We start from the raw sequence: 576,716 nt of genomic DNA, 5'->3' as shown, positions 1-576,716 counted from the left end.
CCTGGTGCTCTATAATTTTATCTCTGTTGCCATAGTTTTCCAACAGAAGATAAAAATGTAAAATAACTTCCCTTTAGAAAAATAGCCAAGTAAGAGTATTTTTCTCTAAATAAAGCACTAGTTTTTACGTCAATAGGAACGGAAATGCTAAAGGGACACTTCAGGCACCAACACAAATGTTCTGCATTTTATATATATTTTTTGCCTAAATAATTACCTGTATTTTCCTCATGCTGACCTTTTCAAAAGTTTTAGGGAAAAGTGAATATTTTTAAACATTCTGCATCTTAACACTGTCGCTCTGTTCCACTTCCCGTTCTAAAATGCATCCTTATTGATGGTTATAGTACTCCAGTAGTAGACACCATATTTCAAGCACATTCAACACTCACAGTAACCTGAGCTAAAATGCACGTAGACACAGTTATAGAAACCTCTATGTCCTCAATGTTTGTTATCTACATCTTTCTCTGTCTGTATGTATGTCTCTCATATTCTCCCCTCTGTCTACAGAGAGAATTATTCCTGAAATCTGAGGAAGCACGTAGTGACATATCTGGTAGCTAAAAGTTGAGGCAGGTGTGTCATTTTGGAAGATCCTAGCATGAGAGCAGTCACCACTCTAAAGTACAGTTTGCTCTGTCTGTGTATTTCAAGTACAATTTAAAGTTAGAATTACATTTAAAGAAATACTACGGGCATGACACACCATACACTTATTTGTCTTCAAAGATGTGCTTTTTTTTTGTAATGGCTCAATTCTTTTTAATATTCACACAGTATGTGGACATGCATTCTTCCCGTCAGTATGTACTGCTGACTAATAGTGACCATGCTGGAAGACAGGGAACCTGCAGAATAAAGTAAGAGTACAGCTAGGGACACAAATGCTTAGCATTACTACTACATGTATGTCTATTTACAGCTCTGTATGTCTGCCTGGCTTTCTGTCTTTTTATTTTAACATACTTTGTTTCAATTTAATAATAGAACCTTCTTCCACTGTTATGTGTTTTTTGTTAAAACCTGGGTGCAATCCAACCCCTCTGCAATGTATGTTCTCTCTATCACACACTAGACATGTTCTGGGTGCTACTCCTTTCTTCGTACAAACCACACACCTGTGACAAGGTAAGAGAGACTCTGTACTAGATACCTAGGTATTTCTGTTTTTACACCCTTACAAAGCACCACTTTCAGAAAAGCCTAGACACAGGTTTCAGGACAGGTTCCAAGGAAAAGCATGGAGGCACAGGGACTATTTGGAAAAGGCAGAGAAGAATCCATCAGGGCTATCTTTAATATTGATTGGATTCCACGTGGACCAGAGGTCTGTTTGTATGTAGTGTAAACATTTCAGTGCTGGAGTGTTTATGTTTGTATGCAGGGGTGTATTTGTGTGTAGTGTTGGCATTTGAATGTTGATATATATCCACATATACACATACACTGCCACGCATGTACTGTGATACACACACACACACCGTTGCACATGCAGATATATATCCACACACTGACACACATACAGTTACAGGCACACAGATATACACACTGACACAAATACAAACACACAGATACACAACTTGACACACATGCAGAAATGTAAGCAGAAACAAGGAGCACTAATAGTGCAATTCAATTGGAATAAAACAATGGTGTAGTCAAAGGTCAGAAAGCTAGAAGAACAAATTCATGTGATAGACTGCATGTGATGATTGCAATGAGCTGTATTGCCTTATACTGTATATTATATTGACATGTGATTTATACATTATGAAATTTTCTGGGTTATGTAAATGACATGTCAGTAGACTTGTTTAGGTTCTTGTTATTTTAACTTTATTCCTTGTCTGTTGAACTATGACCCTCTGCCAGCCTTAATCCTAGCAAAGAATCAAAGTTATTGGCATTCTTCAGCAGCTAATGATACATTTTTGGCCACCAATGCATCTGTAGGATCTGGAGATCAAAGGGGATCGCTCTAACAGTCTTTTATCTGCTATAATAAAATAAATAATATAATAAATTATCTTAAATGTATTTATGGCACGTTGGATGTAATGCGTATGCCACTTACGCACAGTAATGTAAATTATGTTTTTCGCTTTTGCGTCTGTCTTGAAATATTATTGTGCATTTGTGCATATGTATGAGTAGGAGGTAGTCCTTATGGGGTTAACACATTTTGGGGGTTACAGTTAGTGTTGTCTTCATCCACAAAAAATCTAGTAAGAGGCAATTCATTGTATCCCAACTAAAATCACCAGCATTAATTTAAAATCGCTTATTTAGGGGTTTGTTTGTTTGTTTTCTTTGCTTCATTGCTCTTGTCTTATTTTAATTTTAATTTTTATTTCCTTTTTAGATATATCCCTGTAGCATTTCTATAAAATGCCAGACTTGTTATAAAAAGTATAATGGAGGAAATCACTAAATTGTACATACATAAAACAAATTATTATTTCATATAAAATCTAAATATCTAGCAATGTTACCATTTTTTTTTAACAATACCGTATTTGCTATTTAATATAGGTTAGTTTTATCATTTGTCCCATTAGAAATGATCTTTAACATTCCCAATTCCTCACATCACTAAAGACATCCATCCTGACCTGATTAGCATGATTTCCTCCTGATTAATTTATTCCTCCCATATAATTGAAACTGATGTGCCCTGACAGATTCAGAAGAAGGACTAAGAAAGAGGGAGTTGAGCTCAGGGCAGGTTAGTGAATAATTAGTGAACATTTGCAAAAAAAGTTTTAAGAAAGCATTAGATGGATTTTGAAGAGTTCAGACAGATCCTAATGCATATCTCTATTATTGCATATATATTTCACTAAACTGTGGAAAATTATATATCTAAAAATAGGTGATCATTATTGAATACGCTAACGGTGTCCATTGATAATACCTAATAGTATCACAGATTAATCACTATGCATTTACAATGGATTAACTGAATGCGCTTCAGTTTAACTTATATTCACTGAGCACTTGAACTATTTAAGCAGTAAGTATTTCAATAAGCATGTTAATATCCCATGTTAGTGTAGGAGCCACCGATATTGGGGTACTGTGATGTAGTGGTGAGCTACACACGATGTGGTGTAACGGATTCCCCTTATTAGTTTCCTAAGATAGGTGATTTTAAGTAGACTTGTAAAATGTAAAACTATTTTTGATGTATAGGGCCACAGGGCACACAGTGTAGGGTGAAGAATAAAGTATATTTAATTATGGTCTATGAGACAAAACAAAGATACAACTTTTCAGCCATTAGGCCTTAATCATGTGTCATTTTTGGGTTACATGATTAAGGACTCCAGGCCGAAAGGTCGTATCTTTGTTTTTTCTTCTGGACCATAATTAAATACACTTTATTCTTAACCCTGCGCTGTGTAGCCTGTAGCTCTATACTTCTGGATTTATAATGGGGGCTAGCGGACCTCCCTCACAGAGCAACAGTGTATTAAGATACCAGTGTGCATCACTCAACTACCTGGCTGTATTTAGTATTAACCACTCAATGACACACCATTACATACCCACCCCATACCACACCACACATAAAGCACATTAAGCACTGTAACGGATCGACGTGCACCCCGACTTGGTACCTCCGTTAAAGGATGCTCCTATCGCTTCCTGAGGACTCCAAGCACTGCAGCAGACACCATAACCACCGAACCGTAGAAGCATACGAATGCTCTCAAGCATATGAATGCTGTAAACAGCTGAACAGGAAAAGCATTCAATCAGCTTACACTCCTGGCAATCAGCATCAATCCAATTCCACCAATAACGAGACGACACTTCGTTTTGAGGTCAAGCAGAACTGACTGTACTGGCACATACAGCCTCTTTTATTCACAATCAACAAACATAGTACTGCCCACAGGGTTTTTAAATTCACCCAGATCCATTCAGTAGTTTGGAAGATACAGTTTAATGCAGATTCCGAAGAACATTTACAGGCTATATGAAAAATAATTACTGTATAATGTGTCCCCTGTTGTATAGTTTAAAACTACTGCACAATGTCTTTGTTCACCAAATACCGGCGAGATGGCACCGTGTAGAAAAGTCACAACAGTGTCTGTGAGTTAAAATGGCCGCCTTCTCACTATGTGCTTCATCCATTGTTCTCACCATGTGCCTCTGATACATGAAATGGTGGCCACCCAGTAACTCCACAGTATGTCCCCAGGTGGTTCTTAAAGGGCCAGTAGCAGCATAATACAATACAACATGCCCAAATCAGTTCCTAGTAGGGAACTACATCCCAGGGCCATAGTCGTAGGGCAAGAGGCTGGCAAGCGGTCCTCTCCAGGCACAAGTGGCGGGGCTGGTTCCGCCACAAGCACCTAATACCCCTCAATTTTTTAGTATAGTGAAATCTATAAAAGAAAAGTAATTTAAAAATAAATAAATATATATATATATATATATATATTTATTTATTCCTCAGTGTATATAATGTTCCTCAGTATATGGCATGCTGTATATGTTGTACAAATAATAATACACCTACTGTTTACAAACTCATTCTCAGTTTACTTTGCACATCACCCAGTTTATAAATTACCACAAAGACAATCATTAATCTTTGCAGATTATGCATGCTTCTAACCCTCCTAGAATTGTACAGTTCACAGATACTATGCATGACCATTATTGTGACCTAATTCCTGGGACTTGTTGTACATTTCTTCAGGGTGCCCTTAGGCATTACTGGCAAGCCTACGTACATGTCTATGATTGCACTTTAAACGGCATGTTTTAAATGCAGATATTTGTCAGGATTAATGGGCAACAATAGCAGTGACGCAGGTGGTGGAGTCTTGCCTACCTGCCTATTGTTAGTTGGACTTCTGGTACAGTTAGCCCTTTAGATACTGCTGCTGCCAAATGGGGAACCAAGTACTAGATGTATGCACGCTCCCCTCTACTTATGAGTTTTCTTATATTTCTCATATATGTGAAGTACTGGACTGCATCCAGGTTCTAAATTACATCCAGTGTCCAATTAGTTAAGTCTTGGTGGTAAATATTTAATGTTTTGGTATTTCTGTTACATATGGGTCTTTTTGTTATGCTTGCCTCAGCAGTCAGGTTTAATGTTCGTGCCGCATGTGTGAAAACAAATGATGCTGTAAGCTGCCCTTGGGCCTTTCTCCGAACAACTTTTTAGAGAGTGACTGCTGTAATATAAGATTCACAACTTTAACTGATCACTTAAAAAAGTAGACAACTGTCTGTGTCCTATTTACATGAATGTAATGTAATACAGGTCGGTGTATTAGTTCCATGTTATAAGGCATGCATATTTGTTTGTAAATTAATTATACATGGATTTTAGTGTTAAAATAAGTCAGTATTTTAATAATTATCAGTGAATCTAAGGAAGGGATACTTTGCATGAGTTCAAACTGATGGCATTTATTTATATAATAAATTACACAGATACATCCCTAAAATTACAATTTTCTATTACTCTTCTTTCACCCTAACTCACTAACCTCTTATTCAATAACATTCAATGTCATTAAAATCTCTAGTTATAACAGATAAGATTCTGTTGAGATTTCTTATAATTGTGTCTTTATTTGATACAGTGTTAAAGGATTCAGTGTTCAAGGGTTAGCTATCTTGTGGGAATGGACAGACTAGTCCTCTCCCTTTTTGGGAACACCTTTTGTGAACCTAATGTTATACATCACACTGCATCTAAGCTGAAATTCCTAAGCCTGGACACTAGCAAGTTACTACTCACTCCTAACCAAAAAAACCCTCTTTACAGAGGTGATGGGTGAAACTATTCAGTGCCTAAAATACAAAGCAGCTCAAACACATAAAGTGGAATACCCTTCCACAATAAATTAACAATATATAGAAATGTAGTGTAAAATACACCACCCAGTGGAGCGCTAATACAAATATAAGTGATAGAGGGGTTCACTTACCCCAACAATTTTGTGTTGTCTTAAATTAAATTCAAGGAATATGCTTTTAAACATACAATGAAGGGAAAAAAGAGATTAAAACATGTAGTGTAGATGGCTTTGGTGAAAATGAGTGATGAAAGTAAAAAACTGAAACCACTCACATGGTCTGGAGCCTATATAATATTGGCTCCGTACGTAAACCTATGTGCTCTTTGGGCAGCAACACACCCCTTCCTCTGAGATGTACCTCCACAACAACAAGGAAACAAAAGGAGAAAGAGACGCGATGGGTGGTATATGTGCAAACAGGCAGATAATATATAGGTGGTAAAAGTTATGCTCAACTAGTTGAGAGCCTTAAAATCCTGGCTCTGAGGGTGGTCAGCGATGTGCCAGTATGAAGGGATGGCACTTCCCCGTAAAGATTCCCAGAGGCTCCAAGGACTTCAATGGATAAAGAAAATGTATTGATTCCAAATAAAAAGTAAATATAAAACCAGAAATTTGAAGTATAAATAATAGTAAATAAAAGTCCAAATAAAAGTCCAAATTAGCCAAAACTCGTTTCTACTATTCACTCCTGCATATAATCCTATCACCAATGTGAGAATTCAAGCTGAATTTAAATTTAAGGTCAATGTCGACAAAGTGGAAAAATTCTCTAAGTCCGTTATGCTTTTCATTCAGATTCTTTGGCCTTTAATTTTAAATTCACTTTGAATTCACTTTGAATTTTTACTTTTGTTGTACTGTTGTAATTTGGTGGCACCATCTCTCCCTGGTGAGCTACAAATCTAAATGTGAAAGGTGTTTGCGTCTTCCAGCAACACAATATTACTGTATTACATTTGCATTTACAGATCAGCACATTTTTTTTTAATAAAAGCTACAATTGTCTTCAATTCTTGAATTGTTTTCCTTTTGTAATTTACTAGTGATTGACCCTGAACATCTTTTTTTGTTATTTTTATTAGAGAAAATAAAAGCTTATTTTTGCCACAAATATGCCTCCTAGTACTTTTTCACCACGGCAGTAAATTGTATAGTTTGCTGGAACTAAAAATAATTGAAGATATTACGCTGTGTGGCTTGAAATGTCTTTTGACAGCACTGTGTTCAAAAGGAGAGGAAGGCTTGAGGTCTTAAGCTTTCTTTTTACCTCTTTCAACTTCTCACTTGTGACTTCCTTTGATTTCAGATTAAAGACTTAGTACTAACTACAAGTATAAAAGCTCAATTATTTAATGCTCTATTTTTGTTTGTTTATGGAACATTACAGCAACACTTTCAAGATCAATGGGAATCAAGTCATGAAAAAAACTAAAATGTGCATGTTTTTTCCAGATTAATTTGCTAAGAATATACAACACTCAAAACACAATCACACCTACATACAGACAAAGACACAAAAGGAAAAAGGGGAAAAAACACACACACACACACACACACACCACAGTTCATCAATATGTTTCACAGATATGAAGCTCTCAAATATCTGTTTTGAATGACAAAAACAAACATCTTTTTTTTCCAGTAGTTCCTATCATGAAATACATATGATATATTTCATTCACCTTATTCATCAACATTACCGATGACATAAATGAAAAATAAATAAATAAACCCTTGTATTTCAGCTAGGTATTATGAGGATTAATTTACAATTCTATGAGAGGAAAAGTTAATGACGTTAGTAGTCAATGACAAATATTTGATGGGTTCACCCCTAGCTTTAAAGAGTATTGAATTCTTAAAGGCAATAATGAGTCTATCATACCTTTTTGTTTAGTGTGATCAGTGATGCAAAATAAAACACACTGCGTTATCCCTTAGCATAGATATATGCACTTTGATTCACCTAATAATTTCCAGTTGTGTTCTATGTTCTTTTTATCGTTAGGATGGGTGTGTGCATGTTGTAAGTGCTGTATATTCCTTGCAAAATCATAAAAAATTATGAACATTTGATTTTTCATTGAATTGTTTAGTTTTCTTTTTCTTTAACACTAATGTATAATCTCATATTCATATCTTACTGGTAAGAAAATGGTTATATATTATTCACAGCTTATTACCTAGTAGGGGATTTGGGGGAATTGGTCTACATGTTATCATCCACTGCATGCTGAAACTTTACAGTTGCCCTGTTGACAGACCTTGTAGTTGGAATATGTAGTAAGAGACCATAAGCAAATTGTATAATCTAGAATAGAGATCTGATCTTGTTTCAATAAAAGGTAGACAGGAGATTATATGGAATGGGCACAGGACAAGGTACATCAGGTAACATCCAGCAAACCCACTTACACTTCCTATAAACATGTTTAAAGCCAAAACAAATCAAAACATACATATATTAATTATACATGTAGAAAATTTCAATTTAAACTAGATTTGTAAAAGAAATAACAAATAAATATCCCATATATCCTTAAAGAAGGAATCACAGGAAGGTACATTCACTCTAACTATAGCCCTAGCACTCTCATTAAATCACTGTCCTCTTAGTTGCAAAAGTAATACAGAAGTAGATATTCCATGTTAGCTTTGGTGCTAAGGAGGGGTTAGCATTAGTGCTAAGAAGTATTTTTACTTACCTTTAACTGGAAGTTTCCCTATTGACCAAAAAGGGAGGAAGTGGATGATGAGTTGGATTTTTTACCTAAGGAGCTGTACCATCTAAATGCCAACACAGCCAGAGCCTTCAAAACGTGGTTGTGGAAAGTGTGAGTAACCCAATACCTCTGTGATTGATTATTATGTGTTAAAACGGTATTATGCTATGTTAGCGTTTATGTTTTACTGATTTGTTATAAGTGGGGGGAAATGATTAAGTGTTATTGTGTTCTAATACAGGGATTCAAGCCCCATTCTACCCTTAGGCAATAATGGAGTCCTCTGTGAAGCACATGGCCTTTCACCAGGCAAAACCAGTTGGGTTGTTGATAAACTTCTCCTCCATTCCCTTCCAGTGCAATCCCCCTTCCCCCAGGAGGCACTCTGGTTCTGTTACATCCTAAGGGATTGACTGAGGGAGGTGTGTCCAGTAGAAGGAAGGGCCTGGTTAAAAGCCCTGTGAATAGCACATTCTCTCTCTCTCTTTGAATTCACCCTCCTCTCCTCACCTTCTCTCTCTATTCCCTCTCCTCACTATACACACCCTCTCTCTCTCTCTCTATTCCCTCTCCGCACTATACACACCCTCTCTCTCTCTTACTCTCAGTTGGTGATCAATGGAGTGGTAACTGTATCACGTGTCTATGCCTGTTTTACTATGTTAATTTAGTCTACTATCCATTTAATCAATGACTAGTTCTGGTAGCAACATTTACTAGCCTGCTTCAAATGTATATGTATTGTTTATTTGTTTGATTAGCCTCTTAATAAATATTATTGAATTGCCGAAAGCAAGGAGTGTAGACTCTGACTTTACACTCAGTTTTTAAGTTATTATTTTAAGTTATTATTAATTCCAATTTTATTCCATGATTACATGATTAATCAAGTTGAGGTCTATCATATATTATGATTAACTCACTGTGTGCTGTTGTTTACTATTGCACCCCACTTTATTTCTGTTATTTGTGTTGGTTTATATATACATATAATATTTTATTATGCCTGCAATGTCCAGTTTTTAAATCCATTAAACTCACTTCATCTGTCATTTTTTTTTACTGGGGTGTTAGCTGGGGGCGCTTGAATGATGTGCCTACAGGCATCTGACTGGCAAATTCGGCCTTGGAAACCACTACAAACGTCTATAGGCACATCTCTTTGCTGAAACCTTCCGGTCACTTCCTAAGCCTATCCCTCACCCATCTCTCACAGCTCAACATATCTGACTGAATCAGTCTCCCATTATTCCCTAATCCTCAACAGTGCAGTCACCACCCAGGCTTCTTCCTGTCCCCCAGAGTAAACTCTTCAATTCAAATGCAAATTGATTCTGGGCATATGACCTAACTAAGTCAATCTCATCAACATTAAACACACTTTTCTTCAAAGCCACCTTGCCTTCTCTGTAGGACCCTGATTAAGGGACACTCCTGACTTCTTGTGTTTTATCTTTTTTTTTTATAAATCTCTTTATTTGTTCATTGTACAGCAACTAATGTCTTAGGCTCGCAGGCCAGTGAGAAAGATCGTTTAGGAGTATACAATTCAGGTCTGGTAACGAACAGTTTATCATAACATAATAATCTATATAGTGTTGCATAAGTACTTTATATTTTTTTTTTATTTTTTTTATTTTTTTTGCTTTTGAAAAAGAATAGGAGATCATATACATTAAGAAGGTATCAGGGAATGTAGGGCTCGTAGGCCTCAATATAAACATTCGTAGCTACATAATATGTCTGCATCTTATTTTTTTTTTTGCTTATAGTTCAGTAGCTTTTCAACATGTTGTGCTTGTTAATACCATCGGTATGCATAAGCTGCAGTGTCCTTTTTTGTGAGTGTATAGTGGGTGTATGTCAAGACTGTAGTGTGTGTAGGTAAACAAAAATAACGTGCTCCCATAGGTGGGGTATTACATCTCATATTTGAGTACCTTTTTTCCCCTCCGGGTAGAGTGTGCGTGATGATATCTATGTGAGATGTCTTTTTTAGTTAGTGAGGAGGATCAAAGTGTTGGTAGGCGATAAAGTAGGTAGAGTGTGGTGGTGTTCGTGTCGGCGTCCCCCTCCGGGTCCCTGCGGTGCAGCCCCCACGGCAAGCGAACCCCAAGACCCAGTGAGAGATGGCCTGGTTCGCTCGAACCACTCGTCCCCAGCGTCAGATTGTATGTGTGGGGGACCACACCAGAAGTCTAACATTGAGGTTACTATTCTCGGGGGTATTCCCTCGGTATAAAGGTGTTTGTGTTTCCGGCAGTGTTATCGTGCTGTGGTGTGTTCTAATGCCCGACCTCTTGTCCCCCTCCCTTATGCTAGGCCGTGATTTATTTAATGTCCTCTGGCTTTGTAAATGAACCATGGTTGCCATAGCTCCGCGTGCCTGGCCTCTCGACCCGTTAGGGATGCCTGCAGTGCCTCCGCCGATTGTATGTCTCCGACCCTATGGCGCCACTCCTCTACCGTGGGGGTCTCCACACGTTTCCAGTACATAGGTATAAGGGCCTTGGCTGCATTCAATAGGTGGCGGAGTATGGACTTCTTATATCCAGATATGGACTGAGAGGTGATATGGAGGAGTGCCAGTTCTTTGGACCACTCTGTGTCATCCCCCAGGACCACTTTGATTTCTGTCCTGATTCGTTCCCAGTATGGTATAATGGTACTGCAGTCCCACCACAGGTGTACCACCGTCCCTCTTTCCTCCTGGCATCTCCAGCATGTTGGGGACACCTCCGGGAATATCCTGTGTAAGGCGACTGGCGTTCTGTACCACATGGAGATCAATTTATAATTGACCTCCTGGTAGTGAGAGCTGGATGAGCTCTTGTGTTGCCACAAGAGCGCTTTGTCCCACTTCGATGTTGATATGGGTTCTCCCAGTTGGTCTTCCCATCGTCTCTTGAAGGTGTGGGTATTCGCAGTGGTACTGACTATTAAGTGCTGGTAGAGCTGTGAGACTGCCTTGTCGAGCTGCGCTCCTCGGTGGCACAGATCCTCGAACCAGGTGAGTTCTCTATGCAGCTGTTCTTTGAGTGGAAGCGATTCATAATAATGTGTCAGCTGCATATATCGGAAGGACGCCATTGGCGTAAGAGGTCTATCTGCCAACAGTGTGCGTAGGGGCCGTATCGTTCCTTCCTTAAGCACAGTGTATATCGGGATGTAGTCCCTTTCCTCCAGGAATATCCAAGCCCGGGCCTGGACGCCTCCCCCTATACCCGCGTTAGGGGTAATGGGGATCAGGGGGCTAGGGATCGGGGAGACCTGCGTGGTTTTCCTTATATTCCCCCATGTCACCAGTGTTTGAGTCACTGGGTTCCCTGTCCCCCCATCATTGTGACGTCCCGATCCTCCTTGCCACACTGCTGCTTTAAGTTTAGCTTTCGAGTCTCCTCTGTCCAGAGTCACCCATAGCTTTGGGGGGTCATTTGCGTGCCATTCTAGAATTCGCTGCATCGTGGTTGCTTGATGGTATCGTTTGAAGTCTGGGAGTGCCAGCCCTCCCTCTCTTCTAGGTAGGCATAGAATTTCGTGTCGTAGTCTGGACCTTTCTCCCCTCCAGACGTATCGTATGATAGCCGATTTTAGGGTGGAAAAGAAGATTGGCGGCGGTGCCAGTGGTATTGTTTGAAATAAATAGAGGATCCTCGGGAGCACATTCATCTTAAGTACGGCAATTCGACCATGCCATGTAATGTGCGGATATCTCCAGTTGTCGAGATCTCTGGTTACCTGTTGGAGGATGTGTGCGAAATTATGCCGGTAAAGCTCTTGGGGGTTCGTAGTTATCCAGACACCGAGGTATTTCATCTTCCCTACGCACCATCGGAACGGGAAGGCGGCTCCCATTTCTGTGTATTCTCCTGTTTGGAAGGTCAAGTTGAGTACCTCACATTTTGACAGGTTCAGCTTGAATCCCGATATTCTCCCAAATTTTTCAAATTCCAGGAGCAGGCATGGGATCGTGATCTGTGGGTTAGATATAAAGAAGAGGAGGTCATCCGCTTAAGCTGCCACCTTGTGTTCCGTGTCCTTCCATGTATATCCCGTGATATCTGGGTTCTGTCGGATCGCCTGCAGCAACGGTTCCAGTGTTATTGCGAACAGAAGCGGTGACAGGGGACACCCCTGTCTCGTTCCGTTGTTGATCGCAAAGCTAGGTGTCAGGGCCCCATTCACTCGGACCGTTGCGCGGGGCGAGTCGTACAGCGCCGTTATCCATGTCAGCATGTTTTGTCCGAGTCCCATGGCCCGTAGCGTGTCCAGCATGTATGACCAGTTGACGCGGTCAAAAGCTTTTTCAGCATCCGTGGAAAGTAGCAAGATCTTATCCCGTGACTCTCGGGCTCTGTGCTGTATAGAGAAGAGGCGTAGGGTGCTGTCTCGGGCTTCTCTCCCTGGTATGAACCCTGTCTGATCCGCGTGGATCAGACTCGGTAGCACGCGTTGTATCCTGGTTGCAAGCACTTTTGTAAGCAGCTTCGTATCCACGTTTAGTAGGGATATTGGGCGGTAACTGCTGCACTGTTCGGGGTCCTTCCCGGGTTTAAGTAACACTGTAATGGTAGCTGCCAGAGATTCTGGTCCAAGTCGTTGTCCCCCGGTGATGGCGTTGACCGCTGTCGTCAGTCTAGGCAAGAGGATGGAAGAAAAGCGTTTGTAATATCCTGTGGAGAAGCCATCAGGTCCCGGAGCTTTGCCCAGTTTGGTGCGCTTCAGGGCCGCGGCCATCTCTTCAATACTAATCGGGTCATCCAGTATGTTAGCTGCTTCCATTGTCACTTTTCTGACTTCTTGTGTTTTATCAACCTGTTTGCCTCTATTATTTACTATACTGTACTTGCTTAGTAGTCATTGTCTTCTATTTACTCGACATTCAATGATTAATGACTGCAAAACATTGATTCTAGATTACATCTTCATCATACTCACTGTTTATGGTATTCCGATTGTTAAAAAAAAAAAACTTATATTTTGGCACAATTGTGCATACAATGCTTTCACAATTGTATTTCAATCCCATAACCTTTTGTATCAATGTACAATTTCTCTCTAGATTGTAAGCTCACAAGCAGAGTTTTCTTCTTTTGTTTTAGAATGTCTAAATATTGACCCCATATTTGTATATTCACCAATGTTATTTTTGCACAAATTGTGAAATGCTCTGGAGAAGACTTCTGTACGAGAAGTGTTAAATAAAAAATAAAAAAATCTGAGGCAAACTACTTACTTCAGGGATTTTACAAGTATACCTCCAAGTTTGTGACTGATTAGCCTAATAGCCACAGCCTATTATTGCCACACAAATGTAGATGAGTGGGTTAAGATAATATATAAGTGAAACCTACATATAATAGAGTCAGTAACTGAGAGAGTGGGCATTGAGTCCCATGAAAGCCACTGTTTTTGTTATATTGCTCAACAAATGGTTTGTGATGGTGACTGCCCCCAAAGACTCTTTGTGCTAAAATGACTACAAATATCTGTAGTTGTTATGGTGTTTTAAATGTACTTTTATATTTCCTTTAAGTGGAAATGTAAAATAAATGTGTTCAAATAGACGATTAGAATATAAGTCTTTGATGAGTAATTGTTTTATTTGCTGACAGCTTGGGGACTTGCATGTTATCTGTCATGATTCATGTTTTTAAAAAATAAAATTCCGGTCGCTGTCACTGATCATATTGCTTTGTTTTAAATAGTTAGCTTAGCCAGAGGGGCAAGGTGTCAAATTTGATTATTTAATAATTACCAATCTGTAACTACAAATGAAATAAATATAGAAATCATTAAACAAAAAAGATATGCACACCGAAGAAACTTCACGAAGATCTCAAAAATAATATAATAACGTACTCAGAAGAGATCAATTATCCAATTAAAATTTAATTTTGTTGTGAGGCTTTTTAATCAAGAGAAATTCATTATAAGGTAAAAAAAAAAAAAAAAACAGTTGAAAAAATATATGGAATATCAAAGAGGTGTATTATGTTACAGATAAATTATTTCCTAGCTGGCAAAACTTATTTAGCATTTTTGTACTAAAGATATTAGAGCACTACAGTCTGTAATGGTTTAAATTATATAAAAACACTTAAATTGCTTGCACTCTCTTCTGATGGGTGCAAGTGCCAGGGTTAGCCCTCTATTGAATACCTTGGTTAAGCAAGTTTAACCCGTTAACGCCGTTACGGCGTTCCATGCCGTCCCCATTATAATGGGCTTTAAAGCCGTTGCGGCGGCATGGAACGCCGTAACGGCTTTGAGCCCCAGGAGGCAAGTTATACTTACCTCCGCCGCGATCCTCTTCTGGGGGGCTGCCTGACAGCCCAGGCAGCCCTCCCACGGCAAATGAGGCCCCCGGGGGCCATGTGATCGCTCTCAAAGAGCGATCACATGGCCCCCTATAGCTGGCTATGGATCTGCCTGCAGGGGGACTGTCTAAAATATCAGACAGTCCCCCTGCTGGTAAGAAAGTATAAAAAAAGAAATTAAACATGTTTAAAAATAAATTGAAAATATTTTTATATATATATATATAATATGTATATATATTATATATATAATATATATACATATTATATATATATGTAACGTCATACAAAGTGTATTTTAATACTAATATAAGTATATATATTAGCATTAAAATACACTTAGAATGATGTTACATATATATAATATGTATATATATTATATATATAATAGATGTACATATATATATTATATATATATACGTATAATTAAAATAATAAATAAATAAAATAATAAAATAAATAAATAAAATATTGAAACAAAATTTAATATAAATTATATATTCATATGTAATTTCATTCTAACTGTATTTTGTTATTAATATATATATATTGGTAACAAAATACACTTAGAATGGCATTCTATATATATCTATCTATATATAAAATACAAATAACCGCAAATATATATATATAGATAAATACATATAATTACATACAAAATTACATTAGTATACACGTAGAATTTAAATACATATATATGTATATATATTAAAATTCTACATGTATATTTAAATAATCTTTTAACATAATTATGTGATTTGATTAATTAAAATTTGATTGACATGCCTGACAACACAGGGAGAAAGTGCAGAGAATTTAATTTGCAAGCACTATATTTGACCCTGTAATACTCCACGACACCATAAAACCTGTACATAGGGGGTACTGTTTTACTCGGGAGACTTCGCTGAACTCAAATATTAGTGTTTCAAACTGGTAAATTGTATTACAACGATGATATTTTAAGTAAAAGTGACGTTTTTTGCATTTTTTACAAACAAACTGCACTTTTATGACTATATTATTGTTGTAATATGTTTTACCGTTTTAAAACACTAATATTTGTGTTTAGTGAAGTCTCCCGAGAATAACAGTACCCCCCATGTACAGGTTTTATGGTGTTTTGGAAAGTTAGAGAGTCACATATAAGGCTTGCGTTTCATTTTTTTCACATTGAAATTTGCTAGATTGGTTATGTTGCCTTTGAGAGCGTATGGTAGCCCAGGAATGAGAATTACCCCCATGATGGCATACCATTTGCAAAAGTAGACAACCCGAGGTATTGCAAGTGGGGTATGTCCAGTCTTTCTTAGTAGCCACTTAGTCACAAACACTGGCCAAATATTAGTTTTTTGCTTTTTTCACACAAAAACAAATATGAACGCTAACTTTGGCCAGTGTTTGTGACTAAGTGGCTACTAACAAAGACTAAACATACCCCACTTTCAATACCTTGGCTTGTCTACTTTTTCAAATGGTATGCCATTATGGGGGTAATTCTCATTCCTGGGCTACCACACCGTCTCAAAGGTAACATTACTAATCTGGCAAATTTCAATTTGAAAATGGAACGTTCTATATTTGACCCTGTAACTTTCCAAAACAACATAAAACCTGTTAACCCCTTAAGGACACATGACGTGTCTGACACGTCATGATTCCCTTTTATTCCAGAAGTTTGGTCCTTAAGGGGTTAATGGGGGGTACTGTTGTACTCGTGAGACATCGCTGATTACAAATATGTGCATTTTGTTGCAGTAAAACCTAACAGTATTATGACATTTACAGCTAAAATGTGAGGTGGAACTACACATTTTTAAAAAATAAATACATTTCTCACAGTTTTTTTTATTTTATTCATAATAAATTATATTCCATATATGAATAGTTAATGGTAAATTAAAGCCCTGCTTCTCCTGAACAAAATGATATATAATAAGTGTGGGTGCATATAATATGAAAGAGGGGAACTACGGGTGAACAGACATATAGCGCAAATTCCAGTTTTTGTTTACGTTTTGTTTTGATCAGAACGTGCACTATTGACTCCGTCCTGAAGGGGTTAACCATTTAGAACATTGCTCTCTCTGAAAGCATACATAAAAATTGATGTTGCTTTAACCCTAATTCGATATATACCTACACCATGTAATCCATACATGACCCTGTGCTCACTCAGATTAGGGGGTTATCAGCTACACCTCACTCATGAGGCCAAAATGATAATTTGGGGTAGATGTATTTCTTGTGCAAAGGGAGCTTGCCATAATATCAGACCTGGACTACCCTTATAAGTGGGATCAGTCTTATATACAAGTGGTATAGGTTTTCTCTGTAATGGCACAAGTGAAACCTAAGCAGGCACTAATCAGAGGGCAAGCTATTGAGCTTTCTGAGGTTTTACCCATTCTCAGGGTTCTTCTTTTCCTTGTTTTTGCTGATATACACAAAGTGTAAAATAAGGTAACACACAAAAAATATTGCTGATATACACGAAGTGTAAAATAAGGTAACACACAAAAAATATCCCTCATACCAACCTTTAAAGCATATGGGTCCTATGTATAAAAAGATACATTTTTACCAATTTTTTTTTGTTGCAACCTTTATGTTCCTGCATGCAGAATATCCAATACCGATATAACTCAATTGAAAGAATTGCTTTAACTAGTTTTCTTCAGAAAAAGCTCCATTTGTGTACATGCACAAACTTCATTTGAATAAGATGAATAATAAAAATATTAGTTTCTTCAAAGCAAAATTTATTTTCACTTTTTCTTTTGAAGATTTAAAATTGATAAATTATATAACATCAAACTGTTCAAAGTCAGACTTTATGTGTGGCCTTATAGCAGCTCCAGGAACATACCACATACTGGAAAGTTCCCATGTCAACTTACCAAGAGTGTAAGTTGAACACTTACCAAGAGTCTGCCAGGATCAGGGCTGTAGTAGGAGATAGGGACAGTTGTGCATGTGTGTGTGTGTGTATGTTAGGAGTGCAATGTGTGTGGCTTGAAGTGTGTGTGTGAGGGGTGCAGTGTGTGTGCATGTGAGGGGTGCAGTGTGTGTACAGGCTTGCACTGTGTTTGTGAAGGATGTAGTGTGTGTGTGTGTGTGTGTGAGTGGTGCAGTGTGTGTGAGAAAGATGTAGTGTGTGTGTGTATAAGGGGTTAAATGTGTGTATTGGGGCAGTGTATGTGAAGGGTACAGTGTGTGTATATGGAGGGGCAATGTATGTGTATGGGGGGCAGCATGTGTGTATGGGGGCAGTGTGTGAGAGGTACAGTGTGTATGTATGGATGGACAATGTATGTATATGGGGAGCAGTATGTGTGTATGGGGGCAGTGTGTGTGAGAGGTACAGTGTGTGTGTATGGAGGGGCAATGTATGTGTGTATGGAGGGTCAATGTACGTATATGGGGGCAGTATGTGTGTATGGTGGGCAGTGTATGTGGTGCAGTATGTGTGTATGGGGAAGTTATGTGTGTTTGTGAGGGCAGATTAATAAATATATACTTTTTTTAACAAAAAATAAATATATATATATATATATATATATATATATATTTCATATCCCCTCTCCCTTCTTACCTTTGCCTGGGAGGGTAGACAGTACAAGGCAACCGCTAGTGATCCAGTGGAGAACCCTGGTGGTGCATGTGGTGAGAGTGAATGCTAGCAGCTCCTGAGGTTAGAGTTCACTCTAACGAGATTCAGCATGTTGCCATGGCAATGCTCTAAACTCGTAAGAGGAGAATCCGGCAAAGCTGCAGGTTAGAGCTCCCCCGGGTTCTCTCTTCCTTACCTTGCCAGCTGCCAGCATTACATTGCTAGCGGACCAGTGAAGGAGATTTCTGATCTCCCCTCCAGTTCTGCAGAGCCAGCGGAGGAGAGCGAGACACGGACGGAAATATTTAGCAGCACCCCTGTGTACCCATTGAGGTGCCCCAAGGCAGCACACAGTTTGGGAACGACTTACTTAGCTGATGTAGCACAATGTAGAAAGCCATGTTTCATGAGTTATAAACTATTTTATCAGCAGATTATGACCACATAGTTCATAGTAACTAGTAGCAATATTGCCATCATGTATAGGCATTATCTTACCTGGGCTCCAACAATATACAGTATAATTGCAATAAATGTAAAATTATACATAAAAGGAGTATTTCATGTACTTACACCATTAAAATATACTACATAGAGACAGATCATGTGAGAAAATATTCAAGAATTATTACTTTCTTGTATTCAATTATTTGGTTAACTGAATTTTATATGTATTCTTATTTTAGTTCTTATTCTTTCATTACTAAACTAGGGATAATATTTAGTAATTTAATTTCCATAATAAGGTGATAAGTTGAACTTGTAGTTTGACCAGTTAAATTTAAATGTTTCAACAATTTGAGGTTATTTAAATGAAAATGGCTACTACTGAAATGAAAATGAAAACTACTTCAAAAAAAACTTTTCCGGAGACTGAAAGTAGTACTGCTCCACTGGAGTTGTACATGAAAAGTGATACATTTTTAAGAAGTTTTTTTTTTTATGCTTAAACTAAGCTTAAACATTTTCAAATGTTTCAGGTCAAAAAGGTTCCTGCTTAAATTGAATGAAGACAGATATGTGTAATGCAGGAAAATGATTCATATAGTAAAAAAAAATGTAAAAAAAATTTTGCAAGTTTAATAAAATAAAAAGTACCGTTGCAAAAGTAAACTTTTTAAGTTTATACCTTAGTCTAAATGAATACATACAATAGATGGTAAGTCACACTTCTGGATACAAGCTATGAGTGCCCTTAGTGGATCAAAATATCATTAAAATTTAACTTTTAATAGTACGAAAAATATAAAACAATTGGAGGAAAAAATAAAAAATTTTGAAAATAACTTTTAGTGAATTTACAGTAAGTGTAAATGTATGTACAGCAAAACAAAAGAACCAAAAAATAAGTGCTAATCAAAATCTGTAAGCTAGATGGTGAATACATGTATACCTATATTATAATGGCATATTTGTGCACATAGTATCGCGGCACATCTGCCCCAAATTGCAATGTGGGTGACATTCGATACTTCAAGTAGTGTGCAATTCGGAGAACACTGAATTGGGGTCTAATGGGCAGCTGCTGCCGAGTTTCTGAGCATGAATCAGCCCTGTGACCTATGTAAAGAGAGATCTTCAATCGCTGATAAAATGTCCAGCGTATTTGACAGGCCTGTTAAACGATCACAGTCAAGATGAGGATTAATCTTTCTAGTGATAAATCATAATTAAATGAAGTGCTGTACAAATATACACAGAAGATATGGTAGCTGTATGCAACTGATAGTCCAATAGCAATCAGTGTAACGTGTGAGCGACCAAATAGACAAAAACAATCAAACACTGGAAGTGCTGGTAAGCAACCCTGTGACCTATGTAGAAAAAGACCTATACTCGCTGTTAAGATATCCAGCATACTTATTGACAGGTCTACAATGGTCTCAGTGCAGATATGGTTCCTTCTTTAAAGTGATAAATTATACATAAATGAGGTGCTATACAAATGTTCACTAAAGATATAGTTGCTACATTCTTTGTAGTGATAAATTATACATAAATGAGGTGCTGTACAAATATACACTAAAGATATAGCTACATTAGATACATAAAAACACAGAGGACCTGTTCATACGTTTTCAGGATACCTCTGGTATAAGTAACTTGCAACAAAACAAAGTTGCAGTTAGCTTGCAACAAGACAAAATTGCAGTAAGAACTGAAATAGTAACAGTAATAATTAACTTGGTAAACGGAGTGGAATGTTGCCACCAACTGCATATGAGAAATGGAGCTAAAATAGCCCAAACTAAACCACAATAACTGTTATAGCCAGCAGACACAGAGGGAGGGGGTAGTATCACGATCGAATGTGTACTGAAGGTGAAAGAATAATGCACAGTGGCATAGATCTACCCCACAATATAGTCTGCTCCGGTCATACCAGGAGTGGTGAACATGATCCTTCAGAGAGTGCAGTCATGTTGATCTGAGGACCACACACTGAACTGTTGCACTGAATCCAATGGCCCCTGACGCGCGCGTTTCGTCACAACTCATCAGAGGGGAACCGATGTGAGGTGAGTATCAGCTATTTAAAGGCAATAGGTAGAGCTGATAGGTGGATTCAAACAAGACCCGCTGATTCTGATTGGTCGGTCACTAATTGTCAGTGATGATGATCACTAATTGAATAAGTATCATCATTAACCCTGTAGGGTCTGTAGAGGAAACAAATGAATATGATAATACATATGAATAGATAAATGTTGCAGTTGAAGACTGATAAACTGCCACAAACTTATGAGCGAAAATGACTCAAAAAGTAGAGACAATTACATATCAATGGAGGACTTAAGACATAGTAAAAACACTAAGAAATAGTGTATATAATGTCTATATCCCTGTGATCGTGGAATGCTGTAAAGATCGGTTTTAACCCCTTCAATGCCGATCAAGGGGTGAAAAAACATAATACAGAGGAAAAACCAGACTAAGATAAAAGATAAGACCATATGTGTAATCTAGTAAGGGATTCTTAGTCACAAGGGGCAAATCTTGTCATGAGCATTAGTATACAAAAATAAATACATACGCTCTATTGACTAAATGAATCCTAATGTGAATGAATAAATGGGATGAAGTTGAATTCTTCATTTAGACCGCCTGGAGTGAGAGTTTTAAATTCATAAATCCACCTGGACTCTTTACGAAGAAGTATGTGATTGAAGTTGCCTTTCCTGGAGTTTAAATTAACTCTTTCCAAGACCTGAAAAGATAGATGATTAGGGTTTCCATCATGGAAATTTCTGACATGCATGGCCACTGGAGTACTCAGATGCAGATTTTTAACAGAATTCACATGTTGCAAAGTGCGCCTCCTGAGTTCTTGGTAGGTCTTTCCAATATATTGCATGCCGCAAGAGCATGTGATGACATATATGACGCGTGTAGTACTGCAGTTTATGAACTGGTTGATTTTAAATTCTTTTTGTGTATTAGTGCACTTAATCAATTTGGACTGGTTTATGAAAGGACATGCCTTGCACCGTCCACATTTATACATTCCCATGGGTGCAGTGAGCCAGTTCTTGGAAGGTGTTTTTCTCTCAAAATGACTGTGTACCAGAAAGTCTCTGAGGTTTTTTGACCTACGAGCCGTGATGTTGGGATATGCCACTGCTTCTGGTTTCAAGTCAGTGTCATGTTGTAGGATTGGCCAATGCTGAGTAAATATCTCTTTGATAGGCCATTGCTTGTCATAGGTTCCTATACACCTAATCAATTGGTTAGGTGAGGTGACTTTAGTAGAATGAAGGCTGGAACTTCTGTCTTGAGAGAGCCCTCTGAAAGGCCTTTTTGAGGATCTTATTGGGATACCCTCTACTCTTGAAGCGTGTCCTCAAAATATCTGCTTCGGCTTTAAATGACACTTCATTAGAACAGGTTATTGGATGCAGTGCTTTTCCTATACAGCTCAGTATCTATTGTGCCATCCATGTTCAGTAAGATTCTGAGATCTAGAAATACCAGTTGTGTTTCATGAATGACGTGTGTCAGTTGTAAACCAATATCGTTGTTGTTTAGCACCTTCACCATGTCAGAGAAGCTAGAACAAGAACCGGTCCAAAAGATTAAAATATCAATATATCTCAACCATTTGTGTATATATTGAGAAAATTGGTTAGTAGTTGTGTCTTTGAAAAGGTTTTCCTCCCACCATCCCAAATATAAGTTCGCGTAGCTAGGGGCACAAGCCGTGCCCATAGCCGTACCGCGAAGTTGTAGGTAGTACAGACCGTCGAACACAAAGTAATTATGTGTTAAAATGAACTCCAAAAGAGTTAAGATGAATTCAATTTGCTCGGGGTTATACTTAGTAGATCTGTGTAAGAAGTAGGAAGTGGCATATAATCCCTTGTCATGGGGGATGTTATTGTACAATGAAACCACATCCAGACTGGCAAGGGGTGAGTAGGGTGGAACCTCTAAGTTTTCCAATATCAACAAGGTATGTTTTGTATCTTGTACATGCGACTCAAGTTTTGTAACAAATGGATGGAGGAGTTGTTCAAGAAATTTGCTAATTTTTTCAGTTAGAGAGTCGTTCCCAGAGACAATGGGTCTCCCTGGTGGGTTAGTTAGGGATTTATGAACTTTGGGGAGACAGTAAAAGGTTGAGATAGTGGGATTGTTGGTCGGAATCATAAATTGATATTCCTCCTTTTTGATTAGTTCATCCTCCAAAGCTTGGGTGAGCAAGATTTTTAATTCGGTGAGGAAAGTAGCTGTAGGATCCTGAGGCAGTACTTGATATTGAGTATTATCTTTAAGATGTTCAAGACACATATCGATGTACTTATCTTGGTCCATAAGTACTATATTTCCTCCTTTATCCGAAGGTTTTATAACCACATCATTGTTCTTACTGAGTTCTCTAAGTGCTTCACGTTCGGCTTTGGTTAGGTTATCAGGAGCTTCTGTAGGAGGGGGGAGGGAGTCCAAGGCTTTGGTAGTAATTTTTACAAAGAGGTCTATATTTGATACATCTTTAAAATTAAGGGTGTACCAAGAAAGGGGTTTACATGTAGTGAGGGGTGGGTTGTCATTTTGTTCCTCCAGGAGAGATATCATCGTTTGAGCGTGTTGATAGTCTTCCTGAGTGATCTAAAAAAAGTGACACACCTCGAAGTCTGAATTTAACCCGTGGGGTGCAAGAGTGTTAAAATTGTATATAAATTGCATCTCTTCTTTCCCTGTTTTTTGATTGAAATCACCCCCCCTCCAATCTCTTTTAACTATTTTAGCGGACAAAAGAACAAATTTTCAGGATTTTGATGATGATATCTCTTAAAATGATTAGATACGCTGTGTGTTTCTACTCAGTTTTTAATATATATGTGTTCTGAAATTCTTGTATGCAGGCATCTTATAGTTCTCCCTATGTATAGTAAATTACAGGGACATTTCAATACGTAGATCACTCCTTTTGAGAAACAAGTTAATTGGTCTCTAATATTGAAGTCCTTATTTATGTACTCTTTCAGGTTAATTAGGTGTCTTTTTGTGCTTTTGGTGCTCCTGCATGCCAAACATGCTCCACATCCATAAAAAAACTTTATTTTGATTTAAAAAGTGTGTGCTCGTGATTGGACCACCACTACTGTGAACTAAGGTTCTTTTTAAATTGGCCGTGCCCCTATAAATTATATTAGGTCGAGTGGGTAAAATATTTTTTAAAATGGGATCTTCTTGTAGGACGTACCAATACTTATTTATAACTTTATTTATACCTCTATGATTGCCATTAAAATTACAAATAAAAGGAATTTCTTTAGAATACATTTGTTGGTTAGATTTTGGTTTATAGGTTAAAAGTTATTTTCTCGTTATTTTTTTAACATCTTCTATATCTTTCTCCAATGTTTTTTTCTCATAACCTTTTTCTTCAAACTGTTCTTTTATTTTTCCTGCCTGTATCATATAGTCATCCTCGTTGGTGCAATTCAGTGTTTTTATTTTGTATTTTTATAAGTATTTTTCCAATAAATTTGTTGGCTATCTATGCCATTCCTAATATTCCATATTGAAAGGTTTTATTTACCTGAAAAGCTGGGAACATTCATTCCATTCATCTTGGAACCGTTTGAAAATCAAGTGGGACCAGTGATCCAGCCAGGAGAGAGACATCCTTCCAAAAACGTCCCAAGGCGATAACAGTGAGAGCCACATATAATTGGCTCCACGTTTGTGAGTACCTCATTTGAAAATTCTGCACTGTCCAGTTATATAAACTGTATTACACTATTGTGTGTGTTATATATATTTTTCACAGATATATCCAGAAGTGTGACTTACCATCTATTGTATGTATTCTATTGTATGTATTCATTTATGTTAGTGTGGTTTCCCACTCAGGTGGTTTAGCACTTTAGCTACCACACTTGTTTGCATTGTTTATATTGTATACACTTTTAATTTTCACTATACCTTAGTCTGTCCATCTCAAGCTAATTCAGAAGACATTGACAGGCTCTAGAAAACTTTGCTGTGCATGTTTATCGTGGTTGAGAAGGTCCTGATGTGAGCAACAGGAATAATAGTATATCATGCTTTTGAATTAAACAGAAAAAATGAGATTTAGCCAGGTGCTTTGTTCTAAAAAGTAGTGCAAAAGGGTAAAAGGGGAGGAGTCAACAATGGGATGTGCCCACTGATTGTATTGGTTCCCATGGTGATTGCTTCACTTTAAGTACTTCAGACCAGTAGTCAGGACAGAATAAATCTCCCCTAAGATTTAGTGTAACCATAAAACATTTTCATCACCAAAGGTAGGACCGATTATTAATTAACTTTATTTATAAGTAAACGTTGTAAATATAGGATAATTTACTATCACAGTTATTTACTACAGTGGGAATTCAAAGTGAATTTTACATTCAAGGCCAAAATACCTGAAATGGAAGCATAGCTAATTTACATAATGTTTTAGTTACGCTATTTTGGCCTAAAACATTAAATTCACTTTGAATTTTCACCTTAGTGACTAACCCTGTATACTTCAAAAAAGATTATTTATAGATCTTCATTAACCAATTAAGGACAGCGGAAATGCAATGCCGTCCTTGGAGACCCCGCACTAAACGCCGGCGGGAGGAATAGCACGTCCACGCCGTCCTTCCCACTTACCTGCTATCCGGCGATCGCGATGGGAGGACTTACCTGACATCCCAGGGAGTCCCCCTTCTGCCGATCCGGCCCTACTGGGTCATGTGATTGTGAGGTCCTTGCGGAATAACCGTCCATAGCAGTGCCAGCTCGGGGAGTGCCTGGAATGACAGGAAGTCTCCCTGCTGCCTGAAATAAAGTTCAATAAAGTTTTAAAACAGTGTAAAATAAAATAATATATACTTAGAACAATATATATTTATATATATATATATATATATATATATATTAATATCAAAATACACATAGAATGATATTATTAAATATATATATATATATATATATATATATATATATATATACACACAATTATAATTATAATTATATATATATGTATATATAAAATAAATATGTAAATACATTAAAAATAATAAGAAATAAATAATAAAAAAAATATATATGTGTGTAATTTCGTTCTGTGTTTTGATATTATATATATATATATATATATATATATATATACATACATACATATATATACATATATATATATATATATATATATATTGATATCAAAATACACTTAGAACAAAATAATATATATCTATATATCCAGATGTTCTGATAAGTTTTTTTCATCATATTACTAAGTCCTTGGAGTGCTACCTTTTCATAGACTGTTATATACATAAATATATATGGATATATCACTATATATACCTATATATAAATAAAAATAATTTAAAAACATTATACATATATATACAGTTGCAAGAAAAAGTATGTGAACCCTTTGGAATGATATGGATTTCTGCACAAATTGGTCATAAAATGTGATCTGATCAAGTCACAACAATAGACAATCACAGTCTGCTTAAACTAATAACACACAAAGAATGAAATGTTGCCATGTTTTTATTGAACACACCATGTAAACATTCACAGTGCAGGTGGAAAAAGTATGTGAATCCCTAGACTAATGACATCTCCAAGCGCTAATTGGAGTGAGATGTCAGCCAACTGGAGTCCAATCAATGAGATTGGAGGTGTTGGTTACAGCGGCCCTGCCCTATAAAAAACACACACCAGTTCTGGGTTTGCTTTTCACAAGAAGCATTGCCTGATGTAAATGATGCCTCGCACAAAAGAGCTCTCAGAAGACCTACGATTAAGAATTGTTGACTTGCACAAAGCTGGAAAGGGTTATAAAAGTATCTCCAAAAGCCTTGCTGTTCATCAGTCCACGGTAAGACAAATTGTCTATAAATGGAGAAAGTTCAGCACTGCTGCTACTCTCCCTAGGAGTGGCCGTCGTGTAAAGATGACTGCAAGAGCACAGCGCAGACTGCTCAATGAGGTGAAGAAGAATCCTAGAGTGTCAGCTAAAGACTTACAAAAGTCACTGGCAAATGCTTAGAACCCTGTTAGCGGAACTACAATACGTAAAACACTGAACAAGAATGGATTTCATGGGAGAATACCACAGAGGAAGCCACTGCTGTCCAAACAAAACGTTGCTGCACGTTTACAGTTTGCACAAGAGCACCTGGATGTTCCACAGCAGTACTGGCAAAATATTCTGTGGACAGATGAAACCAAAGTTGAGTTGTTTGGAAGAAACACACAACACTATGTGTGGCGAAAAAGAGGCACAGCACACCAACATCAAAACCTTATCCCAACTGTGAAGTATGGTGGTGGGGGCATCATGGTTTGGGACTGCTTTGCTGCGTCAGGGCCTGGACGGATTGCTATCATCGAAGGAAAAATGAATTCCCTAGTTTATCAAGACATTTTGCAGGAGAACTTAAGGTCATCTGTCTACCAGCTGAAGCTCAACAGAAGATGGGTGTTGCAACAGGACAATGACCCAAAGCATCAGTGGCGTCACTAGGGGGGGGGGGCAGAGGGGGCCATGGCCCCCCCCTACATTATGCAGTGCCCCCTCTTGTGCCCCCCCAATTCAAATTAAAGTCGTGAGCTCTGCGTCTCCCTTCTCACGCTGCAGCAGCACTGTAACTGGTGGACTTTTCCTGCCTGCGGCCAGAGGGGGCGCTGTGTGCTGAGAGGACTTCCTCCAGGATCATAGAGAGCAGCGAGGAAGATCAGCTCTGCACAGAGGCATCCAGGCAGCTGCTGGTAAGTTTTACTCAGTCTGTGTGTAGGGGGGGTGGGGGGGGGATAGGCTCAGTCTGTGTGTATGGATCAGTCTATGTATGTATGGATCAGTCTGTGTGTAGGGGGGAGGAGGCAGTCTGTGTGTGTATGGATCAGTCTGTGTGTGTATGGATCAGTCTGTGTGTAGGTGGGGGCAGTCTGTGTATGTATGGATCAGTCTGTGTATGTATGGATCAGTCTGTGTGTGTATTGATGATCAGTCTCTGTGTGTATGGATGGATCAGTCTCTGTGTGTATGGATGGATCAGTCTGTGTGTGTATGGATGGATCAGTCTGTGTGTGTATGTATGGATCAGTCTGTGTGTGTATGGATCAGTCTGTGTGTGTATGGATGATCAGTCTGTGTGTGTATGGATGATCAGTCTGTGTGTGTATGGATGATCAGTCTGTGTGTGTATGGATGATCAGTCTGTGTGTGTATGGATGATCAGTCTGTGTGTGTATGGATGATCAGTCTGTGTGTGTATGGATGATCAGTCTGTGTGTGTATGAATGATCAGTCTGTGTGTGTATGGATCAGTCTGTGTGTGTATGGATCAGTCTGTGTGTGTGTGTGTATCAGTCTGTGTGTGTGTGTGTATCAGTCTGTGTGTGTGTGTATCAGTCTGTGTGTGTGTGGATCAGTCTGTGTGTGTGTGGATCAGTCTGTGTGTGTGTGGATCAGTCTGTGTGTGTGTGGATCAGTCTGTGTGTGTGTGGATCAGTCTGTGTGTGTGTGGATCAGTCTGTGTGCGTATGGATCAGTCTGTGTGCGTATGGATCAGTCTTTGTGCGTATGGATCAGTCTGTGTGCGTATGGATCAGTCTGTGTGAGTATGGATCAGTCTGTGTGTAGGGGGGGTCAGTCTGTGTGTGTATGGATCAGTCTGTGTATGTATGGATCAGTCTGTGTATGTATGGGTCCGTCTGTGTGTGTATGGATCAGTCTGTGTGTATGGATCAGTCTGTGTGTATGGATCAGTCTGTGTGTATGGATCAGTCTGTGTGTGTATGGATCAGTCTATGGATCAGTCTGTGTGTAGGGGGTAAGTCTGTGCATGTATGGATCAGTCTGTGTATATATGGATCAGTCTGTGTGTATGTATGGATCAGTCTGTGTGTGTATGGATGATCAGTCTGTGTGTATGGATGATCGATCTATGTGTGTATGGATCAGTCTGTGTGTGTATGGATCAGTCTGTGTGTGTATGGATCAGTCTGTGTGTGTATGGATGATCAGTCTGTGTGTGTATGGATGATCAGTCTGTGTGTGTATGGATGATCAGTCTGTGTGTGTATGGATGATCAGTCTGTGTGTGTATGGATGATCAGTCTGTGTGTGTATGGATGATCAGTCTGTGTGTGTATGGATCAGTCTGTCAGGGTACCTGAGGTCTCTACCTCTAAGGGAGGTAGAGACTTGGTGGTTTATCCGTCCAGGCGAGCTGTTTCCTCCGTTCCTCGCGGTTCATCCAGTCACTTAAACACCGGCCGCGAGGAATCCACGTCCTTTTCTAGCAGGACGCTCAATACGTAACGTCATGACGCTATCACAAGCGACCTGTCACTCAAGTGTCCGATATCCAATCGGTACTTGTCAGAGGCGTGCTTACCATCCGGAGCCAGGGTATTTAAGCTTACTTCTCTCTTCTGCTCATTGCCCTGTCGTGGTTCTAGCTTGTCTAGTCACTCAGTGCTCTGGTATTCTAGTTTGCTCTATTTGGTTTTGACTCGGCTTGTTGTACTTTCCTGCTTCTCTGTTATCCCTTGACTCGGCTTGTCCCTCGCTCATCTGTCTTCTCGTTCCCTCGACCTCGGCTTGTCTCTGACTATTCTCTATTACTCTCGGTACGTTAGTCCGGCCATTCTAAGGCCCGGTATACGTACCTTTCCACTCTTTGTACTCTGCGTGTTGGATCCCTGTCCCGATCCTGACATTACGACAGGGCCAATGGATCCTGCAGGTACAAACAGTCAGCTTGGTTCTTCGGATCCCAGGTTTGACGCCATGGAGCATAGGATGGATCAGATGGCTTTGGCACTACAGGCACTTTTGTCTCGTGCTAGTAGTCCACCTGAGGAGACACATACTCCTTCTATTTCTCCTGCAGTCTCAGGTCTAGAGGTAGCCACTGTAGGTGCTTCTTCCCGTATTACCCCACCAGTACGTTATGGCGGGTCACCGGAGAGGTGTCGTGGCTTTCTGAACCAGATTAGCATCCATTTCGAATTGCAACCCCGCTCTTATCCTACAGATAGAGCGAAGGTTGGATTTGTTATTACTTTACTCATTGAAAAAGCTTTGAGATGGGCCAATCCTTTATGGGAGAATGATAATCCACTAGTCTATAATTATAATGCCTTTGTAGCTGCGTTTAGAAGAACTTTTGACCCTCCTGGTAGAAAGGTCAATGCAGCTAGATTACTGTTGCGCCTTAGACAGGACAATCAAACACTTGTGGATTATGCACTAGAGTTCAGGTCCTTGGCGGCAGAAGTTAAGTGGAACGAACAGGCTTATATAGATGTGTTTCTGAATGGGTTATCAGATGTAATTCTTGACGAGGTCGCTACTAGAGAACTCCCTGAAAATTTGGAGGATTTAATTTCTTTTATATCTCGTATTGATGAACGCTTAAGAGAGAGGCTGAACACTCGAGATAGGACCCGTAGACCCTCCTTTAAACTAGCGCCTACCTTTCAAAATTTTGAGTTCAAGGACTTACGTATTCCTGAACCTATGCAGATAGGCAGTACTCATCTCACAGAGAGGGAGAGACAGTACAGGAGAAGGGAGGGTTTATGTATGTATTGTGGAGTCAGAGGCCATTTACGCCTAAATTGTCCCAATCGTTCGGGAAACGCTCGCACCTAAGTTCCTCTAGAGGACAGGCCTTGGGTGTTTCTACTTTGTCCTCTATTCACAACTACAAAGAGCTCAGGTTTCTGTTACCCGTTTCTTTAAAGTGGGAAAAGGGAGTAGTTAAGACTATGGCACTAATCGATTCTGGAGCTGCTGAGAGCTTTATAGATCAGGGTTTTGCTGCCAAGCATGCTATTCCATCCCAGTTAAAAGAGACACCACTGGCTGTTGAGGCCATCGATGGTAGACCGTTACTTGAGCCTGTTATTTTCCATGAGACCATACCGATTAACTTAACTGTTGGCATCCTACATAGAGAGGACATATCCTTACTGCTCATTTCTTCTCCGTCTATTCCCATAGTTCTGGGGTACTCCTGGTTGAGGAGACATAACCCTATTATTAATTGGGAGTCAGGGGAGATAGTTTCGTGGGGACAGAATTGTCAAGAGAAATGCTTGCGGAGGGTCTTACCTCTCGGCTTAACCAACACATCGGCTAACTCTGACAATCCTACAGAGACACAAATTCCGTCTCAGTATCTAGATTTAAAGGCTGTATTTGACAAAAAGAAAGCCGATACCTTACCCCCACACAGGTCCTTTGATTGCAAAATTAACCTACTCCCTGGTACCATGCCGCCCAGAGGTCATGTATACCCGTTATCTACGAAAGAGAACTCAGTTCTAGAGGAGTATATTCACGAAAATTTAGACAAGGGATTCATTAGGAGGTCCTCCTCTCCTGCCGGGGCTGGATTTTTTTTTGTTAAAAAGAAGGATGGTTCTTTGAGACCTTGTATTGACTATCGAGGCCTAAATAAGATAACCATTAAAAATGCCTACCCGATTCCCTTGATCACCGAACTCTTCGATCGTTTGAAGGGTTCTACAATTTTCACCAAGTTAGACCTCAGAGGGGCATATAACTTGGTGAGAATCCAGCAGGGACATGAGTGGATGACGGCATTCAATACTCGATATGGTCACTATGAATATACTGTTATGCCTTTTGGGTTATGCAATGCGCCAGCTGTATTCCAGGATCTGATAAATGAGGTTCTTAGGGAATTTCAGCAAGATTGCGTCATTGTATACCTAGATGATATACTCATTCATTCTAGTGAGATCGAGACTCATCACAAACAAGTCAGGAGGGTTTTGCACAAGCTTCTCCAGCATGGCTTGTACTGCAAGTTGGAGAAATGTAGCTTTGATCAAACCCAGGTAACCTTTCTCGGCTATGTGATCTCTGGGGAGGGATTTAAGATGGATCCGGATAAGCTCCAATCCATTCTAGAGTGGCCTTTACCCAAAGGTCTTAAAGCCGTACAGAGATTTATTGGTTTTTCTAATTATTATAGGCGCTTTATTAAGGGCTATTCTTCCATTATCGCACCTATCACTAATATGACCAAACAGGGGGCTGATACTAAGAATTGGACTACTGAAGCTCTCCTTGCGTTCAAAACTCTCAAGGAGCTTTTCGCTTCCGCTCCAATTTTAGTTCACCCCGACACTTCTCTGCCTTTTCTACTTGAGGTAGACGCATCAGAGACTGGTTTAGGTGCTGTCCTATCTCAAAGGTTGGGTGTTGATAAACCATTACATCCATGTGGATTTTTCTCTAAAAAATTGACCGGTACTGAAAGCAGATATGACATTGGTGACAGAGAATTACTAGCGGTTATCAAGGCTTTGAAAGAGTGGAGACATTTATTGGAAGGTACTTTACATCCTGTTACCATTCTAACTGACCACAAAAATTTGTCTTATATCGGAGAGGCCAAGCGTTTGTCCTCCAGGCAGGCTCGTTGGTCGTTGTTTCTTACCCATTTCAATTACGTTCTGACTTACAGACCTGGGTCAAAGAATTCTAAAGCCGATGCGCTATCTCGCCAATATGAGCCCTCTGCTTCAGTTGAACCACTTATGTCCTCCATTGTACCCAAATGCAACATTATTGCTAATACCAGTCTCAAAATTCATTCTCCGCTACTTGACCAGATCTTGAAGTCGCAACATCTAGCTCCCGGAGACACTCCTGAGGGAAGAAACTTTGTTCCTCCTGAACTTCAACTGGAGCTCTTACAATGTTTTCACGAAAGTAAAATAGCTGGTCATCCTGGTATTCGCAAGACATACTCTCTGATATCCAAGGATTTCTGGTGGCCTTCACTTCGAAAAGATATTGAGGAGTTCGTCGCAGCTTGTGAAACTTGTGCCAAGACTAAACTACCTCATGCATCCCCATGTGGTCTGTTACACCCCTTGGACATTCCTGAGAAACCTTGGTCCTGTTTGTCCATAGACTTTATCGTTGATTTGCCTGCTTCCAAGAGACAGACTGTTATTCTCACGGTGGTGGATAGATTTACTAAGATGGCTCATTTCGTGCCATTACCTAAACTTCCGACTTCTCCTGAATTGGCGGAGATTTTTGCGAGAGAAGTTTTTCGCCTACATGGGATTCCTTCGGAGATTGTTTCTGATAGAGGCTCTCAATTTGTCTCACGTTTCTGGAGATCCTTTTGTTCTCAAATGGGCATCAAATTGAACTTCTCCTCTGCCTATCACCCTCAGTCTAACGGAGCTGCTGAACGTACCAATCAAAAGATCGAACAGTATCTGCGTTGCTTTGTTTCCGAACACCAGGACGATTGGGTCGGTCTGATTCCTTGGGCGGAGTTCGCACACAATAACCTTGTTTGCGATTCAACTCGCTCTAGCCCTTTCTTCATGAACTATGGCTTTCATCCTTCGATTTTTCCTTCGGTTTCCTCTTCTCAGGGGATACCGTCGGTTGATGATCATGTCGCCAACCTGAAGAAATTATGGGATCAGACTCGGCAAATTCTGTTACATAGTTCCTCGATGTTCAAGAAACACGCTGACAAGCATAGAAGAGCGGCTCCTGTTTTTGTTCCTGGGGATAGGGTATGGTTGAGTACTAAGAATATTCGCCTAAAAGTTCCATCTATGAAATTTGCTCCTCGCTACATAGGTCCTTACAGGGTTCTCACTCGTATCAATCCGGTTGCGTATCGCCTTGCTCTGCCACCTGCCTTACGCATTCCTAACTCTTTTCATGTCTCCTTGTTGAAACCTCTTATTTGCAACAAATTCTCCTCTAAGGTCTCCTCGCCTCGTCCTGTTCAGGTGGAGGGTCGGGAGGAGTACGAGGTCAGCTCCATCATTGATTCCAGAATTTCAAGGGGAAAATTGCAATATCTGGTCAACTGGAGGGGATATGGTCCTGAGGAGAGGAGTTGGGTACCTCAAGAGGACGTTCATGCTTCTCGCCTTCGCAGAGCATTTCACCTCCGCTTCCCATCTCGCCCCGGTTCCTTCCGCCCGGTGGGCGTATCTGAGAGGGGGGGTACTGTCAGGGTACCTGAGGTCTCTACCTCTAAGGGAGGTAGAGACTTGGTGGTTTATCCGTCCAGGCGAGCTGTTTCCTCCGTTCCTCGCGGTTCATCCAGTCACTTAAACACCGGCCGCGAGGAATCCACGTCCTTTTCTAGCAGGACGCTCAATACGTAACGTCATGACGCTATCACAAGCGACCTGTCACTCAAGTGTCCGATATCCAATCGGTACTTGTCAGAGGCGTGCTTACCATCCGGAGCCAGGGTATTTAAGCTTACTTCTCTCTTCTGCTCATTGCCCTGTCGTGGTTCTAGCTTGTCTAGTCACTCAGTGCTCTGGTATTCTAGTTTGCTCTATTTGGTTTTGACTCGGCTTGTTGTACTTTCCTGCTTCTCTGTTATCCCTTGACTCGGCTTGTCCCTCGCTCATCTGTCTTCTCGTTCCCTCGACCTCGGCTTGTCTCTGACTATTCTCTATTACTCTCGGTACGTTAGTCCGGCCATTCTAAGGCCCGGTATACGTACCTTTCCACTCTTTGTACTCTGCGTGTTGGATCCCTGTCCCGATCCTGACACAGTCTGTGTGTGTATGGATGATCAGTCTGTGTGTGTATGGATGATCAGTCTGTGTGTGTATGGATGATCAGTCTATGTGTGTATGGATGATCAGTCTGTGTGTGTATGGATGATCAGTCTGTGTGTGTATGGATGATCAGTCTGTGTGTGTATGGATGATCAGTCTGTGTGTGTATAGATGATCAGTCTGTGTGTGTATGGATCAGTCTGTGTGTGTATGGATCAGTCTGTGTATGTATGGATCAGTCTGTGTGTGTATGGATGATCAGTCTGTGTGTGTATGGATGATCAGTCTGTGTGTGTATGGATGATCAGTCTGTGTGTGCATGGATGATCAGTCTGTGTGTGTATGGATCAGTCTGTGTGTGTATGGATCAGTCTGTGTGTATGGATCAGTCTGTGTGTAGGGGGGGTCAGTCTGTGTGTATGGATCAGTCTGTGTATGTATGGATCAGTCTGTGTATGTATGGATCAGTCTGTGTATGTATGGATCAGTCTGTGTGTGTATGGATCCATACATATATACATATACATATATATATTAATTATAGGCACCCAGACAACTTCACCACTTCATCTCAATGAAGTGGTCTGGGTGCCAGGTCACTCTAGTGTTAACCCTGCAGCTGTAAACATAGCAGTTGGGGGGAGCCCGGCGCTAGAGAAAGGTAAGTGTTTCTAACCCCTTCAGCCCAGCGTGAGTGGGACCCTGAGGGTGGAGGGGACCTAAAGACCCTATAGTGCCAGGAAAACTAGTTTGTTTTCCTGGCACTATAGTGGTGCTTTAAATATATATATATATATATATATATATATATAAAACTACAACTCCTTAATAAGCACACAGTGCAACCCCAATACACCTATACTCACAATGCAGCCCCTAAATTCACATGCACACACTTTACAGGCCCTTCCAGCACACACACACACACACACACATTTTCTCACACAATCACAATTTAATATTTTTGTTTAAATTTAAATCCACCCAGCCTTTGGGAGAGCTGAGTGGATCTTTCCCTGGCGTCCAGTGTGTCTACTCCCAGTCTTCCTGCAGTTTCTCTCTGCTCCTCTGCGCGCTCTGAAGTGATGCTGGGGGCGGAGTGACGTCATGTTACTAAAGTGCGCACAAGGGAGCAGAGAGGAACTTCAGGAAGGTTACTGCTCCCTCACGCACCATCTCCATGCTCACTGCGGCGGCCGGCTCTAATGTTTCCTGCGCGGCTTAGCAAAGGGCTGACAAATGCCAGGTGCCAGGGTGAAATGTCTAGTCGTCATGGCGACCTGGCGCCTGGAATTTGTCGAGCCCTCTGTGTGTGTATGTATGTGTCCCCCTTATTTTGTCCCTGGCCCCTTATGTGCCCCCCCTAAGTTTGAATCCTGGAGACGCCACTGCAAAGCATAGAAGTAAATCAACAACAGAATGGCTTAAACAGAAGAAAATATGCCTTTTGAAGTGGCCCAGTCAGAGTCCTGACCTCAACCCAATTGAGATGCTGTGGCATGACCTCAAGAAAGCGATTCACACCAGACATCCAAAGAATATTGCTGAACTGAAACAGTTCTGTAAAGAGGAATGGTCAAGAATTACTCCTGACCGTTGTGCACGTCTGATCTGCAACTACAGGAAATGTTTGCTTGAAGTTATTGCTGCCAAAGGAGGTTCAACCAGTTATTAAATCCAAGGGTTCACATACTTTTTCCACCTGCACTGTGAATGTTTACATGGTGTGTTCAATAAAAACATGGCAACATTTCATTCTTTCTGTGTTATTAGTTTAAGCAAACTGTGATTGTCTATTGTTGTGACTTAGATGATGATCAGATCACATTTTATGACCAATTTGTGCAGAAATCCATATCATTCCGAAGGGTTCACATACTTTTTCTTGCAACTGTATATATATATATATATATATATATACAAATATATATATATATATATACACACACACACACACAAATATATATATACACACACACACACAAATATATATATATATATATATATTTATTTATTTTAATTCTACATATATATTTATGTAATAATTTACATAATTGTCATTTTATTAATTACAATAATTAATTCAATTTGCTAGCACAATATTTAACACTGTGACTTTCCAAGACACCATAAAACCTGTACACGGGGGGCACTGTTTTACTCTAGAGACTTCGCTGAACACAAATATTAGTGTTTCAAAACAGTAAAATGTATTACAACAATGATATAATCAGTGAAAGTCAATTTTTTTGCATTTTTCACTCACAAACGGCACTTACACTGACAATATAGTTCCTGTGATACTTTTTACGATTTTAAAACACTAATATTTGTGTTTAGCAAATTCTCCTGAGTATAACAGTACCCCTCATATACATGTTTTATGGTGTTTTCAAAAGTTACAGAGTCAAATATAAGGCTTGTGTTACAGTTTTTTAACATTGAAATTCACCAGATTGGTTACGTTGCCTTTGAGACCGTATGGTAGCCCAGGAAAAATAATTACCCCCATGATGGCATACCATTTGCAAAAGTAGACAACCCAAGGTATTGCAAATGGGGTATGTCCAGTTTTTTTTATTAGCCACTTAGTCACAAACACTGGTAAAATTGGCGTTCAAATTCGTTTTTTGCATTTTTCACGCACAAACAAATATTAATGCTAACTTTGGCCAGCAACTGAGTGACGAAAAAAGCACAGTGAGAACATGTCTTAAGTTAAAAATACACAAGACTTTAAATCTAGATTGGTAGACAAGATAGACAGACAGACAACTGGCATTTTTTATACAAATATAGCCATATATATCTTTAATATAGAAAGACAAATAACTTTAAATCACTTTACTTGATAAATTGTCCTGTACATGGACCGAATGCTGCTTAGAAAATTACATTTGTTTTAACATTTGTAGGGCTCTGTTTCCAATTTAAAGTGTCAATAATTTCAGAATATAAATGTTTCTAATGAGACAAGTTAAGACACCAAAAATCCATAATTTTATGGAAGTACAGGATGAGAAAGAAGGAAAACCTGGTCCATTTGATATAAGAGCTGTATTGTGATTAGATAAAAGGATCAAACAGTCAATTAGAAAAATCTAGAATTCAATTAGGTGACTGGAAAATATGCACACGTGAGTATAATAAATGGCAATCCTCATTCTACTGTAAGCAAAGACTCCCTGCAAAGATAATAGAAAATATAGGTAGGATCTGTGACATAATATCTTTAAACTTCCTCAGAAGTTCTTGTTAATACAAACAAAACTTAAAAAGATTTACTATGCCTATAAATTAATTTGTAAATTATTAACTGTATGCAGGAATCCTTACTATGCATACCTTGTTTATTATCTTACATAATGTATTGCATTTGGGTATTTAGATATGTATACCCATATCTTTTGCACTTCACAAATAGCATTAAATACAAAGGTACGATAGTAAGATATTTTTGTGAAAGTTCCTCTCTCGGTAGTTATATGCAGTATTGGATGGTAAGATTTCATGTCTCCAAGGATAACTTTGTAAATAAATACTGTATGTCTGATAGTCATGTTGCCTTTAGCAATGCTTCAAGCAGTTCTGGGTCACAGAGATATATTGTTTTAACTTTTGACTTGATGTAGAAAACAAACATATTTGTTTAGAGAATCGTGCTCCATGTGTTGATGTTTTACATTCTCTTCATCATAGATAACATTAAAATTAATGAGAAATAAAAGTCTTTGGCAGAACTTTTCTGTAACAAACACTTTTGAAAAAATAAAAACAGAGTCATTTTTAAGGTTTAGTAGTGAAATATTGCAGAGAAAATCATAACAAGACCTTGCTAATAACATTAATGACACATAACACACATAGCTGAAAAAAAAAAATATGGTGAATGGATGAACAATTACTTCTAAACATAAATAAGATTTCTTTCTTACTATTTACAGTGTTATTTCCTCGTTCTTTTTTTTTAATCATATTGCTATCCATTATAACTCTCTTAATGGCCACCATGTCCATATTAAAACTTGCATTTTCCTTGTTGAACGCGCATTCTTACAATGCATATCTCCCTTGCTAGAAAGCTTCTATTCATTATTTGCTAGCCCATGTTCTTTAGAAACTGACATATTTCCAACATTGACTCTCTGCAATACTAAGGTACACTAGCCCAGCTTCACTCATTATTCTCAGTTCTGATCTTTGCTTAGGGTAAACAAATATATTAAACAAATACAAGGTACATTATAAAACTACAACTGTTATGCCCTACATTTCAATTTCAGAGGGATACAATGAAAATGACCCATTTGTGACGTTAACAGTAGTCTAATGAAGATCAGAAGTTGAACAACTGTAGATGCAGGAAAGTGAAATAAAAATAACATGTTCCAGTAGAAATAAATGTGAGATTTTCACCATTCTTACTATATACATACACTTCTGTGGTTGTTCTATAGTATAAGTCTCCAGCAGCCTCTGTGGAAAACTTATACGGTCGCTTTTACCATCGTGGCCTTCATCTTACTGACATTGATATGTTGAGAAGACTTTGTACTTGTAGTCTTTCCTTTTAAAAATGCTGCCTTCTGGGCCACCTGCATGGGTTGTCAATCAGCCAGCTGAAATTATCTCTTCTAGGTTGGCAATATTCGATCTGTACACCCACAGCACTAACCACCTTATTGGACAAGCTGCCCATGATTTACAAACACAGCATCAAAACTCCTGCCTAGGTGCAAAAGTCAGAAGAAAACAAATACAAACCACATTGTTGTGAATTTATGTCCCATCAAACTGAATACACAAACTTTACAGACCCTAACAGGAAGTGCACACTGAGTGTGCACTTCCATATAGTCCGGCCGGGTACAGGAAACAAAAGCTCCCTGTACCCGCGGACCATACAGAGCTCGGCCACGCTACAATAGAGGTGTGGGGGGGGGGGGGGGGGGGGTGAAGAAAGAAACAGGGAGGGAGGGGGAATTGAAAGGGGAGGGGGGAATTGAAAGGGGGGGATAAATTGAAAGGGAGGGGGGAATTGAAAGGGGGGGATAAATTGACAGGAAGGGTGGGGAATTGAAAGGGGAGGGGGGAATTGAAAGGGGGGATTAAATGAAAGGGAGGGGGGCTTGAAAGGGGGGGATAAATTGACAGGGGGAATTGAAAGGGGGGATTAAATGAAAGGGAGGGGGGCTTGAAAGGGGGGGATAAATTGACAGGGAGGATGGGGGGAAATTGAAAGGGAGGGGGATAAATTAAAAGGGAGGGGGAGATTGAAAGGGGGGAATAAATTGACAGGGAGGGTGGGGGGATAAATTGAAAGGGAGGGGGATCAATTGAAAGGGGGGGAATAAAATGAAAGGGAGGGGGAAAGAAATTGACAGGGAGGGGAATTGATGGGGGAGGGAGGGGGAATGAGAGTGGGGAGGGGAGAAGAGAGTGACAAGGGAGGGGGGAGAAGAGAGGGATAAGCAGGGGAGAAGAGAGTGACAAAGGAGGGGGAGAAGAGAGGGACAAGGGGGGAGAAGATAGTCACAAAGGAGGGGGAGAAGAGAGGGACAAGGGAGGGAGAGGGGGGAGAAGAGATTGACAAGGGAGGGGGGAGAGATTGACACCCATCACACACACACACACACACACACACACACATAATGCACCCCTTACACACAGAAAAACACACAATGCATTACACACACAGACACACACACAAGCAATGCAACCCTTACACACAATGCATCCCTTGCACACACAGAAACACACAATGCATTCCTTACACACAATCAATGCACCCCTTACAGACGCACACACTGCATCCCATACATACACAGAAACATACCTTGCAGCCCTTACACATACAAACACAGATTCACACAATGCATTCCTTACACACATCAGGACATCCCCTACACACCCCACCCCCTGTGAACAAACTCATTGGTGGAACATGAAGGTGGACCCTGGGACCCAGACCTTGAGCTGTGTAAAGGGCCCTCCAAAAATGGAGCTGCTTCCCGTTCTCCCAGAACATTGATTTTTGTGACCACAGTTACAAACAGCCTCCAGAGAGCCTGTTCTACACCAGACCAGTGGAGCCAGACTGCAATTAGAGCCCATCATCATCCTCATCTGGTTGTAAGTAGGTAATCTAGTATATTATTCGTGACACTAATCTCTAATTTACCTCACATTAAAGAAACACTATAGTCCCCAGAACCACTTCAGCTTAATGTAGTGGTTCTGGTGTCTATAGCCTGTCCCTGCAGGCCTTTTAATGTAAACACGGCGGCACTGCAGCACTGACGTTAGTTAACATGGCAGATCATATGGGTGGGGCATTGTGATGTCACATGGGGGGGCGACAAACTTTTCTTTTGCCTAGGGCAGCAAAAATCCTTGCACCGTCCCTGGCCTGGAGCTGCAGCTCCATCAGCCCCTATGTTTATCCGGCCCTGCCTGTTGGACTACAGATCCTATCATACTGAGTGAGAGTCTCACTGAATCTGGTAGGCATTAACACACACATTAAATGTAAGGGGATAAGGAGATCTATCTAACATTGAGAATTTAGTAAGTGCTGAGCAAAAAGGAGGACTATCTTCCATAGCTGCAGAGGCTGATTCTGCAATGAAACATAAATCTTTAGGACTGTAGAAACATTTGATCAAATACATACCTTTTTTTGCAATTATTAATTATAATTGTGCACAGCAGAACAATGTAATTCATCTGAATCAATTTGTCTGAAAAAAATCAGACTGAATTCCATGTGACTTATTCTTTTCTTATGCTCATTACAATCCAGTGATTAGCTCTACTTCTCCATTATAGGCCAAGGTGAATCACGTAAACCTAGTGATTATGTTGAGATGGTACCATTCTATAAGGAAAATTATATAAATCACTATTCACACTAATATACATATATATATAAAGGGAATGAGAGAGACAGAGAAAGAGAGCACGAGAGAGAGAGAGCACGAGAGAGAGATACATTACAGTATTTGTCAGTATATTAGTGTCTCCTTCAATCTGAATGCTAGACATTGTTCAAATCAAATGCTTCACACTATGAACATGAAAATAAACACTCATATACTGACAAATATTTAAAAATATATTATACCTTGTCAAGGTATTGCAAACTATAATAGCTTTAAATATTGAAAGCTTTAATGTCTTCTATTGAAGGTACTAAACACTATAATACCTTCTCTACAAGTAACCTACTTGAGGGAAAATATAGGTCAAATTAGATTTTTTTTTTTGTGAAATTTGATACGACTGAGAATAGTGAGTGAGTTTTGAGTTATATCATGGGTGGGAGTGGCACTTCTATGAACATAAACCACTATTTTGGGAGCAAATGTGAAGTAGGTGCCCAGGACAAATGTGTTAGCACAGGAACCAATTTAAGATAAGGTGGCAATGGACAGGTTGTTGTTTGCAAAGTTGATGCATTGGTCATAGCAGCCAGTGGAGGATTTAGACCAGGACATAAGACAAGGTTTGAATTTTTCAAAACCACATGGCTGGAAGGTTGGATATAAAGAAGTGAGCAATTCACTAGATTTAACAGAAGAGACGCTCTAGTTAGTAGCCAAGTATTATTTGAAGTTCATCTAGGACTATTAGAGGACTGCTGCATATACCAAAGAAATTCATCTTTACTAGTATAATAAAACAATGTATGTAATGCAATCATGATAAAATTTTGCAATGCTACTATGGTTCATTTTATAATATGTAGACATACATGTGACAAGGTCAAAAAAAATTCTGATCTGTAACTTTTCATTACAGGAAATAATTGAACTTGCAGATAAGGTTGCGTAATAGCCTTTGAACATATTAGACACAATTATGCATGTTTTAAAATCTTGAAATGAACCCTTTACTAATTCTTCTTATAAAGAGCATTGCATCATAGCATTAGAGTATAAGTTAAAAATGATATCTCATTTATATGCTGCAGCACAATCATTTTACATTGAAATTCATTTAGAGCAAAGCATCCCATTATAATCACACTCCATTAAAGTCTTCACCCTGATCATCTTAGAATTCGCAATGAAAATTAACTCTCACCCAACATTCTGCAAATGCACAATTATTAGATTTTAGAGTAGACAGTATAATAAAATGTAATACATGTTACATAAATCTCTAGAATTCTCCAACATAGCACTCTGACCAATAATATAAAAACATGCACACTATTAGAATATGCCATTCATTTTGAAGGAAGTAAAATGTACAAATGTAATGTTTATTGCTGGAAACGACTAACATATAGGGAACTATTTGCTATATAGCAAGCTGTAATAATGTCCAAAAAAAAAAATTGAATAAAATATCCAAAAGAGAAAATGATTAACACAATTATACAAATTGTCAACCTCCATACAAGTCGCTACTGCAATTGCAATGCCCATTTTATGCATGATAATACTATGCTGACCCTTGAAGTTACTAACTGATGTTTTATCAAGATCTAAATAGATCACAAACTTTGAAAAATTTCACTCACTTCTTCAATGAACACAATCCAGTTAGTAGAATGTGATGTACCTTTTAGAGAACCATGTCCCCAGTGTTAATTTAATTGTGGATAAAAATGAATTCTTGAATTGTTTCTCTTAACAGTGCTCTAAATAACAGATGTCAATCTTTCAGATCTCAAGATTATGAGCTATGATTTGTTTCCTTCTTAAATATGGGGACAACATCTGCTTAATTACAGTAATTTGGCACTTTGGTATTCACTTCTTAATACTTATATAAAAGGAAGACAATATTTAATCTTCTCTCCCAAGTCTCTGCCGTCTCCCAATCCATGCAGGCAGCTAACCCATTCTATGTCTTAATGGTAATGATATCACAGTATTTTACCAGGAATGTACATTTATGTTTTTGTTAGTTTCAAAGCATTTTATGGAGTTATAATATTATTATTACCCAATTCAACAGAGCTAGCATCATCAACCTTGGAAAAAAATTATTAACTAATTATTACTACATTATTTTTTATTTCTGAGCTAAACTCTCTGATTAAACAATCTGGATTTTATTTAATCATTTTAGTTTATATCCGTGTATTTTGTAGCAGTGATTTAAACATATCCCCATCTTCCTCTGTGTTCTTTCCTGAGCCCCAGTCATTGGACTGTATAGATAGCCTTAAAATTAACTTGATCTTCATTCTACTCCTACAATACCTTTAGCATTAAGCAATGTTTAAATCCATAATAGATCTAATGTTGTCAATTGTTATACTCTTGTTATACTCTTTTTTGTAAAAAAAAATACAAATAATAATGTAACTTTGTTCTTTCTAGCATTTGCTTACAAATTGCAATATAATACCTTAAAAGATAAACCATAAGGAACAATTGTATTTTCAATTTCTATTATAATAACCCACAGTAAAATAAGGTAAACAATACAATTAGGATTATAATATGACAGTGTGATTCCTTTAAATGATCAAGCAAAAGTAAATTATTAAGTAAAGCATAAAAAAATGCATTTATGGAGTAATTAGACAAAAGAGCATACAGGCTGGTAATTCAAACACAATATCATATAAAATAAATAAATAAAAGATTTCACATCGATAATATTATTATTATTATTGCAGATACTTTGATGGAATTATAATAAGTTGTTTAATCCAAAAAAGCTTCATTTTCACAACTTTAACAATTTTCATTAAAGGGCAAATGAAGTGGAATAAATATTTCTTATTTGCAATAATATTAAAGTTTCTACTTAATCATTAGTAGTTTAATTATTAAAAAGAAGATTTCAAAGGCCAACACTAAACATGATAAACAACAATGAAACTTTTCCTAACATAAGCTGAACTGGTGAGCAATTAAATTGTATATTTTTAAAAATGTTCTTTGTTTACTCAGTGATGTACATATTTATACATTTAGTTTGCATTACACATTTCTCTGAAACTCAGTGTTTTAGAATGCTCAAGTCGTAACTATATCAGAGTTTGCAGGAATCTATGATCTGCAAACTTTCTTTGTCTTAGGGATGAGCATAACCACCTAGCAAAGCTAGTGGGTATGCGGCAACCTCCAGGAGTCAAATGCCAGAGCTGAAAAGGCTTGCGCTGTGCATCTGCACAGCAACAGCCTTTCAGCCAATCAGGTAATCAGGAGAGCCGTGCTGACCGCGAGAATCCTGATTACCTCAGATTTTTAAATTGGGAAACTGTGGATCGTTAGCACATCCCACGAAGTACTAAGGATAAATATTTCCCACAGTGTACAGGAATATAATTAAACGTCTAAACACAAAATAAAACAATTCAAGTTGCCAATAGTACAGGGGAACAAGAAAAATATTTAATAAATTGTGAAGACATAGAAGATAGACTTGAAACATTGTATAAAACAGCTGAGCTGAAAAACAAGGCAACAATGTATACCAAAGGATAGTATCAAATGAACACTGGTACCATTCATCATAAATTGCAACAAAATAAGTTCAATAAAGAGAAAAGAAATGTTGAAACAAGTCCCAGCAAACATATTCTTTATGCAGGGAGTCCATGAGAATATCAAACTGACAAGACTACTAGCATCCAATGCTCCTACTTAGGTGGGTCCTTGGTTTGTTGGTCTTGTCTTGGAGTACGGCTATAGTCTGTAGAAAACAAAACAGAGAACAGTTATCAAAAGGTTGAATAAGCACCAGATAAACTTATGTTTTAGAAAAACAAACTACTACCAGCAGGCAAAACCCTTAACTTGGAGGAGGGTGGGACGGGCGCTATTGCTAGGTGGTTATGCTCATCCCTAAGACAAAGAAAGTTTGCAGATCATAGATTCCTGCAAACTCTGATTTATCCTCCGGGAGGCATAACCAACTAGCAAAGCTAGTGGGTAGAATAGCACACACCTGGTGGTGGTCCTAAGAAACTGAAGGCGTTCAACTTCTGATGGCCTCCAGTAAAATCTAACAAAGGTTTTACTGGACAACCATCTTGCAGCTTTTAAGATAGTAGGGAGAGGAAGGTCCTTTACTGCTGCTTTAGTAGCCGAGGCTCCCCTAATTGAATGGCTTTTGAACACTGAAACATCAATTCCAGCCGAAGACATGGCAGAAAGTATCCAGCCTCTAATTGTATTAACCTTGGCTGGACGAAAGGGATTCCTTGATGTAATGAATAATTGACTGATATCATTTCTAAATACAGCAGAAAGTTGAAGGTACGATTGTAACAAACTGACTAAACATAAGCCTGGTTCGGAAGGATCTTGGACCAAGTCCAATTCTACCGGACCAGGAGAAAAAATTGATGTTTTTTGTCTGCCTTTTAGTATAATATGGAAACCTCCCGGGGTCCTGGACAACCAAGGTTCTGAAATATGGATTTGAGTTAACTCTGCTCCTCTAGCTGCCAGGGCCAAGGACAGCAGAGAAGCCAACTTAATAGCAGTCCATCTTAAATCAATTTTAGCATTATCCAAAGACTTTAGGAAATTTAATAAGACATCTACATCCCAAGTAGATGTGTAGCGTGGGGTATATGGGCGGCAGACGGATAACCCTTTTAGTAATCTCAAATACAGGGCATCCTGAGTAAGGTTGGGGATCAGGAAGTTTAAAGCAGATCCGTAGGTCTTGATTGAACTGACAGATAAACCAGAATGGAACTTAAGGGTAAGAAATTCTAACGCCAAAGGAATGGTATCAGATCCTTGTGTGTTAGACAGAAAAGAAACCTCCCATTCTTTGAATTCCTCGATCATCTTTCTATATCTTACCCTAGTTCTACGTCTTAAAGATGAGTTAATAATATCCAAGACCTGATCCGATAAAAGGGGATGTGTTAACAGCCTACCAGGGCTGCGATCTACATCAGATGTGGGAGCTTGAGCAGAAGATCGCTGGTTCCCTGAAAGCAGTCCACTGTCATGCCCAATGGGATATTGGTTCCCTTGACTAACTGATGGATCAAGGGATATCAGGGTCTGGAGGTCCATACTGGATAAACAAGAACTAAGCTCTGCACCCTGTCCCTGCAGATCTTCTCCAGCACTTCCATCAGTAAAGATGGAGGGGGGAAAGCATAAGGGGCTGGAACATCCGTCCATTGGAAATACATTGCATCCATTTTCCAAGCTCCCTTTGTCCAGGTCCGGGAGACGAACCTGGGAGTTTGTGCAGATGTTTGGGATGCAAACAGATCTACCTGTCTCTGGCCAAAATTGCTTTCTATCCATTGGAAAAGAGCAATCTTTAATTAAATCGTTGCCAGGGACAAACTTTGGCGAGATAGAGTCTGCAAGCTCGTTCGCCTCTCCCGGAACATATTCTGCGAATACCTGAACATTGCTTGCTAAGGCCCAAGACCAAAGATCTAGAGCCTCTAAGCAAAGACCCCTTGATCTTGTGCCCCCCCTGTGGTTTATATAAGCCACCGCTGTCCTGTTGTCCGATTGGACTTTTACCGACGTCGGTGACTGGTTTAGAGGAACTTGGCCCTTGAGAGCTAATTTTATAGCTCGTAACTCCAAAATGTTTATATAGAGGTGACTCTCTTGGTCTGACCAGATTCCTCTTATGGAGTTCTGAGTTGTAAACGCACCCCAACCGTGACTTGAGGCATCTGACGTCAGAGTGATTGCCGCAGGCTGCTCTAACAGGGGACGAGGAAGTGGAATTTCTAACTCCAGAATGGACTTCAATTCTTCTCTGACCTTCTTGGGGAGAACAAATTTTGATTCCCAATGGCCGCCCTGTCTTAGTCGGTTCCCTAAAAACAGCAGACTTCTTCTGCAAAGTAAGGGGGAATTGTTGTATGCTGGTGTTAAAGCTATTAATTTCCCGATAATCTTTGCTAGGTCTCTCAAGGACCAACTCTGGTGCTTGAGAGATGAGTTCAGATGTACCAGTAATTTGTCCCATTTGTCTTGAGGGATTCCAAGAGACATAGTCCTGGTGTTCAGTATGAAACCCAGAAAGAGGATGCTTTGAGTGGGAATTAGGGCTGATTTCTGTAAATCTACTACAAATCCTAGGTCTTGTAAAAGGGAAGTAAGGTAATCCCTTTGAGAAGCAAGGGCTTCCCCATCTGGGTGCATGAGCAGGATGTCGTCTAGATAGTATAGACACATGAAACCTTTTAGTCTGACATGAGCTATCACTGATTTCATAATTCTGGAGAATGTGTATGGTGCGTTGGATAGGCCAAACACCATAACGGTCCACTGCCACACTTTCCCTTTCCACTGAAACCTGAGAAAACGCCTGTGTTTCTTGGCTATGGGGACTGAATGGAAGGCATCTTTTAGGTCTAACTTTATGCAGAAAATGGCTTTATGTACGAAGCCTGGAAGATCTGATAAACCCTCCATCCTGAACCTTTTCCTTTTGATGAAAGCGTTCAGAGCAGTGGCGTACATACCAGGGGCGCAGGGGTCGTGGTTGCGACCGGGCCCGGCCCACCAGGGGGCCCGGCCGCCCTGCGACCCGGTATGTACCCACTGTGGCCAGCCTCTTCCCCTGGGGGTCCCAGGAGCCGGCCACCTCAGGCCCCCCAGAGGCTGGCCGTGGTATCACCGGGCTGGCGGGCGCGCGAGGGAGCACTTTCCCCTGAGTGCTCCCTCTTCAGCTCCCTCGCGCACCGCACTGATACCGGAGCCGGAAGATGATGTCATCTTCCGGCTCCGGTATCAGTACGCGGCGCGCAAGGGAGCTGAAGAGGGAGCATTTAGGGGAAAGTGCTCCCTCGCGCGCCCGCCAGGCAGATAACCCGCCCAGCAGCACCACCACCACTGGACCCCAGGGAATCCCCTCAGCACTTCTAAAGGTAGAGAGGCTGGGGGGATTAAATAAAAAAAAAAGTGTGTGTGAGTGTTAGTGAGTTTGTCAGTGAGTGTGTCAGTGTTAGTGAGTGTGTGTGTGTTAGTGAGTGTGAGTGTTAGTGAGTGTGTGTGTTAGTAAGTGTTAGTGAGTGTGTGTGTGTGTTAGTGAGTGTGTGTGAGTGTTAGTGAGTGTGTGTGTTAGTGTGTGAGTGTGTGTGTGTGTGTGTGTTAGTGAGTGTGTGTGTGAGTGTTAGTGAGTGTGTGTGTTAGTGTGTGAGCGAGTGTGTGTTAGTGAGTGTGTGTGTGTGTTAGTGAGTGTGTGTGTTAGTGAGTGTGTGTGTGTTAGTGAGTGTGTGTGTGTTAGTGAGTGAGTGTGTGTTAGTGAGTGAGTGAGTGTGTGTGTGTTAGTAAGTGTTAGTGAGTGTTAGTGAGTGTGTGTGTGTTAGTGAGTGTGTGTGTGTGTTAGTGAGTGTGTGTGTGTGTGTGTGTGTTAGTGAGTGTGTGTGTGTTAGTGAGTTAGTGGGTGTGTGTTAGTGAGTGTGTGTTAGTGTTAGAGTGTGTGTCTGTTAGTGTTATAGTGTGTTAGTGTGTGTTAGAGAGTGTGTGTGTCTGTTAGTTTTAGTGAGTGTGTGTGTGTGTTAGTGTTAGTGTGTCTGTTAGTGTTAGAGTGTGTGTGTGTGTGTGTGTGTGTTAGTGTGTGTGTATGTTAGTGTGTCAGTGAGTGTGTTACTGTGTGTGTCTGTTAGTGAGTGTGTGTTTTGTAAGTGAGTGAGTGTGTATGTCTGTCACTGAGTGTGTGTGTCTGTTAGCTAGTGTGTATGCGTCTGTTCATGAGAGTGTGTATGTCTTAAGCACTTACCTTTCTCCAGCGCCAGACACACTTGGCACTGGGGATCTCTCCGCCACTCAGCTCCGAATGCGCATGCAAACCGCCCATAGGAAAGCATTACTCAATGCTTTCCTATGGACGTTCAGCGTCTTCTCACTGTGATTTTCACAGTGAGAATCGCAGAAGCTCCTCTAGCGGCTGTCAATGAGACAGCCACTAGAGGCTGGATTAACCCTCAGTGAAACATAGCAGTTTTTCTGAAACTGCTATATTTTCAGCTGCAGGGTTAAAACTAGAGGGACCTGGCACCCAGACCACTTCATTGAGCTGATGTGATCTGGGTGTCTGTAGTGGTCCTTTAAGTGTATGTCTATCTGCATGCACTGGCGTACATACCGCGGTCGCAGGGGTCGCAGCCCTGTGACCCCTCTGACCAGGTGCCCACCGCCAGTTCACGCAGAGTAAGCGCGCGCGCGGGGGGGGGGGAGGGGGAGGGGGGCAGGGGGCAGGGGGGGGGCCCACGGATCAGTTTTCGCACCGGGGCCCCATGGGTTTTGTGTACGCCACTGGTTCAGAGGCCTCACGTTTACGACCGGTCTCTAGGAACCGTCTGACTTTGGGATTGGGAACAATGGGCTGACCCATCCTGTAATAGACATGTCTGCCAACTCTATTTTCCCTTGACTTAAAGCTAAGGAAAGGGAGGCATCTAGCACTGGGTTCACCTCTCTGTGGGGTGCAAATTTCTGGACTTGGAACCTTAACAGGGGGAGTTGTAAACCCCTTTGAAAAATCTTTAGAACCCATTTGTCTGAGGAAATATCCTTCAAATTTAGTAGCATATGAGGAGGCACATTACTTGAATGCATGGGTTTTCTTTTGGAAGCTGAACCGCCTCTGGAATGTGCTCCTCTGCCACCGCCTGGGAGCTTGTGTCTTCCACTGTAGTGGCGGTACTGGGCCTGGTGAAAGGCTTCTCGGGATGCTCCTGCAGCCCTATAGGGGCAACCCTCTGTCCAAAAGGGCTTTTTGTAGCCAGGGACAGTCTTCTTGAGTTCTGAAAAGGATCTCCTTGCCTTTTAACGGCCTTTAACCTCCTGAATGAACGAGGGACCGAATAGGTAAGAATCCTCCAAATTTGGGAACTCATGCAATTTGGGGGCTAGGTCAGACAGACCTGCTGCATGGAGCCAGCGGGATCTGCGGATGTTTGATATGTATTAAAGGATGGGCCAATAATTAGCACTGCCCTGCCAGACGCTTTTAAAAGGGCTATCTTAGATGCCAACAGAGATGAAGCGGAAGGTTTCTGAGCATTGCCTTCTTGTTCTGCCTTACCCAGCATCAGTAATAGTGGGCCCACAGCATCAGCAATTTTGAACTGTATATTGCGAAAAGACTGGTCTGTGGGATCAGAGGATACGCTGCTCCCTGTGATGGATAACAGTGCAGGGTGTACCTCTGGGGCCATTAAAGCTTGAATGTCCAGGATACCGATGTGGTTCCTGAGGAGAAGGTCATCCTCCTTAACCAAGGGGGATCTGAAGGTTAGTTTAGCAAAAACTCTAACCTCAGAATCGTGCTCCATAGCCCATCTGGAGTGAAAAAAAATTGATGGGAGAGTCTTTCCTAGGAGACTTACTCTGGCCATCTGAACATTGCTTAGCTTCCCTTGCTCAGTGGAAGCTGCTGAACGAACCACTTCCTTGGATTCCCAGTCTATTTCTGGAGAGCCGTATCTGGAACTGGGACAGCTTTGGGAGGAAGAGTGAGCGAACGCTCTAGAAGAGGAAGGAGAGGGACTATCTAACCTCCAACGAGATTTGTCCTTTTTCTCTGGAAGGTGTTTCTGGTGCTCAAACGAGGGAAACACGCTATTCCTTTTTGGGGGTCATGTCCCCTTAATTTTACGCTTACTCAAACGAGTATGAGGGGAAGGAGGAGCGGAGAAGTTTTCCTCAGACGAGGAACTGGCGGAAGAGACCAGTCGCCTTCCTTTATGCTTTTTATTTGAAACTGGGACCAAATCCTCCTCAGAAGATGAAGAGGATAGATCCCTGGCAAGGAAAGCTCTCTTATGGAGCTTTCTAACATTGATGGGGCTGCCTTTAAGAGAGGCATCCACTAAATCTGTGGCAGACACAGAAATAGAGTCCTCCATCAATGATGCCATTTTAAAAATCTGAGGTAATCAGGATTCCCGCGCTCAGCATGGCTCTCCTGATTACCTGATTGGCTGAAAGGCTGTTGCAGTGCAGATGCACAGCGCAAGCCTTTCCAGCTCTGGCATTTGACTCCGGGAGGCTGCCGCATACCCACTAGCTTTGCTAGGTGGTTATGCCTCCCGGAGGACAAAGATTCAGAGCAGAAGCAATGCTTTCTCAACAGCTAAATCACATCACAGCATGGTTTTCAATATTGTGGTTCTCAATAAACTTTTCATCGCTCTGATTAACAAATTTCAGAGATTCTTGAATATACATTCATGCAATCTAATTGGACTAATGAGCCTTGTTAGTGATCTATATCTCTTGAAAAAAATTTAAGTCTTGTGTACAAAAACATCATATATTATATCAAATCAGCAGCGCAAGTGGATCTTAAGAAATATTTCAAAAACCTGAAGAAGAGATTATCAAAACTATGTTGTGCAGCAGAGCTTGTGGTCTATGTCTTTGACCCATATTGATGTCAGATTCAATAGACTATGTGCTTATACATCCGTTTTAAGATTCTCGTAAAAGTAGTGTAGTAGTAGTGCATTTTATTGGCATATAAAAAAGTGGTGTAAGAATAATAATATGGACAGTCAGAAAAGGCCCATCAACTTCATCTCTTGGACAAAAGTAGCAAATGGATTGAACTTACTAAAGGATTAAGGACATTTAACTATTGCTCAGGTTTTGCAGTGATAGCAACATAAATTCATCCACTAATCAGCCACAACATTAACCCCTTAAGGACACATGACATCTTTTCTTTGGTTTTTACTATATATTGGGGCTGATGTGTGTTGTAGTCCTTGCTGCTTTAGCGCAGGACTTCTCTTTTTGTATTTGTATTTACTTTGTATCACACAGCCTGGTTACAATGCTGCTACCCATCCCATGTGTTCCCTATTAAGGGTTAATAAGTAAAGGGGTGTATATAAAAAATACCCCTTTCTGTCTCATTAGAGATATCTTTGCCAGAAGCTCAAGGAAGCAGGCTGAAGGGTCAGTGTTAGGACCCGCTTAGGGGGGGTCTGCCTTGACGTTGGCAGGCGGGCATCCCTCCAATGGCCATTGGAGCAACTAAATGACCTCCATTTGTCTAAATATACATAGGGATTAAGGAAAAAGCGCAAGTAACATTTTCTTTTCTTTGGTTTTTACTATATATTGGGGCTGATGTGTGTTGTAGTCCTTGCTGCTTTAGCGCAGGACTTCTCTTTTTGTATTTGTATTTACTTTGTATCACACAGCCTGGTTACAATGCTGCTACCCATCCCATGTGTTCCCTATTAAGGGTTAATAAGTAAAGGGGTGTATATAAAAAATACCCCTTTCTGTCTCATTAGAGATATCTTTGCCAGAAGCTCAAGGAAGCAGGCTGAAGGGTCAGTGTTAGGACCCGCTTAGGGGGGGTCTGCCTTGACGTTGGCAGGCGGGCATCCCTCCAATGGCCATTGGAGCAACTAAATGACCTCCATTTGTCTAAATATACATAGGGATTAAGGAAAAAGCGCAAGTAACATTTTCTTTTCTTTGGTTTTTACTATATATTGGGGCTGATGTGTGTTGTAGTCCTTGCTGCTTTAGCGCAGGACTTCTCTTTTTGACATGTCATGATTCCCTTTTCTTCCAGAAATTTGGTCCTTAAGGGGTTAAGCACCTGCCCAATAACGTGTAGATCTCACTTGTGCTGCCAAAACAGCTTTATATATTGAAATATTATATACACTGATCAACCAAAGTATCTCTGATGCATTGAGGCATGGACTCTACAAGACTTCTACATGTGTCTTGTGGTAAATGGAACCAAGACATTAGCAGCAGATCATTTAAGTCTTGCAAGTTGTGAGGTGGTACCCTCATGGGTTGGATTTGTTGTTTAAGCACATCCCACAGATGCTCAATCAGATTTAGATCTGGGGAGTTTGGAGGCCAAGGCAACACATTGAACTCTTTGTCATGTTCCTCAAACCATTCCTGTTTGATAAAGACTCGGTAGTGTGGAATCATTGCTGCTTTTGAACCGTTCTTTATTCTACATATTAAACCATTCATTACATTTTTTTTGCAGTTTTGCAGTGTGCATTATCCTGCTGAAAGAGGGGTGCATTTTTTCTGTTTTAAAAACATGAAATTCAAGAACTGACTGTTCACTTGCTGTCTAATATATCCCACCTCGTGAGAAGTGCCATTGTAATGATATAATCAATGTTATTCACTTTACCTGTAAGTAGTTTTAATGTTGTGGCTGATCAGTGTATAAGAAATGGACTTGTGCATTCGTTGTTGACCGGAATGCAATTTGTTGAATTTAGTCCAATAGGTGGGTTGACTGAGTTCCATTAAAGGGACACTCCAGGCACCCAGACCACTTCTGCTCATTGGAGTGGTCTGGGTGCCAACTCCCACTACCCTTAACCCTGCAAGTGTAATTATTGCAGTTTTTTATAAACTGCAATAATAACCTTGCAGGGTTAAGTCCTCCCCTAGTGGCTGTCTACTAGACAGCCACTAGAGGGAACTTCCTGCATCATAGCACAGATTATCTGTGCTAGAGCGTCGCTGGACGTCCTCACGCTGTGTGAGGACCTCCAGCGTCGCTCTATTCCCCATAGGGAAGCATTGACATTCATTTTCAATGCTTTCCTATGGGGTGCACCAATGCGCATGTGCGGCATTGCTGCGCATGCGCATTGGGACTCCTCGGCCGGTGGGCGGGATCAGTCTCGCCCACCGGCCGAGGGAGGAAGAAGGTGGAGCGGCGGGGGAGGAGCAGGCAGCGACGTGGGACATGTCGCTGCCTGAGGTAAGTGACTGAAGGGGTTTTCACCCCTTCAGTAACCGGGTATTGGGGGGTGGGAGGGAGAGGGACCCTCCAGTGCCAGGAAAACGGCTTGTTTTCTTGGCACTGGTGATTCCCTTTAACTCTGAAGAGCCATATGGACAGATAAGCAAGCAAACAACTCATGCAATGGATGAGCATGTTTTTTTGATTCATGATTCATAGATAATTAATGGGGAAAAAAAGATTATTGATGGTTAGGGCACAGCCACTTAATGTTGATTTTATTCACAGACCAAGTGAATGTTATTATTATTAGATTAAATTTATAAAGAGCCAACACATTCAACAACACTGTACATGGGTACAAGTGGTTCAGATAAAAAGACAAGGGTAAAATACATTTGAGACAATACACAATTTGACAAACAAGTGCAGGACGAGTAGAGGGTCCTATTTCCCTCAACTCAAATTAAGAAGTGACCAATAAATGAAAAAAGTAGGAGCAGTAAAATAAATAAATCTGTATTTATATATTTAATGGAATATCCCAACTAAAAATGTTACCTTGCTGAAGTACTTTATGTATGAAGAGTGTATTATCTTTCTTATTTTAAAAAAATAGGCAGATTTCATTTGAAATTGACACTGTCATAAATTAACCTTGATTCACCGCTCTGGCTGCCAGTCAGGCAACAGGTCCTGTTACATCATAGTTGTTTAACTCAGTGGAGCTAAACTCAAGAGGCAAGCAATTGTCCAGTGCACCTGCCTTGCAATGTTTGCTTATTGGGCTATATTGGCTGTGATTGGACATCCACAGGTAGTATGGGCTGTGGAAGATGGAGAGGGCGTGCAAAGCTGTTTTTTTTTAGCTATACCACCAATCAAAAGATGCATAACTAAATAGTTTATCTACTAAACAGTGATTTAAAAAAATAAGTAGAGCGTCCATTAATTAAATATATATGTATTTATTATATATGTATTAAGTACATAATACATAAAAATAGATTTTCTTACCTCCTATTTTTTCTTCTATTAGGTATGTTTTGATCTGTGAACCAACTGGCACAAAAATTTACCTATTAGTATACTGCCAAAAATAGGCATGACATTTATATCATGACATTTATATTATGTATTTTTGTGCCATTTTGGTTTGTCTGTATTGTATTCCCAAATATTTTTGCAGAAACAATTTACAAATGAGCTGAAACTCCACATGAATGACTATCGGATTACCTGAACTTTTTTGTTGTTGTTGGATGAAGTGTTTTGGCTGAATTGATTTTTTTCCACTGTGCACACGTCTAATGACAATATGAAATCAAAGTGCAAAAGTAAAATATCAAATACTTTGATCAGCAACAAAATATACTCTCCTTTTATCTTTCTAATTTTTTGGGAACACCATGCACCTGAAGAATTGAAGAAATTGTGATTGTTTGCAAAATGCATTTAAATTACATGTTTGCTATATTTTAACTGTGTTTAAATTAATTTTCCCTTTTTACACAAAAAGCATGTGAACATCAAATTAGATAGCTTGTAATCAGTGTAAGCAGTGTGTGCAGTGTGTGTATAGTGTGTATGCAGTGTGTGTATAGGGTGTATGCAGTGTGTGTATAGTGTGTGCAGTGTGTGTATAGTTAGTGCAGTGTGTGTATAGTGTGTGCAGTGTGTGCAGTGTGTGCAGTGTGTGCAGTGTGTGCAGTGTGTGCATAGAGTGTGCAGTGTGTGCATAGTGTATGCAGTGTGTGCATAGTGTGTGTGCATAGTGTGTATAGTGTGTATAGTGTGTGCAGTGTGTGTATAGTGTGTGTATAGTGTGTGTATAGTGTTTGTAGTGTGTGTGCAGTGTATGCAGTGTATAGTGTGTGTAGAGTGTGTAGAGTGTGTGTAGAGTGTGTGCAGTGTGTGTAGAGTGTATGCAGTGTGTGTGCAGTGTATGCAGTGTGTGTAGTGTGTATGCAGTGTGTGTAGAGTGTATGCAGTGTGTGTGCAGTGTATGCAGTGTGTGTAGTGTGTATGCAGTGTGTGTAGAGTGTATGCAGTGTGTATGCAGTGTGTGTAGAGTGTATGCAGTGTGTGTAGAGTGTATGCAGTGTGTGTAGAGTGTATGCAGTGTATGCAGTGTGTGTAGAGTGTGTGTAGAGTGTATGCAGATGCAGTGTGTATGTTGTGTGGAATAAGTGCTGCCACTTACCTGTCTTCCCGTCCTCCTCGACTGGTGGTCCGGTGGCACAGCATCACTGGGCAGTTTAGAGGTGCCCAGTATTCTCCATGCTCGTTAATAAGACTATCTACCCGAGTTTCCCATCCAGCAGCAGCAGGGTCCTCTGTTCTCACGATCTGCGAGAGCGTTGCTATGGCAACCCATGGCAACGCTCTCGCGGATTGCGAGAACAGAGGACCCTGCTGCTGGATGGGAAACTCGGGTAGATAGTCTTATTAGCGGCCGGTCCCTTTACACAAGACACAGGACGGCATTTTGCCACCCCTGCGAAATTTCACCCCTGGCACCCCCCTAGTGAGTGGTACCCGGGGCGGACCGCCCCCGCCGCCCCCCCCTTAGTACGCCACTGCCTCTATATACAGAGTAACATGGCTCCCTCTATATACAGAGTAACATGGCTTCCCTCTATATACCGTGTAAACATGGCTCCCTCTATATACAGAATAACATGGCTCCCTCTATATACAGTGTAACATGGCTCCCCTCTATATACAGTGTAACATGGCTCCCTCTATATACATAGTAACATGGCTCCCTCTATATACAGTGTAAACATGGCTTCTCTCTATATACAGAGTAACATGGCTTCCCTCTATATACCGTGTAAACATGGCTCCCTCTATATACAGAATAGCATGGCTCCCTCTATATACAGAGTAACATGGCTACTCTCTATATACAGTGTAAACATGGCTCCTCTCTATATACAGAGTAACATGGCTCCCTCTATATACAGTGTAAACATGGCTCCTCTCTATATACAGAGTGTGGCGAAACCGACCTCGCCACGTGTCCTTGGAGGGGGCTGATTGCCCGCCTCTTGCCTTTGGACTATGGACCAGACTTTATGGGAATGTGATACCCCAGATAGCCATACCATGGAGCCTATTCATATAATGAAAGACTATGGGAAAGACTTTAGCTCCATGGCAATTGTACTGTGTGAGTAGGATCTGCGCGCTATTCGGTAGTTTTGTGCGTGCAGATCCCAGCTATCTGGGGATAGGTGAAATGTCTGTGTGTTATGTGTAAATGTGACTTTATGTATTTTAACCCCTTAAGGACACATGACATGTATGACATGTCATGATTCCCTTTTATTCCAGAAGTTTGGTCCTTAAGGGGTTAAAGTGTTTTATGTCGTTTTGCAACCATGTGGTTAATGGAGTCTGCCTTTAGTCCTGGGTAATTGGATTACTTCTCCAATTAACTCCAGGGCAGAAGGGAGGAAACCAGGGTGCATTGTGGGGATGTTTTTCTGCCAGCCAGAAAGGAACAAAAGATACTTTTAGTAACTTTTGAACCCCTGGTCGGATTCATGCCATTTTTTAATATGTTGTTCCCCTGAATGGATTGATTGTGGATATGTATTTTTATGTGAATGTGATGTATGGTTTACAGATAGCCGTCCCATGGGGTCATTCGTATACCGAAGGACTTGTGAAAGACTTCGACTCCATGGCGATTGAACTACGTACATCAGATCTGAGCGCTATTCGGTAGGAATATGCACTCAGATCCAGGCTATCTGGGGATACATTACACGAACCATATGCAATCGGTATTTCTGAATTTATGTATTTTATTGTATTTTTCTTATTATGTTTTAAAATGGTGGTTGTCTCTATCCTGGGAGATAATTGGATTTCTTCCCAATTATCTCCAGGATAGAGAAGAAGGATTTATGGGTAAAATGGGAAGGGCTGATATTGAAGCCACTGCGATTGGCTACTGTCCAATATGTTTTACATTCTTCCACAAGGTCCCCTAGGGGAGTGTCCACCTTGTGGAGACCCGCATAAATACCGGGCAGGTAGCCCCCATTAAACACATTCCTGTTTGACCTTCAAGACGGAGCTTGGTCTCGTTTGTGGAGGGATTTACTATTGGGACAGCGTTTTCGTTTATTTCTAGCTGTGAAAGGATTTCGGATGGATTGCTGATCGGCAGTTGCCGTGTTCGTATGCTCCATTCGGGAGTTTGACGATCGGCTGGACTGAAACTGCATTTCTGGAGAAAGGGGATTATCTATTAAGCGGCGGTTTCACTCCCCTGGCGGTGAGTGTCATAACAATTGGTGGCAAGCGACGGGATGAATCCCACCGCCCTGAAGGCCAGCTACACACCCCAGATTGGAAATGCAGTATGAAGAATTAAGGCATGCTACCTTTAAAGATATATTGGAACGCAGAGGACGATCAGCAAGTAATCTCAAGAAAAGGGAGATTATTACTATATTGTTAGAGATGGATGCAGCACAGGGAATGGAGAGAGCTAATGTGCCTGGCCTGCTGGATTTAACACCCGAGGAGATACAGTTTAACCGGGCAGTCCAGATAAGGCTGGCACACTTTGGCCCCAACCCTGCAGCGGATATTGTGGTGCAAGTGAAAGCCGCAGTAGCAGCACAACAGGCGCTCCAGGGAAGAGGAGCTGCAGCAGCAGAGGTACCTTATAATAATAATAATGGAAGGAGAAAGGTACCATTTGCTGCTTTTAGAAATTTTGTTGAGACTGAAGGAGAGATAGATGGGTTCCTGGCTGATTTTGAAAGGCAGTGTGCCCTACACCAGGTGCCCGCAGAGGAATGGGTTACTATCCTCTCTGGGAAGTTATCTGGCCGGGCCAGTTAGGCTTTTCGGGCCATCCCAGAGGAGGAAATTACAAGTTACCGGGCAGTAAAAGATGCCCTTTTGGCCCGATACGCTGTTACCCATGAGGCGTACCGGAGGCGATTCCGGGACACGAACAAGCAGGCTGGCGACTCCTATGTGGAGTGGGCATGCAGGGTACACCGCACAGCAGCCCACTGGATGGCAGGGTGCCAAGCGGTAACTGGGGAAGAGGTGCTACAAGTATTTCTACTAGAACACTGCTTTGACCGGTTACCTGCAGGAGTCAGAGAGTGGGTCAGGGACCGCAAACCCGCTACCTTACCTGAAGCTGCTCGTCTGGCCAATGAATACACGGATGCACGAAAGCTAGACCAGACAGCAGCCAAGGTCCCTACTCGAGTGGAGTACAAACCGGCAGCACCTCCAACCACTACCGTGTACCACCCCCCAGCGCAACGTACCCCCACAATGCCACCAGCAGCCAGCCCGGTTCAACGCCCGGGATTACTCGCAACAGATCCGGTGCTATGGATGCAAGCAGTTAGGGCACAAGAGACCGGAGTGCCCATTGAACAATGCCCACCAAGCACAGTCCTGGAGAAGACCAGCCGGCGGATCCCAGCAGCCACCTCAGCCTTCTGCTCACTGCTTTGAGCAGGAGGAGTTTTGGGGTATCCTACATGAGGCAGACCCAGTACAAGCAGCCCAGCAGGACAATCGCCAACAGCACAGACAGACCGTTAAGCTGAATGGTAAAGTGGTCACTGGTCTGAGAGACACCGGAGCTACTATGACCCTGCTCCAAAAGAACCTTGTCTCGGAACACCAACACACGGGAAATACTGTAGAGGTGAGGGTAGCAGGAGGCGCCGTGTTCCGTCTACCTGTTGCCCGGGTTCATTGGACTGGGGAGTGGGCTCTGGACATGTGAATGTGGGGGTTATGAAGGATTTGCCTGCTGACGTTTTGCTGGGAAATGATTTGGCCCCTTTGGTTTCTGCGTATGCTCCAATGGGACCTGCTGAGGCCAACCCAGTAACTACCCATGCTCAGACCCGTGCTGCTGGAACCAGCCCACCTGCTGCTGAGACCCAGGTAAGACCCGATTCCCCGACTGATACCCCAGGGCAGTCTTTGGTTAGCTGGGATTCCCCAGAGGAGTTTGGGAGGGAAACACAGACAGATCCAACTCTCCAGAAGTATAGGGATAGAGCAGATACTGGAGAGGAAGGAGTAGATGGGGAGCGGTATGAGTGGGTGGGGGACAGTTTATATAGGATCCCTAAGCCGTCCCAGAAGAGTGTTGCCCATCCGCCGAATCGACAGCTCGTGGTGCCCGCAAAATACCGGCAGGAGATTCTGCGGATAGGGCATGATGTTCCGCTAGCTGGACATCTAGGGTCCCGCCACACAGCCTATAGGATCATGCAGAACTTCTTTTGGCCAAGTTTTAATCAGGCTGTGCGGATATATTGTAGTACGTGTGACACTTGTCAACGGGTAGGAAAGCGGGGGGACCACCCAAGAGCTAGGCTTATGTCTATGCCTATCATTGGGGAACCCTTTACCCGCATAGCCGTTGACATTGTGGGTCCACTGGCCAGGGCTAGTCCATCCGGTAAGAAATATATTCTCACCATGGTGGACTATGCCACTCGCTATCCAGAGGCAGTAGCGCTGTCTAACATAGAGGCAGAGACAGTTGCTGATGCCCTGGTTAGGATTTTTACTAGGGTCGGGTTCCCTAAGGAGGGATTTACTATTGGGACAGCGTTTTCGTTTATTTCTAGCTGTGAAAGGATTTCGAATGGATTGCTGATCGGGAGTTGCCGTGTTCGTATGCTCCGTTCGGGAGTTTGACGATCGGCTGGACTGAAACTGCATTTCTGGAGAAAGGGGATTATCTATTAAGCGGCGGTTTCACTCCCCTGGCGGTGAGTGTCGTAACACCCTCTATATACAGAGTAACATGGCTCCCTCTATATACAGTGTAAACATGGCTCCCTCTATATACAGAGTAACATGGCTCCTGAGCTGCGGGTGGGGGCCCTATAAAAGAATAATGGGGGGGACCTACTGTCCCGCCCCCACCCCTGAGCGGTGGGTGGGGGTCCTAAGTTACAATAAGAGGGGGGGACATACTGTCCTCCCCCCGGCCCCCACCCCTGAGCTGCGGGTGGGGGCCCTAAACAACAATAAGGGGGGGGACCTACTCTTCCCCCCGGCCCCCACCCCTGAGCGGCGGGTGGGGGCCCTAAATGAAAATCCCCCCTCCCCCATCAAAGGTGACTAGGGGTCCCCAAGCCCTTAGTCACACACCCAAATAAAAAAGCCCCTACCTACCCCCCTCACCCTAAACAATAGTGAGGGGGGAATAAAATTACTACCCTGTAAAGTAAAATTCAACTTACTATTCAACGTCTTCTTTTTTCTAAAATCTTCATTTTTAAGCCCCAAAAAAGGCCAAATAAAAAGCCATCATACCCGTTCAACTTAAAAATAAAATAAAAAACCCGAGCGCAAAAAAAAATTAATCCATCTTTACCCATGGAGGGCTCCGCGCAGACTAGGGTATTAACATCTACTCTATTGTTACAATTGTTACTTGAAAAGCATGAGGAATGCCGTTGGGGTACCACATGCTCATTTGTTATACCTCCATGCACTACAAAAATAAAGAATAATAAAAAAATAAAAAAAATTATAAAAAAAAATTAAAAAAATGTATGCAGCTTCCAAATTAATCTAAAATGGATGCTGTCCAGGAGGTGGGAGGGTCTGCTAGGGAGGGTGTGCTGCTGATTGGCTGGAATGTGTCTGCTGACTGTGAGGTACAGGGTCAAAGTTTACTCAATGATGACGAATAGGGGGCAATCGAACCGAGCATGTGTTCGCCCGCTGTGGAGAACGCGAACACGCTATGTTCACCGGGAACTATTCGCCAGCGAACCGTTCGGTATATCACTACTGTTGAAGCTATTGGATGAAAAAAGATGTCCCTTAATATTGACTCAATCTGTTTTGATGAAATGAACCAATAAACACGTTTAAGCAGCTCTGTATAACCTCCCGCCCACACCCTGATGATAGAATATTTATTAAATGCTCATAAACCCTGTCAAAAGATACCATAAGACAAAGTAGGGACTTTTTTGTCTTGTGCATTTTTCCTATGCTTGACAAAGCTTGATAAAAAGGTTGAGCTACCACTGTGAAGATTTATTAAACCCTCGGCAATCACTAGTAATGGCTGAGGGGAAGAAGGCTCTGTCTATGAAGGATCCTGCAGTCCTGTGGAATCATCCATAGACTTAATATTATTATTATTATATTTATATTTATATAGCGCCAACAAATTCCATAACGCTTTACAATGGGTGGAATAACAAACGTAATTGTAACCAGACAAGTTTGACACACAGAAACAGAGGGGTTGAGGGCCCTGCACAATTAGCTTACATGCTAGATGGAGTGGGGTAAAGTGAAACAAAAGAAAAGGGAAGTATTAGTATAAGTAGATTGGTAGAATAGTATTTAATGAAGACTAAATTAGGGTTTTTTGGAGCTCTTTCAAAATCCCCTCTTTTGATCCAAGGGTCACCAAATGTCCAAGGTATTTCCAGGCCTGCTTCATCATGGCTCCCTTGGACTGAGAGACCACCAGAATCTCTTGAGGAGAGTTCCTTCATTTGTTAGGCAAGGTAACATTGTAAAAACCTTCCAAAGTCAGAGCTGGAAGGTAAGTTAAGGTACGACCAACAGTAGATTTGTTTTTACATAGAGAGGTTAGTAGACATGAGAAGAACCTAAAGGTTAGAAAAATTACCATAATAACAAATACTGCTAATAGCAAAAAGTACAACATTTTCTTAATTAGCAAAGTCAATCCCAATCCCAAATAAGCCAGTATCCTGTTTAATAACCTGTACTAAGTCATGTAAATCTTTTATATGTTTATGGATCATAGTGCCATGGTCAGATAGGTTAAAACAGCACATCCCGAGGGGGGCGGAGCCAACTGCCGAACAGACTGGTCGCATCTGCAGGGAGCTCCTGGCGATATCGGCCTAAACGACCTAAAAACTTGGGAAAACCACCCCCCAAAGTAACCCAGCTGCCCCCACACGAAGCAATAATGGGTAGGAAAACCAAAAAGCCCAAGCAAGATCTGCCCAGGCAGGGCACTAGCATAGGAGACCTATGGCGGCGAGCGCATAGCGCAGCAGAACCCGACATGGCCGCCTACATCAACGACTATGAGGACTCAGACGATATGCTTTCTGAGCCAGAAGAGCTCTGTACGCCCGCAGTAGGGCCACCTAACAAACCCAATACGAAGCCTACCGTGCAGCCAGACACAGCCCCGGTCACGAAAGTCGAAATGCGGGAGCTGTTGGCGGAGCTCCGCCGGAACATTCAGGAGGATGTAGCAGATATGCGGCGAGACATAAAGGGCCTTACGGGCCGCGTGGAGGCCGTGGAGCAAAACTCCCAATCGCATACCAGACAAATAGCCTCCCTACAGCAGGAGATGCAAAGGCTGCAACAGCAACACTTAAAAGCTGACCAAGCCCTAGCAGCAATGGAAGATACACGAAGAGCCCAGAACTTGAAGATCAGGGGCATCGCGGAATCTGTACCAGACTCCGAACTTCCTCACCTCCTGAGGCGCCTGGTGAGTAAACTACTACCACCAAAGCAAGCCAAGGGAGTAGGCCTAGACGGCATATTTAGAATCCCAAAGCCCCCAACGGCCCCAGCTACAGCGACCAGGGACTTAATAATCAAGTTCCAGAAGCGACAGGACAAGGAAGCGATTATGGCCGCCGTCAGACACACTACCCCGCTCAATTTTGAAGACATGACTCTCTCTTTTTATTCGGACTTGTCCAGGGGGACTATGGCCTGGCGCTCAAACCTGCGGCCCTTCACCACCCTGCTCCGCGAGCGCAACATCATCTACAGATGGCGCTCACCCCACAAGCTCCAAGTGCTGCAGGGAGACTCCACATACCTTATAGCCGACCTGCAAGAAGCGGAGGCTCACCTCTCCACCTTGGGTTTTCCGGAGGATGCCCTGCGACGACGCCACACGACCTTCAAACCGCATAGGTGGAATCCGCTGCCACAGAACCCTTTGTTCCCGGAGGACCAACACACGCTACACTGACTGCAGCCACCACCTGAGTGCCTTCGTAGGGGAAACCCAAGCCTAACCGGACACCAATACCCTTACCATGGTTTCTTTTACTTTTCCTTCATTCTGTTACACTGCTACTAGGTTTACACTGCGAATGGGATCATCCCGCTGATATGATTGTGTTGCTAGTGTGATTATATTGCTAAAGTGTTTATTTTGCTAGTGGGACTATACTACTAATGTGATGATGTTGTCAATACGTTAATACCGCTAAATATGTCAATATTGCTAATGTGGTAAAGCAAGATCTGTATATAGTTAATGACGATGCCTACTGGCAGAACGCAATCGGGGAACATATTAAGCATAGAGGTTCCCGCTCTCTAGGGACGGCATCTCAGTAACCACACGTGACCCTTCCCGCCATCGGGAAAGCCCGGGCCGTTTAGACAGCGAAAATCCGCACATAACCAGACACAGCGACTCCCCGTCTAAACTTCACCATACACGGCTGCCCTACACGCATAGAACGGGGTATACCGCAGCCTTCCCACATTCCCCACCCAACACACTGGCTCTGAGTATGCCACTAGTGCACACTCCTGGAGGGGGCCCCTATATCTCAATCCTCCAACGGGGTCCATAATGTAATATAGAGAAGAAAGAGGATGTAATATCCCGCTACCCATTCAGGCCCCTAAGGGCAAACAAATACAAATATAACGCGGCTCTGCTTAGGAACCACAGAGGACGGGAAACAGGTCCGCACAATGTAGGCCGTAGCTAGGAAGATTTTGTATTGCATGCAGTGCCTTGGGTCACTTACACGCAGTTCCACAGAGTGCATATGCTGAACCTTATGCTTACTGCTCCACTACACCTGAGCAAATACAAAACCAACGGGTTAATGATTCGGAATTAGCATAGAGTACCAAACGGCTGCTTATGTACGAATTTGTTGGCTTCTAGTATTCCATTATCTATGTCTAGTTACGCATGTTTATAAAACTTAAAATTGTGTGACCTCACATGCCACAGGCACAATGTTATGTATCTTGAATCGCGCTGTTGTGGCGCTTGTTGAATTGATGTAACCACCTACACAACAAAAATAAAGAATTAAAAAAACAAAACAAAAAAAAAAAAACAGCACATCCCTTCAATAGCTTCACAGCCTAAGTCATGTTTCATTAGTAAGTTGTCAATGGCTGCTGTGTTCTCAATGATTGCCTTCTTATTTGCCTGGGTGTCCATAAGTAGCTCTTATAGGGCCTGGGAAGTGGCATTTAAACCCTTTGCAGGGGAACAGGCTACAGCATTAATATCTCAGGTATTATACAGTGCTAAGCCTGGGACTCCTACCATAGAGTTTGCAAGGGCAGAGTATTCAGATTTAGATAAGAGAGTGATTTCAGTGTTACAATCTAAAGTAAGGGTGTTTTTAACATCTCTCCTGTCTTTCTGTGGTTTGTGTAGCTGGGTGGTTTCAGGGATCAGTTCAGATTTGGAAAACATGGTCATAGTTAGGCGTGAGATTGCACAGGGACCTCCTGTAATGTTACCTGGGACATAAGCATAAGTAATATTTCCACAGGAGAAAGTCCATCCTTTAGGGGGATAGACATGGTGGTGGTAACTCATAACTTGGTATTTTTTGGTACATTTCATAGTGGTTCTTAGGGCTTTACAATTTGTGGTAATTTTCCACCATGTGGGGCAAAACAGGGATTTAGTATTAGGGTCTCTTGAACAATTACATGAAAAAGACCAACATAGGTCAGCAACTGTCACATTAACTGTCACATTAATTGTCTTCAGTGGGCTGAAAGCATAAGAATGTAGTTGTAGAGATTTATGGGGTCTATGGGTATGTAGGTACTTCCTTAAGAGTGAGATGAGGGTAGGTGCAGTTATAAGACAATATTGTATAGCATTTTCAGTACTGAGGAGAGGGTTGAGGCAAAAGGAGGTTAAATTAAAAAGCCTTTGCTATCTGCATCCATATATTTCCCTGCCATGCATTATTATCTTCTGGTCTCAAGTCAGAGTAGCATATCTGAACAGAGCATACAGTGGTAAAGGATAAGAACAGCTTCATGTCGGTGGATCAGTCAGAGTGACTTGTTTACAGTAACTGGCGTGTATCCACATAGCTTTTCCTTCTAGTTTCACTGAGGTAGCCATAGTCAGGAGCACTTGGAATGGACCGTCAAAGCGTGATTCAAGTCCTTTCCTCACCCCTGTCTGGAATTGGAGGTGAATCTCATAGAAAAGAGTGCTACGGGAAGGCATTCAGTCCAATCCTTCCCGGTGTCTTGCATGGCTTTTGCAATCTTGTTCTTTAAGGTGCCATTTGCTCTTTCTACTTTCCCACTACTCTGGGGGTGATAAGGGTTGTGGAAGGCCTGGCTGATCCCTAAGGCTTTCATAATTTCTTGCATTATTTCCACAGTGAAATGGCTACCTCTGTCACTTTCAATCACTTCAGGTACCCTGTATCTACATACCAGTTCCTTTAGAAGCTTACTTGCTTCAACACTGAGTAGGCCTCAGGCCAACCTGAAAAGAGATCAATGCACCCCAACACATATTCATACACTCCTACCTATCTGCACTACACTACACTACACTCCTATCTATCTGCAGTCTTTGAAACGAGTAAAGTGGCCTTGGTGTATGCTTAATTGGTGTTTTGACAGCCTGTCCTGGATTGTTTCTAGCACAAATCATTCAAGCTTGGGTGTGTTCAGCTGCTACAACAATAAATCAGAGTGCTACCCAATGGGTGTTTACTATGCTGTTCATGTGCATCTTGGATAGATGTGTAGGTCCATGGGCCATCTGAGCCATCATGGGGAACAACACTCATGGTAGACAGTCTTTTACCTTTCCTCCACATTCTGTCATCATCAGGTTCTGCATCTTATTTCCTCTAGTGGTCATGTTCTTCCTTGCTTCCCTGTCTTTGTAAGCGCAGCAGTATATTGTAGTCAGCGGCGTCATCTGTAAGAACAACTCGCAGGAAGGTATTACCTGTAGAAGGATGTACATGGATTGCTGCTTGTTTGGCAGCCTCGTCTGCTTTGTTGTTTCCTCTTGTAATTTCATCTGTGATCTTCACGTGAGCTGCCACCTTGATGATGCCTACTTGAGTGGGTAGCAGGATAGCGTCCATAAGTGCACTCACGGCTTTAGAGTTTTTGATTGGAGTACCTGCTAAGGTGAGAAAATCATAAGGTCACCAAATAGGGCCAAAATCATGGACTATACTGAAGGCATAGCTAGACTCTGTGTAAATACTAGCAGTCTTACCAGAGGCCACTTTGCACGCTTCAGTGAGTGCCTTCAGCTCAGCCTCCTGTGCAGAGCAGTGAGGAGGAAGTCGTTCAGCTTTTATTATCTCATGTGCAGAGACTACAGCATATCCAGTGTAGAAATTTCCCTTCTCATCAGCATATCTGGAACCATCTACAAAAAACTGGTGAAAGTGAATTGACAAAAACATCAGAAGTACAAGTGCCATTCCCACTATCTCCACTCCCCTCTTTTAAATCCAGGGGAAGTAATGTAGATGGATTTAACACCATACACCTTTTCAGTGGAACATTAGGTGGCATAAGCAAGGCACATTGCATTCTGAGATGCCATGCAGTATGTATGTGTTTTGGTTGAACTTGTGACAGTACGTGCAGGGTGTATATGGTCACTGGGTTATCTAAGACAATATCAGTGGCTTTGTTCAGGAGGACAGTAACAGCCACCACTGACCTAACACATGAGGGGTCATCCCTGACAACAGGGTCCAATCTGGTGGAGTAGTATGCTAATGGTGTTTGTTTACCACCATGGTCCTGTGTAAGGACAGATGTAGCATAACCCGATTGTTCAGTACAGAACAGTGTAAAAGGCTTTCTGTAATCTGGAAGATCCAGTACCGGAGCTGAGATGACAGGCAACTTAAGGGTGTAAAAATAATTTTCTCCTGCATGGGTTTACTTAAAGGGTTTGTTTTCGTTGGCAAGACAATCATACAGGGGCTACATGTAGATTGCTGCAGAGCGAAGCCAAGGTCGGCAATATGAAACCAGGCCCAGGAATGTACGTTGCTGGGCTAGGGTGCGGTGGGGTGTAATATTTTGAAGTGCAGTCTTTCTACTTTCCGTGAGAAGTTTTGTGGCATGGGAAATACAATGTCCTAAGAAAATAATTTTTTTAACACATTATCTTCTAACCATCCTCTGTAATTTGCCATAAATTCCCTCCATATGTGTGGGTCTAGAGTGCCCTCTGTGGGCAAGCCAGCTTTTTTAAGTAACCTCTTAATATTCTTAATTGCTCCTCGTCCTTTGAACCTTGGAATTAAAGTAAATTCTTTCACATGTGCAAGAGCACAGCATTGACATTGTCCCCTGGCAGAAAAAGCATCAGGAGCTGAAGAAGACCTTGCAGAGGGACAAGTTCAGGTACGCAAAAGCTACCACCCCCCTAAGCCCCCTGTTGTCACTATCAGCTATCTGTAAAATATGCAAAAATCTCAGTGGTGATAGAGCAACTTGTCACACTGTTGAAACTGCACTAACTAAAGTTTCCAATGATTTAATTGCTACTCTCTCCTAATTCTCCTTGACCTTTCTGCTGCGTTTGACTCTGCTGATCATCAACAACTTCTCAGCCTCCAAAAAGACTTAGTCTACGAGACACTGCTCTTTCAGAGTTCTTCTCCTACCTCTTCCAGCACTCTTTCAGTGTTTCTTTTTCTCGCTTTTCAGGTTCTCCACAATCCCTCTCTTTCAGTGTTCCCTAAGGTTCTGTCCATGGTCTCTTACTGTTCAATCTATATTGCCTCCGGTGGTAAACTCATCAGCTGTATTGGCTTCCAATATAATTTCTATGCAGATGACATGCAAATCGAGCTGTCTTCTCCTGATCTCTCACCATCCCTCTTGACTTGTTTTTTGACTGCCTCTTTGCTTTTTTCAACTGCATGACTGCTCATTTTCTTGTACGTAACCTTCTCAAAACAGAGCTTCTCATCTCCTCTTTTAAGTGTTGCTACTCCCGTGCCTCCAAATAATTGGCACTGCCATCAGCTCTACCTCACAGGCTCACTGCCTAGGTGTTCTCTTTGACTCCAACGTCTCCTTCACTGGTCAAATCCTGCCACTTCAATCTCATAAACATAGCTCGCATCAGTCCCTAACGCCGGATGCGGATAAGGTGTTGGTCCATGCCACTATCATCTCTCCTGCAATCTGCTTCTCAGTGGTCTTACACTTTCCCAGCTTGCCCCTTACAGTCTATAATTAATGCTGTGGCGAGGCTCATCTACTTGTCAGCACGCACCTCCCATGCCTCCCTCTTCTGCCAATCCTTACACTGGCTTCCCATAAGATTTAGGGCTCAATTTAAAATTTGCGTGTTTGCTTATAAATCTTTGCGTAACGCTACTCCTACCTACTTATCCTCAAAGATACACAAGTTTGGCCCATCCAGGCCCCCCCACTTTGCTATTCTCTGTTCGAACTCGCTCCTCTAACACCAGCCTTCAAGACTTTTCTAAGATGGCCAAATTCCTATGGAACTCATTTCCCTGCTCAGTTAGACTCTCACCCAGTCTCAGTTCCATTAAAATAATTCACTTCTTTAGGAAAGCATGTCAATTAAACTGTTATTAACTTTCCCTTCTATGTCATAAACTAACCCTTCACTGTAAAACATTACCAGTAACCTACATTTTTCCATGCATGAAATAAATCCTATACTTACCTTTTGTGCCTCCTTACCCCACACCCTCTAGAATGTAAGCTTGTTTGAGCAGGGTCCTCAACACTCTGTTCATGTGCATCCAACATGTCTTGTTGCAAATATATGTCTGTTAGTCCACCTAATGTACAGCACCACAGAATTTGTTGGCACTTGATAAATAATAATAATCTAATCTCACAGTGGTTGACAGGATACATGCTGCTGATGATTCCATTCAACCACGTTGGCATTTTAAGAAAAACAGAGTGCATGACTTATAAGTTATATCTGAGTTTTATTATACTATTTTATTAATCAATTCTCTCTTTCTTTTGTGAAATATATGATGGAGCACTGACAATCGGAGACATTTTTTTAGCTGCGATTAAAATGAATTTTTGCATTAATGTTTCTCTTCCAAAATGAATACTTAGCACATAACAATTTTCACAAAGTTTTAACAATTTCACTTCTGCTCTTCTAAAGTTTGTTTTATTTTTGATTATTTTCCATATAATAAATATATTTGATTGAAATCGGTGATTCCAACAATAAGCTATGTGACGAGACCAATCTCGCCACATTGCATTGGAGGAGCCTGGTCGCCCGCCTGCTGCCTTTGGATTATGGACCGGCAGCTAAAGGGTTAATTTTACTGTGCAGAAGGATTTATTTCTCCCTTTCTGCACAGCCGTTCAGTAGATTCTATCTACCGAACAAACAGCTTTGTTTCAGCCTCCCCAGAGCCGTGGGAAGCCGGGCGGCGCTGTTAATGGGCCACCCAGAAGCTGGAGTGCGCCCTCCATTTACCTCCCTGAAGCCGCGGTTAACCGCGGCTTAACAAGCGTGTGCCGGCAATTGACCACCCAGTAGTGGCGGTTAACCGCAGCTTAATTGATTGTTACTGGGTGGTTGCGGTTACACTTAGCCGCCACACGATGGCGGTGTTCTGGAGCTCCCCGGGCAGCCAGCGCTTTTCTGCCCGGCTTTCATGCACCAAACCCGGACACTTTTACGTGCAGGCACCGTTGAACCTCCAGCCCCTGGTTCTAATTCGTACCGATTTCATGGAATTCATGGAAATTCTGTATTTTATGTTGGAGGAATGTTTTAACCCAGATAGCCATGCCATGGAGCATATTAGTGTAATTAAAGACTTTGGCTCCATGGCAATTAAACTGTATTCGTGTGGTCTGAGTGCCATTCACCTAATAATGTGCACTCAGACCTGAGCTATCTGGGGATATGTTACATGTCTGTGTTTTATGTGCAAAAAGTAACTTTGTGTATTTTAAAGTGATAGTCTGTCTTTGTGTCCCCACGTGTGTAATGGAGTTTTGCCTTTGTCCTGGGAGATAATTGAATTACTTCTCCAGGGCAGAGGGGAGGAAGCCAGGAAGCATTGTGTGGATGTTTTACTTCTGTATGTCCTGAAATGCTGCATGTCTGTCTTTTGTTACAGTCTTCCATCTGGTCCCCTAGGGGAATGTCCACCAGGTGAGAGACCTGAATAAATACAGGGGCAGGTAACCCTCAACACGGAGCCTTGTCTCGTTCTTGGGGGGATTCACTGTATGCTGATAGGGACTGACTGCCAGGAGTGTAAGCCGCTTGAGAGCTTTTCCTGTTCGTCTGCTAGCAGCTATTCGTGAGGTTCCAATTCGGGAGTTTGGAGTGCTACCTTATTCCCTTGTATGCAGTTCGGGAGTTTGGTGCATTCACTTATTTCCAATTTGTGACTTTTGGTGATTTTACAGTAGCTGTGCCTGTCTCTCAGAAAGGGGATTATCACCTAAACGATTTTAACCCCTTGTCTGCTGAAATGGTCCGTTAGAATTGGTGGCAGCCGTGGGATCATTCCTACAGCCAGAAGGACAGCTACAGGAGACACCATTGCTTTGGATTTTACAATTTGAGGGCAACGCATGTCTGAGTACAGCGACCCTGACAGCACCAGGATGGAACCAGCACTGGAGCATGGGGAGGGTGTCATGGATGACCGAGATGCAGTCTGCAAAGGCATCTGGTACCAGGCACTGGGTATTGTGGAGTACCAGCAGGGCGAGAGACTCCCCAAGGAAGACCAGCGATTGCAGAAGCGACTAGCCCTGCGGATGCCCTTCCTGGGAGAGCAGCCCCTGGAGGAATGGGTAAAGGAATTGGAGCTCTGGGTATGACAGGAGATGTGGCTGGAGGATGCCTACCAGGCGCTCTGGTGGTATGGGGCACAGTACCTGCCCTGGAAAGCCGAGCATGACAAGCCAGAGGGAGAGGAGTTTGATGGTCCTGGCTTGTTATGGGAGTCTTTTTCAGAGCTCGAATTTGGGAGCCCTACACAAGCCCGGTTCAGTGATCTCTTGGAGTGGAGGGAGAGCAGGTATGACTGGGACGACACTCACGAAATTGAGCAAGACCTGGTCCACCTGGTGACCCGGGAGATGGAGCTAGAACAGGGCTACCAGCAGCTGTTCCAATACAGTGAGAAGGCTCAGCAGGAGAGCAGCAGGACAGACCCAGAGCCAGACCCATTCAGAGGGGACGAGATGGTACAATTTTACTGGGAAGAACCCCAGGTGGCCGGTGGAGATGGGACCGAGGTCTCTCCACCGGTCCTGCAGGGAATTGGGAGCCCAGTCTCCATTCCCCAGCGGCAGTGTGAAATGCAGGGAGAGGAGAGCAACGTCCTCCCTCCCCAGCGGCTGGCTGAGTTACAGGGGGCAGAGATAGTTGTTCCTGCCCCCCAGCAGCAGAGTGATATGCCGGTAAGGCAGTGTGAAGTCCAGGGAGAGGAGAGAAGTGTCCTCCCTCCCCAGCGGCAGCGTGATTTTTCGGGAATTGGGAGCCCAGTCTCCATTCTTACCACACAGGGGGTAGGGACGGTCAGCCCTACCCCCCCACGACAGGGCTGTTTAGCCAAAGGGGAGACAGTCGGTCTCCCCCTCTGGCAGCAGAGCAGTGTATCCAAAGGGGAGACAGTCGGTCTCCCCCTCCGGCAGCAGAGCTGTGTATCCAAAGGGGAGACAGTCGGTCTCCCCCTCCGGCAGCAGAGCCGTGCACCTAAAGGGGAGACAGTCAGTCTCCAGCAACCAGGCTCCAACCAGACTACTCCGGTGGTAGTACTGGCACCAGGGCAGAGTACCGCTGGTCTCTGCCCACTCAGCAACCCACCAAAGCAGCCTACCAGTCCCCCACACAGCCGTGGTGAGGCACCTGGACATGGACAAGTTTCTCCTCTACCCAGGTGTAGTAACCATTTATTGTGGGTGGGCTGTACTGCTTTTTCTGTTTTGTGGGTGGGCTGCTGGACTAACAAGGGCACTGACCGGCAGGAGGTCAGGTACCCTGTTAGTCTGTTTGGAAAAGGGGAGAGATGTGACGAGACCAATCTCACCACATTGCATTGGAGGAGACTGGTCGCCCGCCTGCTGCCTTTGGATTATGGACCGGCAGCTAAAGGGTTAATTTTACTGTGCAGAAGGATTTATTTCTCCCTTTCTACACAGCCGTTCGGTAGATTCTATCTACTGAACAAACAGCTTCTTTTCAGCTTCCCCAGAGCCGTGGGAAGCCGGCCGGTGCTGTTAATGGGCCACCCAGAAGCTGGAGTGCGCCCTCCATTTACCTCCCTAAAGCCGCGGTTAACCGCGGCTTAACAAGCGTGTGCCGGCAATTGACCACCCAGTAGCTGCGGTTAACCGCAGCTTAATTGATTGTTACTGGGTGGTCGCGGTTACACTTAGCCGCCACACGATGGCGGTGTTCTGGAGCTCCCCGGGCAGCCAGCGCTTTTCTGCCCGGCTTTCATGCACCAAACCCGGACACTTTTACGTGCAGGCACCGCTGAACCTCCAGCCCCTGGTTCTAATTCGTACCGATTTAACGAATGCATGGAAATTCGGTATTTTATGTTGGAGGAATGTTTTAACCCAGATAGCCATGCCATGGAGCATATTAGTGTAATTAAAGACTTTGGCTCCATGGCAATTAAACTGTATTCGTGTGGTCTGAGTGAAATTTACCTAATAATTCTTGGGGGGATTCACTGTATGCTGATAGGGACTGACTGCCAGGAGTGTAAGCCGCTTGGGAGCTTTTCCTGTTCGTCTGCTAGCAGCTACTCGTGAGGTTCCAGTTCGGGAGTTTGGAGTGCTACCTTATTCCCTTGTATGCAGTTCGGGAGTTTGGTGCATTCACTTATATCCAATTCGTGAGTTTTGGTGATTTTACAGTAGCTGTGCCTGTCTCTCAGAAAGGGGATTATCGCCTAAACGATTTTAACCCCTTGTCTGCTGAAACGGGCCGTTACAAGCTACAATAGAGGTATATTTTTTCATATAATTTATACTTGCTCTATTTATTTACGCATGTAATAATGAAACAGATGTTGAAAAAAAATATTTCTTGATTTTAGAATGCAGCAAAACAACCATTGGACATATTGCTCAATGTTGCACAGGAACAGTGTATTTATATTTTAATTTCTCTACATTCACCCAATGCAGCATCATTACATCTCATGTAAAAGAAAAAATAATAAAGAGTACATATGTATTCACTGTTATTATGGCTCTTTAAATTGTGAATAATAATCATAAATAATGATTCATTTTGTGAGAAACATCTTTAACTCTGACTTAGAAGGAACTCTTACACGTGTAATATAATGAATTATATTGCTCGCAACTCTCTTACTTCCAATTGTGGTTTTGTCTGACAAATAATACTGTATTGAATACAACTTTTATTTTCATATGTTATGGCTCTCAGCTGACTGAAGAAAATAAAATTGAAATAGAAAAATTAAAATGATCTATTAAAAAAAGATTATGCATTCACTGCTTGTACATGTTATTTCAGCTTACGTTCAATAACTTCGACAACAAAACCTTTATGATATAAATGGAATCTAAGCTCCATGGTGTGTGGCTCTGAAACCAATTACATCATTACAGCTAGCATATGTAATATGTTCTGACAGTTTGTCAGCTTAAAGTTAAATGGAGCATGTATGGTATATTTGATCAATATATTCCAGTGTTTTTTTTTTTATTATTGTTATTCATTTTGCGTATTTCTCATTTTTCAGACTTTCATCGGTTGCTATTATTTCAAATGTCATATTGTTGTTGTTTAAAGTATGCATTTGAGTCATATGTAGGATATGAATAGTGAAAATGAATCTACACATATAGTTTTATATATATATATATATATATATATTTACATTTATGTTTCCATAATCTCTAAATTTACTTTCAGACAACCACCTGAGCTAAAATATAAAATGGTTCACAGTAGAAACTGACACAGGAACAGCACAATATACCGAAAAACCATAAACAATGTAAACAGGACTCTAAAGACGAAACATAACGTACATAACAGCAGCGCAGTCAGGCAAAATAATAAAACACAGAACATGATGAGGTCAAATTCATTCACCTCTGAAAATGTTGTATACAGCCCACAGCATGTGACATGGGGTGCAACCATAGAGAAACCTTGCTAAAAGTATTCCCTTGAAAAATGTAGAACCACAAAGAAAACATTTATTGCATCTCAGATAGATACCATTTCATCCGGACTGACCTATCAATCCACATGTCAAAACCAAATACTCACAAGATACTTCAAAAAACACTTAGGAGAGAATTTGATAAGTAAATGATATATTCTAAGAATCCAAATAAGGGTCTAAATATATATATATATATATATATATATATATACACTCTTTTTTAATACACTATCAAAATGTCATATATTATACATCCCTATATCTTGTGTCCATAATAATTTATATGTGTATGCTTCTATCTATAGGAGAAAACATGTCAGAAGTGGTTACTTAAAGCTGCTAGGACAATAACCCAAAGGTGATGCTGGGGTAAAGTTTTGAGTCTGAGTGACTGCCGCTAGAGGTGTAGTGCTTACATTAAAAAGCCTGCAGGTGCATACTATACATGACTGAACAACTACATTAATCTGTAGTTGTTCTGGTGACTATAGTGTCCCTTTAAGTGTCAAGCCGTTCTCTGTTCCTGAGCACTCCGGGCACCATAAGCACTTCACTCACTTTATTAAATTGGATGCATATAAAGTTTATAACACAAAGTTCTTTTTAGTTTGCTTAAACTAAAGAATGGACAATTTTATTGAAAGATTTGTGTCCAAGGGATTGAAAGTAGTTTTGCGTTACATTTGTTTGATTGAAAGTTGCACCGTTTCCTATGGGGAGCTATAACATTTAAGTTATGTAATCAAATTGTAAGCTGAAACTCACTTCCAATGTATATTCAACAGTATTCATACAGACGTACTGTATGTTTTATGATTTCTTTGCATTAAAATATTACTGTGAAAAAAGGTAATAAAATGAATGGAATGTATAAATTAATGAGTTAAAAGCTATGGTCATTATCTAAGCACTAATAATCTTGAAGGAAAAACTAGTTTAAGTCAACTGGCTTGAGTCCAGTGCATATTTCCTACAATTCTAAATGATCAATTTAATAATTGTATCTGTTCTATCAGCTATAGAATGACCCTACTTTTTGCCCAGATTTCTTCAGCTATGTAATCATGTACTGCATATTGGGTTTTTAACTAACAGTTAAATTGAACTAAAAGTTGCAAAATTTATACAAAAATAGCAAATATTTCCACAGAATCTACATAGATTGCGTGCGCACCAATGTAAAGTTGTATATATTACATTCATTGAATGCGTATCTCCCAATAATGGGTATTGTACTAGTGTTCTCTTTTATACCACTTTCAATTATCTCAAATACAGGGAGTGCAGAATTATTAGGCAAGTTGTATTTTTGAGGATTAATTTTATTATTGAACAACAACCATGTTCTCAATGAACCCAAAAAACTCATTAATATCAAAGCTGAATATTTTTGGAAGTAGTTTTTAGTTTGTTTTTAGTTATAGCTATTTTAGGGGGATATCTGTGTGTGCAGGTGACTATTACTGTGCATAATTATTAGGCAACTTAACAAAAAACAAATATATACCCATTTCAATTATTTATTTTTACCAGTGAAACCAATATAACATCTCAACATTCACAAATATACATTTCTGACATTCAAAAACATAACAAAAAACAAATCAGTGACCAATATAGCCACCTTTCTTTGCAAGGACACTCAAAAGCCTGCCATCCATGGATTCTGTCAGTGTTTTGATCTGTTCACCATCAACATTGCGTGCAGCAGCAACCACAGCCTCCCAGACACTGTTCAGAGAGGTGTACTGTTTTCCCTCCTTGTAAATCTCACATTTGATGATGGACCACAGGTTCTCAATGGGGTTCAGATCAGGTGAACAAGGAGGCCATGTCATTAGATTTTCTTCTTTTATACCCTTTCTTGCCAGCCACGCTGTGGAATACTTGGACGCGTGTGATGGAGCTTGTCCTGCATGAAAATCATGTTTTTCTTGAAGGATGCAGACTTCTTCCTGTACCACTGCTTGAAGAAGGTGTCTTCCAGAAACTGGGAGTTGAGCTTGACTCCATCCTCAACCCGAAAAGGCCCCACAAGCTCATCTTTGATGATACCAGCCCAAACCAGTACTCCACCTCCACCTTGCTGGCGCCTGAGTCGGACTGGAGCTCTCTGCCCTTTACCAATCCATCCATCTGGCCCATCAAGACTCACTCTCATTTCATCAGTCCATAAAACCTTAGAAAAATCAGTCTTGAGATATTTCTTGGCCCAGTCTTGACGTTTCAGCTTGTGTGTCTTGTTCAGTGGTGGTCGTCTTTCAGCCTTTCTTACCTTGGCCATGTCTCTGAGTATTGCACACCTTGTGCTTTCGGGCACTCCAGTGATGTTGCAGCTCTGAAATATGGCCAAACTGGTGGCAAGTGGCATCTTGGCAGCTGCACGCTTGACTTTTCTCAGTTCATGGGCAGTTATTTTGCGCCTTGGTTTCTCCACACGCTTCTTGCGACCCTATTGACTATTTTGAATGAAACGCTTGATTGTTCGATGATCACGCTTCAGAAGCTTTGCAATTTTAAGAGTGATGCATCCCTCTGCAAGATATCTCACTATTTTTAACTTTTCTGAGCCTGTCAAGTCCTTCTTTTGACCCATTTTGCCAAAGGAAAGGAGGTTGCCTAATAATTATGCACACCTGATATAGGGTGTTGATGTCATTAGACCACACCCCTTCTCATTACAGAGATGCACATCACCTAATATGCTTAATTGGTAGTAGGCTTTCGAGCCTATACAGCTTCGAGTAAGACAACATGCATAAAGAGGATGATGTGGTCAAAATACTCATTTGCCTAATAATTCTGCACGCAGTGTATAGCCAACCTGTAACTATACATGAGTTGGATATTTTTCCAAATCAGCCACTTTAGATTTCATTTTGCAATCTGATTTTCAATTCATTAAAATTTGGTGTTTAGTGAATACGCCATGTAATCTAGAAATGCAATGAAGGTATCTAGACATGTTTCGTGATGGACTGAAATTTGGATTCCATTTTCCATAACTCTATAACACCATATGGCTGTATAACTGAACAAATTACTTGCACAATAGATGATTCGGAGTTCCATCCTTGGCACTAAAAAAAATAGATGATTCATGAGAAAAAAGATGATTCATGGCAAAGATAAAGTTTGTGAAGCTACTTAGAGTTAGCTTGCTTATGTCTAGCCACTAAATTTTGATCTTTCTCACATATCAAGTAATAAGTAAAAAATAAATAGAAAAAAGTAGTAGAACATTTTTTTTATATTTATATATTAAATATTTAATAAATATATATATAAATATAGATTTTTTTTTTTACTGCTCCTCTTCTTTTTCCCTCTGTAGGTTATATTATAAATATATATATATATATATATATATATTTTGCAGTACACCGACTGGCTCTTTTTTTTATTACCTTCTTTGTAGGTCCCAATTGTTTTCCCAAACCATTTACAATGTTAATATTCAGAAGAGTCAAACCACCATATAGGCGACTAGCAGCACTTCCTGAACAACATTTCTAAATTAAGTGATTCAGCCCAACCACATTTTTCTGCCGTGTACAAGTGTTTTTATTTTTTTATTAACTGATTTTGGAGGAGGGCTACCTAATGTATATTTGCTGAATGGAATCTGTGATTTAATCATGGAGTACAATTATTATTATTTTATTTTTTATATAGCGCCAGCAAAATTCCATAGTGCTGTACAATGGGTGGGCTAAAAGACACGTAATTGTAACCAGACAAATGGACTCACAGGAACAGAAGGGTTGAGGGCCCTGCTCAATGCTAGAGGGAGTGGGATATAGTGACACAAAGAGTATGAGTAGGGGTAATGAAACAGATTGCTTAAAAAGTATTCACTGAGAGCTTAGTAGGTTATTTTTTACAGTTGCAGGAGAGGAGTCATGGGGGAGGAGGAATGAAAACCCGCTTACAGTTTAAATGATATGCTTTCCTGAAGAAGTGTGCTTTCAAAGATTTTTTTGAAGGATTGGAGACTGGGTGAAAGTCTAATGGAGAAGGGAAGATGCAGCCCTGGAGAAGTCTTGGAGGCAGGAGAAGTCTTGGAGGTGGGAGTACTGACAGAGGATAGAAGTAGGTCTTCGGCAGAGCGCATTGGCCTCGACGGGACATACTTGTGTATTAGGGAGGATAGGTAGGTTGGAGCAGCATTATGTAGGGACTTGTAAGCAAGCACCAGAATGTTAATTTGAGCCCTATACCTAACTGGAAGCCAATGTAGGGACTGACAGAGGGGGGAGGCATGGGAGGTGTGGGTGGACAGGAAAATTAGCCTTGCCGCCTCGTTCATTACAGATTGCAGCGGTGCAATTTGGGAACACATAAGACCACTGAGAAGGGGATTGCAGTAGTCAAGACAAGAAAGAACAATGGCATGTACCAGCTCCAGAGCTGCGTCTGGTGTTAAAAAGGGGCGAATGCGAGCTATGTTTTAGAGATGGAATTAGCAGGATTTGGTGATCGACTGGACATGAGGGGTGAAGGAGAGGTCGGAATCAAAGAGAACACCTAGACAGCGAGCCTGCGAGGTAGAGGTGATGGTGGCACCATTGATTTGGAGGAAGACAGACACGGGAGTAGCAACACTTGAGAGAGGAAATCCAGAAATTCTGTTTTGGACAGGTTGAGTTTAAGGAAGTTAGCGGCCATCCAATTGGAAATGACGGAGAGGCAGTCAGCAACACAAGTCAAGATGGGCGGAGAGAGATCAGGAGAGGACAGGTAGATTTGCGTGTCATTTGCATATAAATGATAAAGGAAGCCACAGGAGCTGATGAGTTTCCAAAGTGAGGCAGTATAGATGGAGAACAGAAAGGGACCAAGGACTGAACCTTGGGGGGCACCAACAGAGAAGGGTTGGGGAGATGAGGCAGAGCCAGAGAAAAAAAACACTGAAAAAGCACTGGGAGAGGTATGAGGAGCACCAGGAGAGAGCAGTATCTCGTAGACCGAGATTATTGAGAATGTGAAGAAGCTGTTGATGATCAACAGTGTCAAAGGCATCAGAAAGATCAAGGAGAATTAGGATAGAGTAATGGCAGCGAGATTTAGCAGATTTAGCAGATACTTTGGTCACAGCTGTTTCAAAGAGTGATGAGAGCGGAATTGAGACTAAAGCGGGTCAAACCGAGAGTTGGATTCGAGGAAGTCTATCAATCACGAATACACAACTCTCAAGGATCTTGGAGGCAAATGGCAGAAGCAATATAGGGTGGTAGTTGGATGGGGAGTTGTAGTCGAGGTTGGTCTTTTTCAGAATTGGCGTTATGGTTCATACTTAAAAGGTGAAGGAAATGTGCCGGAGGAAAGGGAGAGATTTAAAACTTTAGTGAGAGGAAGAGCAAGAGAGGAGATATAGTGCAGATAAGATATGAGGGAATAGGATCGAGGGAACAGGTGGTGAGGTGGGAGGATCAGAGCGGAAACTTCTTCTGTTGTAGTAGGTGCGAATGAGCATAGAACAGTGGAGTGAGTGGGGTTTAGTGATGTATTGAAAGGGGAGGGAGAGAGATTAGAGATCTATTCCCTGATTGTAGAAATCTTCTCAGTCAAGTGAGTTGCAAAGTTTGAGGCGGACAGGGTGGTAGAAAGAGGGGGAGCAACAGGGCGAGGGAGATCATTAAAAGTGTTACATAGGCATTTGGGTTGGTGGGACAGTGTGCTTATGAAGGTGTTGAAGTAATTTACTTTTGCAGAGGAAAGAGCCAGAGTGTAGGAGCACAGCATAAAGTTATAGTGGATGAAGTCAGGTGCAGAGTGAGACTTTCTTCAACAGCGTTCAGCAGTTCTGGAATATTATTGGAGATATCGGGTCAGTTTGGTGTGCGAGGGTTGTAATTGGGAATGCTTGCTGCGTTTAAATGTAGGAGGTGCCATGATGTCTAGTTGAGAGGAGAGAGTGCAATTGTAGAGTAAGGTTGCAGAGCTAATGCAAGTGAGATTTGAGATGGGTAAAAGGAGAGTTTGGTGGAGAAATGCAGGAGATCAAGGCTGTGGAGGTTTCTGCGAGATTGGAGAGTTGAGGGTGGTGAGATTTGGGTATTGTATATGCTGATGTCAAAGTTCAGCAGATTGTGGTCAGATAAAGGAAATGGAACTATGGAGAGATTAGAGGTGGTTCAGAGATTGGTGACGATGAGGTCAAGAGTGTTTCCTGCTGTATGAGTTTCTGAAGTAGACCACTGTGTGAGGCAGAAGGAGGAGGTTACAGAGAGCAGACGAGATGCATCATGGCTGTTGAGGTTGTTGATTGGGATGTTAAAGTCTCCAAGTATGAGGTGAGGAGTGCTAGAGGAGAAAAAGCTGGTAGCCAGGAAGAAAAGTGTTCAATGAATAGCCTAGGATGACGGGGGGGGGGGGGGGGGGGGAGTGTAATGACATGAAGGGGTGCTGCCCTGGAACAGCACTGTCACTTTAAATGTGGGAACCCATTCAGCAGAGAAATAAATGCCAAGACACAAATAAATAGGGTAAAGCAAGAATCATATATATTTACAGGGAACCAAAGGAGAAAGCAAAACAAATATATATATATATATATATATATATATATATATACACACACACACACACACACAAGGCCACAAAATATATACAGTAAATCAAAAATAAGCACGAATCGTGCAGGGAACAAATACTGTAAGTCGTTTGGTAAGGGCAGGATTGTGCAGCTACCACGAGTATCAGGTAGGGCACAAATCCAGAGTCACAAGACTAATATAGTGACATCAAGATCAAAAGTAGAATAAATGAACAAGTCTGCAGGGACAGGATCACTGGTAGTAAAGCCGGGACCACAGAACCAGAACACAGGGTCAGAGGACACAGCAACGAAGGACCAGGAGGACACAATAACGCAGGATCAGGAGGACACAGGAGGACACAGGATGAAGGACCAGTAGACGCAGGACACAGGACCAAGTCGCAGTATGCAGGAGCCAGGAGCAAGGAGCAAGAAGCCAAGAACACAGGAAACCAGGGAAACAGGAAACAAAAGGCAATGATCTGGCAAGGAGTGAGGGGAGAACCCAAACTAAATAGGTGCTAAACAAGGACCAGGTGAAGTACTTACTGAAAAGAAATCAGGAACAGTGCCAAACAGAAACAATGGTGAGTATGAGTACTGCACGAGGTCAAATCAGCTAAGGAGTGTCGTGACAGAAAGCCAGTGAGTGCTAGTAGTGTGAGGGAATTAGAGACGAAGAGTTTGTGTATGGCTGTTTATTTAACATTGCTACAGATGGAACGGGCATTCCAGAGTGCACAATAAAGAAAGTCTTACACTTTATTGATGTTTCATTTATTATGTATCCCTTTTAAGATAGCAAAGTTGGATAATTATAAAGGCAGGGTCCCAGAAGTCCAGAACTGAAATGCCAGCAAGTTATCTCTGCACAAGAGATACAGCAACTCCGGACGATTTTTTCAGCTTTCTTTGGGCCTCGTCGCGAGGTATAGCCGAAGTTGTTTTATTGGATCCAGTAGATATGTTTAAAGAATACTGGATACTTTTTTGAAGGGGGCAGGGGGAAAACCATGATATTTCAGGCTATAATAGTTAATATACAGGGTGTTAATAGTTTGTAGGCCCAATTAGAAATCTATCAATTTAATCATTAACCCCTTCAATCACCAAATTGTGCATGTGCATTTTTACTTTAAATGACTTTTCAAAACATAATACAATCTGTAAAACCTCATTCTCTGTCATTTATACTGAAGAATTCATTACGAGCCTGTAGAGAAACAGGTTTCTTTTCTAAGAACCAATTCCACTCATTTAATATATGCAAATGTGCTGAACACAGCAGCACCCCTCCATCTAAAGAGCCAAGGAAGTTTTACAGTCAGGGAGAGAAAGAAGTGAATGAGCACTCCCATTCCACTGTGTTAATATTACATTGACATTCAAAAGATTGATCAAAATTGCTTTAGCACTTTTTAAATACCTTTATTTTGTAATTATATCGTTTAACGGTACTTCCTGAATGCGGGCATTTTGCTCAAACACTGCTAGCAATGCCTTCAGGGTTTTTACAAATACCTATAAGCAGTCTATTTGGTCATTTTTAATTATCTATTTTTGTCACACTTACTGCATGTGAGAAACATTGTAGTTTTGCCTTTATACTAACATTTCAGACCCAATTTGAAATGTTGCAATATAAGAGATATATATTATCTAAATCAATTAATTTCACCCCAAAAAAGCTATAAAGGATGAATGGATACAAAAAAAGTATGAAAATGTGTAAATGTACATCATTTTGAGCTTTACATGAAAAGCAATATGTACACCAATGTGCAATTTTACTGTATGTGCGTATGTGAATCTCGTATTTAAAATAAAAAAAGAAATTTTTATAATACACAAAGTGCTCATAATAAACAAGTACTTGAACAAAAATTAGCAACATTTTACTATTTTTTTTTTAAAAGCTCAATTCCAAATTGCTTCAAATTGTTTGGATTTTTGGGGGGTGCAATTTACTCTGCATAAGAAACAGAGATTTTTAAAAGGTTGAACTTAATGATCTTGAGAAAACTTATCAACCTATACAACCTATGTAGCTACATAACTTGGAAATGTAACTGATTGGATATTATATTTACTTACTACAGCACAGTAGTAATCCAGACTATCCTTTAGTTGATGTAGTTACTTTGATAACTAGGTGTTTAGGCGTGAGAAACCATTATTTAAACCCATTACTGTATGCTAAGTTATTGGAACACAATCTTGTGCATAAAAATAAATGAGTACTAAATAGCCGAAAATGTTTGTCATTATTTCAAAATGAAAATTCAATGTGCAGTAGATTAATGTTTTGACACAAACTGGAGCGAATACATATTAAAATGACAAATATAAATAGCTTACTTTCAAAGAGTGACCTTGCAAGCTGCTTCTATAAAAAATAGCATGCAAATAATAAGTAATCATAGTCTATTCAACCAGTAAAAAAAGAAACAATTCTACTTATATTTCTATGCAAGGCCTGAATGGGTTAGTTATTTGGCCAGGGCATTCAAAATGCAATGCAGCCCAACAGAAGGGTCATGACAAGCACATCCTAATAATTAAGTATGTTAGTTTGATGCCCCTACAAGACAGCTTATATATGCAGAGCTATGCTGAGGTGTTCTCAGATGGGGAAGGTGCCCTGTGTTTGTTTTGCACAGCGTATGCAAATTTAAAGGGCATGCAGAATACACATTACACCACAAACAGCCCAACCTACACACGTCATCCCTGTATTATTTTGTACGTGGTGACGTATCAGTCTGTTGGACGCAATATACACAATGAGTATACATGTACTGGGATTGCATTGTGTTTATATATAGGAGCTGTAGTGTGTATGTATGGGTATAGGTGTTCTAATGTTTGTGTAAAGGGGTATAGCATGAAAGACAATATGGATATTAAATGAAGAGCACCTCAATACACTTGAATGGTAAAAGCAAATGAATCGTTCCCTTATTCATGTATAACATGGCTTGGACACACAGAAGGGATCACTGGACATAGCCTCTGACATGTTTTATACCTTCCCAGCACTTCAACAGAGCACATATAGGAGGTAAAACATGTTTATAGGGTGTATAGTATGTGTATAGGGGTGTACTGTGTGTAGAGGGTGTAGTGTGCATATATAGGGATATACTATGTGTATGGAAGTTTACTGTGGGTAGGGGTGTAGTTTATCTATTGGGGCATACAGTGTGTGTACGGGTGTACTGTGTGTGTATATACGGTGTGCGATGGGGGGTTTATGAAGTTAGTTACTTTTTTATTTTAATAATTATAAAAACAAAAGAAAAAAAAGAAAACCTTTATTGAGTTGCCCTTACAGTTCTTACTTTGAAGAGTGGGCATTCAGGTCCCTGTTGGTCAAGTGGGCAACTCCACAAGGTGCAGACCACAAGTATCTCTCTTGGAGAACTGGCACTTATACTTAATGTCACAGCATTATCATGGCAATGATCTGACACTGTACATGCCGGAGCTCATGAGAGATAGATGTGCAGACAAGATGGTATAGGCTTTCAGCCAGTTCCAAACTAAAGTTTGCTGGGTCAAATCTTCAATCTCCCCACAGGCCTATCAATGGACAGAGAACCCTATCTGTGCTGTTGCTGCTTTTTCAGAGGTCTGGCGATAAGAAAGTGGATTCAGCTCCTGAGTCCTAAGATAGGACCAGCAAAAATTGGGTATTTTGTAGGCAGTAGCATGAGTATGCAATGCATGTTCATATGTTGCAGCTATTAACATACATGTTTCATTTGTTTAAGATAAGTGATATTACAAAACTTTAAGGTTTTAAAGCACAAGCTGAATTTTTACATATTAGGATATAATTTGGTCTCAGTAGCACCATTATGATGTATGCATGTTGAGGTAAGTACTTACCTTCAGTTTTCTAATGGTAACATCTTATGCTTTTCTAATAACTCACATCCAGAGTCCAGTGGTTATGTATGTGCATTTTCTGGAAAAAACCCATAAACAAATAATGCATGGATGTAACATGGGTGGCCTATCTGGTGTGTGATTCATGTGAGTGGTCTATGATCTTCAGTTCTCATTTTAATGATAAGTTAGTATACCCCATTATAGTATTACAAATGCACTATACAGATATGATAGTAAAGACAAAAAGGGAATTGGGGGTACAACCCGGACATGCATTTCACATGAATGGTGCTGCTGTACTAACAAAAATGTATACATAATACAGATTAAGGAACATGTGGTATAGGTGATTTTGGATAATATAAAGATGGGGATACAGCTAGATACTAAAACATAAAAACAAACAATACATAGTGATGTACAGTAAAAACTGTGAGACACTGCAGTATTAAGCTGCACTCACAAGATGGAAATTTGAAAAGCGCCTCAAAGCCCACACCAGGGCTACACTGGTCCCCTCTCCACCTTAGGAAGTAATGGATAGTCAGCAGGCACAGGGACTTCAGAGTACGGAGTCAGGGATTAAATGCAAATAGGTATGCATTAGGCACAAAACACCTGATTAAAAATATGATAAAAATAATTACAAAATATCTGACGCGTTTCGTCCAGCACAGTGGTATAGGTGATTTTAAGTAGCCTTATAAAATTTAAAACTGTATTTTTATGTGTGCGCTGTTACTTAATATGTATTATATACAGATATTATGACAGACAAAGCATGCTCTCCAACAAAGGTCAAATTACTAAGTCAAAATGCTATATTTTTTCCCATTTACTATGAAAACATGTTAATTTTTAATTAATATGTGTACATTTCAGCTTTTCTAGATATGTTTGTTTAGTTTTTAAGAATCATTTTTTTCTGTTTCTTTTTAAATAATTAAATATAAAATCCATTGTTTAACAGCCTAAACTCTGGCTGTGTGATAATACTTTTAGGTGGTCATGTGCTAACTACAACTGATACAACTGATATGGCATTTTTTTTTTTTAATGTTATTTTGTGAATATACAAGAATTGGACAAGGAGAGGTTTTTAAAATATGTCCATAGAAACACATCTGTAGAACCATAGACCTAAACAAAGTTAGTGTCTATATCATTACCTTTGTGTACTACATTACAAAAGTCATAGCAAATAACTGGTCTTTTTTTCTTCACAAAATGCAATGTGCATGTCATATTATATAACATTTTCATATATTTGATTTTAAATAATATTTATCCCTTAGTAGGGTTAGGATAAATAAGTTAGTATGTGCTAGAGAACTGGACATTCCCTGCCATGTTAACAAATGCAGTATGTGGACCTCTTCTTGTGTATATGGTCTGTTAAATATTAAAATGTTTAAACTCTAATCCACTAGCCTTGGTTATGGGATTTTGAGAGACCACATGCCTATCTGTTTATTAATTTATTGCCTACCTGAACCCATTGAGGAATTAAATAACAACCTATTATTCATTAACTAACTCTATTATCATTGCTTAAGGAATGGAGGTTATTAAGAGCATTTCATTCCCATTTTTTTCAATCATATCCCTCATCCTACTATGGTGAAGAGATGGGTTGGAAGGGGCTTAGTTGTTAACCACACGCTACATCCGGAGAAGGTGTTTGTCCTGCTGATATATGGTAGTCCTGATTCTTACTATCTTGCACTAACAATATTTGCACTTTATTTGCACAAAAACTAAATAAGGCACACACATATTAAAGAGAAAATCAGGGAGTAATACTTAGGGAAATATTTCATAAAGCAAGAACATTTAACTTTTTATCACTTCTATAAGAATCTTGCCTCTGACCAAATGCTTTTACAAACAGTGAATTCTTCTTCTGTTCCTCAATATTTCAGCTTGTTATAGGATCTTTTATATCACTGAATAGTAAGCATGGACAAATGTTTGTGCAAATTCAACAATTTTTCTAAAGTTGTTCAAAAATATTTTGGCGAACATTTGTGTGTTTCCACCAGATATGTATACATTTTACAATTCATACTAAAAAAAAAGCACATTTCCACATTTTTTATTTTTTTTTGTGTTGCAGCCTTATACACTAAATCATGTTTTTCTCACATCAATCTATGCTCAATACTGATTACCTAGCAAAATTCTGATTTTTAAAAACTGTATATTTGCTAAGAAGAAAAACTGATATATCACATTAACATAAGTATTCAGACCCTTTGCTATGACACTTGCAAACTAGACACAGACACACACCTGTCCTTATAAGATCCCACAGCTGTAAATGCCTGTTAGCACAAGCACCAAGCCATGAGGTAAAGAAACTGCCTGCAAAGCCCAGGGAGGGGATTGTGCCGAGATACAAATGTGGCTGTGTTGAAGGTTCCTAAGAGCACAGTAACCTCTGTAATTTTTAAATGGAAGATGTTTAGAATAACCAGGATGTTTCCTAGAACTGGTCACAATGCCAAAATGAGCAGTTGGGGTAGTAGGGCCTTGGTAGCCAGGATTCATATTTAGGGGGGGCACATGAGGGGCCATAGACAAAAGTAGGGGGGCAGTTATAAAACATGTATATATGTGGGTGAGTACATATATATGTAAAAACCAGATAAAATTAATATCTTGTAAAACCTTTTTTATTGGACTAATACGGCTACCATCTCTACTATACACATATACAGGGCTCGACAAATCAAAGGCAGGAGGTATCCAGGTGTCCCACTGACGCAGGGGTCATGTCTGCAGCTGGGCCCTCTGGAGTGAGGGGCCCGGGTGCAGCTGCGACCCTTGAGACCATGGTACGTACGCCACTGTGTGTGTCATTCTGCCCACCATCTATCATAAAATGACATAAGCTGCAGCCTTTGTGCCTTTTACTCAGGCACTTTTACTCAGGCACATACACAGACAGACCCATACACACACACACACACCGACTGCCCTCCAAATAGACTGATCCATACACACACAGACCGAGCCCCCCCACAGACAGACTGACCCATACACATACAGACTGACCCCCCCACAAACACAGACTGCCCCCCCACACACACAGACTGCCCCCACACAAACACACACACACAAACTGCCCCCACACAGAATGACCCATACACACACAGACTGCCCCGACACACAGACAGTCCCCCCCCACACACACAGACTAACCCATACACACACACACACACAGACTGCCCCCCACACAGACTGACCCATACACGCACACAGACTGACCCATGCACACAGACTGACCCCATACATACACAGATTTGACCCATACACACACAGATACCCCCACACACAGAGTGACCCATACTCACAGACTGAGTGAGGGGCCCGGGTGCAGCTGCGACCCTTGCGACCATGGTACGTATGCCACTGTGTGTGTCATTCTGCCCACCATCTATCATAAAATGTTGCAGCCTTTGTGCCTTTTACTCACTTATCTTAGCATTCTGTTTGATACACTGCACATGCCCTAGTTTTAAATTTTTTCAATGCAGGGTGTCTGGTCCTAATAAACTGCTATAGATAGATTTTGTACCAGTACACTTTATTGGCTTTACATCCAATAAGCATGTTATCCTGTTTCTAGTCATGTTGTTCCTGTCTTTAGTTTTTCCTGTTCAGTGATCCTGTGTACCAGACCTGACTACGTCCTTGGCATTGGTTTTGTCCTATCTGTGTTCCTGAATCTGTTTTGCCTCAGTGTCGTGTTTCCTTTATTAGAACTAGTTTATCTTTTGTTTTTCTATAACTGGCCTTTATTTTAGTTAGTTTAGCCCTGATATTTTTAATGTTCATCTTAGCTTTAAGCCCATCCACTCTAAGGTATGGTAATATGCCTTGGTATCCTTTCCAACTGTAACTTTTGTTAGGCATATATCTTGCTGAGGATCCTTACATATTCTGACAAAAGCTATATGTCTGGAAGAAACTGGATCTGTTCATTACCTGTGCAACACCATCCCAATGGTGAAGCATGGTGGTGCTAGCATCATGGTTAAATTGTGTTTTCTAGCAGCAGGGACTGGGAGAGTTGTCAGGGTTACGGGAAAGCTGAATACAGCAACAATACACACACAAGCTCACTACATACAAGCTCACTGATACACACACAAGCTCACTACAGACAAGCTCACTGACACACACACAAGCTCACTACAGATGAGCTCACTGACACACACACATGCTCACTACATATGAGCTCACTGACACACACATGCTCACTATAGATGAGCTGACTGACACACATACAAGCTCACTACAGACAAGCTCACTAGCACACATGCTCACTACAGACAAGTTCACTGACACACACAGGCTCACTACAGACAAGCTCACTGACACACACACAAGCTCACTACAGACAAACTCACTGATACACACACAAGCTCACTACAGACAAGCTCACTGATACACACAAACTCACTACAGACAAGCTCACTAACACACACAAGCTCACTACAGACAAGCTCACTAACACACATGCTCACTACAGACAAGCTCACTAATACACACAAGCTCACTACAGACAAGCTCACTAACACACATTCTCACTACAGGCAATCTCACTGACACACATGCTTACTACAGACAAGCTCACTGACACACACACATGCTCACTACAGACAAGGCCATTGATACACACAAGCTCACTACATATAAGTTCACTGACACACACATGCTCACTACAAATAAGCTCACTGACACACATAAGCTCACTACAGACAGGCTCATTGATACACACACAAGCTCACTACATACAGGCTCATTGATACACACACAAGCTCACTACAGACAAGCTCACTGACACACATGCTTACTACAGACAAGCTCACTAACACACATGCTTACTACAGAAAAGTTCACTGAAACACACACAAGCTCACTACAGACAAGCTCACTGACACACATGCTTACTACAGACAAGCTCACTAACACACATGCTTACTACAGAAAAGTTCACTGAAACACACACAAGCTCATTACAGACAAGCTCACTGACACACACACAAGCTCACTCAGTAGCAGGCACATACACATACAAGATCACACTGTCATGCTAAGTATTGGAAGCCTACCTGGCACTGGTAGCTGTGGCTGTGGGAGAACCGGTAGGCCATTTTCAGGCCTCTTTCTGCATCAAAGTCCTCGGCTAGAGAGTGGGGGCAGAGCTCCATGTGTGGGTGGAGCTTGTGGCCAGTGAGGCGATCTTCCATGTAGGGGCAAATTTTGTGTCCCAGGGATGCTGCTGCACAGTGGCTGAACTAACGTAGAGATGGCCTTGGTGCAAAAATAGTTATGGGCCCCTGAAGATACATGCCAGTAGGGTGGCCCTAAGTGCACAGGACACTCGATGGGCCCGGTGTAACTGCAAAATTAGCACTGCCTGTACTTCCACTGCTGTGCCTTCCTTAATTACAGGCAAGACACCTTTTCACGGAAACTGGAAAAAACTTTTCAAGAGATGCAAGATATATTTCCATGGTGTTTAGAAAGGGCGGTGGTGAGGTGTGTGTATATAAAAGTCTGTTTATGGTTTACTATGTGTAACTAGGGGCTGTAATGTGAGCACATGCTCACGAATAGGAGCTTTTGAGATTGTGTGTGTGCTGAGAGGGCCTGTAAAGTGTGTGCATGTGCATCTAGGGACTGCAGTGTGAGTGTATGTGTATTGAGGTTGCATTGTGTGCCTATCAATGACCTGTAGTGTGTATGTGTGTATGTAATGGAGTGTGTATGTGTGTATGATTCAGTGTGTATTGGGGTGAAGTATGTATGTGTGTGTGAGGGGGGAATATTACGTAGGGATGAAGTGTGTATGCGGGTGAAGAGAGGATGTGTGGGATGAAGTGTGTGAGGGGTACACTGTGTGTATGCAAAAGTATACTCTGTGTAAGTGGGAGTGTACTGTGTTCTTTAATAAGAGTTTAAAAAATAAAAAAAGGATATTCCCCTTTCCCTGATATTACCTTGCAGGGAGGGGGTGGCACAGTCAGCTCTGTGGTGGTTGAGAAGGCTGCCCAAACATTGGGTATCTCTCTTGGAGCTCAGGCACTTACACAGACAGACCCATACACACACACACACACACACACACCGACTGCCCTCCAAATAGACTGATCCATACACACACAGACCGAGCCCCCCACAGACAGACTGACCCATACACATACAGACTGACCCCCCCACAAACACAGACTGCCCCCCCACACACACAGACTGCCCCCACACAAACACACACACACACACAAACTGCCCCCACACAGATTGACCCATACACACACAGACTGCCCCGACACACAGACAGTCCCCCCCCCACACACACAGACTAACCCATACACACACACACACACAGACTGCCCCCCACACAGACTGGCCCATGCACACAGACTGACCCCATACATACACAGATTTGACCCATACACACACAGATACCCCCACACACAGAGTGACCCATACTCACAGACTGAGTGAGGGGCCCGGGTGCAGCTGCGACCCTTGCGACCATGGTACGTATGCCACTGTGTGTGTCATTCTGCCCACCATCTATCATAAAATGACATAAGTTGCAGCCTTTGTGCCTTTTACTCACTTATCTTAGCATTCTGTTTGATACACTGCACATGCCCTAGTTTTACATTTTTTCAATGCAGGATGTCTGGTCCTAATAAACTGCTTTAGATAGATTTTGTACCAGTGCACTTTTTTGGCTTTACATCCAATAAGCATGTTATCCTGTTTCCAGTCATGTTGTTCCTGTTCCTGTTTTTTCCTGTTCAGTGATCCTGTGTACCAGACCTGGCATTGGTTTTGTCCTATCTGTGTTCCTGAATCTGTTTTACCTCAGTGTCGTGTTTCATTTATTAGAACTATTTTATCTTTTGGTTTTCTATTACTGGCCTTTATTTTAGTTAGTTTAGCCCTGATATTTTTAATTTTCATCTTAGCTTTAAGCCCATCCACTCTAAGGTATGGTAGTATGCCTTACTATCCTTTCCAACTGTAACTTTTGTTAGGCATATATCTTGCTGAGGATCCTTACATATTCTGACAAAAGCTTTGTGTCTGGAAGAAACTGGGTCTGTTCATTACCTGTGCAACACCATCCCAATGGTGAAGCATGGTGGTGCTAGCATCATGGTTAAATGGTGTTTTCTAGCAGCAGGGACTGGGAGAGTTGACAGGGTTACGGGAAAGCTGAATACAGCAACAACAAAAAAGAGATTTCCTTAATGAATACTGGATCCAGAGCACTCAGATCCTGAGACTGGTGCGAAGGTTAGCCTTCAAACAGATAAATGACCCTAACAAGGCAATGCAAGTGTGGCTCAGAGACAACTCCATGAATTCTTGAGTGGCCCAGCCACAGCCCAGACTTCAGCCAATGAGGAAATCTCTGGAGAAACCAGAAAAAGACTGTTCTCCAACAGTGCCCTTACAACTAGAAAATAAAGTTGTGGCAGACATCTCTGCCTCTGGATTGTTATTTTAGACTTTTTTGTCTGCTTGTTCGCCAGTCCCCGGTTGTTTGCGTGTTTCCTGATTATATTCCCTAAAAGACAAATGAACTACCGAATGGCAGGCACCCCAGCAGGGAAGTGTGCTGCTCGTTAACCTTTCTGACCTTATTAACATTGTGGTTAACCGCAGCCACTTACAACTCCCGCACGGTCGGCTGGGTGGTCGTCGTTCGAATAAACGAACACGTGGTGGTGGCCATCTTGGACAGTCAAACTCCCAGCGGTGTTCATCGACAAATACATGGAACTAATTTCGGACACTGTTTCCCACAAATACGCTGAGATCACCAACCATCCATCTCTTCGTTCTAGTTCATACGAACGCCGTGCCGTTCGGTATAATGATAACAAAGGGGAAAATCTGTACTGCACCAACAAGTGGCTGTACAGATTAAAGGGGTAGCAGAGCAAATATCATAAAAATACGACCAAAAAGCAATGCTAAACACCCAAAAGTGTACCTCACTTCGGTATAATGACAATCCACGAACGGAACTGTCCCAGATAGCTAAACCCATGGAGCTCATGCTTCCTGCCGAATGCACAATGAACACACTTTCAGCTCCATGGCGATTTGACTGTATGTATGAGATCTGAGCGCTATTCGGCTATATTGAGCGCTCAGATCTAAGCTATCTGGGGATATGTCGTGGGAGTTCCGTTTGGTAAAATAAGATTTTTTTGTGTTTTACTGTTATTGTAAAATGGAGGATATTTTCTATACCTGGAGATAATTGAATTACCTCAAGGCTCTTAACCTAATTATGTCCAGGATAGAGAGGAGGAGTTGCACTGTTTATGTGGGAGTGTTTTCATACTGTGACTGTATGTGATTGGATATTGTAAAACATACTCAGTCTTCCACAAGGTCCCTATGGGAGTGTCCCTTGCTGGAAGACCTGCATAAAAGGCTGGCATGTAGCCACCATTAAACAGATCCTGCTTGACCCTCAACACAGAGCCTCGTCTCGTGCTTGGGGTGATAATTTGTATGATTCCTGTATGATTCCTGTTCGGCGCTTAGGAGTGTTTAGTAGCTGAATTCGCTTTCGGGAAAAGAACAGCTTTGGCGGCGTTAACCCCTTCTCATACCTGGGGTGCTTGAAAGAATCTGCAGAGATGAATGACAGAAACTGCTCAAATCCAGGTGTGTAGAGCTGGTCACACCTTGCCAAAGGTGCTTTAACTTATTATTGAGTTAAGAGTCTGAATACTTATGTCAGTGAGATATTTCAGTTTTATTCAGCTCAATGTTTGCAATGGTGTAAAAACTAAATCTTGTTTATGCTTTATAATTAAAAAAAAACAATGTAAAAAAAAAATAAGGTTACAACCTTTAAGAAATTAAATAGTTTCTGAATGCATGGTATATTATTTACTGTGTTGCTGCATTAGAAAGTAATTATACAGAAACATGATCATAATAAAAGCAATCAAAAGTGATTTCCCAAACAAGTCTTGTAACAAACTATTATTTGCAATTTTCTCTACAGCTACAGTGCAAATTGCACAAGGTATATTAACCTTAAAATAATATTATACTAAACTGTCATACATCTTTTTTGTGTGTATTTTTAATACTATGATAAAGGTCAAACCAGTTGTTTTAATATGGTATCAGTTAATATGTTATATATTGAAACTTGAAAAAAGGAAATTTGACCTTTAAGAATGGAAAGTGTTCTCTGCATTCAGGAATAGTGATAGGAAATGCAGTGCATAGTGCAGGCTGGTGTAATTTATATTTCAATAAAGACCAAAAAGTTTATGTACTGAAAGAAATAAAAGCATGATGTTCCAGAGAACATTCCTTTCCAACATAACTCAGTAGCTAAAAATAAAAAACACTTTTTAATTGATTGGCTGAACCCTAAACATATTCAATCATGTTCGCTGTTTAAGACTTTGAAGTTAACACAATTACTTTCCTCCACAACTCACATTAATAGGAAAAATTCTAACCATACCTTGCCAGATTGGATTCTCTCCAGTTGTCCTGATAGAATTCTGGAGGCGTGAGTTCTCCCTAACAGTTTCAGCAACTACTGTCTAGTGTACTGCATATGCAAAATATAGGCCACTAAATCCCCTCCCAAGATTAATCACCAGTTCTTTTAAGGAATTTAATCTTGAATTCTTTCTAAATGATCTCAAGAATCTACCATGGCACATATTATATCTAATCCTAGATCTAGACTGTGCAATTAATTTTTTTCAGTTGGAGCTCTTGTGAGTTTTGAATTTGCATGCCCTGCTGCGTATAGTGCGTAAAAGGGACACATCTTACTTGGGTTACCACTGACCTCATTCAAATGTACTAGTTTAGAGATTAATTGTGGTAAAAGTTCATTCATACTGGCTCCATTAAAGATCATTGTGCCTACAGACAATCGCGAAATGCATGCACAAAACAAACAAAAACGGCAAAGACTCAATTTTCAGTGAAAATTTGAACAACAACATATCAAACCCAAGAAACTTTTGGAAAATCATAAGTAACTTACAAACCCCCACAATTCACTCCCAACACTCCACTGTCAAAATGGACAACCAAACCCTGCTTAGATGTAGCAAATGCCTTTAATAATTATTTTGTTGGATGTGCCATCACCATGTTTGCTAAGATAATGAATGATACTTGTTCTCAGACTGCAAATGCAGATCAGGCATTGCTACATTTTCAAAATCCTCAGGTAGAGAGATTTAATTTTAGACATGTGCGTGCTAGTGTCATTACTGAACATAATAATTTAAAATTAAAAACCAGTGTGGACCAGATCAAATCTCAGCAATGTTACTGAAGCTCTGTGCACCGGCAATTGTTAAACCTGTCACTACCCTTATCAATGAATCCCTGGTGTCTGGATACATACCCAAACTTTGGAAGACTACAAGAGTAGTAGCTATCCATAAAAGTGGTGACAATACTTTGGTATCTAACTATCTTCCAATATCATTGCTCCCAGTATTGTCACGAATCTTGGAAAAATGCCTTGACATGCAACTATGTGAATAGTATCAACAATCAAACTATCTGGCCTCTGATCAATCAGGCTTTCTTCCAAATCACTTGACTTTGACTGCCCTCTTAAAAGTTTGCAATGACATCCAAATTTGCATGGAACAAGGAGACTTAACTGGAGCTAGTTTCCTTGACTTTGCCAAGGCCTTTGACACTGTAGACCAGGGCATTCATTTGCAATAACTTAAAAACTCAGGTATTGGTGGACATCTGCTAACCTGGTTTCCAGCTTATGGATTGATTACAATATGTGACCATTTCTGATAGTGCATCCCTCCCTATCCTGAGCACATGTTGTCTTTCCTAGGGCTCCATACTCAGCCCCCTACTATTCACATTATTTATAAATAATCTGCCTCACATCTACATAGCTTTAACTGTACACAGGTATGCAGACAACACTGTGATCTACTCTAGTAAACCCAATCAAACGCAGCTTGAGACTGTGCTTCAAGATCAGGTCGAAGAGGTAGAAAAGTGAATTGCAGATAAACTCTTCCTAAACACTGACAAAACTGTTACAATGATCTTTGGATATGTACCTAAATTTCATAAACTACAAAATCCCCAACTGTGTATCAGAACAAATTCAAATAGCACACTGACCACAGTCTGTTCTTTCAAATATCTAGGTATGTTGCTAGACACCAATCTATCCTTTGGCCTTCACATTGAAACACTCTCTTCAAAACTTTATCCAAAACTAGGTGCCCTGTACAGAAACAAATCCAGCCAAAGTTCTACATTAAGGAAACTGATGAAACAATGTCAGTCATTGATTATGGAGATGTAGTGTATGCACCTACATAAACTTAAAGGACCACTCTAGGCACCCAGACCACTTCAGCTTAATGAGGTGGTCTGGGTGCCAGGTCCTTCTAGGGTTAACCCATTTTTTCATAAACATAGCAGTTTCAGAGAAACTGCTATGTTTATGAATGGGTTAAGCCTTCCCCCTATGTCCTCTAGTGGCTGTCTCATTGACAGCCGCTAGAGGCGCTTGCGTGCTTCTCACTGTGATTTTCACAGTGAGAGCACGCCAGCGTCCATAGGAAAGCATTATGAATGCTTTCCTATGTGACCGGCTGAATGCGCGCGCAGCTCTTGCCGCGCGTGCGCATTCAGCCGACGGGGAGGAGAAGAGGCGGATCGGAGGAGGAGAGCAGGAGGAGAGCTCTCCGCCCAGCGCTGGAAAAAGGTAAGATTTAACCCTTTTCCCCTTTCCAGAGCCGGGCGGGAGGGGGTCCCTGAGGGTGGGGGCACCCTCAGGGCACTCTAGTGCCAGGAAAACGAGTATGTTTTCCTGGCACTAGAGTGGTCCTTTAATGCATTATATAATTCATTCTGCTGCCTTATATTAGAATGTAATTACTTGATCCACCATTGTGATATGTTAAAATAGCTAAACTGACTATCACTGGAATCCCTACACATTCTTCATCTTTTTAGTCTTGTGCAAAAGAGCTTTTCTGGGAAGCTTCCTCCCTACCTTAGTAAAAATGCTCTCCTCAGCTGTGTCCCCCTTCTATAACCTCTGATCAAGTACAAGCACTTTATTTAGCATAATGTTATACAAAAACAAAGTAGCTTGATCCTTATTTTCCTACAGAGCACCGCAACCATGGAATAACCTCTCAGACACAGTCAAATCTTCATCTAAAATCCTGCCCAATTAGCTTCATAACGCTCCCCCCCTTATTCTTTTAATCCAAAAGCAGTAATTAGACCTGCAGCTCTTTCCTTCTCACCCTCCACACAGCCACCAGATTGAGAGTGTGTGCATATATATAGAGATCACATCCTCCGAGCACTGCAACCCACTTAGGAGCAATCTCGGCTTCCCTGGGTAGTGTGCCCACTCTGGACAATGCAGTCCAGTTAGGGGAAATATTTTAATCTTCCCACCTGCAAATGGGTCCCTTACTGAGCTATTGGCTGTACCCCCGTGATGATGGATCTTGGTGTATTTATAAGCAGCATTCTTGCTTAATGTAAGGTAAAAGCTCAGACTGCCACTTTCTCAATAAACATAACCAGTTTCCTTGTCCATGGTAGCAGGTCCATATGGCACTTGAGGCAGTACCCCACCAAATAATTATTGCAGTATGAAAAATTTCCAAAAATAAAAATGTAGTGGCAAAGCTACTCACTTTTATTACTCTATGGGGGTTAGCTTGTATCCCTTCATTCAAATAATGGGTAACATGCACTGTGTTAAAACATTGATTTCAGTTCATTCTGCCCTTCTTCCTCCACATAAACTAACTCACCGATAATGACCGATGGCTCTCTTTACAAGCATTTGAGGGCAGTTGGGCATGTCAAGAACTTTGATCATCATTAGAAAATGCCCAGTCTGAGTAGAAAATCCATATATATACCGTATATACTCGAGTATAAGCCGAGTTTTTCAGCACATTTTTTGTGTAACAAAAAAGGAATACTTTATAGCAGATTTTTTTACCTGTAGTACAAATAATGTCATATACCTTTTAACCTGTATGTGTGGTCTTTAATACGTGGGGAGAACCACAAGACCACTAAAAACCAGAGTGAGTGAACACTTGCGTAATATACAAAATAAGGTTATCACTCACTCTGTATCAGCTCATTTTATTAAAAGTCCAAGCTGTGATCCAAAAAAGATGAATTTTATAGGCATAAAAAAAAATAAATAAACCCTGGAGAGGAGGAGACTTTTTCTAAAATTTTAAATAAAATAGAGATGAAGTGGATATTTGATATTGAAACACTCTTTCCCCATGGTCTTAATATAGACTTTATATACACACAAAAAAGGTGGAAATAAATCACACCTAATGGGGGCGCTAATCGCAAGGAATAAAAAGTACCCTTGTAAAAAATAGTGAAGCAATAAAACTCTATATACAATAGAGTAATCTCTTAGAAAAAATTAGCTTTATTCTGCATCACAGTGCAGTAAAACCATATAAAAAACATAAAAACAAGATATAATAATCTCTAATGCACAAATAATACACAGTGAACAGTCCTATTATGAGACCTGGGAAAAACAAGCCCTGCATAAACCACTATATAACCAGAGTGAAGTATAAGATAGACTAATCAGCTCCTGGTCGCGACCTCCAGGGCTGAAAATACTTGCAACTCGGTCAGTGGTAATGATGTTAAGGTCTCTGGACGTCGGCTGGATGATAGATGTGGCTCAACGCGTTTCGTCCCGCTGTATTCGGGACTTCCTCAGGAGCTGTGGATGGCCTCTGTTCTTTCCGGGGTCTCTTCTTATCTTCTGAAATTCGCGCGCAAATTAGCCCTATACGCATGCGCAAAACGGACATCAGCTTCCGTCTGAAATGTTGCCGGAACACAACATAGATGTGTCCGCCCCCAGTATCTGTCGGGAATGGCCGATGCGCATGCGTGGCTAAAATTGTGCGTCTGAAAACTTTATTAGCATCCGAAGTAGAGACACATTATAACATTAGGCTCCATTCAAAGCCGTTATATGTGTCAAAACTGTTCGTTACAATTGATGCTCACAATTACTATATGCAGCCTACAGTTTGCCACAAATAAAAGTTATATATGTAGAAAAAATAAATAAATAAAAAAATATTGGAAATGATTGTATTTAATAGATAGAAAAATGATCAATTAAATGTAGTGTGTACCAGTAAATTTGTGGCAAACCTTACAATCTAAAATCAGAGGTTCTAGGGGCAAAATCTTACAATCTAAGGTCAAAGAAAAAAACCTTCTCACTAGCAGGGTGTATATCATATGTTAAACTTCCATAACCATCTAGATATAATGATCAACATAGATACAAAATATATACATGCTTTCCAATAGACATATTGTGATGCAAAATGATACCTAATTTTTAAATTTTAAAAAAATATTATTATTGAAACACAATAAGAAAAACACATGCCTAAGTAATCTATAGCACTAAAGCATAATAAATAGAACACAGAAAAACATACCCATGTGTGATATCTAGCATCGGGGACATTGCACATACATCAAAATAGATATGCTAAAAAAACTACGGAAAAAATACATTTCAACCCATATTACATAAAAGCTAAAATATCTAGGTCTGTGTTCAGACCTCGTGGAGTGGAAGATTTCATCTTATATATCCATTCTGTTTCTTTTTTGGCTAATGCTTTCGTAGTATCGCCCCCACGCCAGTGTGGAACCACTTTGTCGATACCTATACATACAAAATTATTAAAGACAAAAACAGGACATTGATTACAGTGTCGAGGAACATTATGTTTGTCACTTTTTTTATTTATACCATAAAAGTGTTCTCTTAATCTCTCGTGAAGTTTACGTATAGTGCGGCCTATATACTGCATACCGCATACGCATTCCAGCAAATATACTATATTTTTACTACTACACGTTATAAAGTGCTTAATTTCAAAAAGTTCTCCTGTAACAGAACTTTTAAAGCTGGTGGTGGATCTTTTTTGATATTTACAGGTGCTACAATTACCACATTTGAAAAAACCATTAGGTTTATTTGGTAGAAAATCTTTTTTTGAACCTTCGATTTTTAGGTCCATTTTTGGGAGGACACTTGGAGCTAGAATTGTCTTAAGACTATCGGTTTTTTTATACACAATCCTCGGTTTTTTTGGCAATATTTTTTGTAGATATGTATCATGCAATAGAATCGGCCAATGTTTCTTAAAAACTTTCTCGACTTTATTTGCCTTGTTGCTATATTTTGTTATAAAGGCTAAATTATATGAACTAGTATCTAGATTAACCTTCGTCTGTTTTTTCTGAAGGATTTCTTCCCTTTTAGTGCCCTCTACTTCTTGCAAACTTTTAACAAGTAACCTTTCTGGATAATTTCTATCTATGAATCTTTTGTTCAAAACTTTGACCTGACTGTTGAAGTCCACCTTATTTGTACAGTTTTTAAATAGCCTCATCTGCTGACTTTTAGGGATGTTTTTTAGCCATACAGGATTATGGCAACTAGAAAACTCTATATGGCTGTTGCAGTCTGTGGGCTTAAAAAAGGTTTTGCTACATATCAAGTTTTTTTCAATAAAGAGGGTTAGATCCAGAAAATTAATCTGGCTCTCTCCTATTTCCTGTGTGAAAGTTAGACCATAGTTGTTAGAGTTCACATAATTCATAAATACATCAAATCCAGACTTATCACCCTTCCAGATAATTAGAACATCGTCTATATACCGTTTCCATAGCACCAGGTTTGCCCCAAAAGGATTATTAGTCCATATACATTGTTGTTCCCAAGCGGCTACGAAGATATTAGCGTAGCTAGGGGCAAACCTGGTGCCCATGGCGGTACCGCATATTTGAAGGTAATGCGTTCCCTCAAACCAGAACGAGTTCTTATACAAAATAAAATGAATACACTTTAAAATAAATTCCATCTGTTTTTTGGACATGTTGGGATCTCTATCAAGAGTTTCTCTTATAGCTATAAGACCTTTTTTGTGGTCTATTACCGTATAGAGTGAGGCGACGTCTATGGTAACCCATAGATAGTCGTCTTTCCACTCTTTGCCCTCAAGTTCCCTAATTATTTGGGTAGAATCCTTAACATAAGAAGTAGCTGATATGACGTATTTTTGCAGAAAAAGGTCTACATACTCTGAGATATTACTAGTGAGGGAACCTATACCGCTGATTATGGGCCTTCCTGGTGGATTACTACGATCTTTGTGGATTTTTGGTAATTGGTAAAAAACAGCCAACTTAGGAAAATCAACATAAAGATATTCAAACTCTAGTTTTGTGATGATCTTTTGTTCTAAGGCCTCCAGTAGAATGCTATAAAGTTCGGATTTGAAAACGTTATTTGGGTTCTCTTTGAGAACTTTATACGTTTCGGTGTCATTCAAGATTCTATATGATTCTTTTAAATACATATCTCTATCCATAATAACAATTCCGCCTCCCTTGTCCGCTTGTTTAATAACAATATCGAATTTCTTTTTAAGATCTTTTATTGCCTTCCTTTCGTTAAATGACAGGTTAACTTTCCCTCTTTTTTTCTTTATTTCTTCAAGATCATTTAATACCATATCACAAAAGACTGGAATATATTCACCCTTATCCCAAGTTGGGAAAAACTTCGACTTTTTCCGAAGTCGAAGTTTTTCCCAACTTGGGATAAGGGTGAATATATTCCAGTCTTTTGTGATATGGTATTAAATGATCTTGAAGAAATAAAGAAAAAAAGAGGGAAAGTTAACCTGTCATTTAACGAAAGGAAGGCAATAAAAGATCTTAAAAAGAAATTCGATATTGTTATTAAACAAGCGGACAAGGGAGGCGGAATTGTTATTATGGATAGAGATATGTATTTAAAAGAATCATATAGAATCTTGAATGACACCGAAACGTATAAAGTTCTCAAAGAGAACCCAAATAACGTTTTCAAATCCGAACTTTATAGCATTCTACTGGAGGCCTTAGAACAAAAGATCATCACAAAACTAGAGTTTGAATATCTTTATGTTGATTTTCCTAAGTTGGCTGTTTTTTACCAATTACCAAAAATCCACAAAGATCGTAGTAATCCACCAGGAAGGCCCATAATCAGCGGTATAGGTTCCCTCACTAGTAATATCTCAGAGTATGTAGACCTTTTTCTGCAAAAATACGTCATATCAGCTACTTCTTATGTTAAGGATTCTACCCAAATAATTAGGGAACTTGAGGGCAAAGAGTGGAAAGACGACTATCTATGGGTTACCATAGACGTCGCCTCACTCTATACGGTAATAGACCACAAAAAAGGTCTTATAGCTATAAGAGAAACTCTTGATAGAGATCCCAACATGTCCAAAAAACAGATGGAATTTATTTTAAAGTGTATTCATTTTATTTTGTATAAGAACTCGTTCTGGTTTGAGGGAACGCATTACCTTCAAATATGCGGTACCGCCATGGGCACCAGGTTTGCCCCTAGCTACGCTAATATCTTCGTAGCCGCTTGGGAACAACAATGTATATGGACTAATAATCCTTTTGGGGCAAACCTGGTGCTATGGAAACGGTATATAGACGATGTTCTAATTATCTGGAAGGGTGATAAGTCTGGATTTGATGTATTTATGAATTATGTGAACTCTAACAACTATGGTCTAACTTTCACACAGGAAATAGGAGAGAGCCAGATTAATTTTCTGGATCTAACCCTCTTTATTGAAAAAAACTTGATATGTAGCAAAACCTTTTTTAAGCCCACAGACTGCAACAGCCATATAGAGTTTTCTAGTTGCCATAATCCTGTATGGCTAAAAAACATCCCTAAAAGTCAGCAGATGAGGCTATTTAAAAACTGTACAAATAAGGTGGACTTCAACAGTCAGGTCAAAGTTTTGAACAAAAGATTCATAGATAGAAATTATCCAGAAAGGTTACTTGTTAAAAGTTTGCAAGAAGTAGAGGGCACTAAAAGGGAAGAAATCCTTCAGAAAAAACAGACGAAGGTTAATCTAGATACTAGTTCATATAATTTAGCCTTTATAACAAAATATAGCAACAAGGCAAATAAAGTCGAGAAAGTTTTTAAGAAACATTGGCCGATTCTATTGCATGATACATATCTACAAAAAATATTGCCAAAAAAACCGAGGATTGTGTATAAAAAAACCGATAGTCTTAAGACAATTCTAGCTCCAAGTGTCCTCCCAAAAATGGACCTAAAAATCGAAGGTTCAAAAAAAGATTTTCTACCAAATAAACCTAATGGTTTTTTCAAATGTGGTAATTGTAGCACCTGTAAATATCAAAAAAGATCCACCACCAGCTTTAAAAGTTCTGTTACAGGAGAACTTTTTGAAATTAAGCACTTTATAACGTGTAGTAGTAAAAATATAGTATATTTGCTGGAATGCGTATGCGGTATGCAGTATATAGGCCGCACTATACGTAAACTTCACGAGAGATTAAGAGAACACTTTTATGGTATAAATAAAAAAAGTGACAAACATAATGTTCCTCGACACTGTAATCAATGTCCTGTTTTTGTCTTTAATAATTTTGTATGTATAGGTATCGACAAAGTGGTTCCACACTGGCGTGGGGGCGATACTACGAAAGCATTAGCCAAAAAAGAAACAGAATGGATATATAAGATGAAATCTTCCACTCCACGAGGTCTGAACACAGACCTAGATATTTTAGCTTTTATGTAATATGGGTTGAAATGTATTTTTTCCGTAGTTTTTTTAGCATATCTATTTTGATGTATGTGCAATGTCCCCGATGCTAGATATCACACATGGGTATGTTTTTCTGTGTTCTATTTATTATGCTTTAGTGCTATAGATTACTTAGGCATGTGTTTTTCTTATTGTGTTTCAATAATAATATTTTTTTAAAATTTAAAAATTAGGTATCATTTTGCATCACAATATGTCTATTGGAAAGCATGTATATATTTTGTATCTATGTTGATCATTATATCTAGATGGTTATGGAAGTTTAACATATGATATACACCCTGCTAGTGAGAAGGTTTTTTTCTTTGACCTTAGATTGTAAGATTTTGCCCCTAGAACCTCTGATTTTAGATTGTAAGGTTTGCCACAAATTTACTGGTACACACTACATTTAATTGATCATTTTTCTATCTATTAAATACAATCATTTCCAATATTTTTTTATTTATTTATTTTTTCTACATATATAACTTTTATTTGTGGCAAACTGTAGGCTGCATATAGTAATTGTGAGCATCAATTGTAACGAACAGTTTTGACACATATAACGGCTTTGAATGGAGCCTAATGTTATAATGTGTCTCTACTTCGGATGCTAATAAAGTTTTCAGACGCACAATTTTAGCCACGCATGCGCATCGGCCATTCCCGACAGATACTGGGGGCGGACACATCTATGTTGTGTTCCGGCAACATTTCAGACGGAAGCTGATGTCCGTTTTGCGCATGCGTATAGGGCTAATTTGCGCGCGAATTTCAGAAGATAAGAAGAGACCCCGGAAAGAACAGAGGCCATCCACAGCTCCTGAGGAAGTCCCGAATACAGCGGGACGAAACGCGTTGAGCCACATCTATCATCCAGCCGACGTCCAGAGACCTTAACATCATTACCACTGACCGAGTTGCAAGTATTTTCAGCCCTGGAGGTCGCGACCAGGAGCTGATTAGTCTATCTTATACTTCACTCTGGTTATATAGTGGTTTATGCAGGGCTTGTTTTTCCCAGGTCTCATAATAGGACTGTTCACTGTGTATTATTTGTGCATTAGAGATTATTATATCTTGTTTTTATGTTTTTTATATGGTTTTACTGCACTGTGATGCAGAATAAAGCTAATTTTTTCTAAGAGATTACTCTATTGTATATAGAGTTTTATTGCTTCACTATTTTTTACAAGGGTACTTTTTATTCCTTGCGATTAGCGCCCCCATTAGGTGTGATTTATTTCCACCTTTTTTGTGTGTATATTTTGTCTTCACAGGCTTTTGGAGTGTGCCTGTAGGGAGGCAGCTTTTCGTTCAAGGTAGTTCCTTGTGTTTGGTTTTATTCTTTTCTTTTGTTAATATAGACTTTGAAATGTATAATTTTATTTAGAGGGTTAATGCAATATGTGAATATGCTAACATGTAAATATGTATAGGGGAATACAGTGCAATATATGTAAATGGTTAACTTCCTTTTTCTCCTTTTTCCTCTGTCTCTCTCTCTCTCTCTCTCTCTTTGTTGTTTATTGTTGTTTTTTGTTTTAAACACAATTTTAATTGAGGTAAAACCTCTTTTATGAGAGTATATGCTTGTTATTAAATTATTTTGTTGATATATCATTTTGTAAATAAGTACATGCTATTATGTAGGACATTAGGAGAATCTACGATCTGATTTTACAATGTTGATATGAATAGTATACATAATAGAGACAATGGTGTCAGTGGAACACATACATTTAGCTCCTGGAACGCAAAACCGAAGGTGGAACGCAAGGAAATGGCCGCTGCATGCATGCATAGCAAAACCGGACGTGATGTCACGCAACCTAAACGATATGGATTGGAGCTACCGTGGGAACTCAGGAGGACGCTGATAGGATGATTGAAGCAGGGAAACTCCACCTTTTTTTACAGATTATGGCGCCAAAGAGCATTTATAAACTGGCAATATAAGTTAGAGAACTTATGCACCTGCGGAAGACGCAATTTAGAGCGTTAAAACGCGTTGTGCTTTGGGTGGATAATATTCCAGATACTTTTATGTAAGATTTGTATATTTCTTTGCAATAAATATTGTGGTTTTATTACTAACTGGATGTTATCTTCCTTGCAACTCTTCATCTGATAAAAACTCTTCAACCCACCTGGATGTACACACTGTGTTCAAAGTGATATTACCTGAGCCAGTTTGTGATATAAACAGGCTCAAACAAATGTGAGTTTGACCATATAGAGTTTTTAAATTGGTCTCATTCCGGTTACAGTATTATCCTATGAGTTTTCCATTTTATATCACATAGGAATATCTATGTTTCTTACCTCCAAGTTTGGAGAAGAAAACATACTATATTAAGGTATAACCACGTACACCTTTTGCACATATATGGTGAAGTGAAAAGCTCGGGGAGTCAGAGTATTAAAAACACTCCATTCTTTGCGCTGAGCACTTTATCTTTCTGTATTGCACATTTTGGACTACTGGTGAAATTTGTGTGATTAATTCCACTGTGCTCACAGCTGCATGCTTTAAGTGCTCACATTATTACACTTTTTTTTGTACTTTGTTAGAAACTAATATTGTTGTAAAAATACTTATTAAAAATGTATATATTTTTTCTCCTACTTATGTAAATAAAAACATTTGGTATGCCTAATTATAACCTGAGTGATTTATTTATTTATGGACATCCCAGCAATAATGTATACTTAGATTAAGGAGATTAAGGGAACCTGAACATTGACTGACACCATACATAGGATGAATCTAAATTATAATTAACATGAAGGAGAGAATACAACATGTACAACATTGTATTCATAAATTTGGAAATGGAACAATTTCAAGCAATATATATATATATATATATATATATATATATATATATATATATATATATATAGAGAGAGAGAGAGAGATTTATCTCAATGTGATCTTTTAAGAGTTAAAGGATGTATAGAATTGGTCATGATTAATATTGTCACTGCAATAATACTATAATATCATACAATAAGAAAAATGTAAATCCCTTTCTTTTGAGATAAACACTATGATTATATTGAAAAATACCCCGCCATTATAAGTAGATCATAAAAAAGAAATATATTAAAAACATCAATACGTCTTGAAATTCATGTGCAATGGATTATGTCAAATTACAATAGTATGCAATTTCCTGTTATTGAAATAAAAATTTATTTTTACAGTTACATATTGTATAAGGATTAGAGCACGTGTATTTTATTAACTACTTGGCATTCATAACAGTGCTTAACCCCTTAAGGACCAAACTTCTGGAATAAAAAGGAATCATGACGTGTCACACACGTCATGTGTCCATAAGGGGTTAAGTCATGTTTTTCATTTCTGATTTAACATATTCTATCACGGTATGGACTCAATCTGGCAAGCCCGTTTAATAAAAGAACATTTTTGACACTCTCAGATTTAATTTAGGTTATGCTGCCATTTAGATTAATAATTTAAAAATACTTTACATGACAATACCTCTCACAGATATGAAAACCTGTTTGAAATAGTTTTGTAAAGTGTAAAAAAAGTTTTTAGACTTTAAAAATTCAGCATGTTGTACTTTTATATGACCTCTTGTATGAATCACTATTCCTACTCGATCACAGCAGTCTGTTTGTGATCGGATGCAGTGTCTAGAACATCAATGACATTTTAATCAGAAGTGATATAAATCAATATCAGCAAACACAACTGTGTGATTTATACGAACATCTTTTTTTTTATTTTATAAACCCCTCATGATATGTAATAAAAAGCCTATTATTGCACATTCCCCATTGTGTGATCTAAATGGGCTTGAGATTTTTCCAGCCTCAAAGGAATTAGCTGCCATAGATTGCTGAAATACATCAGTAAATGATTGTCATTTGCCGTTACACCTGCTGAGGAAATAGAAGTCAGTTAAGCAAGATAAACGTGAAAAAACGAGAAGTCTGAAAATTGGAATTTAGATAGAATTTATTATCAACATGTATTTATTTGTGCTATTAGGTACCATTATACTAATGTGATGGTGTTAAAATAAAATGAAGGAGATGAAAGATTGGTCTGAATTCTTGCATAAATGTAACAGTTTGAAGAGGCTTTATAAAGGACATGCCATCATAGAACTACATACTGTGTACGTTCCATGAAAAAAAAAAATGACAAGGGACTTCCACCTACAGGTTGTGCTACCCAGAATTCAGAGCATTAAATGGCTAATTCTGTTATTGCTATGTGGTGTAAAGAAAGTTATAACAAATACATTGTTCCTAAATTATGTCTAAATTGACTAAACTAAGTGATACCCGAATAAATCCCCATGCATTATCATATTGTAATTGAGCCTCAGCTATGAGCTTGGAATGTACTTTCGGTCTCTCATTTGGACGTGATAGCGATAAGCTGTCATGTAAGCTATATCCTTAAAATGGCTCTCTGTTCAGAAACAAATCCAGTCTAAACCCTATGGGCAAGGGAATTAATGATACAACAAATGTCAATGTCTGCCATTGACTACAATAAACCTCAAATCCATCTCCATTAAATGAATATTACATATCATTATTTTGTTCATTTGTATGTACTGTGATTACACAACTAATCATAGAGATATGCAAAAAGAACTGCAAAGGCTAACACTCAATTCTTGATGTACAATTCACTTATCTTGCCTAATTAATAATAACTTCTTCAATACTACCTAAGAAATATTTTAATTCTTCTTCTCCACAACCGATATAACCTAAACGTCAATATTAGCATAGGATTAATTGTAGCATTACGGTTTGTGTTTGGGTAAGAGTACATACTGGGTTACGATTAATGTTGTTTTAGGTTTAGGGGTAATGTAGGATTGAGAATTGGGGTACAGTTAGGGCAGGTATATGGTTAGAGTTAGTGTAAGCAAAGGGTTAGGGGTAGAATTTGTATATTGTTTGGGAGGGGTTATAGGGTTAGTTTCAAATACCACAATTTAATTTAGATAGTAAGGCATTTAACAATCAGGACTGATACATGAGCTCATTTTTAACTATTTTCACTTAGTTGCACTAATGTGTAAAACAATGTATAAGCAGAAAATGTGGAAAAAAAATATTTTTCCCAATTTATTTCCAAATTAGCCTCCAAGAATGGGGTCAAATAAGGACCCTGTTTTAAAATATGCCAGTTTCATTTTAAGATATGTCTCAATTCCCTATGATTGTTATTATAATTAAAAATTAAAGGAACCCTGTCCGTTTGTGTAGAATCCTTTCTGAACTTATACTCTAAGAGGTTATCTCTATCCAATTCCCTAACTTCTTGAATGTTTTCATTTAAAAGATCAGATGGATATCCTCGTTCTTAAAATTGTTCTTTTAAAAAAAATGGTCTGTTCATTATATTAGACAACATCCAAGCAATTTCTCCTCAATCTTAGGAATTGTCCTTTTGGGATGTTGTCTAGCCAGGGGCAGAAGGGACAGCTATCTGTGTGGATATAACCTTTTACATCCACGTTTTTAAAGAATGTTTGAGTTTTTATTTTATCCTTTTCAATATAAATCTCTAGATCCAGAAAATTTACTCTTATTTGAAAACAGGATCCTGATTTGATCCCATTCTTGGAGGATAAATCTAGGATAATTTTCAGAGGGGCTTGTAACTTGAAACAGATTTTAACCTCAAGTCTGATTGATAGTGTTGTCGCGAACCCGGAATTTTCGGTTCGCGAATGGCGAACGCGAACTTCCGCAAATGTTTGCGAACCGGCGAACCGCGCGAACCGCCATTGACTTCAATGGGCAGGCGAATTTTAAAAACAACAGGGACTCTTTCTGGCCACAATAGTGATGGAAAAGTTGTTTCAAGGGGACTAACACCTGGACTGTGGCATGCCAGAGGGGGATCCATGGCAAAACTCCCATGGAAAATTGCACAGTTGATGCAGAGTCTGCTTTTAATCCATAAAGGGCAGAAATCACTTAACATTGACACCTGTCCTCAAAGCCCAGCCCTGATACACACTGACACAGAGCAGAATAGAGACTGTTCCCCCTACATAGGGTCACTTGGCAGATATGGATTGACACCTGTCCTCAAAACCCCTGATACACACTGACACAGAGCAGAATAGAGACTGTTCCCCCTACATAGGGTCACTTGGCAGATATGGATTGACACCTGTCCTCAAAACCCCTGATACACACTGACACAGAGCAGAATAGGGACTGTTCCCCCTACATAGGGTCACTTGGCAGATATGGATTGACACCTATCCTAATGATCCCTGATACACAGTGACACAGAGCAGAATAGGGACTGTTCCTCCTACATAGGGTCACTTGGCAGATATGGATTGACACCTATCCTAATGATCCCTGATACACACTGACACAGAGCAGAATAGAGACTGTTCCCCCTACATAGGGTCACTTGGCAGATATGGCTTGACACCTATCCTAATGATCCCTGATACACACTGACACAGAGCAGAATAGAGACTGTTCCCCCTACATAGGGTCACTTGGCAGATATGGATTGACACCTGTCCTCAAAACCCCTGATACACACTGACACAGAGCAGAATAGAGACTGTTCCCCCTACATAGGGTCACTTGGCAGATATGGATTGACACCTATCCTAATGATCCCTGATACACACTGGCACAGAGCAGAATAGAGACTGTTCCCCCTACATAGGGTCACTTGGCAGATATGGATTGACACCTATCCTAATGATCCCTGATACACACTGACACAGAGCAGAATAGAGACTGTTCCCCCTACATAGGGTCACTTGGCAGATATGGATTGACACCTGTCCTCAAAACCCCTGATACACACTGAGACAGAGCAGAATAGAGACTGTTCCCCCTACATAGGGTCACTTGGCAGATATGGATTGACACCTATCCTAATGATCCCTGATACACACTGACACAGAGCAGAATAGAGACTGTTCCACCTACATAGGGTCACTTGGCAGATATGGATTGACACCTGTCCTCAAAACCCCTGATACACACTGACACAGAGCAGAATAGAGACTGTTCCCCCTACATAGGGTCACTTGGCAGATATGGATTGACACCTATCCTAATGATCCCTGATACACACTGACACAGAGCAGAATAGAGACTGTTCCCCCTACATAGGGTCACTTGGCAGATATGGATTGACACCTATCCTAATGATCCCTGATACACACTGACACAGAGCAGAATAGAGACTGTTCCCCCTACATAGGGTCACTTGGCAGATATGGATTGACACCTGTCCTCAAAACCCCTGATACACACTGACACAGAGCAGAATAGAGACTGTTCCCCCTACATAGGGTCACTTGGCAGATATGGATTGACACCTATCCTTATGATCCCTGATACACACTGACACAGAGCAGAATAGAGACTGTTCCACCTACATAGGGTCACTTGGCAGATATGGATTGACAAATCCCTGACAAACAGCTACCACATGCAAGGAAGGCAGCAGGGGCGCAAATGACCCACTCCCGACGCGGGAAGGTACTGACGACAAACAACAATACAGGACTCTTTCGATTTTCCAGACCCTGGGGTTGACATTAGTCCAGATTTACATCTTGTGACCCATGAGGATGTTCCAGGCACTACTTGTGAAATAAAGACAGATAATAAAGTGAATGATCCTTCTCCTTGGGACTTGCACCCTGTCGTTGAAGGTGGAGTAGGCAATGGCAAGAGCATGCTGTGGGTAGTCAGTGCAAACACTCTCTTCCCGGTGAATAATGAGGAGACTAACTATGATGACGTTATTTGCGTTGAAAGTAATGATGCCAGAGATCTTTTGAAACCATATGGAAGGAACGAATTGGTTAAAAGAAAGGCAAGAGACCACCTGCATATAGACAAGAATACGCATAAGAGAAAGAAGAGAACAGGTGAAAAAGAGAAGCTGCAGACTGCCTATCTGCAAATAGTTGAGTTATGTCCTGAAGATGTCCGTGTTACCACAGTGCAGACTCTGTTTGATACACTACTGAGGAGAGTCAGAGAAACCCCAGATCTTCACGTATTGGATGAGTCGGTGCGTGGAGTTGAAGAGAACGTAGAACAAGAAATATTTAAACTTTTCCTGTGTACTGACAGCAGATATACATAGGGTCACTTGGCAGATATGGATTGACACCTGTCCTCAAAACCCCTGATACACACTGACACAGAGCAGAATAGAGACTGTTACCCCTACATAGGGTCACTTGGAAGATATGGATTGACAAATCCCTGACAAACAGCTACCACATGCAAGGAAGGCAGCAGGGGCGCAAATGACCCACTCCCGACGCGGGAAGGTAGTGACGACAAATAACAATACAGGACTCTTTAGAGGCCCTGTAATTGTAATCAGTCCACTTGAAATCCTTTAACTTTGATCAATTGGAGGGAAGTCTGGTGCAGAGCCACTGACCCATGCGCAGGGCCAGCCTTAGGCCTTTGGGCGCCCTGTGCAAGAAATCTTCCCGACGCGGGCAGGTAGTGACGACAAATAACAATACAGGACTCTTTAGAGGCCCTGTAATTGTAATCAGTCCACTTGAAATCCTTTAACTTTGATCAATTGGAGGGAAGTCTGGTGCAGAGCCACTGACCCATGCGCAGGGCCAGCCTTAGGCCTTTAGGCGCCCTGTGCAAGAAATCTTCCCGACGCGGGAAGGTAGTGACGACAAATAACAATACAGGACTCTTTAGAGGCCCTGTAATTGTAATCAGTCCACTTGCACCAGTGGGCCTAAAAATTAGGCATGTACACATGCCTGAAAAATTTGGTATTGTTGCAGCCGCTGCTGTAGCAGCGGCCAGAAAAATTGATGTTTGTTTCACAGGCAGAAAGTGCCCTAAAACATGGCGGCTTGAACCCTAGTTGGTGGCGGATAAGTCACGCAAGTCAAACGTCATTCAGAGCTAAAATACAGCAGTGGACCATTTTTAGCCCAAGGCAGCTCATCTCATCAGGCCTTTTTTAAGCGAATGTATCGCCCAGTGTCAGTCCCTTCGGGATCCATCCCTCATTCATCTTAATAAAGGTGAGGTAATCTAGACTTTTTTGACCTAGGCGACTTCTCTTCTCAGTGACAATACCTCCTGCTGCACTGAAGGTCCTTTCTGACAGGACACTTGAAGCGGGGCAGGCCAGAAGTTCTATCGCAAATTGGGATAGCTCAGGCCACAGGTCAAGCCTGCACACCCAGTAGTCAAGGGGTTCATCGCTCCTCAGAGTGTCGATATCTGCAGTTAAGGCGAGGTAGTCTGCTATCTGTCGGTCGAGTCGCTCTCTGAGGGTGGATCCCGAAGGGCTGTGGCGATGCATAGGACTTAAAAAGGTCCGCATGTCCTCCATCAACAACACATCTTTAAAGCGTCCTGTCCTTGCCGGCGTGGTCGTGGGAGGAGGAGGATGACTTCCACCTCTCCCCCTGTTAGATTCCCGTTGTGCTGTGACATCACCCTTATACGCTGTGTAAAGCATACTTTTTAATTTATTTTGCAAATGCTGCATCCTTTCCGACTTGTTGTAAACATTTCCGCCACTTTCTGCTCATACCGGGGGTCTAGTAGCGTGGACACCCAGTACAGGTCGTTCACCTTCAGTCTTTTTATACGAGGGTCCCTCAACAGGCAGGACAGCATGAAAGACCCCATTTGCACAAGGTTGGATGCCGAGCTACTCATTTCCCGTTCCTCCTCCTCACTGATGTCATTGAAGGTATGTTCTTCCCCCCAGCCACGTACAACACCACGGGTACCAGATAGGTGACAACGAGCACCCTGGGATGCCTGTTGTGTTTGGTCTTGCTCCTCCTCCTCCTCCTCAAAGCTACAATCCTCCTCTGACTCCACTTCCTCACAATCCTCTTCCAGCGTTGCCGCAGGTCCAGCAAGCGATGCTGATAAGGCTGTTTCTGGTGGTGATGGTGACCACAACTCTTCCTCTTCCTCTTCACGCTCATCTACAGCCTGATCCAGCACTCTTCGCAGGGCACGCTCCATGAAGAAAACAAATGGTATGATGTCGCTGATGGTGCCTTCGTTGCGACTGACTAGGTTTGTCACCTCCTCAAAAGGACGCATGAGCCTACAGGCATTGAGCATGAGCGTCCAGTAACGTGGCAAAAAAATTCCCAGCTCCCCAGAGGCTGTCCTAGCACCCCGGTCATACAAATATTCATTAACAGCTTTTTCTTGTTGGAGCAGGCGGTCGAACATTAGGAGTGTTGAATTCCAACGTGTAGGGCTGTCGCAAATCAAGCGCCTCACTGGCATGTTGTTTCGCCGCTGGATATCGGCAAAGTGAGCCATGGCCATGTAGGAACGCCTGACATGGCCACACACCTTCCTGGCCTGCTTCAGGACGTCCTGTAAGCCTGTGTACTTATGCACAAAGCATTGTACGATCAGATTACACACATGTGCCATGCACGGCACATGTGTCAACTTGCCCAACTTCAATGCCGCTATCAAATTTTTTCCGTTGTCACACACCACTTTGCCGATATCCAGTTGCTGCGGAGTCAGCCACTTTTCCACCTGTGCGTTCAGGGCGGACAGGAGTGCTTGTCCGGTGTGACTCTCTGCTTTCAAGCAAGTCAAACCCAAGACGGCGTGACACTGCCGTATCCGGGATGGGGAATAGTACCTGGGGAGCTGGGGGGGTTGCCGTTGATGTGGAGCAAGAAGCAGCGGCACAAGAGGACTCAGCCGAGGAGGTTATGGAAGAGGATGGAGTAGGAGGAGTAGAGGAGGTGGCAGCAGGACTGCCTGCAATTCGTGGCGGTGTCACCAACTCCTCTGCAATGCCACGCATTCCTTGCTTGTCAGCCGTCAGCAGGTTTACCCAATGCGCAGTGTAGGTGATATACCTGCCCTGACCATGCTTTGCAGACCAGGTATCAGTGGTCATATGGACCCTTGCCCCAACACTGTGTGCCAGACATGCCATGATTTCCTTTTGCACAATCGAGTACAAGTTGGGGATTTCCTTTTGTGAAAAGAAATTCCGGCCGGGTACCTTCCACTGCGGTGTCCCAATAGCTACAAATTTTTTGAACGCCTCAGACTCAACCAGATTGTATGGTAAAAGCTGGCGGGCTAATAGTTCGGACAAGCCAGCTGTCAGACGCTGGGCAAGGGGGTGACTTGGTGACATTGGCTTCTTACGCTCAAACATGTCCTTGACAGACACATGACTGTGGGCAGATGAGCGGGAACTGCTCAAGGCGGGAGACGGAGTGGCGGATGGTTGAGAGGGGGCAAGAAGGACAGCAGTGGTGACGTGGCTGAAGATGCTGGACCAGGAGGAGGATGGCGGCTTAGAGTAGGCGTGCTGCTTGTACTCATGTGTTGATCCCATAGGCGTTTGTGATGTGAGATCATGTGCCTACGCAAAGCAGTTGTACCTAGGTGGGTGTTGGACCTCCCACGACTCAGTTTCCTTTGGCACAGGTTGCAAATGGCATCGCTGTTGTCAGAGTCAGACACAAAAAAAAAATGCCACACTGCTGAGCTCTGCAATGACGGCATTCTGGTGGTGGACACAGCATGCGTTCATTGGCGTGCTGTCGGGCTGACCCCGGGTGCCGATGCATGCTGTCTGACTGTGCCACTAGCTCCTTGCGACGACCCCCCCCTGCTTCCAACTGGTCTCCTCCTCCTCCTCTCTGTCTCCCCATCTGAACTTTCGCCCTGTTCTTCTTCTCTTCTAGCGGGCACCCACGTGACATCCATGGACGCATCGTCATCATCAACCACTTCGCTTGTATCTGACAACTCAGAAAAGGAAGCAGCAGCGGGTACAACATCATCATCATCACACCGTACCTCCATGTGTTTAATGCTGCCTGCCTGAGACATATCCCTGTTATCTACATCCTCTAGCAATAATGGTTGCGCATCACTCATTTCTTTAAACGGGTGTGTGAATAACTCCTCTGACATACCAAGTAAAGCGGCTGTGGTGCTAGTTTTGGTGGTGGCGGCAGGCGGGTGAGTGCTATCTTGAGAGGTGCCTGAAGCTAAGCTGGAGGAGGATGGTGCGTCAAGGTTCCGAGCGGAGGCTGTACAAGATTGGGTGTCCTGTGTTAGCCAGTCAACTAAGTCCTCAGAACTTTTCAAGTTCAGGGTACGTGGCTTCTGAAAACTGGGCATTATTCTAGGGCAAAAGGGAATCACGGCACCACGACCACGACGGCCCCTGCAGGGTGGCCTGCCTCTGCCTGTCATTTTTTTGGGGATTTGTGGTACTATGCGTGCAAGCTACTGTGAGACCAGATATGATTGGCAATGTGCACTGGAACAGTTCTGCAGAGCACACACTGTAGGCCTGAGACACCCGCTTGAAGACAAGTAACTGCTATTCAATCTATAACAGTGAAAAACAAATTTTGTTTTTAAAAGCACGCTATAGAGACACAAGATATGAGTGGCAACTGTCAAAGCACGCTGGCACAGGTCTGCAGAGCACACGCTGAAGTAGGCCTGACACCAAGATGCTTTCAGGCAGGCAACTGCTCTTCTATTACAGTGAAAAAAAAATTATTTCTTTTAAATCGAAAGCTTAACCAATTGTTAAAACAGATATGAGTGGTGGCACTGGGCAAATAGGCACAGTATCCAATGTGAACCTCACACAGAAGCTGGCAGGCAGGCAACTGCTCTTCTATTACAGTGGAAACAAAATTTTGGTTGTAAAAGCACGCTAAAGAGACACCAGATATGATTGGCAACTGTCAAAGCACGCTGGCACAGGTCTGCAGAGCACACGCTGAAGTAGGCCTGAAACACAGACGCTTGCAGACAACTAACTGCTCTTCTATTACAGTGAAAAAAAATTATTTCTTTTAAATCGAAAGCTTAACCAATTGTTAAAACAGATATGAGTGGTGGCACTGGGCAAATAGGCACAGTATCCAATGTGAACCTCACACAGAAGCTGGCAGGCAGGCAACTGCTCTTCTATTACAGTGGAAACAAAATTTTGGTTGTAAAAGCACGCTAAAGAGACACCAGATATGATTGGCAACTGTCAAAGCACGCTGGCACAGGTCTGCAGAGCACACGCTGAAGTAGGCCTGAAACACAGACGCTTGAAGACAACTAACTGCTCTTCTATTACAGTGAAAAAAAATTATTTCTTTTAAATCGAAAGCTTAACCAATTGTTAAAACAGATATGAGTGGTGGCACTGGGCAAATAGGCACAGTATGCAATGTGAACCTCACACAGAAGCTGGCAGGCAGGCAACTGCTCTTCTATTACAGTGGAAACAAAATTTTGGTTGTAAAAGCACGCTAAAGAGACACCAGATATGATTGGCAACTGTCAAAGCACGCTGGCACAGGTCTGCAGAGCACACGCTGAAGTAGGCCTGAAACACAGACGCTTGCAGACAACTAACTGCTCTTCTATTACAGTGAAAAAAAATTATTTCTTTTAAATCGAAAGCTTAACCAATTGTTAAAACAGATATAAGTGGTGGCACTGGGCAAATAGGCACAGTATCCAATGTGAACCTCACACAGAAGCTGGCAGGCAGGCAACTGCTCTTCTATTACAGTGGAAACAACATTTTGGTTGTAAAAGCACGCTAAAGAGACACCAGATATGATTGGCAACTGTCAAAGCACGCTGGCACAGGTCTGCAGAGCACACGCTGAAGTAGGCCTGAAACACAGACGCTTGCAGACAACTAACTGCTCTTCTATTACAGTGAAAAAAAATTATTTCTTTTAAATCGAAAGCTTAACCAATTGTTAAAACAGATATGAGTGGTGGCACTGGGCAAATAGGCACAGTATCCAATGTGAACCTCACACAGAAGCTGGCAGGCAGGCAACTGCTCTTCTATTACAGTGGAAACAAAATTTTGGTTGTAAAAGCACGCTAAAGAGACACCAGATATGATTGGCAACTGTCAAAGCACGCTGGCACAGGTCTGCAGAGCACACGCTGAAGTAGGCCTGAAACACAGATGCTTGCAGACAACTAACTGCTCTTCTATTACAGTGAAAAAAAATTATTTCTTTTAAATCAAAAGCTTAACCAATTGTTAAAACACATATGAGTGGTGGCACTGGGCAAATAGGCACAGTATCCAATGTGAACCTCACACAGAAGCTGGTAGGTAGGCAACTGCTCTTCTATTACAGTGGAAACAAAATTTTGGTTGTAAAAGCACGCTATAGAGACACCAGATATGATTGGCAACTGTCAAAGCACGCTGGCACAGGTCTGCAGAGCACACGCTGAAGTAGGCCTGAAACACAGACGCTTGCAGACAACTAACTGCTCTTCTATTACAGTGAAAAAAAATTATTTCTTTTAAATCTAAAGCTTAACCAATTGTTAAAACAGATATGAGTGGTGGCACTGGGCAAATAGGCACAGTATCCAATGTGAACCTCACACAGAAGCTGGCAGGCAGGCAACTGCTCTTCTATTACAGTGGAAACAAAATTTTGGTTGTAAAAGCATGCTAAAGAGACACCAGATATGATTGGCAACTGTCAAAGCACGCTGGCACAGGTCTGCAGAGCACACGCTGAAGTAGGCCTGAAACACAGACGCTTGCAGACAACTAACTGCTCTTCTATTACAGTGAAAAAAAAAATTGTTTTAAATGTAAAGCTTAACCTAGTGTTAAAACAGATATGAGTGGTGGCACTGGGCAAATAGGCACAGTATGCAATGTGAACCTCACACAGAAGCTGGCAGGCAGGCAACTGCTCTTCTATTACAGTGGAAACAAAATTTTGGTTGTAAAAGCACGCTATAGAGACACCAGATATGATTGGCAACTGTCAAAGCACGCTGGCACAGGTCTGCAGAGCACACGCTGAAGTAGGCCTGAAACACAGACGCTTGCAGACAACTAACTGCTCTTCTATTACAGTGAAAAAAAAATATTTATTTTAAACGTAAAGCTTAACCTATTGTTAAAACAGATATGAGTTGTGGCACTGGGCAAATAGGCACAGTATCCAATGTGAACCTCACACAGAAGCTGGCAGGCAGGAAACTGCTCTTCTATTACAGTGAAAAAAAAATATTTATTTTAAATGTAAAGCTTAACCTATTGTTAAAACAGATATGAGTGGTGGCACTGGGCAAATAGGCACAGTATCCAATGTGAACCTCACACAGAAGCTGGCAGGCAGGCAACTGCTCTTCTATTACAGTGAAAAAAAAATATTTATTTTAAATGTAAAGCTTAACCTATTGTTAAAACAGATATGAGTGGTGGCACTGGGCAAATAGGCACAGTATCCAATGTGAACCTCACACAGAAGCTGGCAGGCAGGCACCTGCAATTACATTACACAGGGAAAAAAAAAAAAAAAAGCAGCCTGATGTTATAGCCCTAAAAAGGGCTTTTTGGGGTGCTGTCCTTACAGCAGAGATCAGATGAGTCCTTCAGGATTGTAGTGGACACTGAATACCCTAGCCTAGCTATCAATTTCCCTATGTAATCAGCAGCAGCTAAACTTTCCCTCCTCTCACTAAGCATGCATCTTCCGAATGAATCGAAAATGGATGCTGGGAGGGAGGTTGGAGGGTGTGGAAGGGAGGGAGTGCTGCTGATTGGCTGTAATGTGTCTGCTGACCGAGAGGCACAGGGTCAAAGTTTGCCCAATGATGACGAATAGGGGGCGGATCGAACTGCGCATGTGTCCGCCCGCCGCGGCGAACGCGAACACGCTCATTTCGCCGGGAACTGTTCGCCGGCGGACAGTTCGGTACATCACTACTGATTGATAATGGGAACACAGATTTTATTAGTACACACAGAGGACAGATAAAGGGTTTCCACTATTGTGGTGACTGTGTTGCCTGTAAAAATTCTAAACCTTAAATTAAGAAAATTGAACGCTTTAAATCATTTTCAGGACAAGAAAAATTCCAAATAGGATCCTTCATCACTTGCCATTCTAAAAGTGTTGTGTATGTTCTCACGTGTCCTTGTGGTCTCCAATATGTGGGCAAGACTTCTAGATGCCTGAAAGCAAGGATATGTGAGCATATTTATAACATAAAGAGAGGTTTTCTTAAGCATAATGTGTCTCTACACTTTTTAAGGCACCACAATAGTAATCACACCACCTTGCAGTTCTTCGGCATTTAGAATGTACGGAGACACTGGAGGGGTGGCGATTTGGAGTCCACATTGAGCAAATGCAAGATGAGGTGGATATTTGCCAAGTGGACTCAATGTGGATTTTGAAATGGCAATTTTTTTTTTTAATTTAATTTCATCCTCTTATATGCACTCTATTTGTATGCTGGGCAGGAGCTTATATCTATTCTTATTTATTATTATCCCTAGTATTCAATTCCAAAACATATTATATATATTTTTTATATTTATGTTTTTTATGGTACTTCTCCAAAACGTATATATATTTTTCTCTTTTTACAGCTTTATATCCCATATGTAGTCATGAGTTATAACAATCTTATATTCACATTTTAAAATGTATTGTTTTTAATAGTATTTTAATTAGTAAAATTATGTTTACAATAAAGAATGTATGTTTAGCTTTTATGTATAGATATAAAAGCAGCAACGATCTCTACGTAAGGGCACCATTGCATACAAGTATTGTGTCCCAAAAGAAAAATGGTTGCCAATACTTCAGATCCCTTTAAGAACTATATTGAACCCGGACGTGACCTAAAACTGTAAGTGACCCAAAACCGGAAGTGACCCAAAACCGGAAGTGAACGAAAATGGCGCCAAAATTCAACAACCCCAGACTACTATTTAAACAAACATGGGGAATGAGGAACTATGCACCTGAAGAAATCCTATATGGTTGAAACACGTTGTGCTTTTACTTTGGACATTTTTAATTATCTGTCTGCTGCTATATTCTGTTTTCTGCACTCTATTGAGGTAAATCCATTTGAAAAAAACCTTAGAGTTGCCTGAATATTTGGGAGTAACAGAATTCCAGGATTCATTACACCAACTTTATCTGCTGATAAGCCATCACAGCCAGAGCCTGCTATACGTACCTCTGCTTACTTAAATATCTGTATATAAACAGTATTACACTATGTACATTTTTATTTGTTACAGATAACCAGAGACAAATTGTAAGGTCCTCCATGATATAAGTATATCACATTGTGTGTTAGTGTTTTTAATTGCGCACCCTGTACTTTGTACTTGTTTTTACACTTTATGTAGTGTCTTCAGAGTGCTTATTGACACTACGGTTGCTGCATCTCTCACAATTCAATAGTGCCAATCCATCCATATCCAATTGTTAACTTTTATTGTTCGTAATCTATTAGATGTATTTGGATATATTTTATTTAGAAAATTTGGTGTCAAGTACCATCTATTCGAAAGTTTAACCCCTTAACGCCGTTATGGTGTTCTATGCCGTCCCGCTTTAAGTGGGCTTTAAAGCCGTTGCAGCAGCATAGAACGCCGTAACGGCTTTGAGCCCTTGAGCGCACAGTATACTTACCTTACTGGCGCTCCGCTTCGGGAGGACTGCCGCACAGCCCAGGCAGCCCTCCCCGGCAAAAGAAGCCCCCGGGGTCATGTGATCGCTCTCAAAGAGCGATCACATGGCCCCCTATAGCTGGCTGTGGATCTGCCAGCAGGGAGACTGTCTAAAATGTCAGACAGTCCCCCTGCTGGTGGGTAGTGTAAAAAAAAATAATTAAACATGTTATAAAATAGAATCAATATATTTATATATATATAATATATGTATATGTATTATATATATAATATATATACATATTATATATATATATATGTAACGTGATACGAAGTGTATTTTAACATTAATATAAGTACATATATTAGTATTAAAATACACTTAGAATGACGTTATATAATAGATATATACACATATATTATATATATACGTATAATTACAATAATAAAATAATAAAATAAATAAATAAAATATTGAAACAAAATGTAATATAAATTATATATTCATATGTAATTTTATTCTAACTGTATTTTGTTATATATATATATATATATATATATATATATATATATGTAACAAAATACACTTAGAATTACATTCTATATCTATCTATCTATCTATAAAATGCAAATAACCACAAATATATATATATATATATATATATATATATATATATATATATATATATATAGATAAATACAAATAATTACATAAAACATTACATTAGTATACAAGTAGAATTTAAATACCTATAAATGCATATACATTAAAATTCTACATGTATATTTAAGTAATCTTTTAACATAATTATGTGATTTGATTAATTCAAATTTGATTGACATGCCTGACAAAACAGGGAGAAAGTGCAGAGAATTTAATTCGCTAGCACTGTATTTGATCCTGTAACTGTCCAAGACACCATAAAACCTGTACATAGGGGGTACTGTTCTACTCAGGAGACTTCGCTGAACTCAAATATTAGTGTTTCAAAATGATAAATTGTATTACAACGATGATATTTTAAGTAAAAGTGGTGACGTTTTTTGCATTTTTTACAAACGAACAGCACTTTTATGGACTATATTAATGTTGTATTATGTTTTACTGTTTTAAAACACTAATATTTGTGTTTAGTGAAGTCTCCCAAGAATAACTGTACCCCTCATGTTCAGGTTTTATGGTGTTTTGGAAAGTTAGAGAGTCACATATAAGGCTTGCATTTAATTTTTCGACATTGAAATTTGCCAGATTGGTTATGTTGCCTTTGAGAGCATATGTTAGCCCAGGAATGAGAATTACCCCCATGATGGCATACCATTTGCAAAAGTAGACAACCCAAGGTATTGCAAGTGAGGTATGTCCAGTCTTTCTTAGTAGCCAATTAGTCACAAACACTGGCCAAATATTAGTTTTTTGCTTTTTTAACACAAAAACAAATATGAACGCTAACTTTGGCTAGTGTTTGCGACTAAGTGGCTACTAAAAAAGACTAAACATACCCCACTTTCAATACCTTGGGTTGTCTACTTTTTCAAATGGTATGCCTTTGTGGGGGTAATTCTCATTCCTGGGCTACCACACCGTCTCAAAGGTAACATTACTAATCTGGCAAATTTAAATTTGAAAATGGAACGTTCTATATTTGACCCTGTAACTTTCCAAAACACCATAAAACCTGTTAATGGGGGGTTACTGTTGTACTTGTGAGACATCGTTGATTACAAATATGTGCATTTCTTTGCAGTAAAACCTGTAAAAACTGTTTTATGACATTCACAGCTAAAATGTCAGACGGAAATACAAATTTAAAAAAAAAATCTTATTTTCTCACATTTTGTAAAATTTTATTCACAATAAATGATGTTCCATATATGAATAGTTAATGATAAATTAAAGCCCTGTTTCTCCCGAACAAAATGATATATAATAAGTGTGGGTGCACTTTATGTTACAGCGGTGAATTACGGTTGAACAGACATATAGCGCAAATTCCAGTTTTTGTTTACGTTTTGTTTTGATCAGAACGTGCACTATTGACTCCGTCCTGAAGGGGTTAAACTGTAAATTTGTCAAATTTAAGAGGTGGATGTGTTTATATAATTTATTAAAAATAACTTTTTCAAACTTCCTCATCTATTTGTATATGAAGATCTTTTCCCCACTTTTTAATAGCTCCAAAGTTTATCATGTCTTAACTTATATAAGACTTTAACAGATTTAGACAGCATATTTTTACAGTTTTTTTAGTTTGACAAGTTGACTAATCCCATCTATTTTATACTCTCTATTCTTAATCATATACGCTGAGACAAACCCTTTAATTCTAATTCTAAGGTAGTTAAAGATATAATTTGGTGGGATACATAATTCCTCACTTATTTGTTGTATCTGTGCATCTATTATTCTATTCTTTAGTTTGACTTTTTTCTAAATATATCCCACCACCCTGCTAGATCTCTAATTCTATGTGATTTGGATCTTGCCCTAGCTTTAAAGTTTTTATTGAGATCTAAAATCCAGAATAGAGAGGATAGATTCTCTAACCCTGTGCTGTCTTTCTCTATTGAATACCATTTTTCCTTTTCTGCGGATGTAATGTGATAACATTAAATGAAACAGTCTACTGTCCTGATAACATTGATGGATTTCTGGGCAACTCAAACCTCCATCTTATCTTATCCTGGCTAATTTTTTCATTTTTACTCTTGTTTTTTTTCCATCCCAGACAAATTTTAAAAAAGAGCCATGTAATTTCGGGACAGTTAAGAGGGATCATTTTCCATAAATAGAGCCATTTTGGTAAGATATAAGCCATTGGTATATTGATTCTGCCCAACCACGAGAATCCCAATCCCTCCAATCCCATAAGTTTTTATTGGTTTGTTTTAATAAGGGTAAGAAATTGGCTTCTATTAACTCTTTTACTTCTGATGTAATGGTTATGCCCAAATATTTAAAAAAAAATGGTCCTTTGGAAGTCCAAAAATGTATATAAGGAGATTAACTGATCCCTTATTCATGTTCTTGGTTATAACTACTGATTTGTCTAAATTTATTTTATAACCCGATACTCTAGAGTACCTATTTATATCTTTTAACACTTCCGGAATAGAGGTCTCCGGTTCTTCAAGGATCACTAGTATATCAACCTGCCCCACCGGATATCTATAGCCTGTAATTATTTTATTTTGTCTTATAGCAATGGCTAAAGGTTCTAATACTAATATGTATAACAATGGGGAGAGGGGGCATCCCTTCCTTGTTCCGTCGTTAATGTTAACAATTTGAGAGGTAAATCCGGATCCCGTGACTTTTGCCTGTGGAGAGTCATAGAGAGAAGATAATGCTTTTAGAATTGGGCCTGTAAATCCAAATTGTTTGATTGTGGCTGACATAAAGTCCCACCCAACCCTATCAAATGCCTTCTCTGTGTCTATGCTTATGAGCATAAGTAATCCAGTATGGTTGGGTTATGGTCTGACCATGTTATATCCTGTATTACGATCTTTTTAACAAGGTATCACATGGCCACATCCCCAAAATAAGATTGATTCTGGAGTAGGAATTTAATGTTTTTGAATAACAGAAGTCCAACTCCAGTGGATGAAACGTTCTCCAAATATCCATAAGATTATATTGATCTATAAAATTTTGTAATCTATCTGAAGTTCCTTTATTGATCTTTTTTCCATTATAGTTCTTCCTATCTTTAAAAGGGTTAAATTCACCCATAATTAATAGCACCCCATGTTTAATTTGATACATTTTCTTCATAATCTTTGTTATAAATTTTAAAGTAGACTTATTAGGTGCATATATATTAGCTAATGTGAAAAGTTTATTATTTATTTTGCACACCAGGATAATATATCTTCCTTCCTTATCAAGATCTTGGTATTTAATGTTTATAGATATATTTTTGGAAAACATAAAGGCCACCCCCCGTAGTTTTCTTTCTTCCAGAGACGCGCTTATAATAAGCGGATAATTAATAGATCTTATATTAATTTTGTCTGTTTTTATCCAATGTTTTTCTTGTAATACACAAACTTGTATTTAATTTTTCTTCAGGAAATCCAGAATTAGGGATCTTTTAAAAGGTGAGTTAATCCCATGGGTGTTCAATGATGCTAGCTTAATTTAACAATTTCTGCCAGCTCAAAGGGCTCTCTCTCTCTCCAATTTGTACATTAGGGCTATCATAACTTAGGGTATGTAAAAAAAAAGTTTTAAAATTACACACATAGACAGGCTGGTCCTAAACAAAGGAATCAGCCTAAGACACAACTTGTGTGTGGCAAACACTCAATGCCATTGCTCAGATAATGAACCCACATATCCTGTGGGTAAGCGTGCTGGGTTAGAAATGCTCGAGTCCATAACTAAGCATCTAATGGGTATACCACTGAACCAAAAAAGAAATTAATAAATAATTATATGTCTAAATCAATACACAGGAGAAAGGGAAAAATAAAAGAAAGGGATGACATTGCATCCCTATCACTCTGCCAAAGAACCCTTAGGACATTACATTATAGTGTTCTGAACATCACTTAAATGTGAAGTGTTTATTATAGGCTTCTCTTCCCAAAATCTCTCTAAAAAAACAAACTATTCATTCCTATTTGTAATCTTATAGAGGTCTAATTGACCCCCTATACTATTTTTCCTCCTATTTATTCCTTTACCATATTGTGCCATTTATCTCATTTTCACCTAGTAAGTAAACTATTCAGTATAACTTATAATTTTTTTAATTTTTAACTTTACAGTGCTCTTTTCTTTTCTCCCTCATCATTTTCACTTTTTCCCTTGGTTATCTAAATCTTCATGAATCTCTTAATCCCTTGTGAGTTTGTTGATAAGTATATGTGGCAGTTTCATCATTAAATTAACACCTCAAACATTTGGTCTGTATTATTTAACTTCATGAATGAGAGAATAAATAGTTGCAGCGCACTCAGACTACAAAAAAATACAAGAAACAAAGAAGGCTACTAAAATGCCTAACTAAGTATAAATATGTGGATTTGGTTCCACCATATGGCCATATATTGTTAAACCCACCACTACTTTCAAAGTACCCCATTATTGGTGGGTCCTACACTAAAATGTGGGGGGCAAATAAATAGTAATAGTGTTAAAAATAAAAAAGTGTTAAATACTAGTAAGAGCATAGTGAGTATACAAACATAAGTGATGAAAGCAATTAAAAACAGTGTTAAACCTAAATAATTAATGTGTTAGTGCTAAAAATGAGTATACTCACTAATGCAGATGACTGTGCTAGCTGGAAAAAATTATAATTTTATGCTCATTTTAAGATTTTCTGCCGTATTTATGCTTAAGGTCTTGCCTTCATGCCGTATATCTGCATGAAAAAAAAGCCAAAGCTTCAACAAACAGGAAAGGACAGAAACTATTGTTTAGGAGATTTACCCTTGTCCCTTTTGCCTTAAGTGTTAATTTGCCATTATTTCCGTTACATCAACTATACACTTAGCTTTAGACTGTCTTCAGTATTTCTCCAGTGTATCTTGTCCATTCTATCTTTGTGGGAAACCACCACCAATATTTTATATTCTTGGATCTGAGTTCTATTGTACTCTCTGCAAAGGACTTCCTCTTCTGTCAAGTATTCCATGACAGGTCCTGGTAGACCTTTAATGCTTCATACTCTCCTGAAAGACTGATCTTTTTCAGTGATCTCAGGATCTGTAACGAGTTTAGAAGAGGAACAACAAACCAATATATCTCTTGGTAGGTGGTCTGGTACGCCTTTTGGTTTGTTAACTCGGTGACACCGTTCCATCATAGGGCTTTTGATATCCCATTCCACTTTCATATATTTAAAACATTCTTCTATATATAGTTTAAGCTTTTTCATTTTCTGCAGACAAAATGATTGTTCATGAGTAGAGATGTCGCGAACATAACATTTTCCGTTCGCGAATGGCGAACACGAATTTCCGCAAATGTTCGCAAACGGGCGAACCGGGCGAACCGCCATAGACTTCAATAGGCAGGCGAATTTTAAAACCCACAGGGACTCTTCTGGCCACAATAGTGATGGAAAAGTTGTTTCAAGGGGACTAACACCTGGACTGTGGCATGCCGGAGGGGGATCCATGGCAAAACTCCCATGGAAAATTACATAGTTGATGCCGAGTCTGGTTTTAATCCATAAAGGGCATAAATCACCTAAAATTCCTAAATTGTTTGGAATAACGTGCTTTAAAACATCAGGTATGATGTTGTATCGATCAGGTAGTGTAAGGGTTACGCCCGCTTCACAGTGACAGACCAAACTCCCCGTTTAACGCACCGCAAACAACCGCAAACAGTCCATTTGCACAACCGCAAACTCCCCATTTGCACAAGGTTGGATACCAAGCTAGCCATATTCCGTTCCTTGTCCTCACTGATGTCATTGAAAGTCTCTTCCTCCACCCAGCCACGTACAACACCAAGGGTCCCTGAAAGGTGACAACAAGCCCCCTGGGACGCCTGCTGTGTTTGGTCTTCCACCTCCTCAAAGCCACCTTCTTCCTCTGACTCCTCTTCTTCAGACTCCTCTCTCTGCATTGCCTCTCTCTGCGTTATTATAAGGTGTGTTAAGTAGTACTATTCCTATCAGTTTAATCCCTGTTACGTCCCCTATTAGGGGACGTGTATATGGCATCGATTTTAGGAACCGGGAGATGGAAAAAGATGCCTGGTTGGTCCTCCTACTTCAAATTTGGGGCACTGCGCGTGTAATCTAATGTGCCACCAGATAGGAGTGTTGTGTTAAGTAGTACTATTCTTATCAGTTTAATCCCTGTTACGTCACCCTCATCAGGCCTTTTTTAGTCGAATGTATCGCCCACTGTCAGTCCCTTTGGGATTCATCCCTCATTCATCTTAATAAAGGTGAGGTAATCTAGACTTTTTTGACCTAGGCGACTTCCCTTCTCAGTGACAATACCTCCTGCTGCACTGAAGGTCCTTTCTGACAGGACACTTGAAGCAGGGCAGGCCAGAATTTCTATCGCAAATTGGGATAGCTCAGGCCACAGGTCAAGCCTGCACACCCAGTAGTCAAGGGGTTCATCGCTCCTCAGAGTGTCGATATCTGCAGTTAAGGCGAGGTAGTCTGCTACCTGTCGGTCGAGTCGTTCTCTGAGGGTGGACCCCGAAGGGCTGTGGCGATGCGTAGGACTTAAAAAGTTCTGCATGTCCTCCATCAACAACACGTCTGTAAAGCGTCCTGTCCTTGCCGGCGTGGTCGTGGGAGGAGGAGTATTACTTTCACCTCTTCCCCTGTTAGATTCCCGTTGTGCTGTGACATCACCCTTATACGCTGTGTAAAGCTTACTTTTTAATTGATTTTGGAACAGCTGCATCCTTTCTGACTTGCCGTAATTCGGTAATATTTCAGGCACTTTCTGCTTATACCGGTAGTCTAGCAGCGTCGACACGGCACATGTGTCAACTTGCCCAAATTCAATGCCGCCAACAAATTTCTTCCGTTGTCACAAACCACTTTGCCGATCTCCAGTTGGTGCGGAGTCAGCCACTGATCCACCTGTGCATTCAGGGCGGACAGGAGTGCTGGTCCGGTGTGACTCTCTGCTTTCAGGCAAGTCAACCCCAAGACAGCGTGACAGTGCCGTATCCGGGATGTGGAATAGTACCTGGGGAGCTGGGGGGGTGCCATTGATGTGGAGCAAGATGCAGCAGCAGAAGAGGAATAAGCCGAGGAGGTTAAGGAAGAGGATGGAGTAGGAGGAGTAGAGGATGTGGCAGCAGGCCTGCCTGCAAGTCGTGGCGGTGTCACCAACTCCTCTGCAGAGCCACGCATTCCATGCTTGGCAGCCGTCAGCAGGTTTACCCAATGCGCAGTGTAGGTGATATACCTGCCCTGACCATGCTTTGCAGACCAGGTATCAGTGGTCAGATGGACCCTTGCCCCAACACTGTGTGCCAGACATGCCATTACTTCCTTTTGCACAATCGAGTACAGGTTGGGGATTGCCTTTTGTGCAAAAAAATTTCGTCCGGGTACCTTCCACTGCGGTGTCCCAATAGCTACAAATTTTTGGAACGCCTCAGACTCCACCAGCTTGTATGGTAAAAGCTGGCAGGCTAAGAGTTCAGACAAGCCAGCTGTCAGATGCCGGGCACGGGGGTGACTTTGCGACATTGGCTTCTTACGCTCAAACATGTCCTTGACAGACACCTGACTGTGGGCAGATGAGCAGGAACTGCTCAAGGCGAGAGACGGAGTGGCGGATGCTTGAGAGGGGGCAAGAAGGACAGCAGTGGGTGACGTGGCTGAAGATGCTGGACCAGGTGGAGGATGGAGGCTTTGAGATTGTGTGCTGCTTGTACTCATGTGTTGATCCCATAGGTGTTTGTGATGTGCGATCATGTGCCTTCGCAAAGCAGTTGGACCTAGGTGGATGTTGGACTTCCCACGACTCAGTTTCTTTTGGCACAGGTTGCAAATGGCATTGCTGTTGTCAGAGGAAGACACACAAAAAAAAATGCCACACTGCTAAGCTCTGCAATGACAGCATTCTGGTGGTGGCAACAGCATGCGTTGATTGACGTGCTGTCTGGCTGACCCCGGGTGCCGATGCATGCTGTCTGACTGTGCCACTAGCTCCTTGCAACGACCTCTCCCTGCTTCCAACTCATCTCCTCCTCCTCTCTGTCTCCCCATCTGAACTTTCCCCCTGTTCTTCTTCTCTTCTAGCGAGCACCCACGTGACATCCATGGACGCATCGTCATCATCAACCGCTTCACTTGTATCTGACAACTCAGCAAAGAAAGCAGCAGTGGGTACCACATCATCATCATCACACCGTACGTCCATGTGTGTAATGCTGCCTGACTGAGACATATCCCTGTTATCTACATCCTCTGGCAATAATGGTTGCGCATCACTCATTTCTTCAAACTGATGTGTAAATAACTACTCTGACAGATCAAGTGAAGCAGCTGTGGTGCTAGTGTTGGTGGTGGCGGCAGGCGGGCGAGTGGTAACTTGAGAGGTGCCCGAAGCTAAGCTGGAGGAGGATGGTGCGTCAAGGTTCCGAGCGGAAGCTGTAGAAGATTAGGTGTCCTGTGTTAGCCAGTCAACTATGTCCTCAGATCTTTTCTAGTTCGGGGTACGTGGCCTCTGAACACTGGGCATTATTCTAGGGTCAAAGGGAATCACAGCACCATGACCACGACGGCCCTTGCGGGGTGGCCTGCCTCTGCCTGTCATTTTTTTTTCGATTAGTAGTACTATGCGTGCAAGCTACTGTGACAACAGATATGAGTGGCACTGTGCACTGGCAGAAGTTGGCAGAGTAGACGCTGTAGGCCTGACACACACGCTTGCAGACAACTAACTGCTATTCAATCTATTACAGTCAAATTTTTTTTTTTTTTTTAAATGTACACTACTGTTACACCAGATATGAGTTGCACTGGTGTGACACTGTGCCCTGGCAGGCCCTGAAACGCACACGCATGAAGGAAACTGACTGCTATTATTTCACAGTCAAATTTCTAGTTTTTTTTTTTAATGTACACTACTGTTACACCCGATATGAGTTGCACTGGTGTGACACTGTGCCCTTGCAGGCCCTGAAACGCACACGCATGAAGGAAACTGACTGCTATTATTTCACAGTCAAATTTCTAGTTTTTTTTTTTAATGTACACTACTGTTACACCAGATACGAGTTGCACTGGTGTGACACTGTGCCCTGGCAGGCCCTGAAACGCACACGTGTGAAGGAAACGGACTGCTATTATATTACAGAGAAGAAAAAAAAGACTTGAAAAAAGACCTTTCCGTTTGAAACGTTGCGTTGCATTCTGCTACAATAAAACTGCCTGCGTCTTGAATTTGGAGTGCCTGTGAGTTTTTCTTCTCTGCCTATTGTTCTGGGATTGCTGGTCCTGCTCTGGAGCACCCTTGGCCGATGGGAATGAGTGCGTTTCTCACCATTTACTCTGCTATTATATTACAGCCAAAAAAGTTTTTGTTTTTTTTAAATGCAAGCTATTGTGACACCAGATATGAGTGGTGGCACTGGGCAAGTGGGCACAGTATACACTGTGAGCCTGACACACACGCTGGCAGGCAGGCAACTGCAATTAGATTACACAGGAAAAAAAAAAAGCAGACTGATGTTCTAGCCCTAAAAAGGGCTTTATGGGGTGCTGTCCTTACAGCAGAGATCAGATGAGTCCTTCAGGACTGTAGTGGACACTGAATACTCTAGCCTAGCTATCAATTTCCCTATTAAATCAGCAGCAGCTACACTGTCCCTCCTCTCACTAAGAATGCAGCTTCCAAATGAATCTAAAACGGATGCTGTCCAGGAGGTGGGAGGGTCTGGGAGGGAGGGTCTGCTGCTGATTGGCTGGAATGTGTCTGCTGACTGTGAGGTACAGGGTCAAAGTTTACTCAATGATGACGAATAGGGGGCGGACCAAACATCGCATATGTTCGCCCGCCGTGGCAAACGCGAACAAGGTATGTTCGCCAGAAACTATTCACCAGCGAACTATTCGGGACATCTCTATTCATGAGTATAAAGTTCTGTAATGAAATCCATGTGGTAGTAGTGACTTGATATTCTCTTATCAAAAAAGCATACTATTTGTATTTTTTTTTTATACTTGCAAATGATGTAACAGTGTTAACAGTTTAAGTGGACAAATATACATATATAAAAGTACCAAATATTGTGAAGCAACTGAGCTCAAATATAGAAAAAAACAACAATAAAAAAATTATAGAAAATAACTCTAATATGAGTTTGTAATGTGATTGCAAATAGATTTTCTTTCTGATTAAGTTGAGAAGAACAATGTATTTTAAAAAACTGTGGACAAATAAGATAAACAAGACAGACGTCACCATTAGGCTGTGAAATTACTGTTTTGATCTTGAAGATGAAATGCTTTTAACTTCCATATGGAGATCTAATCATGTTCTCTTGTTATGAAAATGTCCTGGTCTCTCAGCAACAACATACTTACAATGAAGTAAATGTGAAGGGAAAAAATATAAGCAATGCACTATATATTACAATCTATTATGTATTAAAATAATAAAGATGTAAAATTGTCAACATATAGCTCATATCTGAGAACAGATAATAAAACTAAAACAGATAATAATTTGTCATTCAGAAATCCATACAAGCAACCAGCAATATCAAGTCTCAGAAACACCTTGTATACATTATACAAAGTTAGAATGGTGGCATACATACAAGTATAATTTCAATCACTTCATAGGAAGTTCATACAAACTGCAATTTCATTAGCTTTTTTCTAGATGATTTGGGGGAATCATTGATAGAAAAAGCCTGTTTTTAAAATGTGAGACACACGTAGTAAGACCTAGTTCGTAAATCTTTTTTGGTATTGAAAGGAAAAAAAGCAGCATGTGAACAACATCAACAGGATACCACAGTTATCACAAAGTGGAATGGACATATACAGCTGCATTAGCCATCATTAATTCAATTTAATTGAAATCAAAAAGTGGAAAGTAATAATGCGAACAGAATAAAGAAAAATTAGCATTTCAATATATAATATGACAGACAGGAACTCAGTTGTGGTCTAAGGTTTTGTAAAGAGAACTGTTTGAAGCAATTTGGCCTCTGTATGACTTAATTCTTGGTTATTAGGTGGGGTCATAGAATGATAAGTGGTCACCAGACAGGCAGTTGTAAGGGGATTATTATGAATAGCTATTATTAATTTTATGAAAAATGCAAAAAAACAAATATGAACACAAAATTTTGCCAGGATTTATGACTAAATGGCTACTAAAAAAGACCGGATATACAACATTTTGAATACCCTGGGTTGTCTACTTTTGCAAATGGCATGACATGATAGTGATAAGTGTCACGAACGCACCCTACTTCAAGAGTGTGCATGACTTAGTTGTGGTGGTGAAAGGGTTAAAGTTCAGTATTTGTCTGCACAGGACCAGAAATAATGATAAAATCCCACTTAACACCACCACACTTAACATAATAATATAAATATTACTATTTTAATGCTGCCATCACCGAGGCAATTAATAAATGGGGTGCCTTGGTCCCCCAGGTAACTTAATAATAAAAACCCACCATAGCGGACATCACAATCCCTTCCCATATGGTTAAGTTACGCAAATTTGGTTTAGGCTTGATTAGAAGATTGTGCTTGTCGCATACAAAAGATAAAAAAAAATGAGGCCTAATTATTAATCTGTGGGTGAGTATTAATGTTTCTTTTGGATATGATACTGCAACAGTATCCTTCTATTTTCTTGAAAGCTAATGACCATTTATATCAAAGGACTCCCTATCTAAGAGGGAATCAAGACATATGGCAAATGAGTTTATATTGAAACCAGTCTTCCAGGCCACTTACGTGTGACTTCTCATACCTTACAGAGTAGCTCTGTTGGTGTTCTAGCTTTAAAGAGGAATTTAGGTTGTAAACCTTCTGACCCCCCATACAATCAAATAACCCCTTTTGAAATTGCCAATACCACCACTACCAGGCAGCCAGTTCATCTATATATTATACAAATCACATTAAATTGCAATATTCTATAGTGCAGAAATGACTTATGCACCCTTGGAGTGACAGTAAGTTTCATTCATATGCTGCCACATAATCTCATATTAAAAATAACCAGTCTGGCAAATTTCAGTGTGTAAAAACTAAAATGGTCAAACCCTATATTTGACACTGTAACTTTCCACTACCCCATAAATCGTGTACATGAGTGGTACTTTTGTACGCATTAGATATTGTTGAACACAAATATTTACAGCAGTAAAAATATATTGATGATGATATCATTGGTGAAAGAATGGAAAAAATAAATGTGAAAACGAATTTTGGCCGGGGTTTGTGACTAAGTGGCTACTAAAAAAAAACTGGACATACCCCATTTTGAATACACTATGTTGTCTAGTTTTGCAAATGGTATGCCATGATTGCCAAATGCTGACCCTTTAGCTACGCCTTTGGGATATTTAAATCCCTTTATATAGGGATTATTTTGTATCACCTGGAGAAGGGGTTTCATTACTAGCACAAACAGCAAGGGAGAGAAGGGAGACTTGTGCTGTTACTAATCGTAAATGGATGGGAGTACTGGCCTTTAATCCCGATTCTTTCTGAGAGGCCCATAGGGTCTTTAACCAATGCTGGAATCTCACCCCAATCCCCAGTGCCTCTACAACCAGTCCACTCTGCCAAATGCTTTTCCAGCATCTATTGATAGAAGGATCAATGGATCGATGGATCAATGGAGAAGGCTACAGTAGCTTTGTGTATGATGCTAAACAATTTTGGTGGTATTATCTCGAGGCTTTCTGCCCGTTATTTACCCAACCTCATCAGAGTGGACTAGTCCAAGCAGAAGGGGCTTAAAGCGCAGAGCCAGCACCTTGCAAATAGTTTCAAGTTCATGCATATATTAAATATATCAGTCTATAGTTGCTGCAACTTGTAGGGTCTTTTCCTATTTTTTTTTTTATTACTGTGATGGAGGTATGAAGCATTGGAGGGGGAAATGGAGACTCTGGTGAAAGAGAGATGTAGAAAGAGGTTTCAAGTTGAGGTTGGAACAATTTTTAGCATCTGTTTGTCAGACCTGTCCTTAGATTGGTGGGACAACGATCAGGTGAGGAGAGATATATCTGGGTGTCATTGGAATATGGGTGGGTAGTGTAATCCAAATAAATTAATGAGATTGCCAAGACGGGCAGTATTAAGAGACAACAGAAGTGGACCAAGACCAAAGCCTTGGGGAATTCCAACATGAGAGAGGAGAAGGGAAGTAGGTGTTATTGGAAAAGGAGACACTGAATCAATGCTGGGAGAGATAGGAGGAGAACCATGAGAGGACAGTGTTAGAGTTTGGAGAAGGAGGACATGGTCAACGGTATCAAAGGCTGCAGATAGGTCAAGAAGTATTAGTATGGAGTGTGGCCTTTGGATTAAGCCTCAATAAGGTCATTTGTGACTTCAATCAGACCAGTCTCAGTAGAGTGGAGTTGGTGGAAGAGGGTCAGGGAGAGAGTTGTAATTGAGGCAACAAGCCAAATAGGTAAAGACAATTCATTCTAGACACTTTGAGGATAAAGGGAGCAAAAATATGGGATGATATTTGGAAGGGGAAGACGAGTAAAGAGATGGCTTTTTTAGGATGGTTACAACAGTAGCATGTTTTAGGGGATCAGGGACAACAGCAGAAGAAAGAGGGCAGTTGAAGGTGTGCTTTAAGGATGGCACAAGACAAGGGGACTGATATCTGATATGGTGAGATGAGATGGGATCGAGCAGACAAGTGGTGGGACAAGAGAAGAGGAGTGGTGCAGCCACCTCCTGTTAAGTAGCTGGGGTGAAGGCCTGAAGGGTAGGTAAGGTGTAACCTCCAAGTGTGGTTGAGAAAGAGAGCAGTGAAGAGGGGAGAATTCTTTCCTTTAATCTTTTTGTTAAAGTAGCATGCAAAGCTACTGGCTAAAAGGTGTCAGGGTACCTGAAGTCTCTACCTCTGAGAGAGGTAGAGACTTAGAAGTTTATCCGTCCGGACGGCATGTCTCCTCGGCCCCTCGCGGTTCACTCGGTCTTGCTAACGCCGGCCGCGAGGGAGTCACTTCCTTTTATAACAGGAGGACCGGAGGTAGACGTCATGACGCCAACCCGGAACGTCCTGTCACTCAAATCTCGGGAGACGAATCAGGACTCGCCGGAGGCGTGTCTTCTCTCCCTAGCCAGGATACTTAACAGTGGCTCTCTCATTCACTCATTGCCCTGTCGTGGTTCTAGTCCGCCTAGTCACACAGTGCTTTGTTATTCACTTGTCTTTTGGTTCTGACCCGGCTTTGTTGTTTACTCTCCTGCCTTTCTGTTATCCTTGACCCGGCTTGTCTCTCGCTTACCTGTCCTCTCGTTCCCTCGACCTCGGCTTGTCTCTGACCATTCTATTGTAGTTATACGTTAAGTCCGGCCATTCTAAGGACCGGTATACGTATCTGCTACTCTTTGTACTCTGCGTGTTGGATCCCTGACCCGATCCTGACAAAAGGTTAGCTTGGGGTGCCAGGGATTGAAGGAGCATGAACTAATGAGAGAGGACAAGTATGATTGTTTAGCAAAGGGGGTGCCTGTGCAGTACAAATGCCAGATTAAGTTATAATGGGGAGAGTCTGACAAGTTGCAAGATTTCCACCAGCAGTGTTCAGCTGAACAAAAGCATCTCAGCAGGTAGACTTAGTGTGCCTTGGTTAGAGACGTGTGCTCCTTAAGGTTCATGTCTGGAGTGGAGCTGCAGTGTCCAGGGCAGAGGTGATGATAGCATTATATTTTAGGATATAGCTAGAGAGAGGCAGGAGAAGGCAGGGATGGACGAAAGTCCTTCTGAATTGAAGAGGGTTAGGCTGAGGATGTTGGAGGAATGGGCACTCAAGAAAGAATGATTGTTACAGAGTGTTACAGAGATTAGAGACTATGCATGAATCAGAAAAAATAAGATTGAGGGTGTTGCCAGCTACATATGTGGGAGAATTAGGCTACTGAGAAAGCCCAAGGGAGAACGTTTTGAGGCTAATGAGGTCATGGGTGGGTTCATGGAAATGTTGAAATCCCTGAGAATTAGGGATGGATTATTAGTTGAAAAAAAGTAAAGAACTCGTGCAGCAAAATAGTCAAGAAAGAGAAGAGGGAAACCAGGGGATGATAAATAACAGCAATGTTTTTAGAGATGGGTTTGAACAGGTGAGTTAAGTGAACTTCAAATGTGGAGAAAGAGAGGGAAGGGGTGCGGGGGTGGTAGATGTTTGAAGGAGAAGCAGGGTGAAAGCAGAAACGCTATGCCGCCACCCTTACTGTCAGACTGTCTTGGGTTGTAAGTGAAGTGAATAATAATGAGGCAGGGGTAGTAGTGTCAGTGGGAGAGAGCCTTGTTTCAGGCAAGTAAGTTTAGGAAACATGAAATAAATAAGTAATTATTGTTTACATTATTCTTTTTTTTAGCATTATATTAGATTCAAGATATATAACTGTAACTCTAAAATAAAGTCAAACATATAAAAAATGCACAGCAGTGAACCTATCACCCTATAAAGGTGTTGACAGTCAGAACCCACACACAGCATAAATCTGTTTGGGCTTTCCAGGTTCTCTTATTATATACAAGAGAACACATCAGCATGCTGTCATTAATGCACTACTAGAATTAAGTCATGAATAGAACATACTGCTGATTTGATAGTAAGCAGTACTTACTTTATTAGACAAGTGTACTTACTTTATACACCAAAATAGAGACGATTGGATAATATAGTACATTTGAAATCTTACTTCTTTAGGAAAGCATATCAATTAAACTGTGAAAAGCTTTCCCTCCATTGATTCCTCTCCTGAAACTGTCATCAAAACAAAACACTAAGCCCTCAATGAATACTATCCTAGCAACCTACTTTTCTACCCTACCCTTACCTTTTGTATCACTTTACCCCACTCCCTCTAGCATGTAAGCTCATTGAGCAGGTCTGGTCTGGTTACAAATACATGTCTGTGAGTCCACCCATTGTACAGCGTTATGGAACTTGCTGGAACTTTATAAATAATAATAATAATAATAATGAATAGGGACAATGCCTCAAGCTTAACCTTTAAACAAATTGTGAGAAAAAATAGCAAACCCCAAGGTTACATGTTATGGATACCCAAAGCTGAGCTTGAAATTCTTTCTGATTTTGTTTTATTAAGGAGCCAATCTATTTAAAGCAGTTCTTTCACTTTTCAGTATTTCATAAATATATATTCTTTATGAAATATTGACTAAGACTGCATTGAAATGTGATTGAAATTCCATCGCAATCCAAAGAATCCATAAGACAATGTAGGGACTATCTTATGGTCAAATCCTGAATTTGACAAAAATCACTTTTGTCCAATCATAGCAACTGTCACAAATGACGGCTATAGAATTCAGACTTTACCTATGGTGGATCCTGCAGTCTCCCAGGATTCTCCATAAATCTCAGTGTTGCACTCTCATGCATGCACCAGAGTACAATACTGACATTGCTCCTACCAATTGAGGAGCCAGGAGTCAAAGAGGAATTGCAGCGTGACAATTATGGCAGCCACGGGGGACAGCCTGAGGTAAGTAAAACTCCCCTTCCATGTACTCAGCACCCACACCAGACTTGTCGGTGTTAGGGTATTTGCTAAATATGCAAAGACCCCCAAATTGACTGATCTGCTTTAAGCTTTACTATGACTGCAATTATAGTTAGTTCAACATCACAAAAGTTTACAATTTTTAAGCTACCTTAAACCAATGCATCTCCTTAATACCGCACTATTCTTGAATAGTTTAGGTTTTGGCCATCTTGAATCATCACTCTAGAACAGGGGTCCTCAAACTCTGCCCCCCCCCCCCAGATGTTGCTGAACTACAACTCCCATAATTCTTTGAATTACATAGATAGCCAGAGAATCATGGGAGTTGTAGTTCAGCAACATCTGGGGGGCCGGAGTTTGAGGACCCCTGCTCTAGAATCAATAAGAAATTACATATTCCCACTGACTCTCCTTTGAAAGTTAGCTTGAGACTCTTTTTGGCTAGACAGGTATTTAGTGGGACTAATGTTGCTTTAAATTATACTTACAATATTCTGATTACACTGCAGAGATTATACGAATTAAGTTTGTATAAAGATTTTAAATATTTATTGCAAGGGTTCATGGCTAAATAAATGACATTTAATAGACGCACTTATGTTAATAAACAAAATTTGTATATAAAAGGCTTTTATCTGCATGTGGAAATTGTGCTTGATGAGGTAATCATTTCTATGCACAAATATGTGAATAATAAATAACTATCAAGAGCATTACAAGCTAAATATTTCTTCTCAATGCATATTAAGAGATCTCAAAACAAACTATAGCTGAATATAAATGAACCCTTGGCATTTTATTAAACAGCCATTTAATGACTCCATTATCCTTGCAGTGTTAAACAACATTTTACTCCCTTCCAGGAGCTAGACAAATTAATAATATCTGGTACCATTTAGGGTGTTCTGTATAGGTTTAATAAACAAACATAATTCATTTTGAGAAATGAATGCATTCAATTTCATGTACAATACAAATGTGATATGTAGGAAATCTGACAACAAGCTAAATGTAACTTTCCTGATTAAATACTTTGATATTATGACTATTAAATATGTGCATACACAAATAAATCAACCTTTTTATGGATTAAAAATATATGTACAATGAATAGAGCAGATTATTTAACCTGAGGGTGAGGGTCCCCCAAGGATGACATAGTGTCAGGAAAACGGGTTTGTTTTCCTTTAAAATACTAATGTGCTTTTATAATCAGGGACAAAATGCAAAGAATGTAAAGCCCTTTATAGGGCTACAGGGAGATAAAATTGGATCCCACACCTACTACTATACCATGGGTTGGGAACCATTGGCATTCCAGATGCTGTCAACTACATCTCCCACAGACATACATCTACATCTTACAGCCATAATGCTGGCAAAGCATCAGGGTAGATGTAGTCTAAAACATCTGGAGTGCCGAAAGTTGCCTACCCCTGTACTATACAAATCAGTACTTTAAGAGCAATACCTTTGAATTGGCCAATAAAATTATTGTTATTTCAAAATGCAAAACTGAAATTATTAATTTAATTATTTTTTCACTGATCCAAAATCTGTAAAAATGTAAATGCTGTTTGTTGATCATGAAGGGTGAAGTTTAAAAACACTAATATTTTCCATAGAGAGTTATTACATCACAGTAATTTTGTTTCTTGAACAAACAAATATGTATATATGGAATGAGATGAAACAAGACTGCATAGGTTCTTGGAGAGAAATAATATTTTCTTGCTCTCCTGCTTTCGGTGATATTATTAGCAAATCATAATCTTTGCACATTCTTCTTTTTTTTATTTAGTTTATTTTTAACTTTGAATACACATCAGGTCAAAAATACAGCAAACAGTTAAACAAAAATATTTCTATCTATTTACATGTACAGTATGTATAAATATAGCTCACTCAATGTAAATGAACCCTTCCTATTTAAAATGTATTTATTAAATTATATGCACAATTTCAGCCATAACTTGGTAGAACCTTCTGTGATTGACACATGTCTGATTTACACATGCAGTACCCACCATTACATTTCTTTTCTTCACACAAAAGATGACTGCAGGCTATTCTGCTATATTAGCAAAGCTTTCATCAGAAAGGCACAGCACCTCTACCCTTGCTTGGACCTTAGTTGAGTGGTATTATGTATTATTACATGACATTAAGCACAATTAAAACTACATCCTGGAAAAAAGTTGATACACATGGGATGATATAAAAGTTCATGCTTAGCAGAAGAGCTTTGAATACTTCTCTGCATGGAATGGACTAATGAGGATGTAACGGAGTCTTGGCATTTTTTCATATTCTCGGTATAAAATTAAACTAAAGTGCAGTGTTGTCAACTGAAGTTAAAGCTGCTCTATTGCTCTATTACCGAGGCCTCTTGTTTCTGAATTAACTTTCTTTTTTTTTTTTTAAATATACACTTATACCCCATATATAAATGTTTAATTGAATGTCCTCGTAATTAACATTGAGTAATGCACATTTACCTCTGTGGACATGTCAGGTTTTGCTTTGTTAAAGGACATGACAAAACAATTGGGTTTATGCCACCTATGCGATCTTGCTGTGCAATGTAGAGGCAACGAGGTCTGGTCTGCCTGAAATGAGTGGGAGTTACATTCTCAAACAGTAGTGCCATTTTAAAGGCAGTGGTTGAAATAGCTACCTCCTCCAACAATAACTCTGACTAATCATGGGCAGCACTATCCCAGTGCTCCTCTAACAGTAAAGACATTGCTTTAACACCTACTCTACAATACACTAACAGGAAGATGTTAGACTAGAGTATTTTTCAATCTTATATTAGTTGGATGATGTATCCACCTAATGCTAGCAATTGGAGAACTAGACATGAATCAGTATGTACTGACTATGTAACATGTTCCATAATGTTCTAACTATTAAGCAGAATTAAACAGGGGTTAGTGTCTCCGTCTAATTAAACTGAAATGACTCCTGATGTTTAGTTACAAACCATAGTTTAGGCATACATATTTGAGAGGGCTCTACCATTTATAAAATATGTGATTTTCATCAACTGAGTATGTGCTTACTAGTTTCTAAAATGGGCATGGAAAGTTTTAATTGTGATACTCCACTTTCTGCAGCCACATTTTAAGATGACTAATGTTTGCAATGTTAAATGAATAGATCTTGGATGTATAATTTTCTGGCTAACAGGCAAGCAATCCATGACCTATGTATAAAGAAGCAATAAAACAAAGGATAAAGAATTTTCATTAGCAGTTACTTGAAGCATAAATCATCTATGTGACTGCACATCGATCAGCACAGGAGCACTAGTAAATACTTCCTTCAACATCTTAAAAGCAACTGGAGCGTCAATGAATTGACTTTTGGAACGTAATTCAATGCATTGGCGTTTTCAGCATAACCCTCTCAAAGAAAATGACATCCTGAAACTGTTAAATACATTTGTTCAATGATTGCATTTGTTTGCATTTTACAAATGAGGAACAGTGGGGTTTATGATAGAGTTACAATATTTTAAGAAAAAAAATTCCCACATAACAAAAACGCATGGAGAGCAAACAATATACAAGTATAAGTTCCACAATTAGCAAACCTCATAAGCACTCCCTCAAGCACAGCCCCCAAATAAATCCATATATACTATAATGGCTACAAAATATATTGAATATATAATCCTTTATTGAAACAATTAATGCTTACAAAACCATAAAAGAAAAAGGCATGATATTGAATTCAAAAGTAATTACCCAATTTGCACAAGCCTAACAGGACAGAAACACAAGTCACCAATACCTCCAATGTTTTGGCATCTCCCTGGCTGCCTTTCTCAAGGGTATCTGCATCCCTACATACCTGTGTCTGCTTATATCTCCCCTCCACAGCTGATGGCTGTTAGCATCAGGTAAAAATCAAAACCAGTAGTCATGGGCGTCCGCAGGAATTTTTCCAGGGTGGGCATAATTGTAATGACATCCATGCTTGGTACCTTTTTAAAAGTGTCATGAAAGGGAAGGGGCATAGTCATTATGACATAAAGTCAGGGTGAATAGCGTTTTCACGACTATGGTGTCAGGAATACATGTTTGTATTCCTGACACTATAGTGTTCCTTTAAGCAAATTAAAGGAACATTCTGGTCACCATAACAACTTCCCCTAAATGAAAATGCTATGATGCCAGGAAGCCCCTGGGTGCTCTCTTTCCTTTAAGGGGTTAAACCGCTCTCAAATGGTTTAACCCCAAAGGCTTCTTCCAGCTCCTTGTCGCTCAGTGGTATTCGGCTTCTGAAACAGAGTGTCAGGAAGTGCAGATTGACGTCAGGCATGGGTGCCGCTGATTGGCTAGAGTGGACAATTGATGCTCTAAGCCAATCGCTAGTTCCCGGTTCATAAAAATATTTTACTTTTTTATGAATGGGGAGCTACTGATTGGCCTAGAGTGCCAGCTGACCGCTCTAGCCAATCAGCGACACCCCTACCCAGCAGCACTCTGTGCTTGCTGACACTCAGTAAATAATAGTGAACACATTAACACTGATATTCTTTTTACCTGGGGAAATGAGAAGGTCCAGAGATTCCCTGCCAGGCCCATGTACCACAGTCTTATGATGTGGTGTCCAGAATAAAGTGGAGGGTTCACTTCATTTGTCCTTCCTGCTCCAATCTCCTTTTTTTGACAGTCTCCTTTTTCTTCTGTTTTCTATCCTTGGCTCCTTCTGCTCCTTTACCCTTCTGCTACTTTCTGCTTATTTTGCACCCTTCTGCCCCTTTCTCATTCTGATCCCTTTCTGCTCCTTGCAGACCCTTTCTGCTCCTTCTTCCACTTTAACCTTTGTGCTCCTTGCTGTCCCTTTGTGCTCCTTTTCCTACTTTACCTTTGTGCTCCTTCTGATTCTTTCTGCTCCTTTACCTTTGTGCTCCTTCTGTCCCTTTCTGCTCTTTGCAGACCCTTCCTTCCCCTTGCAGACCCTTCCTGCCCCTTGCAGACATTTCCTGCTCCTTGCTGCCCCTTCCTGCTCATTTCAGCTCCTTCTCCTACTTTACGTTTGTGCTCCTTCTGCCCCTTCATTGCTGACCCTTTCTGCTCATTCTACTTCTGCTCATTGTGCTGCTTTACCTTCCAGCTCCTTGCTGACCCTTCCTGTTAATTTCTGTTCCATGGTGCTCCTTCTCCTACCTTACCTTTTGTGCTCCTTGCTGTCCCTTCCAGCTCCTTGCTTTCCCTTCCAGCTCCTTGCTGCCCCTTGATGTCCCTTACTACTCATTTCTGTTCCTTCTCCTTTCTGCTCCTTCTCTTACTTTACCTTCCTGCTCCTTGCTGACTCTTCATGTAGGCTGTCTCCCCCATCCCTCATTTCCATAGACGTGCGCACGGGGTGTGCCGGGTGTGCCTGGGCACTCCCTAATCCCCGGGGCATGCCTATGGATTGAAACCGGCAGGGGAGATCTCTGGATCTCCCCTGTTGGCCCATGCAGAGCCGGCGCTATCCGAGCGCCGGCTCTGCTCTAAGCCTCCATGGGCCGGTGGGGAGATCAAAGATCTACCTCACTGGTCCACAGCAGCATGGAGGGAGGCAGCAGAGGACCCGGGCTAGAGTTCACTCTCCACTGGACCACCAGGGAAGGCAGCAGCACGGTCCCCCCTCCCTACATGAGGTAAGAAGGGAGGAGGGATATTAACTAATCTGCCCCTACCTCCACCCCCACAATCACCCAAACATACAGCACACAAACAGCACCGACACACACAGAGCACCCACACACACACACACACACACAGCACTCACACACACAGCACCCACACAGCACCTTCACACACACATCACACTAACAGCATCCTCACACACACACAACACCCACACACAGCACCCACACATGCACAGCACCCTCACACACACACAGCACACTAACAGCATCCTCACAAACACACAACACCCACATGCAGCACCCACACACAAACAGCACCCTTACACACAGAACACAAACACACAACACCCACACACAGCACACTAACAGCACCCTCACACACAGTGCACTAACAGGACTCTAACAAACATGCACACACAAACAGCCTCACACACACAGCACACTAACAGCACCCTCACATACAGCACACTGCCAGCACCCTCACACACAGCACACAACCAGCACCCTCACACACAGCACACTAACAGCACCCTCACACACAGTGCACTAACAGGACCTTAACAAACACGCACACACAAACACCCTCACACACACACAGCACTCTACAAGCACCCTCACACACACATCACACTAACAGCACCCTCACACAGCAGTGCATGTATGTGTGTGTATATATATATATATATATATACATACATACATATACATGTGGCGTGTGTTTGTGCTTTAATGCAATAGGCTGCCCCCCATGCCTCACTTCCCTAATCTAGAGGCTGCCCTCCTCCCATGGCTCACTTCCTTAATCTATAGGCTTCCCCCCATGCCTCACTTCCCTAATATATAGGCTGCCCCCCACCTCACTTCCCTAATCTATAGGCTTCCCCCCTGCCACACTTCCCTAATCTATAGGCTGCCCCCCCTTGCCTCACTTCCCTAATCTATAAGCTGCCCCATGCCTCACTTCCCTAATCTATAGGCTGCCCCCCTTGCCTTACTTCCCTAATCTATAGGCTGCCCCATGCCTCACTTCCCTAATCTATAGGCTGCCCCATGCCTCACTTCCCTAATCTATAGGCTGCCCCCCCATTCCTCACTTCCCTAATCTATAGGCTGCCTCCTATGCCTCACTTCCCTAATCTATAGGCCATCTCTCCCCCATCCCTCACTTACCTCATCTGTAGGCTGTCTCTGTTGCCTGCATGTGCTGCTCCCCTGCAGTTTCAGTCAGCAGAGAGAAGCAGAGATAGATGTAGCTTCCTATCCCTGTCTCTTTCCATACACCAGTGCCGGTGTTGCAGTTCATTTTCAAACTCACACGAAAAATAGCAGAACAAGCTGAAAAATCCCCTTGCCCCCCCTGCGGACACCCATGCCAGTAGTGGCATGATCACTTACGTACATCATAATCCTGTTCAGACAAGGCAAAGTCAGGGCACACATTGCAAATCAAGGGGAGAAAAATAAACTGTTTCATTTCTCATGTTCTTCGTATGTTTTGTCTATGTTGATTGCTGGTGCAAGCAGGTACCAGTATATACATAGAGAGTATTGGTAGACATGTTACCAATACATTTTATCCATCCTCATTACAAAAAAAAATAAAAAATCGGGAAGAAAATGAACATGCCCAAAGAAATTCTTTTCCTCATGCAAATGGTCATTTTGTTCCCCGCGCACTGGGAGTGCAAGCTTTGTTCAAGTATAATCGCCATGTTTGCGCATTCATGCATGCTGAGGTCGGTTAGGGAATTAGGTGATTATGCAAGTGCACTATTACGGGTTGGAATATGCATGCTAGAGGGACCGATACAGGCATTTGCATGACGAATGGTATTATTATGGGCAGGTTCAGTTTCTCCTTCTTTTTCTTCCCAATTTTTTCTTGTAATGAGGATGGATATTATGTATAGGTAACATATATAACGATACTTACTTTGTAAGTAGTGAATTAGGGATAGCAACACATGAGGAGGATTTGGTCATTATAGACAAGAAAATAAGTAACAATGTGAAATGTCACCTTGCAGTTGCTAAGACCAGTAAGGCATTGTCATGCAAAAAAAGGGACATTAAAGGGACACTCCACTGCAAAATACAAAATAAATGAAACTCACTGTTTAGTAGATATACACAAATAAACACTTGCCTGTACTTAATTCTGCATTTTTTCAATAGAGTGCATGTAAAAACAGCTTTCAAAATCTGCAGTTCTTCTGTCTCCTGCTGTTGCAAGCCCTCCCCTTCTAACCCTGCCCAGACTTTCTGTGACTGTCCAATCACAGACTTCCCAATGCTGCTCAATGAGAAGTCTTAGCACGGCATGTGCTCTGTGCAATTGCCTGCCTTTTGAGTTTATTTACACTGAGCTAATCAAACCAGGACGTAACAGGACCAGTTGTCTGTTTGAAAGCTGAGTGGTGTTACTTGGTTACAACATTAGCATAGGCGTGCGCACGGGGTGTGCCGGGTGTGCCTGGGCACACCCTAATCCCCGCGGCACGTCTATGGATTGTCCTGCAGGAACAGCGTTCCTGCACTGTTATTTGCGCAGGAACGCCGTTCCTGCAGGCACTGAGCGCACCTAAATGTCCCCCTTCCTCCCCCTGTGTCCCCCCTGTCCTTATCAGCCTCTCTCTCTATATCAGCCGCGGCGAGGGAGCTGTGAGCTGTGAGCTGTGTGCTCTCTGCTCCCTCTCGCCGCGCGCTGTTTGCTGATAATGGGAGCCGGAATATGACGTCATATTCCGGCTCCCAGCTACTGTAGACAGCCCGCGCGGCGAGAGGGAGCAGAGAGCACACAGCTCACAGCTCACAGCTCCCTCGCCGCGGCTGATATAGAGAGAGAGGCTGATATGGAGAGAGGCGACTGGACCCCAGGGACAAGTCCATGCCAGCACTCCAGGTAGGGAGGCTGGGTGGACAATTTTTTTTTTTAATTAAAAAAATTATTTGTGAATGTGTGTGTGTGTGTGTGTGTCTGTATGTGTGAATGTGTGTGTGTCTGTGAATGTGTGTGTGTGTGTGTGTGTGTGTCAATGTCTGTGAGTGTATGTGTGTGTGTCTGTGAGTGTATGTGTTTGTAAGTGTGTATGTGTCTGTGAATATATGTGTGTGTCTGTGAATGTATGTGTGTGTGTGCGCCTGTAAGTGTGTGTGTGTCTGTGAATGTATGTGTGAGTGTATGTAATTGTGTGTATGTGTCTGTGAATATATGTGTGTGAGTGTATGTGTGTGTACACGTGTATATATATATATATATATATATATATATATATATACACACACACACACACAAGTGTATATTATTTTTTTTGAGGGGGTGGGAATCTTGGGAGAGATCCCACATATTATTCCCCAGGACTTGACCCCTGCCGGCAGGGGAGATCTCCAGATCTCCCCTGTCGGCTCATGCAGAGCTGGCGCTATCTGAGTGCCGGCTCTGCTCTTAGCCTCCATGGACCGGCGGGGAGATCAACGATGTACCTCACCAGCCACAGCAGCATGGAGGGAGGAAGGAGAGGACCCGGGGAGCTCTAGACAGAAGCTCCGCCAGGTTCCTCTCGCGAGATCTGAGCTTTGCCGCGGCAATGCTCAGATCTCGCGAGAGTGAACTCTAGCCCCGCAGGCTAGAGTTCACTCTCCCTTGGACAGCAAGGATCCCCCCTCCCTACATAAGGTAAGAAGGGAGGGGGGTTATTTACTAATCTGCCCCTACCTTCACAATCCCTCCAAACATACAGCACCCACACACACATACAGCACCCACAGCACCTACACACATACAGCACCCTAACACAAACAGCGCGCGCACACGGAACCCTCACATACACAGCACACAAACAGCACCCTCACACACACAGCACACAAACAGCACCCACACACATACAGCACCCTCACACACAGAGCATCTTCACACACACACACACAGCACACTAAGAGCACCCTCACAAACACACACACACACACACACAGCACCCTTACAAACACACAGCACACTAACAGCACCCTCACAAACACATACAGCACCCTCACACAAACAGCACACTCACACACAGCACACTAACAGCACCCTCACAAATACACGACACAAACAGCACCCTCACACACACATATCACACAAACAGCACCCTCACACACAGCACACTACCAGCACCCTCACCCACATAGCACACTACAAACACCCTCTCACACACACACACACACACACACACACATCAGTATATGTATGTGTGTGTATGTATATATATATATATATATATATATATACATGCGCCGTGTGTTTGTGCTTTAGGGTGCACACCCTAATGCAATTGGCTGCGCACGCCTATGAACATTAGTAAAACGTTACTTGAGTAGAGAGGGGAAAAAAGTAAAGAGGGACAATAAAGATGGTGTCAAGAGGAACAGGTAAGCAGCACGTTAGAGAGATTCGAGCAAATAGAGAAGTGAGAATAAAGTGAATAGTATAAGAAAGAACATTATTAGGAGAATATGGAGTTTGTATTACAGATAAGGAGAGTGTGGAGGGGTGAAGGGTTAAAAGGCACTGCAGTGTGGAATTTGAGCAGGTGAGGAGAGGTTGTTAGATAAAATTGGTGTCTTTGCAAGAACATGTAATTAGTACTATCTATATAGGTAGTGAGTACACTGATTGAATTCACAGAAATACTACCTCTACATAAGGCATTTCTGCAAGCTAATGTGAGAATTTACATTTTGCATACACCGTGACCTATCTAGAGGTTTTTTTTTTCTGTAGCCAATTTAAAATAGGGTTTGAACTGTATTTGAAGCTGTAGTTTCAAATTAATACTAATTAATTCCTATCATAATTTTAGAGTTCATATGTAAAGTGACTATAGCATAAAATCTTATATTTTAACATTTTAATTTAGTTTGTCAGAGATCGTAGAAAGAACACCAAACATTAAACATTTGTTAAAAGCAAAAATGGATTTAACTGAATTTAAAACAGTAAAGTTATCATCATATCGCAAAAAAAATGTTATTATAAACTAAGAAAAAAAAGTTTCCAGCACTGAAAAAATAGCTAACAGAGTTATAATAGAAATAAGAAGGTTAACTAAACGAATTATTACGTAATCAAATAAAGAAAATACATTACAAGAAGAAAAGGTTAAACAGAAGATTGAAAAACAAAGAGTTGGGATGCTGACACATAAACACTAATCACTTAAATTAAAATGTTTTGACATGAGTTATCAAGATTAACAAAATTCAGCTGCAGGGATCAGCAAACTATTTTCTGCAGATGTCACAAGATTAATCTTTTGTGATAACATTTCTTGTAAACTGATGTGAATTACTAGGCCATCAATAGCTATTTGAATACAAAACACATTGTAATCAATGTTGAATACCTGATTTGTTTCCAAATTTAAAAGTCACCTAAGTTCCTATTGCCTAAAAGGTAACAGATAGCTTATTCATTATAGTTAAATGTAGTCATAGTTTCTAGAAACTTCCTAAAATTTGACACACACATACACTCTCTCATTATATCTTTAATTGTAAATTAGAACACTAATGCATTATATACAGAGTAAATCTAAATGAAAGAGGGGAATTAAAATATAAAATGGAAATATGTTAAATGTGCCTTGCATTAGTGAATTAAATCATAACTAAGTAATAACCAAGCCAGAAAAAAACAACCAAATACAAATTAGTCTGTTCCTTCTTGTTCTCATTTACGGTATTTTCATGTAATTGAATGAATTAAACAAAGTATCATATGTATTATAGAGAATTACATGAGCAAAAGATATTTCTCAATTAAAATAATGTTTTCCTCGCCTTTTCAAGACTACAATTAATCATTTAATTGTGCTCTTCTCAAATTTTCACTTTGAGATCTCTGGAACTTTTAGCTAAAGGATACAACTTGTTAGAGTTGGACATTCATATTAATACAAATGCATTTTTGGACGGAAAGCAGTTTTTTCGTCTTTTAGTCCAAATAACGAATATCAAATGGACACCGAACAAATTTCTTTCATGCACCATTTGTTTTTTCATTCATTCACAAGTCACATTTGGCCTTTTGTATTACACTGTCATTCAAAAGGCCGAACGCTTCATCCAAACGCACAAATTGCTCATTCTTTTGGTGTGACTTTGTTCTTTCTGCTCACTCCTATCAGTTATGTGCACTGAATGAATGAGCCATTCGTTCAATCGTATTATTCATTCAGCTTTTTGAATTACAGACAGACAGTGTACTGTCTGTAACTGTATGTACCACAAACTGCCGAATGAGTCATCTGAATGCACAAATAGCTCTAATGTTTGGTGCTCATTCGTTAGTTCTGCTCACTTTTATATATATATTATTACAGGTATGATGGGAGTGAGCCGAACGATCGTTCATGCTCCGAACGAACAAGCCATTTGTGCATTTGGCCTTTTTCAAAACATTGCTTTAGCATAGGGACATGGTATGGGAGGGTGAGCCGAATGAATGAATGGATTCTTCAAAACGAAAATAATGTCCTGACGAAATATTTTGTTTTACGAAACTAAAATTTCTTCAGTGCCCAGGTCCACTTCTTGTATTGCATATAAAGCAAAACAGGGGTTTTACAATTACAATAAATGCAAATTAACTACAAAATAATGGGAAGTTTATATAATGTGTGGGGAAAAAACAAACCAAAAAACTTTTTAGCAGACCAAATTCTGCTGGACCATTTTTGTTACAGCACACATACATTATGCTTGTCAAATAAGAAAAGCACAGATTAAAAACAAACAAATTATTTTTAAAAATTTAATTGGGTGCCCCACCTTCCTCAGCAGGAAACAGAAATAACAGTGATATTAAATATACAGTGCAAGTGCCATGCCATATTGTCCTTAGAAGGATACTCTTGATACAATCCAGGAACCAACACAACTTAAGTACATTTGATAGGTTTTAGGGCGAAATTCATGTTGTATTTTTATCCCCTTTCAAATGTCTTCAGTTTTGTTAAATAAGAAAAAAAACATTTTCAGCTTTCTGAAGTTTATGGAACAAAGCAATACGCAATATAACTGTGCCCCTTAACCATGCCTCGTTTTCACAAAGCATCTTCCTTATTAGACATACTCTCAGTATATACTCAGCTGAGCCAGTGAGAGCTCAGTATCAGCTGAGTTGCTGTTATAACGCCGCCCCATAGCCTATCACAGACTTCTTACTATTTGTACTCTATCCTCTTAGAGTGGCTTTGGAATACTATGGAGATAATAAGAGGACACTGCCTAACTCTGGGGGGGCACAGTAAATCAGCACTTAGTTCCCACTGATCTCTAATTGGCTGTGCAACACCAATTAGCTACCAGTGAGGCTGACATTTTGTTAAAATTGGAGGTGTGGCCAAAGGGGTGGAATTGTGCTGTAGAAAGCTGCAAAACAGTTTTCATTTTGCTACCAGAGCTAAAAGGTTTTGAACAGGGAGAATGCAATATGAGGTCAAAACCTACCAAATGCACTGTAGTTGTATTAGTGCCCAGAGTGTTCAAACTTATATATTTATCTTCCTTGCTAACTCTGCATTTGCCCATCCTAATAACTCCTCCAATAAATTCTGATATTTACCTGTGAGACTCCAGCTAGTAAACCACACTGGCTTTATCTCCTAAATAAAAGACCTTGAGACAATGTCCACTGAAAGGACATGACAATAATAAATAAATAAATATTATATATATATATATATATATATATATATATATATATATATAAACTAGAATGTAGGTATGAAGGCACTCACTTTTATCCCGTTGTTTTGAAGAAATAAATCCTTTGATTATAATGCCTCGATGCTCCACAGTGGAACAAAAATAAAATTTTAATGCAGAGAAGGAATGAACTTTAGTTAAAGGGACACTATAGTCACATGAACAACTTTAGCTTAATGAAGCAGTTTTGGTGTATAGAACATGCCCCTGCAGCCCCACTGCTCAATCCTCTGCCATTTAGGAGTTAAATCCCTTTGTTTATGAACCCTAGTCACACCTCCCTGCATGTGACTTGCACAGCCTTCCATAAACACTTCCTGTAAAGAGAGCCCTATTTAGGATTTCTTTGTTGCAAGTTTTGTTTAATTAAGATTTTCTTATCCCCTGCTATGTTAATAGCTTGCTAGACCCTGCAAGAGCCTCCTGTATGTGAGTAAAGTTCAATTTAGAGATTGAGATACAATTATTTAAGGTAAATTACATCTGTTTGAAAGTGAAACCAGTTTTTTCTTTTTTCATGCAGGCTCTGTCAATCATAGCCAGGGGAGGTGTGGCTAGGGCTGCATAAACAGAAACAAAGTGATTTAACTCCTAAATGACAGTGAATTGAGCAGTGAAATTGCAGGGGAATGATCTATACACTAAAACTGCTTTATTTAGCTAAAGTAATTTAGGTGACTATAGTGTTCCTTTAATAAAAAATAAAAAGGTCTCAAGAAGGGACCATGAGCACACAAATAAACTCCTTTTTATTAACTAAATATTCATATATGTACATTATATATATATATGTAAACGTATAATTTAAAAACATTTGTTGCATTCCTTCTCTGCATTCAAATTATATATATATGGCATAATAGCCCAACATATTTTACAAATTGTATAATAATATATAATGTAATTTCTCCAAAGGAACTTGTGGAATACCTGAGAAGATTGTGTCATCTAAGTCATTAAAGGGGAAGTATATCTTGTCATTTTAGAAGGTGTACTTTGGTGAGACTTTTGTGATTTGCATCACTAACTGCAGATGTTTTTGATATCATGTTAAAACAGCATAAGTAGATTTTTTTTTTAAATTTAACTACACAGATGAAGATATCGACATGGCCAAGGTACCTTTTGATTCTATCTTAAGGCCCTTGTACTTGTTGCAGTGTCCTCACAGGTGACCTTGAGAATCTATGATGCATAGTCTTTTTTTGAAAATAATGAATTCTTTATTTGTTTGATCATTTTCTTATCAACTTTCATCATACATCACTCAATAATTTTATTATTATTGTTATACAAGACATACATTAACATAATTGCACTTCATTTTAAACAAATCTATAATTTAACTGAAAAAAGGGGCATTTTAAACAGTCTTGCCACTTATATTTTCTCACCTTAATGGAAACCGGATCTAATAAAACTGCTTTATGTGTACAAATATTGGCATAAACACTCTGTGCAGCCTCTGGTCTCTCTATGTATAGCTAAAATATACTCATATATACTTTCAGTATTCCTAAAATAAGTATCTAGTGATCTGTCTGACTTTAAAAGGAGCTTTGGGGATAATCCTGTGGGGCAAAATAAAAATAGATATATTATTTATAACTACAACGCCAGTGGAACTAGTAGAACATGACAACATAAGAACTAAGGAAATTATCAATCTCTGCTGTCAATCACTCAGATCCCAAGTCCTACAATTTCTAGGCATTATCAAAAACTTAAAAAATTATCTATATAATGCATTTAATACGTATAATGACAAACATACTCTCTATATACTTTCCCTTTAAATTGAACTCATTTTCATTTTTATTTTTGTATTCCTTTTGTAAAGGAAATGTGAAAACATTTTTGTAAAGTTTTTTTAATTTTACTTCAATTATAGTTTGATTTTACATGGTTTTAACTATAGAATATTGTATATGTTGTATATATGTTATGCTTGTTAAACTTTAATTGTTAAAGGTTATCTTAATATCAAAATATAAATATGATGGTGATATTAACAAAAGGTTTGTGAATGTAAAATGTAACAATATACATAGATCCCTTAAAGCAGGGGTGCCCAAAAGGTAAATCCACAGATGTTTTACTACTACATCTACCACAATGCTTTGTCATTATAGAGGCATTCTAATAACATGCATAGCATCATAGGAGTTTAGTTCTACAATATCTGGGAATCTATCTTTTGGACACCCCTGTCTTAAAGGAACAGTCCTAGCACCATAACCATTATAGCGTTCTGTAGTGGCTTAGGTGCCAGAGAAACTGCTATGTTTACAAGAGGGTTAATCCAGCCTCTAGTGGCTTTCTCATTGACAGCCGCTAGAGGTGCTTCCGCCCATCTCACTGTGATTTTCACAGTGAGAAGACGCCAGCATCCATATGACAGCATTGAGAAATGCTTTCCTATGGACTGACTGAATGCGTGCGCAGCTGACGTCGGAAGAGGGAGGAGAGTCCCCAGCGCCGAGGGAGCCCGGTGCTGGAGAAAGGTAAGAATTTAACCCCTTCCTCCCCCTTCAGCCCGGAGGGAGGGGGAGCCAGGGGGTGGGTGGACAGAAAGACCCTATAGAGCCAGGAAAACATTTTTTTTTCCTGGCACTACAGTGGTCCTTTAAGCAAAATCTTGAATTAGGTCTTCTGAGTTAAGTCCTGCAGTTCTGGGCTGGCTCATTGGCTGAGAGTATTAGTAGGTCGCTCTTAGCCAATGAGATAAGCCGAGCACAACTAGACTTAGCTCAGAAAGAGAACTTCCTTTTCTCTGTCTGAAGTAGTAGAGGTGAGGTGCCCAGAGGATACCAGCTATAAAGTTAAACCATTCTAAAATGGCTTGACAACTTAAAGTGGGGTCAGGGCACTTCTATCAGCATAACTATTGCAGCATTCTGTAGTAGGTATGGTGCTTGGAGTCTCTCTAAATATTGAAAGGGCATTTACATCATGTGTGCATCTACACAAAGTATATTGTACTGTAGAATAAAACATAGTAAAACATAAAGGTCCACTAAACAAAAAATAATTATTGGCAACCATTAATATGTTTTATTTAGTCATCATATTATTCAGATTGGAGAGACTTTAACTTACTGTGGAGTAACAATAAACACTGCATAGTAAGCCACAAATGAAAAAAGTGAACATGATCTGCAGGTGGTATGTGAAATGTAAACAAAAAGTTAAGGAGATAAACAAAATGTATGCTGTCCATAGGCATTCATACATTGTGTTGCAAGTATTTTAAAAGCATAGTTGGTTCAACCTATTACACTATATGGACACCCGTACATTCGTTTGTTACCTGCTATCTTAAATCAACAAGGTTTTCAATATCAAAATATTTTCTTACTGAAAGTTATAGTGAAAAATATTCTTTTTTTCATTTGTACAGGTATGCAAGTAGAAATATACTCTTTACATTTTACAATATGGTACATTATATTTATATTAAAGCTTTCAGCCTGAAAATTGCAATGACCTGACATGGCAAGATTTTGTTTTGCATTTTAAAAAAATAAACTTTCATTATTTATATTATAACATAATCTAAAAGAGATGGCAGTAGGTCCCACAGGCAACACAAGTGTTTAGAAAAATAAAGAGGAAAATGCCTGTGGACTGTTACTTAGTCCCACGATACATAAATAACAGCACTAAAATTATGATATTTTACAAATGGTGCCTATTGTTCTTAACTGAAGACAAACATAAATTGAGCTGGCACAATTGTGCGCAGTTTCTTAAAAATGTTCCTTGGCTAATCCAATGCTGTTATATAAAACGAGTATTATTTAGAGCACATAAGCATTATTGGGTCTATGTCATAAAGTGTTTTCATAATATATATATGTATATTATATTTATACTTTTAATTGAAAAATAATTGTTTCAGAATGTAGGGGAAAATATCTCTGTAGATGGGTAGAATATGTAGGCATCCATTTTGAAAGAAGATCCTTGCAAGCCTAACCTATGAAATGTTCATCCTGACCATCTCTGCAAAATATAGCACATATCATTAATCTGGAACTGATTGTGCAAATACATACAACATGCATTGATGCAATCCACAACCATTGAAATACAGCCGTTAGTTTATTCAGGGAATGAGATACATCACTTGACATCCCATTGTATTTTTCACCACTGATAATCTATGGCTTTAAGTGGTACAGTAGAAATCCTTCTCGACCGTAATAGAAAGAGATTTGTATTCGGACCATATAAAATGTATTAACTATATTGTCTCTAGTTTCCAAAATAAAGAATTTTGTAATACTGATGGAGATTTTTATCTGTCCATTTACCTTCCTGCACTGGGTACAGCTTTGTTGGATGCTAATAAAAAATTGGATTCTAATGAATTCTAAAGGGATCACTTAGTTATACATTGCTTTTTCAAATGTAAGTTTTTTTGTGAATAGTAAATAAGGCTGTGATATTATCAGGGTAAAGTTTATAGAGTGGAACAAAAAATAAATCTATGATGACTCCAAGCATTGTGCTCCGATTCCAGTGATCAGGAAGGATGTGTCTCTTGTAGTGTATATCTCCATCCATAGACGAAAGTCATAATGATATATGTAAACAGAAGGAACTGATGGAGAAAGCTACGGATTGGAGATTTTCTTTTCCAACGTGGGGATCTATGATAAAAGAACATATAAATGTTAGCATTCAGATTCTTTGAATATAAAAAAATTTAAATTTTATATAGCTTGAAAAAATTGTTTTTTTTTACTTTATTCCATTTCATGTATTTCATGTCAACACACTCTTATTCTATATCCATCTGCTCATCCGTCAATCCACATTGAACACTGAAGTCAGTTTGTAGTTCTATTTAGTAGGATTGGCATTTCCGAAACACCAGAATCATGTATTCTTTTGTATATATTTACAGAAGTCTATTGCATATATTTACATAATTATATGTGTAACAAAATCTTAATTTTATGGATTCATTAATACAAAAATTGTAAAACAAATGTATGTAAATATAACCTATGTGCACTACATATCATAGCCTGTCATACTAACAACTTAATAAAAATACTTACAAGATAGAATAAGAATATTAACAAGACACACTATGTCAGGCAAAGTAAATTCCTTCTATAATATACTTAAAACCTAATACTAAGGGATTGGACTTCTATTTCTTGTTTTTAACATACCAAGTAACGATAGGTGCTAGGAGATTGCTACCTGTTCGGAGTATATTTCGTCATTACGAAATGGTATCACACTTGTTAGGGCGAAATTCATTGTTAGACAAATTCAGATGATGATATGTTTCATTTGCTTTATTTCTGGGTGAATGCATATTGTTTATTCCTGCTATGCTTAATTTAAACCTTTACATTTGTCCATCAGTGGGGAGTGATGTATATTCTTCTGACTTTAGAGATGAATATGCATTACATCAACTTGGTGAGAACATCATGAAAGTTATTGACCTACTGTGAGAAGTGTAAAATGGAGTAATTGCACAGGTTGTTATATTAGGATACCCTAAGCTTGGAAACTATTAAGCTAGTTAATGAAATATTTCCATTCACATGGTTATTCAAAGTATACTTGAATTTAAATATTTTCAATATATTTCTATGGGATGAAGACTTTTAGTCTATTGTTCCCTAATGCTAACCTCCCAAGTGGATAGGTTTAGTGAGGTTTGCTAAAATCCTGCTTTAATTTTTTTAAGTCACCAGATTAAACGACTGTATATATTTGGGCACTTGCAGGCACTAAGCCAGCTAAATTAAAGTAAAAGTTGCAAGCACCTTTGATAGCGGACAATGGCATGCGAATTGTTCCTTACAAAAGACAGGTCACATAAGACCTTACATAAGACAGTTATCGAAGGTCCTGTTCCAACAGTGAACATCATTAAAAGAGAAGCATAAAGACAATATAGGAACATTTAAGCAGATTTTTGCTGCTATGGCAACAAAGGTATGTCACCTATCTGTATATTCATTTTGTGTTTGAAGATTACAGACTATAATTAACTGGATGCAGACCTAAATACCAGGGAAATAAAACTGATGCGATTAAATATTTATTTATAAGCCATAGTTTCAACATTCAAAAGGAATGCAAATGACGACCATCATTTTATGTTTGGTTTCAAACATTCCATTTTCCGCTGAGTAAAAGTAACTGTGTCTTTAATATAGTATGGTATATCGCCTCTAAAAAATGGGTGGTGATGTGGAAACCACAAGTCAGCAGCATTATCTTTTGCATCTTAGGCATGTAAAATGTACTATATGTCAGTCCCAGATAATACAAAATGCTTGCAATTGGAAAACACATCATATATCTCTCTTGGCATAAATATAGGTGTGCAATCATAAAAAAATAGAATAACACTGGGTATTATATAAAAAGTCTGGAAACATTACATATAATTAGTGATGTCGCGAACATAACATTTTCCGTTCACGAACGGCGAACGCAAACTTCCGCAAATGTTCGCGAACGGGCGAACCGGGCGAACGGACATAGACTTCAATAGGCAGGCGAATTTTAAAACCCACAGGGACTCTTTCTGGCCACAATAGTGATGGAAAAGTTGTTTCAAGGGGACTAACACCTGGACTGTGGCATGCCGGAGGGGGATCCATGGCAAAACTCCCATGGAAAATTACATAGTTGATGCAGAGTCTGGTTTCAATCCATAAAGGGCATAAATCACCTAACATTCCTAAATTGTTTGGAATAACATGCTTTAAAACATCAGGTATGATGTTGTATCGATCAGGTAGTGTAAGTGTTACGCCCGCTTCACATTGACAGACCAAACTCACCGTTAAACGCACCACAAACAACCGCAAACAGTCCATTTGCACAACCGCAAACTCCCCATTTGCACAAGGTTGGATACCAAGCTAGCCATGTCCCTTTCCTTGTCCTCACTGATGTCATTGAATGTCTCTTCCTCCACCCAGCCACGTACAACACCAAGGGTCCCCGAAAAGTGACAACAAGCCCCCCGTATTTTTTTTTTTTTTAAATGTACACTACTGTTACACAAGATATGAGTTGCACTGGTGTGACACTGTGCCCTGGCAGGCCCTGAAACACACACGTGTGAAGAAAACTGACTGCTATTATTTCACAGTCGAATTTCTAGTTTTTTTTTAAAAGTACACTACTGTTACACCAGATATGAGTTGCACTGGTGTGACACTGTGCCCTGGCAGGCCCTGAAATGCACACGTGTGAAGGAAACTGACTGCTATTATATTACAGTCAAAAAGGTGTTTTTTTTTTTTTTAAATGCAAGCTATTGTGACACAAGATATGAGTGGTGGCACTGGGACCACCTTAAAAATATTGGATATCGCAAAAAATCATGATCACTATATACTTTCTCTACAAACCTCTAAAACAAACCAAACTACTCATCCATCCGCTATACCACTTTATCCCACCTAGAACTAGTGCCCAGTTAAAATACTTGATTCTTACTTACCCACACTTAGTCATGCCACACACATTTCACCACTACTCTCACTGAATCCCTCTGACTACGGCTAAATTCATCTTCTACAACAGAACACTACTCCTTAGATTGGGTTGTATCCATGTCTCGTGTCTTTTATTTAGAATAGGGGCAGCTTCGGTCTCCTTCAACACTGACACTGCAGTGTATATTATTAAAAGATTGGGCAGATGGAAATCCTCAGTCTACAACCGATATATTCCTCATCCCGAGAAAGAAAGGAGGAAAGCTTTTAAAAGTTTGGCTTTGTAAATTTGATGCAATAAGTGTGTTTTTCTTTAATACCTTTAATACCTTTTCTCTTTGTCTGAACCCGATTTACATATATTACTAATATGTTTCTGAACATATATATTATATTATTCACTCACTCACTCACTCTCTAGGTCGGCCTAAGACATCGTGCTGCCTAGGTCCAACGATAAATGACTATGGGGGATAATGTATAATAAACACAGGTTACTGGCTATGGGGGGGATAATGTATAATAAACACAGGTTACTGGCTATGGGAGGGATAATGTATAATAAACACAGGTTACTGGCTATGGGAGGATAATGTATAATAAGCACAGGTTACTGGCTATGGGGGAGATAATGTATAATAAACACAGGTTACTGGCTATGGGGGATAATGTATAATAAACACAGGTTACTGGCTATGGGGGATAATGTATAATAAACACAGGTTACTGGCTATGGGGGGATAATGTATAATAAACACAGGTTACTGGTGATGGGGATAATGTATAATAAACACAGGTTACTGGCTATGGGGGATAATGTATAATAAACACAGGTTACTGGCTATGGGGGGATAATGTATAATAAACACAGGTTACTGGCTATGGGGATAATGTATAATAAACACAGGTTACTGCTTGTGTGGGGATAATGTATAATAAACACAGGTTACTGGTTGTGGGGGTAATGTATAATTAACACAGGTTACTGGCTATGGGGGAGATAATGTATAATAAGCACAGGTTACTGGCTACGGGGTGGATAATGTATAATAAACACAGGTTATGGGCTATGGGAGGATAACGTATAATAAACACAGGTTACTGGCTATGGGAGGATAATGTATAATAAACAGGTTACTGGCTATGGGGATAATGTATAATAAACACAGGTTACTGGCTATGGGGGATAATGTATAATAAACACAGGTTACTGGCTATGGGGGGATAATGTATAATAAACACAGGTTACTGGCTATGGGGGGATAATGTATAATAAACACAGGTTACTGGCTATGGGGGAGATAATGTATAATAAGCACAGGCTACTGGCTATGGGGGATAATGTATAATAAACACAGGTTATGGGCTATGGGAGGATAATGTATAATAAACACAGGTTACTGGCTATGGGAGGATAATGTATAATAAACACAGGTTACTGGCTATGGGAGGATAATGTATAATAAACACTGGTTACTGGCTATGGGGAGGATAATGTATAATAAACACAGGTTACTGGCTATGGGAGGATAATGTATAATAAACACAGGTTACTGGCTATGGGGGATAATGTATAATAAACACAGGTTACTGGCTATGGGGGGTAATGTATAATAAACACAGGTTACTGGCTATGGTGGGATAATGTATAATAAACATAGGTTACTGGCTATGGGGAATAATGTATAATAAACACAGGTTACTGGCTATGGAGGATAATGTATAATAAACAAAAAAAATAAAATAATAATAATACAAAAAAAATGAATGCAGCTTCAGAATTAATCTAAATTGTATGCTGTCTAGGAGGTGAGAGGGTCTGGGAGGGAGGGTCTGCTGCTGATTGGCTGGAATGTGTCTGCTGACTGTGAGGTACAGGGTCAAAGTTTACTCAATGATGATGAATAGGGGGCGGACCGAACATCGCATATGTTCGCCATCCGTGGTGAACGCGAACAAGCTATGTTCGCCAGGAACTATTCGCCAGTGAACCGTTCGGGACATCACTACATATAATGCGTTTTATACATGTATGGCTTATTAACAGCCTACGTACTCCTCACACTGCACTACAGAAGAGATCAAACAAATACTTTCAAAATGTCCCGAGACAGCTTGCTTCAGGGACATAGCTGCAGTTTAAGTAGAAAACAGTTATAATTGCCACAATGGTATTAATAATGTATACGTTGTATTGTGTAGCAAAATTAAAGTAATTGTCAAGATTCCTGTTTAGAATCTTTCTATAAACACCATTCAGATGACAGTACCCTTTAAATTCTGTATAGTTTTAGAGTAACAGTTAACGTATTACAGTGTTCTGCTAGATGTATTCAAGTTATTCAAACAAAGGATATATAATTTTACTATTTTACATTTGAATTCTTAAAGATATACACATACACATTTTTTAAGGAGAGAAAATCAAAAGAAAGCAAAGAAAATAATCATAGGCAACTCCATTCACAAAAGGCATTAACGATACATTAACCTTTAAAAACAAGTATAAAAACAAAATAAAAGTAGAGCAATCAGAGTTAAAGTAGATTCAGTACTGTGTTTCCAAGGCAACAGTGTATATCAGCAGAAAATATAAAAAGCAGCAGTATGCAAAGCTATAAATACCACCAAAATATATTAAAGGCATGGAAAGACAGGCAGATTTTGAACTGCCTTTACAAGTTGACAAAAGCCATTGTCAAGTCTACTTTAAATATGATCCATCATATTTCAATAACTCATTATACTGCAAAGACATTGGATACAGTGAAGGAGACTGCCAAAAAGTCATGACGAACACGCATTATGCAATTCAGTTGGCTAATGGAAAGTTGCATGATTGTTGCTATAGTAACCGTCTAACATTGCACAGAACCTTAAAAACAGTGCTTGATAACTCCAGTGCCATGTATTAAAATTAATACCATTTGAACACAACGATCAAGCCCTCCAAATATGAGACTCACAGAGGACAAGAGTGGCTTGTGTTATGTATGAAATTGTCTACAATGTCCCAATGCCCTCAACACATTGATTACTATATTAAATATTTGTTTTCTAAGATTCTTCTGATCTTTGTATTATCTCAGTGCCGAACAGATTTCAGCACACTTTTTTGAGTATTTTGTAAAATTATTTTCTTCATGTCCCCAAAAAATAATATATTATTTATTTTTTCATCTTTAAACAAGGGTGCTACCAAACAAACATATCAGTGTGCAGTTTTGGTCCAGATCTACGGTTCTGATCATGATATCCCTCAAATAGACAAAAATAGTTTAAACATGGTTTAAGCTAACTTTATTTTATTTGGTCCAGATCTACGGTTCTGATCATGATATCCCTCAAATAGACAAAAATAGTTTAAACGTGGTTAAACTTTGTTTTATTTGAAAACTTTTTTAAATACAATTTTGCCCTTTTTAAACTGGGGACTGTGTTCAGTATTTAGACATTTTTCTTGCACAGTTATGGGCTGTTTCAATTTTTAAAATAATACTGTTGGCAAGAAGTTGTCTATTTAAACACTCCCTTTGATATGAGCATGCCATGACATTCAGACATAGCACTGCTATGGCTGACACAGAGATATTTAATCCCTCTTACATGTAAATTGTTTGATTTTTGAGCATTTGTAGTATAATAATGCTGAGGGCCTGATTGACAATTCATCGGTACTGGAGTAAGTTACAGAGAGGATTTACTAAGTGAGCCTTCTGCATCGAAGAAGTTACACAGTGATCAAGGATTCCTACAAGTTATCGTGGAAAAGTAATCTGCCATAATAAGATCGGTAAATAGTTTGAGCCTGTAATATCCAAAATTAAACTTAGGGAATCAACACAGTAAAGGAGAAGACAATATTTAAAAAGGAAAAACTACCACAATAAGTCTTAAATTAGAGGGGCAAAGGTTTAAAAATTATTTTAGGAAGTATTACTTTACTGAGAGTGTAGTGGACGCATGGAATAGCCTTCAAGCTGAAGTGGTAGAGGTTACGTTTGAGGGAGTTTAAGCATTCGCTGGATAGGCATAAGGCTATCCTAGACTTAAGATAAATGCAGGGGCTAATAAAAGTATTTAGAAAATTGGGCAGACTAGACGGGCCGAATGGTTCTTATCTGCCATCACATTCTATGTTTTTATGTTAGGGGGTTGTTTAACTACATATTTTTGTCCATCTAGTTGAACACTTCAGACCTACATAATTGAAATGTTACATAGATCCACTAAATCAATCTCTCCAACTTTGCTGGCTAAAACTAAAATTTTACTCATGCTGGTGATAGTTCAGTCCTAAAGCACCACCTGCAGTCACATGCTTAATTCACAGTAAGGTGAACTCCTGGGAATGAACATGGCTAGATTCCCCATAAGGTAGAGTAGGCATCTGCCTACAGGTGCATGTCCTTAACCCCTTAAGGACCAAACTTCTGGAATAAAAGGGAATCATGACATGTCACACATGTCATGTGTCCTTAAGGGGTTAAAGAGATGCATGTTTTTAGCCCTTAAATGTACCTTTTTGGAACTTACGTTGGCTAGTAAGGACAGCTAAATACCAGAAGTCTTCTCTGTAATCCAAGCAGCATCCTATGCTTAATAGCAGGGCTGCAAGAACAGGTTTATAATCATTGGTGGAACTACTAGGGTTGCAAAGATCGCAACTGCGACCGGGCCCAGCAGAGAGGAAAAGTGCAAGCAGGGCCGCAGCACGCAGCTTGCTTTACGTAGTTTGCTCACCTGCTTCTGCCCTGCACAGAGTCCAGCAACGGCTCCAGCTTGACTTCTCATCCTCTTCCTGGTGGTGTAGTGGTAATATGTGATGGTCTGCACACGTATATTCTCTCCCTCACGGCTTTGGGGCTCAGTTAATGAATCAGAGTGCAGCTGAGGAGATTGCCAGAATGCACTCTGACTGAACTTTGAGTGCAGAAAACGTGAGGGAGAGGATATGATAGAGGGTTACCTGGAGCATCACATATCACCAGTGGACCATCAGGGAATGTATAGGAGTCAGCAGCTGCACTGGACCACCGGGGAAGGCATAGGATGGAGGCAGGCTCTTTTGAAGTGAAACACTCTGGTGCTTGAGTTCCAGTGGAGGAATTTAAAATGCACACTACAAAACAACAGGAGAGAGAGCTGGACTGAGACAGGAGGTAAGTGTGTCTATGTGTGTCAGTGTATGTATTTGTGCATGTGTGTCAGTGTTTGTGTGTCAGTGTATGTATTTGTGCATGTGTATCAGTGTTTGTCAGTGAATGCATGTGTGTCAGTGTTTGTGTGCCAGTGTATGTATCTGAACATGTGTTAGTTGTTTGTGGATCAGTGTGTGTGTGAATCTGTGCATGTATGTTAGTCAATGTAACTGTGTATGTGTGTCAATCTGTGTGTGTGTATAACAGAGTGAATATGTGTGTGTATATGTGTCTGTGTGGCAATGTATGTTTCTGTGTATGGCAATGTATGTGGGTTTGTGGCCGTGCATATATATTTATGAACACACATTTGCATGCAAGAACCAATATTACACACAAACACACCGCTGTACTCAAACGCCAATACTGCACACAAACACACCTCTGCATTCAAATCCCAACATTACAAACACATCTTGCATTCAGACACCAACACTACACACTGCATTTAAATGCCAGCACTACACACAAACAGACTCCCTGCAATCAAACATCAACATTATACACAATTACACAAACATTCACACAAGTATACGTAATGCAAAAATATGTCTACATTCACAGATACTGCATAAAAAAAGAACTCTGTGAGAATAGGTAAATAGCAGATCCACAACTGGTAAAGCATTACAGAATTTGTGTAACAGCTCAGGATCTACCTATCGACCACCTCTGCTCTATAGCAGAAGGGGGGCTCTTAACACATTCTTGCACCGGGGTCCTAACGTTTCTAGTGTGTGAGGCTGGACTGAAAGTGAAAGTGATCACTTTTCATCCGCCCCCAAACTTTCTCTCATACTGTAAAAGCCTTGCAGGAGTTGCAGAGACAGCACAGAGTGATATAGTGTATATAACAGCTCCTGCAACTCTATCATCAATCACAGAAGGCAATTTTTGTGGTGCAAGGAACAGAGGGTGCCGTAACATACTGTGTCTACAGGTATCTGACTTGGAAATCCAATTCCAATTAGTGAAAATCTTTATTAAATCAATAATGTTAGTCCTTATGATACTAAGGCCTTATTTTCATATGTTTGGAAAAGCTTTTCAAATGATTTAATATATTTGGATAAACATTTAAATATATATTTTTTAAATAATAAAATATAAAAAATATATCACAACATTAAAACTACAGACAGAGGGTGTGGCCACCGCCGACCCAAACCAGACATGTTTTAGTGAGGCTCCCACATGGACCTGCTAAAAAGTGAAATTTAACCTAATTATCGGAACTAAAATACTTACTCACACCCTCCACGCTCAAGAGACAAGCCATGGGATGTAGGCACAACAAATCTTCCAATCTCGGGAGACTCCGGTATGCCCGACATCAGACTCTCCTTTGAGAGGCCAAGATGGCGCCCGAGGCACGAAACAAGGCTGAGGCCTCCGAAGAGTCCCAGGGGGACGTCTGTCAGCTTAGATGGCGTATGCAGGGAATCTGAATCAGAGGAAGACTCCTCCCCATCCACCAAGGGAGATATTAAGAGGTTATTACTAGAGATGAGGCAAATGTGGAAGACAGATCTACAAGAGACACAGACCGAAATGGGAATTGTACACACAAAAATCAAAGCTGTGTCCGCAACATGGGCAAGCCCAAAGCAGAAGGGTGGACTGGAGGCACTGCGGGCCAGAGAGCTCAACACAGCAAAAGCCATTGACACCCAGCAAACGCCAACTTACCCTCCGGTTACAACGGGAAGACGGTCTCTCAAACAAGGTACAGCACTATGCTCCTGGGATCACAGGGGCCGACAAAGCCCCCAACGACATACTCTCAAAGATAGATAGACACTTCTCTAACCTCTGGTGGAAGCTAGAGCGCCTCATACTCCAGCCCGCTCTGCCACACGAAGCTGCCTACCTACCCAAGCGCTCCCCACTCAAGCACACATCCTCTGCGACACGAAAACTAATGGGGCGGCGGAATAGGAGACGCACAGTGCCGAGCCTCAAAATGGCGTTGAAGAAATCACCCAAGCGCACACAACCAAGACCGCAACTGCAACCAGGAGAGCTGAGCAGCAATATACACAAGACACAAGCCCCAACTCACCGGACCAGATCGTCGCAAGCTGACATGCAGTGCAACTCCTCACTCTGGGACTATGTGGTACCCCCTGCTGGCATAGGCTGAGACTGTCCCTGGGACTAATCGGTGAGGGGTAAACCCTAGGATACACACAGCAGCAGTAGTGTTATGTGCAGTCATTTAATATTTATGCCAATGTACCCAACATAGAGGAATCTTACTAAGTAGCCTCTTTGCCCACTGGCCCACACCATTGGGCTCCTACCAGAAGTAATAAGCCTGTCATGCCTCTCAGGATCTTCTTTTCCTAGTATTGCTACATATACTGCTTGCATGTTTATTTTGCTCTTGCCTTACTTCTTACAAATTATTTTGTAAATTATAAACTCGGGGGCAAGCTCAAAGGAAACCCCGCCAGCTCAGAAATACAGCTACTGTATATTTCTTTATGTTAGCCTTAATAAAAGCGAGTATGGGCGCCAAGCTTAGTTTAACTACCCAATAACCGCACTCGTCACTGGCACCTTGAGATAGTACATCACTCCCTCTGCCTCGCACCTAACTAGTAACCATAGTTTACAGCTGCACACCGGCTTGACACTAGCTGACTAACTATGCCTGTTAACTTTAACTTGATGCATATGCACAGGGAGGCTTCACACCTTACTTTGATGTATCATGTACACCTAACTTTGATCTAGCATATACACATTCATGTAGACTACAAGATCGAGGCCTACCTAGCATGTTATTATCTCTTTTGTTCTGACATTTATAACAATTATAATTTTTCTATATGTTAGTTTACTAACTCCTTTGGCTAGCAACTAGTGTTGTCGCGAACCCGAAATTTTCGGTTCGCGAACGGCGAACGCGAACTTCCTCAAATGTTCGCGAACCGGCGAACCGCGCGAACCGCCATTGACTTCAATGGGCAGGCGAATTTTAAAACCAACAGGGACTCTTTCTGGCCACAAAAGTGATGGAAAAGTTGTTTCAAGGGGACTAACACCTGGACTGTGGCATGCCGGAGGGGGATCCATGGCAAAACTCCCATGGAAAATTACACAGTTGATGCAGAGTCTGCTTTTAATCCATAAAGGGCAGAAATCACTTAACATTGACACCTGTCCTCTTTAAAATCTAAAGCTTAAGCTATTGTTAAAACAGATATGAGTGGTGGCACTGACTGTGCAAATGGGCAAGGCATCCAACCTGACACAGAAGCTGGCAGGCAGGCAACTGCTCTTCTATTACAGTGAAAACAAATTATTTATTTAAAATCTAAAGCTTAACCAATTGTTAAAACAGATATGAGTGGTGGCACTGACTGTGCAAATGGGCAAGGCATTCAACCTGACACAGAAGCTGGCAGGTGTCAGGATCGGGACAGGGATCCAACACGCAGAGTACAAACAGTAGCCAGATACGTATACCGGACCTTAGAATGGCCGGACTAACGTAAGTAGTACAGTATAGAATGGTCAAAGACAAGCCGAGGTCGAGGGTAACAGAAGACAGGTAAGCGAGAGACAAGCCGAATCAAGGGTAACAGAGATAAGCAGAGTAAGGTAAACAAGCCGGGTCAAAACCAAAAGGGATAATAGAATACACAAGCACTGAGTGACTAGAACAAGCTAGAACCACGACAGGGCAATGAGCTAATGAAAGAAGCTCTGTTAAATACCCTGTTCAGAGCAGTAACCACGCCTCCAAGGCGTCTTGATTGGTCCTGCAGCAATTGACTGACAGGTCGTTCCGGGGGAGTGTCCTGATGACTACTTCCTGCCTAGATGCTGTAAAAGGCAGTCACTCCCTCGCGGCCGGCCTAGCATGACCGGATAGACCGCGGGGAAGGGAGCCATCAGGCCGTCTGGATGGAGGAACAGCTAAGTCTCTACCTCTTTCGGAGGTAGAGACCACAGGTACCCTGACAGTACCCTCCCTCTCAGATACGCCCACCGGGCGGAATGAACCGGGACGAGATGGGAAGCGAGAGTGATACGCCCTGCGGAGACGGGGAGCATGAACATCCTCCTGAGGTACCCAACTCCTCTCCTCAGGACCATATCCCTTCCAATCAACCAGATATTGTACTCTCCCCCTGGAGATTCGAGAATCAATAATAGAGTTAACCTCATACTCCTCCTGACCCTCCACCTGAACGGGGCGAGGAGGGGCTATTGTGGAGGAAAATCTGTTACATATGAGTGGTTTCAGCAATGAAACGTGAAACGAGTTCGGGATGCGTAAGGTATTAGGAAGAGCTAAACGATACGCAACTGGATTGATACGGGTCAGCACCCTGTAGGGTCCAATATAACGAGGAGCGAACTTCATGGATGGCACTTTTAAACGGATGTTCCTCGTGCTCAGCCATACCCTATCACCTGGAACAAAGACCGGAGCCGCCCTTCTACGTTTATCAGCGTGTTTCTTAACCAACATAGAGTTGTGCACAAGGATTTGTCGAGTTTGATCCCACAACTTCCTCAAATTGGCAACATGAACATCAACCGACGGCACCCCCTGGGAAGGAGAATCCGAAGGAAGAATAGACGGATGAAAACCATAATTCATGAAGAAGGGGCTTGAATGAGTAGAATCGCAAACGAGATTGTTGTGTGCAAACTCCGCCCAAGGAATCAAACCGACCCAATCATCCTGGTGTTCAGAAACAAAGCATCGTAAATATTGTTCAATTTTCTGGTTGGTACGTTCAGCAGCTCCGTTAGACTGAGGATGATAGGCAGAAGAAAAGTTTAATTTAATACCAAGTTGAGAGCAGAAGGACCTCCAAAAGCGGGAAACAAATTGGGAGCCTCTGTCCGATACAATTTGAGAGGGTATCCCCTGTAGGCGAAAAATCTCCTTAGCGAATATCACTGCCAATTCGGGAGAAGACGGGAGTTTAGGCAGGGGAATGAAGTGTGCCATCTTAGTAAACCTGTCAACCACGGTGAGGATAACAGTCTGTCTTTTAGAGATAGGTAGATCGACAATAAAGTCCATGGCCAAACAGGACCATGGTTTTTCTGGAACCTCCAAGGGGTGCAGGAATCCACATGGAAGCGTATGGGGTTGTTTGGTTTTAGTACAAACTTCACATGCAGCGATGAACTCCTCAATATCCCTCCGTAAAGCAGGCCACCAGAAGTCCTTAGAGATCAACGCGTAAGTTTTGCGAATACCAGGATGTCCCGCCATCTTGCTATTATGTAAACACTGTAAAAGTTCCAGTTGAAGAGCAGGAGGAACGAAATGACGGCCCGCAGGAGTCTGTTTAGGTGCTAGATGTTGCCACTTAATGATCTCGGCCAGTAATGGAGAATGAATCCTGAGATTCGTATTAGCAATGATATTGCATTTCGGAACTATAGAAGAAAGAACTGGTTCAGGTACAGTAGAAGGTTCATATTGGCGAGATAATGCATCGGCTTTAGAGTTTTTAGAACCAGGTCTGTAAGTCAGTACATAATTGAAGTGAGTCAGGAATAAGGACCAACGAGCTTGTCTAGAGGATAAGCGCTTAGCCTCCCCAATATAGGACAAGTTTTTGTGGTCCGTCAAAATCGTAATAGGGTGTAGGGTCCCCTCCAACAAATGTCTCCACTCCTTTAAGGCTTTAATGACTGCTAACAGTTCCCTTTCCCCGATGTCATATCTGCTCTCAGGCCCAGAAAATTTCTTAGAGAAGAAACCACAAGGGTGTAACGGTTTATCCACCCCTAACCTTTGAAACAGAACAGCCCCAACTGCTGTCTCAGAGGCATCGACCTCAAGCAAGAAAGGCAGAGTCGTATCAGGATGGACTAGAATGGGAGCCGAGGCAAAAAGTTCCTTGAGAGTCTTGAAAGCACCAAGAGCTTCTTTAGACCAGAACTTAGTATCAGCCCCTTGTTTGGTCATATTGGTAATAGGCGCAATGATAGAGGAGTATCCTTTAATGAAGCGCCTATAGTAGTTGGAAAAACCAATAAACCTTTGGATAGCTTTGAGTCCTTTGGGCAAGGGCCAGTCTAAAATAGATTGGAGTTTACCAGGATCCATTTTAAAACCCTCCCCAGAAATCACGTATCCAAGAAAGTCTACCTGAGACTGATCAAAACTGCACTTCTCCAATTTGCAATATAGGCCATGTTGCAGCAGCTTGTGTAATACCTTTCTGACCTGTCTATGGTGAGTCTCAATCTCCTTAGAGTGTATTAGTATGTCGTCCAGGTAAACAATAACACAATCATGCTGAAACTCCCTAAGTACCTCATTAATCAAATCTTGAAATACTGCAGGCGCATTGCAGAGTCCAAATGGCTTAACAGTGTATTCGTAATGGCCATACCGGGTATTGAATGCCGTCATCCACTCGTGACCTTGCTGGATTCTCACCAAATTGTAAGCCCCTCTGAGATCTAACTTGGTAAAGATTCTGGAGCCCTTAAGACGATCAAATAACTCGGTAATCAGTGGGATAGGATAGGCATTTCTGACAGTTATTTTATTCAAGCCTCGGTAATCGATACATGGTCTCAGCGTGCCATCCTTCTTCTTAATGAAAAAGAACCCAGCCCCGGCCGGAGAAGAAGACCTCCTGATGAATCCCTTTTCTAAATTCTCCCGAATATACTCCTCTAGAACCGAGTTTTCCTGAACAGACAAAGGATATACATGGCCCCTCGAGGGCATAGTGCCGGGTAGAAGCTTAATCTTACAGTCAAATGACCTGTGTGGAGGCAAAGAATCGGCATTCTTCTTGTCAAACACTGCCCTTAAGTCTAGGTAAAGGTCTGGTATTTGTCTTTCTGTGGACTGAGTAGGATTCTCCGATATGTTAATATTAGCTAATGGGGAAACCTTGCACAAACACCGATCCTGGCAGCCCTGGCCCCACGAGAGTATCTCTCCTAACTCCCAATCAATAATAGGGTTATGTTTTTTCAACCATGGGTACCCCAGAACTATGGGAACGGAAGGAGACGAAATGAGCATAAAAGATAACTTCTCCACGTGTAGGATACCAACATTTAACTCAATGGGTATGGTCTCACGAAAGATAACAGGGTCTAGTAGTGGTCTACCATCTATGGCCTCAACGGCCAAAGGTGTCTCCGTTAGCTGGGATGGGAAATTGTTCTTACTAGCAAAGGCTTGGTCGATAAAATTCTCAGCAGCACCGGAATCTATCAATGCCATAGCCCTTACTACTTCCTTCCCCCAAGTTAAGGAAACTGGTAGCAGAAGCCTGTGATCTTTATAATTAGGAGTAGAGGACAAAATAGAAACACCCAAGGCCTGTCCTCTAGAGAGACTTAGGTGCGAGCGTTTCCCGGGCGGTTAGAACAGTTCGAGAGTAAATGACCCTTGGCCCCACAGTACATACACAAACCCTCTCTTCTCCTGTGCTGTCTTTCCTCCTCAGAGAGGCGGGTATACCCTATCTGCATAGGTTCAGTAAACAAAGATATCGTGGAGTCAGGACTTGGAAAAGCGGGAGCTAACCTAAAAGAAGGTCTCTGGTTCCTCTCTCGAGTGTTCTGTCTCTCTCTTAGACGTTCATCTATACGAGAGATGAACGAAATTAAATCCTCTAAATTCTCAGGGAGTTCTCTGGTAGCAACCTCATCAAGGATTACTTCAGATAGGCCATTCAAAAATACATCCATATACGCCTGCTCATTCCACTTGATTTCTGCCGCCAGAGACCTGAACTCTAGTGCATAATCCACCAGTGTTCGGTTCTCCTGTCTCAGGCGCAACAGTAATCTGGCTGCATTAACCTTTCTACCTGGAGGGTCAAATGTTCTTCTAAAAGCAGCTACAAATGCGTTATAGTTATAAACTAATGGGTTATCGTTCTCCCATAGTGGGTTGGCCCATCTCAGAGCTTTCTCAATGAGTAGGGTGATAATAAATCCTACTTTTGCCCTATCTGTAGGATAAGAGCGAGGTTGCAATTCAAAGTGGATACTAATTTGGTTTAAAAAACCACGACACTTCTCAGGAGCCCCACCATAGCGTACTGGGGGGGTAATGTGAGAAGAAGCACCCACTGTGGCTACCTCTAGACCTGAACCGACAGGAGAAACAGGGGTATTACGTATCTCCTCTGGTGGGTTATTGGCACAAGCTAATAGAGCCTGTAGCGCAAGCGCCATCTGATCCATTCTGTGATCCATGGCTTCAAACCTAGGATCAGGAGCAGCCAGCTTACTGTTTGTACTTGCAGGATCCATTGGCCCTGTCGTAATGTCAGGATCGGGACAGGGATCCAACACGCAGAGTACAAACAGTAGCCAGATACGTATACCGGACCTTAGAATGGCCGGACTAACGTAAGTAGTACAGTATAGAATGGTCAAAGACAAGCCGAGGTCGAGGGTAACAGAAGACAGGTAAGCGAGAGACAAGCCGAATCAAGGGTAACAGAGATAAGCAGAGTAAGGTAAACAAGCCGGGTCAAAACCAAAAGGGATAATAGAATACACAAGCACTGAGTGACTAGAACAAGCTAGAACCACGACAGGGCAATGAGCTAATGAAAGAAGCTCTGTTAAATACCCTGTTCAGAGCAGTAACCACGCCTCCAAGGCGTCTTGATTGGTCCTGCAGCAATTGACTGACAGGTCGTTCCGGGGGAGTGTCCTGATGACTACTTCCTGCCTAGATGCTGTAAAAGGCAGTCACTCCCTCGCGGCCGGCCTAGCATGACTGGATAGACCGCGGGGAAGGGAGCCATCAGGCCATCTGGATGGAGGAACAGCTAAGTCTCTACCTCTTTCGGAGGTAGAGACCACAGGTACCCTGACAGCAGGCAGGCAACTGCTCTTCTATTACAGTGAAAACAAATGATTTATTTTAAATCTAAAGCTTAACCAATTGTTAAAACAGATATGAGTGGTGGCACTGGGCAAGTAGGCATAGTATCCAATGTGAACCTCACACAGAAGCTGGCAGGCAGGCACCTGCAATTACATTACACAGGAAAAAAAAAGCAGCCTGATGTTATAGCCCTAAAAAGGGCTTTTTGGGGTGCTGTCCTTACAGCAGAGATCAGATGAGTCCTTCAGGATTGTAGTGGACACTGAATACCCTAACCTAGCTATCAATTTCCCTATCTAATCAGCAGCAGCTAAACTTTCCCTCCTCTCACTAAGCATGCAGCTTCAGAATGAATCGAAAATGGATGCTGGGAGGGAGGTTGGAGGGTGTGGAAGGGAGGGAGTGCTGCTGATTGGCTGGAATGTGTCTGCTGACCGAGAGGCACAGGGTCAAAGTTTGCCCAATGATGACGAATAGGGGGCGGATCGAACCGCCCATGTGTTCGCCCGCGGCGGCGAACGCGAACACGCTAAGTTCGCCGGGAACTGTTCGCCGGCGGACAGTTCGGTACATCACTACTAGCAACTCTCATGAACCTGCTCATGCTCCTTCAACCTAGACATCCCTGACTAATATGTTGGAAACTGCATTTAACATTAAAAAAAATGTGCAAGAAATCTAAATGCCATGACGATGTCAATATATGTATACTGCATGAGTTTGGTCTGCTGTTGTGGCGTGACAAGCCTGTTATATTCATTATTTGCACAATAAAATACAGAATTTAAAAAAAGAAATCAAAGCTGTGGAAACAAGAGAGAAGGCTAGAGACAGCCAGATCCTGGAGACTAAGAACTAGGTGAAGGAGCTTAGCCACCAAGTCCAGATGCTGCACAAGACGGTCACTGTGTTGGAGACCAGACACTGGAGGCGTAATATCCACCTAAGAGATATCCCTCAACGAATTGGGGGAGAGGAGTTGCTGTCCTTCACGCGGAAGCTAGTGGCCACTATGGGTTTCAAGGGGGAGACAGACCCCTCACTGGTGACAGCGGAGTTCAGAGTCAGGAGGGCAGCTACAACTCCATCAGGGGCTCTCAGAGATGTCCTCATAGAAATATAGCGGCAAGATTCGCCATTATGACCCGCTCTAGAGCCCTGGGAACTGTGCAATGTGAAGGCTGTGAGATCGCCCTATGTGGAAATCTTCCATTCCAGGTATTGCTGGAGAAATGACAGCTTGCCTTGATCGCCAGGAGACTGAGAGATCACTCCATCAAGTATCGCTGGGGAGTGAAAGGCTCTCTAATAGTCATGAAAGATGACAGCATTCTCATCTTAACCTCTGCGGAGAACCTAGAGACTTTTCTACACCAACTAATATTACCAGAGGAGCCGCAAACAAAGATCATACAAAGACCAGAAGACAGTCAGCCATCAAGCGCCCCAGGAGAAGGGACTTCGCAACCCAGGACCTACCAGCCTGGGTCCACAGTCCGCAGGCTGCAGTTCAGGAAATGCAGCGGAGACCACAAATCTCAGGGGAAAATAAAATGAACAGATGCTAGAGTCTAGAGTGCAGTAGCAACACACCAAACATAGCTCCTTCTACTTCAAGAGCTCTCCTTGTATACTAGCTTACCTAATCCAGCATAGTTAATCATTCATCTTACATAGGCTACCCACAATCCCTAATGTAATCTAAACCCAAAGAGATGGTTGCTATGCCTGACTAGTCATATCATATCCATACTGTTTTCCCTTCAGCTATAGGAATATTGTTACTCCTTCAAATGTAACTTGTCATGTAATGCCACCATGTATGTTTTGGTTTCTACCTACATTTTATATCTATATAATGACACGGATTTATATTGGATGCATAAATACCAATAAAATCCAAATTGGAAAACCACAGACAGAAGTGGGATATATTAGGCAGCAATTGACTAGTCAGTTCTTGAATTCCATGTGTTTGAAGGAGGAAAAATAGGCAAATGAAACTATCTGGGTTACTTTGGCAAGGGTTAAATAGTGATGCCTAGACAACTGGGTCAGAGCATTTTCAAAATGGCAAGTCTTGTAGACTGTTCCGGTATACAGTTTACATGGTAGTTGCTAAATAGTGTAGATCGGGGTGCCCAAAAGGTAGATCCCCAGATGTTATAAAAGTACATATCAGTACAAGCTGGAGTTTTAAAACATCTAGATCAGGGGTAGGCAACCTTTTAGCAGCATTGTGTCAAAATAGGATTGTGATGTCCTGTAGCGTGCCTGTCCTATTTTTTTAAATTGAGGTGTGTATGTTGCCGTGTATTCTGCTAGTGTTATTTATACTGCAGTTGCTTGGTATCGTTGTATTTGTGCGTGTATGAGCTATTATATTGTATATGTTCATGAGTAGTTTGTGGTGTTGTGTATGATACCTATAAATGTGGGCTGTGTAGGGGGGCTGCTCGTGGAATCTTGTTTGGATGGATATGTCACATTGTGTATTTGGTAGTGTGTGTGTATGTGTGTGGCTGTTTGGGGTATTGCATGTGAGAGACTGCATGTGGGGTAGTGTGCATGTATGTGGATTGTTAGTGGTGTTACGTTTGTGTGGATTGTGTGTGGGATGTTCGTATTATTTGTATTAGGGGAGGGTTCTTGTGCATGTCTGTGTATATCTAGCAGTGTGGGTGGCTTCCCTGTGTTCAAGTTGGGACCAGGCTGGACAGGTACACCTTAAGGACAGGAGCTGCAATAGCAGCTGCAGGTTCTTCTGCTACAGTGCGGGGAGGAAGTGGAGGAGTGTCCTTTTATTGTTATTATTATATTTATATAGCGCCAACAAATTCCATAGTGCTTTACAATGGGTGGACTAACAAACATGTACCGTATTTATCGGCGTATAACACACACCGGCGTATAACACGCACCTCATTTTAAGAAGGAAATTCCAGGAAATTTCCCCCCCTCCCATAGTATTCCCCCCCTCATCCCATAGTGTTCCCCCCCTTTCCATAGTATTCTCCACCCCCTCCCATAGTGTTCCCCACCCCCTCCCATATTGTTCCCCCCCTCATCCCATAGTGTTCTCCACCCCCTCCCATAGTATTCTCCCCCCTCCCATAGTATTCTCCACCCCCTCCCATAGTGCCCCCCTCATCCCATAGTGCCCCCCCTCCCCTTGTCCCATAGTGTCCCCCCCTCCCCTTGTCCCATAGTGTCCCCCTCCCCTTGTCCCATAGTGTCCCCCCCTCATCCCATAGTGTCCCTCCCCTTGTCCCATATTTACTTACCTGTCTTGAAGCGTGGGCCGGCTTCACAGCGCGCACCGTGGTACTGGAACTTCAATTTCAAGTTCCGGTTTCCGGCGGGACTGAAAGGAAGTGTGCACACTACCTTTCAGTCCTGCCGGAAACCGGAACCTGAAATTAAAGTTCCAGTACCGCGGTGCATGCTGAACACTGGCCCACGCTTCAAGACAGGTAAGTAAATATGGGATATCGGCGTATAACACGCACCCATCATTTCCCCCCTATTTTCAGGGAGAAAAAGTGCGTGTTATACGCCGATAAATACGGTAATTGTAACCAGACAAATTTGACGCACAGAAACAGAGGGGTTGAGAGCCCTGCACAATGAGCTTACATGCTAGAGGGAGTGAGGTAAAGTGACACAAAAGGTAAGGGAAGTATTAGGGAAGTAGATAGGTAGAATAGTATTCACTGAAGACTTAGTGTGTTTTTTTTGGAGCCATTAACAGTTTAATTGATATACTTTTGTGAAAAAGTGAGTTTTCAATGATTTTTTGAAGTACTGGAGACTGGGTGAGCATCTAATGGAGAAGCAAAGGGTGTTCCACAGGAACGGTGCAGCCCAAGAGAAATCTTGAATGCAAGCATCAGAGGTGGGACTATAAACATAGGATAGACGCAGGTCTTCGGTAGAGCGTAGGGGCCTAGACGGGACATACTTGTGTATTAGGGAGGATAGATAGGTGGGAGTAGCATTATGTAGAGATTTGAAAGCAAGAACCAGAATTTTATATTGAGCCCTATATCTTATGGGAAGCCAATGCAGGGACTGACCGAGGGGTGAGGCATGGAAGGTGTGGGGGCGGACAAAAAGATGAGCCTCGCCGCCGCATTCATTATAGCCTGCAATGGGTCAAGTTAATAGCATGTAAGACCACTGAGAAGCGGATTGTAGTAGTCAAGGCGAGAGAGGACAGTGGCATGCACCAACACCTTAGCCGCATCTCGCGTTAGGTAGGGGCGGATGCGCGCAATGTTTTTGAGATGGCAGCAGGATTTGGCGAAGGACTGGACCTGAGGGGGTAAAGGAGAGGTTGGAGTCAAAGAGAACACGTGGGCTGCGAGCCTGTATGGTGGAGCTGATGGTAGCACTATTAACGTGGAGGAAGAGAAAGACGGGAGTAGCAACACTTGAGGGAAGAAAGGCCAGAAGTTTTGGACAAGTTGAGTTTAAGGAAGGGGGCAACCATCCAGTTAGAAATAGCAGAGAGGCAGTCAGAGACAGTAGAGACAAGTAGAGACATGCATGGCACTGGTGGCATAGGTTGCCTACCCCTGATCTAGATGATGGATTTCCACTATATGTCTTTCCTTTAAATTCTATTTCTTAATTATTATTTTTTTAAAAAAACTATAAAAATCGGTGTAAGGAATGACAACTGGTTAACTGGCATCAGGATCGTGGACACCCAAATCTCATGGAGAGCAAAGGCTAGTTTGTTTGGTTTGATCAAATAGAAGAGCTACTGTAGCACAAACTGCTGAAAATCTTACTGCTGGCCATGATAGAAAGGTGCCCGAACATACAGTGCATCACAGTTTGCTGCATATGAGGCTGTGTGGCCACACACCAGTCAGAGTGTCCATGATGACCTCTGTACACTGCCAAAAGCACCTTCAATGGGGACATGAGCATCAGAACTGTACAATGCAACAATGAAAGAAAGTTGCCAGGTCTTATGAATCATGTTATCTTTTAGAAATTTTAGATTTACATGGGGAAGTGATAAAAGCAGGATGCATTATGGGAAGAAGGCATACTGGTGGAGGTAGTGTTATTATCTTTATTATTTTTGGCATCTATATAGTGCCAACTTATTCTGCAGAACTTTACAATATTATTAAAGGGAGAAACTTAATAATAAATTAGACAATTACAAAATGTTACAGGAACAATAGGTTGATGAGGACCCTGCTCAAACAAGTTTACGGTCTAGAGGGTTATGCTCTGGGCAATGTTTTTCTGGGATACCTTGGGCCCTGGCATTCATGTGGATGTTACTTTGATATGTACCACCTACCTAGAGATTGTTGCAGACCACATACACCCCTTCATGGCAATAGTGATCCATGATGAAAGTGGTCTCTTTTGATGTCCTGGAACAACAAATCTAATCCATGGAGGTCCCACCTCGCAACTTGTAGAACTTAAATGACCTGCTGCTAATATCCTGGTGCCAGATAACATGGGACAAGTTCAGATGTCATGTGAAGTCCATGCCTCAACACATCAGAACGGTTTTGGTTTTAATGGTGTGGTTGATTGATATTAAAACATCTGAAAAGTTTATCCAAAAATATTAAGTTGAGGTCCAAGTGTAAGTTCTGCAAAATGTCTCAGTTTTATTTGTTTTTCTTTACAATACATAGTAGTTGCTAAATAGTGTAATTGTGGATTTCCACTGTACATCTTTCCGTTATTTTCTATTTCTTAAAAACAAAACAGAAACACCATAAAGGTATTTTACCAATCTTCTTTAAGATCTTATATCAAAAATGGCTGTCCTGTTTTCTTCTTTAATTGTCATGCCCAGTGTGAAAACATATCATGTTGCCTACCACTATTATAAGAAGTGAAAAGAAGTAATGTCATTAAAGTCATACATTCATTAAATTCAGAATATTTCTTACTTTACCAGTCATCTCCTTTCTTTGCACTTGATGGTTTGAACACCCTTGCTGTACAAGTTGTTGGAGCAGAGCATTAAGGGATTATTTTTTTTTTCCACATACGGAATTGAGTAATCCCAGGCTTCCTTTCTAATATCTTCATGGGGCTATTTTAATTTGTAATAAGGAGTGTATACTAGCATTCAGTCTTATTGATGCCACAGAATAGTAAAGTATAAAAGATAAAAGAAGGTTTTACTCTTGTACTTATATAGCAGCAATGTCCAGGCAGTAAAAGGGAGATTCTAAACAGGAGAGAGTAGTAATTTCGATGAGAGCACATTTTCGGGGCATAGTATAGCATGTAGATTTATATCAACATATAGAGACTATTTGATAAAGTGATAAAAGGCTAGGTGACCGTGATCCAGCAGGTAGAATGCTAGGTTAATGAACTGCTTGAAAGTGTAATTACAGGGATGTCAAGGTTAAGACTGTGAATGGGCAAATTAGTGTTTTGTAAACAGAGGTGATTTAGTGACAAACTAAAGTCTAGATAAAGAACATATACATGACCTATATTTAAAGATACCATTTGGGTAACTTCATTGAGATAGTTCTAAATATTGCTTACATCTAAAATGTTTTATTATATCTTGTGGAAGACTTGTGTGTCATAAAATTTGCATATAGGTTTCTATTGTGCATTTAATTATACCAACAGCTACACCCAGCACTCCACAAGTTACATGCATGTATATGATTGTCACATTAATATTAGAGATATATAAAAAGTAATGTGATACAATAAGAGGCATGGTATGAATGAACACATTATAAATTCCTGGCATATAGAATTTAAATGCCCAGTATTTTCTATTATGTTACAGAATATAATAGGTTATTGGCTGTAATACCATTACTCAAAATGCTTGTAACACAATGTGACTTTCTATATTTTTCACAGCTACTTTGTAACCTACATAATGTACCTGCCAGAGCTCCATAAAATCAAAATAATAAGGTACATTTTAAATCTTCCTGTCACAGCACACAATACTACCGAGTAACTAAAATCTCACTTGAGGAGGAATTAGATCCCCAGGGCCAAATATTACAAGAAACATTTTATTCCTTGCTTGACATTGAAACTATTTAATACTTTAATTCACATCAATAGAACACCACAAGCAATATATTTGTATTCAGCTAGCAGGCTTAAGACACAACTAAAAATATGAGTCATATCTAGCAGTACATCAGGACTTTTTCGAACATTAATATGGCAGCAATAAACGGACTTGATCAGTCCCTGGCATTTTTTCAAAAGAACACGGGAAATTGAAGATTATTTATTTCTGCCAAACATTAGGGGAAAGGGGGGGTTATATGGTTATTGTGCATTGAACATATCACACTGTTAGAAATGCTGCTGTGAATAATTCAATAATTATATTTACTTTCCAAGAGTTTCTAAATATTATAGTTATTTATGTGCATGTGTTTTATTGGCCATTTGAAGACTTTGGTAAAGGTAATCTTTAAGTAGTCTAAACCATTGACAAATATTACATTTTGTCAATGGTTTATTTAAACATCTCTTTACTGTTGTAAACATCACTATTAGAGAAGGGACCACAAGATAATATTCAGTTTAGTTGAGATGTGCAGACTAAAAGACAAATTAGTTTTCATGAGAGATATTTGGAGATTACATAATATCATACTGGACTACAAACATGATACAGATAAAATGAAAAGTTTAAGAAATGCATTACAACTAGTGTCTTTGTTCAGCAGAAAATAAAGTATAATCTATATTAACTAAAAATGTACTTTAGCAATACCCTTCCACCCCCCATAAAATGTAGAGAGGACAGAAAATGAATGGGAGTGACACAGTAAATGGGGGTACATGGACATAGAATGAGGAGGAGTTAACACGTAGATAATATGTAGAGGAATGGATAGACAAAGTATGAGTGGAGTAAAATGAAAAACATGGGGAATTTTGATTGGGTGTCACAAAATGGGGTGGAGACAGATATACTAGGACATAAGGGGAGGAGACAAACATAAGGAAAGAGTGGAGAGTTAAGTGGGAGCAACAAATACTTGGTAATTGGTTTTATAAAAGCAACAGGGATTATGGTTTTAAAGCTGCAAAATATACTTCTATGTAGTATGTACCCATCCTATGTAGTATGCTTTTTTAAAAATATGGTGGTTTACAACAGAAACAAAAAAGAAATGCATGGTAGTAGTGTAAGCTCGGATATATGGCAATTGTGTATTTCCTAATATATTTGGCTTTAAAATGTTGGTAATTAAGGATTTGGCAGCAAAAGAAAAGTTCTCAGATGATCAAAATAGCTACAAATCCCTTGTTTAATTAATTATTGGCTTGGTGACAAAGGAACAGGTAGAAGGACGCCATTAGGTGCAAAAGTTTTTTTTTGTTTTTTTTTAATACTTTATTTTTTAATCTTGACAAAAGTAGCATGAACAACATAAGCGATTAGGCTTGAGCAGAAGCCCGTTGATCCACATTATAATTGTACATATTTATACAGGTGTCACTACGGAGTAAGTCCAACAATCTTCGTAGCGATAGGCTCGTTTGGCTACTTGTCACAGGATTTTCTATATTTTTTTTTTAACAGAAAAGTAACATAACTTCAAAAAAACATTGATATACTTCTGAAATAAGTATCCCGCCCTATCTATTTATCACACATTCATTAATGCAATATGGGTGTCTTTTGAAGTGGGATTCCATTAACTCTATGTGTTCCTTATAATTTGCCTCCCTGTGTACGGGGACAGTTTCTGACATCCGTTGGTAATTTTGCTTTTTGGCTGATTCCATTTAGCTCGCTCTACATTGGAAATTGGTGTACACTGTAAATAGCCTGATCCGTCATGTGTTGTTATAGAAAAAAGAGAAAGAGAGAAAGAGGAGAGAAAAAAAACAAAAAACCAAAGAGTAGAGGAAAGGAGAGGGAGTGAGAAGGCGGGGGGGGGGGGGGGGGTGGGATGTGCGACAGGCCTTAGGTGCAAAAGTTTTTAAGATGATGTAAAGCATTTGATTTGCTTTTGTGTCTGTCTTACGTGCACACAATTTGTTAACCAGAACACAACACAACTTAGGCTCATTGTAAATTGTGAGTTAGTCTTATTCTCAGGCATAGCAAAGGGACAAATGCCTCAAGCCACTATTAATCTGTTGATTTTGGCTATGGGACAAATTCTGCTCCCATGGTAACAGCAATGAGACACATCTATTTGACTGATTTTGGACACTATATAACTCATACTGTAATTAAGCAAGTCACTGGGTTGCCTCATACCTTTGTATGTTAAGAGCTATGCCAGAGTGTTCTGAGTGTCAGGATTACTGTTGATCCAGCACGCAGAATAGTATCATACCTAGGACTAAGGATAACGTCTAACCGGACCTTAGAATGGCTGGACTAAACGTACCAGAGAATAGTCAAAATACTTGCCAAGGTCAGGGCACAGAACGAGGAACAGCGGTAAGGAAAATCCAAAAGTCAAGGGTACCAGAAATCAGAAGTCAAAACGAAGCCAAAGTCAAATACCAGAAAAACACGATCAGAAACACACTCTCGGTTAACCATCAAAGGGAAACCACGACAAGGCACTGACAGAAAGGTAATTTGGGTAATTTGGCTGTTATTTGCTGTCTCCAACCCCTGACCCCAAAATGTGCACGTGCGTCTATGACGTGAAGTCGCACGCACGTTGGCACCATCTTTGGTGTGGGCAAAAGTAAGTTTACTACAAAAATCCGAACAGTAGAGGTCGCTGGGTACTGGACCGGAGGGAGATCGGGCAGTGGGCTGCCACGAGCAAGGTAAGTAAGAATTGTTACATGCCGGCAGAATCACCGGGAGTCGTGACACTGAGCTTGTTGTTTCACTGCTTCACAAAGGCAACATCACATGTTACCAACAATAGGGGCCCCGAGTGCAGGCTGTAGCAATTGCACAGTGGATAAATATGGAAACTGATGCAGAATGTACACTGTTTAACTGAATTTCTAAAAGTCCCACTAGTCACATACAAGGGTCAATTATGGTTCAAACTAACGCTTGGTAGATTAATTTTGCCCCATGTGAACGTTCCAGAATTCCTTTGTACCTGAAACTTACTGGTACTGAGTCATAATCTCAGTCTTTTGAGATCCATAAACCTCTAGCAATTTATTCCTTAGACTTTATTCACAGAATGGATTATATTTTACCTCGAACCAATGTTCTAGAAAGGAATATACTGATCATTTTAAAATCATGCTTATTTTGCCTCATAATTTATTAACTGATTTTAATCTTCATTCTTTAACTTTATTGCAAGCAATTAATAATTACTTACTGAGATTTACATCTACATGAAAATTGTAGGATGCACATTAAAAAGTGATTACCTTTAATCTCTAAAAAAAAAGGTTTAGGAGAGCACTTTTAGTTATCCACTTAATTGAAAGATATCATCATTCAGCCTGATATTTTACTAATTTGTTTGTAGACACGAGGTGAGACAGATGGGGGGCAGATATATACATCCAGTGGCGTACACACAACCCATGGGGCCCCGGTGCGAAAACTGATCTGTGGGCCCCCCCCGTGCTTACTCTGCGCGGGCTGGGGCCGCAACACATGGCGGGCGGGCACCTGGTCGCAGGGCTGCGACCCGTGCGACCGCGGTATGTACGCCAGTGCATGCATAAACACATACACTTAAAGGACCACTACAGACACCCAGATCAAATCAGCTCAATGAAGTGGTCTGGGTGCCAGGTCTCTCTAGTTTTAACCCTGCAGCTGAAAACATAGCAGTTTCAGAGAAACTGCTATGTTTCACTGAGGGTTAATCCATCTCTAGTGGCTGTCTCATTGACAGCCACTAGAGGATTTTCTGCGATTCTCACTGTGAAAATCACAGTGAGAAGACGCTGAACGTCCATAGGAAAGCATTGAGTAATGCTTTCCTATATGGGCGGTTTGAATGCGCGCGTGGCTCTTGCCACGCATGTGCATTCGGAGCTGAGAGGCGGATCGGGACGGAGAGATCCCCAGCGCCAAGGGAGCCCGGCGCTGGAGAAAGGTAAGTGCTTTAGACACACACACTCTCATGAACAGACGCACACATTTACTGACAGACACACACTCAGTGACAGACGCACACAAACATACTCAGTAACAGACACACACACTAACACTAACACACTCTAAAACTAACACACTCACTAACACAATCACTCACGCTAACACACTCACTAACACACACTCACTAACACACTCACTAACACACTCACTAACACACACTCACTAACACACACTCACTAACACACACTCACTCACTCACACTCACTCACTAACACACACACAAACTAACACTAACACACACTAACACACTCACTAACACTAACACACTCACTAACACTAACACACTCACTAACACACTCACTAACACACTCACTAACACAATAACTCACACTAACACACTCACTAACACAATCATTCACACTAACACACTCACTAACACACTCACACTAACACACTCACACTAACACACTCACACTAACACACTCACACTAACACACTCACACTAACACACTCACACTAACACTCTCACACTAACACACTCACACTAACACTAACACACTCACACTAACACTAACACACTCACTAACTCACTCTCTCACTAACACACACACACACTAACACAAACTAACACTAACAAACTCACTAACACACTCACTAACACTAACACACTCACATTAACACACTCACTAACACACACACTCACTCACTCACTAACACTCACACACTCACTAACACACTCACATTAACACACTCACTAACACACTCACTAACACTAACACACTCACTAACACACTCACTAACACTAACACACTCACATTAACACACTCACTCACACTCTCACTAACACACTCACTAACACTAACACACTCACTAACACTAACACACTCACTAACACTAACACACTCACATTAACACACTCACTAACACTCTCACTAAAACTCTCACTAACACTCTCACTAACACTCTCACTAACACACTCACTCACTACCACTCTCACTAACACACTCACTAACACTAACACACACACACTCACTAACACTAACACACTCACTCACTAACACACTCACTAAACACACACACACGTTTTTTCTGTTTTTTTTTTTAAATTTAATCCCCCCAGCCTCCTTACCTGTGTGAGAGCTGGGGGGATTCCCTGGGGTCCAGTGGTGTTGCTGGTCCTGCTGTTACCCGGCTGGCGGGCGCGCGAGGGAGCACTGTCCCCTGGGTGCTCCCTCTTCAGCTCCCTCGCGCGCCGCGCACTGATATCGGAGCCGGAAGATGACGTCATCTTCCGGCTCCGGTTTCAGTGCGGTGCGCGAGGGAGCTGAAGAGGGAGCACTCAGGGGACAGTGCTCCCTCGCGCGCGCGCCAGCCGGGTAACAGCAGGGCCAGCCTCGGGGGGCCCGGAGGTGGCCGGCTCCTGGGCCCCCCAGCAGAAGAGGCTGGCCCTGTGGCTACATACCGGGTCGCAGGGGCGGCCGGTATGTACGCCACTGTATACATCTATCCATAAATAGATGATATACAATAAATTAAACCTTTAATTTGGAATATGCTTAGGTTGATGGACGGACACAGGAAAGAAAAAGCTGAACATGGGTAGATTTGATGGATGTTAATCAATTTGCACATGTATTACAATTTTCATTTACTAATTTAAGAATGATTTATTTTGAAAATTCATCAATATTTCTTTCATTCTAGAAAAGACTGCTCAATACAAAGTTATACGTAAAAATATACAAAATCAAGTAAAGAAAAGTGTTGCATTTTGATTCTGGCTGTAGGAAGGTAGACAAAACTAGTAGAAGATTTTATGTTTTCTGAAGTTATATTATAGTGTTCTGTAGAAATTACATGCCAAAATACATCTCAATGTACTTCCATAATTTGGTTGCTAGCATTTTAGTGGCTGCATATAATCTCCATAATACAGAAAGTTTTATTTTGCTTATCAATCCCAATGGCAGCAATAACTAATAGTTTAACTCCACCCACTTACAGCTGATGCCCAAATAAAGTTGGTAGCGTTTGGGTTGAATAAATAATGAACTAATTACCAGTAATTATTGCATGTTCAGTTTTGTAAAGTATTTGCAAAAAATAAATAAAAATAAAATAAATAAAATCACATCCCTACTTTTGATCATATTCCTGCTCTGTACACTCCAAGTATGCAGTGTTTTGATACACTATACAGAGGATCATGCATGGTCTCTACTATAGTGTTGATTGGCTTTATAGTATAGAATTACATTGTGGAGGAGGAGTTCACACCGCAACAACTTCCTGGCTGACCCACATGGCAGACAAAGCCATGCTCATTGGAACAACCAAAATATTAAAAAATGATAGTCTGATTTTCTGACAGAACAGCAAGGGTACAAGTAAATATATGCAGGGAACTAGTGGTTTAATTCACGTTGCTTTCAGAAGAGGTTTCTAACTCCCAAGCTTCAGAGGAAGTGATACATTTTAGTTGGTGGAAAATCATTTTTTACACAACTTAATAAAGGGATTTTCAGTGGTGCAGTGTACAATCAGGGCCAGACTGGGGATACAAAGCAGCCCTGGAAAAAAAAAATCTATGCCAGCTCCATAAGCCATTGTGCTATGTAGTGTGTGGTGTGTTAAAATAAATAAATATATATATCAATAATATATTATTATTATTATTATTATTATTATTATTTCTATAGCGCCAACAAATTCCTCAGCGCTTTACAATGGGTGGACGAACAGACATGTAGTTGTAACCAGACAAGTTGGACACACAGGAACAGAGGGGTTGAGGGCCCTGCTCAATGAGCTTACATGCTAGAGGGAGTGGGGTAAAGTGACACAAAAGGTAAGGATAGTATTAGACTAATGACATTTGCAAGAGAGGAATCAGTCGGGAGCTATTAACAGTTTAATTGATATGCTTTTTGAAGCGGGTTTTTCATGATTTTTTTAAAGGAGTGGAGACTTGGTGAGCATCTAATGGAGGAGGGAAGTGAGTTCCACAGGAACGGTGCAGTCCTCGAGAAGTCTTGAAGGCGAGCATCAGAGGGAGGAGTACGGACAGAAGATAGACGTAAGTCTTCAGCAGAGCGTAAGAGCTAGACTTTTGTATTAGTGGGGATAGATAGGTGGGAGCAGCATTATGTAGAGATTTGAAAGCAAGAACCAGAATTTTAAATTGAGCCCTATATCTTACAAGAAGCCAATGTAGGGACTGACAGAAGGGTGTGGCGTTGGAGGTGCGGGTGGACAGGAAGATGAGCCTCGCCGCTGCGTTCATTATGGACTGTAACGGCGCAAGTTGGGAGCACGTAAGGCCACTGAGAAGCGAATTACAGTAGTAGTCAAGGCGAGAAAGGACAGTGGAATGGATCAGCACCTTAGTCGCATCTGGCGTTAAGTGGGGTCAGCTGCGCGCAATGTTTTTGAGATGGGAGTGGCAGGATTGGGTGATAGACTAAACATGAGGCGTGAAGGAGAGGTAGGAGTCAAAGAGAACACCTAGGCAGTGAGCCTGCTTGTTGGAGCTGATAGTTTCTTTCTAATTCAAAATATTTTTTTAATGCAAAATATTAGTCCTTTAAGGATAATTAAAATATACAGTAAAGCATACTCACATGTAGACACAGACAATCTTACTGACACAAGCTCATTGATACACAGGCTCACAGACAATCTCATTGATTTACATAAGCTTATTGACATTAAAACACTGATGCATACAAATAGGCTTACTGACAGACAATCTCAATGACACACAAACAGGCTTACTGGTACACACACACAAATTTAGTACAGACAAACTCTGATACACACACAAGCTTATTACAGACAAGCTGACTGATGCGCACACACTCTCCCTACAGACAAGCCCATTGACACATACATGCAACCTACAGAAAAGCTCACTAACACACAGATTCACTAAAGACAAGCTCACTGACACACACATGCTAACTAGAAACAAGCTTACTGACACACACATGGTCACTACAGACAAGCTCACAGACACACATGGTCACTACAGACAACTGCACACACATGCTTACTACAGACAAGCCCACTGCACACACATGCTTATTACAGACAAGCTTACTGACACACACAAGCTCAAACACACTCATGCTCCCTACAGACAAGCTCACTAACACACACACACACACATACAATCCCTGCAGGCAAGCTCACTGACACACATGCAACCTCACTCACTAGCAGGCACACACACACACACACACACACAAGCTCACTCGCAAGCAGGCACACACACACACAAAAGTGAGCTTAGTACAATCTGGATTTAATATCCAGACTTTACAAATCAAGTGAGTAGAGTGCTAAAGGTATACACTTACCCTAAATAGGGTTGGATCTCAATACATATAAAGGAAACAAAAAATAAAACACAATTAAGTGTAAATCCACAAGTGATGGTGTATTTTAGTGATGGTTTAAATAGTCAAACTCACATTGATTAGAGCCTCAAAGGGATAGGCTCAAATCACTTGCACAGTAGTGTCGTATGGAGACACTGCACCTTTTTGCCTGGAATGGATTTCCTCAAAAAAAAAAAAAAAAAAAAAGGGAAACTTCCTAGTGTATTAAGTTTCAAACCCAAATGAGAAACACAGTGGTTATGCTTGTGCTCACCTTTTCTTGAGCCAATGAGAACTTGGCTCTGGATGATAGACCTGGGTGCCTCTAGAGGGGGTGTAACATTTCAGCCACTTTCTGCTTATACCGGGGGTCTAGTAGCGTGGACACCCAGTACAGGTCGTTCTCCTTCAGCCTTTTTATACGAGGGTCCCTCAACAGGCACCACAGCATAAAAGACCCCATTTGCACAAGGATGGATGCCGAGCTACTCATTTCCCGTTCCTCCTCCTCAGTGATGTCAATGAAGGTATGTTCTTCCCCCCAGCCACGTACAACACCACGGGTACCAGATAGGTGACAATGAGCACCCTGGGATGCCTGTTGTGGTTGGTCTTCCTCCTCCTCCTCAAAGCCACTTTCCTCCTCTGACTCCTCTTCCTCACAATCCTCTTCCAGCGTTGCCGCAGGTCCAGCAAGCAATGCTGATAAGGCTGTTTCTGGTGGTGATGGCGACCACAACTCTTCCTCTTCCTCTTCACGCTCATCTACGGCCTGATCCAGCACTCTTCGCAGGGCACGCTCCAGGAAGAAAACAAATGGTATGATGTCGCTGATGGTGCCTTCGGTGTGACTGACTAGGTTTGTCACCTCCTCAAAAGGACACATGAGCCTACAGGCATTGCGCATGAGCGTCCAGTAACGTGGCAAAAAAATTCCCAGCTCCCCAGAGGCTGTCCTAGCACCCCGGTCATACAAATATTCATTAACGGCTTTTTCTTGTTGGAGCAGTCAGTCGAACATTAGGAGTGTTGAATTCCAACGTGTCGGGCTTTCGCAAATTAAGCGCCTCACTGGCATGTTGTTTCGCCGCTGGATATCTGCAAAGTGCACCATGGCCATGTAGGAACGCCTGAAATGGCCACACACCTTCCTGGCCTGCTTCAGGACGTCCTGTAAGCCTGTGTACTTATGCACAATGCGTTGTACGATCAGATTACACACTTGTGCCATGCACGGCACATGTGTCAACTTGCCCAACTTCAGTACCGCCAATAAATTTGTTCCGTTGTCACAAACCACTTTGCCGATCTCCAGTTGCTGCGGAGTTAGCCACTTTTCCACCTGTGCGTTCAGGGCGGACAGGAGTGCTTGTCCGGTGTGACTCTCTGCTTTCAAGCAAGTCAAACCCAAGACGGCGTGACACTGCTGTACCCGGGATGTGGAATAGTACCTGGGGAGCTGGGGGGTCCCGTTGATGTGGAGCAAGACGCAGCAGCTAAAGAGGACTCAGTCGAGGAGGTTATGGAAGAGGATGGAGTAGGAGGAGTAGAGGAGGTGGCAGCAGGCCTGCCTGCAAGTCGTGGCGGTGTCACCAACTCCTCTGCAGAACCACGCATTCCATGCTTGGCAGCAGTCAGCAGGTTTACCTAATGCGCAGTGTAGGTGATATACCTGCCCTGACCATGCTTTGCAGACCAGGTATCAGTGGTCAGATGGACCCTTGCCCCAACACTGTGTTCCAGACATGCCATTACTTCCTTTTGCACAATCGAGTACAGGTTGGGGATTGCCTTTTGTGAAAATAAATTTCGTCCGGGTACCTTCCACTGCGGTGTCCCAATAGCTACAAATTTTTTGACCGCCTCAGACTCCACCAGCTTGTATGGTCAGACAAGCCAGCTGTCAGACGCCGGGCAAGGGGGTGGCTTTCTGGCATTGGCTTCTTACGATCAAACATGTCCTTGACAGACACCTGACTGTGGGCAGATGAGCGGGAACTGCTCAAGGCGAGAGACGGAGTGGCGCATGGTTGAGAGGGGGCAAGGAGGACAGCAGTGGTTGATGTGGCTGAAGATGCTGGACCAGGAGGAGGATGGCGGCTTTGAGTTTGTGTGCTGCTTGTACTCATGTGTTGATCCCATAGGCGTTTGTGATGTGCGATCATGTGCCTACGCAAAGCAGTTGTACTTAGGTGGGTGTTGGACTTCCCACGACTCAGTTTCTTTTGGCACAGGTTGCAAATGGCATTGCTGTTGTCAGAGGCAGACACACAAAAAAAAATTCCACACTGCTGAGCTCTGCAATGACAGCATTCTGGTGTTGGACACAGCATGCGTTGATTGGCGTGCTGTCGGGATGACCCGGGGTGCCGATGCATGCTGTCTGACTGTGCCACTAGCTCCTTGCGACGACCTCCCCCTGCTTCCAACTCGTCTCCTCCTCCTCTCTGTCTCCCCATCTGAACTTTCACCCTGTTTTTCTTCTTGCCGAGCGGGCACCCACGTGACATCCATGGACGCATCGTCATCATCAACCGCTTCACTTGTATCTGACAACTCAGCAAAGGAAGCAGCAGTGGGTACAACATCATCATCATCACACCGTACGTCCATGTGTGTAATGCTGCCTGACTGAGACATATCCCTGTTATCTACATCCTCTGGCAATAATGGTTGCGCATCACACATTTCTTCAAACGGTTGTGTAAATAACTCCTCTGACAGATAAAGTGAAGCGGCTGTGGTGCTAGTGTTGGTTGTGGCAGCAAGCGGGTGAGTGGTATCTTGAAAGGGTGCCTGAAGCTAAGCTGGAGGAGGATGGTGCGTCAAGGTTCCGAGCGGAAGCTGTAGAAGATTGGGTGTCCTGTGTTAGCCAGTCAACTATGTCATCAGAACTTTTCAAGTTCAGGGTACGTGGCCTCTGAAAACTGGGCATTATTCTAGGGCAAAGGGGAATCACAGCACCACGACCACGACGGCCCTCTGCACTGGCAGAGGTTGGCAGATTACACGCTGTAGGCCTGACACACCCGCTTGAAGACAACTAACTGCTATTCAATCTATAACAGTGAAAAACGTTTTTGGGTTTTTAAATGCATGCTATTGTGACACCAGATATGAGTGGCACTGTGCACTGGCAGAGGTTGGCAGAGTAGACGCTGTAGGCCTGACACAACCGCTTGAAGACAACTAACTGATATTCAATCTATAACAGTGAAAAAGGTTTTTTTTTGTTTTTAATTGCACACTATTGTGAGACCAGATATGACTGGCACTATGCAGTGGCAGAGGTTGGCAGAGTACACGCTGTAGGCCTGACACACCCGCTTGAAGACAACTAACTGCTATTCAATCTATAACAGTGTAAAAAGTTTTTGGGGCTTTAAATGCACGCTATTGTGACACCAGATATGAGTGGCACTGTGCACTGGCAGAGGTTGGCAGAGTAGACGCTGTAGGCCTGACACAACCGCTTGAAGACAACTAACTGATATTCAATCTATAACAGTGAAAAAGGTTTTTTTTTGTTTTTAATTGCACACTATTGTGAGACCAGATATGACTGGCACTATGCAGTGGCAGAGGTTGGCAGAGTACACGCTGTAGGCCTGACACACCTGCTTGAAGACAACTAACTGCAATTCAATCTATAACAGTGAAAAAAGTTTTGGGGTTTTTAAATGCACGCTATTGTGACTCCAGATATGAGTGGCACTGTGCATTGGCAGAGGTTGGCAGAGTACACGTTGTAGGCCAGACACCCGCTTGCAGACAACTAACTGCTATTCAATCTATAACAGTGAAAAAAGTTTTTGGGTTTTTAAATGCAATCTATTGCGACACCGGATAAGAGTGGCACTGTGCACTGGCAGAGGTTGGCAGAGTACACGCTGTAGGCCTGACACACACTTATGAAGGACACTGACTGCTATTAGATTACAGTCAAAAACGTTTTTTTTTTTTTTTTAAATGCAAGCTATTGTGACACCAGATATGAGTGGCACTGTGTACTGGCAGAGGTTGGCAGAGTACACGCTGTAGGCCTGACACCCGCTTGCAGACAACTAACTGCTATTCAATCTATAACAGTGAAAAAAGTGTTTTGTTTTTAAATGCAATCTATTGCGACACCAGATAAGAGTGGCACTGTGCGCTCGCAGAGGTTGGCAGAGTACACGCTGTAGGCCTGACACACACTTATGAAGGACACTGACTGCTATTATATTACAGTCAAAAACTTTTTTGTTTTTAAATGCAAGCTATTGTGACACCAGATATGAGTGGCACTGTGCACTGGCATAGGTTAGCAGAGTACACGCTGTAGGCCTGACACCCGCTTGCAGACAACTAACTGCTATTCAATCTATAACAGTGAAAAAAGTTTTGGGGTTTTTAAATGCAATCTATTGCGACACCAGATAAGAGTGGCACTGTGCGCTCGCAGAGGTTGGCAGAGTACACGCTGTAGGCCTGACACACACTTATGAAGGACACTGACTGCTATTATATTACAGTCAAAAACTTTTTTTGTTTTTAAATGCAAGCTATTGTGACACCAGATATGAGTGGCACTGTGCACTGGTAGAGGTTGGCAGAGTACACTCTGTAGGCCTGACACACACTTATGAAGGACACTGACTGCTATTATATTACAGTCAAAAAGTTTTTTTGTTTTTATATGCAAGCTATTGTGACACCAGATATGAGTGGCACTGTGCACTGGCAGAGGTTAGCAGAGTACACGCTGTAGGCCTGACACCCGCTTGCAGACAACTAACTGCTATTCAATCTATAACAGTGAAAAAAGTTTTTGCGTTTTTAAATGCAATCTATTGCGACACCAGATAAGAGTGGCACTGTGCACTGGCAGAGGTTGGCAGAGTACACGCTGTAGGCCTGACACACACTTATGAAGGACACTGACTGCTATTATATTACAGTCAAAAACTTTTTTTGTTTTTAAATGCAAGCTATTGTGACACCAGATATGAGTGGCACTGTGCCCTGGCAGAGGTTGGCAGAGTACACGCTGTAGGCCTGACACACGCTTGAAGGACACTGACTGCTATTAGATTACAGTCAAAACGGTTTTTTTTGTTTTTAAATGCAAGCTATTGTGACACCAGATATGAGTGGCACTGTGCACTGGCAGAGGTTGGCAGAGTACACGCTGTTGGCCTGACACACAGACACTTGCAGACAACTAACTGCTATTCAATCTATTACAGTGAAAACATTTTTTTGTTTTTAAATGCAAGCTATTGTGACACCAGATATGAGTGGTGGCACTGGGCAAGTGGGCACAGTATCCACTGTGAGCCTGACACAGAAGCTGGCAGGCAGGCAACTGCAATTACATTACACAGGGAAAAGAAAGCAGACTGATGTTCTAGCCCTAAAAAGGGCTTTTTGGGGTGCTGTCCTTACAGCAGAGGTCAGATGAGTCCTTCAGGACTGTAGTGGACACTGAATACACTAGCCTAGCTATCCATTTCCCTATCAAATCACCAGCAGCTACACTTTCCCTCCTCTCACTAAGAATGCAGCTTCAGAATGAATCTAAAATGGATGCTGTACAGGTGGGAGGGTCTGGAAGGGAGGGTCTGCTGCTGATTGGCTGGAATGTGTCTGCTGACTATGAGGCACAGGGTCAAAGTTTACTCAATGATGACGAATAGGGGGCGGATCGAACTGCGCATATGTTTGCCCGACGTGGCGAACACGAACACGCTATGTTCGCCGGGAACTATTCGCCAGCGAACCGTTCAGTACATCACTAGTTATCTTATTTGGTTCTATCTAAAGTTTTCTAATCACATACTAGTAGATAACTGAAAAGTTGACAAAACCTTTAGACTGATAGTTGACAAAAAACCTATACAAGAAATGCAAAACAAAGGTGAGCAATTGTGTTATTTATGCAAGATCATGCAAGGCATATGGCTGCTGGTCATTTTGCTGATTTAATGGAAACCAATTGGGAACCATCTATAACGTACTTTGCAACATTGAGGCCTGATTTCCTAAATTAAAAAAAAAATAGAAAAAAAAAAAAATTGACCCTTTTAGACCAAAATAGCCAAATGGAAATTCTCTCTAATTTAGACATTTTCCAGATCAGTTTTTTTTGACCCCAAACAATATAATGTCCTTGTCAATTCTCCAGAACTTTAGATTTAGTTTATAAACTATGGATATTTGTTTCAACGCATATGATTAAAAAGTGTTTTAATGATGGCACTACTAAGCAAATAACATGACATAATTTGCCCTTCTGTTTCCATGCTGTAAAACAATTGATGAAGAATAAATTGAATTTTATGGTCAGTTACATTTCCGAACATTATTCATTACAATGAGTTGGCAACTGTATACAAATACTAGGCTATTATAAGGGTCAATTTTTGCAGCAGCTGCCAAGTGTAATTGCTAATTCCATCTTTCTGGTTGCAGAGCAAGTCTTATTTGCATTAGAAGAAATAAAACCCATATGAACAGTTTGTCACAATACATAAAAAGAGAAAAACATTAATTCAGTGTTTATTCATTTGCAAACAAATAGAGGAAAATGTGATAATCTGTTTTAGCACAATACTATATAAATGGATAGGGGGGAGGGGAAATGCCAGGGATTTATATGACACCTCCCACATATTTAATTTAAGCCTCTCCCAAAATCCTATTCTATACAAAATGGTAGGTATAACCTTAAAAAATACCATGTACAATTAATCATCTTATGATAATAATTGTTTCAATTAATTCAGAGTATTATTTAAAACAAAATTCAGAGTAGGATTTAACAGGTAAATAACTTATTTATTAGTAGTCCAATTTTTTATGCTGCAGGTACATATTATAACTAGTCTTGGGAGATGCATCATGGGTAATCATGGGTCACAAAGGAACAACAAGTAAATAGTGTAATTTTATTTTCAAAACTAAGACAACTGTTCGGCGAGGTGATAATATCAAGACATTTCCAGATTAATTGGCAGCCACTTTCGCCAGAACTTTCAGCTCCCGATTACTTCCTGTGGGGATATCTGAAGGATAGGGTGTACAAAAACAAACCACATACACTTGAGCAGCTCAAGGAGAATATACGTGCAGATATTTGAGTGATAGAGCCTCAAACGTACTCATGTTATGAATAATGCAATTGAAAGAGCCGGTTTGCAAGGTTGCAAATAGAGCTCATTTAAAAGATTTCATCTTCTGTACCTAGTCAAAGCTCCATACGTTAAGCATTCATTGTATATAATATCATTCAATTTGGTTCAGTAATAATGTTATTGACTGCTCAAATCCTAATCTGAATTTTGGTCCTCACGGTATAAACATATATTCATAGACACCACACCTGCATTATTTACACCACACAGGTATTACACTTGCACTCACAGCATTAACTCCGAACTTAATGAATTAAACCTGTACCTACTAGATGAAAACTTTGCACCCATAACAATACCTTACATGGTGCTGTAAATGTACCTCTAAATATGGTGCATTACACCTCAATGGTATTGGTGAAAAAAACCTCCCTGTGTTCTCTGACAAATGTAAACATTGCTATATGTGAGATTTGGGAATTATTACAATTGTCAATCTGAATGCCCCTAGCAACTGTCAGACAATCATTCAGGCAGCCACTACAGGAACTATAAGAATCTATATGTAAATATAAGTAAATAAATAAAGTGCATTTCATGAATGTGACTTTCAATTATTGAAAATCTGCATGCCTGGCATCACAAAACAAAAAGAAGAGCATTGGATTCAATTAGAAGTGTTCAATTGATGAAGATCTGAGATTGTCATGCATACACTGTAGGGCACAAATTATTTACTATGAGAAGCACTGAATTGCCCAAGGATCATCAGTCATGATGATCTCAGATGAGGAGGAGCGGATTCCATGGCAACCAGGAACCCACTAGATAAAAGGTGAGTTTAACGTATTTTATTAATTTAATAGGTTACCAAAAAATCTAATGGGGACAGAAAACTCTAGTTTCATCAATGAATGTATCTTTATAATGTTTGTGTTTCTTTAAAGTGGCATTGTCCAAATTATGTAAATAGTGGTGTTCTTATTTAAGTGTATTGGAGCTAAGAATGAAAGGGTGCCAGAGTCACACCTGGGCTTTTTCTGGATCCCACTCAGAACCTCAGCACAGGTTAGGATTTCTTAGCAACATCACTGGGGGATTAAGTGAAAAAAGACTTTAGAAAATAGGACAAAATACCAAAATATTGAATAAAAAACAAACATAACCCTGCTTGCCCCACCAAATGTTGGACAGTATTTTCCTTAATTATCTGTCAGCTATTGAAGACTGCTGGAGGCAGTTTTATAACTTTGCAAACAACAAAATGGTAATACTACAATAAAGTGAACTCTCTTAATTATTTCTTAACTGTACAAATTTGAATATGTATACACACTGCATATGTATACACACTGCATGATGGCAGATACGAAGCATTCGGCCCATCTAGTCTGCCCAATTTTCGAAATACTTTCATTAGTCCTTGGCCTTATCTTATAGCTAAGATAGCCTTGTGCTTCACTGTGTTAACCTCTACCACTTCAGCTGGAAGGCTATTCCATTCAACCACTACCCTCTCAGTAAAGTAATACTACCTGATATATTTTTTAAACCTTTGCCTGTCTAATTTAAGACTATGTCCTGTTGTTGTGGTAGTTTTTCTTCTTTTAAATATAGTCTCCTCCTTTACTGTGTTGATTCCTTTTATGTATTGAAATGTTTCTATCATATCCCCCTTGTCCCGTCTTTCCTCCAAGCTATACATGTTAAGATCCTTTAACCTTCCCTTGTAAGTTTTATCCTGCAATCCATAAACCAGTTTATGGACTCTCTCTGAAGTATCAATATCCTTCTGGAGATACGGTTTCCAGCACTGCGAACAATACTCCAAGTGAGGTCTCACCAGTGTTCTTCTATACAATGGCATGAACACTTCCCTCTTTCTACTGCTAATGCCTCTTCCTACACAACCAAGCATTCTGCTAGCATTTCCTGCTTCTCTATTACATTGTCTGCCTACCATTAAGTCATCTGAAATAATTACCCCTAAATCCCTTTACTCAGATGTTGAGGTTAGGACTCTATCAAATATTCTGTACTCTGCCCCTTGGTTTTTACGTCCAAGATGCATTCTCTTGCAGTTATCCACATTAAATTCTAGTTTACCTAAATCATTTGCCATTTGGCTTATCCCTCCTGGAACATCAATACTGTTACATATCTTAGTATCATCAGCAAAAAGACATGCCTTACCCTCAAGAGCTTCTGCAATACCACTAATAAAAATATTAAAGAGAATTGGTCCAATTACAGATCCCTGAGGTACCCCACTGGTAAAAAGACCATTATTTGAATATACTTCAATGACTACAACCCTCTGTTGCCTGTAACTCAGCCACTGCCTTATTCTATAATATTGGAATCCAAACTTAAAGATTGCAATTTATTGATAAGCCTTCTATGTGCAACAGTGTCAAAAGCCTTACTGAAATCTAGGTAAGCAATGTCTACTGCACCACCCTGATCTATTATTTTAGTTACCCAATCAAAAAAAAAAAATTAGTTTGGCATGATCTCCCTGAAGTAAACCCATGTTGTCTCTGAACTTGAAATCCATATAATTTTAGATGTTGAACAATCCTATCCTTTAACATGGTTTCCATTACTTTTCCCACAACGGAAGTAAGGCTAAATCTTTCTGTCTGTCTGTCTGTCTGTCTATCTGTCTGTCTATTGATCGGTCCATCTATATCAGTGGTTCCCAAACCAGTCCTTAAGTACCCCCTAACAGTTTTAGGGATTACCCAGTTATGTTTAAGGTGTTTTTAGAAAAAAAAAATAATATACTTTGGACACAACAGGATAATCCCTAAATCTTGGACTGGTAGGGGTTACTTGAGGACTGGGTTGGGAACCCCTGATCTGTAGAATTGTGCGGATTTACTTTTAATTGTTTCCTGTTTTGACATATATTGAGTATATTGTATATTACACATGCTTTTGTATTTAAATATTGTTATTATTTCATAATTTAATGGCTTACTTAATTAATTTTTTTATACAGAATTACTCGGGATTTCCGTGAATTATTTCTTAATTGCAAAGCTTAGGTAAAAATAGCCAATCTGAGAAAAAAAATCTTCAAATCACTTGTAGTCACAACTTGGCCATCGTTGCCTGTTCTGCCATTCAGACTTCATTTTTGAATATTCAGAGTTTTGTCTATGTTTCCTTCCATGCATTTTATAAAAATTCAATATGTGAATAAATATAAATAAGGTAAATTTCATGCATTGTGCTACTTTGCTTTCCTTAAAGGGACACTGTAGGCACCCAGACCACTTCTGCCCATTGGAGTGGATTGGGTGCCTTGCCCCTCTCCCCTTAGCTCTGTTAGTCAATACACTGTGGTTCTGGAGAAACGGCAGGGTTTTGATTTCAGGGCTAATTCCACCTCTAGTTGCTGTTTCTCAGACAGCCACCAGATGGTTCTTCCATGTTCTTAGAGCACCAAAAGTGTTTTAAAGGACATTCAACGTTCCCACGCTCTGCATTAAGGATGTCGAGGATTGCTGGAATTCCCATAGGAAAGCATTGAAACCTGAAGGTCTAATGCGCGCGTACGGCCATTGCCGTTCATGGGCATTAGGTCTCCCCTGCCAGCAGCCGGCAGCAGGGGAGGAGCGTGGGTGGAGCTGAGCCAGCGCCGATGGACATCAGTTGTGGGGAGAAAGTCAAAGTGATTTTGAAAATTTAGGCTAAGATAACCAAATTAGAAATATTCTACCAGGTATTCTGTTTCTATTTATGCTTTTTTGGCCTTAAATTTAACATGACTTGAAATTCACTTAGATTTTCCAGCAATTCTCAATTTAGTGACTTGCCATATGTATCACGGACACATCTCCTGTTTTTACCCTGCCCTCTCTCAACACATTTTTTTGGCAAAAAAAGTTGGAAAGTACTTGCTGACAATTGCACATGAATTTAGGCACATGCATATCATATCACACAATGGAGACAAATTGTGCAGTGTTGTCCTAAATATGTATTTTGCAAACATCTATAATACAACATTCTATTTATGAGGGACACAATTTTATAAAGCGTTACATATCCCTTTAACGCCTACAGAGTGGCACAAAAGTATGTCTAAAGAAAATTTAAGAGAATTCCCCTGACATAATAAATTTATCACCTTGCAATTGCAAACCTTTTTTCACTTTCATGCTCTGTTAGCTGTAAATGGTTTACAGCTAAAAATAAAGATCTACTAAGAGTAGTTTATTCAGTCAATTAAGAAAACAAATGCAAAGTTAGATTTTGCAGCTATGCTATTTTAATTAAAACGTCTGCAAATTACTGTGTAAACATTTACAAAATATATAATTAACTGACTTATTCATAGTGAGCATTGTAAAAACATATTTGGCATTGTCTCTCCCTTCCTTATTCAGGAATATATTACTTTTATTTTATTTCAAAAATGTATTCAGCACTACAGATTCACAATGGTGAAACAGACTTGGGTGAACAATGAGACTTTTTCGGAAGCTTGCTTCATCCTAGTTAATATTACATTATTTTTGGATGACTTATTGTCCACCAGTGCAGTTGCTTCCAAGTCCTAGGTGGGACAATATGTAAAAGATTTAGCGCAATGATGCTGCCAAGAGCAGAAGACCATAAGATGAAACTGAGATGTGTAATCATCTATAAAGATATAAATATATATCAATGTGTGCAGCCAGGTGATGTTAATTATATATAACACATTTTCTAAAATGCACTAGATTGTAAGTGAACTTGGTTCCATACAAATTGACATTACTCCACATTGGGGAAGATGATAAGCCCCATATAGTTTCAGCCCAACTACCTTGACATATTAAGACATATTTAGTAATAGGACTGAAATAGTGAATGTATGCTGTTGCACAGCTGTACAAAATTATGCTATCTTGTTTACTTTGAAGTCTTTTGAGTGTGCTCTTCATTTTGCCATCATTTTTATTTTGAGATCATTAAACTTCATTTTTAGATCATTAAACTTGCTAGGGCCTACAACAGGCTCCTGCGTGTGATTAAAATCAATTTATTATAGCAGAAGATATGAACTTCTAAAGAAAACACATTGTGCTGTAATATCTGATGAGAATAAAACATGTTTTTGTCATGTTGGCTGTGTGAAGTACAGGCAGGGGAGTTGTGAATATGGCAGCGAAAATAGGAACAATAGTGCTTTCACTTCTGAAAAGTAAAGAATTGCACATGTATTTCTGTAACCCCTTCACTACCAATCTGTTAGCAAACAAACTAGCAAAAGAATCAGAGGATTTTAGTATGTCCTAAAAAATATATTTTTTCCCTCACATAGTTTCTAATCTTCTCATATATACATTATCCCATATACACTCATATATATCTCACAAATAGATATTGTTTTACCTATTGCAGTCATGTTGCTTTATTCGACAGACACATATACATGCACACACTAATACATACAGGTATACACACTCTGATACACACACAGTCGGATAAATGGATGCACATACAAACACATGGACACACAGAAAAACACAATGACACAGACACAGAATGACATAAAGACACAGTCACAATGTGTGTCTGACAGTGTGTCTGGCTGTGTGTATTTCTGACTGAGTGTGTCTGACAATGCCTGTGTATGATAGTGACTGTGACAGGGTGAGTGTGACAGGGCATACTTTGGGATTAGTGCACGCAAGATTCCTATAGCGATCGGATTAAGCATTTGTTGGACACTTTAGTGCACATGTGTAATTGTTGTGTAATCAATGTTGCTGCTTTATTTTAGTGCAATAGTACTTATTTGAACTCTATTTGCTCTAATTGCTTAATCAGAAATTGTTTAGGTGATGTTTTTTTAATCTTAATCCGATGAAGATTTTTTGTTAACCTTATTTTGGATCACCTTTTGACAACTGTTTTCTTGGGGCATGTGATATATTGACTTGCACTGATTAACACACGCCTTTTCAAATTAGTTTCTAGAGTGCCCATGTAAAAGCCAAAATTATTAATTTGCACAATCTGCATCCATGAATCACATCATCGATTAATTATTTTACTTCATTATGGACTGGTACTGTCCTCCTTGTTTCAAAATCTAACTACTGATCAGGAATGAATAGGGTATAAATCATCAGCTACTCTAATTTGCTACTCATCAATACTTCCGAAAGGCTTTATGCCTATGATATGTGTTTCTCTCATGTTAACCTTGAAACCTACTATGATTTAACATCTATATTTTGCAGCTAATGTAATGACCTAGGTCGTTGATAAGCCTCTCAATTTGTCCACAATATACTAACAGTTCTTAAGACTAGCTCAGGCAGTGATTAAGTGATAAAGCTGAGTCCACGATTATCTTGTAGTCCCTCTTGATGTCTTTATTTAAGTTGATAACCATTAACCAAGATTAGATTCTAAATTTGTTATTTTACATGTTCATTAGAAGAAAAATACATGGGCGACTTGGTACACTGTAGCTTGATTGCTGATACACAATCATGAGGATTTTCTAGTTATTAGGTGGCTAGAGCATACGGTTTACATGCATATTGGATACTGCAGAGTGGTCCAGGAAGAACCAGGCTACTAGGTATCTAAGGGTGGATAGATACAAGAAAGTTCATGTGCCCAAAGTCTTAATTATGTGCTTCTATTGGTGTGCTAACACAGTAGAGGAGGAGACTATATTTAAAAGAAGAAAAACTACCACAACAAGAGGACATAGTCTTAAATTAGAGAGCAAAATGTAAAATTAATTTCAGGATTTATTACTTTACTGAGAGGGTAGTGGATGCATGGGATAGCCTTCCAGCTGAAGTGGTAGAGGTTAATACAGTGAGGGAGTTTTAGCATGCATGGGATAGGCATGAGGCTATTCTAGTTATATAATAATGACAGGGACTAATGAAAGTATTTAGAACATTGGGCAGAGTACATGGGCTGAATGGCTCTTATCTGCCGTCACTTTCTAATATAAAAAAAGTTTTTTTTTTTAAATGAGCGATGGGTAAAATGGAAGGACTAAATATTACTATTTTATATAAAATAAATTCATAGCTAGCATTAGTAAAAAAAAAAACCACCCCCATATTACTACTGTATGGGACAGCTGCAATAAAGGCATTCCATCTTTTTAGTTATGTTTTTTTTTAACTTTAAGCTCTGTGACTGCAAGATATCTACAGAGTATAGTATCACAATACTGAACATTGAGGCAATATATACTATTACAATTGCAGATAATAAAACACATAAATGCAAATTAATAGCATACTGTGTGGTTATTTATTCGCTTCATGCAATTGCATTATGTTAGTGCTATAGCGCTTATTTATTGCACTTCCCTTATATGTGATTAAATCTTTTTATACCAAAGCTGTTCAGTACAAGTCCCCTGTTGTGTAATGTTTTAATATAGTACTAAACTGTTAATTGAATAAGGCTTCGTTTAGAAATGTATTGTGAGTTGAATTTTTCGTACTTAGAATGTAATGCAATATCAAACTGTTTGTACTTACGAATGTACCTTTTTTATGAATGGGAAACTACTCATTGGATTAGAGTGTCAGCTGACCGCTACAGCCAATCAGCAGATCCCATGCCAGGCTGCACTCATGCCAGACGGCACTCCCTGCTGCCTGTAACTCATATTTTAGAAGCTGGATGCTACCTGGGGGTCCTTGATATTAGAGCTGGAGACATTTGAGGTTAAACCATTCAAGAATGGTAAGAGTGCGTCCGGAGCATCCTGGCACCATAACAAATGAATTTAGATTAATTTGTTATGGTGACTGGAGTGTTCCTTTAATTCAAAGAGTTAAATAAAATAAATAGCCTACCATTGTTAATAGCCACAGTAGTAGGATTTAAGGAAAAATCCATGCCACCATTAATCAACAGTTAAATATTTTTGACTGTGTTATAGAGAAAGAATTTACTTTTTTTCCCTGTCTTATATTAATGGTTTAGTAGTTATTTCTATAATTGAAAGCTTAACCCCTTAAGGACTCAGCCAAATGTACACATTGTGAACAAAACAAAACGTAAACAAAACCTGGAATTTGCGCTATATGTCTGTCCAACCGTAATTCACCTCTTTCATATTAAATGCACCTCCCCTTATTATATATCATTTTATTCAGGGGAAACAGGGCTTTCATTTATTATCAAATATTTAGCTATGAAACATAATTTAATATGAAAAAAAATGGCAGAAAATAAGAAATGTTTTAATCTTTTTTGTTCTACATGACATTCTAACTGTCAATGTCATAATACTGTTTGCTTTTACTGCAATAAAATACACATATTTGTATTCAATGAAAATTACCCCTATGATGGCATACCATTTGCAATAGTAGACAACCCAAGGTATTGCAAATGGGGTATGCCCAGTCTTTATTAGTAGCCATTTGGTCACAAACACTGGCCAAAGTTAGCGTTAGTATTTGTTTTTGTGTGAAAAATGTTTGTGACTAAGTGGCTACTAAAAATGACTGGACATACCCCGTTTACAATACCTTGGGTTGTCTACTATTGCAAATGGTATGCCATCATAGGGGTCATTTTCATTCTTGGGATACCATAGGGTCTCAAAGGCAACGTAACCAATATGGCAAATTTGAATGTGAAAAAAATGAAACACAAGCCTTATATTTGACGCTGTAACTTATGAAAACACCATAAAACCTGTACATGAGGGGTACTGTTGTACTCAGGAGACTTCGCTGAACACAAATATTTTTGTTTCAAAACAGTAAAAAGTATTGCAGCAATAATATTGTCCGTGCAAGTGCTGTTTGTGCGTGAAAAATGCAAAAAATTTCACTTTTACTGGCGATATCATCATTGTAATACATTTTACTGGTTTGAAACACTAATATTTGTGTCCAGCGAAGTCTCCCGAATAGAACAGTACCCCCATGTACAGGTTTTATGGTGTCTTGGAAAGTTATAGGGTTAAATATAGTGCTAGCAAATTAAATTCCCTTTAGTTTTGGCATGGGTTGTCAGGCAGGTCCCGCTAATTGTAATTAATTAAGATACCTAATTATGTAAAAATATTACATAAATATATGTGTAGAATTAATATATGTATATATATACGTATGTGTATATATATATGTATATATATATATAATTTTTTTTTATATTTTAATTTATATATAGGTATATATATAGTGATATATACGTATATATTTATGTATATAGATATATATATTATTTCGTTCTACGTGAATTTTGATATAAATATATATATATTAATATCACAATACAGTTAGAACGAAATAACACACATCTATATATATATTTTAATTATTTATTTTTAATTATTTTTTTAATTTTATTTTTTAACGTATTTACATTTTTTTATATTATATATAAATATATATATATAACAATAATTATATATATATTTAATCAGTATCAGTCTACGTGTAATTTGATATTAATATATATATATATATATATATATATATTAAAAGTAGAATACACCTAGACAGTGTATGTGTGTGTGTGTATATGTGTACATATATACTTAGATCATATATATATAATATATATATATATATATATATATATTGTATATATATATGATCTAAGTATATTATTTTTTTTTTTTTTTTACACTTATTAATTTAATTTTATTTTATTTCCAGCCAGCAGGGGGACTACCTCTCATTACATGCAGTCCCCCTGCTGGCAATGCAGCAGGCAGCTAACCCGGCCATGTGATTGTGAGGTTCTCGCAAGGACCTCACTCTCACATGGCCCGGGGGGGCTGAAGGAGGATGGACGTGCTGCGGGAGGCTCCCTGGGAGTCCCCCCAACCACGATCGCCGGCGTGGGATCGCCGGCGACCGGGTAAGTAACAAAAGACCAGAGGGCGTACTATTACGCCCGGCGGCGTTTAGAGCAGCTTAAAATAGGGCGTAATAGTATGCCCTCCAGTCTTAAAGGGTTAAAGGGATCCTGTGGTACCAGGAAAACAAAGCCGTTTTCCAGGCACTATAGGGTTAATAGGTCCCCCCCCTCCCTCGTGCCCCCTCCCGTGGGACTGAAGGAGTTAAAACCCCTTCAGTCACTTACCTGAATTCAGCGCCAATGTCAAATAGCCACACGCGCTTTACTCCCCCCCCCCCCCCCAATAGGAAACCATTATTCCATGCTTTCCTACAGGGAAAATCTGACGCTGGAGGTCCGTGAGGACGTCCAGCATCAGATAATGGACCAAAAGTCAGTTTGGATTCCAGAAGCACCCCCAGTGGCTGTCTGGTAGACAACAACTGGGGGTAGACTTAGAGCTGCAATGTAAACATTGCAGTTCTCTGGAACTGCAATATTTTACATTGCAGCACTAAGTGCAAAAGGGTCACAGCACCCAGACCACTTCAATTAGCTGAAGTGGTCTGGGTGCCTACAGTGTCCCTTTAACTTTAAACATAATACATGAATCCTGTCTGAAAAGGTCAAAATGTATCAGATAAATATTGTGCTTTTTAGTACATTTGTTATATACTATAGTATATTTATTTTTTTAGTGCCAAAACCCCAAAACCAATGGTTAAAAAGCAGCATTATGCTATAAAAACAAATAACACTATATCCCCAAATAAAATGTAAATGTAAGTTTATTTTTGTTTGGATACTATTCCATAAATACAATATAATGTTGTGGTTTACTTGAGTATTTACTAAGCCGTATTTATTACAAGCAAGAAGCTTAATGATAGGAAAAGATATTAGTCCATCAGAACTACATCGATTTTACTGTTTCTCTACTAAAGACAAGAGAGAATTACTTTAACAGGGTAAGAGCTTAGCACAGAAGCAGATATTCGGCTTCGATAAATTAAATATAAATCTCTTTTAAAAAGATTTGGTATGCTAAGTCTAGTACTTGCTGTTTCAATCTGAGTATGGGTGGATACTTTTAACCCCTTAAGGACCACACTTCTGGAATAAAAGGGAATCATGACATGTCACATATGTCATGTGTCCTTAAGGGGTTAAATTGTTGAGCTTTAATGAAATCTGCTTGATGTGACCAGTGTGGAATGGTAGCATTTACTGTTAGGCAAAACACTAATAACCAGCTAGTTAATTAAAGTCCCTATTTCCACACTTGTGTGTATTTAAACTTTGGATAAAGATGTTAATAATGCTAACTGTAAAATTAACACATAATTTGTTGAGGAAACAGCAGTCTAAAAAAAATAAAGCTCTTACACAAGCACGTCTTTAGCACAATCTGCTAACTCATGAAAGACTAGAACAATATTTCTTTTGCAGATATTCTTGTTTAGTGACAACAGAAATAAAATCAGGCATGCACACAAACATCTTAATGCAAAGAATAAAATATTTATTTTTATTTTGAAGTTCTCCTTCAATTTATTCCATTGTTGGAACATTTGTATTGGGTGGAGTTCTAAACACCAGAGATTAGAGTAGTTATAGTGATGGAAAGAATTAAGCAGAACATATATTCTTCCCTATAGAAACATCCAGGCTTTTGAAAATGACTTAAAAGTACCCGATGTAGGGAGTCTTGCCGAGTAAAACCAAAACATTAAGGACTTTATTCTAATGTAACTGCTGGAGTTAGGCAGATTTAGCTCTCATTTTTTTTTTTTTAAATGTAACCATTCGCCTATCATATTCATCCATTTGTTATATTTAGAAAAGTCTCAAACAGAAAGGCTTTAGAAAAAGTAACAGAAGAAAATAAAATAAAAGGAAATACAAGAGAGAAGAAAAAGACAAAAGAAAAAAATTAAAAGGAAAAATTATCAATACTAAAAACAAGTTTAAGCTTGTAAATGGTCTTGATTCCATTTAACATCTGTATAATCTTTGTTTTGAATCTTTGTATAGCCAAAGTTCCAAAATTCTATTGCATCTATCAATATTCCCAAATATTCAAAAACAGATTTTATTAGTATTAATAACAGTATAAAATAAATCTATGCCGATTATGGATAACCTATTTTTTCATGCTCTTGTGATTTAAAAAAATATTATTACCAATGTTATGTGGAAAAGCAATATTTTTGTATGTCCATGCCCTATACCTAGGAAGAATGTCCCAATCAGTAATTCAGTTGGGAGTGGAAGCTTAACCTTAGTGTAATTTAAGAACTTGAGAATTGATTTCCATAATATTGTGAATTTTGGACATTCCCACCAGATGTGAAGCATTTTACTTTTGAATGTGCATTGTCTCCCACATAGCGTTAATGAAGCAGAGTATATGAGAGCCAAATGGGCTGGAACTAGCTGCCATCGGGTAAGAATTTTTCCCAGTGTGACAGACAATGAGAAGATTTTCTTGCTTAAGGACATGTGTATAAAGCTGTTATGGCAGTTATAAAAACAATTGGAAGTCAAACTACTTTAATGATGCTAACATATATGGCCAATTTGGGCAGTAAAGAGATGGCAAAATGTTTTAATGGACAAGGTTATCTAGATAAAATCTTAAAATCTGCAGATTTGACCTACAAAACACAAAAATAAAAAAACACAAAAACTTGACCCGCAGAAAAAAATCGGACTGTTTTGTTTTAGTTAAAATGGACAGCAGGAGATTGAGATGCAATGTTAATACTTTAGAGTAAAGTTTAATATCATTGTTGGAAAATAAATAGAGTAAAAGTCGGCTCATTGATTGGGAAGGTTTTCCAGATTTGGCCTGTGACAACTAACGCAGAAGAAAAATCTGTCAAAATGAATGCATTAAAGAGGTTTGCAAAAAGAGAGGTTAAAGTATTTGCATAAACTAACAATAAATATATATTTTTTAAACATCTGAACCCAGAGATTTGTCTTTTTTAAAGGAACTTAAGTTTTTTTTTTTACCATACTGATCTGTCATAGGTACAGATACATCTTCAACATTTATTGAGAATATATAAGGAAGTAAAATACTTCTCAAGAATTAAATGATTTAATTTTTGGTAGGTTGATAACTTGAAAACTTGACAACTTTGAGATCAAGTATACAAAGAATTATATAATTCATGTGATTTATTGATGATATATATTTGATTCTCAAAATGTCTCCCTCTTTAGTATACAAATGGGAGATGTTGGATTGTAATTACTGTGCCTTCAGTCTATTAGCTAACAACATTCCTGCTTTATTTTATTATCTATGTTTTAAATTGTTTATTCTCTTTCATAGACTCATTTCTGCATGAAAAATAGGTTAAATCCATTTAAAAATTATGTTTCTTTGTTGCTCACTATTATTAGTGACATAATCCTTATGTTTATTCAGTTTTAAACAACACTCTGATGAATCTATGATAGCATGATAGAGAAGATAGATGTTCTGCTTTCAGTCTGCTGGATAACAGCATATCTATTACCCTTGCTATACATTAATTGTTAAGTAGTCTATTTTTGTCTATTATTTGCTTAAAATTCAAGTTAGAACCAATTAAGAGTGATATACTTTGATGTTTGTTGCATGCTAATTATTACATTGCATTTATATAAAATAATGGCAAGGTTATTGGATGTCTAATTTCCTAAACCTGTCCTTATGCACTCAAACAGTCAAGATTTTAGTAACATAGACATTGGAACATGTGTTATTATACCTTGCAACTGGAACAATTGATGGTGTACGAGTATAGGCTTGAGCAACAGTTGAGTTGACTAAGTTAAGGAAACATGAGATTAGAGCCTGAGAAGACACATACTCATTTACATTGGTATTTCTAGTGGATTAGACAATCATATATGGTGGTATATCCTTGATCTTTCTATCTAAACTATCTAGAAGTGCACGGAAGAGAGATACCAGCCAATATAACTACAGATTTTGTAAACCCTCTGTTAGTACATTATGGTAGACCACAGTTTCTATCTACTCTCTTTTGATTGTGGTTAGCCAAAGAAGCCTACCTGAAAGTTTGAGTAGGCTGCAACCAATATTTAGGCATACATGACTTATTACAACACTATGGGTGGAAATGGCTGCATTGGTTCAGAATCCTTAATTACAGCCAAAGTGGTGGATAAAGTGTGTCTTTGGACATGCATTTTGGATCATGTAAGTGTTACAGATTTTAAATCCAACACAAAAGCTACAATTCCTGACTGATATTGTGGTACAAAAGATGCAAGGAAGTAATGGACTACTATTGTTTCAGTGTGAATGTGTCCTATACATTTAAAACAATTCAAATGTAAAATTTGATACTCCTGGATTTGGACACAAAATACAAAAATACACATTTGGTCATTGCTACAAAAGGAGAAAAAGATACAGAAAGACGGAGACAAACAAAGAGATACAAACACACACACATTGATATTGCAACGTCAATAAATTGTGTCCAATGGTAGTGCTCAATCGTAGGTAATATGCTGCATTAGGCATATGCCACTAAAGAAGTTTAAACATTTTCCATCTTTAAAAAATATGTTTAAGTGTCATGAATGGCATCATACTGCTTTGATAATTTGCTATTATAGTATTATTGACTAGAGAAGAATTTGCGGAAATTCTACATGTGAATTGAAAAGTTAAGGCTAAAGTAAGTAAATTGGATAACTATCTGCCTCCAGAGCTATTTCTTACACTTGGACTATGTTTGTATATGTTTCTTTATTCCCTAATCATTTCTCCACAATAATAATTTAGATCTCCGACAGCATCCATGCAACTACCCTAGTATTAAGCATGGCAATGTAAGATTATTATTATTATTGCCATTTATATAGTGCCAACAGATTCCGTAGTGCTTTCCAATATTATAAGAGGGTGTATTTAACTATAAATAGGACAATTACAAGAAAACTTACAGAAACGATAAGTTGAAGAAGACCCTGCTCAAACGAGCTTACAGTCTATAGGAGGTGGGGTGTAAAACACAATAGGGCAGGAAAAAGCAATCAAATCAAGTGGGAGTGAAGCAGAGGTGTAGGAGAAAGTAGAGTGCTGCCCTTTAAGAGAGAGCAAGAGACAGGTATGTGAGGTAGAGGTTACTCTGGGAGGCCATAAGCTTTCCTAAAGAGATGGGTTTTAAGGCACTTCTTAAATGATTGAAGACTAGGGGAGAGTCCGATGGCGGTAGGCATGCTATTCCATAGGAAGTCCTGCAAGCGTGACTTGGCCATACAGGTGCAAGCAGCGGACAGGAGAAGGTCACGGGCACAGTGGAGAGACCGAGAAGGTGCATACCTATGGATCTGTGAAGAGATATACAAGGGGCTAGAATTGGTCACTGCTTTATAGGTATGGGTTAGCACTTTGAATTGACTCCTATAGGATACAGGAAGCCAATGTAAGGACTGACAGAGGGGTGAGGTGTGAGAGGACAGACTAGAGAGGAAAATCAGTCTGGCAGCAGCATTCATTACAGAATGTAGAGAGGCAATACAGTTTTTGGGAAGACCAATTAGGGGAGGGTTACAATAATCCATGAGGGAAATTACAAGAACATGGAAAGTTCGTAAGAAAGGGGCAGATGCGGGTTATGTTTTTAAGATGGAATCTACAGGATTTGGTAACATGCTAAATGTGAGGCTCAAAGATGAGGCCCATATCAAGTATGACAAGAAGACAGCGCGCTTGCAAGGATGGACTGATTTGGATACCACTATTTTGACGGGGGAGTGAAAGAGGAGGATCAGTATTAGGAGGAGGAAAGACAAGGAGCTCAGTTTTAGAGAGATTTAGTTTCAGAAAGCAAGAGGACCCAATCAGAGATGCAAGAAAGGCAAGCAGGATGGAAAGGGAGAGGTCTGGGGAGGAGAGATATATCTGGGTGTCATCATCGTACAGGTGGTAGTGAAATCCAAATGAGGTAATAAGTTTGCCAAGAGAGGCAGTATAAAGAGAAAATAGAATTGGACCAAGGACAGAGCCTTGGGGGACTCCAACCAAGACAGGATGAAGGGAGGAGGTATCATTAGAAAAGGAGACACTGAATGAGCGTTGTGAGAGATTAAAGGAAAACCATGAGAGGACACAATCACAGAGACCGAGTGATTGAAGAGTTTGAAGAAGGAGAGAATGATCAACGGTGTCAAAGGCAGCAGAGAGGTCAAGAAGAATTAGTATGGAGTAGTGACCTTTGGATTTAGCTGCCGTTAGTAAATTTGATAAGAGCAGTCTCAGCAAGGGGGAGGAGGCGGAAGCCCGATTGAAGAGGGTCAAGGAGAGAGTTGGAATTGAGGAAGTGAGACATATGGGTAAAGACAAGTTTCTCCAGATACTTTGAGGGGGAGGACGGGTCGAGAGATGTTTTTTTTCAGGATAGGTACTACAGTGCGATGTTTAAGGTCCACAGGGACAATGCCAGAATAGAGAGAGCAGTTGAAGTTGTGTGTTAAGGAAGGCATAAGACAAGGGGAGAGAGATCTGATAAGGTGAGATGGGACAGGATCAAGCGGGCAAGTGGTGGGGCAAGAGGAAAGGAGAAGCGCAGCCACCTCTTGATTAGTAGCTGGAGAGAAAGTCTGAAGGGTAGGAAAGTCATGATATATATGTGTGGTTGAGAAAGAGAAAGGCAGGGTAGGGAGAATTCTTTCCTTAGCTGTTCAATCTTGTCGGTAACGTAGCATGCAAAGCCATCGACTGCAAGGTTAGTTTAAGGGGTGGCCACAGCAGGGTGAAGAAGAGAGTTAAAGGTGTCAAAGAGATGCCTGGGATTGCAGCATGAACTAACAAGAGAGGAAAAGTAGGACTGTTTGGCGAGGGCAATGGCTGCGCTGTATGAACCCAATATGAATCTATAATTGAGATAGCCCTCCAGGGGCATTCAGCACAATAGGAGTTTCCTTGCAAGATATCGCTGAAAGCATCATTTAATTTGTTTTCTGTGTAAATCTTTAGTAAAGTAATCCTCAATTAATTTCCCACATATGGACACAGTGAGGAAATGCTGAAGAAATAAATCCATAGACGCCATCATAAAATATAGTTTAAAATGTCATTACAACCATAATGGCGCATATGATTCTCAAGATTACATTGGTTATTAAATGCTGGAAAATAAGATGCTTTCCAGAAGAGTTTGTTAGTCCTTTAACAAGTACTTGAGTCTTCACAAAATTATATTTAAAGTTACTCAAGCATTATAAGTTAATACAGTTTTATAAAAGCAGCATGCACATTGAGATTAAATTGCAGATTTGATTGTATTAGCATAACTTTCTTTAATAGGGATGTTTTCTTATCATATAAACAAATGTAATATACAAGAAACAGATGTATGCATCTTTACAGTGGGACTTCATAGACATGATTATTAAATTGTACATGTGTTTTATATTTATTATTAATTCACTGTATAATTTATGCAAAGGGAATGTGTCTACATCACAAATCTGTTCTTTGAGCAGACCAGAATGATGGGGCACCAATCACTCATGTAAAGGAAATTTTATGCATCCCCAAAAATTATCAAATTAAAATGCATCCAAAATAAGCAATGCTAATATTGTAGGTTAATGGACAGATTGCAACTTAGGATGGTACAATGTTATATACCTGCTATTCAGTTACATTATGTATACATAATATAATAATTAATTACTTTATTATATTGTGTTATGCAATGTTTTATATTTATCAGTTTGAAACACATTAGTTTACAGTTTTAAATGCTGAAGAGAGTTCACATATTTAATGGACCAAAATACTTTGAAACAAGCAGTTTACAATTTATAAGGAAGACAATTGAATGGTTTTATATTTGAACTGACCTAAGGAGGTCATTATTTGGTCAGTTAAAATATTTCATGTAAAAAAAAAAAAGACAAAATATTTAAGTATGTTAATAAACACTAGCTTATATACTACACGCCATATAGTAGCATGAAATATACCTGTTATTTATCTAAAACTCTAGAGTATTAATAGATGTTTCATCAATGGAGCACTATAAATGTCAAACCACAAGGACTCTGCATGGCCATCTCATTCTGAAGCAAAATAGGTTATGGATGTAAAAACAGCCTACAGCTATGTTGTAATCTGCAAATCTGTTTATCTGTACTGTTATAATACTGAAATTCGGAAAATGAAAAATCTGTCTTGAATGGGATTTGATCCAAAAGTAAACAGCTTTATACACAAAATGCTTCCGGCTATATAGATTTTTGTTGAACCACTGTATACCCTTTGAATGGAGTGACATATATATATAATGCTTGCTGAACTTTTGTGTTATCATGAAAAGGTCTTTATTTAATGACTAAATTTGTAAGAGTGCACTTATATTTTATGCAGTTGCCCTTATCCTAGATGGAATAATGAATCACTCTTTAGTACAATTTAAATAATTTAGCTAATATATTATTTATAGGCATATAAACACAAATGAAACACCTTAAAGTCTATCATGCTTTCTACAACCCTTTCTAAAGACAATAAGACTGGGGCTTGACATTATAGTTATAACATGCTCCAAAAAACTGTAAAGTGACTGACATATCTATTAACGCTCAGTGTCAGGTTAACATCTATTATTAACACACTTTTCACTAAGAACAAATGGCAGCTACAGACAATTGCATCTGTTCGAGACAACAAAAGACAGGTGGGACCTTTGAAACAAACATTGCTTGGAATGGAAGACAGACTTGGAATCAACAGAGGGGAACCTTGATCTTGTCAGGAAGCTCTAATACTCAACAGAAGGCATACAAATAGGCATAAGCAGAGAGAATACATGTGGCCAGAGGTAATAAGAGGACAAATAGGTGATCATATTCTATTGAACCAATAAATATATTGAAAGTAAGGATTCATAGACTGTTTGAGTATATATACAGTGGCAAGAAAAGCATGTGAACCCTTTAGAATAAATAGGCTTTCTGAGTTGGTCATAAAATATCATCTCATCTTCGTAAAAGTCACAAGTCTAGACAAACACAATGTGCTTAAAGGATCACTATAGTGTCAGGAAAACAAACTTGTTTTACTGACACTATATAATCCTTAGGACCCACCGCCCTCATGGTCCCCCTCCCTTGGCGCTGTAGGGCTTAAAACCCCTTCAGACACTTACTTTAATCCATTACCGTGCTCCCTCGGCACTGGTGACCTCTCCTCCCCCGCCTACGTCAGCTACCGAGTGAAGCGGAATGCACATGTGCATGCGCGGCAAGAGCCATGCGCGCATTCAAACAGTCCATAGGAAAGCATTTCTCAGTGCTTTCCTATAGACATTCTGCTCGCTGGATGCGATTTACACATCCAGTGTCGCAGAAGCGCCTCTAACGGCTGTCAGGAAGACATCCACTAGAGGTTGGATTAACCCTGCAATGTAAACATAGCAGTTTCTCTGAAACTGCTATGTTTACATCTGAAGAGTAAAAACATGGGGGACCTGACACCCAGACCACTTCATTGAGCTGAAGTGGTCTGGGTGACTATAGTGTCCCTTTAAGCTAACAACATACCAACAATTATAGCCTTTCATGTCTTTATTTAACACATCCCATTAATGCTAAGGAACAGTATATACACATTTTTAAAACAGCAGCTTTATTTGTGGTGTCCTGCCATGGACACCATGCTTGTTAAATGTTTTCCATATATTAAACTCATGAAAAGAGATATTATCCAGTTTCAGTGATTTTTTCCAGTCATTAACTGTTACTCTATGGTTTTATTTTTACCTCATTGAAAATTGAGCAATGTGCTCTTGGCCAGCCGGAGATTTCTAGAGAGAGTAGCCAAAGTGGTAAATCATCTCCATTTACAGACAGTTTGGCTAATTTATGTGCAATCTGGAAGCCCTAACCTCGGGCAGAACTTGGAAATTCCCCTCCTGATCTGCCTGAGATTATTTCGCGATTCACTAGGCTACCCTAACATTAACTGCTACATTACCTTAACACACTGCCCAAATCTAAAAAATATCTTGTAATATAAAATATACATAATTGAAGCAATTATTAGATGAAAATAATTGCATATTGAGCATCTGTAAACATACATAAACCACATTCAATGGCTTTATTTTCCCATAATATAGGGTTCATAGTTACATAGTAAACTACGTTGATAAAAGACTGTCCATCAAATTCAACTTTAATAATGTAAATATAATGTAATTTCGCTTTCTCTTTAATAGAAGCAATTAAAGTAGAGCAATTTTATACACAGGTAACATTACAATGAAAGTTGGTTTAAATGTGCACTAAATCCAAATTAACCCCTAAAACGTAAACAAAACTTGGAATTTGACTATGTCTGTTCAATCGTAATTCATCTCTTTCACATTAAGTGCACCCACACTTATGATATATAATTTTATTCAGGAGAAATAGGGCTTTCATTTAACATCAAATATTTATCTATGAAACATAATTTAATATGAATTAAATATAAAAAAAATCAGAAATTAAGAAATTTTATTTTTTTAGTTCTGCATGACAATTTAACTGTGAATGTCATAATACTGTTTGCATTTACTGAAATAAAATACACATATTTGTATTTAGCGATGTCTCACATGTAAAACATTACCCCCTATGTACAGGTTATATGGTGTTTTGGGAAGTTACAGGGTCAAATATAGTATTCTACATTTTTCATTTTGTTCACATTGAAATTTGCCAGATTGATTACATTGACTTTGAGACCGTATGGTAACCCAGGAATGAGAATTACCCCCCTTGATGGCATACAATTTGCAATAGTAGACAACCCAAGATATTGCAAATGGGGTATGTCCAGTCTTTTTTAGTAGCCAACAAAAAATGGCCAAAGTTAGTGTTAATATTTGTGTGTGAAAAATGTAAAAAACTAATTTGAATGCCAGTTTTGGCCAGTGTTTGGGACTAAGTGGCTACTAAAAAAGACTGGACATACCCCATTTGCAATACCTTGGGTTGTCTACTTTTGCAAATGGTATGCCATCGGGGGTAATTCTCATTCCTGGGCTACCATATGGTCTCAAAGGCAACGTAACCAATCTGTTGAATTTCAATTTGAAAAAACTGAAACACAAGCCTTATATTTGACTCTGTAACTTTTGTAAACACCATATAACCTGTATATGAAGGGTACTGTTCAACTCAAGAAACTTCGCTGAACACAAATATTAGTGTTTCAAAACCATAAAACGTATCACAACAATTATATCGTCAGTGTAAGTGCCGTTCAGGTGTGAAAAATGCAAAAAACGTCACTTTCACTGATGATATCACCATTGTAATTCATTTTACTGTTATGAAACACTAATATTTGTGTCTCCAGAGTAAAACAGTACCCCCCATGTACAGGTTTTATGGTGTCTTGGAAAGTAACATGGTTAAATATAGTGCTAGCAAATTACATTATTTGGACTTTCTGTCTGGGTTATCAGGCAGGTTCCACAAATTGTAATTAATAAAATGATTAAATTATGTAAAAATATTACATAAATATATATGTAGAAATTTAAAATATATATTTTTTAAATTATTATGTATGTATTACCACTATTTTATTATCTAATTTTCTCTACATACTGTACCATTGGAGTCCTGTTTCTGTGTTTTCTTTCCTCATATGCTTCACTGAATTTCAAGTACATACCTGTAAAGACTGATTCCATTTTACTGTATTTCAAGAGTCCTCCCTATGAGCGTGGATTGCACCATACAGGATTTATGATAAGTCATTTGGACTATTATTATTTTTATTATCTTTTTTAAGGCGCACCCTTTTTTGTATTGTGTTATTTTGTGATATATTGTTAGGGGATTAGAGGGGACTCCCCTTTATTCCTTGAGGTGTGCAGCCGTGTACTTTTTATAAATATTTATTTTCTGTGGCAGCTTAGCGCTGACTCTTCTCTTTACTTTCTTATAATAATATACAGGCTATTTGTACTTGTCTATATAGAAGTTCCAGGAGTAGAAGTAGAGTAGAAGTAGAGGCAGGTATAAAATAAGTAATGGTAAAAACTTTGCTTGATATGCGTTAGCATGGATACACCGTTAATAAGCAAGATTATTGAGACATGTACAAAACTACAAAACTAAGGTGCAAGATTAATGAAAAACCACAGCATTTTTGTCTGCTACACAGCAAGTAACCCATATTGGTGAGGGCAAAAAGGGGGTTCTGTGGCAAAGAGGCTGCAACATTAATGGGCAAATAGTGCACAGGCAATGAGCACATAGGCAGTGAGTACATAGGCGAATAGTACATAGTTTAGTCACAGGATCTGTTCATGCTTGTTACCCCACTCCATCTCTGGAGGCTGGATCTTTCAGTCCCAGGTTGAGGCTGAACAGGGGGTCGCCTAGTCGTGTGTCATTCACAGCGTTCTGTTTGCTGGTTCTTTGAGCTCGGATACGTGGGTGATGCCTATCGGCGCAGGTCATGGGGTGCTCTCTATTAATTAAAATTTTAACATATTTATATATTTATTTATTTTATAATATATATATATAAAATTATCATTCTACATGTATTTTAATAATACTATATATATATATATATATATTAATATTAAAATACACTTAGACAGTGTATGTGCATGTGAATATATATATATATATATATATATATATATATACTTAGATCATATATATATATATATATATATAAAATCAGAAAAATGAGAGCACTCACTGGTTTTGAAAAACTGTATATTCAAATGCTAGGCAAACAAATCAACGTTTCGACCGTCAAGCGGTCTTTATCAAGATCATATATATATCATATATATATATGATCTAAGTATATATTATTTTATTTTACACAGTTTTTAACCTTAACTTTACTTTATTAAAGGCAGCAGGGGGACTACCTGTCATTCCAGGCACTCCCCCTGCTGGCACTGCTATGGACGGCTATTCCGTCCATGTGATCGTGAGGCCCTCGCAAGGACCTCGCGATCACATGGCCCAGGAGAGCCGAATCAGCAGCAGGGGGACTGCCTGGGATGCCAGAGCTGGGTCCACAAGGACGGCACAGCACGCCCGCCGTCCTTAAGGGGTTAAATTATTTAAGAAAGCAAGTCACATTCTTGTTGAGAATTTAAATAAATATTTATGTACTGTTGGAGGACACAATTTTTTTCTAGACAAGCATCCATCCTATATGCCTCCTATTTGTAATCTAGTGATATAAATTGTTGTTTCTTTACAATTCCTAGGCTGGAAGCTAATCTGTTTATTAAGAAAGGACACAGTATATGCAACCATTCACCATCAAACATGCTCCTGCTTACAATAAGCCTATTCTATTATTTAACTTTCACTATAAAGATTTGTTATGCCTCTTTCTTTCTTTCTTTCTTTCTTTCTTTCTGTAAAATGTAATAGAAATGCCAGGAGTTTAACAGCACTGGTAATATGGAAAGGAAGCTTCCCTGTGGCATCTCAAAGAAGATAAAAGATGCAGAACTACTGTAAACAGAGTTAACAGTTATATGTTGATACACTTCACCATGGGTAGGCAACTTTTTGATAGTGTCGTGCTATAGTAATATGTTGCAGTGCCAGACATATCTTTTTTCTTTTTTTTTAATTAGGAATAAACAGTTGAGAAAATGAATATTTACTTTATTATAATATATGTCTCTATAACACCCTCATACAACTGTACTTTACTGTGGAATTCTATACTACTCTCTTACACATTTTATATTATGCTTCTTAGAAATTTCCAAACCTATTTATATTTACTTTGTTATATATCTTTTATTTATTCCCCGATGTCAAGTATCCCCTTCCATTTATATCTTACTTCTCTTTTTCCCTTCATTCACATTCCAAAATTGGCATTTAAATTAGCATTTTTCACACACAAACAAATATTAACGCTAACTTTGCCCAGTGCTAACTTTTTCAGTGTACTGAAAACGGCTGGACATACCACATTTGCAATACCTTGGGTTTTCTACTATTGCAAATGGTATGGTCCCAAAACACAATAAAACCTCTACATAGGGTGTACTGTTTTACACATGAGAAATCGCTGAATACAAATATGGGTATTTTATTGCAGTAAAAGCAAACAGTATTATGACATTTACAGTTAAAATGTCATGAAGAACTAAAAAAATAACATTTCTTAATTTCTCACTTTTTTAATATTTCATTCATATTAAATTATGTTTCATAGCGAAATATTTGATGTGAAAAGAAAGCCCTATTACTCCAGAATAAAATTATATATAATAAGTGTGGGTGCAGTTAATATGAAAGAGGTGAATTACAGTTGAACAGATGTATAGTCAAATTTCAAGTTTTGTTTACATTTTAATTTGATCAAAACGTGTACATTTGGCTCAGTCCTTAAGGGGTTAAAGGGCAGAGATAGAATGCCTAAAAATAGTTAGCTAACCTCATAAACAGAAGAGAGCTAAAGTCAGGGAACTAGAAATCAGAATAGTCTTTAAACTATCCATTGTGTAGTGTCAGCCAGCAGACAAAAATAATTAAAACAATCCAATGTCAGCAGCACAGACGTCAGAGTAAAAAAGATGAAGCCAAGCCATTAAATAAATCAGAAAACTGAAGCAAACACTGTCAGGGAGGTGAAGTGACAAATGTCACCATGGGTGTATGAATAGTAAGTGTATAAAGGCCTCTTCTAAGTGAGGTCAATATTTCCTTATTGAATGTCCAAGAGTGAAATACTTTTTTATTATCATTAAAAGGTATCACTCAATGCACAAATCATTTGGAATCCCATTACAAATTAATTTATAGATGGTACCTAACCATTTCAAAATGTTTGACTTAAATCTTGGAGAAAACAATAAATGTTGGAGAAACTGCGGTCATACTGGTACATTGTTCCACATCTATTCGTGTCCCAAAATCAAATCTTATTGGCTGAAAATTCTCAAATTAATGAATCAAATATTAGAATTATATGTATGTAGATCAAGGAGACCCTTGAGACAAGGGGAACCTAATAGTAACTCTGGTCACACAGAAAAAAAGCATATATGTAATAGCCTAGGTAACAGGGAAGGTGGGAACACACATAAATGGGTTGAGAGGTGGGGGATAGGTAAAAAATGACCCTCTCTGCACCTTAAACCATCTAAAGCTTATTAGGCTGTCTGAGAAGAAGTTAACCTTCCCCAAAGTCCACAAAAGCAAGTAGCACAGTATATATAGAGAAAAAGGAGAGGTAGAGGGCTCCAAATGCTTCTCCCAATATCAATAGTGAGGTCTCCTAGATCTCAAGGGGCTCCAACTAAGCGGTCTAGTAAAAACTAGAAACCCAAAAAAGAGAGAAAGAGACAGTTCCCACATAAAACGTCAGGTATAAGTCCTTCTTAGATAGGTCTAGGAGTCTTCTGGAGTAAACAAAACCCGACCCCAAGTGCTGAATCCAAGATGCCCCAGCGGGACTGTAACTGCCTGACTTGAATCCCTGAATAGGCTAATAAACTAGCTTAACCAAACATACTGACTACCTAAGTGCTACCTAATGTGAAATAAACATAAATAAATAAAGAATAGAAACACTCGACGCGTGTTTCGGCGTGAATGCATGCCGTCTTCAGGAATTCTATGTAGTTTTATCCTTGTGTCTTTGTCTCTTTAAGCAAATTCCATCTAACCTGCCTAGATTTAAACAAATTATACCAGGCCATTTTATAATCTCAGCAAATTCCATCTTCTCCCGACACTGGAAATCACCCACTATACCAACTGTGGGTGAAGTTTTATCTGTATTAATTGAAAATAAAAGATGTGAATTAGCTTTCCATTAACCATCTACCTTCACATCTATACTGCAGCATGAATGGTCCATGTGGAAAGCATCAAATTTCTAATTGGTAGGTGTCTATTTTGTTTTTTGGTAACAATCATGGACAGGGAGGATGATAACTTTTTGATCTAAACATTACCCCTCAATTTAATTAGCAGTCAGTGAATGTGTAACCGTATGGGTGTTCTAGGCAATGCATTAGGCAATGCACAATAAAGCCTGGGTGAGTAACTGTCCTTCCCTACTTGACTTTATATATATGTTCATCCAAGGAGTTCACTTTCTAAATACCGGGACCAATACTCAGGGTATAACTAGTATTATCTACACTGACCAGCTCTCATTTGAGTTATTTCCCTCATTGAGGGGTTATCCCATTATACAGCACTACAGATTTTGCTGGAGCTATAGAAGTAATAAAATAATAATAATAATAATTTTCTTATCTAAGTAAACACAGAAATATGCATCATAATAAAAGCAAACTGTTTATTTAGCCCAGTTATCAGCTTTACATTCTTTATAGGACTCCAACTTTTACACAGTTACAAGTAGGTAAAAAAAAAAAAAAAAAGCCACCCACATGTTTTGTATTAACAGAATTTGTTAGCAAGACTTGGCAGATTCACTGTGTTCCCTAAAATTGTAACCACATGTTCTGTTACTTTTCTCTTGTATACAGTGTTTCTATTACCTTGCACTTCCCTCCTTGCCTTTGCATTTATCATATCCTAAATAGTTCAGGATCTTCTCTGTGGATTTTGAAATTGCATTCATTCTAAACTGAGCTGTGTCCCTATTTCCAAACACATTCCTTTTTATGTTATCATACAGAGCGGAATTCACTTTCTGAAGTCATATAAGATTATATCCTCACAATTTTTGGTACTCTTTAATTTCCAAAACCACCAAAACAGTTTTTGCATGTGAAACACGAAACGCGTTAGCATTCTCAGCGTGCTGTCTGCACATTGTCAAAAAAAAAAAAAAAAAATTCTGATGGAAATAAATATTTCATTTTTATTTTATTCTAAATTTATTCTGGGAGCATTTACAAACATTTGCAAGATTTAAAGAAATTAAATATTATTTATTAATGAAATGTTAACTATTCCCATACTACTTACCATATATATTTTATTATTGTCCTGCTCCTTGACATAAAAATAAAAAGCTGTAAATAGCAACATTTAATTATTATTTTCTTTTAATTTCAAATCTGTTAATTCTGTTAATGTAAGTTGCCCTGAATGTTAGGAAGGCTTACATTTGTTTTTCAAATACCTTTTATTTTAATAGCTATAGAAATTTTTAGTGTTCTGAACTGTAGTAGCGCAAGTCTCTGTTCCCTTGATTTGCCAACATCATCTATTATCTAAATGAAAGATAATTGAACAAATCTGTGTAATGATCCACACAGTATTTCTGACACCTCAATTTTTCATTAGGCTGTAGATGTCAATGCTTAATATTACACAAATGCATAATGTCTTCAACAATTAATGAATGTTAATGTTCTTGTTTTACTACGGATCTCATAAAATCCTCCATGGACACAATGGGCAATTTTAATTAAGTTACTATTTTTGCGAGCAGGAAGCCACCGTTATAGGGAGTAGGATTCTCTTAGTACGCTCATTATCTACACATTTTACAGTACTTACCAGGTTTCCCCAATTTTAGTGATTTGTAGAGCTGAAATTGGAGTCTTGAGTGCGGTACTGAGTATTATCTGTAGTTCAACAGAAGAACTCTAGGTGGCATGAAAGCTTATTAAGTTCCAAATCTGAATGTGAATATGGCTTGTCAAGTTGACGAGTATGACAAACTTAAAAAGAAAAGGGAGATTATCATGAAAAGATATATGTTTCTTGACAAGCGAAGAGACAGCTCCTAATGACGTTCCCATGGTACAGAAAGCTATGACTGTGAAAGCTATTAAAAATACATGGCTGAGCACAAGGGGATAAATTAATTCATGCTTTTAAAAGCAACAACGTGAGTGGAGCAGACTGGCACAGATCACAAAAAATGCAAATAATGTACATGTACAAATACAATCTGTGAGTTTAAAAAAAAAATGTTATGTTGCTTCTAGTCCAGTGTGTGATGTGACGGAGTGAATAAAGGTGCATTTCATCTGCAGAGTTTGCAGGTTTTGAAAATCTATTTCCGTTAGGTTCGTTTTCAATTCAGTGGGTCTAATTTATAAGTATGCCGTGAAATTAGTCCACAAAGGGATTTGTTCGTAATCGTGAGGCTGTTGAAATTTAGAGACATGGTAATCTTTTAAAAACAGAAAGTGGGTCTAACAAGCTCAGCTACTGTAGAATCATCAACTTATTCACCAATCTAAAAATATGAGCCTCTCTTAATCCTCATTCAAACCATGCATCTAATAACTGCTGCTCAGTTTGTACTGTTTAATTGTGTGACTATTTGTGCATTGTTGCACATGCATCAAAACAGTAGTAGTCTTTTGATAAATATTCTCCTAGAATGTGTAAAAATGGTAATGATTTTCTTCAAAGGACGACTATAGTGCCAGGAAAACATACTTGTTTTCCTGGCACTATAGTGCCCTGAGGGTGCCCCCACCATCAGGGCCCCCTCCAACCGGGCTCTAGGTGGTGGAAGGGGTTAAATTTACCGTTTTCTCCAGCGCCGGGCGGGGAACTCTCCTCCTCCTCTCCTCCTCCTCGGCTGAATGTGCATGTGTGGCATGAGCCGCGCGCGCATTCAGCCAGTTCATAGAAAAGCATTCACAATGCTTTCCTATGGACGTTGGCGTCTTCTCACTGTGAAAATCACAGTGAGAAGCGCGGAAGTACCTCTAGCGGCTGTCAATGAGACAGCCACTAGAGGCTGGATTAACTCTATTATAAACATGTTTATAGAAAAAAGGGTTAAAACCTAGCTGGACCTGGCACCCAGACAACTTCATTAAGCTGAAGTGGTCTGGGTGCCTATAGTGGTCCTTTAATAGTGAAAAATAATCTATTTTACACAAACAGGATGAATATATATATATGTTTAAATTTTTAATGCTCAGGAGTGAATAGAAGATAGCATCTACATCGAATTACAGGAGGTTGTTGCATTCTAACACAGTTGGCCTTGTAAGCTGATAATGATAAAATCTATGGTTTCACCATGTAACAACACGCATCAATGATGTGGGCCATCCTGATCTCCGAGATTATGGAAATTATTTTCAGGCAGTTTAATGTAACTATTTATGTTAAATGTTTTGTATGTCCTCGTGTCCTGCTGATTCTCTCAACAATCTAGGTGGATTTGGCTGTGGAGCCTGTACAGCACCATCTATTGGCTGTCAGAATCTTGAAACAGCTATATGCACTAGCTGAATAGCAAGACTTGTTAATTTGCATATTCAGGTAGATGTGCATAATATGAAAACAGCTATATAAAGATTAGTAGATTACAGAAAGCATGGTATAAGCTGATTGTATAAAAATACATAACTAAGAAGATCACTGTATAACATGTGATAGAGATAGGTAACAAGCTAAAAATTACCACTGGGACTGGTTACTATATCAATAAAGCACTCCAAGCAATGTATCGGAAATTAGGAAGTATCTGAGATACACAGTAGGGTGACAGAGGGCAGCCGCAGAATGGGATCAAGGTAGGGCACATCTCCTGGCCCTAGCTGATGCATAGGTCGACATCACAAGGCCATGGACTCGGAGACTCCCCTGTACGGGGGAGAGCAGGAGAATTTTATGGCCTGTTGCTGCTTTTGGCAGATGGTCCTCGGCCAGTGTGGACGATGGTTCGGAGTCAAAATCCTAGTGACTTTTAGCCCTGGTGGGAAAACAGTAGCAATGACAGGCACTTTCATGAGTGCTATACCAGGAGTGGGTCCCCTCACTCCCCGCTACTCACTCCACCAATCAACCCCCAGAGGCAAGCGTGGTGCTACAGCTGCATGCATCTCGAAGGTTGTCCAGAAACGCTAGTCCCCACTGGACTACCACTGTCTTATCTGCAGTCACTTCTTGTCTTGGATAGTGCATGGACCGTACATGACCATCACTGCTTTCGCAAGATGGCGGCTGCCATTCTGCTTGCAGCTCAGGGCCTAAGCCCAATCCATGAGCAACTCCACGACCACACTGCATCAATCCTGGCACGACTCGATAATATTTTCTGTAACTTCTGGGAGAAGCTGCGAGCCTGCTTATCGATTACCACGACACAGCAGCAGGAGGCTGGAGGGTTAGACATGTTGCCAGAGCAGAAGAGATCTCTCCAAGGTGCACCTACCCAAACCGCACCTGATCCTCCTTTTGCATCCATACCTAGTCCGAGAGCTCCTCGAGGCACTGCCGCACAGCATCTGCCACAAATGCAGAGGATCGCTCGCCATGAATGCAGAGGATCACTTCCCCCAACAGGGGGAAGGACTTAGCCCTCCCAACTGACCTGGTCAGTGGAAATATGCTGCCGACTCTCACACAGGCCTGGGGCTTGCAGAGAATCCTGCTCTGGAATCGCCCCAGATCTGCTCGCCTGGACTTAAACAATGGCACATCAACTCTGCCGCTCATTGGGATTGGCTAATCTACTAGCTAGTTAGGCCTGACATAATCTATGTTGTTGTTTATTACTTTATAAAATTGTGCCAGAATATTGATTGTCACAAACTGTACATTCGTGTATGTCTATATACCTTGATATTTACAGAGGTAGAAAAGTGGATCGCAAAAAACAAACTGTTCCTGAACACTGAAAAAACTGTCACAATGATCTTTGGAACAGTACCTAAATTACACAAATTACACAATTGCCACCTATCCATCAAAACAAATTCAAATGGCACACTGACCGCAGTCCACTCTTTCAAATACTCGGGTATGATGTTAGACCCCAATCTATCTTTTGGCCTGCACATAGAAAAGCTTGCATCTAAACTTTATCCAAAACTAGGGTGCCCTGTACAGAAACAAATCCTGCTTAAGCCCTACAGTAAAGGAAAAGATTGTACAACAAATGCTGATGCCAATCATTGATTATGGGGATGTAGTATATGCATCTGCATCGCAAAACCCACCTTAATAAACTCAATACATTGTATAACTCGTTCTGCCGATTTGTGCTACAGTGTAATTACAGAACTCACCATTGTGACATGCTAAAAGAACTAAACTGGCTGTCGCTGGAATGCAGACGCACCCTTCATCTTTCCAGACTTGTGTTTAAGAACTTTTCTGGGAAACTCCCACCCTACCTGAACACAATGCTTTCCCCAGCTGTTCCCACTTCCTATAACCTCCGATCCAGTACCAGTACTTTATTTAGTCTACCTCAATACAAAAAGAAAGCGGCCCGATCCTCCTTCTCCTACAGAGCACCGCAATTGTGGAACGACCTCCCGCACAATTTAAAATCTTCCCCAGGCCTAAAGTCCTTTAAGAGATCCCTCTCTACATACCTCAAAACAGAATGCCCCTGTCATGGTTGAGATATATATATATATATATATATATATATATCCTACCTGTTCTATGTTAAATTTTGTATATATTGTATATTAATATTGTTTTTGTATTTTATTGTACACTAACTGTAACAATGCAATGATTTGTGGACCCAGGACATACTTGAAAAGGAGAGAAATCTCAATGTATCTTTCCTGGTAAAATATTTTATAAATAAATAAATAAATAATTGCTGTTGTGACATTACAAGGCAGCATGTTATTTTGTGCACAGCTAAAATAAAGAATAAAAAAAAGCAACCATTACACAACGATTCCCCAGTTCAGTGTCCTCAACCTCTTAGAAACATGGTGGTACAGTTGACTAAGATTTGTCATACATACACAGGGGATAAAATTGCGGCTTGAGTCAGATATATCTTTACCAATAGAAAAGATTTTTGGTAATAAAAAAAACAAAAACAAAATGGCAAGCAATTTAATTTGCTAGCAAGCACATTTTCTGTTTACAGAAAGCAGTTTTCACTTGTATGCAGTTATTATGTCATGTATGGAAAATGTCACTGTTCCCTCGTCTATTCAAACAGATCAGGGTCATTGTCATTATTGATTTGAGTTCCAGTGAAGCGCATTTTGATCTGTTAAAGTAATGAAATGTAGATGTATTATTCACGTAGCTCTTGTGAAATCCTCTTGCAACATTATTGATCATTCTTAATGATGGAATGTTTTTCTTTTGGATTTCTCTTTGAAGAACACATGTAAGCAATTTTAAAAAGAACATTTGTTACCTACCTTCCATATGATTTAATTATCTCGTACACATTTTTTTTTTCAATGTCACCCAGCAAACTGTTTAAAGCGGCACTGTTATTCCGAACTTACCTTTCCTCTTCTCTCCCTCTCTCAGGATCTGTTCTTCATTTCTTCCTGTCTGCTCTAGTTTTCTTTAAAACATAAGACAAAGTAGGGACTACTTGTCTTACGGAGGTTTCCTACGCCTGACCATTGGAGGAGCAAAGTGTGCTTCATTTCCGGTGGTCAGATAACATTTCCCACAATTCTTAGCTTTCCTCCTTGTTCCCGCGATGCACCTTGTCAGTATTGCTGAACGTCCTGTCATTTAGACAGAACGCTGGCAAAACTGCTGAATTGCGTCCTGACAGAATGAGAACAGTTTCTCCATTCGTGTTAGGACGCAATTCGGGACTTTGTTCGGATCAGAATTTCATTCGAATGAATGAAACTCCGATCTGATTCCTGCGCAGCTGCATCTTGCAGCCGCTTAGTAGATAACTCCCTAATTCCCACGGTATGAGGGAGCTATCTACCAAAAGGCTGAAAGACCTAGATTGGTCTTTTAGCCAAATTTACTAATACTAAGTAAAAAATACTTAGTATTAGTAAATTCTGCCCCTAGTTGCTATATCTACCTAGGGTTTTAACCCCTTCAGCAACCTGGATGGGGGTGGGAGGGAGAGGGGACCTGCAGTGCCAGAAAAATGGTTTGTTTTCCTGGCACGTGAGAGTCCCTTTATGTAAAATGCAGTGAACAGCTACCTGGTCAATTACAAATAAAAATGTCGACTATTCTTGAACAGGGAATAGAGAAGGCCTGATTGATAGATAATTAAAAATATTTTATGACTAAGACTAATCTTAACTTTTTTATGTACGTCTCCAGGTTCACAAAACTCTTGATACCATGTAGGCCTATGGTTGTCAGCACAGATTCTATGCTACAATCAATAGCCTTTTTTCATGACAAGTTGTTACACACCCTATATCAAGGATACAGCTGCTGTACTTTCTAAACTTGCCCAATTGAGCATTTCTGAACCATGTATTTTCCTGGGATGTAGAGAGTCTTTTTACCTCCATTCCACATGTGAGGGGAATAACCATAGTTAAGGAAACCTTGAGTAAAAATAATTTTTCGGCCCCACAAATTTACTTTTTTATTTCACTTTTAACATTGGTCCTTAATAAGAACCATTTTCTCTTTAGAGATGATCTCTACCTCCAGGTCAGGGGACAGCCATGGGATCGAATGTAGCGAAATCATACACAAACTTATATGGCAATATCTTTTATATGTTGTAACAAATTGAAGATCCTTACCTGTTTTCGTGGGGATGTTGCTATAGAGCAGTTCTGGACTTTTAACGTATTCCCTATACGAATGTATACTACCGAACACCGGACCATTCTGCTACCTCATTATGTGGTAATTTACCTCCCTGATCGCCACATCCAGCACTTATGGGAAACGCACGAACGCTTTGTTTCAGTTCCTGGGTGGCTGCCATTTCGGGACTTTTACACGTGTTCCCAAACAGCGGTGTTTTGCCGTTGAGTGTCTGGAACTAAAATCGGACACTCGAGTAGGCAAACACCGCTGAGACCTCCATAGCACCGGAGATTCATACCAAAACTACCGAACACCCAGCCGTTCGGTAGAAAGACTTAATAGCATATGGGGATTCTAGCGAACGTCGAGTTACGCACGGATGGCAAGCCTTTTGTGACTTTTAACGCACGAGCAAAGACCGAAAGCCATGCCAAAATTCATGGAACTATTTTCGGCTACTTTGCCTGTGCGGTCGGTCAAAACCACTGAACCGAATGAGCTGATTTTTTAATACCCCAGGTATTTGGGGTACATCCAAAACTTGGGGGAAAATGTGTCTTTGTTAATTGAGTTACAAGCTTATCTGAGGGGAAGAGATGTGTGAGATGTACCTTATCTTTTATTGGTTGTTGTGTTAATTATGTGGGTGTCTCCCTTGCATGGGCAGAATCATATAAAAGGAGAGTACCTGTCATTCAAATTTAGTTCTTCTTGACCCTTCAAAACTTAGCCTCGTCTCGTTCTTGGAAGGGGATTTACTGCATAACCACCTTGCTCTTTTAATAGCTATGCCTGACTTTTCGCTTGGATCTCGTGGATGGGAATAAGCAACTCCACTACTACACAGCAACTTGCCGGGAAAAAGAACGTCTCCAACGGCTGATACCCTCTCACTACCTGGGTAGCCGTTACATATGTCAATATCTTTGCGTATGGTGGTGCTACATTGATGGCATATTTGGCATCTGGTGAAATATAGAACCTGGTCTACATTCTTTTTTGATGCTATTAATCAAGCCAGCAATGACTTACACTTCACTATGCAAGTAGAAGTAAGTATCAATTTTCTTGGTCTTAACATATCAGATCTGGGAAAACTTGAGGTATGTCTCAATGAAAAATAAAAATAAATTTTTGACTAAGGGCTATCCGAGCATTTGAGTACAGCATACAAAGGCTCAAGTATTACATATGAACAGAAGTAATTTACGTTGTCCTAAACATAATATACCTAAAAAAAACAGTTGATTGCCTTTTGTTTCTCCCTTTTACAAACAGAGCAATGTTAGTGCCCATACTATACGCAAACATTGCGGGATTCTGCACATACCAATTCACCTAATATTCTAGAGTTCAATCAGTCACAATTATTTTCCTAATGGCATACTAAAAGTATTAGAGAATGACTGGTAAAGGCTGACATAGGTACATCTACACGTCATCTCATGACACCCAAGCGGGCCTCCTTTTCCTGTATGGGTTGAAATTCCTGTGGGGCGGAAATTACATTGGATAATTTGGATAAATTAAATTAAATTAAATTAAATTGGATAATTGGATACATTGGATAATTTCACCCACCCCAGGACAGGCAGACATTTCACTATTAGAAGCTTGTTCACTTGTGAATGAAGCTTCGTGGTGTATATGTAATGTCCATGCAGACTTATTAACATTGGGAAGACTACAAACAAAATGAGGGAACACTTTAGCTAGCATAAATCCACAATACGAACAGGAAAGAAAAAACTCCCTCTCTCAGAACATTTCATTACTTGCAGCTACTCTATCTTCCAACTCAGGTTCCAGACCACTAACTGGGGGCCCGCACAGAGGAGGGGATGGGGTCACTGTTCCTCCAGTTATATATTTATATTGATTTCTTCTTTTTCTTTTTCACAGGTAGCATTGGTACTTAATTTGCCCCCGACGTTTATCCCCTGGACAACTAGGGAAGGGGGAGCATGACTGGTGCCCCGGGATTGTGGGCTGGATTAAAAGTAAAACAAATGTTGCAAAGTGAAGGGTGGAGACTTACCAGTTGGCAGGATCAGTTGAGTTCTGGCTGACTGTACCCTGTGAAATAGCAAACATCATTCATTAGCTCACTTAAATTCCCAGCAGTTTTCCCCTTTCTCACACTTGCTGTTGCTTTCTCACTTCCCTGTTCTCATGGCTACAAGGATTTATCCAGAGACTGACCTGCAGAGACTCCTGCAGTCCAACCTGGATTCACACAGCTAGAGTGCCCTGGTTGTCCTGGTTTCAGGTGTGAGGACCGTGGATGAGGAGGTCACAGTGGTTCCTGCTCAGGATCCTCAGGCAGACAACCATGAGTATTGCGCCAGTGCATGAGATGCGCTGGCTGAGGCCAGGGGAGGAGGAGAGGGTTCTCTGGGTAATGGGCCTGGGTTGCAGAGTCAGGAAATGCTGAGTTTCCTTAAGGCAGTGCTAGATAGGCTTCCTGGCGTTTGACCTCTCTCTTCTTTTGCTCCTTCCCCTCTTCCTGCCCAGTCCCTGAGCCAAAGTAGGAGTATGGAGGGTGTGCTCCCAGGGGGAGTGTGTCCGTGCTTGCCAGGCTGTGAATTGGCCCCATTAGGGTTGCATGTGTCACTGGACATCAGGGACAAAATCATTAACGGTAAGTATGTGGATTTGCTGTCCCTGGTTCCCCCGGATAGGGAATCAGTGGATAGGTCGCGGTGTGGAGACATGTTGGATGGGGAAAAAGGTAAGCAGCTGCCGTGTAACTTTGGCAACTGGCTGCAGGGGTACTTCGAGTACTTAGGCCTGATTTGGGGGCGTATAAGATATATGGGCGTCAATGCTGGTAGTGAGTCCAGGCCTGACTTTTGGGATCCAGGATGGGAGCCTATGGTTTCTGTTAATGACTCTCTGTCACCCGTCCACATTTCCAGGAGCAGCCGGTGCACAGTACAGTGTGTCAGCTGGGCAGCACAATCGAGTTTGTTGGCTCTTTAATGAGAGCCACTGCAGGTGGAATGGATCCTGCAGATTTAAACACAAATGCTCACATTGTGGAGGACCTCCCTTTCATTGCGGTGCTTTAAAAAAGGCAAGCAAGGAAGTAGGTTTCCCAGGGAGGACATACCTAGAGCAAAGGATGACGGTGAGCGTGGTAAGGATGCGCCCATGGCTCAACGAGTACCCCAAGCGTAGGAAGGAGCAGATTTTGCTAGATGGGTTTTCAGAGGGGTTTTGGATACTGTTTGTTCATTTGGGTTCCCCGTCGTTTGCGGGAAATTTGCGTTCGCTGGTTGGTAAAAAAGCGATTTTGGAGGATAAGCTTAGGAAGGAAGTTCTGTTAGGTAGCATGGCTGGGCCATTCAACTCGTTGCCCTTTCCCAATTTGCAGGTCTCTCCGTTAGGATTGGTGCCCAAGAAAGATCTGGGGGCTTTTCTCCTCATTCATCTCCTGTCCTTCCCATCAGACAGGTCGGTGAATGATGCTATCGATAAGGAGGTGTCTCGGGTTCGATATGCCACCTTTGATCGGGCACTCGAGGTGGTGCGGGAGGCTGAAATGGGTGCTCAGCTGGCCAAGTCGGACATTGAGTCAGCTTTTCGTTTTTCTCCCAATCCACCCTGACTGCTTCCACTTGCTGGGATGCCACTTTCAGGGGTTGTTCTTTTTTGATATGTGTTTGCCAATGGGTTGCGCTATTTCGTGTTTGTACTTTGAAATGTTTGCATCGTTTTTCGAACGGTTGTTTTTTTTGGTGTTGGGCCTGTCGTCGCTGATTCACTACCTGGACGATTTTTTTTTGTGGGTCTGCCGGAGACAGAGGACTGCGAGGTGCTCTTGGAGTCTATTCAGTAGGTTGTGTTGGATTTTGGATTCCTGGTGGCAGGGGAGAAGACAGTGGAGCCAGTTAGGGTTCTGTCGTATCTAGGGATAGAAGTCAATTCTCAGGTCATGGTTTTTCGTCTGACGTAGGATAAATTGGTTCACTTGTTTCGTATGGTGGACTCGGTGAAAGGAGCCAAGAAAGTGCAATTTCGTCAGTTGTAGGTCTTGTTAGGGCATTGAAATTTTGCATGTCGAGTTTTATCCATGGGCAGAGCGTTTTGCCGGCGGCTGTCCTTGTCGACGGTCGGGGTCAAGCAGCCTTTTCATTTTATCCGCAAGATCTACAGGTATGGAGTTCCTTTTTTGGTACGTATAATAGGCAATCGTGCTGGCTACGGTTAGCTGTTTTCAATAGGGACTTGGCCTTATATATCGATGAGTCGGGTTCTGTGGGCTTCGGTGCCTACTGGTGCGTGGAGGTTTGGCCGCATCGGTGTCAGGATAGTGACTTGTTGGGCAATTTAACATTCTTAAAACTTTTCTCCTTAGTTGTGGCAGTGGAGCTTTGGGTTAGGGAGTTTTCCAATTGTGAGTTGGTTGTTCACACAGACAACATGAGCGTTGTTCATGTGGTCAACCGCTCCACGTCTGCGTCTCCTCCGGTGTTGGCACTTCTAAGGCACTTGTTTTTGCTTAGTTTGTCATGAAATGTGTGGATGGTTGCGTGTCATGTCCCTGGGGTCTTGAATGTCATTATCAGAGTCTTCGTGGAAGTCCTATGCAGCAGTGTGGCGCAGGAGGTGGGAGATCAAGGCTTACAGGTATACTTTATTGGAGGCAGGTAGGTTGAAGGCAATGCTGGCCTTATTGGAATCACTTTGTGCTTCAGGTAAGTCCTCCTCCGTGGCCGTCTTTGTCAGCACTGTCTTTCTTATTTCAGTGGTTCGGGTGCCAGGACGTGACAAAGGCATTTTGCGTGACTTGGGTTTTGAAGGGTTGGAAGAAAGGGCACAAGCCCGACTCTCGATGAACCATTTCCTACGGTTTGTTGTGTAGACTCTTGGAGTTCTTGCCCCAGGATGGCTTTCGTGTTGAGCTTTTTTGGGGCCCTGCGAATAGGGTAGCTGGTGGCTCCCAGTACTCAGGTTCATTCTCCTCTGCTGCTGGCAGATGTGTCAGTCACTGAGAGTGGCCTGGTAATGGTCATTCATCGCTCTAAGACAGATTAGGAGGGAGTTGGTTTACGAGTACAGGTTGGGCCCACAGGCGGCCTATTTTGTCCGGTTCGGTTGCTACTAGAGTTCCTGGCAGTACGTGGGGTGGGAGTCGGTTCCCTTCTCCGACATCCGGATGGGACATAGCTAAGCCGATTTCAATTTTCCAGAATTCTGCAGTCCTGCGTGGTAGGTATGGGTTTGGCTCCGGGTAGTTACACAACTCACTCCTTTCGGATAGTGCCTGCTACGTAGGCTAGCTTGATGGGACTCTCCTCGGAAGCGCTTAAGCATTTGGGGCGCTAGCAATCAGGGCGGTTCCAACTATATGTGCATCCATACTTACTGTAGGGGATTCTACTCCGCTCACGTTGTTGTTTGCTCTGTTATTATTTTAGGTGTGGTTCCATGCTTCGTATGGATTGTGGGACACTCATTCATTTATTGGGCAGCTAGGCGGGCTTAGGTTACGCCATATGGCCGTAACCTCAGGTTCCCATCTGACATAGTCCGGGTACATTGGAGGGTTATTCGGGGTTTGTGTTGGGACTGCTTGTGAGCAGAATTGGTTCAGCTTAGTCGCTGCGTGTCAGGACCAGTAGCTCTAGTAGTGCATGCGGGTGGAAATGATATTGGACGTCGACGGTCAGTGGATCTTGTACATGTGATTAAGCATGAATTGGTACACTGTTTTGTGCTGTTTAAGGATCTGACCATCATCTGGTCTGAGATCGTTTCACATCTGGTGTGGCCAGGGCCGGATTAACATAGGGGCTGATGGAGCTGCAGCTCCAGGCCCAGGCCCATGGAATAGGCCCATTGATTTAAAAAAAAAAAAAAAAAAATAGTTTTACTTTTTTTTTTTCCACACACTACTCTTAGGTATTCCACCTGGATTTTATTTTATTGGCACAGCCAGTATTTGAGACTGCCTGGCTGGTGCCAATATTGCAGTGATACTGGCAATACAAATGCTGGTATTTTTCTCAGTATAAATAAGAGATTACTATGCAATACCAGCACTGGCCAGTAGGGGTCGCTGTGTGTGGAGACAGATAGGAAGTTCCAGGATATCCCTCCCTGCCTATCTATACTCACTGATCTGCAGGGGTGCAGCTACAGAGAGCCCAGACAGCAACTCCCACCTTACAGAGACAGCCTACAGCAAGGAAGTAAGGGATGGGGGGGAAAGGCTGCAAGTAGACATACACTGAGACACTAAGGGACATTGGGAGACATTATGACACAGACACATGGGGACACAGTGTCCCCATGTCTCCCAGCCAGTGTCCCTGGTGTCTCAGTGCCCCCTAGTCTCCCAGTGACCCCTAGTCTCCTAGTGCCCCTAGTCTGCCAGTGTCTCACTGTCCCCATGTCTACTAGTGCCTTAAGTGTCTCAATGTCCACATGTCTCCAAGCTAGTGTCTCTAGTGTCTGTGGCCCTGGTTTCTCAGTGTCACCATGTCTCCCAATGCCCCCATGTCTCAATGTCACCGTGTCCCCCAGCCAGTGTCTCTAGTGTCTGTGTCCCTGGTGTCTGTGTCCCCATGTGTCCCAGCCAGAGTCCCCTAGTCTCCCAGTGTCACTGGTGTCTCCGTGTCCCTAGGTCTCCCCATGTCCCCAGGTCTCCCCGTCTTCCTAGTGTCCTAGTGACATGGGGACCCTGGGATACATGGGGACACAGGGAGACATGGGGCATTGAGACACTGTGATACATAGGATCACTGGGAGACCTGGGGACACAACACTAGGGGACACTGGAAGACATGGGGCACTGAGACACTGATACATAGGAACACTGAGACCTGGAGTAATCGACACATGGGGGCACTGAGTCATGAGGGCACTGGGAGACATGGGGGCACTGGGAGGAATCCATCTATACAGCAGAATCAAACCAAGTAGTTTTTTGGTGATTTTACAGCATTTTCTCTTATGTCACTACTTGTGATTTACATCATGTGATGTCACCCATACATATTAAATTATGCAAATTAGTAAGGCTGGTGTGTTTTTCCAAGAAAGGTGGCAACCCTAACTACTTTTCACATACTCTTACTTAAGTATGGAAATGTAAGAGGGATGTATGGGAACAAAACTTGTGTGGACTGGCTGAAAATGAATATAGTTAAAGGGACACTATAGTCACAAAAACAACTACAGCTTATTGAATTTGTTCTGGTGAGTAGAATCATTACCTTCAGGCTTTTTGCTGTAAACACTGTCTTTTCAGAGAAAATTCAGTCTTTACATTACAGCCTAGTGATAACTTCACTGGCCACTCCTTAGATGGCTGTTAGAGATCCTTTCTGGGTCATGGCTGCCTAAAATGCATCCAAACATTCAGTGTCTCCTCCCTCTGCATGCAGACACTGAACTTTCCTCATAGAAATTCATCTCTATGAGGAGATGCTGATTGGCCAGGGCTGTGTTTGAATCATGTTGGCTCTGCCCCTGATCTGCGTCTTTGTCAGTCTCAGCCAATCCTATGGGGAAGCACTGTGATTGGATCAGGCCACCACTTCTAATGATGTCAGCAGACTGCTTGTGTTTCTGAGTCTAACAGCATGCAGAGTTACAGCTTCAGGCCTGAATACAGTAAGATTTTGCTATACTTATGGAGGCATGAGGGGCCCAGGGGGCTAGATGGTGGTGTTAACACTATAGGGTCATGAATTCATGTTTGTGTTCCTGACCCTAAAGTGATCCTTTAAGGTAATGCTGACTTTGGTCTCTCTAACACTGTGGCATGTTCCCTTTCTTCTACACTCACTACATACATATTTTCTCTGTCCCAGATTATATACCAGGAGATTCTGCCTACTAGTAAGAAGGTAAGTGGACCAGCGAGTGCTAGGGGACAGTCCTTAGAAAGCGTTGAGCGAGCGCATCATTAGATGCATTTATGCCACGCTCAGGGTGCTGTCTGCATAGTATGCCCTTAGTTTGCCAGCTGCGTGATTGGCAGTCAGCCTGACATGCATTCATGCCAGGCTGGCCTTCTAATTCTTTGGGCAGACATGTCCTCTTTTTGGGCATGTTCGCCCCTTTTGGCAGGTTATGTGATTTGTGTCAGTGGCACACCCCTTTACCGTGCCCATTTACTTCCTGCTTGACTGGACACTGCTGTTAGGGGTTATTGATTTACTTGAAAGATGAAAACATAAATTAGAGAGAGATTAGCCTAGGGTATGTGTTTTCTTATAGCTGCTGTTTTCTTTCTCTCCAGCACCATCTCCATCAGATACATGACGCTTGGGAGTGTTTTACTGTTTTTGGTCGATATGATTCTGTAATTAGGCCCGTCATAATTGTCAGCACCAGGCCCACTGGGCTCTTAATCTGGCCCTGGGTGTGGCGCAGTGACGGTAATGGCAAGGCATTGGAATGCTGTAGGTGTAAGGTGAACATGACCATTTCAAGGTTTGTTAGACGTTTGGGAGGCATGGTGGAATTTTGAGCTGGAAGGGGTGAATGATAATGTTATGCAACAGGATAGAGTGCATTTGTCCCCCATAGGCCTGGACATCTTTAATGTGTGCCTTTCAGGCATGGATTGAAGCTGTGCTGTCGGCAGAAGGGCACTTTGCTTCCGCGGCTTAGCGCGCGATGAGAGCATCGCTGTGACGGGTTTTCCTGGACAGCGCAATTGAAAAAAAGGCACTTTGGGTAGATGACAGCCTACACAATGGTGTGGGGGATTGGTATGGGTAAGTTTCCCCATGGACAACTAGGGAAGGGGGAGCATGACTGCTGTCCAGGATTGTGGACTGGATTAAAAGTGAAACAAATGTTGCAAAGTGAAGGGTTTTGTGGAGACGGAGAGGGAGGAGACTTACCAGTCGGCAGGATCAGTTCAGGGCTCCTGACTGTTTACCCACCCTGTTTCTGTTGTTGTGTTATTGGTGTCTTGTTTTTGTTTTTGTGTTGTCACAGCTTGGTGGATTTTCCTGGACAGAGCAGATGAAAAAAGCCACTTTGGGGAGACAACAGCCTGCATGGAGCTGATGGCAAGTAGCCGGCTGTTAAGACTAGTGGAACAAAAGTTTGGGGATACTGTCTGTTGGGCAACTGCCCAACAGCTGACAGAGTTGGACATCATTAAAATTTGTTATGTTAAATAAAAGCTGTGGCCATTGCCCTTATCCACTACAAGAAAGGGGGGCAACAACAGTGTGGGGGATTGGTATGGGTCAGCAGTCATAAATATAGTTGGTCTGGTTGGAGGTAGGACAATAAAAGACTACTTTAAAACTCTGAATTCCCTTTATCCTGAAGTGGAATATTTCTCTCTACATATATTCAGTTTTAAGAGAATTACTCTACGTGATTATTCAAATTGTTTCTATACTTTGTTTCTCTTTTTTTTTCTTTTTTCTTATCACTAAGCATTGTTTAGTAGATATACCCCCTTTGCATGGGTTAATTAGTGGGTTTACCTTATGATCAAGTTATGCTGTTAATTAAGCACTATGGATATATGAAGAAATAGGAGCACTAGGTTTTTTCAAAACAAGTGTATTCAATAGATAGACCTATGTTTCAACCTTCTTGGGTCTTTATCAAGATGTATATATGCATGATTAAAACTAAGGCTGAAACGTTGCAGCATGGATTGGTGTTTTCCTTTGTTTTCTGGCCCTGAATAAACACAGCATTTTAACTGCATTATCTACCGTGTTGCCCTCTGAATTTGTTCTCTTGAAATTTGTTCAGGATTGTCACACTGGGCAAAGCAAAGAAGAGAATTCTGGATTATTGGCGCACCAACATTCCAAAGTATGCAGAAAGGCTTTTAGTAAAAGTATCAACATGAAATCATCAAGTTGCTAAAGAATATCTACCAAAGCATCACCCAGATTTGTTATACATACCAATACCCTGATGACATTTATAATTTCATATCTGCTAAAACAGTATTTGCAATCATGTACCAACATACATTTGGTCATACTTCAAAAAGCATTTTTAAAGGAGCACAATAGGGTCAGGAACACAAACATATATTTCCGACCCTATAGTGTTAAAACCACCATCTATCCCCCTGGCCCTCTCTTGCCTCCCTAAATATAGTAACATCTTACTTGTATTCAAGCTTGAAGCTGCTGGCTCTGCCCCTGTCTGCCTCAGACCTGCAAGCTGTCTGCTGACATCATCAGAAGTGTTATTCTGAGCCAATCACAATGCTTCCCCATTGGATTGGCTGAGACTGTGAAGGATCAGGGGCAGAGCCAATACAAGTCAAACACATCCCTGGCCAATCAGAATCTCCTCATAGAGATGACTTGAATCAATGAATCTCTTTGAGGAAAGTTCAGTGTCTGCATGCAGAGGGTGGAGACACTGATATGTTGTGATGCACACCAGGCAGCTTAAGGAAGCAGCTCTAGCAGCCATCTGAGGAGTGGCCAGTGAAGTTATCACTAGGCTGTAATGTAAACACTGCATTTTCTCTTGACATATGCACCGTCGTTATTCGGCAGGTGCCATTTTAGTTTACCTTAAATAAGACACTGACACCGAATTTATCTGTTGGATTATAACGTCCACAGCTTTATTAATTATTAAATATGTAAATAAATAAATTAACAATTTAGGGTCATTGTCCATCTAACATTATATTACTATCCCCCCGTACAATACCCCTGACAATGACCCTATCTTTTGAACAATAATTAACATTCACTTAACATATAACCAGAAACACACGGCCTACCAGAGAGGCCCCAAAACCATCTGTTAACTGTAGGGGTGTACCCAGACACCCCTACCCCCTAGGTTCGTAGCCACCGAAGAGCTTGAACCTACCAACATCTAATCCATCTGGCCTACTCCAGCCTAGGCCTTGGCCTGTCAATTCCCAATTCCATCTAACTCCTGGCTTTAACACGCCCTGTTCCCGCCGCTGTGACCAAACGGGATCAAACTCAACTATAGGGAGGGAGGGTGGGACAAGTGACAGGTCAGTGCAATTCAGATTAACTGGCTCCTCACTTAAGATGGCCGCCTATTTACACTACCTGACTCCTCCCCTACTTAGCCCTGCCCTGAACATCCCAAACCTTTCCACCTGCCTACTTCCTGGCCTTGTCAAGGCCCACTCCCCTGTTTCACTGTTCCATGGGCTTCATGACATATGCACCGTCGTTATTCGGCAGGTGCCATTTTAGTTTACCTTAAATAAGACACTGACACCGAATTTATCTGTTGGATTATAACGTCCACAGCTTTATTAATTATTAAATATGTAAATAAATAAATTAACAATTTAGGGTCATTGTCCATCTAACATTATATTACTATCCCCCCGTACAATACCCCTGACAATGACCCTATCTTTTGAACAATAATTAACATTCACTTAACATATAACCAGAAACACACGGCCTACCAGAGAGGCCCCAAAACCATCTGTTAACTGTAGGGGTGTACCCAGACACCCCTACCCCCTAGGTTCGTAGCCACCGAAGAGCTTGAACCTACCAACATCTAATCCATCTGGCCTACTCCAGCCTAGGCCTTGGCCTGTCCATTCCCAATTCCATCTAACTCCTGGCTTTAACACGCCCTGTTCCGCCATAGCACATGACTTGATCCCTTAAGGACATGTGCGCCCCCCACCACCCTGAAACAGGGCCAAGCTAATCCCTTCCTGAAAGCCTAGATTGAGCAAGTCACAACCCACGTCTGACAAGTGTACCCCGTCTCTCCTAAAATAGCCCGGAAGCATGTCCTCCAGTTCCCTATGCCGAACTACAACACCCCCCACTCGCCGCACAAAACTCGCCATTGCCCTGTTAACCTTGCCCCTGCATCGAGCCACTGCAGCTGGATCCCTGGCGTGCCGCCACGTGAAACGGGGGACCATTTCCGACCACACTACCACCACGCCAGGGACCAGGTCCAACAGCCGATCCACGTCTCTCTTCATCCGTCTAACCAACTCCCTTTGCGGAATCAGACCCAAATCATTCCCACCCCCGTGTAATAAAACTATGTCCGGAGCAGATCCCCCGGCCAACCTGCTAAACAACAAACTACTAAGGCTTTGCCAGCTAAACCCCCTAAAGCCAAACCAAGAAATCGACACTTCTCCTTGAGTAAAACCCAGCTGTGCTCCACTTCTCCGAACAGCAGCCCTCTTCTGAGCCCAATAGACATACGAGTGGCCCCAGATCCACACTTTCCATCCTGCAAAGAAAAACACGTTAATACCAAACAGATGGATTCCACTTCCATCACAGCATCCCATCGCCCTGCTCACACCAGCCTATCTGGTCTAACGTATGATCTAAAACGCAAGGATTCCCACCTCCCTATGCGTTTAATCCTCTCGTCCCCCAGTCCCAGCCGTGCGGCCTCAGTTGCCGCCCCAATTCTAAAGGAGTGAGTCCCAAATTGCCCAGGCTCTAGGCCCAGCTTACTTACCCCCATCCTAAACACCCTCGCGAACTGGAAGCGCGACAGGGCCGAGCCATCCTGGTGCACCAAGAAGCAACCATCACCCCCCGGGCGCAATGCCCGGTACTCCGACCCCTTTTCAACTGGGCACACCCCTGACCCAGGCAACCCGAACAACACAACTGCGCAACCTTTGCCAAAAATGTCCGTCTTCGAACGGCGTAACTGAATTCGCACCCTGTCCTCGCGAACCTCCACATCTGTGAGCTGAAGACCCCCAAGGCCCTTCTTGTTTGCGCTCACCAACTCCCCGATCCGAAAAGCCCCGAAAAAAGCCCACACAAATGCCACCGTGAACAACGACACTTCAAATGAGGAGCTGCAAATACCCGGAAGAACGCCCACCAGCTCCCGCAACAATTCAAAGGACACTGGTCTACGCGAGTCTACCGTTTTCTTCCCCCTCTTGAATCCCTTCACTGCCTGACGGACCAGGAAGTGTTTGGTATCATCAACCCAGCCATTGAACTTAAACAGGAAAGCCAAGGCAGAGAGATGCCTATCCACCATGGCAGGCGACGTCTGAGCCGCGAACAGTCGACAGAGTAACCACAAAAGTGCATCCAAGCGTTGCCCCTCCGTAGGGGCGCTACTCACCTGAGCCACCGTCTCGTCCCACAGCTTCCAAACCTTTACGTAGGACGCCCACGTGCTCGGCGCCAGTGACCTCCTCACACAGTCTCCAAGCAGGCCGTCCCGAGTTGCCACATCACACCCGGGCACTCCTGACCCTGGGCCAGCGCGTCCGGCGCAGCCTCCCGGAAGCGTTCCCACTGAAAACGAGACAGTGAGTCAGCCACCACGTTCTGGAGCCCCGGGATGTGCCTAGCCCTGAACACTATGTTGAATGACATACAACTAAGTACTAATTGTCGAAGCAGGCGTACTACCGGGGGCGACGAGGCGGTCAAGCTATTGATCGCTTGCACTACCGCCATGTTATCGGAGTAGAATACCACCTTTTTGTCAGCCAACTCCGTACCCCAGAGTACCACCGCTACAACGATGGGAAACAACTCCAAGAACGCCAAGTTCTTAATCAGAGGACTCACCTTCCACGGTTCCGGCCACGCCTCCGCGCACCACTTACCTGCCAAGTAGGCCCCAAAACCAACACTGCCGGAAGCGTCCGTAAACAACTTCATTGCTGCCGACGACACCGTCGGTTCCCGAAAGAACACTGTCCCGTTAAAGTTGCCCAAAAACTGTTCCCAAACCCCCAAATCGTCCTTCATCTCGGCCGACACCCGAATGTAGTGCGACGGCCGCCGCACCCCACTCGTTGCCTGCGCCAACCTCCGGCAAAATATCCTCCCCATGGGGATCACCCTGCACGCAAAATTAAGGCTCCCCACGAGGGACTGGAGCCCCCGCAAGGTCACCTTCCTTGCCCCCTTGACCACGTCCACTAGCTGTCGCAGATGCCGCAGCTTATCCCTAGGCAGCCTGCATTCCCCGAGCTCCGAATCAATTTCGAGACCCAAGAAGCTAAGGCACGTGGTGGGGCCCACCGTCTTGTCCCCCGCCAACGGCACCCCAAAGGTATGCGCCACCCGCTGAAAAACTTTCAGTACCTGAGCACACCGCTCCGAGTCCCGTGGGCCGACACACAGAAAATCATCCAGGTAATGCACTACAGCACCCCCGGCCGATTCCGTGCGCACCACCCATTCCAAGAAGGTACTAAACCTCTCGAAGTAAGCACAAGAGATGGAACAACCCATAGGCAGACACAAGTCCACGAAGATTGCACCCTCAAAGTGACACCCCAACAGGTGGTGACAGTCCGGGTGTATGGGCAGCAGCCGAAAAGCCGCCTCCACGTCCACCTTGGCCATCAGCGCCCCACGCCCCGCTCTCCTAACCAGCTCGACGGCTTTGTCGAATGACGTGTAGGAGACCGAGCATAGGTCGGCGTCGATGTCATCATTCACCGAAGACCCTTTCGGGTGCGATAAATGATGAATCAGACGAAACTTTCCCTCTTCCTTCTTGGGAACCACCCCCAATGGTGACAACCTCAAATTCGCCAAGGGCGGAGCCGGAAATGGCCCTGCCATCCTCCCAGCTTGCACCTCCTTGGCCAACTTCTCCCGCACAACCCCCGGGTGTTCCCTGACCGACCTGAGGTTCTCACAAGGTGCCCCCGGCCCCGTGGCTTTGAAGGGAATTTTGAAACCCTCGGCAAATCCCGCCCGAAGGAATTCTGCCACGCCTGATCAGCGTATTGCCTTAGCCAAGGCAACATCGCGCCTACCTTCACTGGTGACACCCCCAGCGGGAGCTGTGGGAGCGGCCGCTCCCGCTGCTCCTCCCCCTGTGGCCGACTTACCTTTCTTGAAGCACCTGTTGACCCCGTGGTTCCCGCCGCACCCTGAGCATTCGTGCCGGAATCTACAAGCGGATCCCCACTTACACTGTCCTTCGTTGAAGGCCCAGCAGGCACCTTTCTTTTGACCTGCCGCCACCGCCCCCCCGGGAGCGGTGCCGGCAGTCCCTGGAAAGGGCGCACTCTTTTGCGCCATCATTAACCGCATCCAAAGCGGCAGGTCCATTTGGTCCCAGCGCATGGAAGGGTTGGCCGCCAGTCGCTGGCGGAACTGCTCGTCATACCTCCACCATGCCAACCCTCCATAGGTGCGGTATGCGTCCCCGATTCCGTCCAAGTAACAAAACAACTGGGAGCAGCACTCCGGCCGCTTCTCCCCAATAACACTGGCCAAAATGCAAAAGGCTCGCAGCCAATTGCCGAAGGTTTTCGGTATCTTGCGATACCTCCGCCTTTTCTCCTCCTCCTCCTTCTTGGCGTCTTTTTTGGCCTCCTCTTTTAAATCTAAGAATTCCTCCAGGGGAAGAAGGGAAAATATTTCCACGAATTCCCCTTTCGCAATCTTCTCTTTCACCTCCCCTTTCAAATGGCAACCCAACGGCCCCGCGAAGGACACATGTACATTCTGACGTGCTGCCTCCGTAATGTCCCCCCCCGTCACGTCGAGTACCCCGTCCCCCACCGATGATCCGTCAGGCTTATCAGTGGGACGCGTTTCCTCCCTAGTACCACCTGTCACTCCTGAGGATACCCCCACCAACCCCGACCCACTGCCTTCACCTGCTGACCAAACCCTATCGAACCTAAGTGGCTCCCTATCCTCTGACCACGAATCTATAAATGATTTCAAACAATGTATGAATGTCCCCGGGTGTGGTGTAGAGGTAGACTCACCGCTGATGCCCCTGGCCGCCGCAGGCCGCGGGGTTGCTGTCCCTCCATCCGCCATTTCTGACACTAGAGCTCCCAGTAGACGCCGACTCCTGCCCGCCTGGTCCCTCCTCGGAACCGCTGGTGAGTTACTCCGCGACCTGTAAGGAGAAGACATCCTGGGTAGTCTGCCCGAGTAGCTCCCTACCCGCCCTTCCTCCCTACGCTCTTCTCCGACTGCCCTGGATCCTCTCCACTGCTCTTTCCGACCTCCCTTGCTGAACTCTCCCCGTCGCTGCTCCCTGAAGCTCCTCTCTGAAGATCTCGATCCACCGTGCCTTCTGCTCCGCCTCCCCTCCTCTGACCTGGACCTCCTTCTCCTCTCTCTGACGCTGAACCTGGACTCACTGCGGCCTAGCCGTGAATGGCTCCTGTCCCTGCTGTCCCGTCCTCCCGACCAGCTCCTGTCACTGCTGCACCTGGCGCTGCTGCTGCGCCGCTGGCCGCCCCGGCCCTTTGCGGCCGCTTCCTTTTCACTAGGCCGTACCTGAGGGCAGCCGGATGGGCCCCCCCGCTCTATACTGCCATCTCTAGTTCCCCGGTATCGTGCTGACACCACCGGCTCTCCCACAGCCGCTGCGCCTGGCCCCCCACCGGCCGCCCCGTCTGACTCTGCCCTAGCCCCTAAGGATAGGCCGCCTGTCGCTTTCCTAGCTCCAGAGACCCTCTGAGCCGCCCGACCCGCTCCGCTGTCCTCTACTCCTAGTCTACTGCTCTCAGTCCTGGCCCTCCCTCCGGCCGCCCCTTCGGATCCCTTGCTGGCCTGGTCTCCCCGCACTGCCTGGCGGACCGCTGGTGCTGTAGTAACCCGACTAGTATTCCCACCTTGCCCCTCAGTGATACCGCTGGAGGTTGACTCACCGGGACGCTCAGTCCGTTGCCCACTGGCCGCGTGGGTGAACCCATCCGCAGCCGCATGGTCCACTGGAGGTGCCGCAGTCCCTCTTTCCGCTGTCCCGCCGGCCGCCATTACGCGGGGCGCCTTCTGACTTCGTGGCCTCCGTTTTGCGCCCACAGTCGCCTGCCCGGCGGGTCCGCCCGAAGGCGCCTGCCGCATTCCCTCCGCCGTCGCCGTGCTCGGTCCGGCCTCCGAACCGCCGACCGCTGAAGGGCTCCTCCGCCGCCGGGCCGCTGGGGCCTCTCCCGGGCTCAACCTCTGTGGCGGCCTGGTCCTCCGCGCCGACCTCCTCTCCGGTCCCTCCGCGTGGGTGGCAGCAGCCCCGATCTGTTCATGCAGCCACGCCAGCCCTCGATCACGAACCGCCGCCCGAACTCCGTCCAAAATCTCCTCTAGGGACGCCATTACCTGCAGAGGGAGAAAAAGAAAAAAGAACTCCGCCGACCCGCCACAAGTGACAGGTCAGTGCAATTCAGATTAACTGGCTCCTCACTTAAGATGGCCGCCTATTTACACTACCTGACTCCTCCCCTACTTAGCCCTGCCCTGAACATCCCAAACCTTTCCACCTGCCTACTTCCTGGCCTTGTCAAGGCCCACTCCCCTGTTTCACTGTTCCATGGGCTTCAGGAAAGACTGTGTTTACAGAAAAAAAGCCTGAAGGTAATGATTCTACTCACCAAAACAAATTCAATACGCTGTAGTTGTTCTGGTGACTATAGTGTCCCTTTAATGTTCACCACAAGAACAAGAACTTTTAAATATTTAAGTCTTGTAACATCCTTCTTTGCAAATAATGCCCCTTATGTCTTGAATTGCTCATTTGTCATTTACTGCCTCTTATTTTACAAGATGTGAGATCTCACATATGAAAACTGGATAGTACCAATAAAGAGCAATCTAGCCATGCCACATTCTCTTCAAGATATGACCATACTTACATTTTAATGCTTACCTCGGTGTGCATTTTTCATAAGCTTTCCATCCACGATTAGTCATCCCTACAAATTGTGAAAAACCTCACTAAAGCTGTTACTGAACATCTCATTTTATATAAAAAGGTTATATTGCCTCATTCCCCTTTTGATATATTTTTATTTCAGCAAGAAGTAGAAATATAAAGCATTCAAAGTAAAAATTGAAGATAAGTGCTTCTAGTTTTGCACATTCAAGGTGATGTTAACATCAATTTATTTACATTGCTACAGTAAAAACGTGTAATGACTTTTCATAAAAATAAAGTCCAACTAGGTTTCTGGACTCAAATTTCTTTATTCACTAAATTGCACCATGCTTGCTTCATTGTCTTGTCTTCATTTGTGCTGTAATTGCTGTTTAGGTGATCATTCTTCTAACATGCTTTAAAGCCCTGATGTTTTTGGGTTTCCTATAAAATTTTACTATCTCTGATATAGAAAAAGAAGACCATGAATGCTTATTCTTTTATTTTTATATAAGTTCTATATTTTCTGGACATTTAAAAAAAAAAAAAAAAGTACTTTATTGAGTTTTACATGCAACAACATGCCATTAGTGCCGTGGCTTGCTCATATACATAGTTTAACCATATTCTTTATCGCAGTGTCTCCAATGGGCACGTCTTTGTTTTCCAGTTTAGAGCAAGTAGGTATCTGGCAGCTAGGGCTATGTGTTAGGCCAGTGCCTGCTCATAGACTGATAAATGTTCAGAGAAATCTAACCATATATTTACCTAGCTAGAGTTAGAAACCACAGATACAACAGTTTCTTGTGGGCCTCCAGATGTGAATTGCACCTTACAATCCATTGAGCCATCTGCTCCACTCTCCCTTGCCCCATAAGTCATAAAGGAGAAGACTTGGTCTGCAAGATACCTTCGTAGAATCTTATAGCATTAAAACTGTTTTAATGAGGGATTTGAACAGCGGGTAAAGAAAAATCTATATAAGAGGCATGCACCACTTTTATCTGCAAGTACTAAAATATGTATCTGTGTGGTAAGTTATAGATTTTCTGCAAATTATCAAAGAAATTGATAACCTTTATTGTAAACATTATAATATATAAATGTATTGGTGTTGTGATTGGGGAAACATTATTTAATTGATATGTCTAATCTAGAGCATGCATTAAAATTTTGAATTTAAAACTGTTAACACTTCAACGATAGTTTCCTGGCAACTAGTATTCCTATGTCTGCTTTAAGGAGGCGTAAGAATTATCCCAGAAATGTATCCATAGAGACTGGTATTGTGGTTTCCCTGCATTGCAATGGGGTCATATGTATTCATATAGGGAGGTTTTTTACACAGTGAAAGACATAAGAATACATGGACCCGTGCAGTTGAGCATTGTGTGACTATTGACCATTTATTTTTAGGAAACCTGAAGTAGAGATGCAACACAAAGGGGGATATTTATTAAAATTGTTCTGTTCTTAAAAAGTGGGAAAATCACCATAGAAACCAGCTGGCAACTTTTCTCCTTTTACATGTTGCCCCCTTTTTACTGCTTATCACTTTCATCATTCTCCACCAATGTACACCCCATCAGAACATTATGCAATGGAGCACATCCTTATCTTCAGGCCTGCATTAAAAAACCTGCACGTGGAATTTACCAACAGTTAACAGCAAGACAAAGGGGGACCTACATTTCCTAGATTGACAGAGAAGTATCCATTAATATTATTCTGTGTGATAATATGCCTTTTCTAACTTATAATTAATGCTATTACATTATGTATTTGAGTTAGATAGATGGGGATTTATTTTAATTACAGTTGCCTTGAATTGTTTAGTACTAAGACATTATGCATTACAGCTCCCTTTGTTGCATATGATTAAAGCACATTTTTCCTTCTGAATGAATGTCCCCTGCTGAGTATCCAATTGTACAACACAATCATTACGACATGCAAAACATGCGTTTTCAGGAGGATCAGACACAAATATTTAATTTCTAAGAATGCAGGGATTTACACCTAAATGATGCGTAGCATTCATTAATTTACATTTCCATTCTTTTAGATGTTACGATCCCTATTAGCCAAATATTCAACAAACGTTTAAAAGGTCACAAGTGTAGTTCACTAAAGATATTACGTGTCTGTTAGTACACCCATTGTACGGAGCTACGGAATTGGATGGCACTAAATTACATGTCTGTTAGTCCACCCAATGTACAGTGCTACGGAATGTGATGGCGCTATATAAATAATAAAATAATAATAATAATAATATTAAATTACGATAGGTTTGTACATTTTAGCTATATTATGGTTTGTAGTCATTAATTTGAAAGTGCAAAAAAATATTTATGGTTTTGTAGCAGAGATGAGTTTCTCCAAACTTTTACATTTCTTTTCTTGTTCATGTTTTTAAAATCCTATTTTCTAACACTTTTATATATTTTTGTGCATATTTGAAAATTGTGTATTTTTTTTATCATCATACGCCCACAGAGCCAGAGTTTTAAAACCTGCAGGTAGTACTTTAGAAAACTAAAAATACAGGTTTCTGATCTATGAAATCAGATATTCTATTTCCATGGCTCTCATAGAAGTGCCAGTTGCATGGAAATATTTACTTACAGGAGAAATTGTCACTGAGTCTCAAAGAAGGATACAACTGAGAAATTTTACAATGTTTAATGATAGGGGTATAAAGTAAATGAATACATATAGTGCAGTAATAACATTTATAGTTTAGTGATATAGCCACTCATTTCTGGACAAACATTGTCTGGTTTTCCCATATCATGCTTATTTTGTGATTTATGACATCACTAAACATTGCAGTGACCTTTTCCTAGCTCCTATCTCTTCTCTTTTCACTTTTTACTCTTTGAATGTAATAACTTCCACATTGCTGTATTGTCATCATCGCAGGATTCTGTCTTAGTTAAATTTCCATCCTAACATATATGGGTTTATAAAAATGCCCAATATTGAGAGGTATGAATGTTGGACAGTGAATTGGGTAACCATTAGCTTGCACAGAATTCTAGTAAAGTGCTCTCCAGGACTATTGAGAGGTAAAGTTCTCTGGTGTCAAGAAATGAAATGACGGTACAATACCCCAAATCAGGGCTGTCCTTCAAAAAAATCCAGGACTATTGCGAGGTTAATGTGATGAAAACATCATTGTCCGCTCTCTTTCAGTCAAATGGTAAAGTGATTATTCAAAGAATACTTTAATTTTGTGTGCGGTTTTCAGCTGTGCAATTAAATAAGAAAGGTTTGTTGCATTTAACGTAATCAAAAAATCTGTAACATTGAAAAAACTGAGCTCCTAACACAAGCATTACAGTGTCTCAAGACATAAACTCTATTACAATGGATTTTATTGCAAGAATACATATTAACCAATACTGATGGACAATCTTTGGTAGAGGATGTTGGCAAAAGATGTCCATTTACACAAACTAATTTCCTGCTGCATGTGTTTCCCATAAATATATCTTCCCTTAAATCTTCAATTACAAAGTGTTTGTTTTTTGTTCTGCTGAGTTTTACTGAATGTAAAAAAAATATATTCACAATTCAACATCTTACTGCCCAATATAAATCTAGATGGGCGTTAGCATTGTGAGAATGTGATGCCTGTATTAAACAAGTAGGGATCACAGCAACTCACCCATTGGGGCATTAAGAAATAACCTAACCCCATGTGTTGGATTATGGTGTTAATATACAGGGCACAACCCAACAGAATACTCATCAATCACACTAACATACATCTGAAAGCTACACATAAAGGACTAGAAAAGTGTAAATCAGAAAAAAAATATATGTTTCCCTGATAATAGGCTACTGAACACAAGTCTGGTATTTTCCTTCAGCTTTGTCTACTCATAAAATAAGTGTATAAAATGATTAAAATGTTGGACTATTATTTTATTTAAAAAAGGAAAAAATCTGTGAGACAGCAGGTGTATCGGCACTTCGTCAGCTAATGTCACTAGTTAGGTGTATGAATTCAGTGTATCCCCAACACTTCAAAGTGCATAATAACAAACAGTCAAATAGTTCCAATAAGAAACTATAAAATAAGAACACAAAAATACATAGTGTGATCTTTACATATAAGTGTAGAGCCGTCTCAGGCTCCATATGGAAGGCCCCAGGGTGCCATTTCTGGCTTAGGATTAATCACCAACGATGGCTTGATGCTTGTAAGGTTTATTAATATACCAATAAATAAAAATATATATAAAGTTGGACTTGCAAAAAGAGCAATGTGTAACAATAAGTACAGAAAGATTTACACTACCGCCACATCAGTCCTACAATACAAAGGTCATAGCAAACGCGTCCGACTTTATATATATTAGTAGAAAAATAAATAAGCCTATGTGTTCAATTTGACCCCCGTATTACTTTAAAGGATATTTCTAAACTCCCTAACACCCACACCTGCCAGTGGCTGCTCACTGTAACTATAAACTAGCGACTGGGCAACTATTACAGGTCCGACTGATTTAGAGCCTTCTAAAAAACCCATAACAGAAATTGTAATCTGTGTAACCTGAAGTCTCCCTAAAAGTACCCAACCCTTCCTCGCATCTTTAAAAGGCTATCCTTACACTTAACCCCTAACATTACCTAGCCTGAGGCTACATCACATACCTGATTCCTATTTATAGATTCACTAATCATTTGTCTCCTTGATGCAGCAAAATCCTTGATTCCTCAATATTTACAAAATGTTAATATACAAAAATAAGTCTTGCACTTAAAACTCCCACAACTCCTAGGTGGCAGCAATGGCGAAGGTAACATCACCCCCAAAATATACAATTTAAAAAAACTCAGAAAAGAGTTAGTTGTGCATTATTCCAAATCCCTATGCACATTTACATAACTGATGATTTCAGATCATTTTCATTAGGGGGATCTGGAATTTATTTAAAGTTCCTATAATTGAATGTGGAAGTTAGCCACAAATTGAAACTTTCATTGAGACAAATAAAATAAGTCATGTAATAAGAATCATAGATACAATGTTCAGTCTGCAGGCTATAACAGATATAACAGATCATAAAATCATTCAAATGGGGGTACTTCCTAATGGAGCACCCCAAAAACCTTAACCACTACAGCCCACTAAAGGGTTATGTTGCCAGGGGTGCCATTTGTAAATGGTTGGACAACTTACCTGGGGTTTCCTAGGTATTGGTTGCCTCCTCTTGCGCCCATCGAGCTCCCTGCATTGAGCTAGGCCCAGCTATGCTAGACCTCCGACTCAACAGGACTGGGTAAATAGTGCCCAGCGGATCCCAGGTAAGTTTTCAAACTATTCACATATGGTTTTAGCACTTACCCTGGGGGATCGGGGTGGGGGATGGGGGAGGCACCGGGGGCACTCTTTGCATCCCTGCCTGTTATTACTTATCAAATATTTTGACATTATACACAACAAATCTCCATATGTCTATTTTTTGAACAATTGCTGATTTTTAAAGAGCCTGATGAATAAATAAATTACAAATATAATAAAATGAATTAGAATCATTAGAATCACTCCAGTCTGTCAATGTGAAAAAAGAACATGTAAATACAAATATATATATATTTCATTAGGTATGTGTAGGGATCTGGGATATATATATATATATATATATATATATATATATATATATATATATATATATATATATATATATATATATATATATATATATCCCAGATCCCTACACATACCTAATGAAGAATGACTGTAAAGTCATTCAAGGATATAAATTCTTCTTACAATAAAGCAGAAAGCTATTTCATTTTTTTTTTTTTTTGGTATTGTTTTCTTGTTAAAGCACTTTCTGTCCTCCAGAGACTATGGTAACTGAGAAGAATTAATTAGCATCAAATACATTTTCCACTAGATAAGACAGAGGATTGAACAGGACAAATAAAGGTTAGGTACACAGATGTGCCCTTCATAAGAAAGCTGCTCTGTAATCTTTTGCTAACTGCTTGTTTCTTTTATACTTTTGCATGACACAAGGCTTTATAAAAAATATAAAAAAAAAACAATCCTATGTAGTTTTTTTTTCTCATTTAAATTAGCATCTTAATCATATTCATTGACTGGAACTTATCGGCATAACAGATCTGGACAGCCCTTATGGATGGGATTAACAAGGTCAGCACCTGGGCAGTGGAGGGTACAGCTGACACAGCTGTACAGCGCCTATATATAGTGTGTATCCACTTTACATACATACACATTGCATCTTCTTTATCCACACACTTCATCAACTTCACACACACACACACACACACACACACACACACACACACACACACTACATACACTTCACACACACTGCAACCAACATGCACACAATGCATCAATTACACATACATAGCATACTATTTACACACACACACACACTGCATCTACTACATAGTTACATAGCTGAAAAGATACTTGCGTCAATCAAATTCAGCCTTCCTCACATTTGTTTTTTGCTGTTGATCCAAAAGAAGGCATTTACTAAAGGATTTACTAAATTTAAAATTGCTTTCCTCAGCAGTATTTTAGCCCAATCTCAAATTATAACAGTCCTTCCTTGAGCTTTGCTTTTCAATAATGTACACAGATGTATTTTTGCTTGCTTATAAAGAACAGGTGTGGTTATCATATTTTGAAGTGATTTATGTGTAATCTTTTGACAATGTGTTTACGTGTTTCACATGTTCTCGTATCCCCCTTCTATTAATGCTATTCTTTTCAAAGACTTCTTTAAAAAACTTTAAAAAATGCACCTCTGTGACGAGATCAATCTCGCCACATTGCATTGGAGGAGCCTGGTTGCCCGCCTGCTACCTTTGGACTATGGACCAGACATTAAAAGACTTATTTCCCCTGCAGAAAGGCTTATTCGTGCCTTTTCTGCCGGGGTGTTCGGTAGATTTTATCTACCAAACAGACCACCGATTGCACGACCCCCTGGGAGCTGGAGTGTGCCGCCAATTGACCACCCTGAAGCTGCGGTTAACCGCAGCTTAATTGACGAAGGCAGGGTGGTCTTTGTTTGTCGACCGAACACGTGGCGGCGGCCATTTTACAAGTCCCGTACGGCCAGCGGTGTTCGGCACCTAAACTATGGAACTATCAACGGACACTTTTCTGCACGAACACCGCTGTGCCGTCCGTCCCCTGGTTCCCATTCGTCGGGATGTAGCCGAACAGCCGTACCTTCGGTATTTCTATGTGAACTGTGGTAACCCAGATAGCTATGCCATGGAGCCTATTCGTGTGATTAAAGACTTTGGCTCCATGGCGATTAAACTGTATTCGTGTGGTCTGGGTGCCATTCACCTAATAATGTGCACCCAGACCTGAGCTATCTGGGGATATGTAACATGTCTGTGTTTAATGTAATATAAGTAACTTTATATATTTAAAAGCATGTACTGTATTTAGGTCCCCACATGTGTAATGGAGTTTTGTCTTTGTCCTGGGAGATAATTGGATTACTTCTCCAATTATCTCCAGGGCAGAAGGGAGGAAGCCAGGATGCATTGTGGGGATGTTTTACTTCTCTTAGTCCTGAAATGCTAAGTTTCTGTCCTTTGTTACAGTCTTCCATTTGGTCCCCTAGGGGAGTGTCCACCAGGTGGGAGACTTGCATAAATACAGGGGCAGGTAGCCCTCAATAAACAGACCACTGCTTGACCCTCAACACGGAGCCTTGTCTCCTTCTTGGGGTGATTCACTGTATGCTGTTGGAGATTGATTGCTAGGAGTGTAAGCTGATGTAAGCTTTTCCTGTTCGTCTGCTGGCAGCTATTCGTGAGGTTCCAGTTGAAGTGCTACCTTATTCCCTTGTATGCCGTTCGGGAGTTTGGTGCATTCATTTATATCCAATTCGTGAGTTTTGATGTTCTGCAGTAGCTGTGCCTGTCTGTGAAAAGGGGATTATCGCCTAAACGGATTTTTACCCCTTTTCTGCTGAAACGGTCCGTTACAACCTCCATCACTTGATCTCTGTTTTGTTTTTCTACTTTAAAAAGGTATATAACCCTTAAGTCTTTCTTGAGGCATCAAGCATGTCAGAGCTCAATCTATTATTTTGCTGTACCTACTATTACATTTGTATCATTTTCATTTATTTTTTTTCTGCCGTTATTAACATAGTGGTAGTTGGTCTGACTTAACCTCTTGCTTTTACAAACACTAAAATAACAGTTTTTCCTGATACACTCCACTTCCACACCCTATTTGACCCAGATCTTCTCACACAGTTAAAAATGGGAAACAAATGCATTTTCCACTGATATCCATGGCAGCATTACAATAGTTGTGTCTCTTATCTTAAGTGTATCTCCATTAGTGGACTGCGCAGCCCCCCTAAACGTTGAACCCCAACTCTGCTAAAACTAATCACACCTCCCATACACAACCTGTTCACTTTATTTGATAAAACATATTTTTCAATGTTTTTAAAATCAAATCTCCTCTAATTACATCCTTATTATCTCACCTATTTCTTAAAGGTTTATAAATAATTCAATACTTTTTATGATGCCACTTTAATGACCAAACCATCAAAATTTAAATTGTATCTGAATACTTTATCTCCTGTAGAACTTTAGCTCACAGATCATCTTACAATTTAGTGACACAATAGTCACTAAAACAAGTACAGCTTAATGTAGTTGCTCTGGTAAATATAGTCAGTCCCTGCAGGCTCTTTGTTGTAAACACTGCCTTTTCATAGAAAAGGCAGTGCTCACATTAAAGCCTATGAATACCTCTAGTGGCTACTCCTCAAATGGCCACTGGAGGTGTTTCCCTGGGCAGTACTGCACAGTGTGCAGTACTGACGTTTAGTGTAACCGTGCTCTGCATGGAGATACTGAACTTTCCCCATAGAGATGCATTCATTCAATGCATCTATATGAAGAGATGCTGACTGACCAGGGTGGTGTCTGGCTCTGCCCCTGCCCTGCCTATGGGAAAGCATTGTGGTTGGCTGAGATCATCACTTCTGATATGTCAGCCAAGGAGGTTGATCGGAGGGTGAGCCACCACCGGCAGTCCTGAATAAAGATAAGATTTTACTATACTTATTATGAGAAAGAGGGCTTAGGGGGGCTAGATAGTGATTTTAACACTATAGGGTCAGGAATACATGTTAACCTTTTTTTTTTTACAAAAGGTTTGGAAATTATATATATATAGCACTCAAAAAAAGACTTAATTTCCTTTGGCATATCTATATAGTGCTCTCTCTGTAACTGCTACATGTGCAAACTCATTCACTCTAATACATTACAAGTAAGAAATGTAAATATACAGTCAAGTCCATAAATACTGGGACATCGACACAGTTCAAATCTTTTTGGCCCTATACACCACCACAATTGATTTGATTAAATGAACAGGATGTGCTTTAACTGCAGACTTTCAGCTTTAATCTGAGGGTATCTACATCCAAATCAGGTGAACGGTGTAGGAATTACAACAGTTTGAATATGTGCCTCCCACTTTTCAAGGGACCAAAAGTAATGGGACAGTTGGCTGCTCAGCTGTTCCATGGCCAGGTGTGTGTTATTCCCTCATTATCCCATTTACAAGGAGCAGATAAAAGGCTCAGAGTTAATTTCAAGTGTGCTATTTGCATTTGGAATCTGTTGCTGTCAACTCTCAATATGAGATCCAAAGAGCTGTCACTATCAGTGAAGCAAGCCATCATTAGGCTGAAAAAACAAAACAAACCCATCAGAGAGATAGCAAAAACATCAGGTGTGGCCAAATCAACTGTTTGGAACATCCTTAAAAAGAAAGAACGCACCGGTAAACTCAGCAACATCAAAAGACCCGGAAGACCACGGAAAACAACTGTGGTGGATGACCAAAGAATTCTTTCCCTGGTGAAGAAAACACCCTTCACAACAGTTGGCCAGATCAAGAACACTCTCTAGGAGGTAGGCGTATGTGTGTCAAAGTCAACAATCAAGAGAAGACTTCACCAGAGTGAATACAGAGGGTTCACCACAAGATGTAAACCATTGCTGAGCCTCAAAAACAGGAAGGCCAGATTAGAGTTTGCCAAACAACATCTAAAAAAGCCTTCACAGTTCTGGAACAACATCCTATGGACAGATGAGACCAAGATCAACTTGTACCAGAGTGATGGGAAGAGAAGAGTATGGAGAAGGAAAGGAACTGCTCATGATACAAAGCATACCACCTCATCAGTGAAGCATGGTGGTGGTAGTGCCATGGCGTGGGCATGTATGGCTGCCAATGGAACTGGTTCTCTTGTATTTATTGATGATGTGACTGCTGACAAAAGCAGCAGGATGAATTCTGAAGTGTTTTGGGCAATATTATCTGCTCATATTCGGCCAAATTCTTTAGAACTCATTGGACGGCGCTTCACAGTGCAGATGGACAATGACCCGAAGCATACTGCAAAAGCCACCAAAGAGTTTTTTAAGAGAAGGAAGTGGAATGTTATGCAATGGCCAAGTCAATCACCTGACCTGAATCCGATTGAGCATGCATTTCACTTAATGAAGACAAAACTGAAGGGGAAATGCACCAAGAACAAGCAGGAACTGAAGACATTTGCAGTAGAGGCCTGGCAGAGCATCACCAGGGATGAAACCCAGTGTCTGGTGATGTCTATGCATTCCAGACTTCAGGCTGTAATTGACTGCAACGGATTTGCAACCATGTATTAAAAAGTGAAAGTTTGATTCATGACTGTTAATCTGTCCCATTACTTTTGGTCCCTTAAAAAGTGGGAGGCACATATACAAACTTTTGTAATTCCTACACCGTTCACCTGATTTGGATGTAAATATCCTCAAATTAAAGCTGAAAGTCTGCAGTTAAAGCACATCTTGTTCATTTCATTTCAAATCCATTGAGGTGGTGTATAGAGCCAAAAAGATTAGAATTGTGTCGATGTCCCAATATTTATGGACCTGAGTGTATTTCCACATGAAAGCATCATGAAATGGTAACTCTAAACAACTTATTTGTTACTAGTAAAAATATATTGCTTAAAAAACACATCTGACAACCTAAGTCCTTTTTGCCTTACTGCTTCTTCTATTCACATTTGTAGATGTCATACCTGCCACCATCTCCACAGAAAGGAGAGTTCAAATAAATAACTTTATATCTCATACTATGCTTCTCACCTCAATAAAGCATTTCCTCAGCAGAAACCAACCGTGTCAGAATGGTACCACAGAAGCTAAATTAACAATTAAACTGCTATTTGATAGATCCTGACAGGGTGCAGATGACAGCAACATGTTTCTTTAACACACAAAGTATTTATAAGTACAAGTACAATTTAATAGATCAGTTTGGTACCATCTAATGAGGTAAAACAGCCTCCGAGAATGACTAAAGCATAGAGGATTGAAATACATGCTTTGGTTTTGAGATGAAAGGCAGTTATAAAGAAAGAAATACATATTTTCATAAACTACACACCATGCCTGTTTTTGCAGAATAAGAGGGAGAGACATTCTGACCATCAGGTAGACAGCGATATTTAAAGGATAATAAATAAATGAATATATGGGAGAATTGAGAAGCTTGGCAAGATGTAGAAGTCTGATGATGGAGACAGCTACAGAATATTATTTTTACTGTATTAAATATGACAATTCATTCTTAAAATAAAAAAAACAAAAAAAACAACACAAATATGCAGGAAACGCGGTGGGCACTGCATAGTGAAAAATTAATAACAGCAAAAGTTGCAAAAAAATGTCACTAACTACAACACATGCTGCAGTGACAGATTCAGTCATGCAGAGGTCAAGCATTCTTGAGTCCAATCAACTCCCAAATATATCATTTTCTCACTGCCTTTTTACCACTTTGTACTTTTCGTTTTGCAGTACATGTATATTTGTAAATATAATAAATATTCTTTACCACAAGACTTTATTCATTACAAAAAAAAATGGAAAAACAAAGTTTTTAGATACAAAATAACCGAATTCACTAAGAAGATATGGCAGAAGACTGGATAACGGGTATATAATAAATTGATTTTAATTGACCTAATAGAGAGATATAAAAGAAGCTACTCAAGGATTTTCTGCTTAGCAAGCTAGAACACTAATCATGTCATGTGCCTCTGACACTTAGAGCCGTGTTGTCCTTGTAAGAGCAATGATATAGTAAATGTAATAAACAAGCGACAAACCTCTGCTTTGCAAAATCAAGTTGTGTATACAAAAATACACACTATACAACATAAAGATAAGCAAAATGTGCAGATTGGTATTTGAAATAACATGAAAGATGGAATGTGTTAGTAACATAAACGTAAATAATAATTACATGGGACAGTATAAATAAAAAAATTAAAAAAGAAGAAAAATTTCAAGAACAATAACTATGGTCATGGTATTGCTTAAGATTACAAAATTATTTTATTTCTTCGTCATTTAGCCAAAGTTTGAAAATGCTTAAGGCAATGCCACTTTGATATCTTTATGGCTGCTTTTTTTATTTTCATTCTTATTTTATCAGGATTAATATTTCTTAAGGCTTCATAGCCATTTCTATGAAATGTCATAAAAACACAATGATTTCAGTGCCAGAAGTACTGAATATAATAGAGCTATATAGCCTTCTCCCAAATTATAAACTCAATGTTCAAAAAAACTGTTGTATTATCTATGTATAAAAGAAAAAATTCTATTTTCTTGAACAAACATTATGCTTTTAAATGGGAAAAGAAGGGCTTTAAATACCTTGGCATAAATATTGTATACGACTCCTCTGCTATAATGAAGGCCAACTTAGTTCCATTAATAAGGGAAATTACTCACCTTTTAAAACAATGGAGTTCACTGGAAATATTATGATGGGTAGAGTTAATTCTATAAAAGCGTATATTTTCTGTAAGATAAGCTATTTACCAAGAATGATCCTGATGCCTATACAGCCCTCATGGCTTATGAATAAAATCTTTAGAAATTATACATGGCTCAATAAGAAACCCAGAATAGGGATTGATCTTTTATATTTAAAACATAAAGAAGAAGGAATAGGTTTTCCAAACATTTTCTTATACCATCAAGCGGCCCTTTTAATTCACATAATTACCACAATTAAGCAAGAAAATATTATCCAAAATTGGTATGAAATAGAATCTAATGATATTAAGGAGACATGTAACACTGTTAATTTGTTCTGGTCAACAAGAATAAATAAATACTCAAAATAAAAGCAGGACGTCAAACTGACAATCTAATACTGAAACCTCTATTTCAGTTTTGGAATCACTTTAAAAACAAGTAAATTTAAAAGATAACATTTTACCAGCCTTACCATTTACACATTTAAATAGCTGGATCGACAATCTGGATAAAAGGGAATGGACACGACAGGGCATTAAGACAATTTCAAATTTATTTAAAGAGTCAAATATCATGTCCTTTTCTGATTTACGTAATGTATTTGGGTTCTCTGCAACACAGAATTTCAACTTTATCAGAATAAAAAGTTTTTTATATAGCTCTATATATTATCTGAATTTGACATCTTCTGCTTTCAAATTAAATGAGTTAATAAAAAATGACAAATCTGTAAAGTTATCAACTAAATGCTTACATATTATAAAAATGATTAAAATTCCTGCTCCACCCCTCCCCCTGCTAAATGCAGATGGGAAAAGGACTTACATATTAAAATTGATTTGAAAAATTAGTATGCGGCCTTACAATCCGTATACTCTTCGGTCCACTGTTTAACTATAATGGAGGCACACTATAAATTGATAAATAGGTGGTACTTGACTCCTGCCAAATGAGTTAAATTCTCTAATTCGGATACTCAGAAGTGTTAGAGGTGTGGATCAGAAGGGGCAGACGAGATACACATATGATGGAATTAATTCGGAGAGCTGGGGATAGAAATGTTACTAGAAATTAACACGCTATTGGGTATTACATACCATTGGACACCTGAAACAATTTTGCTACATCTAAAATTACCTGTCAGGATCCAATCCTGACAACCTGCTGCAATACCTGTTTCTCGCCTCTAGTGGCCTCAATAGCCACTAGTCAATTCTCAGCTACTCTCACCTGCCTCATATGAGCTTCCAAGTCTGCTATAAAAGACCACACCCAACTCTTCTTGAAGTCAGTGTTTTGACATTGAAGTCAGTGTTCTGATATTGAAGTCAGTGTTCTGCCTGAAAACATGAAAATATCCTGATCCTCTATGGAGACTCCATGTGTCCCGTCGCCGGAATCCTCCTGAACCTCTTATCTTCAACTTCTGCAACACTGCACGATCCTGTAAGCAACCTGTACCATATTATACGGGAATCTACTTACCTGTCTCAACTGCTGCAGCACTGCATGATCCTGTAAGCAACCTGTATTTCATTATACTGGAATCTACTTACCTGTCTCAACTGCTGCAACACTGCATGATCCTGTAAGCAACCTGTATTACATTATACTGGAATCTACTTACCTGTCTCAACTGCTGCAACTCTGCAGAATTTTTTAAGCAACTTGCACTATTTTATACTGAAAGTACTTATCAGCTTTAACCCTTTCAAAGCTGTATCATCCTGAACCTGGCTGCAGTGTGACATTCCACAATCTATTAATCTACTTGGAAATTACTTCAAACCTACTTGTATATAACATATTTTATTCATTTACTTCAAGGTATCCTGATTGGGGCATATTGCCTTTATTCTGTTTTACTCTCAAAGTATCCTGTTTGTGGCATATTGCCTTAATTCCTACTTTCAAGTAAATTGTTATGTCTAAAAATCTATAGCCAGAAATTGGAAAAAGACGACAATAAATACCTGGCCTCAAGTTAAGGAGGCTATTAGATTCCAAGTAAAATGGAAAGAGGCATCGCCTCTCAATTTTGTATTAATCCTTCTAAAAACAAAATCTGGGGCAACTGGATCAAGATTCTTGATCTTCATACTATAGATTGAGTCTGAATGCCTCCTTTGTTTGGTCAGGTTTTGTCACAGGGGAATATCCCGACTCAGAATAATGTAAAAGGGAATACACAAACCTGATTGAAATCAGAATTGTTAATTTTATGTTTATATGTTGTATGTATTGTTAAATCTTATAGGAGATATGTATTAATAATACATTTAAACAGATGACTGTAGGGACAATGATATGTGTCTCTATCTGCTTGTTAACTTTTTATTGTGAAAAAAATATTTAATAAAACATTTATAAAAAAACAAAACAATAATTATATCTGCTGTAAGAAGGTCATTTTCTATTATTCTTATTGCATATAAAAAAATGTTTTAATACATTCCGTAAGAATCTTCCTTGTGATTTATTGGCATATTTTATCAGTTTGTATATTATACTGCTTAAAACCACAAACAGCAAATATTGGGTTAAAAATGTCGTTACTGATGTATGACTACTAATGCTGCTAAAGTACCTTTGAATGCATAACTTTTACATTCTTTTTTTATATTACAATTTTTAAATTGAAATACTAAAAAAGATAAAATCAGTGGCAAGAATATGGAAACAAATGGATTGTTTCTACTAACAATTATTTTTCATTACTTTGCCTTATGACTAAGACCTACAAATAGCACATACTGTGACTAACATTTTTAGAAAACATAAAAACAATATTTACATATTAAAGCTGAAACTGTTATATATTTTACCTTAAATATATTAGATTAAATATACAAACTGTGACTTGGGTAATGGACCATAGGTTTATCTTGGGGTACCAGTCACTTTACTCTACTGAGATATCCCCCACTTTGGATTCATTACATGGATATAATTTTGATCTAAAATAGGCACTTTTGATTAAAGTTAGAAAATCAATTGTTTCCTGACATTTAATAAATAGGCCCACAAGTGCACTTCTTTATGTCAGCAGCATCTTGGTAATACAGATCATTCTGACAGCTGTATCACAGTTTTTCTTTTAACTATAAATGTTGCAGACTTGTCTCTCCTGAGTAGATGCCTATAAGATGTCAAAGTGAATATAAAACATTATATATGTCAACCTGTTTAAAGCAGACATATTAGAAAAAATAAAAAAGCACACAAGCATATTTCAGCCTTAGTTATTCATAGGCCCATGGCTATATTATTTATTGTTCTTATTACAATTAGAAGGATAATTAGCATATTGAACCATTTTAAATATCAAAGGGATTCCAGTCAAAAAAATGAAAGTTATGAAATTATTTGAAGTACTATTAGTGTATACTTTATAAGGGAGTTGTTAGTGACCAATAGATACGATATCCAAAATAAATCTTACTTTTTAGGAGGTGTTACTCTATACCAACCTAATAACTGTTTTTATGCTCTTCGTGGGCTACAGAAATTGGTCATCCATATAAAAGATAAAAGAGGCATCTACAACAGGAAACAGAAACGTTAAACAGTGTACAACATTTAGGGAACCAGAGGTATGTAATAAAAACCAGGAACAAATTGAAATGAGTCAGTAATTACTATCAAACACTAAATACTAAAACGGTATTAAAACATTACTGCTAACCTCACTAATATTTTGTCATATAATCAATTCATTTAACTTAAAAACTGCAAAAGAAAAATTTCAAGAAAAGTAAAAAAAAAACAAAAAAACACCAACTCAGTGTCACCCTAACAATTACTCTTTCAGTCTTTAGAAAAAAAAAATATTAGGTTCTTGTTGGCAACATCAAATTGAAGAGTAATGCCTGAACAGTTTCCAGTTAAGTTGGCAACTATTTTTTTTTTTATTTATAAAGGAGATTGTATGACAGGCTGAAAATAAAAACATTCATCCAGAGGTGTAAGGAATTCTTCCATAGGGGAAAAAAGCAGAGTAAATATGGAAGCTATAGATAAGGAGATAATAGCATTAGCACTTACACATGGAGTCTTTGAAACCTGACTAATGAATGGCTAATTCATTAACTATTATGTTAATGTGCTGAAGAAGCCATTCTAAGATTGATATTATATGTAAAATAGAGCTTTGGCTAGTAATGTCAACATTGTGTTATTATTAGATAGAAAATCTTGCCAGTTAAAAAAAAAAGATATGTGAAAGTTCTCTTCATAGACAGACAGACAGAATCTATTATCTTTACGTTACACACAAATTAGACAACCCCTAGGTACCATCATTATTTCCTGCATTATTTGGTTCCATAGAGCTCACTGCACGCAGGACTAATATAGTCTGAATAACCCTTTACAACTTCGGTAGCACGTATAATTTTTAGTTAAGGATATACAGCAGCTCTTACTGTGTAGCGGTTAATCTATACTCTAGCCTAGAGATCATGAAATATTAGGTAGGCAGAACTAAACAAAAATATGCACTTACACACAGGATTGTAATATATCCTGAAATGTAATGGCCTTGTGTGCAGTTGCATAATGTGAATTGCTTCATAAAATTCAATGTAGATTTGACACTGCACCATACTCACTTTAAAATGAAATAAAGTGAAACTTGTTTCATGTGTTGTAATTTAAAAGCAGACACCGCTTTGCATGCTGATGCATGCTTCCTTGATGAGTGTTATGGCTTATAAATTATTCCCCTTCATTTATACCTTTTGTAAGTCATGAACAAAAGCATTGTGCCTCTATCCTAATTCTTCTTTGAGAACTATAAAATTATACATTTTATTGAAAAGAACTTCCAAGCAGTTTCAGATATGCTTCTTAAAAAAAGACTTCAGTACGCATATTACCAAACAACAAGAGGAACACATGATATGCCTAACTACAGTTTAAACAACACAAGAACCCAACATCATAGGCGCTGTTTCAGCATTATTTATTTTAATTAATTATGCACAAATATGCATTTTACAATGCAAGAACCATTCCAAGAACTCTGAAGAAAACACCAGCCATGAAGACCATGTGCAGACAGATGGTTTATATCTCGGGTATACTGGGGTTTGGGATAGGGAGCAGAACTTTGTTTTGTTTATACATTGGAGATACTAGAGATAGATTATATTGCTCATTCTTAGAAGAGAAGTAAAGAAAAGGGAAGAGCAAGACATTAAAACAACTAAATATATCTAGCAAGTGTTCTTACAAAGATGACCAGAAAATAGCTAAATGTACTAATTTATTTATACCCATTTTCCGAGCAAAAAAATTTGGGTAACAAAATATATGGTTTTGGTATTCCATTTTTACTCAACTCATCCTCAGGTTTATAGAAGACTAATATTTATAGCTGTCGATCTACCTTCTTTCTTCTTGCAGTATAGTACATGGGAGCCCATAACTTCCTTTTTTACTAGAACATCCATGATAACATCTATTTTTTAAGTGGTCAAGAAGGAAGGAATTTGGATGTGCAGAATATCTGTTTGTGTGCCAAGGGCTAGTTACAACACTGGCACACAAGACTTTGACAGCCTAGAACTCTGTTCCAAATGGCCAAATGTCAAATCTGTGTAAAGATAATGCTTTGCACTCTGCCAACAGATGTAATCTGATTCTCCCCTTGCAAACATAGCTTGAATTTTTGGGTCTCTCCTCCTTCCTTCATTGCAGCCATCCCTATACCCTACACTATTTTTTTTAAAGGTATACTCAAGCCATACACAAACAACCAAGTTCCCTCCTTCATACACCAGTCATATTTTAACTCTTACCCATTAAGAAGCAATTACTCCCCAGACACAGTTACCTCATCTGCCCCATATACATTACCCACGCTCATCAATCAACCTGCATTTCCTGTTAATATTCTTTTTACAGATGCTCCATCATCCCAACATTTCCTCAACTTTAAGTGTATGTTTGTGTGGGTGTTGGTGTGTATGTCTATACTTCCCTCAAAACAAACTGTATACATGTTCTAACTATTTGTTTTTTTATCTTCCTCTTTACATGAGCAAATGTCTCTGCCAGTGCACAATTCTGTCCATCTGCATCATTGCAGAGGGACTGTAAATTACATTTCCCCTTTTCCCACATGCTACAGCAAACTATGTAGGACAAACTTTATGTCTAGTTTAAACCAACTGAGTAACACTCTGACTACATTGTGAAAATGTCCTTGTTGTCTGCCCTATGTACACTGTGTGGGGTCTTATATACATATATACATTCTGATAGCAGAATTTGCTTATTTTCACTAAATTTCTTTTTCTCACAAATATTTTTCCAGGCAAAATGTATGACACTTGCATTTATCACTTTGTTACACTTTGTGTAATCAACACAATTTGCATACCTGGTAATAAAGTAGTGTGACATAGCATATACGTTCTCTAAATTTACATAATTTTACTGTATCTCCGAACAGTAATTTAAATGGGATATAGATATGTTAAATATATGTCAGCTAGGTATGCAGCCATTGTTTCAAATGAATGCTTATTTTTTTTAACAAAAAGAAACGTGTCATGGTGAAGTTAATCATTCCAACAATGCATTCAGGTATAAATATAAATTATGCATATTTTAGTAATAAACATTTACATATCTCCACCATAGTGATTTCATTGTGTAATGTTCAGTGAGTTTAACAAATATCATACTACAAAGCAGTACATTTAATTGAGTTTATTTGTAATGGCCCATAAAACAGAAAAATAGAAAAATAACTGAACTGAATATAGGGTCACCCTTGGCTATTAAATTTGAAATATAACTGAGAAATCTGTCATATACTGTGTTTTCTTTTTTAAATTATATTAAATCTTGTACTTTGTGTTTTCCAATACAGTGTTACTTTTAATAAGTTAGTACTGATCAAGCCTATATATATATTTTTATATAATTTATATAATCTCCTAAAACCCATTAATATTCATTCATAGATATACATACACATAAAACACTTCTGAACCTTAGGGAAAAACTGTCACTTTCAGTAAATATACATTTTAAACTCCCCTACTTCCTAGTGCTTGTTCAAAGACTAAGAGCTCTAATGTTATTCCAAAGCTACCTTTTATCTCTGTAGGAGCAATCATATCAACAGCTTGTTACAGAATCTGAGTGATTAGTCTTCCACTTTAAGACACTCTACTTTGGAGCAAGATGATTCTGAAAGCATTAGGTAGAGGTGCAAGTAAAGGGAGTTAATGAGCAATGAATGTTTTGCCCCAAATTTAGTTAGCTTAGCTATGTAATTGTCTTTTAAAAACAATTACGTAGGTTCAAGAATCAAATTTGTTTATTTAAGAAATATTTCTATTAGTGCTGAAAACGGTGTAGAAAAGAGATTATTTAAGGTAAAAAAAAACCTGCATATTTCAGAGCTGTATTGTTTATATTCAGAGAATAGTAAAGAACCACACTGGTATTGTGGTAACAACAGCCCAATAAATCAGGCCACCCAACCAAGGGTGGACCATGTGGGGAGCACTGTTTCCATGATCGATACAGGTTCCTTGTGCCCAGATTGTAGTGTGGGAGTAGTTCCCATGGTGTCCCCAAAAGCTGGACACCAAGGGACAAAGTTGGGACAGTCGAACAGTATCCTAACATTGGGGCTTGCCCACCAAAATTAGAAATGTTGGCAGGTATACAAAATTTTACATTATCCACTATTGCCATTTGATTGATTACTTTAATTATAAATGTATTATTGTAGCCCATGGAACAGCGCAGTCAGGGGAGTGGGCCTTGACAGAGCCAGGAGTAGGCAGGGGAGTAACCAGTTAAAGGGGTGTGGTTATGGGTAAATGGGGGTTGGACTATAGGAGTATATTAAGCGGCCATTTTATGACTAAGGGACATTTTAACTAAACTGACACTTACCTGGTAATTGTTTTTGGCAGGTCTGTGTTGGTTTTTTCTTTTGTCTTGCAGATCATGGCATCAATGGAAGAAATCCTGGAGGGAGTGAGAGCTGCTGTGCGGGATAGAGGACTGGCCTGGCTTCACGAGCAACTGGGGGCTCAGGGTCCCCCCCCTACAACCCCTGCGGCGGCTGCACGGCGTTCCATGAGGAGGGCGAGACCGCCCCAGCGGCTGAGCCCGGGCATGGAGCCCGAAGTCGGCAGACGGAGGAGCCCGTCAGCGGAGTCTGTTGGGGCCCTGGATGAGGTAGCGGGCCCCAGCGGAGTGGATGTACCGCGGCCGGCACCGTCGGTCCGACGCGGTGCTGGCCGGGCGCGGGCAGCAGCTAGGCCGAGGCCTACCACGCGGTGTGCGCCCCGCCGGGAGGCGGCAGGCGGGACGGTTGCGGCTGGAGCCAGGACCCAGAGCAGATCGGATGGTGGAAGCAGTGAGCGGTTGCGGCCCGGTGAGTCAGGGAATGGCGCTGGGGCTGGGCAGCGGGCGGGGGGCAGAGCGGAGGCCTCTAGTGATCAGGCGGTCCCCCTGATGGCAGGGGGAGCCCCTGGGCAAGGGGACACATCAGGGGCGGCCTCTAGTGGGGCCAGGTTCAACACAAGGGACGCAGACGGCGGGTCCGCTCAGCCAGGTACATTGGGGCCGGCAGGGCCCGCGGCTTTAGCAGACAGGAAACGCCAGGATAGACAGGCGGAATCCCCAGTTCGCAAGGCGGCCCAAAAGGGGCCAGGTTCAGCAAGTCGGGATAGCTCCCAGGACTCAGCTCAGGGCATGGAGACAGGACGGGCTGGGAGAGAGCGGGAGGGCCGCAGGGGCGGCTCCCGGGGACCGAGGGGTCTCTCGCGGAGCCCTAGGCCGCATCGCAGCAGGGAGCAGCACGGCGTCAGTGCCAGGCATGACAGGAGGCAGGCTGACGGGTGGAGGGGTAGAGAGAGGAGCAGGTCTGCAAGCAGGTTTAGCAGAAGGAGATCGGCCTCAAGGGACCGGAGGTGGAGGCAGCGGCGCAGTGCGTCTGGGTCATCAGGCAGGAGCTCGCCAGGTCAGCGGCGCAGTGCTTACGGCCGGGAGGGCCAGGCAGGGAGACGGGATATGGTGCGGAACTACAGGCAGGAACATAAGGAAGTTGGGCGGGTATGTGATCATGTGGACACACTACCCAGGTGTCGTTCTCCTTGCAGGTCTCGCAGCACTACACCCGCGGTCCTGAGGCAGGGCCAGGCTGACGGGAGTCGGCGCCAATTGGATGCTCCGGAGCCAAGCATGGCGGACGGACGGGAAACGAACCCACAGCCTTCTGCGGCTTCGGGCTCAGGCGGTGAGTCAACTGTTACACCACACGCAGGAACACTATTGAATTGCTTAAAATCTTTCTTAGATTCATGGGCGGGTGGGGAAATGGCTTCACCTCAGTTTGGGAGAGTGTGGACGTGTGAGAAAGGCCAGGGGTTACAAGGTAGGGCCGTGGGCCCAACGCTGGATAGCGAAGTGGGGTTATCTGTGTCTGAAACTAGTAAGGAGTCGGGGGACAAGGTAGGTATTGGGGGCGAAATTACCGACGCTGCGCGGCAAAACGTGCACGTGTCTTTTTCGGGCCCATTAGGTTGTCATCTGAAAATGGACATCAAGGAGAAAATTTGGAAGGGTGAGTTTGTGGAGGTTTTTTCCTTGCTCCCGCTGGAGGAGTTCTTAGACATGAAGGAGGAGGACAAGAAGGACGCAAAGAAGGAGGAGGAGGAGAAAAAGCGTAGGTATCGGAAGATTCCTAAAACGTTTGGGAACTGGCTGCGGGCCTTCTGTATCCTGGCCAGCGTGATAGGGGAAAAGTCGCCGGATAAATGCTCCCAGTTGTTTTGCTACCTAGATGGGATTGGGGAAGCGTACCGGACCTATGGCGGGGTCGCCTGGTGGCGGTACGATGAGCAGTTTCGCCAGAGGTTAGCGGCGAATCCCAGCATGCGGTGGGATCAAATGGACCTTCCCCTCTGGATGCGGCTCATGATGGCGCAAAAGGCTGCGCCCTTTCAAGGGACGGCCGGTGCGGCCCCTGGGGGTCCTGCATCGGCCGGGCAAAAGAAAGGCTTCTGTTGGCTCTTTAACGAGGGCCAATGTAAGTGGGGTGCGTCGTGCCGGTTTAAGCACGAGTGCTCAGGTTGTGGGGGTGCACACGGAGCCAGCCGGTGTTTTAAGCGAGGTAAGTCTGCACCAGGAGCGGGAGCCGTTGGAGCGTCGGCCCCCTCCGCTGCCGCGGGGGGCAACCCCGGTGAAAGTAGGCGAGATGCTGCCGTGGCTAAAACAGTACGGTAACCGTCGGGACGCTGAATTCTTATGGCACGGCTTTACGGAGGGTTTTTCAATACCGTTTCAGAGTAGGGATGTGGGGAGGTTATGCAGTAACCTCAAGTCGGTGGGTGAACACCCGGGAGTTGTGAGGGACAAGTTGCTGAAGGAGGTGCAACTGGGTAGGATGGCTGGGCCGTTCGAGGCTCCGCCGCTGCCTGACTTGAGGGTATCCCCGCTGGGGGTAGTCCCCAAGAAGGAGGCGGGTAAGTTTAGGTTGATTCATCATTTATCATTCCCGAAAGGGGCGTCAGTAAATGATGATATCGATGAGGCCTTGTGCTCCGTATCGTATGCATCATTCGACCATGCTGTCGAGTTGGTTCGGAGAGCAGGGCGAGGGGCTTTGATGGCGAAGGTGGATGTGGAGGCAGCATTCCGGCTCCTTCCTATCCACCCAGACTGTCACCATTTGTTAGGGTGCCTTTTTGAGGGTAAGTTTTTCGTGGACCTGTGCCTACCCATGGGTTGCTCCATTTCATGTGCGTATTTTGAAAAGTTTAGCACGTTCCTGGAGTGGGTAGTGCGCAGGGAATCGGGCGGGGGTACGGTGGTCCATTACTTGGACGACTTTCTGTGTGTGGGCCCGGCTGGGTCCGACAGATGTGCCCAAATACTGCGGGTGTTCCAGAGGTTAGCCCAACAGTTTGGGATTCCTCTGGCCGAGGACAAGACAGTGGGCCCGACCGAGTGTCTGAGTTTTTTGGGGCTGGAAATCGACTCGGTCGTGGGGGAATGTAGGCTGCCGGAGGAGAAGTTGAGGGTGCTCCGCCAGCAGGTGCACGCGATAAAGGGCGCTAGGAAAGTTACGCTGCGGGGACTGCAGTCCTTGCTCGGCAGCCTTAATTTCGCTTGTAAGGTGATCCCTATGGGAAGAGTTTTTTGTAGATTGCTGGCTAGGGCTACCTGTGGGGTCCGTCTGCCGAGTCATTACATCAGGGTGTCGGTGGGTATAAGAGAGGACTTGGACATATGGGACCGCTTCCTCACTGAGTTTAACGGACGGGTGTTTTTCAGGGATGTGATGAAGGCATCTGGCGAAGCCGGGCTGTTTACGGACGCCTCGGGGAGCGTTGGCTTTGGGGCTTACCTTGGGGGCAAGTGGTGTGCCGAGGTTTGGCCTGAGGCTTGGTCCGAGAGCCCCTTGATTCGGAACCTCGCCTTTTTGGAGCTTTTTCCAGTTGTGGTAGCGGTGTCACTATGGGGCGAGGAGCTCAGGGACAAGAAAGTTATCTTCCACTCTGATAATATGGCAGTGGTACAGGTAATTAACAGTCTATCGGCTTCGTCCCTGCCAGTGGTTAGGTTGTTGCGGCAGCTAGTGCTCTTGTGTATGTCTTGGAACATTGTCTTCCGGGCACGGCACGTGCCGGGCCTGCTGAATGTGGTCGCTGACGCTCTGTCTCGTTCACAGTGGGTGCGGTTCCGGGAAGCAGCGCCGGACGCACAAGCGACAGGGCAGGCATGCCCGGAGGAGATGTGGCGGCTCGGGACGTTGTGCTTGGGCGATACATAAGGAGCTCACTGGCGCCGGGGACTTGGACCGCTTATACTAAGGTTTGGTGTGAATGGGAGGAAATGTTGTCCCAGGCGGGAGCAGGCGATTCTGCAGCTGGTAGGTTGGACACGCTGTTGTGGCTTCTTTGCCGGTTGGTTGCAGGTGGGTCATCCCCTTCTAGGGTGGAGCGCTACATGTCTGCGTTAGCCTTCCTGTTCAAGTTTAACGGGTGGGAAGACCTGACCAAACATTTCTTGGTAAAGCAAACTTTGAAGGGTTTCAAGAAGGGCAGGAGGTCTGTGGATACGAGGAGGCCTGTGTCCTTTGCCACCCTTCAAGGGTTGGTGGGGTTGTTGAACGAAGTGTGTAGTTCGGCATTTGAAGTAACTGTGTTCTCTGTGGCTTTCGTGTGGGCTTTCTTTGGGGCCTTTCGTATTGGCGAATTGGTGAGCGCCAATAGGTCGGGGGCATCGGGCCTCCGGTATGAGGATGTGGCTATAGAACAGGACAAGGTCGTGATTTGGCTCCGGCGCTCGAAGACGGATGTCTTCGGAAAAGGTAAGAATGTTGTCCTGTCCTCACTACCAGGGTCCCCGGTGTGCCCGGTTGCGTGTGGGGACGTGTTTTTACGGGTTCGCCCGCAGGTTGGTGGTTGCTTCCTGATTCACGAGGATGGGAAGGCGCTGTCGCGCTTTCAGTTCTTGCGAGTCTTCCGCATGGGGTTGACGAGATTGGGCTTGCAGCCCGGACAATTTGGTACGCACTCCTTCCGTATCGGGGCTGCGACTGAGGCGGCGCGGCTCGGGCTGGGGGAGGAGCGGATAAAGCAGATTGGGAGATGGGAATCCATCAGGTTCCGTGCATATGTAAGGCCGGAAAGGTTGGTGTGAATGGAATGTTGTGGATGTGGGAAAAGGGTGCTCTGCCGGTTAACTGAATTTGTTTCCTTTCAGGCTTGGTCGCTTGGCTGGTGGGTCACTCGTTTGTCTACTGGGCGGAGAAGAGGGCCGCAGTTCGGAGACAAGGCACACAACTGGGTTTTCTTCTGGACACAGTGGACCTTCGGTGGTTTGGTTTTAGGGGTTTCAGCTGGCAGAGTATAAGTGGTGAAATTTTTGGGATGTTGTCCAAGGGGTTTGACCCGGATATACTGTTGATTCACGGTGGGGGCAATGACTTAGGTTTGGTCCCCCAGAAGGTGTTGGTCAGGAGAATGAAGAGGGACCTGGACAGGGTGAGGGCTCTGGTCCCAGGAGTTACAATAGTTTGGTCTGAAATGGTGCCGCGGTTGAACTGGAGGCATGCCAGGGACCCGGCGGCTGTGGCACGTTGCCGTGGTAAAGTAAATAAGGCCATGTCTGTCTTTATTAGGAGACTAGGGGGGGTCCCAGTGAGGCACTTTGAATTGGAGGGCGGGTTGCCCGGTTATTTTAGGCGGGATGGTGTGCACCTGTCTGATGTGGGGTGTGATCTACTAAACTTAGGATTCCAGGAGGGTATTTCCAAAGCCCTATTTATGTGTGGTGGGGGTCGCTCGAGACATTAAGGGGTCAAGTCTCTTGCTATGGCGGGATAGGGCTTGGGTAATTGGAAGGTAGGAGGAGTATAAATTGGTTAGGCTGGATTAAACTGGAGTGTGAAATGGTTTGTGGGTTCGAGCTCATCGGTGGCTCCGAACCAGGTGGTGTAGGGGGGTCTCGGTACACCCCTACAGTTTAAAAAGTTATGGATATGGGGCCTCTTTGGTAGGCCATATGTTATGTGTTATTGGTTATTTATAATGTTATTTATTGTTATTGGCGGGGTCATTGCCGGGGGTAATTTATGTACGGTGGGGGGTGGAGGTATATTTACTTTTGTGGCAATGACCCCAATTTGTTACCTTGTTTGTAATAATAAATAAAGCTGTGGACTTTTTTATTCCAACAGAAATACGGTGTCTGTAAGTTATTGGGGGGTTTGGGGTAAACAGCGCACCTGCCGAATAATCGACTGTGCGCATGTCATGTAGCCCATGGAACAGCGCAGTCAGGGGAGTGGGCCTTGACAGAGCCAGGAGTAGGCAGGGGAGTAACCAGTTAAAGGGGTGTGGTTATGGGTAAATGGGGGTTGGACTATAGGAGTATATTAAGCGGCCATTTTATGACTAAGGGACATTTTAACTAAACTGACACTTACCTGGTAATTGTCCCTCCCACCCTCCCTGTTGTTTTGGAGTTCCCGTTTGGTCACAGCGGCGGGATAGGGCTTGGGTAATTGGAAGGTAGGAGGAGTATAAATTGGTTAGGCTGGATTAAACTGGAGTGTGAAATGGTTTGTGGGTTCGAGCTCATCGGTGGCTCCGAACCAGGTGGTGTAGGGGGGTCTCGGTACACCCCTACAGTTTAAAAAGTTATGGATATGGGGCCTCTTTGGTAGGCCATATGTTATGTGTTATTGGTTATTTATAATGTTATTTATTGTTATTGGCGGGGTCATTGCCGGGGGTAATTTATGTACGGTGGGGGGTGGAGGTATATTTACTTTTGTGGCAATGACCCCAATTTGTTACCTTGTTTGTAATAATAAATAAAGCTGTGGACTTTTTTATTCCAACAGAAATACGGTGTCTGTAAGTTATTGGGGGGTTTGGGGTAAACAGCGCACCTGCCGAATAATCGACTGTGCGCATGTCATGTAAATTATAAATATATTATACAATTTAAATATTAGTGATTTTTATTGATAATTGGTACCACAATTATCAAGAAGTGAATATATGTATTTGTGTATGTAGTACTCAAACTGTAACATTGTAATTATATCTGCAAGTATATTTAAAAAAAAAACAATAATGAAACAGTTATACGATAACTGCATTACAAAATTACATATAATCACGCTCGCTGGGTGTTTTGGCAAGGATATAAATATTACAGTGTGCATGGCTGGCACAGAAGATCATGTGCCAAGGGACATATATGTAAATTTGTCTCTTTGTGCCAAAAACCAACACGAGCTTCACGAGCAGCAAACTGAAAACTGGGAGGAATTTGCTAAAAGACTATTATGAAAAAAAATGTAATTATGAGAAAACAATCATTTTGTTAATTCCACCTGCATTACTAAGATGAAATGCAATTTATAAATGATTGATACTTGCAAACTGATTGTTTCCATGGCAACTCTAAATATCTCCCATTGTTATTGTGTGCTGAAATGGAAATATAAAATTATGGAAATATGAGAGTTTACCTAGAAAATATGATCTTACATCATTCTATTAAAATAGCATATTGCTTCTCAGTCAAAATATTTGTCACTCTAAACAAGTAATAATTAATATTGGGGATTGATCAAAATTGGTATTAGTTTAATTATACTCCTTTCTTTTTGGCAAACTAGGGTTTGCCTTAAAAGGAGACTATAGGCACCCAGACCACTTCAGCTCATTTAAGTGGCCTGGATGCAGTGTCCCAGGTCCCATAACCCTGCAGTGGTAATTATTGCAGTTTACTTGTCAGGGTTAACTCCACCTCTAGTTACTGTCACTAGAGGGACTTCTGGATCATTAGGTCCCCCTTGCCAGCTGACATCGGCAGCAGAGGAGCAAAAGAGAAGCCTGAACCAGTGTCGAGGGACATTGACGCTGAAATCAGGTAAATGACAGAATGAGTTTTACTCTCTTCAGCACCACCTCGGGGGGAGAGGGGAGAGGGAGGGCTCTATACGAAGCCATAGTGCAAAGGAAAACAACTTTGCTTTCTTGGCACTATAGGTTCCCTTTAAAGTACTGCACATGTTTTTGTTTTAAATGTTAACTCATAGAACATTGGAAAAGAACATTGAGTTAATGAAAGATATTCATGCTATCATGATGGCTAATATTTTGTCACCTGAGCTGTTGAGGGATGCAATTCCTACATTACTCAGCCAGGTACAGTGGAGAGAATTACAGAAAATATAGCATACACCAGTTAGCGTGGCTACAATGATTATTCAGCACCAAAGAGGATTAAATGATCATTCTTCCCTTTTCACCCATACACATTTCTAGGGTGTATTCCTTTCTGCTGCAGCTCTGCTACAAATTGTTTCATATAGTTTTTCTTCCCATTCTTCATGAAATGTATTTAGCACTTCAGGATGGTGGTAGAGTTAAAGAAGTTACATTGTTGATTCTCAACAGGCAGAGATGTAAAGACAATAAGAAAAAAATGCATGCAGTTATTCTGCATTGCCCACAGTTTCCAATGCCAGAAATGTACACTTGTATGGAACTATGATGAAAATATAATCTTCAAACATCAAATACATCAAAACTTCTATTACGGTGAATTTCTGAAAAATTGAGAGACGGCTCTCCAAAAACAAACTGTTCTTTAAGACTGTATTTATATATGTATAGGGCACAGCAGTTATTTGCAAATACTACAATTCCAACACAAAGAGTTACTCCAACCAAAAACATTTTTTTCATACAAACTCACTATTTTCCCGGTGTTTAAGACATTTTCCTATATTATGTTTGCTGAACCCCATTCATGTTTCCCCAGTTTGGGAGCTGAAATCTACCGAACACCGACCAACCCCTTGGCTCATTAACTACAAACTAACCACAAACTTAAGTGCTTTCCCTGTGTGGCCATCTTTTCACACGAATGCAGGCAGCGGGACTTGGTCGTCGAGTGTCTGGAACTATAAGTTGGACACTCGACCTCGCGAACACCGGTGATTTCACACGAGCGCCTGCTTCTTTTCCCGACAATACAGGAGAGCGCTGTTTGGTAGGATTGTTCACACAAACTAGATGAACAATCACTACCTATGAGCCAGAGGAACCGTTCGACATTTCATCCGTTTCTGAACTCCCGAAAGTGACCAACCGCTTCCACTAATTTGGGTAGACACCACGTTTGCGGTCAAAACTTTACCTTGGTGGCGATTCGGCTGTGTTCATGGGATCTGAGTGCTATTTTGATATGTTGGTCGCTCAGATCCAGGCTATCCGGATATAAAGCTTGTGGGGGTTCAGATATATGTTATGTGTATTTACAATGATTTTTGTTAATATTTTGAAACTCTAGTGCCTGTGAGAAAATCAGATTAAGCAAAAGCTAGCTCTCTTATCTCTCAGACACAGATGCGCCTGGGCGGACTTACTGTACAAGTGAATGGAGATCCCCCACCCCTACCCTCTATGCAATTTCTGATTAGGTTTTCCAGGAACTGAGCAAATAAAGCAATATGTGCTGGGTAGATTTATGCACGAATATTGTATACATTTACACCAAGTGTAAGGCTGGCAAGTTTCCATAAATAGCCAGTGACTCTTGCATAAGTACCTTTCATTACTTTCAGCAAATAACAAATAATTGCATTGCTTATGTTGGTATTAATTAGCAGTAATTGATCAAGCCCATATATTTTACATATTGTCATTGAGGCCAAGACTCTGCTTTAATCCACACTGGGAAATCAAAGCATGACTTAATAATAGAACTTTGTAAAGCTATCTAGTAGTGCTTTATTTGTTTATTTAAGTTCTAAAATGTCCTATTATCCACTATGCATATTAGCTTACAAGGCATTTTCATCTAATTTTCTGGAGTGCCCTGACACCATCCTTACATTCATCATTAAACGGTTTTCAATGTTTTAATGCCAAACAAAAGTCACCAGCAGTTCATTCCCTCCCCTGTGTGCTTATTGGGCTAGTGGGGAAATATTAGCCTAAGCGGCTATGTGCGGTTGACATTGGCTGAGAGTTCGAGCTCATTGCTTTCAGCCTCTCCAGTGCCGATTGCAGATATGAATTGATGTGGCTAGAAGAAAGTGTGCAATCTATGACTTAGTCATTCCTTCAGTGAGGGCTGGACTATGGGCATACAGTGACTCTTGCTTAGTGTTAAACTGCTCGAAAATGGTTTAACACCAAGTGGAGAGACAGCACCAGTGGTCACCAGACACTATAATCAATTCAATAAAATGGTTATAGTAATAGTTTGCACATTGTCCTGTAAATGGTCCTGGTACACTTACTGGAAGGATGTACTAGTAAAATGCTAAATGAAAAAGATATTAATGGATAATTTCTACTTTTTAGAATTGTATCATACACACTGTGGGGCATGCTATGTGAAATATATTGTTGAAACTCAACAGATGCAGTAAAACTCCATGCTTAACCCCTTAAGGACCAAACTTCTGGAATAAAATGGAATCATGACATGTCACACATGTCATGTGTCCTTAAGGGGTTAAGGCAGATGTCTTACCTGAAATATACTTTATTTAACATCCGTTTAGAATAATAATGCCAAGAGATAAAAATATTTTCATCTCACCAGACAATAGTAAGTTTAGCTGTAATTAGTGCTTGTAGATGTGACAGTTGTTCGGTGTGGAGGTGGCTGTTTATTAAATTGTATCAATTTAGTGACAGTTATTGATTACAAAATGGCTGCTGCAAGCATGTGATGCCAGAAGATATTAAGAATCTCAGACCCAAATGGAATAAAAACTGTTAAACTCTAGCAGGGAAGAGGAAACTGTTGTTTGACCTACCTGATGACGTGAGAGCCATTTGTTTGAGTCATTTAGCACTCTCTAGATCTAGCACTCTCTAGATCTAGCACTCTCTAGATCCTTTATGCCATTTTAACAAACACACATGTAAACTATGTTTTAAACACAGAGCAAGAAGATATTTTTAAAATACTATGTGATGTTGATGAGGAGTTTCTGATGACAGAGCAGTTTTAATTTAAGAATTAATTTACCCAGATGTTCAGCTAACCACAAAAAAATGAAAATAAAGCACTTTAAGCCTTCCAATCCTAATGTGTAGAGAGAATTATAGAGATGCAAAGATCAAAGAGAAATATATTTTATACGAAGACTAATAGTTGTTTTTTAGTGCAAAAAAGCATTTTGTTTTCCAGTATCGACATATATACCTCAACCATTTTGATCAGGTGACATATTCTCACCTTATGTTAAAAAATTATTTTTGGTTTTAAGCATGTATATTTTCATGTATTTCATGTTAAAATGCAATTGCATCTTACCCCTTGTCACCCCTCCCAGTTATCCTTCCACGTCACTCCCGCACTATATTTTCCTCATAATATTTCCCATGATAGACAAAATAGAGGTTATTGACTGGAAGTAGAAACTTAAAATAATCTTATTTTACTTTGTGTGGAGGTGGGAGATTTCAGTCATCCTAAGTGACCACTTAAAATTTACCACCAGCTGAATATATTTTCTGTATATATTTTTAGACATGAGCAGAATTATATAGTAGATACTTTTACTCTTGACTTGAAAAAAGAAAAGGAGGTAGGTTCTCCTCTCAAAAGCTTGTCAAGCAAATTGAATTTTAAACAATAAGGTATTATTATATACCGGAATATTCAATTATTCTAGAAATAGATAGAGCATGAATATGCCTATTTTGTTGCCACTGAATACTGTAGTACCTACTGCATTTTGAAAATTTATAATAATTCAATCTGTGTATATTGTGGACTTTGTATGAAAATTAAATAGGCTTTTGGTGTAACCTGATTATGAAAACGTACTGTTTTGCTTATTAAACAAAATTATCTTAAATATATTGCACAGTTATAAATAAAATAGCACATTATATATTATATAGCAACTATATTATATTACAATACATAACATATTATATTTAATAAGTGTCAGTAAAGCAGCAATGCCTATACATGATGCCGTCCATTTATGGCTATTTTCCTGTGGGATAAATCAGACATGCACAGGTAAGGTTTTCTAGACATTTATTAACTCTGACATATTTCAGGAAAAATGGCCTGGTGAATAATGTGCAAACATGTCAGTTTTTTCAGGCACAAAAAGAGCAAAACAAATTCAGCCATGCATTGTGTCACACTGACAACAATCTTCCAGAAACAAATAACAGTGCATACCAGAAACACAAGGGCTCAGCTCTATGTAACTGGATACATTTTGGTGCAACGTACAATTCTTAAAGGGGAAATTTCAACATTGAGACATGAGCATTGTACAACTATGTAGCAAAATGGTAGCATTTAATATTGTGTGTTTTGGATGAAGGAAGTACATCGCAGATCTCAAACTCTCGAATAGCAGATGTTGATGGCCTACAACTCCCAGAATTCCTTGAATGCAATAGATGGCGAGGGAAGACTGTGAGTTGTAGCTTTTCACCATCTTGGGCAGTATATGAGATGCCTGATATATAAAATCTGCTCTCTGGACAGTAGGTGGTATTGTAATAAATGTACTGTTAGTGGACATATAGTACAAAAATAATTAAACTATTCCAACATGGTAAAATGGAGGACAGGAATGTTAATTTGTTTAGTATTTTCTAGTTTTCTTTTAATGCTAGTAATGATACCAGTTCTTTTCTAGATTAAATATGTTAATAAAAGCAACCGCATTTTTTTTTTAAAATTGGATCAAACATTCATTTATGAGCATCCAAAATGGACCACACTTACCTCATATACCTTTTTCTCCAATGTATGCTTGTTATATATGCACTTTCCATACTAATAATGTTTGTGCTATAAATTGCAAGGCTGAGCCTGTGGGTGGAGCCTGTAGTTGTGGGAGGGGATATTGCTACAAATACACAGGTCGCCCCTTCCTCTGGGCTGAGACTGTCTGGTTCACCCCACCCACCACTCCCTTTATCAAGCCATTTAAATTGGTGAGCCCTCTTTTTACAGGCCTACCCGAATGTCGGTTTCGGCACACCACAACCGGCTTGTGTACCACTTACATAACTATTGTCCCTGACCACAACAACATTTATTATGAAGAAAGATAACAAGATGAGGTGGTTTTCCTAAACTTACCATAATTACACTCAATTTGGGTGCCACTTAAAAATAATCTCCTCTATTGACCGTGGACAACCATAGCACAATCCCTCCTACTCTCATTACCCTATGTGGTGGCTTTGGTATTATAATAAATGAGTGGAGGATCAAACAGATACCATCACATGGGCTGCATGAAAGGAGGAAAATGTTAGGAGGGGATCCATTGATCTATGCCATGGTTCCACATACTAAGGCATGGCCCTATTCATGTCCTAACCATTAATGTACAAATCAGAGGGATGGCCACTCCTTCTGATACTATTAGAGCTGACATCTCATCCCTCTACTGAGGGATATCCAAAACCTCTGACACAATTAGTGCAGTCACTCCTTTCTTATGATAGTGTGCCAGAAGAATATTAAGCCTATCCCTCACAATTTGTCTGGGTTCTCCCACTACTTTAATGGTAGGAATAGGGAAGGATGAAGAGGGAAACATGTATTGACTACTCTAATTTGTAGTCAAATAGGCTATGGCTTTTTAAATGTATAAACAGGTAGCATAACAACACTGATACAAAATACAGTATGTGCAAATAAATGTTATCTGCGGATCCATGTTATTAAATGCTTCAGGGTTGTTTTTTTGTTTTGTTTATTAGGTAAAAAAAAACTGCCTAAATGATGTCATGACTCTTTGTCAATTGCAGTTGAATTGTTAGCTTTCTATTATAGAAAGTTAATATCGGAACAACAACTCACAGAAATAATTGCTGTGCCCATCAACCACTGCTTCCAGTATTAAGCTAAGCAGTATTATAGAAAGTTAAAGGGACACCCTGGACTCCTAAAGCACATTAGCTTGCTGAAATGCTTTATGTGTGAAGACTGAGTCCTCTTTTTGTCAATTGCAGAAAGTGCAGGTTTTAACAAAAATTGACACTTTTGTAAATGAAGCTTGTCAAACCCATTTGGCTTTCACACAGACAACAACTCCTGTTTCTGTCTGGTTAGGTTAGCTCAGTGGAGTTAGACTCAAGAGGCAACAATTGCTCAGAACACCTGCCTTGCAAAGACTTCTCATAGAGCTACATTGGGAAGTCACATTAGGTCTCGGATGGGGAAGAAGGGGTGGGCTTGCAAAGGCTGCAGACAAGAGAACTGCAGCTTTTAGCTGTTATGAGATTTACTCCCAATGATTAAAAAACACTGATTTTTAGAAAGAAAATATTTCACTACAGCACAGCCACAGGAATTGAAAAAAATATAAAAACATCAAATGTGACTATCTTTTAATAATTTGTAATTAAGGCATTTTAATACTTACATACATTATCTATAATTATAAATACACATATAAACTTAATATTTTGTAAAAAAAATATCTATGCAATTAATTAAAAGCAAGGAATGGAGTGTGATGTTGCTGGAGTTCTATGTTTTTTTTTGAGCACTGTATGAATTTGATTCTTAGGGTGAAGCTTAATTTTTCTCCACAGTATTATATAATGATCTGTCTTCATAATTCTATTATTACATGTGATGTGATGTCACCTACCATGCAATACAGAGTTTGTAAACTGGATCTGCCCATTACAATAACAGGTATATCTTGTAATATATGATGAGCTTTTATAGATAGTTTCCTATTTATTTTGCCCATCAAGCATATAATGTTATATTTGTTTGTTTAGAATTTCTTTATTTTTTGAATGCTCACACAGAGACAAAATCAACAATGATGAGCTTGTTGACTAACTTTTACATTAGGGATTTTCACGAAGCAATTAGAAAAAGTTCTCAAGTGCAAACAAACAATTATTCAATTTCCAAAATCATTGCCTAGATTTGTCAAGGACTGCCAAACAAGCAATTAGTATAAATAAATGGAATGGAACTATAAAGACAGCTATTTTAATAAATATATGTTGGTGGTAATTTCTATTTATTTGGTATATATAGTAATTTTGTATATATTATATAAATGTGTGAGAAAAATTAGTGCAAGTTCAAATTAAAAACACACAACCCGCATAATCACTCTCAGCCAGCCCCACACTTCATGTTCAGCAAAGCCCACACCACACTCTACCATACACAATTACACCATGTGTCACCATACACAACCACCACCATTCAGCCAACCTCACATACATCCCATTCAGCCAACTAAACACACACATCCCACACATATCACACATACTCAGAGATGCTCTGTGATAAACCCATGCACTCTAAGGATATAGGTGTGAAGCTCTGTGATACACTTAAAAGTTGTGCATTATTGTTAATTGTATTGCTAACGAGTACGATGATACATTCCTAGACTCTGCACATAACTGTGAACTTAAAGGGACACTATAGTCACCAAAACAACTTTAGCTTAATGAAGCAGTTTTGTTGTATAGAACATGCCCTTGCAGCCTCACTGCTCAATTCTCTGCCTTTTAGGAGTTAAATACATTTGTTTATGAACCCTAGTCACACCTCCCTGCATGTGACTTGCACAGCCTTCCTAAACACTACCTGTAAACAGTCATCTAAAGTTTATCCTTTCTTTATTGCAATTTTTTTTTAATTTAGATTTTCTTATCCCCTGCTATGTTAATAGCTGGCTAGACCCTGCAAGAGCCTCCTCTATGTGATTAAAGTTCAGTTTACAGAGCAAGAGATAAAATTGTTTAAGGTAAATTAAATCTGATTGAAAGTGAAACCAGTTTGTTTTCATGCAGGCTGTGTCAATAAGAGCTAGGGGAGGTGTGGCTAGGGCTGCATAAACAGTAACAAAGGGATTTAACTCCTAAATGGCAGTGAATTGAGCAGTAAAACCTGAGAAACATGATCTATACACTTAAACCGCTTCATTAAGCTAAAGTTGTTTAGGTGACTATAGTGTTCCTTTAACTGCTTTGGAATACTGCAATATACTCAAACATACTGCATGTTGCTGGGAGATTTATTAAATGGATCATCTTATTGAAATACAGTAAGTAGGATTTTATTTTCCTTCCTCTTTTGCATGGTTATCCTGAGTCCCTTGTTGACAAATACTATATATATGTACGCATTGAAGAAACTGGCCTTAGGGCAGCAGGAAGGGTATATCTAGCTCTGCAACTGCTTATAAATAGCACATTTGAGTAAAGGAAGGATTATTTTACTTACCATTGATTGTTATGCCTCTTCTAGTGATGGTGGGATTTGGGGGTCTTTTTTATTGCTTTAAAGTGCTCGTTGTAAAATCTTTTATGTTTATGTAAATTATTTCAAAATAGAAAAAAAAGAAAAAGTAGAAAAAACCTAAAGGTCACACTGTTGTAGTGGTAGATTTCCTCAGAATAGTTTTTTGAGGTTTTGGTGCAGTCAGTGGAGGCAGCATGCCAGTCTTTGGGGGAGGGTGACTACCGCTACTGTTTATTCCAAGCCCTCCATTTTCAAGAGGAAATGCTGGGAGAGGGGGTGGTGGTAAAGGAGGGCAATTATGAGGAAGTTTTCCTGCTACGTGGACAGGCTCCCCATGTAGATGCCCCTCTCTGTTTTTTATTTCAGACCGAATATCACAGTCCGGACAGTAGCCGTGGTATAACACATTTTCACTAAAACGTACACGTTCTCTTGTTGTAGTCTGTGAACAACGTTCCTTTTCTGGCCTATGTGTCAAAGGCTGTGCAACAAATTTATCCACCTTAGTGTTATGAATAGCACATCTATCACCATTTGGAACTTTGGTAGGTCCTCCGGGTAAACCACCATTCCGAAGCAAAGGGCCATTATTCTTTACGGGATTTGTTGAATTATTCAACATAGGAGTATCTTCAAACTTTACAGGTGTCAACCGTGGTGGTGGTGGAGGAGGATTAGGCTTTCTAAGCACTGTAAGAACAGCTGATTGGTGTGCAGGTGGTGTTATTAATGGGGCATTTGCTCGTACTTTAATCTTGTCTAAGCTGGAAGCAGTTGTGCTACTGGAGCTGCTGTTCAATGTGTCTGTTTTTGAGCTGTCTGTCATCTCATCTTCCAGCTGTAGATCTGACGTTAAAGTGTCAATTTGGTCAACCACCTGTATGTAAAGAGGAGAAGAAAAACACATTTAATGACTAAATAACTAGAATACATGCTAATTCATCAGCTTGGAAGATTCATGCAAATCATCCTGTGTTCTAATTAACTTTCACAAAATAGTGTTTCCGATAAAATTAATATGAAATACTATATACAAGCAATGTACTGATGCTTATTAATACAAAATGAGAATTGGGGGGGGGGGCATACCTGGAACATGCTTTTCACATTTTTGATGCTGCATTAAAGACCAAAATATATACAAAACACAGATTAAGAAACAGCGTGCACACACACTAAAAAATAATTTTACAAGGCTATTTAACCCCTTAAGACCGCAGCCAAATGTACAAGTTGTGAACGAAACAAAATGTAAACAAAACCTGGCATTTGACTATATGTATATTATAACCGTAATTCACCTCTTTCATATTAAATGCACCCTCCCTTATTATATATCATTTTATTCAGGGGAAACAGGGCTTTCATTTAATATTTAGCTATGAAACATAATTTAATATGAAAAAAATGGGAGAAAATAAGATTTTTTTTATTTGTTTAGTTCTACATGACATTTTAACTGTCAATGTCATAATACTGTTTGCTTTTACTGCAATAAAATACACATAGTTGTATTCAGCAAAGTCTTACGTGTAAAACAGTACCCCCTATGTACAGGTTTTATGGTGTTTTGGGAAGTTACAGGGTCAAATATAGCGTGTTACATTTGAAATTGAAATTCGCCAGATTGGTTACGTTGCCTTTGAGACTGTATAATAGTCCAGGAAATAAATTTACACCCATAATGGCATACCATTTGCAATAGTAGACGACCCAAGGTATTGCAAATGGGGTATTTCCAGTCTTTTTTAGTAGCCATTTGGTCACAAACACTGGCCAAAGTTAGCGTTAGTATTTGTTCGTGTGTGAAAAATGCAAAAAACGCCAATTTTGCCCAGTGTTTGTGACTAAGTGGCTACTAAAAAAGACTGGACATACCCCATTTGCAATACCTTGGGTTGTCTACTATTGCAAATAGTATGCCATCATAGGGGTAATTCTCATTCTTGGGCTACCATAGGGTCATAAAGGCAACGTAAGCAATCTGGCGAATTTTAAAGTGAAAAAAATGAAACACAAGCCTTATATTTGACGCTGTAATTTTTGAAAACACCATAAAACCTGTACATGAGGGGTACTGTTGTACTCGGGAGACTTCGCTGAACACAAATATTTGTGTTTCAAAACAGTAAAAAGTATTGCAGCAATAATATCGTCCGTGTAAGTGCTGTTTGTGCTTGAAAAATGCAAAAAACTTCACTTTTACTGGCGATATCATCGTTGTAATACATTTAACTGTTTTGAAACACTAATATTTGTGTTCAGCGAAGTCTCCCGAGTAAAACAGTAACCCCCATGTACAGGTTTTATGGTGTCTTGGAAAGTTACAGGGTTAAATATAGTGCTAGCAAATTAAATTCCCTATACTTTCGGCATGGGTGGTCAGGCAGGTCCCGCTAATTGTAATTAATTAGGATACCTAATTATGTAAAATTATTACATAAATATATGTGTAGAATTAATATATGTATATATATATACATATGTGTATATATACGTATATATATATATATATATTTTTTTTATATATAGATATATATAGTGATATATACGTATATATTTATGTATATAGATATATATATATTATTTCGTTCTACGTGTATTTTGATATAAATATATATATATATTAATATCACAATACAGTTAGAACGAAATAAAACACATCTATATATTTTTTAATATTTTATTTTTAATTATTTTTTTTATTTTATTTTTTACGTATTTACATATTTTTTTATATTATTTATATATATATATAACAATAATTATATATATATATATATATATATATTTAATCAGTATCAGTCTACGTGTAATTTGATATTAATATATATATATATATATATATATATATATATATATATAATTATATATATTATTAAAATACACCTAGACAGTGTATGTGTGTGTGTGTATATGTGTATATATATATACTTAGATCATATATATATATTATATATATACATATATGATCTAAGTATATATATATATATTTTTTACACTTATTTAACTTATTTGATTTGATTTTCAGCCAGCAGGGGGACTAACTGTCATTACAGTTAGTCCCCCTGCTGGCATTGCTGCAGCCAGCTATCCCGGCCATGTGATTGTGAGGTCCTCGCAAGGACCTCACTCTCACATGACCGGGGGAGACCGGAGGAGGAAGATCTGCCACGGGGGGGCTCCCTGGGAGTCCCCCCAACCGCGATCGCCGGCGTGAGATCTCCGGCGACCGGGTAAGTGAATAAAAACTGGAGGGCGTACATTTACGTCCTGCGGCGTTTAGAGCTGCTTTTAAAAGGACGTAAATGTACGCCCTCCGGACTTAAAGGGTTAAAATCACCTATTGTAGCAAACAAATAGGTTTGCACAAATATGTGTTTGTAAATAAAGGTGACTTTAAATAGCTTTGTAAATTGTAAAACGGTATTTCTTTGTGTGTGTGCTTGCTGTTCGTTAATCTTTATTTTTTATATACATTTTGGTCTTTATGTAGCACGACTACTAAGAACTGTGTGTTTCATGTGTGCCCCCTAATTGCACTTTTTTCTATGTATATTTGGAATCCAGACAAAATTCCTTTTGGGTTGAGCACTCCACCCTCCCACTATAGGTGCCCCTTAGCAGGTGATCACAGGAAAGCATTAATTTAAGCAGTTAGTATTGCAGTTAGCTTATTGATTTCCCATCCTAAACTTAGTGTAGTATCCACCGATATAGGGGTAGTGGTTGGGCTTAACACAATATGGCCACATGGTGAAACAGAATTCACAGATTTGTTTGCTATGATAGGTGACTTTAAGTAGCCTTGTAAAATGTAAAACTATTTTTTGTGTGTTCCTTAATCGGTATTCTAATGTCACAATGAATAGATAATTTGACATATAATCAGTTTTCAGTATAAAAGTGATTTCTTTATAATGTCCAGAAAATACAGCATTTAATACACAGGATCCATTAAAAATATAAGAACATCTGAACTTCCCCTCTGTTAATTATTTAAAGCAAACCTTAGTACATTAATTCTATTTTTTTCAATCAACAATGCATACAATCAAGAATGTTGCTTGGTGATTTATCCCCAGACATTATTAAACTGACCTACAGTTTTAATCATGATGAGGATTAACAGGAATGAATAATTGGCTTGTTTTTCAGTGTTTTATTATAGTATCATAAATGACAGTGCAATTTTCTAGAAGCTGGCTATTCATGTTAACAAACTCAGTAATTAATAGATCATGTATATGAATATTTTACATTGTGTGGCTCTGTTCATTCAATGGATTCAGTTGTATTTTGAAGTTTAATGCTTAAAGTGACACTCTGCTGCCCAATTACAAAATATATAATAATCACGTTTTAGTAGGTATACCCTCAACGAAAACATGCATGGATTTAATTATGCATTTTTTTCCATTGGGGTGTATCTAAAAAAACAGCCTGGAAAAGATGCAGTTCTTTTGTCTGCTGCCCTTGCAAACCCTCCCCTTCTAGCACTTACTGTCCAATCACAGACTTCCCAATGCAGTTCATTGAGAAATCTTTGAAAGGCGAGTGCACTGAGCAATTGCTGCCTCTTGAGCCCCACTGAGCAAAACAAACCAGGAAGTAACAGGACATGTGTGCTTGAAAATCAGGGGGTGTAACCAGGTCAATATATAAAAGTACCAATTTATATTCACACACAAAGCTTTTCAGCAAGCTAAAGTGCTTTAAGGGTCTGGGGTGACCCTTTAATTCTGTTTGTTTCTAATAATGCTAATTTTATCATAGATATAAAAGCATGTACAATAAATCAAATGTTTGCATGTGATCATGAAGTCCCTTAACTGCATTTGAATTAATAATATTCTAAAAACCATAATAAATCAAAACAATTATTCTACATTGTAATGCAATATTCAACCTACATTTTTACCTTAATAAGAGGTCAAAAATGCACGTAATATCTGCTTTAGAATCAACATTGAATACCTCTTTTAATTAAAGGATACATGTCAGATATTGAGGATTCAGATGTCTATTTCACTTGCATGTTTTTGCCATCAAACCTGACTTTTGAACATAATAAGAGACATATGACATAACTAAATGTGACTCAAGAGCCTGTTAAATACTTTAATATAGATTAGACAGCTTTAATTGTTGAAACAAAACAAAATGAATGCCTAGTAAAAATACATAGAATTATTATAGGTTTGAAATAAAGTTCACAATTATAATTAAATGGTTTATTATCTGGCTTTTAACATGGTCATATATTTTAAGGCATTTAATTCAATGTCAAAACATCCTACCCGCTTTCTTGACTGGTGACAATTTTAAACTTAAAAAACAAATGTAAAATTAGGAGAGATTAGTAGGAAATTTGAAAAGTACTCCAATAGCAATACTAAATCCATATTAATATCTCCAACAAACATGAATACCACTAAGTTAGCATTGTCTGATACCAAGGAACATGGATCATCACCCACCTTTGCTTCCAATACTACTTACTGATGACACCTAGATCAGACGTGGTACATCTTTCTCTGACATTGAGAAATACTTTAGAGATGAAATATAGAAATCCACACTCACTCATAGAACCCTGACCCTTGACTCGCAATCCTGATTTCCTCTGGAGTTTACAACAACTGCATATACAGTGTTTTGTGAACATAGATCCCTAATCTCTTCATATCCATTATTGGTTGTCAAGATGCTTATTGCTTCCATCGGTTACTCAAAAAAATATATCCCACCACAATATCCCACCCATCACGTCCACTTGATATATTGCACCACTATGAAGCATGGTTTATCATCAATTAACACAACTCTCTCTTGCACACCATCCTCCCCTAAACTGAATTTCACTATGTGAGACAGAATTTCACTATGTGAGACAGAATTTCACTATGTGAGACAGAATTGGAATTATTTTCACTAATGATATATAGTTTAGGATCTTTTAAATTATGATACAATGCTCCATCTCCACTAAAGTACAGTAATCAGAATACAATATTTCACTTTCTAATTTTTATGGTTTATGCAGAAGGACTAAAAAAAAAATTAAACATCTAATCTCACTTTGTAAACACTCCTATACTCCTAATTGGTTCTGAAAATAATTAATGGAGTAATGAAAAAAGGATGTGTACATATTTTTTCAGTATCTGAACAATAATCAACACATCAATTCGTTTTTCCCGAATTTACTGTACTATTAAATAAAAATTGATTATTTTAAATACAGAAGGGCAATGACAATGTGTGGTTGTTTTGTTTATTTTTGTTTTTTTATTTTGTATTTTTGTAATGCATGAGATTATAACATATAAGCTTGAGGTGCCCCAGCGGCAATCCACGGGTGTAGCATAACGTGTTACATTTGTGGAATTAGCGAGACATGTTCATGTTGAGGTATGCCACAAAGCATATTGTCCCTGTTCCCACAGCTCCTTAACCCCTTAAGGACACATGACGTGTCTGACATGTCATGATTCCCTTTTATTCCAGAAGTTTGGTCCTTAAGGGGTTAAAGGGGGCTAGTGTCTCATGTCCATCGGTTCCCCATCCCACGGTGGCGGGATCTCTTGCCCACCGGGTCCCCAATGCTTGGTATATGGACGGCTGCCCAGACTTCACTCCGGGTGGACTCACAGCCCAGAAAGAGAACAGGTGTCGCTGTCATCTGCAGATACTTGTGGGGTAGCAGAAGGGGTGGGTGCCACAATGCAGTCACTGAGTCGGCGCCAAAACTTCTGGCATATTGCTTCAAAGCGGGCTTCAAAAGACTCCCTCCACTCCTGGTTCTTGAGGTCTGATCGGCTAGGTTGCAGTTCTGTCACGGTGGCCATCCTGGGCACCCTCATGGTTCACACTGCACTCGTCGAGGAGGTTTCCACCTTTAATACTGTAGGACCCAGTGGGGACCAGGATAACCCCCACCAGTCCAAAGGGGGGGTAACGCACGTCGAGGCACCCAACCGGCACCCACCCAGCATAGCAGGCTCGATGGGCCGCAATATCCACAGGCCGCAACGGAGCTGGTCTCCGACTATCTCAATAGTCAAATATTTATACTTCTTAATACTTAGCACAACATGTCTGAAATAATTAAATAAAAGTCAAGTCCATATCACCAGAAAAATTTAACACCATTGATGAGATTGAGTAATGGTAATACATATTATTACTAGCACCATCACGAAGCAGTGCTACAAGTACAAGATTTATTAGTAAGTATAGCATGTGCCAAACAAACAAATGAGGATTGATGACAGGTATGATGTATGATAGCACATGTGAATAATTGGCAACCTTCCAATTTAATTATCCAGCACTTGAAAGATTCAACCTATGAAAATAACCAGCCATCACACCCTAGAGCAGTATCAATGCTCTTACTATGGCATATGGTGGAACTGAGTTAGACGGAGGTTACAGCTGAAGTTCAATCTGTTTAAAGCTGTAACTTTGGCAGACTGAATTTTCTAAATGTCATTTGATCCAAGAGCTGTGGTGTCAGTTGTGAGTGCTGAGGGCACAGTGTATTGCCAGTAACAGAATAAAACTCACTCACTATAGATAGTGGTTGGGGGACAAGAGAGGAACTCCTGGACTACCAGGGAAAGAGCAGGTCAAACAACACTTCTTGTCACTCCAGAAACACATAGGATCTGTAGTAAGTGGTAAACAAGGTTTGCAAGGTAAACCTTCAAAATGCCCATGAGTAAAGTTTACTGGGTCCTACCAAGTTATCCAGTGTCTCATTCCACAAATCAGTTGCTTCAGAAGATTGAGCAGTGCTACTGCTGCTAGTTGGAGGTGCCACAATTTCAGGCTCCTCCAGCTCTCCTTCTCCTTCAAACAACATATATTTCTTCATTTGAACAACATGCACCATGTCAATCAATGTATCCCTCTATGCGATCAGGGAATTCATGCAGAGTGACAGCTTCCCTTTGATTCTTGGGTCAAACATGGACACAAACATCAACTCGGGCCGGCAAGTCTACATGCTCACATTGAACAAATGTGTCATCAAGTAGTTTGCCACCAGGCTTTAAAATAAAGTCATCCATCTTGATCAAGAAGTGAGTGGACAAATGGATAACTTGACCAAGGTTAAAATTGTCTTGGTTCAAATTCTTAGTGACACCCCTGAAAGGCCTAAGGACTGCCACTACCTGCTCACTAATTGTCCAATTGCTCAATTTTTGACTTGTGACACAAACAAAAGAACACAAACACAGTCATTGTGTGTGCAGTAAAAAAAATAAATATAAAATAAAATTAACTATCATAGACAATTAGTTTCACTGTGTCTAGGGAGGAAAAAATCAGAGGCTCTAGAATTAACATCCAGTCCACATAAAATGTAATCAAAGAGAAACAAATAATGGCTGACTTTTTAAAAGATAATAACTTAAATGGATACTATAGGCAACAAAGCAACATTATTATTATTATTATTAGCATCTATATAGTGCCAACTTATTACAAAGGAGCTTACAATCTAGAGGAGGTGGGGTATAAAAAACACAATAAAAAGGGAAGAATGGGGTATAACAACCATCGTTTATTTACATTGCAGCGATTTAGAAATTCAGCCTCTTGGGAGTGACCAAACTGGACCAAATTTGGATGAAATTAAATTTGTTCCAAAATTAATTGCACATGTCTAGTGAAAATATATCCTTAAAGGAGCACTATAGGGTTAGGAACAGAAACATATATTCCTAACCCTATAGGGTTAAAACCATCATCTAGCCATCCTGGTCCCCTCATGCCTCCCAAAATATAGTAAAATCTTACTTGTATTCAAGTCTTGAGCTGCTTGCTTGTCCCTGTTTCCTTTAGACCTGCCCACTGCCTGCTGACATCAGCAGAAGTGGTAGCCTGATCCAATCACAATACTTCCCCATAGGATTGGCTGAGACTGACAAAGAGTCAGATCAGGGGCAGAGCCATCACAATTCAAATACAGCCCTGGCCAATCAGCATCTCCTCATAGAATTGAATCAATTAATCTCTATGAGGAAAGTTCAGTGTCTGCATGCAGAAGGAGGAGACACTGAATGTTTGGATGCATTTTAGGCAGCCATGACCCAGGAAGGATCTCTAACAGACATGTTAGGAATGGCCAGTGAAGTTATCACTAGGTTGTAATGTAAACAATGCATTTTCTCTGAAAAAACAGTGTTTAGAGCAAAAAGCCTGAAGGTAATGATTCTATTTACCAGAACAAAGTCAATAAGCTGCAGTTGTTCTTGTGACTATAGTGTCCCTTTAAAAATATAATTTTGTCAGAGTATGTACATATTTATATATGGGGCCCTTTTAAAAAAAGAAGAGACTATTCAAATGTGGGCATTTTGCTTTCTTTGGATCAATATCAGTAATAGGGAGAACTTGATGGGATGCACAAACACACATTTATGAACTATAATAAACTATAAGACAGTAGAAACATAAGTGAAACTTGATTCTTTCATTATTCAAAGCATATAATTATTTCCTGAAAGGATGGCTTAAGATAATAAAAAAGTATGTCATTGAAAATGTTACCTATATATATATATATATCTTTAAAATTTCCACTTCCTGATTTCAAATAACTCACATAAAGACTTTTAAAACAGCTCCAATTCTGTCAATTTTCTTCAAGAAAAGGAAATTATACTGATAAAGTGTCTTGATGGCTATACATTACCCACCGGACGCATATTTAACTTTGAAAAGGATGTAGAGAATAGTAGGTGTAAAGTGTGAAAACAAAGAGCAATCAGAGGCATGGAATTTAATCATGTTACAATCAACTCCAGGTCTTTAAGTATCTTGAGAAATATTAAAAGGTGGAAAATTATTCCATGATTCTTATGTTAAAAATTATCTGAATTTTACATAGAAAATAGATATTTCTTGTAGTCCAATCATATGCTAGGGTAAAACAGTTCCATGAATAAATAGAAACCAATTTTTTTTTTCAGTTTTCACCTGTCCCTTGAAAAATGTGTTAAATCTACATATGATCTGTGTAGTTTGAGGTGTCTATAACTATTTCTATTAATATATGATTTTAACAATAGTAATTAACAAATATTTATATAGAGAGAATTATAGTAAACAATGAAAAAGTTAAACAAATGTTAGCATGTTGCAAGTGAAGAAGGACCAATACATTACATTTGACATATTTAGCAGGTGGATTGCTGATGAAAACAATAAGACACTTAATTAATTAATTAACTAATTAATAAACACCCCCAAAATTAGCATGATGTTGTGCACCACACTAAATACAACTTACAGATAGTGGATATTTGAGAGCTGAAGAAGGCCCTGCCCAGATGTCCATTATGAGCATCTTTTTAAAAAGACATACCGGTATCAATGTCAATCTGAAACATAACAGTTTAGTGCCACACATACCTATGACCATCCCTATTGCTGTATAAAGTCTTAAATATATAGTATACAGTAATCTGGAACTCTGCAAATTCTCTGAATTTGTTTGTTGCTAATTTTGCAATTTCTATCTCCTGACCTCATAAGTCCATGATTAATAGGCTTGTGCTCAGCCAAAAAATTTAGAGCATCCGAATGGATTTATCCCACTCGAGAATTCTGGTTTCTGGGTTTTGTCTTAAATACGGAAATGTCCGAATTCACTCCTGTACAGGGGATCCAGTTCTTGGGTTTCACTATCAATTATGTCCACTCGTTCCTGAAACGCCCTCTCTCCAAGGTCACCACTATTTGAAGGAAATTCAGAAATACCTTGGGAAGGACTGGATATGTCTACAGGATTTGACAAGAATGATAGGTCTACTGTCCTCCTTAATACAGGTCAGGGCAATATAGAGGCTGCATAGGGCACATGTTCATCGATCGATGTCTTACAACCAGACCCTTTAACTCACAGATGAAATGGTGCTTAGGTCATGGAAGCCGTAAATGACTGTGTGACTCAACTGAAATCTGAGATTTGAGCAGGGACTCATTAAAGGTCAAGCTACTTGAGCTGTTGTCATTCTCAGTATTCTCTTGCATTCTGTTTATTTTGCTCTCCCCAACTGAATTTTATTCTGGAATCTAATGCCAGCTCTCTCTCATTGGGCGCTACTTGTTTGGATTGGTTTTCTCACCACTGGCGCAACTCCAGCGATTGGATGCTAGACTCCATATTCCATCGACTTGATCTCTTTGCTTCTTGATCCAATCATCAGACAGATTATGACTTCATCTGGCTTCTGAATCCATTCTCACTGATGGTGGATGCTTTCCTACGCATTCCTACCTTTCTCCATAATCACTCAAGACTTGAACCTTGTGAAAAGGCAAAAGGTGTTGATCATGTTGGTGACTCTTTTGTGGCAGCCACAACCCTGGGACTGCTAAAGATGTTGACGGTGGACTCTTTTCGTTTGTCTCCTCCCCGTCACTTTTAAGGGACCCAACTAGGAACTAACACCCATTAATAATACAGGACTGGATGTCATTTGTGACTTGGTTGATTTCCAGGGTTCCTGGAATGCATCAGGACTATCGTTTACAGCTCGAGAATTGTTATTGGACTCTAGGGCTTTGGAAACTCGCAGAGCATACCTCTCTGCATGGCGTAACTGGCACTACTGGTGCATAAAGGAACAAGAGTATTCCTTTACTGCACCTACAGTTGTGGTCCTTAACTTTCTCAATTCTATTTTGAAGGTGTGTCCTACCTCACCACTAACTTTTTCCATCCGCTATCTCAAGGGCACACATTCCACTCCAATGGCTCTAGCTTGAGAGAGACCCTTCAGTTTGTCGTCTTATGCCAGGCATCCACTTGAAGAAAACACCAATATCAAAATATTCAGTTTTTTGGGGTGTCTCAGGGGTTGCTTTTTATGGCTTCCTGGATAGATAATGATTTACTGTCTCTTTGCTAATGCTCTCCTAAGCTGGTTGTCCTTTTTTGGGTGTATTTCCATTGGGTTTTTAACATTCATGTGTTTGATACCAATTCTATCTTCTTTTCTCTAGACAGGGCATCTTTTTCCATCTGAACAAAGACTCACTCCAAGTCTATCTTTTATCCATATTTTCCACTTCTTCTAAGTTGTGTGTGGTTTGCTGTGTTTGCGCATATATGAAAGTTACAGAGTCTCTTCGAGAATCTCACTCGTGCCCTCTCCTGATCTCTTACGTACAACCATACAAACCCATCTCTACTATGATGGTGGCTCACTGTGTCTGATGGTTACTTTCTTTGGCGGGTGTTGCAGTGTCTTTTGGTGACCATTTGGTTAGGAGTGCTGCATACTCCTCTGATTTTTTTCCCCTGGAGTGCACCCTCTACGGAGTTTTAACTGTTGCAAACTGATTGTGGGAATCCACATTTCTGACCTTTTATTTTTGTCCACATCCTCATGCTTCTTTCACTCTGGTACCTTAACTTTAAAAGAGCAAATATGAAGTCTCCTGTCTTGTGTTAAAATTAAAGATTAGCCTAGCCTTGGTAAGGGTATAGTCAAAATTTTAATAAACATAGGGAGGCAAATATTTCTCCTTTCTTTTTTCCCTTTCCCATTTTTCTCCTTGTTACTCATCTTCGTCCTTCATTTGTGACTTAGTTTACTACTCTTGTTATCGCAATGGTTCGTGTGTCTTTCTGGCTCTCCTGTGTGCTTTTACTGTTTCATATTTGCATGCTTTTTGATGATTACCTGTCATTGTATTTTCATAGTTTATTATACATTTGCTTCATAGTGTTATTTTATGGTAATTGGTCCCAAACTATCACATTTCTCGTTTTCTTGTAGTTTGAGGAACCACGCCACTTAATTCCATAGTTATAGATGTTTGTTTAGGATCTGTCGGTTCTCCATTGTTTCTTTGGTCATCCTCTACCTGTTCGACATCAAAGAAAGAGGATGTAGGAGAGGCCTTTTTTCTGCGGCTGATAGATTTCAGTAAAGAAAGGGATGGATCCATAAAGGCTTGCCTCTAAAGATGGTAGCTAGGCCGACTGATAGTTTGTCTCTTCCTGAAGTACTTCATGCATAGTCGTTGAGCCCAGTTCCCTTCTGCATTTTAGAATCTGCTGGCAAATTTCAAAATGCAGGGACATTCCTGTCACTGTTGGTACCTATGCACATACCAGTTCAGAAATCTGAATTTCAGCTAATCATGTGATCGACCTGAATTAGTACAAATTGAAATTCACCCCAATTAAAATTTCATTGTCTCATAGATATTGCCTATTACTATCTTCTACTTGGAAGTTTCTTACAGTAGTGAAGCTCAAATAAAATGTTGCATTGGTAAGAGAATAGGGTGTAGTCCAAGAGCCTTGTTGGTTTAAGCATATCACATAGGCCCATGAGTGTGCTTCATGGCAATGCACCTTAAATATTAATTTAATCTTTCTATTAACAACCTTGGAGACATGCCTTTGCTGTCAAAAAGGATAGCAGTTTGATTTCTGAACAACAAAATAACATCTTCAAAATGGATGATAGGATAGATAGATAGATAGATAGATAGATAGATAATCTGCATTAAAGAGTGCATGGATACTAAAATAAAGTCTCTTCCCTAAACCTGATATTCAAAACATATCTGCATACATCAATACCTATTCTGAGCAAATGTGCATAAAAAGGCATATTGTGTGTTACATATACTTTTTTTTTGAAAATATAAATTCATTAAGTAATTGAAAGTGCATTACCAGGAATTCTGCAAAATATTAACGTGTGTTATGTCCATGAGATCAGGGATAGAAGCCCTAATTATTGCAGAAGGTAATCAGTCTGATTCATCTTAAACAATAAAACTCAATGAAAACAACATTGTGCAAAAACAGTGCATTGTATATCCATCCTGTCACTAACGCTAACTATAGCTGACAACACTGAATGTCTATAAATGTCAAAAGTAGTTGCTCTTTGCATTACCTTTACTGAATGATGTTAAAGACTATTTAGACCGTTTTTCTCTTCTCCAAATTTCAAGAAACTGTCAGCCTCTCTTGTTTATGCCACAAAAACAAAAATAAAACTCAGCTGTGATAAAATGTCTCAAAACCTTTAAATCGCCAAACAACTGATTGAAAAACAAAAATCTATTCACGTTCCCATTTCAAAAAGATTATAACCATACATTTAAAAGCTTAAGGTGAGACAAGCAATGTCATCAATTTTTTAAATAAATAAATACATTCTACAAGCAAATCCACAGAATTTAGCTTCACATTTCACACACAGGAAAAAGACTGTTAGAAAGTGCCAGTACTGAAGGTAAACTAAGCACTACTGCGCATGCATAATGAAAGGTGAAACCAAGAGTATTGTGTGCACGTAAGCATGATAATACTCATGAACATGCTTAATGCATGCCTCCCTCCAACAGAAGATTGTGAGCAAAGTAAAATTTGCTCACCATGCAGAAGTCTAGTCTCTTGCCGAATCTTAAGAATAGTAAATAGATAATAGTGAATACATCCTGGTGTATTAAGCTGTTTATACACAATTTGTAAACAAATGTTTTGACAAATATTTAAAATCACATAATAAATAATTGTTTAAGGCAAGCAGGCTTCATGATTTGCACTGACAAAACACTTTAATAGGCAACCTAATTCCTTTGTTTATCAATTATAGTTTGACAATATCAAACCAACAGCCATATCATTCTGACAGAAGAGATAATCCATGATTAAGGAAAGATGTACTTAATTTAATGTACAAATCACAATGTGATTGTTCAATAATTGATTCTGATCTCTTGCTCGATGTTTTAAACACAATGACTCATATATTTAGAACTATAAAAAAAACTCAAATACTGGAAGTTCAAATTATAAAAATACAGTTTGATATTTTAATAACTATAGGACATAAAATAATGTTGTCTTGGGGTTTGCAGTGCTAGCTGGAGAAAGGAGCGGTCGCACTTCTCTGAGCTCTGTGTCTTAACTGGAAATATCGGTACGGTTAAGGTGGAAAGGAGACCCAAACCCATGCACAAACCTTAGCAGTGGCACAAGAGACCACCATGGGCAAGAAAAAACAAAACAAAAACAAAGGCAGACAGAGTCCCTACAAACCAGAATATCAGAGAGCTGCTCCAGAACACACACAAGGCCACAGAGTGCACAGCTCTCAAGACTTCGAAGTCCTGCTAACCACCTTGGGGCTCCTGACAACACCGACCCAACAGGGTCTGAGCATGTCACAGCTGAACCTAGCCAACGTGACAGAGTTTACTCCCCGACAATCACAGCAGGTGCAATGGGCCACTGCACCAACATGAGGGACTTATCCCAAAGATGAAACACCACCTGTCCCTCCTAAGGGATTGAGTTTCCACCAATGCCCACCATTAATCTCCATTACTGTTAGAGACACCTCATTTTCTGTTTAGCTCTATTTTTAAATTTTTGTTTTTGTTACACATACTACTCCTTTATTTATATTGTGATACCTCCCGCAATCACCCTCGCCAGTTGCCCAACATAGCTGCTACACAGTGGGCACTGTTCAAGTTATTTTTATTCTACATGTAAATAGTTAGCTAGCATGGACCACTTCGCCCAATAGCCAGCACATATGGCTTACAGGCCCTACTTTTATGCAGGCCTCCGGGCCAATCCAAGTCAGCTCTAACCCAGAGGCAACAGCGCCATAACACCCCTCCCCCCTACCACCTGCCATTATCTACTCACATCTATTGAAAACATAACAACTTGGAATAGGGGTCCTCCCCGTTTAGCTATGGTACCCATACTGATGGTTAACACGTGCACTCCTCTCATGGCCTCAATGGGGACTCACTCATTTTGTATTTCATATATGTATTTTGTTGTTTATTTTCATTTTATAATTCAAATAATTCATTCACCATGATATTATCCTTCTGACAATGACCTTGTTTGATAGCACAACTGGAATATCTAATGTTATATTGCATGCTTGTGAAATTTCCTCATGGTGAATGACAAAAATAAAGAATTAAAAATGAAAAAAAAATAATACTGATGTCTTTGAGCAAACTTAAGTATTAAGACAAAAATAGTGTGATGTTGTGAAATGTGTTAATGTGCTAAGAGTGCAAAATCAATTTGAAAGATAATGTGATAAAATGATAAATGATGTGTGGATGTTATGTAAGTGGAAATGTGTAATGCAAGAAAAATATATTACTTTCCTGATCATTCATCTACATTATGTTTGTTATTTTGCATGTCCGATTACTTGTTTAAAACTTGTCTGATACATCGGATTGATATTTGCACATTGACATGGATAAAATAATTGGGTTTCTGTAGTAATAATAAATAAAACAATCTTAAATAAAATGTCAGAACAAATTAAAACGTATAAAAGACAAGGTTCCAAAAATGAAGCAGTTTTCAGTTATTATCCCTTGTTCATTACTAAAGCAAATGGTGGACAAATTTGATTGTGCATCTTCAAGTCCTCCAAGTATTTGAAATAGGAAATTAAGTATCCTTTTTTTTCTTTTACTTTTGTGTTAGACCACGTGGTAATCTCCTATACCACTTAATTATATTGCCCTTACTTATTCCTGTGTCACAGACTTCCCAGGACTCTCATGCATCATATTAATCAACAAGCATGGAGTTGAAGTACTTTATGAATGTGTCAAGCATGTACCAGGAAACCCAAGATGGAATTATTTACTCTAATACTTGCTTCAGCATAATCTATTTAATAATAGTAGTGACAAGTTAGTATCACACTTCCTCTAATTAAATGCTAGTACCAGAAAAACATAACCTTGCCAACCCCGTAATGGGCAGATTGTGTCCAGTAGAATTACAAAAAACAAACACAAATTTAACACCTTAACCCTTTAAGGACCAAACTTCTGGAATAAAAGGGAATCATGACATATCACACATGTCATGTGTCCTTAAGGGGTTAAAGTCCATGACCAGAAAGTTTGTGATTAATAAATGTGTGTGTTAGTCGTACAGTTTAAATCAAAATCTTTGAATATCCAATTTATAATAAAATGGTTAAACATAAAAAAGGAAAATAATATGAAGCAGATATAACATACAGAATGGTCTTGTTTATACGATTGTCACAATCAGTTAAATACAAGCTCACTATTACTAAAATAACATCATAAATGAATCAAAATAACAATATCATAAATTAATAAAAACATTAGTGTTATAGACAGGTAATTAGCAACTGCAGCAAGTTTTACAGTCTTACATAGCGTTTAATAGGAGACTGTGATGACACATCTTGCCCTGAGCCTATCAATTCCCAGGACTTACCACTAGATATATGGGTCTGCCACTCCAGAGAAGGATCATCCCTGAGACCAGATATCTCCCCCAGCTAATGCCTCCTCTTTCCAGGCAATAATTAGCCTGTCTTCCTGTTATGCTTCTTCCAGGCAGGTATCAGCTACCCTGTCTGTCCTTCTCCTTTCAGGCAGGTAACAATACCTCTGCCTGTGCTGCCTCTAACTACTGCCTTTACAATGGAATTTACAGCTCACTGGCTTAGCTTTTGCCACCATCTTTACAAAGACGCTTTTTGGATCTCAAGCCTGTGCTTTTCTTATAGGTTCCCTGTACTAGAAAACAGTGAATCCAGCAAGCACATCCTAAAGCTCTGCTACTGGAATCCCTGAAAGAACCAGACAGCACACACAGTTCATTATGTAACAATACTTTATTTTGAACATGTTCCAGCCTTTGGTGACTTTTCTTTAAGCATGTGGTAAACATTATTTAACGATAAACATACATAACATTGAAGAACAAACAACATTCTAGTGCATCAAATATATATTGCAAGCACAACTTTCTAACACAAGGAAAAACAGAGATAACAGATGTAACTGGTTAGTTGTTTGCAATTTCCTAAATTGCATATTGAAATTATGCAAATCAATGCATTTCGTATTGACTGACAGAGAGCACGGCAGAGTCATCACAGAGTCAAAACACTAAACACTAAGTAGTTGGTTTCCATGCTGTATGATAAAACGTACCACATGACAATATCTAACAAAAAGAGAAAATGATAAGCTAGCAATGGCAAATTTCAATAACCCTGCATTAAAAAATAAATTTATTTAAATGTGATATTTATATACTTTTTATTTCTTCTAAACATTACTAAAGTTGCCACCAAAAAAAAGGTCACATACTCTAATATTTAGTTGGACCGCCTTTAGCTTTGATTACGGCACGCATTCGCTGTGGCATTGTTTTCATAAGCTTCTGCAATGTTACAAGATTTATTTCCATCCAGTATTGCATTAATGTTTCACCAAGATCGTGTATTGATGATAGGAGAGTCGAACCACTGTGCAAAGCTTTCTCCAGCACATCCCAAAGATTCTCAATGGGGTTAAGGTCTGGACTCTGTGGTTGCCAATTCTTGTGTGAAAATTATGTCTCATGCTCCCTGAACCACTCTTTCACAATTTGAGCCTGATGAATCCTGGCATTGCCATCTTGGAATATGCCCGTGCCATCAGGGAAGAAAAAATCCATTGATGGAATAACCTGGTCATTCAGTATATTCAGGTAGTCAGCCAACCTCATTCTTTGGGCACATAAAGTTGCTGAACCTAGACCTGACCAACTGCAGCAACCCCAGATCATAGCACTGCCCCCACAGGCTTGTACAGTAGGCACTAGGAATGATGGGTGCATCACTTCATCTTCCTCTCTTCTTACCTTGATGCACCCATTACTGGTGGTTCCCCACTATCTTTCCAGTTTTTAATAATGTGTTGAACAGTTCTTAACCCAATTTTAGTAGTTTCTACAATCTCCTTAGATGTTTTCTGATGCATGCCAATGCAATGATTTGACCCTTCTCAAACAGACTAACATCTTTTCCACAACCACGGGATGTGTCTTTCGATGTGGTTGTTTAAGAAATGAGAAGCTACTCATTGCATCAGTTGGGGTTAAATAACTTGTTGCCAGCCGAAAGATAATCACCCTTGCAGTAACTATACAATAGGAGGCTCCAGTGGCGTACACATGACCCATGGGGCCCCGGTGCGAAAATTGATCCGTGGACCTACCCCGCGTGCTTACTCTGCGTGGGCCGGGGCCGCAACACATGGCGGCGGGCACATGGTCGCAGGGGTTGCAGGGCTGCGACCCCTGCGACCACGGTATGTACGCCAGTGCATGCAGATGCACACACACTTAAAGGACCACTACAGACACCCAGATCACATCAGCTCAATGAAGGGGTCTGGGTGTCAGGTCCCTCTAGTTTTAACCCTGCAGCTGAAAGCATTGCAGTTTCAGATAACACTCACACTAACACTCACAGTAACACTAACACTCACAGTAACACTAACACACACACTAACACTCACACTAACACTCACAGTAATACTCACAGTAACACTCACAGTAACACTCACAGTAACACTAACACTCACACATTTTTTTTTTATTTAACCCCCCAGCCTCCTTTCCTTTTGGAGAGCTGAGGGGATTCCCTGGGGTCCAGTGGTGCTGCTGGGCTCCTGGGCAGCCGGTCACTGGATGGGCATGCAGGCTGGCGGGCGTGCGAGGGAGCACTCCCTCCTAAGTGCTTCCTCTTCAGCTCCCTCGCGGGCCACATAGGGATGCCGGCACCAGAAGATGACGTCATCTTCCGGCTCCGGTATCAGTACGTGGCGCGCGAGGGAGCTGAAGAGGAAGCACTCAGGGGAGAGTGCTTCCTCGTGTGCCCGCAGGACCGGCCGTGGGGTGACACGAGGGCCCCCCAGGAGAAGAGGCTGGCCACAGTGCGTACATACCGGGTCGCAGGGGTGGCCGGGCCCCCTGGTGGGCCGGGCCCGGTCGCAGCCGCGACCCCTGCGACCCTGGTATATACGCCACTGGGAGACTCTTACCTGTTTGCTTAGTTAAATCCAGGTAGCAACTTTTTTTTTGGCCATGCAGAATATGTTATAATATTCACATATTCAAGTACAGTATTATAAGCACTAAATCCTGCCTAACATCAAGGTAAGTATAACAAACCTGCACCCTGTGCTTAAATCTATGCCATCCAAATTGTGTAACAAAGGATAGCAGCATATTACTGGAACTTATAGAGGATTAATGCAATGCCCACAGCAGGCAAAATAGAAAGGTCAAGAAACAAAGCAAGGTCAGGGATTCCAGAGGTACACAATAATGAGAAGTCAAGCCAGGTCACAAACTACAGATAAAGTTGTCAGACAAGCCAAATCAGGAAACCAGGAAACTTCAGAATAAGGAATGTTAGGATCACAAGGAAACCCAACCAGGGCACTAATCAGATGGAAAGTTCAAGTATAAATAGGCCTGTGGGTGTTTCCTCGATAGCCACACCCCAAATGAGAGTAGGTAGGTGTTGACAATGCCATGATAATGTCATACAGTGGATTTGATGATGTCATAAAAGGGGCTGAGCATCTGGTGTCAAAAACATTGGTAAAGGTGACCGAGAATGTTGCCCACTGCAGTGCAGTGTTGCCCACTTGGGAAGGGAAAAGGTGAGTGGCATAGTGCACTTATAGTATGGTATATATAGTTTTCATGGTGTAATACCCCAACACGCAGAGTTTAGGATAGCAAGGGACAAGACTAGCATATAACATATTACCGGGCCTTACAATGGCCGGACTAAACGTCAGACAGAGATAAAGCGTAATCAGAGACGAGACGAGGTCAGGGTAACGGAGAGACAGCGAAAATGAAAACTAGCCAGAGTCAGGTACATTGGAATCAGTCAGACGGGCATACAAGACAGGAAAGGGTTAAAGATAAACTCAGATACAGATACCACAATCGGGCAAAGTGGACAGGGCCAGGGAAGTTTAAATATCTTTTAACTAACATTTGATTGGCCCACGTCATGACTACGCACCCAAAGCGTACGTGTGTGGGGGTGCCGGAATGATGTGGGCAAATGGGAGCCTGAATCCACTTGTGGCTCCTACTGCTAGTCAGTGCACGCTGAAGAGATCGAGCCACGCGCGGCTCGTGTTGAGGAAGGAGAACTCTCGCCATGCTCGAGCTGAAGACCCCGGCCAGCCCCCGGATAAGGTTAGTACCGCTACACTTTGAAGTCAAGTGTATGGAAACAATATGAGTAAATTGCTAATACAATTACATGTGTAGTGTGTAGGCACTGAGCAAGCCCTGTATAGCGTCCTGGTGGAGTAACTATTGCAAGTCATTTGAAAATCTGACATTTAAGTCCATTTTTCAGAATGGAAGCTATAAATGCTAGAGGGTATCAGTGGGGACAGATGTAAGCAATGTGTAAATATTACAGACAGGGTTACAACTTGAAACTTGACAGTATTTTGTAGCTGCAAAGATCTACTGTCTGTTCTTATTAACAATGCTTTATGGTTTACGGAGTATGGAAAAGAGTTCAAAGTTTGAGAGAGGGGAAATATGTGCTGAACGTTTATCTATTTACAAGTTTTGAGATAAGGTTTTTCTATTTTGTGTAGTACTGTGGTTAGCAATTATAGTGCACGGTTCAAATTTATGAATGACGGTATACTTTATTGCATTTAATTTAAAAAAAAAATTGACAAATGTATGGTCTTGTGAATTCTTTGCATCTGTAAATAGATACTCTTTCAATAATTTTTTTAAAATTCTTTATTTATGTCTTGTTCTGATACAGAACTCAGACGCCTATCCTCTGTCCGAACTCGCAGATCTGATGCTCACCTCCAAGACTTCTCCAGGGCTGCACCTTTTTTGTGGAACTCCCTTCCCTTCTCCATTAGACTTTCACTCAGTCTCTCAAAAACTCCTTCAAAAAATCTTTGAATACACACTTCTTCAGGAATGCATATCATCTAAACTGTTAGCAGGTTTTCACCCCCCCCCCCATGACTCCTCTCCTGCAACTGTCAAAAATAACCTACTAAGTTTTCAGTGATTACTTTTCTAGGAACCTGTTTCATTACCCCTACTTATACCATTTGTGTCACTATACCCCACTCCCTCTAGCATGTAAGCTCATTGAGCAGGGCCCTCAACCCCTCTGTTCCTGTGCGTCCATTTGTCTGGTTACAATTATGTGTCCGTTAGTCCACCCATTGTACAGCGCTACGGAATTTGCTGGAGCTATATAAATAAGAAAATAGTAATAATAATAATTGCAAGGTACAATGTAAAAAAAAAAAACATGAGAGATTACATACATGCTCAGTAAGAATAAAACTAGCAATTGGAACTCTTTACATTTTAATTCAAGCTCCTATGTGAATAGCAATTGGACTTTACAAATTTCAGTACTGGACTCCAAATATGTTTAATATAAATTATTAATTTCCTTTACTATCTTGTAAGGGTGTTTTAATTTCCTAATTTGTGTTGTAAATATATTTGCTTTACTAAAATACATAAATCTATATACATATACACAGCTGTTACGGCAACATTTTCAAAATCAGTTGCAATAATTAATGTAAAATACTGTAACTTTCCTGTCTAAAGGTAGAATCCAGGTTCAGTTGGGAACCCCCCTTCAGCCCAGATTGGGGTGAGAAAGGCAGGTATCCCTCCTAGAACCCTGGAGTAAAAAAAAGCAAAAAAGCCACCAGGTTGTACAAATGCAGGGGGTAACCCTAATAGAAAATAATTAAACAAGAAAAAACACTAATTCACCAGCACAAATACCCGAATCGGTATTGTGCCAGGAAAAAGATGTACAACCCTATTGACATGTACTTATGATTAAAAATGTATCATAGTTTATTAATAAAGCTAAAAGCCTTAGTCTCTTGTCCACTAGGTACATATGTGTAGTAGGTCAAAAAATGTCTATGTCAAAAAGCTAAAGGTAACAATCAGTGATAATAGACCAAGAGGTATATGTAGCCTGCTCTGAATGAGGTAAAGAGGTCTAACAGAGACTGATCGTAGGTATCCAGCAGGCATAAAGACACTCCATTTCTACACTACACAGCCATAGATCATCTGAAACCTCTCTTAATATTGTTGCATACTGACAGCTAAATGCTACCTGAATAGAATCCCTATTACCTCAGCATAGCATAGAGCTAATGCCTACTAACACAGCTAGTCCTATGGAGGGACTAAAAAGATAAGGAAAATTAGTTATGTGCTAACCCCCATAACCCAAGTGCATAGTTAAAATAAAAGAGGAAAAAGCCAGACGCGCGTTTCAGCGTATCAGGACGCCGCCGTCAGGGGCAAATACAAAATCTACCGGTCTCTCCCACTTCCTTAAATGTCCAATACATGATTGAACATTAATAACAGCTGGTTCCCATAATAGAGACTCACATCTTGTTGGTCCGGACGAGACTCCGCCTACCAGCTATGCAATTAGAGTCCACTGCAGTCTGACTCACTTCCGCATACCCCACGTGACGATTGCGTCAACACGCTACGTCACGTGGGCGGATACCACGTCCGCATACCCCACGTGACTATGACGTCGAGTGCTGTGTCACGTGGGCGGGGAAGGGGCGAACACCATCCCTGTTGCTACGCCCCCATCACTGACGAACCTAGTGAGTCACAAGGACATCACTAGATGGGCGGGGTTATCAAAACCCGAAAATACAGTGCAGCAGGGGGATTAGTAGACTGATCATCCCTAGATGGTAAATCTAAGGGTGATCAGATCATAGCCTAAGATTGGTCATTCACTGCCTAAATGTTATAACACCTAAGTGTGTAATTATAAGGAACAAATGGGGCCCATTAGGAGGAGTGAAAACAAACTCCTCATACATGGATATAATTTGGGAATGGGTATACTGGGGTGCATAACGCACCCATTTACCCATTATCCATCCATAGCATAAAGAGTGCACTCAATGTAAAATCCTGCTATATAGTGAGTATCAAAAGCAGTAAAGGATCCCTTGCTCCAGACAGTAGTAATAACCAATGTAGCATAACTAAGGTTGTGTAAGGAGATGTATAGTAGCTTAGGTCCCTAAATAATAAACACTTAACAAACCAAAAAGTGCTTAACAAACCAAAAAGTAGCTTCAGAATAAATATTAAATAATAGTGATTACAATCATAATTAACAAAAATACCCATATAAAGTTACTAAAAAATGTTCATTGAATGAAAGGGGTATATACAAACCCCTCATTCAGACCCTGTGGCAATAGGGTTTGGAGTTTAAAAATCCAAAATGCCTCCCTCTGACGGAGTTTAGTATCCCACCCGTCTTTTCGTGGGGGCTGAGGGATGTGTTCTAAACCCAGGAAACGTATTCCTGCTGAAGAATGATTATGGCAAAGATGTAAGTGTCTTGATATAGGAGTTTCGAGACGTCTCCTCACTGAGTTTACATGTTCCCTAATTCTAAGCTTGAAGGGACGGAAAGTCTTCCCCACATACATAAGGCCACATGAACAGGTAAGTAAGTAGCTAACCCCTGCAGTGCGGCAATTGATAAAGGAGCGCAAATTAAAGGTCTCTGAGTTGGAACTGTTATTGCAAATTTTAGAGTTCTTGTTAATATAGGGACATGCACTACAGTGACCACATCGATATGTGCCAATGGGCAAATAGTTTTTAAAAGTCTCTATTATGGGAACCAGCTGTTATTAATGTTCAATCATGTATTGGACATTTAAGGAAGTGGGAGAGACCGGTTGCTTTAGGAATTGCCCCTGACGGCGGCGTCCTGATACGCTGAAACGCGCGTCGGGCTTTTTCCTCTTTTATTTTAACTATGCACTTGGGTTATGGGGGTTAGCACTTAACTAATTTTCCTTATCTTTTTAGTCCCTCCATAGGACCAGCTGTGTTAGTAGGCATTAGCTCTATGCTATGCTGAGGTAATAGGGATTCTATTCAGGTAGCATTTAGCTGTCAGTATGCAACAATATTAAGAGAGGTTTCAGATGATCTATGGCTGTGTAGTGTAGAAATGGAGTGTCTTTATGCCTGCTGGTTACCTACGATCAGTCTCTGTTAGACCTCTTTACCTCATTCAGAGCAGGCTACATATACCTCTTGGTCTATTATCACTGATTGTTACCTTTAGCTTTTTGACATAGACATTTTTTGACCTACTACACCTATGTACCTAGTGGACAGGAGACTAAGGCTTTTAGCTTTATTAATAAACTATGATACATATTTTAATCATAAGTACATGTCAATAGGGTTGTACATCTTTTTCCTGGCACAATACCGATTCAGGTATTTGTGCTGGTGAATTAGTGTTTTTTCTTGTTTAACTGTAACTTTCCTATTTTCCTGTTTACATCTGTCATTTGCACTACAAGGCTGCTTTGGGTATAAAACAAATAATTCATAGTTGAACTCGTCTGCTCTACTGCCAATTCCTGAGGAGCTGTGAATTTAACTGGCCAAAAAGTCACTATTTCAACAGTTGTCAGTGTTGCATTACCATAAGGCTCTGCTCAGTCCACACGTTTAACTTTACAGCATAAATATGTAACGCAATAGGTTCATAATCTGTATTTTATTTTTTAATTCCTTTTTATTGTGCATCCACCTTTATCTTTTCACCAGCCCTCTAATGATTATGATGCCTCATAGTTTTAGCTATACAGTATCAAATAATGGATCAAATTTGTGATACCAGAAAGATCCAGTGTTCCAGAGATGACAACAACATTAAAATAGTTATGTCAAGTGATATAGTCTATGTACCATTATATACTGTTTTAAAAAATATATATATACCTGCTATCGATCATCACAAAATCTCTCCTGTGAATTTTTCTATTAAAGAAAAACTAAACACAAAAACAGAAAGTAATTTCTAAGTCAGGCATTCTGGGAACAGTATATTATCAAAAAGTTCAAAAATCATTTCCTATGCAATTTAAGTCTGGAAGCTATTCTTCAAATGACATAACTGAGTAACTATTGCCATTATACGTTTTCTGTAACCTTGTAACAGATTTTTTTGTGTGATTGTGATTCGTTTCTAAAATGGCTAGTGCCACAATGACATACTGACAGACCTCCAAGTGTAAATTCCAGCCATTTATTTTAGATGTCGGATCGATGACTAGATTTTCCTCCAGCCTCCCTCTTACTGATATTCTCAATACGAGAGCAGCGAACATGGCAGCCATTCAATATTCAGTTGACAAACTAGTTAAATTGTTTTATTTTTACATGAGTGGGGATCAGGACACTGGGGAGGCAGAAGACAATTTCTTCACTTATTGTTATGCCATTTCTACCTCTCACGTTGTAACAGCGCATGCTGTTCAGTACTATTCTATGTATTACCTTTAAATCCTGCCAATCTACACCCTGTTCCAAATTATTATGCAAATTCTATTTAAGTGTCACAAAGATTAAATATTTTGTTTTTCAGTTTAACTCATGGATGGCATTGTGTCTCAGGGCTCTTTTGGTCACTGAAAACAATCTCGGAATCCTGTGATTATTAGATTGCCAGGTGAGCCCAATTTAAGGAAAAAAAACTACTAAAGGGTGGTGTTCAACATTATTTAACAGAGCACAATTTTCATGCAATATGGGGAAGAAAAAGGATCTCTCTGCTGACGAAAAAAGTGAAATAGCCCTATAACTTACACACACACAAAAAAAGCTAAGAATATGTTAACATTGGGTATTTCTAAACTCAGGACAAAATTTAGAAACTATTTAGCACAGGTGTTTTTTGGCGGTTGTAGTTGCATAACAGATTTTGAGGGTCAAAGTTATAAAAAAAATTATATTAAATTATATGATATGATAATAATGGTATCTTTAGAAAGACAATTTAACAGTGAGAACAAATGTATGTAATATGTGTGGGTACAGTAAATGAGTAAGAGGAAAATTACAGCTAATCACAAACAATGCAGAAATGGCAAAATAGCCCTGGTCCTTAACGGTAAGAAAATTGAAAAATGGTTTGGTCTGTGGAATATCAATCCAGATAACTCACTAACATGTTTATTCACTAAAATGAGAAATCAAAGTGAATTTAAAGAGAATTACAAATATAAGACCAAAATAGTAGAATTGAAATCATTTTCCAAGTCAAAATTTGAAATTCACTTTTAATTCTCACTTTAGCGAATAACCCTGCATATGCACACAAGTAGGTATTGCACAAAATGCTAAACGCTATTTTTCATTTATGAACTGTAGAGGGTTTCCCACATAGATCTATTGATTACTATCAAGAATAAAAAAATCTCAACAGGCACGAGTTAGCAATGATGCCGTAAATTCTCATATGATTAATAATAAAGCTAATTACACTAATATTATCACATAAACTAGGGTATAAGAAATGTGTACGCAATTTAAAATCAATCTACAGCATGTCTTTTATCTTCATACTTTTCTAATACACAATAACGGAACGGTTTGGATTCTCTTTGAAGAGTAAAGGCTTACTGAATAGGATTTCCTCATTTCCTCATTCCTCAAGTCTCTTGGGAAATTCAGTAAACAAAGTATCTTTGGGGAGATTCCATCTATATCAGCAACTTTTGGCGGCAATCTATTTTCAGAGTAAGGGTTTACTGTTTCTGAATAGCAATTACTCAACTTAAAAATAACCAAAAAAAGAAAAAAACTCAGCGGTCCGCAGACATGGGCAAATCCTGACACTCCACAAATGAAAAAAAAGGTAATGAAAAAGTAGCACATTTATTGAAAAAAGTAATAGAAATAGATAAATACATGGCATCACACTGTAACAGCAGTCCTCGTGTATGCTATATAGTCTATGGTAAAACTGCTATTCAGTAAACAGTATAAACGTTTACTCTGCTAAGAGAAACCAGATCAAACAGGTAAAAAATTGCAAGACAGTATAACATTCCTCGAAATTTAAAATCTAACTCTATAGTAACGCTGAATAAATAATTAGGTAAATTGCCAAGGTATGGCCATTAGTTTCATTCAGTGTATCCGTGTAAGGTTAAATTGTGTAAAAATGTACAAAGTGTGCATGTTATTTTCTTGGGATTGAGTAAGAAAAGAAAAGAGTATAACAAAGGCAAATACACAATATCTATATGGAGACTTATTTCATGTCTTGTTTTTAAATAGCAGTTCTGAACTGATGTTTCTCTCTGGAGGATTACACTAATCCCTGTGTATCTTGAATTTTTTTTTTTTTTTTTTTAAAAGCAGTATTAGCATCATTACGCTCAATAAAGAGTCTCCCAAGAACAGTCTTTTTAACTGTCCTTTCTATGTCATTTAAATGTCCTCTAATGTTACTTTTATTTTGTAATTTAATTTTTATTGAGCAGTACCAATGAAAACATACAGACAACAAATCAAAGAATACCAAGAAAACATATTTCAAATAAGCAATATATTGATCAGTATTCCATACAGACATGTATTAAGATTAAAGTAATATGTGTCACTTTTTACTGAATAGATTAAGAGCAGGGTCCATAGAGTCAAACCAAGCAAACATTTATCCCACAGGCCTGTCCTGTTAGAAAGAGCTGTTATAAAGTTCTAGACTGAACGGAACATCAATATATTTAGAGGATAAGAACTCACGTTTTCCTACATATCTTAGCAACAGCGTTTTACAGAAACAATATACCGATGATGCCAAAAGAAACAGATGTTTACTCTTACTATTTAATCAGCTGTGGTGTGACATTTTTAAAGTTATATATGCCTGCATTGAGTTGATTTTTTATTTTTTTTTTCAAGTTGGAGCTTGTGTAAAACGAAAAATGCGCTGAAATGGTTATACATTGTGAAAGACTAAGATCTAAGTTAAGAAACTATCAATAGATAGAATTTTTGTTTTTTAAATGTGTTTACTTTTCTTTAACTCCCTGTGCATTTCTTCACTACATATTATTTATGGATCACCAAAATTAATTTTTAAATACTAAATGTGCTGTGATTGCTTCATCAGGCTTTTTTCACTCTCCTACATATGAGTGATTTTTTTTTTTATAAATTTTTTTTTTTTCATATTGATAACACTCTCATTGGATATCTTGTCTGCTTATTTATGTAACTTTTCCATACTTCCAGTAAAATTTTACAAATGTGTGATTCACATTCTTGTTGGGGAAAATCTTAAATCTTTAAACAATTAATTAGAATTTCTTACCTTGTATGACCTAGGTGACAAAAGTGTTTGAAAGTCTACGAAAAATAAATTGTGGTATTTTTCCGATCAATCATAAAAAGGACATTTAGATTATTAGAATTAATATAATGGCAAAATCCTTGTACATCTTTGCATTGCAAGCTAATAAAAGTTAGTACTTTAAAAATCATAAAAATACCATTAAAATCTGATTAGAAGAGAAGAGAGAAATAATGACCAAACCTCATACTTTAGTTTTGAGATATATTATTAAAAATATTTGGAGTATTTTCCTTTTTTATTTTAGTTTCTTGCAAATGTTTCAAAGGGGTTACCTTTAGAACTCAGAGGCCACTGGTTTATCTACAGTGACAAATTAGCCTGTGTATTTAGGTTTACACCCTTCTTCAAATTTTTATTCTGGAAATAAAATAAATAAATAAAGTCATAAGACACCTTGGAAGAAAAGGCAATATTGATTAACTACAACCTTCATAAAGTTATTGATTGTTATCCAAATGCATAATAAATCCACATTCATCTGCTTCTTGTATAAAAAATATATATATTATCACATAGTTGTTATTTCATCTCTGGTGATGATAACAATGAGTGTTGCACTTTTTAGAAGGTCTTTTACTTGTAATGTATCAACAGCAGAACTTCTGAATGGACTTGAATGACACACAGACTTGGCTCTGAACTTGGAGTGGGTTGCTTTAATTACATCATTAGAATTAATACTATTGATTTTCACATTATTAAGGATCTCTAAGAGGAGCAAACTATCTTTGCTTTTACAATGAGTGAGCCATTAGGGCTACTCTTATACTTAGCCTGCCCAACCAACATCAATTTCTAGTGTCTCAGCACCTAAAAATGCTTTTATAGTATAAAACTGTTTCTAGCAATTTAATTAGTGATCTAGCTATAGAAAAACTAGAACGATTGAATAAACTCTGCCTTTTCTTTGTTTTTGCATTTCTTTTATTTGTAACCTTTATTTACTTATTACTCTAGAGATTCCTTAACCTGTGTCTGTGCTGTGACCTTTGTTTACCTTTTCATCTTCACCTCTTCTTGTGTTTTTGCTCTCTTGAGAATGTCCTCTTGTGAGTTTCATAGCTATGTTTTTTTTGTATGTAGAATTATTTTAGATTTGTTACTATTTTAAAGGCATCTAGGGATTGTTTTTTTTTTTAAACATTGTAGACGAAACAGAAGATGCAGTAAAATATAGGCACTTTTTGTTTAGTAAAAAAGTAAAGGTACCAGCGCTGATATGTGAAATACAAAATATATAGTAAATCAATATGTGAAAATTCCCACTTTGATTCAGCTGCTATATCAACCCAATCTTATCTTATTTGCACATAGTTGAAAAAAAAAACAGAATATGGGTGAAGCGCTATATACGTGGATAACAAAAGTGGATATCTAGTAATGGAGATCAAAAGTCCAGAAATGATACCTTAGTACCTATATTCACACTCTATTCTTTGGGGATTTTCTTTTGTGTATAAATTCTCAAGGATTCTTTTTAGAGTTTCCTAGAATTACAAACAGAAAATCCAAACATAGTGCAAACTGAAATACAGAAATAAATGAAAACAGGAGGTAGTAAAGTTCCCACTCACACTTTCTGGAGCTATGGAAATATAGCTCAATGTAAACGTTTTCAGAGTCCGTAAAGGCGACTCTTATCCCTTCTTTCAATCTCTTCCTCTCTTGATTTTTGGAATGTATAAGGGAAATACCTCTGGTGCAATAACGTAAGTATATATATAGTGAAGAGTAAGGTAAATAGGGTACTTACAAGTACTTACAAGTAAGTACCCTATTTACCTTACTCTTCACTATATATATACTTACGTTATTGCACCAGAGGTATTTCCCTTATACATTCCAGAAATCAAGAGAGGAAGAGATTGAAAGAAGGTATGAGTCGCCTTACGGACTCTGAAAACGTTTACATTGAGCTATATTTCCATAGCTCCAGAAAGTGTGAGTGGGAACTTTACTACCTCCTGTTTTCATTTATTTCTGTATTTCAGTTTGCACTATGTTTGGATTTTCTGTTTGTAATTCTAGGAAACTCTAAAAAGAATCCTTGAGAATTTATACACAAAAGAAAATCTCCAAAGAATAGAGTGTGAATATAGGTACTAAGGTATCATTTCTGGACTTTTGATCTCCATTACTAGATATCCACTTTTGTTATCCACGTATATAGCGCTTCACCCATATTCTGTTTTTTTCAACTTTTTGTTTAGTGTTCAGGATAAAAGCACTATAGAAGAAAATGTAACTATATAAAAGGTGGTACTTTAACCACAGTAAATACCATCAGGTTCTATTTTAGAAAAATAAAAATTCCCTCAATATATTTTCTTGTTAGAGCTCATAGTTCTAAGTTTAAATCATGATATTTGAGTTCCTGTATTAGTACGGTAAATGCAAAATAATAAAATATTTTTTATTTTAAATAACTTTTTATTGGACTAATATAATTTTTTTTATGACAAATGTCCAGAAGCACAACTGAATTATACAAAGTAGACTTATTAAGACACATGGGTTTGCACACATCGGCTGTTTCCACTTACTATGAGTTTTCCTCAAGCAATAGGAATCCACATACATTGACACATTTATAGGAAAGCACATATAAGCAATAAACAATTAATGAGCAATACCATGTCAGATCTAATGGGTGATAGCTACCATAAAAATGGAAGTGATGTCATTATATACCAACATCTACAAATTCCACACCATAATTACAGAGTTACATTACAGTTCTACAAAAAATCAATAATGTTCAAGTAATGTAAAATGCTAAGTATTACCTATTTTATTAAAGCAGTCTGTCACTTTTCAGTATTTCCTAGATAAATAATCTTTATGAAATACTGATCAAGACTGTGTTATAATTTCACTGAAATTCCATTGCAATCCAAAGATCTCATAAGACAAACTAGGGACTACTTTGTCTTATCATGAATCTGATGTTGACAAAAGATGACAAAATGGAGAGCTTTGCCATCAGATTTTGTCCAATTGTATAGAGCAGAGGTGGATCCTCGGTTGCCATACAAATCCCATTATGCATTGCCAGTTTTGGATCTACTATTTACCCATTGTTGCAGGGATCTATTTGTATGCAGTAGCTGTGAATATAGGCATGTTTTAGTATGGAGTATATTTGTGTGAATGTTTGTGTATAATGCTGATTTTTGAATGCAGGGGTCTGTCTGGTTGTGTGTAGTGTTGGCATTTAAATGCAGGGGTGTTTAGTGTTGGTGTTTGAATGCAAGATTTGTGTTTATATTGTTGGCAAGTAGATGCAGCAGTGTCTTTCTGTGTAGTGTTGATGATTATAGGTCAATTTTTGTGTACAGTTTTGGCATTTGAATGATGGGGTTTGTTTGTGTGCAATATTGTCTTTGCATGCAAATGTATATCCACAAGTTCATATGCACTGCCGCACACACGGGGCACATTACAATACATAGAAACACCCATACTATGCCACACATGTAAACACAGATTCACTCAGAGAGATACACACACAGATTGACATACACACAAAGGTACATTGACGCATACTGACATACATGCACAGATTCACAAAAACAGATCCACAAACACCGACACACATGCAGAGATATGTGGCACTAGAAAACTAATACACATGCACAGATAAATACACTGACACACACATACACTGACACACAGACACTGACATATGCAAATATACATACACTGAAACACACAAATAGTAACACACATAAACAGATACATACACTGACACACATACACGTACCCTCTCTCTCAGTCCAGCTTGCTCCCATTGCTAGACACTGGTGTATTTAGTGACAAAGGAGCATGTCTGCAACCCTGGTGGACCACTGTGATGATTCCACTCCTCAATAATTCCCTGGTGGTCTGGTGGTGAATATGATGCTCTGCACCCCTGGTGTAATCCTTTATGATATTCTATCCCTTGTCTTTCTGGTGCTCAGTGCTGAGTCAGAGTGCACACTGAGAATCCCCTTGACTGTGTTCCGACTCAGTAACTGCATGCTGTAGAAGCAAGGGAGAGGATGTCATAGAGGATTACATCAAGGGATTACATCACATAAACCACCGAACTACTAGGGAATCATGGAGGAGAGGAGTCCAGCCCTCGACCCATGCAGGGTAGCAACAGGCTTGTAAATAAAGTAAGCTGCCTGCTGCAGCCACCATCACTGACAGGTCTCCATAACAGACAAAACCCCAGAGCGTGGGCATAGTCGCATCCTCTATTACCCCGGTAGTTCTACCACTGCCTCAGTACTCTACTCTCATGCTTGCCTCCCCTGCACCTGGCAGCCACCAGACCCACACCTTAATCTGTCACTTTCCATGATCTTTCTGATATATGCAATGATCTACAAAAGTGACAGATCTGTGACAAAGAAAAATACCTTGGAACAAATTACCCACCTTAATATTAGCACCAGCATGGCTGCATTTCTGTAAACTGGAAGTGACATAGTTCAGGAAGTACCCAATCCCAAACAGCTACAGAAGCTTATTAGGTTAAATAGTTGATACGATATCAACCATTAACATGATCTGGCCCCGCAAGTCCACATAAATAAAAAGCTCTTTAAGGTTTTTCAAAAAATAAAGTCAAGCGAAGTGTTTCATTTCACTAGTTTAACTCTACATTCTTCCACATTACTGACTTGTGGGTAATTTTATTACAGAAACACTTAGATATGTTTTTGATATTCTTGTTAATCTGCCAGTAAGCTCCACTAACAACTTCCTACTAAAACAATAAAATAAAATAAAATTCCTATTAAAAACTGTAACATCTAAATGGATAATAGATCTTCTGTTTTACATATGACTGTAAGATAGATAACATTAATTGCCTGTAAAACCCCCAAATTCTTATCACAAATTATTCTGGACAAAAAAAAATGTTTTTAGTGCAGTGATAAATATTGTTTTTTATGCTACAGATTTACAAGTCTGCTTGAATAGAGTAACAAATTGATTTTGGGCATAAGGATAATTACTCAATAAATCCCATTCCAGTCTGTAATGCAAAGATTCTAATAATTTCAAGAACTTTATCTAAAACGTCCAGTCCTGTGTGTGCAATTATTTCTTCAAGGGAGGTAATCAAATACAATAAGAGCATATTCAATATTAAAACTTTGAAATAGGTAATGTCATACATTCAAATGTACCTCTTTTGAAAAGATCACAGAATACTATTACAGAAGCAAGATATTCCAACATTTAACTGCAAAATAATGTAAACCTGTTAAAATGATCAACACAGGTTGTTTAGAGAAAAAAGGGTTACATTTAAAAAGCATAGACAATGCTTGAAATTCAGATACCATTAAAAAAGGATTATATCTTATTAAAGATATAGCATTAACATTTTCACCTTCTAATTGCCACTGTAAAGTCAAATGTTGTTTAGTTAGCTAAAGTTCGAAAGTTTCAAAATAAGAAGCAAAATAATTCTGTATTGGAAGTAAAAAAGGCTTATAAAATCAGCACTGTTCAGCATTCACATTCAGAATAACTCTTGCAGATATACCTTGCTTGCTGAACCAAGGAGGATAGTAATGAGTGTGTATATACAGGGTTAATCTAAAGATAAGCACTAGGCATTCAAATCCAGGTTTAATCTAAAGATGGGCAAAGAGCCTCTAGATATACTGACTCTACCTTAGTAAGCTTTATTTTAGTCATGTAAGAAACACACCAGATGTCATTTCAGATGGTAATTTATACTTCACATGGAGGGAGTGTTTTAAACAAATACGCAGGGCAATATACTGAAATGCCAAACAATGCTTATCCTACCTGTGTGTCAGTATTACCAGAATAAAAGACCCTGAAGGGTTTATCAATATTCACTACAGTGTAATCTAGGCTAGAGTATATTTATTTGGATGCTCAGTTTTATATGATCTAAATTTCCATTTCCTGTTTATTCTAGAAATGTGACCATTCACTTTCATGTCATTTTCACAGTCATTTGATATGGCAATGACGATTAATAACAGGGCTACTTAACACATCATAATGAGAAAACATCATAGTCCAATCTCTAGTAGTGATAACAACTTAGCCATATAGTATCATGGTTTGTTCCTTCTTCCAAAATATGAGTGTTGTGGATCTTGGATATATTTGTATATACCATACATGCTTGTACTGTTTATAGCAGTTATCAGATTTTCCTAGCTGACGTTTGGATATACCATATATCTGAGGAAGTTCTGAAACCACCCAGTAAATCATATTTGCATGCACAAGCCAATATCTCTTTACTATAGGAGTGTTCTTTTTTTACATTCATTTTTAAAGTATTAAAAATTGGAACTAAGTTCCTGCATTTTGTGTCCCTTAACCCCTTAAGGACACATGACATGTGTGACATATCATGATTCCCTTTTATTCCAGAAGTTTGGTCCTTAAGGGGTTAAAGAATAGGTCCAGTACAGTGTGTGATTACACTGAAATAACAGCCTTGGATTTATCCCAAACATTGTCATATTTTATTATCTATGCTTATTTACTAAAGTGAGAATTTTAGGAAATCCACAGTAAATTCTAAGTGAATTTTAAATGTTAGGTCAAAAGAGCCAAACTGAAAGAATCGCTGACTAGGAGTATTTTTACTGTTTAGCATTAAAGTTTAATTCCTAACCTTCCTCAGTGAATAATTCTCAGTGTGTGTACTATTATTTTATAAACTACTGAGCTATCTAGGCAAGGGCACCTGTTCAATCTTAGCCTCATGCCTTGGAATGTCAAAAAAAACCATTGCCTTTTTTATCTACCTAGCCTAATTCTTTCCCAGAGTAATGCATTCAAATAGCATGAAGCTATTTTTAAAGAGACACTTTTAATATATCTATAAAACAAAAATACATAAATATACGGCAGCTAAATTGCGTATTCACAATGAAGCATTCTTACGTACTAAAATAAAATATGAACTTTGCTACAAATATTTTTTTTTTATATTATTCATATACAAATCAATATTAATATACATTTTCAGGGGTACAATTGGATTGTGAGAGCAATAATCTATTTTAGCTAAACATATCGTTAGTGATTCGCTCAACAATATTACTGAGCTGAGTGATGATACAGAGCTTCACTTACATGGAACTATTATAGCCACTGGGGATTGAGCTATGCACATAAATCAGCGAAAACACACACCAAATCAGTAAATATACACATCATTTTAATTCCTCATTAATCAATATAAAACAAATGACTCCCAGGCTGTGCAGAGAACTCATAATGACCTTCCATCATTCTGCCAACGCTGAATGATAGCAACTAAAATAGTGCCTTGGTAAATAGCCATTATAATTTTATTTAATATTGATTTCCGATGAACTAATGTCTGTTAGTTTGCATTTTTAAAATATGACATCACTTCAAGCCCTTGATAATAACGTTATTTAGTGTGAGCATAACAGCGAGCTTTAGGGATAGTGGGAAAGTAGAGAAATCTTAATTTAAAGGACATATATTTATAAAACCTGTCCTCATGTAACAAATTACCTTTACCTTTCTTAAGAGGAGGTAACTATAGATGGTAACAATATAGGCCAAATTGCACATTCACACTACACCTAGAATCATGGTAAATTTTAGAAATATAAATTTGGTTCAGATGCCTTGCTTCTGTGCCTAGTCTTCTCCGACAGAATTAGAAACTCCTGTTTTCTTTAGTAATCTCTGTCCGTCATTCACCTTTTACTCAAGACATACAATATTTACAGGCTGCCAATTAACATTCATTTCTTTTTTACTTTTATGTAAAATGTGACGTACTCTAACATTGCATTTTGTTTAATTTTACCCCAATTCCTTTAGATTATTATTTCATTTGTTTAGCTTTTTGTTTAATTTAGTTGTATGTCTTGAGAGTTTATTTGGAAAAGGGGAAAATGTTGGCTAACAATAGTGATAATAATACTAATAAGCTATATTTTGTTATTAGAGATAAAATTAACTCAACTTAATTTATTGGAGATCTGCCATTGACATACATTGGAAAATTGCTATGTGCGTACTAGAGGTACGCTTACATAAATTAACAGAGTTTCGAGACTTTGATTTGGCCCGCACATCTGGAATTTTACAAATGAAATTTCTGCAGTTTTTTTCTTTTATTTGCATAATATCCAAGGTTTTCAATGAAAATTACTTTAATTAGATAATTAATTAGATAATGCTATGCTTACAGGTTCATGAATATGCACACACTCACACACCATCATGGGTGGAACCTTAGTTATGCATTTGAATTAACAGAAATAAGATGCTCTAGGTGAGGTCATTCATATGGAGAAAATGTAACATGTAAAGGGGGACACTTCATAAATAAACTTACATTTTGCTGACTCCTACATCCAGATACATACAGATCTGGGGTTAAAGACGTCAATACCCGGGCTCTAGCTGCCAAATCTTACAATGCCTTTGTTAAAAAAATGTAAATATGAGCTTAACACATATTGACCTTTAAGAAGTGCTATCAAAGTCCTACAAAAAGTACAAGGACAGTTTAAATACAAGTAACCAAATTCTAGAACAATGTGTTTATAAATATATGAAGTATTCAAGGTCAATATTACATTAAACCTACACAATGTGATACAAACATTTAGAAAGCCAATAATCTACGAGCAATAAAAAAAGAGAAAACACACTTTGATCATTCTCTATGATGCTGCAAAATAGCACCCGTAGAGACCTTTAAATCATCTTGCAATGAGACATCTGAGCATCTAATTTTTCTACTGTATCTCTCAAGGATGATTATTTTTAATGTAAAGTCACAAGTGCAAAGCTCAAAAGTGCGCTTTGAACACTAGAAAGAGGATAAAAACATATCAAGGTCTCTCTGGAAACATAAATACTTATTTGTGATTTTTAGCAAGATAAACAACATTATGCATGTAGTACTTTATGATGTGAACCTGCACAATCGCTGTGCTAGACTGACTTCTAAAGACTAAATCCCAGGTATTCACCAGCCATAGGAGCAATTTTCTGCAGTTGTGTCCGTGTTGCTCTATGTGAGACAATCGTATCTATTTACATATTTTCGGTTTATCAATTTGCATCTACAGAGAACACCACCAGAACATTTGAAAGGCCTCTGGACTGCCTTGCTTGAGAGAGTATCAGCATGTGGTCACATGACCGCCACTTGAATGTTAGAAAACCTTAATTACTAGTAAATGCATAGATGAAAAGCTATTGAACTATAAAATAATGTTACTTTGTTGTGCTTTACTGTTAAGCTGTCACTTTAAGGAATGAAGCTGGTCTGTCCTCTCTAGGACTCTGTGACACTGTGTATAGAAAGTCCGATCACTGCATATTTCAATCAATATTCTTGCTGCTGATTTCGTCAATTCAGTAAATAAATTGAATATATGCAACTTGGATGTAATATAGACAATTAGTGGATGAAAGGTTTAATTTCATACAAGTGAAACAAACTCAATAATTTTACCCAATATTAAAAGATTCCAAATTATGATAAACATGCATCTATGCACTGAAGGTCCTTGTTTAGCTCTCAAAAGGTATACCTTTTATAGTGTCCTTTCACAGTGTATTGTTTGTTAAATATTATTATTATTGTTAATAATAATAATATTTATAAAGCACCGACAAGTTCTGCAGCACTGTGTGGACTAACAGACACGTATTTGTAACCAGACGAGTTGGACACATAGGAACAGAGGGATGTTCAATGACCTTACATGCTAGAGGCAGTGGGGTATAGTGACACAAAGGGTAAGAGTATCGTAGAAAAATACGTTGCTAGGATAGTATTCATTGAGTGCTAGGTGTTGTTTTGATGATAGTTTCAGGAGAGGACTCAGGGTGCAGGGAGAGAAAGATGTTCACAATTTAAATTATATGCTTTCTTAAAGAAGTACGTTTTCAAAGATTTTTTTGAAGGAGTGGAGACTGGGTGAAAGTCTAACAGAGAAAGTAAGGTCATTCCATAAGAATGGTGCAGCCCTAGAGAAGTCTTTAAGGCGAGCATCAGAGGTAGGAGTACGAGCAGAGGTTAGACGTAGGTCTCCAGCAGAGCGTAGACGGGACATGTTTGTGTATTAGTGAGGATAAATAGGTCAGAGCAGCATTGTGTGGAGATTTGTAAGCAAGTATCAGGATCTTAAATTGAGTCCTATATCTTACGGTAAGCCAATGTAGGGACTGACAGAGGGGGAGGTGTGGGAAGTGCAGGCAGATAGGAAGTAAAGCCTTGCCGCCGCATTCATTATAGACTGCAATGGGGCAAGTTGGGAACACGTAAGACCACTGAGAAGCTGATTACAGTAGTCAAGGCAAGAGAGGACAGCGGCATGGACAAGCATAGCCAACTAGTGTTAAATTTGACAATAAGATACAATATAAGTCAATAGGATGTAACACAAGTATATACATGTGGTTTCTCACCATTCCTCACTAAGTAGTCAGAGAGGAAAATCTTGAGCAGATGGGCACATAAAACAAAAAAGGGAGCTCTACCACTTCAAATTTATAAAAAAAAAAATCCTACTTTATTTCTTGTGAATAAAATCCAAGGTAAATAGTAAACAATTCAACAATCACTGTCTTTATTGTTATGTACTTTAAAATAGGGAAGAACACCAAAAATGTTTGGAATGTATGATCTAAATTTAAATTAACCATAAACACTCCCCTATGTTACTTAATCTAGTTCAATAAAAATATCTCCAAATGTCTTTCTTTTGTAACAAATCCCTGGTGATCTCATCTGTCTCCAGTGATGTCTGTGTTGCGGTCACCGGCCCGCCGAGCCTCACGGTCGTGCCCGACCGGCACGACCGCTCCGACTACACGAGCTTACCTGCTCGTCGGCGAGCCGGGAACCGCGCGTGTAGTTCTTCCGGGCATCACGCCCGAATCCAATATGGCGCCGACCACGTGGTCGCGTCTATGGATAGCCCCGCCCCCGAGAATTATACTAACGTGTGCGTGACGTCACGACGTCAACGCACACGTACGTTCTGGGGTCAGAGGTCGCCCTCTGACCAATCATAGCTTAGAGAGGGGTATTTAAACCCCTAATTCACCCTAGTACTTTGCCATGTCGTGGTTTCAGTTTCCTGGTTTCCTGAAAGTGCTAGTTTCGTGTTTTTGATTTCCTGGTATCCTGATCCTTGGCGTTTCCCTGGTTATTCTGATCTCTGGTTTCCCTGACTTGGCTTGTCTTATCGGTATTGAGTATTTTCTGGCTTCCTTGACCTCGGCTTTCCCTTTGACCATTCTCTGTCTCTAGCGTATTAGTCCGGCCATTCTAAGGTCCGGTTTACGCTCTGTCCTGTTATTTTTCCTTTTCTGACTTATGTATATGTTTACATAGATTCTGCGTGCTGGACCACATTACTAGTCGTGACATTACGACATGGCCATGGATCCTGCAGAACTATGCAAACATATGATCGCCTGTGAAAATAGGGTGGAGGATATGGACCACAGGTTAGACCAATTTGCTCAGGCATTTCAGACCTTGCTCCAGAGGACTGCCTATTTAGAGGTCCCTCCTGTACCACCTGTGGTTCCGCCACCTGTAGTGGTTCCCGTACCACATAAACCACCGTCCATAACTTTGTCACCGCCCCCTCGTTATGGAGGTGATTCTAAGGAATTTAGAGGTTTTTAAAACCAAATAGAATACCACTTTGAGGCCTCCCCAGGTTCATTCCCAACAGATAGATCTAAAATAGGCTATCTGATGAACCAATTAACTGGAAAAGCCTTGACTTGGGCTAACCCCTTATGGGAAAGTGGTGACGCAATAGCCCGTGATTACAGTACCTTTCTTACGGCCTTTAAGGCTACATTTGAACCTAAAGGCAGGGAGAAGAACGCTGCCAAAGCCCTTATGAGAATCAGGCAAGGCAATCGTTCTGTAGCCGATTATGCAATAGAGTTCAGGACATTAGCGTCTGAGGTTGATTGGACCAATAGCGGTCTGGTGGCTGCTTTCTCTGAAGGTTTAGCTGAGAATATACAAGATGAAACTGCAGCTAGAGACCTTCCGGTTAGTCTTAATGAGTTTATTGCCTACATGATAAACATTGATAACCGGCTCAGAGAGAGAGAGAAAAACAAACAACGTAACAGACGTTCTAATTTGTCCATAGCTCCTCGTTTCTCTAACCCAGTGGTGAGTAGCCAAACGCCTCTTCCAGAACCTGAACCCATGCAATTGGGTAGTGCTAAACTCACTGAGGCAGAGAGACAACACAGACGTAACGAGGGGTTATGTATGTATTGTGGCAAGAAGGGACATCTAAGATCGTCATGCCCGGTTCGGCCGGAAAACTTGCACACCTAAGGCACGTACGGGGACCGACCTTAGGTGTGATGTATATGTCCCCTAAATTGACTAAGAACCGTTTCCTGGTCAAAGTAACCTTATCTTTCGAGAACACTACTGTTCAGTGTGAGGCTATGATTGACTCTGGGGCAGCGGAGAATTTCCTAGACAAAGAGTTCTCTGCTAAACATCTCCTGCCCTTAAGACATAAAGAGAAACCTATAGCAGTCGAGGCCATTGATGGAAGGCCTCTTACCCAGCCTTTCATCACACACGAAACTCTGCCAATCACTGTTTCAGTGGGTATTCTCCACTCTGAAGAAATTACCTTTCAAATCATATCTTCACCTACAGTTCCGATAATACTCGGTTTCCCTTGGCTCCTGAAACACAATCCACGTTTAGATTGGATTGAAGGAGAGATTGTGAGTTGGGGTGAGAGATGCAAAGGTGTTTGCTTTAAGCAAATCCCACAACCTATTGGCACCATTAATGTTCCTGTTACACCTCCCTTGACCACACAAATTCCTCAGCAGTATATGGATTTGAAAGAGGTATTTAACAAGGTCCAGTCAGAAGGGTTACCTCCTCATAGACCTTATGACTGTACTATAAACTTATTACCAGGGACTATGCCTCCCAAGGGAGGAGTCTATGCCTTGTCCCCCCAGGAAAATCTTTGTTTGGAGGAATATATTAAGGATGCTCTCAGAAAGGGTCATATCCGTAGGTCCTCCTCACCAGCCGGGGCTGGATTCTTCTTTGTCTCTAAAAAAGAAGGAGACCTACGCCCTTGTATTGATTATAGGGGTTTGAATAGGATTACCATAAAAAATGCCTACCCTATTCCCCTTATATCAGAGCTATTCGACAGATTAAAGGGAGCTCGAGTCTTTACCAAGCTCGATCTCCGAAGTGCCTACAATCTAGTCAGAATTAAGGACGGTCACGAATGGAAGACCGCATTTAACACCAGAATGGGACATTACGAATACCTGGTTATGCCGTTTGGATTATGTAACGCTCCAGCGGTATTCCAGGATTTTATCAACGATGTCCTAAGAGAGTACCTTCACATGTTCGTTCTAGTGTATTTGGACGACATTCTCATCTATTCCCCAGACCTAGAGACACATCACGAACATGTGAGAATTGTACTGAAAACCCTGTTACAGAACGGCCTTTACTGTAAACTGGAGAAATGCCAGTTTGACCAAACGGAGATACAATTCCTTGGATACGTTATATCTCCGTCTGGTTTCCAGATGGATCCTCGTAAACTGGAGGCAGTCTTACAGTGGCCATTACCCAAGGGCCTTAAAGCTACTCAACGCTTTATAGGTTTTGCGAATTACTACCGCAAATTCATAAGGGGATTTTCCTCCGTGATTTCCCCTATAACCAATTTAACAAAAAAAGGAGCAAATTGTATATCTTGGCCCAAAGAAGCAAGAGAGGCATTTGAACGATTAAAATCTTTATTTTCCTCAGCACCTGTCCTGACCCATCCTGATCCATCCAAACCATTTATCCTAGAGGTGGATGCATCAGAGACAGGAGTTGGAGCCATTCTGTCTCAAAGAGAGAGTCCTGATACGCCTTTACATCCCTGTGGATTTTACTCTCGCAAACTCACACCTGCAGAGAGGAATTACGACATAGGGAATAGGGAACTTTTGGCCATTGTACTTGCCCTTAAGGAATGGAGGCATCTCTTGGAAGGTTCCAAAGAGCCACTTTTGATCTTTACTGATCATAAGAATTTGGCTTATATTGGGGACGCTAAGAGACTGTCCTCTCGTCAGGCTAGGTGGTCATTGTTCCTCTCCCGATTCAATTTCGTAATTACATACAGACCTGGTACTAAAAACACCAAGGCAGATGCACTTTCTCGGCAGTTTGAGACAGATGAAGTTCCGGAACAGGTGATATATCCTATTGTACCTCCTGAATGCCTCATTGCCACTACAGTTTCCGAAGTGTCTTCTCCACTCTTCTGTGCCATAATAGCAGATCAAACTCAGGCACCTGTGGGAAAACCTCCGGACAAACTGTATGTGTCACCTCAGTTTCAAAAGAAGGTACTAGATTTGTTCCATGACAGCCTCACAGCGGGCCATCCTGGAGTCCATAAAACTCTCTCTGCCATCTCCAGGAGATTTTGGTGGCCTGCTCTTAGAAACGATGTCAAAGATTATGTTGGGGCATGTCAAATATGTGCTGTTTCTAAAGTTCCTCCCAGGTCACCTCCTGGACTATTACAACCACTGCCCATACCTAGTGCTCCATGGACCCACTTGGCCATGGATTTCATTGTGGATCTACCCAGTTCAAACGGGTTTAATACAGTCCTTATGGTCATTGATAGATTCACGAAGATGGCACATTTCGTCCCACTTAAAAAATTACCATCTGCTCAAGATCTAGTTCAAATATTCTTGAGAGAGATCTTTCGGTTGCACGGTGTACCCAAAAGCATAGTATCTGACAGAGGTACCCAGTTTGTTTCTAGGTTTTGGCGTTCCTTTTGCAAACAATTGGGCATCGAACTCTCCTTTTCGTCAGCATATCACCCTCAAACAAATGGAGCAGCAGAGAGGGCGAATCAGTCTTTAGAAGCCTATTTACGTTGCTTTATAAATGCCAATCAATCTAACTGGTACGAGCTCTTACCCATGGCTGAGTTCGCCAGAAACAACGCCACTCATGAATCTTCTAATCACAGTCCATTCTTTGTTAATCAGGGTTATCACCCCACTGTTTTTCCTTCTGCATTCTCAGACACAGAAATCCCCGCTTTGAACACCCGTTTAGATTCGATTCATGATACTTGGGATTCCGTCCATTCAGCTCTGCAAAAAGCCTCATTACGAGCGAAGGTCCAAGCTGACAAGAAACGGGGCGCTAATCCTGTCTATATTCCAGGTGACAGGGTGTGGCTCTCCACAAGACATATCAAGCTTAAGGTCCCGTCCATGAAATTTGCCCCTCGGTACATTGGTCCCTTTCGAGTTACCCAACGTATTAATCCAGTGACCTATACTTTGGCACTACCGGCTCATATGAGAATAGCGAATACTTTCCATGTGTCTCTGCTCAAGCCCCTTACTTGCAATCGCTACACAAGGGTATCCACTCCTCCTCCGCCCTTGGTAGTGGGTGATCAAGAGGAATACGAAGTCCGTTCTATCATGGACTCCAAATTATCCAGAGGTGTCTTGTCCTATCTCGTTGACTGGAAGGGTTATGGTCCCGAGGAACGTTGTTGGGTTCCTGCTGACCGGGTCCATGCGCCCCGTCTTATCCGGTCATTTCACAACCGCTTTCCTCTTAAGCCGGGTCCTTCCCGCTCGGTGCGCGGTCTTCGAGTGGGGGGTACTGTTGCGGTCACCGGCCCGCCGAGCCTCACGGTCGTGCCCGACCGGCACGACCGCTCCGACTACACGAGCTTACCTGCTCGTCGGCGAGCCGGGAACCGCGCGTGTAGTTCTTCCGGGCATCACGCCCGAATCCAATATGGCGCCGACCACGTGGTCGCGTCTATGGATAGCCCCGCCCCCGAGAATTATACTAACGTGTGCGTGACGTCACGACGTCAACGCACACGTACGTTCTGGGGTCAGAGGTCGCCCTCTGACCAATCATAGCTTAGAGAGGGGTATTTAAACCCCTAATTCACCCTAGTACTTTGCCATGTCGTGGTTTCAGTTTCCTGGTTTCCTGAAAGTGCTAGTTTCGTGTTTTTGATTTCCTGGTATCCTGATCCTTGGCGTTTCCCTGGTTATTCTGATCTCTGGTTTCCCTGACTTGGCTTGTCTTATCGGTATTGAGTATTTTCTGGCTTCCTTGACCTCGGCTTTCCCTTTGACCATTCTCTGTCTCTAGCGTATTAGTCCGGCCATTCTAAGGTCCGGTTTACGCTCTGTCCTGTTATTTTTCCTTTTCTGACTTATGTATATGTTTACATAGATTCTGCGTGCTGGACCACATTACTAGTCGTGACAGTCTGCTTCAACCAGAAAATAGCTGAAAATGTAATTCATTGGTATCCTCGTTAACATTGGGTTCAAGTTAATAGAAAGGTCAGTAGATGCTTACAAAAAAATCACATTTGCACATATTTAAAAAAAAGATGTTAAGTAACTGCTTTATTAAAAAAATAAATTATAAAGTAGATGATGATATGATGCCATTTATTTTACTGTCCTCATAACCCAGTCATTTAAAAGGTTAAAATCTCTTATGGATATATCACGTTCTCTAACTTGGACAAGATTGTATGATTATTTTATTGCAAAAGACTACTTACTGGAAGGGCATGGGATAGGGGAAAAAACTATGTGTCTGGATTTGGGACAAGTACTCCATGCAACCCTTCAAATTATTCTATTGAGACAATATCATTATGATCTGGCACTGATACAGAAATAAAGAAAATGATCAGTGCTTACAGCAGTTGATCAAAGAAGAACTGTCCACAAAAAAGAAAAGCACAGAACATTATGGAAGAAAAAACAAGCAAGCAAGTGACCCTTTAAGCTGAAAAATGGTAAAACCATTTTTCAGGTTTTTAAAAAGAATTTGTTACAAACATGCAACAAATACATTTGAAGTAAGTTTGACCGAGGAGACCATGATATGGCTCTCATTCCTATCAGTGGCAACTACAAATACATTTCTTTACAGCAGCAGCCTCCAGTTGGCTTTTTCAAAACTGATCCTTGTACTTGATGCATCTCTGCAACATTATGAGTTATGAAATCAAGAAAAGGTGATGGTGAGCCTATGGGAGTTATGCCATTTGCATCATAGACAGCCCCACCGGGAAAGGGGGTGGAACCCCCAAACGAAGGGGCATAACAGTCTTTCATTAATTCAAGCAAGACTGACTGACAGCCTTATGGCTAACCTTACTCAGGAAAGATCTGGAACAAAGGGCTGATAAAGCACTTGTCCTAAAGGGGTCCTAGTGACATTGTATTGCCCTTGTTGGGGACATTTCCCTGGTGTCCTCAAAATGTGGGATACCAGGGACAACAACCTACGATACTTGGATAGAATAATTTGCCAGATCTGTGTGATTGAACGTTGGAAGGAGAATAGTTAGAACACATTTATATTGCAATAAAGATAAAACAAATGTATATGAATATGTCTTAATGCGCTAGAGAGTGTTGAAAGATCATCTGAAACTTAGATGCCCCACTGTCAGCCATTTTGCAATGCTATATTTATGTTTTGCTTAGTAAGTAAGCTATAATAATGATGATAACGATAATATTAAAGCTGTAACACTCATGAATTAGCCAATTGTAAACAAACATTCTAACAATCTATTTTATCTGGATGTCATACTTTCCAATGAATATATTAGAACCCATGATGCAATGTAAACATGCCTGTTGTTTGCAATAGGAAAATAGAACCAAAATTGTAATTCACATGGAAAGCTCGTATTTTCTCCTGTATAATTGGTGACATTTCCAAAGCATGCTCACAATGTCACACTAACTAGCAATTATCTGAAAAGTACTAATTTCCAAACCAGTTAACAGAATAGCATCTGATATGTTACTTTATTTCCAGCTCATCACTCCCACTAAAACATGCCCAAATCTGTGAAGAGTCTGAACTCTGATAGCAATAAAAGCCACCTGCTTCCACGCATAATTTGTAATATTTTAATAGCATAAGTACGATGCTATGGGAGGTAGTCACCACCTGCAAAGTTAATATATTCCGCTCTTGAATATTTGTAAAGAAAATGGTGTAAATACTCAAATACAAAGAATATGATAACTCTGAGAATGGACAAAAGCTTAGAGAAACTCAGCAGCTTGCCCTTCGGTAAATCCATGATCAGGTCTCAAAACTATGTTTTGCTCACTTGTGCTAATATAGAGAGAGCACATTTGGAAGCACATTAGGCTGTTCCCACTTTTAAGGGCAGTCCAGAACCGAAATGCTGGCATGTTCTCTCAGCACGAGAGATACAGCAACCTCAGACAATCGTTTCAGCCTTCTTTGGGACTTGTCAGTGAGGTGTAGCTGATACCCCTCTAGGCACAGTGAGTACAGGATCCTAGTCTGGATTGTCCTTTTAATTTAGGGAGAGCAAAGTTAATGCATTGCAACAAAAACAAACATTCACGTCCTTGGGTATGGATGTCTAATGGGTTAAAAAGAGCAGATGGTAATTTGCTATGCTGTACCATGAGAACTCTGGAATGTGGGAATTGAGGGTCTTGTCCTTATATGGCCAGAGTTATAATTGAAAGGGCTGACATCATTATGGTAATAGCTATATAGAATAGTGGACAAAGAACCACAAGGCGTGTTGCTTGTTGTCTGTCTGTTCTCTAACTATGTAGAATCTAACTCTCCTTTCAGGAGTCCAGCAATTACCATCTATTGTTGACATCCATTATCCTTTAACATAATTTTTTGTTTTATTATATATCTGTAACTGTAAGAATAAATATGAAGAAAACGCAAGTCTGATGCATATTGATCTTTGTAATTGACAAACAGAAGAACTATAATATACATGTATTTAAGCCCGGTGAGCCACCCAACAAGACGAAAGAAGAAGATATACACAAGACTTTTTTCAATCACCTTTGAACACATAAGCAAATTTATTACATCTTACATTGTGTAGACAAGGGGTGCCCAAAAGGCAGATCTCCAGATATTTTAAAACTACAGCTTGTCATTCTAAAGGCATTCTAAAGTCATGCAAGGCATTATGGTAGTTGTATTTCTACAAGATCTAAGGATCTACCATTTGGGCACGCCTGGTGTAGACATTACAAGGGAGCAGCAAGTTGTAAGACAAATAATGCTGCTATTTTTGCAACTCAGCTACTCTGGCCTTACATTTTCAGCTTCTTTTGTTGGTTCACTAGAACATTATTTATTAATCCTTGTTTTTCATCATATCACAGATCATAATCAATTCCATAATGTTTGATAAAACTTATTGTGACAGAATGAGACTACCTAGACATCATTACGTTAAATTGGGCCATTGGCCTTGCTGTTATAAGACATAGATGTTTTCTGGAGAGAAAAAAAAAGGTTCATTTTACCTGTGTTCTACATTTTCTTACTTGATATATGCTCATATATTCATGTTTAGTCTTACATTTCTTGGTAGGGAAAATGCATACTTTAAGCAGTTTAGCGATGCCATTTTTAAAAATGTATATCAACTCTATTTCAAATGGCATTATCTGTGATCATTGTTTACTTTTTTTAAATCGTAAATCAAAAGAATGGATGTATGAGCAATTTGAAATCTGAAAGAAAAATGCTTAGATGCTTAAAAGAGCGTGGAACATTACCAGGTATTTACTATAATGGCAAAGGACATTTCAAAATATCAGAACAACATTAAGACAAATAATCTTGGGTAAAAGTGGGAACATCTCACCTATTTTTACAAACTCGTGAAATTGAAGATATTACTAAACAAGATTTGCTTAGTGACTGTTATTAATAAAAAGCTGATCAAGACAAACAAATCAAGCCAAAACGTGTCATATTGACCAAAATCACTATCTAAAACTATACTTATATATGGAATTTTAACACTTAATCATGAATAGACACCTCAAGTAGAGCTTTTCTAACAAAATGGGCCTTCTGCTAGAAATAACAGTACAAGAAATTGCTTGCTTGATTTTTAATGGCATATTCTGTTATTCGGTTCAATGTCTCAATTCCAAACCAAAGCTATTGGAAAACATTTTTATTTTTTTTAGCATTTCAGAGTTCTGGAACTTCAGTAAACAACTTTAAAGGAGCACTATAGGGCCAGGAACACAATGTGTTCCTGACCCTATAGTGTTAAAACACCACCTAGCTACCCTGCCCCCTTGCCTCCCTAAATATAGTAAAATCTTAATTGTATTCAAGTCTGTAGCTGCTGGCTCTGCGCCCATCTGCTTGCTGTCTGCTGAAATCATCAGAGGTGGTCTGAGCAAATCACAAAGGATTGGCTGAGGTTGTCAAGGAGGCAGATCAGAGGCCGAGAGAGGCAGAGGCAGAGCGAGCGAGGTCAGTCCCTCCCTCACAATGCCCTTGATTGTTGTCTGCAACATGTTCCCTTAACTCAACTTCAGCAATTTAAAGGGACACTATAGTCACCAGAACCACTACATCTTAATGTAGTTGTTCTGGTGTCTATATCCTGTTACTACACACTGCGCATTGTAAAAGCTGCCTTTTCAGGGGAAAACTACTTTAATCTCCAGAGAGAGGAGGGCCAGACACTACATTCCAGCACTATAGCACATATTTATATTCTTGACACTATAGTGTTCCTTTAAACTGAGCTCAAATATCATTGCTGAAATGTTGCTAGGTTAAAATGAACACACTCATGTCTGAAAACAAATGCACAGCATTATTTCAAAGCTAATATTCTGAATGTTCTGTTCTAGCAAAAACCAAAGTAGATGTCAACATTTTAAAAGGACACTGTTAACTCAGAAAACATGCTTTTAAAGTAATTAAATTTTAGTAATACTGCTTATTAGTTTAATTTATTAAATCATAAAATAATTTGTCATATGTCATGTGTAAGAAAGCAAAATGGTTGTTATAATATTTCAATAAAAATAAAGAGAGTAAATAATGGTAATTTTATATTACAGGAAAATAAATATGTTTAAGAAAATCAATATCTAATAAGAAAATTCATTGATGCATGATACATTATATTAGATTTGCATCAAAGAAGGCAAGACAGTGTAGAACTATATGCAATGAAGAAATACATTGCCTATTAATAAATTGATCACAGCATAAGGGTGACCTTAAACAGAACAAATTCAAACCCACATTTTAGCTAAACCAAGATTTATAGTTATACATACATTTACGAAAAATAGCCAATAAGAAGAAATCGTTACAAATTTTGATGGAAGAAAAATAAAACCATGATGGCCCAAACAATAGATAGAGTGCATAGAATGCTTATAAAAATCACTCTTCACCCCTCCAGGGTAGCAATACTACACACCCCACTCTCAGATGAGTTGGCCATACAGCCAACACTCCCCTCCTCCTCTCATGGCAAGCACGCTCTTAGATGCAACAGCCCGACTAGACCGAGAGGCGTAAAACCACATTAAGCAAATAGCCTCCAATCCTGGACCCAGAACACGTGTAGGATTTTAGATGACAGGGAGTCCCTTGCTAACTCCTCAGGTTACACATTTTTTTATTTTTACTCACTACTTTACCATCCTGCGCATGCAGTACCCACATTTCCCACCATCGGGTTTGAGTTGAATGCCGGCTCGTCCCCCAGGGCTGTGTAAGCGCACATACTATGCCATTGCTGTAACTTTCCCACTTAACCATTACACGCCTGATTAACTGCAAATGCTTATAATAGAGAGGTTATGTTCTTTTTAAGCTTTATTAAGGTTGATAGGGTACTGTAGCGCTCCAGACAACCAAGACCAGTGATTCCAAAGTTGTTTTATTATTCATTACACTATGTTATGTCATGTATTCGGTAGCAGCCAGTAAATGGGCTTGACTAAACCTCCAAAATGTTTCATGGTGGGCATACCATTACAAAACTGTCACGTCTAAACATTTGTTATGAAGGAACACAACTGCAGATTTCGTATAGTTTGAATATTTATTAAAGAAAGTAAAAGGTAAAGACTTTAATTCCAATTTACAGGTACTGTAGCTTTAAGTAGTAAACGATAACTGAAGTCCACAATTACAGGCACTGTAGCTTTAAGTAGTAAATGATAACTGAAGTCCACAGTTACAGGCACTGTAGCTTTAAGTAGTAAACGATAACTGAAGTCCACAATTACAGGCACTGTAGCTTTAAGGAGTAAACGATAGTAAATTGCAGACACTGAATCAATAAGGAGTCTCTTAGTAGAGTTAACGGTTTAGGTGATAAGTAATTACAATAGCTGTTCCATACTTTAACTGAAGCAAGACAGATGCAGATAACTGATATGAAGTATGAGTTGAAGTTAGCTGTAACGGGATTGTTTTTACCGAAGGACTTTTGGAGACAGGTAATAACAGCTTTTAGATGCAACTCTTATCACATTGGTTTTACTTAGCTTCCGGCATATAGAACACTGGTTCCCGAGATCTCCTCAGAGGCGTATGAAGAGTGTTTAATCTTTAGTCGTGGATGAGGAGAGGTGAAGGGAACTTTGCAGAGTCTTTCAGTCCGGTCTGGTAGCAGAGGCTTTCACAACGAAGTTTTAGCCGGGTTGTGAGTAAGGAACGTAGTTCAATAATCCAGCCTTGATCAGCTGGTGCAGTCAGATTAAATAGGCAGACCGTGTCATACAGGGGTGTGGCTAGGCTCCGTGGAACCAGGAAGTAAGAGGATACCATAGTTAAGGCATGACAGTACCCCCTCTTTAATGAGCAACCTCTGGGTGCTATTGACTTGGTTTAGAAGGGTAACGCTTGTGAAATTTGGAAATCAATTTATCAGCATGAACGACAGAGGAGTTTTCCCATGTATCTTCATCAATTCCATATCCTTTCCATCTGATGAGGTATTGTAAGGAGCCACGATGGATCCTTGAATCCAGTATACTTTGAATTTTGTATTCTTCTTCACCCTGGACCAATATGGGATCAGGAGAAGTAGTGACATTTCTTTGGAAAGGGTCAGGATGATGAGGCTTCAACAAGGACAATTGATTGGATCGTTGGCATACAGAACAAGATTTGACATAAGATTCAATAGATTGGTCTTGACGAGGCCACCAACAGTATCTTTTAGACAATTCAAGGGTCCTTTTCATACCTGGATGACCTGCCAGAGGAGAATCATGAATAAATTCAAGTACTTTAATTCTGAAAGAGGGAGGTACATAAATCCGGTCTTTAAAATAGTAGAGACCGTTTTTCTTGGATAATTTCATTGATTTAGGAAGTTCAAGAGCATCTTCACTGAGACCTTTAATGTCGTCAATAAGAGAAGATAAGATTCCAATGACTTTAGGCGAAGGAGGTTCTTGAGGAGTTTTGTGTTGAGAAAGGACAGCTCCAATTGCAAATTCCGAAGCATCCGTTTCAAGGACATAAGGATATGAAGGATTTGGAAGTTGAAGGATAGGAGCTGTTGTAAACTTTCTCTTTAATTCACCAATGACTGTAGGAGGAGGAGACTCCAGTTCGGTGTCAGAACAACATGAGGTTTTAGCTGGTTCTTTCGTAGACTGAAGAATTGGAATTTGCTGTAAACATGTTTCTTTACAATAATGTGAGTTAAAGGTGAGAGAGAAAGGAAACCATGAGATTTGAGGGTTGTGGTTCCTTAACCAGTTGATCCCTAATATAATAGGAAAAAATGGTGATGAGATAACATCAAATATAAGACTTTCCGTATGAGTATGATTGATGGTTACTTTTAGAGGGACGGATTCATGAAGTATTGGTCCCGATGAGATGAGGGACCCGTCAATCACTTTAACAGGTACAGAAGTTCTTTTACGAACACAAGGAATTTTATTCTTTGTTACAAAGGCTGAGTCGATGAATACTCCATTTGCACCGGAATCGATAACAGCCTTGGTTATGATTCTTTTATTGTCCCACTGTAATACAAGAACGATAGGGGACATTTGAGTATTTGCTGTAGAGGGAAGTACGCTTAGGATGGAAGAGGCATGAGACTGCCTTCTGCCTTTTATCCGTTTTAATGAAGGACAATCAGAGACTAAATGAACTTGAGAGGCACAATACATGCAGAGGTTTAACATACGTCTTCGATTTTTCTCTTCAGGAGTGAGGGGACTTCTTATTATCCCTATTTCCATAGGTTCACTTGGTAAAGAAGTTTTTTCTGGAGCTTTTGAGGGAGTAAAAGGTTTGCGGTCTTTTGAATGTGAAAGGGCTTTTTCGGCCTTTCTTTCTCTTAATCTTCTGTCAATGCTGATTGATAGGCGAATTAGAGCGTTCAAATTAGTAGGGAGTTCTGTTCTAGATAATTCATCTTTTACAGCTTCCGATAAACCAATTCGAAACTGGTTGCGCAATGTGATGTCATTCCATTGCGTTTCTATAGCCCATCTTTTGAATTCAGCAATGTAATCTTCAACGGGTCTATTTCTTTGCTGTAGTGTTCTGATTGTTAAATCAGCTGTAGCTTGTTTGTTAGGATCTTCATAGAGAAGTGACATGGCTTCAAAAAATTCATCTAGTGAATCTAAAATGGGGTCATCGTTTTCCAGAAAGGAATGAGCCCATGACATAGGTTCACCTCTTAGAAAGGAAATAACCGAACAAACTTTAGTTCTTTCTGTAGGATAGGATCTAGGTTTCAAAGCAATTAAAAGTTTGCAAGAGTTGAGGAACTCCCTGTATCTGGAACGATCTCCATAGAACTTTTCAGGGTTACATACAGCAGGATCACTAGCCGAGTGCAGAGTAGTATGAGGAGTATGAGTTTGTAAATCTCTGATATAAGTGAGAAGTCTTTCATTAGTAACTTGCAGGTCTTGCACACTTTGGGCTAGTGCATTAACTCTTTGATTCAGCGTAGTTATAGTAGAATCGAAATCTGCTGGATCCATTACAATGGCTGGATTATTCTGTCACGTCTAAACATTTGTTATGAAGGAACACAACTGCAGATTTCGTATAGTTTGAATATTTATTAAAGAAAGTAAAAGGTAAAGACTTTAATTCCAATTTACAGGTACTGTAGCTTTAAGTAGTAAACGATAACTGAAGTCCACAATTACAGGCACTGTAGCTTTAAGTAGTAAATGATAACTGAAGTCCACAGTTACAGGCACTGTAGCTTTAAGTAGTAAACGATAACTGAAGTCCACAATTACAGGCACTGTAGCTTTAAGGAGTAAACGATAGTAAATTGCAGACACTGAATCAATAAGGAGTCTCTTAGTAGAGTTAACGGTTTAGGTGATAAGTAATTACAATAGCTGTTCCATACTTTAACTGAAGCAAGACAGATGCAGATAACTGATATGAAGTATGAGTTGAAGTTAGCTGTAACGGGATTGTTTTTACCGAAGGACTTTTGGAGACAGGTAATAACAGCTTTTAGATGCAACTCTTATCACATTGGTTTTACTTAGCTTCCGGCATATAGAACACTGGTTCCCGAGATCTCCTCAGAGGCGTATGAAGAGTGTTTAATCTTTAGTCGTGGATGAGGAGAGGTGAAGGGAACTTTGCAGAGTCTTTCAGTCCGGTCTGGTAGCAGAGGCTTTCACAACGAAGTTGTAGCCGGGTTGTGAGTAAGGAACGTAGTTCAATAATCCAGCCTTGATCAGCTGGTGCAGTCAGATTAAATAGGCAGACCGTGTCATACAGGGGTGTGGCTAGGCTCCGTGGAACCAGGAAGTAAGAGGATACCATAGTTAAGGCATGACAAAAACATTCTTATGTCATCACTAGCCTAGTCCATATTAAATTGCCGGGCTTCTGGGTGGACACACATTGCCCTAATATGTCATTCTTATATATAAAAAATAACAGTGCAATTTTATTTTCTGGATGATGTATTTCAAATCACAGTGCATTTTACTGTAGTTGATCTTTTACTATGTTCCTACAAGCCTGTATACTTAACCGTGCACTGCAAAAATAAAGAATTTAAAAAAAAAAAAGTCACTCTTCACACACAACTGAACACCACATTATATAAGCATTAGCAGCTGCCAAAAACTGATGTTCAACATTTTAGGTGTGAATAAGAGTAAGGTTTGTTGATGAGATATGTAAGATATGTTGTATGCTATATGAGTCAATTTAAGGTACTAATTCACACCTATAAAGCACTGAACAACTCTAGCCCCTCATATCTCTTCACAGATCCATAGGCATGTCCCTTCTCGGCAGGGGTCAAGTCCTGGGGAATAAAGTGTGGGACTCACTCGAGTTCCACCCCCACCCCACCACCAAAAAAAAAAAAAACTTGTATGCATATATAAACGCGTACTCACACACACACACACACACACACACGCACACACACACACAGACACACACAAAGACACACACACAAAGACACACACACACAAACACACACACAAAGACACACACACACAAAGACACACACACAAAGACACACACACAAAGACACACACAGACACAAATTCACAGATAGACACATACTCTCACAGACACACATAAACACACATACATACACTCACAAACACACACACTCACACACAAATACAGACACACTCACAGACATACACACACACACACTCCCAGACACATACACACACCAACACACACATACACTCCCAGACACATACACACACCAACACACACATACACTCCCAGACACACTCACTCACAGACACACAACACACACACATATACACAAAAATTATTTGTATATATTTTTTTAAATTAAAAATGTCCACCCAGCCTCCCTACCTGGAGAGCTGGCGTGGACCTGTCCCTGGGGTCCAGTGGGGCTTCAGTGCAGCCTGCTCTTGTCTCGCTGTCAGACGCGGCGAGGGAGCTGTGTTCTCTCTGCTCCCTCTTGCCGCGAGGGCTGTCTGCTGATGCCAGGAGCCGGAAATGATGTCATATTCCGGCTCCCGGCATCAGCAAACGGCGCGGCGAGAGGGAGCAGAGATAACACAGCTCCCTCGCCGCGTCTGACAGCGAGACAAGAGCCGGCCGGGGGGGGGGGGGGGGGTACATTAGGTGGCCCATGAGAGGGGGAACACAGGGGCATTTGGGGGCGGCATTTTTTGTCGCCCCCTGAGTGCCTGCAGGACCATAAACGGGAACGGCGTTCCTGCTCTAAAAAAAGTGCAGGAACGCCGTTCCCACGCGTTCCTGCAGGACTCGAGCCCTGCTTCTCGGTCTCTCCGCTCTGCCCGTGACCACCTCCTGTCCGTTGTCCACACCCGTACGGCCAACTCACGTTTGCAGGATTTCTCGCGGGCTGCTCCCTTCCTATGGAATAGCCTGCCTACCACCATCAGACTCTCCCCTAGTCTTGCATCCTTTAAGAAGTGCCTTAAAACCCATCTCTTTAGGAAAGCTTATTGCCTCCCAGAGTAACCTCTACCTCACATACCTGTCTCTTTCTCTCTCCTAAAGAGCAGCCCACCTTATTTGACTGCAAATTCCTGTCCTAATGTGTTTTACACCCCACCTCCCATAGAATGTAAGCTCGTTTGAGCAGGGTCCTCTCCAACCTATCGTTCCTGTAAGTTTTTTGTAATTGTCCTATTTATAGTTAAATCCCCCCTCTCATAACATTGTAAAGCGTTACGGAATCTGTTGGTGCTATATAAATGGCAATAATAATAATAATAATAATGTAAAGCCACTGCATTCTGTATTACTTTGGTAAAATTACTTTTTTCCCCACTGTTCATTTTTACTCTTCCTAATAAGTGGATATTTAGTATATGCATCTGAACTTCAAATTCACATCCACATATTCAAGGTTATTTACTATAGTGAGATTTGTTAGAAAATCAAAGTGAATTCAAAGTGAATTTAAATGTAAGTAGCCAGAGTGAAAATATTCTCCAAGTCAGCTATGCTTTAACTTCTGCTATTTTGACCTAAAGTTTGAAAATCATTTAATTTCTGACAATTATCAGTTCAGTAAATAACCCTCATTCGATTTGTCCGTAAATGTATGCTGTGTGTAATAAGTTAAAGGAACATGCACTCTTTTGAGACAGCTGTATTATTCTACAGACAGGAAAAAGCAGATAAATATTTTTTTTTCATATTTAAATGCTTTGTCATATCTGTGGTGTCCATGACTATCTGATACAGGAATCCAGGAATCATGGAAAATCACATTCCACATGCACAACTCTGGGCATCTAGGCAACAGCGAGCATTGTCTAGATGTCCTTCTTGCCTTCACTTATAGAAAGTAATGTCTCAGCATTCCTAAAATCGAATACTCCATTAGGTGTAATAGCAAGGAATCAGACCATGTAACCTTTTCATACAGAGCACCACGGTTTAGGAATAACTTCACAGAAAGCATCAAATCCTACACGAGCCACAGTCTCTGAAAAAGGAGATTTAACAACTGCTAATGGTTAACTATGTTTTGTGTAGTTACATGGGAAACTTTGTGTCTACATTGTATTGTTTTAGCATTTCAGAATCTACTTTAAAATTAAAGCTTGTCAATGTATCATTCCTTGTAAACATTTTCTTAATAAATAAATGGAGCATGTCTCCCGCGGCTGCATATGTTCAACAAACCCATGTATCAGGATTTGGCAATCTTACTGCATCACATGTTTGTCCTGAAAAGAATGACTGCTTGTTGCAAATATCATGAATGTGTATGGCCTATTCTTGAGTTAATCAAACAAAATATTTGATCTTAATCATGTGTTTTGAAGATGGTACTAGTGAAAAGAAATATCAATCATGTGGTGTATTCGTCAACGGGACATGTATCCCTTGATAATCAAATCTTTAAACCAGCACACAAACACTTTTAAACAAATATAACCAAAATAAAGCAAGAACAACTTTGAAATATATGTAACAAACATTTATAAATGTGCTACAAACCTGGATTACTGGTCTTTCAGCTAGAGGAGTTTCTTCAGCATCCTCCCCTCTTACCCCCACCCATATCAGTTTAGACCTGTCCTATAATGACAGAACAACAGCATGTGAAAAAACCCTCAATATTGGAGTCAGCTCTGCGTGATTACGCTGTTTAGACTCCTTAAGCTTCTTCCTTTGTTAGGATGTTGCAAAGTGAAGAGATCACATGTATAAATCTATCAGGGATGCGCTGTGCTTTTTTCCAGTATTCCTAGGGATAGGACATTGACTGGTTAGATCAGTGTTTCCTTGGAGTGGGTGCAGGGCAATCTTTAATATTGATGGGCAAGCATTTTGCTTGGGACCCCTGGACTCTAACCCTCACCACTCCCTGGCATGCAATCACACCCTCCACACTGACTGCCCCCCACAAAAAACACTTTCAGATGCACAGAATTAAACTTATACAGATACAAAAACTGACACACACAAATACACAGGGGCACACAAAGACACACATACAGATAAACAGGCACACAGGTATACACATACAGACAAACAAATAGATATACAGACACACAGATATACCTGCAAACAGATACACAGACACACATACAGACATACAAACAGATACACAGGCACATGCAGGCACAGACACACATACAGACACACAGATATACATAGGCACACATACAGACACATAGACACACATCTCATGCAAACAGACATATTTACATGCAGACACACAGACACACATACAAACTCACACACATACAAACATTCAGACACACATATTTACACGCATATAGACAGATACACATACAGATAGACAGATACACAAGCACACGGACAGATTCACATATAGACACACATGCAGATACACAGACACACATGCAGTTACACATATTCACATACAGACACACATATACACATACAGGCACACAGAAACACACAGATACATATACAGTAACAAATACAGATATACAGATACACATGAACACACAGATACACATATAGACACACATATTTATATACAAGCACATAGATAACAATACAGGCACACAGATAGATACACAGGCGCATATTCACATACAGACACACATTCAGACATAGATACACATATAGACACACAGATTCACATACAGGCACACAGATATACACAAGGACACACAGACACACATACAGGCACACAGATACAAATGCAGAAACACAGATACACATATAAACACACAGATACACATACAGACACACATATTCACATACAAGCACACAGACACACATGCAGAAACATAGATACACATATAAGCACACAGATACACATACAGGCACACAGATACACAGATACACATATATACATAAAGACACACAGATACACATACAGGCACACAGATTCACATTCAGACACATGCACACAAACATATAGATACAATGACACACCAACAGCTATCCTCATGTTTCCTATCTTTTAGGTGCAGGAGGGTGGCTTCTCTAGGGTCCATTGGTTGACTGATGATGTTTAGAGCCAGAGGCTCTCACTCTGCTCCCCTCTTCTTCTCCTCCCTCCTGCGCGGCACATGGAGTTAGCTGGGAGGAAGCAACCGGCTGCCACTTCCTGCCAGCACTTATAGGCATCATTAGAAGGGCTCAGTCATGCTATTAAATGGTCTTAGTGCTGACTGGGCTCCTGAGGACATAATGCCATCGGGTGGCCCTTGGTAGATACGGGCATACAGGTCTGCAAGCTGCAATAATTTATTTTAGGATTGTCGATTATTGTGGCCAGAGGGCCAATGGGGCAGCTACTTTGGCCCCTCTAGGAGTACCTGGCCCGGGGCAGCTGACCCTTTTGTCCCACATTAAAGATGGAACTTAGTGGGTATGGAAAGCATAAGAAAGAAGAAGCAGGTGAATATGAAAAAAAAAATCCCTTCAATACTGTTCACTTCAATACTGTTAATATCTCACCAGCAACCAATAATGTATTAATAAGAGATGCATGTTTACTGTGTAAAAAAGGTCGATAGAAGGGCAATTGTCTCAGAAAAACTTTTATGTGTGTGACAGCTTCATGTATGCAACCATTTATTGCCAAAGGTGAGTTTCTGATCACTTTGTGGGCTAACATGGTCCAATATTATCAGCAAAATCCAGTCATAAATTATCGATTAGACTATATTTGTTCAAGATATCAGAGGAAACCAGCGATTACGCCAGATGTAATTCTAGCAGCAAAAACATGTTAGACAGGTTTGGTACTAGAGAGAAACCCTTGATAAATGCTTCTGAAACACATTTATCAGCCTTTTTAATTACTAATCCTATTAGTCATTACAAAAGAAATAAACAAAAGCCCATGAGTTATGGGTAGGGTTATGGGTAGGGGTAGGAGTAGGGTTAGGGGTAGGGTTACGTGTAGGGTTATGGGTAGGGTTACGAGTAGGGTTAGATTCCCTTCATTTTCCCTCCTTCTCCTGTTTTGCCACTTTTCAGAAATCCAAAGCACTTTGGCACTTCCGAAATTCAGCACTTCGGCAATTCGGTTCTGCACTTCCAAAATTCGGCACTTCGGCAATTTGACACTTTGACAATTCAATTTGGTTCGGCACTTTCGGAAATTCGACAATTCGGCCATTCGGACATTTGGAAGCATTGGAATGTCTGAATTGCCGAAATTTATCCGAATTTACATTTGGACCGAAAATAATTGCACATAATTGTCTAGTTTACAGTAGTAGAAGTTATGTTGGGATGCTTGTTGACACAGTGCTGCAGGAATCAGGCACCAGGCAAAAATTGGATAGGGCCTCTGCCAAGCCCGTGCTGAATAGGTGGGCAATGTTATCCAAGTCTGGACTAAATGTTTCCCAGTGGACTACACTATTTGAGGTTGACAAGGCTGTAAGCTCAATATTAGGGGTTTACAAATCACTGCTGTCTGAAATGGTACACTCATACTGTCACTGGTGGTAATAGAGTCATAGAAAACATGTTTTCTCTTCAGCATCCAAAGAGCTCTATGAATGCTCAGTCATGCTCAGTCATGCTCAGTCATGCTGCATTGGCCATAGTTGTTTATGTTGCAGGGATATATGCTGTCATGCCTTACATATCCAGAAGTTTCATTTCATGCAAAAAAAAGGCAATTTATTTGCACTTGTTCTTTAGTTCAAACGTTGACAGTCGTCTCCTGTCTCCAGAACTAGTCTGAATGATTTGCTTCGTGGATGTAACATGCTGGAGGACTTTCCCCAGTATGTTGGTCACTGTTGTCTCTGTAGAATCATGAGGTTCATGAAGATAAATCACATTTATGCACATTATCAAAAACAATGGGTTGGTACATTGTGCACATTAAAGGACCACTAAAGTCAACCAGATCACTTTCTCTCATTTAAGTGGTCTGAGTGCAGTGATCCTGTTATTTGATACCTGCAATATAAAACATTACATTTTATTTTAAAATTGCAATGTTTAGATTGCAGGGTTAAATCAACCTGTACTGGATTTCTTACTTGCAGCCACTAGAGGCTGTTCCCCTGCTCTGACCAAGTAAAACTTGGGCACATGATGCAGAAGCTCATAGTAAAGCACTGAACTCAGTGCTTTCCTATGGGGAAAGCACATCAGGCCCCAATGCTCTTCTATATTGAGCATTGAATTAGACCAGTGTTTTGCAAATCAGTCCTCATGGCCCACAAACAGTCCAAGTTTTATCAGTATCTTCCTGGAATAAAAAAGGGAAATACATAAATCCTAGATTGTTGGTGAGCCACAAGAACTGATCTGGGAACTACTGAATTAGATCATCACTCAAGGAGGCAGATGTTGCGGGAAGAGGAGAGGTGAACAACACAGAGTAAATCTTGGGGATGAAAATAGATGAGTAAAACCTTATTTTCTGAATATCAGAGCAAGTGGGGGACACTAAATTAGATAGAGACAGGGACACTAAAGCATTCGCAAAACAGGTTTGTATTCCTAATGCAATAGTGTTCCTTTAAAGTACGCTACCAATGGAACAGGTTTACAGATTTTATTTTAAATTCGCACCCTACTATCTGCATCTCTCAGTAGACAAAGATTTGTTAGTCTTCTCATGTACAGGTTTGCCCTCAATTATACGTCAATTAGCATAGATCATGTGTCTTCCCCCTTCTAATAATTGGTGGAAAAGTATTTAAAAATCATAACCATGTCTGTCTGCTTTATATTGGGAGTAGTTCTGTACTTTGTCAAATATGTATCATTTATTTTTGTTTATAATATTCTAAATTTTTTAGCATTAGATACGCAAATGAAATCAGTTTTTTCTTGTATGAAATGTAAGAAATGTGAATTGAAGTGATATCTGTCATAACAGATCATGGATTATGTGAATAAAAAAAATATCAAACTGGAGGACAGCAGAATTGGATATAAGAGAAGAATGTTTTAAAACCATATAACATATGCATACTAGCAGAATGAGGTGGAATGTATACATTTTGTAACCACAAAATAGAACATTTAAATATTAATTTTAATTTAAGTAATTTTGTATTTACCCCTGAAAATGAGCAGCTGTCATTTAATTCCACTACAACTACAAGAATTATTTTAACATGAACTTACACTTTGTCTGATGTATTCTTAAAATGGTACTCCTGGTTCAAAGTGACCCTTTCTAATGCATTATATGGATAATGCATGAAAATATGCAACAAAAAAAAAAATATTAAAAACAAAGAAACTCATCCGTTTAGTTACTGGTGGTGATCACCTAATCCACAGGCAAGCAGCTGGTGTAGTAAGCATCTCTCAGACCAGGAAAAGGCTAGACCAATCAAGAACCTCCACAAACAAATGTGTATTCCTAACGCTATGGTGCCCTGTTTGCCATTTAGGTTCCGGGTAATGTTGCACTTGTTTGTTTAAAACGGAATGAGGGGGGCGTGGTCTGACAGGCAATGGAGTAAGTTGCACTCTCCTGCAGTTCCTAGGCCCAAGCTCATGAAAGCCCTTATAATACGCCGCTTGACAGCCAAAATGGGGAAATCCAAAAGGGTGCTTACACCAGGACCCTCTCATGCTGACCCATGAGACATTCCGGGCCCATGGATGAGCTTCTGGCCACGCCGCAAGGCCTGCGGAGCGCCCGTGAGCTAGACAAGATGGCGCCGGCCACGCCGGGTGGGAAGACTCACACATCTCAGTGGAATTAGCCTCCATCTCTGCCAACATGTTTACCCACACAGACAAAGCTAAATTATTGACTGCAATGCGGACGGCCATCATAGAGGAGATCATGGAGGTATGGAGGGACCTTACTGCACTAGAAACCAGGGTGGAGGAGCTGGAAGCAGACAGGTGGCAGACAATCCAGAACCAGCAAGCTGCTGAAACTGCCACCACCGGACAGGGCACAGTTTCACTGGCACTGCGCAGACAGGTTGAAGACCTAGATAATAGGGTCAGATGTAACAACGTCCGCATTAGGGTCTGCCCGAGGCTCTGGGAGAGGCCCTACACAAAATACTTACCAGCCTGTTCACGCAATTCCTGGGAGAGTCGGCACCAGAAGACTGCAGCCTGGAAAGAGCCCACAGGGCCCTCAAACCCCCCAGAGGGGACGGGCAACCGAGACACATCATATGCTGTTTGCTTTCCTTCTCCCTGAAAGACGCTATCATAAAAGCTGCCTGCCCGAAGCAAAATATTCACTTTATGGACTCACAGGTATTGCTATTCCAAGACCTGTCGATCCTTACACTAGATGCTAGATGGGCGTTGAGACCTCTGACCCGCATCCCATACAAGGCTTCCCCTTTATCCTTCAAGCAGAAGTCGGCAACGCCTGGTACACCATCAGATAGCCCAACGATGTGCCCAGATTTCTCCACGCGACGGGCCTACCAGCAGTCGCAGTTCCGAATTGGAGCCTGGAGGGTCCACCACAACCACTTACCAGCCCGGAGAAACGGGCTGGACTCCAACAGGGCCCACCTCATGACCTAATGGCCCATAGGAATAAACCATGCACAGCTGGTAACTTCCTCCCCACACACAACAGACATGTCCGAACCCTAGGGACTCCACACACCCCACATAGGGATCTTGCTACAGTAGGGGCCTCAAGACTTTGCACCCCTGATGCTCGCTTTGGTCTTACCTCTCAGGAAGCAGAGGGTTAGAGATATTCTTACACACAGGTCCACAACCTGGGGACATATATCATTTTGGGTTGTATACCCTGATCGGGGTGATTTAGTAGGCAGGAGGGTTTCGGCCATAGACCCAGGGGTAAAGCCTACACCCCCGCTCCACGTTTGGGCTGTGGCTATTTTAACCCCGTAAAACTGGAGGGCGTACTATTACACCCTATTCTAAGCGACACTAGATGCCCTCCGTTTTTTTTATTACTTACCCAGTCGCCGGCGATCCCATTCCGGCGATCGCGATTGGGGGGAGACTTTGCTGAACAGTGACGTTTCTTGCATTTTTCACGCACAAACAGCACTTACACGGACGATATTATTGCTGTGATATTTTTTACTGTTTTGAAACACAAATATTTGTGTTCAGCGAAGTCTCCCGAGTACATCAGTACCCCTTATGTACAGGTTTTATGGTGTTTTCAAAAGTAACAGCGTCAAACATAAGGCTTGTGTTTCATTTTTTCACATTAAAATTCGCCAGATTAGTTACGTTGCCTTTGAGACCCTATGGTAGCCCAAGAACGAAAATTACCCCTATGATGGCATACCATTTGCAATAGTAGACAACCCAAGGTATTGCAAATGGGATATGTCCAGTCTTTTTTAGTAGCCACTTAGTCACAAACACTGGCCAAAATTGGCGGTATTTGCATTTTTCACACACAAACAAATACTAACGCTAACTTTGGCCAGTGTTTGTGACCAAATGGCCACTAAAAAAGACTGGACATACCCCATTTGCAATACCTTGGGTTGTCTACTATTGCAAATGGTATGCCATTATGTGTGTAAATTTAATTCCTGGGCTACTATACAGTCTCAAAGGCAACGTAACCAATCTGGTGAATTTCAATTTAATGTAATGTGCTATATTTGACCCTGTAACTTCCCAAAACACCATAAAACCTGTACATAGGGGGTACTGTTTTACACATGAGACTTTGCTGAATACAAATATGTGTATTTTATTGCAGTAAAAGCAAACAGTATTATGACATTGACAGTTAAAATGTCATGTAGAACTAAAAAAATAACAACATTTCTTATTATCTCCCATTTTCTTCATATTAAATTATGTTTCATAGCTAAATATTTGATATTAAATGAAAGCCCCGTTTCCTCTGAATAAAATGATGTATATTAAGGGGGGTGCATTTAATATGAAAGTGGTGAATTACGGTCTGACAGACATATAGCGCAAATGCCAGGTTTTGTTTACGTTTTGTTTTGTTCACAACGTGTACATTTGGCTCAGCCCTTAAGGGGTTAATAAGTATGCTATTTAACTTTATGATTTGTAATGTAGATGTCTTTAGAAAGCAAAATTGTCAAGAGATATGGTCAAGCATTTTTTTCGACCATATCAACAGCTAATACAGGTAGATGAAAAATACAGCTACCACAATGATTTTATTGGCTCCTGTAAAAGTTTGTTATATGCAAATGTGTTTGTCATATTATTTATTATCTTACCTGGACACCTCAGAGTTTCAGAGTTCTGGGGAAGATATTAACCAAACTATAAATTTAGATATTTTTACTAAAACTAATTTGAAAAAAAAAAAGATTAAAAGATAAAACAAAAGCTCTCGAGTACAGCACAACTGGTAATTGTTTAAAATTCTACTATGTTGTCATACATTTTGCACATTAAATCTAAGATAACAGAATAAAAGTAGGAGCAGGTGGTATGATTTGCTTTCCCTTCCTCTTTGGAGTTGCTAGACTATTATTTGAAGAAGGATACCAATTTATCCTTTACCCATCTTGTTGTTGGGTGGAAAATGTCTGAACATTGGTGTCGAGTGAATATATATGAAGCAAATATACCTGAGTGGGGTTAGCAAGACTTTCTATGCATACTATAATGTAAATATAATCATCATTAAGACTGAACATTGATATGTGAATAATTTTGTTCTCAGATATATAAAAAATAACAACAAATATTAAAGTACGATGCCAATAACGAGACCTGTGAGACTCATTTATATCTGCTAACCACACAACTTATCTTTAAATTAAATATATAGTACTTAGTCCTCAGGTGTTCTACTTTTCAAGGGGACATAGTCTGAAATACAATAATGTGTTTTCTTCAGGGGTTTTTATTCAATCATTAAAATCCTGGGGCAATGTAACTACCCAAATTTAGATGAACAAAGTGTTAGTTCAAGTTTAAAGTCAAGTGAAAAGTAGGTAGAACAGGGCAGGATGTGCCTGTAACTAAAAATAAAACAAAGCAAAAAAACAAACAACAGCAACAAAAAAATTAAACTATCTCAATAAAAAAAGAAGCACAGTAATCAAAAATGATGTGAGTGAGAGTTCTATTCATTTTTTTTTCCCATACGTACATCTTTCAATAATTGCAAATCCAAGATATTGGGGTATGACTACAAAAAAGGTACATGTAGGCATGGCACTACAAATATACATTTCAAACTGCCAAATCATTTCAGATAGTTTTGCACACACACAGACATTGATCAAATGCTCTTTCACATGATTGGAGCAAAGAAAACTCTTCCTCAATTCGGAGTGTTCTATTTATGATGTATACTGTAAATTGTTGGTTTTTTTTTTGTAGATTCTTCTGGTATACAGAAGAAGTAATTCTCTGGAGGTACAACTTATCTTTAAATTAAATATATAGTACTTAGTCCTCAGGTGTTCTACTTTTCAAGGGGACATAGTCTGAAATACAATAATGTGTTTTCTTCAGGGGTTTTTATTCAATCATTAAAATCCTGGGGCAATGTAACTACCCAAATTTAGATGAACAAAGTGTTAGTTCAAGTTTAAAGTCAAGTGAAAAGTAGGTAGAACAGGGCAGGATGTGCCTGTAACTAAAAATAAAACAAAGCAAAAAAACAAACAACAGCAACAAAAAAATTAAACTATCTCAATAAAAAAAGAAGCACAGTAATCAAAAATGATGTGAGTGAGAGTTCTATTCATTTTTTTTTCCCATACGTACATCTTTCAATAATTGCAAATCCAAGATATTGGGGTATGACTACAAAAAAGGTACATGTAGGCATGGCACTACAAATATACATTTCAAACTGCCAAATCATTTCAGATAGTTTTGCACACACACAGACATTGATCAAATGCTCTTTCACATGATTGGAGCAAAGAAAACTCTTCCTCAATTCGGAGTGTTCTATTTATGATGTATACTGTAAATTGTTGGGTTTTTTTTTGTAGATTCTTCTGGTATACAGAAGAAGTAATTCTCTGGAGGTACAACTTTTGATGGGTGAAAACTGGTCCCAAATAAGGATTATCTACCATCTGGGAATGAAGGCAGTTAATGAAGGTACAAATGCTCATAAAATAATGTCTAAAATATAAACATATAGTACTTTGAAAATAAAGTCAAGAAATGATAATGTGGCAGTTGCACTTGCAAGTATATTCTTATTCTATCTCAATACACCTTATAGGGATACTACAACAATCATTTTGCTGTTATTGCAACACAGCCAAGTCAAGTTATAAAAACTGAATAGCCATTTTTCTTTTTCATTTGGATTTATCTGCTATGACAGCACAAACATTATATTCCAGAGTAATAAAATTCATCCTCGGTGAAATCGGCTTTCAAATTGCTTTTAGTTTACTTGGCAGACTCATGGATAATCCAAATAAATCAAAAGCATAATATTTTCTAGAGTAAGGAATATATATTTTCCCAGTACTTTCATTCATTTATCGTTAGCATAAACCAATGATGGCTAAAAAAAGGAATCCCAGATGTGATGATTAACAACGGAACCCTAGATGTTTGTGAATTGCATTTACCATGATCTTCAACCAGCCACATATATCATACACATGTACAACAGTCAAAGGTGCTACGTTTTCTTCAAATTTGATTGGAGTAGTAAATGGTCTAATATCCAGATAGTGAGTTGTGCAGACTTTAAGACTTTTCCAGGTACCAGGAATTAAACTGCTTGGAGGAACATATACAATGTTCTCTTATAATTTGTTTGGGCTTTTACAAAGTTTTTAGATTTATTTAGTGCAGCAAACAAACTAAATTGGTTTTATTTTTATACTGGAATTATCGTTAGTTTACATTTTCAAAGTTTATATTTACTCAGATTTGAATAAACGTATATGCTAATTGACCTGGTAGTGGAACTTAAATGTATTCGTTAAAGTGGAAATCACAGGAAATTAGAAATTGAATTATAAAGTACAAGCCAAATCGCTTAACTAGAAAACCAGAACTTAACATGCTTTTCTTTTTCATCTAGTCCGGTACGAATTAACATCTAGTTTTTCTTCTTTCTACAATTCCCCATTTAGCAAGTAAACCAGGTTGCGTCTAAAACCTACAGATGTCATCGTTTTTTTATTTTTATTTAGTGGAATCTCAGGATACTTGGGGCAGTAACAAAACAAAGTCTGTCCCCTTAAAGTACTGTCAAGATGGAGGATGCATTCATAACATCAGTAAAATACAATGGGGCTTCCTCTTTCATTACTTTCTGCAACTGATAAAAAACTGGAATTGTTCAACAATATTTATGCAATGTAAATAAAAACTTCCATCTAAGCATAAAGCAGGTTTAAAAGAAGACCACAACATATTTTTGCTTTTACTTTTTCTAAAATTTATTTATTTTTCTCAGATATGTGCAACTTGCTGCCAGGTTGATCAATAAAACATCGATTCAATAGAAACATCATTCGGAAGTGTTAACAGAAGCCAGTATTAACTGAAGCCAGGCATAAAAAATATCAAAAGGGTGCTAGTTATAAAATTCCTGTATAAATCGCTGCAAGAATTTCAAGGGCTTATTCATTTGAATGATAAGAAAAACAAAAAATATTACTGTTCTGTGCGCATTCATACAAGACAGATGGAGTAGTTAAATGCCTATTGATTAAAACACCTCTGCCCTTTCTACAAACAGAGTGGGCTGGTATTTATTGTCCTGGATAAATGGATAACCTTTTTTTACCGCTAGAGCCCACACACATTATAAAACACAATTTTGATATAGAACAAGGAGAACGTATTAATAAAGTTTAATACAGCTTTGTTTTTGTAATGAGTTGACAAACACAATTTAGACCAAAACAGAACATGTGAAAAAAAATGATTCAGCTCTGCCAAATTACAATATCTTTCTGACATGGGTCAATTATCTGATTACTACAACGCATCATTTAGTGAATACGCCAATTTTTTTAATTTTTTTTTTGGAGAGAAATATGCCTTATTATAGAGTGCAAAGAAAAAAAGAGAAAAACAAGATAAACATGTATTTTTTTCTGCTATATGTTACTTAATTAAAAATAAGAAATCAATATATTTTGCACTACAGAGGGTGGATATTTACTAAGAAATTTAAATTTGGACCCAAGTAGCAGAATTATAAAAGAAATCTTATTAAAAAAATTCTCATAAAACTGACATAGAGGACAGATTGTACTAAAATAAACATAACTCTGGCACATGAATAGCTGTTCTTACATCTACATAAAATTGTGATGCAATTTTTGGAAACAGACTTATCTTATAATATAGAAAAAATATATACAGATCAGACCTCGAAATACTATTAGAGTACTACATTGAAAAACACTTTGAATTAATATGTCAAAAATAAAACATTGGCAATATCTGTCAGACAGCTATAATTGAGGATCTAGTCTAGATTGAAATAAGGCACTGTAATTACATAGATGGAGCTGCTTCATGTAGGGACTGTATAACCTCTGGTGGATATAGACAAAATGGAAAAATGAAAAGCCCATTGGCTTTGTTTAGACCAATGCAGGTTGTTTAGGCTGATACTCTGGCCATCAGTGTTCCAACAAGTGATATTTAAAAAGTGTTTGCACTGCAGCCAATGGAAAAATGTATTCAATGTCCCAACAATATTAACACTATCCTATTGTGGTATACTCCGTTCTAGTCCATATATACACGGCCTGCAGTTGTTCACAAAATAAAACATGGGTAATAAAATAAGTCAATATATATATATATATATATATATATATATATATATATATATATATATATAGGTTTCTTATCTTTTACGGAAGTTTTGGGCATGGTTGTTTTTGAATGAAATTAACACATTTTCCAACAATTCTCACTTTAGAAAATAATCTTGTATGATAAAAGCCCTTTCTATTTTTGATGTTCAATGAACACAACGCATCAGCTAATGATATAAGCCTGTACTCTTGGTAATGCTTATTGTTGTGATCACATGTACATTAAAGTCTATGTTCATTCAACAGCTGCTTTACTGTATAGGAAATGTTAATCGTAAGCCCAATTTAAATATATTGCATATTTTGAGGTATATATAAACATGTGTTGTGTATGGAAAAGGAGACACAGAAGGTCACAGCATGTCTCCATCTCACGCTGTGAATGAATGTTCTGCAAAAATATCAGCTGTCATCCCTATACCACCATTGAACCAGTAGAAAATATAAACATACTGTATTCTTGAAGAATAAACATGACTTTTTTTGAAGGAAAATTCATGTAAATCTGACTGCATTCTATTTTGAGTGACACATACAAATATATGTATATATCAACTACATTGAGCCATATTACCAGAAGAAAGAAGAATATACACATATGATTATCTAACAATGAATTCAATATGTTCCGTAGTACTTCACAGTCCTTGTATTTGTAACATTTCACTTAAAAGCCAGATTTAGCACTAAGAAGATAGTATAATAGGTTTAAATGTTAACATTTGACACTAAACATGATTTCTGTGCATGAATGCTTCTCTTCATGTCAAGCATGATCAGCTACATAACTTGCAGCACAAGTCTTTCTCATAATGAGGAACGTGTTCTTATGGATGAAACATGTCGGAGACCTCTCCAGAAAAGTAACTTGTATTAATCTGTAAATACAAGTGGTACTTTCAAAGTGCTTTCAACAAATTGTTTAAAAAATACACCCTAGTGAACAAGTCTTGCAACTTCACTACACGCCTACAAATTGTACTGCTATATCACCACTCTGTATGCATTGTCTCCATGGTGTGGAATTAAAACTCATTATATTTTCAATATGTTACATATAATAATAGCTATATGTCAAATCAACCTTAAGCCGAAGCTGACTGACTAAACCAACACAATGCTTATGTGCTATTGGCTAAAATTATAGACACAAATATAGACTGTCATCTCAGGTGCAAAAGCATTGGTGGTTGAAAATTCTCTAGTTAAAATAGGGCACTTTGACATGTGGTTTCTGTGTTAATTATGTTTTAATGTGACAAAACCCCATGTTCTGCATCTAAACTGGGTGGCAGTTATTTATATCCATAAGAGTAGTAGCTTGTATGAGGCATTTAATCGATTCTATTTTAATTTTGTATATTTTTTTTTATAGTTTCATTAGCATGCCAACTAAAATTGTTAAAATATATTTTCAGTTATGACCTTCATACATATTGGTAATAAATGCCAGTTGGATTGTGGCATCTAACAGATATATATATATGGGTCTGATAATTGGTCCACCGTGAATATATGAATGAAAGAACAATGTCTAAAGAGAGAAGATGGCAGGAAATGGAGGAGACTAAACTGGTTAGTTCAGCCAAGTGGGAGAAGTGTAGGATGGTTATATATGCCACTCTACAGTCCCCACAAAATCAGCTTAGTTAGCTTTTTGGACAGCGTCCTCTTCACATATATCAAACGTGCTTTATTAGAATCAAATGTATGCATTGTTTAAGTATTGTAGAATGATGCAAAATATGTTGACGCTATATAAATAATTGGAATTCTTACATGTTCTGCGTATAAGTGTTTTGTTTTGTTTTATTGCTTTTCATGTTAGCATTTCTCTTAACAAATAAATATCAAAAATCTTTTTATTTGTCCTTTTTTCATCAATTAACACTTGATTCAACACTACTTAAGTATTCACTGAGAGATGTATCTAAATGTTAAAGGGACACTCCAGGCACCCAGACCACTTCTGCTCATTGGAGTGGTCTGGGTGCCAACTCCCACTACCCTTAACCCTGCAACTGTAATTATTGCAGTTTTTCATAGACTGCAATATTTACATTGCAGGGTTAACTCCACCTCTAGTGGCTGTCTATTAGACAGCCACTAGAGGTCACTTCCTGGGTTCTAGCACAGGTTTCCTGTGCTAGAGCGTCGCTGGACGTCCTCACGCTGTGTGAGGACCTCCAGCGTCGCTCAAAACCCCATAGGAAAGCATTGAAATGATTTTTCAATGCTTTCCTATGGGGAGACGTAATGCGCATGCGCGGCATTTCCGCGCATGCGCATTAGGTCTCCTCGGCCGGTGAGCGAGATTAGTCTCGCCCACCGGCCGACGTAATCATTAGGAGGAGCGTCGCGGAGGCGGAGACAGCGGCGAGGGACATCGCCGCTGTCCCAGGTAAGTCACTGAAGGGGTTTTCACCCCTTCAGTAACCGGGGATTGGTGGGTGGGAGGGAGAGGGACACTTTTTTCTGGCACTGGAGTTTCCCTTTAATAGATACTGCGACAGATCTGAAATCTGTACTTCCCTTTATAAATCTGTAAGAACTGCTTCTACTCCACATTTTATTTGCAGAGTGTGTGCTATATGAACTGCAGCATGGGTTATTTATCCTTTAGATTTCCCAATAGCTGCAATATGGACTAAGCCTACACTGATACAGGCTGTATATTATATTAGTACAAACATACTCAGTATTAATTGTGGCAAAACCTAGCCACTTCAGATGATAGAACTGTGGCTCTAAAGGTTGTCCTATACCCTGCTGCCATATTGTGTTTAAATGTAATTTGCTTTCTGTATTGAACCGTATGATTACCTGTATTCCTATAGCATTCGTATGCTGGCAGCCGAAAGCCGCTAGCATTTACCTGGTTGTTTCACGAACAGCAACTTTACCGGCTGTTCGTGAAACAAATTAAGTACCGAACCCAAGCCCACACACTGAGGGTCGTGTGGCACCAATTAACAGAAAATTAGCAGAAAAAAAAATCTGTTACATTTTTTTTTTTTATATTTAACCCCTTAAGGACCAAACTTCTGGAATAAAAGGGAATCATGACATGTCACACATGTAATGTGCCCTTAAGGGGTTAAATGCCTTTCCATTTCTGTTTTTTGGGAGTTTGGATATACATTTCTTTTACAGAGCACAAAAAAAGGATAGCTAAGTAAGATTAAATTGTAAGATCAAACATGATGGTATGTAGGTAAGAAAGAAAGTCAATCATTATCAATAAAGAGTTAAGATATGAATTAAGAATGTATATGTCAAATTATATCTGCTTATGTTACCTGCATCTTCGAGAACCTCCTATTTTCCTGTGTTTTGAGCGACCATTATTTTTTAAGGGACTCATTATTGTTTGATGAGTTACACAATTGCGTTGTAATTAACTTACCTATAAATTACTTAGCAAAGATGGAATAATTAGCAAAGAGGGATGGATTATTTATATGTCAAACCTGAATTAAAGGGTAGTATTACAGAAATGGTGCATGACAATATGGGTTAAAAAAAAAAAAGTATATGCCTTATGGGAAGAAATATTTTTAGGAGATAAAATTAATAATATATCACATCTGTGTAAGACTTTAATCGTTGAAGATTTTAATTATATATACATTGATTGGTATAGAGGGACTAGTTGTTCAGCTAAAGGAAACAGTTTTTTTGTTTAATGAAACCACAAATGCTTGTTTCTCTGGGTATGGTAACAATGAACAATGTTGACATTTTGTAAAACATTCAACTAAGGAAGCACTTGGGAAATATTATGCTGTCCTTTGAGATTAAAAAAAAAATCTTAAAAGGGATCTGTTACTCACATGCCTTTTTTGCTAGCATGTATATGTATAGCTATATTTAACAAATATTATCTACGATCCTGCACTCGCATTTGTGATATACTTGCAATGGTGCTATTCTATCCCAATAACATAAATATCCATGAGGAAAGGCCCTCACGGGTCTTGTTGCAAGAACATGTGTCTATTTACCAAGATAGGGTTAAATCACATTGATATAATGAATTTGGGAAACAAAAACAGAAAGGGGAATGACTTGGGACTGGTTTATATTGGTGTAGACAACAATATGTTAGTCAGCAGTTACAAGAGCTAATAAGGCATTGTCATGCTTGCAATTAGTATTATATCACAAAATGAACTCATAATTGTCCCTCAATAAATCAGTAGCAAAAACCTACCTTTAATTTTTGGCATCTCCTTTAACTCCTTAATGACCGTGGACGTATTAGGTACGTTTGAAAAATAACGGTCGTTAATTTTATTATAAGTGTACTTTGAGATATATACACATATATCTCAAAATACACTTATAATGTAATCATATATAAGCATTATATATGTATAATATATTATAAAATGCTTTAATTATTTTATAATATATTATACATATATAGGAAATAAAAGCGTGTGTGTGTGTGTGTGTGTGTGTATATATATATATTTATATACACACACTTATTTCCTATATATGTATATACGTATATAAGTATAAGTATATAAGCACTTATCCTTTACTATTATTCTTTACTATGGATTACAGTATATATGGTAATCATTTTTCATGTGCCTGATATTCTTCACTAGTACGATTTGTTCTTTATATATCCTATCCCTTGCACCGTATTTCCTTTCTATCTTTCTTGTTTATAGTTGTTACTATGGCGCCCCGGGCATTAGAACGTTGCTATGGCAATGGGGTCAAGCTCTTTGCACTTCTTCCGGGTTAGGCATGCGCACATGCACCGGGAAGACGCTGACGATTATCAGGGCACACCTGCGGTGAGTTTAACTTTCTTCTTATGGGCTATATATTACAGCATTTTATGTTAGTACGATTGTGTTTGTTGATCCTGAGGAAAGCAACGGAAAACGTTGATTTAATGCAATAACTCCCAATAAAGATTTATACTTTTTACTACAAGACCGTGAGTGCTAGTCCACTTTTTTCTATTTTTGTATTCTTTGGCTGTGGCTACATTAGCACCCAGAACTCAAGGTTAACAGGGTCAATCTGAGTGCAAGGACCTTTTTGTCTTTTATATATATATATATATATATATACATACATACACACACACACCCATGTATTATATATAATATTAATTTAAAATGTAAAAAAATTGATATATATATATATATATATTTATATATACACATGCACACATTCTACATATATATTAAACTATGAATTTTACATAATTATTTAATTGTATTGATTATAATTTGAGGGACCTGCCTGACAACCCAGGCAAACAGTTCATTGGCAAGCCCTATATTTAACTCTGTAACTTTCCAAAACACCATAAAACCTTTACATGGGGGCTATTGTTATACTCAGGAGACTTTGCTGAACACAAATACAAGCTTTTCAAAACAGTAAAAATGATCATGACAATATCACCAGTAAAAGTGCAGGTTTTGTATTAAGAAAAAAAAACAATAAAAACATTTGTAATACTCTGGGTTGTCTACATTATGCCATGATGGGGTTATTATTTCACATTCTTGGGCTACCATATGGTCTCAAAAGGCAACATAGACCCAGCAAACCAATCTGGCCAACTGAAATGGGCAAGCCCTATATTGACCCTGTAACTTTCAAAAACACCATCAAACCTGTTCATGGGGGGTATTGTTATACTTGGGAGACTTTGCTGAACACAAATATGAGTTTTTCAAAACAGTAAAACATATTACAGTGATAATATTGTCAGTATACAAAGTAATCTGTGTTAACAGGCGCTTAAAATAATTTCCAAAATAAGGTGCTCTTAGTGCAGCAGCTCACACACAAAAAAATAGGAACTCTCCAATCCTATTATAATCCAGTACAATAAATCCACTATATACACAACCAATATGTGATAGTGAGAGTGTGTAGCGCTTAGTAATTAATCACTTACTCCCCAGCAATTTCTTAAGGGTATGTAAGGTATCTGGGTAGTATTCGATCCGTTTGTTGTACGTTCCTCAAGAAAGAACAAAGAGAAAACAGGGAAAATTCGCCCTGGTGTTGAAATCCTTATAACTTTTGGTATCAGAAATAAAGGTGGAGGTATTCTTCTCACCTGAGTAAGAGCCTGTAACCTGGCTCTAAGTGTAATGGCCCGTGAGTCCTTTTTAGGGATGACTCTTTCCCCCTTTCAGCAGGATAGAAGATGTACCAGATGCTTGTAACTCAATAAAGGTTTATTCATACGAACATTTAAAACCATTTAAAATACATACAATATCCTGGTAGTTGTCCAAAACGCGTTTCGCCGATCTCACCCGGCTTTCTCAATTGGTGACTTCCATCCTGGTTTGTTATACTTAAATATCCCTCCTTCCGTCCGGATTGGAGGAAACGGACCGCATTCCAACCAATCACGGGCGTTCTCATGGGGGAGTATGAGGAAATTCAGCTGAAAGTACTCTATCCCTTATTGGTGACGTCATCGCGCACGCACGTAAAAACGAGCGTGTGATGTCACTTCCGGGAATCTGAATAGTCTCTATCCATCCCACTATTTGATGATGCCTCCTTCCCGGTCACGTGGGATCCAGCTTCATTTTCTGTGATGTAGATTCGTGTTCAGGTTTCCACACATATGGAGGGTGATTTCGCCATTTTGTTCGAGGGCAAAGTGCTGGCAAAAGGATGTCCTTTAATAATGTCCACATAAAAGTCCATATTCTTCCCTTTATTTGGATGGTATGCCCATATTAGAGCATTGTAAACACATAAATAAAGAGATACAAATTATTAATCAATCCCAAATACATTAAAAATCATTTTACCATCTCCACCAAAATGCAACCCAAAATGCTGTGCAAAAAAAGAGGGGGGGGGGGGGGGGGGGTCTTTCTATAATGGTTACTATGATGATTTCTCCACCTCAATTTGTAGAAATAAAATACAAAAAGTTTATAAAAATTGGAAAATAGTAAATAGATAAGAAAATATTGTTATAAAAATTTGTAGCCAATAATTATGTTAAATATATATAAAAAATATATATATATAAAAGAATATATAATATATAATAAAAAGAATTTATAGAAAGTGGCATATTTCAAAATCATCATTAAGACCATAAGGTTGCATAGTGTTCAAATTAAAAATCCATTTCATCTCTGCTTGTCCAATTAGTTTTATGGGATCCCCGCCTCTCCAATTTCCAATTACTTTTCGGATTCCCATAAACTCCGTTAGATGTGGATTACTATTATGATAATTTTTAAAATGTAAGGATACACTGTGTTTTAAAAACCCATTTTTAATATTTCTAATGTGTTCCTGAATCCTAGTTTTAAGGGTCCTAGTGGTCCTCCCTATGTAAGCTAACCCACAGGGGCATGTAATCATATAAATTATCTTTGTAGAGTGACAGGTAATAACTTGTTTTATTTTAAACTTAGTGTTTTTATCTTGTGGGTGGCAAAATTCTCTCACTGCTCTTTTGCTGCTTTTAGAATTTCTACAAGCCCCACACATCCCGCATCCATAAAAACCAAACTTTTCTTTAAAGAACTGGTTTGTCAATTTTCTTGTTGGTATATGGTTCTTGACTAAGGTGCTTTTAAGATTCGGTACCCCTCTATACACTATGTCTGGTGTGTTCGGGAGTATCGAGTTTAAAACTGAATCATTCTTTAGTATTGGCCAATATTTTCGGATGATCTTCTTGAGGCGTCCACCACTATAATTAAAATCGCAGATAAACTTTACATTTTGTGGTTCTGTACTATCCTTAGTGCCTTTGTACTCTATTAATTTCATCCTGTCCTCATCCACTACTTCAGAAAGGGCTTTCTCTAGGATACCATCATTGTACCCTTTTTCTTTAAAATCATTAATGATTTTTACCGCCTGTTCGTGAAATTTATGTTGATCTGTGCAGTTTCTTTTAATTCTGAGCAGTTGTGCCTTCGGGGCGTTTAGTAGCCAAGGGGAGAAGTGGCACACTTCTCCCCTTGGCTACTAAACGCCCCGAAGGCACAACTGCTCAGAATTAAAAGAAACTGCACAGATCAACATAAATTTCACGAACAGGCGGTAAAAATCATTAATGATTTTAAAGAAAAAGGGTACAATGATGGTATCCTAGAGAAAGCCCTTTCTGAAGTAGTGGATGAGGACAGGATGAAATTAATAGAGTACAAAGGCACTAAGGATAGTACAGAACCACAAAATGTAAAGTTTATCTGCGATTTTAATTATAGTGGTGGACGCCTCAAGAAGATCATCCGAAAATATTGGCCAATACTAAAGAATGATTCAGTTTTAAACTCGATACTCCCGAACACACCAGACATAGTGTATAGAGGGGTACCGAATCTTAAAAGCACCTTAGTCAAGAACCATATACCAACAAGAAAATTGACAAACCAGTTCTTTAAAGAAAAGTTTGGTTTTTATGGATGCGGGATGTGTGGGGCTTGTAGAAATTCTAAAAGCAGCAAAAGAGCAGTGAGAGAATTTTGCCACCCACAAGATAAAAACACTAAGTTTAAAATAAAACAAGTTATTACCTGTCACTCTACAAAGATAATTTATATGATTACATGCCCCTGTGGGTTAGCTTACATAGGGAGGACCACTAGGACCCTTAAAACTAGGATTCAGGAACACATTAGAAATATTAAAAATGGGTTTTTAAAACACAGTGTATCCTTACATTTTAAAAATTATCATAATAGTAATCCACATCTAATGGAGTTTATGGGAATCCAAAAAGTAATTGGAAATTGGAGAGGCGGGGATCCCATAAAACTAATTGGACAAGCAGAGATGAAATGGATTTTTAATTTGAACACTATGCAACCTTATGGTCTTAATGATGATTTTGAAATATGCCACTTTCTATAAATTCTTTTTATTATATATTATATATTTTTTTATATATATATATTTTTTATATATATTTAACATAATTATTGGCTACAAATTTTTATAACAATATTTTCTTATCTATTTACTATTTTCCAATTTTTATAAACTTTTTGTATTTTATTTCTACAAATTGAGGTGGAGAAATCATCATAGTAACCATTATAGAAAGACCCCCCCCCCCCCCCCCCTCTTTTTTTGCACAGCATTTTGGGTTGCATTTTGGTGGAGATGGTAAAATGATTTTTAATGTATTTGGGATTGATTAATAATTTGTATCTCTTTATTTATGTGTTTACAATGCTCTAATATGGGCATACCATCCAAATAAAGGGAAGAATATGGACTTTTATGTGGACATTATTAAAGGACATCCTTTTGCCAGCACTTTGCCCTCGAACAAAATGGCGAAATCACCCTCCATATGTGTGGAAACCTGAACACGAATCTACATCACAGAAAATGAAGCTGGATCCCACGTGACCGGGAAGGAGGCATCATCAAATAGTGGGATGGATAGAGACTATTCAGATTCCCGGAAGTGACATCACACGCTCGTTTTTACGTGCGTGCGCGATGACGTCACCAATAAGGGATAGAGTACTTTCAGCTGAATTTCCTCATACTCCCCCATGAGAACGCCCGTGATTGGTTGGAATGCGGTCCGTTTCCTCCAATCCGGACGGAAGGAGGGATATTTAAGTATAACAAACCAGGATGGAAGTCACCAATTGAGAAAGCCGGGTGAGATCGGCGAAACGCGTTTTGGACAACTACCAGGATATTGTATGTATTTTAAATGGTTTTAAATGTTCGTATGAATAAACCTTTATTGAGTTACAAGCATCTGGTACATCTTCTATCCTGCTGAAAGGGGGAAAGAGTCATCCCTAAAAAGGACTCACGGGCCATTACACTTAGAGCCAGGTTACAGGCTCTTACTCAGGTGAGAAGAATACCTCCACCTTTATTTCTGATACCAAAAGTTATAAGGATTTCAACACCAGGGCGAATTTTCCCTGTTTTCTCTTTGTTCTTTCTTGAGGAACGTACAACAAACGGATCGAATACTACCCAGATACCTTACATACCCTTAAGAAATTGCTGGGGAGTAAGTGATTAATTACTAAGCGCTACACACTCTCACTATCACATATTGGTTGTGTATATAGTGGATTTATTGTACTGGATAATATTGTCAGTGACAGTGAAATTGTTTGCATTTTTTACACACAAACGACACTTTCACTGATGATATCATTGTTGTGATACATTTTACTGTTTTCCAACACTAATATTTGTATTCTGCAAAGACTCTCGTGTATAACAGTACTCCCCTCCTCCACCCCCCATTACAGGTTTTATATTGTTTTCGAAAGTTACAGGGTCAAATATAAGGCTTGACTTTCCGTTTTTTTCGCTTTGAAATTTGCCAGGTTGGTTATGTTGCCTTTGAGGGCATATGGTAGCCCAGGAATGAGAATTACCCCCATGATGGCATACCATTTGCAAATTAAGACAACTAAATTAAGACAATACTAAAGGTATTGGAAATTGGGTATGTTCAGTCTTTTTTAGTAGCCACTTAATCACAAACTCTGGCCAAAGTTAGCGTTCATAATTGTTTTTTGCATTTTTAACACACAAACAAATATAAATGCTAACTGGGGCCAGTGTTTGTGACTAAGTGGCTACTAAAAAAGACTGGACATACCCCATATTGAATACCGTGGGTTGTCCACTTTAAAAAACATGCACATGTGAGGTGTGATGCAGAGATTTATGACAGATAACAGTGTCACTATTGATACATTTTAAAAATATATATATTTTGAAACACCTACTTGTACTTATAGCCCTATAATTTGCAAAAACAAGTTAATAACATGTTAACATGTAGCATGGGTGTTTTTTGGTGGTTGTAGATGCGTAACAGATATTGGGGGTCAAAGTTAGAAAAAGTGTGTTTAAAAAAAAATATATATATTAAATTATATTATATGATGAAAATAATGGTATCTTTAGAAAGACCATTTATTGGAAAGAAAAACTGTATATAATATGCGTGGGTTCGGTAAATGAGTAAAATGAAAATTACAGCTAAACACAAACACCGCAGAAATGTAAAAACAGCCCTGGTCCTTAACTATAAGAAAATTGAAAAGCGGTCTGGTCACTAAGGGGTTAAAGAAGGTTTATTATTGAGTGATAAAATGTTTGGAGGTGGATTACAACATTAACGGAAGAATTGAAGATTTGTTTTATAAAGAACGGCTAGAATATTTTAACTTACTCAATTTACAAAAATATGTCTCACAGGAGTTATCTTATGATGCTTGATTACTTAGTAATAGTAACTCATTATATGTTTCTTATGTTCAGTTGGGTTAGATGAAGCATATTTTTGGCATGTGCTATGTTTATAGATGTTGAACTTTTTATGCAAATGTTTTAACGATAACATTTCCTTTTCTAGTATGATAACATGTTATGCAAAGAGAGAGAGAAAAACTGTCCTTATAGAAAAACCTGATAGAGGGATGTTAGTATCAAAAGAAATATAGAGCAGGTATAGTATCCTGTCCAAAAAGGTATAACAATATCATACTTTAATAGGGTAAATAGACGCCAGTTCTGCGCAATAGTAGGTACTGGTTACCTCTTGGCTGGCAGCCAGACTTACTAGCATAAAACAGAACAGGGCGTGTGGGTAAGGGGGTTGGTACTATGTTAGTATATACTCAAATCACATAATACCAAACACATATAGAAATAACAAATTGAGAGAAGACAAATAGATAATAAAACCACCCTGTCCTTGCTCATAGGTTGGTCCAAAATATTGGTCAGTAGCAATAGGAAGGGAAGGGCGAGTAGGAAGTAGGGGGAGAGGGGAAGGGGGTGAGCGAAGCTAGGCTAAGCAAAAAATGCAGTGCCTAGGAGAGCAAACTTCTATTCCAGTGTACTACTAGTGTACTATGGTGATTGACCACTAGGGGTCGCTCCAACGTAAGTATCAAATCTGGCAAGCCCGCCGGATTGACACAAAAATATTCAATGTGGATGTATATACCAGTAACGGCTCAAACCAGTATCTGACAGACACAAGTCGGGTGTAGCGAGTCTGTCACTATGGTATTAAGCCTTATACTGACTTGATATCCGGTACTGTGGTAAATGACCACTAGGGGTCGCTCCAGAGTAAGTATCAAATTTGGTAAGCTTGTCTAGTTGACACAATAGTATCCAATGTAGATTAATATACAAGTAACGGCTTAAACCAGTCTCGGACAGACCCAAGTAGAATGTAACGAGTTTGTCACCGTGGTATTAAGCCTTATACGGACTTGACATCCAACACGGAAAGTGAGGTCATTCCGTGGTGTGAACTCTTAATCATGATTTAAGTACACTGTTAATCCTATGCGGCATCTGATAATGCTTGTGATTTAACAGGATGTTAACAGCAGTTCTATTCACGTGTTTACTTCGTTGGCACAATAGTGTCCAATGTTGGTGTGTATACAGGTATATGCATAGACTAGTATCCGACAGTTTACGGTAAAGTATAACGGGTCTGTCGCTATGGTACTCAGCCTGCTGCTATCCTGATATCCAACGTGGGAAATGAAGCAAAACCGTGGTATGAACTCTTGCAAGTTGTTGGGTTCAATATTGGTCCTGTGTGACATCTAACTATGATCACGATTTATCAGGATCCTAGCAATAGTTGGATTAACAGGTCTGGTTCACATACTAGCAGTCTACGCTTAGAAAAACCCGAAAAAGGAATAGTGCCTTCATGGGCACTAGTTATAGTAAAGAGAGTGCCAGAGAGACAGGCACAATAGTAAGTAGATAAAAAGAGTTATGTACACTGTGAGATAGTTTGCATGAATGTATACCCAAATCGGTATATAGTTAGCTTTCCGATTGCATAATATCAAAGTGTCAGGTCCCCAAGGTAAATGTATAAACAGTGTCCTCTCTTAGCGAGATCGGTCAATTTAGCTGTCTATGCTGCCGCCGGGTAATAGAGCCCAATGTGGTAGACTTCAATATGACAGGTACTGGGGACCGATCGTAAGGTTTCTAGAGGAATGAAATCATTTCTCGAGGGGTGACGGAAAGCAGGTAACGGTCTGAGAATAATGTCGGTGTAAACCCGACGCGCGTTTCGCCGTGTTTAGCGGCTCGTCAGGGGGAACTGTCTCCCTCCAGTGGTAGAGTTTAAAAATACCGCCCTGACAGCTGATTGGTCCGGTTTTCGGCTGCCATGGAATTAGGGGCTACGGTGGCTCACTGAAGTCAACAATGTGAAGAAGTCACTGTAGTTTAATTACAATCATGTATATATGCCCTAATTTTTCTGGTATTAGTATGCAGGTTAGCCTTTGAAATTCGAAACCTTACCGGAAAATATTATTGCAATTTGTGCAATACAGTCCATAGTAGGTGATGAGTGGTGGTGAACGTAAGTTCATATTCTTTGTATGTTCTGGTGACTAATACATTCAACATCACCTCTTGGAAATGTCATATTTAAACATATTGTATCCACATGGTGGGTGATACAGTAAAGTTATAAAGGATGATCTTTTGATACAGGGGTATAATAGCGATCAATGGTGGTATTCTTCCTTAAAAGTTTAGGAATAATGCCGGTCCATGGTAATATCCTATTATGACATGTTGTAACCTCATAGTAAGTAATGTAATGAGGTTATCGAAAATTATCTTTTAATACAGGGATTTAATGGTGGTGTTCTTCCTTTATATTTTAGGGATAATACAAATGAGTCCCCAATTTGTGAAGGAGAACCAGGGGATGAGGGGTGTGATTGGTAATACTTAGTCACCCCAAATTACTGGTGAATAAAGGGGGTATAGTTAAAATCTTCGTTTAGGCCATGGGGGGCTAAGGTTTTGAAGGTGAAGATCCAATGTGATTCTTTTTGTAGTAGGATTTTGTTGAAGTCACCTTTCCTCGGGTTGGGCATTAGTTTTTCAATGGCCTGAAATCGTAGGTTGTCACAGATGCCATTGTGGAAGTTGATGATATGTCGTGCTACTGTAGTTGGAGTAACAGTATTTTTGATGGAGTTTATGTGCTGCAGGACCCTGACACATGTAATTGACGAGCATCAACTAGTGTTCCTGGATCTTAAGATTATCCTGGAACAAGATGGGACCATCCAGACCGAATTGTTCAGAAAAGAAACATCCACAAATAGTTTATTACACTGGACCAGTCACCACCCATATCGTCTCAAAGCATCTATCCCCTACAGTGGAAGAGGTTTCTGCTCTGGTCTTCTTCTCCCACTACCTGTTCTCTTGATCCTATTCCCTCACATCTCATCTGCACTCTTTCTCCTTCTTTTGCTCTGCCTCTCACTAAAGTTTTTAATCTCTCCCTCTCTTCTGGCCTATTTCCACCAACCTTCAAACATACAACTGTAACCCTGATTCTGAAAAAGCCCAACCTTGATCCTAACTCCCCATCCAACTACTGCCTTTTGCATCCAAGATTCTCAAGAGACTTGTGTATGCAAGATTGACAGACTTCCTCGAATCCAACTCTCTGCTCAACCCACTGCAGTCTGGTCGCCGCACTCAGCAGTCTAGTAGATAAAATAAGTTTAGTAGATAAAATAAATTGGGTCCAGGCACTCAGGATTGCTGCAAGAAGGCAGGTTTATTGGAACAAAAATTGCAAAGTTTCAGCCTACACAGAGGTCTTTCTCAAGCTTGATAAAGGCCTCTGTGTATGCTGAAACGTTGCACTTTTTGTTCCAATAAACCTGCCTTCCTGCAGCAATCCTGAGTGCCTGGACCTAATTTTTTTTTATCTACTATTCTATACTTGTTCTCCTTGACCTTTCTGCTGCTTTTGACACTGTTGATCATCAACAGCTTCTTCTTATCCTCTGTAATCTTATTCTCTGACATATTGCTCTCTCCTGGTGCTCCTACTACCTCTCCGAGCACTATATTAATAAGAATAATAGTATTTAGTGTTTCTAGTGATGCAGCGTATGTTGTGTGCACTATAGCTGAGTGTTTTCCACAGACTACAACAGACAAAAACACGGAACTAACGGGAGCACATTTTTCAAAAGTAAAAAGTTATTTGAAGTACATTTACTTCTTTTTTTCTTCTTTGATAAATTTAAATATTTGAAAAACTTCCTTTAAAAAGCAAATGCAATGTAGGATGTAATTTACCTAACAACTTGATTTATTTGCCAACTTTGCCATCCCAGAGGCATTATCACTTTTTTTTAATTAAATGTCTCTTTCATTCTCTATCCTTATCCGCTTTATTTCTATATTTTTTCTTTTTTTTTCACCTTTATGTATTATTTAAACATTTAGATACGGAACAAACTAACTAACAAACATTTAAGCATTTGCTTAGTTCATGGTGTGAGAGAAAAATTTATAAATCCCCTTATCAGGCTCGGGGGAGGGGGCCCTGAACAGATGTAAACCATGCGGTTAGCTGTAGAAAAGAAAAAATAAATAAATAAACAGGAAAAAAATCTACTATGAAAAGAGCGGGTAATGAGGAAAACCTCCTTATTCAGGGTGCAATTTTTTTAATCCATTTATCCCAGTATGTATAGTGCTGGCCCTTATTTGGTGCAAAATTAGTGATGTCCCTTTCCATTTTACATTGAATAATGCTTTGAGCATGAATCTTAGACCAGTTGTCTACCTTAGGAGATTTCCAGTTCCTGGCAATTGAGGTTTTCACAGCCATTAAGATGTGAAAAATAATAGGTCTAGATTCTCTATTAAAGCCTGTCATATCCATATGCAATAGAGCCATACTTGGAGTCAGCTCGACCCTTGTTTCAAGTAAAACTCATAAATATTGGTTCACGTATCCCATAAAGATCAAATTTTTGAGCAATCCCACCAAATATGTTTGAAGTCTGCAGTTGATTCATTGCATCTCCAGCAATTAGGTGGGGATGTAGGATACATTTTTGCTATTTTGTAGGGGTGCTATACTATCTGTTTAGTATTTTATAATGGGTTTCATGTATATTTAAACAGTGACAGACTTTGTATATCGTATTAAGGGAGTTATTCCATTCTTTCATGGTTACCTCTATTGCCAGGTCCTGATTCCATTTAATAATTGCCGGGGGAGTTGATCTACTCTGAGTCTTGTAAATATTTTTTTTGGCATTTATTTGCCAAGTGGGTGTAGTCTGACTGCTCATATAAGTCTGAAAGAAGCTTAACTGGTGGTTCAAGAGGGTTAGAACTTAGAAATGTGTTTAAAAAAGATTTAACCCTAATATAAATGAACCAGTCATTAGGAGGTATATTATATTCAGTTTGGAGTTGTTCGTAAGATTTTACTAAATTTCCTATCATTAGATATTGTTTTAATACCTTGCATGGTCCAGATTTCTAAATTTATATCTGTCATTATATCTGCCAGTATACTTAAGTTTATGCCAGGCGGGAAAAATTTGTTGGACTGTCATTGATTTTGAATTTTTAATACAGTGATTTGTTTCTTTATCCATTGACCATAGAAGAGTTCTGTAGTCCCTGTCTCCTGAGGTCAGAGTCTGTTCATTTTTGTACCAGTATTCATTTACAGAGTCTTCCTTATTTATCACTAAGACATGAGCTAATAAATTAGCTTGTGCAATGTCTTGAATAATTGGAATGCTCATACCTCCTTTGTCTTTTTTCCTAGACATATCTTTTTTAATTCTGGGGTTTTTACCTGCCCAGATAAATTTAGTAAATTATGTTTGAATTAATTCTAGCCAACTGTCTGGGATCTTAATAGGAATCATTCTCATAATATACGAGAATTTTGGTACAATATATGCTCTTAATGTGTTTATTTTCCCTGACCAGGACATTTCCAGAGTTTTCCATTTCTTTAAGTTAAGATTTGTTTCTTTAATTAAGGGAAGGATGTTATTCTCTAACCATTTCTTTGGGTTTTTAGAAATTTTTATACCCAGATAATTAAAATAACTTGTTTAAATCCTTTTTTTTTTCTATACTATCATATTATTTTGTGATGTATTTAAATATAACACTGTAGATTTTTCATTATTTATCTTATAATTAGAGAAGTTGCTATAATTTCTAATAGTATCAACCACTTGGTCAATGGAGTCCTCAGGTTTCTGGATTGTTATCAGTACATCATCCGCATATAACTTGATTTGTTGGTTATTACCTTCTCCAAATCCTTTTATTCCATGATTAGATCTTATATCTACTGCCAGGGGTTCAATCGATAATATATACAGTAATGGTGATAAGGGACATCCCTGGCATGTACTATTGGAAATTCCGAACCATTTAGACTTAATTCCAGGACCCACGGTTCTAACTTGGGGATCACTGTATAGGGCCATTATTGCACTAAGTATCTCACCCGAGAACCCGAATGATACTAGGGACTCTGACAAAAGCACAGCTTACCCTGTTGAATGCTTTTTCTGCATCCAATGACAGGGTCAACATGGGTATACATTCCTCTCTAGCCTGTTCCAGTATCCCTATCATATTTCTTATATGATTAGTAGAGAGTCGTCCCGGGATAAATCCCACCTGGTCTCTATGTATTATATGAGTGACTACTCGTTTAAATCTATCAGCCAGTATTCCCGCACATACCTTGATGTCTGTATTTAAAAGAGAGATTGGCCTATAGCTCTCTACACTCTCTGGGTTCTTACCAGGTTTTAATATTGGGACAATATTGCCCTTGAGCATTTCCTGTGGGATATTAGTTTTTAATATAAATTCGTTAAAAGTAGTCTCTAAATATGGGGATATTTCTTTTTTAAATAATCTATAGAAGGTCCCTGTAAATCCATCTGGACCTGGCGCTTTATTTGGCTTCAAAGTCTCTATCCAAGTGTATGTTTCATGTAAAGAGATTGGGGCTTTCAGTTCTTTCAATTGGGAATCTGAGATTTTTGGTAAAATCTTATCTTTGAAATAACCTTCTGAGTCAAATTGATTGTGAGGTAAATTATATAATTAATGGTAGTAATCATTGAAGACTTTTCCTATTTTCTCTGGAAATAAGCAGGTCTCATCTCTATATATAATTTTAGATTTTTTTTGTTAAATTTCTTTCTTGAGTCTGTTGGTTAATAATCTATCTGCTCTATTACCTCTATAATAAAAAGTTGCTTTTAATCTTTCATGTGTTTTACTAACCTTCATTATTAATAATTCATTGATCCTATCTTGTAGAATAGAAATTCGATTTGACAGCTGCTCATTAGGGGCTATTTTATTATCTCTTGAGAGATTATATAATTTAATTTGTAGGTTAGTTAGATCTCTTTCCCTATAGTCTCTGTTCTCAGAGGCTAATTTAATTAGAGCGCCCCTAATCACCACTTTATAAGAGCACCATATTCCTGAAGGGGAGATTTGTTCCAATTGATTCTCTTTAAAATAATAATCTGCCTGTTTCTTCATAAATTCTATGTTCTTTTTATTTGACAGAATATTATTATTTAACCTCCATTCTGATCTTGGAATTTCGAAGGTGTCTTTAACATCCAGAATCACTGCATCCTACCTCTCCGAGCGCTATATAAATAACAATAATATTATTTAGTGTTTCTAGTGATGCAGCGTCTGTTGTGTGCACTATAGCTGAGTGTTTTCCACAGAGTACAACAGACAATAACATGGAACTAATGGGAGCAAAATTTTCATAAGTAAAACGTTATTTGAAGTACATTTACTGTAACTAACATATATTGCTTTCTTGCTGTACCTGTCCTTACGAATATGCCTTATTGATACTTTCTTTGTTGTGATGTTGCACCAAAATCTTGCGAAATAAAGTTATTTGGAGTTTTCTTTTTTTCTTCTTTGATAAATGTAAATGTTTGAAAAACTTCCTTTAAAAAGCTAATGCAACGTAGGATGTAATTTGCCTAACAACTTGATTTCTTTGCCAACTTTGCCATCCCAGAGGCATTATCACTTTTAATTACAAGGTAGTAGGATTTAATTGCTGTGCTGTGAACAGAGAGACATGGCACTGAATACCTCTAATACCACGTGGGTACACTATCCTATTTTTTTTTTTATTGTGATGCATTTTCTGTAGTTAATACCCTTAATATATATTGCATTTAATGTTTTTTTTCCTTGCTCTCCCCATGTTTATTAAGCATCATTATGAATACAATGTTGATTTTCTGGTATACGTTCATCCCAGATTTCAGATATTTTTAGGCAACAGATGGTCAGAAAACTATGTTAGAAGTAGATGACCTGTGTACATACGGAAAATAAAGATTGTGCATAAAAAAAAAAAATGATGTCAATAATCACTGTCATTATTACATATTTTATCCAATGTGTTTTATAGGCCTTCTTTCAAAAACAAACATCAGATAAAGATTGTTTTTTTTTTGGACAACACGGGCTCTAGGAATACATGTTTCATTCTTTTTAATATCAATGCTAAATGCTTATTAAATGTTTATCTAGTTCTGTAGAACCATAACTTGTATTATGTTTAAAAGGACTCCAGACCCCTAAATCACTGCAGCTGGCTGTCATGTTTTATGTGTGAGGAGTGTGTTTTTACAAAAAGTGCAGATTTTAATAAAAATTTACACTTTTATAAATTAACCTTGGTACACTACCCGGGTTGTCAGACAACTGGCCCCGTAACTTCCTTTTTTGTTCAGCTCAGTGGCAGCAACTGACCAGAGCACCTGTCTTTCAAAGACTTCTCATTCACACATGCATTCAAATGCAAACACTACACACAAGTACAGCACTGCATTCCAGTGCATACAAATACACCCCTACATGCACACACACAAAACCATGCTTACATTCAAACTAACAACCCCTGCTTACAATTACATCCCTGCAAGATGGGCAAAAGGTACATTCCCAACTGGCATAGCATCATGAGAGTTGTACGGCAGATGGGGGATCTACCTTTTGGGCAAAACAAGTATTTCACCCATGCCCTCTCTATGCAAGTTCTGCCACTGCTAAAATGTATACACAAACTAGCTGCCAGGAGCTCTTACTATATTTCATGCTGCTTCCAAATATTTTTTTCCATTTCTGAAAACCTGCCCTCAAACTTGAAAGACATTCCTTATTATTCCCACATCATAAATTCCACCCCTTAGAACACTACTGCTCCTTTCCTCTACATTGACTCTCCTCTAACAAACATTTCCATCCAAGTTATTATAACTAAATTACATATCAATAGTGATGTCGCGAACATAAAATTTTCCGTTTGCGAACGGCGAACGCGAACTTCGCAAATGTTCGCGAATGGGGGAACCGGGCGAACCGCCATAGACTTCAATAGGCAGGCAAATTTTAAAACCCACAGGAACTCTTTCTGGCCACAATAGTGATGGAAAAGTTGTTTCAAGGGGACTAAAACCTGGACTGTGGCATGCCGGAGGGGGATCCATGGCAAAACTCCCATGGAAAATTACATAGTTGATGCAGAGTCTGGTTTCAATCCATAAAGGGCATAAATCACCTAACATTCCTAAATTGTTTGGAATAACGTGCTTTAAAACATCAGGTACATCAAGCCCCCTGTATTTTTTTTTTAAATGTACACCACTGTTACACCAGATATGAGTTGAACTGGTGTGACACTGTGCCCTGGCAGGCCCTGAAACGCACACGTGTGAAGGAAACGGACTGCTATTATTTCACAGTCAAATTTCTAGTTTTTTTTTATGTACACTACTGTTACACCAGATATGAGTTGCACTGGTGTGACACTGTGCCCTAGCAGGCCCTGAAATGCACACGTGTGAAGGAAACTGACTGCTATTATATTACAGTCAAAAAAGTTTTTTATCTTTAAATGCAAGCTATTGTGACACCAGATCTGAGTGGTGGCACTGGGCAAGTGGGCACAGTATACGCTGTGAGCCTGACACACATGCTGGCAGGCAGGCAGGCAACTGCAATTAGATTACACAGGGAAAAAAAAAAAGCAGACATGTTCTAGCCCTAAAAAGGGCTTTTTGGGGTGCTGTCCTTACAACAGAGATCAGATGAGTCCTTCAGGACTGTAGTGGACACTGAATACACTAGACTAGCTATCGATTTCCCTATTAAATCAGCAGCAGCTACACTGTCCCTCCTCTCACTAAGAATGCAGCTTCCGGGGGGCGGGGCCTAGCTGTCATGGAGGAAAGACGCACTTTGTGTGAGCTCCCTCTCTTTAAGCAGCTATCAACAAGCAAATTTCACCCCAGAAGGGGATGACCCAGCAATGTTGCTCCTACCTGACCGACCCGACATGCTTAATAGTGGTCAGCAACTCGACAGAGTCTTACTTACCTCCGCGTGGCAAGTGTGGCCTGGTGCTCACTGTGCGGGAGAGGCGGCCGATCTCCCGATCCTGGGATGCCCAGGAGCAGCTACTTCCCGGCAGGAGCTCCGTTATCCCCCCTTGGACCGGTGAGGGTTATCCCGGTCCACCCCTGAGAGGCTGTCTGGAGCTAATGGACGCACAGAGCACAGCCGCCCAGGCTGAGATACTCATCTGCGACTCTTCCAATATGGCGGCAGCTGCGTGTCCTCCTGGTACCAGCAAAGCATGGCAGGATATTGAGTCTAAGCTGGACAGACTCTTTAATCAATTTTGGAAGCAAATAACAAGCAGGAAGCCCCAACAAGCTCCAACACAGCTAAGCGAAGCAGTCCCCATTAAAATCCACCAACGCAAAAGGCGTCGAAGACGGGACCGGAGGCACAAACAGAAATGCAGAGCCTGCCCCACGTGAAGCACTCGCCTCCACCTTAAGCCACCACAATCCCGCACCGGACGTGAAGCACCAACGGGACAGATCCGACCACCCGACAAAACAAGCTTCCACCACCTCAAGCCACGAACCCGGCACACAGCCAGAGACTTGCCTTTGTTGTTCCAGGTATCAGGGACTCCCAGGGTCTGCACCTGGCGCCCAGAAGGGATCGGATGAGCACAAGCAGTAAACAGCAGCCTGCCAAGCATGTCCCACTATAGTCGATCCTCCACACCATGCCTTTGATCACATGAACTGCACTCTGCACATTAACTAATCGTAAAGTAGCAAGCGTTTAAACATGTCATTATTTCACCTCCTAAAGAGTTTATTGTCGTAGTTGCTTACATGCCTTTACCTTAACCGTTCATGTATTATGTTATTCACTAGTCTCATCTCATGGAGCGACTCACACTTGATCTATAACTAGTGGTGGAGCTGCTGATATAAATACACAGTTGATAACATGCAAGCTACACCCTAAACATGACAGCCATCTTTCACAATGTACTGCTATATACTCATACCCTCAGTGCAACTAGCCATCATATACGCACGTTCAGCCTAGCATGCTCAAATATAACACACTTCTGTTTAAAAAAAAAAAATATATCCTCCCATAGCCAGTAACCTGTGTTTATTATACATTATCCCCCCCATAGCCAGTAACCTCTGTTTATTATAAATTATCCTCCCATAGCCAGTAACCTGTGTTTATTATACATTATCCCCCAACAACCAGTAACCTGTGTTTATTATACATTATCCCCCATAGCCAGTAACCTGTATTTATTATACATTATCCCCCCATAGCCCGAAACCTGTGTTTATTATACATTATCCCCCCATAGCCAGTAACCTGTGTTTATTATACATTATCCCCCCACAGCCAGAAACCTGTGTTTATTATACATTATCCCCCCACAACCAGTAACCTGTGTTTATTATACATTATCCCCCATAGCCAGAAACCTGTGTTTATTATACATTATCCCCCCACAACCAGTAACCTGTGTTTATTATACATTATCCCCCCACAACCAGTAACCTGTGTTTATTATACATTATCCCCCCACAACCAGTAACCTGTGTTTATTATACATTATCCCCCCACAACCAGTAACCTGTGTTTATTATACATTATCCCCCCATAGCCAGTAACCTGTGTTTATTATACATTATCCCCCCCATAGCCAGTAACCTGTGTTTATTATACATTATCCCCATAGCCAGAATCCTGTGTTTATTATACATTATCCTCCCCATCGCCAGTAACCTGTGTTTATTATACATTATCCTCCCCCATAGCCAGTAACCTGTGTTTATTGTACATTATCCCCCACAACCAGTAACCTGTGTTTATTATACATTATCCCCCCCATAGCCAGTAACCTGTGTGTATCATACATTACCCCCCCATAGCCAGTAACCTGTGTTTATTATACATTATCCCCCCATAGCCAGTAACCTGTGTTTATTATACATTATCCTCCCATCGCCAGTAACCTGTGTTTATTATACATTATCCCCCCCAAAGCCAGTAACCTGTGTTTATTATACATTACCCCCATAGCCAGTAACCTGTGTTTATTATACATTATCCTCCCATAGCCAGTAACCTGTGTTTATTATACATTATCCCCCCATAGCCAGTAATCTGTGCTTATTATACATTATCCCCCATAGCCAGTAACCTGTGTTTATTATACATTATCCTCCCATAGCCAGTAACCTGTGTTTTTTATACATTATCCTCCCCATAGCCAGTAACCTGTGTTTATTATACATTATCCTCCCATAGCCAGTAACCTGTGTTTATTATACATTATCCGTCTCATAGCCAGTAACCTGTGTTTATTATACATTATCCCCATAGTAATTTATCGTTGGACCTAGGCAGCATGATGTCTTACGCCAGCCCAGAGAGTGAGTGAGTGAATAATATAATATATATGTTCAGAAACATATTAGTAATATATGTAAATCGGGTTCATGCAAAGAGGGTGAAAAGGTATTAAAGAAAAACACACTTATTGCATCAAATTTACAAAGCCAAACTTTCAAAAGCTTTCCTCATTTCTTTCTCGGGATGAGGAATATATCGGTTGTAGACTGAGGATTTCCATCTGCCCAATCTTTTAATAATATGCACTGGAGTGTCAGTGTTGAAGGAGACCGAAGCTGCCCCTATTCTAAATGAAAGACCCGAGACATGGATACAACCCAATCTTAGGAGTAGTGTTCTGATGTAGAAGATGAATTTAGCCGTAGTCAGAGGGATTCAGTGAGAGTGGTGGTGAAATGTGTGTGGCATGACTGAGTGTGGGTAAGTAAGTATTTTAACTGGGCACTAGTTCTAGGTGGGATGAAGTGGTATAGCGGATGGATGAGTAGTTTGGTTCGTTTTAGTATATAGTGATCATGATTTTTAGCGATATCCAATATTTTTAAGGTGGTCCCAGTGCCACCACTCATATCTGGTGTCACAATAGCTTGCATTTAAAAAAAAAAAAAAGTTTTTGACTGTAATATAATAGCAGTCAGTTTCCTTTACACATGTGCGTTTCAGGGCCTGCCAGGGCACAGTGTCACACCAGTGCAACTCATATCTGGTGTAACAGTAGTGTACATTAAAAAAAAAATATAGGGGCTTATTGTCACCTTTCGGGGACCCTTGGTGTTGTACGTGGCTGGGTGGAGTTAGAGACCTTCAATGACATCAGTGAGGACAAGGAACGGGACATGGCTAGCTTGGTATCCAACCTTGTGCAAATGGGGAGTTTGCGGTTGTGCAAATGGACTGTTTGCGGTTGTTTGCGGTGCGTTAAACGGGGAGTTTGGTCTGTCACTGTGATGCGGGCGTAACCCTTACACTACCTGATCGATACAACATCATACCTGATGTTTTAAAGCACGTTATTCCAAACAATTTAGGAATGTTAGGTGATTTATGCCCTTTATGGATTAAAACCAGACTCTGCATCAACTATGTAATTTTCCATGGGAGTTTTGCCATGGATCCCCTTCCGGCATGCCACAGTCCAGGTGTTAATCCCCTTGAAACAATTTTTCCATCACTATTGTGGCCTCTGGGTTTTAAAATTCGCCTGCCTATTGAAGTCTATGGCGGTTAGCCCGGTTCGCCCGTTCGCAAACATTTGCGGAAGTTCGCGTTCGCCGTTCGCGAACGGAAAATGTTATGTTCGCGACATCACTACATATCAATAATAAAATTGCGCATAATGATATCCATATACATCTTTATCATGCTTTCACTCTCTCCGCACTGTGTGTCTGTACCTCAGTCTGACTTTGACTTGACAAAAATCAGAGTGTCATAGAGTTCACATTCTGAGGTTAATAGAGAAGCTTGCCTACATCCCAATATTTATAGAGAGGGGGCACTAACAAGACAGTGTTAAAATTAAACTGCGTTGTGAAGAATACTGTGTTTTACTCTCCTGTTTTTGTGCTTTTTTCATTTTTGCTAAATTTATACTGCAAATAATAGTTAAAAACAGCTGTTTAACCTCCTGAACATAAAATAGGTCATTTTGTGCATAAACTATCAGCAGATAAGAAACACAAACTATTTAAAGGTAGTACAAATAAACATATGCAGTTTATGACTAGACTATTAATCACAAACAGCATTGTGCACTGCAATCGAAGGAAATAAGATATTGTAGCTACCTTTAATTATAGCATTATAATGTGCAGTAATCAGTAAGTCCATCATAAGAATCATAAATAAAAAACGATTGGTTGTGGGCTTGCGGTCAGGACCTACCTCACTGCATGCATGCTCATTATGTGTTCAGGGACCCAGATCAGTGTTAATGCCTGCATTGGAGCTCCTTCATGCAGTGTGCTCTGAAAGGATCGATTATTGTTGAGTTTCTTTTTCCCAGGTCCCCTGAACAGCCTGGCCAAGCTCACTACCTCCTTGTACACCAGGGATCTATTGCAGACTTAACCAGTGTTTGTTGTAAACTACAAATCTCAATTTATTTAATAAATCACAAGCTGACTTGATCAGAGCTTAGGAAAATGGTCTGTCTAGTAGTGAAGTTGTTATAGTGCCTTGAGTCCCTTGTGACTAATCTTCAGTTCAATGTTAAATGGTGTGGAACCATGTTAAACCATTCCTCTGTTCAGTGTTAACCCAGAGCCCAACAGACCCTCTGTACTGCTTGGACTAATGTTTCCACATTTGCCTGAACAGCCATGAAAGCCAGTTCTTCATTGAGAATATCAATTGACCTATATTGAACTATATCTGTAACAACTGCCACTAGCTTTTGAATGAATGAATGAATTGGTGTGGCTAAGGAAAGTATATCTTTGGCATACATCCAGTGTGGTCATGCTGGAGACGTCCAGGGATCCTCAATCAGCAATAAACCATTATAAACCTATTTTGAAACTACCTCTCAGTTGCCTTATAGAAGGTCAGGCATAATCTCTACACTGTATTCCCATGTGATAATTATACAGCTCTCATAGATATAACATTTGAATAAGACCATTTTTCCTTAATCCATGAGAACTGAGACATTGTTTCTTTCCTAGAGGAGACTATCCAGCTAACCAGTTTTCCAAGACTCCTCCATTTATTTTAAAATGGGTAGAGTATTTTGATGAGCTTCTGACTCAGGAGACTGAAACAAGACTTTCAATAACACTTGCACATTACCTCTTGTGAAGGAGAACTTTTACAAGGTATTAGCAAGACGGTACCTCAACCCTATAGAGATTGTACAAATGACCACAGATAGCTGGTCTCTGGGCTTTAGGGGTTGTTGAAATGAAGAAACTTACTTTCACATTTGGTGGCTTTGCTGTCATCTAAACCCTTTCTGGGACTGTCTTTTCTTTTGCAAACTTAGCAGATGTCAGACTCACCTTGATCCAGGTCCATGGACGGATTAATTACCAGAAGGTGAAGCTCATTAAAATAGCAAATAAATTAATCCTTCAGATTCATGTAGCAGCATGCATGAGTATAACGAGACAGTGGAATGTCAAATGTGAAAAAAATCTTTGTTTCATTAGCAAAAATCATGTAAAAAACTTAATAATACCGAGTGAAAAATAAACAGGACAAATGAACAGATTACATGTCACATTTTGACATAATAAACTGTTTCACATGTCTTGGACAGCACAAGACGATAAGATGTACCGAGTGACACAATGAAGCATTGTAAATATCACAGAAACAATACCAATATTAGTTTTTTTATGCAATAGCGTAAATAGAGTAGCAGAATAAAGGACAATGTGTTCTAAATCAAGGGAAATAACATGATATCATTAAAATTCTGAACAGATGCCATTTCCCTTTAGATCAATGCCTTATCCACAAAGTTAATGATGTCCATTATACAGGTCATTAGCATAGTCTTAATGCGATTTCACTGTAATGGTATCCAGGTAGTTAATAAATAAGATCTTTGGATACAATGTGCACAGGCAATAGTGCTTTGCCAAAGATCTTATGAAAGAAAGAACGTTGGTAATGTAATACTAGAACTAATAGAAACTAAACCAAAGTCAAATTCTAAATGCCTAGAAGACTCGTGCAAATGTGTATTGGCTGAAAATTAAAAAATAATTTGGGGATGGCAGAATTTCATCCAAGCTTTGGTTCTGCACTTCAAAATGTTGTTAATTACTTATACCAACTCTGTCAGCAGAAGTAAGACTCGGGCAGGCAGACCAGGCAAGGTAAAATAACTTCAATGAAAGGCATTTGAAAAAAGGGGGAGCTACAACAGCAGAATAAATGTCATTTTAAATGTATTTTTATTGATCTCCAAACTTTAGAATACTATTAGGAATTCAGAACTGTGAAGGAAGGGGTGAGTGGGCAATTGTATATCAGCTAGCAGATGATGATGCTATCAAAATGAGGAGCAGGATAACCAAACTTGGGAAGATTGAACTTGAGGAATGCAATTTGTTCCATCAGTTGTGGCGACATTTGTGAGCGTTGTGGATTCAAAATGTTCTTTATAAGAGAAAAGACATTTAACAATAGTCGGTGGACATGGCAACAGCTATTGGTCAGCCATACCAGACAGAGCATAGTTTCCTTTCATCCCAGTAGCTCATAGGGTCATCATTTGTAAGGCAAAAGACGTAAAGACAGGTACGCTTTGACCATTTCAGAGGCATAACTCTTCTTTAAACTGCATGTCTATTCACATTGTCAGGGTGTTTTTCCCTTAATCACACAGGAAAAATGCATCAAGTCAGGGCAATAAGATATTTGTGATAATGGTAGAGTTAATAATATCACTGGGTGAGCTACTTCTGGCACTGGTAGGAGATGATGCTCCAAATGTTTCCATTTAATGAAGTAGTTGAATTGCTGATGCAGATACTCTGCTCTACCTCTACAGTCACGTTTATCTCTGATGTCACTGACAATGTCATTGCTGAGTTCTCATGAAGTTGCTGAGAGGCTACAAGAAATTGGAGGTAACATAGGCAACAATTCCACTGCTTTCACTGATCCCTTGATTTAACCAGTATAAAACACAGAAGCTATAACACTTGAACTAGCTGTGATAGAAGGAGTCTTGTTTGCGGGACTAGCTGATTCTGTTGCTGTAATTACAGATTATTTTAGCCATTGAGTCACCAATTGCAGCATAACATGGCTGAGATAAAGCTATTTTCATATTTGCTATTTGGTGAATTTGATATAGTGACCATGATGTTAATGCCACTATGCCACTAGACTGAATACTAACAGTTGTGATGGCGATGGCTATGGTGGCAATGGTCGTGGTGTCTGTAGTCCTTATGACCACATATGTTCAGATACCCAGAGACCATGGCGCTACTACTAATAGTGGATTGGGGATCACAACCCATTCCCCTACATTTCTTTAATTGCATTGTTGATGGGGGTTTAATGTTAACATAAAGATTGTGTAAACTAACAAAACTTTATTCAGAAAAAAATATATGTTGTGCGGAAAATGGGTAGTTGCTTGGTGGATTGGTGTAATGTTATTTTGTTTGAATTTAAGAAACACTAGATTGCACACCGTGCTTGCACACTTTACTGAGTACAATGACAAAGTAAAATACATCTAATTTACTTAGATTTTCTTTCTACAATCACTGAACAAAAAGACTTATCAAGCTACAAGAAGCAACATATATAATATTTAGTTTTTTATAAGAAATTTGAATTGTAAAATAATGTATAAATAGATATGAGAAGTTACATCTGTGTCAAACAACTGTTTACAGGCACTGTTCTAACACTAATAAAACAGGATTTATATTACACATTTAATTGACAACATTTAGCTGAATTTACTAAAAAAAAATCAGATAAGCACAATGAGCTTTCAGGAAAGAGATGTATATCTTTAATAGAATGCAAATATACTTGAGAAAATGCAATATATTTTTTTACTTTTCCATAAAGTTTGGTGCAAAGAATCATCCCAGTGTAGCCTGTCAGGATTACTAATTGATCCAGCACGTAGAATTGTGTCACACAGATGACTTATAGGTAACATATTACCGGGCCTTAGAATGGCCGGACTTAACGTACCAAAGAGTAGTCAGGATACTTGCCGAGGTCAGGGGATACAGAAAGAGACACAACGATAAGGGGAACTCAGAAGTCAGGGATACCAGAATACAGGAAAGTCAAAATCAAAGTCAAAAACCAGAAGAAACTTGAATTAGGAACACACTCTCGGACAACCACTAGGGAAACCACGAAAGGGCACTGAGCAGGATGAGAACTGGGCCTAAATACCCCTCCTCTGGATCTGATAGGCTATAATTGGCCTTTGACCCCAAAGGCAGTTACCAGGTTTCTATTTGCATAATTGCTGCTCAGCACAAACCCTCCTATGGATTTGATTGCTGCTCGGCACAGCTTTTCCTGTCAGAACAGTAAATGTCATTAATCACATTTTTATATGCAGATGAATACGTGACATAGCCACAGCTGTGAAAGGAAGACTGGATAGTCTTGGCTGAAGCTTTATTACAAGGTTATTCACAAAAGTGAAAACTTAAAGTGAATTTCAAATCTAAGGTCAAAATAGCATAAATGGAAAAAATCAGATAAGCTTTCAGTTCAGCTACTCTGGCCATAAATGTGAAATTTACTTTGCAATCTCGCTTTAGTAAATAATCCTGTAATTATCTCTTACCGAGAGTAAAATAATGTATAAATAGGTATTAGTCACTAAAGTTACTAAACATGATGATTCCATGTTGATGTTAGGTGGCAGTGGCTACAGTAGGCACAGCATTAAGCTACACAGACACTAGGATAAATGAAACAGGCTATGTCTAACTCAAAGTTGTTTTAAGTGCCACTGGCAATAGCTAGCTAGGTAAATACAGCAGTAACCTAAACTGTCCTACAGACATAGCAATGGTAAACCACATAGTCATTGCTGGTCTATATCCCTCAATAGCTCAACTAAAGTGCCTGGAGGAATCCTGATTAGATTCCCAATATGGTTTATACCCCATGTCGTCTATATGGTAAGCTCTTTCAAGCAGTGTCCTCATTAACCTATTGTTTCAGTAACATTTTGTAATTGTATTATTTATTGTTAAATTTACCCTTTATAATATTTTAAATCACTGTGGAAAAAAATGGGAGGAAGAAGAGGAGGCGGAAGAGGAAGAGCAAGAGGAGGAGGAAGAGGAAGAGGAAGAGGAGGAGGAGGAGGAGGAGGATGATGAGGAGGAGGAAGAGAAAGAGGAAGAAGAGGAGGAAGAGGAAGAGGAGGAGGAAAAGGAAGAGGAAGAGGAGGAGGAAGAGGAAGAGGAGGAGGAAGAAGAGGAAGAGGAAGAAGAGGAAGAAGCAGAAGAGGAGGAAGAAGAGGAAGAAGACGAAGACGATTAAGTAGTAATTTGTTTTACTGCTCCTCCATTTTCCCCTCTCTACCAGTCTGTTGTCACTTGATCTATGAATAAAATCAACATTTTAACCCTAACCATGAAAAATCTTTTTTGCTATCTGTTGATTGGACAGACCTCTTGTCTCCTGGAACTCCTATTATGGATTCAAAATAACATGCTCATCCTTTGTGTCATTTATTTCATGATTAGTCTTTATGGTGGTTTGGAAATTAGGAATCCAGAGAATCACTGGATTGGCCCGAATTCAGACAAATTGCAGTTCATAATGATTCAAGTCTCCAAGTCTGAGGCTTCGTATTTATAAAAATAATAGAATGGCAATGTTAAAATTAAACAAATCACAAATATATATTTCACATATTCCATATGTCTTACTTATCAGAATTCCTATTTGCACTAACAATAATTTATAGTAATTATATTTACTTATATAAAATACTAAATTATTTTCTTTTATAGATGACTAACTCGAGAAATGTACATGTGCTGGAAGCTCTAGCGCATTTCATTCCATCTAAATAGGTTTGTAAAACAGTCAAATCAAGCTGCAAAAAGCAACATATATAAGATTTAGCTTTTATGAGAAAACTGAATTTTTAAATAATGTATAAATAGGTATTAGTAGTAAGTTACATCTGTGTTAAACAACAGTTTACAGGCAGCGTTCCAACACTAATAAAATAGGATTTATTTTACACATTTAATAGACAACATTATGTTGCTGAATTTACTAAAAATTCTGATAAGTATGATGAGCTTTTAGGAAAGAGATGTATGTTCTTAAATAAAAGGCAAATATACTTTAGAAAATGCAAAATATATATATATATATATATATATATATAATTTTTTTTTTACTTTTCCATAAAGTTCTGTGTAAATAAAACTCACAGTGTAGCTACAGCTATGCAAGGAAGACCAGATAGTCTGTATGCCTGACTAAAAGTACTGACTCTTCTTACACCAGGCTGAAGCTTTATTATTCACTAAAGTGAGAATTTAAAGTGAATTTCAAACTAAAGGTCAAAATAGACAAATTGGAAAAATTATCTAAGTCAGATGAGCTTTCAGTTCAGCTATCTACACATACATCTGAGATTCACTTTGAATTCTCACTTTAGTAAATAACCCTGTAATGACCTCTTTCCATTAAGAGTCAGACATCTAACTACAACTTTTGTTTTCAAGACTTTGCAGAAAAGACCAAAATTAGAAGATTATTTCCTAAATATAACAATTAGGTTACAAAAATATCCAGATCAAATTATGTAAAAATCAAAAAAAAAAAAAAAAAAACTATCTAGCCCTTTACCCCTCTAAATATTGTAAAATCTCACCTTTAGTTCTAGTCTGCTGGTGCTGGTTCTGCCCTTGATCTGCCTCCTTGGCTAACATCATCAAAATAGGTGATCTGACTCAATCACAATGCTTTCCCATAGGAGAGCATTGGATTGGCTAAGATTATCAAGCAGGAGGCAGAGACAAACACCACCCTGGCCAATCAGCATCTAATCAAAGAGATGCATTGAATCAATCCATCTCTATGAGGAAAGTTCAGTGTCTCCATGCAGAGGGTGAAGATACTGAATGCTAGTGTGCAGCACTCCCCCTGGAAACACCTCCAGTAGACATCTGAGAAGTGGCCACTTGAGGTATCCCTAGGCTGTAATTGAAACACTGCCTTTTCTCTGAAACAAACAGTGTTTACAGCAACAAAAATAAAAGTGCAAAACCACTGCAACCTTTCTAGTGTTTGTTGTACTGCTATATGTGCTCAACTATGGTCATCTGAGATTAATTTCAAACCACACAATTTATTTATATGAATGAAACTCATATTTGTAAAAGTTAGTCCCACCTGCTAGGAGATTATAATTTTGCAGATGTAGTTCTCAGCCATCCACAGTTCTCCATTCACTACAAAAACACAGGAACTAACTAATCTCAGCTTCCTTAAGGGCACTGGAGTTTGTCTTTTTATACTTGCCTTTATATGCGGAATGATTAGATTAACCCTTTCCTATCACTCGATATAATTATTCTGTAATGTTTAATTACCTGAAATGGAAAAGTAATTTGAAAACATTTTGTTTTAAATAAAATAAAAATAATTTAATGGGTGCTAGGGTTTCAGTGCCATACAACCTAATAAGTAGCATATAAGATACATTTCTAAGTAAAAATAGCATGGTCATTTCCAAATAACTAAAGGATTTTTTTCATCAAGCTGAATTTTTTTTTACCAGCATGGAATCAGCGTTGACATCAGCTGAGAATACTTTTAACAGCAGGGTTAGGGTTAGGGTTAGAGTTAATGACTCTCAGTGGCGTCTCTAGGATTCATTTTTAGGGGGGGCACATGGTGGGCCAGGGACAAAAGTAGGGGGGCACATTCAACCCCGCCATCGCTGCAGTTTGACCCCACCCCTGCCACATGTTAAGCCCGCCCCTGACACAATGTGTTGTTTTTTTTTTATAATCCCTGGTGGAGGATTCATTATTTTCCACCAGGGATTATTAAAAAACCAAACACATTTCCTTTGATACAGTGCCATTGTTGCCAACATTTGAAAAAAAATTCCAAGGACATTTTGCAGCACAGCTATCAATTACTGTCTGTGTATAATATCCCTGGACAGTCAGTGCTCTCTGTATAATACAGGGTTGTGTGTATAATAAATTGGGACAGTCAGTGCTCCCTGTATCGTGCTGCTCTCTGTATAATACATGGCTGTGTGTATAAAATCCCAGGACAGTCAGTACTCCCTGTATAGTGCTGCTCTCTGTATAATACAGGTCTGTTTGTGTATAATATCCCAAGACAGAGAGCAGCACTATACAGGAACACTGACTATCCCAGGATATTATACACACACAGATCTGTATTATGCAGAGAACAGCACTATAGTAGTATACAGATAGCTGAGCATATACCTCATGTCCCAATCTCTAGACTACTAGTACTTGTCAACAGCAGCTCCCAGACGCGTGTAACAGGGCTAAAGTGTGCGGCAGCTCACACAGATGATTCAGTGGTAAAGCGCACTCGCTGGCAGAGCCAAACTGAGAATCCAAAGCAGCCCTGGAAAAAAATGTATGCCATTTCTACAAGTCAATATGTATATATTAAACAAAAACAGATAGGCGGCGCTCCAAATAGTGAATTAAGGCAAAAAATACTTATACACACTGGTTCTTCAGTTCATATGTACACCACCTAAATATCAAAGATAATAGCACATAGCATAATACTGTATGGTGGAAAACTGATTGAAAACAGTGTATCGATTGCCAACTCACACTCTGCAGAGCCACGTATAGTAGGCTCTGACTATAATCGCATGCTCTGTTAGCTCAGGAAATACACCTCCGCTTTCGATATCCAGAACTCAACTGATCCCAGGAGTCAGCAAAGACAAATAATCGGTAGGTCCAAAGTATTTCAGAATGCTAAAAATAGCTATTTATTTAAAAGGTATTATAAAATAAACAATAAAAAGATCTATTGTATACAGAAATAAACACTAACGCGTTTCGACCCGATGGTCTTTTTCAAAGTGTATTGACCAACTGTCCGGACGTCCTTTAAATATCCTTTCCAGATCGTCATCTTTGGCGCCAACCAGATTTTCCCGCCAATCGTTCATTCAATTTCTCCGTTTCGTCTCCATTTCCGGCTCTCAGTGATGACGTTTTTCCGTTTCCTGTTGCATACGGCGCTTTTCTTTGGCATCCCCTGGTGGCATTATGGTCTTAGTCGCCATCTTTGAATGTCCACACATTGGGCAACACTCAATTTTATTCACTCGTTTAATATTGCAACAAAGTCCCGAAATATGAGAGTGTTTAGTCAATAATCATTATTGTACCACATATACAGTAACATACCAGGCTCATCCTGTATATCCCAATACTCTAACACAGAAATTCTATCATAATTTAAAACTATGTATAAAGTTATCAAATAAAATTGACTATAATACCAATCATTATTAAAACGTCAAGTATGTATGAGATATATGAGAAATATATATACTCTCACTTTAATCACAAAAGGAAAAAGAAGAAAAAAAGAGAATGTTATTATCATAGATATCTTAATTCATTATTTTTATCTCTTATATTAATGCACTCATTTCAAAGTCGCAGTTTAGCCCTTTCGGTGCTAAAGTGTCTAAATTAAAGATCCAGCCCATTTCACATAAGCTGAGGGCTGCATCAATATCCCCTCCTCTCCAATGACGTGTAATATTTTGTATTGCATAAAATTTTAACCCCTTTGGATTTTTATCGTGGTGCTCCAAAAAATGCAGCGAAACACTATGATTCCTAAAGCCTCTTCTGATGTTGTACATGTGCTCTCGTACCCGAGTGGCCACACATCTAGTGGTTTTACCCACATATTGTAGACCACACGGGCATTCGAGCACATATACAACATTTTTGGTTTTGCATGTCATAAATGATCTAATTCCGTATTCTTTAGAACTAGACTGGGAGGAAAAAGTGGTAATCTTCTTTGTTAGATTGCCTAGTGATTTACACCCCATACAATCTTTACAATAATTAAAACCTTTTGCAGATTCTCTGCTCATACTTATAAAATCCTTATCCGATTTTTCTAAAAAGCTGTTGGTTAAAACTTGTTTCAAATTTTGGGCTCCCCTATATATTAGTTGGTCAATACACTTTGAAAAAGACCATCGGGTCGAAACGCGTTAGTGTTTATTTCTGTATACAATAGATCTTTTTATTGTTTATTTTATAATACCTTTTAAATAAATAGCTATTTTTAGCATTCTGAAATACTTTGGACCTACCGATTATTTGTCTTTGCTGACTCCTGGGATCAGTTGAGTTCTGGATATCGAAAGCGGAGGTGTATTTCCTGAGCTAACAGAGCATGCGATTATAGTCAGAGCCTACTATACGTGGCTCTGCAGAGTGTGAGTTGGCAATCGATACACTGTTTTCAATCAGTTTTCCACCATACAGTATTATGCTATGTGCTATTATCTTTGATATTTAGGTGGTGTACATATGAACTGAAGAACCAGTGTGTATAAGTATTTTTTGCCTTAATTCACTATTTGGAGCGCCCCCTATCTGTTTTTGTTTCATATTCTAATCTTGTGTTTTTTAAGTGGTTTTTAAACACTGGGGAAGCTGCACCTATTTAGAGAGCAACTAAAAACACCTCACCTCACTTGCACCTTGTGTGTTAAGGTTTCTTTTACACTTGTATAGTAACCACTTTAAGGTGTTTTTAGCTATTGCTCAGAAAATGGCCATTTTTGAAAATAGGGCAAACTGGCAATATATGGTTAATGAGAAATTTGATAAATTTGATAAAGAGGATTTTGTATCACAAGAAGAATTTAAAATTAGTGATAACCTTGATGAAATGTGTCATGTATTAGAAAAATTGCTAATTAAGGAATTAAAAATCAAATGGGAGGTATACACTATGGAAAAATACCTTAAGGAAGAGATTACACCACGTGGACTGAGGTTCACAAAATACCCAACATTTGATCAAGGAGATAAAAGATTTATGGGGATTTGGGAGGGGGCTCTAGAATCTTTCTCAATTAAAATGATAGGTATCATCATTGAACAGAGAAATGTAAATTTAGAGGAATTGGATAGAAAGATCAAAATTATCCAGAATAAACTAGAACCCTTTATAGATACAGAGGATTTCCAATCCCTAGCAGAACAGACCATGATTAAATTGGATAAAATAGAAGTATCGTTAATTTCCAACAAAAAAAAGAAGTTCCAGAGGGATACAAACGACTACTTAACCAATAATGTACGAAAAAGACCTAGAAATAATGACTATTTTGAAAAAAGTCACTACAATAAAGCACCCTTACAGGTGAGAGACAACTATAAAAAGGAGAGTAAAGTGACAAAATATCAGAGAAGGGAGACAGCGAATGAATGGGTGGAAGTAAAAAAGAGGAGAAGCCCTAGACAAAATAGGACAACTGGCAGACCAGAAATTAGGAAAGAGCAAAGAAATAGAACTCCACTGCCCCAAAAGAAATTTATTCCAACATACAATCGCTATGAACCTTTAAGACAATTTGGAAATGATCAATCTATAAGAATGACAAACAGAAACAGTGATAACTATGATTCACCATGCATCAATCAAAGAAAGAATGAGAGCTCCACTTTTTTAGGGAGAGGCCAAAGAGATTTCATCCCCAGAAGTCCAGGTCCCCTGAAAAGGAGATACAGAGAGTACGAAGAAGGAGAAATAGGGGAAGACAGGGACTTAAAGAGACCACAGGGAAAGATAATGAGAAAGTAAAAATCTTTAATTTATCAAAGAAAGTACTAACTCCAGCACATGTGAATATCCTCAGCAAAGGCTTTAAATATGTTCCGAGCTGCCCAGTAAATAAATTTAATGTATATAAAGACCTGAATAGGTTCACTAGAAAACTTTGCCTCAAAAGATTTTTTGAGGACAAAGTGGATACTAATATAAATGAGATGGAAGATGGCGAGAGTGAATATTTACATACATCCCTAAAGAAAGCCTTGAAGTTCTATCCTATACATTTAAAAACTGCAAGCATGAAGGTTTTTGAGAAAGCTTGTGTTGAAGATATTAAAAAGATCAAAACGAAAAATAACAAATATCATAATAACCTTACTATTAAAGAGAAACAAGCAATGAAGGAACTCAAGGAAGACCTAAGTATAGTCATTAAACCCGCCGACAAGGGCGGCGGGGTAGTTATTTTGGATAGACCAGTATATATAGCAGAAATTAATAGACAATTGGGAGATGAAGAAACATACAAAAAACTAAAGAGCAATCCTTCTGTGGAAATTAGGAAGAAATATGTACAGTTCCTAGATAAAGGCCTCGTAAAGGGAATTCTAACCAAAAGTGAATACAAATTTTTAAATGTAGAGTTCCCTAGAATACCCGTTATATATATTCTTCCAAAGCTGCATAAGGACCCGATGAATCCTCCGGGGCGACCCATTGTTTCAGGGGTAGGTTCTCTATTATCCTCACTATCCAAGTATGTGGACACTTTTTTACAGCCCCTGGTGAGAACATGCCCATCATATTTGAAAGATTCAATGAGTCTCCTCCAGCTTCTGAAGAATATAAAATGGGAAGAACAATTTTGGCTCGTCACATGTGATGTGACGAGTTTGTATACTTGTATTGAACACACCAGAGGGTGTGAGGCGGTTAAACATTTTTTTGAATTGTCAGAATCATATCACAGCGATCAAATTGAGTTCATTTTGGAATCGATCCTATTGATCCTCACCAATAATTTTTTTTGGTTTGAGGGAAATTTTTTCCTTCGGTGTCAAGGTACTGCTATGGGGACCAGGTTTGCCCCCAGTTATGCTAATCTGTTCATGTCCCATTGGGAGGAGCAGTTTGTTTTTTCTCAGCATGACTGGGTGGCAAACCTGGTCCTCTATAGGAGGTATATTGACGACATTTTCTTTATTTGGAGGGGTGAGAAATCATCTGCTTTAGAGTTTGTGAACCACCTAAATAATAACACCTGGAACATTAAACTTACCCATGAAATCCATGACAGAGAAATTAACTTTTTGGATCTAAGTATCTATAGGGATGGCACGGATATTGAAACATGTACATATTTTAAAAAAGTAGATGTGAACAGTTTCATCGAAAAAGACAGTTGCCATTTTCGCCCCTGGCTAGACAATATCCCTAGGGGACAATTCCTACGACTAAGGAGGAATTGTTCACAAATAAATAAATATGATTTACAAGCGGAGACTCTCAAACAACAGTTTTTAGAAAAGGGATATGTTGAAAATGATCTAAATGGATCCATTATGCAGGTTAGACAGATGAACAGAGATGAATTACTGGAGTATAAAAAACCAAAAGATGAGGAGAACTCTAACGCAGTCCCTTTAATTGTTGATTTTAATAAGAATCATGCTCAAATTAAGAAGATTTTCAGAAAAAACTGGTAGTTGTTACAACAAGATAATGAGATTAATAAGTACATAGGAGAAAAACCCAAACTAATATATAGGGGAGCCCAAAATTTGAAACAAGTTTTAACCAACAGCTTTTTAGAAAAATCGGATAAGGATTTTATAAGTATGAGCAGAGAATCTGCAAAAGGTTTTAATTATTGTAAAGATTGTATGGGGTGTAAATCACTAGGCAATCTAACAAAGAAGATTACCACTTTTTCCTCCCAGTCTAGTTCTAAAGAATATGGAATTAGATCATTTATGACATGCAAAACCAAAAATGTTGTATATGTGCTCGAATGCCCGTGTGGTCTACAATATGTGGGTAAAACCACTAGATGTGTGGCCACTCGGGTACGAGAGCACATGTACAACATCAGAAGAGGCTTTAGGAATCATAGTGTTTCGCTGCATTTTTTGGAGCACCACGATAAAAATCCAAAGGGGTTAAAATTTTATGCAATACAAAATATTACACGTCATTGGAGAGGAGGGGATATTGATGCAGCCCTCAGCTTATGTGAAATGGGCTGGATCTTTAATTTAGACACTTTAGCACCGAAAGGGCTAAACTGCGACTTTGAAATGAGTGCATTAATATAAGAGATAAAAATAATGAATTAAGATATCTATGATAATAACATTCTCTTTTTTTCTTCTTTTTCCTTTTGTGATTAAAGTGAGAGTATATATATTTCTCATATATCTCATACATACTTGACGTTTTAATAATGATTGGTATTATAGTCAATTTTATTTGATAACTTTATATATAGTTTTAAATTATGATAGAATTTCTGTGTTAGAGTATTGGGATATACAGGATGAGCCTGGTATGTTACTGTATATGTGGTACAATAATGATTATTGACTAAACACTCTCATATTTCGGGACTTTGTTGCAATATTAAACGAGTGAATAAAATTGAGTGTTGCCCAATGTGTGGACATTCAAAGATGGCGACTAAGACCATAATGCCACCGGCGGATGCCAAAGAAAAGCGCCGTATGCAACAGGAAAAACGGAAAAACGTCATCACTGAGAGCCGGAAATGGAGACGAAACGGAGAAATTGAATGAACGATTGGCGGGAAAATCTGGTTGGCGCCAAAGATGACGATCTGGAAAGGATATTTAAAGGACGTCCGGACAGTTGGTCAATACACTTTGAAAAAGACCATCGGGTCGAAACGCGTTAGTGTTTATTTCTGTATACAATAGATCTTTTTATTGTTTATTTTATAATACCTTTTAAATAAATAGCTATTTTTAGCATTCTGAAATACTTTGGACCTACCGATTATTTGTCTTTGCTGACTCCTGGGATCAGTTGAGTTCTGGATATCGAAAGCGGAGGTGTATTTCCTGAGCTAACAGAGCATGCGATTATAGTCAGAGCCTACTATACGTGGCTCTGCAGAGTGTGAGTTGGCAATCGATACACTGTTTTCAATCAGTTTTCCACCATACAGTATTATGCTATGTGCTATTATCTTTGATATTTAGGTGGTGTACATATGAACTGAAGAACCAGTGTGTATAAGTATTTTTTGCCTTAATTCACTATTTGGAGCGCCCCCTATCTGTTTTTGTTTCATATTCTAATCTTGTGTTTTTTAAGTGGTTTTTAAACACTGGGGAAGCTGCACCTATTTAGAGAGCAACTAAAAACACCTCACCTCACTTGCACCTTGTGTGTTAAGGTTTCTTTAATATGTATATATTGTACAGTAAGCACACAAGCTCACTGACATGCGCAAATAGGCTTACTGACAGACAAAACTCTCTGACTCACACACAAGCCCACTACAGACAAACTCACTTGTAAAAACACAAGGCTCACTACAAAGAAGTTCAGGGACACACACAAGCTCACTAAAGACAAGCTCACTGACACACACAAGCAGTACCATCTTAACAGCGTTAATGGCCCCCGGGCAAAGAAGTGCACTGCACTGGGCCCTTCCTACACAACAATTTAATTATTGATAGACTGCTGAGTACATACACACAGTACACTGAATACATACACACACAGATTTCTGAATGCACACAGACTCCTGAATGCACACAGGCATTGCAGAATGCACACAGTCTATACACACACACAGACACACACACAGAATGCTGAGTCCACACACACACACAGACACACACACAGACTGCTGAGTCCACACACACACACACACAGACAAACAGACTGCTGAGTCCATACACACAGACACAGACTGCTGAGTCCATACACACACACACACAGACTGCTGAGTCCATACACACACACACACAGACTGCTGAGTCCATATACACAGACTGCTGAGTCCATACACACACATAGACACACACAGACAACCACAAACAACACAAAGCTTCGGGATACGGCTGAAAATGGGTCTAAAAGGAACATAAAAATATACAAAATAGTGAAGTACAATTAACACACTTTTATGTGCTGTATACAAATGCACTCACAGAATTGTGTAGAATATATCGCTCATAGGGTGCCTCCCCCGATTGAAGTGGGGGGCTAGTAATCCCTTGGCTCTTTATGAGATTCCTTAATGATGCTCTGGACTCCAAACGGGCAATGGTTGGAAAAAAGTGCTTTTATTGATAAAAGGTGAATAATCACCATCAATATAAAGTATAATAAAAGAGAAAATGGTATGGTCCTATGCGTTTCGTTCTGCGAAGAACTTCATCAGGGACCGTATATAAAAATAAAATCAATATACAATCATAACATGTAAAAACACATCCTATTCCCCCCATCCCTGAGTCCTCTTTAAATAGGGCCAATCCCTGTGTCCATTGGTGGTTCCGTGGGTGGTATCCAGTATCCATTCCTTGATTGGGCCTGTAAGGGAGCTGTTCAGCTGTTTCCCATCTTCCTCGCATTGCTGTAATCAAATTTGGCGCGTTCCACATGTGTTCCACCTGCGGTTCATATGCGTTCCACCTTCGTTGTACTTCAACATTATTGTATGATCGTAAAAACCAATAAAGAGCAATTTATTTTATCTACTAAAGAAAAAATGGTATTAGTAACCTCATTATTTGCATATTTTCTGTGTGTCCATACACACACACACACAGCCTGCTGAGTCCATAAACACACGCAGACTGCTGAATCCATACACACACACACACACACAAACAGACTGCTGAGTCCATACACACAGACACAGACTGCTGAGTCCATATACACACACAGACTGCTGAGTACATACACACACACACAGACACACACACACATACTGCTGAGTCCATACACACATGCAGACTGCTGAATCCATACACACACACACACAAACAGACTGCTGCGTCCATACACACAGACACAGACTGCTGAGTCCATATACACACACACACACAGAGACTGCTGAGTCCATACACACACAGACTGCTGAGTCCATACACACACAGACACACACACACAGACTGCTGAGTCCTTACACACACACAGACTGCTGAGAAGGGCTGCCATCAGAAATTTTAGGGCCCCTGACACAGATCAAGATCTGGGCCCCAGGGGCCAGCTCCGAGTCCGCCCACAAGTATGATGTGTGTGTTTAGTAAATGTAGTGTGTAGTGAGTGAAACGTGTGTATAGTGAATGTAGTGTGTGTGTGTGTAGTGCAAAGTGTGTTTAGTGAATGTAGTGTGTGTGTAGTGCAGAGTGTGTTTAGTGAATGTAGTGTGTGTGTAGTGCGGAGCATTGCCATAGTAACTCATGGCAACGCTCTGGCGGCCACAGGGCACAGGAAAGTTAGACAGAGAGCAGCTGGAAAGGAGGACAGAGTGTGCTGCTGGGCCCCCCTCTGCAATGTACAGGTAGCAGAGTGCCCTCTGTGCACATATATATAGCGAAAATCGCTATATATATATATATATGTGCACATAATGAATGTGGGGCTCGGGCCCCCCAGGACCGCCGGGCCCATGACAACCGTTATGGTTGTCATGCCCTGATGGTGGCCCTGCTGCTGAGTCCACACACACAGACACACATAGACTGCTGAGTCCATACACACCCACACACACACAGACTGCTGAGTCCATACACACACATACACACACACACAGACTGCCGAGTCCATACACAGACTGCTGAGTCCATACACAGACACACACACACACACACACCCACACACAGACTGCTGAGTCCATACACACACACACAGACTGCTGAGTCCATACACACACACACAAGCTTCCTCACTAGCAGACACACACACACAGACATACACACACACCTGAGCACATCAAGCCTACCTGTTGCTGGGGGTCAGCCATCTTCTGGCATTTGCAGCAGCAGCAAGGGCTGCTGCTTAACGGCAGGGGCGGGGCTTATGTGCGGGAGGCAGGGCTTCGTTTGGGGGCGGGGCCTTGCTGGGGAGCCTGTCAGTGCTCTCTCCGGCCACAGACAGCCCCCAGCCTCCAGCTGAGCTGCACTGTCCTGCATTCCCTAGGGCTGTCACACACTGTTACAGCCCGAGGGAATAGAATTGAAACACATGGCCAGCAGGTTGCTGGCATTTGGGGGGCCCATGGGGGGGCACAGCATGATGTAGGGGGGCCATGGCCCCCTCTGCCCCCCCCCCCAGCGACGCCACTGATGACTCTTTTAGGGTTAGCACTTACATTGTTATAAAATCCATTCCAAATTAAACATTTAATAAAAAAATTGTTTCTTAGAAATGTGAAATGTGTCATGTTCTTCTCACATGAAATGTATACACAACAGTACTGAAATCTAAAGTGCAATAGATAATTATTTACATTATTATTAGCATTTAAATAGCGCCAACATATTCAGAAGCACTTTACAATTATGGAAGGGAGATAACTGACAACAAGTCATTGACATACAAAATATGACAGAGAGAGCTGAAGAAGACCCTACTCAAATGAGCTTACCATCCATAAGGAAGGGGCAAAGAAATACAATAGGAAGAACAGCATGTCAGAGGGGAGGAAGGACTGATGGATGTCTGTGTCAAAATAAGTTAGTAAAAGTAGTGTGTGGAAGAGTCGTGCATAGGAAGAAGAAAGAGTGAGCCGGGCTATGGACTCAAAGGAATTGAGAAGGACAACTGAATATGAGAAGCATCATCCAGAAAGATGGTAGGATTTCCTCAAGAGGTGTGTTTTCTGTAACTTCCTAAACGACTAACGGCTAGGGTCATGGGGGATGAACCTCCATAGGAACTCTTAAAAAATCCTGCAGATGACAGTTAGCAGTGCAGGCATGAGCAGATAACAAGAGAAGGTTGTTTGCACACTGAAGGAAATGAGAAGGGTTGCATTTAATTAGTAAAGAGGAAATGTAGTGAGAAGTGGAGTTATTGAGGTCTTTGTTGGTTAGTGTTAGTAGGTTGAATTAGACCCTGAAGTGAACAGGAAGCCAGTGTAATGATGTATATAAAGGGGTGAGGTGTGGGAGTACTGGTCAGTCAGGAAGATGAGTCTGGAGACAGTATTCATTAAGACTGAAGAGGGGCAGTGCAGGTATTTGAAATCCAGAGGAGTAGTGAGTTGCAATAGTCAAGTTGGGAAATAATGACTGCATAAATACATGCCTTAGTTGTTAGAAAGGGGCACATTTTTAGGAGGAATTTGCAGTATTTGGAGACCAACTGGATGTGAGGAGAAAAGGTAATAGGTATCCCATTGATATGCAGAAAGATAGATAAGGTGGGCTTTTTGAGAGGGAAAGAGAATGAGTGTAACTTTAGAAAGATTGGAAATTAGAAATCAGTTTGTGATGCTTTCCAGGAGGACAGGATATGTAAATAAAGCAATCTAAAAATGAACAAAATATTAATTGGGTGGGGGGAAGATAGGACACAAAATACACATTAGGAACAAAAAGTACAAATGGCACAAAACACAAGGAGGAAGTCAAGTGGGAAATCAGACTACATAAGTGAAATGGTATGACCATATACTTGGGAAAATCTAAAAGAAGTGGAGAATAAATTATAGGTACAGTTCCAAATTATAAGAGGTGTGAAATGACTGGTATATACGGGGAAACAGCATTATATTTTTCACATGCACAAAAAGTTTGATCATTGTAGCAGAGGCCTGATATTCCACAGGTTAACTCCACTATAGATCCCAGTGAGGCTCAGGAACAAGTAGTAAAAACACCATGAAGCAGTAATTCTAGCAAATAAAGTAATATCCCCATACAGATCCCAATGACTGGACGACACACAGCATCAGGAGCAGAACTAACTTTTAATCCACACAGTCTCCTTATAAAGCATTCTCCCATGCAAGGGAGGGATTCACATTAATTAGGACAGTATCAAATAGTATAACTGTTACCTCCCACACATCTCCTCCCCTCAGTATGACACTTAATCCCATTACACATACTGTAGTTTTCCCCCAGTTCTGAATGTACCCTAAAATAAGCAGTTACAATAATCCTGGGGGTACCCCCTGGTAGCCCTGATCTGGGTGACTAACATATCCAAAAATCACTCAGATCGGACCAGGGGTACGGGAGTTAGGTGGAGGGTGTAATTTGACCGACCGCACATGAGGTGGTATCTGAAAAGCGTTCCATAGGTTTTGGCCCTGCGGTCGGTCTTCATTCCAGAGGTAAAATACACATCAAATACTGCCATCCACGATTAATCTTGGATTCGTATGAATCCCCTTGTTCGGTACTTTGAAACTACTGAACGGGAGACTGGTTAGCCTTCCCGTTCGGGAGTTACGGAGCCATGGATGTCTCAGCGGTGTTCGGGTAATCAAGTGTCCGATTTGAGTTCCAGACACTCGACGACCATACACCGCTGAGATTTTCGTGCGTAAGATGGCGTAAGATGGCGTATACCGAACGGCGGCCACCCAGATACAGCACTAAAGTACTGATTAACCTGCGGTTAGAGAAGTGTGAACGATTAATAAGGTACACACTTCTCTCTGGGGTGGTCTATTGGTTCATTAGTTTACATTCGTATGGAGTACGGATGGAAACTACCGAACAATCATACAAATCCCACATACATTTTAACCATAGAAACAGAAATAACACACAAATTGCAATAATATTACAGTCTTTTAGGACAGCCCTGATACCATCTGCTATAATCATGGATCTGCATCTTGTTCTTAGTCCCATTTTATGGGTCAACATGATTTAATTGTCATGAAAACATAAATCAACAGTGCTGAAACAAAAAGTCACATCCACCATATTTCAAGCAACATAATTTTCTACACATACAGTATATTGGAATAAACATAAATATCATAAGTGGGGGATGTGTTAAAAATCCAGTTCGGCCTTGCAGAAACATTTTCTCTAAATTAAGTCCTCTTAAACCTTTTAAAATATATTTCATGTATTATATATATATATATATATATATATATATATATATATATATATATATATATATATATAAAAGAACAAACTGGTGGAGTATGCAATAGATGAAATGTCAGTTCAGGTTTCTGGAGAAATCGATAAACTACTCGTGCTTCTGTCTCTTGGTTTATAATGTTTCCAGAACCACTCAATGTCATTATTTTTCCATTATACACTATATAACGTCTCTCACTCGCTCTCCTTCTGTTTGTCTCTTCCTCTGTGTATTTATAAACAAACAACTTCTTAGTACTCAGCTCTGAGTGTCTTAGCAGTACAATCGCTGCCATTATTTATTGATATAATTTTAGATTCATGTGACTACATGTTTTATAGTTCTTTTTTGCAGTTTGTGCAACTGATAATTACAGCAATACTGTACTAATGGTACATGTACCTTGTCTGTAGAGGATTAAGCTGCTGTATCAATTGGTGGGAATCGTACCACTGTTAGCAGTCTGTGTTATTTAAAGGAACATCTTAATGAAGTTGCAAAGGAATCACGAGTGTCTGTTTACCATTTTTGAATAATGTAAAGCTGAAGTTTAAACCTGAAGCAGCCACCAGTACTTCCTCCTCTGTCATTCTGAGGATACCCTAGTGATCAGGAAAGTTTTGCCTTATGCACTGATGGTAAGCTGAGAGTGTCAGCTGATGGTCTTATCCAAACACTGGATATCCACTGTTAGTAAGAGTACATAGTATTACTCATAACGGATGCCCCATTAAATGTGAATTTGCCAAATTTTTAGATATAGAAAATATAGAACTTTTATAATTGCATTCTTATACCACAGTGGAACAAATAATCTTACAATAACAGCAACTATAATACCGCCTCTAAATATAATTGTCACAAGTAATTCTATAAACAGCAGCATAAAGGGAAGATGGATAATGTTTCAGGACCTGAAAGGCACCCCCAAATAACTGCCCCCCCCCCCCATACATTGTATGTAGAGGACAAGAAACTTACCTAGAACATCTTTTGTTAACAATAGCTTTATGAAATTAAGTATGTCATGACTACTGAGCAAATGCTGATACTGACATCTACAAGATCATAACCATCAATATCAGCCACTTAGTCAGCATTTTGGCATGCTGGGAGCATTTGGCATTCTGGTTAATGCTGACAAATAAACACGGCATTAGTAATGCTATTTGTCTGCACTCCAAGGTTCTCTTCTTACTAACAGATATGCATAATTATAAAGATGGGCTTGGAGTTTAGTACGTAACATACCATTCTCTCTCTTGTGTCCTATGTGCCTCCCTTGCCAAGAAACTAACTTGTAGAGTGACCAAGTGGGCTCCAATCAGTCTCTCTTTGAGTCAATACAAGTTAGACTTGAGGTTAGATGTATTTTATCTTGGTATTGTATATTGTATATTATTTCCATCACTTAATCACAATGCCTTCAAACTCCCCATTAAAAAAAAAAAAAAAAAACTAAAAACAAAAAAACTGAAGACATTCATCACTTTCTAAGAGTGACATCTCTCTATGATTCATATTGATCATTAGTGCTATAAAAGCTTGGGGATTAAAAGGACAGTGTCTTCATCCTCTTCGATGTCCCTAACCTATCCTTTAAAAGAATATTTAACTTCTCTATCACAATGCTATTCAAAGGCCAAATAGGGTTCCATTCTGCAGATTTAATAAGATTGTTAGTTAGAGAGAGACTTAACAGTGAATAAGGTCACTTCCCATATTCACTGAAACGCTTCAACCACCTCCTTGTTTAAATAAATAAATAAATATTGAACCCCTTTATCACTGCATTAAACAATGATGAAGTAGATGCATGTCTGCATATTACTCACTGTAATTGTAAGCAGCTAAGAAGCTTGGTGGTTAGTGTAGTCACTGTCCTTGTGAGTAAGACAGATAAAGCTGGATTACTCATAAGATGACCAATGTGTCCACCTAGGGCCAGGTCTATGGGCTTTGATCATGCCCCCTCATAGAGCCTACAGGCAGGGATGTATTTACCACAAGGCAAACAAGGCATTTCTCCAATAAAAATAGTTCCAATTTAAATAGATCAAAAAATTTTTTTACATCTTATCAGGAACCCCATACTCCTAAAACAGGATCTTCACGTCTTTCAACGGCTAAGAAGACTATTATGTCTCAGCCAGAAGGACATACTACCAATCAGGATATTTTTTTAGACAAGGTGCCAAACCGAAATACACACTTTCTACCTACCCGCAATCGACTGCACAATGTAAGATCCCCAAACAAAAAAAGACCCTACATAGAAACAGAAGATTACCCTCCTCTATCCAGGAAATAGATCCTGTGAACAAGGGTGAAGGCATCTTCAATATCTCTAATATCGATCTTACTTCACATCAATTATCCCTTTTACAAAAGGGCTTGAAATTCGCTCCAGCCACTAATCCACAACCTTTCTCTCTTTTTTTGGACAACCAAATATTTCTAAAAAAGTTGACCAGAAAAAGATTTTTTGAAAAAAGACAAAAAGAACAAATCGGAATATTTCCATTAAATAAAAATGACACTCCTGAAAATGACGAACCATCTCAATTACCAATAGTACACTCAAAATTGAAAAATAAGTCTAATTTCTATCCCCATATGGAAAAAAATAAGTATTTGGAATTATTTAATGAACTCGTCCAAGATGACTTGGAAAAAATCACACAAAATAAATATACCCCTAATCTTTCCAAAAAAGAAAAAGAGGCAATAAAACAATTGACAGACAATTTTGATCTGATCATAAAAGAAGCCGACAAGGGAGGAGGGATAGTCATAATGAGCAGACTATTCTATATGACAGAGGCCAATAGACTCCTAGGAGATTCTATTACATATAAAATCTTACCCAAAGATCCTACACCAACATTTTTACAAGACCTTAAAAATCTTTTATTAGTCGGGATGGAAAAAGAAATAATTACAAAAGAAGAATTTGACTATTTGTTAAACACAGAGTGTAAAATCGCAATATTTTATTTCCTCCCGAAAATCCACAAGGATCTAAGTAATCCTCCGGGACGTCCCATCATTAGTGGGATTGATTCCTTATCTTCCAGGTTATCCGAGTACGTTGATTTTTTTCTTCAACCTTATGTGCTAATGACTCCATCATATATTAAGGATACCAGACATATATTACACGACCTTCAAAAAATAGAGTGGAAACCCTCTTATATTATGGCCACTGTGGACGTCTCCTCCTTATATACCAGTATCCCCCATTGTAAGGGGTTAAAAGCTATAAAAGAGATTTTGGTCTCGAAACAGTTATTAAACATACATCAGATAGATTTTCTGATTGACTGTATCAATTTTGTACTAACTAAGAACTATTTTTGGTTCAACTCCACTTTCTTTTTGCAGCTATGTGGCGTCGCCATGGGGACTAGATTCGCCCCGAGCTTTGCCAACCTGTACGTGTCCCATTGGGAGTCCAACACCATCACGATAGATGGAGCGGCTGGGGGCGGTCTGGTCCTATGGCGACGCTACATAGATGACATCCTAATTATATGGGAAGGTCCAACAGAGGAACTGGTATCCTTTATAAATAACATCAATGACAATGATTACAACTTACACTTCACATCAGTTATACATGCCACATCTATCAATTTTCTAGATCTTACCCTTTATGTTGAAGGAGAACAACTGAAAAGTAAAACCTTTTTCAAAAGCACAGATTGTAACACAGCTATCAATAAGTCTAGTTCACATCATGGCCCTTGGCTTACAAATGTGCCTAAGGGCCAAATGATGCGTCTAAGACGTAATTGTACAGACTTATCTACATTCGAAGAACAAAACCAGATTATCAAAAAAAGATATTATGAAAAAGGATACGATCTAGATAAAATGAATCAGGATGAGGAAGAAATAAAAAGTTTAGAGAGACAATCCTTATTGGAAAATCAAGACAATCCACAAAAAAATAAAAAGAGAAATCACATTAACAATAAATTTGAATATGCATTCATCACCAGATTTAATTCTCAGGCTAAACGAATGGAAAAAATCCTGAAAAAACATTGGCACATATTGAGGAAAGACGACATATTAGGAAAGATAATCCCTGAAAAACCTACGGTAATATATAAAAAAGCAGAAAATCTAAAAAATCAGTTAGCACCGAGTTTATTAAATACAAAAAAAGCTAATACTCATTTATTTGATTTAAAAGGTTTCTACAGTTGCAGAAAATGTTCCACTTGTAAATTTCAAAAAAGAACAACACACGATTTTATAGGCACTTATACAAATAAAAAGTATGAGATCAAGAAGTTTATTCAGTGTTCCACCACGTTTGCCATCTACCTTCTACAATGTGGTTGTGGTGCACAATATATAGGAAGAACTACACGAAAATTGCATACTAGATTAGCTGAACATTTTTACAATATCCGCACCAATAAAACTGAACACAGTGTTCCAAAACACTGCGACACATGTCCGGCCTTTTCATGGGAGAATTTTACAGCAATCGGGATAGATAAAGCCGAGAAAAATTGGAGGGGAGGAAATAGATCCATATTATTAAATAAAAAAGAAGCACAATGGATTTATAATTTAGGTACCCTTAAAAAAGGCCTTAATATGGATATAGACCTCACAGGATTAATCTGATTTTTCAGGGTTCTCTCTTTTTTCCTTTGCTGGACTTTTTCCTCTCTCCCCCCCTTTTTTATCGGTCTCTTTTTTTGGTCTCTGTTCACTATATGCCTTTTTTCTTTATATATTACTTGTATATTTTTATGTATAAGTTGTATATTATTGTCAATATACCATATGTTTATGCTTCTTGTGATTTCTAATTCTTGTCTCTTAAGTCCACAGAAGTCTTTTTGGGAGTAACAATAATCTCATTGGAGTGTTATAAATTATTAATTTTTTATACTGTCTTGTTTTATAATAAAATGTATTCATGATATACAGATGGAAAAAGTGTCCCAATATTACTGTATATATATATATACATTTAGATTTTCATTAGATTTAGATTTTTAGATTTTTATTTTTAATTTCATTTTTACTTATATTTATTTTTATTTATAGTTATATTCATGTGTTGAAGTATGTACCCTTTCATTTTGGGTCACTTTAAATTTACTATGTAGTAGTCTGTTGTCCGAGGGGTTCCTTTCTCGCTTATGCGTTCCAGTATGAAACGCATAGAAGTTTTTTCTTGATCGCTAAACCGGAACCGGAAGTGACGCCGGATACACTCAGTGCGTTCCAAGCTGAAACGCACATGAAGACGGAAACACACAGGTGCATTACATCTCGGCAATTCCGGCGGCAGTTTTAAATGGCGACCCCTGGAACGGAACAACCACAATCCCTGAGGAAGTCACCTAGACGAAACGCGTCGGATTAGACCACTTGGGGACTTACTTTGATGCTGTTGATACCACCTTAGTGTGGATTTTATGCTGTTTTACTTGGATCCTTTTGTAAGTGCATTTGTACATTAAATTTTTTCGATATAATTTTCTGTCTGCACTATCATTTGGTTTCTTTTATTCCAAGTTCATAGAAAAGTCTGCTATTCCATATATGCTGAAAATCCTGCCTGACTGAGGATGATGGGCCTGTTTTACATTGAAATATTGTGAGTTCCATATAATCATCTTGCGTGTCACAATATTTTGGTTCTGTAATGCACTATATGCGATTTATTTATTTTATACAGATATCGCTTACTTCATCATTATAAGGTTGTATATATATTTTTATATCTGCACCTTAGAAGTGTTCATTTTACACTTTGCATCCCTACTTCCTTTTTGTTTTATATTATTGTATTGGTGTTTATAGAGGGCACACTGTTTAGTAGGTTTGCTGTTTCCAGCGGTTTTTTAGTGGTTGGGTACCTTTTTTGTCTTAAACAAGGCATTTGCCTAGGGTGGCACTTTCAGAGGGGGGCGCCAAAAAATGCCACCCCAATCTCTTAGACAAATGCCTTGTTTGCCTCATGTTTTGGGGCTGTCCACCTTACCGTGAGTGAGTGGGTGAGTGAGTGTAGCTGTCAGTGTGTGTATGTCATTTTATGTGTATCTGAGAGGGTGTGCCTGTCAGTGAATGGGTGTGTCAGTGTGTGTCTGTCAGTGAAAGTGTGTGCCAATGACTGTGTATCTGTCAGTGAGTGTATATCAGTGCATGTATCCATGAGGGCATGTGTCTGTCAGTCAAAAAAATGGCCTTGACACAAATTTGGGGGGCAAATTGAGATTTTGGGGTGCCCGAATTTAGTCATGCCTAGGGCAGCACAAATCCAAAATACACCACTGCCTACAGGCTCTATAAAAATTCTTCCCTGGTGGTCCCATGATGTAGTCAAAGTCCTTTGCAGGTTCCAGTGCTCTGTGAGGAAATCAGCTATGATATACTCATTGAGAACTGTACTAAAATGACTGCAGCTGCACCAGCAGCTTGCTGGACCACCAGGAACCCTATTGAAGTACTAGGGAATCCTCTAAGAACGCCACTGGATAACCATGGTATGTATTATTGTCCCTTTGCCCCTGCACAGGAGGTAAGCAAGAGGGGGACATATACAATTTCCAAAAATAATAATAATTAAAGGCATTACTGAGGGGGGAAGACTGTCCTTCACACAGCCTCCCCACATACTTTCACTCCCCCCACATATATTTTCACACCGCCATACACTGTCACCCTTTCACTTCCCCTTCTACAATCACTCAACCCACAACCTTATCACACTCACCACCCCTTACAGTCACAATCACTCCCCATACCACACAATCACACACAACCCAAACCTTTTCAAACTAACCATGTGACACTTCCTCAGCTGCCACGCTTACCTCTCTTACGCTGCCACAGTGCCCTACTCACCCTATCATAGTCACCCACTGAAGATTATAATTGCCATACAATCACCTCACACACATGAAACACAGCATCAAAATAAACACAATACACAAAGACCAAAGGCAGCCAACCTTACAGACACACCACAAGCAACTAATCCACACATACACTCACTATTTCTACATGTAACAGTTTATGAAATTCATTGTGTTGATATAAATCCCACAGGTGATTATAAAAATTATAATAATAAAAACTACAAAACTTGCATTGTATGTCAGTTTTACTTTTTAAAACACTTTGGTGCAGAAAACTATAATATATATTGTTTTGAAATGAGACTATCAAGAAAAATTCTGGATCTCAACCACCCTTAGAACAATGTGAAGTGTCTCTAAGTGGCAGGATGCACAGGTTTCTGAGCCACATACAACAATTCTATTTCAAGTACATTTAATCTTTGTACTACTTCACTTTAGATTAGAAAAAAAAAAAGAAATAGATGGAATTTTCAAGTACCAGTGTCAAAAATGGGAACCACTGCCAAGAAATTAACAATTTTACTAGGGTTCAAAAATTCCACACCATGGATCAGTGCCATCAGTCATTCTGCTATAGACTTCAGAGCAAGCTTAGAGATCTTGTTGGGGAGAGGGTGAGGATTCAGAAGGAATTAGAAAAAAATGTAACTGTTGCAACTGGTGAACGTGATAAAAATATCTGCCATGATCCTGCGTATTTCAGTTCATCTCTGCAGGACTTATTTAATTTTGGCGTGTAGTCAAGCAAAACACCTAAAGCAAAGAACTAGCAAGCAACTTCTGGCTCCATTCCAACAAGCAACGCACAAGCATATTAATGTTTTTAAGGCATCAAGGTGATAGGAAATTCAGATATCATAAATTATTTTACATATAATTTGTGGTCTTACTTCTGCCATGATTTTATAAGAATATACTTATGTTTATTTTTATTTTTTTTATTGATTGATTGATTTATTTTTTAAATATCAGTATATTCCCAATTTTTGTGAAATACTGTCATCTGGATTGTCGATATACAACATAATTGTCACAGTGTTTTGTATGTCAGGACACTATTTAGCCAGGTGCAAGGACATGGGAGTGTGCCCTCTGTACACTCCATGAGTGTTTGCAAGTGGGGTCGATTGATATGCATCATGATCCGTCATAAATGTAATAAAGCAAACGCCTTCTAAGCACCCTATACCTTGCAAACCAGCAACCTCTGCTCTTCTATGCAAAAAGTAAAAAAAGAGTTCCATAAGTGCAAGACCTTTTAAAGTCTTATTAAAAAATAACGCATTTTAAATCTTTAAAATAAACAGGATTTGTAGGAAATGTGTTAACATGACTCCATGTGCTGTTCAAAGTAAATAAGGAGGGCAATAGATGCCGACTCTCAACGTAAGTGTTATATCAAATTAAACATGGGATATAAAGAATGAATATGGCACAAAGTAAGATGAGTAAAACCATCATAAAGTTCTCTCTCTAGACCACTTGCTGCGACAAATGCTAGTATTTGTCCCCTCGATGAACTTGTCATAGTCCTTTCTCAAAAAAAAAAAACTTGGATCATTTTAGGTTTGGTCAAAAGACACTGTGTGTGAGTGTGCTACTGCCTTTAACTGTGTATATGTGAGTGTCTGTAACTTTATATGTGTGTGACTGTCTGCTTGTGACTATATGTGAGCCTGTGTCAGTGTGTGTGTGACTGTCTACATGTAACTATGTGCATGGCTGTATTTATTATTTATTGTGATTTATATAGCGCCAACAGATTCCGTAGTGCTTTACAATATTATTAGAGGGGGGATTTTACTATAAATAGGACAATTACAAGAAAACTTATAGAAACGAAGGGTTGAAGAGGGCCCTGCTCAAATGAGCTTACAGTCTATAGGAGGTGGGGTATAAAACACATTAGGAATTTGAAAATGTATGTGTATAACTGTACGCATGTAACTTTGCGTCTGACTTTGGGACTGTGTGCATGTGAATTTGCACAAAGACACACCTGCATTCACACACGGGCCTACATGTGCAGGTAATACCCATCACACATAGCCAAAGCAGCCAACACACATATATCACACACAGTCTATACACCCATTATAAATATTGCACACAGTCCTCATGCCCATCACAGACAACACACATAAACAAATACAATTATATGAGTGTGAGATTTATCACAGTAGAGCTCTGCTACACAAAAAGACTAAGGCGAGCCATGCAACTGGGTATCAGGGAATGGTAAGACTTCCCTTTTTATTTATTAAATCCTAATCCTTTTTCCACCAGCAAGTAATGATTGACAACAGATTACACATCATTTATTTCTCGCCACTTAATTGATTAGTTCCAAATGTCTTTCTACTCAACTCAGACAGTTAACTTTAGTTTATAAACAGATGCTATATTAATAAAAGTGTTTCCCTCATTTCTGGGGAGAGGGGACTTCATTTTATATCTATTAAGTGTTTTGAATGTCTAAAAAAAGACCAAGACATGAGAACAGGCTTGAGACCAGGTTTGTTGGTATGCTAGAATGCCTATCAAGGCTGTGTTAGAGATTCAAGGTTTCACTGAATATAATCTGTGACACATGCACATTGTGACACTGAGTGCTGAAATTAAACTCCTTTAAAGAATAAAATACCTTTTCAAATAGATGGGTTTTCAATAAACATTCAAAGCGTTGAAGGTCAGAGCAGCACAAAAAGTCTGAAGTTGCAAAGCACGGAATAATATACACAGGTAGCAACATTAAAGAAGTGACAAAGAAGGTTTATATCATCTATATTTTCCAAATTTTTAATTATATTTCCATGTACGACAGTCCATGTAAATTCCAAGACAGCTTCAAGCTCAGATTCTGAAGATTATACATTTAAAAGTTCAAAGATGTGCTAGGATTTTTTATATATTTTTTTCTTACACCTATGGCTTATTCACTAAACATTACTGAATTCAGACCACATAGGCAATTTTCATATTTACTTAAGTTAAATACTGTGGGAATTCCGTCTCTCAGAGCAAATCAGCAGCCATCTACTGGATGCATTCGGTGTCTGGATTAAAACTGGCGCTTTTGTATCACCGAATCCTATGCAAAGTATAGGAATGGGAAGATTCACAAGCACTGGTTATAATAAAATTCGGGACTGAATGCAATTGGCAGGATGCACAGTTGCAAATCATCATTCACTTGCTTTGATGCAAGTAAATGATAATTTGAAGTACTATTTGACCATTGACAGCTCTAACAGCCAGCAAGAAAATAGTTAAATAACCCTTGTCTAGCCAGCCACTACAATAGAAAAAAGTAATAACATTTAAAAGAATAAATTTAAAAAATTCTACGGGGGTCAGTAAGAACCCCATATTACTAAATTATGGATAGAAGGATGTTTTAGCCTTCTAAATATTTAAAACTAGTGACTGGGCAAGCAACTTGCGAAACACTTGGTGAAATGGCATAATGAATTTAAATACATATTTACAGTTCTAGCCTCATTTTTTTACATAATGCACATAGTTGGAGTGGCATAGTTAATGAAAGAGGACTGTGCATCTCACAGACACACCGGTCATTTGCATGCTCTTGTCATAAATGGAGCCATTAACCCCTAAAATTATTGTCAATCACAATGCAAATACACAGCTGCAAGCTAATGATGTGTTTATATAGTCCTTCCCTTTGTGTTACCACTGCATCGTGCTCATATCTGTCTCCACTGACATTGCCCACTTCTTAGTATTTACCATTTTGCAGCTTGTACAATAAGAGATGCATTTTCCAATTCATTGCCATAGCAACGCCATCAGTACATCAGAAAAGGTTCACTTGGGGCATGTTCTTTACACTAGATTTTTGTGCTTAATTGTGCTTTCATATACATATATGTCTGTTCATTTTTACATGTAGATAAGGCAAACCTCATCATTTTTAGTCTGATAGTGATTGGAAGTCATTTTTACTAACACTTAAACCATGTGATAAAATAGCACAATCACAGTATAAAAGTAGCCATAATCACTTTAATTAAAATGCTTTTAAAAATCCACAATCTCTATGGGAGATATTAAAACTTTTGGCAGACGCTAATTACCAGTTGCTAAACGTTAGTAATGTGTAGTATGGAAACAGCCATTAGTTGCTAACATTTGTGAAAACTTTTTTTTTATTATTAATGACTTGGCAGTAAATAATTTTGACAATGGAGATAAGCCCATAGTATTTAGGGGTGTCTGTATATACAATAGACTCCTAGCCCATGTTTTAGAGGGAAATAGTCTCTATACATCATTAAATGGAAAGGTCAGGAAAATGGGCTACCATTTGCATTCCTTCCAATTTAGGGAGGTATGAAAGTGGGACTGGGGTGGAGTCTTCAAGGGGCATGTGAGTGATGCAACATATTAAATATATAAATATTAAATAAATTACTTGGCTATGTTTTCTTGTTTAATGCAGCAAAACAGGAAAAGGTCGCACAAATTGTTAACAAATGTGTTTAAAATATTAAAACACTAAAACAAATAAATAAAGAACAAGTAGCAAATATAAAAGTCCAAAGTCAGTGTGTACACATGCAAAGGTAGCAGCCAAATCCCATAGAGGAGTCTTTTTGTCTTTTTCTATAGGGATACCGGATCCAAAGTTTCTTGGGAAACTTATAGATGTAAAAAATAAAACGAAAAAAGAAGAAAGCTAATAGTGCAAAATTGTTCCAATATTTTGTGGTACTCTTAAAGGGCAAGTCTTATATGGTCCTACTCACATCTAGTATGATGGGCGTACAGTGGTATAATTCTCTCTTGGACGTGTAGTAGTGTAGTCAGTAGCACAGTCTTCACAGCGGTATAATGACCATGAGCCCAAAGATGACAAAAAAATTACTAAACCAGGAGTAATAAATAAAAACTAGAAAAGCTACAATTTCTGGGGAAATTGTGAAGTGTTCTTGCCTCCACCAGTAGTATACAACTGGAGTGGGCGGAGTAACTGTTATTATTTATTTATATAGCACATTTAATTGCAACGTTGTTGCACAGTTACATTAAAACATACAGTTATAAAAACATTAGCAGGTGCAAATGGCCCTGTCTATGACATCACTTGCTGCTGCAGCCTTGCACAGGTCAGAGTATTTTTGCGGTTGCCATCTTCAAACGGTCGTATTTTAAAAACTATAAATCCTACAGTGAAGAGCTTTATATTGTGAGAATCACAAGACCCAGACCTACATTTTGATGTATAGTATGGCACAGTCGCAGTTTAGAAATTGCCCTTCAAATGTGAGCTTTGCAGAGTGGCGTTTCAATGAATGTCAATGGACTGCGTGAGTTGCAAACAAATGGTCATATTGCGAAAACAATCAGGACTATGGCTTAGCCGTGGACATTTTTAGTGGCAGCAGGGATAGCTGAACGTTTTGATATAAGATTTGTGTAGGTGGGCTTGAAAATGAGGGAGTAGTGGCAGTTTAGAAATCATGTCCTGATTTTTCAGCTTTTGCCAGCTCCCACTCTAGCTTTGCCATTCATTCCTATGGGACAAATTTCGCCACAAGAACGACGATATTCCGAGAACCATTCAGCGAAACGTTCCACAAAGTAATAGCAACGCGATCGGGAACAATCTGCACGTTTTGGTAAATTTTTGTCTATGTAGTGTAAAAACTGTGGGAGGAGTTAGGGTGGCAAATTTGGCTATAATAAGAATAATAATAACTAGAAAAGCTACAATTTCTGGGGAAATTGTGTGAAGTGTTCTTGCCTCCATCAGTAGTCTACAACTAGAGTGGGCGGAGTAACTGTTAGTATTTATTTATATAGCACATTTAATTGCAATGTTGTTGCCCAAAGTGCTTCACAGTTACATTAAAACATACAGTTATAAAAAATTAGCAGGTGTAAAAGGCTTTGTCTATGACATCACTTGCTGCTGCAGCCTTGCACAGGTCAGAGTATTTTGGCGGTTGCCATCTTCAAACGGTCGTATTTTAAAAACTATAAATCCTACAGTGAAGAGCTTTATATTGTGAGAATCACAAGACCCATACCTACATTTTGATGTATAGTATGTCTCTGAGATATTAACAATGAAGGCACAGTCGCAGTTTAGAAATTGCCCTTCAAATGTGAGCTTTGCATAGTGGAGTTTCAATGAATGTCAATGGAAGGCGTGAGTTGCAAACAAATGGTCATATTGTGAAAACTATCAGGACTATGGCTTAGCCGTGGACATTTCTAGTGGCAGCAGGGATAGCTGAACGTTTTGATATAAGATTTGTGTAGGTGGGCCTGAAAATGAGGGAGTGGTGGCAGTTTAGAAATCATGTCCTGATTTTTCAGCTTTTGCCAGCTCCCACTCTAGCTTTGCCATTCATTCCTATGGGACAAATTTCACCACAAGAACGACGATATTCCGTGAACCATTCGGCGAAACGTTCCACAAAGTAATAGCAATCCGATCGGGAACAATCTGCACGTTTTGGTATATTTTTGTCTATGTAGTGTAAAAACTGTGGGAGGAGTTAGGGTGGCAAATTTGGCTATAATAAGAATAATAATAATAATATATATGTGAGATAACATTAAGTGGTCTTGCTATGCAAGAACACTTAATAATATATATGTGAGATAACATTAAGTGGTCTTGCTATGCAAGAACACTTAATAAATGTACTTACATTTGATTGAGCAGACACACCGCTCAATGAATAAGGCGTGAGTGGTATAATCCCCACCTATGATTCTTTCTTAAGATCCTCTCTGGAGTGATGAACAGAATGCCAGACAAAAAAAATCAAAAAGCAAGAAAAAAAGAGAATGGCATTGCTCCAGTCTGATAATGACTCCTTTACACATATTCTAATTTTAGAAAAGTCTGTTTTTCTAAAGTCTAAAACTTTTGTTTTTGTGTGGTGTGACTCAGTCACTGTTCTTATATTAAACCACACTGACTGATGATCACTGGATCCTAAACTTTCACCTACAGTAATATCTGATACCAAATCTCCATTTGTTAACACTAAATCTAGTATGGCCTCTTTACGAGTTGGCTCCTCAACGACTTGTTTTAAAGACAATCCCAGTAGGGAGTTTAGAATATGTGTGCTTCTGGCACAAGTAGCTATTTTTGTTTTCCAATTCACATCAGGAAGATTAAAGTCACCCATGATGATAACTTTCCCCTTCATTGTCATTTTAGCTATTTCTTCAACTAGTAGATTATCTAACTCTTCAATTTGTCCTGGGGGCCTATAAAATCACACCTACACGAACTACTGTGTGATTACCAAATTCTAACGTAACCCAAATGGACTCTATGTTCGTCTCACTAACCTTTATTAGGCTAGATTTTATGCTATCCTTCACATACAGGGCCACCCCTCCCCCTTTCTTGCCTTCCCTGTCTTTTCTATATAAAGAGTACCCTGGTATTGCTATGTCCCAGTCATTTTTTTCATTATACCATGTCTCAGTAACAGCAACTAAATCTACACTATCAGTTGCCATTATTGCCACAAGTTCATGGATCTTATTCCCTAAACTGCGAGCATTTGTAGACATGACTCTAAGCTTATCATTTTTTAACACACTTGCTACAGGCACCTTCTGTCCTTGTTTTTGGGGGACATTTTGGCTGTTTTATAACACGTGTCTGAAATGTTTGCATTGCTTAACTGTCAATAAGTATTAAGTGCACTAATAGAGTTGGCATAAGTCCAAATTTATTTTTGTACTTTTATTATTAGTGATTATAAATACTGGTCAAGACGTCATCTTGAAATTTATATGAAACTAATGTGTTTTTTTTAAACCAAGTTCCCACCAAAGTTGGTTTGAAAGTCATATCTTTGTGGATAGACCACTAAAAGTCTTATACTATCCAAATTGCATATACTAATGGATATTTGGGACTTTATAGTGCATAAGGGCATGGCCTATTAGGTATACCACAGTGAATGACAATCTGTTTGACTTAATTAGATCTCCATCTCATGCTGTGCATCTCATTCAACAGTGGTTTATACTTAGATTTAAACATTTATACAAATCTATTATGTACCAAATAGACCAGCATGGAAGAAAACATGCACAATATGTTAGTGTTAGTTTTTCAGTAAACAAATAGGTTGTATATATATGTATATATTGATCTTGAAAAATTGATCTTGAAAAAGACCCTATATGGGGTTGAAACGTTGATTGATGATATTTCTGCACATGTAATTTACATTTACGAATAAAGCACGTAATTTATGAAGCCCTGTGAGTGCACCTTACTACAACTGAATATTCATACCCACGCTGAGGTTTGCACCCAGGCAAGAACATTGATAAAAAAAAAAAAAATTGTGAAGGGTGAGTGCCAAGACTATCTCTTTATATTTATATATACACACACATACATATAGCAGCTGTTCCCATTAGTCTTTCTTGTTTATGATATGAAAGTGGGGGCTTGGGAGACAGAGACGGTATATAATTCTATTTACTGAGCTCATCTATCAGCATATCACTAAAGAGAAAAAAAGCACCGATGCAGTAAGTTTATCTTAACCAATGTCTTGAATCTAGTTCTGACCCTTCCCATATTTCTAACTATAGAACTCAACATTTGGTCTTGAGATTTTGTAATAGAAGGACTTCAGAACCCCTCTATATCCCTAAACACAGAATCATCTTTGACATTCATGGGGCCTTGGACAAGCTTTTGCTTGTAAGTTCCTTCTTCCCATTCTACAACTTGTGAATTGATAAAAAAAAAAAGTTTTTAAAATTCAAGCCGTGCTGACCATTGTCTTTTGACTGGTGGCAGCCATGTTGGTGTACCCTGTGGTTCAATCTATCACATGAGAAAATACATAAAATTATTCTTTCTATAAGTAAAGTGCATGTTTAATTTAAATGAACAATTCACACAACAGAAATAAACCTCATTTGCTACATAGGTATGCATTTGAAATAGCACAAAATAGCAGTTTCATTGATTGCAAATGTTATCACTATGTCCTGCTAAGACCAATCACAGAGTGAAATATGCATGCTCAAGGTGAACCGTTTAACTGGCACGTTGTGGTTGCTGTATTAAGAACTTACATGCTCTACCAATGACAGTAACACCTGGAGCTTGAGTCGAAAGCAAAACTCAATAACCCCTATCCTACGGCTCAGCAATAGGTGTTATATCTCTGCTTATCTATGGAAATTTTGGCAATGATGCTAGCCAGACTTTTAATGAAACAAATTGCCATACATGAACAAATCTAGGTATTGGACATCTGCTGCCAGATGTAAAGAAGAAGAAACAAAACATTTATCTCCTTCTGCTCCTCATCCACCTTGAGAGATCTGAGGCTCACCGCACATAAGTTGCTTTTGCCCCTAAATTTGTGTTGAACAGGCTGCCAGAGTAGGGTTACTCCAACTGTTAATACTATAAATTTTATAAAGACTGTTTTATCTCACCCTACGGTTGTTTACAAAGTCTGCATCTCTTAATTAAAAAAGTCCATCTATTTGTACTTACCCTCAGGCAAAATGTTGTCAGCTCTTAAAGATCTCTTATCGATTATACCCGGTTTGAAGAAGCCACGTCTGCTGTGGCGAAACGCGTCCCAGATTGATTTTAAGGCTCATTGCAGCTATTTTATTTATTTGCTATATATTATATTGTTTCAATAAATCGATTTGCTTTTACGGATCCTGGTTCCCGGCATCATTATATTCATCAGGGAGTGCAGTCCCTAATCTGCACAACGCTGTGAAAGTGAGTCAGTATACCCTGACTCCTGACTTGTGAGTATTCACTGGGGACAAGTATATGTTGTGTTTTAAAATATTTTAAAGCAATACTGCGCAATTGGGTGTACTCTCAATATTTTTCAGACCTCCTGTTTTTCAACACGAATAGGGGTGGGTCGCCTGTATGGACCCAGAAGCCATCCATACCAGAGCTGGGTTCATAGCTCTTTGTTTGTGAGTGTACTAATTACGCCACTATTAACTATATATACTGTGACAGAGTCTATGGGAGGGTAATAGAAGGAAGGTATCTAGGACCCAGAATCCTCCATAGTCTATACTCATTCACCTGCCCAATTAGCAACTGCTGAGGCTTTAATTAGCAGGTCTCAGAGCAGAAAGAGTAAGATACAATCTGACCTGCAGAGAGAGAGCAGGTCTGTGCAGAGCAGCATCTAAACAATGTGCTAAAGGTTGGTGAAACCATTGCTTTTTTTTTGATTTGTGTAGTTTATTACCCTGGTGAGTAAGGGACATTTCTTTATGTTTAGTTAGTGCTCAAATTTGAGCTAGGATTTATTTTGGAGATTTTCCTTTCTGTTGTGCTGCAGTTTTTGAATAAACTGATTGCTGTATGGATTTTGTGCACGCTATAAATAAACCACACCATTTTTGCACCAGAGACTGTTGTTCTATGCCTGTTACCCTAGAGGACTGTGTTGCTTTGCCCATAAAGGTCACAAGATGGTGGAGAATGCGGGCATTTAAAGCACATTTATACGGTCTGTGGGTATAGAGGCCTAAGGTACTGCGACTCTGCAAACTGAGACTGGTTGTTTGAAACAGAGGCCTGCAGGTGTGGTGTGTGTGGTATTTACCAAGTGGCTGAAAAAAAAAAAAAAAGTTAGTAAAAGAGTTAGTAAAAGCCTTGGTACAGGCCACTACTACCCAACAGGAGACAAACCGCTTATTGGCCACACAAATAGACTGCATTATGGAAACTCAGCAGGAAGACAGAGACAAACTAACAAGTGCTTTGCAACAAGCCATGCTGTCAAGTGTAACTACCCCTACTATGGATAGGGGGCGCCGGATTAGAGTTACTGTCTTTTTACATAAAGTGAGTGAGGTTGATGACATGGAGGCTTACCTGACAACCTTTGAAAGGATTACTACCCAAGAAGGATGGCCTCCAGGTCAGTGGGCAGGATTATTAGCCCCTTGCCTCAGTGGAGAATCACAGAAAGCGTATGATGATTTGCCTCTCAGCCAAGCACAAGACTATGACCGATTGAAAGCGGAAATACTAACACGGCTTGGAGTTACGCCTGCAGTGCGAGCCCAAAGATATAATGCTTGGGTTTATGATACAGAGAAACCTACTAGGTCACAAATGTATGACCTCTTGAGACTTGCCCAGAAGTGGCTACAGCCAGAAATCAACTCTGCTGCAGTAATCATTGAAAAGGTAGTTATGGATCGCTTCCTCAGGAGTCTGCCGATAGCGCTACGGAAATCGGTCAGTCAAGCGGATCCAAAGGACCCTGAAGAAATGATGAACTTGACAGAGAGATACCGGTTTGCTAATGAAACTCAAAGTAAAGAACCTTACCTCAACGCCAAATTGCAAGGTAACAGGATACCTTCAAAGAAGTCTGGTGGGTTTAAAGAAACCGATGGGAAAAAAGATTCTGTACAGACCCATAGACAGACTGACTACCTGGAAAATTGGGTACCCAGGTTCCCAACCCGGCCACAAGGCCAGACTGAGAAAGAGATAAAGTGTTATAGATGTCAGGAGATTGGACATATTGCACGTAACTGTCCACAGACTGATGAACCTATGGAATGTAATTTGGGGAGGGGGGATAAACATGGTGCAATGTTGGTATACACACAAATGTCTGCTTTAACAAGTACTGGTGGTATTAATCATGTCAAATCTGTAAATATGGAGGAGAGGAGTGTGCAAGCACTCTTAGATTCTGGGAGTGAGGTTTCATTGGTAAAGAGATCTTTACTTCAGAGTGAGCAAGTTGATAAAATTCACGTGTTGGATATAATATGCATACATGGTGACACCCACACGTATCCCACGGCCGAGGTGGAATTTGCTACCGCGGTAGGGGTGATAAAACATAGAGTTGGGGTGGTACCATCATTGCCTTATGATGCTGTATTGGGGCGTGATTTTCCCCTCTTTCGGAAAATTTGGGAAGATACTGTAATAAAACAGGATAAACGTACAGAGGTAGAGGCAGAAACAGTGGGGTTAGAGAATGGTTTCCCTTTTTCTACGATTGATTTGGAGCAATATAGTGAAAATGAACCCACTGTCGTATGTTTGGGTGAGGAAGGGGAACACAATGAAAGTGATTCCTCCCAAGTAGACAATCTAAGGGAAGAGGTGGAGTTCCATCATCTAGGTATTGGCTCAGGAAATTTTAGGGCTGCCCAATGGGAGGATCAAACATTGGTAGCTGCCCGTAACAATGTTCAGGTAGTGGAAGGTACTCCTGTTAACCCGGAAACCCAATTGTCCCTTCCCTATTTTGCAGAAAAAAATAATTTACTTTACCGAGTAGAGAGGAGGGGGGTTGAAGAGGTTGAGCAATTACTGGTACCTCAATCCCACAGAAACCTAGTCTTAAAACTAGCTCACAGCCATGTATTGGGGGGGTGTCAGGGTACCTGTAGTCTCTACCCCTGAGAGGGGTAGAGACTTAGACGTTTTTCCATCCAGACGGCATGATTCTCCCGTTCCTCGCGGTTCCCTCGCGCATGTAAACGCCGGCCGCGAGAGAGCTATGCCTTTTTGTAACGTGACGCTCAATAGTCGACGTCAAGTCGACGAATCAGGTCTCGGCGGAGGCGTGATTAGTCTCTAGAACCAGGGTATTTAAGGGAGCTCTCAGCATTTACTCATTGCCCTGTCGTGGTTCTAGCCAGTCTAGTCGCACAGTGCTCTTGTTTTCTCTTGTCTTTTGGTTCTGACCCGGCTTTGTTATTACTTACCTGTTCTCTCTGTTATCCTTGACCCGGCTTGTCTCTCGCTTACCTGTCTTCTCGTTCTCTCGACCTCGGCTTGTCCCTGACCATTCTATACGTAGTTCTTACGTTAAGTCCGGCCATTCTAAGGTCCGGTATACGTATCTGCTACTCTTTGTACTCTGCGTGTTGGATCCCTGCCCCGATCCTGACAGGGGGCATCTTGGGATTGAAAAAAACAGGGAGAGGCGTGTCCGAGCTGCGCATGTGAGCGGACGTGCGAGACGAGTGCTCTCCAGTACAGCGACCTTTACAGCCTGATTTAGCCACAAAAAACACCCCGAAAACGAGCCGACTACCGAGGGGATACATCACAAACCGACATGTCATCGAGATCAACGAAAAAATATAGACAACAAAAGCTAAACTCGCACTTCGGAGTGCAAAATTCACTAGACCACGATGTCCAAGATGGCGCCGACGGGCCCACCTCACCGGCTCATGACTCCGACATGGGAGACCATACTGCAGATCATGCTGAATTTTCCAACCCAGCAACGGACCTCTCGGTGAGGACAATAATGCAGGAGCTGAAAGCTTCCTTTAAAGCAGACATCCAGCAAATGACCGCAGAAATAAAGGCCGACATAAACAACATCGGCGAAAGAACGGCAAAACTTGAAGAGCGCACGGATGAACTTATAGACGCCCACAACTCCATGGCTGAGGCCTACTCCTCGCTCAAAACAAAACTTCAATCTCTGGAGGAGAGAGTGGCAGACCATGAAGATAGGAGCAGGAGAAATAATGTCCACATCAGAGGCATACCTGAATCTATCCAGACCTCTGATCTCCCTCGGTATGTACAGGATTTATTTAAATCACTGATACCCTCCTTAAACACCCTGGACCTGATGCTGGATAGAACACACAGACTACCTAAACCTAAACACCTACCTCCAGCTACCACTAGAGACGTAATCACAAGAATACATTTCTATACAGTGAAAGATAAAATCATGCAGGCTTCCAGAAACCTGTCAAAATGGCCGGAATCCTACCAACACATCAAAATTTTCACAGACCTATCCTCTGCTACTATGCTCAAACGACGTACCTTCGCACCCATAACCACAGCACTGCGAACTGCTAACATCCCTTATAAATGGGGATTCCCCACCAAACTACTTGTGAAGAGGAACGGAGTAGACAGAGCCATCACCGACCTCAAAGAAGGCAAGCGTCTCCTGCAAGAATGGCAAGTACCGCTTCCCCCCACGGGTGCGGATCATCCAACCGCTACTGGTGCCTCCGCACCGCAATCACTGACCAAGGAATGGTCACAAGCCCATAAGACCCACGGACATTCCACGAACTCTAAAGCTCCGACTACCTGATCCTGTTGTGGTCAAGAAGACGAGATTTAATGGAGAAAGTCATACCACCTTGACCTCTGATACTGTAACGTATAATGCTTTAATGCACCATTACTTACGGATTTAATTGCTTTATAGCTATTTTATATGTACACCCCTTGCGTTTCCCCTCCTGACCAATGGCTAATTCAATGTTTAATCTATTACGCTGTTATGAGCGAGATGTACCCGCTCCTTGTTAACTTACTTAACTGATTTGTTAGACTGTATAACTTTTGTACAAATGTCACTAATGAATCACCCCCAAGGCCTACTAATGGCCATGTTTATCCGTTGCTCTCAGCAGCTAAATGTCACCTCCAGTGACATACGGAATGTTGTAAATAGTTTTACCCCAGTTATCCCTACCCCCAAATCAAAGGGCACATTAAATATAAACCATAGATCACCTACTAATGTTATGGCACAACTAATGGGCATCCACAAGTCCAGTATAAAAGTATCCTGGAGGGAACAAAAAATAAAACGGAAAGGGAGGGCAGCGAACCTACGCCTTCGCAGTAGCACACCCTTTACCCGTCCTTATGTCGATTAAGATATTGTCTCTAAATACCAAGGGACTTAACTCCCCGAATAAAAGGAGACTAGCCTTACTTGAAGCCAAAAAGTGTAAAGCCCTTATAGCATACTACCAAGAAACGCACTTCACCTGGAAAGGCAGACCAAAATTTAACTCTAAAGACTACCCTCATGACTTTCACACTTGTTATAAATCTAAAAAACGAGGTGTGTCGACACTAATAAGTAAAGATGCCGCATTCACATTAATACGCAAGATCAGCGATAAAAAGGGCCGTTACCTAATCCTTCAATGCCTCATTAATAACAACCCCTATACCCTAATTAACGTGTACAGTCCCAATACTAATCAACATGAATTCCTGCTTATGGTTTTAGCACTCGCAGACTTGCACAAATACGGAGAGATAATCCTAGGTGGTGACACTAATTTTTTGATTGACAGTACATTGGACTCCTCCTCCACAGCTGATATCTCAGCGGTCTCTCTCACCCATAGAGCAGCACTGACATCTAAGATATGTGACACACTGTCGACCCACCAACTGGTTGACCCATGGCGCATTCAGCACCCCACAGAGGTTGACTTCACCTGCCACACTGCGGCACACAATAGCTATTCCCGAATTGATAGGTTTCTGGTCCCAGCCACTTACATGCCTAACATAGAAGAAACCACCATTGGGTTGATCACGTGGTCAGACCATGCACCTACCACAATGAGCCTAAGAACACCCTTCCCTAGCAAAGGCACAGGTTCCTGGAGACTCAACGAGTCGCTCTTGACAGACCCAGCCGTTATCGCACAAATAAAGGTTGACCTCACCAATTATTTTAACGAAAACACGAACAATGAGACCTCAGTAGACCAAATTTGGTTAGCGCATAAAGCGTGTATCCGAGGAAGCTTCATAAAACAAGCAAGTCGAGCCAAAAAACTGAGAACCGCAGAATACAGTGCCCTCATAACTGACATTGCCCAATTAACACATTCCAACAAACGCAACCCCAATCCTAAAACGCATACACATCTTCTACAACTGCAATCCAAACTTAGAAATATAGAAATGGCCAAAACAACTTACGCTCTCCGTAAGGTTAAACACAACTTTTTTGCCACTGGGAATAAAGCAGGTGCTAAACTAGCAGCGCAGCTCAAACGTAGAATGACGGCCTCTAGAATAGCTTATCTGGAAGACAAGAAAGGAGACCGCATCATCGACCCACAGGGTATAGTTTCAAAATTTGCAAACTACTACGAGGACCTATATAACTTAGCGACCGACCCCAATGTCACTCTACCAAACCCACAACTCATTCAAGACTTCTTGGGCGACTTAGATCTGCCCAGCCTGACAGATGAAGACAGAGAAACCCTACAAGGCCCATTTACCCTAGAAGAACTGACCGAAGCCATAGCTCACTTGCCTACTCATAAATCTCCAGGCCCAGATGGCCTCCCCAACGCATACTATCAAACCTTTACCTCTCTCCTTTCTCCACACCTCTTACAGGTCATGAATGAGAGTTCACAAAACGGCACCCTACCGAAAGAAATGCTGCTAGCCCATATCTCGACCCTCCCGAAACCAGGAAAGCCCCCGACACAATGTAAAAATTTCAGACCTATCTCCCTTCTGAACTGCGACGCTAAACTCTATGCGAAACTCCTTAGCAATCGACTAGCACCTCTACTACACAAACTCATACATAATGACCAGTCAGGTTTTGTGAAGGGACGACAAGGCTCAGACAACACTAGAAAAATCCTTAACGTAATAGACGCCATACAGAGACAGGGATCGGAGGGTCTCTTCTTGGCGCTGGACGCCGAGAAAGCCTTCGATCGCCTCAACTGGAGGTACATGACCGAAGTCCTGAAAAAGTTTAACTTCCCGGAGAACGTCATAACTAGTATTATGGCCCTGTACAGTTGCCCAGCGGCCAGAGTGTCCCACAATGGCTTCTTATCATAGGCGTGTGCAGCCTATTGCATTAGGGTGTGCACCCTAAAGCACAAACACACGCCGCATGTATATGTGTATATATATATATATATATATATATATATATATATATACACACACATATATATACATACACTGCTGTGTGTGTGTGTGTGTGTGCTGTTAGTGTGCTGTGTAAGGGTGCTGCTGTGTGTGTGTATGTGTGAGGGTGCTGGTAGTGTGCTATGTGGGTGAGGGTGTTTGTGTGTGTGTGTGTGAGGGTGCTGTTTGTGTGTGAGGGTGTTTGTGTGTGTGTATGTTAGGGTTCTGTGTGTGTGAGGGTGCTGTTTGTGTGATGTGTGTGTGTGTGAGGGTGCTGTTTGTGTGATGTGTGTGGGTGTCGTGTATTTCTGAGGGTGCTGTTTGTGTGTGTGTGTTTGCGAGGGTGTGGTTAGTGTGCTGTGTGTGAGGGTGTTGTGTGTTTGTAAAGGTGTTGTGTGTGTTTGTGAGGGTGCGGTTAGTGTACTGTGTGTGTGAGGGTGCTGTATGTGTACTGTATGTGTGTGGGTGCTGTTTGGGTGCTGTGTGTGTGCTGTTTGTGTGAGAGTGCTGTATGTCTGTAGGTGCTTTTTATGTGTGGGTGCTGTATGTGTGTGTGTGTGTGTGTGTGTGCTGTATGTTTGGACAGATTGTGGAGGTGGGGGCAGATTAGTAAATATCCCCCCTCCCTTCTTACCTTATGTAGGGAGGGGGGATCCTTGCTGCCATGTGCCATCCCTGGTGGTCCAGTGGAGAGTGAACTCTAGCCTGCGGGGCTAGAGTTAACTCTCGTGAGATCTGAGCGTTGCCGCGGCAACGCTCAGATCTCGCCAGAGGAACCTGGCGGAGCTGCTGTCTAGAGCTCCCCGGGTCCTCTCCTGCCTCCCTTCATGCTGCTGTGGGCCGGTGAGGTAGATCTTTGATCTCCCCGCCGGCCCATGGAGGCTTAGAGCAGAGCCGACACTCAGCGCCGGTTCTGCGTGAGCCGACAGGGGAGAAAAAAGTCCTGGGGAATAAAGTGTGGGAACCAAGATTCCCACCCCCCCAAAAAAATAATATACACTCCAGTGTGTGTATGTATATGTGTGTGTGTGTATATATATATATATATATATATATATATATATATATATACATACACACACTGACACGCATACTCAAACACACACACATTCACAGACACACTCATACATTCACAGACACACACATTCACATCCACTGACACACATACACATTCACATACACTGACACACATACACATTCACAGACACACATTCACAGATACACATACACAGATGCACATTCACAGACACACACACACACACATTCACAGACACACACATATTCACATACACACACACACACACACATTCACAGACATACACACACACATACAGACACACACACACACACACACACACACAAACAGACACACAGACACAAACACAGTCACAGACACACACAAACAGACACACACACACACAGACACAAACACAGTCACAGACACACACACACACACAAACAGACACACACACAAAAACAGACACACACACACACACAAACAGACACACACACACACACACACACACACACACACACAAACAGACACACACACACACAAACACAGTCACAGACACACACACACACATTCACACACACAAATGATTATTTTTTTAATAAAAAAAATGTCCACCCAGCCTCCCTACCTGGAGTGCTGGCGTGGACTTGTCCCTGGGGTCCAGTGGGTCGGATGCCTGTGTCCATCTCAGACGCGGTGAGGGAGCTGTGAGCTCTCTGCTCCCTCTCGCCGCGTGGGCTGTCTACTGCAGCTGGGAGCCGGAATATGACGTCATATTCCGGCTCCCAGCATCAGCAAGCAGCGCGCGGCGAGAGGGAGCAGAAAGCTCACAGCTCCCTCGCCGCGGCTGATATTGAGAGAGCCGACTGGGGGGGGGGGGGTCCATAACCTCTTGCCCCCCCCCCTCCCATCCATGACAGGGGGGACATGGGGGGAGGAAGGGGGGCGCTGAGTGCCTGCAGGAACGGCGTTCCTGCACAAAAAAAGTGCAGGAACTCCGTTCCTGCAGGACTCAATCCATAGGCGTGCCGCGGGGATTAGGGTGTGCCCAGGCACACCCGGCACACCCCGTGCGCACGCCTATGCTTCTTATCCCAACCGTTCACAATCACGAACGGCACCCGACAAGGGTGTCCACTATCTCCCCTCCTCTACATTTTATCCCTAGAACCCCTAGCTCATAAAATCCGGACCCACCCTGACATCCACGGAATTACAATAAACGACAAAGTACAGCCTGGCGCTTTTCGCCGATGATATTTTTATAACCCTTTCTAAACCACAACAGTCTCTACCCCCACTCATAGGCGTGCGCACGGGGTGTGCCGGGTGTGCCTGGGCACACCCTAATCCCCGCGGCACGCCTATGGATTGAGTCCTGCAGGAACGGAGTTCCTGCACTTTTTTTGTGCAGGAACGCCGTTCCTGCAGGCACTCAGCGCCCCCCTTCCTCCCCCCATGTCCCCCCTGTCATGGATGGGAGGGGGGGGGGGGGCAAGAGGTTATGGACCCCCCCCAGTCGGCTCTCTCAATATCAGCCGCGGCGAGGGAGCTGTGAGCTTTCTGCTCCCTCTCGCCGCGCGCTGCTTGCTGATGCTGGGAGCCGGAATATGACGTCATATTCCGGCTCCCAGCTGCAGCAGACAGCCCACGCGGCGAGAGGGAGCAGAGAGCTCACAGCTCCCTCACCGCGTCTGAGATGGACACAGGCATCCGACCCACTGGACCCCAGGGACAAGTCCACGCCAGCACTCCAGGTAGGGAGGCTGGGTGGACATTTTTTTAATTAAAAAAATAATCATGTGTGTGTGTGAATGTGTGTGTGTGTGTCTGTGACTGTGTTTGTGTGTTTGTGTGTCTGTTTGTGTGTGTGTGTGTGTGTGTCTGTTTGTGTGTGTGTGTGTGTCTGTTTGTGTGTGTGTGTGTGTCTGTTTGTGTGTGTGTCTGTTTGTGTGTGTGTGTGTGTCTGTGACTGTGTTTGTGTCTGTGTGTGTGTGTGTCTGTTTGTGTGTGTGTGTGTGTGTGTGTGTCTGTTTGTGTGTGTGTGTGTGTCTGTGTGTGTGTGTCTGTGACTGTGTTTGTGTCTGTGTGTCTGTTTGTGTGTGTGTGTGTGTGTGTCTGTATGTGTGTGTGTATGTCTGTGAATGTGTGTGTGTGTGTGTGTGTGTGTGTGTGTATGTGAATATGTGTGTGTCTGTGAATGTGTGTGTGTGTGTGTGTGTCTGTGAATGTGCATCTGTGTATGTGTATCTGTGAATGTGTGTCTGTGAATGTGTATGTGTGTCAGTGTATGTGAATGTGTGTGTCTGTGAATGTATGAGTGTGTCTGTGAATGTGTGTGTGTTTGAGTATGCGTGTCAGTGTGTGTATGTATATATATATATATATATATATATATATATATATATATATATATATATATATATATATATACACACACACACATATACATACACACACTGGAGTGTATATTATTTTTTTGGGGGGGTGGGAATCTTGGTTCCCACACTTTATTCCCCAGGACTTTTTTCTCCCCTGTCGGCTCACGCAGAACCGGCGCTGAGTGTCGGCTCTGCTCTAAGCCTCCATGGGCCGGCGGGGAGATCAAAGATCTACCTCACCGGCCCACAGCAGCATGAAGGGAGGCAGGAGAGGACCCGGGGAGCTCTAGACAGCAGCTCCGCCAGGTTCCTCTGGCGAGATCTGAGCGTTGCCGCGGCAACGCTCAGATCTCACGAGAGTTAACTCTAGCCCCGCAGGCTAGAGTTCACTCTCCACTGGACCACCAGGGATGGCACATGGCAGCAAGGATCCCCCCCCCCTACATAAGGTAAGAAGGGAGGGGGGATATTTACTAATCTGCCCCCACCTCCACAATCTGTCCAAACATACAGCACCCACACACACACACACACACATACAGCACCCACACATAAAAAGCACCTACAGACATACAGCACTCTCACACAAACAGCACACACACAGCACCCAAACAGCACCCACACACATACAGTACACATACAGCACCCTCACACACACAGTACACTAACCGCACCCTCACAAACACACACAACACCTTTACAAACACACAACACCCTCACACACAGCACACTAACAACACCCTCGCAAACACACACACACAAACAGCACCCTCAGAAATACACGACACCCACACACATCACACAAACAGCACCCTCACACACACACACATCACACAAACAGCACCCTCACACACACAGAACCCTAACATACACACACACAAACACCCTCACACACAAACAGCACCCTCACACACACACACACAAACACCCTCACCCACATAGCACACTAACAGCACCCTCACACATACACACACACAGCAGCACCCTTACACAGCACACTAACAGCACACACACACACAGCAGTGTATGTATATATGTGTGTGTGTATATATATATATATATATATATATATATATACACATATACATGCGGCGTGTGTTTGTGCTTTAGGGTGCACACCCTAATGCAATAGGCTGCGCACGCCTATGCCCCCACTTATGGCTCTGTTAAAAAGTTTTGGTGACATCTCCCATTACCGCTTAAACCAGGATAAAACACAGGCATTACCAGTAGGAATGCCGAAATGAAAGGTAGACTCACTAAGTGACCGCTTCCACTTTGACTGGAGATTAACATTCATTACATACCTGGGGATGAAGATAGCATCCACTATATCTAAAACGATAACGCTTAACTACAATACCCTAACCCTAGTGTGTAAAACTGAACTAAATAAATGGAAACATGTCATGCTCTCATGGTTGGGAAAAATCAATGCATATAAAATGATGATCCTCCCCCGTATCCTTTATTTTTTTAGAATGTTACCCCTGAAACTCCCCGCCCAATACTGTAAAGACTTACAGAAAATGTGTAATACATTCATTTGGGCAGGTAAAAAGCCTAGGGTGCCGATACGACTTCTCCAACTTGCACCCAAATTAGGAGGAGTGGGCCTGCCGAACATTGGACAATACTATAAAGCTGCTGCACTGACCGGTGGTGTCCTCCTCCATGCCCAGCCCAACCTCTTACAATGGACAGACATGGAGAAAGCACATTGTCCAAACTCACCCCTCATTGACTATATGTGGACACCTCGATGTCTTCGGACACAGAGACCCATACTCTTCCCGACTACCTCCCATACCATTAATACATGGGACAAGTTCCTCTCGAGCTTAGGCCACCACGAAAAATTCCATCCAAAAGCACCCATTTCAATTGTTAAATCCGTGTCACAAAACATTCCACTTCACCTCTGGACCAATGCAGGGATCACTCATATATCTCAACTAGTGAGGAATAAAGAAATGATTCCCTTCCCCGAACTGCAGACTCATTGGCAACTACCAAGCCGGGCCATCTTCTCCTACCTACAACTGAAGAGTATCATATTAGCACACATGCCACATAGCGGCACCACCCCTGACTCCAGTTGGGTTACCCCTACTCTACTCTTAGACAGGTGCTGGTCCGCACCGACGAGACCAAAGACCCTAGCACTATGCTATAAAGCATGGCAAGAGATTACACCCACGCCACCCCTATCCCACAAAACCCAATGGGAGACAGATTGCAATGAAACCCTTACGCAAAGCGAATGGCTGAAAGCCCTAAATGGACTCTCTAAACAGACCCGTTGCTACTCTCACATAGAAGCTCATAGGAAACTAATGTACCGATGGTACATAACCCCACAACGTCTCCATCGCATATTCCCCAACACACCACCCACTTGCTGGAGGTGTAGCAATGCCCTGGGTACATTGAAGCATATTTGGTGGTCCTGCGAAACCATCCAGCCCCTATGGACACAAGCCCGTACCATATTGGACGAACTGACTATTCCGAGCTTCCCCCTGACCCCCACAGTGTGCCTACTCCTGCTCCTACCCCCGCAGCTAAACCCAGGTGAAAAACAAATCACTATACTTACGCTAATGGCAGCAAGGAGCCTCCTAGCACAATGCTGGAAATCCCAGCAATGTCCATCCATACCTCAACTACGAGCAAAGTTGGATCAATTCTACTATTATGAAAAACTATCTCTCGACACAGTAGAACGCAAGCAACGATTCAACGACACGTGGCATATATGGGAAACCACATACCACAACAAACAGATGACCCAACCAACCATGCCCACATCACCTCTTACACACCCTTAAAACAGTAAAATTCCAACTCACATACTACTACATACTCTACAAATAAAATAGCCAACCTGGCTGCCAGCCTATAACTAAACCCTCCGATTACTACTGACTCCCTGTATCAGTGATGCCCTACCCTTCCTAGTTATCCAAGTTCTTCTCCTTCACCGAGAACCACTCTCACCCCCACACTTAACTGTCACACAAGGTACTAACTGAAAATCATAAGGTTACCCTATCACATAGAATGGAATGGTACACTAATAAGATCACCTCTGAAAATTGGGACAATGAATGTTACATGAGATTATGTTGCAATTGGTCACGACATCAAATGAAACTGTAACATACCTGCTATACTACTACTAACAATGTTGCCGCTACCTACAGCACTTGCAAATGTCCCTTCAAAATGTACCCTGACGATGTTTATATCTGTGAACCATGTAACCACCGATGACCCCTACCTACTCTTCTTTCTGTATCCCTGATATTATTTCAAAAAGCAATAAAATCTAAATTTGAAAAAAAAAAAAAAAACAGGGAGAGAGTACTAAGAAGATTTTACTGGCCAGGAATTTACTCTGCTATAGAGCGATTTTGCAAGTCATGCCCAGAATGCCAAAGAAAGGCTCCATTCCAAACTTTCCGTAATCCCCTCATTCCTCTTCCCATTATAGAAGTCCCATTTGAAAGAATTGCTATGGACCTGGTTGGTCCTTTACTTAAATCCGCTAGGGGGCACCAATATATATTGGTAGTACTAGATTATGCTACCCGGTATCCCGAAGCTATACCTTTAAGAAATACCTCAGCTAAAACCATTTCCAGAGAGTTAATGTTTATGTTTAGCCGGGTTGGACTACCTAGAGAAGTGCTTACAGACCAAGGTACTCCTTTCATGTCACGAGTGATGAAAGAGCTATGTAACTTATTGAAGATTAGACAATTGAAAACTTCAGTGTATCACCCACAAACTGATGGGTTAGTGGAAAGATTTAATAAGACATTAAAAGCAATGCTCGTAAGGTAATTGATAAAGATGGTAAGAATTGGGATCGTTTGCTCCCATATCTAATGTTTGCTATCAGAGAAATCCCCCAAGCTTCCACAGGGTTCTCACCTTTTGAATTATTATATGGCAGACATCCTAGAGGTCTCCTTGATGTTGCGAAGGAAACATGGGAACAGGAACACACGCCTCATAGGAGTGTTATTGAACATGTGGCACAAACGCAGGATTGCATTGAGGCCATAATGCCAATTGTCAGGGAAAATATGAAGAGAGCTCAGGAAGCCCAGAAAGCTAGTTATAACAGGAATGCTAGACTTAGTGTCTTTCAACCTGGAGACAGGGTTATGGTACTAATCCCCACAGTAGAAAGTAAATTCCTGGCAAACTGGCATGGCCCATACGAGATCAGTGAACGAGTCAATGAGGTTAATTATAAGGTGAGACAACCTGGTAGAAGAAAGCCCGAACAAATATACCACATAAATTTACTTAAACCCTGGACAGACAGAGAGGCCTTGATGGCCATGACAGATAAAGTTCCTCTGACCAAAGTAGACAAAGTACCAGAGGTTAACATTGCTGACACTCTAGCACCTCATCAGCGAAATGAGGTCCAAGAGTTTGTTCTTAGAAATCGGGATGTGTTTGCTCCAGTACCCGGAAAAACTCATGTTATTAAACATGACATAATTACGGAACCTGGAAAAAGGGTTAACTTAAAACCCTACCGAATCCCAGAGGCCAGAAAAGAAGCCATCAAAGCAGAGGTCCGAAAGATGCTTGAGCTAGGAGTTATCGAGGAATCACAAAGTGAATGGAGTAATCCTATAGTGTTGGTACCCAAGCCAAATGGAGAAATCAGATTCTGTAATGATTTCAGAAAATTAAATGAGATATCAAAATTTGACGCTTATCCCATGCCTAGGGTTGATGACCTAACAGAGAGATTAGGTCGGTCCAGATATCTGACTACATTAGATCTGACTAAAGGTTACTGGCAAGTTCCCTTAACGGAGCGGGCCAAAGAAAAAACTGCTTTTTCCACACCAGATGGTTTATTTCACTATAGAGTCTTACCTTTTGGGTTGCATGGTGCACCTGCCACCTTCCAAAGAATGATGGATAGAATCCTTAGGCCCCATAGTGAATACACGGCTGCCTACCTTGACAATGTGGTTATACACAGTACAGATTGGGAAACACACCTTCCCCGAGTTCAGGCAGTAATAAAGTCTATACGAGATGCAGGTCTAACTGCCAATCCATCCAAATGTACGATAGGTTTGGAGGAGGCTAAGTATTTGGGCTACACTATTGGGAGGGGTCTCCTGAAACCACAGAAAAGTAAGGTAGATGCTATTGTGGATTGGCCACGTCCTGTGACAAAGAAACAAGTTCGGGCATTTCTGGGCTTAGTGGGCTACTACCGTAGATTCATACCTAACTTTGCTACGATCGCAAACCCGTTGACAGAACTAACTAAGGCAAAAGGCCCAGTTATGATCAAGTGGACTCCCGAGGTAGAGAAGGCATTTAATACCCTGAAGGAGGTTTTGTGTGCTGACCCAATTTTGGTTGCCCCTGACTTTACAAAAGAATTTGTGGTACAGACAGATGCGTCTGATGTGGGCCTAGGAGCAGTTCTTTCTCAGGTACACAGGGGAGAAGAACATCCCATTATGTACCTGAGCAATAAGCTGAATCCCCATGAACAGAGATACTCAGTGGTTGAGAAAGAATGCTTGGCCATAAAATGGGCACTGGAAACACTTAAGTTTTATCTGTTGGGGAGAAGGTTCAAACTTGTCACAGATCATGCGCCATTGACGTGGATGAGACATAACAAGGAAACAAATGCCAGAGTAACTAGGTGGTTCCTTAGTCTTCAGCCATATAACTTCTCTATGGAGCATAGAGCTGGTAAAGACCAGGGGAATGCAGATGGTTTATCCAGAGTCCATTGTTCGTTGTCAAAGGTCGCTACGACCGATGGGTCTAAGCTGGCGGGGGGGATATGTGACAGAGTCTATGGGAGGGTAATAGAAGGAAGGTATCTAGGACCCAGAATCCTCCATAGTCTATACTCATTCACCTGCCCAATTAGCAACTGCTGAGGCTTTAATTAGCAGGTCTCAGAGCAGAAAGAGTAAGATACAATCTGACCTGCAGAGAGCGAGCAGGTCTGTGCAGAGCAGCATCTAAACAATGTGCTAAAGGTTGGTGAAACCATTGCTTTTTTTTTATTTGTGTAGTTTATTACCCTGGTGAGTAAGGGACATTTCTTTATGTTTAGTTAGTGCTCAAATTTGAGCTAGGATTTATTTTGGAGATTTTCCTTTCTGTTGTGCTGCAGTTTTTGAACAAACTGATTGCTGTATGGATTTTGTGCACGCTATAAATAAACCACACCATTTTTGCACCAGAGACTGTTGTTCTATGCCTGTTACCCTAGAGGACTGTGTTGCTTACCCATAAAGGTCACAATACGTTCTACAATTTTACACTATGTATGATTATCTTTCTCAGGTTATGAACTGACTTAATAGTGGATTATTGCTCCAAAATCCTAAAAGGTGAATAATAATTTCTTGTTATATAAGCGCTACATTCTGGATTTATTGTTATCTCTTAAAGATTAAAATGTATAGCATCATATATATGCTATGGCTCATTCCTCTTCTTAATGTACTCTTGACTAATATAGGTCATGAACATGGCAGTGTCACTAGAATTGATCTTTGTTAACTGATGCATCTTATTTATGATTGTGGGGATTCTGTCTCTGTTTATAGTTTATCCTGGTTTCTGTACTCGACCTTTGGCTTGCTCTTCAAACTTGTACGTTTCTTTTATTCTTGCCTCCTGCCTGACCTTGACTGGCAAGTCTTTCTCGTACTGTTTGCCCTGGGCTTGTGTATTGAGGAGTGCCTGCCTTTACAGTGTACAAAGGGGCCCTCTTTGGTTTAAGTCTTTTGTCTCAGTGGAGTCACTTAAATATACCTTAAATAAATCAATTAATAAACAATCATATAGGGTAAAATTCACTCCTATTTCTTCTTGTGAAGAGCAGCACAGACATACCTCCCAACTCATGTTTTGTATAGCTCACCTTGATTTCTTAATTGAAAAGGCTCAAGTTATTTAAACAGTCTGCACATAAGTACAACATAGGTCTCTCCCCACACCCCAAATCCTACATACTAGGACTAATCCAAATTATTGCGATCCAAAATGTGCATTTTATCTGAAAAGGAAATCATGCCTCAGATTTAGTTGTCTTGTATTGCCATCTCTCTGAAAACCACATTATTATTAAATGTACAATTGTGACTGTAGGGCATTTTTTCCTAGATCAGGAAGAGTTCCACAGAATGGAGTCAGGTTTGAAGGGGCTAAATCACTTGTTATTATTGAAAACTACCTCCTATCAATAATTTACATAAATACACAAGATAAAGGATTTAGGACAATGCACATATACTCTACATATTTAAATTGCATTTCTAATAATAGCCAGTAAGAGTGAAGATGCATAACTGTAGACTTTTAGTTTTTTTTGTTTTCCTTTCGTTGGGTGGTAGGGAGGGAGGGTGGAGATTTTAATGTTTTATTTTGGGTGGTGGAGGGGGATTTTAATACCCCAACTCTAGTGTAGAAATGTCAGGTCTGTTCACTTTTCTCATATGAGCTGTGTTGACCATGATCCGTTCACTGAGCTGAGCATTAAGTTACATGCTCCTGTTTAATAGATAAATTGCACAGCACTGAGCACACTAGCGGTATGCAGGTCAAAATGTTTTCAATGTTACCTTTTGGCAGCTGGAGGAAACACAATAATCCTAAACTCCCAGCATATAAGAAGATCTGTGTCACTTGGCTTCTATCAGATTCAGTAACGGAGAAAACTGATATTTGTTTCCTGTGCTTACATTACATTTTAATCCAAATGACAGATTAGTATACATCAATAATAATTATGCAAAGCAACATTTATTTGATTTAATTCATTGGAAACATAAATCTAGCCATGATAATCATACTTAGAAAATGTGCAATTTGCAAGACTGTTGAGTGTATGTAAGGCTTTTAAGTTGTTTTTGTGTGAGTTAAAAGCCGTTATTACTAATCCGCTTTACCATACAGAAACACAAGAAATTGCATGTTTTATACATATTCCATTAAATCACTGAAACCTCAAGGGCATAATTAAGACCACTTAAGAGAAAACGTAATAAGAGAAATAGTGTGTTCACATTAATATTGCTCTATAGACATCTTTCAAAACTGTGTTCACTGAGCCACAGGACTGCTTTAGGATAAGTAAGCTATTTTAATTTTTTACTTAATTATGTTGCTAGGCTTAAATTCAATTACTTGTGTTTGATGTGTTCTCAAAAGCAGCTACTTTAAATTATCAAGAACACTATGGGATATTTCATATTGTTTAAGATATGAAAAAGAGAGAAAGAAAAAGTAGGGGTGAGAGAATAGAAAAGAAGAGGAAAACAGATTCACTTTCCTGTACAATACTGTAACATTGATATTGTCTGATAAGAGTTGTAAAAACAGATCACTAGTTCTTTATACTTTCTTGCTTGTCATTAGCCCTGTCAAAAAAAAATGTCTTGGATAACACTAATAGAGTGGAACAATTTAATGGGACAATTTAAGATTTGCAACACCAGAGGGTGCTCAGAAATATACCTCTAGCAGGAAGTTTTACCCACTTACATCCTTGTATCTGTTTCCCCAAAGGTATCTATTAATATAAAGGATGGGGAACCAACTTGTTGTGCCTCAAGCTGCCCATGAGAAACATGATTAACAGTTAAAAAAAGATAAAGGAAGAAAATACCATCTAGCTTCAGTGTTTGAGAATACGTATATACATTTATGTATACAGTATAATTAAAGCAAAACTACAGGAAAAAAGTGGATCTCAGAAACATTCAAAAAGTCTGATTCTTATTGTAGATAAACTCCTACACAATTATTAACCCATACAATTGTGATAATAGATTAGTCGCTGAACCCACACAAACAAATCTTTACCCAATCAATTTAACATCTATAACCTACCAGAAATATTCATGCTGTATAAATCTATTGAAAAACACCTTAGATGGGCAGTCTAAACATCATATCAACTAAAGCTTAACGTGTTCTTTGTACAAAGAGGCTATGGACACTGTGGCGAAATACCACCTGGGATGCACGTCTACCAGCGAAGACCACAACCCAGACTTCTGAAGGCAGCAGCTACCCCAGCTGGGCAGGCCTCCGGTATAGACAACTCTGCCCATCCAGCTTCTCCCAGACAGGTATCAACCCTTCTGCCCATACTCAGTTTCCCAGGCAGATATTGACCCCTACCACCATACTCCATCTCCCAGGCAGGTATCTGAACAAGCCAGATAGGACACACAGTTTCCAACAGAGCTGCCACACAATACATTATTTACATTCAGGACTACCGCCTATCTGCATTATATAACATTTATGGTGGCACTCTCACATATAACAAAATCATATGGGGGGATCATACATCATACAGGCACTCATAATAATACAATACATTTAAAAAAAGATGGAGAAAATGCATCTAACCACTACAATGCGCTACATAAGTTATGGTGCTCACAGTGTCCAAATTAAATGTTAACAGTATCATTAAGAAATTATTATAGAAATATAGTTAGTGCAATTTGATATGCGTGTATGTGTTTTCAGTGCAGTAGCTGCCCTACTGATATACTCAGGTAAGAGCTAGCTAGTCTTCACTTCTGCATAGATGAGGCTATTAGAGTCAATTTAACACTTTTATTCTTTATAATTGCCTTTCCTTTGATATCGGTTCTCGTGTGTGCTATTTACCACCTGGTAGAACCAATGTCTGCAAAAAAAAAGAAGTTATTGTGCGTTCGTTTTTACTATGCATTCATACCTCTGTTACCTTACTTCTATAAAGATGAAAAATTAATGCTTGGGATGCAAAAAGAAAAAGTTAAATGCCTCTCGGGTCTGTGTAGGTCAAATTCAACAATTCCCATTAAATCCAAATCAAGGCTCTCTACTGAGTATGATTTTACTTGCAAGGAAAATGTAACCCGTAATACACTAGCTTTAGGATATTAATGTTAATATATTTCTAAAAAGACATATGCATGAAATTTGACATCTCATTGTATTGTAGTAAAAATAGAGTTTAATTCGTTTTTAGATATAATGTCATAGGTTTGTCCAATTCTTCATTCAGTGATTTAATTTTACAAATTTGGTGCACTTTAAATATTTTACACATGATTAAGCATATTATTTCTGGAAATTACACAGAAGAAATAAAACCAGGAGGACTACCTAGAGGTTAAACCATTTGAGAACATAAGGGTTAAACAGTTTGTATTTCTGAAAGGAAAAAGCTACCTGCGCTTTTCCCAAATCCCTATGCATATTTAAACAAATGGAAGTTATTTAGTTTCTCCAATGGCTATGATAGAGTTTAGCCCACCTGCCACGTCAAGGCAAACCTCTCCGGTGGGCCCTATGCTATCCATTCATCTTGCTTCCTTGAGCTTCTGGCAAAGATATCTCTAATGAGACAGAAAGGGGTATTTTTTATATACACCCCTACATGCTTATTAACCCTTAATAAGGAACACATTGGATGGGCGATAGCCCATCCAATGTCTAACTTTTTTCTTTAGTTTTTACTGTATGTATTGAGGCTGAGTTGTATTATGGTCATTGCTGCCGCCCAGGAGTAATGGAAGTTTGAGCGCAGGACTTGTTTTTTTGTGAGTTTGTATTTCTCACTTGCTGAAACATCGTGTTAATTTAAAACATCCAAAACATGTAAAAACAGGCTGTTTTACAACTGTGCATTTTGTAAAGTTTCTTCTAAAAAGATAAAGCCTTAATTACCTAAATTCTAATAATGGGGATACATCATGAAAGTTTAAATGTATTGTCATACCCCAAATATTTATAAAATTTAAGTTTTTGAAGAATATTGCCATTTAGATTCTGAGAAAAAAAAATGTGAATAATGAATATTCATGTGTACATAATGCCTGTTTCCACCAGCCCTTGTCTTTTTCACTCAAGGACTCACAATCAGCCTTCTCAGTAATTTGGTTGCATCCATTGATAGCTTCCTTTTTCTGCTTGTCCAGGTAGTGTAACCACTGTTCCTTTAACTTTGAATTTGCAAACTATGCTTCCAACGGGTCTTTATGGACATTCAGTGCCTTCACTATCTGTTCCTTGTTTGTGAAGGGCTATGATCTCTTCTCTTAACTTTGTGGACTATTCTTTTTGACTTTTCTAACATGCAGTCAGATGTGACACTCAACAAACCCCTAGTCAGTTCAGGTATTTCAAGTGTTCCAGCTCAAACACACCTGGCACAACTAATGAAGCCCTTAATTAGTTGCATCAGGTGTGCTTGAGGCAATGTCTGTTTTGCATATTCCTGCTGTTGTGAGGGATTCAATTCAGGGGGTTGAATAATTTTGAAACTGGAGAAGTCATAAGTTTTCAGTTGAATTTGGGGGAACCACTTGAAGCATTCTTTGTGTTAAGCCAGGCCCGGACTGGCCATCGGGCACACCGGGCAAATGCCCGGTGGGCCGCGATGGCCGTGGGGCCGAGGCCGGCAGGGAGATCACAGGATCTCCCCGGCCGGCCCCTGCAGGGCCAGCGCTATCCAAGCGCCGGCCCCGCTGTTTTCAATGATGGGCCGGTGGGGAGATCAAAGATCTCCCTCACCGGCCCACATAGAGAATATTCCGGCCGCCAGCAGGGAGAGAGGGAGGGAGCCAGGAGAGGACCCGGCGGTGCTCTATCTTGCAACGACCGGATCTCGTGAGAGTGAACGAGAGTCAACTCTAGCCCGCAGGCAGGCTAGAGTTCACTCACCCACTGGACCACCAGGATAGTGCCTGAACCCCCCTCCCAGATACCACCATGCCGGTCCCCCCCTCCCAGGCTAAAAGGTAAGAAGGGAGGGGGGGGAGGGAGGGGGGGACAGAATGCCTACTTCTTTTATTTTTATCTACCCCCTCAAACTCTCACACCCATCATCCATAGTACTTTCACACTCGGCAATCTCACACACACATCACACACACCACTCTCACACCCATCATCCACAGCACTCACACACAGCACATCACACGCAGCACTCTCACACACACAGCACATCACACTCAGCACTCTCACACTCAGCACTCTCACACTCAGCACTCTCACACTCAGCACTCTCACACTCAGCACTCTCACACTCAGCACTCTCACACTCAGCACTCTCACACACAGCACTCTCACACACAGCACTCTCACACACAGCACCATCACACACAGCACCATCACGCACTCACACACAGCACTCTCACACACATACACATCACACTCAGCACTCTCACACACAGCACTCTCATACACATACACATCACATACAAACAAAATATGTGATCACAACCCCAGTGAGAAACAGTGATAATATACCAAAAATGGAGCTTCCCTGTATAAGGTGAAGTTTCCTGGAAAAGATCCCCAAAGACTTCCTCTTGTCTTCAGCATACATACAAAATAGAGTAGGGGATTATCTGCTAAACACAGATAAAATGGAAAAACATAGCGTTTAACTGTGTGGGAGAAAAATAAGGATGTATAATAAGCAATTGGCCACTCACAAATTTTCAGATGTAAAAAAGCCTTGAGTGTAATCTTTTTCCTCCAGATTTTCTATGTTCATCCTCACACTCCCATCAGTAGTTTAGAGATATTTGCTCCAAAAGAGAAAATATATATAGAAAAATAAGGTGCAAATCCAGAATGTAGTAAAAAAGATTTAATAACTTACATGTATATTTAAAACAATCAGCATATCACCACTGGGCGTCCTACGCGTTTCGTCCTAAAATAGGACTTCCTCAGGGACTTGGTGCATCAATGACAGCAGAAAGACAAATATAAAACATTCCCCCCCCCCCCCCGAGTTCTTATATATCCCCTCCGGACATTCATCATTCCATTATTCTCGGCCGGTGTTCTTTCGCTATTCAGGCGGCACTTCCGGTTTTGACGGGATGTTGTCATCACGCACGTCATCTGCGTTCCAGGCGTGCGTTCCACATACCCGGAAGTGGGTGGCGATCGGCAATTATGCAATATTTTCTCGGAGGCATGGAAACAAATAAGAGCACATGAGGGGGAAAAGGCATTAAAAAAACTCTGGATCGCTCTACAATGTATTACTCTTATTTCTCTTACTCTAAACCACACAAAAGTGGATGTATCTATTATAATTAAGTATATATATATACTATATGAACCCTGAAACATACATAAATCATATACATAAGTCCTATATGTGCATGTATGATCCCAAAATAAAATTATATACAATACAACAGGTATGTACAATAAGACAGATACATTCCAGATGGGGAAGGAGATCTATATTAAAGAACATGATACTTCATGTAAATCAATTGTTTCGTTTCCCATCCTAAGAATGTGTACAGAACATATAAATCCGACTGGCAATTTTTGTTGCCTTACTTTCCTTACAATATATCAGTGATTTAGGTGAGGTGGAAACCCTTATGTACCAAGTACTTCTCCTCTTTCATCTCACCCTCCACAATATTTCGGTTTCTTCCATCAATTGAATTCTCTTTTCAAAAGTTCCCTTTAATTTGTTTTTAGACTTTTTTGTACGTTAGCCCCCAATTTTTGATGGTAATATCAGTATTTATTTCTGTTTTAGTGGAAGGGGTTATATTATGTAAGAGTTTTCTTATGGCCTTTCCCAATTAGTACCCCCATACAAAATATGAACAAAATGCATATGAAATGTATATACATGAAAAAATGATAATATACATGAACAAAATGATAAAGTGGAAGGATGGAATAGAAAAGGAGAAGTGCAACTTTTATGAAAATATTGCTTATGTAATCTCAATTAATCCTCAAAAAAACTCCACAAATCAATATCTAGATTGAGACCCCAAGGTTGGAGTGTTTTTAGTTTATTTATCCAGAATGTTTCTCTTTGCGAGAGTTTTTTGGTCAGGTCTCCTCCCCTCCAATAGGGATCTACACGCTCAATGCCCATAAAGGAAAAATTTTGCTCACCAAATTGGTTACAAGAATTACAATGCAGTGGTACTATATGTTTAATTGATTTTTTTCTTACATTGTTTTGATGTTCTAATATTCTTTCTTTAAGTTTTCTGCAAGTTCTTCCCACATATTGTTTCCCGCATGGGCATTGAAGCATGTACACTACATTTTTAGTATTGCAGTTTATGTTAGATTTTACTTTAAATTTTTCTCCTGTTGTGAAGCTAACGAATTCTCTCTTTTGTATAAATTTTTGATTTTTGCATGCTTTACAGGTATTGCAAGGGTTAAAACCACTGATATTCAATGGTCTACCTTTTCGTTCCATTTTTAATGCATAGCTGGGTGCCAATATGTTTTTTAGATTTCTTGTTCGCCTAAAGATCATTGGTGTTTTCTTTGGTAGTATTTTGCCTAATATGGGATCCCTACATAGAATGTTCCAATGTTTATTGAATATCTTTTTTATTTTCCAATGTTGCGTGTTATATTGTGTGATGAAGGAGAAATTATAATCTTTTTTGGGAGTTTTTTTAGGTTTAGGTATCATTAGATCTTTCCTATTCTTTTTTTCTATTTCCTCAATTTCTTTATCTAACAAGGTGGATTCGTATTTCTTAGCTATAAATTTGTTTTTTAGGTGCCTGGCTTGCTCCCTATAATCTGATTTCCTTGTACAATTCCTCCTCACCCGTATTAGTTGGCTCTTTGGGATTGTTTCTAACCATCTCTCCTGGTGACAACTCTTTCTATGTATATAGCTGTTGCCCTCAGTTTTTTTAAAAAAGCATTTTGATTCAATTTTGTTGTTCTCCGCGAAAAAAGATATGTCCAAAAAGTTAATAGTGGTCACATCCATCTCGTGTGTAAATTTTAGACCATATTCATTGTGGTGAATATAGTCCAAAAAGGATAACAGCTCCTCTCGTGAGCCTCGCCAGATCATTATGATATCATCAATAAAACGTTTCCAGAGGACCAGGTTCGCTGCCCAGCCATGCCCACTCCATATGTGGTTGGATTCCCAATCCCGCATATATATGTTTGCATAGCTGGGGGCGAACCTGGTCCCCATGGCCGTACCAGTTGTCTGTAAGTAAAATGAGTCATCGAAAAAGAAAAAATTATGTTTGAGAATGTAATGAATGCTCTTCAGGATGAAGTTTCGAAAATCTGGTGCTACATTTTCGTCTCCCTTCATAACTTGTTCTACTGCAATCAGGCCTTTATTGTGCTTGATAACAGTATACAATGAGGCAACATCAATAGTTACCCAGATGTAATCTGGTTCCCAAGTTATGTGTTCCATGATTCTCAAAATATGTGCTGTGTCTTTCAAATAGGAAGGTGCTTCCTGTGCATATTTTTGGAGGTGATGGTCCACAAATTCCGACAAATGGGCGGATATAGAATTTATGCCACTAATAATTGGCCTGCCTGGGGGTGTGATTGGATTTTTGTGCAATTTCGGAAGGAAATAAAAAATAGGGATAATTGGAAACCTATTGTACAGATATTCTTTATTATTCTTTGAAATTATACCTTCCCTATATGCCTGATCTAATAAAATTCCCAATATGGTATTGAATTTTTTCGTGGGGTCTCCTGTGAGTTTTATATAGGTGTTAATATCGCCCAGAATTCTATGGGCCTCCTGCATGTAATATTCCTTTGTCATAATGACTATGGCCCCCCCTTTGTCTGCTTCCTTTAAGACTATATTATCCATTTTTTGGAGCTTGGTGATACTAGCTGCTTCCTCTTTACTCATATTGTATTTGTTTCCCTGTTGGTTTTTTTCCTTTTCTAATTTTTCTAAATCGTGACAAACCATGTTGTTGAAAGTTTCCAGAAAAGGGCCTCTATCTCCCACCGGATAAAAATGAGATTTCTTTTAAATTTATTCCTCTCGGTATCCATTGTTTCATTTATATCTTTTAGGGGTGTGTTATCTTCTCTCTCTCTTTTTAGAAAAAACCTCTTGAGTGTCATTTTTCGTATATATTTTTGTACGTCAATGTATGTATTGAAAAAATTCATTTTTCGATTTGGGGCAAATTTAAAGCCTTCAAATCTATATCACTAAGTTCTATATTCGTTAAGTTATACACTCCATGTTGTTTTTCTAATATCCTTTTCTCAAGAAGTCCTCTCTCTGAGGATTCTACTCCGTTCTTTTTCTCTTTGGGGGAGTGAGGTGCGTATCTAATGGGGTTATTTGGCGATTGTATCGGGGTTTGAAAAATTGGGTAATTCTTCCGTCCTTGTGACGGGATTCCCCTTCTAAAAAAAGGTTCTCTCTTTCGTTTGACTGTTCTGGGCTAATACTTGCCACTTGTGCATATGATTTTTTGGGGGAAGGGTTGTTGTAATTGGGAGAAATAAATTCCTTCCTTTCTCTTTGTTTAAATTGATAATGTTGTGTTTGTGAATTATTTTGGAATCTTTTTGGAGTAAAAGTTTTTCGTCTAGTGGTTGGTGGGCTGTACGTGACGTGTTTCAAAGTTTCTCTAGTTTTAATAGGTGAATAGTGAATATGGTTCCTAGAAGTATTTCTATTTTCCATAGGGGAGGTGTTCCCTTTAAAAGGACTACCTCTCCTAGTGAATGTGTTCCTTCGTGTATTTTCAAAATTTCTGCTGTTGTAGTTACGTGTGTGTCTATTTTTTATTTTATTACTAGTGGAGAAAGTATTAAACGTCTTATCTCTTCTATCTCTCTTCATTTTATTATTCTTAGTTTCTGCAATTTTCTCTTCTAAATTGTTAATTTTATTGCAGATTTCTTTCTCCTTTTCTTTATATTCATTAGATTCTTTATTTTGAGTTCCATCTGTTTCTAAAGTTTTTATATCTATTTCTGTTTGTTCTCTATTGTGATTTTCAAACTCAATTATCAATTTCATCAAATTTTGTGAACATGTGTCTAGAATTAAATCCCACTTTTTTAGAAATTCTTCATCATCTATACCACATGCTGGAATTTTTTCTACCCGTAATCCTCTAGGAATTAACCCTTCTTTGAGATAATTTTCTAGGTAGGATACTTCCCACCATTTTTTTGTTTCCTTTACCATCAGACGTTCTAATTTGGTAAAGTAAAAAGTATCTGAGTCCCTTAAAGGGATATTCTCTGTATTATGGTGAAACATTTTTTCAAATCTGACATTTCTACCTCTTTGGATGTTGGCAAAAGAGTAGGTTGCCATTATGGTTGTGTCACAAGTGAGGATTTATACCAGAAATATATACAAACAAAATATGTGATCACAACCCCTAACTATTGATGTTGCCTCATTGTATACTGTTATCAAGCACAATAAAGGCCTGATTGCAGTAGAACAAGTTATGAAGGGAGACGAAAATGTAGCACCAGATTTTCGAAACTTCATCCTGAAGAGCATTCATTACATTCTCAAACATAATTTTTTCTTTTTCGATGACTCATTTTACTTACAGACAACTGGTACGGCCATGGGGACGAGGTTCGCCCCCAGCTATGCAAACATATATATGCGGGATTGGGAATCCAACCACATATGGAGTGGGCATGGCTGGGCAGCGAACCTGGTCCTCTGGAAACGTTTTATTGATGATATCATAATGATCTGGCGAGGCTCACGAGAGGAGCTGTTATCCTTTTTGGACTATATTCACCACAATGAATATGGTCTAAAATTTACACACGAGATGGATGTGACCACTATTAACTTTTTGGACATATCTTTTTTCGTGGAGAACAACAAAATTGAATCAAAATGCTTTTTTAAAAAAACTGAGGGCAACAGCTATATACATAGAAAGAGTTGTCACCAGGAGAGATGGTTAGAAACAATCCCAAAGAGCCAACTAATACGGGTGAGGAGGAATTGTACAAGGAAATCAGATTATAGGGAGCAAGCCAGGCACCTAAAAAACAAATTTATAGCTAAGAAATACGAATCCACCTTGTTAGATAAAGAAATTGAGGAAATAGAAAAAAAGAATAGGAAAGATCTAATGATACCTAAACCTAAAAAAACTCCCAAAAAAGATTATAATTTCTCCTTCATCACACAATATAACACGCAACATTGGAAAATAAAAAAGATATTCAATAAACATTGGAACATTCTATGTAGGGATCCCATATTAGGCAAAATACTACCAAAGAAAACACCAATGATCTTTAGGCGAACAAGAAATCTAAAAAACATATTGGCACCCAGCTATGCATTAAAAATGGAACGAAAAGGTAGACCATTGAATATCAGTGGTTTTAACCCTTGCAATACCTGTAAAGCATGCAAAAATCAAAAATTTATACAAAAGAGAGAATTCGTTAGCTTCACAACAGGAGAAAAATTTAAAGTAAAATCTAACATAAACTGCAATACTAAAAATGTAGTGTACATGCTTCAATGCCCATGCGGGAAACAATATGTGGGAAGAACTTGCAGAAAACTTAAAGAAAGAATATTAGAACATCAAAACAATGTAAGAAAAAAATCAATTAAACATATAGTACCACTGCATTGTAATTCTTGTAACCAATTTGGTGAGCAAAATTTTTCCTTTATGGGCATTGAGCGTGTAGATCCCTATTGGAGGGGAGGAGACCTGACCAAAAAACTCTCGCAAAGAGAAACATTCTGGATAAATAAACTAAAAACACTCCAACCTTGGGGTCTCAATCTAGATATTGATTTGTGGAGTTTTTTTGAGGATTAATTGAGATTACATAAGCAATATTTTCATAAAAGTTGCACTTCTCCTTTTCTATTCCATCCTTCCACTTTATCATTTTGTTCATGTATATTATCATTTTTTCATGTATATACATTTTATATGCATTTTGTTCATATTTTGTATGGGGGTACTAATTGGGAAAGGCCATAAGAAAACTCTTACATAATATAACCCCTTCCACTAAAACAGAAATAAATACTGATATTACCATCAAAAATTGGGGGCTAACGTACAAAAAAGTCTAAAAACAAATTAAAGGGAACTTTTGAAAAGAGAATTCAATTGATGGAAGAAACCGAAATATTGTGGAGGGTGAGATGAAAGAGGAGAAGTACTTGGTACATAAGGGTTTCCACCTCACCTAAATCACTGATATATTGTAAGGAAAGTAAGGCAACAAAAATTGCCAGTCGGATTTATATGTTCTGTACACATTCTTAGGATGGGAAACGAAACAATTGATTTACATGAAGTATCATGTTCTTTAATATAGATCTCCTTCCCCATCTGGAATGTATCTGTCTTATTGTACATACCTGTTGTATTGTATATAATTTTATTTTGGGATCATACATGCACATATAGGACTTATGTATATGATTTATGTATGTTTCAGGGTTCATATAGTATATATATATACTTAATTATAATAGATACATCCACTTTTGTGTGGTTTAGAGTAAGAGAAATAAGAGTAATACATTGTAGAGCGATCCAGAGTTTTTTTAATGCCTTTTCCCCCTCATGTGCTCTTATTTGTTTCCATGCCTCCGAGAAAATATTGCATAATTGCCGATCGCCACCCACTTCCGGGTATGTGGAACGCACGCCTGGAACGCAGATGACGTGCGTGATGACAACATCCCGTCAAAACCGGAAGTGCCGCCTGAATAGCGAAAGAACACCGGCCGAGAATAATGGAATGATGAATGTCCGGAGGGGATATATAAGAACTCGGGGGGGGGGGGGGGGGAATGTTTTATATTTGTCTTTCTGCTGTCATTGATGCACCAAGTCCCTGAGGAAGTCCTATTTTAGGACGAAACGCGTAGGACGCCCAGTGGTGATATGCTGATTGTTTTAAATATACATGCAAGTTATTAAATCTTTTTTACTACACTCTGGATTTGCACCTTATTTTTCTATATATATTTTCTCTTTTGGAGCAAATATCTCTAAACTACTGATGGGAGTGTGAGGATGAACATAGAAAATCTGGAGGAAAAAGATTACACTCAAGGTTTTTTTACATCTGAAAATTTGTGAGTGGCCAATTGCTTATTATACATCCTTATTTTTCTCCCACACAGTTAAACGCTATGTTTTTCCATTTTATCTGTGTTTAGCAGATAATCCCCTACTCTATTTTGTACATACACATCACACACAGCACTCTCACACAGGGCACTCTCACACACACATCACACACAGCACTCTCACACACACATCACACATAGCACATCACACGCAGCACTCTCACACACACAGCACATCACACACAGCACATCTCACTCACACACATCACACACACACACATCACACACAGCACTCTCACACACATCATACACAGCACTCTCACACACATCATACACAGCACCCACACACACATCACCCACAGCACCCTCACACACATCACACAGCACCCTCACACAAATCAATCACACACAGCACCCACACACACAGCACCCACCGCACCCTCACACACATCACACCTCACACACACATACTGCACCCCACACAGAACCCCCCACGACACACTGCACCACACACATGCACAATACTTCCAAACATATTTATATAATATATATATACATATACATATATATATATATATATATATATATATATATATATAATATTCACACACACACACACACACTATAGCCTGTATGCACACTTTTGCTACATCCCCTATACACACATTCTCTACAGCCCCTAGCCACATATGCATTACATTACACCACAAACACAACACGACTAAAACCGACCTTATAACACAATACCACACCACAATCAGCTCACTCTGCACACACACAATGGCAGGCTCCAAACACATGCACAATACTCTTTCCTGGCATTTTTGTCTCCTGGTATCCATTTATAGAGACACCAGAGACAAGTTGCAAGGAAACACAGTGCAAGCATGTTATTAAATTTGCTTGCGCTGTGCAGAACAAATACAGGGCTTTTTTCTCATGCTAGAGCTCTTCAGCAGAGCTCTGCGCATGGTCTGCCCTGGCCTGCACTTTGAGAGGGGGCGTGTTTGTCATTAATGATGACAAAACACACTCTCTCTGCCCCGCCCCCTTCTTAGTGGGCCGCTGTGATAAAAAAATGCCCGGGCCGAATTTTTCTCCCACTCCGGCCCTGTGTTAAGCTATTTGAATTGATTGTGTTTGATTTGTTTATTGCAAACAGCTGAAAGTCTGTTTGGGGGTTGAATAATTTTGATTACAACTGTATACATTGCTCTCATCTCACAGGAATGGTATTTCTTGTATACATAACTCTTTCTATAACTCATGTACATCTCTAATTCCTACAACATTCAATCAAGGATGTGGTCAAATCATAAAACTTATAAGATTGGGTCTATTCAGCATTATGTAAAAAAAAATATATATATATATATTATGTATATACTTTTTAGTTATGCTATTTAAACAATAAAAACATGTTTCCCCTATAAAAAGCTCTTGCTGTAGTGTGGTGCAGATTCTCCAAAATGTGCATTGTAATTCCTCTCTATACAGACAATCTCCCTGCTGGCTCCTGTCACAGTTTTATTGCTTGCCTATTTTAAAGTCACTTTAAATAATGAATTGCAGATGCGTAGATCCTTTTCTGATATAGTAGGTGATTTTACAATGTCATTAATCATTGTAGAATCCACATACAGATTTAGGAGTTTATTTAGTTCCCAAACCAAAAATATACAATAGTCATTTCTTTTCATGTTCATGATTCGAACATATTTCGTGTTACATGTTATATCATGCACGTCCCAGTGAACTTTATACCCACAATTTGTTTGTGAATAACATATGATGCTCAGCCATTCTTTAAGCATTACTGCATAAATAGTTCACAATCATCCGGGGAAATCTATGAAGCAGGGGTGGTCGAAAGATAGATCCCTGTGATGCATTACAAGCCTTAAGCATCTCGAGAGTTGCAAGGAAATACAATGCTTCTTAAACAGGTAGAAACTACAAATATGATCCTGTGCGTCTTGCATGTTGTGTTTCCATAATGCCAGTATGACATGAGTTAAGCACATGCACCAACTGCAACAATGGAGCAGGTGATGTCCCTGCACATTGCATAATGATATAATTGGCAACTTTGTTAGTACAGTGCATCCATAATTTATCCAAAAAATATTTTCCTGTAGACAGTTGATAAATATATTGACAAATAAACATACATTTTACAAAATGCATACTTTGGCAACATTTCTAGTTACATAAACAAATGACCAGATACCCAACAAGCCAAAGTAAGTTGCGATGTTTTCTTTCTATGCAGTGTACAAAGGTTAATTTTACACATCATGTATTTTTTTTTTGTTAGTAAAGTTAATTTTGAAGGTACTAATCAATGAATATACATGCTTGGTATATATGCAAATTAATTCAGCAGCTATATCATTAATTTAAATCAGTCATTTGATGGTTGATTGAATTCACTCATAAACTGCAATAAATCAATAACTTCAGGTTATAAATAGGTTACCCAATATGCATTATTTGTATATTTGTGTATAGTGCCTTAAATTATTTAGACTTTAACGAGTGAAAAATAAATGTGTATTTATTTATTAATAACATGTTTTATCCAGGCCTACACACAGATTCTCTTTTCTACCAAGTATGTCATGAAGAGCACTTGCTACACAAAAAAACATAGGAATGATGAAAACATACAATGTTTTCACAGCAATAATGATCAGCAACTGCTGACAATGGAAGTTAGTGAATGCTGCGACCTGTGTCATATGAGAAAAAAAAACAATAAATATGTAAGTCTACAAATGACTTGTAACAGTAATTATATGCTAGACATATATAGCACATAAAGTGTATAATGTATTATACAATAGAATACAGCTTATTTAGATTACATCTTTATTTCAATATTCAGATTACGTTTTAGAATACTTCAGTGCAGGAATGTGGATACTCTCTCATACCTTTCAACTTCTCCCCTCGGGAGAGTCGGGACGCATGGGTGGAGTTCTAAGGGGGTGTGGCCAGTGATAAGTCACATATTGAGGGGGGTCACCTGTGACATAAACTGCATCACTAGCAACACCCACAATGGGTGTGGCTGTCTAGAAAAGGGGCAGTCTCATCCAAAAAGGGGCCAGACAACATTGATAAAGGTAGACACCTGACAGGCAGCTTGGCTGGCTACCTTCTATCAGGACTATGCACTGCTGAAGCACTACCGGCATAGTCTAGTGCCCGCTGCACAACACAAGCATGTCTAATGATGCGCTAGCATTGTGCTGCCTGGAAACAGTTCCCAGCTAAAGCACGATGGCAGAACATGCCAAACATTTATACTGATCCGTCAAGACAGATTAGATGGGATAGTTGGGAGACATGCTATCTACAGGTGTTATATGACAGTAAGTGAGACAATGACTGGGTCAGTCTCCAAATGACCAGCATCTGTAACTATATACTAGACATATATAGTACATAAAGTGCAACAAATATTTTATAATGTTTTATACAACAGAATATAGCTTATATATAGTCACTGTATATATTGCTCTCAATCTAACAGGAATGATATTTCTTGTATACATAACTCACCGTCACAGGTAATATTTTTTTATTTTTTTATATATATATATATATATATATAGCGTGTATAAAGCATCACAGGGATCTATCTTTTGACCTATACATATTCATTTTCATTTCAACATGCAGATTAAGTTTTAGAATACTGGAGTGCAGGAAGACTGACACTATCTGTGCAAATATTTCTCATGATCGAATATCTTAACATGCAAACCTGGGACATAGAAGCATATAGACAGAATAGTACTTGTGTTAAGAATGGCCATACTTTAAGCTACTGTGAAAGATAGGCAGAGAATACCTGCAAAGGCAAATAGTGGAGTCAAATCAGCTGACATCAGGAGTACCGAAAGGCAACTAATCAGGAAAATAGAGTCACGGTCGAAATAACAGATACCATAATAGTGAAGAATATTCAAGAAATTAATACCAGAAATGCTGAATGATAATTAACAATGTGCTCAGGCTCAAGAACCATTACAGGGTGTTACAGCAAATGTGAAGGGAGTTTATATAATGGAAGGGGCATCCCTACTGGCTTAAGAAAATTGAAACTGGAATGATGCCATGGAAACTACTCCTTAGAATGATGCAGGGTACTGATGTTGCTAAGAGCAATGCTGTGGCAGTGTTCTGCATCAGAAGCGAGTTGGGACTGACTATGAATAACAGCATCAGAACTGAAAAAAAACCTAGTGTCAAAATTGACACAGAAGTGATACACAGACACAGAATGAGAGTGCTATAGTGGTACTGTGGCATTATTACCTAGTAGGAACAGGAAATAATGCTTCACAGGGATCACTTTTCACAGGGGTCACGTTTCACAGGGGTCACGTTTCACAGGGGTCACGTTTCACAGGGGTCACTTTGGGTTAAGGAGAGTAAAAGTGTTATGGTAGTAGTACAGGTGTTAAGGGGAAGTATTTAATGTTAGGGCAACACTAGGACACCCTGTAAATGGGATTTACATTCATTCCCAAGCAGCAGCTCCTCCCTCTGTGCAATGAATTGAGGCAATTGAAACAGTTGCTGTCTGGGAGGTTAATTTAGACCAATCACCGGTGTAACCCAGTGTTGCCCTAAATTTCAACACCTCTCTTCTAACCCGACACTACCCCAACAGTTTTGTCACCCTTTACCATTACAGGAACACTAATTACTTACCCTGATTCCAACCCTAACATATTAAACTTAGCCTAAAAAATATAATGTAACAATAAAGATAAATAATAACACAGTGTGTATTTGGGGAAAATAGCGCTTAATTTTCTGGAGGAAATCTACTTGACCTTCAGTCTAATGGTTTAGTATGGTGTTTACCGAGCCCATGGATTGCATTATTTTCTCTAAATACATTATTTATTATTATCTATCATTTAAGGATCAATCACCTCCTCCAACCTCCATTAGTTTCCCCCTTCATCACCTCTTCCAAAACTAAATCCCATTTTATTGTTTTAATTTTCCTTGCTATCCATCAGTGTACATTCTCCCAGTTGTATTCTAAAAGCTGCATACTGAGTGTGTTTTACTTGTAATGTGAAAATACAATTTTTTTAGCTGTCTGTGACTAATATAATACACATACAAAGGCTATGCATTTTACAAGACGCTGCCATTATTTTATTCTAATTTCTGCACTTTTCTAGTCAATGATCACAATCTGAAGTCTAGATGTGTTCAAATGACGACAATGAAAGTGAATCAGAAACCAGTTTTTATTTTAAATGTGTAGCTATTTTAAAATTGTAATATGTTTCTGCTTCTGTCATTGCCAACTTTTTATATTGCATCAGTAAAAAATCAGAAAAGACAAGGCCAGCGTTTGAATATTAGATTTGTATTTGAACTTCTCTTACTGCCCTATTCTGCATAATAGCCTTTCATATTAAAGAATCACGAGCCCTTTAATAAAACAATTCTCATGGGTAAAAGCCAGTAAAAAGCTTTAGTGGATAAAAGAAGAATAGCCTAATGATCTTACACTTTCCCTTCCAAATCCAATTGATTGAGATTAAACAGAATATGCCCCTTAATGATCCAGAATTGAATCTATTACAATTAAAACACAGTGCTAACTAAAACAATTACTGACCACCATTAATAACGGAGATAGTGAAATGTTCAATTTAAAGGTTTGTAAGTATAGCCATGGGGAGACAGTCTAACTTATCAGCATAAGGCTGTGATAAGAAAGAGAAAGAAACTCATTAAAAAGTGTCAAGTAGCATTTATTTTTCCATAGTATATTTTTTATTAAGGAACATAATCAAAACCAGATATTAATGTAAAAGCTGCATCCCAGCAGCTCACTACCAGTAGGAACCCCAAATATCCCCTCAGTACCAAGTTCACCTAAACAGAAGAAATCCAATCAAGTGATTTTTCTAAAGATCAAATATTCTTAACATTCAAAATATTGAATTAAACTGGACATTTATTCACAAATCCAACAGTATCAAAATCGACTCACTAATAGATTAAATCCCCAAACCCCTACTAGGTGAAATTCCAAAGAGTAAAACCTTCAACACTCCAAATATAAAAAAATATATAATTTATTCAAGTTCTTTACATCATGCCATCCGGAAGCCAAATATCACCTGTGACAGTGATTAAAGACTGTATTTAATTACTAGTCAAAATGCTAGATATTGCTACATTTAACAATAATTATACAATAATTAATAATACAAAAACACACAAAACAAATTCCTCCCATTCTGTTTATAACAATCACAAATTCATATAAAGTCCTCTAAAATCTGGCTAGAGTCAAATAAAACATTGGCAGGCATTCTGCGGTCTCCCCAGTGCAATCATTACAGGACATGCCAACACACCTAATCTAGACCTGCATTAGTCATGCTATTGCAGTTCAGGGATTTTCTATGTCGTACCATGCCGAGACTGTCTGACTATATGTGCTTTTGTTTGAAAAACACAGATGCTGACTAGTTTTCATATGCACAACCATTAATACCAGAATACAATTTTTTCACTTTTTAGAAATGCTATATACCAAGCATTTTATGAAACATATTATAAATGCACTATACTATCTTTAGTTGGCTGGTGTGACTTTCAAGAGACATATTTATGAGTTCAAAAAAACTAAATCTAAATAGAAGTTTTATTAGTGTTATGCTGCTGGATAGAAACCCCAACTAAAGAAAACACAACAATTATAATTATGCCCTCTTAAAAGCTTGTAATGACATCCAAAGGGGCATGGAACAAGGACACTTAACTAGAGCTATTTTTATTGATTTTGTCAAGGCCTTTGACATGGTAGACCATGGCATTCTTTTGCAAAAACATAAAAATTCAGGTATTGGTGATCGTCCGTTAACCGAGTTTCGATCATATGTATCACAATATGTGAACATTTCTGATAGCTCCTCTGTCCCTCTTCCAGTCACATGTAGTAATTCCCCTAGGCTCCATACTTAGCCCCCTACTATTCACATTCAGGGGCGGACTGACCGGTCGGGCTCTTAAGAGCGCTCAGGCGGCTGCAGCTTCTCACCTCCCCTCCCCGTAGCGTGGCCGAGCTGCTCTGCGTCCGCGGTGCCGGCCGGAGTTATAGGAAGGTGCACACACACTGAGTGTGCACCTTCCTGTCAGTCCGGCCGAGTACAGGAAACAGAAACTCCTGTTCCGCGCGGAACAGGAGTTTCTGTTTCCTGTACCCGGCCGGACTGACAGGAAGGTGCACACTCAGTGTGTGTGCACCTTCCTATCAATCCGGTCGGCACCGCGGACGCAGAGCCTCTCGGCCACGCTACGGGGAGGGGGTAAAAAGAGAGAGAGAGGGGGGGGTTAAAAGAGAGAGGGAGGGGGGGTTAAAAGAAAGAGGGAGGGGGGGGTAAAAGAGAGAGGGAGGGGGGGTTAAAAGAGAGAGGGAGGGGGGGTTAAAAGAGAGAGGGAGGGGGGATTAAAAGAGAGAGGGAGGGGGGGTTAAAAGAGAGAGGGAGGGGGGGTTAAAAGAGAGAGGGAGGGGGGGTTAAAAGAGAGAGGGAGGGGGGGTTAAAAGAGAGAGGGAGGGGGGTTAAAAGAGAGAGGGAGGGGGGTTAAAAGAGAGAGGGAGGGGGGGTTAAAAGAGAGAGGGAGGGGGGGGTTAAAAGAGAGAGGGAGGGGGGCTTAAAAGAGAGAGGGAGGGGGGTTAAAAGAGAGAGGGAGGGGGGTTAAAAGAGAGAGGGAGGGGGGTTAAAAAAGAGAGAGGGAGGGGGTAAGAAGAGAGGGGGGTAAGAAGAGGGAGGGGGTAAGAAGAGAGAGAGGGGGTAAGAAGGGAGGGGGGAGTAAAAGAGGAAGGGGGGAGTAAGAAGAGGGGGAGGGGAGAGTAAGAAGAGGGGGGAGGGGGTAAGAAGAGGGGGGAGGGGGTAAGACGAGGGGAGATTAAGAAGAGAGGGGGGGAGTAAAGGGGGTAAGAAGAGGGGAGGGGGAGTAAAAAGAGGAAGGGGGAGTAAGAAGAGGGGGGAGGGGGGTAAGAAGAGCGGGGGGGTAAGAAGAGGGGGGAGTAAGAAGAGGGAGGAGTAAGAAGAGGTGGGAGTAAGAAGAGGGGGAGGGGGAGTAAGAAGATGGGGAGAGTAAGAAGGGGGAGGGGGGAGTAAGAAGAGGGGAGAGTAAGAATGGGGGTAAGAAGAGAGTGGGAGTAAGAAGAGGGGGAGGGGGGTAAGAAGAGGGGGAGGGGGGAGTAAGAGGAGGGCAATTGCCCCCTCCCCTGTCCGCAGGCACCATGCGGGCAGCCGGCAGGGGAGGGAGGAAGAGAGGACCCGGGAGCTCAGCCTGCAGCTCCTCTGGGTCCTTCTTGCATGAGCACAGATCGTTGCCGCGGTTACCACGGCAACGTTACGGCTCTTGCAAGAGTAAACTCTAGCCCTGGAGCTACGGGCTAGAGTTCACTCTCAACACTGTGACCACCAGGTATTCCTGGTGGTCGCAGTGGTGAGAGTGAACTTTAGCCCCATAAACACACTGCCCCCACACCATACACATTCACACACTGCCCCCCATACACACACACTGCCCCCACACACACCATACACATTTACACACATTGCCTCACACACACACACACATACACACATACACTGCCCACCCATACACACACAGCCCCCCATACTAACATTGCCACACACACCCTACACATTCACACACTACACCCCCTCACACACACTGAACCTTTCACACAGACTGCACCCCTTACACATTGTACCACTGCTCCTATACCCTACTACAGCCTCATATCCCAGCAGACCCCAGGTAAGTTGTCAAACGGTTTGACTACTTACTCTGGGAGGGGGGCCCGGCCCTCCTGGCACCATAACGACTACACAGAGTAGTAGTGGTTATTGGGCATGGATTATTTCTTTAAATAATCTACGAGTGCCCCAGTAGCCAGCAAGCCAGCCAACCCACAGGCTGGCCAGTAGACAGCCAGCCAGCCTACAGGCCACCAGTTAGGCTTAAAGCCCGCAAACCCACAGCCTGCCAACCGCAGCCAGCAAGCCACAGCCTGCCAGCCAGCAAGCCACAGCCTGCCAGCCGCAGCCAGCAAGCCCACAGCCTGCCAGCCGCAGCCAGCAAGCCCACAGCCTGCCAGCCGCAGCCAGCAAGCCCACAGCCTGCCGGCAGTAGCCAGCAAGCCCACAGCCTGCCGGCAGTAGCCAGTAAGCCCACAGCCTGCCAGCAAGCCCACAGCCTGCCAGCCGCAGCCAGTAAGCCCACAGCCTTCCAGCAAGCCCACAGCCTGCCAGCCGCAGCCAGCAAGCCCACAGCCTGCCGGCAGTAGCCAGCAAGCCCACAGCCTGCCAGCAAGCCCACAGCCTGCCAGCCGCAGCCAGTAAGCCCACAGCCTTCCAGCAAACCCACAGACTGCCAGCTAGCAACAGTAATTAAGGTAAGAGGAGCCAACTTGGCCTAGGTATCAGCTATGTTGTGTTGCTATATTGTGAATAGGAACCAGAGTGTTGGAGAGACCCCCCTCCAGGCCCCATTAGACTCCATTGTAGTCTCTAATGGGACCTGGAGGAAATTCTTTCTAACACACTCTCTAAAGGACACTGAGATAGCCTCTGCTAGAATGCTCCCCCCCTCCATGGCCCATTAGCCCTCAATTGTAGTCTCTACTGGGGCCTGGAGGCGACTGTTTCCAGCAGGGACACTGAGATGGCCTCTGTTAGAAAGACCCCCTTCCAAGCCTGTTAGACTCCATTGTAGTCTCTAATAGGGCCTGGAGGGGATTCTTTCTAACACACTCTCTAAAGGACACTGAGATAGCCTCTGCTAGAAAGACCCCCCTCCATGGCCCATTAGCCCTCAATTGTAGTCTCTACTGGGGCCTTGATGGGATTATTGCACTTTTATTCCTTGTGTCTAAAGATTGTGTAGGGTGTGGCTGGAGGCGGTGCATGGAGGCGGGACATGGGTGGCGCTTGCTGCGGAGTATGGGTGGGGCCTGTAAGGGGGCCCTTGATTTATTTTGCCCGGGGGCCCTGAGGGTTCTCAGTCCGCCCCTGTTCACATTATTTATAAATGATCTACCTTACGTTTGCAAAGCCTCAACTGTACACATGTATGCAGACAACACTGTAATCTATGCTAGTAAACCCAATCTAACGCAGCTTAAGGCTGTGCTCCAAGACCAGTTTGCAGAGGTAGAAAAGTGGATTATGTAAAACCTCTTCCTAAACACACAAAACTGTAACAATGATCTTTGGATCTGTACCTAACTTACATAAACTACAAAATCTCCAACTATGACTGCAGTCTGTTCTTTCAAATATCTAGGTATTTTGCTAGACCCCAAGCTATCCTTTGGCCTTTAATTGAAAAAAAATCTCCTCAAAACTTTATCCCAAACAAGGTGCCCTGTACAGAAACAAACCTGCCTAAGCCCTACAGTAAGAAAACAGTGCAACAAATGCTGCCGGTCATTGATTATGGCGATGTAGTCTATGCATCTGCACCGCAAACCCACCTTCATAAACTTAGCATGTTGTATAAATCGTTCTGTGTCACGATTACTATAGGACCCAACACGCAGAATTATGTAATACACAATAAAAAAAGAATGTATACCGGGCCTTGGAATTGCCGGACTTAACGTAAATAAAGAACGGTCAAAATACTAGCCAAGTTCAGGGACACAGAAAGAGACAAAATGAGGAAACAAGTCAAAAGTCAAGGATACCAGAAATGCGGAAAAGTCAAAATACAAGCCGTCAAATGCCACAAGAACTAGAATAGGAACGTACTCTCTGTTAACCAACTAGTGGAAACCACGACAGGGCACTGACCAAATGCTATTTTGAGTTTAAATAACCCTCCTAAGGCTATGATTGGTTGTACATAGCCTTTGACCCCAAAACATGCATGTGCGTCGTTTGCGTGATGTCACACGCACGTCGGTGCCATCTTTGTTGAGGATGGAGGCGGGGCTATATAGTTTCGTGGGACTGCAGCAGCCAGCATTCATTAGAACGCCAGTCGGGGATCGCTCCACGAGGGTGCTGAATGGCAAGCTGACTTGCCTTAGGTACGGTTTTTATTATTTTAACAGCGTGACTGTTGCGATCGGATGTGGCCATGCTGTATGGAGCCGAGGGGGGCGTGACATTCTGCTGCTTTGTACTAGAATGTAATTACTTAACCCACCATTGTGACATGTTAAAGAGCTGAACTTGCTTTCGCTGGAATCCCGACGCACTCTTTATCTTTCTAGCCTTGTGCATAACAGCTTTCCTGTGAATCTCCCACCCTACCTAAATAGAATGCTCTCCCCAGCTGTTCCCACCTCCTATAACTTCCAATCCAGTACCAGCACTTTATTTAGCATACCGCAATACAAAAATAAAGTGTCTTGATCCTCATTTTCCTACAGAGCACCACAATTACAGAATAACCTCACAGACAGTCAAATCTTCATTCAATCTAAAATCCTTTAAGAGATCTATGGCAACATACCTCAATACAGAATCCACCTATCATGGTTGACTATATTTAGTACCTATTATGTGTTGAATTTATATATATATCTGTGTGTGTGTGTGTGTGTTTTTATATATATATATATATATATATATATATATATATATATATATATATATCATATTGTATTGTATTTTTTTTAGCAATATTTAATTGTACCCTATTGTAACAATGCAGTGTTTGTGGGCCCAGGACATACTTGAAAATGAGAGAAATCTTAATGTATCAAAATCTAAGGTCTGGAAATGTGAGAATGAATGATCAGGTATATTACATGATTCATACTTTTATGAAATATTTATGAAAAATCAGTTTTTAATGTGTAAATTCACTTACACCATTACACATAAGAAAAATACATACACAGACATCAGAAGACACACACACACACAATTCTTAAAGGGAAACTATAGTGCCTGGAAAACAAATTTGTTGTAGAGCTCCATATAGTGCTCCCCCTCATCCCCTCCCCCAGTGGTGCAGTAGGGGTAAAAAAAAAAAAGCTTCTGTCACTTACCTGTGTCCAGCACCTATGTATGTCAGTGCTGGTGCAGGCTTCGTCTCCTCTCATCCCCTGCCGACATCAGCCAGCTGGGGAAACCTAATGCACATGTGTGGCAATGGCCGTGCTCACATAAGAACTGCCCCATAGGAAAGCATTGTATAATTTCTGGTGATGCTGGTAAGTCCTGGTGGGGATAGCATTTCTGAAAGGCTGTTGACCCTGGTGGAACTAGTCATGGTTTTGGTGTGCAGAAGAATTAGATACCTCAAAGAAAGAAGATTTTTCTTCATGTTCCTCCTCCTTGTATATATTGCCCTGGGGGCACCATAGCTTACTGTCTTCCCATACTTGGTGATGGAAGAACAGTTTTAGAAAGGCGGTAACTTGTTGGAGTAGGTGTCTCCAGTTCTCACTCTTGTACCTTGCCTTGTTCTCTACCTCTCAAAAATAAAAATAAAAATAGGAAGTTATGATACAAATGTAGTGGGTTACACAGTGATTTCTAAATTACCTATCATTATAAACTCTACTTGACTGGTCATGAGTTTGAATTTGCCAACAATAATCTGTTTCCAATGTTATAATAAGCTAATCAGTATTACTTGAACATGGAAGAATAAAAGAAACAGAAAGAAAACCATAAAATACAATAAAATTTCAGATAACTAGTCGGAACAAGTGGGAAGAGAACATTTCTTCTAAACAATAGAAAATTTAAGAAATAGATTCATTTTAATGAGCATAATTACCAAAGTCAGGAGAAATTAATCTCCAAAAAATTAGAAATAAGCTGAAGTATGAGGTTAATTTGAACGAAAAATGTAAATAATTGTAGTACAAAACAATATTGAACAATTATAATGATCTACTTATTTTTCTTTTAACAGAAAATGATCAATAATCATTGTCAATATAACCACTAATTGTGGAAATTAAGTATATTACAGAGAGAATAAATCATGTGTATAATTCAAACACATAAAATGAACTGTTGTTGAGAAAAGTCTTCACAGAAAAATATTTATGGGAGATATAGTTTTACAACAGGTGGTCTCGGTTTACAAAAAATAGCATTAAAGAAAAAAATACAGCTTGCTCTTTTATATTTACTGGAAGGTATTTTTTTAGCTTTAATTTCACATAATTGGTAAAAACAAAAGATGGGAAAACATGTTATATGTTGACTCAGAAAGATGGCTTATGCTTTGGCAGAACAAAAAAGAATCAACTTGGCTAAACCTCATACAAAAAAAAAATCTACTAACCAAAATACTGCCAACAAAGGTTTATAGGGTAGGTTTTATTTTTCTTTAAAGTCAGATGCAGTTTCATATAAAACCAAGTCTGGATCTTAATATAGAAATACAAATTGTCCAGCTGTGTGTGAATCTTACGGGAATTCATATGGAGAAAAAAAAAAGCAAACAGATATATTCATGTTTAAAGCTAAACAGCTAACAAATGTATGGTTAAAAAGTTACTTTTAATTAAATTCTGCTTTTTATTCCTTGGCATTTCAGTGCCTCAACACTCTGTGTCTTATCCTTCCATGGCATTTAATGCAATGATAAAATTAGTTTATCTGCTGTGGAGTCCTTTTAAACTAGGTAAATGGGAATTCCAGTGGAGGATATTGGTTTATATTTTAATCTGTAGATTTGTTGCCAAATTCACAACTTTGTTATTGACTTTCACTCTAAAAACCAAAGTGTATAATGTACCGCTACTGAAATTTTTATACAATTTGCAACTAGACGTTTTTTTTATATATTGTTTTTCCCCCTTGCATTGAAAAAAAAAACTAAGGTTCTGTTTACTTCTAGACTTTGCAATAGCACATTATACATTATGTTTAGTTTTTGCTCTCTGCTGAATATCTATGTATACAGGACTGTTCTTGTGTGAGAGAGCTATGTAGTGGCCATAGTGTATTGTATTACTCATCATGCATGTGCTGATGATGCTACACCTGAGATTTATGTTCTGGATTCCTTTCCTTCTGTTTCATGTAACCATCACTTCATATTTTCTTCATTACAACCTTGCAGTTAAGTGATATACATATATAATAGAAAAAAACACATATCCATTTAGTGCCAATATGTCTTTGTACAATTTTAGCAATGGACAATTGGCTGGCACTAAATGGGTTAGATGTGGTTTTTGCACCATCTGTGAATGATAAGGTGCCAACACAATTCTGGCATTTAGTACACAATAAAATCAATATGTCAATCTGCAATTCAGCGGTACCTTGCTATGGGAGTTTTATTGCTTCTCATATGCCAAAATCCCAACCACATTGACACACCGCCATCTATTCTAATTTGCAAGTAAACCTTAATGTGCACGAGTTTCTTTATAAATATTTAATTCTGGTTTGTGTACCTTCAGTAGATGATGGGAGACGTTTCATTGTTTGTGTAGAAGAGCTGTACTGACATGGGATCTGAGTAATATCAGAAATAAAATATTTATATACATCAAAATAGATACAAAAAAAACATTTCGATACTTATGAAAGCTTAAATAGATGTGGCCACAGGAAAAGGAAAAAAAATACATAAAAAAAAATACTGTAAAAATTCAACTTTAAATTTACACACATTACTTTAAATAAAACTTGGTGGGGGTAAAACAATTCTCATTACATTTAAACATGCCTGAACTATAATTTTACTATTTTTAACTTATTATAGTATCCGTAGTTTCCATCCACCTGATTTTAACCAGAATTGTTTCACCTTACTTGATACAATGTAACTCTACGAAGAGTCATTTGACCGTCAGTGTTACTTATTCAGCACATACAACGCAGATACTTTACACAATGGACACATCTAGAAGACTATTCACAATGAGTATTGAAGGGTGAATATGCCCGTAGAAAGTCTATTATGTTAGACATGTTCACTGGAGAGTAGAAGTCTGAATGTCAGTAAGTTTATTGACTTGAGGCATGTTCAGAAGACGGTGCTTCCTAACAACTATTGAAAACTTTCAAATTAGTTTTATGCTCAGTCTAAATCTGTTCTCCCTTGGAACAGCAATGTTTTTATTTAAGTAAATATCTTTATTAAGTCTAATTTCCAGATTGCATCTTTATGTATCTGTGCTTCAGTAAGTACATATGGGATTATATTGAATCTTTTGCAGTTGATGGAATCAAGTTTTTCTGGACAGGATTGGAACAACAAAGCCTACATTTTCATTAGTATATTACAGTCTATTATGCAAATCATGATTTTGTTTTAGGATGCATGTTTGAAAATTAAAAGGCATAATCATTTTCATTGTGGCAAATATAGGAAATTTAAAATGAAAAGATACTCAAAGAAAGCACGCATTTTTAATTTCTAAATATAATGCCAGATGTGGCTTGATTATTATAGTTCTCGTAATGATAAATGAATGGAGTTTTTAGAGGGTGAGTACAATAGTTTTGCTTTGTTATTGGCTCTCTGTTATTTATTAGACTTGGGTGCCACCCCCAAAAAAATGTTGTTCTGTTCAAATCAAATTTCGTCTCTTTGTTAATTCAAATTCAGGTAAAATTATTTTCATTTCGGAATTTCATTCAGACTAGTAAAATACCAATGCAGGCCACAGCTGCATCTTGCAGATGTTTAGTGGATAACTCTGTAACTTGGTACACTTTTAGGATTGCCATATTTAAGGAAACCAAATTAGGGAGTTGTTTAGTAGTTAGTTGCTTTTTGCTGTACATATGGCAATCCCACAAAGATAAGGGAGCTATCTACTAAGAAGCTGAAAGACCAAAAGACCTTCCATTTCACAATTTTGGTCTTAGACAACTATATTAATACTACGCTAAAATACTTAGTGTTACTAAATAGGGGAATGGCTACTCGTTCTTATTAAAAAAAAAAAAAAGACTAGCGACTGGGCAGCTATTGCGGCCCAGTCTCTAACACAATACCTTTATTGGATAAGCCAATCAGAGTGCTATGACTTGTAAAGCTTGAGACTTATCTGTCTTTCTCAATATTTACCTGTCAGAACACTCTGTGAGAGGCAACCAATCAGAGTGCTCTAACTTATATTGCAGTGTGGAAAAGCTTTATAAGGCTCACCGCCTCCTCCTTCCCCCTTCCCCTCCTGCAAGCTCAGTCTGCAAAGATTTATCTGGAGAGAAGATGGATTATTTTTTTGTCTGGATTCTATTCTCTGGCATTTTATTTTTTTGTGATGGGTACACTTTTTTTTTCAATAGTTGACATAACCTTACTGATTTTTACATGACCTTTTTAAATAAGTTTAAAAAAGGAAGATCAACAAGTAATAAGTGTATTTCAAATGTAATATATATCTGACTGGGTTATTATTTAGGGCCTCCACTTTAATTTATGGCCCTCCACCCCATCTGCCGCCAATGGGTGGGGTCAGCGGGGACACTATGCCTCCCTGCTCCTATTGTGCCAGATCCCACTTTCTTACCTAGTCTTTTCTCATGACAGCCACTTGATGCTTGCTGTTTAGTAGACATGTCAATACTTATGACACAGTGGGTAGGGGCAGGAGGGAGGATTTAACATCCCTTATACTAATCCTGCAGATCATATAGGGGTAGCTACTTCCTTGTAATAAACTAAAACAAACAAAGAATGAATAGCATGGATGACATTTTGTCCAACAAGCAATTCAGGCTTTAATCCATGCGAATGGACGAATAGCTGAAATTCGGATGAAAACGTGTTAATCTGAAAATGAAAGCCCAAGTCTATTATTTATAAGTTTTCAATGCATGTGTTAATTTTCCCTGAATAAAACAGAATACATATATTGCTAACAAATATAGCAGAAATCCGCCCAGACACCCATCATGACTCTCTAATTAAAAGGGTAATATTGTACTACTATACATCAAACTCTATAAGTAGCAAGTAAGGAATATTTATAGGGTATTTTATTAGGAATAGTATAGTAATATTACTGGATTTGCATTTCCTAGTATCTGTGCTCACATTGCATTATTCTATTATCTGATATTCACAAACCAGCTTACATCATTTTAGTCAATATTAATTCCCTTACATGTGTGTACTTACTCAAGGTTGTTAACACACTGCCCTGTTCCAATATTCAGGGCCGCCATCAGGGGGTGACAACCGTAACGGTTGTCACGGGCCCGGCGGCCCTGGGGGGCCCGACAGCTCGGGCCCCACGTGTGGGGCCCATCGGGTGGCCCACACACTTAGGGCCAGCCGATGAGCCCCCTCCTTCAGGGGCCCGGTCAGCGCTGTGGCCGTGGTATAGCGCGACCGGGCCCCTTTAAAAAAAAAAAAAAAACGCCGCAAGTGCTGCTGGGAGGAAGTAGTCACTTCCTCCCAGCACACTCCGCGCGGGAGGAGCGCGCGCGCGCAAATGAAGGAGTCATGCCGACTCCCATCATCCCCAGCCACCCTCCTGCAAAGGTAAGAGACAGGAGGGTGGCTAGAAAATGAGCACTGTGTATGTCTGTATGTATGTCTATGTATGTGTCTGTCTGTAAGTCTGTATACATGTGTCTGTATGTATATGTATGTATGTATGTATGTATGTATGTATGTGTGTATGTGTATGTCTGTATGTATGTCTGTGGATGTATGTCTGTATACATGTATGTGTGCCTGTATGTATGTGTGCCTGTATGTATGTGTATGTATGTGTGCCTGTATGTATGTGTATGTATGTGTGCCTGTATGTATGTGTATGTATGTGTGCCTGTATGTATGTGTATGTATGTGTGCCTGTATGTATGTATGTATGTATGTATGTATGTATGTATGTCTGTGTATGTATGTATACATGTGTCTGTATGTATATATGTATATATGTATGTGTATGTGTATGTCTATGTATGTGTCTGTATGTATGTCTGTCTGTGTATGTATATGTATGTATGTCTGTGTATGTATGTATTCATGTCTGTCTGTATGCATGTATGTATGTCTGTATGTGTCTGTATGTCTGTATGTATGTATGTATGTGTCTGTATGTCCGTATGCATGTATGTCTATGTATGTCTGTATGTCCGTATGTCTATGTCTGTATGCATGTGTGTATGCATGTATGTATGTATGTGTATGTATGTCTGTCTGTATGTATGTGTATGCCTGACTGTCTGGATGCATGCATGCATGTATGTATGTCTATGTCTGTCTGTCTGACTGCATGCATGTATGCCTATGTATGTATGTATGTCTGTCTGTGTGTGTATGTATATGTGTGTGTATGTATGTCTGTATGTCAGTATGAATGTATGTCTGCATATCATTATGAACGTATGTCTGTATGCATGTATGTCAGTCTGTATGTGTGAATTTATGTCTGTATGTCATTATGAATGTATGTGTGTATGGGTGTCTGTATGTCTGTATGTATGAATGTGTGTATGTATGTATGTATGTCGGTGTCTGTATGTATGTATGTGTCTTTATGTCTTCATGCATGAGTGTCTGTATGTATGTTAGTATGTGCCTGTCTTTTACTATGTATGCTGGTGTGTATGTCTCAGTATGTGTGTGTCAGTATGTATGCCTGTATGCGTGTATGTCTGTTTCCGTATGTGTGTCTGTTAGTATGCATCTGTGTCCTTTTGTATCAGTGTGTGTGTTTGTGTCTGTGTATGTATTCCTGTGGGCGGTATTTGGAGGTGGACCCAGTGGGCGGTATTTGGAGGCGGGCCCCTGGGGGCCCAGACCCTGAGCTGAGTTAGGGGCCCCAAAATTTCTGGTGGCGGCCCTGCCAATATTCATACATAAAATCTTGTAAATGACAGACTATTTTTGTTGACTTGGCTGTCAGGATTGACAGATACCCAACAGGCAGAACACAAGTAACCAAATCAAGTGTACAGAAAAACCTTAAACATATTACCGGACCTTAGAATCGCTGTATTTAATGTAAAAACTAGAATAAACAGGACAAGCCAAGGTCAGAAGAACAGAGAGAAGGTAAACAGTGAGACAAGCCAAGGTCAAGGACAATAGAAATCAAAACAGTCAACATACAGGCCAAAAGTCAAATACACAGAGGAATTAATAGAAATGTGCTCCTGGATTAATCAAATATTAACCAGAAATGGAAACCATGACAAAGCATTAAACAACTGCAAAATTAGTTTAAATAGCCCTAAGAGGACTGTAATTCACTACTTGCAATCACCTCAGAATATACGTGTGTGATGTCTCTCTGACATTGCACGCATGTCCACATCCAACTATAGGTGGAGCCTATATATCAGGTCCAGTGGGGACCTGGCACAGTGCCCTAGGAATATGTCACGATAAACCCCGTGCATGGGGATTCACATAAAAGGCCATGTGTGGCTCCCATTAAACCAGTTCTCCTTCACCCTCAACATAGAGCCTCGTCTCATGCTTGGAGGGAACAGCTATATTCACTCTGGGGATTGCTATACTTATTATACTCCCTTGGATTATAATTATTATTATTATTATGTTATTTATATAGCGCCATCAAATTCTGCAGCGCTTTACAATGGGTGGACGAACAGACATGTAGTTGTAACCAGACAAGTTGGACACACAGGAACAGAGGGGTGGAGGGCCCTGCTCAATAAACTTACATGCTAGATGGAGTTGGGTAAAATGCCATAAAAAGGTAAGGATAGTATTAGACATATGATTTTGGTTCAATCTAATTGTTCTCATGGAAAATAATTGAGGACATATAGCATGTGTTTAACAACTGTCACTCGATTCCATTCTGATAATTCTTGTAGAGAAGCATGGAATTGAATGTTTCACAATGGGAAGCGTTGTATTCACAGGGCTGGGTGTGATTGTGCTGTGACTGATGATACCCGAGAACTTTTGAAAATCGGAGATGTTAGGGAGGAACTGTATTTGTGGCTATCGGTAATAGAGCCATTAAGGGCTTGTTAGTGGTAAAATAAAAGCAATTAGTATTTTATAGGTGGAGTTGGGTTTCTTTTATAAGGAGGTCTATGTAAGTATGTTAAAATAAGTGTCTATTAAGACTGGTGGTGCTTATAAATGGAAGAGTAAGAATTATTGGCATATGAGCGAGTACTACTAATTGACTGTGTCACTGTCTATAGATACTACTGAAATAGATACCCGCTTGGATCTGGTAGAAAACTGATACTGAAAATATATTTTTCAAGCATTCAATTTAGGATGCATCAGGAACTGACCACATCATGATGTGTTCGAGATAAACGATAAGAGTAAAAAATGCAGCAAAACAAACAAACAAAAACTTTACTGTTATGGTTCTGGAAAGCTTAAGGGCAAACTTTGCATGCTATAAGCATCTTAACACATCAGTGAAATAGATGAGCTACTCTCAGATAGGGAAAAAAAAGAAACAATGCAATACTTTTATAGTTTAGTCTAATCCAATATCATATTAAACAGGAATACTTCTATTTCTTAAATTAGTCATTTGAATATTTTCTAAACATATTGATAATGAATTTATCAAATGTTGAAGACTAAATCAGTGTTTGGTCTGTGCAGGCTCAAGAAAAACATTTTTAATTGAATTTTTAATTATATATAACTGAAGTGCTTCTTGGTCTTGGTCTATAAAATATCTAGGAGGGGCTGCTATATCACAGGATTAATAAATCATGTCTGCAGGATAGCATGAGTAAATATAGGATGTATGCTTCTTAGTTAAGTGTAAACTGTGATACAGAATAATAACATTGCATATTTGAGATTTTTATCAAGAAATTAATATCGGAGTTTACTGGAGGTCTGACATAATTTACTGGATCATAGGCAATTACAATAATGAGTAAAATCACAAGTCCAAAGAGTCTACAGTGGCACACCTGTCCCGTGGGTCTAGTATGCATTGCTTTTTTTTAATAGCACATTAGTTAGCACTTAATTGCATTCATGGGAAGAATGTATAACCCAAACACTCTTTCAATGGGAACAGGAGATCCAACTACTTAATGCCAGTTCTTAACTGTGTTTAGATTACTGTCTCCCTCTTGTTAGATATATATATATATATATATAAAAATTAAAAAATCTTTAAAAATGAACCTGCAATCCAATAGAGTCTACTGTGTAGCTCCTCCTCCCTTGTTGAGATAATCATAACATATGATTTTGGTTCAATCTAATTGTTCTCATGGAAAATAATTGAGGACATATAGCATGTGTTTAACAACTGTCACTCGATTCCATTCTGATAATTCTTGTAGAGAAGCATGGAATTGAATGTTTCACAATGGGAAGCGTTGTATTCACAGGGCTGGGTGTGATTGTGCTGTGACTGATGATACCCGAGAACTTTTGAAAATCGGAGGTGTTAGGGAGGAACTGTATTTGTGGCTATCGGTAATAGAGCCATTAAGGGCTTGTTAGTGGTAAAATAAAAGCAATGTTTTATATTGTCAGGCAAAAGGGACAGCAAATAAAGATATTAATGTTCTTGTGCCGCATTTAAACTAACCCAGGGTATTTTGCCTTTACAAGAGTACTTCAAGCAGTGCTATGCACATGGGCAGTGTTAATGCGTCATTGACATGTCACCACCGTGGTCCATATACATGTATGGTACATGCAAGTTTTAACACCCAAGATAGTTGCATTTTCATAGTTTAGTTTCTGGATTTGGTGGTCACAAATGAGAAGAAGGTTTGTTACTATTACCATTTAAAAACAAGGAAGTGTTTTTTTGGAGGGAGCACACAAGCAAATGTTAGTATTTTATAGGTGGAGTTGGGTTTTTTTTATAAGGAGGTCTATGTAAGTATGTTAAAATAAGTGTCTATTAAGACTGGTGGTGCTTATAAATGGAAGAGTAAGAATTATTGGCATATGAGCGAGTACTACTAATTGACTGTGTCACTGTCTATAGATACTACTGAAATAGATACCCGCTTGGATCTGGTAGAAAACTGATACTGAAAATATATTTTTCAAGCATTCAATTTAGGATGCATCAGGAACTGACCACATCATGATGTGTTCGAGATAAACGATAAGAGTAAAAAATGCAGCAAAACAAACAAACAAAAACTTTACTGTTATGGTTCTAGAAAGCTTAAGGGCAAACTTTGCATGCTATAAGCATCTTAACACATCAGTGAAATAGATGAGCTACTCTCAGATAGGGAAAAAAAAGAAACAATGCAATACTTTTATAGTTTACAAAAAGGTACTTATCGACAATTACCCTTAGAAATAAATGCATAAAAAGAAGAAAATGAATAATCGATGTGACTTAGCAGTAAGGTAATAAAGTGGAAAGTGGCATTTATAATATACAAGTAGAATGGCTCAGCAGCATCACTTATTAATACATTAATGTTGCTTTAAAGGAGATAGAGAGAAAAAGCATCAATCATGACTATAGACAATGCTTTTTTTGCACGTTGAACTACTATTTGGGATATGAAGCTTGACATGGAGTGACATGAAAAATTACCTTGCATATTGTGGGACCCCACAAACAATATGCACACCTTTCTAGCACATTTTCCCATGGAAAATCTTTAAGTAGAGAATAAAATATTTACTTACGGGACTTGAAAGGAATGCAAACTACTTCTCAGTCAGATATGAATTGTCTATATTCCCATTAAGAAACGGCTGCTTTATGATAATGGATGTATCAGCTCTCTCAAAGATATTTTACAGTCAGGAAAGGTTTATTAACACAGCAATGGTGAATAAGTGCTTATTAAAGCAGAAATCAAACATTTCATCACTTAAAAAAGCACTAAAGCAATTGGAACTAAATGATAGACAATTACAAGATGTAATAACCAAGTAGTGCGTATGCTAAAAGAAGAAAGCCTTCTACATTTTGATGTCTTTGTACAACTTCCTAAACCATATCTCCTTGAAATCATTCTGTCTCAACTCTTACTTAAAGGGGAACGGTCAGTTACCAGAATTTTCAATATAATGTTTACTTATCCTCTATATTTAACATATATGTATTTATGGGGTGTTAAAAATACAATTAATTGTAGAACTCAAATCCTCTTAATCTTGTAACTACATTGGTATCTCTATCCTTGATCCCTGTCAGTCATTGTTATAAGATCTGTGTTTTGCAAATGGCAGTCAGCACACAGAAAGCACATGGAGAAGAGAAAAAAGAATTACACATTGGGAGAGATTTATCAAAGTGTCACATTTAGTTTGTCTTTTTTTTCGTTAGTTTTTTTTAGCATTTGTTGGTGCCTTTAATAAATCTATAATAATCTGTAGTGTGTTCATCAGTTTTTCCTTCGCCTTTCCTACCAGAAATATTATCTGCTTCTCTTCTCCTTTTTGTTCACCACTTTAAATTGTGCAGTCATTTCTGAAATAGACTACTCTGTGAAATATGGTGGAATTTAGGAAAAGAAAACAACACTTTTTAGACTATTTTTTAAAACAATTTAATGAAGACAAATAGATTAGACACTAATAGAAATGAAAATTTTCAGAGGACTTTAATAAATCAATGTCTTTATTTCTTCTTTACATTTGCAATGTTTGCCATATCAGTGCCTGGTTTGAACTGGATGGCGATGTAATTAACTATGCCTTTGATAATACATTAAAAGAAAACAGAGCAGCAAAGGTTAATACAAGTGCCATGACCAATGACGTGATTAATTGTCCATTTTAAACACATTATTATTGTGGTGTGTAGTTATTGTTTAATTGTCAAAATATGGTTATGGTGCATGTAGTGGATGCATGGAATGGTTACCCAATGTAGATGGTATGATTTCTTACAGCATGTTAAAGGTTAATTTGGCTGCCGTTAACTATGACCTATGAGGAGAATTGTGTCAGGGAAGAAATGGGTTATGACGATGAATGGAAAATACCCTGCAATGATACAGCAATTAATATATGTTTTATTTTCCTTTGAGCATACCAAATAGCAAAGAGGAATTTTCTACAAGCAATACAGGTCCAAGAAGGAGCACCATCTATCACCAGATCTTAACAGATAAGCTGTCAGAGAGATCTTGACAAATAACACACACTTGCAATGTATATTGGAAGTTCAATGAAGGGTCATTCATTTAAAGTTTGGATGTGATTTTAGATGATATTCTGTTTTGGGGAACATTATTTATATTGTATATATCATGTTGGGTCTCTACTTAATTGACCTGAATCACCTAGTTACAAGTTCATAAATTGCCTTGGTAGTGGCCTTTTATAATAGAATGGGAGTAGGTGGTGTTAAGAGATATGTGTTATCAGTATTTTGGGTCTAATGCAGACAAATAGAAATTTTAGCCATTACTCACTGCTGCAAGTCACGTGTTGCCTGGGAGTAATGGTGTTCATGACAACAAGTTGTAGGTGATTTTTCATGTTTCATTCAATTGTGTAAATTTCAGAGAAGTGACGGTTTCCCTTCAGCATCTTCTGTTTACAATTATTAGCCAAGGTCTGTCTGTTAGCAAAAATGAACATGCTCAACACTTTGTTTTGAGAGAAACAAGAAAAGTCAATAGTAATTGTTAAACATTTGCCACGCTGGAAACATCATCCAAAATCTGCAATACCAAAAGGTTTCCTGTATACAATCAATTTTTTTTTTTTTTTTATTGGACTACAAATATGCACCCAAATTGCAATGTCTGGTTACAAAAAAAAAAAAAAAGTTGACAATACAATTTGGGTAAAAATCCTTGAAATATTTTTTTTTTTTTTTTTTTTAATTCTTTATTTTTGTAGTGCTTTCCAAATTTCACATATAAACACAGACAGTGCAAAGGTTTCACAAAAGTATTCACTGATAGAGTACATGACATGTCTGAGTAAATGCACTTTTTTGTTTTTTATAATATCAAGGTTATCATGCTTAGGCCTACATAGGGTAGGGTAAATGATGTTAGGTAGCTAATCACAGGTCAAACATGCTAAGAGAGGAGTATTAAGACTTATGCAGGCTTAAGTAATGCAAGAGGGAATAAGTTGCTTAGAATCCAAAGATAAAATCATACAGCATGGTATAAGCTTGTACATGGAAGCTAAACTAAGATATGAACTGGAGGTAAGTATCGGAGCCTTGCTGCCAACAGTGACAATGTCCCTCGAGATGTGTAGTGTGGGGACAGGACTACATGTCCATTTAATTAATTCTTGTTAGCCTATGCCCATTGGATATACATATCTGTCCAGCATAGATGTGCCTTGCCAGGGGGCGACATGTTCGCTTGACGAGGAGATGTCTGCCACTGATAGCGTGAGGGACGGCTCAGAGGTGGCTATGGTGGTCACTTGATGCGGGTTAGAGCAGATCCTGGTATAATTCCACGGCAGCAGCGGTCAGGGCCTCGGTAGCTTGGGCGGTGTGCCCAGCTTACAAGTGGCAGCTCTGCTGTGTTTTCGGCTGTGGTATATGCTGCCTGTAATCCTGCGGACGGAGCTGCTTGAAGGGAGGCAGCGTTGGTAGCGTCGCCGCCATTTTGGCGTCCTGGCGTGGATTGCACTGTGTCCTGCAGGCTCGATGGGCCAACGTTGGGGGTAATTTACTCCAGTGTGGACCGGGATAACCCCCCCGGTCCATGGGGGGGGAGCAGGACCCGCGGGACGCATCACTGGGCTGCTTCACGGCTGCCAGGTTCCAAAACAGGACGGCGGCCGTCCGCCCCGTTCTACACCCACATGGGCTGCAGGCCCCGAAGCCTCACATCACCCTCTGGGGCTGCTAGACTCCCAATCTCGGGGACCACAGTGGCACCGGCAACTACCTGGACACGGGAGGTACTGTCTTGGCTCCGGGGCAGGCTGTAAAGTTGGTATTATCCTCGAAATAGGCCAAATCCCGCAGGAGCCCCTCCAGCCTGCGACCGGTCAGCATGGCGGTCGGGCCCCGCCCCCCAAAATCCTTGAAATATTAATCAATATTTGCTAAAATATTTAAACATGCATTTAACATTTAGCAATGCAGTAAAAGTTCAAAGAATTAGGCTTGCCCTACACCGTTTCTTTTTTTTTTCCTATATACATATCTGCATTTTTTTGGTAGTGTGAAGTTGGTATGGACACATTTTCACGTCTCTATATAGGAGAAATGCAGTTAAATCCATGCTGCAGGGGATTAATTACATAGACTTGATAGATATCTTTTTTATTTGTGTTGTGTTCTTCACGGTTTAATACACGCATACTTTCTGTTTAAACTACATTTGTTTGTGTTTTTATAATCATCTGTCTTTGTTTAATTGTATAGCAATTCTCATTTGTTTCTCTATTCTATTTCAATATGAAAGAAGGGAAAAGGGCAAACAATTAGTGATAATTCATACATATTAGCCAGCAGAACAAGTTTTATAATGTATCTTTTAAATCTATTAATTACAGTTTTAAAATGTATTTTGCCAGTTGGTTTGCATCGATATTTTGCAGGGGTGTGAAAAATGAAAACACAAAGTAAAAAAGGTCAAAAAGGATTTTAGTGAATATCATCATCTATTTCTATCAAAATGTTATTATTTTCTGTGCAATATACACAATAGTCAAAAATGAACAATGTAGCAAAAAAAAAAATGCTACGTATGTTTAACAAACAACTAAAACAGGGGTACAGGATTATTTGAGTGAAGCTTAGAATTCTAAATGATCAGATGAGTGTTTCTGAGGACTGATTATTAACTCATCTGCTAACATACTGGTTATAATTTTGTATCTTTATTGTATAACTCTAGCTGGGCTGAGCAGTATACTTGAGAACTTACATTTGGGAACTTGAATTTGCCGCAGGATTTTGAGGCATGGCTATTCTCAAGTTGGTATCAGTACCAACCTCTGTTCCTACAAAGGGAAAATCAGATGTCTATTCAAACGATGTTTAAAGTGGAACTGTCACTAGCAAGAAGCCTATCAGCTCAACCTTAACATCTCAATCCTAAAAAAAATAACATCATCTGCTGTCTCATCTACTGTGCCACCTCCTACTTTTTAACAATTTCTATACCTCACCACCCTTTGTGTATTTGTCCATAATCTGTTTAGATTGTTGTAAACTCATTTGGGTTGGACCCACTTCACCTATGTCAAATATGTTTTGTCAAAATTGTTTGTCTTTGTTTATCTACTGTACACACCTGCAGTATATGTTGACACTACATAAACATAAACATATTACAATTGTAATAGTAGTGCATATGCACAAATAAGATTTCTCTGTAGAAACTCACGTGTGAAGGAGGACAACAAAGATGAAGTAATTATGTATGAATAGGTTTCTATTTTTTGAAGGTTTAATGAAGGAATATGTCTTTTGAGTGTAAAAGTATATACATTATTGTTGATTTTTGCACATTTTTGCATTTATTTCACCTTGTGCAACACATCAGGTTTACTTCCTTAAGTTAACTTTGCCAGCGCTGTAGCTCTGCCCTTTTATGACATCATGAAGCCAGTTCATGACTTTATCAATGCAAAATTCATATGGTTTCCCACGCCCACTCATGTTTTCAGGCTGTAGCTATCAAGAATATACCCCAAGACTATAAATACTTTAGCTTTACATCTGCTCAGTGCCCTGTTGTGGTTTCCGTTTTGATTATCCATTTATACGCAACACAATTCTTGAAAACATGTTTTACAAAATTTATTTGCAAAAAGCAAAAAAAATATAATAATCAAAACATTGATGCAAAATAATAAATACATCTTTGCCCTGAATGAGACTTCATGGGGGGAACATACTTTTCCATGCTTTGAATTCTCACTAGAGAACACTGACAGTCAGGTCTCACTTTTCTTGAGAATTGCCATGTGACAATACCATGGCACATTATGTTATAACAGCCCCACCCACTGCCAATGGGTGGTGACTGGAGTGGGTACATTAGGTCACCCCCATTTAGTAAGTAGTCCCTACCCACTGATCATGGGTGGGAGCAGGGGACAAGTTTTTCTATTTTCTAACATTTAACATACCCAGTAATCTGTCCACTCCATATTTTGAATTTCAAGTCTCTGACCCAATGATCATGGTTAGGGGCATTGGGGGACTATGTGCCCCGTATTAATTTAAAGTCCCCAACCCTAACTGGGATGCAGTATTAAATTCTTAAATATTTAGTAAATATGGGTTTAAAACCTTTCTTATAGTAATATCGGGATCTCATCACCCTATGGGCTTTATTTATTTATCTTTCAATTTTTTTTAATATGGTGTTTGGATAACTAAGTTACTCTTTTTTTAACTATCCGCAGGCAAATACAACTACAATTTTAGATGCCATTGTACAAAGCAAGTGAATGACCATTTGTGAATGCGCATTCTGCCGATTTATTCAACCCTGAATTTTGTTAAAAATTGATGCTTTGTGAATCTCCTGAAGCCAATAATTTTTGTAGGGTTTGGATGTGAAAGCACTGATTTCAAATTAGGACAACGGCTGCAAATCAGGTTGGACTGCCAAATTGTGATTAGATTTGGATTCTGGTAAGAATTCAATCATTTTCACCAGATTTTGTCTATTTCGTGAATAACCCTGTAAATGTTCAAATGAACACATAGACAAAATATTCCATAATCCAGTATTTTATTTTTAAAACAGATTTCCCATACTAGGTCAAAAAAGGTTCTGCCAACTCTTAAGACGATATATTTATTCCTAAAGCATAGTTTTCCTTAGTAATTCCCAGAAGAAATTACTGGTTCTGAAAATGTGAAACACAGGAATAATATTACTACTGTAACTACCAAAGTATTTAATCAGGAAGTTTACACTTGGCTGTTTTCAACTAAGCCTGGAGTCTGAATCTCATTACTACCAAACGTAACGGTAATCATTTAAACCTTGGAAAGTTAAAAGGCGGGGTGGACTTTCATGGGTATTAACAGCTGCGGCACACATTTAGAACATTTAATCACACCAGTTTGTATAAAATAACAAACAACTGTATATGCATTTGATGTAAAATATATTGACATAATAACATTTCAACATGATGTGTATACACATGATGTACACATTGGCAAATACATACTATTCAAGTAAAATTTCAAATGTATTAATATATGAGCTTTTTAAAAAAAAATAAAAAAAAATTATATATCGTAGAACTTCATTAGGACTGAAAAAAAAGGGAACTCTCAAAAGGGTTTACAAGATGTATGTCTTTGTTTTTGCTGCATAAGAAGAATAAACTATTATCGTTTATTATTCTCCTTGTCTCATGAATGCTAATTTTCTATTACAAAATATATCTTACTTCTACAGTGTGTACTTATGAAAAGATATTTAAAATGCACACAACCACATCCATTTAATCACATTTGTGATTTAATTTAACACGTTCAGTGCAAAATGCACAATATCCTGAAAAGTAGTGTTACATTTCTCAGTACAAATATGGACAGAAAGTACAGGGAGCCGTTTGATGACCTACTTGTTAACAATAACAAGCAGATGAATTGGTTCTTAACAGTAACAACAATCATGATGCAGAATTCTTGTCACCACAGAACAGGAAGCTAAAATTATAGTGGGCACATGTTCACCAAAACTGGACAGCAGAAGATAGGAAAAAAATTGCGGTAGATAGTAGGGCCAGAATTTGGCAAAAGAAAATGAAGCATAAAATTATGAATCCATGGATCCATCTCACTTTGGGTTCATAGTAGTTGTATAATGGTGTACGGAATAGTTTCTTTGAATATGGTAGATCACAATACCAACTGTGGACTAAATTAATGTTGGTCCCTACCGGAGTATTGTTGCTGAAGAGAATTGCTAGGATTTATGTGAAAAAAGATGATTGATGGTTAAAGCCTTTAAATGTTGATTTTATCAACAGATCAAGGGAGTAGTGAGTAATACAGGGCGAAAATGGAGGAGCAGTAACATTTTTATATATAGTAATATAGTATATAGTAATTAAATTTATTTTTTGTTTGTTTTTTTACTGTTCCTTCTGTTATTTTTTTAGCATTTGTGGACCAAATGTCAGTGTACTACTAAATATGTACATATTTATATTATTTATAACCAGACTGGACCATTGAACCATTGGTTCTTCTGATTAGTTTCCCAAATCAGTTTTACCGATAGAAAAATGCATTTTCCAAAAAAATGGTTTGGCCGAAACACAGTCTATAAGTCATCATGTTACAATTTACACATAATTTTCCGTCTATGAACATGATAATAAATTCATTGTTATATAAAGACCTCTGCAGTCACTATTTCGCAGTCTAATAAAGCATCTTGGTGACACTGTGGAAAAATGTGAAAGAATCTGCAGGAACGTTGTGATGCTTTCATGTTAACATGAACCAAAATCACTAAGGAATATTTTCAGCACCTTGTTGAAAATCATGCCATAATGTCCATTCAGTGGGCAAGAAGGGTCCCTGCCCACTAACAGTGAAGTTGTACTTAACTAAGTGGTCATTGAGTAATATGTATGTTTTACAATTCTTTACTGCACAGTAGGTGAAGTCACACTGTTGGGAATACCATGGCAAGGGAAAATTCCTGACTTAGAAAATTCCTCACTATCACACACCATTGAAAAAGCCTGTAAAACACGTCACTTTAACCTCTTTCCTTGACATGAAAGTTCTTCCATATGTAGAAGTTTGGGAGTCTGATCTTGAGGGATACATCACTAATAATTATTCCTTGGATATGTGGGAGTATACTCAGTTTGTGTTACACTTAAAGAACATGGAGTTAAAACAATGTTACACCTATTTCACACTGGTTTCTATTATATGGGTTGCTCCCAATCAAACTTATGTAAGGAAATATGTGGACAGAAAAGAACCTACATCCACATGTGGTGGACTTGCCCGTCTCACCTCGTTTTGTGGTATTAGTCATGGAGAGAGGAAAAAAAGTTCTCTCCCATCCCTTAAACTAGACCCTTGGCCTTATCTGTTCTGCAAGCTCCTTGATTGTCTTAAATCCTATGAGCACAAACTAATGCTTAAAATTGCTCTTGCTGGCCATAGGGCTTTTGCAGAGTGTTGGCTACACAGAACAGCCCAAGCTTGGCTCAAGTAATGCTTACAATTACTGCTATGCTGTATCACATTTCCGCTTCCACTTATAATGCGTGGACACCTTGGACTGAATATGCAAACTAATATTCTTAGTTAACTCATTATTCTGGTTTACGCATATAAAGAAAAAGGGGCAGAAAAGGAACCTGGAGGAGCAGAGAGCTGTAAACAGGTGTAGGCCTCCCAACTGGTCTGATTTTGATGGGACAATGGAGAGTTGGGAGGCTTGAGCCTGTCTCCCACTATAGATGTCACAAGGCATGGGTGACAGCAATATTCTATTGTCTTCCCCTGGCATTCCATTACTGGAAAATGGGATGGATCAAGGATTGCAGTTGCAAATATTAGCTGCAGTCTGGGAGTATAAAAATCAGCCAATCACAGGAAAAACTCATTGCTGCCTTAAAATTAAAACAATTATAACGCTAGGCCATGCTGTAGCTATGTTATGTAACGATGTAATTGTAAAATACATAATTTGGAAGCTTGTAGTATGGAAAAATAATGCCATCTCAGAGTTCAGACAACTGAATAAATCACTCACTCCTCTCTCATTGTTTATTATAGTGTCTCTAGAATCCCTTGATACCGTTAATTTCCTATTATATATGCTTCACTATGTATCTTTAGATATAATATATACACATAGAAACTCACCCTGACAAAAAGAAAAAAAAATAACCATCTAACTGCATAGTCTATACCTGATACATTAATAGCCCCAAATGTAAGATCTAAGAAACAATTAAATCCAGTTACTATTTCCCTGGGAAAGGCTTGTTTCCAGCATCCACACAAAAAGCAGCTGCAATTACCCTTAGTTACTGAATCTTAATTGGCAGCATGCAGCTGCTGTGCTTCCTAAAGGGTTGGTCCATGAAAATGTGGTTGTGCCAAGATAACACTAAAGCACAAAAACTCTTTTTTATTTTTTTCTATCACTTGTTTTTTCTCAGCATCCATACCACACTGGCACTAGCACATTTTCATATATTGTTCCTTACTTCCATTAAAAAAATAATGACTGTGCTGAAACCACATGGAACAATGAGTCACATTGCTACAACAGAGAGAAAAAGCTCGGAAGTAGTGAAAATTGGATTTTTGGAAAAGATAAAACCTGATCTAGAAACATTTGTGTGACAAATGTAAGCTTATATGCTTTTTAACCCCTTAAGGACCAAACTTCTGGAATAAAAGGGAATCATGACATGTCACACATGTCATGTGTCCTTAAGGGGTTAAAGGTGATATTGTAAAAAAAAAAAAAAAAAAAGAAAATGGCATCTTTAATTGTCCATAAGATCTACAGAAATCAAAGTATGTAAAGTAATCACATATGTGCAACTACTCCTATAGATATATGATAGATAGACAGACAGACATATACGATAGACAGACAGACTAGACAGACAGACAGACAAATAGATAAATAGATACACAGACAGACAGAGAGACAGACAGACATTAGGTTGTTTGTTTTCTAGCAGAGTTTGCATACTATTTTATATAAATAAAAGAATGAGGCAGAGCATATAAATAATGAACTACCAGAGGCATACTCAAAATTAAGGCTTGTCAAGCAGTCAACCACAGATGTCCACTCGCTGAGTTCTGTGGAATTGATTTTGGATTCGCAAGGCTTATTTAACACTATGTACAGTGTATGCACATAGATATACACATATAGTGTATACTAAAATATCAGTTTATGTAAATCAAATGGAATAGCATAAGCAAAAAATGTTTAGTGTACAAAAAAAAAAGTAAATCAAAAATGCCCCTTCTCTTGCATTGCATTTGTCTACTTTCTTCTTTTAAAATCCTGTAACAATAAATATGCCTAAGAAGATAAATACGTTTTTTATATACTAAAGCAAATATTCTGGAGTAGACAAACAAAGAAGGCTATTTCTTAAAATGACTTCAAGCACCAAAACAAATTTCACAGTTGACTCATTTAAATGATCCAGGAGTTTCTTATGGAATAGTTCCAACATGACTGACAATGTAGTGTAGCAACCGCCATAAATCAAGTGCTTTAGAGTGCAGAAAGTGACATGGTACGGATGCTGTCAAGCCACTGAGCCATGAAAAAAATGACACTTACGATAGAATGTAATTTTGCCAAGACTTTTTTTTTTTTTCAACCTTTCATTATTGTCATCTGTCATATGATTACTGTATATAGATGTTGAAGTCATGGCAAGAGTTTCTCTTAAATTAGTTCTGGTAACATGCAAATGATTTGTTGACAAATTGAATACAGAACATTTTAAGTCAATTGGTGTCAAAAATATAAAATCAGAAATTAGATTCTTGCTGGATAATTTTTGTGATGTAGGTCTCAGTCTAGGAGAGTAACAAAGGTCAAACTGGAATTCAAGTAACTACCATTATAAAGGTGAGATGCAATGCATGTCTTTATATCTGTTTCTTAGTGGTATAGCTGCTACACATATCACTGCCAATGTAGCATATTGTCAATGGTTAAATAATTGTCTCTTTTGTGCATGTCTGATAAAAGCATGAAGGAGGCCATTAAAAAACTATAGTGTTAGGAATGCAAACGTGCAGTGCTGACACTATTGTTCTGGAATAAATGTTTAGGTCTCCGGTCCTTCGTCACCGTCTTTGTGGAGTGAAAATTTGATTTAACTTACCTTTTCTCCTTCGTCACACCAGTCTTGAATCAATGCATCTCTATGGGGAATTTTCAGAGTCTGCATGCAGAGCGTGTTGCTGCACTGGACTAGAAGAACCTCTAGTAGTCGTCTGAGGTGCTACTAAGTAGCAATGTAAACCCTCCCTTTTGTCTCAAGGGGCAATGGTCACAGTGCTCAGCCTGCTCAAATGTATTGCTACCTGTAAAGCGAGGTACAGCGAGTTTCACACATATCATTCAAGGGCATGTCTGAGGTGCACCAGAAATGGTTTCCATTAATGGGAAACTCATCCTTCGAAAGTTCATGTAGAATTAAGATTGACTGGGTGCATGGACATGAAAATGGTGAAGTTTGGTAGTGATAGGTATTTGAAATGCATGATGTCAGTAAAGTATAAATATATATTAACATAGGTGAGAGGTAAAATCAGCCTAGTGGCATCAAAGAAATGTGCTGCTAAGCCATGGTCAGCTTGTTAAGTGGAAACCCTAAAGCATGGATTTGCAGATGGTTGTTTTTAAAATAATACATAGAACTGAAATCAATATTTATTTACTTATTTATTACTGGTATTTATAAAAGCGCCAACAATTAGTGGAGAACATACAATATGCACAGACAAATACAAGAGGTCGCGAGAGCCCTACCCATAGAAATACATGTATGGTTCATTAGCATCCACTCCACAAAGGTTAATGCAGCAGCTGGGTAACACACTAACTGTATACAGTTATGCAAAGACATAACGAAGTAGACTTTAGGCATTGAAAAAGTTCCTAAAAAAACAAACAAAAGCAATAAACAAGATTGATAATGTGGTGAACAGCAAAAGCGGGCCTAAGCCGCAAACAGTTTGGTAGAAACAGCAGGAAAGGTCAGCTTCAGGTGCCGGTAAGACTGCAGCTGCAACAATCATGGCAAGTTAACAGTAAAACGAAACGGAGTTTCAGTAGGTGGCTACAATAGCAAAGGATGACCATGACAGGAAAACTCATAGTCCATGAGGCTCCCAGTCATCTGTGAGTAGAAAAAGAGTTGCAGACAACAGTAAATGATGGAGGTAAACCCCAAGAGGAGCACAGCAGGCACAAACTTACGTAATATTTGTTGACCCACGTGGGAGGAATTTGAATTTGTAGTGCTCTGCAAAAACCCTTAAAAATGCGTGCAATCAAGGTTTCTTATATTTGGTTCTAATTTTTATTGATTTATTTTGCAATAAATTTGGAATATTACTTGACACTGTTGTCATAACTATAAAAAAAAAAAAAAAATCACATCCAGAGCATTTAAAGCAATTACTTTTTGATTTCTCACCTAAAGAAAGATACTTCTTCCATTAGTTAAAACTCATATCATTCAAATGTCTAGGCAAAGTTCCAAGAAATTCCCCTTGAAATTAACCCAAACATATGACATTTTAAAAACTAATTATTTAAAATCCATTTAAACCAGGTCTTAGAAAAGTAGCTGAAAATATCTAAACTTCTGTTAGCTGTTAAACAATACCATAAACACGAATATTGTTAATTGGGATAAGTACAATAAATGATCTTAATAAACAATATGATAATATCTATTCAAAGTAGCGTTGGTGCGTTTGTAAAGGATTTTCATGAATATTCTGTCTTTATAGACTGTGTGGTAATTCATGGAAATTCTCATGCAAACAAAAATATACAACAGCCAAAGTAGAGACTATTTGTTGCGTACATATAGAAGTAACAGTTTGGCAAAATGTGGCAATGGAGTGAGTTTTCCATCACCACATCAGACTATTTCCCATCAGTCTTCACTCATCGCAGCTTTGATAATATGCATATTCTTGTATAATATACAACTGAAGTCTATATGCATTTCATGATAGATGTAAAAAGAATCTGTGGTCGATTGAGCTGGAGAGATACATAAAGAGAAACATGGCAGTAAAAAACAATACGCACTTTGGGTAAGTAGATCTCCCCCAAGTGCAATCATGCAAGGATATATTTAAAAAAATGCTAATTAAGCTCCTATGCAAATGTGTTACTGCAGGAGATAGTAATCTTTTATTGCTAGCAGGTGACCTGATCACCTCTTTTTTATTGTCTCAGCCAGCCAGGGATGCAGCAAGCTTTCTGTACTCTGCCCAGATTGTTTGGGAAATGATGATCCCTGTACACTTTACACAGTGAAAATTGTAAATATGGAAGATAGTAGAAGTGGAAGTGAAGAAGCATATTCCCTATTCTTTATAAAAATCCAAACTAATTATTTTCTAAAATAATAACTTCGTACTTGATGCATAAAAGAATGATAACATTTGCAGTGTTCCACTGGCCCCCTGAATCTTACTTTTTGTTGTCTTATAGATTCACGCTCAGTAAATGGGACATGTTTTAAAAATACTATACTGTCCAGATTTCTATGAGTTAATATTCCAATTTCCTCCACCAATTCATGCATCACACAGTCTAATTCTGATACTGCAGAAGTGCCTCTGTATATATTTGATATAGTCATTTATATTTCTACGGGACTCAACTTAAACAAAGTTTAAGCACCTTACAGTGTATATATAGAGATTGTCAACTGGAAACCGTCATGTAAAAAAAGAAGAAAAAATAGAAAAAAGTTTTAAGAAAATAAACTACTTGACGGTCCTTTCTTGAAGTCAATCTATAAAGTATCTTTGTATCTTTTAGCAGTAGTAAGTGTTTACATCTGAACTTCTAGCTGAATAACCAATCAAGTATATTGTACCTGCCCAACAAGACAGCTAAATGTAATTGAATCCCTCAATCGTAGGGCTGCTGTAAGCAAGAGTTGACCCTGCCTCACTGCCTAAAGAGCCAGCTGAGACTAATTGGTTTTCTTGGCATAAACCCACACTGGGATTAATCCATCTCTTGCCTGTCTCACAAACTACACACGAGTCATGTTAGTGTAGCATGGAACACCAGTATTGATGACATCACTACCTACTGCTGTAGAACTTTGGTCAATCTGGACATATTTTACAAAGCTAAGCTATTTAGTTGCAAAATATAGTTATGTATTGTTCATAAGCAATAAAAAGCATAACATGTAGGAATTCAGAAGGAAAATTATAGAAAGTATTTAGTTATCAGAATCTCATTTATTGCTGACTCCAAAACCATATATCCTTGGATAACATTATGAACTATAGTCAAGTGCTAAAAACCAAGTATAAAAACTCTCCAGTTCACCACCCTGCCTTTTCTTTAAGTAACTGACATCAGTCCCACTTTTAACCGTCCACTCCTATCAGGTCCTAAAATGTTAAGTCCAATGGGACTAGCCAGGCATTAAATGTTACTTGCCACTGAAAACCATAGCATACTCAGGAGGGGTGAATTTATATTCACCAGGACAACATTTGAACTTGCCAATGGCTAATGGAGAGGGGAAATTTTGAGCCCTGACTCCTATAATACAATTTCTTGTTAAAATGCATATATGTATATCCTGTTGTATGCTATCAACACATACCTCCCTCCTGGCAATTGCACATTAAAGGGATACTCAAGGTACCAAACCAACTTATTCTAAATTAAGTTGTTATTGTGCAAGAAGACCCCTGGAGGCACTCTCACCTCAAAGAGTTAAACCATTCCCTCAGCGGTGATGTCCACTCCCCCCAGCATCATATGGCTCCTGAATTTTCAGATACAGGAAATGCACAGTGCCATCAGGCAGGTGATGCCGCTGATTGGTTGAGAGCGGCCAGCTGATTCTCTCAGCCAATCAGTGACTCCCCATTCACTAAACTGGCTTGGAATAAAACATACCTTATCAAAGTCAGTTTAGTGAATGGGGGATCACTGATTGGCTGAGAGCATCAGTTAATCACTCATAGCCAATCAGTGGTGCCCCTGCCTAGCTGGACTCTGTGCTTCCTGAAAACTCAGAAGCCGAATGCTGCCTGGGGGGAAGTGGACATTGCCACTGGAGGCAACTTTGGGTTTAAGCGGTTCACAAAGTATGAGTGCCTCCAGGGGCCTCATGGCAACATAACAACTTAATTTAGATAAAGTTGTTTTAATACCTGGGGAGTCCCTTTAAGTCTTCTTACTTGAGTGTTGAAAGTATAGACTCAGCAAGTACTTGTATTTCTGGAACTCTGGGCAATCTATGGCTTTAAACTCTACCTCATTGTGTATTTTCCATCTTATAAAACAATAAAAAATCATGCATTTATAAAATATGGCAGCCTATTCCCTATGGCGTGTCAATCTGTCAAAATGATATCAGCCATCCCGTAAAGAGAGAAGCACAGGATTATGTGCAGAGCACCTGGCATTTAAATGCTGCAAATAAATAAATTAAGATAGAACACTTATTCCTTTGCTTCTCTGCAATTTCAAAATGCCTAGTGCTCTGTATAAATACTCATGTTCTGTAAGCAATGCTCTTATTTAACAGTAAAAAGTGTAAGAACTCAGTTCCCTCTTCAAATATTCAAACATTCAAGTAGAGGAGCCTTTGGAAAATAGTGATTACAATACTTTTGAAATAAACTCAATAAGGCTAATATACATGGGGTATACAAAAACATATAATTTTAAAAAGGCCAATTTCAATAGGAGTGGCATAAACTAGTAAAAAAAACACACAGAGGCTAAAACCGAATATCTTCAAACAAAAAATAAAAATGTGCACTTCTCAGTATGTATTATGAGATAGTGAATACAAAAGAAACAAATTGAAACCAATGTGGATAAACACAGAGACAACAAAATAATGCAACATACAAAGCTGAACAAGTGCCAATTACTCCCAACATTTTGGCAAAAACCATCGTCTTTCTCAATATGTATTATTGTATATTTTTACTCAATATGTTATAAAGATTATTTTCTTGAATGAGTAGAACATTTGGTGTGCGTCCTTTTGTATTTGTGTGTATTATGTTTTTGACACTCAATGTCTCTTCAGCATAGCACCCTTTATTCTATTTTAGAGGCTATTATTTAATTCTATCTATGCATAATTATTTAAGTGGGTTGACCAAGAAATAAAAAATAAGAAAACGGTATTTGCGGGCTCAGGACTTTCTTAAAAATGAGAGAAATCTCAGTGTATCTTTCCTGATAAAATAGTTTGCAGATAAATGTAAAGCCTCTAAATAAACAAAGCAGAAGCAACTTATATAAGATATAAGGAAGGTAATCATGCTTGCAAATAGGCAATTAGAGGGACTAAACAATAAAATGAGAGTGATAGCTAAATAATTTTTTTTTTTTTTTTTAAATAAAAATGTAGGTAGACTGAAATCATAGATGGGTGTGCAATTAACCGCTTAAACACAAAGTTGCCTCCAGTGGAAATGTCCACTTCCCCCCAGAAATAACTATTTTTCTTCAGTTTATATTAAGGAGAAACATATGGCAAAAGATATACAAATTATTGTTACAAAAAACTTGCAGAAAAACTGTGATCAGATGACTCAAGACAAGGTGCTACAACAACTAAAGAAAGTCAATAGAAACAAAGCCCCAGACCCCGACGGTATTCTCCATTCCAGACCTCTGTTTTATAGAATGTGACGGCAGATAAGAACCACTCGGCCCATCTAGTCTGCCCAATTTTCTAAATACTTTCATTAGTCCCTGGCCTTATCTTATAGTTAGGATAGCCTTATGCATATCCCACGCATGCTTAAACTCCTTTACTTTGTTTTAATCACTCAGGATTCTTTTCTTTCAGGGAATGTACCAAATGATTGGAGGAAGGCAGATTTAGTTCCTATAATCAAAAAAGGGTTTAAAATCTTTGCCTGGAAATTATAGACTTGTGAACTTATCTTCTGTGACAGGTAAAGTATTTAAATTGGTATTAAGGAACACTTTTCAAGAATTCATTGTCAAGAACATTGTTATTAGCAAAAATTAGCATGGTTTTGTGAAACATAGGTCATGTCAAACGAACTAAATTGTGTTCTACGAAGAAGTAAATAGAAGTATAGATCAGTGTGTTGCAGTAGATGTGATCTACTTAGCTTGATGGATGCAAATTGCCTTTCAGCCTGTGTAACTATATAAATATAGTAAGGGGAAAATGGGTTCCCTCTGCACTAGAGCCCTGTATGCAATATATTTGTTAATTTTGCAGTAATTATGTGGCACTGCAGATGAGGTTCTTTTTTATTTGGTTATTTCTGGTTGTAGTTTCATTGGTATATTAAACTCTATGCAGATTTTCCAAGACACATTTATACTAACAAGTTCATTTATTATAGTAGTGTAAGATCAGTATTTAATATTAGTAATATAACACAAGAAGGCACCTCAAAACATAAGTTCCAAAGTACAACTTGAGATATGATGGAAATGAAAAACACTATTTCTTTCCTTTGCACCTGCCAATCAGCACAGAATGAGAGGAAGATAATTAAAGCCAATGAAGTGAAGTAAAATGTGATGTTAATTGCTAAATACTTAATATGCATTAAAAACAAAATGAAGTATCACGTAAAATGGTTAACACAAGTTATAGGTGATTTATAGACTTGTGTTTTGACTGAACCACTTTGCCCAAGAATACAATTTTCAAGACAGTCAAATTTCGTCCATATGTCGAATTTCATTAGTAATAAAAAAGGGTTGGGAAACCAAATTAGCTGAATTAAAAGGTGCAAAAATGGGCCAATCAATGTACTGCAAAATATATACATAAAATGTTATGTCTATATTGTACAGTACACTGATAAGCTGCTGTTTGATTCACTTACCGTATATACTCGAGTATAAGCCGACCCGAATATAAGCCGAGGCCCCTAATTTTACCCAAAAAAACTGGGAAAACGTATTGACTCAAGTATAAGACTAGGGTGGGAAATGCAGCAGCTACTGGTAAATTTCTAAATAAAATTAGATCCTAAAAAAAAATATATTAATTGAATATTTATTTACAGTGTGTGTGTTTAATGAATGCAGTGTGTGTATAATGAATGCAGTGTGAGTGTATGAATGCAGCGTGTGTATGAGTGCAGCGTGTGTGTACGAGTGCAGTGTGTGTGTACGAGTGCAGTGTGTGTGTACGAGTGCAGTGTGTGTGTACGAGTGCAGTGTGTGTATGAGTGCAGTGTGTGTGTATGAGTGCAGTGTGTGTGTATGAGTGCAGTGTGTGTATGAGTGCAGTGTGTGTGTACGAGTGCAGTGTGTGTATGAGTGCAGTGTGTGTGTATGAGTGCAGTGTGTGTGTATGAGTGCAGTGTGTGTATGAGTGCAGTGTGTGTATGAGTGCAGTGTGTGTATGAGTGCAGTGTGTATGAATGCAGTGTGTGTATGAGTGCAGTGTGTGTGTATGAGAGCAGTGTGTGTGTGTGTGTGTGTGTGTGTGTTGCAGAGCCTTGGTGGGGGGTGGGCAATTTTTTTATTATTTTAATTTTTTTATTATTATTTATTATTATTTTTTATTTAGTTTAATTATTATTATTTTTTATTATTATTTAATTAAATTTTTTTTATTATTACTATATATTTTTTTCGTCCCCCCTCCCTGCTTGATATATGGCAGGGAGGGGGGCTCTCCTTCCCTGGTGGTCCAGCATTGGTAGTTCAGTGGGGGGGAGATGGGGGCTGGCAGAGCTGTAACTTACCTGTCCTGCAGCTCCTGTCAGCTCCCTCCTCCTCCGCGCCGTCCGTTCAGCTCTTCTGTCAGCTCACACTGTAAGTCTCGCGGCTCTCGCAAGATTTAAGTAGAGTAGTTGGATACCCCTGAGGGGAAGCAACTGGGTGTGTGTCAAGGGGCGACCAAGACAGGGGATAACCCTCACATGCATGTGTTAGTAGAAAAGTAAACCTGAACTGGTCAAGTGAAAAAGGGCGCCCCCTGGTGCATAACTATACATATATACAATGAAGTTATAAAACATAACCTTTAATAGTTGCTGTAGTAAAAAACTCCAATAGGGAGTTAGAAAAAGAAAACAAAAGTAAACTTAAAATGGGAGGATAGGTGTCTAGATGGGGATAGATAACCTAGAGGTATCTCCTGGAGGATATAAAGCTAGATAAAGCTAGAAATCCCCCCAACCTGTATAGTTCGTCTCTTATGAGCAATCCCAGCTGGAATTGCCAAAATAGAAAATATAATTATGAGCCACTTCTGTGATCGCTAAACACAATCCCTGCATATAAAGAGTGCTTGCTTATGGCAAGAATAGTGCACACTTAGGAAACAATTGTAACAGAGAGTAGCGATAGAAAGGCTCCACGTATTCAGCAGCTAGTTAAAACATATACACGAATACATAGTGGCAGTTTGCACAGTATCTATAGCAATACTGTCACCAGGGGACGGACAACAGCGAGAGGGAGAAAAAGTATATATATTGAAGGTCTAGTTGACAGCTCTGTGAAAAGGCTGACTAGCAATATAAATTGCACGATCTGACCAAAGGTTAAAGAAATCCCCGTTACCCACAATTCCCCCGTTCCCTTGCTAAACTGTACGAAATTCTAATGATACTGAACTAGCTAGCTGATTGACTGAGAAACTAAACTGGTCTGTGTCCAAACAAAACTTGTCCTCCCTTCTGCTACCTAACACGTGTTTCGGCGCTGCTAAACGCGCCTTTGTCTGAGGCTAAACAGTGGGTCAAAGCATCGCGGGCTCCTTAAGTAGCCCCCTCCCTTTAATTCACGCTGGGAGTGTGTATACCGCGTTCGCGCCAGGATTGGCCGATCGCGGGTGAGGCCCCGCCCCTAGTGACGATACCTCCTTCGATTGGTGTATGTCCGGTGGACAGGCTGCAGTGTGTCTATTAACCATGTGTGTGCTGATATCGCACGGCCATGGAGTAAAGACACATCACATTACATCCAGGCAGACAATTCCAGGGAGGTTTTAGGAGGTGTCCACTGGGACTTAGTGGCTATAGAGTAGCAACCAAACCCCTGAAAATGACACAACGGTGTCAGTATTAGTCCTAAAATCAAGGGGCTTTACTCTTATGTGCCATTAAAAGGACATCTTTACATATTGCGGCTACAAGAATAGCAATGGAGCCCATGAAATTGACACCTCAGTATCAATATTGGGTTAGTCCTAAATTTAAGGAACTATTATTATGAGCCATTGGATGGATATGGATCCTTGTATTGTGGCCCAGCATGCGTATATGGGGTTCGGAGATCCAACAATGCTTTGACTAAAGTTAAGTGAATAAAGTAAAATATATACAGTCTGAATAAATGATATATACATATATAATACAAAAAATATGATTTCCATGTGTTATTTATCGATGAAGGGGGTAAACGTGAACCCCTCATTTAGTCCATTGGGGGCCAACGTTTTGAATCTATAGATCCAGTAACACTCTCTTTTTAGGAGAGTGTGATCCAAGTCACCTCCCCTGCGACCTATGGTCACTTTTTCAATCCCAGCGAACCTGACCCCTCCTGGATCCCCACAGTGTTGGTTTCTTATATGTCTTGCTATAGGGGTGTCCCTCTGGTTTCTAGCTGAGTGTACGCGCTCCATGATACGTCTTTTGAAAGGGCGAATCGTTTTGCCCACGTATCTGAGGCCACATGTACACACTAAGAGGTAGACCAGGCCCTTGGTACTGCAGTTAAAAAACTGTTTGACATTGCAGACCACCTGGTCACTCGAGTCCGTAAGGTGCTTAGAATCCTTTTGTATATATCTGCACGCCACACACTTGCCACATTTATACGTGCTTTGTACAGATAGCCAACTCAGGCCAGATTTTGTGGTAGAGAAGTGACTAGGCACTAGTGATTCTTTTAAATTTTTACCTCTACGAGCTGTGAGGGACACATATGGGGTTACAGTCCCTTTAAGGTGGGGGTCTTGAGATAGGAGTGGCCAAAACCTACTCATTATCTTCTTTGCTTGGTCCCAACCTGAGTCAAAGTTCACTATGCATCGAGTAGGGGTTTGTTCAGTGGGAATAGGTTTATCCTTGAGGAGTTCCGTTCTGTCGCTGTGTAGCGCTCTTTGGTATGCTTGTTTTAAACAGCGATTAGGGTATCCTCTCTCTTTGAACCTTATCCTCAGTGACTTAGCTTGGATAATGAAGTCCTCTTCACTTGAGCAGTTCCTCCTCAAGCGGAGGTACTGTCCAATGAGGATGCCCCTTTTTAATGTAGTCGGGTGGTGACTTTCCCACCTCAGCATGGTGTTAGTTGAGGTGGGTTTCCTGAATAGAGTTGTCTCAACGGTCTGTTTGTGGGAGGTGCTGAAGGTACAGTCTAGGAAGTTGATGGATGATCCGCCTATTTCCATCGTAAACTAAAAAAATTAAGATCGTTGGAGTTCAGGCTTTCCACGAAGGACGTAAAATCTTCCTTCGTGCCCGTCCATACCACCAAAATGTCATCTATAAACCTCTTCCACAGGAATATGTGGTTGGTGTATTTGCTATTACTGCTAGTAAATACCACATGTTCCTCCCACCAACCCAGGTGCAGGTTAGCGTATGATGGGGCACAAGATGTACCTATAGCTGTACCCTGCACCTGGTGGTAGTATTGGCCATCATCTTTGATGTGTCTCAGCCCAAGAGAGTGTGGAATTGACGAGTATAGTGCCTCCACATCAAGGCTACACAGGATAGCATCTTTTGGTAGGTTGGTGGAGGCTAGACACTTCAAGGTGTCCTTCGTATCCCTAAGGTAGGAGGGTAATCTTTCTACAAATGGGCGAAGGATCTTATCTAAATAAATACTTGCTTTACAAGTTAGGTTGTTCGAACCGGACACAATGGGTCTAGCTGTCAAGGTCTTATATTGCTTGTGAACCTTTGGTAGGCAGTAGAATGTAGACACAGTCGGGCTTTTTATATAGATGAATGTGTATTCATCTTTGCCCAGAACTTCTTTATCCAAGAGGTTCTTTAGGGTCGACAAAAATTTGACTGAGGGGTCTGTACTTAGTAGTTTAAATGTGGTACTATCTTTCAGTATATTGAGAGTTAATTGTACATACTGTGTTCTGTTTAGAACCACAATGTTGCCCCCCTTGTCCGCTGGCTTGATGATAATGTCATCGTCACTCTGTAAGTCACATAGGGCCTGCCATTCTTTTCTGGAGAGGTTGCTATGTGGTCGGGGTTGGAGGGAATCCAGTTTTAGCTCATGTATCAGGTTGCAGGTTGATTCTACGAACATATCAATGTTCTTAAAGTCCTTTATGTTCGGCGTGAACTTGCTTTTGTGTCGTAGATCAGTGTATGGCAACGTGGGTAGGTCATCATTCTCCTCCAATAGAGATACCAGTTCATTAAGGCACTGGTATTCTCTTACACTGAAGCCCTTGGCTCGTTTTTCCTTCTCTATGAGAAAGAATTTATGAAGGGCTAACCTCCTCCCAAATAGATGAATGTCCTTAATCCATTCAAATTTATTGAATGGAGGAACAGGGACAAAGGATAGCCCTTTTGCCAGGACCTTATTCTGGGATTCAGTGAGTGCCTTATCGGAGAGATTGATGACTTTGTTGCTATTGTTCAATACCGTTTGCGCGCCCTCCCCCTGTATCTTGTTTGTCTGTACTGTGGTTGTGTTTCCCCCTCTCGGGGGTTTTGGCCTAAAAAAGCCACCCCTTTCTTTAGGATACCTTTGGTTTGGGTAGCACTGGAGGGTATTGAACCTGTACTTGACCCCATTTTGCTAGTCAGCCTTTTCACAGAGCAGTCAACTAGACCTTCAATATATATACTTTTTCTCCCTCTCGCTGTTGTCCGTCCCCTGGTGACAGTATTGCTATAGATACTGTGCAAACTGCCACTATGTATTCGTGTATATGTTTTAACTAGCTGCTGAATACGTGGAGCCTTTCTATCGCTACTCTCTGTTACAATTGTTTCCTAAGTGTGCACTATTCTTGCCATAAGCAAGCACTCTTTATATGCAGGGATTGTGTTTAGCGATCACAGAAGTGGCTCATAATTATATTTTCTATTTTGGCAATTCCAGCTGGGATTGCTCATAAGAGACGAACTATACAGGTTGGGGGAATTCTAGCTTTATCTAGCTTTATATCCTCCAGGAGATAACTCTAGGTTATCTATCCCCATCTAGACACCTATCCTCCCATTTTAAGTTTACTTTTGTTTTCTTTTTCTAACTCCCTATTGGAGTTTTTTACTACAGCAACTATTAAAGGTTATGTTTTATAACTTCATTGTATATATGTATAGTTATGCACCAGGGGGCGCCCTTTTTCACTTGACCAGTTCAGGTTTACTTTTCTCGCGAGATTTACACTGGGAGCTGACCGAGGTGCTGAACGGACGGCGCGGAGGAGGAGGGAGCTGACAGGAGCTGCAGTACAGGTAAGTTACAGCTCTGACAGCCCCCACAGCCCCTGTCTGTATTATGGCAATGCAAATTGCCATAATTCAGACTATTGACTCGAGTATAAGCCGAGTTGGGGTTTTTCAGCACAAAAAATGTGCTGAAAAACACGGCTTATACTCGAGTATATACGGTGCCTTACCAGTAAGTGTCCTTGGGCAAGACATCTACAGGACTATTCACTAAAGTAAGAATTCAAAGTGAATTTAAAATTTAAGGTGAACATAGCCAAATTGGAGAAATTCTCTATACTATCTATACTTTCAGTTCAGCTTCTCTGGCCTTTAAATTTTAAAATCACTTTGAATTTACTTTGAATTCCCACTTTAGTAATTAATGCTGCTAAATATATATTTTCACCTACATCAAATCCTTATAAATAGTAAACTAGTTTGAGTAACCGACAGAGGGGAAAATATGAAGAGCAGAAATACATTGACATAAATATAGATTTTATTTTTTATTGTTCCTCTTTTTTCCCCCTCTATTGGTCATTTCTCACTTGATCTGAGAATAAATCAACATTTAGTGACAGTCCTCTAGTCAATCATCATTTTTCCCAGGATAGAATTCAGAATCATAAATCAAAACTAACATGTTTGTCCACTGTACATTTTGTTTGGTTCATGATTTGGCTACATTTCGACTCAGGGTTCGGGAATTTATTCTATATTCACCCGATCGTCCCAAATTCTAATAAATTGCAGTTCCTATTTTAACAAATCTCAAAGTCCATTGATTTGCGTTATTTTATTTACTGTTATCATTTACAAACATCTGATCTTTCTTTCATCTTTACCTCACATTTTTCCCCTTTACTTCCAGCAGCATGATTTTTGTGTTTTTGATTTACAACATAACCTTTTTTCATTTCATTTTCCAAGCATCTTTTCGCACTAACTTGACTCTCCAACCATTAAAATAACTCGAGTAACCCCACTCATTATTTGTCACTATTGAGTTCAATTTATGCTCCTCCTCTAACATTTCTCTTTTTATGCATATTTTCCCAAGTTCCATACCTGCCATCTATTTTATATTACTACTATATCATTCCCTTCTCTGTATCCTTCCAGTATATTCCAACTCTTCTTTTACTTCAATATCTTTATTCCTCTTTCTTTTTTTATTCCTCTTCCATAAGTAAATTCTGACTAATAGGTATTTATTTAGATATCCACAAGACGAACATGATAAGCAAGACAAATCATATGAAAAGTTTATATATCTAATAGCCAAAAGAGATAAATGAAAAACATCAATTTAACAAGCCTCTATTCACCAAACCGACTCCCCTTGTTTTAGCAACAGGTCAGTTCTAGAGTCAACAGGCCTCCTCACTCACTCATGTTACCTAGATCTGTATTACTCACAGTGGAAGATAATGTTGCTTCTTTGCTGTAACTTTTATAACTTTTATCAAACATCATGCATTTTGCTTTACTACAAACATGTATTCCTGACCCTATAGCGAGAACCCACCATTTAGGTGGCTAGTCCCCCCCTTAACCCCTCAGAATGGGTTAAAACTCACCTTATTTTCAGCTCTCCACGGGCGTGGCCAAATGCTGTTTAGGCCAATCAGCACATCTTCATAGAGATGCATCTCTACGAGGAAAATTCAGAGCTTTGGGACACTGAACGGCAGGGATGCTTACAGTGCAGCCCTGAGCCAGGAAGCCCCTCCAGTGGCCATCTAAGGAGTGGCCACTTGGAGGTGTCCCTAGGGGCAATGTAAACACTGCCTTTTCTCTAAAAAGGCAGTGTTTACATGAAAATTCCTGAAGTGAGCTATTATACTCACCAGAACAACTACATTAAGCTGTAGTTGTTCTGGCGACTATAGTGTCCCATTAACTTTCTGCTCACTGATTAATCCTCCACACTACCTTATTTTTGCTCATAGACATACGTGCCTACATTCCCGAGTTTTCTGGTCCCCGCAAATATTTTGACTTTAAAATGTAGGTGGAGACTAGGCCCTAAGATAAAGCGTAAAGCGTAAAGCGTATTAGCAGTACATCATGCATGGTTTGCTTGAGAGGCTGGCTGTTACCTGTGTAGGTCCACCTTTCTAAAGACCAGACTGCCCCTGACCATATCTGTCCTGGAAGGTGGTCAGGGAACATGGCAGGAATATACTGGCCACGCCTACATGCTGGCTCATTTCCTCGTTTGCATTTTCATCTCTACCTAATTGCATCTGCCCCATGTAGTGATTTGCACTGCTTAGTGTATTATTGCTAGGAATGAATTGAGGGATAATTAATATGCCTGCACACAGCCTGTGTTACCCAGCTTACTTTCTCAGAGGAAATGTGGCAAGGCTGCCCCAGTCTTGTTTTCTGTATAAAATACTGCTAAAATGTAAGTAATTTCTCCTCATGGATAAACCATTCTTAGTTAGAGCATACCATCTGTCTTACTGACAGATTTACAAGTGTATGTATACTGCATAACACATTAGTCTGATCTATGTTTTTCTCAACCTGGAAATTTTGGTCATCCCGAAAAAGAAAAACAGTAGAAATGTCTTACTGAGTAAATTTAATTAAGAAATAGAATGTGTGATTACAAACTAACATTCAAAATATTTTACAAAGAACTTGCCCTTTAATATTGAAGCAATGCTGTAGTTAAACATTAAACGAAATATACTTAATTTATATTTAAAGGAAAACTCAACACACCTTAACAAACGTATGCCATTCTGCAAAGAGGTTCAAGATCCTTGTCTTCCTTTTACTAGTTACTTCAGTGATTTTTAAAACACGTAAAAAATGAGTCCACTCTTAACTCATAATTTTTGGGGGGGAAGGAAAATACAAGGGCATACAAGGACTTTTATAGCATGTGCCCACATGGCAGGTGGAACCTGTAAAGTTCCCACTTATCCTTACAGCTCCTTCACAACTATCAGCAAAGGGTCAGTGTTAATGTTTTCTCCTCTATCTCCATTTATGAAATCATTCATGAATGTTGTCTTGGAAAAAAAAAAAAAAGAGAAAACATGTTCATTGTAAAATTTTAAAAAAGACTATGGAACCGAACTGGCCACAATAGAAAAACCCAGATTTTTTATTTTATTTCTTTTATATTTTTTTTATTATTTCTAGTGCATTTTATATAAGAGATTACTTTCCTATTCCCATACTTGTATTTGCAGGAGAGAGTAATGCTAGTTATATTATTATTGTATACTATCAGAGATTACATGTATTTTGAAACAACAACATCTACAAACAATGTTTTCCTCATTCATTTTACTATAATCTCCAATTCGCCGGATTCATCTTGCTTACTAGATGGATACGCCTTTTTAGTGAAACAGATTAGCAGACCATCTGCCTTGCCATATTAATAAGGGTTTCAGTAAACATTTCGCTCCACTATTAAAAATATCAATGTAAATTTTCAAAAGCTCTGCTTCTACATTCCATGCAAAATGCACAACATCACAGATGCACTGTAAATGTTATGCAGCAAAATATAAATTCATATGAACACACAACAAGAACAGCGAAAATATGTGTGACTGCTGCCAATCATTCCTCAATTTGTATTTTGTATAATACTGAGACCATTGTCAGATAAACTATATATAAAATGTGGCACAGTTCCTTGTATACTTGGATGTGGAATAGTTCCTTGTATACCTTGAAAACATTTGTGCAGCTTCAACAGCTTATGTAAAGATATAAAATACAATTGTTACCTTTAAACTATTATGTAAAGTAAAAAACACAAACAAAAAAAACACAACTCATATTTTGCTTGCAAATCTGAAACAATTTATGGTTGTATACTTTTCCTTAAAGGGTACTATGGTAAGTACCATGGCAGTTTTAGTGTTTTCAAATTGCCGTGGTGCGTGGAGCCTGCATGTACAGCATTTCAGTTGAAAATACTCTACATACAGATACATTTGGTATTGCTGATGGAGGTATAACTCCACTAGGAGTCATTAGGGTATCATTATGTCACTTCTGTGCATATTCAATGTGCAAAGGGCCATTCATTGGTTGAGAGTACTCAGCTGACTATTTTAGCCAATTAATGAAAAGTGAGAAGAGCGTCTGAGTATCACCTGACTCAGAGGATGCTCAGAGGCCAGTGAGACCAAGGTAAGAGTGCAAACTTTTGCAGAACAGTTTGTTATATTACTGAAAAATGGCACCAGGGTACTTCTAGCTCATAACCACTAGAGTGGGTATGTATGCTAAACAGTAAGATGCCCAGTCATTAGCCACATACAGGTTATTCTTAGATTGCCCAACTGAGGGCATCAGATGGGGGTCTCAAATAGGGGTGAATAAATCACTGTCCATGCCCCACTCCCTCAATGAAGTTCTAGTTAAATAATAAAAGGGAGTGGATATGTTGCCCCTGCTTTATAATTTAATTAGAGCCCCACTGTGGGGATCACGAGGGTGTGGACAGTGATCTGTCCAGACCCTATTTTTTATTTTATAACCCCCATCGATGCCCACAGGTGGGTGCTTGATATGCCATGCCCCCTCTATGTAACTAGCAAATAAGCAGTGACTGCTTTCTGTTTAGTGGACAGTCTTTCACTTGCAGCTAAGGTTGCCACCAGACTGGTATTTTCACAGATATACACACTTACACACACACTCAGACACAGTATGCATACACGTCTATACACACTTAAAGAGAAATTATACATACAATGAAATACACTACTACACACAATACTACATACATTCAGACACAGGATACATACAATGACACACTGACATAAACAGTAATGTATACGGGGGAGATGTAAAGTATCCCATGTACTAATTGGCCCCAACAGGTTTTTATTTATTTATTTTTTATAACTATTTGCACGCTGACTGCTAGTGCTGCCAATGCACAAACCGTCAAAAACAAATATGATTTATAAACAGCTGTCAATATTTACAATCTTGTAGCAGGAGGGCACAAGGTAATTGGGGGAAATGAAGGTTGGGTTTACTTTAACTTAAATACACAGAGACCCTACATCATGGCAGAGCTGTCAGTACTGGAAAGGTGATAATATAATTTGTGAATATATTCTACAGCAATTAAATACATATTTTTTTCAATGTGAGAACTAAATGAGTGATATATTGACAGCATATGTACCGGTAATTGCTCAAAGGGAGTCAGTCATGATAAGTTCATTTTAAAATATTAATCACTAATTATTAATAGTCTAAAAACTCTTTGGGAAACCACTCTATTTGGAATTTATTTATAACATTTGAACTTTAAAATGGACTGTCAGTTTTTAGTTGGTGACATAGCAGTATCACTTTCACTACTGGTGACAGGTTCTGACAGTTCTCATCACATTTAGTGTGAATGTGTGCTCTTGGGTATGTTTTTCACATAATGCCAATGCCCACATGCATAAACACGCCTGCATGCAACCAATCTTAGGAAACATGGTAATTTACAGTTTATGCCAGACTCTGCTTTGGCAGTCTGGCATGTGACCACAAAAACAGTGAGCAAATAAAAATAAAACAGCACATAATTAACCCAATTCTAACACAACATTTGGTTGGGATACTCTTCTGCCATAATCAATTCCTCTAACATAAAAGTGATATTATACTATATATTCAGTTAATAATTACCGGAAATATCTAATCATACTCAAAAATTAAAAAAGTTATTTTTAAAAAAGTAAAAAAATAATTCAGCCTTGTCATTCACAGTGCCTTGGTTGCTACTAAAAGACCAGATTCCAGGATAAAAAATAAAAACACACAAGTTTACATGAGCATGATAAGTTGATAGACAGACTTCATAAACAATACTTTTAAGAACTTTGCTCCTGCCATTGGAAAAAGGATGGGCCACTCAGACAAAGAAACACTATATTTAATATTGAGAGGTCTATCCATAAATATTGGAACGCTCCTGCCTTTTAAATTGAAGGTTCCCAATCAGACTTTTTTGTATTTTGATTATACTTTCAACTATATTTATATTGATAAATACCGCCTCTCTGTTTTTTGTGGTGTTTTATAATAAACAGCACAATTATGTTTTATTAAAATAAAAATCAGTTAAGATCAGTCTTCAATGTTGTGAAGCCACACATTCTCCTTAAGATAATTTTGTCACATTAGTGATTTTTTACTGTGTTATGTTGGTATATTCGCATATTACATCCATGGCTTGGCAATTATTTATTTTAATGATAGAAATGTTGTATAACCATGGGCAGTAACCAATGGAATTTATAACAATTTATAGACCAAATGACCAAAATGTGTCTTTGTCCTGAAGGTCACTTTCAAAAACAAATCTGTATATGTGTTCAGTTCTTTCATATCCAAAGTGATTGATGCAACACTGTCACTAGAGAACTTAACCTAATATTTTTTGTTGGATGTTTAAGGATAGAATACAAACACCTTCTCTCAAACCAGAAGCAAGGCATTTTTTTCTGCATGTCTAGTGCTAAAAGGAAAGTCCACTTACCCTACCTGACATCTTTAGGAAGATGAAACTGTGAAGCTGTGTAGTCAATAATTCACTGTCTTTGAAAACAATAACACAACAAAGAAATCCTGATGTGAATCCTGGTTCAGCACCTTGTGACTCTCATAAAATCGCTTTTATCACCCTGTTTCGCAGCCACTAAATAATATTGCACATTGTCAGTTCTATGTCAGAAGATGCATTTTAACATAATATAAAGCATTATAAATGGATGGGTAAAAGTTTCCATTTTTTGTTTTCTCAGAACAAAATTGACACGCTACCTGTAGAAACACTCAAGGCGTAGGGAGGTTGGAACACATACGTGGGTAAGGAGGTGTTGTGAGGGTTTCTTGGTTCTAGCTTATTTAATTAAGGTAATCAAGGAACCTTAATAAAAATACAAAATAAAAACAATAACATTTATTTGATGCCCCTCTATTTAGACAATCCATGTAGTGTTAGATGTACTTTCTAGGGCACGTTCCAGTGTTGAACATTTCCCTATTTTGATGCTGCTTGTGTTGGATATCTAGATTGATGTTTCTATATATTGTAAATGTGGTATATTTACAATGATTGTACTTCTATGTATGCCTGTCTTTAAATAAATGTTTTTTTTTAAAAGGCCTTTGACCTTGAAACGGCCTACTCCTCCAATAAAGCTTTGCAAAGGTTTGTGTTCTTCTTCCTCCAGTCTTGTACAGGCTGTTTTTTTATATACTATGAGTATTTTTTGTTTCCTGTATAGTACTCAGGTTGCCATAAATGGAAGCTGTACAGCAAGGGTAAACGTCAACTACCAATTAAAGTGTACAGTCAAATCATTTCACAACCAAGCGTACCCTTCCAATTTGTCTCTATGGATATTCCAAACTAATGTATATCTGTTAGCCTCTAGGGGAAATAGTCAGTTCTCAGCCAATCTCGATTTTCCACAATTAATTTTTAATAGAATTTAATACTGTAGAGTTATATATTTTAAAGATACAATTCTTATAACTAGACAATATACACACACACACACTTAAACAGATGTATATAACATATATAAAAAAAATCAGTACTCTTCGTTAAATCTTTTATTTCAATGTAATATCCCCAGGCTAAGAAACCAGAATTTTCAAAATTGTTGGAGACACTCAAATTTGATTGGAGTTCCTAACAACTTTGTTTGGTAGAATCCAAATACAATGTATTGACCAGGAAGTCGATAGTACAGTTTTACACGAAATAATATGTTAGTGTGATTTTTGCACAACTAAATAAATCAATATTCGATATAGGGGGCTGAAGTGGACTAGAGAGATACACAGGTGGAGAGTGCACTGGAGAGACACATGAGATAGAAAGGGAACTAGAGAGACACAAGTGTGAGGGGGTGGGAGAGACAAACAAGGAGGGCCGGCAGGAGGGAACAATGCCAACTGACAATTCTGCCCAAGGTGCCATATACCATAGATATACTTTTAGTTCTTAACCCCTTAAGGACCGCTGACTGTTCAGGACCGTCAGCGGCAAAACGTGCGTTTGGACCGCTGACGGTCCTGAACCGTCATAACGGTTTTGGGCAACTTACCTGATCGCCGTCGGTCCCACGGCGGCGATCAGCTCTCCTCCCGGTCCAGGGGGACTGCCTGTCTGCCCGGGCAGTCCCCCCTCGGCAGATCAGGACCCCACGGCCATGTGATCACTCGATCACATGACCGCAATAGGGGTCTTTGTATCTGCCTGCAGGGGGACTGTCTGTGCTGACAGGCAGTCTCCCTGCATCTGTAAAATCAAAAATAAAGTGTAAAAAAAAAAATCTGTGTAAAAAAATAATATGTGTATATATATATATATGCTATATATACATGTATTATATCTATATATACCTATATATAATATATGTATATATATCATATATATAATGTCACACTAAGTGTATTTTTATATTTATATATACGTATATTAATATAAAAATACACTTATATTTAAATTACACACGAATATATACAATATATATAATAACTATATATATGGTATATATATATTATTATAAAATACAAATAATATGTTAATAAAAATAAATAACAAAAAATAAAAATAATTTTTAATAATTAAAAAAAAATTATATATATATATTCAATTTTATTCTAACAGTATTTTGATATTGATATATATATATATTTATATCAAAATACACTTAGAATGTAATGATATATATATATCTATGTATAAATAAATAAATAAAAATAATACGAAATATACATATGTCCACATACAAAATTACATTAATAATTTCATAAATATACACGTAGACGTCAAATATATAAATATGTATATATATTAAAATTCTACGTGCATATTTATGTAATATTTTTACCTAATTAAGTAATTTTAATGATTGCAATTTGAGGGACCTGCCTGCCAACCCAGGCCAAAAGTCCAGATAATTTAATTTGCTAGCACTGTGCTTAACCCTGTAACTTTCTATGACACCCTAAATCCTGTACATGGGGGTACTGTTTTACTCGGGAGACTTCGCTGAACACAAATATTAGTGTTTCAAAACAGTAAAACATATCACAGCGATGATATTGTCAGTGAAAGTGAAGTTTTTTGCATTTTTCACACACAAACAGCTCTTTCACTGAGGATATTATTGCTGTGATATATTTTACTGTTCTGATACACTAATATTTGTGTTCAGCGAAGTCTCCTGAGTATAACAGTACCCCACATGTAGAGGTTTTATAGTGTTTGTGAAAGTTACAGGGTCAAATATAAGGCTTGATTTTACTTTTTTTTTTTTATTGAAATTTGTCAGATTGGTTAGGTTGCCTTTGAGAGCGTATGGTAGCCAAGGAATGATAATTAGCCCCGTGATGGCATACCATTTGCAAAAGAAGACAACCCAAGGTATTGCAAATGGGGTATGTTCAGCCTTTTTTAGTAGCCACTTAGTCACAAACACCGGCCAAAGTTAGCGTTTTTTGCATTTTTAACACACAAACAAATATAAATGCTAACTTTGGCCAGTGTTTGTGACTAGGTGGCTACTAAAAAAGACTGGACATACCCCATTTTAAATACCCTGGGTTGTCTACTTTAAAAAATATGTACATGTTAGGTGTGTTTCGGGGATTTATGACAGATAACGGTGTAACAATGTCACTATTGATACATTTAAAATATATATATATTGAAACAGCAATTTCCTACTTGTATTTATAGGCCTATAACTTGCAAAAAAAAAGCAATAAAGCATGTAAACACTGGGTGTTTTTAAACTCGGGACAAAATTTTGAATCTATTTAGCAGTTTTTTTCATTAGCTTTTGTAGATAAGTAAAAGATTTTTCAAGTAAAAGTCCAAAAACATGTTTTTTTTTTTTTTTTCACCATATTTTATTATTTTTTTTAAATACAATATATGACATAATATAAATACTGGTATGTAAAGAAAGCCCTTCTTGTCGTGAAAAAAACAATATATAACTTGTATGGGAACCGTAAATGAGAGAGCGGAAAATTACAGCTAAACACAAACACCACAAAAGTGTTAAAACTGCTCTGGTCCTTAACGTACAAACATCGCAAAAACAGGCCGGTCCTGAAGGGGTTAATCAATGATTAGTGGAAAAAGATTATCCAATTTTTTTCCTCGTTTGATATGGCTAGTATTTAATTACGTAACTATGAATTAAAATGTAAAGTTGCCCTACTTCCTTTTTTTTTACATTGGTTTACAAAATGAATGGTCGTAAACCAATGTTAAATATCAGTCTATGGTTCATTAAATATAGATTTAGCATATATCTTTTGCCAAATTACACAATTTCCCTGGCATCAAATACATTGATTTAAAGATTTATGTCTTATGTCATATTTGAGAAATAGCACGTTAAAGACATAAATTTAAAAAAAACAAAAAAAAAACAGTATAAATGAATCTCATTTGATACAACACATTATTGTTGAAAATCTTTTTCTACACCTTATCAGCCTTATACTTTGTTGCCTACGATTTCACAATTTTTATTTTAAGATAACATATGAATCATCGAATGCTTTACATTTTTAAAAATGCTTTTTTATTTTTTTTTATATGAAACATTGAATAACATCATCGACCGACAGCCGTGGTCCCCAGTGTCGTTCATACAAAATGGATCTGCAAATAAAGTAATGCTCGTTACAGAGCAGCAAAAAGCAAAGCAGATAGGTAGCAGATGTCAGAATTCTGTAAATGTGTCTTGTTTTTTTTTTTTTTTTTTTTTTTTTTAAGCTCGGTATGTGGTGTGTAAAGAGGCCCAGAGATATCATGGACCAGATTATTTTTGCGCCTCTACACCTTCATTATCATATTGAAAACTATTGACTAATTTATTATTATAAGTGTAATATGTATAATAAGTACATTATTATTATCAGCATATGCATGTGTTTACGTGAATATGCATCACATTTAATAATACCCGGTTGAATTTAATAATGCAATATAAGGGGAGATTTAAAGTGTTCTGTTCTAAAGAGTAAGGCAAAAATGTAAAAATAACTTTGTATTTTAGAGAGGTTTTTAGAACACTTTGATAAATCTCTCCCATTATTTGGAGTCAACAGAACTTTGAAAACACTACTTATTACAATACAATCAGAAGGGGAATCCACTGCTGTCATTGAAATCCTGTGCAATTTACATTCAACGCAACTCCCATAATAAATAATTCATACACATTAAAACATATATTTAGACCACCATTTTAGCAGTAAGGATAAGAAGATCTCTCTCAAGTTACACACAAATCAAGGTAAAAAAAAATGCTAGGGTAAACTTGGTTAGGGGTTAAAATGTTTGCCAGAGAGTGCTCAATCTCTGGAAATGTTGAAGAGTGATATATTAATTAGATATATATTTAAAGATTGGGAAGGCTTGAGCTCTCTCTTAGGGGGACAATGATTTATGAAAATTTATTATGAGGTGATATAACTCATGAGAATATAATTCTGCCTTGCTAAACTGTTCTCGTATCTTAATCATGTAAAATGAGAGTTCTAAAAATATAAAACATGTTCATTATTTAAATATAAAAGTTAACACATTTTTTTTTGTAGGAGATGAGAAATCTATTGCCAATCATTAAATGAATCCAATTAGTCTACAGCTTTAATTTACTATGCTTTAATAGACTGCAATTAGAAACTGAATGAGTTCATTCCTTGTCTTTGGCCCAGTAACACTGCTATATTACCCACAGTGCTGATTTCAACAATATTATTTTAATCTATGAAAAAGGCAAGACATAAAAATTATTATCTGAATCACCACAGGATCTAACCAACGAGCAATCTTTAGAATTTGTTTATAGAAAGAAATTCCTTTTTCTTTTGGGGAGAAGTGGTGTTCAGTAAAAAAAGAAAAAAAAAGTTTCTCTGCCTATCTACTACTATTGTGACACTCACACAAACTTTAATAGGGGGATAGCCTGTTTCATTGCTCCTAGTGTGAGGATGGAGGTTACGGTTGTTACTGTGTCTACTGCTAGTAGACACTGCTACTTAACAATAACTTTAAATCATCAATTTTTTTTAAGTATTAGCACACTTACACATCACACACTGGAATAAACACTCTCTAGAAAAAAATGAAGTATTTTCTTTATATAAACACTGTGTAGTGTACTGTTTCTTAAAGTCAAACCCAATAAGGTTACAGTGGTAACTCCACCAAACACCAACCTATTTTGCAACACAAACACAGATTTTTGCTGATTGAAGTTGTTTTTGATGATACAATACACAATTGTTCATATCCAAAATGTATGTAATAAGAAAAACAAACCCACTATCGATGTTACAAACTAAACCCAGTAAACAATTAAAGGGATGTAGGGAAGTGGTCGAGTTTCTGAATCCAACATCAGCGGTAATGCAATGGCCTTGGAGAGTCTGAACAACTCTCCTTAAGCAATAAGGACATCTCTGTCACTGCTTCTCCACCACCACCACCACCACCACTATTAGTATAATATAGTGCCAGGATAGTGAGATTAGCAGCATATCTATTGCATCAAATTCACCACCCAAGAGGCAATTTATTTTTCTCAGCCTTTTCATGCTGCAGTTATTCGGGCTGACACTTCTACTGGCATTGCAGCTCCTTCTACCACAACTAGTTCAAGGTTTATATCATCTTGGAGCATGGTAGCCTTACTGGTAACCATCGTTTATCATTCCAGGAGAGCTGCCCTGCAAGAGAAAACAGCTTCCTATAGTACATCCACGTCAGCATGCAGTGGGACAACGCTTTAGACATGCTAGAAAAAACAGATTTGGAACAGCAGAGGACAATCCACAGTCTATCTTAACACCACTACATTGGCATTGCCTCCCCATTGGGGTGATAAAACAAAATTTGCTCACTTAATATCTTTTTAATCCCCATATATAATAATCTAATTTGCCAACTCAGAATATTTATTACAAAAATACCTATTATCGTTTAGCCATTAGGCTAGGCATTTACTGTAGCTGTTTTTGCATCGCACATGTTACTAGGAACTAACCCAGTAAACACAGTAAAGGAGTTTAAGCATGCATGGGATAGGCATAAGGCTATCCTAACTATAAGATAAGGCCAGGGACTAATGAAAATTGGGCAGACTAGATGGGCCGAATTGTTCTTATCTGCCGTCACATTCTATGTTTCTATGTTTCAGAGAAGGAGATACAGCAACCCCAACATATTGGCATCTAGCCTTCCTCAGATCCCCCTTGAGGAAGGCTAGATGCCGATACGTTGGGGTTGCTGTATTTCCTGCTCTGGGTTTGTATGCCTATACTGTTATGGGTTTGTGGGTTTCTTTATTTAGCACTGATCTTTTTATTTGGTATGTATAAAAGGTATGTTATTTTCTGTTTGCATGTCTATATTGCTGTTTGCACTTTATCTGTACAATTTTTATCAAATCTTTAATTATTCCCTAATGTATGCATGAATCTGGTGGGGGAAAAGATGTTCCCATAAAGCACCCAGTATCTTTTCACCACACTACTACCCATATTAAGGTGAACGCTCACTATAAAATTGTATATGCCCGTATTTAATGGTGCCTTTCATGTATGAACATATATTTAAAAATGTGACCATGGTTACAACATTATTCACTGGATTGAGTAGAGGATAACTTGAGTATTTTTAGATACCCAAATTTTCCAAGCACCAGCTGGGATACAACCCCTTTCGTGCAGTAACTGATAGGACATAACATGTCTTAGTGCTCTTTAAGGATCATTATTTTTTGGACAAAGCTGTGCATTCTGTGAGTGGCATCATTAATCTTATGGAGTACAAGAAAGGCCATTAGGACATATCTACTTTAAAAGCCACTATGTTGCAATTTTAATGCTTTTCTTATCCCATACATTCCAATACTACAATGAAGTGGTATAAAATGAACACTTTTTGAAAATCTATTATCAAATAGTTTTGCTTTTATTTATTTATTTATTTAACAAGACGGCAAATGAACTGCCACTTGTACACCCCCTGAATTTATTACTGCATCCATATTGTTAATAGGTGTCATTCAGAAACAATGAACAATAAGCAGAAAATGTTGCTTTTCAGTTTGCAAGTGAGCAGATGTTTCAACACACTAATCAGTATGTTCATTTGTGAATATCATTTTTTGTCATGGTTGATGTCTGCCTTTAAGTGAACAACTGTGCAGTATGAAAAAAACAATGGCTTGTACTCTAAAAGTATGTAGGTGACAAGAGCATAGGATACAGATGTAAAAGGCCACTAAGGCACCAAAGGGCCTTCTTTCTAGAGTGAATATTACCTAAAAGACTTATATGATGGTTATCACCCAACACATGCGGTGACTGATATTTCATTTTTATGTTTTCTTTAAAGGACCACTATAGGCATCCAGACCACTTCAGCTCAATTAAGTGGTCTGGGTGCCAGGTCCATCTAGGGTTAACCCTTTCTGCTGTAAACATAGCAGATTTAGAGAAACTGCTATGTTTACATTAGGGTTAATCCAGCCTCTAGTGGATTGACAGCCGCTAAAGGTGCTTCTGCGCTTCTCATTGTGATTTTCACAGTGAGAAGACGCCAGCATCCATAGGAAAGCATTGAAAATGCTTTCCTATGGACTGGCTGAATGCGCGCGCGGCTCTTGCCGCGCATGCGCATTCAGCCGATGACGGGGTATGGAGGAGGAGAGTCTCCAGCACCGAGGGAGCCCAGCACTGGAGAAAGGTGAGTGTTTAACCCCTTCCTCTCCATCCAGCCCGGCGGGAGTGAGGCACCCTCAGGGCACTATAGTGCCAGGAAAACGACTATGTTTTCCTGGCACTATAGTGGTCCTTTAAGCGGTTTTAGATTTAGCAATTTTTCTATAAAAATAATATAATGTCACTGGAATAAGTAACACCTCTGTGACTTTCTTTTATACGTGACATTTGTTTGTTTAAAGAATGTAAAGATATGCAGTGTGTCTTCTTTTTAAATTTAATTTAACAGAATTAAAATGAACTGTTGTTAAAACAATATATTTCACAAACCAACAATAGTAATCGTAGTGTAAACTTGGGTAACCAGCAATTTAATTGAAAGGAATACCCAAATAGAATATATTGGCTGGAAAATGATTTCATAGTTTGTGTAACTAATTAAGCAAGACACTTTGTGAAATAAGAGTGTGATTTATATCCTGTGAAATAAAGATCCTGACAGGCTTGGATGCTTTTTATGTTTCATATTTATTCATTTCAAATTTCTGTGTAGGTTTTAAGAGAATAATTGAGTGTGGGAAAAAAAGAAAAAAGGAAGACAATACTTGGCAGAAAGAAGAGGATAGAACACAGTGTGGTAGTTTTAAAAGAGCTTTTTTTATTACAACTTGAGGTTTTATTTAATTTGGGATAAAAGCAAAAGTTTGGTTGAATTTCACAGTTAGGTGTATAATGTAAAACCTCCCAAAACAACAGCATGAAGTACATTAGTTGTTCACTTGTATTCTATGCAATTTCAGTAAACCATCCTTAAATGATCTTACTTTCGATAGAAGGTTAAATAATGTTGGGAGGTAAGGTATAGCAAAATTATGACTTTTGCCAGGAGAACCAGGAGGGGTATTCAACAGTTTGTTAGGGTGTAGGTTATAATTATATAAAAATAAACAAAAATGTGCACCATGTGAAAGAAAATACATAAACAAATGACATGTACTCTCATACTAAGAAAAAAATAAAGTCTGAAATTAGTTTTTTTTAAACAGCAAATATGTTACTATTCCATTGTACTTTGCAAGGTTTAGTAAAATAAATAAATCAATAATATAAAGAATATGCATAGTATAATCTGTGATACAGCACAAAGTCTTTATTATGCTTGTTGAAAGTACTCATAAATGAGCCACGACCAGGCTTTATAACATGTGCATATTGGTGCCCCCCTTTGGCTAAAGCATTTGGCATTTAATATAAATAACTGAAAGATCCCCCAAACTCCATTTCAGGCACCTGGAAGACGAGTTTACAGCGAATTGCATATTGCGTGAACTGCTAAAGGTGCCGTCAGCCATGAGATTGTTTTATAGATCATTATGAAACCCAAGAACGTAGATGAAGCATGACATGGGTTCAGCCACTGTCTAAAGGAGTCTAAAATGAAATAAGGACTGAAAATACTTTTTTTATATGACTATAAGGAGGTTAGAGACTTGTAAAAGGTATATAAGTAAAATGCATAAAAGTAAAGCTCTTTACATCTCTGGTGTTGTAAAGAATGGAATATAGAAAAGAACATGCATTCAATGGAACATCTCGTATAAAAACATAACTGTCTCAGCATATACATAAGTGTTCAATAATTCTTCTCACTGCATTGAGGGTTCTGTAACTTAGGGACATTGCATTCAAATACTGTATTATGCTTTCTAACTCACCATTGTGAAAGTGTTTTTTGACTATTTAAAAAATCCTGTATCAAAATACATTCAAATGCAAACAAGCATAAGTTTTGGAGGAGCACTTTCTCTACTATTCAACCTTGCATCAAGTATCTAGTTAGGTAAAAAATGCAGTGGAGGCAAGCAGAACCATACTTTCCATTGCACTTTAAGAGATCAATGTCACCATGTTCCCGAGATGCTCGCTTTGTGCATGGGCACCTGGCTTTATTTTACATAATTTTACAGTGAACCTGTGGGCATGGTGTGTTCACTGGTCATCTGAAACTGCCTCTGTGTTTAGGTGGAAGTGGTAATATTTTAATAGAATTTTTTTTAAGTTACTTAATTGAAACAAAACAAAATGGCTGCTGAGAGCATGTGATGCCAGCTGTCAGGATCCAAAACAAATTTTCGGAACTTTCCTACCTTTCATTTAATTTTGTTCCTGCAGTTTCTATATTTTGGCCTCCGTTGGTTCTACCTCACCTGCCTAGGTTACTACACCTACAAAAGGCTATATACAGGGCCTTTAGATTGAAGTCAAGGGCCAAACTGAAAAGACTTCTGTTCCTCGCTCTTCTGAACTTACCTGAGTTATTACCTAGTGATTACCAAACAAATCTACATTACCAAGCTTCTTTATTGGATCCTGAATTCCACAACCAACCTACTTTGAAACCAAGCTTATTCATATCAACTTGAACAACTTTACTACCCAACCCTTGGAACTAACCTGCTTTATTAATTGCTTCAAACCAACCTCCCTATAATTTCATTTATAGGTTTTCCTGATAACATAACACCTAAATATTTCTGTTCTCACTTCGTTACTTACCTCCCTCTTTTGCTAAATATACTTTTTATGTGTAAATATTTCTAAAGACTCCAATAAACAGTCAAACGTTAACCCTGTCATAAGCCTCTTACCTGACCTGATCAAGACCATGACACCAGCAGCCAATCAGGATCGAGTGTTTGTACATATTTTCCCATCAGCCCACTAAGCAAGAAGCACAGATGTTTTCACATTCTAGTAAATACACATTATTGTAATAATGCTTTATTTCCATCCTGTTCACTGTCTAGTGTTTATTTTTAACAGTCATATTTTTGTAGGGGTTTTGAGATATTCTCAGAATTCTAGAATACTGCAATATGGACATAAAAACTGGGGTTATTAAAGTAAAACAAAGACAGATGTCAGATTTTTAAGGTGTTTGTGCAACTATTATTAGTAATATTTGACCCTCCTCAAACTATGATTTTGAATAATGTATGCCAGAGCCACAACACTAAAAAGTCATGAGCATGCATTAGCAGGTAAGTGCACTATTGCATGCTACATCTGTAGTGGTTATGTTAATCGAGAGGTACTTTTAACTACAACAGATGTTCTCTCTCATCATCAAAAATCACTGGTAATTATTAATTCCCACAATAACAAAGTTCTGTAAAGGAGTCTTATTTGAAAACATTAACGCTTAAATATTCTTGCCATCATACTGGTAGCAATGAGCAAAATATTACAGGAAGGCATTTAATGAGGACATTTAACTCTTTTCTTAAACTATATTCCTTCTAAAGTTAATGCCTGAACATTCACAAGGTTAATGTGCTTCCTAAAAGCAATAGCACCAGTTTAGAAAAGGTGTTATTCTGTTCCATCATTTTTCTTTGATGTCCCAGATCTGGCAACACCAATGGAAAGTCTTTATAAAGATTAGTGTCATCACCTCGTTAAATGTACTTGTGGATACGTGGAATGTTTACTGGTTCTTCTTTCCACGCAAGAATATTTTGCAATGTTCTTTGCACGTGTGCAATCCAAGTTGACTGGCAGGGCTGTCTATATATACACTGCTCAAAAAAATAAAGGGAACACAAAAATAATACATCCTAGATCTGAATGAATTAAATATTCTTCTGAAATACTTTGTTCTTTACATAGTTGAATGTGCTGACAAAAATCACACAAAAATAAAAAAATGGAGATCAAATTTTTCAACCCATGGAGGTCTGGATTTGGAGTCACACTCAAAATTAAAGTGGAAAAACACACTACAGTCTTATCCAATTTTGATGTCATGTCCATAAAACAAGTCAAAATGAGGCTCAGTAGTGTGTGTGGCCTCCACGTGCCTGTATGACCTCTCTACAAAGCCTGTGCATGCTCCTGATGAGGTGGTGGATGGTCTCCTGAGGGATCTCCTTCCAGACATGGACTAAAGCATCTGCCAACTCCTGGACAGTCTGTGGTGCAACGTGACGTTGGTGGATGGAGCGAGACATGATGTCCCAGATGTGCTCAATTGGATTCAGGTCTGGGGAACGGGCGGGCCAGTCCATAGCATCAATGCCTTCGTCTTGCAGGAACTGCTGACACACTCCAGCCACATGAGGTCTAGCATTGTCTTGCATTAGGAGGAACCCAGGGCCAACCGCACCAGCATGTGGTCTCACAATGGGTCTAAGGATCTCATATCGGTACCTAATGGCAGTCAGGCTACCTCTGGCGAGCACATGGAGGGCTGTACGGCCCCCAAAGAAATGCCACCCCACACCATTACTGACCCACTGCCAAACCGGTCATGCTGGAGAGTGTCGCAGGCAGCAGAATGTTCTCCACGGCGTCTCCAGACTCTGTCACGTCTGTCACATGTGCTCAGTGTGAACCTGCTTTTATCTGTGAAGAGCACAGGGCGCCAGTGGCGAATTTGCCAATCTTGGTGTTCTCTGGCAAATGACAAACGTCCTGCACTGTGTTGGGCTGTAAGCACAACCCCCACCTATGGACGTCGGGCCCTCATAACACACTCATGGAGTCTGTTTCTGACCGTTTGAGCAGACACATGCACATTTGTGGCCTGCTGGAGGTCATTTTGCAGGGCTCTGGCAGTGCTCCTCCTGTTCCTCCTTGCACAAAGGCGGAGGTAGCGGTCCTGCTGCTGGGTTGTTGCCCTCCTACGGCCTGCTGACAGACACAGCAAACCTTCTTGCCACAGCTCGCAGTGATGTGCCATCCTGCATGAGCTGCACTACCTGAGCCTCTTGTGTGGGTTGTAGACTCCGTCTCATGCTACCACTAGAGTGAAAGCACCGCCAGCATTCAAAGGTGACCAAAACATCAGCCAGAAAGCATAGGAACTAAGAAGTGGTCTGTGGTCACCACCTGCAGAACCACTCCTTTATTGGGGGGTGTCTTGCTGATTGCCTATAATTTCCACCTGTTGTCTATCCCATTTGCACAACAGCATGTGCAATTGATTGTCACTCAGTGTTGCTTCCTAAGTGGACAGTTTGATTTCACAGAAGTGTGATTGACTTGGAGTTACATTGTGTTAAGTGTTCCCTTTATTTCTTTGAGCAGTATATATATATATATATATATATATATATATATATATATATATATATATATATATATATATATATATTTATTTATTATTTAAATTTTTTTGTAAATTCCTGCTTTGTGTTATATACACCTTTTTGATTGTGTCGGAATTTCAATGGAATTTTTAGGGAATATAAAAACTCAAAAGTATCAAGTGTCTGTCTCATTCTTCAAAAGGTGCAGAAATATATATTTTGAATAGTAAATTCTATTTCCTGCCTCTATTGTTTAACACACATTGCAATACATGTTTAATAGATATCTTTGCAGTTGTACATAATGATGCTAAAGCAACTAAATCACAGATTGACCAATAAATGAGCAGACTGAGTAAAATTATTAAAAAGTGTACTTTGCAGATATATTGCATGTGTCTTATACATTAGGCTCTTTCTAGAATCAGATACTGGAGAAATAGGACCCCGTGGCATTTACATATTACATTGCCATCTCTGAATATAAAATGTGTTGGGCCATTTGCCACACTTCTTTGATGTATATGTATGTAATTACATAGCATAGTTGTATTAACATTAGAGTTTAATCACAGCTTTAATTATTTGATAACAGAAATTAATTAAACTACTTACAGAAAAAATAATTTAATGCTGAACAAAAATCAGACGTTTAAAAGGGAAAGATCTATATGTACAATATTATTCTATGTATTAATAGACTAAGACAAAATGAATTATCGAATAAAGCAAGATTAATTCTGAGTCCCTTAAATTTTATATTGTTAAAACTTACATCAGCAAAAAACATATTTAATATCACGGTATGGAATGATCAGTATTTTACATATAATTCAGCTCTCCTGCCTATGATGGGCAAGGGATTGCCAAATTTAAAGCAGCACAGTCACCCCTCCCCTGCAAAGTAAAGATAAGCACCCAAGATAAGTTCCTCTAGGTAGATTTTAATAAATTTCAGAGGTAATTTTGCAGGACCTAAATACTGAAGGATCTCATTAATGCAGAATTACTGATTAGGGGTAACATAGTCTAGGTTCATTAGTTAATTACTTGATGATACATTTGGTGGAGCTCCACATTAGGCATATATACCAGTTGTTATCACTAGCATTATTGATCTGTACTTTGTGTTTTTATTCTGCCCTCACACTTTTTTTTAATCATTTGACTGCTTTATTTTAACCCTGGGGCATCTAGGATGCAAAATTAGAAAACTATTTTTCTTCACATAATAAGATAATATTGGTTATGTATCATACAGAGTGGGATACCAAGGGCCTTGATAGATTGTATTTTAAGCTCTGGGCGTCTGGTTAATATGGTTGCATCCCCTGTGGATAAGGGAGACCCTGGTGACAAGGGGGACTTCACACTCTCTGAACCTACTTTTTCCACTGTCGTAGGGTAATCAGTGCCAGGAGGTAATATGTACCAGGCTGCACAGATGTCTTTCTCTATTTGTCTACGAAATTAGAGAGAGGACAATTAGATATGACAATAAGGTAATTTCAATGAATGGGGTTTCCCAATATCGGTGAATTGGGTTCCCAATACTTTGTTATTCTCCTGACAGGACTATTATGACCATTAGTGAATATGTCTCAGTCATCTGTCAAAACTGATTGCTATGATTTATAATGGTTGACATGTACAGAATAACCTTTATTGTTTGGATTTATTTAAAAAATGAAATGTTCAAATCCCAGCAAAATCAAGTTATTATTCTACTGGGACACATTTTAAGATGATAAATACGCAACTAAAACTCTTTATTGTTTTGTCACTTAGTGGCAAAACAATTCATACTTTTCTTGAAAATAAATATTTTGTCTACACTACTTTATTGTATTTCTTGCAAGGGATTTGTCAGCTTTGCAAAATAAACATTGGATAGCAGCTAATGCTGTTGATAGGAATGTAGAAAACATGAAATACATCGCTAGATAAATACAAATCTTGAAAAGGCATTTATTTAAGCATTTATTTTTTGCAAACTATGAAACACTTTGTCATTCCAGACTGACAGTCTGACAATATGTGTTAAATTGTTTGCTATATTAAACATAACAATGCTTCAAGAGAAGCTCTGTTTGGCTCATTTATAAAATGGTTAGATATATATTTAATTATACTCTAACATTCATTTCAGACCATACTGCAATTCAGCGTTTTGGTTAAAGACTAACAAAAACATAAAATGCTGACCATGATCAGGAAGGGGTTAGTATTCTAAATTTTGCCATGGCACCACAATAAAGATATAACTGATGGAAAAAAACATGATGGGTGGCTAGAGGACAGTCACTAAATGCTGATTATATTTACAGATCAAGTGAGAGGATAGCAGAAGATGGAAAACGGGATAAAAATTTCAACAAAAAAAATAAATGAAACAGAGCAATCTTCTCATATATCCAGCTTAGATCCTCGCTGACACACCAAATTACACTAGGCTCTCAACACACTACACTAACAACTTTTGAACAGGCCTGCATGTCACCAGCCACACCCAAAAAAACAAATCTCACTGAGCTACCACACGCTAAATGATGGTCTCACGACCCAGGCTGATCCATGCAGAGTAGCATGGCAGACAGACACCGGTCTCCCCTCCAGTTATAAAAAATAAACAAAGTGAAAAAAAACAGCATTTAAAGCACACCAAGTGGGAAATGGAAAATATCATATACCTAAATCTCCAATAGTATGTCTAATGTAGTTACATTAGTAGAATACAATACATCTAGAATAAATAAAATCACATAGTGTAAAACTGTGCATAAATGTAGTGCAAGGTGAGGCATGGAATCACATGCAGGTACATGCAGGGCCGGACTGGGAATGACTGGGAATGAAAAGCAGCCCTGGAAAAAAATTCCATACCAGCCCCGTAATGCATCACGCCAGCATAGTGCGCAGATATGGAAGCGGGAAAAAAACTGAAAACTATCACTCAAACTTGAAAGAAATCGTTTGTGCATGGAGGGGTGCTGTATGCGTGAAGGGGTGCTGTGTGTGTGAAGGGGTGCTGTGTGCGTGAAGGGGTGAAGGTGTTCTGTGTGTGGGGGGGGTTCTGTGTGTGTGGAGGGGTGCTGTTGGTGGGGGGGGAGGAGTGTAGTGTGTGTATGGGGGGGTTATAGCATTGATATATTTATATAAAAAATAAACTTTTTTAATCCCCTCCCCCTTTACCTTTGGTCAGGGCCCAGGGGAGAGGGGGAACTTTTCAATCCCTGGTGGTCCAGTGGTGGCGCGTGCTGTTCAGCCTGCAGCTCCTCTGGCTGCAGGCTGACTTCGCTCTTCTCCTGCGAGAACAGCAGGCAGGTCGGAGCGTTGCCATGGTAACGCACGGCAACGCTCCAACCTGCCTGCTCGCGGAACAGAAGCTCCCCTACCCAGTGGCGTACACATGACCTATGGGGCCCCGGTGCGAAAATTGATCCCTGGCCCCCCCCCCGCACGCTTACTCTGCGCAGGCCGGGGCCGCAACACATTGCGGCGGGCACCTGGTTGCAGGGGTTGCAGGGTTGCGACCCCTGCGACCGTGGTATGTACACCAGTGCATGCAGATGCACACACACTTAACCCCTTAAGGACCAAACTTATGTAATAAAAGGGAATCATGACATGTCCTTAGGGGGTTAAAGGACCACTACAGACACCTAGATCACATCAGCTCAATGAAGTGGTATGGGTGTCTGGTCCCTCTAGTTTTAACCCTGCAGCTAAAAGCATAGCAGTTTCAGAGAAACTGCTATGTTTCACTAAGGGTTAATCCAGCCTCTAGCGGCTGTCTCACTGACAGTCGCTAGAGGAGCTTCCGCGATTCTAAGACACTGAACGTCCATAGGAAAGCATTGAGTAATGCTTTCCTAAGGGCGGTTTGAATGCGCGCACGGCTCTTGCCGTGCATGCGCATTCGGAGCTGAGTGGCGGAGGGATCCCCAGCGCCAAGGGAGTCCGAACAGACGCATACACACTAGCTAACAGACACACACATTTACTGACAGAGACACACTCAGCGACAGACATACATACACACTCACTTACAAAACATACACTCTCACTGACAAACACACACTCACTAACAGACATCAAACAGACTCACTAACACAAACACACTCAGTAACAGACACACACAGTAACACTCACTGACACTAACACTAACACTCATAGTAACACTCACAGTAACACTAACACACACAGTAACACACACACTAACACTCACAGTAACACTAACACACACAGTAACACTAACACTCAGAGTAACACTAACACTCAGAGTAACACTAACACACACACTAACACACACAGTAACACTAACACTCACAGTAACACTAACACACACACACACTAACACTCAGAGTAACACTAACACACACACAGACACACACACTAACACACACACACACTAACACTCAGAGTAACACTAACACACACACACACACACACACATACACTAACACTCAGAGTAACACTAACACACACTAACACTCAGAGTAACACTAACACACACACACTAACACTCAGAGTAACACTAACACACACACACACTAACTCTCACAGTAACACTAACACACACACACTAACATTCACAGTAACACTAACACACACACACACTAATATTTTTTTTTAATTTAATCCCCCCAGCCTCCTTACCTTTTGGATTGCTGAGGGGATTCCCTGCGGTCCAGTGGTGCTGCTGGGCTCCTGGGGGGCCGGTCACCCGGCGGGCAGGCAGGCTGGCCGGTGGGCGAGGGAGCACTCTCCCCTGAGTGCTTCCTCTTCAGCTCCCTCGTGCGCTGCGTACTGATACCGGCGCCGGAAGATGACGTCATCTCAGGGGATAGTGCTCCCTCGCGCACCGGCCAGCCTGCCTGCCCGCCGGGTGTAAGCAGGGCCAGCCTCGGGGGGCCCCCCAGGAGAAGAGGCTGGCCCAGTGCCACTGCCCCTACCCGGTCTGCCTGCCCAGCCACGCTACATTCTGTGACCGGCAGGAGGGGAGCGCATCCCCTCCTGCCGGTCACCCTGTAATTGCGGCCCGGGCTGGTGCACACTAGGCGGCCGCGCACCGGCCACCTAGTGTGCCGGCCCACCGGGAAATTTCCCGGTGTCCCGGTGGGCCAGTCCGGCCCTGCGTACATGCGGACTGTGGTGTAACTTCTGGTACCTGTGTTGCCCTGTGTAGGTAAAGGAATCCATAGTAGATGAGGGCAAAAAAGGGTCCTTGTGATGACCAGTCATAATTGTGAAAATAAGCAGGAAAAGTTCATAATAAAGAATACTAAAACAGACACAAAAAATGGGGTATAACTATTATTACTAACATTAAACAACACATATTCAGCATTTACAATTTCAAATAAAAATATGGAATAAAGAATCAAATACATAGAATGTACAGGTGTAAATAAAACATATAATAATCTTAAGGAGACTATATACCAATTAAAATTCAATATAATATACCTTAAAATAGTTTAAATATATATATATATATATATATATACATAGCCAAAAGTATAAGATAGCACTCCAGGGACTTCCAAGGCTGATGCCAATAATGGATTATGGGGATGTAGTATATGCATCTGCACCGCAATTCCACATTAATAAACTCAACACATTGTATAACTCGTTCTGCCGATTTGTGCTACAATGTAATTACAGGACCCACCATTGTGATATGCTAAAAGAACTAAACTGGCTGTCGCTGGAATCCAGACGCACCCTTCATCTTTCCAGCCTTGTGTTTAAGAGCTTTTCTGGGAAACTCCCACCCTACCTGAACACAATGCTTTCCCCGGCTGTTCCCACTTCCTATAACCTCCGATCCAGTACCAACACTTTACTTAGTCTACCCCAATACAAAAAGAAAGCAGCCCGATCCTGCAATTGTGGAACGACGTCCCGCACAATTTAAAATCTTCCCTAAGCTTAAAGTCCTTTAAGAGATCCCTCTCAGAATGCACCTGTCATGGTTAATTATATATTTCCTACCTGTTCTATGTTAAATTTTGTATATATTGTATATTAATATTGTTTTTGTATTTTATTGTACACTAACTGTAACAATGCAATGATTTGTGGACCCAGGACATACTTGAAAACAAGAGAAATCTCAATGTATCTTTCCTGGTAAAATATTTTATAAATAAATAAATAAATAAATAAGTCGAATGAATAAAACTTAGCTTTTATTAGCTCAAAATAAAAATCAACGTTTCAGTCTTCCTTATCCTTATGAACGTCTCTGATACAGATTGAAACGTTGATCTTTATTTTGAGCTAATAAAAGCTAAGTTTAATTCATTCAACTTTGAAGTCCCTGGAGTGCTATCTTGTACTTTTGGCTGTATCTGTTTGCTGATGAGCACCAGGCAAGTACATCAAGGAAGGTGGAGTGCATTACTACTTTTGTTATATATATATATATATATATCTTTTTTTTATTATTATTTTTTTTCCCCTATTTTATTCATTTTTTATATGTCCCACAGATGCTCAATCTGATTATCTGTGGAATTTGGAGACCAAGGCAAAACCTTGACTCTTTGTCATGTTCTCAAATCATGAACATTTTTTGCAGTGTGACAGGGTGCATTATCCACTGCCTTTAGGGAACACCATTGTCATAAAGGTGTGTACGTGGTCTGCAACAATCTCTACGTAGGGAGTACATGTCAAACTAACATCCACATGAATGCCAGGACCCAAGGTTTCCCAGCAAAACATTGCCTAGATCAGAATACTACCTCCACCGTAATGCCTTCTTCCCATAGTGCACACTGCGGTCATCTCTTCCCAACACACAAATTCCAGATCATCCACCTGATCTTATGTGATTGACCAGAGCAGGCAACCTTCCTTCATTGCTCCATGGACCAGTTCTGATGTTCATGTCCCCAATGAAGTGTTTTTAGCGAGGTACAGGGGTCATCGACGGCACTCTGACCGGTCTGTGGCTACACAGCCCCCCCCCCCCCCCCCCCCATCCACAGGAACCTGCAAAGTGCTGGGTGTTCTGATACCTTTCTATCATGGCCAGCTTTAAAGGCCAGCTTTAAAGGGACACTCCACTACCCAAACCATAATAAATAAAAATGTTTAGTAGATATATGCCAAATGAAAACTTTCATGTTTTTAACTATGCATTTTTTTTATTGGAGTTATATATAGAAACAGCATGCAAATGTTGCAGTTCTCTTGCCTGCAGCCTTTGCAAGGCCACCTCTTCAAACCCAACCCAGACTTTTTGTGGCTGTCCAATCACAGACTTCCCAATTCAGCTCAATGAATAATGAATGCTGCAGCCAGGCTTATCTTCCCATCTTTTTTTTTTTAAGACTATCCCCCTCTGTTAACCTTGACACTGGCATTACATAAGATTTAAGGTTCAACTTAAAATATCTAGCCCTTATTTACTTCATAACTCTGCTTTTATCTACCTATTAAATGTGCGCCAACCAAATCCTTCTGCTTTGCAAAAGACCTGCACATGTCCTCGTTCTCTAACCTTCAATATTTCACTATGACTGCTCTGCTCTTATAGAAATCCCTTACTTCTCCATAAACTCGATTCAAGTTCTTAGACTCAGTTCTTGATAAAAACAAATCAATGAAACTTACCATTATTTCTTCTCTCTACTTAAAGTCACCAGTTATAGTGACTACACTATAGTCACCAGAAGAACTACAGCTTATTGTAATGCAATAATAAAAGAGAAAAAGTGTGAATGGGCAGTGAGATCCATCCACAAACGATGCCGCCATTCCAAATCATAATATATTAAATAACAGGAGAGTCAAAAGTCCTGTATAATAAGTGAGGTTAAATTTCAGTGCAGGAGCTTTCCCAAACATAGACAGTACTTCATAGAATAAAGTTATGGTCCGCACTTAGGGATAAACCCCTGTAATCCACAGAAAAAAATAATTTCTATGCAAATAAATAAGGGAATGAATATGTTGCAAAAATTCACATTTATTGATAATTAGTGCAAAAAACAAAATATATGTCAGAAAATGTATCATAACAATCCTCATACATGATGAATATCAAGGCAGGCGTGGTATTATGCAAACAGCATGCAATTAATTGAAATGTTAATCATACTCCAAGTATCCAGGCAAAAATGAAACAAATTTGCAAAAAATAGGAATATTGAATAAAAGATGAAAAAATGTCAAAATGATAGCAATACCTGCTGCTTCCAGATGAGAGAGAGACCACCCACACCATTACCCAAAAAAGATGAGGTGAATACCCTGGATGAGTTTCCCACCCCCCTGGTGCTTTCTCAAATTTTCTTGCACTAATCATCAAAAAATGTGATTTTCTTTAACATATTCATTCCCTTATTTAATCGCATAAATATCTATTTTTTTCTGTGGATTACAGGGGTTTATCCCTGAGTGCGGGCCATAACTTTTTTCTATGAAGAACAGCTTATTGTATTTGTTCTGGTGAGAAGAAGCATTCATTTTATGCCTTTTGCAGTAATCACTGTCTTTTCAGAGAAAATGTCGTGTTTACATTACAGCCTAGGCATAACTCCACTGGCCACTCCTTAGATGACTGCTAGAGGTGCTTCCTGGGGCAGTACTGCACAGTGAGCAGAACTGCCATTCAGTGTCTCCACCCTCTGCATGCAGACACTGAACTTTCCTCATAGAGATGCAGTGGTTCAATCCATTTCTATGATGATATGCTGATAAGCCAGGACTGTGTTTGACTTGTGCTGTCTCTGCCCCTGATCTGCCTTCTTGACAGTCTCAGCCAATCCTATGGGGAAGCATTGTGATTGGCTCAGACCAGAATGTCTGATGATGTCAGCTGACAGAGGCAGTTCAGAGACAGACAGGGGCAAAGCCAGCAGCTGCAGACTTGAATATAATTAAGATTTTACTATATTTAGGGAGGCAAGAGTGGGCCAGAGGGGCTAGATTGTGGTTTTAACATAATCTAGATGCAGATATGTAATAGGGACTAGTTCTCAAATACACTGCTCAAAAAAAAAAAAGGGGACCCTGATACACACTGACACAGAGCAGAATAGGAACGGTTTCCCCTACATCCCTACATAGGGTCACTTGGCAGATATGGATTGACATCTGTCCTCAGGGACCCTGATACACACTGACACAGAGCAGAATAGGGACTGTTCCTCCTACATAGGGTCACCATTTTTAGCCCAAGGCAGCTCATCTCATCAGGCCTTTTTTAGTCGAATGTATCGCCCACTGCCAGTCCCTTCGAGATCCATCCCTCATTCATCTTAATAAAGGTGAGGTAATCTAGACTTTTTTGACCTAGGCGACTTCTCTTCTCAGTGACAATACCTCCTGCTGCACTGAAGGTCCTTTCTGACAGGACACTTGAAGCGGGGCAGGCCAGAAGTTCTATCGCAAATTGGGATAGCTCAGGCCACAGGTCAAGCCTGCACACCAAGTAGTGAAGGGGTTCATCGCTCCTCCGAGTGTCGATATCTTCAGTTAAGGCGAGGTAGTCTGCTACCTGTCGGTCGAGTCATTCTCGGAGGGTGGATCCCGATGGGCTGTGGCAATGCATAGGACTTAAAAAGCTCTGCATGTCCTCCATCAACAACACGTCTTTAAAGTGTCCTGTCCTTGCCGGCGTGGTCGTGGGAGGAGGAGGATTACTTTCACCTCTTCCCCTGTTAGATTCCCATTGTGCTGTGACATCACCCTTATACGCTGTGTAAAGCATACTTTTTAATTTATTTTGCAAATGCTGCATCCTTTCCGACTTGTTGTAATTTGGTAACATTTCAGCCACTTTCTGCTTATACCGGGGGTCTAGTAGCGTGGACACCCAGTACAGGTCGTTCTCCTTCAGCCTTTTTATACGAGGGTCCCTCAACAGGCACGACAGCAAGAAAGACCCCATTTGCACAAGGTTGGATGCCGAGCTACTCATTTCCCGTTCCTCCTCCTCCGTGATCTCAATGAAGGTATATTCTTCCCCCCAGCCACATACAACACCACGGGTACCAGATAGGTGACAACGAGCACCCTGGGATGCCTGTTGTGGTTGGTCTTCCTCCTCCTCCTCAAAGCCACATTCCTCCTCTGACTCCTATCCTCACAATCCTCTTCCAACATTGCCGCAGGTCCAGCAAGCGATGCTGATAAGGCTGTTTCTGGTGGTGATGGTGACCACAACTCTTCCTCTTACTCTTCACGCTCATCTACGGCCTGATCTAGCACTCTTCGCAGGGCACGCTCCAGGAAGAAAACAAATGGTATGATGTCGCTGATGGTGCCTTCGGTGCGACTGACTAGGTTTGTCACCTCCCCAAAAGGACGCATGAGCCTAGAGGCATTGCGCATGAGCGTCCAGTAACGTGGCAAAAAAATTCCCAGCTCCCCAGAGGCTGTCCTAGCACCCCGGTCATACAAATATTCATTAACGGCTTTTTCTTGTTGGAGCAGGCGGTCGAACATTAGTTGTGTTGAATTCCAACGTGTCGGGCTGTCGCAAATCAAGCATCATATATACATCAAGACTAATTCACTCATACACTTCTGAGTGTATTAGTCTTGATGTTTATATTTGTCTTATTTTATTTTATTGATTAGGATTATATATAGTTTATATTCTTTATTTTTATTTATTTACATATCAATTATTTTCTGTAGCTTTTCTTTTAAAATAGGATGCTAAGGGATATATTCTTATATCCACATAATATATTGTGCTATCCAGAGTCTTTTCAATTTCTCTTCCCCCTCATTATGCCTCTATCCACTTATATGTCTTCGAGAAAATTGAAAATTCACGATCGTTATCCACTTCCGGGTATGTGGAACGCACATTTGGAACGCAAGGGGCGTGCGTGATGACGACATCCAGTTCAAGTAGGAAGTGCCGCCCGAACAGAGAAGCAACACCGGCTGGGAATTATTGAATAACGAACTCTTGGAGGGGATATAAAAGAACTTGGGGGGGGGGGGGGATGCTTTTATATTTTTGCTGTCATTGATGCACCAAGTCCCTGAGGAATTCCCATCTATCAACGAAACGCGTAAGTTATTAAATTTCTTTTTTATTTCACTCTGGAACTGCACTTTATTTCTCCATATATTTTCTCTTTTGAGCAAATATTCTAATTCACTGATGGGAGTATGAAGACGAACATAGAAAATATTGAAGAAAAGGATTTCACTCAAAGCTGTTTTACATCTTACAATTTGTGAGTGGCCAATTGTATATCATACATCTTCATTTACTCTCACACAGTTAAACGCTATGTTTTTCCATTTGATCTGTATTTAGCAGAATATCCCCTACTCTATTTTGTATTTATGCTGAAGACAAGAGGAAGTCTTTGGGGACCTTTTCTGGATACTTCACCTAACACCTAACAAGTTCCGTTTTGTTTTCAATTATCACTATTTTCACTGGGGTTGTGTTCACACATTTTGTTTGCTTGTATATAACTCAACAAAGGAAGCAGCAGCGGGTACAACATCATCATCATCACACCGTACGTCCATGTGTGTAATGCTGCCTGACTGAGACATATCCCTGTTATCTACATCCTCTGGCAATAATGGTTGCGCATCACTCATTTCTTCCAACTGATGTGTAAATAACTCCTCTGACAGATCAAGTGAAGCGGCTGTGGTGCTAGTGTTGGTGGTGGCGGCAGGCGGGTGAGTGGTATCTTGAGAGGTGCCCGAAGCTAAGCTGGAGGAGGATGGTGTGTCAAGGTTCCGAGCGGAAGCTGTAGAAGATTGGGTGTCCTCTGTTAGCCAGTCAACTATGTCCTCAGAACTTTTCAAGTTCAGGGTACGTGGCCTCTGAAAATTGGGCATTATTCTAGGGCAAAAGGGAATCACAGCACCACGACCACGACGGCCCCTGCGGGGTGGCCTGCCTCTGCCTGTCGTTTTTTTTTATGGATTAGTGGTACTATGCGTGCAAGCTACTGTGAGACCAGATATGTCTGGTAATGTGCACTGGCAGAGGTTGGCAGAGTACACTCTGTAGGCCTGACACCCGCTTGAAGACAACTAACTGCTATTCAATCTATAACAGTGAAAAAAGTTGTTTGGTTTTAAATGCACGCTATTGTGACACCAGATATGAGTGGCAATGTGCACTGGCAGAGTACACGCTGTAGGCCTGACACCCGCTTGAAGACAACTAACTGCTATTCAATCTATAACAGTGAAAAAAGTTTTTTTGGTTTTAAATGCACGCTATTGTGACACCAGATATGAGTGGCAATGTGCACTGGCAGAGGTTGGCAGAGTACACGCTGTAGGCCTGAAACACCCGCTTGAAGACAACTAACTGATATTCAATCTATAACAGTGAAAAAGTTTTTTGGTTTTAAATGCACGCTATTGTGACACCAGATATGAGTGGCAATGTGCACTGGCAGAAGTTGGCAGAGTACACGTTGTAGGCCTGACACCCGCTTGCAGACAACTAACTGCTATTCAATCTATAACAGTGAAAAAAGTTTTTTGGTTTTAAATGCACGCTATTGTGACACCAGATATGAGTGGCAATGTGCACTGGCAGAGGTTGGCAGAGTACACGCTGTAGGCCTAACACACAGACGCTTGCAGACAACTGCTATTCAATCTATTACAGTGAAAATACAATTTGTTTTTAAATGCAAGCTATTGTGACACCAGATATGAGTGGCACTGGGCAAGTGGGCACTGTGAGCCTGACACAGAAGCTGGCAGGCAGGCAACTGCAATTAGATTACACAGGGAAAAAAAAGCAGACTGATGTTCTAGCCCTAAAAGGGCTTTTTGGGGTGCTGTCCTTACAGCAGAGATCAGATGAGTCCTTCAGGACTGTAGTGGACACTGAATACACTAGCCTAGCTATACATTTCCCTATCAAATGAGCAGCAGCTACACTTTCCCTCCTCTATCTAAGAATGCAGCTTCAGAATGAATCTAAAATGGATGCTGTACAGTAGGTGGGAGGGTTTGCTGCTGATTGGCTGGAATGTGTCTGCTGACTGTGAGGCACAGGGTCAAAGTTTACTCAATAATGACGAATAGGGAGCGGATCGAACCGCGCATGTGTTCGCCCGCCGTGGCGAACGCGAACACGCTATGTTCGCCGGGAACTATTCGCCAGCGAACAGTTCGGTCCATCACTACTCTTAACTCTATGCAACTACCAAGTCAAACTATAAAAATGAATAAATTCATGCACGTATTGGTATAGTTTAATACAAACTCTGGTCACTTGCATTTGTATAGATCGATGGAAAATATGTAAACTGTTTGGTGCAAAAAAAAATTTCTAATAAGGGAATCTTTCAAATCTGCACTGATACAGGAGTAATTGTCAACAAAGAGATATTTAGTAATAAAAGCAACATAACCTGAACACCCAAATACCTGCATTCTCTTCTTTAGATAGGCTTGCTCTGAATGTTGTACTGTTTTTATAAACTATTATATTTACAGGCTTCAGATTTTTAGAGTTAATGGATGAATTTTCAAATAGTGTCAAATAAATAAATAAATAAATAAATAATCTACCATTTATATACCTCTTCAATTGTTGCCATCGGTATTAACGGACTGAAAAACTATGATGATGTTTGTAGACTTCCTCTCAGATGGCCGTCAAGGAGTCCTTTGAAGTAAAGGTTTCTTATATTTAACATTACTTATTAATACATCTGTACTGTCATCTCTATACGATATACTCAAAACCTTCTTCTAACACTGCACGATAGATGAAGGTCGCTAGAGGGTCTACATTAGAGAGATGGCAACATTACATATCCAGAAATGTAGTGTATATTTATGGCCTAGAAACACTTAACTTGACAAACATACTGGTGAGTTCCTCAATATTGCTGATTCCTACTTGGATTGTCAATAAACACCATATCATGCTATTTATAATGCCATGTTTATTATTTGTTGTGTGATCATATTGAATATACTGTGATACCTATAATTTAGGGCGAAGTAGCTCAGAATGTTAAATATTTAAGGCATGTGTTTGTATCGCTTTCACTATAATCTTGACCCATCTGCTGTAGTCTCAAGGTACTGCAATAAAATCTTAGCTTTTTTTGTTGAATACTTTTCGAATGTATCCAGGATTCCTAAGATCATAATGTATTAAGCTGTATTTGCACTGCACATTAACGGAGTGCCTGCTATTTTATTGTTTGATACTCTACATGAGAAAATGTATATACAGAGTAATGTATTCCATTATAAAGAAAACATAACATGCTTCCTTTAACACGTGATGTTTTGGAAACACATACATGCCTATATACAATATCTAATACAACCATGAACAGTTCACATACCTTGGTGGATGTTTGCTATATTAATAGAATATTCATACAATGGACTGTTAAATACCTAGTGTATCGCATTCCAGACTTTTTTTTAAATGTACCTTATTAAATTAATTTTATTCACAAAAACTGTAACTTAAAAACTAAGAAGAAAAAGCAAGTTCAAGAAAACTCCAACACAATGCAATCAAAAATATATTTTCACTTTTGAGTTCTCAAAGTGATACACTAACCAAATTCATATAGGTAGAAACAATGCTAAATTACAAATGCTTTATTTACATGAAACACATTCCTTCCAAAACAGGAGACAGCTTTACAACACATTAAAAGGAAGCTTCAAATCAGTTGGCCACCAGAGCTGCTTTATTGTGATTGAATGTGAGTGAAACCATGCCGCTCTTAAAAGCCACAGGATGACAGCTAACCACCTTTGATCGATACCTGACTTTGTGCACCGTCAAATATAAGCATAAGAAACCTCTGGATGCATCATATCTGACACGTGCTAGTTTTAGCTCAGTAGAAATCTGAAACAAAAAGCTAACGCCAATATATTGCACGCCATTCTTGTCACAGAGTGCCTTCTATCAGTAAGGTAGCTGATTCACAGCAGACTTGACTGTTAGAATTGAATGCATTAATCAATAATATGAAGAATGTGCTTGTCTTTTCACCTCATAAAAGTGAAATGAGAAAAAAACGAAAAAAGAAACACAAAAACAATACATTTCTGAAAATGCAAATATAATTCACTCCAACTATTATAAAATGTATCCAAGTCATTGTCAAGTACGGCAATTGTACACATGTTAAAATTATAGATGTATAGATCACATACGACCAGTATATACTTAAATTAAGGTTCTTCAGGGGCACAATTGCATAGTAACCTCTTGCTGATAAGCCCAATGTTCTAGATGTTGAATTACGTGTCCCATATACTGCCACTGTCTAGAAGTTCATGGCACATGCTCAGTTCCCATTGAAAATAATGAGAGCTTCCTAAATAGGTGAACTAGGGTCTAGTTTGGAGAGAGTTGATTGAAGAACCTTTGAAACCTAGTGATTTGCAAATGAAGGAGCGTCAAAGGAAAATGTGTTTCTTTTTCTTTATTATTTTAATTTGGAACTTTTATAAAATTATGCATTAAACACTGCCAACTTTTAGGAAAAGGAGACACCAGGGTAGGCAAGCGAGATGGGATTTAATTCAGGGAGTAGGAAACATTTGTACTTAAAAGGATCAGAAATTAAGTTGTGATGGTGCCCAGAGATCCCTGGCATTATCTCAACTTTAGGGGTTAAATCATGCGTGAACGCTTTAACGTCAAAGTCTGTATTCCAGTGCTGGGTCTCTCTGCGCCACTGTCCTTCCAGATTTGAGCAAAAGCCTTCTGGTTTCAGATTTTGAGCAAATGGAAGGACAAAGAGGTAGGGAGATCTTGCATTACAAGAAGACTTTGGGGTTAAACTGTTCAGGAATGGTTTAACCCATAAAAGAGATCCAGCACCAGGGATCTCTTGGCACCTTAACAACTTTATTTCAATAAAGTTGCTATGGTGCCCAGAGTGTTCATGTTGCTGCACACTATGGACTGAATGGAACAGGATGAACAAGTATTCTCTTACTTTGTCCTCCTGCCTAATAAAGCAGCAAAGATCACATTTTTCACAAAATCCTTAAGGACCCTACACATATCGAACAATAACACATTTCCTCCACATGCAGTTAAAACATTTTCTGATACTCTATCTCAGTAATGGGATTTACCAGCGAGACATTCCTTTAATCCTTCAAGTGCCAGTCATCTAGAATTCCCAAGGCCAAATGCACATAGCTATGCAGAATTCTTTGTAAAGAAATTCAAGATCACTTTTTCTAGTTTTGTTTGTAGTGTAGTTTATAGCCTAAAACAACCAATTAAATTGTATAAGACATTTTAAAAAAAATAATAAAAACGGAATGAATAAAGAAAGTATTCACTTTTAAAAGGAATATGCCGGAAAATCTTTCAGGACATAATGCTATATTGATTTATTTGTTCTTTGCGGAATCATTATAGAACATATGTTTTGTTATGGCGTATGCAGATCTTAATGTGACATGCGATGCTGCACAGCTCTCTGTAGTATACTTTGGTGATGATTATCATTCATGGTTCCATTCGAATCCTTGACCATCTGACATAGTATGTGCGTAAATTTCATCAAGGTAATGAATACATAAAATGAAAAGTTAGCAATTACAGTTTTAAAGCAAGATCTCATTATCATGGGAAGTATGCTCAATGTGTTTCCTCATTCAATCCAGCAGAAGCTAAGCGAAATTAACCCCTTAGTGACCAGACCATTTTTTTCAATTTTCTTACCGTTAAGGACCAGGGCTGATTTTACATTTCTGCAGTGTTTGTGTTTAGCTGTAATTTTCCTCTTACTTATTTACTGTACCCACATATTAAATACAGTTTTTCTAGCCATTAAATGGTCTTTCTAGAGATACATTATTTTCATCATATCATATAATTTACTTTATATATTTATAAATTAAAAAAATATGATGGGAAGTGACCCATGCGACCACGGTATGTACGCCAGTGCATGCAGATACACATACACTTAAAGGGCCGCTATAGACAACCAGATCACTTCAGCTCAATGAAGTGGTCTGGGTGCCAGGTCCCTCTATTTTTAACCCTGCAGCTGAAAACATAACAGTTTTAGAGAAACTGCTATGTTTCACTGAGGGTTAATCCAGCCTTTAGTGGCTGTCTCACTGACAGCCGCTAGAGACGCTTCCGTGATTCTCACTGTGAAAATCACAGTAAGAAGACGCTGGACGTCCATAGGAAAGCATGCGGAGCTGAGAGGCGGAAGGATCCCCAGCGCCAAGGGAGTCTGGCGCTGGAGAAAGGTAAGTGCTGAAGGGGTTTTAAACACACTTTCACTAACAGACGCATACACACTAGCTAACAGACACACACATATACTGACAGAGACATACTTTGTTACAGACATACATACACACACACTGACAGACAGACACACATACACACTCACTTAAAAAACATACACTCTCACTGACAAACACACACTCACTGACACCAAACAGACTCACTAACAGACACACACAAACTAACACACACACTGACACTCACTAGCAGATACACACTCACTAGCAGATACACACTCAATAACAGACACACACAAACTAACATACTCACTGACACTCACTAGCAGACACACAGTAACACACACACACACACGTTTCTTTAAAATGTAATCCTCCAGCCTCTTTACCTTTGGGAGTGCTGAGGGGATTCCCTGGGGTCCAGCGCGCGAAGGAGCACTCTCCCCTGAACGCTCTCTGCTCAGCTCCCTCGCACGCACCGCACTGATGCCGGAACCGGAATGATGTCATATTCCGGCTCCGGCATCAGTGCGGTGCATGCGAGAGAGCTGGGCAGAGAGCGCTCAGGGGAGAGTGCTCCCTCGTGCACCCGCCAGCCAGCCCGGTGACACCAGGGCCAGCCTCGGGGGGCCCTGAGGTGGCCAACTCCTGCCCCCCCCCAGGAGAAGAGGCTGGCCACACTGGCATACATACTGGATCGCAGGGCGGCCGGGCCCCCTGGTGGGCTGTGCCCGGTCGCAGCTGCGACCCTTGCGACCGTGGTATGTACGCTAGTAGTTAAAGGACCACTATAGTGCCAGGAAAACATACTCGTTTTCCTGGCACTATAGTGCCCTGAGGGTGTCCCCACCCTCAGGGTCCCCATCCCGCCGGGCTCTGGAGAGAGAAAGGGGTTAAAATCTTACCTTTCTCCAGCGCCGGGTGGGGAGCATTCCTCCTCCTTCCTAGCGACGTCATCGGCAGGAGTCGCGCGCGCAGGCTCTAGAGGCTGGATTAACCCTCAGTATAAACATAGCAGTTTCTCTGAAACTGCTATGTTTATAAAAAAAAAAAGGCTAACACTAGCTGGACCAGGCACCCAGACCACTTCATTAAGCTGAAGTGGTCTGGGTGTCTATAGTGGTCCTTTAACATGTTCTTACCTTTTTTCGCAAGTTATAGGGCTATAAGTACAAGTAGGACATTGCTGTTTCAAAATATATATTTTTAAAATTTATGAATAGTGACATTGTAACACAGTTATCTGTCATAAATCTCTGAATCACACCTTATATGTTCATATGTTTTTAAAGTGGACAACCCATGGTATTCGATATGGGGTATGTCCAGTCTTTTTTAGTAGCCACTTCGTCACAAACACTGGCCAAAGCTATCATTTATATTTGTTTGTTAAAAATGCAAAAAACAATTATGAACGCTAACTTCGGCCAGTGTTTGTGACTAAGTGGCTACTAAAAAATACTGGGCATACCCCATTTGCAATACCTTGGGCTGTCTACTTTTGCAAATGGTATGCCATCATGGGGGTAATTCTCATTCCTGGGCTACCATACGGTCTCAAAGGCAACATTATCAATCTGGCAAATTTCAATGAGAAAAAAAGAAAATGCAAACTTATATATGACTCTGTAACTTTTTAAAACAACATAAAACCTGTACATGGGGGGTTCGGTTTTACTCACAAGACTCCGTGGAACACAAATATCAGTGTTTCAAAACAGTAAAACGTATCACAACAATTATATCAATCAAAATGCCGTTTGTGTATGAAAAATGAAAAAAACTACACTTTCACTGACAATATCATCATTGTGATATGTTTTACTTTTTTGAAACACTAATATTTGTGTCCAGCGAAGTCTCCCGAGCAAAACAGTACCCTCCATATACAGGTTTTATGGTGTCCTGGAAAGTTACAGGGTTAAATATAGGGCTTGCGAACTAAATTCTCTGGACTTTCTGCCTGGGTTACAAATTGTAATTAATAAAAGGACTTAATTATTTAAAAATATTATATATATATATATAAATATATATACATATATATCATATACTGCATAAGCCTGCCACAACGTCAATGTACCCCATTTTTGGCAGGTCCTACTCTAGCAGCTTAATGCTTGCTCTTATGAGATTAATCCACTTACTTGGGAAATACTTAATTACTGGGACTCTCTGCAAGCAAATGCTAAATAGGGTCCTGAAATGAGGCACCTTTGACAGGGAGGGTGCAAAACCAAGGAGTTTGCCTGGACTCCCAAATATATAAATTAAACCAAGAGGGCTGCACTCACCTGAACATGCATACATAATAGGGTGCTGCTGGGGCCAAAATATAGAAAATAAGAAAATACAGCAGCCCTCTTGGTTTCATTTATATATTTAGGAGTCCAGACCAACTCCTTGGTTTTACAGCCCTCCCTGTCACAGGTGCCATTGACATTGTGGCAGGCTTATGCAATATATGGTCATATAATGTAACTAAACCCTCATTATTTTTTGCCTAGGTGAGGTGTTTTTAAATAAAACTATTACAATCTCTAAGATTTTAAATCATTGTTATTAATATTAAATACACTTAGAATAATGAATTGTGTATGTGCATATAAAAGTACTTAGATCTAAGTACTTTTATTTACTTTATTAAACATTTTAACTACTTTTATTAACTTTTAAAACTTTTTTACAGGCATGAGGGGGACAGCCTGAGAGCTTAGGCACTCCCTCTGCAGGCACTGCACAAGCCGGCTCTTCCGGCCATGTGATCGCGAGGACCCCACGATCACATGGCCCAGGGGGGCCGGATCAGTCGCAGGGGGACTGCCTGGGATGCTAGGCAAGTCCTCACACCGCGATCGCCGGTGGGGGATCGCCAGCGATCAAGTAAGTTAATATTTGCAATCGGACGTACCATGTACTTCCGCAGTCATTAACGACCATTTTTTTCGGATGTACCTGGTACGTCCAAGGTCAGGAAGGGGTTAAATACTGTTACATGATTAAAGAAACAAAGTTACCTGCGCTCTCTCCTTAATCCCTATGTATATTTAAACAAATGGAGGTCATTTAGTTACTCCAATGGCCACTGGAGGGAATGCCCGCCTGCCAACGTCAAGGCAGACCCCCCTAGACGGGTCCTACTCCGGCCCTTTCACCCCGCTTCATTTAGCTTCTGGCAAACATATCTCTAATGAGACAGATACATAACTGTTACATGATTGCTAAACATATAAAGGAGCTCTTTGGAATGATAGCCAGTGCTCTATAGCTTGTAGTGGTTATGGTGTTAAGCATATGGGTGTCGTCCACAGGTTTTAAAAAAAATTTATCAAGTCATTTTGGAGTAGTTTGACCAAAAAAGGTCTTCAACCGCAAAAATCAACAAGGTTCACTGTCGCATATATATTGTTTTGGACAGGACACTTTGGCATTAAGAAGCATAAGTACTATAGGAACGTCCTGATTCATTTATATATGTGTTAGGAATATTAACTGGAAAACTTTATTCAATTTTTGTATTTTAGTCTTTAATAGTTCCAGATTGTCTCAGAAGAATCTGGAAATGTTATCAAGTTCTATGCAACGAGCCAGAACAGTAGTGATAGACTTTGTCAAATCTCTCAAAAAAAAAATGATTCAACAAAAAATGCGTTGGCACCTACAAACTTATAAAACCTTACCCACTAGAATACGCTGTAATATGTGCTGCGCTTAGAGGGGCTGGTGTAAATATGTATGTATAAATAATGTAAAATGAACAGTATAAGGTGAAAAAAAAATTCTGCCAAAAACAAAAAAACTGTTCAAACTGCTAAAATCGCCAAATCTGCCAGGTTCCAGTGTATATTAAGAAATTAAGTGAAACCAAGAACAAATAAAAGGAAAATACAGTTTGACATGAATTATATGTGTTTTCTCAGAGAAACATACTAAAAGCAAAATCCACAGAAGCATGAATGAGAAAATTGTCAAAAATATAATTAGCCAATTCAACAAAAAGACATTTGCCTGCTAAGGTTTTGCTGAACCTTTTCACAAAATAAAGTGAACATTCTCAGTGACGAAGTTAAGCTTTTTCCAAGAATGAAATTACATTCAAAAATGTTAACTGTGTGTTTTGAGGCAATTGGTCAATCAGATGATATTAATTTTTGTTTATGTAAGTAGGTACAAATACATCAAATACTGAAAAATACTGAGATGATTAAAAAAAAACAGCATAGAGGCCAGATAAAAGTTTTTGCATGCAATGCTTAATTAAAATAAAATATATATATTTTTAAAAAGGACGGTTTATATTAATGTAACCATTTAAGTGCACAATAAAGATGTTAAAATATGGACTTTTAAAAAAACAATTTATGTATTAATTATACTAGTAATGCTCTTCTTGTTTTGTTGAAATACTATGGAGTATAAAAGAGAAATATTCATTTTTATATTTTTACAGTGAAATATATGAACCAGCTTTCCTCCTCAGTGGGCAGTCAGCATGTCCTCGCCAGTGTTCCAGTCAATGGTCTTACTGATTTCTCAGAAGAGTTTAAAAAAAAAAAAAAAAAAATGATACAATGATAAATAGCATTTAAGAACATAAGAAAAACACACGACATACAAAAGTTTAGGGCAAGAGAATATCAGACAAAGTAAGACTACATTATTTACAATTGTATGAAGATGTTTAATGGGCACTCCATGTATAAAAATGGCAATTTAGTACATATATCCCCAAAGAAAACAAGCATGTAATTCTTTTTGAATACCTTCTTTTATGGCATATAACATCTTAGTTTGCAGTAACGACACATTAACAGGGTTATTCGCTAAAGTGAGAATTGCTGGGCATTCAAAGTGAATTTCAAATGAAAGGCAGATGTAGCTGAACGGGTAACAACGCTGGTTTAGAGAATGTTTCCAGATCAGTTCTTTTGGCCTTAAATTTGAACTTTATTATGAATTTCCAACAATTCTCACTGACCTTGAATAACCATGTAAGTATCTGCAGCTACTGCAATACCTTACCTTCTTCCCCGGTGAATGGAGAATGCCTAATCAGAGGCTTCTCATTGAAAGTCTTGCAGATCAGTCATGCATGCACTGAACTGTCCAATCAGAGACATAGTGGAAAATCACTCAAAGGCAGGTGCATTATGTAAAACAGAACTAAACTAGGAGAAAAAAAAAAAATCTACTCTCTGTTTGATTGACAGCCAAGGGGTGCAATGAAGTACTGTTATTAAAGTGCCACAATCAGTTGAAATCGTCACTTTTCTAAAATAGAAAAAGGACACACAAAGAAAATCAGAAAGCAAATGTGTTTCGAGTGTTTATTTAAGAATATACTATTTTACAGCTGCATTTATATATATATATATATATATAAAATTATACGGATTTATGATAGATTTAGAGGAATGTCAGGGCAACCTATACATTACTATTACATATAGCCATTTTTTTGTACGCTATGTACTATTTTTAAAGAAAGATATAAATGTGCCTTCAATGGTTTTTCACAATTGTAAAAACACTGTTGATGTGTTTTGTTTGGTAAAGCTTAGTTTTATATGAAATTGACATTCCTTCAATTTACCCAAGTAGAGAACACTACAATTATTTTAATTTCTTCTTCAGTTTGCCAGTGTTAAATCTCCATTGACTTCACAAGTGTTATCAGTAAATCGAAACAAGTTGCAAACAAGACAAAAGTCTCTTATTTAAGTCAATATAGATGCAATACAAGCAAGCTTGCATTAGAAAGCTAACTGTGTATGTCAAGACATTTTAATTGATGAGAGGAATCCCTGGAAGATGAGTCAGTTGGTTAATGCGCCAGCTCTAGTGTCCCTTGATACAAATCTCAGCGTCTCTGATTTGATCATCTCCTCTTTATTTTAATAGAAAGTGTAAAATTATTTCTATTTCCAAACTAAGGAAATCTAAATGTGCCCTTCCTGGTAGCATACATTACAGTATTATTAACCATAAGAAAATAAAAGACAACTGACATAAATTACCTGTTTTATTTAATTTTCCTAAAAGTTACAAACTGAACTCAAATTAAAGGGACACTCCGGGCATCAACACAACACAACATTTTATAATCATTTCAAAATACAGCAAAAGCATTGCCACTATTATGCACATATGTATGTTTTGTTTAAATGTTTCTTTTATTATAGGGTTGTTGCAAATAATTCACAGATGTGAAAATGTGAATGGCAATGCGAACAGAAAATAAACATGTAACAAGAGAACAAAGATTCAAATACCTAGAGCGACATAAGGAGGACTGTGCATATCCGTTATGAATATATGAGCCACTGATGTAAGTTTTTCATCCACAGGTAATTTTTTTTTTTTTTTTTTTACATATTTTCCATTTAAAGTTACACTATATATATATATATATATATATATATATATATATATATATATATATATATATATATATATATATATATATATATATATATCAGAAATGATTAATCGATCCTAAGAAAGGGTATCTCCAGAATATACACTAGTGCAGGTACTGGTCACAAATCCTTATGTCAAACATTCGTCATTCCCTCACTGTATTGTCAATCAAAATGCAGGTACAATTTATAATATCATCTTCAGAACTATTTCTTTTTACTGTAATATTGCATTTAGAACACGTAAAATGTATAATTGATGTATTTAACTTTATGTGTATATAAGCAAAATCCTACTTTAGTTCCATGCTCTGTATTCATTCACACAAACTGTATACAAATATTTCAAGAGCAGGTATACATAAGTAATTTAATAATTAATGTGAGAAAATATATAAAATAAGAAAAATACATGGAAGCTAGGTTTCAGAGATGGTGTTCTGTAATACAGTTTTAAAGTAGCTATAGAATCCCAAGAAATCACACAAAGTTATTTTTGTGATAAATGATCTTCTTGCATGTTTGAGTTTGTGTACAGGGTCTGTTCATGTATACAACAATGGATTTAGTGACACTGTTGTCAAAAACAAATTCTATACAAAATATACATTAATGGAAAAGCACATAAGACATAAAAAAAATTCACACACAAAAAATACACTTTTACATCTTACAACACTACTTAAAATCACCTATCCTATATAAATCAATTTGCCATTTAGTGTAATTTAACAGCCCACCATTTAAAACATTCTCACAATGTAAACACTTTAAAAAAATATACACTCACAAACCATTTTGAACAATTCTCTAACCAATCTCTGTCCAAGTTTGTGGTAATGTTTCCAGTAATTTTTATATTCACGTTACATTCTGATTATGGGTATTGTTGCAGGGTTTGTGCTAATCGTTTTATACACCCCAAACTGAAGCCTATAGTGCATCCTGCTGCCATTTCTTCCCCAGGTAAAACAACGCACACGCACCTGGTCATCCACCAGATCAATAAGAAAATGTGACTCATCAGACCATGCAACCTTCTTCCATTGCTACATGGTCATGTACTGATGCTTACATCCCTATTGCATTTTTGTTGTGGATAGGGGTAGATATGGCTACTGATAACATACTTTATATGTTTATAAACACTCATGTATTAAATGGATGATTTCTAGTAGTTTATAATGACAAATTCAACTATGACAGCAAATGTTACGCTTGTAAAAGATATGTCAGAAATCTAGTAGAAAGCAAATGTCCTCATAAACTGTTACTCAAAATGTGCAATGTTGCTTATTTAATGTGACCCGATATGTACAAAATAGCCAGTGCACGTGTTAACTTATGTTCCCTTGTAGAAGTACTGAGACCAATTACTGTTAATCTTTTATATAAATCCATTTTGTTACCGTAACTATGGACACAGACTGAAATATGTTTCTTATTTTATGTTTCTCCCTCCTACAGTAATTATATATTACTATTATATGTTTCAGATAATAGGAAACAATGGATTCCTTTGTACAAATGTTCTGCATTAGATGTGATGTTCCAAAGACCGTTATTGTGCTAGACATGAAAACAAATATATTTTTAAAAATGCATTTTTTTCAATCCCTGATTTAACGTGGCTGATTTATCACTACGAATATTTAATCAGCTAATGAAACATTGACTAGATAATGTCAGTAAATACACAACAAGCAGGAAACACTGTACTGACACACAAAAAGAGGTGTGCTGTGCTGCAACTAAATAAATAAATATAGATTATTAGTACAACAATGTAAATTCTAAAACTGAAAAGCAGCAGATTATATGCAGGGGTGACAGAATGTAAACCACCAAATACTTTTTATTGTCACAACAAATATTTACTTATCCCTGGATGCCAGAAAAGAAAAGGTTTTGCTAGGATACATAGCATGCAAAGAATTTAAGAATGGCTACACTACGTGCTTCTGTAATGAAGCTGTATCACAGCTGTATCAATAAGGCATGTTACTAAGGATTTACAAATTACAGAGAAAAACATAGGAGTCTACAACGTGCAAGATATTTAGATTGTTTTAAATATATATTTTTAAATAGTTATAAAATGCAGGGCTAAGTTAATATAGGAGCATGCCCATTGAACCTAAAAAAATGTAAATAAAAAAATATTTCTATATACTTTACATGCTCTATAATGCTGCGTAGACTGAACTGAGTATGGGAACTTAGGGTGGCAAACTTGTGTGGACTGGCTAGCTATAAAATAGTTAATATAAAATTTACTGTGCACTGTGCAAAGGTTCTTGCCTCATCCATCTCTCTCATTATCAACCCAACTTCCTCCTGTGGCAGTGTGGCATATACCATTTTCTGCTACACTCACTACATTCACCTTTTTCTCTTCTCATGCTGCATACCAGTAGCAAGCTTATGACTGCTAGCAAGAAGGGAAGGTGATGGGACATCTGTAGCAGTGGTCTGACAAGGTTAGAGCCCTAAGCAGGCTCTAGAAAAGCCTTGAACCTCAGTTTAGCTAACAAATTATGTTAGCTCTGAACTTCCTGTTGTCTGTCTAGGCGTGGACTTGGGAGGAGGCTGTAATACAGATTTATCATAGGGTCTACAGATTTATTACAGAGGCATGAAGTGTAAGAAATCACTGAACCTACCACATTGCATAAAACTACACAGTGCCAGAACTTCACTGATTTAAATATAGAGCTGTGAATTCCCAACACAGGGTTTTCCCTTACAACAAAAGAACTCCAGAACAGTGCGGAAGTGCGACTCTGAAGACTAATGACAAAATAAATGTTGGGAGGTGGGAACTGATATATTATTTTTATAGGAAAAACGCATGATGGAATAAAAAGTGACAGCTATATTCATTCTCATTGTGCAGCAAGTTTAGGCACACGTGTCCTTTCGCTATATTGTAAACCTATTTGTGTATGTGTGCTTGTGTGTATCTGTGTGTGTGACTGTGGATGTGTGGTTAGGTCTCTATGTATGCATCTGTGGGTGTATACCTCTGAACTTCAGCATCCTGAGAATTGGGATGCCAGTGGGAAGGAGGTAAAAGAGGCAGGTAGGTCAGTGAATTTATGCTAGCACATCGTTTCAGAGCTCCCTGCAGGATCCTAGTACCATGAACACAACACAAGTGCATCTTATGATTCACTAGCGATATGCTTTCAGGGAACAGTTCTCTGGTGTCTCTGAAAGTTGGATACCAGGGAACTAAGATGGGACAGGACCCCAAAAAATTGTGACTGTCTTGACGAAATCAGAATATCTGTATTTCTCTGAATGTGTAACTATGTGACTGAGTAGTTAAGAGTAGTATGTTACAGGTGAGGTTTGGGAGGAGCTGGGGGTGGGGCTTTGGGATGGGCCACCAAATTTGTTTGGGGTTAAAGCCCTGAGTATTTTTCAAACCAAGTAATTCTCCAGGCATTGAATCCTGAGGAGAGAGAATTTCAGAGTTTGTGTTTAGTAAGAGAGGGGTTGAGAGCTGTGGGGCTTGTGATATGGACAGATAGACTGAGTTTAGAGATGGAAGAGAGAAATTGCCATAGAGTATCTGTATGTATTCTTAAAAATGTATCTGGTAAGTGCTCCTCCAGCACCACCTCTACTAGATACAAGACACTTGGAAGTAATGGCTGCCTATAAAATTCTGTAATTCTTCCCATTATAATCACCTGCACCAGGACTAATAGGCTCTTACTCCAGTACTGATAAAAAAAAATAATTCCATTAATACAAATGGGAATTTAGAAGGGGCACAGAAGATATAAACACTATGCTTCAGGAGTACATTAACTAGATAGTAGGGCAGATACTGGATGGATGGTTGATGAACACAGCTAGTTCAATATGTGTTCTAGTTAGCACCTGTTTTATAATTAAAACATTGTGTGATGCAAGTGAAGATTCTTAATGTTATAAATATTATATAGTGTTTTTATAGAAATACCCCCAAAACCTTTGCTGACTAAGTAACGTTCAGTGCTTATTTTATTTATTCCATTTCCTGTTGCACTATATACAAATATAGAACAATTAGACTTAGATTTTATTTTAAATTTCCTTCAAACCATTTTGCTGCTCCAAAAGACCACCAGCAAGCTTTTACACACATTTTCTATAACCAAGCCCTTATATTAGCTGTCAGCAAATCAGACCATGTTTTATTGACTACAATGTGGGAAAAAAAATAATTGGTAAACATCAAAATCATTGTTATTGATGCCAGAATCAAATTGGTTTCTGTTTACTCACTTCTTAAAAGTGATATCTGTTCTGGGCTACTTTGGAGATAAACGATATAAGATCATCGATACATTGTATTAGCCAAAGTGCTAGAAAATAAATATAACGTTATTCCTAAATTTACAAAATAGAAACAAGGATAAAGAAAAGTCCACTTCTATTTATTCAGTTCACTCATGCATCATACTGCCCTAATGCAGCCACACTCATTGCACTAGGGTCTGACATCAGTAGTTGCTTTAAAAAAAAAAAAAAAAAAAGTCCATTGATTTGTCAGTTGCAAAAAATTATTATACTGACAGAATTATATAAACCAAGACCAGTATATAGGGAATGTTCATATGGTAAGTATATGATATAATCACTCACACCTATAAAATTCTAGGGTGCTTAGGTTGAATACACTCCAGAAAACAAACAAAACAAAAAAGAAACACACAAACAAATATATAGTGCAATACTGTGAATACAGTGTTCAAAGGGTGATGTGGAATACAAAAAAGGCACACTCACATATATATGATGCATATGTGAAAAAATAAAATGTCCCCCACATATGCAGTGGGGCTTGTTTCCACACTCTTTATTGGTGTTTCATGTATATTTAATATGGTCCCATCTTTAACTGTATTTACTCTGCATGTGCATGCCTTTATTTTTCCTTACAAATGCCAGACTGTTTATAACATGTCCTGCTAGGATTACTGCCATTTATTTAGTAAGATTATATGCATCTCCTATATTCAGTGAAATCACGGCTTTCTTTCTTGGTCTCTCTTGTCTTAGTGATATAGGCCTTTTTTTTTTTATTGTTTCCTGGCAACAACACACCATGACAATGGACATTGCATATGTTACGTATGACTTCACAACAGATCATGTCACCATGCCAGATGCAAGAAGCGCCAGGAAGATGGCGGCGGATACTTGCTCACATTGCTTTTCTATCTCGGTGGGTGGTAACTTTTTTCATTTCACTGTGTATAATGTATTTATGTGGATGAGCATACTTTTATGTGCGAGTACATTATGCATTGCTAAAAGGGCAACCCAAAACATTAGTACTTTTATTCAGTCATTCAAAGGAACACTATAAGCACTGTTTGTGCACTTTGCATCGGATAACACAGCCCTAATTTCTGTTTTTTGTTTTAATCAGATGTTAACTTGCTTTAGAATTTTTTTTATCTCGTGCTCTGTAAGTTGAACTTCAGTAACACACAGGAGACTCCTGTATGGTCTTGAAAGCAGAGCAGGTGATCAGAAATTCTAAAATAAACAGCATTTCCAATAAAGGAAGTTTAAACATTAGATATCTCTTTTACAGAAAGTATATCGGAAGCCTTTGTAAATCACACACAGAGATGTGTGACTATGCTGCATAAACAAAGTGATTTAACTCTTAAATGGTAGAGAACTGAGCACTGATACTTCAGGGGTATGATCTAAAACTGCTTAATTATGTTAAACTTGTTTTGGTGCCTATAGTCTCCCTTTAACGTACAAAATATAGAATTAATAACATAAAATAGTCTGTGAGATCTGTCTTCTGGAAAGTTCACAATAAATAGGCAGATACAGAGCAATATTCTTAGGGTTAATGGGCATATTCTATTATTCACATTGTGAATAGAGAAGATGTTGCTGTGAATGCCATGGCTCTCAAGGTGAATAGGGAATCATTATGATCACAAGATGAAAACCAAGATTAAGATGTTACCGAGTAGATTATCAGTTTGTCAGGGAAATGTGCATTCTAGTCTCTAGAGTATTGTTAGTGAGTAAACATTAAGGAAATTCAGGGTTGTATTAGAGGCTTATTTTTCAGGGTGGTACTAAAATGGTACATACTTTTTATTAACCCCTTAAGGACCAAACTTCTGGAATAAAAGGGAATCATGACATGTCACACACGTCATGTGTCCTTAAGGGGTTAAAGTGAGAATTCAAAGTGAAGTCCAGAGTAGCCAAACTGAAAGGATAGATGATTCATACATTTTTTCTTGTTCAGCTATTTTGACCTTAAATTTGAAATTCACTTTTAATTCATTAAATTGGTGATAGTACTTAAAGTTTGTTCACCTCTGTCCAGCCAGCACTAGAACTTGCATAGGGCATAACCCTTAACTAACATACGTGTGTGTAAATATATGTGTGTGTAAAAAGATTCTACACCTGTATCTGCAGAGCCAGAAAGTCTAGTGCAAGTTAAATATTAGATAAAAAAAAAAGAGAAAGTATTTACATAGTTCCCATTGTAACAAAATCCAACCCCCTTATTATCGTAGGCCAAAACAAAAAAATAATTGAAAATAAAAAGTGTATCTCCCTGTTCAAAGTCTTTTCCTCAAATTAACGTAATTTATGTCCTATACCATACCTGACGTACATAGGAATTATCTGAAACATGATATACTACTGTTTATAATTCCCAGATTTTACTAGTAACATGACGTAAAGTCATGATTTTATTAAAGACACGGAGGCGAGTATTATGCATATCTCTTTCTTTATTTCCTCAGCAGCAAAGATAGAGGAATATAAATATTATCAAAAAATGAAAGAAAAAACTGTACAGGCATAACGGGTAGCCAATCACATAACAGAGGAAGTAGCTATATAAGTCCTGTGTCTCCCACAATCCCCCTCTTTCTTGCGAAACCGAAGACCAGGTAAGATAAACGATGTCCCACTTGATCCAAACAGGAAACGGGAAACAAAACGATAACTTCAAGCTAAAAAAAAGATAGAAAAATATGGTAATTTCCAAACTCAAAACTGTAGACTTACCAAACATAAACGTGAGGGATCTACATGAAACAGGATTCTGAAATAGAAAATATATATGATTAGAAATCAATATAAAACTGTCAAATCATCTAAGCATGATAAAAACTACACGATACAAAACATGAACTCAATACAGACCTAATTGCCAACGTACTTGTGTAGCATCGAAGCATCTCCAATCCCAAATCCACACCCGGAGGGTGGGAGGGAATAATACTCGCCTCCGTGTCTTTAATAAAATCATGACTTTACGTCATGTTACTAGTAAAATCTGGGAATTTTATTAAAGACACGGAGGCTCCTATTATGCAAGTTCAAAGCTGTGCTATCACTTGAGATGCGACGTGTTCAATTGGTCTGAAATAGAAGTTTCTGAAGGTCGACTCTCGGGACCAGTCCGCTGCGCGCATGATGTCCTCCAGGCGGCAACCAACTGTGGATGCCTTCGAGGCCATAGCACCCCGTACAGAATGAGGCGTAAAGACAGACGTGTCTATACCCGCTAGGGATAAAAGCCAACGAATCCAACGCGCCAGCGTCGGAGTCGATACTGGGCGATGAGGAGCCCTAAACAAAATGAATAGGGGATGGCGTTCAGATGAGCGCACCGTACGTGTAGCCTCTAGATAGGCCTTCAAACAATCCACCGGACAGAGTGCCGGACACAACGGGAATCTAGGATATACGAAGGATTTGGACGCCGACTTAGTTCTCCTAGATATGGTGAAAGTAACGCCATCCGGCGTAAACACAAAGGCACCCCAATCAAGAGCCCTAACATCGGAGACTCTCTTACAAGAGACCAGGCAAAACAGCATAACCATCTTGGAGGATAGTTGTTTAAGAGTCAAGTCCTGGTTAGGGTACCATTCCGACAGGAACCGCAACACAATGTTGACGTCCCAAAATGTCGAAAACCGCGACCTAGGCGGACGGACAAAGCGAATACCCTTGAGAAGACGGCATACAAAAGGATGTTTGCCGATGGGTACACCTTCCAAACCACCATGACCGGCCGATATGGCCGATCGAAAAACATTGATAGTCCTGTACGCCTTGCCTGAGTCGAACAGGGCTGTAAGAAACCCCAGGATCAAATGGAGAGGGGCAGATATGGGATCCACTGCCCGTTCCACGCACCAATCAGACCAAGACTTCCATGCAGCTTGGTAAGCTGATCGCGTGCCCGGAGCCCAGGCGTTATCGAGGAGCAAGAGAGTTGACTGTGGAACGTCAGGGACAAGCCAGCGTCCCCTGAAAGGAACCATGCTACTAGGGGCAACTGGTGCTGGAGCACCAATTCGTGCGAGTTCCCATCCGGAACCAGAAGGAGGTCCTGAAAGTTCGGCAACAGACGAGGGAAGTCTATGGACAACTCCATCAAACGAGGGAACCACGGACGGGATCTCCACAGAGGGGTGATCAGAGCCAGACAACAGTCGTGACGAACCAGCTTCGAGATCGTACGAGCGATCATGTAGAATGGGGGAAAGGCATACAGGTGGCCTGGAGGCCATTCTTGAAGAAAGGCATCCGTCGCCACTGCCGCCGGGTCCGGTCTCCAACTGTAGAACTTCGGCAACTGAGTGTTCAGTCGAGATGCGAACAGGTCCATCTCGAACCGACCCCACAGCCTGTTTAAGCTTTGGAAGACCGAGGCGTGCAAACGCCAGTCTCCCGAGTCTCTCAAATGTCTGGAGTTCCAATCCGCACCTGAATTGTCCAGACCCGGAATATGTTCCGCCGTCACCGAAACGTTGTTTAGAAGGCAGAATTGCCAAAAGTCTTTCGCCAGCAGAGCCAACATCTTGGACTTGGTGCCGCCCAAGTGATTTATGTATCGGACTGCCGATACGTTGTCCAACTTGAGGAGAACACAACAGTTCGCCCTTCCAGGGGTAAGGCTGCAAATCGCAAAGGCCCCCGCCAGAAGTTCTAGGCAGTTGATGTGTAACGACTTCTCTGCGTCGGACCATCTGCCCCCCGTGGAAATGTCGCCACAACGAGCCCCCCAGCCGTGCAAGCTGGCATCTGATTCTATGACCACGTCCGGAACGGAACCGAAAATTGCTCTTCCGTTCCAGGCTTCCATGTGTGCCAACCACCATACCAGCTCGTCTCTGGACTCCTCGTCCAGATAAATTCGGGATTCGTACGATCGACCCGAACGTAGGTGTGACCCCTTGAGCCGCTGGAGAGCCCGGTAATGCAAGGGGCCTGGGAATATCGCCTGAATGGAGGAGGCCAGCAGGCCGATGATCCTCGCCAACTGCCGGACTGACAAGTCCGAAGCACGAAGAGCTCGACGGAGCTCCTTCTGGATGGCTTTTATCTTGGATTCTGGCAAGTACAGGAACTGCCGTACGGAATCCACCTGGAACCCCAAAAACTCCATAGACTGGGCGGGTTTCAGGACCGACTTGTCCCAGTTTACCAGAAAACCTAGGTTCTGTAAGAGGTTGATCGTCCAGTCTAAATGCAACTTCAGGCACTCCAATGACTGGGACATGATTAGGATGTCGTCCAGGTAAATAATCAGTCGAACCCCTCGGGTACGGAGGAACGACACCACCGGCTTCATAACCTTGGTGAAACACCAAGGGGCCGAGGAGAGACCGAACGGAAGGCATGTAAAACGCCAACGCCGTCCGTGCCAGGTGAAGTGCAAGAAGTCCCTGGACTCCATCGCTATTGGAACCGTGAAGTACGCATCCTTCAGGTCCAATTTGGCCATCCAATCCGACTGTCTCAGAAGGTCTCTGAGACAATGAATGCCTTCCATCTGGAAATGCTGGTAGCGTAGGAAGGCGTTGAGAGGGCGAAGGTTTATCACTGGGCGGACACCGCCCCCTTTCTTGGGTACAAGGAAGAGATTGCTCGTAAAGCCTGGAGTGGCGAACGGCAATTCCTCGATGGCGCCCTTCGAGAGCATCTCCGCGACTTCCGCGGAGATCATCGCGTCCTGCTCCTGTGGGAGGGACAATTCCCTGGGGGTATACGTTTGAACAGGCAGGGAGACAAAATCTAGTTGGTAACCCTTTACGCATTGCAGAACCCAAGCATCTGAGGTTATAACTGCCCACCTTGGGTAGAATAAGGCTAGCCTCCCCGCCACCCGAACCTGATCGAGAAGGGAAGAAGGGGTACTCACCATAAGGGCGTCTGCCCGAAGACCCACCACAGGGGTATCTAGAGCCCCACGATCTCCCTCTAGCCGGGAAGAAAGGAGGTGTTTTCGGGTCCTGGAACCCTCGAGAGGGGAAAAAGGAACCTCTGTTGGCACGGAATGAGCCTCGGAAACCACGGCCGGGTGGACGGTTCCTGCTACGCCCGGCCCCACCGAAAACCTTGGGCGCGAAGACGCGCTTCATATTTGCCTGCGCCTTGTCGATAGCCGTAAAGGTTTTGACATAGGACCCCATGTCCTTCACAAAGGATGTGCCGAACAACATCCCCTCATCGGCTGAGTCAGGCTCAGCTACGGTCATAGCAGCCAACTTAGGGTCTATTTTCAAAAGAATAGCCTTGCGTCTCTCGGAGGACATAGCCGTGTTGGCATTCCCCACAAGGCATATAGCTCGCTGGACCCACCCGATGGCCACGTCCATATCCAGAACTGAGTCACCATTACGAGCGGCCTCAAGGAGCTCGTACAGCTTAGACAGGGGGCCCAGCATATCCAGAATTTTATCCTGGCACCCTTTTAGGGAGTGATCAAGACCCTTTTTAGGCTTCCACCCAGACTTATTTAGAAATTGGGCAATTTGAGGGTCAACATCTGGGGTCTTACAGGCAGCGCCAGGGAGGGAAGGCCGTGGGCATTCGGCACGCAATTTATTGCGACCTTCCTTGGACAGAGGCGTGCGAATTCTCTTAGCCACATACTGGGCGATATGGTCCGGAGGGACCCATTCGGCAGACCGCGGGTGACGCAGGTCGTCCGGGTCAAACAGGGGGTTCCCCTGTGGGTCTAAAAGCCCTTTTTCATTATCCCCAGCGGGGTCTGGCACTTTGCCACGGGGAACGGCAGAGGACCCAGAAGGGGTTACACCCGTAAGGGGTTGATCCTCGCCTGACTCGTCCTCCCCATAGGAGTCATATTCCATAACATCGGAATCATTGTCCACACTCCGGTCGGTATCCGACCCATCATCCAGGGCTCTAGCCCGTTTCCACAATCTAGCCTTTTTAGCCCGGCCAGGGGCTCTTGTGCGCGTGGGATGCGCGCTATCTGCGACCGCCAGAGGCGTGTCAATCATGGCAGGCAAAGCCTGCATCGAGGAGTGGGATCCGATATGTCTAGACTTTGCCTTCGCCTTACGGGCACCCGGCACAGTTAGGGCAGGGGAAGGGGACCCCACACCCAGGGGGTTAGGGGCAGCCATAGAAGGCAAAAGCACAGACTGAAGTGACTGTGCAAAAGAGGATGAGACAGTCCCCATAGCGGAGGCAATAGCCTTTTCAAGGGAGGAAGCCATAGTAGCTTCCAATAAGGCCTGGAGTTCCTGAGAGGCCACAGCGCCCTCAGGATTATCTATTGGGAAATCCCCAGAGGGGACAGTAGGCCCATCCTTGCTATCCTGCATAATGAGGCACAATAGAAGCAAAACGGAATACTAGAAATGGGTTGATTAACCCAGCAGAACAGAAAAAAAGGCTAAACCTGATCGTTGGTGTAGCAAGGGGACCCGGAGCAAAGGGACCGACCGCACGGCACAGCAGGGTGAAACGAATGACCGCCCAAAATGGCCGCCGCACGTGTCAGGGTGTGCCCGTGGACCGGCTCCAGGCGGGGGAAGGGGCGCGTGCACCTACCCGCGTGGGCAGCCCGCGAGAGGGGAAAAAACGAGCACACTCAGCCGCGTTCACAGAGAAGGGCCACGCGGCTGAGATAGCGCCGAGAAGCGGCAACAGGGACGGTAGGAGGGGAAAAACAGCCCGCGGCGGCGGGCAAAGCCCCTAGGGGAACCCCCAAATACACCAACGATGTAGGTACCAGATAGTAATTAACAATGAATAAAAACGACAATAATGAAACAAAGCATAATCAAAACATGAAGCACAAGTAAACAAAATGCAATGAGTAGGAGAGCTCAAGTAAAATACTTAGCTGTCTGAGGAAGCAGCAAAGAAAGAGGGGGATTGTGGGAGACACAGGACTTATATAGCTACTTCCTCTGTTATGTGATTGGCTACCCGTTATGCCTGTACAGTTTTTTCTTTCATTTTTTGATAATATTTATATTCCTCTATCTTTGCTGCTGAGGAAATAAAGAAAGAGATATGCATAATAGGAGCCTCCGTGTCTTTAATAAAATTGTCTATTATCTGTGGTTTCTCGATATGCTAATTCAGAGTTCTTGACAAAAAAAAAATTGAAATAGAAATGTATACAATAGCCATGCGGGGCTCCTAACTTCCATTAATGGAGAAACAGTTGAACACACTATGCCAATTTCACCCTGTACTGCCCTCTGAGGTAGCAAAGTAGTACTCGACATACTGGCTCTGCATATACAGGGCAAGAATATTTTTCCACTCACTTTCAAAAATCATGCAGAGAATATTACTGCAAGAGAAACACCACCATTAGTAAAAGCAGCAACATGAATTTTAATGCGTACTGCAAACTAAAGTCTGGTGCCATAAGTATATTATAAAGTTCCCCTTACTATATTTTAAGTGATATGTTTATCATCAGATTTTATCTCCAGATGTCTACAGGGGAATTAGGAAGAAGAAAAGGGAGATAAATTTATCACAGCACAGCTAATAGAATTCAGGCCTATAGAGAGTTTACATTCTTTGATCAAGAAAGCCTGTCTGAATGTTCTATTTTATCAGGTAATGACAAAACCGAACTGTGAATGAAATGGTATGACAAATTCTAGATGATGGAAAATCGTTCTCTTGCCTTCACACTGCAACTAAAACCTGAAACAAGCTGTGAGGCACACATACTTGACTTATGCTTGCCAATTTTCTAAAAAGACTCTGTGCATATAAGTAAAGGAAATACAAATATGATACTCACAAGGTATCCATTTTTGTCTTGTTTCATATACAAAAAAAGATCCCTAGGCAAAGCAGAATTTTTTTTGAAACTGATACAAGGAATTCGAACAAGCGATTGTCTATTTAGATAACCTAACAAAGAGTAGGGTTCAGAGTAGACATTTTTCAAAATATTTTCACATTAAACATTTAACAAAAAACAAAACAAAAGGGGTACAAATAATAAAAAAAGGGGATAAAGGGAGGACATTTCAATCCATAGATATGCAAACAATACACTTGTTTTGCAGAATTAGATAACTATACAAACAATATAAGTATGAATGCAGAATTTGTAAAAGATTTAATACTTAGTCTAGTTTACAGAGAATATACTTTTTTATATATTATCTTCCCATATGTTCCAAAGGTGTTTTAGATGGTCCACAGTATTTTCTAACGCTAGGTACAGAACCTCCTTGAGAGATGGAATAGTGCGTGACTTGCAGTACCTAGGTATAGTTGATGTAGCGGCTATCAGGATGTGGCCTACCATGTTCTTATCGATTTTATTGGTGGTGTTAGAACATTTTTACAATAAACCCAATTTTGGTGATAATACTGTAATTGATGGGTCAGTGTTCTTAACTAATAAATTGGTATCTTGCCACAAGGCTATTTAAACTAATTTCAGGTTTTTATCAGTACCCTGTCATGGTTTCTACTAACTGGTAATCAGAGAGTGTGTTTATTTTGCATTTCTGTTTGGCATTTTGACCATTGCATCCTCTTGACTATTCCATTGTTACATAGTTATTGAAAAAAGTAAGGCTTTATTGATACATAATCAAGAGGTCAAGAAGCAGCTGAACTAAACAGTTTTGATCAAGATGGATTGGTTCACTATAAAGAACATTGTATCTGATATTACAAATGTCTTACAGTTCTACAGCTATTTTAAGAGTTTTAACTTTACATTTGTAAGTCATTTATATAGAGATCTAAAATGCTCACCATATCAATGAAAGGACTGTGCTTGCGAGTGTATATTGAGCAATATTGTGTAAAAAGTAAACTTTCATATAGAATATCTATTGTTGGAAATATAGCTTACACAATGCATACCTTTCAGTTCTTATGGAACAATGTACACATGCTCTGCCACTTAAAGCAGTGTTTGGATTTTGTTTCGTTTTGGTTTTTATTGAAAGAATTTTGCATAGTTCAATACAAAGTACAAAACATGTTTCCACAGATGCACTTTCTAAAATAGATAACAGAGTATATTCGAACAGCTGACTTTTGTTGTAAGTCATTGACATAACACTTGTATAGCAATGTGGAGAGGTTATCCAGTGTAACGGAGAGATACAGTAACCTGCTAATGAGTTATAACAAAGTTTTTGTGGTACAAAATAATAAAAAGACTTGTTGCTATGCATAGACCAACACTAGAATGTCAAGTTAGAATATTCGAAACAGAAAATCAGTGAAGAGAAGAGAAAAGAAAAGCAATAGCATGGTTCTTGTAGATAATACAGCGTTACATCACAAGTGTTTAATTCAAAGAAAAAGAATAAAGTCATAATAAATAATAAATACAGTAAGCATATTATTCATGTTAAGGACATTATCAGTGCATGTTATTATTATTAGTGCGCGAGAGGAGCTGATAAATGTGGAGGACCTCCACTTGCCAGGTATCACAGTTTTTAGAGCCATCATTAAAAAGAATAATTAAAAGTATTTATATGTGGCTTGGGATATGGTTGTTAGCAGGATTTGAAATACAAGAGCCTCTGGGGAGTATGGCACTCCTATTCCAGTTATCACTTTAACCCCTTAAGGACCAAACTTCTGGAATAAAAGGGAATCATGACATGTCACACATGTCATGTGTCCTTAAGGGGTTAAGCAATGCCCCCCACTAATTTCCAAAATCATTGTACTCTAGCAAAATACCACCATATATGATCCTATGCCATTTCTAGCATGTGGATGGTTGTGAAGGTAAGAACATAATTAAATCATATGATGCTACGTACCAATGAGAAACCAACTTGCAGCTGGCCTCCTGAAGTGGTACACTAGAGTGTGAATGATATATTACCTAAAAGACTCTCTTCCAATCTTCTTTGGAAAAGGAAAGATAATTTTATCTGTGCAAAATAAGTGAGTTTATTTTGGAAATGTGATTGCAATAATTTGTAACAGAATGAGGTTATTGTGATTTTTTTTTCCTGGTAAGGTACAACTTTTTAAATAGCGTATCTTCCCTACAGGGAACCCAAATGAGGAAGATTAATAAGGAAGTACCTAATTTTGAAACATTGAAAGGTTTTTATACCTGTCAATGCGTTGGATCCTTTTAGTTCTGAGAGGGTGGTTAATGTCCCAGTTTTGAGAAAATTGATTAGTATTGGAGATGTTGGAGACCTTGAGGTATGTTAAATAACACTGAATACTCCCTACTAGGAAATGAGGTGCTGGATATAATGGTGAAGGTGATGGTGAGATATCTTTCATATGGACAATCTTGTGCCATACCTGTATTGTGGCTGATTTGATAGTAAGCTCTGTATAATGGGTATATTTAGGTGGGATTGTTATTTGGGACTAAAGAAATCCATAGTTTAAAAGGTGGATGTTTTATCCAAACAAAAATTCTTCCCATATGTATTGCATATTAATAATATAGGATGTTGGGCAGTCCAAGTCCTTCTAATTGTTTTGTCCATGATAGATTGTGAAATGCAATGCATGTATTTTTTTCCCCTGCCCCATAAAACTTGTAAACAAAAGTTTTCTTAAAATAAAGGATCATGGTAAATGAATGGGTAATGTACTGAGCAGATATAGGAGTCTTGGGAGAATATTTATAGTGATGAATAGTTTACTCTTCCCATCCAGTGAAATTGTGGGAGATTCCAGGTTTTGAGATGTATTCATATGGTTTAGATCAGTTTTGGTTTGCAGCGTAAAAGATCTCGGGCAGCAACGGTGATATATACTCCTAGATATTTGATGCTAGTGGTGGCACAATTGAAGGGGATATCCATTTTTAAATGAGGTATTTTATATTGTGGAACTGAGAGATTAAATAGCTCACTTTTCTCTAAGTTCACTTTGAAATTAGATAGTGAACTACCGTATTTATCGGCGTATAACACGCACTTTTTTCCCCTGAAAATAGGGGGAAAATCGTGGGTGCGTGTTATACGTCGTTATCCTATAATTACTTACCTGTCTTGAAGCGCTGGCCGGTGTTCAGCGCGCACCGCGGTACTGGAACTTCAATTTCAGGTTCCGGTTTCCGGCGGGACTGAAAGGAAGTGTGCACACTATTGTGTGCACACTTCCTTTCAGTCCCGCCGGAAACCGGAACCTGAAATTGAAGTTCCTGTACCGCGGTGCGCGCTGAACACCAGCCAGCATTTCAAGACAGGTAAGTAATTATGGGACAAGGGGAAAGGGGGAGAATACTATGGGAGGGGAAGGGGGGGGGAGAATACTATGGGAGGGGAAGGGGGGGGCAATACTATGGGAGGGGAAGGGGGGGGCAATACTATGGGAGGGGAAGGGGGGGGCAATACTATGGGAGGGGAAGGGGGGACAATACTATGGGAGGGGAAGGGGGGGACAATACTATGGGAGGGGAAGGGGGGGACAATACTATGGGAGGGGAAGGGGGGACAATACTATGGGAGGGGAAGGGGGGACAATACTATGGGAGGGGAAGGGGGGAGAATACTATGGGAGAGGAAGGGGGAGAATACTATGGGAGAGGAAGGGGGAGAATACTATGGAAAGAGGGGGAGAATACTGTGGAAAGGGGGGACACTATGGGATGAGAGGGGGGACACTATGGGAGGGGGTGGAGAATACTATGGTGGGGGGGGGGAGAATACTATGGAAAGGGGGTAGAATACTATGGGATGAGGGGGGGAAATTTCCTTCTAAAAATGAGGTGCGTGTTATACGCCGGTGCGTGTTATACGCCGATAAATACAGTATATAGTGATCGTTAGGCCATGAGAGGGGGTTATAAAGAAGAGGGTTTTTATTAAAGTGAAGAGGAGATCATCAGTGAAAGCTGACACTTTAAATTATGTCATTTTACCTTCTCTTTCTGTTTCTTCCTGATTGCTTGAAGAAATGGTTCTAGCACCAGTATAAATAGACTTGTGCTATTACTTATTGGGAACGAACAAAAAAGTTAGTCATTTACTTCCGATTTCATCATACGTGGAGAATAAACCCTGGTTTACATCAATCAACAGGTGTAGTCCATTGTTTTCAGTTTTGTTTACTCAATTATTAGAACTTTACCCAAAAATAACTCTTGATACTCCTCCCTAATATTTACCCCTTCAAAATCTTTTTGTAGCTAACCCACAATGTTTCACTCATTACATCATGTCATGGGACAGTAATCATATTTGGGAGCTAACCGACAATTGTTAAAGATCTGGGATTACATAAGCAATTGTAGTTCTTTTTTTTATTTATTTTTTAAATCTAATTAATTAAAAATGGTTATATACACCAATGTCTCAACACCATAACTGGGAAAAACCTAGACCTACAATCTCTTTAATTTTTTTTTTTTTACATTTATTTTTGCTTTTTAACTGGAACTGGAGTGCAATTTTACTCTTTACGTTTTCTTACTTTCTGTTCCTCAGCATTCCTTTTATAAGAGACTGCAGGAAGTGAGGAGTGCCAACTAAGGTCAGCATCACGACAGACACTGCTGTTAGTAGTTTATGGACTATATATATATATATGGCAAGTTCTTTGCACAGCAGTCAGAATCATTTACTAACTTTACCAGTAGATGGTTTTCAACACAGAACAAAAGGTGGCTAGCGATTTAAAGATGTTTCACGTTTTAAAACATAGCTAGGTGAGCAGATCAGTCATTATTTGGGAATTATGTATTGTTGTTTTATTTTTCTTCAGTACTTTTCTAATAAGCAAAGGACTGTCTAGATGGTTCAGAAAAAACAGTAATTTCTACTAACGATGAAATAAAAGGAAACTGACATATACTGTAATTTCTCTTGCCTGTATGACTCTTAGTAGTTGGGAAACACAGAGAAAAGAAGATAGATAGCTGACTTTCAAAATGTAAGTTTTAAAAATCTCAAAATCAGTCAAATTTTATCTTTTTTCGTGTTTGTAATTTACATGTTGGTTCTCAAAGCACCACAACTTACAATTTACAATCTAGTAAACATACTTCAAAATCTTCTTTTTAGGGCTGAATCCTGATTCATTGGAATAGCATTTGTCAGCTTTAAAGTATTTATTGGCCATCTGAGGACGCTCATGTCACCTCAGACAACAAAATATGGACCACACCATCTGGCAAGCGTCTGTGCACTGAATTTAAGGAGAATATATAAGCCTTGTATTCTAACACATTTGTTGTGTGAAAGGAACAGTGGAAACAAAACAGTCAGTTTTGGTTGCTATTACCGTTTGTTTACAAGACCTACAACACCCTTCTGCACACAGGTTTATAGGATATCTTCAGCTCTTCTATCACGTTCTAGATTGTAAGCAACATATTGTTCCTGTAACAGTTTGAAATTGCCTCACTTGTTGAATCCCCCCTTTATAATATACTAAAGAGCTGTGTAATAAGTTGGCACTATATATGAGAGCTTTGTAGCAAATGAGCACATGGTTAGTGGAACTTAACTACATGTCACAATCATAAAAACAAATGAGCTACTTGAGCAAGTTTATTCTATTCTTTAACCTACTAGTGATTACTTTAACATTTCCAATTAGAAAATGTGCGTTATACATTAAACTCAAAAGGAGACCCAGGACTAAATGAGAGATCTCGGCAATTTCCTGGTCTCCATAGACATCGCTGCAAAAGGAGAATATTTTTACTCAAAAAGATGGACTTTGACATGTAACGTTTAATAGTGTTTTTTCCCCCAATAATTTATAGCTCTATAAAAAGGTCAGTAACAGCCTAGACTGTCCTTTTAATGAATAATATGACCATAACGAGCAAAAGTTTGTAAATGTGGCTCATTATTTAGCATGGCCCAAACAAAAACCTGTAGGGAGAATAGATCATATCACCACACAGGAAATGTACTATTCGTATATAGCAGCATACAATGGAATAAAAAATGCAAATACATTTTTACAGTGTGGATTTTCGTTTGTATTATAATGTTATTTTTGTTTCTTCCATAGCAGTTATTTAGTGCTAACCTACATTCAGTTTAATGATCTTATTCAATTTATGTACGTAATATGCATAATCCTTGTACCCTTTCTTCTCAATGTTTAATATTTTAATACATCATCAAGTTAAGCTGTATTTGGGCATTAGAATTAACTATACCTTTCTTTGTTTTGGATAGTCAAGTCATTATTAAACTGTTGTTTGTTTTTTTCTTTTCCTGTGATCTATACGCCCTACAAAATATTTTTCTTTTTTTGTTTTTAATAAATTGAATAGGTAGACAAAAAGCATACATCGAAAAATCGAAATATTAAGCATTCGCACACAAAATATTTAAAATACAAGAGTGGAACATGTGTTCAAAGAACTGCAAATACATAAACTGGAAAAAAAACAAATATATATATATACACATACATATATATATTCCACACACTGGAATGCCACCAAACTTTTTTTCTATTGAAGTTTTTAAATATTTTTGTTGTTCATGTTGATTGTGGCCTGTGGAATGTTGGTTCACTCCTCTTCAATGGCTGTGCGAAGTTGCTGGATATTGGCAGGACCTGGAACACGATGTCGTATCCGCCGATCCAGAGCATCCCAAACATGCTCAATGGGTGACATGTCAGGTGAGTATGCTGGCCATGCAAGAACTGGGATGTTTTCAGCTTCCAGGAATTGTGTACAGATCCTTGCAACCCAGGGCTGTGCATTATCATGCTGCAACATGAGGTGATGGACGTGGATGAATGGCACAACAATGGGCCTCAGGATCTTGTCACGGTATTTGCTGTGCATTCAAAATGCCATCAATAAAATGCACCTGTGTTCATTGTCCATAACATACGCCTGCCCATACCATTACCCCACCACCACGGGCCACTCTATACACAATGTTGACATCAGTAAACCGCTCACCCACACCACGCCATACACGCTGTCTGCCATTTGCCCTGTATAGTGAAAACCGGGATTCATCCATGAAGAGAACACCTCTCCAAAGTGCCAGATGCTCTTGAATGTGAGCATTTGCACACTCAAGTCGGTTACGATGATGAACTGCAGTCAGGTCAAGACCCAGATGAGGACGACGAGCATGCAGATGAGCTTCCCTGAGATGGTTTCTGACAATTTGTTCAGAAATTCTTTCGTTATGCAAATCGATTGTTGCAGCAACTGTCCGGGTGGATGGTCTCAGACAATCTTGGAGGTGAAGATGCTGGATGTGGAGGTCCTGGGCTGGTGTGGTTACATGTGGTCTGCGGTTGTGAGGCCAGTTGGATGTACTGCCAACTTTTCTGAAACGCCTTTGAACATTTAATTCATGGGCAACAGCTCTAGTGGACATTCCTGCAGTCAGCATGCCAACTGGATGCTTCGTCAAAACTTGCGACATCTGGGGCATTGTGCTGTGTGATAAAACTGCATATTTTAAAGTGGCCTTTTATTGTGGCCAGCTTAAGGCACACCTTTGCAATACTCATGCTCTCTAATCAGTATCTTGATATGCCACACCTGTGAGGTGGATGGATTATCTCAGCAAAGGATCAGTACTAACACGATTTAGACAGATTTGTAAACAATTTTTGAGAGAAATAGGCCTTTTGTGTACATAGAAAAAAGTCTTAGATCTCTGAGTTCAGCTCATGAAAAATAGGGGCAAAAACAAAAGATCGATAGATAATTAATGATATAAAATGTTCAAAACATTTTATAATACTGTGGGAGATGCTCTCAGGGTATAATGAGATGCAAAATATGTATCACATGTTTTATTAGACTTGATTGTCTTTTGGGAAAACTGTAGGACACTAAGTTTAAATGCCTATGACAACATGGTAGATGCAGGTGAAACAAGGACCAAAAATTACTGCAAAAAAGAGAATGAGCATTTATGTATTGCAAGAAAGTATACGAAGAAACGGCAGAAGTAAAAGATTTAAAAACAAAAAAAGAAGAAGCAGCAGAAACCACAATAGAATTACTTTTAGTTTGTGGGTTTTACATGTCTAGTGTGTCAGATAGTTCAAAACTAATAGAAATGTACAGTTCTTTTTAAATGTTTCACAGATCTCAATCCATACGTCCACAGTCAATTTTTTTTTGTCTATTTAAGATTGCCATTCTGCACAAAATGGTTTAACACTTAGGTCTGGATTTGGCATGAGAAACATTACGCTGTTACTTAAAAGATTTTATTTAAGAAGCCATGGGTCAGAAAATGACATGGTCCGATAAATGTATAGCCCAGTTCCACCCCATATCATTGTATCACCAACACCAGTTCCACCCCTTATTGTATCCACTACACTGTCTTTTCTTTACCGAAGCACTACCCAGTATTCCTGAATTGTATAAAGATAAAAAGAGGCCAACAATGAAAATAGGTAGAGCTATTGGAATGAATACTGCATTATGTCTGAACCTCAGAATCATACACACATTGCTGCTGGGCTTCCTCTAATGTCTGAAAAACAGTTAATCAAATGACTGCTGAATAGACTTGTGCATTGAAAGGAAATTTGTTTTGGCTGAATCATTTTTCTGAAAATATTTGAATTTTGACCGTATGTCGATTCGGCTTAGCAGATTTTGGGTAACAAATAACTGATTTGGTAACCAAATTAGTTGAACCAAAAGGATGTGAAAATAGGCCAAACAGTAAATGCATACAAAATACAATTGTTGTTGTTGTTAATATCTTTTTATCGAAAGGGTGCGAGTTACAGACAAACAGCAGCTGTTTGTACAGCTGTGACAACCAAAAGCATACAGTAAGAATGTAGCCGAGGCAAAAGCATAGCCCATTTTTTTGTATGTACAAATACATGTCAGGAAAGGGAGCTTTCAGGTGCATATCGGTCATAGACATTAGCATAAACATAAATAAGCATGAAGCTATATATGACAACCAAATTTCACTCTCACCAACAGAGAATGATGACAAGGTGACTATGTACTGAAAAGCTTGTTTCCTTTTAGATGGAAGAAATAGTCAACTTAAGTAACTTCCCCCTGTGAAAGCATAAAGAGACAGCAGTTGGCCGTGTGATGATAGTGCTAGCATGGGATCTAAGAGGCTACCAAATAGAATATGTTTAGGGCAGTATATTTGGTATCTGCTATATCGTTTGGTGCAAAGCATGCTAGGGGAAGTGTAAGATGCATTTGGTAGATATAATAACCTCTAACCTAGGGGGTTCATGGGGTGGGGGGATAGCAGAAGTGGGGGTTTAATTCTCCTAGCGGAAGGCTTTAGAGCTGGCATTTACAGATTCAGTAACACTTATCTGAGTGTGGTAAGCAAACTAAACAAAAATAATAACACTAAAATAACATAGAAACAATAATATGCGTAGAGGCTCAAGTCACCACATCGAATGCTCAAACACCTCTAGGAATAAATGGCGTCATACAGCCTGGGTCCCAGACATGCTGAGTGGGTGAAGATGCTGGACGTGGAATGGTGTGCAAGAGTCCCAAGGCTTGGGGAAAAGGGGCAGCTTAAGCCACGGAAGACAGCCACAGAGTGGAGCTGATCCTGATTATGGTGAGAGATCGCAGTGTCGACCATCTGTAGGCCACACCTGCATTCCACAGTATATTAGTGGAAAAAGGCTCACAGAAAGTATAAACCAAAAGCTGATACATGTGCGCTCCAAATAGATATCACCACCAATCTTAATCTACACTCCAGCAGTGAACGGAAAAGACAAATAGTATCAAGTATAATGTAGTAGATATAAAATAAACCAGTGGGTTATATAAAAACCACCAAATCTATTAGCATATAATAATGAATCTCATCAAATATTCTCAAACCACAATATACCATATAGAAATAGCTATTGATTAAAACTATAGACTACTATTTAAAATTGGGTCATATCAAAAGTGTGCATCAAAAATACATCATAAGTGGACATGATTTATCTGCAATTAAAATACATAAGATAATGTGCAATAACAATGAAACACAAAAACAATAAAAATGACAAACATAAATTGACACAACGTATCCAGACAAAATTCTATAGAACCGTGTGGGGCCCCTACACTGGTAGTAGTCCGTGTCCCAATTAAAACACAAAATAGTTTGATGTCATGAATAATGAAAATATGTTAAATCAGTACACAAAATCTAAAATAATGATCAAGGAATATCCGTGGGGCAGGGAGCTCTAACACCCACCAAACGTCTAGGTATCAACTAAGGGTGCTGCACTGGAACTGGCCCCAGTAGTTCATACTATTTGTCTTTTCCGTTCACTGCTGGAGTGTAGATTAAAGGATCATTATAGGGTCAGGAACACAAACATGTATTACTGACCATATAGTGTTAACACCACCATCTATCCCCCCTGGGCCCCTCATGCCTCCATAAATATATCCAAACCTTACTGTATTCAAGCCTGAAGCTGTAACTCTGCATGCTGTTAGACTCAGAAAAACAAGCAGTCTGTTGACATCATTAGAAGTGGTAGCCTGATCCAATCTCAGTGCTTCCCCATAGGATTGGCTGAGACTGACAAAGAGGCAGATCAGGGGCAGAGCCAGCACAATTCAAACACAGCCCTGGCCAATCAGCATCTCCTCATAGAGATACATTGAATCAATGAATCTCTATGAGGAAAGTTCAGTGTCTGCATGCAGAGGGAGGAGATACTGAATGTTTGGATGCATTTTAGGCAGCCATGACCCAGGAAGGATCTCTGACAGCCATCTGAGGAGTGGCCAGTGAAGTTATCACTAGGCTGTAATGTAAACACTGCATTTTCTCTGAAAAGACTGTTTACAGCAAAAAGCCTGAAGGTAATGATTCTACCCACCAGAACAAATTCAATAAGCTGTAGTTCTGGTTATTATAGTGTCCCTATAGTGTCACATAAAGGGCTCAGAGACCTTTTTTTATTACAGTGTGTTTATGTACAAATCGTGGAAGAAGGCAAGGTGAGCAAATTAAAAGCTATAGGGGGTCCTAACCCGCACAGATGTGAGGATGCATTTTTTATCAGTGAGCAATTGGCACCTTATAATCCTGGAAACCAGAGGAGGAGGCCTATGAATATTTAGGGATCCTAAAAAAATAATAATCCATAAATCTCAACCTTTTTAGCTTAGACAGGAGGCAGTAGCTTTGCAAAGAAATGTCTGTGGTAGTGTGGCAGTTCAGATGAAACAATATTGTCAGGGATACCCCTGATCTTGAGGTTGTCCCGTCTGCTGCGATCATCCAGTAGGTCAAGTTTCAGTGCCAGGTTAGCATGGGACAATTGTACGTGATGTAGTTCTTCTTTCATGCCATTTACTTCATGTCTCAAGTCTAATGTGTCTTCTTCAGACGCTTGAATGTGAACAGTTACTGCTTGAACTTCAGTTTTGACAAGGTCTATGTCAGCTGAGAACATCTGCTTAACCCCTTAAGGACCAAACTTCTGGAATAAAAGGGAATCATGACGTGTCACACATGTCATGTGTCCTTAAGGGGTTAATATTGTGCAGAAGTTCCTGAATGTCTTGCTTGGTTTCTGATGACTGTGCCTCAGTGTTTGTCATGGCATCAGAAGTGGTATTGTGGGCTTGTGAATCTATGGGCTACTAAGAGTTTGCACTGGCGCATGTGGAGCCTGTCTCAGGATCTGGCATGGCCACCAATTGGTGGGCCACCTTGTGTCCTTCTTGACCCCAGAATGGCAGTCAGATTAATCCTTGGATCAAGCAGTTATTACCCTACATTGAAAGATTATATCCTTGAATATTCTGTTTTTGCAAGTATGCATCTAGTAGCTGTTTTAACATCTGTATGGACTCTGATAAAACCACTTCTTCAGGCAGAGAATTCCACATCCTTATTGTTCTTACAGTAAAAAAAAACCTTATTATATTATATTATATATATATATATATATATATATAATTATATATGTATAGATGCTATTTCACTGCTTATTTGTTTATTTCCCCTCTACTGCTCACTTTACACTCTGTGAATCAACATTAAGTGACTGTCCCCTTGCCACCAATCATAATTGTCTCCTAATAATCATTGGGATGCCATGGTAGAATACAGAATCACAAATCAAAACAACATGCTCTGCCAATGCACGTTTGGTTTGTTATTCGGCCACAGTTTGGCTTGGAGTTCAGGAATTTACCCAATGGACCATAATTTGGATGAATTATCGTTTAGAATGCAATAACTCTCCAAGACTACTGCCGTAGTTCCCGGGTTTTTTATTAACGTAGACACACAAAGACTGGTCTACCCTGACTGGAGTCATAGAAAGCATATATCCAATCAATATGAAGCAGTATCTTCAACAACAAAACACTCCAGTTAGTGCACTATGATATTGTTCATAGGACATACAAGGGTTATATCGAGAAAGAAATTTAGGTTTTACCTATATTTTACATCTTAAGTTAAGATACGTGTGTAATCCGACGACTCAAAGGCAGGACACAGTTCTAAAAATATATATAGCAAACACAAACAACTTCCAATCTTCCAATCTTGAATTCTGCATTTAGTTCTATATAATGCTTATGTTATACAATTAAGTTACATGTTATATGTGAAGATTGTTATTAAATGTAAATGAATATTTATTTCAATGTAGTTGATTCTTTAACAAGTAAACCCAGCAGTAGATACCATGTGAGATGAATAAAAAGGAAGATATCCCAATCTCCCATGTTATGGAGAGGCCCGTATGCCTGTGTGACACTACAGATCGAAAGAGCAGTAACCATGGAAACCCACAATGTTTGCATTAGGTTCATGCAGCTGTATTCCACTAGTATTCTGCATGGAATATCATTGTGCAAACTCAAAAACTGCACCTTAGAGTGAGAAATAGCTCTAAACACCACTAAATATACAATCCAAAAAAATAAGGTGTGCTATACCTTTAAAACACTTAGTATGTGTAAAACCTAAAATATAATTACATATGATATACCAATATTATAAAGTGCATGTGCAATATCCAACACGTGAAAATATAAGTCCAAAAAGGAGATAACAACTTACAGATAGTAGCTGCAGAACGCAACAATGGCGCTGGTTACCCCTCGGGGTGATATACAAAGCAAACACAAGAAAAGAAACATAGGGTAGTATGCAATAAATATATAAAGTAGAATAAGGAAAAATAACACTCACAATGGTAGAGCAGTGAAAGTCTGCTCTAACTATGCTGGCATAAGTCCTCTTATCTCAGGATTTAGAGACCTTTTAGAATCAGGACCGCAACTGGATCCTTTAGCAGGGATGTTTTAGCCGCGAGGCAAACAAGGCATTTGCCTTGGGCGGCATTTTCCAGGGGGCGGCAAAAAAACGCCGCCCCCAAATGCCCAGGGTAAGTTTCTTGTTAGCCTTGGCTAGGGCAGCACAAAACCAGGATACACCACTGTCCTTCAGGAATACTTTATTTATAAGTATACATATAAAAATCACTCAAAGTGATACAGCTCTTGTTGCCCGTGCAGGAGATATTCGCAAAACAAAACGGAGTGAGAACATGGCCATACGTGGTGCTGTTCTGAGAAATTTTAGGTGACATAATCATAACAATTTATGTAACTAAAATAGGCTGATTTCTAAGCACATTGTTTTGTAGTGTACTATTGCTGTGGAGCTCCGTTATACACTCAGGCATACCAACATGGAGCTCCTAGGAAAGAGGGATAGTTAGATAGAAAAGGGGGGCAGAGGGATTTGGACACTGAATAGCAGCTGTCCTTCCTAAATAAGGGCACTTCGGAGGTATGTAACAATATTTAATCAGCAGCAATGTATGTTTCCCAACACTGTAATATATGTATATACATATTAGCAATGTACTATATTTGATCCTCCAAGTCCCACAACATTATACACATACATTAAACAAGAAGAAATTAGGGAGCAGTCATGTGTTCTTTCTTTATGTGTCAAAAGAGCTGTTTGCCCTGTTCCATAGGCCCATTGAACATCCATGTGCAGTATTAAAGCACCTTAACAATTGTTCAATTTCCACTGAAAGATCTCTGCACATAAAACCCAACCTCAGTTTCAATTAATGGAATGGGTGCATTGAGAAATCACTGTATTTACACCTAGATATAGGAAAATTATATAAAAAAAAATGTAACTGAAACACATTACCAAGCTATTCCGGTTGCATCGAGCCACAAAGAAAGCGTAGAAACAAAATAGAATGTTGTCAGTGCTCTATATAATGTATGCCAACATACCGCTTTACATAAAAAGCTTTGTTAACAAAAACATTAAATAAAAATTAAAAAATATATCTTTATCATTACATTAGAATATTGGTAGAAAAAAAAAATTTTCACCAGTTAAAAAAAAAACAAAACATTTTTTAACCAGTTATGCCTCAGGGTTTTGAAAAAGTTTGAGACACTTCTTGTAACTAAAGGGTTACCATTATTGTATGCATATTTCTACGACAGGAAGTGACAACAAGTGTGAATGATAAAGAGTAGAACCAAACATTGGAGATCCCCTGTGTTTGTACATTAAAGGGACCCCTATTGCTTAATGTACAACAAAAATATAAAGACCTTTTTCTGGTAGACCTTACTAATTTTTGTCACTGAAGCAGAAAACAAAAGTGAAGTCTTTGCTATAGAAGCACACACTTATCCTTCTTTCTGAAAATTAAAAATGTAAAACAGCATCTGCTCGTAAAAGTGGCGCAGAATTTCAGAAGCCTAATGATACCTGATGCCTACACTTCCTGAACCCATCCGTTTGACACTGTCCACAATATCTTGGACAGAATGCAAAAAAAGATGGCCTGTCACTGGATGAAGGACACTTCACAGAAGATGTGGGAATCGATCATCACGTCTATCAACATCACTACTACAGTCTAGCCAAGGATTACCCAGGAACTTGGCCAGACATTATGATTAGTAGACCTTCTGCAGTTTCACTTATAGCTCAGCCATCTGTTGTTCAGACCGCTGGCATTTAAAGCGTTAAACCTTCACTGATATAGGACCTGTGCAAGGATTCTCCATACCACTGTCCTCATAAAATAGAGCAATACAGAGAGCAGCGCAACATAATTATGGGCATACTTAACAATTTTAATATTTCAGTTGAATTGTTTTTTTTTTCCTTGCACAGCGAAATAGGCAGAATAAAAGATTTTATTAGCAATCAGTTCAGTAATATGCAGTATGGGCAGTTCAATTATTAAACAATTTCAAAAATTGAACAGGGCTATTACTAAGGCACTGAATTTAACAATTATCTGTTCCTTAAAACGGTGTTCACTCTGCCAGCTACCTAATACACAGCATGGTGCATTAATTCATCATACAACTTTTGTATACGATCTACGGTCCTCCTATTGCCATATAAATGTTGTTTTCCTGCAACTCCCTAATTCTGTAAAAAGCCATAAACTTGCACAACAGTATGGGAGTTGTATTATTAGCAATACCCTGCAGTAGAAATCCTACCGTATATTCTTGGACTTCTAACACTTCTTCCTACGGATGGGTAGCACGTTAAAAATGATGGCCTGTAGTATGCATCATCTGTTACTGTATGCTGCATGGGGAAAATTAACGAATGTATGCAGTTTCTCTGGGATGTCTACTTAATTAATGAGTTTATGTTTTTTGTGAAGTATATGAATCGTGCATACAGAAAATTTTCATATGCTCTACCCTTGAAAGTGTAGACTATCCTACTAGGGTGGGCACAGTTTCACACCACTGATCATCAGGATATGTTAGTTTGAGTTTAAATGTTGTATCAGTTGAGTTGAACAGACACAAACAAAAACCAATACAATTATGTTATGCGGCTTCTCTACAACAAGCCAAGTGTTTTACATACATGTTTATTTTATTTCAAAGTATAGCTACAAAAAAAAAAAAAAAAAAATGGAATGAAAGATTAGTAAACCAATCTGCCTTCCAGTTGCTGTAATTAAATACTGCCAGGCAGTGCTTTTAATCTGCTCTCAAAGTGATTCCTCAATAAGCAACAAAATAGGTTGTATCAGGATATCCTGTTAAAGCTTTTAAAAACAGAAAAGTGATTTAGTAGGAGGAAAAAAAAAACATTTTAATTGAATTATTTGCCACTGGCATTAAAACACGGGACACAAACCCTTAATCAGCAAGCGCTTTCAGTAAGAGTAAAACACAAAAATTAGAGACAATTAATACTGATTGCAAAAAAAACTAAAAATTACAATGTGCATGATTTATGCTTTACCATTCATGATATGTTATGTCATTAATAATAAAATACTTAAATCAAGCGGAAAATTCACATTGTGTGACTAATCGATGAGAAAGAGAGAAACTATTAATCTGTCATTTCAGTTTCTTGTCTGATGTAATCCTATATTGTCAGGTTCAGTTGCATCTAACACATATATATATATATATATATATATATATATACACACACACACACACACACACACACACACACACACACACACACAGTGTTTTTAGAAGAGACAGACAACGCTCTAGTTCTTTATTTACAGAATTAGTTTAGCTCATTTCAAAGCTCTACCACCATCAAAGGGTTCAATTCCAAAACATAACTGTCAAATAACAAACCTGTTGCAGGCAGCCCACATAGAGAAACTAAAAGCGGAATATAATAAAAGCATGTCTTATATAAATGGGAAACACAAGATTACAAGGTGAAGTACAGCATCTTTGTACTAGAATTTCAATATATCTAATCCAGCCATCTGTCCACCAGTTGTGTTGCAAAATTATGATTTGGAGAAGTGCTTTAAAAAAAAAAAAAAAAAAAAAATGTTTGCTGCATTTAATTTATCTCCTGTTGACATTATCCTGTGAGATACATTATGTCTCCTGCTGAAGCAGAAGGAATGTGACACTTGCCATTGGCAAAAGAAGCATATTTTCCCTAAATGTGCTCAAGACAGAGGATTTTGATCTATTCATTTTAATCATGCCATCCAAATATTAAGAGGAAATGTATTATTTATTTAAGCACTTACATAATTACTTTTGCAAACCACTGGCACTAATCTACAAATGGAATGGTCCCAGGCTTGATCTTATAATATATATTAATACAGAGGCTGAATTCTTTTTAAGAGAGTGGTTTAGTGACACTGTCTTTGAAGCACACAATCAGTTCCTTCACTTAACATTGTTGCAAGCTACAAAAACCCATTCATGTCTATGCAAATGTCAGTATGGTTTATGACTAATGCTATTGCGCCAGTTCAGTTGATTAAATAATTAAAATGCTAATAATGTCTAGCAATTCTATATATTTGTTCACATGCTTTAAAACCATCGTACAGAGGGGAATATAGAGATTGCCTGTCTAACCATCCTAAAATGTTCTTTTTTGTCTCCCTATTATTACAGGTAAAAGGAATCTCACAAGGCAGATCTATGTAAGAGTATTTGAATATATCATTAACCTTTTCATTCCCAGATGTGTGTTGATCCATTTTGGCAAGCAAATGTTCAGATCACGTGTTCCCCTAAAGTGTTAATTACAGCACAGCCCTTGCATGGATTATTTTAATTCAGGACATTGTAAATCTCTCTAAGCTGAGAAAGGTGCTTTCAATGATACATAGGCAATGTTGTGAGAGGCAGAAGTCACTACTGATGTTCATTCACCCTGTGAGTGCTACTAGTGGGTGTACAACACGGTATTGGCAATCGTAGGACTGAAAGAATGGAATTCTGAAACAGCTAACCTTTATAAATAAAAAAATGCAAGATAAAAAGTCCGAAAGCCGGAAGATACATCACACAACCATAGTTTTGAGACAGGATTTGCACTGACTCCTCACTATATGATGCTCTTTAATTCCCAGAAATACATATTTTTAAACCAAGCGAGCCCAAAAAACTTGGATCAATAAATATAAACTCCACTAAACATCCCCTAAGATTCCAGGACAATTCACTGATATCCATTGAAAAAAAAAAAAAGCAGCAATCTATAGACCCCCTCCCCATCATTCACAAGCTGCATGCATCATAATTCACTCCAGAGGAACACAACCAAATATACAGCACAGTCAGTACAGAACTGAGATGTGCATTTCATCCAGCACACACAAACTACATGGGCAAGAAGGGCAGCTCGTTTAACTACTACATCCCCAGCTGTTATATTGACATCTGCAACTGAATGGATCCCATCCATTCACACACACACACACACTCTCTCTCTCTCTCTCTCTCTCCAACCTGGAACAATGACATTTTCTTACATACAGCGTGTTTCTCTCCACTACAGACAGGATGGTTACCTATTGCTTAGGGTTTGGTAGTTGAGCAGGACTTTCAGACAACCTCCTATCCACTGCAATGTAAAGCTTTCTCCCGCTTGTCTTCGGAGTCCTTACCTCCTTAAGTTCCTTAGCTACATCCTTCAGATCTCCCAGTACTAACTCCAAATCATCCACAATAATCTTGATCTGTTCTTTCACCTTGGCTTTCGAGGCATTCCCCTCTGTTGGCGAGGATGTCCCCTTAGACTTGGCTGACATGCTGCAATCCAACTCAAGGGAGCTTTAAAAGAGGGTGATTGTCCCCATCCCTCTGTGAGACGCTCATTCTCCCCATTTTCCTGCTCAGATCTCCCTCTGTCTCCTCTCCCTGTTTGCACGGTTCCATCAACTCCAACACAACTGCTCAGGGAATGGGCTGCAGACTAGTGGCCAGCCATCCCTGCGTCACTGTGCTTTGCTAAATCAAGGGAGGGAAAAGTGCAAAAAGCCCTGAAGTTCTCAGATGTCACAAGACACCTCTTTTGGAGACACCTAAATGTATCCTTTGACTTTATATTGCTAAGAGTGACACTGACAGTGATTAAGTCCTCTGCTCCAGCGTCTACACAGCCCTTCCTATCACCCAGCTATTGCTACTTGCAGCTTGATACACAGTCTCACTGTTCTAAGACTATGTTCCTGCATTACCGTATTCCTCCATCTAATGCAGCACTAGCAGTGTTACACATTACCAAGGGGACCAGTGATAACAGGAATGTTTTTTTTTTTTTTGTTTTTTTTACATCTCTCTCTCTCTGTGACTTGCATAAAACACAGGAGATGATAATTTATATGCGCTGCACGAAATATATGTAGACCACGTGACAAAAAGCAGGATATGATAAGCTTATTTATTGCCATGCCAATAAATCACTATATGACCCCTTTAAATAATTTAACTCACTTGATGTTTTATAAATGGTTGTCTGCAGAGCAGTCTTCTATTCCCTGACGGTTTGTCATGATTCCTCAGCATAGGTAGGGACGTGTAGTTCCCTTTTATCATCTTCTATGGGAGATAGAAGTAGGTGGTGAAGTTGTCAGAATAAATTCCCTAGGGAGGATAAAAAAGTGATGGGTCAGAAAAAAAAAATACATCCGATTTTGTGCTTTGGTATTCAAAAAAGGGGAATGAATAAATGACATTTCATAGAGGCTATCTATTTTTTTCTTATTTTCTGCCTACAGCTCTAGGGCTTTCTATATTTATTGTTCCACATTCATCAGGTTCAAATTAAATCAATACTGAAACACAGCAACATTCTTGCTTTTTAAGTTAAGACGTGGAAACAACCCATTTATGTGCCAAACAAGAAATACTGCTCAGTATAAGATTTAAATGGATAATGCCTGCTTTGCTTTGCACTTATTGCCATCTTAATGGTTCTTCTAACCAATCAAATATCTTTGGCAGAACTCCATTATTGTATCTGATTTGTTGATGTGGGATAAAGAAAGATAAACAAAGAAGAAAAAATAATGCATCAAGTGGAATACTTTTAACAATTTGAGTTCCAAATGGAAACATAAACCAAATATTGCTTTTCTTTCTGTAGCTAAACATTTCATTGTTCGAAGGGAGTTTATGTGTTACTCAATTCTCCAGCACCAAACAGGTTAAAAACCTTGCTCATCACTGTGGTTAGAATTAGGATACACAATGTGGTCCATTTACTAAGCAGTGATTTGGCATCTAATTAGCTAAGCAAAAAAATTATCAAGATAGGGTTAAACATTAACCAGATTTTTGAATGTTTCTAAAATATAAAACAAAAATAAAATACAAAAAAGTAAAATATTAAAAAAAAATAAAGTTGCTTGCTTGTAGTTTCTCTACAATGGGACGGCCCACAGGAGGTAGAAACTTTTATCCCATACATTTCTTATGTGCAGATGGTTTATATGGTATTATGGGATATGTCGTTTATCAGTCCAACTCATCACTTTTAGCAACCACCAGCAGTTGATGAGTTATCACAGAGATCAGTTCACTTTCTAGTACATCTTAAAGGAACATTAAAAATATGCTGTAGTGGTTCAAGTGACAAAAGTAACATGGTGTCTGGTCCTTTATTCACTCTTCTTCTATGAAGAAAAGGAGAAGGAGGGACTTCAGGTCCTGCTCATTGTCTGAGAGTGTGGGATGTAATGATTCCCAGCCAATGTTCTAAGGATTGTACTGGTGGGCTTAGTTTATGCAAAGAGCTTCTGCCAGTGGCAAAGGCAGGGACCAGGACCAATGTCTGGTAGAGCTCAACTAAGAAGTCAAATCGCAAACAGTTTGATTATTTTAATTGGGAGCACCAGCATACCTCTGGCACACTTGTGTGCTTTAGTGTTTATGATGCTTGGAGTCCTTTATTGTAGTGGTTTTGGTGGAAAGATGCTGTCCTGTTTGTGTAAAGTTAAACATTGCCATTTCAAGAGAATGTTTGTGTTTTGCTTACAACATGCCTACTTGACATCTACTACAGCCACTTGTTCAATTTTCATGATGAAGCTAATTGCTGCTGATTTTTCTCATATAGATTATATTGCCCCATATGGACTAAATTAACTCAATGCTTCTTAATGAGCTCCATTCAACATCAACTTTGCAATTTTGCAAAGCTTGGACATGCTTAGAGCAACATATAAGCCATAATAAACTAGCTGAGAAAAAAAATCTAATTCTGCTAATTTTGAACGGAACCTCTTATCAGTTCTTTATGATTTACAGATGAAGTGCTAACAAACTTTACTTTTAAAGGAACACTCTAAGCACAATAACTGCTTTACCCTACTAATGCCACCCCAGTGAAATGTAAAACAAGTTTGAAATGGTTTTAAAACACACCTGACTACCCTCGGGGCCCCACTTCATATTTGGTCTTAACTTTCAGGTGGTGAGTGCAGCCCTACATGACACTGCATTGCTCAGTGCAGATAACTGGATTCTTCTGAAAGGAGAAACTGGAATTAGGGACTAAAGACACTGGTGCCTGGCAGGACCCAGGGATGTTGTCAAACAATTCGAAAAAAGTTTTACCTTGTTTTTGCCATTCCCTGTTGAATTCATGACAAACAATTTGTGAATAAAGTTGTGTTAAAGGCATAACAAGGAGCCAGTAGGCCCTGGTTTAACCCCTTAAGGACCAAACTTCTGGAATAAAAGGGAATCATGACATGTCACACATGTCATGTGTCCCTAAGGGGTTAAACAAAATTGCCTCTTTTCATTCATCAGATGCATTGTCACAAAAAAGGTGTAGTTCCAGACAGTGGGTGCAATACACCTGTGTTTTATCTGAAGCTCTATTGGCTTGAGACAGGAGGCTTCCTCCAGCTCACAGGTGGCAATCATTTGTCTTGATGAGTTGTATCTCCCCTCCAAGAAGTGCTCTCCTAGTTCATTAGTAAGGGGGTAGAAATAGGGGGACAATATGATCGGGCCGAGCCTGCTAGGATACTCCAGCTCCCTAAAATTGTCAGCAGGTGAGGTAAAGTGGGACGCTGCCTGGAAACACATAGAGGGGACTTCTAGATCCAGTCTAAAGAAAGCCTAGTTTAGCTATGCTAAGAATGCAGTGAACAGGGCAAACAGTAGCATCACTATGATCCGCTGGTACAATCTCTTACACTCTATACAATCATGTAACTTAAGTGAGCTATTCTTTGTGCTATTTATAATTTCCTTCTTTTTTAATGTGCTTCCCTTTCTGCATTATAATTACCCCAGTAAAGATTTCAATACAGTTTGCAGGAATGAGGGAACCAGGGACTGTCTGCCTGGGTGCCTGTCCTTCTAATGCAGGCTGTTTGGCTTCCAGATATTCAGTTCAGGTAGTGCTGTCATTAAGCTGTATACATACGCTGACAGGGAATTGGTTTACAACAGGGAGACATGGCATATAATGTCATTTTTCAATTTTTTTCAAAAACTGCAAAGATCACAAACTGCTAAAAAAATACTGTATTTTAAAGCAACTCTGTCAGTTTGTAGGGTTTTAGCATATTGTTAATGCAGAGTCCCAGAGGTAAAGCAAAATTGAATATTCTGAAGTGATCTTCAGCAAATGGACATCATCTGTTAAGAGTCTCACGTGTGCTACATTAAGATGTATGGTCAATGCCACCAGATCACATATTGTCAACATCGGCATAGCCCATAAAGCAAAGTAACCCTTCTTTATTTTATGGTATATCTTTCAATGAAATTTCTAGGCAGTCAGTTTGAGTATAATATAAAGGTTTTACTGTGCTGTTTGTCCATGCGACTGTCCTCTCTCGCCTTGACTACTGCAATCTGCTTCTCATGATCTTACTGCTCCCAAGTTGCCCCATTTCTATAATGAAGGTGGCGGTGAGGATTATCTTTCTGTCCACCTGCACATCCCACGCCTCACCCCTTTGTCAGTCCCTGTGTTGGTTTCCTGTAAAATATAGGACAACATTCTGGAATTCTGGTTCTTGCTTTCAAATCTCTACATAATGCTACTCCCAACTATCTATCCTCCGTAATACACAAGTTTGTCCTGTCTAGGTCCCTATGCTCTGCCGAAGACCTAGGTTTATTCTCTGTTTGCACTCCCACCTCTGATGCTCACATTCAAGACTTCTCTAGGGCTGCACCATTCCTGTGGCACTCCCTTCCCTATGCTCACCCAGTCTCCAAACCTTCAAAAAAATCATTAAATCATTTCACAAAAGCATATCAATTTAACTGTTAATGGCACCAAAACCCCACACTAAGTCTTCATTGAATACTATTCTACCAATCTACTTCCCTAATACTTCACTTACCTTTTATGTCATGATACCCCACTCCCTCTAGCATGTAAGCTCACTGAGCAGGGCCCTTAATCCCTCTGTTCCTGTGTCGCTATACCCCACTCCCTCTAGCATGTAAGCTCACTGAGCAGGGTCTCAATCCCTCTGTTATTGTCACTATACCCCACTCCCTCTAGTATGTAAGCTCACTGAGCAGGGTCTCAATCCCTCTGTTATTGTCACTATACCCCACTCCTTCTAGTATGTAAGCTCACTGAGCAGGGCCCTCAACTCCTCTGTTTCTGTGCGTCAAACTTGTGCACCCATTGTACAGCGCTACACAATTTGTTGGCGCTATATAAATATTATAATAATAATAATAATAATAATAATAATAAGTGTGGAGTTGACTGAATGTGATTGTGTTTGTGGGGTAGGCTAAATATATAGGACTCTTTTAACTTAGATAATATAAACTTAGGTCTTTCTAGTATTCCCCTCCCCCTCCCCCTCAATGTATCTCCCTCTCTGTACTCCTGTTTAAACCAATCCTTACATCACTTCTTTGATATATTTGATATATCGGTCTACAAGATATTGCTCTCTCCTGGTGCTCCTCCTACCTCTCCCAGTGTTTCTTTCTCTGGCTCTGCTTCTTCTGCCCAACTCCTCTCTGTTGGTGTCCCACAAGGTTTAGTCCTTGGTTCCCTACTGTTCTCCACCTATACTGCCTCCCTTGGTAAACTCATTAGCTCCTTTGGCTTCCAATATCATTTCTATGCGGATGACACGCAAATCTACCTGTCCTCTACTGATCTCTCCCCGTCCCTCTTGACTAGTGTCTCTGACTGCCTCTCTTCTATTTCTAACTGGACGGCTGCCCACTTCCTTAAACTTAACTTGACCAAAACTGAAATTCTGGTCTTTCCTCCCTCAAGTATTGCTACTCCTGTGACTGTCTCCCTCCAAGTCAACGGTGCTACCATCAGCTCCACCATGCAGACTCACTGCCTAGGTGTTCTCTTTGACTCCGACCTCTCCTTCACGCCAAATCCTGTTGCTTCCATCTCAAAAACATTGCGCGCATCCGACCCTACTTAACGCCAGATGCGACTAAGGTCCATTCCACTGTCCTTTCTCGCCTTGGCTACTGTAAACCGCTTCTCAGTGGTCTTTTGTGCTCCCAACTTGCGCCGTTACAGTCCATAATGAATGCAGCGGCGAGGCTCATCTTCCTGTCCGCCCGCACCTCCCACACCTAACTCTTCTGTCAGTCCTTACTTTGGCTTCCTGTAAGATATAGGGCTCAATTAAAAATTCTGGTTCTTGCTTCCAAATCTCTGTATAATGCTGCTCTCACCTATCTATCCTCCCTAATACACAAGTATGTCCTGTGTAGTCCCTTACGCTCTGCTGAAGGCTTACGACTATCTTCTGTCGTACTCTCACCTCTGATGCTCGCCTTCAAGACTTCTCGAGGGCTGCACCGTTCCTGTGGAACTCACTTCCCTCCTCCGTTAAATGCTCACCCAGTCTCCACTCCTTCAAAAAATCATTAAAAACCCATTTCTTTTTTTTTTTTATTATTCTAACAATGTGCACAGTATATTCAGACGCCCTGTCACATTTATATTGCCTACTACCATAGCATAGCATGTGTGCCATACTATCTATATTACATGTACAGCTCAGAACCAAACTCTTTAATGCTGGGACATGTCAGATAGTTTAAGCCTGTTATTTTTATATACAAAGGAGCACTGCTCCACTAGAAAATCAGTACCGCCGCAGTAACAAACGTGGATGAGGCCTTAGAAGCTGCCAAACTACTGTCATGCTAAAATTACATAATGGTTATATGTACCTAGCTAACCTGAGAAGGCGATGTTCTTTAAAACATAAAATGAAGCAGACGCTCATGTGGAAATATACCGATGTTGTTATTATTTACTGTATTCACGTGCTTATTCACGGATATATATATCATTTTCTTCCTTTCTGTAATGTTCAGATAATGCTTCAATAAAATAAAGATTGACAAAAAAAAACCCCAAAAAACACTACTTCATAAAAGCGTATCAATAAAACTGTTAATAGCTCTCAACTGATTTCTCTCTTGCAACTGTCACTAGTCTAATACTATCCTTATCTTTTGTGTCACTTTACCCCACTCCCTCTAGCATGTAAGCTCATTGAGCAGGGCCCTCAACCCCTCTGTTCCTGTGTGTCCAACTTGTCTGGTTACAACTACATGTTTGTTCATCCACCCATTGTAAAGCGCTGCGGAATTTGTTGGCGCTATATAAATAATAACATAATAATAATAACAATCCTGACAAGATACCTATTCCTTGTTACATATAGAAAACAAAAATGGTAAAGGTGTTATTGACAGTTAGAAGTAGATCATGGGATAGTAATGCTGGATATAGCATCATCTATAACACAGAATACAAACATAGCATTCTGTATAATTATACATTATTATTATTATTATGATATTTATAGAGTGCTGTCAAATTCCGCATCGCTTTACAATGGGTGGACAAACAGACATGTAGTTGTAACCAGACAAGTTGGACACACAGGAACAAATGGGTTGATGGTCCTGCTCAATGAGCTTACATGCTAGAGGGAGTGGGGTAAAATGACACAAAAAGGTAAGGATAGTATTAGACTAGTGACAGTTGCAGAAGAGGAATCAGTTGGGAGCTATTAACAGTTTAATTTATACGCTTTTATGAAGAAGTGGGTTTTTAACGATTTTTTGAAGGAGTGGAGACTGGGTGAGCATCTAACAGAGGAGGGAAGCGAGTTCCACAGAAACAGTGCAGCCCTCGAGAAATCTTGAAGGCGAGCATCAGAGGTGGGAGTACGGACAGAAGATAGACGTAAGTCTTCAGAATATCGTAAGGGCCTAGACGGGACATACTTGTGTATAAGGGAGGATAGATAGGTGGGAGCAGCATTATGTAGAGATTTGAAAGCAAGAACGAGAATTTTAAATTGAGCTCTATATTTTATAGGAAGCCAATGTAGGGACTGACAGAAGGGTGAGGCATGGAAGGTGCGGGCGGACAGGAAGATGAGCCTCGCCGCCGCATTCATTATGGACTGTAACGGCGCAAGTTGGGAGCACGTAAGGCCACTGAGAAGCGGATTACAGTAGTCAAGGTGAGAAAGGACAGTGGAATGGACCAAC

At 39.6% G+C, this 576,716-nt stretch overlaps 1 protein-coding gene across 2 annotated transcripts; it reads right to left on the bottom strand.

Annotated features, from left to right (window-relative positions):
• Positions 1-156,686: 156,686 nt before the first annotated feature.
• On the bottom strand, positions 156,687-569,394 carry PRR16 (proline rich 16). 2 transcript variants are annotated; one of them, XM_063454122.1, is made up of 3 exons: positions 568,841-569,394; positions 284,400-285,294; positions 156,687-157,437 (listed from the first exon to the last, which is right to left on the bottom strand). In XM_063454122.1, the coding sequence occupies exons 1-2, from the start codon at positions 568,982-568,984 to the stop codon at positions 284,542-284,544; spliced, it is 897 nt and encodes a 298-aa protein (XP_063310192.1). In that variant the 5' UTR covers positions 568,985-569,394; the 3' UTR covers positions 156,687-157,437; positions 284,400-284,541. The 2 variants fall into 2 exon arrangements, with proteins under 2 accessions (XP_063310192.1, XP_063310193.1); XM_063454123.1 differs by having other exon boundaries at positions 568,745-568,909.
• Positions 569,395-576,716: the final 7,322 nt, after the last annotated feature.

This window comes from Pelobates fuscus, chromosome 5 (assembly GCF_036172605.1).
Source record: "Pelobates fuscus isolate aPelFus1 chromosome 5, aPelFus1.pri, whole genome shotgun sequence".
Taxonomy (NCBI): Eukaryota; Metazoa; Chordata; class Amphibia; order Anura; family Pelobatidae; genus Pelobates; species Pelobates fuscus.
The sequence above is the reverse complement of the archived record's forward strand: the minus strand, read 5'-3'. Positions and strand labels throughout refer to the sequence as shown.

Coding starts and splice junctions, on each gene's coding strand:
- PRR16 (XM_063454122.1), bottom strand. CDS start 568,984: ATGTCAGCCAAGTCTAAGGGGACATCCTCGCCAACAGAGGGGAATGCC. Junction 285,295..568,840: donor TAGCTAAGGAACTTAAGGAG/GTAAGGACTCCG, acceptor CTTTACATACAG/GTGGTTGACCAAATTGACAC.